The sequence below is a fragment of the Ictalurus punctatus genome, chromosome 25 (assembly GCF_001660625.3).
Source record: "Ictalurus punctatus breed USDA103 chromosome 25, Coco_2.0, whole genome shotgun sequence".
NCBI classification, from domain to species: Eukaryota; Metazoa; Chordata; class Actinopteri; order Siluriformes; family Ictaluridae; genus Ictalurus; species Ictalurus punctatus.
In genome coordinates, this window is record NC_030440.2 from 14,310,373 (window position 1) to 14,720,286 (window position 409,914).

Genomic DNA, 409,914 nt, shown 5'->3' on the forward strand with positions numbered 1-409,914 from the left:
TCAGCCCTTGAGCTCGCACAGTCTTTCACAGACCGCCGCTGAGGTCGTCACGAAACCTCGTTCACCAATCAAATCCTTAATCCCCAACACTGATCACCAGGTAAGTCTCGTATCACGGTCCTGGTTGTCATAGTGATGTCCGAGTACATTTGGGGGGGGAGAATGACTCGGTTCTTTGTTAGTTTTGTATCAGAGCTGTGAGACAGATTAGTCCTAATTGTTGTGTGTAAAAATGGACAAAAGGATGTCACAGATGAAAAACGAGCAGGTTAACCTTGGTGTGCAGAAATTTCTTTATTAATTGTGTATTTTGTAAAACTTATTAAGCAAAATTATACACAATGCCAGCTGGATGCTTTAAGCTCAATTGACTTTGTCACTTGAATGGTTCTTACGTTAAAAAAAAACAAAAACCTTTTTAGGACACACCTGTCGATCCTGGTTCGGACACAGAGCTGGACATCAGTGAAATTAGCGCCTCAAATAACAGCAGCTGTTCGGATAACGGTAAGTTCCACCTGCTCCTAAAACAAACTAATGTTTTGATTTGACAAGTAATGACAAGTTTTTTTTCTTGTCTTCTCAGAAACGTCAGCCATGTACCCCATCTTCGGCTCCAGAAGGTAAAATAGATTTATCAGAAAGTCAAAGTCTGTGTGAGCGCACGGTGTCCGTGTCTCCGTCTGAATGTTATCTAGTACGCTGGACTCTCATCGGCTGCTTTTCGGAAGATTACGCTCCAAGTTCTCCATTTAAACAATATATTTTTTTGTAAATAAAATGTTAGTTTTCTAATGAAATGAGTACGTCAGCATTTTTGTCTGCAACACCAATTTCAAACATTTAATTATACACCTTCAGATGAACAAAATTTTTAAGATCATGAAACATTTGTCAAGTGTCCACAAACTTTTGACCGGCAGTGTATGCGAAAATGTTCGCAGAAGCGAGTCGCTTCTATGGCAACGTGCCTATGCCAACACAGGCAGATCGAACATGTTTTGTTGTGTAGTTTTAATTTTTATTAAGTCAATTTTTATAATAAATTTGGATGTTGCAAAAGGAAACGAGAGTGAGACGTGTACACGCTTTTAAGCGAAAGACACGCTGGTGAGTGAAAACGGGAGTAAACAAAGCAACACTTGCACAAACACAACATGGAAACCTAAAACAGGGTGTGGAAATCTGAGTTGTGTTCAGTCTTGCATGCTAAACTACACTGTGTTGCTGATCAAGGTCGTTACAAGGTCAGTGACGTTATATGTCTGGTTATGAGGAATGCCCTTTGTTAATCTTTAATAGTATTTTCTGTCGTAGGTCTCAGAAGAAGCGTGGTCTGTCCTCGCCTCTGAACCGCAGCACTCCATCTGTCTTGGTTAAGGAAAGGAGCTCCAGGAGGAAGAAGGAGACGAAGAAGCAGAACGATGAAGATCAGCTGGTCATTGTGAGTCGGAGTGATTGTAAGTAAGCGGAAAAAGCAGCGGGTTTATCCCGGGTAAGCTGAAAGATCCTCTCTTTCTGAACAGGACGCCGGGCAGAAGCAGTTCGGTGCCACGACGTGTAATTCGTGTGGCATGCTTTATAGCACAGATAGTCCAGAGGATAACTTCCAGCACACGCAGTTCCACCAGCGCTTCCTCGACACCATCAAGTTTGTGGTGAGGAAACACTCTTCTCGAAATACATTTGCGTCGACTTGGAAGACGTTTTAACGCCGCATACAAATAAGACTTATACAATCTGTCAGCACAGAGCTGTTAAAGGTAGTGCTTCAAGCCTCCGTGTCCACCTCAAACTGAAGAGAAGAAAATCTTGGTTCTAGACCGCTACAGCTAGAACCTAACCCTAACCTTTATAATAGCTTTTCTAATGATCTTATTGTTGGGTTTGTGGAGGGTGGCATGGTGGTACATTGTGGTAATGTTGCTGCCTCACAGTTCCAGCATCCCCAGTTCAATCCAGAGCTCTAGTTACTTTCGAGATGGAGTTCTCCCCATGTCCATTACAGGTTTCCACTAGGTTCTCCATGTTCCTTCTACCTCCCAATACCGTGCAAGTAGGTCAAAATTGCCCCAAGGAGGGAATGTATGTAAGGGTTTGTTCCAGAGTGTATTCACGCCTCACACTCGGTGGTCCCGGAATAGGCTCCGGATCCGAGAGCCGGACAAAAAGAAATGGAACATACCGTTACAATATACAGACATGCAAATATGTAATGTTTTTACTGAGTATTGATTTTGCTTGTGTCGTTCCATGAAGGGCTGGAAGAAGGAAAGGGTTATGGCTGAATTCTGGGATGGTAAAATCATCCTTGTTCTTCCTGACGACCCAAAGTATGCAACTAAAAAGGTATGTGGGGGTGTGTTCAGTATTAAAGAGTCCATCGTTAAGCCTTATGTTCTGTTCAGGTTTATTTATTTATTTATTTGTTGCATTTTTATTACAGAGGTTACATTTAGGATGTTTTGACACCGCACAGTTCGCCTGGCTCGCTTTACTTTTCTTTGCTTGCTTTTCCGCTGCGGTTTAGTACTGCCTCAATGCGAGTGCCATCTTCCACTCGCCTTCACACAGGAATAATGTTATTATTGAAGCCCTGTACAAATGCACGGTCAGGCCGCATTCCAAATGCCTTTCCTGTTCATTGAACACGGACCCTATTAAGGATGTAAAATAACAGCGCTCTAGAACCTGCGTAATGCTCTATATGTCTAAGTTAGATTCAGCCACGACAGGAGTGACTGATAAACGCCTGATTGGAAATCAGTAACGAGCGAAATGTTAAAATCTAAGACACAATAATTTTGTTATAATTTTATATCTGTAATGGGATAAACGATACATAATTTTCCATTGACAGAATCTTACCATGCGCAGTGTATGTATTAAATGACGCATGTTTATTCAGGCACAATACAGAACCACTCATTAAGGAGAATTCCCTACTTGCTCAGTGCGTGGCTCACATTTAGTCTCGGCTCGCTTGGAACCTCGACTGAGGTGGTACTAAAAAGTACCGGGTACTATCCACAGTGGAAAGCCCCCAAAAAGTGGGCAGAGCAGGGTCGAGTGTGCACGTGGAAATATAAACATGTCTATATAAACATAAGAAGGATAAACCAGGAATTATATATTATATTATATTATATTATATTATATTATATTATATTATATTATATTAATTATATAGCTGTTTGTAAATCTGGAAGAGAATAGTGAGTTTATTGTGGGTTCTCCTGTTTACCCACCACCTGGTCAGACATGATAAGAGTTTTATGGTTTCATTACTAATAAATTTGTATTTTAAATTAAGGTAGTGTTTATAGAGGATATTAAAATGCATTTTCTTGCTGTAAACTCTAAAGACTTGGCCTGCACTATTTATTTGTCCCTCCAGTGGGGTTAAATGAACCTGTCTGACCTGTGATGTCTGCTTTCAGGCAGAGGACGTGAGACGTATTGCAGATAGTGAGCTGGGATTTCAGCAAGTCAACCTCAGCAGCCCCAGTGCTGCCAAAACCTACCTGTTCATCAACAGTGACAAGATGGTGGTGGGCTGCCTGGTGGCAGAGCCCATAAGACAGGTGTGTAAGCGTTAGTAGTGATGCTCACTTCCACGAAGTACCTGTCAATGATCAGATCTTCCCATATGTGCCAAGTCTCATATTACCACGTTTTGGTCATTACTGTTCCTTTCATACATATTTATAGTAATAAGTAGTATTCATTTTTGTATGTTCATTTTGTACATAATTGGTAAATTATGTCTAATTAATCTGTATCTAGCTCGAGTGGCACAAAGACCAAACCGTAAGCACGAAAACTTGCACTGCTTTAGCCTAACTGCTAAAGTCTTGTTGTGAAGTTCATTTTAATCTGTCCTATATTTTAGTAGTTTCTGTTCTTCATGATCAGGTTAATTCACTAATGAGGCATTGAATCATAATGCAACACCTGAGCTTGTTAATGTAAATAAAGATGTTTTTGTGAAGTTGTAATATTGCAGTTAGTAATTATTTAGGTTTCTTATCAGCTTTGTGTTGGCTGTAAATGTTAACTTCGAATGTGGAGTGGAAAATCACGGAGGAGAAATAAGCTGACAAGAAGAGCACAGATCAAACGGAAACGTATCATAATCTGTGCTTTTTATTCCAGCAGCCAGCTTTATGATTAAAGTGTAATTCTATAGAGGCTTTGGATTGCAGGCGTTCAGAGTGCTGGTACAGCCAGATAAGCCCAAGGACATGACCAAGGACGACTTCATGGAGCGCCACAGAGCCTGGTGCTGCTCCACCATGCCGGAGAAGGCCATCTGTGGAGTGAGTCGAATCTGGGTGTTCAGCCTGATGAGGAGAAAGGGCATCGCCACACGTCTGCTAGACACCGTCAGGTACATACCTACCAGCATCTCTTAAAATACTTGGTACACAACTTTTATGTTGATTTCCCGAGTTATACGATTGTTTGTTTCTGGCCCTCTAGCAGGTGTATGAACACGACTGCTGCACGGGAAAAGGATGAACATGTAGTAGTTTTAGTATTGCTGTTTAGCATGCTGTTATAGGAGAACAATCAATAAAGCATGATGTGAGGTTATTATCACCCCAAAGTTGATTATTTTCCATATATATATATATATATATATATATATATATATATATATATATATTTTTAGTCCTCGTACTGCAGTAATTTTCCAACCATGATCGGGAGTGTGATTATTGCTTTTATACAACAGTTCTATAAACAAGAACTTTTGGACACATTGCCAAATGTTCTGTTTGTTTTTGCTCAGTAAGTGGAAACAGATCTCAAAGAAGCTACACTCCCCTTCTAGCAAGATAGCTTTACGTTATATTATACATTCCTGTTAAAGGTGCTTCTGGTGAAATTGGTGTCTCTTCTTCCTTTTCATCTGACAAGCTTTTATATTTTAACCGTCCACCAATCAACGTGTGTCTTTGGGGGGAGGGGGAGGGAAATTCCTCGTGAGAGACCTCTCTTTTATGGACACTCTATCTACACTATTGGTCAAAAGTTTGTGGTCACTTGACTGAAATGTTTCTCATGATGTTAAAAACCTTTTGATCTGAAGGTGTATGATTAAATGTTTGAAATCGTCGTAGACAAAAATGTAATCATGCCAACATACACATTTCTTTCATTAGAAAACTAACATTTTATTTACAAAAATATTTTTTTAAATAGACGACTCGGAGAAATATTCCGAAAAGCAGGCGATAAGAGTCCAGTGTAGGTGTGAACTCCTTTAATACTGTTTAAGAATCATCTCAGGGAAATTCCTCAAGAAATCGGTTGAGAAAACGCCAAGAATACATTTCTGGAAGTTCTAGGCAACAAGCATGTTTACTCTGAAGATGCTAAAATATTTATTTTGGTTTTATTTTGGATTTTTTATCACAACATAATTCCCATAGTTCCATTTGTGTTACTCCAGAGTTTTAATGACTTTATTATTATTATTATTATTATTATTATTATTATTATTATTATAATAAAATGTGGGGAAAATGAGTGTGTGTAAACTTTTGGCCAGTAGTGTGCATTGTCAGTAAATAAAATACTTTTTTTAATTCAAAAGCTATATTCCTGAAAAGTATTTATATTTGCCATGTTCACTGCTGAAGTAATGGGACTGCAGTAGGTAGGAAGTGGAATTTTCAGTTGTGTACACAGACAAGCAGAGTGAAACGTCCCAGTGCACTTAGGAAACGTAAGCGCTCTTCAAACACCGCTGTATATCAGATTAATGGACTAGAACTAACTGTTGTATAAATGTCTATTAAAACAATTACTATTCACTTGCTATATAAACTCTTCTTAAGTATCAACATGTAGACAGATCTAAAGCATATGTCCATTTTTGTGTGTGTGAACAATAAGGGACTTTGATTTAACTTCTTACTTCTATCTTGTTTCAGGGGATCATTCATGTACGGAAGCCCACTGAATAAAGAAGAAATCGCCTTCTCCGACCCCACTCCTGATGGCAAGCTCTTTGCAACGAAGTACTGTGAAACTCCCAGGTTTCTGGTCTACAACTTCATTGGCTAGTTTTTGTAAACATGGTTTGCTCACTGTGTGTTATCCTTTTTAGACTGAGAAATGACTTGCTGCTGTTTTGCTTTATAATGTGTTTAACCATTTAATTCTGTGCTAATAGATGCTTTTGCCAACATGCATTTAATGGAACAGTTGGTTAAAAAAAAAAAAAAAAAAAGACAACCTGACATGTTGCCTTGAAATAGGTTTGGCTCAGCAATCCAATCTGTACAGTTTCATAAATCTGTGTGTATATACACGTATAAAACTATTTCTTTTAAATACAAATACAAGTGAAATCACATGCAGTTATTTAAACATGCACACACTTTTCATTAGGCATCCAGTGATGAGTAAGAAGCAAAATTCAGACAAAGTTGTTTTATCTCCTGTTTTAAAGATATCATTTGGAGTAGTTGGAGTCATCAGGTCCTCATGTTTTGAGAACAATCTGCTGGTGTAAATGACTTATGTGCAGTCTTTATTTGTAAATATTTTAAATAAAATGTTGCTGCTAAGTGTGTGTGTGATGAGTGCCACATGTGGTAATAATCCTTGAATCTCCATTACAGCCCCAACACCATCGCTAATCAGTTCCTACATGTCCAGTATCTGGCTCTTGGCCAGGTCTGGACTGTCTCATGAAAGGCAAAAGCAGAAACACTAGCCTGCTGTACACTCTTAAAAATCAGTGTTCCTCATGGGTTCTCTGGATAGTTAAGTATTTGGCATCCTTAAAGGGGGTTTCACATGGATTTTAAGGGTTCCGCTTGAAGGACATTCTAAAGGGCCGTAGATGGATTTTGGTTCCTGTGTACAAACAGGATTAATCAGTTTACTGGTGTTAATAGGAATGTGTTTAATTCAGTCATCACTGCAGTCCAGATTCCCATGCTGTATTCCAGCTACCTCTGTATGTACCTCCTGCTAAGGTTTTCAGAAAGGCTTCAGCTTGACAATTTCTTGTTTGTTTAAAGGATCAGCATACAACAAAATGCTTGAGACACCAAACTTCTATTCTCTTCGACAGAAAGGTATAAAGTGGAAAAGTTGCTAATCAGACCAATCTGATATCGCTGTGGGTGTGGCCTATTTTATTGAGCACACTTGATTGACAACTGTCTTCTGTCTGAGGCTTCCAGCATCACTCATGTAGAACTCTCCTTTCACTATATAAGTATAGCAAGTGCTAAAGTGCACGATGCTAGACTTCTAAATAAATGTGACACAATCTACAAAAAATCTACCCATTCAAATTTCAAGAAAATACACCAAAACAGATTACATTAATGTTTAATAACTGGAACACAAGTCTAAATCTACATCCAGTAAAGCCAATAATAATAAAGTTGTAGGTGATAACTGTAGAGTGAATTCTGTATAGTTTTTAGGGAGAGGTTTAAAAACAGGACAGGAAAGAATTGACACTGAAACAAAGACAGACTTGACAGTACAGTGAGAAAACACTACAGCAGACCCATCAGACGTTAATCTATAACAATCACCTCACTGCGTTCATCATCCAGCTGGCTGTTGGACTCCAGAGCCTGAACGATCTGAGCAGCTGATGGTCTTTTGCTTGGATCTTCTTCAGTACAGAGACAGAAAAGCTCTACCATCCTCTGGTAGGCGCTGCCCAGAGAGTCCAGTGGTGGTCGGGTTCCCAGCCTCTCGTAATATGCATCCTCATCAAAGTCGTCCTCGTCAAATGAGTCGTCTAGAGGAGAGAAAAGTGGATGCTTTATAAAATATTTCAAATAGAGAAAAGGCCATATAATCAACATTTCCTTATTCTGGTCCTGGATTATCACTTCACTGTTATTCACACACCTGATTCAAATCAGGAGCTCACTAAAAAAACGTTATGGACATACAGTAAAGGACCAATATTCTGTAAATGATATCAAGCCAATGCTAGTTTTCACAATACAAATCCTAGCATCTTGCGTTAGTCTAGTAGCTCTAGTGCAAACTTCAGACACCAAAGTCCTTCACTGACTGAATGACAAGTTCAACAAGTTTTTTTCTTTCCTTCCCAACATGAGGAAACATCTCCATAGAAAATCACCTAAGTATCATATGGAACAGAATTTATGATAATTTAGTAATAATTATTATTATGCCTGTCATTTTCACATACATAGATGTCTATGAGCATGAACACTACTGAGCTTTGGTAGTAAATGTTCAGTGTAAATAAAAATGGAATCTAACCATCGCCGCAGTCCCCCTCGCTGTCCAGCATCTCTAGGTGAGGCACAGAGAGAGTCATCATCTCCCACAGGGTGAGCCCATACGCAAAGATATCCGCTTTGTCTGTGATTAGTCCATCCTCCAGCGCCTCTTTGGGTTTCCACGGCTCGGTGCCGATGTAGTGGGCCTCCGGGTCGCTCACTACAAAGACACAAATGAAAAACACAGCAAACAGATTACAAACGGACTTTTTAAAAATATATAATTTTATTTTGCCTGCGCTTAAGGTTTAATTACCTTGCATATTTTCATCTAACTTCAGGGAAACACCGACATCGCAGATTTTGATTGTGTCAAAGTCGCCTTTAATGACGACGTTGCAGGATTTCATGTCTCCGTGCAGAAGCTTTTTCTCGTTGTGCAGATACTAAAGAGAAAATTGTAGTGTTTGTTATACAGTGGAATGAAAAACTATTGGACGACAAAAAAAAAAAAAAAAAAAAACCCCACACACACACAATCAGGTGTGTCGAAACATTTGAGTCAGACAATGATGGAAGGAAGGAAAAGGAAGGAAGAAGGCTTTATCTGTGCAGTCAGTACCTGCAAACCACGAGCTACATGAAGAGCCACTTTTTCAATAGTGGCAACTGGGAAGGCCTGTAAGCCCGCCTCTCTCCTCTTTTCAATGAGGTCATTGAGAGACTGCTCCCCTCCGTACTCCATTGCCAAACACTTGGAGCCATCCTTTGCTGTAGTGAAAGCTCTAAAACCTGTCATTCAAAAAAATTGAAGAAGAAGAATTGGAGCAACAATCTAAGTGACTCCTGTAATGTACACAAAGTCCAGTTGCGACTGAAACATATCATTACCAACAATATTTGGGTGTTGCAGTTCCTTTAAGATCTCTGCTTCCTCACACAACCGCTTCTGGTACACGTTCTTGTGAATGTTTGCACACTTGCTGCTGATCTTCTTAATGGCCCACGGCGACTGAGTCTGTTTCCCATTTCTTGAAAACAATTTCGAGACAGTCCGGTGTTAACGGTGTTCCTTCAATCCATCGACTAATCAAATCAGAGATTTCGACCAAGCGTACCTGTTCATGAGGTAGACGTTCACACCGGTGCCATAGCCGAGCTTCTTCATAAACGGAGACGCTGGAATTGTGATTGGGGTTCCACACGCACTAACTGCAATGAAAGGGGGGGTTGGGGGGTTAACCATTGAGTATTATACAATTAACTGTTCAATCCACTAGCACAGTTTTCATGAAAGTCATGAAGCCAGTAAAATAGTACATTTTGTGAAACTGCTTTGCTTCAAAGTGAACTTGTTTTTAGGATTGCTCTTGTATACATTTTCTGTTTTTCTCCAGGAATGTTTATTCTTAAAAACAGCAAACATACTTTAACAGCAAACATGCCAAGCAAATCACACACACACACACACACACACACACACACACACGACACCGTTTCCAAACTTATTAACAAATTCAAAAAGTGTATGTGTAATTCTTCTGTGTATGGAGACTTTTGGGACACCCTGTACAACACTGACTATAAAGTTCATTGCTTGTCTCATCACTCATAACAGTCATCTGACTAGATTGTTAACAAAAGGCGAACAATGGAAGCATCACGTTCCTCCCTTGTACGTATACGAAGCAGCGTTTTAGTCTGTCCAACTCTCTCCCCTCCTCATGTGTACACTCCGTTCAAACACATCAGCATCCAATGCTTCAACTTCCACTAATACTGTTTATTAAATCTCACAGATCATTAACTAGCAGAATCTTTCCTCTTATATTCAGAGACAGAAATCTTTTTTTTTTTTTTTTTTAAATCAAACAGTGTAGGTATATTGTTTTTATTGTACAATAAAGAAATTATATTTCAACAAACTGCCCTGTAAGTCTTTCCCAAGAGTGTCTTCACATTGAAATGTGTATATATTTTTTTTTTTACGTAGTATGCAAATTTCTGCGTGTTTAATTTGCATAAATAAATGTACTTACTTTACTGGCTGTATTATTTACTGGTTGTTCTACTAACTATGGCCATCGTTATAATTTTCCATGCAAGTGGTGACAATTTATTTTTATTTGGAAAATATCTAAAGGACACTGTTGAATAAAATAATCAATAAAATTGCGTTATAAAGGTTAAATTACTCGTGAATATAAAACTGTGCTTAGCAAACTAGCTACCATGTCACCAGGACTAGCCCTTCATTACTAGGTGATGCTAGTGTTAGCTAGCTAATTAGCTACAACAATAAAAGCTATACTCGACAAAAAAAAATACAATCTTTAAGTAGTAAAGTAGAAAAATTTGTTTATGATGTTTTACCCGGACTCTTCATCTTCGCCGGTTTACACGGAGTTTTAAACGCGTCCGGTGACTTGATCTCGGCCATTTTACTGAAATTACAAGCAATAAACACATATTTATATATTATATGGGTATAATGTTAAATATTTTGTCGTTATTATATTATTTAGTCAGATAGCTAACTTTACTCAGCTAGCAACAAACCTGTTTCTTCCTCTTCTTTTTTTTTTTTTTTTTTGAAAATCCGCGCCCGTCTTTCAAAACTCTTCCGTTTGGATTAGCTGCTGCGATATTATTGGCTACTAGGCTCCAGAGTCTTGCGTTAGGATTGGCTACAATTTCCAATAGCCGCTTTAAGGCTGAACTCACAGCCAATACTAGCACAGGAGGCGGGATCTTCAAAATTTTACAAAACGGGTAGGGGAAAAAATTGTGATGATGACAGTTAAGGACACAGCGACAAACTTTTAACTGAGTTTCGAAAACTAGTCTAAATCTTCAAAATTGATATATTTTCCCCTGACCTAGTGAGAAGGGAAGCAGAAATATACTGGCGCTTGGGTTAAACAGTGTTCGAGTCAAATAGTTTTAAATCACTATCACTGGATGAATCATTAAATTGTACCCGTTTTAGTTCTTCGTCAAGGTGTTAAATCGTTAGTTTTAGTTATAGTCCATTCTTATATTTTAACTCAAAATGTAAATGTAAATTATGTGATTTAAAAAAAATTTTTTTATAAGGACCTATCAATGGCCACTAGATGGAGGCTTATATCAGAAGGCTTTTCCTGGAAAACTGGAGAGTGGATAATTGCCGGGAGTCTGTTCAGAGTCAGATCACTTGAATCAACTCACAAATAAGAGTCGACTCCTTCGGCTTTCAAATGGCCTATGTTTGTTTATTACTATGTTTGTTTGTTTGTTTTGTTTTCCATCCTATAGTTAGATAGTTTACGATATTTTGACCAGTGATTTGGAATTGTTTTGTGAATTCTTATGCTGACTTTTAATAACAAATGATAATTACTTTAAATTGCAATTTACAAAATATACACAATATGGCAAAAAATTATTTGGACGCCTGACTGACCCCAATATGCATTCCTTCAGCAAACATTTTCTATAAAGTTGGAGGCACATAATTGTATAGAATGGCTTTGTGTGCTGTAGCTTTACAATTTCCCTTCACTGGAACTAAGAGGCCCAAACCTGTTCCAGCATGACAATACCACTGTGCACAATGCAAGCTCCATGAAGACATGATTTACCAAGATTGGAGTGGAAGAACTTGCTCAGACCTCAACCCCACTGAACACATTTTGGTTTTGGTCAAAGTATTCCTTTAATTATTTCTACAATCAATTGATCGGCCGTGTGGAGATGAGGGCCCATTTTCCCAGCCACGGCTCTGTAGATTGCAGTGAAATGGATCAGTGTGAACACTCTCTCTAACACTTTAGTGTACAGTATGTGAGTACTTTATGATGCTCCTAGGAAACCAGGATCTTGTTTTTTGTCTCTCTTTTGTTACTCTGAGGTCAAATTTTCATTTCATTAACTTTTCATGTGTTTGCCTTCTAGGTCCTTTGTCATAACTGTTTCTGCTAAATGATCCACACATAATATGCCCTGAGCCAAAAACTATAATGCATCATATGGTGCTTTTAACCTGGTCTAACTGCATATGGCAAGAGCTCATGGAGTGTATTGGAGTTATACGGGGAAAGTGAAAATGAAACCTGGGGTGATGGTTTCAAACTTTTGGTTATGCAGGCACACATTTTGTTGTTTTGATATAACACAAAGATAAAGCTGTGAAGACGCTGATGCTCCTGTATTAGCATTTTCTCTTCCATGGAAAGCTGGAAAACCGTGGAACTTTGTCAGAAAAGACACACTTTATACACTTTTTTTTTTTAAAATAATTTCCACACTGTGGTGATTAACACAAGCCCCTCTACATCAGCTCCAACAGAGTTAAACATGTCTCTCTGTTCTCCTCTCTACAGGAGTTTATTTATACTGACAACTTTAGATTTGCCCTCATTTCGCCTTCCAGTCACTAATTTATCCAGTGTTAGGCAGAATCCAATCAAAGCACAAATCTGAGCAGTGGAGAATTAACATTGCTTTTCAAAGGTCCAACAGCTATTTCTTAAAGGAATATTCCTGTTGTTGTTTTTTTTACTTAAACTCTATTTATTGTGTCTGTAGCTTATTGGGGATTATAAAAAAAAAAAAATTCTAACATATTTCTGTGCAGAGAAAAAACCCCCCCATAAAATTCAATTCACTGCCATTCATTTATAAATCAAGCCTAAGGGCAGTTGTTGAATTCTGTTGGAACGCCGACTCCACACCAGGTCTCCTCACCCAACATCAGTGTCTGATGTTCAACAAGCAACTGGTCCTGTTGTATTAGTGTCCAGTGTTAAGTAGTTGGAACTGATCTCCTCCCTTGAGAGCATCTTCAAGAAGCCTAATAAGCAATAAGCGAATGAAGCACATGGCTCACCATTAACACCGTTGTTAAATGTTAAAAAGACACCACTATATTATGCAAATTCAAAACTAGGCAGAATGAGACAAGGGGGAGAAAAAGTGAGAGAAACTTTCAAACCCAGTAAAATGTTATTTACTTTCCCAGAAATTACATTGTGTCCAACAGACCAACACAACTAGCGTTAGTAACACATAACTGCAAATTCGTCCTTCTGAAGAAGTTCTGTAATTTAAGGCTTGATTTCCAAATCCCTTTGATTCAAATTATTCATTCCTTCATTCATATATCTTCAGTAACTGCTTTATTCTGGTCAGGGTCACTCCATATGGGATCCTGTCCTGTATCCCTGGTACACTGGGTGTGAAGCAAGAATATACCCTGGATGAGATCCCAGTCCATTGCAGGGCACCACACACACACACACACACACACACACACACACACACACACACACACACACACACACACACACACACACACACACACACACTCGTTCACACATTTGGCTAATATAAAGTAGCCAATCCACCTGCAAGTTTTTGGGATTTGGGAGGAAACTGGAGAACCCAATGGAAGGGTTTCATGGACACGAGGAGAACATGCGAAACACCACACAGATAATAACTCTAGTAGCGCATAACTACAAATTCTTCCATTTGAAAAAAGTAGGAGAAATTATACAGACTAAACGCTTAATTTTCAAATAACTTTAATGGACGAATTAATGCAATCAGTTCTGCATAAATGTTTATCGACTCAATTCAACAACTGCTCTTAGACTTCAATTATAAATGAGTTTTGAATAAACAGTTTTTTTTTGTTTTCTTTATTTTCTCAGTACTGGGAAATGTGTTGAAATGATTGTCTGTGGTAATCAGTCATACATAAAGGTGTGGTGGATTAAGAGATTGAAAATTTCTGGAGCATTCCTTGAATACAGAACGTTGAACACCAAGCCACCACTGCTGATCTCCTACTGCCTGGAAATCGATTTTCTTTGCCCTTCGTGTTCGGTTTTTCTAGTGAGTTTTTGTGCGCCTAGAGGGACAACATCCACTCCGTGTATGAGTGTTAGATAAGAGGAAATGTAACCCCTTATGCTTGTGTACATTTTCAAAACCCAAGGTTTGTTATCCAGTAACTGCAACAAAATGCAAAAGGAATCATTATGTTATATTACTAAGAGTAAAAAGGAAAAGATTTCAACCCATCTGTGGTTCATTAAGTGATAAAGAAAAAGTCTGGGAAGCTTTCACGTTCATACATGGGCTCCTTTAATCACAAAGACATACTCGTACGAGTCAGAGATAGTAAAAGAATCGCAGTGCTAATGGTCTCAGAAGGTGGTCTCATCCCGGCGTCTCTCGACTCGGACCCCCCTCAACTATATAAACTGAGGTAATATTATCTAATGATGCTGACTTCAACATAAAGGATAAGGGAATGTCTTCTTGCCCCCCCCGAGTGGATCTTTCAGAGTGAATCCAGATTGTTTTCATGTTCAGTTACCCTTATCACAGTCATCCGTGTGTAATCAGAACTATTCATTAATGACAGCGCGAGCAGGGCAGCTGGCAGGGATCTCTGATAAACGCTCCAGCGGTAATGGTGACATGAGCATTTCGAGCGTTTCCTATAAAACTTGTTTGAGATTACTTTTACACAACACATGCACATAATAACCATCGCTTCTTTTTTTGATATCTCATTTTCTCAGCTCGAACATAACCCAGACCGGGACAGACGAAATGCGTGCAGGAAATACAAATAAAATGCTAGAAATAAACTAGGTAGGAAATCAGATTTACAAATGATCAGAAAATCGGAATGATTCTTTTCTTAGTTATATTTTTCTCATTAAAAGAATGGTTTGGCAAAACATCAAATTTACACAGGAATCCCCCTTATATACAGTCAATGAGCCAAGACATGCCTGATGTGTGAAGTTTGCGTTTGCACCAGAGCTATGATTCTATTCAGACTCACTTTCAGTAAGCACTTCATCCTGATCAGGGTCTCAGTGGATCCGAGAGTCTGTCCTAGGAACCCTGGGTGTGATGCGGGAATACACCCTGGATGGGACACCAGTCCATCGCAGTGTTTCTACTATTGCTAACATAAAATTTAAGTCTCATGTAAATTCTTTTCAACAAATCATTGCTTAAACCTTCATATAGTGCCTCAAACGACAAAACTAACTTCTTCTTTTTTTTAAATAAATGATTTTGTTAAAAAGCAGCCTGTATTTACAAATTTAAGTTCAGTGTAGAACTATTTTATCATCCGCATCACTTCCAGCTTTCTGATTCTATTCCTCCTTTAGACTTTGGAATCCTGAAATGATGCCAAACTGTTAATGGTTGAAACAACCAAAAAAAAAGGATTTGTATAACCATCATTGTTATTATTAATTGACATAATAGTCAGTCTGTACAGGATTTCGCTGAGTTTTTATGAGATTGTTGCAGCCAAAAAATGCTTGATTTTGCTGTGGCTTTTTTCAAAACTTGTGATACAACTTGCAGAGGTTTTTTTTTTGTGCTTTTTTTTTGCAGAAAACTACTTGAATTGGCAAAATTGCAGTGATGTTTGTTGGTAAATGAGACCTTTTAGCTGTACTCACGTTCGATGCACATGAATCAAAGAGGGCTTTGGATGAATGCGTGTTGTGATCACGTCACATGATAATGAAATAATAATGAATTTATATCAATTTTAAAAATAAATAATTATTGCGTATTTTTAAGATAACCGAAGAATATTCTTGAGAATGAAGTCTGATCAATAGGATATTGCTTCATAAAATGGAGCTAAAAAATATAACAAAATATAAAACCTTCAAAAAAAAATTATATTGTTTGTCTAGAATAGAGGGTGAGATGGAAAATACCAAAAAAATACATTTTTAAAAGACTGTATCTGCAATCCAGATTTTAACGTTAGAGTATATGGGGAAAACATGCCAAATGCCATATTTTTTTCTAAAATAAAAAACAACAAAGCCAACTGACATGTACAGGTGTTTTGAACTCGCTGATATTAACTGACACTCTCTGGAAGCCCCGCCCCTTCCCCCGTTTCACACTTGTACTGTTTTGGCCCGTGATTGTAGTGCTTGAAAGATGCACTGATGCAACACCCTCATTTTCTGTCGAGTTAAATGGATGTTTTGTGTTTATCGAAAACTTTTGGCCAAAAATAGTCAAAATTCCCTGTTTTTATATACATACATAACTTTGTTTTCGTAGGATGGTGGTGACAGTAGTGCAAGTTCTCCAAAAACTGAGATGTAGGCCTCATTGGGAAAAAGTTTGAATAGGTCAGGTCTAGAATATACAACTAAACCCTGTTTAGAAAATCTCGAACCTGTTTAGCTGTCAAAACACATTATAAGCAGAATTCTTTTGGAAGCTGAGAATACTTAATTATCCAGTGAATTTCAGCGGATCACTTGAATAACGCTTTCTAAGAGCGCATGAGCAAAATTTCACGAAGGAGAAAAGTGATTTTGGGTTATCCAAGATGGCCGCCCTGTTACAGTTTTCAGTTACACTGTGAAATTTGCCCATGTTTATAGATTACAGGACGTCAGACTGTGTCATGCCTAAACCACATCAGCAAGTCCGTGTGTGATGTCACTGAATACCAGGATCAGATTTAAGACAGATAGATATTTACAGAAACAATTTTGGGTGAGACAGACATCTATTACTTGCTAGCTACATTTGCCAGAGCTAAATAAGCAAACTTCAGACACTAAACAAGTCTTGGCTGATCAAATACATCTGCTGTAAGTTATAAGTAAAACTGTGTAAATTTCATTTTTTGATGATATACACTCCTTTAATGTGGATCAGTCAACTGCCATATAAGACACCGAGAACTGATCAGTCATCGTGAAACTCCCATTCTTAAAAACAGCCAATATATGATTTCAGCCAACATACAAACAGATCATAAGGTGTTTTTTAAAAAAATACTAACTTTCCATAAATCCAGGTTTAAGAGAGTGAGTAATAAAAGGCAACATTCCTCTTGCTCACACAGTCAGCCTGTGAGAATGTTTTAACTTAGCATGCATCTCTCTTAACCTTCATCAAGGACTCTGCACCTCCATGTTATCCAGTAAAGTGTCTTTCTTAAGGAACTTTAAGGTGCGCACTGATCTCCACACGCCCACAAAATTGTCACTTAAATTCTGGTTTTCAGGTTTGCTCTCTGGCACCTGCGCTGATGTTTGTAACTCTATAGACTCACACACATGACCCCGGTCACTGTCTTCCTGTGATTCAGTCAGGCAGCCGTTTGGAAAATTCTCCACTTCTCCATCAGGTTTGGAAGGAGGATCCACGTACGGCTCTCCGGGTGGTTCCTCGTCCTTCACGGTCTTGTCCATGTCCTGGTAGCTGAGCTTCTTCTGGGTCTCGTAGTACTTCACTATGCAGTAGGTGATGGAGCCGACGGTGTTGACCACCACGCCGGCTATAAACAGGTTGGTGGGCTCGACATCACTGAAGGCCAGCATGCCCACAGTGATGGTAGCGATGCTCTTTACCACCCCCACGAAGCTGGTCGTCACTGCCGAGTTGATGTACGTGCAGTGCAGTGTGGTGAAGTTCATGGCGCAGCCAATCATGACGCAGACACAGAAGATTCCTGTGATGGATGGATTATTCCAGCCCTCGTAGGTCCACATGTCGATGGCGTCCATGCTCACGAGGGAGCAGACAAGCAGCACGGGTGAGGCCACCAAAGCGATAATGTATTGAGCTGTCAGCGGGCCGTACTCGCTGTCCACGCTCGTCTTTTGGATGAGCACCAAGTATGAGGCGTGGATAATGACAGCTAAAACGCCTGTCACGTAGCCGAAGGGGTCGCCTGTGAGATCTCCTGCACCTGCACCAAAGAAAATATCAAATTCAATATCAAAATAATATCTGGTCACCACCTATGGTGGTACCCTTTCAATGCACAGTACTGATAAACTGTGCAAAGCAAAAGATGGGTTACAGGCAGTGACTGTACACCTACAAAGTGTTAGGTACACGTACATTGCATCCACTAGGTGTCACTACATGGTAGCATGGCTGTAACTAGCTATGAGGAAGTCCAGACCGTAGTAGTTTGGACCATTTTGTTTTATATCCAAATGTCAACTTATATATCCAAACACTGACATCCTTATGTGGTGTCATTATATTGTCAACTATGAGGAAAAACTTCCAAGACCCAATCAGCAGTAATGACTGGTTCTCGCCTGACCCCAGAGCAGCTTGGGGTGGGGACACATTATATATTTGTCTACAGACCTAATCGCCAATTGGGTTGAGTTTTCATGAAATGCTACACTATACCAGAATTTAACTTCTTGTTGGGAAGTGCACATACTGTATTAACATATTAAAATCTAACATTCATAGATATAGATATGATAAAAAAAAGTATGCATTAATGCAACTTATGATATAACCATGAGTGTTTCAGTTTGTGAAATGCAAACCTCAATTAAAAAAAAAATAAAATGGACGACTTGTAACGTTGCTAGACAAGTGAGCTTGCTAGTTGACAGGGTTATATCATAGTTGGCTATGAATAAACACTTAATGTTAGTTCATTGTTAAGTTATTCTACAGTATTGTGTTCTATTGTGAACTAATGTTACTCATTAATAATATATGATGAACATGATGTTCATAGGATAGGCTCTAGATCCACAATGGCCCAGATTAAGATAAAGTGCTTACAGAAAATGAATGAATGAATGAATGAATGAATGAAGTACACATCGATCATTGATATATTAACTATGACACATTTCTGCAATGTCGAATGTCCTCACTAAAATTTGAATCCTGTCTTTGGCTTAGGCACACCTACCTTGTAGCCACTAAGTGTCACTGCTAGGAACCTAATAAACTCGCTCTATGTGAAATATACAGTATAATATATATAAACGGATCATTTTAACAGTTCATATGATTGCAACGTTTTGGCATTTTCAATGTATTGGGTTTGTTTTTCTATATCGCTTTGCATTTCGTTTGAAAAAATCAACGGGATCCACACACAATCAGTCAGATCTTATGTGGTTTAAGAGTCTTTCTGAGTGTCTACAAGAAAATAGAAATGCTCCAATGTATAATAATGAAGCCTATTTATGGCTGATCAATATGACGGTATGATAAATTATGCATTGTACTTTACGGAGAATTTCACAGGTATCACCACGTGTCAGCAAATCATTAAGCATTTATAGACATTAAAAATATGACCGAAACCATTGGTTTTCATAAGGTTTCTAAACATGGTCACCTATTGCAGGACACTTTTATTTTTTCAGCACAACTAAATAATCTATTGCAGTGGTTCTGAAAGTGGGATTTGTGGACCACAGGAGTCCATGAGGCACAGCCAAGGGAAATCGTGTGTAAATCACAAAAACTCATCAATGTCAACGTTGTTTATTATTATTTATTGTGTTTTTATAGTTTTTAGCCTGTTTAGCTGGACACTTGAACTAAAAGAGATTAATTCAAATCTTAAAAACAAGTCGCCTATCATGTCGAAATCATGTCAAATTGGACCCTAACTTGCTCTAATCAACAGACAAGATGTTAATTATATTGTCCTCACTGAAATGATGTTCATGGAGTAAATCTGTACTGTGGAGTTTCTTTTACAGTTCGACGATTGAGAACTCCTGATTGATTGTATCCTGGAAATGTGTTTGGGTATAGTGAGGATGTTTTTCTCAACGCTGGCAAATTATTTTCCTCAATAGCCTAAATCAATGACCAAGTATACTGTTTTTGTGCGTTTTAATTGGGTTCTCTTGGGTTGTCATGCGTTTTAATTGGGTTCTCTTTGTCGACTTTTAGGACTGGTGTGAAAATCTGATGATGTTTTAGATCATATTTATGCAGAAATGTAGAACATTCTAAACGGTTCACAAACTTTTAAGCACCAGTGTAGGTACTACAAAACTAGTTTTAAAAAAAAGGTAGTCGGAGATTTGAATGGATCTCAATGCGTTTTTATTTTTTATCAGTATTGTGTGTGTGTGTGTGTGTGTGTGTGTGTTACCCGCCAGTGCCGCTCCGCCGGTGGTGATGAGCACAGCCACGGTGACCCCGACTGAAGGCGCTCCGTCCCGCAGTACACACACCCCGACAGCGAGCGTGACGAGCGGCAGGCAGCGCTTAAACACCACGTACATGGGCAGGCTGAGGCCCCGCAGAGACCATAGGGTGAGCGTGGACTGCAGCGTGGAGAGCGCGCACACTCCGGCGAACACCCGGACCAGGCGCGCGCTCGGTGGCGGGATGTTCACGGCACCGATCCGGCGCAGGATCTCCAGCGTCGTCACCGCCGTGAAGCTGGTCAGAAACTGGATGAGGGTCAGGTACGTGAAGTGGTAGGTGGTGATGAGGAACTTCAGCAGGATGTTGAGCGAACCGGAGAAAACGCCGTGCGCGATCGCCACCGAGATGCCAAGCATTCTCCCTTTGCAAACTTCCATCGTGCGCTTTTTTATTTCTTTTTTCAGTTTAGAAAATTTCAGTCTCCTTCCTGCCCGAGCGCTAAATGAGACCTGGCAGGTGAAATTTCTTCGAAATGCTGCATCAAAGTCCAAATCCACTCACACTCACTCATCCCACTGTCCCGGTGACACGAATCCCGGGGATTTCCTGCAGCCCTGTTATCTCATTCTACACTCTGTCCGGGTTTAGAGGGGGAAAAAAACTGTGTGTGCGTGTGTGTGTGTGTGTGCGTGTGCGTGTCCTCCCTACCCTGGGTGTGTACGTGTGTGTGCGCGCGCCGGAGGTGCTGATCTGAACTCAATGCGCCACACACTGCGCCTCCTGCAGCTCCACGTGGCTGATTGAGACTGAGACTCACTGCAGCCAATCATCTTACTTTCACTTACTTTATAATATATATATATTTTGAAACACCACCACCACTACCATAGATTTGAATAGTTTATTAAGAGCACGATGATGTAGCAGTGTGAAAATGAAAACAGGTACAGCAGTAACCAAAAATATTGTGGTTACAAGTATTGACTGCGCACGGCACGGGGTAGATTTACTCATTACATTACTTCTGTTCCGAAAACAGGCTTCAGAGAGTAAATACTAAATTTGTGCCCCAAATGACGAACTGTACACTTACACTATGCACCATGTACTCTACCATCTAGTGTATGTATTTTAGAAAGGTAATATCGTCTCAAATGGAACACTAACGAGTTTTTTTTTACTTCCCGGAAGTATAATCCACTTCCTAGTCGACGACGCATGAAGTCATACGCCGCTAGCCAGAATATCCAATCACCGACAATGACTTTCTACAATTTACTGTTTATATACTTAGTTATATACTTAGTTTACAAGTATTTATGCATTATTTTTATGGATGCACAAAAAGCACAGAAATAAACTACAGTCCTAAATGAATAATCTATATTCTGGTGTGTGTGTGTGTGTGTGTGTGTGTGTGTACTGGGTTCTTTTCAGTCTTATATAATTGGACAAACAGTTGTGTAAAGTTTTACTCTGAACTTTATATTTGTAACACTCAGTTTGTGGATTTTATTTTAAATAAACAAAAAAACTTACTTAAAAGTTTTCCCCGCCCCATCCGATTAATCGAAAAATAATCGGCCATCTAATCGATTATGAAAATAATCGTTAGTTGCAGCTCTAGTTTTATTCTTTACACAATATATAGTACATTGTGAAAAGTTACATTGTCAAAAGAACATTGACCCCCCTCCTCCACACACACAGACCCCACTACTATTTAAGCAAGATGTTGGGCAATATTCAAAGATGAATGTTAACCGAAAGAAGAAGAGATAACGTCTAGGCTTTATATATTTGCTCCCTGTTCTTCACGTTTAATGCAGGCTGCAAATCCTTACGGAGGAGGGATCGCATCTTTATTATGTTACGCATGGTGATTTGCATTCAGTGCAACACACTCCTCCTGGGAGAAAAAGGGCACTTTTCCTCTTAGTCCTTTGGAGATTGCGGGAAGATAAAGAACATCTCAACAGCAGTGAGAGAAACAGTAAATTTACTTACATTTTTTAAAAAGCTTTAAACACATCCAAGGATATAAAGACCCTTGATTTTTCATCCGTTAGAAATAAACAAAAAGAGCAGGATTTTTATTTTAAAAACAGTACAGGATCTGATTTATAAGTGTCTGCCTGTGTGGGAAAACCTATTAGATGTCATGTGACTAAATTCTAGCAAACCCCCCCCCCCCCCCCCCCCCCAAAAGCTTATTTTTGGGCTATAACATACTGTGTTATTGATACCTCAACTTCAAGAATCTATAAATATATTTCACCAAAATTATGTAGAAATGTTTGTACTTTCTAGGCTTTCTGCAAGCATCATGCTGGATAAAGAGCTGGTTTAACTTCCTAATACAGGACCATCGCCTGCGGTGTTATAGCAGAAAATCAATAAAAGACTAAATGTGCTCTAGTCACACATACATTTACGATCACAATCAACAATCAAAGCCAAGGTCTGAGTCTTTATTTATAGGCCTGAGCTGCCCAATTTTCCCACTGTGAGAAGCAGGGCTAAATTAGAACCCTACGGTTCCTGTTAGCGGATCTTAATGGCTCTGATTTGTGAACGAAAAACTGTGTTATAAACAGTCAGCTTGCCTGAAGATGTCGAAAACCTTGCTAGCCAAGTGTGATTTCCTCACATGGTGAATGTCACGCTTTGATCAAGTTGTCCATGCTCCAGACTTGAAACTGCTATAACGTTATTTCCGACTGAGATACGCGGAAAAGAGGAACACATTTCAGTTCAAGTAAGTCTGTAGGTTTTAGTATATGCAGTAGAAAATGTCGACGAAATGAAATTTTCCCTGTGTAAAAGGTTTTCCCAAACATGATGAATATCCATCATTTTAATTAGAAATGAAAAACTTTATTTGGATTAGTCACTTTCCATGTAAGACACTGATAACATGGATCGGTCTTTAGGAGTCTAGATCTTGTATGTGTGTGTATCATCTAAAAGGAGCCAATATGATTTCACCCAGTTCAGCATCAACCTTCATGAAGGACTCTGAACCTGCATGTGGACCAGCAAAGTGTCTTTTTGGTGGAACGTTACACTCCACACAGATTTACACACTGACTTCAAGACCAGGTTTCATGTTCACGCTGATAAGAAGACTTGTTTTGCTAAACTCTCTGCACTCTAACACTCATCAGCAGCTTTCTTGAGTCTGTTTCCCTGCTTTAGCAAGAGTGCAGCGGCAAACCTCTAGACTCAAAGCCCTGCTGTGTTCAGGATGTTATCTTCTCTTTACGCCAAGCTGGGTTGCATAGCAGACAGACATGGAGGGGTGTAGATTTTTACAGTTTCATCCCAGGAACAGTCCACCACCTACAGAAATAAATAAATAAATAAATAAATAAATAAATAAATAAATACATAAATAAATAAATAACACACAAACACAATAATACTGGATTCAAATGTATAGTTCAGATTAGAAGCACAGGAACAGAAATCACACTGATTATGGCCCATTTCTTAGGTGCTACTGAAATCCAATGACATGATTAAGCACCATTGAAAATTAATCTCTGGTTGTTGTTCTGGTGATAACACACATAGTGTTGAAGCTCATCTGATTTAAGTACAGTATGTTGACTGGAGTCAATGATCGTTAGCATAGTAACATATTCATCCCTCTAGCTAAGTAAAATCAGTAAAAGTTCAACAGGACTTGCTATTGAGCAAAGTTGATCCAAGCTTCATTCTGATTGGCTTTTTGGATCCTCAACATACACTATAGTCCCCATTTGATATTATAGTAACCTCCACTCTTCTGGGAAGGCTTTCCACTAGATTTTGGAGCATGGCTGTAGAGTCTTAGTAAGGTACTGATCTTGTGTAAGGAGGCCTGGTGAGTATTTTATGTTCCAGTTCATCCCAAAGGTATTCCATGGGGTTGATGTCAGGCCACTCAAGTTCTTCCACTCCAACCTTAGTAAACCATGTCTTCATGGCGCTCGCTTTGTGCACAGAAGTACTGTCGTGCTGGAAGTTCCGGTGAAGGGAAATTGTAATCCTACAACATTCACAGACATTCTAGACGATTGTGAGCTTCCAACTTTGTGGCAACATTATAGGGAAGACCCCATATGGTTATGATGGTCAGGTGTGCACACACTTATAGTCGTATGTTGGTTGTAATCGTATCATCATCTTTTCATCAGTCCATGGCTTAATTTTCTCCATTTTAAATCAGAAAATCTAGTCTTCTGAAATCTCAGTGCTGTATCAGTCACAAAAATGTGTCTTGGCCCACATTAAGTATCACTAGGCCTTCTTCTTGGAGCCATTATTGCATGATCGGTATTTGGTGGAAAATGTACCAGGTTTCACAGGATATTTGTGCAGGGAAAAAAGGCTCAGTTGTTGGGAAAAGGACAATGACCCTTCAATGGACTTGGAAATTTATACAAAATGGTTTATTATTATTATTATTATTATTTTTTTTTAAAGGTAAGCCTGTGTAGAGTTTCTGTGAATTCTCTTCCTGTATCTGTTTGTGTTTCCTTCAGGTTCCTCACACCTCCTAAACAGATGGGTAGGTAGACGAGCTATTCTAAATTGTCCATGAGTGTGAATGAGTGTTTGAAATTGTGTGCATGCTGCCTTGCAATGTACTGGCGTCCCATCTAGGGTGTACTGCCTTGCACACACTGTTCCTGGGCTTGACTTTGGATCCGCTCCAACCATGACCAGGATAAAGCGGGTACTGAAGATGAATGACTAAATGAAAACATTTTGTCTTTCAAAAGTGTGCTACTTCATGGGCAAACATGGTGGTCCCATGAGAAATAAGATAATATCACAGGCTAAAGATAATCGATAGAATATGCTACAGTTTAAAGGGATAAACATAGTACGCTGTCTCTTTCAGTGACCCCTAGCTATGCATAGAATGAGAGACAATAAGGAAGTGAAAACCTCCAGTGTTAACCATGAAGGACAAGTTGCTCTCTCTGAGGTATATCCATATCTATTTATATGCAGCGTTAGAGAATAAAGTACAGCAGGCTTTTACAGAGCGACGCAGACTGCCTTTGCCAAGTCCAGCAATGCTGCACCAGCACTGGCGGTATCACTCTAATGGACTAAGCACCATCGCTGAGGACGATAAAAATTCAATCCCAGTTTTCTTTACTTCATTGCTTTAAAGGGCATTGAGCTGTGAATTTGAACAAAGGACACTAGCTGACTAAAAGGCATTTGTCTTGTCTTGAAATGCACGATAAGGACGTTTTGGCTCAATATGCTAGAGATACACATTTAGGACAGATGCCATTTTTTCTTTTGAAGAAGCTTCAAAGAACGAAGCATGAAGAATGAAAAATAAAGTTGAATTTGCATGGGGGAAGTGCATGTGAAATTTATTCGTGTTCACCGCTCCTTTATTCTCTTAGACATCGATGAAAAAGCAACAAAGCGTCGCAAAAAGATGAGGATGTCCAGAACACTATGCAGCATTTGATCTTTTGAAGGCAAAAATTAAAGACGCCAAACATGTCTTGGCTAACTGATTACATTTGGGGTGAGGGCAGAAGTACAATACACAAGTTTGGTCATCGGGGAGAACGCGTGTCCTCGTACACCAAATGGAGGCAGTTAAGATTGTATGAGTTAAGACTGTATAAGACGTGTTGGGAGGACGTTCACTCAGAAACAAGGAGATGGATTGGGTTCTACACAGTTACTTACACAGTTCACTGGGTTTCATTCCAAGCTGCATAATACTGTACAAAACGGTGCATCAAAGAAGTATGCCAAATATGTACAAGCAATAGTGTGCCATTTATGAGTAAGAAATAACACCCAACATATAGGAAAATAATTACTTTTAGCACCCTGAAGTTCGTTATTTTCCAATAACAGCACGTCCCCAAGTGTTCCATTCGTTTCCTAACAGTTATAATTTTTATTTATTTTATCGACACGTCTTACTTTTTTATCCATTTATAATTACATTTAATGCTGCAATAAAAGTTAGTTCCTGTTATCACTGATGTTATAGCGGCTATAAACAGTGGTTCCCTCAAAGCCTCTTTTTTCCCCCCTTTCTAGTGACATTAATAAGACATTTAAAAAAACAAAACAAAACAAAAAAAAACAGCAGGTCATGAAACCACAAAGCACAAAGTCCCTTGTCCCAAAGATGTTCCCATGTTGGAAAACTTTACAGATTTATCCTGGGCTGTTACAAAGCACTGATCTGGAGCAAATAACACATACATGTTAAATTACACTTTTTTTATGCATTCTTATTCATAAGCATCAATCTAGAAGTTGTTACTACAGAAAAGATAACAACAAAATAAACCTGGCAGCCGGAACTACTTCTAACCAATCAGAACCGAGCATTCAACAGCACTGTGGTATAACATACTATATTGTATAGTACAGGCATACTGTAGGTTGCACATTTTTTGATTAAATTGTAGCTTACCTTTTAAATGTGCTAAAATTTCAGTTCTGCTTTGGAGATTGTGAGAAACTTTCCTTGATATTTAACACTTCGTGATGGGTCAACATGAGGTACAATTCTGACCTGTCACACATCTCAAATTAATTATTTTTTTTTTTAATGTTTTTTTAAAAAAAACCCAATTTGATAGCCCACACACCACTCAGAGGAAAATAATATATCTTGCACATTGCAAGCAGGGATGTAGAGCACCAACAGTTTTCTAAAGATTCTGTCCCAGTGGTAAAGCCATTCCAGATCACAGAAGTCTAATCTGATATCACACAGTGTACGCCATCCTGAAGGGGAAAACTGTGCAAATGTAATTTTTGGCCGAACTATGACTTTAAATAAATGGCAGTTATAGTGTACAGCCCACTCTCTGTTCTGGCTTCTGTCCTATAGAGGAAGTATGGGGGAGACATTCATTTAATTAAAGAAGCCATGAGATGCATTACTTTGTCGTTGCAAAAGAACGAGAAGTAACAGAGGGCACGACATTCCCTTTGTGTAAATGTAGCATATGCAGATGGAATGACAGCACGAGTAAAAGAGTGTGGGGGCTGGCTTCAGCATAATGCACAATGATGTAGTGAAGTTAGTGGTCTAGGACAGATGATATATGGCTCGGTCCTGTTTCAGTGCTGCTGTTCTTTCGTCTCAGTCTCAGAAGGGAGGGAAGCTCATTATTCCAGAGTAGGAAAGGAGCCGGTGCACACCACTGCCAGGCCCGTGACTCATCCATTGAAGGAAAAAACGACTTCCATTAATTACTTAACTACACTAGTGAGACTGGACAGCATAGAGAGGCCAGTGCCGCAGTGAGGAGGGACAATAATGTAATGGTTGGAGCCAGTGGGTGTGAACGGGCAAAGGAAAGTTCCATTTGAGGGTGAGTGCTCAGATTCGATTTGAGACGCCACACGACGTGATCTTTTTGAGAGGGCCCAGTTCCTGTCTGTCTCTGGCTGTCTGTGTGTGATGTGATACCTGCAGCTGGAGCAGAGGGGCTGATGGGATATAACCGCAGTGTGGAAAAGTCATAATGACTACACAGGGCTGCAGGTTGGTGGCTGGCGGGAGTGTGAGGTGTCATGAGTACAGCTTTCAGTAAACGAATTCAGAGACCAAAATTAATCAACTACTGAGCAGTGTGCTGTGTTACCACCCTGAACTGTTTCATTTTCAATAACAGCATGTCCTGTTCCAATGACAGCAGTGGAAATGACTGCATCATCGCTTTGAAGTGCATCAGTGACATTGAAATGTTCAACAATGAAGAAATGCAAGCTTTAACATTGTTCCTTTATCTGATTGGCCTTTAGGTTAATACATTTCACATCAACAAAATCACAGAGAAAAAGGCTAGCCGATGAAGGGTTTTAAGTTCCTCGTAATAAATTATACAAAATAATAACAATAACGACAAGAAAACATACAATTCCAATAGGGTGCCTACATACCTTCGATGCTTGGCCTCCTAAAAATCTATACAGTACCAAAATTACAAATATTTTCATTTTAACTGATTGTTGATTAAATGAAAATAAAATTGTATGTTTATCAACACATTAAAAAAAAAAACTGTTAGGTTGGTACCATTAGAGCACAAAATGACTGCCAAAATAATAATAATAAGAAGATAAATTAAAACTTAACATCTGTGCAGGTTTTTTCTTTGTGTCTTTGTTTAAATTGTGTTCGTCTGTGTGTATGCTATCACAGTAATGAGCATGCATCTAGCCCCACCCATGAGTACCAACAGTTCTTGTTCTCTATCTTGAGAAGCTATTAACAAAGTTCCAGTTTTCTAGTGCCAAAAGTTCTGGTACTTTGTAGACAGGGGAAAAAAAAGACCATGTTTACTCAAATTCATAATCTGTTACAGGCTTTTAATGTACTCACCAAACAAAAACAGTTCTACTATTTCAATTTTAGTCCTGACTAAGAAATCGGTGCCAAAAACAACGATTGAAGCATTCAGAGCTCTATGACCCTCACTCCCATTAGTAGTTGCCACTTTGCTTCAATTCCTATTTACATATAGTTAAAATCTGTTTGACACTGTCCCCATCCCCGATGGTCGCTATACCAAGTGTCTTTGTGAATTCCTATGTTACTGAAAATGACTTCTGAACATCAATGCCAGTGTGAACCCAACACATATATACACTATGTGGCCAAAATGTTGTGGACACCTGGCCATCACATCCATATGTGGTTCTTCTTCAAAGTATAGAATGTGTTTGTATGCTGTAGAATTAGAATTTACAAACCTTCACTGGAACTAAGATGCCCAAACGTGTTCCAGCATGACAATGCCCCTGTGCACAAAGCGAGCTCCATGACAACATGGTTCGCCAAGTTTGGTGTGGACGAATGCAAGTGGCCTGTACAGACCCTGACCTCAACCCCACTGAACACCTTCGGGATGGACTGGAATACTGACTGACTGCACCCCAGACCTGCTCACCCGACATCAGTTCCTGACCTCAATAATGCTCTTAATGAACACAAATCCCCACAGCCACGCTCCAAAAATATAGCATAAAGCCGACTCAGAAGAGTGGAGGCTATTATAACCGCAACGTGTGGACTAAAATCTGGAATGGTTTGTTCAACAAGCTCATATGATTTTACTGGTTAGGCATCCACATACGTTTGGCAAAATAGTGTAGATATCAGGGAGCAGAAGAATAATATACTGTATTATGATATGGTTGATAATGGTAAAGGGTGGAAGCAGAACCTATGTAGTGGAACTGACTGGGTGTGAGGCAGAGGAGTGTGACAGGTTGTGTGTGATTGTGTGTAGGGGGATACAGTAGAGAAAACCAGTTAAGCTGTGCGCTTTTGTCTCTAATGAACATCCCACTCCATTCACAGGCTGCCAACAGCTGAATGTTCTGATGTGGAACGGACAAAAAGAAATAATCCACAAACATGTGCTCTATTCTTCAAGGCCTCATCCTATAATTTGGCTTGGGCATCAAGCAGCATCTTTATATTCTTTGTCTTATTTCTCAGCTTCTTCCTGCACTGTGGAAGAGTTCTGCTCTTGAACTTTGCTTGTGAGCATGGTTGCCAGGTTCTACGTATTATATCCACATATTGCGGATAGGTACTGCAAATCACAAACACGCACCCATGTGAAAGTTTTTCCCCGCTAGAAAAAGAATATACATGCGTCTACCTTTTCATATGTTTGAACATTTTGGGGTGGTTTCAACTCATTTTGTGCATTTTTTGAGTCGTAGTTAGGGTGGGAATTTTGCTATAACCTGGCAACCCCTTACATCTAAATAAAAAAACCATGCGCTCGTGCAACAGGATTATTCTGAGTGACATTCTACGTGTGATACCAACGTGTGTCCACATTTCCACATGAGAAAAAAATACTGTATAAAAGTGTATACCCAGTGTATGCCCAGCTTCAGTGGCAAAGGTCTCTGCTAATCTTTTTCTGCCATGATATGTTTTTTGGCCAAAGCCAGAACAAGCCTGAAGCTTATATTCATAAAAACGGTAACATAAAAATTGTATACATACAGTATTGTAAACAAGCCTTAGACACCCAATCATTTTTTATAATTTTTATAAGTCTTAAATATTTATTTTATGCCTTTTTCATTAGTGTATAAACAGAAATGGTCCCTAAGGCAACTTGCGCTGTGATACCGCGTCAGACCGTTCTCAGGTGTAAATATGCAGCTCTAATACGCGTTGAGTAAAAGTTATATGTCCGTGTATAATAAATGAATATTATTAAAACTAATGGTGATATTGATTTCTGTGTAAGACTGTCGCCTCTACAGAACAAGGGCAGGGGAAAGTGAATATCCAGCGAATATCGAACCTAAAACTAACTTTATTGCATGAATTCAGCACGTTTTTCAGTTAGTTAAAATATACTCGGGTTATGCGAGCATGCCACAAGACGGGAAGAAATTATAAATGAGGCATATTTGAAATATTTAGCATTTTTGAGTAAAAATGGGGTTTAAACACAGTTAATTAGCCATTTAATTTTTAATATATATATAAAAAAATCAATGAACGTGCAGTCATTTTTATTTTGTTTTTCAATTTTGAAACCAAAAACGAATGAATGCAGCGTACATGGGCCAGAAATGAACTAAATTTGATGTACAAACATTTATTTAAAAAAAAAAAAAAAAAAAAACCCTCAATGTTACAGTGGATTGTTCACATTTCTTGAAGAAAGGAGGATATCAGGTATAAGACTGCTTTTCAGATAAAACACTGTATGAGCTGTTTTGAGTATTTGAGAAACTGTTAATCTGCTGCTAATTTTCATTCACAACATTTTCCACAGAATAGTGTGAAAAACAAACACACACAAAAAAAACATCCAGAGGGCAACAGCAAAGCATCTCAGAATGCACAACACGTCAAACCAGTGTATGGACTACAACGGCAGAAGACCACACTGGGTTCCACTTCCATCCAAACTGGACAGGTGCAGACTAGAAAATTACCAGGCAATGTTTTTCCAATGTAATCTACACGTTCTTAACCAACAAAAAAAAACAAGTGGCCATGTATAAACCCATTCATTTTAATATTTTGAAAGCATCTTTGTTTGACAGGTTTCCTTTACATGTGCCTAAGACCTTTGCACAGTACTGTACATATCTTTTGGAAGAACGGTGTTCATCACTCCAGTACAGTTCCAGAGACTTGAAGAATCTGCACCAAGGAGCTTTGAAGCTGTTCTGGTGACCCAATGCACCCAAGATGCTATGTTAGTTTTACCTTGGGTACACGTTTTTTCCTTACTTGAACACAACTGATACAGTTGTAAATAATGTTTGGACCACTGCACCGTGCTCTATAATGTCATGTTTCAGTTTATATTTGAAGTCTTTGATGCAGTGACCCACAGAGCAATGAACAATACTCACTTTATTTCCATCATGTTTCAATTCCACAGCTGGAGATTGAGGAAAATGAGTCTTTAATATTGATTGTACTGAAAGACTTCAAAGCAGCACTGAAAGGGTGTGTGTTTTGTGCAAAGTGTAGCTCAGTGGGACATCATGCGGATGATCAGTTGGGTTTGTGAGTGACGGTTCATTAAATGATCTGACCTCAGGCTTGTTCTTCATCAGTGTGAGTGCTGGAGTCAGGCAGGGCCGTATCCCCTGAGGCCCGAGGCTCACACTGCTACTCTGCGTATATATCTCTGTCTGCTGCCAAACACACTCTGGCTTCATCATGAAACCTGTATGTGTGTGTGTGTGTGTGTGTGAGAGCAGGGTTTATTTTCCAGGAACAATCAGAATGTCGAGTTTATAATCGCTGATTAGGCCTGGTTATTATTACAAACGTAGATTAGGATGGCGTGATGGAAACAGTGATGCGGGTCTCAGAGATTAATAGCTGTTTGCTTACAATAAAATGACTCGGCCATGAAGAAAGAAATGTTCCGCAACTGGGAAGATTAAGGTCGGTAAGCAATGAAATGAAATGTGAATGCTTATACATATGTGAATATATTTAAACGATATCCGCTGACTACTGTATTTTCCGGCCAGTAATTCGCAATCCGTTATAACTTCTAGAACAAGACTAGGCAAGTCGAGTGGTGCTGGACCGCAGTCCACTGATCGGACGCTGGAGAAGTCACGACTCTGGAAACCGTTGCGAAAAAGCGGAACTTGAGATGCATGAGAGTCGCTGGATATTCTGGTTTGTCAAAACAAAATCAGACTCCAGAGAAACAGCTTTACCTCAATGCAATGATTTCTTTTATAAATGGTTCAAAAGTCTCCACAGGAAGCTTCACCACGTCAACATGTATACGTTTTACATTGTTATAACACCACTATTTTAAAATGTGTTTATTGTTGGGCTAAAATTCAGTGAGCGTCCGCCATACAAGTCTCTGTGAATTAACTGTTGCCATAGAAACAATTGAAAAAAAAAAAAAAAAACCCAAGCAGATGAATATAAACCTGTGATTTACCTAACAGCTGACACTCTGCCTTAGCAATGCAGTTATAGTAAATTAATCAACACCTTCCGACCAATCGGATTCAAGAATTCATTTTGTGCATGTCTGCTCGTAGAACTTAAATCTGTTGATCTAGAACATTCTGCCATGTTTCCTATTATAATCTTTAAAATAGCTGCAGTATTTAATCTCTCCTAGATACATTTTTAACATAGAAGTGCTGCTGTAATCGTAAAGACTGTCGTCTGTCGACTCATCCCAGGACTCTGCTCGTACTGAACATCCTTTCAACACATGAATACTGTAATGATTTATAAACATACAATCTGCTGTCGTCCAGAAGAGGACGGGGTCCCTTTTGAGTTTGGTTTCCTTCCTCGTGTCATCTCAGGGAGTTTTTCATTGCCACTCTCGACTCTGGACTTGCTCATGATCGATCTAAATCTACATGTATATTTCTGTAAAGCTGTTTTGGGACAATGACTGTTGTTAAAAAGTGATATAGAAATAAAACTGAGCTGAACAGAGTTACTTCTGTTGGATTAAGTACGTCTGAAATCTTCAGTAATGAAAAATCCATGCATCATAACTATTATTAGAATAGTTATATCAGATTCATGAAGGGACTGGACTATTATCTTAACATACGCTATATTGCAACTTAATGAATGAGCATCTGTGAAATACACTTGATACACTTTATTTTCCTAAAATGTTTATTTTGTTCAACTGTGAGTTTACCTGGTTGGGGATGTGCAGGTTGAAGTCTAGGCCGCACACGAACTCCGAGTGGTGCTCCATGGTATCGAGCAGCGGTGGACTCCTGGAGAAATCCCAGACCCTGCAGATGGAGAAGCAATCACGCTAATTGAGTGGTTGTTTTTCTTCCTCAGTGACTGGCCGAATGGCTCAAAGCCCTGACGCAGCTCTGGCTCAACGCGCCTGGTCTCATCCATTCAGCAAAATTAAATCACCTCCCTGGTCATGGCAAAACGTTAGGCGAGCATTAATACTAGTGTCGCTCACAGACCTGGATCAGACATATTACTTATGTGCGATTAAGACTGCGGCATAATGGTCTTTTAGGAAAAGATGTCAGATGTCATTATGGATAACGAATAAATTAAAGGAAGATGAAAAGGTGGTGCATTGTAAGTTCATAAGCTTACAAATCACTATTGATCAGAAGAGAAAAGACAAAAAAAAAATCCTTGAAAATGTTTTGTGTCAAACATTAAACCAATCATAAACTGATTTATATTCATTTCCTTTATTTTTAGGAAATCATTTTCATGAAAGCTGTTGTTCCCGGAAGCCCATCTACCAACATTCTTACCATTAAAGTAACATTCAGAGGGAATGTTATAAAATATAAAATCTTATAAAGCACGTAATAAAATGAACAAACTTCGCAGGCCTTCCACACCATTAAATGCAACTATAAATGGCTCAATAGTAGGACGTGCCACTTTTAAATTTTGAATTTAAACATTTCGTTATGAAACAATGGTTAGTATTGGCAAATTGCTGTTTTATTCCGTACGTACACTATCTAGTTTACCGGGCCGAGAATATTCCAAGTACGGTGTATGTGTTTTCTAGATTTTTCATGTGTTTTCCATGACAGGTGTAATCTAGTCATTTAGATCTTAGCTAAACAATCCTTTCAGAACAAACACACAAACACACACACACACACACACACACACGCACACACACAAGCATCGTCTTGGAAAAATCAGAACACTTTCCGAATATCCATGTGGGGACATGACTGAAGAACCAATTTCCGTTCCTAATTAACTCTTCAATAATGCAAAATTTACCCTCTGAATCCAACCCTATGTAAACAGGCCAGTTTCTATGACTAAGCCTCTGCACGGCTGCTCGTGTGGGCAGTTTATTGTGACGGGAACAGGAAGGGTTATCTCTGGTAAATATGGAGACCTCGTGCTTTTGAAAGCGGCCTGAACAGACTTCGGGTAAGCAAACAGAACGGTGTGTGTGACAGCAGGTGCCTCTCACGCTCTTGTGCACGTCATCCTTTACAAATGAAGACGGGTTGGTCGAACAAGCTCGCTTCACGTTACAGAAGAGGAACAAAGGATTTTCCTATATATGCAAAATGAGTTGTATTGCCTCGGTGAGATTAGTACAACATGGTGCAACTTTAATTTAATTCTTTTTAAGATTAAGATTATTCAGTTTGGCTGTAATACACTTCCTGTTATCTTGGAAAGCAGACAACAGAATCAGCTACAACCTGCAATGCTAAAAGTGATAGATTGTGTGATCAAAAATATATACAATGTCCCCCGTGTTCACTTCTTTAGCTTTGTACTGAAACTACAATAGGAAAATAACCCATGATTAAGGGAATGGTTATATCATTATGCAAAGTGCACATGTAAATAATCACACATTTGCCTCAAAGGACAATCATTTGGTTTAGTATCGTCATTTGTACATACGCAGTTTCATAAAACAGAATAACAGAATCTGAATTAAATGCACAAATCAAAATAAGGACACATATAATTACCCATATGCACAATTCACCATTCAAGCCTGATGCTTATATAAAGTGAATAATAACTATGTGCTGAAACTACGTATTGATTTACTTTCAATATATCTGTCACTGTTTTCAGCTCTGTGACGTCTTTTTGTCTGTTTTTTATTCAAGCGTTTCACTCATTTACATTTTTGGCATTTGGCAGACGCCCCTTATCCAGAGAGACTTACAGAAGTGCTTTGAAGCCTCTATCAACAAATACACCACGATACTGGTTCACTAGGTCACGGACTAAGAATACCATCAGTCTCTGTAGGGAGGTAAAATACTCTGTAAGGAGGTAAAATAGTAAGAAAAACACAACGATTTTTTAAAATGAAAAGTGCTAATTTAAGTACTTCATGAAGAGGTAGGTCTTTAGACGTCATTTGTAGACCGCCAGGCACTCAGCAGTCCGGACATCTAGGGGAATTCATTCCACCACCTAGGTAGGAAGTCAGTGGAGGGAGTGAAGCAATGGGGTGGTGTGGGAGAATGTAGGAAGGTTGAAAACCAGTCAAGGAGCTGCATTCTGGATCAGTTGCAGAGGTCGAATGGTGCTCGGAGGAAGACCTGCCAGGAGTGAGTTGCAGTAGTCCAATCTCGAAATGACAAAAGACTGAATCAGCACGAGTGGCTTCTATGGATAGAAATGAACGAATCCTTCTAATGAATCCTTCCCCATCCGATCCCCGCAGATTCTTCACTGGTGTCCCACAAGGCTCAGTACTTGGTCCTCTTCTGTTCTCCATCTATACTCGATCTCACCATGTCAGGATCTTGTGATCTCCCTGGACAACTCTCTGATCCCACCTTCGGTTACTGCACACAACCTTGGGGTAACTATGGATAAGCAACTGTCCTTTTCCTCTCACACTGCTAATAGGACACGCACATGTCAATTTGTTGTAAAGGAGAAACGGCAGTGATTATACAGTGAGACGTCACATGAAACACAAGGATAGATAGGGTGTCCTAAGAGTGTCAAAAATCACATGAGCTTGAGATACTGAGCAAGATCTGAGGCAAGTGTGTGATGCTTTCTGATACAGCACTTTTTCCTTTAGGGCCTGACTGATATATCGATAGAAATCATGCTGATAAAGCACCATTAATGTCTCATTATATATTCTACAGGAAAAACACATTATGGATGTGATGCTATTTTGAAAACAACATCAACAACAACCACCAAACACACTACAGGGTGCTAATCACTCAGAGAAACTTGTTTTTGTGGCATTCCTAAGATCTGAAATGGGTTTTAAGCAATCTTTTCATGGTAGGATAAAACTTTAGCTTTGCCCCTCAAGAGCCTCCAGAAAGTGACAGAAAGTGACAGAAACTTTAAAGTTGCTCATTTGAGATTTCAGCGCTCTGCGAGTTCACTGTATTTACACATTTTTAATTTCCGTTGTGTTAATATCTATAAATGTAGCTTGTTCATACATTTGTATTGGATTTTGTTAAGCAAAAAAACACTTGTGGGTGTGCTGTTATAGGAAACTCAATTCAATTCCATTCCATTTTATATTTATAGTGCTTTTACCAATGGACATTGTCACAAACATTGTTAACAAAAGAAAACAAAAAGCGCAAAATCCTGTGTGCTGAAGACTCTCCCCTGGTGGAAAACCTACTGACTGTTAAAAAGCATTGACACCCGATACTACTTCCGTAAATGTCACCATATCATTTACTATACTTTTTTTTTGTTAAGTAACACATTTAAAAAAATAAATCTGTTTATTAGCCTTACATTATTGTAGCGTGCCCTCTATACAAATCCTTGTGAATGATGCTGTTACTATAGAAACAATAATATATTAGAACAAACAGATTAACATCAACCTATCATCTACATTACAGGAACTACTGTCAGAGCTGCTGTTATAGAAAATTAATCAACACCTACTGACTAATCAGATTTCAGAATTCAGCAGCCCTGTGGTATAATTGAGTTTAAGAAATACACTGTAAAGCCCTGATTCATGAAACTATTAGTGCCTGTTTATGTATTGAAGCTAAAAATGTATTTATATATTTCATCAACAATAAGAAGAATTATCAGCTACTTATAATTAGTACGTTTAGCAAAAAATTTCCTATCGATTTTCTTCAAGGGTACATTACTGAGTTAGGATTACTGAGTAAAACTGGTACCTGAAAAATCACAATAGAAAAAAAAAGGTTTTTGGACCTGTCTGTGGTGTGTCTGTAGCGCGTGTGTGTATGTGTGTGTGCAGCTGCTTGAACAAATACGAAGAAACAATAATGATGGAAACGTAATTGGCTAGCCGGTCTGGCCCCGAGAGTAAAACACACTGACCTGCTCCTGAATGCCCTAGGCAACAATTACTGCACTACAGCCAAATGATGTTCCTTTAAAAGGACTGTCACTGCAATAAAAGATCTGCTGGCACACAGCTGGCATCAGTTCAAAGAGTCATGAGCTGGGTTTCCAGGTACAGGTTAAGCCCAATTTCAGACTGAATGACACTGTCGATATGGACTCTCCATTAAAAATGCTCCTTGTAATGACATGACATTAAGTAAATTGCCATCAGTTTGTCTTTAAGCTTTATGGTAAACAACCTGACAAAGGCACATTATTGATCTAAATTCTAAATCTTAAAGAATTAGTGAATGATTCTGCAGACATTCAGCTAAAGCTTTATTCAATTTATCCAGTGGCATAAATTTGAGTGCTTGAACTAAACAAACATTTCAAAGTAAACTGCTGACCATTTCCTCTAATTCTGTCATCTTCATGTAACAACGTCAGGACGGAACCATGAATAATTCAAGAGCAACTTGATGACTTTTATTGAGCTATTTATTATGGACATCATGGTGGGTGTCTTTCAAGTTTTAATTCTGGGATTAGTACTAATATCTGGAAAACCCAAGTTTTCCTGGAACTCAAATAACTTTAAAGCAGAGAACCAAATGGGAGCAACTCTGAGGATATCTTCAATAAAACACTGCTCAGAACTAGGGATGCATCAATGGCATTTTTTTCAGGTTGAGTATGAGTACCTGTTTTTTGGAATTGATTCAATTCAATTCAATTTTATTTGTATAACGCTTTTTACAATGGTCATTGTCTCAAAGCAGCTTTACAGAAATATATAAACACGGGATACAGATTTTAAATGTGTGAATTTATCCCTATTGACCGAGCCGGTGGCGACAGTGGCGAGGAAAAACTCCCTAAGATGTTACGAGGAAGAAACCTTGAGAGGAACCAGACTCAGAAGGGAACCCGTCCTCATTTGGGTAACAACGGATAGTGTAGAAATAAAGGAATGTTTATTGTGGTTTCATATGAAGTCTTGATATATGAAGTATTATATTTATATAATACTATAATACTATATTATATTTATATGAAGTATTGATACGGTAATAATACCAAAATGAGTAACACACTTAGTAGCAATCAATCAGAGGCCTCATGAAAGATTATATTTTGCTCTGTTGATGTTGGATGCTGTAGTGTGAACTCCACAGTTTTATATTTACGATGTAATGGGATTTAAACAGCATCTTTAATGACGAGCGCAAGGACAGCCAACCAGTTTGTGTAAAGTACCGTGAATTGCACTTTGACATGTGAGCAAAGCGTAGACCCTGGCAAGCCAGCGGAAATGACGTGTGTGTCTCAGTGCTCTCATAACTGAAGTGCTCTCCGTGAGACAGTTTTTCTGCACACTCGCTTTACTGCTCCATGCTCAAAAATACCGTTGTATGCACGCAATTCATGGCACCTTACGCCAGTTTTGAAAGAACACGATCACGGATACGGCTCTGCGTGCTCAGGTCCGCCATCCTCGCACTCGTTTTTACGCAGGTTACTTGTGTCGTAGAAAGAAGCTGTTGTTCCTCCTCTTGATATTCGCAGAATATGAAGGGAGACTACCAAGTAGAGTGTTTGAGTAGTTAAGTCTGGAAACAACTTGAGCACAACCACTGCAAAGAGCAAGTCCATCGATCCATCCATCCATTTTTCATACTGCTTATCCCGCACACAATCACGGGGGACACCCTGGACAGGGTGCCAACCCATCGCAGGGCACAATCGCACACCTACGGACAATTTGAAATGCCAATCAGCCTACAACATCTTCCTGGGGAGAAAACCAGAGTACCCGGAGGAACCCACACAGCATGGGGTGAACATGCAAATTCCACGGACACACGGCTGGAGGCGGGCTTCAAATACCCAAAATCCTCACCCTCCGCCCCAAGTGCAAGTTCAGACATAGCTATATATGCCAAACGAAAACCTCCTAGGGTGTATTTTCTTTCTGTGGTTGTTGAACCTATTTGCCCACTGGGCAACTATGAATAAAAAAAATGAATAGCCCAGACACAAATTATGCTTGCACTGTTGACCCAGGCAAGTGAGTTTCCCCCTCCGGGCAAGTGATTTGACCCCCTGCCCCGGTGATTTATCGTATCAATAGCCCCTGAAAAGCGGGACAGTGGTAGCTCCACGGCCAAGGCATTGAGCTAGTGATTGGAAAGGTTGTGATCTAAAAATGCCGGCACTACCAAGCTGCGTCCTTGAGCAAGATCCTTAGCCCTCAGCTCCTCAGTTGTATTCTGTCTCAAGTGTAAGTCACTTTGGATAAAAGCATCAGCCAAATGAGGTAAATGCAAATGAGGTAAATGCAAATGAGGTAAATGTTTACAAGGATCAAGGACACAAAAAGTTTTCCTTCAGAGCTTCAGTGAAGACCAGTTTCAGTAGCTTGCATGTACTTATCTGGTACATCATCTTAACTTACTGGTTATCATCTAACAGGGCGTGTAGTTGGAGTTATTAAGATAGCTGTGTGAGAAAAGCATGTAAAATGGTTTCAGATGGCAATGAAAGGTGGGAAACAGGTCTGTACTCGATGATAACAGGCCAAGCATTGGGCATGTAAGCAGAGACTTGATGACAGAAGAAACCAGACCTCTGACAGTGCGTTCATCATAGTGGTAATACACTGTGCCAGACTGTGTGGATACAACTCAGTAATAAATGGCAATACACTGTATCATAGTCATGTGCTACATTACATACAATATATAACTAAAAATACTCACTGTAAAGCATGAAAAACAAACCTCTGAACATTCACTCTATCATCAACACAGTGTTTAAAGGCTGTTCTATGAAACTGTTATTTCAGGCTGTAAATTTATTCCTGCACACATATGTCAGCTGTACAAGCTACACAGAACAGATGCAGTAGCCTAAAGCAAAAGTGCTTACAGTGAGCACACATCTGTTTTTATTTAAACACTACTTATATTTCAAAAAGGCTTATTATTTCTATTTTAAATATGATGTATTGAACTGGTTACCTAGAGAACATACATGACTGAAAAGTATAGTGATGTTAAATACAGCCCACATGAACAGTTTTTTAGTGTATAAAATGAACATGTGATAAAATTCTGTATAATTCAGAGTTTATACACGGGCATATGATATTACTGAAGGCTTTGAGATGAACACAACATTGCACAACAGCTTGAACTGCAAAATAAAGCACATTCGTGCTAAAAATAATATGCAAACAGCTCATACGTGAAACTCTTCAGAATCTACACAGTACTTGGAAGATTAGTTCCATACATCATAAGGCAGTATTTAGCATTTTAATGTTAAAAGTAAACTCTCTCTCACAATTGGGCCTCCAAATGGGTTTTTACAATTTATATCACACACACTTTATCACTGGTTTATCCCGGGAAATCCATGTAAAGACATGGATTATTAATGGGTAAACAATGCGGGCATATATGTATGTGTGTGTGTGTGTGTGTGTGTGTGTGTGTGTGTGTGTGTGCGCCAAGCTCTTCAGCATAATATGCTGCAACCCAAAAGCCCATTTCTCCTTTTCTCACGCCACTGTAAGCCCTGCCCATGACCGCTACCACTTTCCAGGTCAGAAACTCATTATAAATATAAACATTTTAAGAAAATAAACCAATTTCTGTGGAAGTGAAGATTAAACATGGCTTATCGCCGAAACGACTGCTTCATCCTTACTCTTTCAGACAACTTTTTCTTTTAATATTAAATCCTGCAGACAGAAATAGGAAGCACACCACACGATCAGCATATTATGAAATTCTTGCCGCACTACACACACCGCTGAATTTATTTTATCATTCAAAATCCTTTTATTCGTTTTCAAGCTGACTCTCATTCTATGAAACCTCATGTGGATGATTATCAGTGACGTTCTTCTTTAAACCGCTTTCCGTCGGTTTAAAAACCCGCATGCTGCGACATGATTTCTTCAACACGTTATTCTACAATACCATGCGATGATATCTACAGAAATATCACTTGCACTAATGTAATAAAAGAAAAGATTCACTTTCAATTCCCTCAACTGCAGTAACTGTGGTTGTAAGCATATCACGATCAGAGGCCAGACCAAAAACGATGATCTGTAATCAGAACACGGTGCAGCATGTCTGAAGAGCAGTGAACCGTTGTAGCCATGAAGTCATTAATATCTTTCACAGCCTGTGGGAGCAAATATTATCTCCACGTGCATTATGAACACAGCTGATGGCCCTCTGAAAAGCAAATAAACCGGTTTAACCTGAAATTAAAATCAGCATCTTTCACAACTCCATTATATTGAAAAGGCACTCGTCCATCCTCCTGCTTTATCCGCACCCCACACGCTGTGATATATTGCTGCTCAGCATCACAAACACTGATCTGTCTGAACAGGGAAATGTCTGAAAATGTCACAGTTCAGTAGCGTTGGGGCGGGTGGAATGTTGGGAAGAAAATGTAAGGAAAATATCGGAGAATATTGAGTTCTTCCTATATATGCATGTGATGGATGAGATCGCATTTACATATGTAAATATCATTACCAGTCCTGCATTCCCAGGATAGGTTTCAGATACACTGTGCATAAAGCTCTTACTGAGGATGTGTAAATGAGGGAATTAGTATTTCGCTAGCTTTTATTATTTGCCTTAATTTTACTGCCACAGTACTTTTACATTATTAATTAAAATGATTAGATTTTTATTCATTTTTTTTTATATTTCTGTCACTATCATTTATTGTATTTTTATCATCAGCATATTTCTCAATTTTATTTTTTGAATGAATGTTTCACTCATTTTTTATATTTATTAGATTTATTTATTTTTTTACTTTGCATTGTAAAGCAAATAATATTGAATATCCATCCATCCATCCATCTCCAGGGTCACGGGGGAGCCTGTAACCTATTCTAGGGAACTTGGGGCACAAGGCGGGGAAACCCTGGATCCATCGTAGGGCACAATCATAGACACATTCACACATGCATTCACACACTATGGACAATTTGGAAATGCAAATCAGCCTACAGTGCATGCCTTTGGACTGGGGGAGGAAACTGGAGTACCCGGAGGAAACCCAAGCAAGGGGAGAAATTGCAAACTCTGGGCACACAGGACAGAGACAAGATTCGAACCCAAAACCCTGTGCGAGACAAACTTGCTAACCACTACGCTACCATACACACACACACACACACACACACACACACACACACACACACATATATGTTTATGAAGACCATGAAATAAATTCTGTTATAAATCATGCATGCAGTTTGATATAAATTTGCTTTACCTGACGGTGAAGTCATAGGAGCAAGACGCCAGCACGGTCTTGAATAATGGTGAAAACTGTAAAAAGTTAGAAGAAAAGATGAATAACACAGCTGTATGAAAGAATACACTGCTGTATAAACATAACATAAGGCTATAAATGATATGACCCTGCATCTGCACCGATCTGCTGTGTTCTCAGTTACTGACTATAATCAATCTGTTGCTTTTCACATCCAACCCAACATCAGTGGAAAGGGACCACCACAATTGATAACATTCTGTGTTCTCAATGCAGTCTTTATGCCTACATAATTGTCCATTTCTCTACAAAATTCATTTTAATGTTTCATTGAGGATGTGTAGCATTTTACATCTACAGGATTCACCCTCTATTAAGATTAATAAAATACAGAATTTTTTTTTTTAAGAAGTGTTTTTTTTTTAATGATGAAAGCATGATGTTGAGTTAGTACTCAACACTACAACAATAATGAAACCATCACCAAACAGTACCCGGGGTGGACAATATACTGAGAAATTAAGTGCAACTGAAGTGAACATATACATGACGTGTCAAAATGAAAAAAAATTACATTTCAACCGTAAAATAATTTAAAAAAAAATTCAGCTGAAAAATATACGCAAGTGAAAGTAAAAAAAAAAAAGTTGCTACTTTCAAATGTATTCAAATATTAAAAACAAAAATGGTTCTAACTGTTGAAATTAAATTAATGCCATGTTTTCGTGTGAAAACTCATCAGAAGATGATTGTTTTAAAGCACCTATGCTCTTTGGCCTGAACACATCATTCAGTCTGTTAGATTGCAATATTTTCCCCTTAGAAGTTCTCTTGTTGCCTAACTGATTTATGTCAGCGACTGGAAGACTAGTCGATGGTAATCTAACCAGGCATTATCAAAAGAAAACAGACTGTACTAAAGACTGTACTAGTACTTTAATCTAAATGATCAACATGCTTTTTCAGATTACATTCACTTCTTCTAGTGAGGCACATGGGACGCCTGAGTTTTTGAGTCTTTGCTTACTCTGGCATGCTGAAAAGTTTTCTTGAGGTAGGGCCAGGGACGCACATACTCAAGTTCTACACTGCAGTGCAGTGGCTTGTTCATATTTATATGCACATGCATAGCTATAGCGCTAAATTGTATAGAATGAGTTCATGATGAACTGGTACAATTCTTGAGGGAGTTTTCTGCTTTGATGAACCTGTTTGGATGATGTACTGAGCCCATTTGACTGATATATAGCGTTCAGACATTGGTTGGTCGAGAGAAGAAAAGACCTTCGAGATTTGTAATGAGTCTAAATAAAAATGCAGGAAGTAAGAAATAAGGTTTTTTTTTTTACCACCCGGTGTTAAATTTCAATAATACTAAAGTAAACTTTACTAAAAGGACACTATAAACACATCAAAATCATACTTGTGTTGTAACAAAATATACTAAAGCAAACTTTACTAAAAGGACACTATAAACACATCAAAAGTATAATTAGTTTAAGTATTTTCCACCCCTGTACAGTATGAGTTGTTTAAGACAATTGTTATACTTCACATTGTAATAAGATAGTAATCATATATTAAGTATATCTGGTTGACTTTTGGGTCCACCATCAGAACTGAACTCCAAATATAATTCAAGTCAAACACCAGTTTTGTTTCCCATATTCACAAACCTGGAACTAAGATCAGTTTTACTTGTTATATTATGATGCATTGTCAGGTTTCAATACTCTTGTGTAACAGATCAACTAAGTGCACAATATACTGTATATTTCACCACAGTGGTTCATTTAACCACTCATCAAAGCTGTCTGGGGAACGCTGATGAGAGGCTTTTAATGCAGAAATCTATAGTGGTTAGCGGGCTAAAATAACACGCTGACAACTTCAGACAGAACAGCCCAGACAAACTAGAGGAACCTACTGATTACGCTGGCCTCTCACACCCAGCCTCTCATTTTACTGACAGTTAGGTAATTTATTAAATCAGCTCAAAATTAATGCATCGTACCTTTAATTAAAATGTGCAGAACTGTAGAGGATGATGGTACGAGTTTAAAGTGGCTATATGAACTGCAATGAGTTATAGATGAACTGATTAATCGGTTTTACTAAAGTGACGAGGCTTTGGAGAGACGGTGAGGTTTTATTTATGGCAAGTATGACAGTGGTTATGACATTACTCCAATGGCAAGTCACAGGTTTATATTAATGTACACAATCTAATATTTCAATATTAACCTGCTTAAATAGTCAGCTTGAAATGAGTAAAAATGTCTAAATATTAATGATTTGATCACAGTGCCATAATGAGAAATATTAGGTACATTTACCTTTAGATATTTTCACTTCTTAAGAATCCTTTTTTTTTTTTTTTTGTTATTGTTGCGGTGTATAAAGTTATACACTACAGATACAGGCTGTTTTGACGCACAATACACTGAGCATCTAGTTCGCTGTCGGAGCTTAGGCTTTAATCGACACCATTTCTCGATCACAAGGTGACGCCATAACGGCTGTGTGTTTGCGTGATCGAGGCTCACGTTACTATAATGTGAAAGGAAAACGAAAACTCCAGATACGCTGAATTCTGCCAGTTATCACTTATTGAAGTCTGCTAATGCATCAGAACAACAAATCTATGGACTTTTGTATTTTGCTGGAATATTCTGTATGACTGGAGAAGGCTGGATTAGTCATTCAGCAGTTTAACCTGAAGTTGATTATTTTTCTGTAACAGCATGTTCCTCTAACACCACAGCAATTCGCCAATGTTAACAATCTTTTATGTATTAAAGACTGACACTTCGTACTGTTTATCCATTTATAGTTACCAGCCTCTCTTTTTTCCTCTTTCTTGAAGTTAATAAGACAAAAAAAAAAAACTGCAGATCAGGACCAAGTATTCAACAGTACTGTGGTATAAAATGCATTACTTGATGTTACCTTTACTCTCCGGATGGCATAGGAATGGCCCAGCATTTGCGCTACAGGCTGGCGGACGTTTCGCAGATCCCACACACACACGCTGCAGTCGACGGCTCCCGTCGCCAACACATTCTGTAAAGAAAAAATATGTGAATGTTGACAGCACTGCTGAAAAAAACCCCAACAGAAACCCTCGCAGACTTTATAATGGTTTTAATGGGAATTGTATTGGTTTTAATGGAAACTGTATTTGTCTCTGTGAGTCTCTACTGGTAATTTGTTGCCTTCTATTGGTGGCATGTTATGTCTAGTGGATACTAGGGCTGCACAATTAATCGAATATCGATCGCGATTACGATTTTGACTGCCCACGATTAAATGAACATTATCGACTGTGATATTGATGTTTAAAGTGCGTCCTCCGCTCATAGAAAACTCCGCTGCAGATCAAATCAAGTTACATTTACAGCCAATCACATAGAGCGACGCAGGGATGACGTCATTTTGTAGTGCCAAAACCCGGAAAGGTGTTAGCATTTTAGCGCTCGAGCTGCCAGTTTTGCTGCGAGCTCCAGCGCTTTGCGCGAGGAGCAATCATGGCATTAACATGATGCTAAATGGCACAACAGAGGTTGTCGGGGACATTAAACGTCATCACGCTGAACAGGAAAAAATTTTGCAGATAAACTCAGGGCTCTATAGTGCGACCATTTCACTCACATTTGTGACTGAACAGTACTTTGTGCGACTGTGAATAAATACTTATTCACACCAGTGTGAGTGAGCTGTTCGGAGTTGTATAATACAATCAGGATAAAAACTCCAAAATTAATCTACACCACGCAACAGTTACTTTCACACTGCTTTTCATCACCTCAGTCAACTGAACAAGTGTGGAAATACTGCAGAGAAGCCATTATGATGACAAGAGTAACACTGAACATCATCTGCTTCTCTCAACTTCCCGATCTCAAAAACCGCCATGTTTTATTGATCACGCAAAATGACCTGAACTTTCACCTGCTCGTGTAGACACAGCGGCGTCGGGTAGAGTAAATTAATAATAATGCTAACGCTACAAGGTGGGTTTAATTCAAACTTCTTTATTAAATAACTCCTCACCAATCATAATAAAGAATAGCAACTGTTCAGAAGGAGTACGTTGCTGCTCTCCTTCACGCTCTTCACTAACTCTAATACATAGCATATTCACTTCATTTAAACTTAAGATTGCCAGATATCATTAGAAAAGTTAGCTCCAGTTTCCATGTTTTGTTTTAATCCCCCAAAAAACAATATTATCAGCAATCATGGCAACACTGTACTGGAGAACCGATCTAAAAGTAACAACTGATAAACAAACAAACAAACAAACAAACAGAAAACTAATAAAATGTAAGGACAGAAAATGTGCTTAGTTATAAATAAATTTAATATAAAAATAGATATTATAATAACTTCATAAAATATCAATAAAATGAGAAAATAAATGAGGTTTAATTACTATGGGTTGCATTTAATATCAATTTGACATTAAGCTTAGTTCGCTATCTCCTTAGAAAGCTATTAGCCTTTTTCCAAATATGGATCATGCTTGTGTTAATCTACTTTTAATTAGGACTACTGTTTAAGATATTTCAAAATAAATATTTTATGCTTGTTTATTTATCAATTAACCAACAGTATTTCTCATTGCTATTATTTAAACTCAATTAACAGTGACCATGAGCAGAGAGCTTACATTTAACTGTTTATGACAGACCTCCTGATTAAAGCTTAAATAAAAAAAGATTGGTATCTGGATCGGTTTCGGTCGTAAAAATCCTGATCGGAGCATCAGTAATGAACACCATTACACTAAAGCGCTTTGCATCTGACGGGTAAATAGCCGATACTCACCTGATCACATCCTATATAAGATTATTCAGATATATACACAATATACACAGAGCGGTTCGAGAACTGACTCCAGCCCAGAACCATGACAGTGGGAAATGTCTAATAGTGTAGCTTTAAATATATTTAAGAGGAGCAGACTTCAAAGACTGAACATTGAGTTTTATTGTATTTGTTTACGAGGTAAACAGGTTGACGGTTGTTTTTTTGCATACAGTCTGTAAAATTAACTGAAAATGTTACATTTAGTTTATCGGAAGTTAAATTAATTTGTCATGGCTCACACTATGTTCCTAAATTCTGTCATAATTGACCAGCTCAAGTTTTCTCATGCTACTTGTGTGTTATATTGTGCACATTAATGTTACCATCTCTAAAAATAACAATAATAAAATGAAAATAAAAACCTCAACTTCAACTTTGCTCCTAAATTTTTGTAATTGAAATTGAGAAAGAGAAATTGTAAACACTGTTATTGCCTTTTCTGCATTCAGCTGAATTGTTTTCATTTGGTTGCATATTGTTATATTTGATTTCATATTTTCATTTGGTTGATGGCATTTTTATTTATTTACTTATCCTATATTTTGGGTACAATTTTATTTATATTTTGCTTCTACGAGATGATGCACTTTAAGGATCAGTCTAATTTGATGCAAAGATTTATACATCAGCAGGAATGTAGCAAAACATGGAGGTGAAAGCAGCGGTCTGTTTATTTAAATGTGAAATGCAATAAAAAATATGTTGTCCCTAAAATCAATGAATAATCATGATAAATAATCGAGATCTCAATATTGATCAAAATAATCGGGATTATCATTTTGGCCATAATCATGCAGCCCTAGTGGATACCATTAATGACCTACGTCCTTAATACTTCCTACTACGTAATGGAAACCATTTGGTAACATTGTGGTTAACATCTGATGGTTTGTAATGGTATTTGAAGTGGAAACCATTCGAATTTCTGTGATGGATTCTATTGTTTCTTTTTCCAGCAGGGAGATTATATTAAAATGTATATACTAACTAAATTTAAAGTCTTGATTGTCAGAAAGCGTTTCATCATATACTCTAAGGCTGACAATCATGTTGAAACACAATGTGAAAATGGATGGATTAAACACAAAAGGCAATCAAATAAGTTAGATTTACCTTCAGATTTCAACCAGAAAGAGTTTAGTTATTAATTCTATAAAAATGATCCTTAAGCAATAAATATTAACTTATAACCCTAGTTGACTGTAATTGTTTTATTCCCTGTATGTGTTCATTTCATTTCAAGTTTTTATTTGCCTTTTGTATTAATTCAGCTCAAAGAAAAATAATGAAACCTAAGGTGTTCTCCTACAACATGAGAGACGAAATTAAACCCCTACTGTGCATTACTAAGGTCACCTGGTCATATTTGCACCAATCACAGCTAAGGACCTCGGCTTTGTGTGCCGGAATCGCCAGTCGACACGAGCCGGCTTTCACGTCCCAAACTCTCAGCGTGCCATCTCCTGGAAACAGACAAGAAAGTATTATTCACAAAATGTACAATTATTCCACATATATCAGTTATTCGTGGCTTGATCCTTCATGATTTAGTGAAAATCACCCATATAACCCTGCAAAATAAGCTGAAAACTTGGATATAAAAAGTCAGCACATTTTACTATTGTAACGCGTGGCATATAAAGTGCTAATTACTGTATGGCAAATCCATACATCGTCATCAAAGTCAATTACAGGGTTCAAATATTCATAAACCTAAAATATGAACACAAAGATATTCACATAATCATAAACGTAAACATGGGTTTTGGTCAAGACCTGCAAGTCATATGAGGAACAAGGAAACAAAGGCATGCTGAAACACAGGTAACCACAGCTCTGAAATGCACACATACTACGGCAAGACTTCGCAACAAAACTAAGACACATGTGCGCATAAACAGACAAACTAATCGGTCACTCAACAAGCAAGAGGTGGCCACAATCAGGATCAGCGCCAATCGCCAGGCAGGGGTGGAGACACGACACAAATCAAAACAAAATGCAAATGATGGAATAAAACAAAAAACAAAAAAACATGCACAATGTGCTCCTTATGGAGATATTTCTACGGCCAAAAACCTACTGTCTATTACAAAGAACTGACACTGGAGACTCCTTCCATAAATGTTAAAAAAAAACGGTCTCTTTAGAGAGAAGTGTTTTTCTTTGTTAAATAACATTTATTTTTAAAAAACAATCATTATTAGTCCTAGGTTATGTTGTGTGTCCATCATACAATTCGTGTGAATTAGTTGTTACTACAGAAATGATAACAAGTGCAGAAACTAGACAAACAAATAAAAAGATTTGAGGCAGGTGCATGATGATTTAGGCCCAGTAGCTTGCACACTGCTAAACTACTGACTATACAGTCTTTACTGATGATGTAACTCATGATGGTAGCAGCAGAATGAATGCAGAAGTTTAATCTGTCTTCCAATTTATAGAGAAATGCAGCCAATCTAATTGGGAAGACCTTCATGCAGCAAGAGAATGACACAAAAAGCACTGCCAATACAACAAAGGACTTAATCGGGGGAAAAAGTGGAAGGCTTTAGACTGGCCAAGTCAATCACCAGACCTTAACCCAGTTGAGCAGCATTTCAGCTCCTGAAGAGGAGACTGAAGGGAGAAACCCCCTGAAATAAACAACTGAAAGAAGCTTGAAAAAGCATCACAAAAGAAAAATGCAATGTCTTGATGCAGTTATTGCAAGCAAGGCATATGCAACCACATATTAAGTGTTATTTACTTTAACACTATATGTTCCTTTACTTTTGCCCACCTAACAATTGGGTGGTCGGGCACCAAAGTTGTTTAAAACATCTAGACGTAAATATAGGAAATCTATCGTCTCATTCATCTTTCGATCTCCCACCCAAATGTCTTCAATGTATAGCGAAAAAATAGCATTTACCTTGCTGTTCCCATACTTTTGGAGGGGACTGTGAACATATATTAGCAAGCTAGCATCATTAGTCCTGTACCTCAAGTGCAAAACTAAAAAAGTGAACTTTTTGAGTCTTGATCAACTGATTTTGGGAAACAGAGGAACGCTGTGTACAGTTCATTTTTAGCTGAACTGCTCTTTTGAAATGAGACGCTACAATCAGCAAATGGTGGTCTTGCCAACTTCTCACAGTTTCAGGCTACAGCAATGCTGTAATTGCTGTGCACACAATAGTGCAGTGAATGCAAACATCTCTAAATCTCAGAAATATTCTCTCTACAAACATTCTGCAAAATCCTGTGAACCATGACATAATTTCAAGGAACACTTAGGCATGAATGGACGAACAGCAGAACTGACGAGACGATGCATCAGTGTGTCAAAATGTACCAGCCAGACACTGAATTTCAACAAGCGTCTTTCTCGCTCTCTCTCTCTCTCTCCGTAAAACCATCTATGACCTTCATTCACATAACATTAAACCCTAAAAGGAGGGGATTGCCTCATAAGGAACTGTACACTACATTTAACATCCTGTAGTCAGCAGTAAGTGAGTTGTGTGCTGGCCATTCATCGTATAGCGTGTCCGTGGAGACCTGCAACATCAGCACCATTTACAGCACTGAAAAACAGTCTAGAGCTGACAAGAAAAACATCATTCTAGTGGTACTGATTATGGTACATATGCTCTGCGTTAAAGTCATGATCAATGAACTCATCAAGCATTGTTCTACCGTTATCGAAGTCAGGGTTTTAATTTCAGTTCTGCAGTTTGAATTTTTCCCCTGCTCACACACCTGAACCTGAGTGATCAGATAATCACTAAGCCTTTAACGGGTTGGCAAGGTGTGTTGAGAGTAGGAGAACTTATTAACTTGTCAACCCCAATGAAGGAGGTGTGGCCTGTGTACCTGTCAGTCACAGTGTAGGAAGTGTGGCCTGTGTGCCTGACAGTTCCAGTAAAGGAGGTGTGGCCTCTGTACCGGTCAGTCACAGTGAAGGAGGTGTGGCCTATATATCTGTCATCCCCAGTGAAGGTGTGGTCTTTGTGCCTGACAGTTCCAGAGAAGGAGGTGTGGCCTGTGTACCGCTCAGCCAAAGTGAAGGAGGATTAGACTGTGTACCTGTCAGTCGCAGTAAAGGAGGTGTGGCCTCTGTACCTGTCAGTCCCAGTAAAAGAGGTATGGCCTCTATACCTGTCAGTCCCAGTGAAGGAGGTGTGGTCTCTGTACCTGCCAGCCGCAGTGAAGGAGGTATGTCCTCTGTACCTCTCACCCCCAGTGAAGGAGGTGTGGTCTGTGTAACTGTCAGCCCCAGTACAGGGGTGTGGCCTCTGTCCCTGTCAGTCGAGTGAAGGAGGTGTGGTCTCTGTACCTGCCAGCCGCAGTGAAGGAGGTATGTCCTCTGTATCTCTCACCCCCAGTGAAGGAGGTGTGGTCTGTGTAAATGTCAGCCCCAGTGAAGGGGGTGTGGCCTCTGTACCTGTCAGTGCCAGTGAAGGAGATGTGGTCTGTGTAACTGTCAGCCCCAGTGAAGGAGGTGTGGCCTCTGTACCTCTCAGCCCCAGTGAAGGGGGTGTGGAGTTTGTAATGCTGCTTTTAATATACTTTTAAACTCACCATACACAATCATTAATCACATATAAAAACATACAATGTTCTGTCTCAGAAGAAGAGACAATGCAATACAATAATGGACAGCTTTTATCATAATCTTTTATCTTAAAGTCTGTTTCTTAACACTGCTGTCAAGAACCTTATAAATTTTCCATGCTTATGCGACATGCATTCACATCTCTGCATACTAAACAAGCCTCTGCTTCGAGCAGCTAAGTATGCACCACCCAAAAATATTGTTCTCATTGACAATTCAATAACTCACTACTTAAATAAATGGCCTCGATTTACTTAACTACTGCTGGGGAGCTTTTATGCAGACGGTATGCACAATAAGCCGCAGTCGATCAGAAATCCGCAGTGCTGAGCTCGAGCCGAATGAATGCCTGCACAAAACTAAAACTTGTGTCTATTTCAGACTGTCACGTTCATCCAAATGGACAGCTTTATTCAGCCTGGTGCGTTTAATGGATTCTCATTAGAAGGACAGGAAACTGCTGTTCCTTGAACTACTGCCATTCTTCTAAAGTGGATTGCAGAGATTCCAGAAGAAACTAAGTTCTGAGGATAAATTAGCGTTTCCTACAGGGCTGGTCTGCAGAGTTTCGTTAAAATCTTTGATTTGCAACCCGCTCTGGGCGCTGCTGACTTTAATTGCGGCTGAATGGATCTCTCAGCGAGATTGCTGGCACGCCAAGCCTTTGCCTTTAAAGCTTTCATGGCATGGTTGCCAGCCGAGGCTGAGGAAGCCCGTATCTGCAGTGTGAGAGGGGGGAAAAAAGGCAGGATTGCTGATAAGCTTTAATCTTGTAGTACTGCTATTGTTTCTCTGCAGCTCTTCAAAGCAAACCTTCACTGTAAACGACATTATCATTCAGCCATGTGCCACAGTGCTGCTGTAGAACAAAAAAAAGGCTGGAAACACAGCACTACGTAGCCTTTTACATTAAAAACAGCAAGAGAATTAGCTTCTTACAATGACACAATGGGACTGAATAGATGACTAAAATTAAGCTCTTACTGACAGTATAACGTAACGAAAAAGCAAAACATGACATAAACACAAAATGTTGAGGTCACAAACAGCAGAATATACAGAATATCTCGTTACAATGGCACCTGCCAAGGGGTGGGATATATTAAGCGTCAGTTCTCAAAGTTGATGTGTTGGAATCACGAAAAATGGGCACGCGTAAGGATCTGAACGACTTTGACATTGCAAAATTGTGATGGTTAGATGTCTTGGTCAGAGCATCTCCAAAATAGCAGGTCTTGTGTGGGTGATCCCAGTATGTGGTGGTTAGTACCTACCAAAAGCGTTCCAAGGAAGTGAACCAGTGAACCAGTGACAGGGTCATGTGCTCCCAAGACTCATTGATGCGTGTGAGGAGCGAAGGCTAGCCCGTGTGGTCTGATCCCCTGGCTATGATGGCGAGATTTCAGAACACACAGTGCATCGCAGCGTATTGTACCACCTACCGTAACATTCTTGCAGAACAATACACCCGTTAGAGGCCACGTTACTCTCTAATGGCAGTGGACAGCAGGGGGTGTGAACTGAACCCACCATCCTGTAGGTGCTCCTTCATCATCGAGTAAAGGACAGAAAGTAATTTCATGGTAGTGCATATGATGAGTGGCTCACAATTAATGCATGCGAGTGGTTGTTTGATGTACTAGGACCCCATTTTAATGCATGTTAATGGGCAACTTTGGCTTGAAACTTGGGTTGGTTAGGCACATGAAGGATATTGCTGGTCATGTGTGATTACAGTTCAATTAGTCAGTTAAAATATTGACTTGATAAGTAGCTCACAAAAGTGTTCACCCTGTCGTCAGGAGAGCGAGTTCAAATCTCGATGATGCCACCGCAATACGTGGCCGGGAGTCAAGACAGCAGAATTGGTCATGCTCTCTGGGTGAGATGGATGATACATACTCTCTCTCCCCTGTCAATCACAGCACCACTAACCAATCGTAGCCATTTATGAGCTCGTGTACGCAAAAAAAGGTGCAGATTCTTCAGCGTGTTACCCTTCCCTATATCTGTAAATATTTTACCACTCACAAATGGTTTGGAGTCAAGCCAGAGAACAGAGCTGAAGAGAATACTATGAACAGAAGCTCTAGGTGTAAGGAATAAAACACTTGGGACGTGCCATAATAGTATTTAAAGACTAATGATGTGGTGTTACTGTGTTGTATTCATCGCAATTTGCCAATGTGGACAAATTTGTCATATGGTAACAAATAGCCTGTACCTTTTAACCCTTTATAGTTACATTTTTAATGTTGTGGCATGCCTGCAGAACAGGTTAGGTCCTGTTATCACGTGCAACCCTTACTGCCCCCTTTTTGTTTCTCATATTTCTTGAAGACTGGCAGGAAACTTACTAACTGTTACCAAGTACTGACACCAGAAACTCTATACCACAGCGTGTATAAATGCTCGAGTCTGTTTGCTCAGAAGGTGTGCGTTATTTCCGTATAACGGCATGGGTAGATACAGCTGTTTAACTTATTTGATGTCTCTGCATAAAGTACTAATATTTTTACTCAAAAGGACTGCTATATTAGTTGAGTGGCTGTGCCTCAGGTGTCCACTAATCGTATATAAGTGCAGACCATTTACCATTTATAATTAGGATCATCATGAATACTATTATTCAATATATTTACTTTACAACATATAACTTAAAATAAATGTTCATTAAATACGTGTGATTTTCTTTCCCTACTACTTTGAAGGTTTTATTTCTAGAATATGGCCTTGTTAGACAAGAACGTTCTACAACAAAAATGAATTGGCATCAAACTTCATAGCATTCTGTCCTCAAATCCTATTTACTATGTACACACGGTAAAAAAAATGAGAAATCCTGGTGGTATTGATCTTTTAGAAAAAATAAGATTATAAAATGATGCATGTTCCCCCTACAAATGATTCACAGATCCATCTTTATAGTCGATGATTTAACTCAGTATAAAGACGACACATTTCTGCAACATAACACAACATAAAACCCAGCTATAAAGCACAATGCCATGAACTTTCTTCACAAATATCCAAAATGCTCAAATCAAAAGCGGCACGAGAGTATGAATGACGAGCTACGCAGCATGTTTGTAACCTTTGAGAAACGCTGTATCAGCAGAGGCACAAACACTTTTTCCACATGATCAAATTCAGCACTGTTCCAGCATCGATTTTCAGACATCTCTCACTACACACATGCTTATGGCTTCGGTGCTCCTATTTTAATAAGAAATAAAAGGGCTTTCCATCAACACGTCAGTGTGTAACATTGTGGCTAAATTCCCTCTAGATGATTTGAAAACAGCGTGAATAAAGCAACGTGTTTGGATTCATGTGAGCAAATTAAACCTCACGAATGATTAAAGTGTGCTACTAAACCCTGCAAGGGTCCAAATGTGGAGTTACAGTGGTCCTCTGCTGTTGGAGTCCATCTGCTTCATGTTTCAATATTCTGTAGGGTTTGAGATGCTTTTCTGCTCACCACGTTAGTAAAGAGCGGTCATTTGAGTCTTTCTGTAAGCTCGAACCATTCTCCTCTGACCTCGCTCATCAACAAGGCATTTCCTGATTGGCTGATTGGACAACTGGAACCTAATGAAGCGAACGGTGAAGAAAAATGAGCAAATACACTCACAGAGCACTTTATTAGGAACATACAATAATATATTCATCCAATCATTTGGCAGCGGTGCAATGCATAAAATCACGACTGTTCATGATTGAAGCACGTCAGAATGCACAACACGTCAAACCCTGAGGCAGATGGGCTACAACACATTGGGTTTCACTTCTGTCAGCCAAGAACAGAAAGCGGAGCCTGCTACAGACTATTTGAGTATTGTTGCTGACCGTGTGCAGCCCTTCATGGCCACAATTTACCCATCTTCTAAGGCTTACTTCGAGCACGACAAGGCAAACGCCATCTTAAATTGGGTTCATGAACACGGCAAAGAGTTCCGTGGTCTTCTGTGGTCACCGGATCCGAATCCAATAGAGCACCTTCGGGATGGGGTAGAACAGGAGATTCGCAGCATGAAAGTGCACGTGAAAAATCTTCAGGAACGGTTTGACACAATCATATCCACATGGACCAGAATCACAAAAGAATCTTTCCAACATCTTCTGGAATCCATACCATGAAGAACTGAGGCAATTTTGAGAGCAAAATGGAGGCCCTACCGAGCATTAGTATAGCGTTCCTAATAAAGTGCTCAGTGAGTGTATAATAATTATTGACACCCCTAAGAAATATGTCAAACAATTTGTCATTCTTTCAAAAAATGAAAAAAAGGAGTTTCTTTATTCATGATCTGCTATATATACATGTATATTTATCTACAATAAATAAAAGAATCAATGATAACCTTCGGCTGTACAGGCCGCCACCGTCGAGAGCTTTATTTCTGAAGCACCGACACGCAGCAAGGTTGTGACTTGCTTTATTTGGAACACAGCCGCTGGGTGATATGGGAAGGTAACTAAGTGCATGAGCTGCAGACTCTCTGTGTGAGCTGATAAGATCTGAACAGTGCAGCTGGGAGCTGAACAACTCTGGGACATGATGACAGAACCTTGTGATTCGCTCAAGAAGTACGTGTACAAACACACACGCACACACACACAGCAATGCCTCTAGCGCTCTCAACTTTCTCCTTCTCTGTTCTGATAAAACAAATTATTGAAAATATTTCTCTCAAAAGAATAACCGCTCTAAATGAAAAACCTTTACCCTGGTTAAGGAGAATATTCGTTCACTTTAGGAACTCAGGGCGCAGGTGTTTGTGTAACTAAACTAATTTTGTTGGAATGAAATGAAAACCTGCACCCACACCAGCCCTTTCTGGATAAGAGTGGACACCCCTGTACTAGAGCATTACATCAAGAACATCCACCGTCCACCATCCACCACTCCCAACCTCTCACACACAGTGCTTTAGTGAAGGTATAAAATCCTGCAGAGTGCACTTTACAGTGTGCACACGACTATACCAAGATCAACACTTAAGTTGTCTTAAGCTGCACAATACTTTGCGCCACATAAAAAAATATCACCACAACTACTTTAATTGCCTTTTTTTCCACACAACATTTAATTATTTATTTTATTTATACAAGTTATTAGCATTATTTATCAGTTATCACGTTAACACGTAACAGGTTACAGAAGAGCACGTCAACTTCTGACGCTCGCACTTAAACCACCCCCCCACCACCACCACGTCCCTGTAAAGAGAATTCAGCACACTTTCGCCCTCTGCTTGTGAAAACAGAGAACATGTCCACACACCATGCAGAGTTCATGGATTATCAACTCAGAATTAGGACTATTGATCATTTTGGTAATAGATTGATATATTAAATTCAATAAACGAACTCTACTACAGAGCTCTTAAACTTAATTAAATAACAGGTCACTAAACTACAATACAACATTACTGACATTGATCAGATAATCTGTCACAGCATGTCAACCAAACGAGACCCAAACTAGCATAAGGTGACTGCAACTTGTTAAATTCAGCCAGACGAATCCAAATTAAAGGCAAAATAATCATCCTCTGCCTGCCTCTCCAACTGGAACCCTATGAGGCGAAGTTTGTTTTGCGTGCTGAGTGTGCGCATGAGGTGAATCGTTTTCAGCGTGTGGAATCGACTCCAAAGCTTTTGGGGTTGACTCTTGGTCTTAGTTTCAATGCCTGGAATCGATGAATCAGCTCTTTTTTTGGGATCGGCTTCGAAGCAGGTGAGCCAAAAGCAGGTTTAGAGACTTGATGACTCGACACATGCATTTAGATAAAATACAAGTTACCTGACTCAAATAGTTTCAAACACTGCATGATGTACATGCTTCATGCCGTGAGTTTGATTTTGAAATCAGAAAACGTCCATCACCTATACTAAACATTCATTTTATATATATTGGGGTTGTCACACAAGCTAATGATGTTTTGGTCAAAGTAGCATGAAATAATGCTTTCTGGTAAATATACTGTAAATATCACCTGATAAATATGACCATAAATTTGAGATGCAGCTAGAAAACTATCAATATATACAGTCGTTAATAAGCAACCTGGGACACTTCCTCCGTTACCACAATCAACACAAACGAATGATCACTAAAATCCAAAATATTACTCGCATGGAAACACACATTGGTCATGTCATGAGAACTGCAGTGTAGTTTAATGTAATGTAGAACTCCCATACATTAGAGGAGGTTTTCACTGTGTTAACATACCCAGTCTTTTACATCAAATGTGCTTGAGGGAAGTGAAGCGGCACTACAGCATGCTTCACAACACGGCCCAACGAATCGATAATGAAATTCATTGCCAACGAATTTTATTATCGAATTGAATTGATTTTGTTGATTAGTTGTTGCAGCCCTACTTGAATTAGATTACTGTAATGCACTTTTGCACGAATGCCAACGCATCCATTACGAAATTCCAGTTAGTCTAAAATACAGAACAGCAGGTCCTCATAAGAGCTAGAATGTTTAAACACATTAGTCCCATCCTATTCAATTGACGTTGGTTTCCAGTTACTATACGTTTGGAGTGCAATGCTTGGTATCTAAAATAAATAAGACGGAGCACTTTCTACAGCCCGGGTCACTTTCTAACACACAAATCACTTGACATGTTCATGCTGCTGCTCAGGACTATTAACAGAGTATATAGTATGAATACAGTGCAATAAATCGTACTGTATAGTTTATTGTATAGTCTGTCAGTAATGCTTGACTTTTGCATCAGTAGGCACTGTGATACTTATCCTCTTGTCTGACATAAAGAAGATTACATTTCATTCCTCACATTACACCTGTTTATGATGACAGGAAGCGTTATTTACTTTAAGAGTGCTCACCTGAAAATTGGGTGGTCTACCACCAAAGGTGCCATGTTCCACGTTTAACACAGCTAGACGTAAATATCAGGAAATGAAAGCTGGATTTCTAAACTATCATCTCATAGTCCAATTCCAGATCATTCCAGAAGTAACTGAACTTCTGCTAAAAACAATCAAGTCTTCCCTTAGCACTGGTTATGAACACAAATCATTTAAACTAGCAGTTATCAAACCCCTGATAAAAAACCCTGATCTCGACCCCTGTCAGTTGTCCAACTTCAGGCCAATATCAAACCTCCGCTTTATCTCCAAGATCCTAGAAAAGAAGAGGGCCGTTTCCTTAATGGCAACAACGTAGTCTAGTCTATTAAGGAGAATAATGTTGTATGAGTAATGGTATATGCGCTAATGTCAAGCAACACAAGCAAGGAGTGCCCCTGATCAGTGGCCAGTAGTGGGTCATTTACCACTTTAACCAGCGCTATATTTGTGCTATGATGAAGCCTGAATCCCGACTGATACATTTCATGAATGTTATTCCTGTGTAGGTACGGGCATAACTGCTGTGCTATAACCTGACTCAGGTCTCATTTGATTGATCGTTATCAGTTTGTAGATGTACATGGCGACTTCTCTAAGCCTACTAAGGTAAAATTTGGTGTTCCTCAAAGCTCTGTTTTAGGCCCACTGTTTTTTTTTTTCTTTCCTTATACAGTATATACACTACCTATGAGTAAAATTATTGATGATATTGATGAAAAAATGATATTATTATTCCTTTGCGCTACCTGTTATATCTGAAACTTCCACACTAAAACTGTGTATTGGTCTCTGTGCCTGCTGTCCTATTTTAGTAATTACTGTACTGTCTAGTACTGTTTGTACATGTTTGCACGTGCACTTTATGTAGAAAGGTGTAGGTTTTATTTAGCTCTGTCTCCTCTCGTGTAGTCCTGTGTTGTTTTAGTCTAGTGCCATGGTCCTGGAGGAACGTGGTTTCGTTTCACTGTGTACTGTACTGGCTGTACATGGTTGAAATTACAATAAAGCCACTTGACTCGACATGACTTGGTATTAGCTTCCACTGTTATGCTGATGACATGCACTGGTATGTTTCAGTAAAGCCAGATGACAGACATCAGCTTAATAAAGTTGAGGAATGTGTAAAGGACATCAGACACTGGATGCTTAATAACTTTCTTCTACTTAATTCTGACAAGTGAGAAGTACTTTTACTAGGACCACATGCAGCTAGAAGTAAGCTTTCTGATTACATATTAACTCTGGATATATATATATAAACTCTGGATATACATATATAAAACATGGCAACCACATGGGGTGTGTATCTACAGGTGCATGTATATACTGGCATTAACTGGCCCTGTTTGTACATTGTGGCTCTTTTTTTTTTTTTTAAATAATGTTATATCTTTAATCACGATCAGTAAGCTCACTCACCTGAGGTTGAGGCGAAGCAGGCTGGGATGTGTGGAGACCAGATGGTGCTGTACACGACTCCCTCGTGACCCTTAAGTGTGCACACGGACTGAGGGTGCTCTGGATCCCACTGTGGAAAAACATGTTTTACTGTAGACATGCTCCATATCGTTCACAGCTTGCAGTACTTACAGTCCTTTTTTTACTGGGTTAAAGTGGGATATTAATTTAAAGGTGCATTGTGTTTAAGATTTCTTAAAATTTGTCAAGATTAGGTCTCTTTCGGTTAAGTAGGTGGCGCTGAATAAGGCTCAACTAGAGTTAGAATTAGCAAGGATTGCCCTGACATCACTTTCAAGCACACTATATAATACTAAAAAGATGCAAAATCGGACTCAATGATTTATGAGAATGGTCACGTGGTTGCAGTCGCTGTCCTTTCTTTCCCTTCGTAATAAGCTCTTGTGAGTGCTAAGCTGTGATATTAACATGTTAGCAGGGTGCGGAGTGAAGGGGTGTGAGGGAGTGGCTATAAAATGACTGACAGGATGGCCGTGTAAACACAAACATACATTCCTGGCTGTAACGCAGTTTTCCAGAGGAGTTTTTCTCAGCCATGTAATACTTTTCTCCTTAAACTATCGTTTGTTTGGTTGTTTTAATCACATTCTACATAGTTTCCAGCTTATTTGTGTTATTTTTTTTTAAACAGCTACTTCACCGTAAAACTATTGCACCTTTAAGCTGACTAGGAATTTCTTCTCAATTAAAATGTATCCGCTCGGATTTTTTTCTCTAATACTTTCAGTCAAAAAGAGCCCAGTTTTCCCGAATCATGTTTGAGAAATATAATCTGACATACCTCTCAACAATATAGTTAAAAACTGAGCAAAACTGACGAAATAAAAACGCTTGCGGTGAATTACTTTGATTTTTACTTGATTTCACCCTGACAACTTTCAACAACTTGAAAACATACAACCTTCTGTTTTAATTAAAGTGGCACTCAAATGTTTGTGAGTAGTCTATATTTCAACATTTTTGCTTAAATAAGTGTAGTGGAAATACTCGAAAATGTCAAAATCTAACCAGGGATTAGGTACAAGTGAATCAAGAAAAAAAATTATTATTAAACAAATAATTTAAAAAATAATTTGATTATTTTAAAACAAAAAATTATAGAACTAATTTAATCTAGGCAAAAACCTTGACCACTCTTACAACTCAATCTACACGTTTATGTTTTTATCTACACACATTTTTTATCAACCGGTTTATCTACCCTTCAAATTCTCCTGACTTTAATCGAGCTCTGATTTAGAGTCGCATGAGGATCTGAGACTGAGCAGTTAATAAGCTCTATACATGTAATAGTTGTTTATGTATTATATTGTTTGGTGTGTAGCAGTAATAGTGATTAATTAAACTGCAATAAATCCTAAGTACCTTCAGGTGTTCAAGCTCTAAGGCCCTGTGTACACTAGTGCGTTTTGGTTATAAAACGGCGTTATAAAATGAAAACGATCCTCGTCCACCCTGGCGTTTCCGCTGTGTTTCAGAAATGATCTCCGTCCACACTACATGAATGAATATGCATGTCCCATTCATGCACACTGGACATGCGCATACAAGTGTAAACAGGAAGTTGGTTGCTAGTCCAAATCTGCGTTCCATGTAAGGCTTACGCTGCTTGAAATGAGATTTGTTGGTGATCGCTCTAACCGTAGCTCGCCTCTTGCGCGTGTAGGCAGCTGCAGAATTATAAAATACAGAATTTAACTGCACAATGGCTGCTAAGAATGACAAGAAAGCCGGCAAAGCTTGTGGTTCAGTCTCCGTGTTGTTGTGTATACGATCAAGGCAGCGTAATGGTCATATGGTAGGGGCTTGACGAATCCAAGAAGGATACACAGTGATCCAGAAGACCCAATCAGGGGGCGAATGTAGGCGAAGCCACGTCTTTTTACGCCTTTTTACACTGAGACGCTAGCCCGGAGTTTTCAAACTAAAACGTCCAAAAAGTCTCGGTTTTCGAGGGATTGAAAACACCGGAGTAGTCGTCAGCGCACTAGTGTAAACAGGGCTTGAGAATATAATCGTCTTTTCAAAAAACTGTCTGAATTTTAAGTCAGGATTTGTGCTGTTTCTCACCACTTTGGCTGTGTGATCCCATGATCCTGAAACCACCAGGTTCTCGGTCCGCGTCTGGCTCCAATCCACTGCGTACACCTGAACACACAGAGTAACACTTCAACACCACTTTTCACTTCTTACCGATGTCTCACTAACTCAGGCAGTGTCTTTAAATTTAACAACACACCAAGAGAAAACATCAAATATTTGTATATCTACTAACAGTATGTATGGAAACAGACAATGAAAAGTTCTTCCACGGCTTTGGGATGCTCTTGAGAGTTTAAGGGAATAACAATAAAAGCTGCTATTTCTTTTTATTTCGCCTAATCTCACGGCAAATCTGCCTGACCGTCATCTGTGTCGTTTAAATATCATTTTAACAGTGTATTTTGTGATGTTTAACACAGTTCATCATCCTATAATGGCAATTTCAAACATTAGAAAGATTGTCACAATAGTGCTATGAGAGAAATCGGGCTGGTTTCTTCTGTATATTTTTCTAGCCCTAAGATTAGCTCCGCCCCCAGCCAAAACAGAGCTGCTGTTTTTTTCTTTTTCTTGCCAAAAAAATAAATAAATAAATAATTCACTTGGATCATACTGACATACACCATGAAGAAGTGCTACATCATGTAGAGAACCCAAACAAGTAACTAAGTCGAGCATTTCACCTCTTGGGTGTGCTCCTTCAGCACTCGGATAGGCCCTTGCGGGTTGGCTGTGTCCCAAATCTGCAGTGAGCCATCACCAGCTCCGGTCACCAGCACGTGCTCGTTGTTCTCGCTCCACGTAACGTCAAAGAGCCCATCGTTCCAGTCAAAGCTGTGCATAAGGAACACACAGCAAGGGGTTATTAAGAACTCTGTGCCAAATGAATAAACAGAAATGGAAAAGCATGTCCAAACCACACCTTCTCATGAGCACAATGTCCGCTTCCCTCTGCTCCAGCACCAGCAGCGTTCCACATCCTGAAACATACAGAGAAATTTTAAACACTCAAAATCAACACTATGTACAATGGGTACATTAAAGGAAAGACTTACCCTGAGCAACATGCATACTGATTTATATAATTAACATATAACCTTCAATAGCATGCAAGATTTGTTCAGAATGTAATTCTGAGCTGCTTTTATTTAGTCTAAAATTCTTGTTGGTTTATTTTCACTTTGGCTGACGGTTTTACCGGAGTTTGCACTTTGTGCTTGCTCACTAACATGACAAGGTGCACCTTTTTTGTCTTATTAATATTAAGAGAATGAAAAAGAGACACCGGTGAGGGAATGCCTGTTTATAGCTGGAGGCGTGACATGGGGGCGGAGCCGGCATGGGGGCAAAACAATCCTTTCCCCCTGACTGGAAAAGCATGGTGTTAACCCAGTATGGCCTACGTAGAATCACTTCTGCCGCTCGACAGGGCAAGATACATACAAAAAGTGAGCCATATTGGGTCGGATTGTCCGTACAGTATCTGTGACTGGACGAATGACTCAACAAAATGGCCAGAGGTGCTGTTTCCCCACATTTTTTGTTACTTGATTGAATTTCCAGGTAAGAGACAGCTAATCTTAGATTATTCAATCTGACTGTAATATCAGTATCCCAGGGTCATCCAGCAGTTTATATTGTTATCCCATGTTCATTAAAGCTATGAAATAAAAGACTAGTATGTCTTAGCATGTTAAATGAATACATTCCATGCACAGTTTCAACTGTAGCAGTGACATTCCTCAGTGCTATTGGCCTATATTAGCCACCGGCTGTGTCTCAGCTGGTAGAGCGGGTTGTCCACAAATCGTAGGGTTGGTGGTTCGATTCCCGGCCCACGTGACTCCACATGCCAAAGTGCCCTCGAGCAAGACACTGAACCTCAAGTTGCTCCCAATGGCAAGTTAACGCCTTGCATGGCAGCTCTGCTACCATCGGTGTGTGAATGGATGAATGAGAACCAGTGTAAAGCGCTTTGTAACCGCTAAGGTTAAAAAAAAATCACTATATAAGTGCAGACCATTTACAACTTATATATCGGCGATGTGATAGATCACACAGGAATCTACTCGCAGAGCAACATGAAGAATTACAGGTCCCCAGAAGCTCACAATTTTTCCACCAGTGACTTTATGGGAGTGGTTTTACAATATCAGGGAGCGACATTTATTTATTTATTTCCTTGATGACTCCGTCTTTTTATTCGGCAGTATATAAAACTTCAGCTAAGGGTTTTTAAAACTTATTAGAGGCGCAGGACGCCACACAGCAACCTTTCCTCATTGCACCAAGCAAAAATCAATCGTAATCATTACAAAGGGCCTAACACGGTCTACATGCGTTAATTTGAATAACCCCCCCCCCCCGCGCCATAAACGGATATGACGTTTTCGTGGGCGTTCCCAGTAATACCAACAACAGTAACTAACTTGTCTCTCTGATGTTTCACAACATTAAATGTAACTATAAGTATGAAGTATCATTAAATAATAAATAAATAAGTGCTGTGGTATAATAGGAATAAAGCACTCTGGGACGTACTCTTATAAGAAAGTCAGTTTGATATGCAAATGACCACGACGATGCAATGAATGTGTAAATTAGTGTATGGCGTCATCTGACGACTCCTAGCGACATTCTGAGCATGTATTACCTACTGAACTTTCCCCTGAAAAGAGTTGTCAGATAAAGATGTAATACCTGCTATCCCGTAATACTGAGCTGTAGCGCAGGCCAGTGTGTTGTGGAGAAACGGGGACATTTCCACCGCATAACCGTGTCGAGCTGGAAACCTGAACACCTTCATCCTCCCTCTCCTTTATCTACACTGACATGACTCCGAAAATATCCAGAGAAACCGCTCCACCGTTAACTAATGCTAAAGCAGTTCCAAATACTACCTAGCTAGCAACCATTATTAGCTCCTATTAATATTACAAAAAAAAACGAAATGATACCACTCCTCAAAATATTATTTCACATAATTAGTGTATTTTTAGTTCATAAACCAGTCCGTGTATAACGTATCCAGCGCTAACTTCACACGTTTCCTTACTACTTCCTTGTTTTGGTTCTTAGGAAGAAAGGCCAAGTTACAAATGGCTCCAAGTCTCTACATATGTGCACTACATAGACTATAAAATAACGGATTATAAACGCTTTTGTAGTGCACTAGCTAGCTAAGAAGAAGTCGTTTGAGATTGAGCCCTGAGAGTCTAGCGGTTATTGGTGGATTGGTAGTTACGTAATCAACATTAAGAGCATTCATTGGCTGAGGAGATTGTCATCGTTTCTCTACCAAAGGCTAGAGTTGTATCTGTCAGATAAATAAGGATTATTTGTTTGTTTGTTTGTTTGTTTTTAAAGCCACCGTGTTTGTTCTTATACAGATGGTTAATCACACCACATACTTCCGTTAATACAAGTAGTCTTACTTTACAGTCGTCATAGCAACCGATAGTCTCAAATATATGTATTTAAAAAAAATGCTGGAAAAAATTCCCGGATGTTAGACTTGTATACTATGGCAGTACACAGAATTAAAGTGGTTATATGAATTGAAAAAGAGCCACACTGCTTTTATGGCCTTAATTAAAGCTGCTAAATTGGTGGCGAGGGTTCCCCCCTTTTTTTGTTTCAGTTCTCTCAAACTGGACTCAAACACTTGTCAGATTGTTTGCTCAGTTGGGATAAATTCACACCTTTAATATCTGTATACCGTGCTGATATTTCTGTAAAGCTGCTTTGAGACCATGTCTATTGTAAAAAGCGCTATACAAATAAAATTGAATTGAATTGAATTGAATTTAAGTAAGGCATGAGGTGTAGTACATAGTTTATCCACGGTGTGGTGCCATTGTTCTTACAATACGCATCGAATAGCTGTGTGTCAGTTTTAAGGACAACTCGATCCCAGATGAAAACACATTAATAATGTCTATGTTGAAATATTTGTGACCTTCTTAGCGATTCTGTTGCTAATTTGTTGGTCAGTGCGGTATTTTCTTTACTCTGAAAACTCCTTTTGTGATACTCTGACGTCACAGGGTGACATCGCTAGCGTGCTTAGAATGGTGTTTAGTAAGAGAAATAAAATCCAACAATCTCAGAGACATAAGGGATAAGAGTCAGGTTTTACTGCTCCTAAAAACCAAAGCGCACGAGTTTCTTTTCTCACTCGCCATTTTCCAGCCATGTTCAACATCATATTAATGAGAAGTAGTGGAGATGTTAGACTGAAAGTCCCAGAATGCAGTGCAGCACTACGGATGCGGTTACGACAGAGACTCGGCTCGGCTATTTAACGATTTTTAGGAGATGACGATGAACACGATGACACTGATGGAGATATTAGCATGAAAGTTGAAGCTCTGGATGCTGACCTGTTTGAGCAGAGTGTACACTTGAAGAGTTGAGAGAGCTGGACAGAGTGAAGGACTAAAGCTCTGCTGCATCACTCTCTTTAGCTAGACATGAAGCGAGAGCGAAATCTCACTGGCACCACGATCATTCTGAAGATTAATGTGCAAGTCGTTTCTCGTTTTCTGCTGCTAATTTAAGCATATGGTGTAACCCTGTAAAACCAGCTGGACTTTCTCACACCGGTGTTTTTAGTGGTGAAGATCACGTGTGTGTCTGATATACGGCGGCCTCTTCAAAGCCGCGGGCCAGGCCTGAGAAACAGTGTTCTAAAGCAGATAAGCGGCGGATTTACGGCCCCGCTCCGTTCCCATGCGTGTCTGTGGTCTGCAGCCGCCGTCTGCCCTAATCCCTATTCACTTGGAAATGCTGATACTTTTCCCTTTTAGGAATGTAAGGACAGGGTTTAATGGCGTGACAGTGATTTACTCGTGTAAAACTGTTCAGCATAAAGGGAGTGGATTAGAGGGGCACAGGGAGCCATTTTGGGGAGGAGTGACCTCTCTTGTTTTCAGTTAATGCTTTGAAGGTTGCAAGTTTCGAGGCCGTAGGTTCACACACACCAAAACGGCTGCACCTCATAAGCGTGTCGTTTTGAAGTTCACTCTGAAGACGCGTTCTTGCTCTTTACGCGGCTTGAACGACGTCTTCCGATGGAGTTCATTTAAGAAAAGCCAATGAAATTGCTTTGATTGTAGTCGATTAGTTTAATATCGCTTTAATCAGAGAGCAGGTCTAGGGTCTGTAATACCTTCTTAGACAAAAATCATACGTATTTCAGGTGACATGGCATTGTGTGAACAATACAGTATTTGGAAAGCATGTGAAGCTGCATTTTAGCATGTTATGCCTTCAAATTGGATATGTGAATTTAAGTAAACACACGTGACATCATGGGGAAAATACCTGATCACGTTTGAAAATAACACCACACGCCCTACACGTGAAAAATGAATGAATCTGGGGGGAAAAATCGGATGTGGAAAATTTTTTAAAAGGCCACAGTCCAAGTGGGAAAAAGTGTATAACATGAAATGGTTAAAAGCCACGTGTGAATTTCATATATTAATTCACACGTGAATTACTCACAGCATTCATCAAGAGGTTTTTTTTGTTTTGTTTTGTTTTGTTTTTTAGGAGTGCTAGTTTTCCTAAAGGTTTCTACCTGGAACTCATTCTGACAGGAAATCATACTATTCCGGGGATCAACGACGAACCTTTAGCAGTTCTCCCACCTTTAAAAGTTCTGGGAAATGAACGTGTATTTATTTATTTATTTTATCAAAAATGTCTCCCCAAATTTTTCATACTTAGTTTATACGATAGATTTTTTTTTTTCACCTTTTTCATCGCCTTTAAGAACGCCTTTGGCAAAAGAAGAGCGTATTGAAATCATCCTCATGGCTGGATCGGGAAGCTGTCGCAAGGTTGCGATCCACTTTAAGAGGAAGCGTGGCGAGCACGTCACACGCGACACTGCAGCCAAACTTATTAACAAATTCAAAAAGACTGGAAGACTGGACGTCCATGAACATCCACTGACGAAGACGCGACCGACGTGGCGCTGGCAAACTCATTCCCCTGTGTATGGAGGCTTTTGGGACACCCTGTAGATCAAAAAATGTTTCTAAGTGTACTCAATGTATAAAAGGATGGTTTGGTGAAAATGAATGAAAACAATGATAATATTCCATTTACCCAAATCTTCAGGGCATACTGTTATAGGAAAATAACCCATGATGGTGTAGTGTGATGAAGCCCGATGCTGAGCCCAGGGTTGACTATTTTCCAATAACACCATGTCCCAATTTGCCAACGATTACAATTTTTTTTATTAATTAAAGAGCATCCTATATATTTTTTAACTTCTTTTATAGTTATGGAGCGTCTATAGAACAATTTATGCTTTTGTATTCCGTAATTCTGTAAGGTTACAACATTATAAACAGTCGTTCCCTTACCAGAATCTCTTTTTCTATATCTAAGTTAACAAGACAAAAAACAATCGCAGCTTGTCAAGTTACACACCAAGCGCAAACTCGTCTGTGCTGAAGACGTCGGAAAACGTAAAGTTACAGCTTTACGTCTGACTTCTACGAAGCCCTGACACTGACGACTCCTTCCGTTAATGTTAAATAAACATCCCCTTACATAAAACCCTCACCATATCAACGACGATACATTTTGACTTCATTTATTTGGTGCATCTGTTATTATAGAAACCTAATCACCACCATGCGACTCACTAGAATTGATCCTTCAACAATATTGCTCTGTGGATTGTTTTTTTTTTTCAGCAATAATTAAAGTGTTGTTGTATCCACTCTTGAAATGCATGAAAGTAATGAAGGAAGTGCTTCTCTTCTTGGAACACATTACTTCATCTGTTTGTTCCGTCCTTTGATGGTTTCTTTTTGCGTTATTACAAAACCACACTAAAGCATATTATTTCCTTCACCAAACAGTTTCTGGAACTCGGGTCGCGTTTCAACAAAGTCTGTCCTCCGGTTTGTGGGCGAGGGTGAAAGAAAGGATGAGGACCAGGGCAAATAAAAAGGGCTGAATTTTAATCTGTGACATCTGCTTTTCTTTTTTTTTTTTTCTCATTTTGCATAGAAAAACAGTTACATATTACAAGAGCAGGATGGGGATTAAAAAAAAAAAAAAGAAAAGATACAGTAGTGTAGTTTACTGGCAAATCTGACGTACAACACGAGCGAACAGTGAGAGCAGTAGCGCAAATATGATCGAGAGAATCCCGTCTCTCCAGGCAGTAGTGACCGAAGTGCATCATCATAATAATATACAGCTTCAGTATAAACTCTAGTTACACTCTTACACATGTACATATTTACAGACCGAGTGGTTAGTTCCTCACAACACACACTCTCATTCACACCTCATAATTCATTGTTCTGTGATTATCTGGAAAACCTTTGGCTTATTGTTTGTTTTTTGTTTTTAAGTGAAAGTAAAAGATTTGAAAATCAGATGTTTTTTTCCTGATGGTTAAAGTCACTATATCTGTGTTTGATAAAAGGTTTATTAAGGTTAAAGTTGGTCTTATGGGCACAATGTCAAGTATGTCTACATGTACTCAGAAACTGTAATGTGAGTGGGGCTTAGATTTGCGTAAGTTTAACCGCCACCGATGACGAGGCCGGTGTCGTCACACCGCTTTCAAAAACAACTTGTTTTCTGTGTCCTTCGCGTCTGATTAAACTTGTACCGAGTGTGGCGTTGTAGGCTGGGCGTGTCACTCAAGCATGCTCATTAGAATACTAGGCCACGCCCAATAAGACATAACTTTAAATCGGTTTACTTCAGCTGGAGTGGTTAGTGTTAGAGCAGGTTTGTGTTATTATTATTATTATAATTATTATTATTTTTTTTTATATATACCATGGCCAATAAATGCAAACCACATTAACAAACAGCACACTTGAAAACACAGCGATAAGAACTCAAACTGTAAACTGGAATGGGTGTGTCCTTGTTAAACATCCCATACTCGTTGCCGATTGGTTACAGCGCGTGTCTGTCTGAGAGACCGTGGGAAACAAAAAAAGTTGAAGGCTGTTTACAGTAAGATGAAATATGAACCTAAATGACTCTACTTATGCTTCTATTTGTGCTTCTGTTCATCAAAGTCGTTCATATGACGTTATTATAGTTATTATAGATATGGCATTAAATTTGCACGGCATTAATATAAATATGAGCTGAAAACCTGCTTAAAGGAAAGAAATAATAAAGTAAGTAGCTTCTCATTAAATCGCTTTGACTAGGTTAACTAGATACCAGACTGAAAAAGTGCCTCTTATTTTGTCATAATCACACGCTGTGTCCAATCAACTGTAAGAATGTGACTCTTAATAAGGAACCTCCATTTTGAGTTCATGTCGATGTGTGTTTCTGAAATTTGTTTTTCGTCATGTTAAAGTGTTTTGCTAGTTTTTCCTCATCCAACCTTTTCTGGATGTTTAATATAATTAAGAATGTTAGACCATTTTGCACAGTTTCCTGGGACTTTATGCGCAGACATGATATTTCAGTACAACAGTTGTAGCTCAGCAGTGAAGGTGACCGGAAGGTTGTGAGTTCAAATCCCACGAGAGCCGCTACTGAGCTTGGATTTGATTCGGCATTAGTAAGGTCTTAGTTTTTAAGTTGTATTTCAGGTCACACCGTCCTGCAGAACAGCATCATCCCTTCATGTGAAACAAAAATCATGGTATTTCTCCATGGGAAATGTCAGGGTAAAGATAAGAAGAAAAAAAAAAAAAAAGACAGCGATGGGCCTATTTCATTGAAAATACCAATCTATCATCCATGTGTGATGCGTACAAAACATGATCCACTCTGTTTTCCCCTCCCAGGTGAGGTTGAGGTTTACTTCAATGATACACACAGCCAGGCACTTGTCGAATTGATTGTGGCTGAAAGAGCAGCGTTTACAGTTCATAGTCTCAGCGCTCAGAAGGCTCCCACTTCAGTCCCCCATGGCCGATACGGTTTAGCAGAGCTGGAGCCGGAGCTGCTCTGCTGTGACGTTGACGACGTGGATGAGCTGGAAATGGAGGGGCTGATGGTCGCCGACGATGTCATGCCAGGAGCGAAGAGCGGGAATCCAGCAGGAAACGACAGGGGGAAGGTTGCCGAGAGCGAGAGCAGGGAGGTAGAGAGTGGCGGTGCTATGCTGCTGGAGTGAGAGAAAGAGGATCGATGTGGCTCTGAAGAGGAAGACGAGGAGGAGGCCGATGGTGTGGCGCGTGCTACAAAGGCTGCGGGTAGCTGGTGCAGCGGGTGGAGCGGATGCAGGGCTTGAGGATGGTGTGTGATGGATGAGGCGACGAGTTGAGCGGCACAGCTGCTGAGGTGTGAGACGAGGCGAACGCGCAGAGGGTCACTTGAGTCCAGTCCTTCTACCGAGCTCAGGTAGCGAGCCACTTCGGTGAGACACTCACGGAAACCGATGCTCATGAAATCCATGGCCAGAGAATGGAAATCGAAATAACCTGATGAGGAAAAAAAAAAGAGAAAGCACGGTTAGCCCTTTACTCTGAGAGTTATCATGCTATTAAGATGGTCATGAAAACAGTATATGATATTGTTTGTTGGATTAACCTCCTACAGTCTAAAGAACCATGAACGATTCAACATTTTCACTTACTCCCCTGATGACATGGCAAAAAGCAAATCCAAAAAAAAAAAAAAACCTGTATATTATCCCAATAATCAGCTGATTCAGTGTATATACGCCACATTAACACAGTATCTTTAATTTTTTGTACATTTACATTTATTCTTTTGGCTGATGTTTGTTTTTATCTAAAGTGATTGATTATAATTGAGACAATCGAGCAATTAAGGGCTTAAAGATCTTGCTCAGTGATACTCACAACCTTCGGAAACCTTCCCACAGCCTTAACCACCACTTTATTTCCAAAAAAAAAAAAAAACCCCAACAAACAAACAAACAAACAAACAAAAAATTCGACTTTTTTTTTTCTTGCCATAAAACAACAAAATGATCAAAAACACACCAGGATGTTAGAAGTTTATGTCACATCCTCCTTCTTGTTGTTTATTAGAGATTTAAAAATCTGCTGTCGAGGCTCAGACATTAAGTATTTAGCACAGGGATTTCCGACACTTTTAGACAAAAAGTTTTCCTCACAGGTTCTTTAAATAGTAGACGATGTAAAGATTTGAGATGTACCCTTTTTAAAAAAATAAGAATCTAGTTACTAAATGGTGGGCACGGAGGCTTAGGGTTTAACACGTTTGCCTCACACCTCTAGGGTTGTGGGCTCAAAACCCCGCCTCTGCCCTGTGTGCACGGAGCTTGAATGTTCTCCCCGTGCTTCAGGGATTTCCTACAGGGACTCCGGGTTCCTCCCCCAGTCCAAAGACACGTCCTGTAGGCTGACTGGCATTTCCAAATTGTCCATACTGTGAGAATGGGTGTGTGAGTGTGTGCGTGATGGGTTGGCACTCCATCCAGGGTGTCCCCCGCCCTGTTCCCTGAGCTCCCTGGGATAGCCTCTAGGTTGCCCCAGTTCAGGATAAGCGGTATGGAAAATGGATAGATGGATAGTTACAAAATAATTTGCTTTATGATAAATCTAGTGGTACAAAGGGATTAAAATTCCCATTCTATACTGTTATCACAATTATTTACAATTTTTATGAACAATGCGTACAAAATGCTTTTCCCATGCTGGGGGTTGGGGATGCTCCAGATGGAAGATGTTTGTTCACAGATGGGAGTGGAAACAAGAGACAAGGAAACATATATATTTATTAGGATGTTTATTTTACTCTGTGAAATCATTCTTTAAAATCTTTAACTTTTTCAATCATTTATTTCCTGATATGTATTGTATTAGGACTGTGGATTGTTTTATTTTTTATCTAATTTGAAACATTCACTTTGAGATTTTTGGACTCAAAATGAAAAGTTCTATATAAATATAAATATGATTACTATGATTACCATTACCCGAACCTATGGGTTAAATGGTAAACACCTATACAGACGGCTCTTCGGTCAGGTTAGAATGGAGCCAACAGCTGATGCATGGAGCTGATCCCCTCTGCGCTGAACACTCGTACTGTTTGTGTGTTTGTTTTGTCTCCCCAGTGCACCGAGTTTACACTCGCTGTAAAGCGCAAACACACCCCCGGCGGTGGGGTGTGTGAATGCGGCCTGCTCGCCTCCCACTGGTTTATCAAAGCAAACACAAGCTCGGGGTCAAGTGATGCTTTTGTCCTGCCTGCGCTTTCCCACGGGCTCAATCCTGCCATTAGCGTCGACTTCCACTCCTTTAATCTGAGCCGAAAGGAGCCGAGCTCTCATGTTTCACAACACACACACACACAGACAGAGAAAGAGAGAAAGAGAGAGAGAGAGAGGAAGTCAATTAACTCTTTACCTTTTCCTCCTGTAGCCTGGAGCATCTTTAGATGATCTACTGTCATCTGCAGTATTTCAGCCTTCTCTAGTTTAGCAGAGCCCTAAGAAAGAGACAATCTATTTTGATATTTTTCTTTATATTTAATGTAAGGCATCTTTTTCTTGACCTGCACTGAGGCTATTTTTCTTTTGACGTGCAGAACACATATCAGATCTAATCATTTCATTTACACTCACCTGTTTCTCGAAAGCAGTAGGCACCAGGCGACGCAACTCTGATAAACTGTTATTGATCCGGTCTCTCCGTCGCTTCTCGATGATCTGCAATAATAAATCAGCACTGTAATGTAAACATTCCACTGTATATACAGTATACATGTCTACATATACATATATATATATATATATATATATATATATATATATATATATATATATATATATATATATATTGTGTTGAAGCTGATTTGCTCACCCCTCTGCGTTTTTTTCGGGCCATGACCTGCGAGGTGGTGGTGGGAGAAGCACATCTCAGAAAAGAGCTGCTGCTTTGGCTGTGATGACAGAGATGGAAATGGATTAATTAAATGACGGTCATAAATTGACCCTTGCAGCGTTGAACTTACTCTTAACATCTTGAATCAACTCTTATAGTCTTGAATCGACTCATACAGTTTTAAACTGACTTTACAATGTTGAATCGATTTATACTTGTTGAACTGATTCTTAGACTGTTGAATCGACTCTTACAGTGTTGACTCAACTCTTAGTGTTGACTGGACTTATACAATGTTGACTCGACTCATACAGTGTTGAATCGACTCTTACAGTGTTGAATCGACTCATAAAGTGTTGAATCGACTCAAAGTGTTGAATCGACTAAAGTGGTGAATCGACTAATACAGTGTTGAATCAACTCATACAGTGTTTATTATCTCTAACAATCTTTATATACAAGTCCAGCTTGACACAAAGGAACCCTGTAGGTGTAATTCAACAGGGGCTTCCCTTGTGTGCCAGTTCCTGAAAACAAGAAAATGATTAAGGATCAAATCGTGGCCATTATTATAAAGGACAGAGTACATGGTAACATGCACTTCAGTTGAATGAAATCTTACAGTATTACATTAATACCTACAGGGTTGCAATGTTAAGATGTTGTCCTCATTAGGGACGGCCGATGTAACGACACAATACTGACACATACATTTTTTCTGAGATATCATGTTATTGTGATACCTTTTGAATCAAATGTTAGAAATTTTAAATAATTACAAGATAATTAAAGGCACTTGTATCTTTAAAATGGCGAACTGTTAGTCAGACTTTTACAGATTCTCATTTTCAGCATTACATATTTAATTTTTTTTTTAAATATACAACCATTCTTTTCATAGCAATAAAGTATCATCAAACAGTTTTGTACAATGGCACACTACTGTTTTGCTGGCAGTTTGCGTGTAATCCTATATATCATGATACATATCGTATATCGTAGAAATGCCTTCAAGAAACGTGATGTCATATATTTGCCCATATTTCCTGCCCATAGTCCACATGCACAAAATTAAGAATGTAAAGGATTGCAAAATCCTTCGCAATGTTATCTCCATTTTTTAACAGATCTTTTATCTTTTATATAAGTCTCAGTGCTGTATTTCTCCAACTGTTCTCGAGGACATTTGGTTGCAACAAATATGAACTGTATACAGCTAAAACTATTGAATCAGGTACAAGAAATTATATATATATAATCTGAGTCTAGCTGGACATAACTGAACACTGTGGGTGGTAAATCATTCACAAGGACCTTTTAATTTTTTAAGTTGTGTGCCAATTCCAACATCATTTTTCTTAACTAAGTGAAGTTCAATAAGCCATATAAATTTTTATTGTTAAGGTATTTTTTAAAAAAAAATAATTAAAATAACTAAGGATCAAATCATGGAGATTATAATCTGGAATTTCAGAGCACATGATAATGTCCACTTGGATTGATATCATTGAAAAGTATTGGCACCCTTCAAAGCAAAGCCAAAACATAACAAAAACAACCCAGATTTGTGCACTGTCCAGGTCAGCCTGTTGATATAAACCCTGCCTTTCAACAACAATAAATGTTGCAGTACAAATGAAACGGAGTTTCTAGAAAAACAGGATTTTTTTGGATAAAAGTAGCAAGCAGTGTCCTGAGTCCTGCAGTGTCTGTAACAGGCACTTGTTGGAGGCACTTGTGCAGTCCACTCCTCCATGCGAAACGTTTTACACTCTTTTATAGTTTTTTTTTTGAGCATGTGGACTTTGACATGTCCGGCTGGACAGAAATGAACTCATTAGGTGTTTATCAACTTTTTTTTTTTTTTTTCAGTGTGTCATTTCCCATACAGAGTTCCTAAGCAACCTGTATCTGTCTCCATTTTCGATCAAACCAAACACGCATAAGTATCAATAATAAACAATAAACAATCGGTAATAAAAGCATAATATTATTTTTTCTTCCTCCAAAATGAAAAAAAAAACGTTTTTCCTAAAGCTTCTAAAGCTTTTTTATTTTTCCACACCTGGCTGTATATAATATTGTACTTACGCGGGGTAATTATTCTCACTACCCACGTCGATGGTCTCGTCCATGTCGCTGTCGGATGTGGTGTCCTCACAGGGCCGCTTCATGTCGGCGCGAGCGCGAGTTTCTGGGGCTGAGGGATCGGAGCGCGAGCGGTGTGCGCACAGCTGGTCGTGGCGCGCGCGCGCCTCTCTGCGGATTTTTTTCTTCTTTCTTTCCTTTTCTTCCCTCCAGAATCCCTCTGAGCTTCTTTTCCCACGGAGCGCTCGAGCCTCGGGCGCTTTCCCGACACGCCCACATCCCTTGCCGTACACGCCCACTACCCACTTTTATGGCACGCCCACGTCACAACAGCAGCAGAGGGAGAAAGAAACTCACTGAGGAGTCAGGAATCAAGATGTGTTTCGTGGTAACTCAATAATGAACAATAAACAGCAACGTGCAGGAAACGTGCATTAATCACACACTGACCTTAAACATGTATATAAACATGTACAAATAGAACTCTAGCATATGCAAATACACACAGATCTGTTATATTGTTTCTATTATTTTTATTTCTATTATTCCTATTGTATAGGTATTTATGGAACTTTCTTTCTTTCTTTCTTTCTTTCTTTCTTTCTTTCTTTCTTTCTTACTTGTGCTGCTGTGTCAATTTGAATTTCCCTTACTGGGGATCAATAAAGGTACATTTGATCTTTAACACTGGGTTAGTGAGGGCAGAAGAGTATGCAATAGGACACATCTTTGGTGCAATACATCTTTTTCTTTTCTGATGATGATACTGATACTAAAAGCTTGCGTTATGGGCGATATCGATACCCATCTGATATATATATATTTTTAATGTTTTAAAACCTATATAAGACCTTTGATTAAAATGCATAGCTAAAAACATGACTTACACCAAAACCGCAGATTTTTGTCACACATACAGTGGGGTACAAAAGTCTGAGACCACATTGAAAATCTGGGATCTTTTTTTTTATATATATATTATTTTTTATTAATAAAAATTGTCTTAATACTTAAAACTAAGAAAGTAAATGTTCAATGTTTTGAATATTTAATATCCAAGATTCTGGACCATTTCTAGGTCTCTATTTAAATGTAAGCAAATGTGTGATGTTGACAATGTTAACTGCTTTGTACAAAAGGTACAATTTTCCTCATGTCTAATCTCTTCTATTGAAGCGTGTGTTCAAACGACACTCCGATGGATTTGATCTAAAATGTATCATAAGGTTTTGCACAAACTGTTGGAGTCCATGCCAGCTCGAGTGCACACTGTCATTAAGAAAAAAAGCACAAAAAAAAACCAAACAAACAAAAAAAACATAGGGGATAAACCTAATACTACTTCTACTTTTCTCTCAAGTTGTTGTCAATAATATCATTTGTAATGAAAATTCCATCCATCCATCTTCTGTGCCGCTTATCCAACAGGGTCGCGGGGAACCTGGAGCCTGGATCCCAGGTAGCATGGGGCAGAAGGTGGGGTACACCCTGGACAGGGTGCCAATCCATCACATACACATTTACACACCCATTCATACAATACAGACACTTTGGACATGGCTGCCATGCATGACTTTGGACTGGGGGAGGAAACCGGAGTACCCGGACGAAACCCCTGCAGCACAGGGAAAACATGCAAACTCTGCACACACAGGGCAGCAGCGGGAATCGAACCCCCAACCCTGGAGGTGTGAGGTGAACGTGCACCCAGTAATGAAAACTGTTCTATTAAATTAGATGAATTAAATAATTAATAGATGATAAATTAGATGTAAATGAATGCAAAATAGAAGCATTTTCACTAGCGCTCTCAGATTTTTGGACCCTACTGTACATGGCAAATATATGCTGCTAAATATAATAAAGTATAAATATAATAAAATCAATTATTACAAACAATTGTCTTACAATGACTCTTTATACACAAAAATTTCTAGTTCTGTAAAAATCTTTTCAATTTGTTACAGAATCTGATTAAATTTGTTCGTTTTTCCTCCTCCTCCAGTATTGCTATCTTCCCTATCGCTACTGTACCTGGTGGCCTTCTCTATTATATACTGATTAATTACAGTAGATGTGTAATAACTATCTTCAGAATTAGAATTAGTAGTGCAGATTTATAGATAGAGTGATGAAGTACAATGTGTGCAAACATTACAGCAGGTCAGATTGAATAACCAGCAGTTATGAGTTCTCTGATGTCAGAAAGAATTCAGAAACTGCTTCTGAAGCGTCTTGCTGTATTTATCACCTGTCTGTATCTTTTGCCAGATGTATATGGGATGAAGTAATGTCTACATACTCTCTCAGAAATAACGCTACCAAATTGTACATTTTCCTTGTTGCCCTTGTGGAACCCTTAAGAAGACATGGTTGTTGTTGTCGTTGTTTTTTTTTTTTTTTTTTTTTTTACTATTAGTATTTATCATTTAACCTTAATAAATGAAGATACCTAAAGACCCATTGATATATCTTGAAATCATTACTCTAAAATCTAATTAACTGTATAACATGCATCTTTCCAGGTAAAATGTACACACTAAAGGTACAAAAGATGTTATCACCACAGCAACAAGGAAAAGTGCAGTTTCTGAGCGTGCAGTACCGAGCTGTTTGGGATGTAGCCGTAAAGTCTCCTGTGACTCCAGCCAGCTTTAAAGCGTGAGAAAGACTTCAGGAGAAAAAAACCCCCAAAACAAGCCATTCATTTTGATGACAGTTGTTCAAAGCTTGGAATTTTTTTTGGACTTCTTCAGCCTGTTGTACATGATCCACTCATTTGTAAATTTAAAATGCATCATCATTATAATTTAGAGCACCACATAGGGCTACAATAAACACTCCAATAGGCACTTTTCACTTTTAAGGCAAGATATCAGCTTATTTATTTAATTGTTAATGAATGTTTTAAAGATTTTTCCCCCCCCCCTTGACCCTTGAATCGCAATGTGAAGAGTGTGCATCAGCACAAAATGAGTTTTTCTGAAATTTCTAATGGATATGATTGAGTATGCAGAGATTGAAATATGCCTCCAAAATACAGCAAGATCTATGGTAGGTTTAGTTCAAATATCCAAAATCACCATCTTTACCTGGTCTGGCAAAGTCATTTTAAGTCATTTAAGCGCTATTTATTAAAAGTTCACTGTGACTCTGGAGAAACTTTCCTGTTCTTAGTGATTTCTTGGTAAACCTGGTTTAAGCATAAAATGCTATATTAAAGTATAAAAATTTTTGCAGGGGAAAAAGTACATTTAGGTATATTTCACGATCATAATAAATACTTCTACATATATGATTAAATAAATGTCTGTATAAAAAAACCAACAACAACAACTCCCCCATATGTTTTCTAGCTCTAAAAATAAACCTAAAGTTGGGCAAACTAACTGCTGAAGCTCACGTGGCCTTCCCCTACCTATTTTGTTTATTTCTGTAAGTAATTAGCGGTTTTTTGGAGACTCTAATGCACAGACGCTAGACATTTTGTTGTCTTGAAAATCATTACACATTTTGTCTGAGGGAGCACTGATATAAAGATATAAGAAATATACTGTGGGCTACATAAGATGAACAGCATTATAGATTGGGTAACATGTAATTAATCAGTAATTATAAAATATGGATCCTCATAGTTTCTACTAAACTTGTTTTATTTAATTTGTGTATGTTATATTAATATAATGAGTCTCTAGTGCGGAGTCTGCTTTTTTTTTTAGTGAATAAATATTTAGAAAACAGTGCACACAAATTAACACATGTACCCACACAAGCGCATACTGGAGACTCCAGCTCAATGAGCGGTTTCCTGGGTTAACAGGACATTGTCTGGGGGCACACACACTCCCTCCTCCCTCCACACACACACACACACACACACACACACACACACACACGCACACATGCACACACACACCCCTCTGTCATGTGCCTTCGCCCTGGTGGAGCGTAACACACTCTCCCAGGCATCCTGCCAGCGTAACAGGCTCTGTTCCCACAGCTCAGCGCAACACTGAAACCCAATCACCATGTGAGAGAAGGCACAGCGAGGGCCGTCAGGGGCCACGGGGATCTCGCTGCCAGCCGTGAGGCGCCCGCTCGCCACCGTATTCTCCACACTGTTTGTGTTTGCTCTATGCCCAATTGAACCAACATGACATAAAACCAGGGAAATGCCCAGCTACCATTGTGAACCGGGGCAGCGCTTGACCTTTCTCACGTTAATTTTTCACAGCTTAGTGCTTTGGATTGTTTCTGAGAAAGTATCTAACTGTCGTGAGAAGTCATAGACTACTTATCCCGTTTTCTCTTAGTCTAAAAACTTCTAAAAGGTCTAATCATGAAAATACTAAAACTATCAGGATATTTCAGTACAGCAAAACCAATACGATAAGAAAACTTTCCATGAAAACTTTCCAAAGGTCCTTTAAGCGAGAGCATTAATACTATACACACTGTGGCTTCAGTTTAGATGAAAAATGCATCGTAATACATATCACTGATTCATTACATACAGAAGCAAAATGTCACATTTTGGCTACAATGATATCAAAACATACTGTGCATTTTTCATTAGAGAACACTGTGCATGTGAAGTGTGCAGCCTTTCTTCTGCTTCTTCTTCTTTTTTTTTTCTTCAAAAAAAAGGCTCTCCAACGGATTTGGCTGCCACAGCCCCCTCAATCAGCTGCCTGGTGTGAAAAGAATGATGTTTCAGCTAACAGGCTCCAACAAGTACCATGACCAATAATTCTGCCATGTTCCATAGAGTAACTGCTAGGGGTCCAATATTTATGCCCAGACTTCAACTAGGCATTTCAGTTTGGAGAGAAATTATTTAAGTTTTGTAACGAAACCAACCATGTTAATTCAGTTGCCAAGGGTGCTAATGTTTCAATGTGTCTTGTTTAAGCTTTAAGTCACACCTGATATCTGCTATATGGTCTGAAATGAGAACTCTGAAGACATGATGTAGTGTAGATGTATAGTCAAATTATTAGAACAATCTAGACGCCAGAAATCTAACTGTACAGAAAAAAACAATTTAAGCCACTTATGTACATACAGTATCTACCTAGAGTTTCTACTAACGCTACTGTGAACGAGTCGTTACTACAGAAACTACTGTATGTACCATTGTCAGAGCTGCTGTTATAGAAAATGCATCAAAACTTTTTGACCAATCAGAATCTAGGATTCAACAACTTCATGCTGGCTATCAAGCATAAACGATCTGTCTAGATGTTTTTTTTTTATGTAGATGTGGTATCTGTAGTATGTTTTTTTTTTTTTTCCTGAATCAACAAATTGTTGAAAAAAAAAAAAGAAAAAAGGTACGGGTGGATGAAATGAAATTAAAACATTTTAGGGCACATAATGACTTTTCCACCTATTTTGAGGCACTCGTGTTCAGCATTGAATTAATTTGTGATGTCACACTCTACAGTAGTCTTTCACACTACAGTAATTTTTCATAAGAATTACTAGGCTTAAATGTTATCATTTTATTGTGGCAATTGTATGCGGTGTTAAATTATCAAAAAAGCTGTAGTTGTGCTGTTTGTTTTTATCTCTTTACCAATGCTATAGTGGAGGCGTGTGAATTATTTGCCCAACAGGGGGCTCACATGCCTTCCCTTTCCCATCCCGCTGCTCACAAGCACTAAACACAGAGTCACGATACTCTACACACAGAAACCCAACAGTGTCCTGACTAATCTTATACCAGAGTTGTCACGATAAAATAATCCATTTCTTTATACTGATTGAAAATGTCCAATAAGTCGATTGTTCTGTTAGAAAGGGTTCATCCAAAGAGAATGTTAGAGAGATGATTTGATTCCTTTTTTTCTACTTTGTGTTTACGTATAGTGTCACGTATATTTTTTGGATGAACCAGTAAATCCAGATCTGCTGCAGTGCTTCCTGCTTTCCTTCTTTATCGAGTGATAAATGATATTTTCCGTCCTGTCATCACTGTGACCAGGTGAAGCTTTAATAGCTGCAGATTTTATGGGTCATGCTTCACCCCGTGCCCCTGGCTCTCCGCCCGTCATCCTGTCAGCAGCCTCTCATAGCACAGCTCTGTCCCAGGTGTGCGTGAACTCACGAGCTAATTAAAGCCTCTTTAGGCACCCCGGAGTTTCCCTCGTTTTCCCTTGCTGATGGATGTGTCCCTCTATAAGGTTTATAAAAATCTTATGAGGTTATGAATTAAGGACAGTACTGCCCACATAAGTTGCTGGAATCTTATAGTAATTTGAGAGGACATCTAAGTAGTCTGAGTCCTTTCAGTCTCTTTAGAACTATTTTCAGCCCTGAATCCCATTTTAACCCTTTTAGGTGTAAATATTAAAGTTAGAGCTGGTGAGTTATTTTTGTAACACTTTTTTAAAATTATTAATTATATAACAAATATATAATAAAAAATAAACATAACAACTAACTACTAAATAATAATATAAAATATTTATAAAATACTTGCTTATAAGAGAAACTCCGGGGTTTGTGGCATCCCAAGCTCTGAAAACAAGAGAAGTGGACCACCAGAATCTAACCAGTCAGAAGAAGGAAGTGTCTCAACTCATCTGTCAATCACGTTTCCTGTCAGATCAGAAAGCTCCGCCTATTTCATTAGCATTCAGCTGTTCTGCATGGAGAGTGTCATGGAGAGAACATTTGTTGTTAACTGCATTTGTTTGGATTTTGCTTTTCAGAAACTCTAGCTTTAGGTAATTTACATCAAAATAGCTGGAAACACCTTTAATGCTTGCGCGATTTACAGACTGAAGGCTAGATATACATATGACAGGAGGAGAAGCGCTAAATGCCTTAACAGAGCATCTGCGCTGAATTATGGCACAAATTGTGGTTTAAATGCCACGCTGAAGTGGTGGAAATAGTCAACCATAGAGCCTTCAAAAAGCTCGGGAACAAAAAGGAAATGCCTGTTCTTTAAAATGATCATTTGTTATTGTATGAAGTTTTCATTAAATAATTATTGTGTCAGAATAAGTAAAACGTGGCATAAATATGGCTGATATGAAATTGTAATTACTAATTGGATTTAAATCACGTTTGCCTCACACCTCTAGGGTTGGGGGTTCGATTTCCACCTCCGACCTGTGTGTGCAGAGTTTGCATGTCCTCCGTGCTTTGGGGGTTTCCTCCGGTTTCCTCCCTCAGTCCAAAGAGATGCACTGTAGGCTGACTGGCATTTCCAAACTGTCCATAGTGTGTGAATGAGTGTGTGATTGTGCCCTCTGATGGGTTGGTACCCTGTCCAGGGTGTCCCCTGCCTTCTGCTCCAAGTTCCCTGGGATAGCCTCCATGCTCCTCATGACCCTGTGTAGGATAAGCAGTATGGGAAATGGATGGGATGGATGGTTTTAAATCAAAATAACAAAGATGGCTTTCCCTGCCATCTGTAGCTGGGAACCAAAGGAGCCATTTTGGTCATGCTATGTGGGTAGGAGAGATGGCATACTCACTCTCCCCTGTCAATCACAGTGACACTAGCTAATCATGGATATCTGTGAGCTCATGTATGAGGAAGAGTAGAGGTATCACTTTCCACCACCCTGTGACGCAGCACGAAAAGGACAGCTTTTCTTCTGAGTCTGGCACTTTTCCAGCTTTCTTCCTCATGTCCACTCAGGGAGCTTTCCTCACCATTTGGGATAGAAATCTACATCTTGATTTCTGTAAAGTGACAATGTCTATTGTTAAAGGCTCTATACAAATAAAGCTGAATTAAATACTAGTTAGTGAACTGCAGTGTTTGTATTTTCTTTTATTATGACATTTGTTATTTGGTTTGTTTGCACAGTCCATCCTTGGACCCAAAAAAACCCCCAAAACAATAGCCACTCATATTAGTAGAGGGACAGGAGTGTGCAGCGATGATTTAGCCTCCAGCAGAGACTATGACGCTGTGCCCTCTGGGAATAATTAGGGCATGATTCAGAGCGGCTCCAGTCTTGCAAGACGGCTCAGCATGAAGGTTCAGTCTCTGTGTTTGTGTGTTTCTTCTTTTCCCAAGCAGGAGGAAGGATTCCTTTCATCCCATACATAGTTGCCGTGTGCAGGCGACCGACTCGGCCCCAGTGCATAGAGAGAGACGCCCGGCCCTGGTGTGCCATGCTATCAGCAGTTCCCAAGGCTGGCCAGTCTGGGAAAAGCTGTGTGGATGAGTTCCAAAATCAGCATTACATGCATTATTGTTTTTTTGCCCTCCCCGCATCCCGAGCACACAATGAAAACAACAGCAGCGGCCACGGTCTCGAGCCCTCCCTCCTAACACAAGGCTGCCCTTAGTCACTTGCAAAGTGGCCGTTGCTTATACAAAGTTAACTGCTTCGTGGCAAGCAAGTTTTGCCCAGGCACCAGCTTCCTCTGCCTAGGGTCTGAAGTACCAGTGGACAAATAATTCAGCAGTAAAATCTTAGAAACATTAAAAAGGTTTTGAGGTGTAACTCTTAAAAGATGTAACTCTTAAAAGTGTAACTTGTTTTTCATGAAAAATCATCTCTGACAAAAATCTCATTTTTTGAAAGTAACAAGGTTGAGTTAATGTTTTAGAGTAGAAGAGAATTAGCAAATATATCAAATGTAGTTAACTAGCATCCATGCTAATGATATGAGGGGACATTAAGGGTATTCCGATGATTTACTGACAATTATTTGTAACTTAAAGTTTACATTCAATCGATAATTTAGGTATCAGTGCTGTACTTTCAATGTGACCTTGCCAGTCACTGTCACACAATCGACAATAAAGAAAAATGGATAAAAGTACCTACTTTTCTTCTTCCCTTGATCTTCGGAAAATTCAACGATGAACTCCCTGTTGAACATGTGACTTATGGAATATACCAAATATTTCATAGGGGTGAATGTGTTCAGGTAACAGGACTAATAGGTCCATTTTTCATAACTGTTAATGGATGGCTAATGGAAAAAGTATTTTTGAAGCCCAAGATGTCATAAAAATGTATTCATATATTGGATAAAAGATGTCATGTAAAATGTAAAATGTAGTTTGTTGGGCTGAGACTTTGTTTGCTGTAGTCTAGCTAACTGTGGAAAGCGTACCCATTTTGCACATAAACTACTCATTTCAGAATAGCGTATCAGTGTCGTGATTTGGACACAATGTCAATGTATAATATTTAGATATACAGAAATGTACACCATGCACAGACATCCTGATTACTCTTGACATTTGGCAAATGTTGACCCTTTTGATTGCTTTTAACAACACAAGCTCATAGTGTGACATCATCCAAGGAAGTGATTGTTTCCATCAGAATATGAGCACAAGAAGAGTTGTCGTTACACTTACTGAAACAACAGCCTCTCTCTGAGCAAACAGAGTCTCAGGTCTTTCTTATTGTTGTCCAGCAGCTCAGAGACAAACCGGCATCTTTTTGTTTTTCCAGTAAGCAGGGGCCTCACAATAGATCTGGCCACCAGACTAGGCACCTCTTGACTCCTGGGATGTATTATAGACCCTTTATTAGTGTTTAAGGTCACACAGAGACAAGCGAGTGCATCCTATATCAGGAAACTCTGTTCGTCTCAGGAGTGAAATATTTGGCGTTGAGTGGGAGCGGCGGTCGCGAGTCGGATATCCTGGCGAGCGAGAACATGGCAGACGGGCTCCAGGCGTCGCACGGCTCACCGTTGCACAGAATGGCTTAGAATAATAGGGCCCTTCCTGCCATTCTCAACTTCAGCGCAAGATTTCGGTCCAGCTAATCTCATCCGCTGCTGCCTGCTGCTGCATGGCTGCAGAGTGTTTTTGAATTTTATTTTTTAAAAGTAGAAATACAGAATAGCTCTTGAAGAAGTGCATCATGTTACTTTAATATGAGAACTTTTAATGCATGGTCTGTAGACCATATTCACAGGCTGAAAAGGGGATTTACATACAAGACAGGTACCCCCTTTCTATTTCCTGTTCCTAGGACCTAAGCTTCCTGTCAGGATACATAAGCGTAAGGAAGCTTTGGACTTCCATTCTATGCATACAGCCTCCATTGTTCAAGCGCACCCCCAAATCTCCCCTCCCAATGACACACACATTTCATGCTGTGTGTGGCACCAGCCGAGAACACACACTTTCTTTAAGCTGTTTTGAAGTTGTTGATGTGTCTGTTTTGCCTCTTATTTCTGATCCATAATCGCCACTGGAATAAAAGACGTCATGAAGAGAACTGGCCTAACGGTTTCCATTAACCATTAATATCATTCGATGTGGCTAATGGTAATACCAGTGGTTACAGTTAACCATTAAGCACGGTCCATTTAGGAACAGTTTTTTTTTCAGCAGAGATCTGAAATGTACGGCAATCTTGCTGTCTTCATGGTCAATTCTGTAAACAACTAACACAAAATGAGGAAATCCACAAGCCATGACCCCACCTCCTCACACAAACTTCAACCATTTGTAAACCTTCATATGTGTTGGAAAATTACATTTGTGAGACCATAAACATAAACCATAGAAAAACTAATTATAAACATAGCTAGCTAAGAGAGAAAATGTTAGAACTACCAGTTTAGCCTCATTTAGCTCAAAAGACAGAATTTGCCTCTATATATATATATATATATATATATATATATATATATATATATATATATATATATATATATATATATATATATATATATATATCATCAGCAAGTATAAAATATGGATCTATTTTAAAATAAGTGTGTGATTATTTAGATATGCAGTTGGCACAACATTAAGCTAGAGGCTATAAGCTTTCTTTATTGCTAACTATATTTGCCTTGTAGCTCCTGTGCAAATCGAATATGCTGGCAGGTTGACTATGTCTAAGCGGAAGCTGGATTAGTGGCTGTCTGCTCCCGCGCCTCCACACTACAGCTGCTTTGGACACCCAGGGCTAGATGTAAATGTGTTAAAGTCATTATCAGCCAAGAGGGAGGAAGTCACTGGATGCACATAGAGTCATTGAGTGACCCAACCGCTGTGAAATCTCAGGCTCAACCAGCAGGATACATTCTGGGAAAGATATATGCATGTGGCCCTGGCCAATATAACCACAGCCATGTTTCATCTCCTCTGCAAAGGACATCTAACTAAACGAGGGAAGAGAAGATGTCGACATCTGTGCTCAGCATTACTCTTAACCCAACACTCAAACTAAATAAACATGACACTTGTGTGTACTAGTCCCAATCACCCGAGATATAATATGATCAGCTTGGATAAAATTAACCCATTTTTAAAACACCGTTTAAAGTAGAACAACACTAAAAATATTGTTCCAACATGAAACGTTCCACATGGGTAAATTTTTCTAATGTACTTTATATATTTTCTAATATATTTTTATGTTTTAGAATAAATGTTCATTTTTCCAAAGTGTTATTATGATCATCTCTACTAAAAGAGAGAGAGAGGGAGAATATTCTTTGTGATGCTCACTCTACCATTTAACAATGATCTATGTACTACGATCCTTGTATTGTGATTGTGCCCTATGACGGTCTGGCACCTCCGCTTTGTACAATGAGTTCACTGGCATAGGCTCCAGGCTCCCCGTGACCCTGTGTAGGATAAGTGATATGGAATGTGGATGGACGGATGGTATAAAATCTACAGATGAACTACATCTAATATAGTCTAATCATTGCTAAGTTGTGAACAGAACATATAGAGTTAAAGGATACTCTCCATAAAATTAAAATAATAATAAAAAAAACAATATAAATACATGTGTTGTAAACAAGACCATTCCGTTCTTATAGCAATGACACAGGTTTGAATATTTAGAAAATCCGCTTTTGAAGAAAATCTTAAGTAAAAGTAATTTTTGATGAACTACAGCTATCAATGTGGAGATCAGGAGGATATGGTAAGAATTTCCTATGTGTGATGCATGCTGGGTATCGCAGTGCGAAGGCATTGATTAAAGAATAGACAACAATATGAAATTCTGAAACACTGAGGCTAAGAGATACAATGTGCTACAGAACACTACATATTTATAATAATATACTGTATGGTATATAAATTCATAAAATTAACTACCCTGATGTTTTAGGATTTGTATAGGATTGTGATAAATATCTAAAAATAAACTTAATGTAAACTTCCTGTACAATGAACTTAAAGTGTGAGCTATGACCTGAGTACAAGGTAAAGTGTATTACCAAAACATCGACGCGTGCTCATTTTTACCATGTTCCTTCAGCTCCCCTTTTTTCTATGTAAGAAACCCAAACATCCTTTGATGAAAAACATGGCTCGTGGCCTCCAGACAGCAGCATCCCAGTCTCACGAGCTCTCCTTGGGTGAGGCCTTCACATTATTTCATCCGCTCAGGAAACTTCCCATTATCAGAGCAAGACTCGTCAGCGCCACAACACTGATATGGACAGCTGGTGATAAACAACACCGGGTGTTGTTGTAAAGAGCCAGGTTCATCTGAGCTGTTCTAAAGAGCATAATGCAAGTTAGAGGGAACTGAGTAAGTGTCCTCAGAATGAGCCTAGCAAATTTACCTCAGGAAATTCTAAGTAAGAAACATCTCAGTAAGTTATTTTGCATTTGAGGATAGCAAGGTAGGTTTTGAGGTAAATTCTACTAGTTAATTTTTATTCTGTTAAAAATGGAAATGAAGATAAGATCTTCATAAGATCTTGGGCATTTAAAAAAAAATCAATGAATAGGTCAGTGAGATGCAGTAAAAGTACATCCATTACTAAGTTGTAAACAAACCAAAATGATTAAATACTTTGCATATCATGAAAATAGAACAAACATTTAAAGGAACTTTACCCCATGAACTTTAGTTTAAGAACATTACCTCAAGAGCTTTACCTCAGAAACTTAATCTCAACAACTTTAGATCGTTAGCTCAGGAACGATAGCTCATGAACTTTACCTCAAGAACTTTAGCTCAGAAACTTTACCTCAAGAACTTTAGCTCAGAAACTTTACCTCAAGTACTATACTTCAACATCATTATTTCAAGAACCTTGCTTTAAGAATGCTACCTCAGAACTTTATTTCAGAAACCTTAGATCAAAAACTTTAATACAGAGTCTTTACCTCAAGAAATTTACCTCAGAATCTTTAGTACAGGAACTTTATCTCAAGAATTTTAGTTCAGGACCCTTAGCTCAGAACTTTACCTCAGGAACATTAGTTCAGCAAATATACCTCAAAAACTTTAGCTTAGAAACATTATCTCAAGAACTTTATTTCAGAAACCTTACCTCAGAGTAGTGTACTGTATTTCTTAAGTAAATGGCACATTCATTATGAATATGCTTTTCATTATGATAAGCTTTTCCTTATAATGCCAATGCTGCTGACTGAACATCTCAACCTTGGTTCAGGCATTCAACCTTATCAGTGGTGTGAGCTGCTGAAAAACACTAGCACACATGCTTGACCCTCTAAACCTCTGGCCTGCTGCTGTACTTTCAGATACTGCTGAATCTTCAGCTGAAGGTGACGACATGGGTTCAGCTGGTGTTATCAGCCTGAGAGCTGGGCACGACAGCTATGCACAGACTCCAGATCAGTTATGTGAACACTAGTCCTTCACAGATACAGCAGGGGAAACCTGGTTACATTCCCTGCAGCTGTGACTGTGGTGGTCCAGGCCTGGAAAATACCTGTCATCAGAAGGGCTGCAATCAGGAATCTCCACACTTTCACACCAGCAATGAAATAGAGGGCGAGGTGTTCACGACATCTCCCAGATCCCTCCTTCTCCACACTCTTTTCTGCTACAGGTTTTTTTTTTCAGCTGCTTATCACCATTGAGTGCAGGGTCACTTAATGTGAGAGATTATCAGTTGGAGATGGTTTTTTATTACTACTGCCTAAGCAATAATTTACAATTTGTTTTAATGAGAAAAAAAATCTACTTAATATTTATTCACGTGTCTAAACTGTTTATTTCTTAGCAAAGTTTGTTATATATATATATATATATATATATATATATATATATATATATATATATATATATATATATATATATATATATATATATATAGGTTTTCTCACGTGTCTTTCCTGTTACCGCAGTTTATGTATTTACACTAATTCTTGTATTCCATATTATATGTTATATGGTGGTCACCTTCACCTATTTCAGCAGTGTCAGCCATGACAGTGGGACATAAAAGGACACCTAAGCCAGACTTGGCAAAGCTAGTGTAGTCTTCAGTACAATCCATCTGGAAATCCAAGCAGATTACTGTTAGAACCGAAGTAACGCTGTTCAACAGCAACATCAAGCCTGTTCTCCTCTATGGATCTGAGTGCTGGAAGGTTACAAAGATAGATATGAGACTTATAGAAGCATTTCACCATTGATTTCAACATCTTTTGGCCAAACAAAATCAGCAACATCATGCTATATCAGCGAACAGGTTGTCGCAGCATTGTCCAGGAGATCCAGCAATGCCATCTGAGAGGATCCCAAAGAAAGCTCTACATTGGACACCACCAGGGAAGAGCATACCAGGCCACCCTATAACAACAACTGTGCTTAAAGAACTAGATAGAATGGGACTCTCATGTGGCATGGCATGGGAAGCAGCCCAGACAGAGATAGATGCCGATGTGCATCTTTATGTCCCAGCAGGGTCGAAGCAGATAAGTAAGTATGTATTATGTATGGTGGTTACTACATCAAAACATTGTTACTGTATATTTTAGAGCATCTTCTTCAACTCATATTCCGTTGCTTCCTGTTCCTTTAGTTTCTATTTGTGTATTTGTGTTCCTGATGTTTTCTGGTGGGAACCCTTATCTGTCTAAATTGAGTACAATGATTATTATGGCTTTCTGTGTATCTTGATCAGCTGTTCTGGGAACCCCGTGGGATCTGTGATACAAATACAGTAGTGTATGCCCAAGTCCCACCCTTGCTTCAGTGGATAAGCTCACCTGGATACTGTAGATTTGTATCTAAGAACTGCTGCTGTAATAATAAAGATTGTCCTGCGCTTATTCAAGCACTCTTATTCAGAACATCTGAACATCCTTTAAACACACTTAGTACTGTTTGTTTTTACTCTTCTACATCTGTATAGTGTAATGATTTATATTTGTTGTCAGTTGTCAGTTGAAGAGGACGGGTTATTCTCAGCCAACACCTGGCTCACTCATTATGGATCAAGATGTACAGAACATCTGGATTTCTGTAAAAGCTGATTTTTGACATCTATTCTTAAAAGCAATATGCAAATAAAAATTGAACTGAACTTAAAAGCTGTATTAGTAGCTCTACAGTATATGGGATTAGTGAATCCACATTTAATGGCTTAACATCTGTATTTTTCTGATCTATTCACTTTCCTGTTGATTTGCTACTGTGCAGGACTTTTCCTTGACTTTATTGTTTCTGCCCAGTTTAGCTGTAGCACAATGAGCATAGGGGACAAGTGGCTTGCTCTAGCGTGCTCATTATGGATCTAAATCTACGTCTGGATTTCTTTACGGCTGCTTTCTGTGGTTAAAAGCTATACAAATGAAACTGAATTGAATTGAAATGTAGTATTATTATTGGAAAATAATGCTCTCTGGCATGTGAATGTTTTATATGTTTATGTGCTTATGCGCTGTTGTTCCTCAGTGTTCCCCTCATAAATGATACCGGAGCTGCAGATTGCCACCCTATTGAAGAAACTATTTTGATGATGTCAGTGAGAAAGAGGGCAGTGAATGGAGGTGGAAGTGGCAGTTCATTGTTTGACCGGGTAACAGGATAAGGCCAGAGCACTATGGAGAATAATGACACGCTAGACTTTTATTACTACCTTTGACCAAACAGCTGTGTGGGGCAAGTGGCTTGCTGCTGTGGAGCTCGTTGCTGCTGCATCATGGGATATGGCAGGCTGTGGCTGCTGTTGCATGAGGCAGCACAGAGTATAGAGAAAGTGTGAGAATAGCAGCTGACAGGCTCACTTACTATAACTGAGGACATGCCCAGGGTTTGGGGTTTCAAAAATAGCATTCTCTACACAGTTCAACTAATTACACCCACACTACACACACACACAAAAAAGAAAAAAACTAAATAACAAAAGTGCACCAGGGGTATAAAGCAGCCTTATCTGTATATGCATCTTATTAGAGCTCCAAATATCCATATCTGTATTTTGATTTGAATCTAAAGTGGGCTAAACCAGAGTTTTTATTTTAAATTAAGTTTAAATAAATAAATTAATTAAAAAACAGAGATAGAGATGCCAGCTCTGTCATCATAGTGTGTAAATTCTGGCTGTGACAGTTCCTCAACCTCAGCTACATCACTCAAGTTATTTGGTATAGTTGGTTTCTTCTAGAGATGTGCGTGGGAATCTTGGTTTAATACTGCTTACACAATTATTGTTTTTCATCTTCTATTATGTACCTGACTGTGATATTAAAATGTAGCTGGTTTCATTTCCCAAAATAAAAGCGGTAAGAGTGGTAACCCAGGTAACCCAGCTGATGGAAAAGTGGAATTTTTCCATATATTTTCTTCACTGCCGTATACATTTAATTATAATTACATTGATCCATAATACAAGTTGTACATGAGCTGGACTTAAATTAAAAAAATTAACTCCAAGTATTCCTCTTGCCACTATTTTTACACTCAAAATAAAACACTGTAACACATCTCTGGAATAATAATAATAATAATAATAATAATAATAATAATAATAATAATAATAATAATAATAATAATAAAAATCCCATATATTCCACCTATAGTAATTTAGAAGGGCCCTTTTTTTTTTCAAACTTGAGTTTGGATCCTACAAATGGCTGCTGTGTGCATTCTCACTTCAAACTCCCTTAGGCACTCTTCAATTATTTTGTTTAGACCGGACCACAGGTGAATTGGGGGAGGGAGAATTTCTCCAAAAGGAAGTGGGTCCCCAGGACAGGAGTTAAAACACTCTGATGTAGAAACCCCCACTAATTATGTAAATACATGTGTTAGTCAGTAAGATTTGGCAATAATTAAGGTGATGATTTGATTTATTGTACTCTATAGAAAGACAGTAAAGAAACATATTTAAAATGTGTAACTTAGATGTCATGAAATGCTGTTATGCTATTATAGGAAACTAATCAAGAACAGGGTGGTGTGATGCCGTTACTACCCCGAAGTAGATTCTTTTCCTATAACAGCATGTCAGAAGTTTTTCATTTCTCCAATACCAGAGCAGATTGATGCTTTAATAAACTTTGAACAAATATTAAAATTACATCATTCTTTCATTCATTGAAAAATGAAAATAATACTACTTTTTTTTTATTTTTTACTCATTTATAGTTATGCATGATGTCGTGTAAAATCCATGACACAAGTGAGCTCCTGTAACCAAGTATAACAACTAGAATCAACCTTTCCTTCACCAGCCTTTCATTTTTCTCTGTTGAAGAAACTGTAGCTGGTCTGTTTTCCACCATTATGAAGATGCTCCTGTTTCAGACAACTTTGACTGTTAAAAAAATTGTGACACAAATGACACCATATGAAAATTTAGACACTTTTAAACATCTGTTTACGTGGAGTGTCAAATGCGGCAGAGTTGCTGTTATAGAAAATTAATTAATACCTTTTAATACCAATCAGATTAGAGAATTCAACAGTGCTATGGTAGACATTCTACACAGTGCCAATGCACATTATACAGCCACATTATACATAGTACATACCATGTACTATTGCATACATACACACACACATATACATTATATATATATATATATATATATATAGTAATACTAGACACTTTTGTATATTTTGTATATACTTTTGTATGTTTTGTCTATTATGTGCTCTTCTTATGTGTATATAGTCCATACATGATAAGCTTGGAGAGTTTCGATTTCATTTCATTGTACATGTATAATAAAGGCATTTTATTCTCTTCTATTCAGTAGAAAATCCCTGTCTTGTGAACATACAAATAGCAAACTGTGCATCTAAGGATAAACACAAGGAGAGGAAGTGAACTCTTAACACCTCAGCAACTTTATGTTATAAAGTAGAAGTGCAGCTGTTTACGATGGACCAGAGTGGTCACTTCCACACAGTCAGGATCTCACATCCTGCACGACTGCTCTGTTTGCCAGAACTTCAGGAAAATCCATCACACACATTCAAGAAGTCATCTGCTACATCTTTATCTGCACTGTGAACTTCATCTCACTGATGGTGAGAGTTAGGGGTGTCTTAGTAGTTCATTCAAATCTGAGTGCACCACAAAGAACTGTTTTAATTCCTTGGATATACTGTACAACATAAGAACTAAGACTAAATCTGGGAGAAAATTAAGGGAGGAAAAAGTGGTAATGTCAAGTGCAGCTATGAACCATTTACAGACATGAATTTACCAAGTTATTCATACCTAGGTTTAACATTCAATAATGCTCTCATTTCATATGGTCTTTTGTATTATTTTTTCAACACGGATGATTAACATAAACCTGTAGGTCTGATGGGTGAGAAACTGAATAAATAAAAATACAAAATGTCCTCAGAGTGTTGGTTTATAATCCAAACCAAATAACATCTTGTTTTACCGCTAAACTGTGAAGCAACACACATGGCATTCCCATTAATCCATGCATCGCTTGAAAATTTAAAGCAAATCTCTGCACAAAATTATTCCTAAATTATTCAATGATATTTAAGACAGGATGTTTCATCTCACACACACAGGCACCAACACAAATTTTTAAGGGTAAATTATGAATATTCAATCTTGTTTAAGAAATATAACTTGATAAATATGGAACAATATCCAGGTTATATTTGCTTTAGTTCGACATGTGTTTTTGCACTTAAGGATCAAAAGCTTTTTAAAAAAAAAAAAAAAAAAAAAAAAAAAAAAGCCAGGATGGAAATATTTTAAATTAAATACATGACAACAAACATCAACTATTGAAATCCTATGCAGAAAAAACAAACCTATACTCATAACCAACAAACCTATACTTATTCAATATGTTCTACACAGTATTTGTTAGAAAATGCCGGTTCTTTGTGAATGCGGTTCCTGCAGAGACCTGTATTGTCCTCAGGCGTCTGTTTAGCTGAAACACATCAATCAAGTGGAAATCGTGTGTTGCTTTTAATTTGCCTTAGCATGTGTGTGTTTCCTGTCCTGCTGGCTGATGTCACAAAGGTCAGGGCCATACATCATGCTTTGATTGGTTTGCCCTCTGCCACATTAGAAAGCAAACGACATGTTAAAGTGCTATGATTAAAAGTGTTTTAGCTTCCTGAAGCCAATTATATGATAATATAATAATATGAAATAATACAAGAGTGAGTATTATTTACACCATGGCTATTCTAGTTGGATGTTACCAAGAAGATGTCAGGAAAACCCTACAGAAACAGCTGTACTTTATTTGGGGGTAATCAGTCATTTTAATTGAAGGCAGGTGTATACTAAATAGTATTCAACATGAGGTTGAATGTGATTGGTTGATTTTGAACACTGCCACATTCCCAATTATAAAAGGGTGTGTGCACTTATGCAAGCTGGGTATAGGCAGTCCCCCCCAGCACCCCCCCCCCCCCCTTTTCAGCGTGTTGCAATTTCACAATAAAGGTGAAAAAAGTTCTGACATGATTTCACTTTTTTTTTTTTTTTTTACATCACAAAAACCTGCCATTTTGAAAGGGGTGTGTAGAAGTGTTATATCCACTGTAATTTGACAAACAGTCTTTATGCAAATCAAATTATTCAAGCAAAGGAGTCAAAACTGAGCAGTTAAAGGACAACTGACTCATGGGTCTGTACCTGAAACTGTCCAATCACATGCAAACAGCTGCTTTAGTTAGACATGTCCTTCCATGGGACCTTTTCATTGGACCCCTTTCCGTGTCAACATTCTTTGGAATACATACTTTACTTTCCATTTTTTTTCTTCACTATTGCTTGGTCGTTTATTTATTTATTACAGATCCAGATCCTGAACTACTATCTTTTCGATGCTGAACTACTACAATATGGAGTGGGAAAATAGCTAAATCGCTAGCTAGTTATGAAGGTAAAAATAGCTAGCTCTTTTAGCACACAGTCATTTAGTAGTTGTCAGCAGCAGAAAAATGCTGACTAGTTTATTGGTTTAACCTGAGAATGGTGTTAGCTCTTCTTCTGGTGCTGAAAGCTATTTAATTATTAATCATTTTATTAATTGAATAAATTATTAATAATTAATCATTTCTGCTTATCTTACGAACTAAGGCTAATTCTGCATTCAAGGCAAAGTTGCAACTTGTAAATAACAGTAAAACCCCCTCAATTTGAAATTTCAACTCGTCGACTTTGGGTAGTCTTCTCAACTACCGGTTCCTTCTACGTTTACAGTGTGATCAAATCAACATGGCCGCTCAGTGTAAAGTGCCCCTTCTTTACTTTTAAATTAATTAAGCACTACGGGCTTTAGATCAGTTAATATACAGTCACAGTACTTGGTTAAATCTATAACAGTGACCATACTGTTTTGAGAAGGTAATCATCAACATTAGATTTATCATTCAAATTAGCTGGTTAGCTTGTTGCTAAGCTACTTGCTATTGTCCACTGTTGTTGCTATGCTGCAATTTCAGTCCAAAATGTTGCTTGAATGTTCAAAATTCATTTTAGTTGAATAGCACCAGTAGCCACTCAGGCCTTTCATTGTAAAAGTGCATTAAAGTATCATTTTATGAGCTTTACATGCTTTCACAGAGCAAAAAAATAAAAAAAAAAGACACACTTTCATGCCCCCCCCCCCCCCCCCCCCCCCCCACACACACACACACACTTTGCACGGCAAACATTCTGAGGTGGGAAATGACATTATTACAACTTGCAAATTACCACTTACAAGGCACCATGAACTCAGCAAAACTACACTATCAAGCTAAGTTTGGTAAGATGCATAAAAAGCTAGCTGCATAGGATAAAATGCTTTGGTGCTATGTTTGCGATTTAATTTTAAGCACAAATTATATGAACACCAATGCAAACACTGTTATGGCTAGCAGACAAGTAAACCACTCGCATTTTTGAATGAAGTTTTTCTGCCATGTTTGTTGAAAAAATTATTTGCTTACACTGAGAAGGCTACCTGCAATGGTTCCCTCAAATCTGACCAAAGTAAAGGACCTCAGACGGCAGCTTCCTGGTGAACGGCCAAACCTTTATCTCAGGAGTGTGCAGATAATGCCAGAAAAACATTGTGATTGGGATGCAGTCTCCACAGCTGTGGTGTGAAATTCGGGATGCAGTTATGAGCCGTGTTAACATCGTCTGACCCTGAGCTGTGTTCTGGAAACAGCATGGGTCACATGAGGTCATGTGAGGTCACACAGAGTGTCCAGACAGGCCACTGAGGCCTTGATGTAGCTCAGCATGGAAGCCATAGGACACGTGTGAACGTCTCTTCTGCTTTTCATGTGTGTGTGTGTGTGTTTGTGTGTGTGTGTAACAGCAGCTGGAGCTTCAATTACTCTCTGATTCTTTATAAACCTGCCCTGCTGTGTCATAGACAGGAAACATGGGGTTACAAAGACCCTTACACACAGGACAAAGAGATGAATGAGGTTAAGGCAAAAACAGCTATGTAGATAGGAGATTAAATCTGAAACCCTGCCACAAGGGGCAACATTTTGTCTTGCAGTTGGTGGAAGTGTAGGTGAGACCGGTAACAGCAGCAAATAGTAATAGCCAAGAAGACAATCATTAAAAATTAAAGAAGGGATTCAAAGAGGATACAGCTAAAGGACTGAGAACATTAGGAGCTTGGAATGTAGCTAACTTTAGGATTTGCCTATAAGTACGCATTTATCAAGCTAACTTTGTTCAACTATGTTTATTAAGGTATGTATACAGTAAGCGTAAAACATGTCTTGAACGTGTCCACAAACAGCAAAGTTGTAAGCATCAAGAGACCTGTATGCCTTCCATTTCCTTTTTTAGTATAAACATTCAGAGGTTCTATGAGATATGTATATATGTCCAGGCATTCCATCACGTGGCATTGTTTAACCACTGACAGGATGCCAAGCCATAAGGATCCTTTAGAGGTACACCATTTAAAAGTGTTAGTTTAGCCCAATAGCTTAGTTTAGCCTGAATTTGAATGCTAATCCTTAGTAAGTGGATAACATTCTAGCTAACATCAGTCCGATTTCAAAATAAAATTCTTGATAGATTCTTCAGTTAGATTATTTCCAAGTAGCGTCAGAGTTTCCGCTGCACAGAAGTGCAGAGAGCCAGTCAGATTTCCCCTTCAAGATCCTGAAACTTGTACCAGAAAAGTGTACCAAGCTTATCAGATGTTCAATGGCCAGAGTGCAGCGCATCCGTGAATATAGAGAAAGTAACACAATTACGGCGAGTAAATAGGGCAGATTGTTATTTAAGAAGGCGATATCTTGTTGTTGTTTCATTCTTTATGCACCATTTAAGGTGCATTGCATGCGTCAAAAAGATTTTTAAAAAATGAGAACAGAGAGTATGTCACGTCACGTGGTATTTCTCACATGATGAGAAAAATTGTGTTGGTTATGTAGTATGTGTAGTCTGTGAAGGTTTTCACCTCATTTTGAAATGTCTTATAATAATAAACCCAGGACATTTAAAATTTTAAAATGTAAAATTTATATCCGTATTTCTATAAAGCTGCTTTGTGACAATTTCCAATGTTAAAAGTGCTATATAAATAAAATTGAATTGAATTGAATTTACAATCTTACCAATTAATAATCTTTCCATATATTTACCATACATTTTTTAAATTTTGAAGCCTACTGTATACAGTATCTTTTGTTAAAAGGAAAATTTGTGTTCTAAACAACGTTATGGAAAACATTTTGGTCAAAACTGTGTCTGACTGAGTCATGAGTTAAACAATTAGACTTAATTTTTTAATGATATTTAAACTATAGACTAACTAACATTTTGTCCTCATGCAAACAAACATTAGTGAAGCAGGATAGCACATTTTATATACAGTGGGGGAAATAAGTATTGAATGCGTCAAGATTTTTTTCAGTAAATATATTTCCAATGAGGCTATTCACATGAAATTTTCACCAGACATCAGTATTAACTCAAGAAATCCGGGAATATAAAGAATTCACAACATTAAAGTCCACAAATAAAGTTATGTGTAATAAAGTGGAATGACACAGGAAAAAACTACTGAATACACTAAATGAAATTTATGTAATATTTAGTGTAGAAGCCTTTATTTGTAATGACAGCTTCAACCTAACTCTAACCCTAGATAAATAGATAGATCGATAGATAGATCGATAGATCGATAGATAGATAGATCTTTTTAAATAAGGGTAATTTGCTATTGTTGCAGTAGTAAAATATCAAAAGTTATTATCATAATGTTATATTTAAATATCTCAAAATATAGCCAAACATGTTAGTTCTATCTGTATTATAAGATGCTTTACTTATTTTCTTTTATAGAGCTCCAATGCAGAAATGTTCTGTCTCAGGTACATATTTGAAAAGAATGACTTTGATCATGTGGCTAACTATGCACATGAAATCAAGACAACTATTTCAGAGCTTTACAAAGCGACACAAGGGTGACTGCCAGGATTCAGTGGGTTACCGGTCTATTATATTATGGAAAATCCCCTTCTTATATACAAATAGCAACCTGTGCATTTAAGGATAAACAACCTACACAAGGAGAGGAAGTGGACTCTTAAAATCTCATATTTTATGTCATAAGGCAGACGTGCAGCTGTTTACGATGGACCTGAGTGGTCACTTCCACATAGTCACGATCTCACATCCTGCACGACTGCTCTGTCCATCAGAACTTCCTGGAAAGTCACCTGCTACTTCTTTACCTTCACTGTGACCTTGATTCCACTGATGGTGAAAGTCGTTGAGGAGACTTAAAGCAGTATAGTGGGGTCGAAATGCCTGATGAAATCCCCCAAATGATGAAAAGTGCACAGTTGTAACATTAAATGTTTTTTAAAAAAAATAATTAATACAAATGAATCTCTGGTATTATTATTACTATTATTATTATTGTTAGTAGTAGTAGTAGTAGTAGTATTTTTGATCTAGAAACATGAATCTTCCATTGACGTCTAAGACTATGTGCATCTTTTGTGACACAAAATGTGTAATCTTATCTTATGTCAGCTGAGATTGAGCTCATCTTTGTTGACCCTCTTCACCAAAAACTCCCTCTTTTCCAAACTGTTATATTTGGAGTCCTGAAGTTTTTTTTGCTTGCTGTTTCTTTTAAAAGGTTCACATTTTCGTGCTATTATTACTTCCATTCTCATTAGGATATTCTAAATGATCTTCAATGACTCATTAAAGGCCCATTTATCACAGACTTGACCTTAGGAGAGAAACAATGGAGGTGTCTCAGGAGAAACGTTGCCCGGTGGGAGCGTGGGTCGACTTGCTGTGGCTGCGGTGATGTTGCTGATGCTGGTATACAGAGGACAAGGAGGAGGAGGAGGAGGAGGAGGAGGAGGAGGAGGAGGAGGGAGCCACCGTGGTGGCGTTGGTGGAGAAAATAATAGCCCCAAGGTAGAGCACGGCAAACAGGAAGGGTGTGGACAGGATCCGAGTGCAGCTGCTGTGCAGAGTGCCCGTCTGTTCCCACAGTCTTTGATGTGCGGGCACACTGCGCTCTGCGCCATGAGATAAACACCCTGGGAGCGCCACTTTGTTTGTGTTACGCATAGCTCTGTAATGAGACGTGGCCGCACTGAGCCTGGGAGAAAGGCAGCCGTCGGCCATCCACTTTCAATGGCCGGTCAGTGAAAACTGACCTAATGCCCTGAGAAGATGAAAAAAAAACAACAACAACCCAGAAATGTTTATCGTTTGTGTTGAATTGTTTGCTTTTGCTATGTACTCTTTACTTTATTGCATTCACACAGCAGTGTAATCTTTTCATAACAGACTCTTTTAGTTTTAATTGTTTGTACCTTTTTAAATGTATTCTTCTTTATTACAGGCTCTCGCAGATCCATTCTGTTCCTCCGAGGTGCTGTGTTTGGCTCAAATCCCCTTTGTCCTTTCGCACTCTGTAAAACGTTATACTCACCTCGGGAATACCAAGTACTGAGAAAAGCTATGGTATCACACAGGAGGGAGGCAGACATTCTTCTCAGGGCTAAATAAAGTCTCCGAGACACGCTTTCTTATGGACCCAGTGGACTCTCATGTAGCAACAGCGAGCAGCGTGTGGACGGCCCTGTGTCAGCACTTAGAGCTGGAAAAACATTACGTTATAGCAGGAGTGCATACTGATGACTGCAAAGACTCGGAAATAAACCTATGAGTAATGCATGGTGCTCTGAGTAGAACATGACTTAAGTATGTGTTCTTGGTTGCGTGATGTCTGATCTCTAAAGGATAAACCTAGAGTTCCGTATATGACTCAGGGTCAGATGTCCATCACTTACTTGACTTAACTGTTCCTTTCAGTTGACTTACAGAACACTAATTTACTTCTTTTATACCACAGCGTCATTGCGTTCTTGAATCGGATCGAATCATCTAATCTAATCTAATCTAATCTAACCTAATCTAATCTGGTCAGAAGGTGTCGATTCATTTTCTCTAATAGCATCTCTGGCAGTAGTTCCAGCTGTAATTCAAATCACAGGTTTATATGAATGAGCTCATTTTCATATGCTATTTCTATAGTAACATTTTGGCGAATGAACTGTCTAAGACTAATAATAATCATAAAAAAATGTCTTTTTATTTAACAAAGAAAATGTATAGTTTTTGATAAAGCTTTCAGCAAGATGATTATTTTTAAGATTGATGGAAGCCGTCTCCACTGTAAGCGCTATGTAACAGTCAGTGAATTTTTTTCTCTGTTTAACTTCAAGAGAGAGCAATAAGAAAGGTTGGTGTGAGGAAAGAATATTTATAGCTGCTATAATTTAATTAACAACAGCAACGAACTGTTTTCGTGGAGGTTTCAGAACATTACATGTATGACATTGTTCTGTAAAAAAAAAAGCAACTGATGGCAAATTGATGTCACATACGAGGAACAAAACACTTCACAAGGAGCTTTTATTGGAAAATAATCAACTTTACATTGAACCGCATCACACCACCCCATCGTTAATCATTTTTCTATAGCAGCATGCCCCAAAAGTGTTTTGTCCTGAATTAATTACTATACATATTGAGTGAAATGTCCTTCTTCTGACCCTGAAACTGACACTAGGACATGTCCTACATGACAGTTACGCAATGCACAAAATGTAGTGCTTTAAAAAGAAATGTTTCCTTAAGCAGCACATTTTCTGCTGAATACACTCTTTTACACAGGCAGACATTTCTGTCTCAGCCACACACCATTGTCATTCCAGTCCTCCGGCTTGTGACACTTTTGTGGTCTATTGGGCAGACAATGCTTTTTTTGAGCCATTGTTCGTGCCTATTTATAAAGCAAGAGAGCGGTGAGAGACAAACAACCACCCAGGTCCCATAGGTACAGGCTGTGGCCAATGTTTCAAAAGACCCAGGCGTGCCAGAAACCTCTAATTAGGCTTTGGTAGATTGGGGAATAATGAAATATCACGTTTGTTTTGACTACCCATCATGAGTCATCATGAGAAGGGAAGCTAATGGCTTACTTTGGAGTATATGTTGAATGCAATATGTGAGGAAGTGTGTGTTGTGCATCCTTTATTGCCCTGGTGTTATGAAACTGCAGTGTAGATACACATCTCTTTATGGTTTTTATTTCCATGCACATGTAAGGGAAATATCAAGAGTCTGAATAGCTCTAGCAAACATTTAGTTTTGGGGAGAAAAAAAAATGTTCTGCGTCGAAAATGTAAATAATTACAAGTGTCCGATTCACTTTTACAGTGTGACATTAGAGCGCCTTCACAAGCCTGCGATTTATTATTATAATGAAATCCGAATTATTCATTACAAATTACCATCGCAATAGGGCTTTTGGCTAGCTGTCTGCCATTTCCATATTTAAATCTGCCATATAAAGCTAAATCTCTAAATGGCTGGTGACAGGGCATGGCAGAAGTGTGTAATCCAGTCACGTTTAATGAAGAAAAGCTCCATTATCCGAGTTCATAGACTACATGGCCAGCATTCAGGAGCATACAAAACCGCCAGCCCACTCGCCCAACGAGAGAGGATGGTTCATTTTTTGCCACACAATGGGCCGAAGTCGTCGGTGTGGCTCATGATTATGCAAAATACTTTATTTTGCAACTTGGGCTTTTATTAAAGTGGCCTCACTCGCCCATTCCAAAGCTGCAGAGTTTCAAGTCCTGCACATTCCTGAGGAGAAGGAAGGGGGTGTGGGAAAGACCTTGAGGTTACAGCGTCTCTCTGGATCAGCTGATTCGGCTTCATGTTTAATTCCTGGTACAGTTTTCATTTGTGTAAAGGTCAAGGCCTGTGGTGAAGGTTCACAAATGAAGAACGCTGAACGTGATCGGCTGCCGTCTCCGATAGATTAGTTAATGTAAATTATTCTCGCTGATGTATTCTGCATCCTGAATTTAAAAAAAAGCCTTTGTACATGAAATGAAATGAGTTTTATTTAGAAGAGACGGACCACCATCATGCAAATTGCTGCAAACTAGCATTTGAAACGGTGCAGCCATTTTCTGCCTATTGATGCCATTCAAAATGGCTGCTTGTTTTTTTTTTTTTTTTTTGGCATTTGTGAACGTATAAGACAAAACGTGTATGTGCGAAAGGACTGAGCATAAATCTTGTACCCAGAGACATGTCATGAGATCAATGAAGGCTTTGTGAAATCGAGGTTAATTACGTTTTGTGGTTCATTTAGAGACTCTAATGAAATTGCCATGTTAATGTGAGGCGGTGGAAATCAGAGAGTGTTTGCAGAGAATGGAGGCTGAATACATTTACACATTCGAGAATGTTTCATTCTTTCGGCTGACATGTAAACCATGATTCATTGCCTACAGCTTCAACGCTGAAACACATCTATTTCACGCACAGGCTCAACAACAGTGCAGCGTCACACTTTGAAAGTTTGAAAACGTCCTGCTTTTTAGAACAAATAGCTGCTTGAGGTTCGATTAGCAACTACCGATGTATCTTTATCATGGATGTGAGGAAAAATGAGGATAAACCTCATAAATCCTAAATCCTTTAACCTTCTGAGGTCTGCAATGTTGCCTGTGACATGAAGCATCTTGCTGAATAAATGACATATTACTGAACAATTGACAAATCATTTGACGCAAAGACTTAACATTAAACACATCTTTGTCGCAGAGCATCTTTTTCAAATCCAGGGCCATAGCTTTGCAATTTAGCAGGTTTTTTTTGGGTTATTTTATCTAATTTATAAAAATGTTTTGTATTTGTATTTAATGAATGTTGGATTTTTAAGATGAAAGTTAGTTTTACAAAATAAATAAATAAATAAATAATAGCAGGATTTCTTCTTTGTTTTTAGGCAGTCATCTGACGTAGTTATACATTTAGTACATTTAGCCCTATCTGTGTTGGAAAAAAACAGATATGAAACACCACACATGTGCTCGAGGTACAGGCAAAAGTAGACGTAACATCTGAGGGTTAATGTTGAAGGTGTTCATTTAGTAGTTAATCAAAGAAAAAAAAAAAAAGAAAACAACGCATAATAAATTGATCGTGCTGACCGCACATTTGCCTGCGGTTGCTTAATTGCGGTTACTGTGTTTATTCAGATTGTGGTTACGGCTCAGGTGATTAGCTCACAGTATGTCACGCTCATGTGATCTGGGCTCGAAACATATGCTCCCACCACCTGTTGAATATTTAACAGTGGGAAAGGGTGCTCAGTGAAATCCCCATGGCTTCTATTCAGCTTCTGCTATGTTCATCCATCCATCTTCTATACCGCTTGTCCTTTACAGGGTCATGGGGAACCTGGAGCCTATCCCAGGGAGCATCGGGCACAAGGCGAGGTACACCCTGGACAGGGTGCCAATCTTTCTGCTATGATGTGCCAGTATTTGTTTTTTTTGTTTGTTTGTTTGGGGTTTTTTTTTTTTTTTTTGGTTGTCGGATGACCCAAAGGCGCCACGTCCAACACAACACAATTAGAGTGGCCGGCAGCGGAGGAGTGAGATAGTGCTGATTGCAATTACGTGTTGAACTCAGTGCCTCCGTCTCTGTCAGCAGCCTCTTTTTAAAGCTCACATCCTTCTACCCTGAAGTCTGAAGTCACTGCGGCCTGATAATCCAGCCATGATGACATCCTGTTGGAAGTGCCTTGTGTTTCACAGCATTGTGTTGCACAGTTAGTATTTTTGCAGCTTGTACACATCTGACAGCTCATCATCCAATGACGATAATTAACTCATTTAAATTGTGTGCACTGAGAGCAAAGAAGGGATCAGTTGCGAAATACTGGGAATCATCTACATACAGATTGATTCATGGACATAAAACCAATAGTTTAGCTAAAAATAATATTTACACAAATTTCCCAGTACCACAGATATAGTCGATGGGCCAAGATATATATATCAAGTTTATTTTTTAGGTAATTCCTGGAGTTTTGAGGCTAAATATTCAGCATTGTACAAACTCCATGTCAAAATCATAACATTTACCTCAAAAGATATTGTTTGGTTCAGAAATATACATATACAGTACAAATAAAAGCATAAAAATATTGAATTCTTTAATCTGATAAGTCAGAATGTGTTGATTAATTTAAAAAACTTTTTTTTGCAGCAGCAGCAGCAGCACTGACAGTAGTTCCAGATGTAGGACAAATAACAGGTTTATATTTATGTGCTTATGTGTAGTTGTTGATATGGACAAATTTTCTCTGATTTTTGGAATGAGTCTCCAGTATGAACTCTTTGTACCAGTCAGAGATAAAACTGTAAGTTTACCAACACAGGAAAGGCATCAGGACGAAGTATTTTGCGGGTTCTCAGTAACAAGACAAACTGCAAATTTTTTCTTATTAACTTCAAGAGAAAGAAAAAAGAGACACTGGTGAGGAACAGGAACTATCCTGTTTCATGGATGTTCCACAAAATGAACAGATAAACAGATCAATTGCATGATGTGTCGTTCTTTAATAAACAAACAAAAAAAATGTCAGTGTTGGAGGAGTAAAACACTTTGGCACATGCTGTTGTTATTATTAACATTATTAATTGTAGGAAAATAACCAATAGGCATCAACTTTGATTCATTTCCTATAACCACACGCCCTGTTATCATTTAGATAATTTCAATTCTAATAGACTTAATCCAAGTAAATGTGAAGCATTCGCTAAAGGTAAACAGCCATCACTTTCAAACTTTAAGCCACAGCTGCATAGAGTAAGCATAAGAAAATTGGAAATCGGATTATAAATAAACCGTCTTCAGTAATCTCACACAGACCTGACATATGATCAGAATGAAAGAGTAATTAGCTGCATGAACAGACACGCTCTGCTGGCTTTAACACAATACTGTGGCTTGGATTACATTGAAAATAATAGCGTGAGAGGAGCTGCTGGCCATCTGAATGAGCGACAGGACCTATACATTACACAGGCTGGGATCAGGAACTGCAGTGTGAAAGCTGCTTTCATTTACAAGCCTACAGTGATTAAAGTGTCAAAAACAGGAAGGGCCAAACACATTATTTCTTACTGAATGATTTATCAAACCCTAATAGTGAATTTGAATAATTATTCATCACTTTTTTAAAAAGTTTCAAGTATTTATTTTTATACTATTTAAAATCTGAATTTGAAATCTAGTATATGAACAACTTTCTCACACAAAATGTGCGTCATTTGTCCCATCACAGTATATTACGTTTTAATGACTATCACCTGACATCGACTCTTATATTAAACATACCTTAATCAGTGTCAGATTTCGCAACTAACAGTGAGATGCATCATGTAAGTAATAAAACATTTGGGGGCGTGCTATTATATTAAACCGGTATAGGTGGTGTGATGCGGCCTGACGCAAAGTGGAGTTCCTTTCACAACCCTGAAACATTTCTTATAAGAGCGTGCATCAAAGTGTCATACCACACCAATTTGTCAATTATTATATTTTTTTAAATTATAGAATGAGAAATCACACTTTAAAAAAAAAAATCAATTTATGGTTATGCTTACTGTTGTGAAACACCTGTAAAACAAGTAAAAGGTAAAAGTAGCTTGTTAAAGGTTGCTGTCTCTTTGTAGAGACAGAATTGTAGAACTTTCCTTCTAGGCATGTCACAGAGGTTAGCGTTGCCACATCACAGTTCCAGGATTCTCGGTTCAATCCTGGGCTCGGGTAACACTTCTCACTTTGTTCATGTGGGTTTCCTACAGGTTCTCCAGGTTCATCCTACTTCCCAAAAACATGCTAGAAGGTAGACTAGCTACAGAACGCTAAACTGCCCCTAGGTGTGAATGTGTGTGTATGTACATGGTGTTCTGTGATGGACATCCCATTCGAGGTATATTCCAACGTCATGCCCAGTGTCTCCAGCATAAGCTCTGGATCCACCATAATCCTGACCAGGAAAAAACAGATATGGAAGATGAGTGAATTAACTTTCCATCCATGCCCACATGGCCCACAGGTCCTGACTCTGATGACGCCATTGATGAAAGAGGACCTTCATAAATGGCACCTCTCTCTATTTCCCATCAGGTCCAAAATAAGAAGCATGAGAAATGGCAGATATTGGTGACTTCCATCTGCACAGACAATACAATGTCTCTGTGTGGAAGACAGATTCCACACTTTAATTGAATTAGCATGTTGACATCGGTCTGCGGGATTCAGATGGTAGAGCGCTGTGATGTGGTAGAGAGCAGCTAATTTCCTGGACTTTGTCTTCTCTGGCACAGTGTGTGTTAACTGGCAAAGGTCCTCTAACTTCCTCCATGAAATCCAAACTTCTGAATGTGAATGAATTAACAAATGAAGGGAATCCTTCATGCTCACTTTGTGATCATTCTTTCTTCTTGGTTTAATCTGTGTTCCCTTTCAAAGGGAACTCAACATTGCGAGAGTTTTACGCAACGTCTCGTTCCCATCTCAGGGAACAGGGTTAGCCCAGACGTTTTCCACTACACTCATGTCAAAAATAAGAACTACCCAAAACAAATGAAGAAAATTGCATAAAAACGAGATAAGTAGATTTACAGTAGATTTTCATTCTCATTAGATTTCAGTAGATCAGACTAAATCTCAGTAGATATCATTTTCATTCATTTATTCATTCAAGCAAATACAGTAGATTTCATTTTCATTAGAATTTCACAGATAGCTACATGCCAGAGTTTTAAATTGTGATACATTACAGTAAGGTTGAGTAAAACTTGTATTTGTTTTTAAAAAGTTCTGGTAGAGGACTTACATATTTGTCATAAAAACATTAATAAATGTATTCTACATCAGTGTTATTATAGTTTTTTTTTTTTAAATAGATTTTCATATCATTTTCAAATTGCATCTAAAAGTTTCAGCTAGTTTTTAGTTTCGTTTGGATATTTTCTATACATTTTATTTTGCACTTTGTGATTTTTTTTGTTTGATATTTTACTCTCTGTTTTAGTTATTCTAATTATAATTATTTCGAAAAGCTTGTGAATAATTGCTGTGTAGATGCACTATTGAGATTTTCCTTGATTTTTATACCATATTCAAATTCATTTCCACGTTACACTCACATACTACTGACTTAACTAGCGCTTACTTCACGTAAATAATGACATTATAAATATATTAATAAATAGTTGCAGAAAAAAAATATATTTTGACATTTTGTTTTAATTCTATTATGTCAAAAGTAATTGAATTGAATGAAATTTAATTTCTTTTTATTGATTTATTACTTACTTAATTACTTATGTACTTATTTTATTTTTCTTTGGGCTTGGTGCAGTCTACCAGAGCAAGAGGATGTTGGGCAGTTTGGGAAAGAACCCAGTTTAATCAGGCCTCGGCACATTTCTCCGTTTCTTATCTCTTATCAGAGCACGGCTGGGCCTTTTCCCCGTGCAGGTTACACAAATGAAATAATGTTGGTGTGGTGTGTCTTTGTGACTTTGGTTGGGAGATCACACTGCTGGATCACAGCTTCCACACCATGTCCACACCTTTGGAATCTGAGATATATCTCACATAGATATTCTGTATCTCAAGCATCCAATGCATTTCTAGTGCTTGGAGGGTTCAAGTGCATTCTTGAAACTTTTTTTTTTTTTTGCTTTTAAATATTCCCAACCACTTAAAGACTCAATTCAATCACCATGCAAGAAGATCATGCAGCGGTTGCTGGTCATGCATCAGGTATCATAAAGGAAATTTGTAAAACAGTTTGAAAGGAGAATGAATAGACTTTTAATTTGTACAAATGTTCTGGAAAATGGAAAACAACGCACCACAGAATATGCATATATACAGTAGCATACTACAGTTATTCTGTTTACAGTTATTACATCTACTTAAGAAACATTGTGAACGTCTTATACTTCAACATTTTCCCTCTTGAAGAAAATGTTCGGCCTGCTACAGTTTTGCTCATTTCACAAAAAAGTTCTTCAGTTTACTCAGTTCCCTGCTGCCGGTCACATCTTCAACATGATGACGTCACACCTTACACCAGTCCATTGTTTTACCAACCAAACATTGTTGATCTTGAGAAAACATTCTAAGTAAGTTGTGGTTATGCCTAGCAGTTGCATGACTATTAATTTTTACTAGTCAACTAGTAATTCAGAAACGTAGTTGACGAATTGCCTTTTCCATAGTTAAAGGGAAGACTGATACAGGACATCACTTTTTTTTTTTAGACTATTTTGATGGTGCAGTTAAATGCTGATCTTCCAGACAGTTCGAGCTTCTTTAGGCCACACTGTTCATGGCAAAAATAAATAAATTTGTGCAATAGCAGCACTAAATGGGTTCTATATGGGATCCCACAGGACCCAAGCAAAAAAAATTTATCGCCGGAGTGGGCGGTCAGATAAGAAGTTCAAAGAATGACCATGAAGTGTATTGGATGTACCCTGTATCTTTTGTACATTGGAATTCATTCATTCTTTCATTCATTCATTCGTTCATTCATTCATTCTTCTAGTCATCTTTAGTAACAGAACAAACAAAAATAAATGCAGGAGCAGATGGGATTGGTCGAAATTCTTTCAGGAGTAGGCGATAGTGGTATTAAAGTCCAACACACGCTTTTAAACCATAAAGATGATATGAAAGTGAAAACATTCCATTAAAACAAAAGGAAATAAATACATTTATAAATACAATATACATTTCCTTGAATAAGGCTTATTTCTGCTCGACCCATCTCTGTTTATCCTAGATCTTATTCCTTATTTAGCATACAATCTACAACAATATCACACATTAGAAAGCCCACATAAGTACAAATCTGTACTTGTGTTTACCCACATGGAACCTCGTTTGTCCACATTAAATCAGCTGCGTTCATCACAAAGCGGCCGTTTCAAACCCGGCTCACAGTGCAAACACTGAGAAAGGTTGCTGTGGAGAGTAAAATTGTGTGCCGCTGGGTGAAAGATGCTTATTCATTTAGTGAATCAACAGGAAAAGTGGTGGGGGGGAAGTCAAACGTGCTTATTTTTCTGGCTAATGAAAATCAACAACTCTGAGGTGGTTTGGGAACTATGAACTGAGATAACAATGGAAGCTTTATGTGATACAAGTTATACATTCAAGGGGATTTTCTGACCACCTTCATTGTGTGAGGCAGTGGTAGTACAGAGATTAAACTCTAAAGTAAGGCCAGTAAAACTGAAAACCACCTACACTTTTATCATCATCAAGGAATTCAGTGAATATGTAGAAATGGAAATGGAAATTCCCTCAACTCTACACCCACCCACCACCTTTAACCAGTAAATCAGTATTGCAAGGCCTGTATACTAAACCACATATTACCTTATATTTTTTGATTCAATAAACCATTCCCTGACCTTTTCTTAGTGTGTGGAAAAGTACCTATTAAAGTACCAAAACAAGATCTAAACTCAAATTTAAATATTGAAATCACACGCAAAATTAAAAAGTCAACTAAAAAGTATAAACCCAGTTTCAAAAAAGTTGGGATGCTGTATATAATGTAAATAAAAATCAGAATGCAATGATTTGCAAATCTCATAAACCCATATGTTATTCATAATAGAACATAGAAAACATTTCAAATGTTTAAACTGAGGAAATGTTCCACTTTAAGAAAAAAAATAAGGTAATTTGATGGCTGCAACATTGCAACAAAAAGTTGGGACGGGGCAACAAAAGGAGTCCATGGTTTCCAAAAGGAATTTCAAATTTAGATTTATCTGACCACAGAACATTTTTCCACTTTGCCTCAGTCCATTTTAAATGAGCTTTGGTCCAGAGAAGTGGTGTTTCTGGATCATGTTCACATATGGCTTCTTCTTTGCATGATAGAGCTTTAACCAGCATTTATGGATGGCACGGAGACTGTGTTCACAGACAATGAGTTCTGGAGGTGTTTCTGAGCCCATGCAGTGATTTCCATTACAGAATCATGCCTGTTTTTAATGCAGTGCTGCCTGAGGTCCCGAAGATCATGCAATAGTGAGTTTCACTCTTGTCCCTTGCTCACAGAGATTTCTCCAGATTCTCTGAATCTTTTGATGATATTATGTACTGTAGAATTCATAGTCTTTGCAATTTTACGTTGACAAACATTATTCACAAATTGTTCCACAATTTGTAGATGGAGTTTTTTGCAGATTGGTGAACCTCTGCCCATCTTTACTTCTGAAAGACTCTGACTCTCTAAGATACTCTTTTTATACCCAAACATCTTACTAACCTGTTCCCAATTAACCTCCAGCTGTTTCTTTTTAGTAACAATTACTTTTCCAGCCTTATGTGACCCCGTCCCAACTTTTATAAGACGTGTTGCGGTCATCAAATTCAAAATGACCTTATTTTTTTTCTTAAAATGGTATGTTTACTCAGTTTAAATATTTGATATGTTTTCTATGTTCTATTGTGAATAACATATGGGTTTATGAGATTTGCAAATCATTAAATGTTCTTTGGTAACTGAATAATTTGTATAACTGAAAAATTAGGTTCTTTGTGACTAAAATTTTAGTGAGGTAAAAATGTGAAAATACTTTCCAGTAATAAAACTAAATTCCCTAAATTATTGAAAAAGTTCCCTTAGTGGAATGTGTTGTTTTGGTGGATATGGACCTAAAGACTGTGGTATAAAAGTACCATAAAATCACAACTAAATTGCTTGAGTTTATAGAAAATATTTATGTGGTGGAAATGCAACTAAAGTTCATGGGTTCTTTAAAAAGTTCCTTTAGTAACAAAATTTGACTAAATATAATTTCTATGGTAAATATTTGAGTTAATTAAGTAACTTGTGCATAAAATGTGACCAAATAACGTTCCTGTGGTGAAAAATGTGAATAAATAAAGTTCCTGTGGTAAAAACTTCACTAAATAAAGTTCCTGTGGTAGAACTTGACTAAATAAAGTTCCTGTTGGTAAAACTTGATTAAATAAAGTTCCTGTTAGTAAAAACTTGAATAAATAAATTTCCTGAGGTAAAACTTGACTAAAGAAAGTTCCTGATGGTAAAATCTTGAATAAATAAAGTTCCTGTGGTCAAAACTTGAATAAATAAAGTTCCTGTAGTTAAAAAACTTGACTAAATAAAGTTCCTGTGGTAAAACCGGACTAAATAAAGTTCCTGTGGTCAAAACTTTACTAAATAAAGTTTCTGTGGTAAAAAACTTGAATAAATAAACTTTCTGTGGTCAAAACTTGACTAAATAAAGTTCCTGATGGTAAAATCTTGAATAAATAAAGTTCCTGTGGTAACAACATGACTACATGAAATTCCTGTAGTTAAAAACATGACTAAATAAAGTTCCTGTGGTAAAAACTTGAATAAATAAAGTTCATGTAGTTAAAAAACTTGACTAAATAAAGTTCCTGTGGTAAAACCTGACTAAATAAAGTTCCTGTGGTCAAAACTTTACTAAATAAAGTTCCTCTGATAAAAACTTGAATACGTAAAGTTCCTGTAGTAAAAACACGTCTAAATGAAGTGTGATTAAAAACCTGATTAAATAAAGTTCCCATTGTTGAAAAAGTTTTAGTAAAAAATGTGTCTAAATAAAGTTCCTGTGGTGATAACCTGAGTAAATAAAGTTCCTGTGGTAAAAACTTGACTAAATAAAGTTCCTGTGGTAAAAACTTGACTAAGGTCTGATTGGGGGAAATGCAACCAAACTTGGTCTCAAACCTTTAAATATTAAGCAAAATTGTGCAATTCAGCTGTATAAAATGATGAAATGATGAGTTGGGGGTAGTGTGTATATACCTTCAACTTTCATATTATTAAATACATTTATATGAAATAAATTGAAATCTGAACACATTATTCTCTTTTGTTGTATTCTGTAGAAATTTCTTGTGAGATCGGGTTAGAGAGACCACAGCTGACCCCAAACTATACACATATGGGGCTTGTCTGCACGTGTGTGTGTGTGTGTGTGTGTGTGTGTGTGTGTGTGTGTGTGTGTGTGGTTCTGTTATTTTAAGTTGTTTTTTTCTGATTTTACACATGTGCAGTTGTTTTTTGTTTGTCATGCTAGCCACACACACACACACACACACACACACACACTGATTCTGTCATGTCTGTGATACCCATCCCACGCTCTCACTATCTGTGAACTCATACTCACACGGCCTCCGTGTTCAATGCACACACACTCCCTCTCTTATTTTATCTGGGTTTCCCCCTACACACACACACACACACACACACACACACACAGACACACACACACACCACCTCTGTCCTTCTCTCATGCAGAGCTCTCCCTTTCTTTTATCTCTTTAATTCCCTCCCCTAGGCTGACACTCCGCTTTTGCACACCTTACCCTCACAACACACACACACACACACAAATTTAGATGTGTGACATTGAAAGAGTGGGAGAAACCAAAAGAAAGAAAGTGGTGTAAGATGTAAGAAGCGGCGGGACATGAGAAGCTTAGGATGAAGGGAAAGAGTGGGATTTCAGAGGGGAAAGTGAAGGAAAGAAGGAGAACAGTGAGTGTGTTTACATGCACACTAATAATACAGTCATTATCTGATTTGGGAAGTTACCAGACCGCAATAAGCATACTACAACATCGGGTTGTAATCAGGTTCCTTGAACTCACGCCTCGATTTTAGCACAATAATTGCTTTACTAGTAATATAAAATCTTTCATTTTCACATGTGTGCAAACATAACTGTGTAGAGCAGCATGGAGAGAGAACACTGACTTTTTAATCTGTCCTAAAGAAAAGTTTTTAGTGCTGTTTGATTTTAGTGCTGTTTGAGTTTAATTACAGTTTACATACTGTGCTATTACCTTTTATTATTAAATATTACTTTATTATTTAGAGATTTATTACAGAATCATAACTTACTTATTATAATTAATCACAATTATAATTAGTTGAATGAGCATTTGTTCATTATATATTATGATACTTTTAAATTTGATTTATTATGTTGCCTTTTTATTACATACATTTTAATAAGAAATTAATATTTTTGTAATTCGTTCTAGCATGACAGTTATTTTAATGAACATTTACTTTTTAACATTTTGTTTGTAGTTTTTCTTTTTTACATTTCATTTTTTTTTACTCCTATTAAATGTCCAATTTGTAACATTAATGTCTAAATTTCTTACATTTCTTTCTTTATATTCCCTTCCTCTTTCTTTGTCTTCAGCTCTTTTTTACAGGAAAGATGCAAATACATACATTTTTAAAAAAAATATTTTGGTTGAATTCTGCCTATTTGTGACATTTTATCATTATCAAATTATTCTTCTTTTATAGTCATTTGAACCTTTTCTGGTTATTTTAATGAATGCTTTGTTTATGTTTTATTTTTTTGCTGTATTTTCTAGCAACCATTTATTTAAATTAATTTTTTACTATTATTAATCTCCCTTATCTACAATGTAAAAGCTTCTTTTGAATGAATGTAAGACCTAATGTAAGACCTTGTAAGAATAGCGTGTGTGTGTATGTGTGTGTGTGTTGGCGGCAGTAATGACCCTCCTCCAGTTCTCTCTCACGCTTATTCTCATGGCCAGTGAGTGAGTCGAGTGTGACTGACTTCCTTTGGCAATGGCTCTTTAGTACAGAGAGCTTTTTGTGACGTGAGCCCACGCCTGTCACACACACACACACACACACACACACACACACACACACTGCAGCAGCCCACTGAGGTCTCCACTAGGCCAACGATCAGGTGACATTCCCACCACTCCACACTCCCCCAGCACGCACGCACACACTCACACACACACACACACACACACACACACACACACACACACACACACACACACACACATTTAGAATTTTACTCTTTCTCACAGGATGGCCTCAGAAGTCTATGTGAGAACATACAGCCCTTCCACTGTTTCTGAAATCACACACTTCTCTACTACTCACACAAAGAAATACAAACAAACTTAAGAGAGCAAAAAGACCTATATTTCCTAACATGATGTTTTGAGTGGATCAGTTGTCACATTCAAATGAAACTTGGTGCATTTGACATGGGAAGGTGAATACAAGATTGCTCTCAGTGTTGCTAGGCAATAATGAACTATGGACACCTAGCAAATGCTAGGTAAAATTAAAGAAGACAAATTTAGGTAGCTAGCTCAAGCTCATTATGTCTTTTTATCTGGGCAATATGAAGTAGTACATCAAGATTTACCTCAAATATATTCACTAAATCAACAAGGAGTTAGAAGCTTTTAGATAGGAAGGAAATAGTAGATACCATCCATCCATCCATCTTCTATACTGCTTATTCTTCTTCAGGGTCACGGGGGAACCTGGAGCCTATCCCAGGAAGCATCGGGCACAAGGCGAGGTACACCCTGGACAGAGTGCCAATGAAATAGTAGATACTTTTCAACTAATTAGAAATGAGCATTTTTTTCTGCCCATAGTATATTACTACAAAAAATATACCTGTTAATTGTGGTGAGCAATTTAGCTAGCTCATTCTGTCTTTTATCTGGACAATATAAAGGCGTACAAACAAAACAAAACTATCAGGGATATCTACATTTACCTCAGATGTATTAGTATATCACTAAATTGACAACTAATTGAACGTCAGTGGCTTGTACCATGTTAAAAATATCACCATTGTGTTACTACTTATGAACTTTCATATCTATCAGACAAAGAGAAAAACAGTTTCATAAACACTTTGAGCACATACCCATATTTACACATAGCACAAGTTAGAGGCTTTTAGATATAAGAAAATAATAGACATTTTCCAGCTAATCAGAAATTAGCATTTTTCCCCCAAGCACAACAAAAACATGCTAATCAAAGCAGCAACCAATTTAGCTAGCTAGCTCTATGCTTACTATATGTTTTATCTGGAGATTGCTAAGGAATAAAAACATGACAAAACTGTTAGGAATATCAACACTGTTAGTGAATACTGTTGGTTTAATTAGCTAGCGAATATCAGATAGCAGTCAACATGCTAAATAAAGTACATTTCAGTGGTTAGTGTTTACATTTAACAGACTCTTCATATAAAAACCCGATATACAAATCTTCTAAAATAAATAAGTCTTAATATGCATTTTGTTTAGTACAGTAAGATCGAATCTCCCTGCGGAAAAAAAGTTTAATAGAAACCCTCATATAATTTGTAATGGTTTTAAAAGGTTATAATGGGAATTATATTGGTTTTAATGGACACTGTAATGGTCCCTGTGAGTCTCTACTGGTAATTTGTTGCCTTCGGTTGGTGGCGTGTTATGTCTAGTGGATACCATTAAGGACCAATAGTGGTAATGGGTAATGGTTTTAATGATTAGTTGATGGTTTGTGATGGTATTTGTAGTGGAAACCATTAGAATTTCTTTCCCAGTAGGGGTGAGTATTGCTATTGGATTGTTAAATCAAATGAATCAAAACTGGTGAATCAAATGAATCAAAATGAATCAAATGAATCAAAAACTCACATAAGTGCAATTCATGCTTATCTAAATTGTGTGTGTGTGTGTGTGTGTGTGTGTGTGTGTGTGTGTGTGTGTGTGTGTGTGTGTGTGTGTGCGCGTGCTTGTGTGCATGTGTGTGTGTGTGTGTGTGTGTGTGTGTGCGCGCGTGCATGTGTGTGTGTGTATGTGTGTGTGGTCAGACTGCAGCTCCAGAGTACAATATGTGTGTGGGGCAGTAGTTCCTGCTGTTGTGCAGGCGAATGCTCTCACTGATATCCAGCACACACATATACATGTGCACACACACACACACACACACACACACACACACACACACACACACACACACACACACAGCAGTGACTGATCTATTGCCATGTTTTTTTGTTATTAAATTTCTTGTTATGAGTCATGAGATGAGCAGTCATGGCAGGTGACTAAATATAAAGCAGGACAAACTACTTTAAAACTGCATTTCACATCATTACTCATTACTCAGTGGTTACTTATATAATAACTACTTACACCCCGATGTACAAAGTAGCAGTTCTAAACCACCATCTCACTCCTGGAGAATCTAAGTAAACAAATCGCTTTGCTACTTGTATCAGCTCGAGCCTCCAACACTGCCACTGAGCAAAACACAAAAACAGCATTGATTCAGACATTTACATAGACTAAGGGTATAAGACAAAAAACTCTCTGCTCTCTGTGTGAAAGCTGATGATAAAAGGGGCTGAGGGTCTGGAAGAAAGCAAACCACACCCAGATAAATGAGCTGCAATCAAATCTCCCAACATGACAAATGGCTTTGAAAATAAAAACACATCCAGCTAGTACAATAAACTAAAGGCTAAAAGCAGGGGTGGAAAAGTACTGAGAACCTATACTTCAGTCAGAGTACAGATAATGTGCCAAAATCTTACTCAATTAAAAACTGGAATACAAAAATGTACCTATGTGAAAGTAAAAAGTTATTACTTTTAAAACTATTCACATATTAAAAAGCCAAAAGTTATGAAATTAAGTTAATGTCATGTTTTCATGTGCAAGTACATATTTACATGTACATTTATTCATTTAGCAGACGCTTTTATCCAAAGCCACTTAAAAATGAGGAAATATAAGCAAAGCGATATATCAAGCAGAGACCAATACAAGTAGTGCTACCATATAAGATATTTGAATTGAGTTCTAGAAGAAGCAACGTGCGCAGAGTAGAGGTGTAAGGGCCAGAGTAAGGTGGGTTTTTTATTTATCTATTTTTTTTTATAGGGATTAGTTAAGTGCTCACGGAAGAGGTGGGTCTTTAGCTGTTTTTTGAAGATAGTGTCAGATTCTGCGGTCCAGATTGAGGTTGGAAGTTCATTCCACCACTGTGGGTGTGGGACAGATAGTGTGAAGATTCTGGAAAGGGACCTTGAGCCACACTGAGTAGGCATTATTCCAGGCGTTGGTTGTTAACCGATCGCAGATTACGTGAGGGAACGTAAGCCTTCAGGAGAGAGTTGAGGTAGGGGGGTGGTGTTAGAGACAAGGCCTTGTACATGAGCATCAAGGCCTTGAATTTGATACGGGTGGCTACAGGAAGCCAGTGGAGGGAGATGAAGAGGGTATGGGGGTACCTTTACTACTTACCTAAAGTACCTTTATTACTTACCTAAAACTGATAGAAGATTATTTTCATTTTAAAACAACTACACAAAATTTTTTGAATATAGCTTTCAATATTTTTTTTTTTTTACCCCTGGCTAAAAGTGAGAAGAGAAAAGAAGAAAGGAAGAATGTCAGAAAATCATCCTTATTAACATATCACCATAGCATGTAGCCCATTTTTGATATGCGTATTTGAAACAAATATTCCAAGGTATATCCAAATCCATCTATCCATCCATCCATCCATTCATCCATCCATCCATCCATTTGTCAGTCTGTCTGTGTCAGTCATTCTGTCTGCCAGTTTGTGTCTCTGCCTGCTTAGCTATCAGTTTGTCTGTCAGTCTCTCTATCAGTCCAAATCTATATCTATCTATCTTTCTATCTATCCATCCATCCATCTATCTATCACTGTGTCTGTCCATCCATCCATCTCTGTCCATCCATCTGTTTTATCTCTAGTTCTGTTTGTCCCTTTGACCATCCATCCATCCATCCAGCCATCCATCTGTTTCATCCATCCATCCATTTGTCAGTCTGCCTGTGTCAGTCAAAATCTCTCTATCTATCTATCTATCTATCTATCTATCTATCTATCTATCTATCTATCTATCTGTCTATCTATGTGTCTGTCTGTCTGTCTGTCTGTCTGTCTTTCCTTTCATCCATCCATCCATCCGTCTGTCCATCTATTCATGTCTTCCCTCCATCTGTTTCATCTATCTATCTATCTATCTATCTATCTATCTATCTATCTATCTATCTATCTATCTATCTATCTATCTATCTATCCCATTCTATGTTTACCCTTCCATATCCCTCTATCTCAGTGAGAATGAGTATACAGAGTTTGAGTTAAACTGGATGAGGTGATGCCAGGCTTTAAAAATCTAAAGCAGCTGTCTGTGTGTGTTTGAGATAAAACCCTTGTTTCACCACTGGATCTGATAAGGAATTGCTGACTTTTTTTTTTCATGCATAAGAATTCCAGCTGAATTTGGAGCACACACTTGGCCAATGAGGAGGTGAGAATTCTGTGTGTGAGTAGGAAACGGCGCTGAGAGGCGCGAGGGGAAAAAGCTGCATCTGGCCGCTAATGAGGCGCTCTGAGGCAGCGGCGTTCTCATCAGCCATGTTTGTTTTCTCAGGCCGCTCTGGGTCGGCTCGACGATTGTTTTCCTTGCTAAGGCTCGGCCGTCGTTCTCAGGATCTGGGCCCTTTATTTATCGACTGACCGGGTCTGGCCTTCTTTTTTTTTTTTCTCTCCCTGGTCTGAGAGGCTAAATATAAGCACGGCCTCCCTCTTGGTCAGCATAGATGACAGCGAGGCCTGAGAGACAAACGGGGTGTTTTCCATCTCTCGAGTCTTCCACCGCGTACAAAACGGACAGGATGTAGGACGTTCCTTCACTTGTTTTGTGTGTATGGAGTGTGTGCATGCTCAGTAAATGCAACAGATTATTCTGCATTATATCGGCATTATATCCTACATTATTTACTGCAATGAAAGTGTTGCTACTCAAAAATATTCCTTATGTTACAAAGGAAATGTCAACAGCAGATCGTTAGTTATATAAAGTGACTTTTTGTTCGTTGTTCATCTTCCATGTCATTATTTTTTTTAAAAAGTGGTTCCACCCAGCATTTGTCTAATGATAACATGCAGTGATGTAATGAGAAAAAAGGCCTTTTATCAATTCAGATAAGATGTGATTATCTTAAAGAGCGTATTTGTTGAAAAGTGAAGGGTGGGTCACAGCACGTACACAATGTCAACAAAGATTTCTAGAACGAAACCCATCCTGATTCAGATCCAGCCTAAAATTATATCAGCTTTCTGCTTTAATGTCTATTTTTAGTTACACAGTTTTCCCCTGGGCGTCACGGCGCTGCAGCGTTGCCGCCTCACGGTGCCTAGGTTCGAAACTAGGCTCGGTTTACTGTCTGTGTGGAGCTATACATGTTGCCCTTGTGCCCACGTAGGTTTCCTCCATGTTCCCAAAAGCATGCCAATGGACTGGCAACTCTAAACTGTGTGTGTGCATGGTGCCCTGTGATAGACCGTCATCTCATTCATCCCTTCAGGATGTATTCGTGCTTCATGCCCAGTGTTTCCCGGAATAGGCTCCAGATCCACTGACCAGGACAAAGTGCTTACTGAAGATGATGACAAGATGATAATTTTTCATTTTTATTACCTCTAAAAGTAGTCAATCAGCCAAGAGATATTTGTGCAGTGGAGTTCTGAGACTAGCTAACAAGTAATGGAAGTGTATAAACGACCAGTTTATTACTGTACAAACCGCATGCTTAAATCATCACACACTCGCCTCAGAAGATAATGTTTGTCAATCCATCCATTTTCCAAACTGCTTATCCTACACAGGGGGTCGTCTGGAGCCTGGACCCTATCCCAGGAGACTTGGGGCTGAAGGCAAGGATGCCAACTCATCGCAGGGCACAATCGCACACACATTCACACACCCATTCACACTCTATGGAGATGCCAATCAGCCTACAAAACATATCTATGGACTGGAGGAGGAAACCAGAGTACCTGAAGGAAAACCCCCGAAGCACAGGGAGAGAATGCGAACTCCACACACACAGGCGTGGCAAATGTGCTGAACACTAAGCCACTGTTCCCCCACATAATGTTTGTCTCAGTAATAAACAGCACTGTAAATCCATATTGAAATGTTACCATGTCAATCACTTCTAATCTGCAATTCTGCCTTGAAATTTGAGGCCACGTCTCCTACAAGAGTCTGAGGCTTCCGTGGATTCCGTGAAACTATGTGCTAAACAAGAACACGTTTCGACTTAATCAAAAAGATACTCTTTTTGATTATTTACCCCAAAACTATGATATCATCCATTTAAAAGAACAGCAGGGGGACTCGACTAATCGTAGACATGTTATCATTCCCGCTGATTAGTGATCCTGAAACACTAATATTACATTGTGTTTGTGATCCCTTTTATTAAAGTTCTTGACATTTTTGTCTACTGTTCAGGCTTGACATGCGTAATGCCCACATGCATAATGTACTGCCCGAAAGGTTGGCGCTCGAAACTCGAAACCGAACGTGAAAGAGGCTCAACACACTTTTTGTTTTGCTGTGGCTGGACTCTGGAGCTTCACATTTTCCAGGATTTAACATCGTAGCACTGAATTCTATCTTTCCCAGGCTTTTCAGGCAGTGCCAGTTTCTGTGGCGGCCAAGCGAGCAGACAGAGCGAGTGCCCTCTCACACCACCTCTACCTCTGTCCTGCGCTGAAATCAATCACTGGAGCAGTCCAGAAAAGGACAAGACAGTGATGAGAGAGAGAGAGAGAAAGAGAGAGAGAGAGAGAGAGAGCGAGATTGAGAGTGTGTTATGCAACTTGAGTGGGTGGCGTTGGGCCGACGGCAGGCAGACAGTGGCACTCTGTGTGTATGCGTGTGTGTGAGTGTGTGTGGCTGGGAACGAGGCGATCGGGAGCCGTGGGAGCGGCAGCAGGGAGGGCAGGGCTCCTGGCGCGACCCTTTATCTCTGAAACACAGGGGAGAAGTGGTTCAGCACTCAGGGAAATGGGGAAAGAGAGGTAGTGTTACAGCTGAAAGAAAACTTGCTGGGCTTTGACACGTTTTTCACTCAGATCAAAAACCAAAAGTGAGCACGTTTTGCCTTCCATTGCCTTCAACATAACTCATTTTTCATTTAATCCGATTTGCATTTTGACATGAAAACTGAAAAGAAAAAAAAAAAAGTTTTTGCAACATTAAATACAACTATAAACGGATGAAAAGTACAGCATATTGTGTTTTAATATATAAAAGTGTTAGTGCTGGTGAATTTCTGTGACATAAGAGTAAATAAAATACAGAATAAAACACTCCAAAATTTGCTGTTATGGGAAATTTTTGTTATTGGAATTTGCTGTTATAATCCATGTCAGAGCGATAACACTAAGTCCACTTCATCGCACCACCCCATCATTGATTATTTCACAATAACAGCAAACCCCATCCGGTTTTATTCCATAAATAATCAACTTCATCTGGCAGTTTATTATTTTTTTGCTCCTTTTACATGATGTATAGCTGAACATTATCTCATTACTTAACATTTTTGGAAGGAGTCTCCAGTGTTAGAGTTTTGCAACATTCAGAGGTTAAGCTGGAACTGTGTTTCCTGCCCCAAAAAAATCTTCAAGACAGATGGCTTTGTGGTTTCTCAGTAACATGGCATGCTTTTTTGTCTTATTAACTTGAAATGAAGAGAAAAAAAACAGAGGATGTTGAGGTAATGATTGTTTGTGACTGCGATAACAAGGGATAACAGGAACTAACTTGTTTTGCATTAAATTAAATGTACAACATTAAATGTAAATATAAATGGATCAAATTGTGCCATCATTCTATAATAAATGTAAAAAATGGTAATTGTTGGTAAAATTGATACGCTGTTAAATGAAATATACAGTGGTGCTAAACAGAATTTTCTATATTTCTGTATAAATATGACCTAAAGTATCACCAGATTTTCACACAAGTCCTACAAGTAGATAAAGAGAACCCGATTAAACAAATGAGACAAAAATATTATACTTGGTCATTTATTTATTGAGGAAAATGATCCAATATTACATAACTGTGAGAGGCAAAAGTATGTGAACCTTTGCTTTCAGTATGTGGTGTGACCCCCTTGTGCATTAATAACTGTAACTAAACGTTTGGGGTAACTGTTGATCAGTCCTGCATATCGGCTTGGAGGAATTTTAGCCCGTTCCTCAGTACAGAACAGCTTCACCTCTGTGATGATGGTGGGTTTCCTCATATGAACTGCTTGCTTCAAGTCCTTCCACAAAATTTCTAATGGATTAAGGTGAGGATTTGAAATTCTAAAAGGTTCACAAACTTTTAATCCCCACTGTAATCAGCATTGGGGTGTTAATGGAATCACACCATTTATTCTATGCAATTACTGATTCATCGTTTTGTTCTGCACGTAACATATACCAGGATGTTTCCTTGGTTGTAGGTGGGGCATTACACAGTGCTAACACACACAATCAGTGACCACTTTGGCGTTAAATTGCTTGTCTAGCCATCTCTTGTGCTGCTAAAAAGATTTATTTCAAGTCACAATTTCTCACATTTCTTTTTTTCCTCCATTTCTAAAACCTAAAAGTGCTCGAATCTGAAATATTTTTTTTGCCATGTCGGTAAACCCTCACATTTTAACATGCATCAATAATCAATTTTATGGCCGCCTCCCACTTCACATCCGTTCTCACAGGACTGAGCGTCATGTCCGCCGCCTCTCACAGCTCTAAATCAAAGCTCAGGAGCCATGAATGACAATGTCCCTTTCTTCCCTCTCTGCCCCCTGAAGAAGAAAGGCGTGTATCACCCCTCCACCCACTCCCTCGCCCCGTCTCTGCCCCTGAACCGTGTTTACAGCCGAGACGAGGTCGCTCACTTCAAGGTAGTGCTCGTGTTTCTCCTGCCCTCGCTCTCACCTCTCTCTATTCACACGGCCGGCAGTGACAAGGCCCTCCTCTGTGCACCCACAAGCCAGCGCCGCCGACGCTATTCGTTAGCCGCAACTACCACAGCGCTGTCCTCAAACACAAAGCAAAAGCTCCGGAGCTGGAGTGAAAAAAGCCTTGTGACGCCCAGAGAGGGCAGCTGGGAGGACTCCAGCTCTGAAGATCCGTTACCTGCTGCCATGGTGATGCCCTGAAAAGAGAGACACATGTCTTCCAGGAAACCCTGCTGGCTGAAATTCTCACTTTCTGCTGAAGAGAGTCATTCAGAGAAACTGAAGTCAAGCTAAGATCAGGTCAGGGCCTAACAAAGTGGAGATGTTTTTGTTGTGGGGACTGATGTTGCATGAATAGAAGGCATAGTTTTCTGTTTGTTTTCATGTTGAAAATCGTACAATAATCTAGTTGCATTCGTGTGCACACACTTTTATAATGGAGCAGGTGACTTTACTCAGAATTAGCCAATCGCATTCAAACTCAAGATCAAAAGTAATTATCATACACCAGTGATCTGTGAATTGACTCTGATTAACCATAAATAAAGATCAGCTTCTTCTGTAGGATTTTCGTAACATCTTCTTGGTTTCATCATACTGCTGAAGCCATGGTCTGCAAAGAGCTTAAATCATGTATGGGATCTCATTGTTGAGGTGGTAGAGGTGTACAAAAGAAATGGAAGGCCATCATGAACGAGTGGAGAAAACGGAGAACCACAGTGGCATTACCAAGTCCAGGAAATCCTCAAAACCTGATCAAAGTACAAGAAGAAATCAAGACTGCCAAGAGACCTTTGGCAACATTAACGGAGCTGCAGGAATATCTGGCAAGTACTGGTCACTCCGTGTGTGTATGTGACAACAATCTCTTGTATTCTTCACATATCTGGGCTATAGGGTAAGGTGGTTAGGTGGAAGCCCATTCTCACGAAAAAGTCTAACTAAATTTTGCCAAAACCATGTGGGAAAATGTGTTATGGTCTGATGAGACCAAGGTTTTTGGGCGTGATTCTAAAAGACATGTTTTGAGCAAAAACAAGACAGCTTATCACCCAAAGAACACCATACCCATGGTGAAGCATGATGGTGGCAGTATCATACTATAGGGCTGCTTCTCTCCAGCTGGGACTAGGACTCTAGTCAAAACAGAGGGAAGTATAGATCAAATACCAATCTGTTTTGGCACAAAATCAAACCGGGGTGCCAACACATCGCAGGGCACAATCACACACATTCACATACTCATTCACACACTGTAGACAATTTGGAAACACCAGTCACCCTACATCACATGTCTTTGGAGGAAACTGGAGTACCCAGAGGAAAGAACCCATACTCCGAGGCATGGGAAGAAAATGCAAGCTCTATGCACACAGGGCAGAGGTGGGATTTGAGCCCCCAGCCCTGGAGGTGCGAGGCAAACGTGCTAGCCACTAAGCCATAAACCTGTAAAATACTTTCCCTCTTAACTTGTGTGTAAAAAGATTTGATCATTAATGTGTGTTAAAATGATCTGCATTACAGCTACCCATTGTTTATTATTTTCCTAAAACAGCATGCCTAGTAGGAGACCATGTTGGGACTTTAATGTGTAGGGAAGCTAGCTTTAATACTAACTTCACTATACTGTATATTTTGCAATGGGTTCGGCTTTTGATCTAGTTTGGAATGTGCATCGAGCTGGTCCTGTCCCAGAGAACAATTGCAGCATTAAGATGATGAGGACATGGTGAAGATTTCAAATGGTTGTGTGATGTATTTGCATAATGCATGCTGGTTATTGATGGGTGAAAACACTACAATGAGGCACAACCATGAATTCTGCCAAAATGCTGCGGCTATAAGATTCAGTGCTGCTTTCCAGAATACTACAAAACATGACAAATAACACTTTAGTGCTAGTTTTATGTTGGAATGCTGCTAGGGATCTTTACTTTGTCAGTCAACAGTCGGAGTGAGAATCTCATCACCAGTGCAGATAGCACAGCTGATTAAAACCACAACCGAGTTGTGAGTGCAAGCCGTCGGCGGACATCAACACGCTCCTTCCTGACACACACACACACACACACACACACACACACATACACACTACAAGCCCTGTGGCATTCTCACGAGAAACTGTGCTGCGTTACGTTTCTCCCAGGGAGCGGCTCACGACTTCCATCAAGCACCAAAATCCCCTTGAAGAGTTCCCAGAATGATTTTAGGCCACGCTGCTAATTTTAGTGCCCCACTGGTTAACCAAGGTCAAAGGTCGGGCTAACATTTCAAATGTAACACGGCCAGGAGGTTAAAAATAGCAGGCAGGACAATTCTGAGGGACACACGTAGAGAGAGAGAGAGAGAGAGAGAGAGAGAGAGAGAGAGAGAGAGAGAGGGAGAGGGAGATGAGCGGTCAGCAGGATGGTGGGGCTATTTTCTGCAGCCACAGAAGGAAGATAGGGGAAAATAACAATGTGTTTCCTGTAAATAAAAAGAGATGTGTAGTCATCATCGTCTTGCCAACAAATGACGTGCGGATGTTTGTCGTTCTCCAACAACCGGTTTTCTTTCTACAACATTACCTTTGAAAACAAACAAACAAACAAACAAAAAAACATGCAGGTGCAATCAAAATTATTCACTCGCCATTGCAAATCAGGTTTATTGTCCAAATGTACAGACTGTTTGCAACAAACAATCCATCAAAAAAACAATTGAAATAGTTCAATACAATGAATGCTTCAAGTGGTTTCCCCAAATTCAACTGAAAATGCAACTTATAATGACTTTTCCAGTCTCAAAATTATTCAACCCCCTGAATAGAATCCCTCACAACAGCAAAAATATGCAAAACAAGTGTTGTCTCAAGCACACCAGAATCAACTTATTGAGGGCTTCATTAGCTGCACCAGGTGTGCCTGAGCTGGAACACATGAAGTACCTGAACTGGCCAGGGGAAGAAAAAATATGAAATACCTGGACGGGGCAGAAAAAGGAAGCTATCAACTACTGCAACCAGATTTCTGAGAAGGCAGGTTGTGAAAAACCCTCAAGTGACTGCAAAAGCCCTGCAGCAAGACTTGGTGGGAACAGGCACTGAGGTTTCAGTGAGCACAGTAAGGCACATATTAAACACAGAAGGTTTCCATTCCAGAACTCCAAGAAGTACACCACTACTGACCCAAAAGCACAAGAAAAGTCGCTCAAAATCATATAAATAAGCTACAGAAGTTTTGGGATTCTGTTCTGTGGAGCGATGAAACAAAACTGGAACTTTTCGGCACAATGGATCAGCGGTATGTCTGGAGGAAGAAGAATGAAGAAAGAACACTCTGTCCACAGTCAAGCATGGTGGTGGCTCGGTGATGCTCAGGGGCTGCTTTACGTCTGTGAGGAAGCTGAAGCTTAGGCGTTATTGGACCTTCCGACAGGACAATGATCCCAAGCATACTTCAAATTCCACCAAAGCTTGACTGCAGAAGGAGTCCTGGAAGATTGTACAGGGCCGTCACAGTCACCACACAGGGCCATCACAGTCACAAGACGGTTGCAGCATGCAAACCTAAGAATATTACTGACCTGGATGCCACTGCTCATGAGGAATGGGGTAAGATTCCTCAGGAACTCTTGCAGAAGCTATGCATCTCATTTGCAGCAGGTTATAACAGCAAAAGGGTGCTCTACTAAGTACTAAAGATGCTCGCCATGCAGGGGTTGAATAATTTTGAAACTGGAGAAGTCATTATAAGTTGCATTTTCAGTTGAGTTTGGGGAAACCACTTGAAGCATTCGTTGTCTTGAACTATTTCAATTGCTTTTGTTTGATTTGTTCGTTGCAAACAGCTGAAAGGCTGTACATTTTGACAATGAACCTGATTTGCAATGGCAATTGAATAATTTTGATTGCAACTGTAACTGGAATCATCCACAAGAAGACAGATACAGAGTCCATAATGTAAACATATACAGCAACAACAACCAAAAAAATTAATTAATAAAAGAAAAGAAAATTCTGAACTCCCCAGTGCCTCTGTCAGGCCACAAAGCTAATGCTAATCACACATCACTGGCCACACATGTGTTGTTTCTATGCCACATCCTTCCTGTTGCATACTCAAGCAGTCCTAACTCAACTCCCAGGAAGAGTGTGTATTGTCTACACGCTCCAGGAAACGGCATCTTTCACAGGTGGTAGAGTATGACATCCACATAATGAGGGCTTAATGGATGTGTCAACATATTCTGTATTTAGCAGCTAGACTCTGCTGGAAGGAAGATCCTCATATCCTGCAACATCACATCGCTGTGACGTGGCCACTGTCCTTCCTCGTGAGACAGTTATTTTGAGAATCTGGCTTTCTGTGAAGTGTGTTGTGAGTCTAAACTTGGACGACGGATATAAACAAGACTCTAATACACCCGGTCCCTACCTCCCTATACCCTATAAGAAATACCTCTCATTGTTTTCACTGAAGTATTGGGTGTTGAGAGACATGGGGTGACATCTCATATCACATATATAATTATGTTATTTGTGAGGAATTAATTCCCTTAAACAAAATCACACAATAAATCACATCAGCAGACATATACTCTCAAAAAAGGCGTTCCGTTTTGAAGGTAGGCCCTTTATTACATGCCTTTTACCTGGAAATGTGAATATAGTGTACAAAATTCGAATAGAATTAGATTTTATGGTTGAGCTCTAAAGGTAGAGCATACTACCCTTTTTGGGGAGTTTGTACAGCAGAAGTCTTTAAACCTGTAAGTATTGAGACACAGTGTCATGTATTAGAGGTGAAGGTGGATGCAATTGTAAAGTATTTATTAAGCAAAGCGCTAATAAAACAGCAAAAGATGTGAAAACCAGAACCATAAACACGAACTGTTGTTACGAAGCAAATAAGATACAGACTATGGGCTGTACCGTGGCACATACGACAACACTAGAACATTACAGAAAACGTTGGACAACCAGACACTTAAAAACTATTTATAGTGATACTAATCAAGGTGAAACAAGGCACAGGTGAGAGTGCTTGAGACATGTGACATGCTGGGGCTGATGGGTAATATAGCTCAGCACCCCTTTGGTGCTACCATGACACACAGCAGTTGCATTAGACTACCCAAATAATCTTTACCAATTTATCACTGATATTCTTACAAATACATTTTTTTTTTTTAATTTTACATTTTTCAAGTAAAATATAATGACGTATTTATACAAATGCAGCTTCACTAGCCAATGTGGAAATTGACATACATAATAAAATCAAAAATCGTTGGATAATTTTTTTTATAAATTTATAAATACATTTTTCATTTTACAGTGAAGACAATGAAAAAAAGAGCTTTCACAGAACAGTTTGTCATTTTTATGATCGAATCAAGAAAAATAATGTATACTCTCTGGTATAGAATATATATTTTGTTGTATAAAATCTAAGGATGATTAATGGGCAGGATTAATAATAAATAGACTCAAACTGTTGATATTTATAATCAGAGATATAGTGAGATTTTCTGTAAGGAGATGTTTGTTTAACATTAATGGAAGGAGTCTCCAGTGTCAGCGCTTTGTAACTTAAAAATTTACGACTGGCTTCAGTATTTAGAATTTTTTTAATAACTTGACAAGCTGCATTTTTTTTTGTCTTATTATCTTTAAAACAGAAGAAAAAAGAGGCTAGGGAAGGAATTTCTAGCTTGTCAGGTGACAGCAGGAACCAACTTGTTTCATGGTCAGTACACAACATTAGATGTGACGCTCATTAATAAAAAGAAACTGCAAATTGCTTGGGTATAAGAGGAATAAAACACTTTAGGACATGCTGTTACTGAAAAAGAATTATTCCGCTTTGCATCAGGCCGCATCACACCATCCTGTTGTTGATGTTTTTCCTATAACAGCATGTCCAAAGTGCTTTATTAATTACATAAATGCAACATTCTCGATCACTGATTCTGCTAAATGACCTAATTTGATTGCACACAGGTTGTCTCTTTTCAGATAATCCAATTCAGTGCCAGTAAAAAAAAAAAAAAAAAATGTATTTTTGTTTAGATTTGACATTTTTATTACTATATTTACAATTTATCCAAAACTCTTTGGGGTCTTGCCCCGTAGAGTACTTACTTGCAATAGATATGCAAGTAAAAAGCAAGCGGTAGTGATTTTTTACACTTTTAACACTTATGAGACTACTCAGTGTCAAACGCGTATTTCTTTTTCATGCCACACACATTCAGGAAAACTAAGTAAAGTAAGTTTTATGTATATTTCTAGTTAGAAACTGCATTAAGATTTCTACAGTTTATTCAGTTCAATTGATTTTTTTCCAGTGTTAAATGTAAACAAGACATTTACACAGACTGATTGTTTACTGATCCCTCACTATTAACAGATAAACAAACACAACCATGCACTTAGACAGCTTGTAATCAAATGAGCCACACCCCCTAGTTCATTATGCTGTGACTTAAGCTTAATGTCAGTCCACAATGTTGGGATACACTGGTAAAGGAACATTACTGCTGCCTAGACTCAGATGTGATCATAATAGAAATAATAGAGTTTTTCATAATTTCTTCGTTATATGTTTTTCAATTTCAAATTGTCAAATGAATTTATATATATATATATATATATATATATATATATATATATATATATATATATATATATATATACACACACACACACACACACACACACACACACACACACAGTGCATCCGGAAAGTATTCACAGTGCTTCGCTGTTTTCCACATTTTGTTATGTTACAGCCTTATTCCAAAATGGATTACATTCATTATTTTCCTCAAAATTCTACAAACAATACCCCATAATGACAACATGAAAGAAGTTTGGTTGAAAATTTTGCAAATTTATTAATAATAAATAAAAAAAAAGCACATGAACATAAGTATAAGTACACACACGACTTAACTGATTTTAGATGGCAATATCAGGTTTCACAGAAACCACAATAATGTTCAAAAAGCACAAACAATGCACAAAAAGTGCGATCTAATTGCACAAAAAGTGCACAAAAGCCGTATAGAATATTCATATAGCGCCATCTTCTGGTCTATTTAAGCTAACACAGCGTTACCTCAGGGCCTACGTCTTCGATTCGTACCGCGCATGCGCGTTCTTTTGACGCATGCGCACTCGGATACCGGGAGCTCTTGTATCTTTTTTGTATAGCAGAAACGGCATGGACAACATGTTACAGTTCATGAAGCTAGTAGGACAGTTAAAGGTAAAGGTAACATTTATATTATTAAAAAATCTCATTTAAAGAAAAAGGTGGTTTTCCACCGGTATGGGGTTTTTAAACAATCGTTTTCACGATTGTTTGTTTACATCCTTTACTGTACTGTTACTTTATTAGCTACATTATACTGGAATAAAGTTCGATATCCGATATTCGATATTCGCGGTTATTAAGGGACCATCTCTAAAGTTACATACGACATTGTTAAACACGTTTCTAACTTCAATAGCATTTGAAGGGAGTGAATTACAGTCATATAACCAACCAAGTGTTCATCTGGGTGTCAGCTATAATGCACACCTCTTAGATTTTTGATATTTATCAAAATAAGCTATTAAATCATATATAAATATTGCCGTGTATTTCACTACTGCATGGGGTCATACACAAAATCTACCATTATTTAAAGCTCAATAGCATTTGAAGGTAATGATGTAAAGTCACAAAACCAACTGTAAAGTGTTCGACTAGGTGTCAGGTATGATGCACAACTTTTAGATTTTTGATATTTAACCCTACAATGCATAAACGAAAAAAAACCTTCACGAATGCATAAAGGGGGTCAAAATGACCCGACCTGGATTGAATGGTTTTCATCTATTTCTATATGGACATCTATTCTATCATACCTGACATCTAGATGAACACTTTCCAGTTGGTTGTGTGACTGTCATTCCCTTCAAATGCTATTGAAGTTAGAACCGTGTATAACAATGTCGTATGTAACTTTAGAGACAGTCCCTTAATTTCCGCATTTCCACGAATATCGAACGTCCAACGTCAAACCAACTTTATTCCAGTCTACTTTAAATATTTGTGGCCTACTTTGTTTCTTTGGTCTGAATGCATTCTGCATGCATTAGAGTCTAGATGTGGAGAAATCTATTACACACACACACACACACACTTACTTACTTACTTACTTACTTACTTAAAGTAGATAGGGAAGTGCATTCATGATTTCTAACTTTTTAAGTGTTTCAGGTCTGCAGTGTTCTAATGGGTTGATGCTGTGTTCCCTTTGAATACTGAACAAACAACTTTAAACAGAAAAGTTGTAACCCTCTCATTCAAACTGAAAGACACTACATTTACAGTTGTCATCTGTCCTTTTGCATCATGTGTACTTAAGTCTATCCACTTTTATTTTGTCCTCTAAAGGAATGGACAGTATTTCCCATGAGCAATCTCAGTCACTGCTGATGACGGGTTACAGATGAATCAGACAAGTGACTGAACTTATATCATCCCAGATCTAGGGGGCGTATAACTCTGATTACGACTCTCCCTGATTGGCTGCATGAAGCTACACTCTGGACTAGAAAGAAACCAGCGGCATCCTCATTTCTGTCATACCATCCTGTGTTTATTTTACGACCACTGGTGGTGCTGTTGAGCTCGGTTCCACGAAAGGTCAAAATAATCCTATTTAAGACATTCGCTAACAGAGATAATCTGATGTGGATAGCAAAAACAAAGTTAAATAAATAAACCTTACGTTGATGTCTTTATATTTTTAAAATACGGAAGGGAGATTAGCCCTGCTAGTACATTTATACCGACCGTCTCGGCATACAATGAATTCGGCATGTCGTCATTACACCTGTGACATTTCACATGACTTAAAAACAGCCAGAGTAATAAACAGAGGCCCTCGGTTACTGTGAGAATGATCAGTATTGGATGATACCCATAGCTTGGGATCTGTACATCCCTATATGTTATAGATATACTGTTTACTGTATGCGTGAGATTTGTTTATACCCTTAACATTTTACCCTTTGTTTCAGCGTGTTCCGAGGACTGGTTGGGTTTACCGGAATGTTAAGCAACCCGAAAGTGTGTCTGATCACATGTACAGGATGGCGATGATGGCAATAACGCTCCAAGACCCCGGTGTAAACAGAGAGAGGTAAGTGAGCGCACCCTTCCTCAGTGGTCAGTATAGACCACGAGTGTCCAGTCTTATCCGGAACGGGCCAGTGTGGCTGCAGGTCTTCATTCTAGTCAAGCAGGAGCACTTATGTCCCATAAGATTGGACAACTCTGGTATAGAGCATGCAGTACAAATGGATTTGTGGATTTGTGATGTTAACACTATGCTCAGAACATCCTCATTTGAAACAGTTAATCCATTGGTTAATGAACAGAACAAAACCCTGGTCTAGCTGAGGTTCTCCAAGTACAGAATAGTAAAACTCTTAATTCAGAGTTCTCACGTACTGTTCGTTTGTTTTCTCTCCCATTCCAGATGCATGAAGCTGGCTTTAGTCCATGACCTGGCTGAGTGCATCGTCGGAGACATCGCACCGGCCGACAACATCAGCAAAGCCGAGAAACACAGACGAGAAAAGGTGCGGATTTCTCTTTAATGTTTAGAATACTCAGTCACTCAGCTTCACATGATTGCAAATCATGAGCCATGACTTTCCAGTCTGCCTCCACATGTCATTGTTGTACTCTTTCAGGATGCGATGGTTCACATCACAGGCCTGTTGGCTGAAGATCTGCGTCAGGAGCTGTACCAGTTGTGGGAGGTGTGTAGGTTTTTGCCCTCTAGCAGAGCATTGCTGAGACATCTGTACATTAACCGCTACTGACCTACTATTGACCATATCAGTGTTGACCACAGCCCTGTTTGCCTCTCTGTACAGGAGTATGAGTCTCAATCGAGTCATGAGGCGAAAGTCGTGAAGGAGCTGGACCAGCTGGAGATGATCCTACAGGCTCATGAGTATGAGGAGCTGGAAGGGAACCCGGGCCGACTGCAGGAGTTCTTCATCTCCACTGAAGGTTTCATCACATTCCCTGTCATTTATGTACAATTGTTTTTTGTTTTTAAAAAAAATTACAATCCATAATCATTAACCATACCTAATCGAACAAACATAGTTTTAGTTAGATTTTAGTAATCAAACTAAGATATTTTTAACAGAATGTTCATCTGTCGTATTTATTTAAGGTTGTATATTTACTGACTGTAACTTTATTTACCTAAAAACTTGGAGTCTAAAAAGTTATGCAAGAAGACCAATATACAGCATATTCTCCTCTAAAACCGATAGCGAGAATCAAATATTGAATTTTCCAGTACGCAACTTTTTATGAAACCCTAAGCTTTAGACGTTTTCTTGTGCTAAACGGCTTGATCAAGATCACCTAGTTCAGTCGATTATTGAGGTTTCATACGATGCAGTCCTTTAGTAAAATATTATGGTGCTTTTGTGATCTGAAAAATTCAGTTATAACACTCTAATTATTATAACACTCTAATAATCTCTGATTTATATCTCTAATCTCATATATCTCTAAGCAAATATCTTCTGGAGTGCCTAGTATTGATGTACTGAAAGCACTGAAAGTTTTCTGGTTGCCGCAGGCCGTTTCCATCACCCGGAAGTCCTGGCACTGGTGAAGAGCATAAACGAGGAACGAGCACGTCACATGGCCAAAGCAGGAGAGACTGGATCAGAGAAAACAGCAGAACTGAACTGCCACCTGACAACGACAGACTGCTCGTGACCTGACGCTGACGGTTACACATCAGGACGTACTGTACAATATTAAAGTTAAGATTTCATTCTCACTAACCAGGATCCACCTGGAAATAAAAATAATGTTAGAAAATGTTCAGGAAGCATATTTTGTATACCTGCAGTTCTCTGTCTCCATTATAAGAAGGGAAATGATACTCCTAGACATTCACAGAGAATAGTGAATAAATAGTGTCTGGGTTACCATGAAAATAAAGCCGATCTCTCTTTACAACACAAACAGCTTTAACTGTGTCTGTAAAACCCTGTGTACTTGATGTTCAAGCACACTGGGAAGTTTAGTGAGATAGACTGGACTGGATGATGTACTAGACACGCTGGGGTGAGCCCTGACATCATCCCTACCCCAGGACCATTGAGGATCTCGTCTGAATTACAATGTTGAGTTTGCTGTATAAGCAGTGTACGTCATATTTACTCGGTGTGTACTTGCTGCCTGTACTGGTTATGCAGTTTCCTGTTCAGTGATAATTGTTGGTTTTGTTTTATGCTTTTGAGGTAGATTGTTTGTTTTCAGGTAGATCTCACACTTCCTGTAGGTTAGTTTTGTCTGTATCGCCTTGCTTTCAAACATAAAAATAGTTGCACAGGATTTAGTTCTGCTGTGGTTTTATTAACAAACAGCCACATTACAAAAATGTTCAGCTTTAACAAGGAACAGAGAAAACTGAAAACGGGTACAAAAATAAAACATGTCCAATTAGTCGTTTCTTGTTGAATTGAGTAGTAATGGGGTGACTCAGAAAAATGTATAATAATGTTTATAAATGACATTGTATACAGTATAATCAGTCCGTACAGGATTTCACAGCGTTTTTTTTTTTTTTTTTTTTTTGTGGAAAACTACTTGAATTGTCTTTCACAGCAATGTTTGTTGGTAAATGAGAGGTTCTCACGTTCAAGAGCTTGAATCGAAGAGGGCTTAGACTGAATACGGGTTGTGATGATGTCACATGATGCATCTGTGGAAAATCTACGGTACTTTAGAAAAATCACAATCTCCTCTGAATATCGCGGAGTTTGCTCGATTTTGCATTCATTTCGCCGATAGCAAAAATCGCACAACCCTGGAGGGACTGTGTTGTCCACGTCAAAAAATTGTGTTGTGTTTGTCAAATGCATAGTGTTTGTTGCACTCTATTATAAATGTTATTTGGGTCACAATTCCTTTCATTAAAACGTAGGAAAAAGATTAACACCCTGAATCAGGTAGGATCTTTAAACTACAGTGTAATATAATTTTGAGATGGTAGTCCTTTGAGAATTGGCAAAAAAAAAAAAAAATTTACTGTGGAAAAACTGCAACTTCCAAACAATATTATACAAGCATACTAATCAGCTTCTAAAACATTTTCATAAACAGCTACTGCTGGTTTATCATCATGTTATCATGTCAACCCAGTGAAGTTAAAATGGGGCCTTCCAGGAACAGGTGTATTTATATTGAGATCATGTGACATTTTAATTGCACACAGGTCTACTCCATTCATCTAAGTATGTGTCTTCTGGTTGCATCAGAACTAATGTAGGGCTTTCACAGCAACTAACGTTCCTCCACTAACCGCCACTTAAATAAGAACACCTGCTCGTTTATGCAATTCTCCAGTCATATGGCAACAGTGCACTGCATCAGATCATGTAGATACAGGTCAAGAGCTTCAGTTATTATTCACATCAAACAACAGAATAGTAAAAATATGTGAGCTTGGTGACTCAGACCATTGCATGGTTCGTGTCTGAGTATTTCAGAAGCTGCGGATCTCCTGAGATTTTATTGCATAATAGTGTCTAGTTTACACAGAATGGTGTGAAAAACAAACAAACAAAAAACATCCAGTGAGTGGCAGTTCTGCATGCGGAAACGCTTTGTTGATGAGAGAGGTCAGGGGAGAATGGCCCGACTAGTTGCAACCATGGTGAGCAGAAAAGCATCTCAGGTCGGACAAAGCAAGACGAGGAAATGTTTTTCTAAACATCAACTGAAATTTCTTTTTGGAAGAAACACGGATGCTCAGAAACAACAGCTCGGAAACTAGAACACAATTGAATGCATATGTTATAAGATTTTTTTTATTTTGTTTTATACACCAGAGGAACAGTCAACTCATCACAGACAAAATGCCTTAACCTTTCTCCAGCTGAAAGCTCAGTAGGTCGTACTGAGGTTGTATTGGGTTGCCTTTACTGCCAATTGGACTTTGAATAGTTTTGAACAGCCATTTTGTTACACAGGGGACACCATGGATGGGGTGCTAACCCATCGCAGGCACAATTGCACAAACATTCACACACTTCGGACAATTTGGAAATGCCAATCTGCCTACAATACATGGCTTTGGACTGGGGGAGGAAACCAGAGTACCTGGAGGAAACCCCCGAAGTACGGGGAGAACACTCAAGCTCCATGCACACAGGGCGGAGGTAGGAATCGAACCCACAACCCTGGAGGTGCAAGCCAAACGTGCTAACCAAAAGCGTAGATTTACAGGCTAGTTAAAAAACATAAATAAAAAAAAAAAGAGTTTTTAATCTAAGGATCTTAATGCAATGAGCTGGAAACCAGACGTACAGTACGAGCTTATAGAAAACCTACGAAGTTATTAAAACTAAACAAAAGGCTGGTGTCAAGCATCGATATCCAGATCAAATATTATATTTTGGAAATTTTGCCCATTTTAATGCTCTTTTTTTGAATCATCACTTTTGACCACCATTTGCTTAAAGGTTTCAACAAGGAAAATGCATCAGATCCCAATGCCTTCCAGGTAAATTTTGGTCGTTCCCGTGGGCCTTTAAACGGATTTCTAACATATCTCAATTGGTTATTAAGCAATGGAGGTTATCCCAAGGTAAACTGGTTCGGGTACATTAGAACACAGTCTAAGTGAAAAGTTTGGTCATGGTTAGTACTTCATTCTTAACTTTAAAGTTCTCTTTCCTATAAATGTGGTGTATTCTCCTGGCCACAGAGGGGCACCAGAGCTCCATCTCCAGTCATCTAGAAGTCTGTACATTTCTTAGCAAATCTGGTCTGGTCTCATTAGCACTGGTTGTTTTCTCTCAGGTCGTTAGTGGAGGCTGTGGGGCCATTGTTCTGAGCGCTGGCCTGAGCTGCTGATGAGAGCACGTCCTCGAAACTTCCTCCACCAGCGCTCCCTCCGACCTTCGTCTGCTCAGACGGCAAAGAAAGACAAATAGGGCCATTTTTAGTTTCCAAACAGCACGCAACACCATAACAGTGTGTTTCATTGGTTACATTTCGCCGTGAGTCAGTGTCTAATTGTAATTCTCCTGCTAAAAGATCACACTGCAAAGAAAAGCAGATCCTGCTAGCAGAAAATGTCTAGGATCTATATCCTGCTTGGTTAAGTTTTGGGTTCCTGGACACCATTGGGTTCAAGTACAAATTACAAAACAGCAATACATGATGGTAGAATAATGACAAGTGTTCCAGCAAAGGCGTAAATGCGCTTTATTAAAAGGAGGTTCACTGGAAGGGGTAAATCAGTTAAGGCCATACAGTCAACTCCAGAATCATGTTAAGGACGGATGCCAATAATTCTGGACTTACTTGTAGCACAAAAGGCGCTTGCTGTATGTCCAAAATCACAGTCTATTCAATGCATAGTGCACTATTTGATAAGTGTACACTAGTGAGGTGCAGATGAACCATTTCTTACACAGAATAGATTATTCCAAATATCACAAAATTCATTCTTAATTCATTTATATCTATTATGTACAGAATAAAACAAACACTGAGTGTCTGGTTAGACCTAAATTGCACGATCGCCCACATAGTCCCTGTGAATACCTTGTTACTATAGAAACAAGTGCATTGATATAATCCTGTGATCTGACTTGAAACTCTGAGAGTAGTTGAAACTACTCTCAGAGCAGCTGTTATAAAAAGTTATCAACACTGCTGTTATATAATTACTTCTATATTTTATAATAGCAAAAAAAAACAAAAAAAACAAAAACAAAACAAAAACAGAGCTTACTGATTATAATAGGCATCGTGACATTCCCCATTACTCACAGAGTCAGAAAGCTAAACGTGTGTTGGCAGGCTGCCAGGAGTAATCATTAACAGCACTGGACTAACAGAGCGAGAGAGATTCATTAGCAGCTGACATCGCTGACACTTCAGGTTTGTCTGAAACACAGGTCAATATTGACCCACAGCAGGTGTCCACACCCTGTCCGCTTACACTTACCTTAATGTTCGAAACCGTGGTTTCAACCTTCTCCTCAAAGGACTTAAAGCTCTGTGAGTTCCTGTTGATATTTTAAAAAAAAAGAAAAGAAAGAAAAGAAGAAGACATATGATGTACACAATGTTGCACTGAATGTGCTGAAGGGTAATTTGTTTGGTCATATTATCATAACTTCTGCTTTTGCCTTTATTATAATACATACAGTTTCTAGTTTGTAATTATAGACCACTATGCAGGACCTGGCTAACACTTTGCAAGTAAACAACAAAATAATTAGCTAACAGTTAACTAATTGGCTAACAGTGAGCATGTCATACTAACTCATTTGTTAACAGCATGTCATATAAACAATTATCTAATGTCATACTAATGAACTTGCTATTAATTTGCACGTCATACTAACTAATTGGCTAACAGTTAGTTATTAAATGTTACACAGTGCAGAAATACTTTTTAAGTGTATCCCTCTGGGATTTTTTTTTGTCACCTAGACAACTGGATAAATAACAAAGGAAAACAGTTATCATCTCAAAAAAGTTTAGCATAGATATTTAAGGTTTTCTCTTAAGAGTTCAACAGTGAGGCAGCACCAACAGTCAGTACGTTTACATGGACAACAATATTCTGATATTAACACAATTAAGACGATACTCTGATTACGAAACTAGCATGTAAACAGAGATTATTGATGACCTTAATAAGATTAAAGTCATACTCGAAGTAAACACAAATGGAATTAAGACGTGTGGAGTATTCCTGTTTTAGTCGCATTATCGACATGCGTTAAAGACATGTACACACCTTAATTACACTATTAAGGTCATGTGAGAGTTTTCACTGCATTTTGTGACAGGACACGATCACACACGGCAGTGCTCAACCGTTTGACAGCAAACAAGAGAGCACGGCTGCGTCCCAAACCGCGTACTTACCTACTATATAGTAGGCGAAATACATGTATGTAGTAGGTGAAATACATGCATTTCAGCTGCTAAATAGTACGCAAGTATGCGGTTTGGGATGCAGCCCACGGCTTCAAGCAGTCGTCTATTTGCATGTATAGCATGATAAATAATTAACTGCACTTGAAGCTTTCGTAAAATTAAAAATGAAACACCCAAAGCTGTATACGGTACCATAACGAAGACGATCCGTATGTCGATACGTGAAATTCTGGAGGGAACGTCAGACGGCGTGGCGCGGGGACGTAACGACGTGTGCCGTTAATCGATCTATGTTCTAGAACATGTAAAACCTGAACATGAAAGGAATGTTCTAAAAGCGAATCATGTAAATACCTTAATCAGGATATTGTCTTATTCAGAATTAGGTCAATAATTAGATTATTGCTGTCCATGTAAACGTACTCACCGAAGAAATGGTATCCCATTGTAGTGGTGCTGAAAGTAGAATTTACTTTTGCATTTCTGATACAAATGGTGAAATATATTTGAACATTTACTGTTTTCATACAGCTCTGTTTTTGACCAAATTCAACTCGGTCAAGTTAACTGCCAATGATCCACGTTTACCTCATAGTGGGCATGCTCATCGAGTGGCGTATAGAGTAGCTGTCCATAGTTAGCATGGTTAGGCAAGAGAGACACATTAACATGATGAAACAGTAAACAAATACAGCTTTAGCAAACACAACGCGGAACGGCTCAGGATCTGCTACAGCAGTTACGACAGTGTGTTTCTTGCTAAAGGCTGCTAAGCTATAAATAAGCCATTTTATCAGACGTGTATATTATGTACACATTTAGCAGGTCTCAAGGGCATGCTCTCGAGCAGTGTAACTGAACTACGTGCAGGTCTAGAAATCAAGTCGGAGTGGACTGTAAGGCCTAAAAGTCTCGATTGGACCATTTATCGAAAAACAAAGTAAAGTTTATATTTTTTAACCACAGCGCTGCTGAATTCTCACTTATGATTGGTCGGAAGATTTTCTATAACAGCAGCTATAAGAGTAGTTCCGGCTGCAAGGTAAATCACAGATTTATATTAATGTGCTCGATCTAATTATAATAATTATTGTTTCTATAGTAACAACTTGTACAGGAACCTGTATGGCAGATTTCCATATGTCCATCTTAAAAAAAAAAAAAAAAAAGGGAGAGTACTTGACATTAGCTTGTGCATATATTGCCTAGCTAAGTTTCTTAGCTACAGTATGTCATGACCTAGCTCTGTTAGCTATTTATTTGCAAATGGTCAGTTAACAAGTAAATTGACTTGCATTGGTCGCTGTTGTTATGGAGAAGATTCCAGCTGCCATCTTAAAAGTTCATTAACCAATCTTGTGCCTACTCTTCGCTGCATAGATCCTGATGTAAGCTACATATTTTAGTCATAATAACAATTTTTTCCCACAGGTTTTAATAATAATTCTAGTTCTTTTATACCATTTCTTTGATTGGACAGTGCTTGCATTTCAGTGTGGCATGACTGCAATCCACTCATGAAAGTGTAACAGATTCCAAGGGGAAATTATATTTACTTCGGACATGATGTCAGCATTAATTTCTCGACGAGTATGTGCTGCTAGAGTGGTAGCTTCAGCTATTTAGGGCTGTAATATCTAGATCTCCAATTAGTCAGTAGTGTTATCCACATTCCAATGTTTTTAGAACTCACCATCGTAAAACATCACACAAAACAAGCAGTTTAGTAGTTCACACACAGAATCTTACCCTATTGAATTTAGTCTTATGAAATGCAACAGAAGGCGGGGGGAAAAAAAAAAAAGTTAAACAAACATTTAGATAGTTTAATCCCAGCAATAATTTACACATGGGATTAATGCAATCTACCTTCACACCATCTCAGAACACACACAAAAGCATGCACTGCAGTCCAAATGCACTGCAAATCCAAGGTGCCTTGTCCTAAACTAACAGGAAAAAGGGCACTATGAATATTAATGAAGTAAAAGGCTGAGTCTACCCTAGGAATTATACTGAACTTAATTGATTTGCTGATGAATGATTTTAACATTACAGGGAATTTTGTACAGTGGATAAAACAGGATCGTCATCTATATTGTGTGAATCTGAGTGCATGCATTCATGCAGACTGCTAATCAGTGTATACATGCAGGAGAAGAGTGTGTAAAGCTGAAATCCTCACACACACACACACACACACACACACACACACACACACACACACACACACAGACATACCTCCTGGCATAGAGCAAGTCAAGGCCAAAAATGCTGGAGTAAATCAAGCAGAACAAAAGGTTTGTTTTTGAGCACAATTACAACATTATGCGAAAGAGCAGTGTTAGTTATTATAGTAATGACTGCAGGGGAGAAAACAGAAGGAATAAGAGCATTTTCACAGCTGGGTTTTTAATTGCGATAGTTTTCGCCAGGAGTTTGGTACATTACCAATGGAAATTTCCTTTGATTAAAGGTTCCTCTTTGATATGCGCGGAGACTTTCATCACTATCTCTCACTTTTATTACATTTAGATATTAAGGTTTCTCTCAAAATTCCTAAAATTCAGCGTGTAGTTTACCGAGTCGAATTATTTCGGTAAGCTACAAAAGTGAAAAGTGTCGGTCAAAAAGTAACACAAAGCTACACTAGAGTACTACACAAATACTCTAGTGTACTACTTGTCTTCAATTAAAGTGATACCACGGCACTGTTCTGTTTGGTCAGAAGTTGTTATAATCACAGGTTTATTTTAAATGTGCTCGCTCAATATGAACAGGATATATATATATATATATATATATATATATATATATATATATATATATATATATATATATATATATATATATATATATATATATATATATATATATATATAAAAAAAATGTGTCTGATTGTTGATATTGTGTAAGGAGATATTTATTTAGCAATTTTTGGAAGGAGTCTCCAATGTCGGAGCTTTGTCACAGGTGGAATTGGAAGTTTTCTGACATGAGGAAGTCTAACATGACAAGCTGAGGGTTCGGACGGAACTATCCATAACTATAAATAGATAACAATTATGATGTGTTATTCTTTAATAAATAAAAAATTGCAATAATTGATATCATCAAGAAAGAATCAACTTTGGGGTGGTAACGGTGTTACTGTTTCATTACACCATCCTTTCGTTGGTTATTTTCCCTTACTTATTACCATATTTGAATAAACTTATCCTGACATCATTATCGTCACAGATCTGAGAATGTTGGTAGGACTTTTTTTAAGATCTTGACTGAAACATCAACGAAGACAATTTTTAGAGTTTACTGGGGGGTTTTTTTGTTTGTTTGTTTCAGGAGAAACACCTGAGGAAACATCTTTTTAGATGTTTTCCTGTTTTCAAACTCAAGTGTGGATCGAATAACTGATCGTTGTTCCACATGAGAACATCACTTAGGGTCCGTTTCGAGTCTACACGCCATGTGAGCGGGCTAACCGCTCGAGATCGGGTGTCGAATGGCATGACTGGTTAAACAGTAACAGTGTTAATATTTAATCTGAATGATTTTTTGATAGTATATTTATGACACCCCTGCTGAATGATGGCAAACAGCAGAGCATGTTTACTTTCAGGACCAGGATGTGCAAAGCTGCATCACTATAACAAACAATCGAAATCCATAATCGCCTAGTTGTTAGATAAACATTGGCCTAGTCTCAGTCTCTGATGCTCCAGTGTGTTTGATACCTATTTTTTCACTTTTCTGGCCACACGCTTCAGAATCTTTTTACAGCTGCAGTCTGATTGGCTATTTGGCCTTCTAGCTATAGACACTTCTCTACACCAGTTTCCAAACTTACGAGAAGGTCCGGGAAAAATTGTGAAAAATTGTTTCTCTGCCGAAGAAACTAGACAGTTCTTGTTCAATGTTTAGCGATGAAGCACCAAACTCCAGCTAGCAATAGCTAGAATTCTTGGTTTCAAGACTAATACGCAGAACAAAGTATAAATAATAGGTGACTTTCTACACGTTATAGATATTTAGAGATGTAATTAGTTTTTTTTTCCCCACAGTGGTTAATTGTCTGAGAATTAGTCTCAATGTAGCATTTAAATAACGTAGCATTAGATAACATACACACATTAGAGGTACGAGACATTAGGGAAAAGACAGGATACTATTTCAAAAGTCTTAGACAAGCTGACGTGTTTTTTTTTCCTGAAACAGTTAAACAATATAAATTGTTCAGATATTCATACAGCAATTCATATAAGACTCATCCCTACCCCACATCAGCGTCATCAAAAGAGTAAGTAGCAAGCAAAAGCCAACCTAGCATGCTTAGCCTAATAACAATTGGTTTGGAAGTGTGAGTGGCAAGGAAACTTTCTAATTATATATCTGGATTGTATAATGTAGTATGTTGGTACATGTAGCATTCAACTATCCTGAATCTCCTTGGTTGTGTAGCTTTGTTCTGCGTGAGTGGTATAGCATGCTGGGAGTCACGGAAATACTGATGTCAATCGAGCGTGTTCGTTAGAATTTTAGGACACGCCTATTAGAACTGTTCATAGAATGGTGTGATTAGTGCAGGGGGAGTAAGATAAATATACGACACTATGACAAACATTATGAAAGACATAAAGTCACCATTACAACAGGCCAGGGTCAAGTCCTGATGCTGAATGCACTCTGGTGACAGCTGCTTATGTAACACAATCTCAGACAGACTGTCTTGAGTAAACCACTCTTGGGCATCATAGGGCAGCTGCCTTGTCCTCAGCAGGGGATGACAGTGGACAGTATGCGTATTGTGCTTTAATTGGAAAAAGCTGTTGCTCCTGGCAGTTCTACAAAATGACGAAGGACTGAGAAAGGGAGCAAAGCAAATGCAGGAACAAGTGACGCAGTAGGCTGAAAATGGCTAAAGCTACTATACCTCATATCCCCAAACTTTCTGCCGATGGCCGTGCCCAGGTTGCTGATTACCGATGTGGTCCTACTGCCTGCTGTGCTCAGGGTCTCTGAGGTCTTTTTATATCTGTAGACGACACACAAATGTTATTAGTCACCTGTTTGACGACCTTGTTTGAGAAACAATACATCAAGCGGTTAGATTGCTTCTCTGGAAACTCATCATAATGATAATGAGTCTTTATTGATCACATATACATATGCACAGTGAAAGGCCCTTAACCCTTTGTTGCTGTTTTTTTTTTTTTTTTTTTTGACCTCATGAGTAGATTTGTTAATTAATGGCGACATTCCTAGAGCTACTGTTTAGCCCTAGAATTTACAAGTTTTAACCTCTTATTATATTGATACACAAGACCCACAAAGAAGTTTTTTTCTGTTTCTTCAGCTGAAGCATGGTTGCGTGCTCAGCCTCAGTATAATTTTTTTCTGGGGGGAAAAAAAACCCAAATCGTTGAAAGGGAAAAGACCCAAGACCTGAATGACGTGCATTTGTTCTGGCAGCACTTACGTTCGCTTTCACGAAATTCTCTAGGCAAACTTTGACCTCTGTTCCCCCTGTACCCCTTTGACACAAACCTTGGTTTTGTGAACCAACAGAATGTGAGAGCAGGGCTGTAGTTTCTAGTCTATAAAATCATGGGATCGAATGTGCTGTTTATGCTTTATGCTATTAGCATGGAGCTGTCTCATCCACCAACATACGGCAGCCGTTTTAGTGGTAAAATTCAGGTTTTTTCTCTCCGTCTGCTAAGATTTTCTTGTTAGCAATGTTTGCACCTGTGTTACAGAAACAATGTAAGATTAACATTACACCAGCTTCTCATATTGCATCCTAAACACCTGTAAACCCTGGGATATAGTTCAGCAACTACTATCATTGCTGTATTAACTAAAGTGAAAGAAATAGCAAAGATGTGTAGTTATGAAAGTGAAGAATGTCAGGCTGGATCCACGGCCAGGTCCTGACTGTTTAAAGGACTAATATACAGGTTGCAGGATTTTCCAGTTCCTCTTAATGTGCAAAGACATGGTTTCGTGTGTGAAATTTTCCATTGTTCTTTCACTAGTAAGTGAAAGCAAACAATAAGCAAACAAGTAAGTAAAGCTAATATTTGCTGGTTTAGTGGTATTCACATCATATGCCTATGATGACATCTTTTGGCTCCACTATAACTTTTGTTGTATAAAACCATGTATACACACCATAGTGGAGCTGTATGATTATCCAAATCTGTTTTAATTCACTTTTAAATTCAACAAAACTTTTGGGCCACCCCTCAGATCTCATGTTGTAAGGAAGAATGTTGTGACTTCTTCCATTTAAAATCTTTTATGTTTTTGTATCCATGTTTATAGGAATCGGTGTTGGACAGGGTCAGAAACCACATAAGCAACTTAGTCTGAGAAACTGAACAACTCAAGACAGTTTGAGGTGTGTATAACGATTCACACAAGCTTTCCTTACTTGTTAGCTACATTATGAACCTCATTAGGAAACAGAGTTCACACAACAAACATCTCTTGGCTGATTGACCAGGCTACAAAGACAGGTACAAGGAAACATTGTGTACGACTTGGAGAGTGAATCGATCCCATTGTGCTATCTGATCTTCTCCACCTACGTCTCCTCACCATGGCATCTGTGACCTGAGACGAAGCTTTTAATTATAGAGGCGAGTTACCAGCGTCACTGTGTGTAACTTTATAACTTAATGAACACAGTCTGGGTCATACAGGAGCTACACACCTGTACGGACTGTACACACTGACATGGTTGGGATTTTGGCTCAGGGAGCGACATCGTACACTTGAAAAGGTGCTTGTTGTTGACAAGAGAGCGATTATAATATAGATATCATGATAAATTATGTCACGATACATTTTTCTAAGATATCACAGGTATTATGATATTTTTCAAATATTTTAAAGAACAATTACAAGCTCATTGGAAGCAGCTAGTTTGATTCGGTAAACTTCATACTAAACCTTTAAAAGTGTAACATTTATTTGTAATTATTATTAGAATTTAATTACTAGAATGTTTTTTTTTATTAGTAGTAATTTATTTTTTCTGACATCCATGTTTATTTGTATTTTTTTTTTTTGCTGGCAGTGATTTAGCAAAGCTTTATTTGTGTCACATCATATTCCCACCCCTAGTTGAACGTAATTAATATTTTATTTATATATATATATATATATATATATATATATATATATATATATATATATATATATATATATATATATATATATATATATATATATATATCCATCCATTTCCATACTGCTTATCCGACACAGGGTCACAGGGGAGCCACACACTGGATGGGGAGCCAGCCCAATATAGGGCACAATCGCGAACACATTCACACACTACGGACAATTCACCATAGTCAGCCTACAACCCATGTCTTTGGACCCATGTCTTTGGACCCTGTGCACACAGGGCGGACATTAATACCAAGAGCAGAACAGAACTGACCCGGTTAATCAGTGATTATTCAGCATGAACAGAGATCAGACGAGTGAAGAGATGACGATGAGTCTCGTGTTTGAATGCCACGAGTGACTTTCACCTCAGGAGACAGATCAGGTGATCCACTGATGTGCATGTTCCGGATAATCGAAGTGAGAATTCATTTATCTTTCTTTAAAATGTGTTTTTTCCATTCAACCTCTTGATGGTTGATCTCCACCTGTTCTCACTGTTCAGCATTTTAACAGAAAAAAAAAATTTCTGTCTATATCTCATTTGGGCTGTGAAGGACACGTGTCATGCACCCTTGAAATTTGTCCAAAATAAGTCACCTTAGAAGACTGATGTCCTTGAGCTGTCTTTTGAATGGGACAGACTTTATTTTGGGAGCACAAATGCTGCCCAAGAATGCTTGTACAAAATGTAATGCAGAGGTAAAGACGATCATTTTGAAAAATATACATATGATTGTATAGCCCAATTCCAAAAAATTTGGGACACTGTAAAATGTAAATAAGAATAGAATGCAATGACTAGCAAATCTCATAAACCCATGTTATTCACAAGAGAACATAGAAAACAATGTTTAAACTGAGGAAATGTACCATTTTAAGAAACAAATAAGGTCATTTTGAATTTGATGGCCACTACACGTCTCAAAAAAGTTGGGACTGGGGAGACGAAAGACTGGAAGAGTAAGTGTTAGTAAAAAGAAACAGCTGGAGGAACATTTTGCAAGTAATTAGGTTAATTGGCAACAGGCCAGTAACATGACTGGGTATAAAAAGAATATCTTAGAGAGGCAGAGTCTCTCAGAAGTAAAGATGGAATGGAACCTGGATGGAAGCATATGTTGCTCTAAAACCTTTATATACGTTTCAGCATTGATGGTGCCTTTCCAGATGTGCAAGCTGCCCATTCCATAGGCACTAATGCACCCCCATACCATCAGAGATGCAGGCTTTTGAACTGAGCGCTGATAAAACGCCAGATGGTTCCTCTCCTCTTTAGTCCTCTTTATACTGTATACAAGATTATTGGCACGCTGTTTTCTAAATTATATGTCAGTGACAACTTTAACTTATTAGTGAGTTAATAATAGAGTGTTCAATAATGGCATTTTATAATCTGATTCCAGTCTGTGGATCTGCTGTGACCGGACAGGAGTGCTACCATGTGCTAAGTGCTCTGTGCAGATGGTCTAGCAGTGCTAATGATGTCATCCCACTGTGTTTGCCTGAGTGAGGCTGATCAGAGCTATGGCTGCAGACGGCTCTGTGACAACCATAAAGCAAATCCGCACCTCTAGGACTAAAGAAGCTGAATGAAAATTGCGGTCCTGTTTGTAAACAGATGAACTTGTCACATCTTAATAACAGACAACCACAAATGCGGTTTCGGACATTTCATGTACTCTAATGTGCATTTATAGCTCTATTCAGCAGAGATATCTAGAATAAATTGTAAGACTCTTAAAAGTAATAGTTTGTTGATAAAAACTTTGCTTATTAAATGGAAATATAGGCTCTTTTCCATTTTACCTCTAATATTTAAATCAGGAAAAAAAAACAGCAAGATTTTGCTAAATGTAATGTATGGTGAGCGGCAGGATGCAAATAAATAGACTCAGCTGCACATTAATTAATAAGATAAGAAACATCCCCAGAACATTATGCTTCCACCACCATGCTTTACAATCAGGATGCTGTTTTTATTGATGGGCTGTGTTGGCAAAAGTGTAAACTCAGCAGTGTCTTAATTAACAGTCCAAAAATCATAACCAAAATTTGTAACAGGGACACAAAACAGACACGCAATGACAAACAAGGATAATCCATAATTAAGCAATATCACACAAGGAAGCGTGCGGTTATACTGAATATCGGCACAGCTCTGATTCAGTGCACAAACAAAATGTCCAGTAAGTGACATTTTGGACACAGTATGGCCAAATGTTTTGTTTATTTTTGCTCCTCTAGGGGAAATAGATTCCGAAGGAGCTACACTCACTTTATCGCCTCTCAGCTAGCTGGCTAGCTAGCCCACATTGATTTGCACATTTTCATTAGAGGTGTTTCTGGTGTTTCTGGTAGCTTCCTTTTCATCTTTATTGGACAAGCTTTTATATTTATGAGAAATGTATCATTTGCGATGTCCACTGACAATGCTGCTAATTCTACTGTAGTAACCGTTTCGAAATAGGAAGTGGAAGTTTATGTGGCGAACAGAAGCAAGCATTGTAATACCAATGTGCGTGTACTAAATATCAGCACTCTTGAAATGCTGCTCGACCAAGCAAAGTGTTCATTAATCAGAATCGTGTATCAGGAACTAGGATCAAAACCAGGAAACACTTTCATATACAAGAAAAAAAGAGGACTTAGACCTAACAAAACTAAATGCACAATAAGACTTCACAAAAAACAATGACACAACCTGGTGTAAACAGAAACAACTCTAGGACTAACACAGAACACAATCAGCTAACAAGTGGCAGCGACAGTCATTAATTATTAGCTGGGTAATCTTTTATAGGGCTTTGAAGCAGGACTGTGTCAATAAGCAGGAGTTTACTTACACTGTGCTTGACTGAACGTCGTTCCAGCTCCTGCTTAGGTTCTGTTTCAGCTCACTTAACGTCGACATGCCCAGCCTGTGCTTCAGCTCAGCCTGATGCTTCTCTTTGGAGGCCAGCACTTGTTTCAATGTGACAATTTCTTCCTCCAACTGACAAAAGAAATACAGGGTGTTTATTGTGGGGTTTTTTTTTGCATTGCAATGTATCCTTCAAGAATCAGTTATAGAAGCAGACCAGAAAAACAAAACATGGGGAGTGAGGGAAGGGGTACGACTGGAAATGTACTGACAAAGGTCTTTCGTTTAATGACTATTTGTTTTGCAATTGCATTTGAATCAGGCTTGAATTGTGGTTGAACTGATCCAACAAAACCAAAGAAAAAAAAAAAAAGGTAAGTAAAAGCATTCATCTGCTGCCCATTCCCATGTTTTGGTTGTGCCGTAATTGATCAAGCTAAAAATTGGTAGCTAACATACTGTAGTAACATATAGCCAGCTAGTTTGTAATTAAGTGAATTAATACAGACTAAGGGAAAATAATGAGTTTATGAATATTATCCTTTTAAAAAAAAAAAAAAAAAAAAAAAAAAAAAAAAAAAAGTTTCTACATTGTGCTTTAAGACCCCGAAAAAGACTTAATGTTTCAATGTTCCAGCCAACAGCTACGGTGTTCTCTCCTCCCACTACACATAAAAGATATTCGAGATATTTAAGATATGTTTAAATGTGAAGCGATTACGTGAAGTAAAGCATTAGCGTTATATGAGCAAAGTAAAAGTTGTGTTTCGTTGTGTTCATTGTGTGTCGTGTTCCTGATCCTCAAAAGAATGTCTATCATTCGTGCATGGTGATTAATCTACCTCATTCTTCTGTCAGCCAGATGTGTGCAGTGCAGGTGGGGGTGGGATTAGGAAGCTTGAGCTACAGTTATAGCATTGAGGTGTGTCGCACCACTGTAAACATACGCACCAAATCTATGAACTATGAATAAAAAAAAATACTAATAATAGCCAGGACATGAAATCTGCTTGTCTGCGGACTACTGTTTTGAACTTCAGCTGATTGTGATGAACTGCAATGAGTGAGAGAGAGAGAGAAAACGAACAAGGGTTTTCTTCTACTGTGCAACACCATTACTGTGGGTGAAAATTGTGGAAACGCTGGTTCTTGCTTTCACAACCGTATGTGAAAACTACTGCAGTTTCCTCTCTATTTACCGCCATATATTACTCTCTTCCCCTGTGATGTACAAGCTTCAACTCTTATTTAGAGCAGCTCCTATTAGCCTTTCACAAGGAAGACAGACACTATTGTAAAGCGAAAGTAGGAAGAATAATCAGAACGGAGTCAAACTTTTACCAGATTTACATGGAACAACCTTCACTTTTTTTTTTCACCCCACTTTGGACTCCTGACAGTCTTCATAGTGTTCATAGTTAACTCAGTGGTGGATTTCTACAGCATGACACTGTATTTCTGATGAAAACATGAGAAAAAAGGACCTTGGTCAGCTCGTTTTGCATTTCCTCTCTCTCTTCTTCCGTTATGGTATTGTCTTCCTCCACTTCCTGGACTGGCTCTTGTCCCAGGAGTCCTGAGACAGCAAAACCACAAAAAAAAACCAAAGCAGAAGTCAGTCACTGATTGTTCCTTACATAGAAATGGATCACGAGGTATTATTACACTGAAATGTATTTCATGGAAGTATAGTTCTACTGTATGTACCAAATATTTCTCATGGATAATCAAACTAAAGAAAACGACCCATGTTGTGTGTCCACGACAGCCATCAACCATGATGTCATGAACAGTCATCCATTTAGCGTAATTATCTCCTCAGGCATTCTTATAATTTTTAACACCCACTGTAGCTCGTCTGAACTTTTTCATGGAAAAATAATTCCAGCCCAGCTCGAATTCACTGGAGTTTTGCCCATTATGTTGTGCTACTTATTTAGAACGTTAACATAATTTTAGAACAAGCTGCATACGAACAACTCAGAAGTAAGAGGCCTCTATTTTGGTTTCTTGGTTGAATGGAGTCCATTTAAGGAGAAACACAGCTGGTATTTTAAGGCCATCGCAGCTGGATAGCGATTTAAACCTCAAACAATGACAGAGTGAGTGAGAAATGGGAGATATCCAATGCTGTGCCATTTAAATAGGAGATTTATACAGGCTCTAATGAGAAAATGACGAATCAGACGACACGGCAAGCTCAATCAGAGTGTAGAACGTCTACCAAATAGGTCACCCTGCTTTCAAAAGAAATTCAAGTTTAGCTGATGAATATATCCTCAAGTACTGATTATCCTGGACAAATTCTATGAATAGTATTAGTAGTGCAGAATTCCTAAACTGTACCAGGGTACCCTTGAGTTGCACAATACAAACATAAATGAACATTGTTGATTCAGGGAGGCGGGGCTTTGTGTACATGGGTATGAATGAGAGGTTTGGTCAAGGAGTAAACAAATTATTCCAGCGCTTAACAGTAACTTCTACCGCCCAAATTCTACCCAGTGAGTCGTAATAAACATACACTTTAGACAACCATTAAGCTGCCAACATCACTCAGGTCACTGACAGCGTGGCATGAGGAAGCAGAGGTCAGAGACCGGCGTTTCGCTACAGCATTGCATCATCTCCAATCTGGAGTAATCTCGGGGATTATGGGACAGGATTTAACTCAACTCGTCGTCACTGGGCGTGTGCATCAAGATGTGAATCATGCGATCAGCTGTGTTTTTATCAGCAGTGTCACTATCGGTTACTGATACGAGAACACCACTGGAGCATGTTCTACTCCTAACACAAACCTGAAAGACCTACCTGCATGGAGATCATCTTCTTCTTCATTTGATTAGCAAAAAAGAAAACAAAAGGACATGAACTACAGTATAGCTGTATGACGTGTGCAAGTAGAACGTACACGTGCGTGAACGCAGACTGAGCCTATGCCTGATTCTAACGTCATGCAAATTTTCAACACGAGACAGACGAACACAACAGAAGCCACTCTGTTCTAAGGGACACTAAAACACACCACACTATCAAACAGCATGCAGAAGAGCAACTGTCCCCCATTCACTGTTGCACGACTGTTTATATTAGTAATAAATCGCCTGAGGTTGCAGACTTCAAAAGTTTATTGATTTTGGAAAACAAGTCACACTGCTCCATTCTGGGTTGACTTTCCTGTTAAAAGGAATCAGACTTTTATGGCTGCAAAATCCACAGACGGTTACGTATAACTTTTCATTCAATAATTATTCACACACTGAGGTTGTACATACACACTACATTATACCATTTTGTTTGGAAACTTTTAGCAGTTTGTAGCTGCAAATTGTACACAGATTGGTTTCAACCCCATCCCCCATCCTCCTTAACTCCTCTGAAGCTGTACACCTGGCCACACCCCCTAAGCTCTCTAAAAATATACACCTGGCCGCTCCTCCTCATCACTCTACCCATCAACACTTTTCTGTAGCTATACCCCTGTTTTCTTCCCTCTCAGCTCTTTTGTAGCGATAAACCTAGCATTCCAGGTCTATGAGGCCAATGATTATGGATTTGTCACTCATAAAATGTCATTGTTGTATCAAATATGATCATTTGATTCATATTTAACAAACAATCACCAACAACAGCTCAATTGGAGTCCTGGGATTTGAACTCACACCCTTCTGACTACCCTGAGAGTGGATACTTCTAGTGATGGGTGTAGGGAATGAAAAAATGTACACTGTAAAATCTCTCCCTCACACACACACACCATTCTTAACCGTAACATTCAGCACAAGCTGTGTTTTTCTGTTGTCATTCACCGTTTAACATCATCTTACCACATTCATCTGCTTCAGGGGTCAGAATGCAAGAAGCCAGCTCTGTCAAGATTATAAACATGCAGAAACATGGCAACACACAAGCTTGAGTAGAACCTTTACAGACAGGATTAAGTGTCATATTTTAAACACAGCTGCACTCTATACAGCAATGTACTTGGTATAAGTCAAATCACAGGATTTCAGCTGTTTGGGCTTGAGTGAGTGAAATGGCCTTGGGTCAATCATAAGGTCCAATATACCAGTTACATAAAGAAGTGTAAATTAAAATAAGATGCAGCTAAATAAAAGCTGAATTAAATATCCAGAGAAGTCAATGACCTTGATCAGGTGCATGTTTATAATTTTTTTTTTTTTTTTTTTTTTTTTTTTTAAAAGCTCCAAACTGTTATTCTCAGGCATATAATAATACTTTTCAACATAATAAAGAGTAAATCCAGAGCTTTTAGTACTCTCTGAGCACTTTGAGTATTGTAAACCCAAAGCATGATTAATAACGACAAGTCTTATTAGATTTTATTTATCTACAAACCATAAAGAAGGTCTTTTTTTTTAACAGCAGGTTATATTACAGAATGAGCAAGAGAAAGAGAAGCTGAAGCTCACCTTGCTGTCTTTGCTCCATGTCACTGCAGTAAAATGACTGTTTTCAGTGTGCAGAGCCAACAGAACATTTAGTTTAGTGGAGTTAAAGTCAGCTGCTGTTTAATCCAGGTCAACTCCCACATTTGACTCTGGGTTTGTGTTGCCAAATCACCCTTTACAAAAGTAACAGGGTTGCCAGGTTGGAGTTTACAAGCAAAACCCTCAGGTTAAATCCACTCTCTGGCTGTGTTCTGATTAAATCGGATCAATTTCCTGTTTTTCTCAGTGTACATATTTATTTATTTATTTATTTATTTATTAAAAAAACATGATTTTTCATCATTCAAGCATGGAATCACCTATAAAGTTTTCTATGACGGAAAAAAATATATTAGCTGCAACCTATATTTCCAGGAAGAACATAAAAGAGTATAAAAATAATAAAATATTAGACCTAATCAATAGCTAACATAAGCAACCCATATCTATATATATACCATTTAACACTCATTGTTTTCAGTGTACAAACACTCCTGACTGTGGAACGGATAAAAAGACAATCTGGCAACATGTAGAAGGAGGCGTGTTAAAACACAAAAGAGAAGTTAATAAAATGTAGTAGTTATAAAAATTATATATATATATATATATATATATATATATATATATATATATATATATATATATATATATATATATATATAAAACTACTACATAAATCTTTTATCCTATAGCAACATTGTACAGTGTTATTTATATAATTTAATTACTGTATGTGAATTTAGAGCAACACCGCCACCTGCTGTTGTAACATGGAACAGCGGCCATTTTGTTTTGACTAACTCGTTCAAGCACGGTATTTTTATACATATATTTCAAAATGAAAGTCAAAGATTCGAGCGCTATTCTTTCCATGTTTTTCTCCTGTTTACGTAATCTGCAATCTCTTCATTCTTTAATGTAATAATGTAATAATATTAGAACTGCGTAATAACACAAGTTAAAGCATAACAATTATGCTATAAAAATAAATACATACAATAAATTAGCAGTAACAATTACCAGCATGATGAGTTACATTTTCATGACCTGTTACATATAAAATGTTCTGTATTAAAAGTATTTCTTTTGAGCCCTTTTTCATCAAAAAAGAAATCCACTATGGTGTTTATGGTAACTATGGATGTCTTACTCATGTGTCTTCAGTAAGAGCTGTAACTTGGTTGGATCCAGAGTCGGATCAAACCCCAGACCTACAACACTACCTACTGTTTAGCTAACCACTTACCTAGCATTGTCTATTAATTGTTGTTTTGGTCAATGATGTATAAAGTTTTGAATGTGAACTTTTGGAGGAGCAGCTAAATCAACTATTTATTAGTCATGTGTACAAACTGCACATGAGATTTCTAGCCCAATGCATTAATTTCTGATAGCGTCAACGGGCTAGAAAGAAATCAGCCCCAGCCTGATTTCCTCATATCGTTCTGTGTTTTTCTTACAATCGTTGGTAATACTTTTGCACTTGTTTCAATCGGGGGGGGGGGGGGGGGGGGGGGGGTCACTTACCTCCCACCACTCTGAACAAATCACACTAATTCAGATCAGAGCCTCCTGGATCAACAGGATGCTCATGTCAGAGAGTCAGTGAGGCTTGGGGCACACGTCTCAGCTCAGGAAGCAGATCTTTAAAGCAGCGACTCCATCAGACAAAGTGATGAAAGTGGGCAGGAAATGGAACCAAGGAAGTGGTCATTGTGTGAAACTACTTGCAGAGGGGGGGTGGGGGGGGGGGGAGGCCCACTGTAAAAGTAAACACAAGCTCTACATTTGCACTGTCCATTTCTATTTCTATACTGCTTATCCTGCTGGGTTGCGAGGAACATGGAGCCTATCCCAGGGGGCATGGGGCACAAGGCAGGGTATATCCTGGACAGGGTGCCAATCCATCACAGGGCACACTCACATACACACTCACACACCCATTCATACACTGTGGAAACTTTAGACATGCCAATCAGCCTACCATGCATGGCTTTGGACTGGTGGAGGAAACCGGAGTACCCGGAGGAAACCCCCGCAGCACGAGGAGATCATACCATTTGTGCTGTCTGATCAAGCAAATGAATAATAAGAGGCAAGCACCAGAAATGTCAACTAATTCAAACATGATTAAGGCAGAGTCAGAACAGACTTCGTTCAACCGTTGACCCTGTAGGATAAGCGGTATAGAAACTGGAGGGATATCTTACAATAGAAATGGCTCTGTACATCTTAGACACACTGTCTGCAAATACAGCCTGTCTTTGTTTGCAGAAATCTATTAGATTTAATTCTAATGATTTGCTATAAAACAAATTCTTGCATGCTGTAAAATATTAAAAAATAAGCCCAATTTGGCAACCCTGCCATTTACTCCTCTGCTCCTCCCCAGACTACGGGACTGTCTGATTCGTGTCCCTATAGGCCTTAGTATGTTTGTAGTTCCCATTGTTGACCACTAGGTGCATAATAAATATATGGTGATAAATGGGGCAGTAGACACGCTGCCCTGTGATTGTGCAACATGTAGAAAGGTGAGCAAATCTTCTATTTATGAAATAGCAAATTTTTTTAGATCCATAGTTTCTTAAAAGAGGTCAATAGTATTTTCACAAAATTTTAAATGAATGGAGTTGGGAATAAAGACTTTAATGTTTGTTGAATGGCGGATACTGTATACCTGGTTGGGCTTTGCCCCATCTGCCCCTGTGTACAAACCGTTACTGACAACTGGGCGATCAGGCCTACAATGGATAGCTCACACTGTTAGATTCTGATTTTATCCTAATGATGTTCTGAAGCAGGATGTTTCTACCCAGGATGTTATCTGACTAATGTAATCTCACAGCTGTCAATTGCTACAATTGACCAAAAATCATTAGAAGTCGGAGGTAAATCAGCATCTAAAGAGTGAACCTCCCAGACTATGTACCTCATATGACCTCTCACCATCAGACCAGTTGGCAGAGATCACCCAGACATTAGCCAAACACTCTGTTCTTTGTCTCAACAACAGCTGGCATACTGTGTAGTGCTGATCTTTACTGCAAAGTTCTCGGGGCATGAAATCTTCGCTCTAACAGTCAGGAGTATCTCAGTATTGCATTTCAACTGAAAAATCATCACACACTCCTTCTTTGTGCTGTACGTGTCCACTCATATAACATAGATGATGATACATTGCTTTGTTTCAGTTTTGTTTGGTCAATTTTGTTTAAATCCTGTCCGGTCCTGGAGTTATTACTTCTGTTTGCACATGGCCAAAATATTTGCTTTCATTTCCCAAAAATACGAACAAATTAGACATTTAAACCACTGTAACCAAGTTCTCACAGTGACAGAAGACTTAACGAATGCTGTAAATGCATTTGTAAGTGTGGCCTTTCTTTGGCCCTATCCACAAGTGGTGTTTTCTCTGTGTTTTTGGCTCCCTGCCTCATAGGAAAAAAAATTAGTTTTGGGTCTTTGAAACTTTGACAAGTTTGTTGAACTTGTATTTAAAGGAGGAGAAATTCACAGTGGGGACTGAAATGTTTCATGGTTTTGTAAGCTCAATTACTGACCAACTTAGTGGTTTGCAATTTCATTTCGCTTTACTTTTACACTCTCGCCAGAATACGAAATGCGTCGTACTGCTCCTGACTCCTCCACTGCTCTACAGTGGTACTAACAGTACCGAGAATGGAGATGTTGGATAAGACCAGGGGGAACTGTCAGTAATAATAACAACGAGGCTATTTAATTAAAAATGGGACAATTTCCAAATCACAGAAATTGTGGCTGAAGAGTGCTTTTCTGCATTTTGCCTTCTCTACCACATGCTCTTAATATGATTATTGAAGAATTTGATATAACAGTTTATGACTTACTCTTGTCACCTACTCAGCTGCCATGCTCATGTGAGCTTTTGTAAAAACATATAAGTGTAGATGGGGTTTTTGACCTGCAAGATTCATATCTGACTGCTGGCATTCTTCTTGGGTCTTGCAGGATCCCAGGATCCAACTGCACACCTATAATGTATTGAAACTACACAGTCAGTCCATACAGGATTTCGCAAAGGTTTTTTTTTGTGATTGTTGCAGCCAAAAATGCTGTGGCTTTTTTTCTTCTTCCAAATTTGCGATGCAACTTACAGTTTTTTTTGCACTTTTTTTGGCGGAAAACTACTTGAATTGGCGAAATCACAATTGCATGAAATTGTTTTTCATAGTGATGTTTGTTGGTAAATGAAACCTTTCAGCTGAACTCATATTTGACGCACGTGAACCGAAGAGGGCTCGTTGTGATGACGTCATGTGACGCGTCTCGGCCCAAATCTGCGGTCATTTTGAAAAATTGCAATCTCTGATTATTGCTTGATTTTGCGTTCATTTCTGCGATCGCAAAATCCCGGAGGGACTGCACAGTGTGTTGAAAACTGTACTAAAGACATATAACATGCTACTCATTTAGATGGAGGGTAAAACATTTTTAGAAAACACTTTACACTTTATAGCATAAAAAAACAGACAAGGAAGACCTTTGTACCTACACAGTGTTGGTTGTATTGTGATCTTTTATTATTATTATTATTATTATTATTATTATTATTATTAGCATTAAGGCCAAATCCAGACAGTCGGGTTCCTCTCAACACGTCCTCATGATTAATAAACAAATCTTGGCTGGTCCATTTATTTCCACATAGAAACCACTGCCTGCCAAAGTGGACTAACATGACAGACTCTGAAGATAAAGTGCAGCAGCATACAAGATTAAGCATTGTAAGAGGATTTGGGGGAGGTACAAAACAAAACCGGGGGGGGGGGGGGGGGGGGGTTTGGAGATGTACGGGTACATATAAGATGTATTCATACCAAAATTCATAATCATAAAAAAAGAAGATTGTGCGGTGGTCTCATACATGTACCACAGGGTCATCTGGAAAGTGTGCATGCACTTATCACTCATATGCGAAATTCGAATAAGTTTAAATAAAAAAAAAATCCCTCTAATACAATCCCATTTACAGCATATTAAAAGGCACAAGAGGATAAAAGATACATCAGAAATACATCAGTAATACCACTGAAACCGGCCCAGTCTGGGCCTTTGGCTCACAGCAGAGTGCAACAGCAGGTCTCGAATGACTGTTCATGGACTTGTGACTCATGACACTGTGACCTTTTTCTCATTTCTGATTCTCGACGCGAGCGCAACACTGTGATCTGACAGACACCAAGTCGCAGCATTGCAGGAGTGAAAGAGTTGTGTGTGAAAGTCCAAATGCACTCCCTGAGAATAAAAGTGCCACAAACTCTCCAGCCTGATTGTGTCGTATATGTATATGTGTGATTGTCATCACTGAAACACCGAGAGCTGCTTACTGATCAACCGGTACGAGGCACACGTTCATCACCGTGCCTTTGTAACATAAACACCCCTATATTCACTGAGCATAATATTCAACACTGGATAGGAATCTGTGATATTCATCGCAAATATATTCGCCGCTCCTCCATAACGATTAAGTAGACATCACTGGTGTCAAAGGTCAGATATGGAATATCGTGTGCAAAGCTCAAACATACTGGAGGTTCATGTCTACTGGATGAACCTGAGAATAAATAGAAATGGTGGAGTTGTTCTCCCGTGTGGACCCCAGCTTTAATAGTGGAAGAATGTCCATCAGGCCTTGTTTACACTTCATATTAGCATGTGTTTTTGATGATTATTGTAAAAATGTGCATGCAGAATGAACTAGAGTTGGCGAGTTTTTGGTGTCCCTCATGTGTGAGCCCCAGACATGGATATTTACAAAAAAAAAAAAAAAAAAAAAGCCAACGCCAACCATCATATTGATCCATATTGATTTCATTTCGTCCATCCATTTTCCATACCGTTATCCTACACAGGGTCACAGGGGAGCCTGGAGCCTACCCCAGGGAACTCAGGACACAAGGTGTGGGACACCCTAGCTGGAGCCAACCCATCGCAGAGCACAACTGCACACGGATTCACACACCCATTCATACGCTACGGACAATCTTATGATCAATCTACAATGTATGTCTTTGGACTGGTGTGGGAGGGAGAACATGCACACAACTCTGCGCACACAGGACGGACGCGGGATTCGAACCCCGAACCCTGGAGGTGCGAGGCAAACATGCTAACCACTGTCATTTCATTGAACATGTAAAAATAAGAAATACATAAATATTCAATATGACAACATGAAAACTATGTCTATATTTATACCCACCTTTATTTACAGTCTACAGCTGATGTAGACTACAGCTGTGTGTTTGTTGTTGTTTTTTTTGTTGAGAAACTGGCTTCTTTATCTACCAAATGTGATGAGAAGTGTGCTTTTACGTTGCTTCTGATGATGATACAGCTGTTTATGTTGGAACTGCATCACAAGAACGTCATGTTAAAATGCTACAAAAACAATCGTGGCAGGTAGAACCAAAGTCTTACCAAAAAAACCCCAACACCACCACCAGTGTGTGCGGGTGGAAGGGATGGCTCTATGCTAACAGCATAAATGATAAACAGTACTTGTGCTTTTACTGACCGGAGACTACAGCTCCGCCCTCTCGTTTTTGATTTCCCAAAATTACGATTTTGCAAATTTCCATTGCTTTATAAAGTCAGGACAAATGTCCTGCGTCCTTTTCCCCTTCAGTGGACTGCCTCGTACGCCGGGCAAATCGTATTCACGTTTGGCCTGACGGTCGCTTTAGCTGAAAAAGCAGAAAAAGTGCACCTTTCAGATCTCCCCTGCATTGCTGTACCAAGGTGCTACAGCTAAACTGTAAATTTTGGCACCCCTGCTGGCAAATGAAAAGCGAGTATAACCTCGGCTTTAACAGACTCCCAAACTCAACCAAGCTACCTTGTTTTTACACTGTGTGAGAGAAATGAGATCAGCTCACAACACAACCGTCTGAATGCATATAAATATCAGGTGTAATAGCAGGGGCTAGTTCGGATATGCATAACCAGAAACACAATGCATGTTAGCGTGAGGTGTGAACAAGGCCTCCGGACTGACACAAACGGCATGGTGATAATCTCCCAGGCAGTCAGTCAGATCAGCATCCCAACACACACACCCACACAGGTTTTTGTTGATGGTGCAAAATTCCAGGCTTGGTCACGGTGTGTGTGTGTGCGTGTGTTAGAGAGAACTGAATTCCTATTGACTCCATCAAATCCCTGAATAATCACTCGAAACATCCCGATAAAAGCATTCTATGCGCTAAAAAGAATGAAGATAAAAACAGACGACTCTCACATGAAGCATCAGTTCCATCTACAGTAACGGTGTGTAAACTGGATGAATCCTTACATACGCTGTTGTGTTGAGAAAATCCTCCACGGAGTAGTGATTGGTGTGTTGGAGGTAAAGGAAAACAAAACAAAACCAGAGAGCTCACTCAACCATCATCCATATCACCGTGTAGTGTGTGTGTGTGTGTGTGTGTGTGTGTGTGTGTGTGTGTGTATGACATGAAGTGCAGTCTCAGCACAACCAGCGTCCAATTCCGTTGGGGTGTTTATTCTTCTTACAGATGTAGTAAATGGGGAATGCGACCACACCTGAGGAGAGAGAATAAAACAGCAGAGGATATTTCAATACTAGCAAGAGCTTTATGTCCAGCTATGGTTCAGATATGAAAAAAATAGATGTATATTTCATATATATATATATATATATATATATAGAGAGAGAGAGAGAGAGAGAGAGAGCATGTACTAAAGTTTATCTTTAAAATATAATGATTAATCCCTTCATATAAATAAAGTGTTACTGAAATTCTTACCTATAACCAGAGCCAAGGCTCCGATCACCACCACCAGGACAATGAGCACCGGCGCCACCAGCACTTTACTCGCTGCAGAATGAGCAACACACAAGTTAGTGACTCCAGACCTGGCAATATATATATATATATATATATATATATGTGTGTGACAAATAAGCCAATAGGACAAAAGTAATGGCACCCTATAAAAGGAGGAAGAGAAAGAGTGAGCGTATCTGTGGTACCTGGCATGCTGCAATCGCTGAACTACGTTACTGAAAGCCTGAGCGCACACACCATGCTCTTTCACCGACTAGCTGTCATTTAGTCATTTTCAGCTCTCGGTGAGCTTGGCCTTTTATTTATTTACTTTTGTGGGTGTCTCTAAATGTAAATCAGTTCCGCCGTGAATATGCTCGGCATTTGTCAATACAGACATGTGAAATATGAATAAAATCAGTCTCCATCTCAGACAATCGTTTATATTACATTTACGGCATTCGGCAGATGCCCTTATCCAGAGTGACTTATATTTATCGCATTTATACAACCGGGCATTTGTTAACAGCCCGAAGACAAGAAGTAAACATTACAGATTAAACGCAGTTTTATCTGTATACACTGTATGCATATTATAGATTGTCTTTCAGGTCAGCAGAGCATGCAAAGTGTCTGATAAAGCTCATCATTCATCCCACATCAGTGTCACGGTTTCAGGAAGTTTTGACAGGAAGTTAACGACCGCTGCTGACCGAGTTAATCTGCACAGCTTCACAAGACTGGGCTTTTGTTTTCCTGTTGAAGTGACTTCGCAGGAACAAAACCAAAAAGACAAGTTCAGTGTTTTTAACCGTATCATCTGATTCAGGTGTGGGGTGTAACCCAGTGACTCACACCGAGAGGTTCGTTCGGCACAGCGTGGAATCTGACTCAACATGACACGTATCCACAAGCTAAGTGAGCTCGTGTCGGGTTAGTAAATGTAAAACACGAGGAACATACTTTTTTGCTAATTCACTGAGCGCTTCTATTACCAAAAAAGAATGAAGGTCTAGTCATTAAATTACGGTGCGTTCCAGTAACACGATGCTGTTTTTACCAGAAGATTCCACATTAACGATTAACGCCCCCCCACTTGAAGCTCAAGATTTTCCGACATCTCAAAGTTCATGAACTGTGGCCCGACGCTGATGTTTCTCATTATAGCAGAACCTATAGAAAGGTTGCATTTGTGCTTGATGCAAACTTACTAAGTGTAATTATAGTGTCGTTTTAGTGATTTCTTCGTAACACCTCTAAGCTAAATGTTGATATTTCTCATGGTTGCATTGTGTTAACACCATCATTCAGTTTTTACAATGTATATCTAAAAAACTTAACAGCCGTGTGTTAAGCCGGGGTCACGCTGTACGATTCTGGCCACGATTTGGTCGTCTGAGACACATTTTGAGAATCCTAAAAGATTCCTGTAATCCTAGGTTAAAATCTGAAGTCTTTGATCTCTAGTTTAACGTGTTCCCCGACAGCCTATTAACGGCCGTTGTAATCAAATGTTTCCTCCGGGGATCGTGTTCGTACAGTCTGACAAGCAACAGTCGCAAAGGACTATTAAAAATCGCACAGTGTGCACCCGGCTTTAGCTGTTTAAATCATTAATCTTAGTCTGTAGCTAGTTATTATCTACTGTCAATGTTTCGCAGTGCAAACATTTCAGCCTTGCAACAATGTTGCTCACACTTTAAACAACAACTGGCATAAAATTACTATAAACACTGTGGTGTATCATAATATTTAGCGAAACCCAGAATGGCTTGAGAATTACTCAAAATGTCTGTGTAGCTGTAAACACAAGCAGATTGTTGCATATAAACAGGAAAAGTGTTGTGTTTAATAAACAACCCCCCCCCCTCAGCTAAACTCACTCACCACACACGGATCCACGGATGAAGCGGCGCAGATGCGGTTTCTCAGGCAGGTAGCGATACTTGCAGCCGAACACGCTCAGGTTGGAGGTGTGATCTCCGAAAAAGCGCAGCTGGCGATATTGTTCGCCGCAGCGGTAACAGAAGTTGGTGTGGCATTGTGTGCAGGTCATGTGATCACAGCCGTCCACCCTCTGGATGTGGACCTGAAGGAAGATGAATGACAGGCTGAACTTGACTTTTGACTGTTGTGGCTCTTAGCGACATCCAATATCTGACATAAAAAATCCTGTATTTTTACGGGGCCCCCTGGTGGCTCGGAGGCCCTTAGCAACTGCTTATAGTTAGTAACAACACTAATGTTGTGGTCATCAAATGCGCAGCCTGGATCATTATTTGCTTTGCAGACTGAGTAAAAAACATACTCATGAACAGCCAGAAATACTATCATTAGCTATTAAACTGAAAAGATGAACGCTCTTAGGCCTAGTGTTGGAAAACAGCTTGTTACTCGAGGACAGAGATGTGCTTTTTACTCGACTACATTCGGCTCTGTTTTTCCATCTGTTTTCTTTCTGTAGCTGATATCAAATGTCCTCGTATTCAGTACATGCAGTGCTATATATTATACTATTAGTATTTTTTTTAAATACTTGCTCCACAAGAGTCGAATCTAGTTAATGACCCTTGATCTAAGGTTTGGGGTGGTTTACTTCTGTAAAGTTTTTGGTCACTGGAGGATGGAGAAACGGTCTGCCTACCACAAATCTCCACCCAACAGCTGCTGTGTTGTGGTCAAAAACCGACACTGATGAAAGTGACTTAGACATACCATGCAGCAAAAAAAAAAGAAAAAAAAAAAGAAAATGGAGAACGCTACACCATCAAAGTTAATGTTTCTTAAAAAGCGGCCAGTCAGTGAACACAGGGTTTAAAACCCTCAATAATGTTGCTGGACCTGACACAGGGGTTTTTATTATTATTATTATTATTATTATTATTATTATTATTATTATTGTTATTATTATTATATTTCTTTCTATCACTTGCTGCTTGAATCAGACTTTTGGACATTACTGATTCACATCCTTTCCTGTCTTTGTTTTGCGAGGATCTGTCCTGAACTTCAGCCACTGACAATGTCATGAGCAATCCAAAAAAAACTGAGCAGAGGAGCCAAGATCTAAACCATGAACAGGAGTACAACAGCTGTGATTAATGAGAACAGACTCTTTCCATTAAATCTGGCTCTGAAGCTGGTTTGTCACAGAGGGATTCATGCTTAGTCCGGCACTCAGAGATGCTCCCAATGCGCAATATACTAAAGCTGTTCAATTTGATTTGATTTGTGTAGTAATTTTAACAATAAACACAGTAACAAAAAAAACATCGCAGTGGCAAGGAAAAACTTCCTGAGACAATGAAGAAGGAAACTTGAGAGGAACTAGATTCAGACGGGAAGCCATCCTCTTTTGGGTGACACTGGATAGTCTGATTATAAATAATTACACTTCTACAATTGTCTACTGTAAAGTCAAACGGTACTAAACGTGTTGAAAAGATATCTAGTATGGGCATCATGACCTTCAGGATTACAGCACAATTCCTGGTGTTTTCTTTCATTCTTTCTTTCTTTTTCAAAGTGCCATCTTTAGGGTATCCACCTGGGACTATCCACATCAATCTGTTCATGTTTTCCAAATATTTAAAACCACTTTCCTGCACAGAGTTGGCGCATATTTGCTTAGGTGTAGCCAAAAATAAGGCAGGCAACTGCCTGTTCACGCTGATCACTTCAAAGATTTAGGGAAGAATTTTTTTCCCTTCCTCAAATGACTCAATCCTGCAGCATTGCATTAGTAGGAAAAGTTTGAGTCACAAACACACAACAGTGTGTGAAAAGAAACACCTCAGCACATAAACTTTTTAAAAAATCGAAGTGGAATTACAAATGGATTAATAAACTGTTGAAATGGTCTTTAACCTATATTTTAACTCTAGTCCTCCTGCCTTCTAATAGACTACTAACAACATTAGCAAAATTAGCAAGCAAGCTAGTTAAGTATTTTGTACAGCAATCAGCCATAACATTAAAGCCACTGACAGGTGAAGTGAATAAGACTGATTATCTCGTTACAATGGCACCTGTCAAGGGGTGGGATACGTTATGCAGGCCCAACTGGCAGACTTGTACTGAAAGTATGTACTCTTTTATATTTATATTAAGAAAAAGTACATACGTTTGAGTTTGTATTAAAAGAGTACGCACATATTGTGAGTAACAGGTCGTGTAATGTAAGAGAATGGAAGGATCTGAGCGACTGTGACGAGGGGCAAATTGTGATGGCTAGACGACTGGGTCAGAGAGTCTACAAAACAGCAGGACGGCAGGTCTTGTGGGGTGTCACCGGTATGCGGTGGTTAGTATCTACCAAAAATGGTCCAAGGAAGGACAACTGGTGAATGGGTGACAGGGTCATGGGCACCCAAGGCTCGTGGGGAGCAAAGACTAGCTCGTCTGGTTCGATCACACAGAAGAGCTACTGTGGCACAAGTTGCTGAAAAAGTTAACGCTAGCTCTGATATAAATGTGTCAGGACACACAGTGCGTTGTTGTGTTTGGGGCTGCGTAGCTGCTGACCCCTGGCCACTACCGAAAGCACCTACAATGGGCACGTGATCATCAAAACTTAGTTTGCGGTTCATGCTAACTTGCTAAGTGTAATGTGAGTCTTTTCCTAGTCATTTATCAACACATCTGAGGTAAATGTTGATATTTCTGATGGCAGTATTGTGTTTTCACCACCTTCAACATGCAAACAAATAGCTGAGTGGCTGTGCTAGCTAGTTAAATCATCAGCCTCAGTCTTGCTAGTTTGGTTATAGCGTCCACATAACCCAGTTGCCTAGCAACAATTTCTCATGACTTTTATTCACTTTTATCAACCAATTTTATCCCCTATTCGTTTCTAAAAACTTAGTGACACAAGTAAATGAGGTATCAGTTTGTTTATGGAGGTCGAGAGTAAGTGCGTTTTAAATAGAAATACATTTGTGGAAAGAAATCTGACCCAAACACTAGTCTATATACTTCGAATCAGCCATACAAAAAGAGGTAACGATTTAAAAATCATGTCTTTGAATTCATACTGTAGGCATCTCAAGGTTCTATGTTGGTGTCTAGATCATTGTGAATTTAAATCCTAGGACTGACAGTAAACCACTGAAGGACTTTTGAGCAAGTCCATTTACAGCTCAAGTCAGCGTTATACTTGGATTTTATTATTGATAAATACAGAAATCGAAAGTACTATTCAGACAGAACAATCCTACAGGACACACTAAGTCATGTTACGGGAGGATGTTCAAAATATTTCTGATCGATTCTTCAAGATGTACCAAATGATCTGGAAAGTCATCTACATTTTATTGCTCTGCATTTTAAACTCAGCCAGTACTTCGGTTTTGTTTTAGACATGCCTCTATGCCCAAAGGATATAACAGAATCTTTACCAACATTTCGATTAGGACAGGATGTGCTGTATATCAAATGAGCTTGTCATTTTATTGAAGGCAAAATGCAATTTTTCCAGACGGACATGACGGATTTGGATGGGGCTACAATCCTGGGAGATGCTCCGGTAATAATGTCATTACCGCGCCTCCTCATATAAAACTAATTCAATCCGAATAGGGCTTAAGCAAAACGTTGATGATTCGGTGTAAATTTCACCGAGCAAAGCCTTCTCTGCAGAGCTGCAACTTCCTGGAATGCCACATTTCCACTCATTGTTAGGATGGAGACAGAGACAAAGAGAGCGAGAGAGAGAGAAAGAAGTGAGGAGGAAGTGAGAAAGACACCAAACATCCTCTTTTCACAGTATTATTAGACAAAATGATCTGACACAGAAGCCAACATGTAGTGTTACACGTCTCTCCATCACCAACCCAAATCATAACTCGTCTGCTTGAATCCAAGAAAAAATCCCAGGAAAAAAAAAAAAAAAAAAATCAGAGATGAGTTTTCCCAAAAAGTTCAGAGCTGAATGCTCTCTATATCTGTTATTCCGATCTTAACTTTACAATGCTTTTAAGAAACTGTTCCAGTTCTATCAAAAACCTTAACAGGCTTGGGGGTGGAGTCATGACAACAACTAAAGTTATTTACATAAAGTCTTATATAAAATAAGACATGATTGATGCAGGGTTTTTTTTTTCCGTTTGATGACTGCTGTTTTGACTGTTTTAATTAATTTAAGAATTTTTTACTAGCAGTTTAATCTGTTCTTGTGCACAAAGTGATTATATATGATGATATAATAGTGCTGTGTATAGAGGGTGACATAATGGACTTTGAATGGTATGGTTAAAAAAAAAAAAAGCCTGAGGTAAAATTCAAATTTTCCATGCTAGGTAGTGTCTACTATTTTCATGAAAGCCATTTATAATTTTGAACAGTATGGGAATTATGGAACTGTTTTACTGGCAACTCAACAGGAGCTAACATTGGACTAAATATTATATTGTGTAAACCTGTGCTGTAATAGGTATGTGTGTGTGTGTGTGTGTGTGTGCTGTACCTTGCAGTGTGGGCATTTCTGGGCGTTCCTCTGGCCGTGCTCGATAACGCTGGCCCAGTTACGCAGCAGCTTGTCTCCCTTCCTGTACTCGCGGCACTTCAAGCCCTCATGCCACGGCGCGTGGCATCTAAAACACCACACCAACTCGCACTTACTGCACTGGATCTGTGGGGAGACGCTGTGAATTAGGACACAAAATATACAGCGCGAATTTGACCCAAACACCAATGTATAGACTCATAGGTGAGTTGTTTCACAAAATAAAGGAAACATATGGAAGCATATTGTCCACTAAAGCGTAGGTATTTGGTCTTTGCTAAAAATGTATTTATAAATAAAAAGGCAGAATTCAGGTCATTTGAATACTAGCATGTAAGTTTTGAGTTACTATTATTACGCAGTAATAATCAAACAGTAAATGGGAACCGATTGCAGGTAGGAATTAAAGTGGTGAGTGGGGAACTGAAGAAAAGTCGGCTCACACGTGCCGTAGGATTGGTCCAGGAAATTGTTCAACTGTTTCACAGTGTCATACCTCACTTGCATTGAATCTCAATTCAAATGTCGCTTGTCATGCTGTCGCTGTGTGATATTTGTGGCTTTGTGCCTCGCACGTACATAGAAAATCGCTAGACATCTGCTGCTTTCTCACTTGCTAGTGTGAATGAAGGGTTAGTGTTAAAATGAAAAAGTAGATCACCACAGCTAGCTAGCTGTAAGAAAATAAGCTAGAAAAAAATTCACTGAAAGAATAAAATCACTGTTCACTGACTTGACCCATCCGTATAATTAACTGCTTACGGAGGTGAGGACTAGTGGTATTTTTCCTATTTCTAAAATATGTATTATTTTAAAAATACATCAGCCATGTAATTACAACTAGCCGTATCGATGAATAAGAAAACTTCACTCTACCTTGTACCTGGGTTCGTCTTTGCTTTGCACCGGCTGGCCACGTCCCTTCAGCGAAGTGAACAAGCTACACTTCGGACACGTCTTCGTTCCCGAGTCCAGTCTGCCAAGTTCCAGGAAGTACTTATACTTAGCCACATTCTCAGAGGCCAGGTGGGCCAGCACCACGCTCTCCGCCAGGTACCCGCTGCACTCTGGGATCGGACACACGATCTCCGCAAGGCCTGAGACAACCTGAGGATGGAGACACATATACAGCCGTTAAGCACATGGAGCTCGGATGAACTGTAGTATAAGTAAAAAATGTACTATAAATAAAAAAATAAAAAACAAACAGATAATTACCCCACTATTTCCGAAACAAGATTACATTATGTCATAAGGCGTTTTTCTTTTTTCTTTTTTTATTAATGGAATACAACATGCATCAACCACAATCACTGACAGCGAGGTGTGATGCAAAGCAAATGTACTGCTAGCGCTCTAAAGTTGATTGCTTTTATAATAACGGGAAGTTTTATTCCACTTACAGCAACAATTACATTTTTTTTTTTACAGAACGACACTTCATACTTTTTAACTGGCTAAAGATAGCGTTAATGTTGTGGAATCAAGAAAATATTAAACGAGTCCTCTGTTTGGAAGTTCTGAAAAGTTACTGTTTTTTTTTCTAACTGTCACTAAGAACTAATCCTGGAGATTTCTTCCATAAATGCCAGATAAACACTTACATATCAACGGTTACACATGATTTTCAATCTGTTTATGTGGCGTTCTGTGGTGTGCAGTAATCCTGAACATCATTAAAAGACAGGAATAACAATAGCGGCAACAAAATACACTGTGGACTGTTACCGTTTCTATGGCATTAAAAACATACTTTAAATTGACTATAAAGACACGGCTTACTTTGAGTATGAATGTACCAAATGTATAAAAATGTGCATTGGTTTGAAATAAATGAAGAAACATACAGTCCCTCCAGGATTTTTGCGATCGCAGAAATGAACGCAAAATCAAAGGAAACGCTGCGACATTCGGAGAAACGTGCAATTTTTCAAAATTAACGCAGATTTCCTGTAGATTTGGGCAAGACGCGCCACGTGACGTCATCACAACGTGCATTCAGCCAAAGCCCCCTTTGATTCAAGTGTGTCGAACGTTAGCACAGCTAAAAGGTCTCGTTTACCAACAAAAATCACTACGGAAGACTTTTTGCACTTGCAATTTCGCCAATTCAAGTAGCTTTCCGCAAAAAAGCACAAACAACTCAAATATTTTTAAAAAAAATCGAGCATTTTTGGCCACAACGATCACAAAAAAAAAAAAAAAAAAACCCTCAGTGAAATCCTGTACGGACTAAAAGATACATCTGGACACTATTGAACCAACCACAACAGGACATTTGTAACACTAACGCACCTTGTATTGTTAAGAGTAACCGCAGTATGCTGTATATATTTTGACTGGTGACATATTGGATACAGAATATTTCAAACTGAATTGATGATGTGAGCAGAACGTCGTCATTTTCGTGAATGGGTAATGGAGGATTTTCATTGTGTAGTCTGACATGGAGAACACGTGAGTGCACAGTCTGTTATAGTCTAGTACAAGAGCGTCTGCTAAACGATTAAATGCAAATGTAGTAGACACAGTACAAACACAGTGGGACACCGAGTCAAAGACCGACGTTTCAGTTCAAAATCCCCATCTGGGACTGAAGTGGTTCATGGGTATCCAGATGAGTAGGAAGGCACCTGAGGGAACCTGCTCTGACTAAATTTAACAGCCGAATGAAGTCTAATTTGAAGGAGTCTGGCTTGGTGCACAGTGACCTTTGCTAGTCTGCAGCGAAAGCCCTGGGCATTCCATTTGGATTTCTTACATACCAGAGGAACGGATTTCAGTTTCATGCCCAGGAATCAGAGGCTTCCATCATCTTGGATTTACATCTGCCTATTAGACTTTACTTACAAAACTTGATCAAATCACTTGTTTGACTTCTCATACAGTATACTTACATCAGAACAAATGGGGGGTAAAATAAGGAGTCGCACAAGGAGAACATTCTGTCTCCGTCCTGGTCTATCTCTGCAATGCACTCATTCCAGTTCCATCTCTGTAGTTTCAGAAGTTTGCTAACAAGAAGATCCTAGTGTTTTACCACTAGCATAGGTCAGTGGACATGACGGCTCCTTGCTAACAGCATAAATGCTAAACAACACATTCTACTCTGCGCTTTTACCAACCAGAGAACAAAGCCCTGCCCTCTTGGCTCTCAAAGCTGAAGTTTGTGAACTCCCAGGTCAAAGTTCACCTAGATAAAGAAGAAGAAGAAGAAGACACCTTTATTTGTCACACATATATTACAGCACAGTGAAATTCTTTTCTTCGCATATCCCAGGTCAGAGCGGGGTCAGAGCACAGGGTCAGCCATGATACGGCGCCCCTGGAGCAGGGAGGGGTTAAGGGCCTTGTTCAAGGGCCCAAAAGCAACAGCTTGATGGTGCTAGGGCTTGAACCCAAGACCTTCTGCTCAGTAACCAAGAGACGTAACCATTGAGCCACCACTGCCCAAAGTGGTCAAAGTCAGTGTGAAGTGAAAGTAACTGCTACCAGAAGGAAATCAGTATTTCCCCTACAGTAAACTGCTGTACATTTGAGGTGTCTCCCATCTCGCCATACTAATAGAAATTATAAGTGGTACCGCTAAATGATATACACACAAACATAAAACTTTCACAGAATATCTACACTATATGGCCAAAACTATGTGGATGCCTGACCATGACTCCAATATATGGTTCTTTACCACAGAGTTGGAGGCACATGACTGGTTGGAACGTCTTTGCATGTTGTAGGATTACAACTTACTTTCAGTGGAACCAAGAAGCCCAAACCTTTTCCAGCATGACGATGCCCATGTCCACAAAGCGAGCTCCAGGAAGACATGGTTTGCCGAGGTTGTAGTGGAAGAACTCGAGTGTCCTGCACAGAGCCCTGACCTCAACCCCACTGAACACTTTTTGGGAAGAACTGAAACACCGACTGTGCACCAGGCCTCCTCGCCCAACATCTGAAAGCCTTCCCAGAAGACTAGAGGTTATTATAACAGCAAAAGGAGGACTAAATTCATATTAATGTGGTAGCTTTGGAATGGCATGTTGAACAAGCACATATGAGTGTCTTAGTCTGGTGTCCACATACAGTGTAGTTTGTACCTCGCACACTGTAAAAATTTTCAGAGATCTTTGGAAGACATTGTTGGTTTCCAAAATGTCTAACATGATGAAAACCCTCACAACACGACACAGCCCTTCAACTTTAAACAAAGTCAACTCTGCCATTTTCCAGAGTCGCTTCTTCAGCTAATGAGCAACTGAAGAGCTTCCTGACGCGTCTTCATCAAGTTCTTAAAGCGCATATGGGTGGCTGTGGATCAGGTGGTAGAGCGGGTTGTCCACTAATTGTAGGGTTGGCGGTTCGATTCCCGGCCCACGTGACTCCACGTGCCGAAGTGCCATTGGGCAAGACACTGAACCCCAAGTTGCTCCCGATGGCAAGTTAGCGCCTTGCATGGCAGCTCTGCTACCATTGGTGTGTGAGTGAATAGGTGAGACACAGTGTAAAGTGCTTTGGATAAAAGCGCTATATAAGTGCAGGCCATTTACATCGCTCCACGTAGGAAAACGGGATGTTCGTCCAGGGAGGTAATCTTCCCTAAAGCTGCTGTTGTAATTTTACTCCCTCTCTATTAGAAGAACTCGACCACAAGCTACTTACAAGACATTATTTCACAATGTGGGTTGTGTTGCACTGTTCTGTACCACGCAGATTAATCACATACCTGCGCGTGCCAAGAAATACACATTCACAGTGAACTCCATGCAGATTCCCAAACTGTATTATGAGCACTACCATAAATAGTAATAATCACACCGATGGTGTGCTTACAAAGTATTTAATACACCAGTATTCAGTTTAGGATGTGGGCCAATTACTTGGAACGCTCAGGATATAATTATCTGTTTACATTTCCTCAGTATTAAGTGTTATGAGAATTTTAAAAAATAAATAATAATGTAACGGTCACAGTTACTGAGCACCGGGTGAAAGAGCAACGTCTCTCATTGGCTCCGCTTCAAACGAGAAAAAAAAACCCGAGATGACACATGATGGATAGTGCTAGCAGGTTAGCTCATTAATATACACATTCACCAAGCTGAGCAGAATGTGAAATATATAGGCTATATATTTATACCATGGTCTGTCGGAATACTTGATTCTGATTGGCTGGAAGGTGTGTGTGTTAACACAGTGTATACCGCAGGTAGTTCCGGTCAGTTTAATCACCGTTCTAAATTAACGCATTGTCTACAAACAACTGTAACCATAGTAACATATTCCCAAACTTACAGCTTCATTATTAGCATCTTATAGCACTACTTTATCTCTGTGTATGATTCAGAGAGGGTGGAATTCTACATCTAACAACCCGTATGTAAAATAGCTAACGGAAAAGAACCGTTATTTTCACATTTTCAGTCAAATTTTGCGCTGCAAACATCAATGATATATTTAACTTGTTAATGCTGTCAAGTGACTAGAGTATACGTGGGATTATTCACGCCTAGGTGTGCGTTACACCATTTTAAGCACTCCGCTTAAAGTGACCCTGAAGCAAGGCTAAGCGGTATAGAAGATGGACGGACGGATGGATGTCCGACTCCATTTAATTATTAATCTGACTCCAAAAGATAATCTTCTAGTTAGTGCTGGAAGTATAATCCCTCAGTGTTCTGATTAGGTTTAGTCTAAAACAGTTTCATGCTAAGCTTTCAGCATAAAGAGAGGATTTATATAGCCTACAATAAACAATTATTTTTGTTAGCTCAGAGGTTGATAAAGTCTAGGCCTTTCTAATTTACTTGTCAGGTCGATTTTAACGTGTCTAACATAAGGCAACTTTAGCTTAGGAAACTATTTCTAACAAGCATGGAAATACAGTCATGCACTTTTAATGCAACATACTTTCTTAGAGAAGAACCGCTGATGTTAAAGCATTAATGGCAAAAGGCCCTTCCTTTATGTTACCAACCCCCTGTATTCAATCCTCTTATACCCCTGAGCCTCTTTGTAATGTATAATGACCAAAATACCAAACAGGATTGTTTTATGGCAGGATAGACTCAAAGCTAATTAGCTCATCCTGCAGAACTGTGTGCTGATAAAATTCCTGAGAATGGGTTGGTGGGATCAAAGGAAAAACGTCCCCCATGCAAACCAGGGGTGCCGGCGTGTGTGCGTGTGTGTGTGCGTGTGAAGAAAGAGCACACATTGCAACATATATTGAAAATGTTGTTTCCTAAACCTTTTTAATATTTATGATTTCACCACATCATTCACCATGAAGTACGGATAAAAATGATACCAAACATTCCCTGAGGAATACTGTAATTAAACACAGTTCAGATGACCAGTTTTGGTTTACCTGGTATCTCTGAAACACATTTCTGATCATTTCAACCGTAATCAAATAACTGCCAAAATTTATAAATCTTCTACAGTACTCCACTTCGTGCTTTACAACCGTGTAACGCAAACCTACACATATACAAATTATAAAGAAATACTTTCCATTATTCATTGCTATTTATCATGAAGTCTTTAGCTAGCTCTGGAACAACTTCACAACTGGGCTGGATCCATCCATCTTCTACCGCTTATCCATTTCAGGGTCACGGGGAAACCTGGAGCCCATCCCAGGGAGCATCGGGCACAAGGTGGGGTACACCCTGGCCAGGGTGCCAGTCCATCACAAGGCACAATCACATACACATTCACACACCCATTCATACACTACGGACACTTTACACACACCAATCAGCCTACCATGCATGTCTTTGGATTGGGGAGGAAACCAGAGTACCTGGAGGAAACCTCTGCGCGCGCACACACACATGGCCCGGAACCCCGGAGGTGTGAGGCGAACGTGCTAACCACTAAGCCACTGTGCTATTTCCAATCTGTTGAGAAAATGACCTCAAATTCAGATTCAAGAATTCAACAATGCTGTGGTGTAATAACTTTAAGAAACTTTCAAGGCGATGAATACCTGAAACTCAGTTGGTCATTAAATATTTGACCATCATCTATAACATTGCTGTCTTTCTTATTCTTACTTTTATTATTTATGTCGGTGTCATTTTAGACTTAAAAAAAGCAAGTATTTCAGCCTGGCTCGGTTTTTATTTCTTCAGCTTTGCTCTGCCTCTTTCACCTACTTCAAATCAGAGAAGGTTCCAAGCTGTGAATGTTGCTTCACATTCACATTCACACAACTACTGTATTACAAAAGCTGCAAACATTCACTGATGCTCAAGAAGGCAACACGATACACTAAGAATCAGGGGGGTGCAAACTTTTGAACAGGACGATCTTTTGTAAATTGTTATTATTTTGTCTTCTGGGAAAAAATGTAAACATCTTATGTAGCTTCTGAAGGGCAGTACTAAATGAAAAAAAAGTGAGCTTTAAACAAATCAATTTACAAAGATCATCCTGTTCAAAAGTTTACACCCCCCTGGCTCTTAATGTATTGTGTTGCCTTCTTGAGCATCAGTGAATGTTTGCACCTTTTGTAATAGTTGTGTACGAGTCCCTCAGTCGTCCTCAGTGTAAAAAGATGGATCTCAGCATCATATAGCCAAAAAACAAAGAATGTGCAGGACCTGGAGGATTTTCCTGAAGAACAGAAGGCAGTTTAACTGCTCAGGACAAACAAGGGACTTCTGAACAACTATCGCAAAACATAAACACAGTTGATAACGACACACAGTATTAAGAAGCAAGCGTGTGTAAACTTTTGAACTGGTTCATTAGTGTAAATTCAGTTACTATCGTGACTTGTGGACTATATGTAAATATCTTTTATGTGAAATAGCTAATTCAGGGCAGAACTAAATACACAACAAAATGCAAGTTTTTTTTATACCTCTTATTTATTTTGATTCTGTAAGGGGTGTGTAAACTTATAAGCACAACTGTACAGTCTGCTGTAAACAGGTAAACTTAATGGACTGATGTCTTATAAAAGAACCTCTCTCATGATTAGTATTCTACCACTTGTTTATTTTATTATATCGCTAAAATATATATATATATATATATATATATATATATATATATATATATATATATAATATAACTCCATTTGTTTTTCTATGCTTAAATCAAAACAGTCATTATCCAGCGTATAGGCCTTTGGATGCTCCTGTATATAAATTATTACTATTCAAATTGAATAATGAATTGGTAATCAAATTCAACAAAAAAAAATTCTCTGCACTCATAAGAATCCCAGTTCAGCTCAACATGATAAGATCCTACATGTAGGTTCACTTAAGGTCCACTTCTTACAACACCGCTAAACATAACGCCCACTGAGAGGCAAAGTCCTGTGAGAAAAATTAGCTTCTTGAACCTGTCTAATACTTTAAGACTGGTTCGATGAGGTATCAGGTGCCTTCTCGGTGACCTGAGAACATCTCACGTTTCAGTTTTAGAACTTTGATTTATCTGTGTTTGGTGATGAGAGAGTATTTCTTCCGTAGGGTCTCGTGGTGTGTTCAAGTCATGTCGGATAGATCACGTCGCACAAGATCGCCAACACAAAGTCATACTTACTAGGGATTTGCTTTGAGCTCAGAGTTTCCGAGTTGCCGGCGTGTCAGTAAGAAAACATGCTGGAAACAATGGATGCGACGTCCGTCGTCGACGGTAAATTTGATGAAATTGAATGTTTACACGTCCCAGAAGCTGATTTCAGTTATTATGTGTTTGGTATAAGCATATTTTATGCACAAAATACGATAGTATTGTACAATTACGATATAATATGTAATGATAAAGTTTACAGTGGCATCATAAATTAATTAAAACGTTAAAAAAAAAAAAAAACACCTGATGCACAGAGAAGGTACTCTGCCATCTCACTCCAACCAAAGTGACTTGAACGCACCTGGCACTGTAATCATTTTTTCCCATCTCGTAAACGTGAACTTCCCAGGAGGCCGCACAGTCACAGTAGTACACTTTATATCGGGACAGTGGTGAATTGGTGGTTAAGGCTCCGAGTTACTGATCAGAAGGTCGGGGGTTCAGACCGCAGCACTGCTGAGCTGCCACTGTTGGGCCCTTGAGCAAGGCCCTTAACCCTCTCTGCTCCAGGGGCGCTGTATAACGGCTGACCCTGCACTCAGTGGTAAAAGATTTAACACCCCCACGGTCGGAATTTTAGCATTACGTTTTTACTGACGCTCTCACGTTCATATTCAGTCACTAGCAAGTGGAGCTGCAATGACTCGTCGACATGACTGTAACAAGTATCACCATGGATTTTTATATTTGACATGTTTACTGAACCACGTCGTTTAAACATGCTATAATGTAAAACCGCACAGGCCTTTATTCACGCACTCATGCTCTCCTAACTATTTCTATAAAATGAAATGAAAACATGTGCGGTAGAATAGCGCAGCAGTAATGTAGCTGTTGCAAAATACCAGCGTCGCGGGGTTTGGTTCTCCGCTCAGGTGCGAGTTTGGTGGTCGAATTTATTCAGGGCTTTGAAAATACCTGATCAAGTCATGTTGGAAGTATGAAAACTAACTGTGTTAATGTTCACATGATGATATGATGGACACCTATGAATTCAGTAAATTCATAGTGGGGGGTTTTCAGTGGGGCAGCAGCAGCGCGGTTACTACTTGTGTCACGTAACACTATGCACATAGGCAGCCTAACACTGCTTAGTAAGGAGTAAAAACGCTTGAGGGCATGCTGTTATAGGAAAATAATCAACAAAGAAGTGGTGCGATGAAACCTGATGCACCACGGAGGTGGAATTATTTAAAGCAGCTTATGTCAGTTGTGGCTCAGGTGGTAGAGCGGGTTGTCCACTAATCGTAGGGTTGGCGGTTCGATTCCCGGTCCACGTGACTCCACATGCCAAAATGTCCTTGGGCAAGACACTGAACCCCAAGTTGCTCCTGATGGCAAGTTAGTGCCTTCTGCTACCATTGGTGTGTGGGTGAGTGAGACACAGTATAAAGCGCTATATAAATGCAGACCATATTTTATCCCATCTGTGATAATGCATGAGTATTAAAAGCGAAACTATCCAAAATCTCCTGCTTGATAAGTGAAATCTAAGCCAAGTGGTACATGTTACAGCCGTCGTCATTTATAAGCCACGTTTCAACCAACGTTTCGATAATTTGTCGATTAATTCACACGAATAATCAACTTACAAAACAATTTTTTTTGCCATCTTGGCCAATCGATAGTGTCAGAGATCTGAGCAATAATGACCTTACGGCCATTATTAGTAGAAAAAACACCCAGCAATAATAAATCTACCATCCCTGCGACAGTTTATACCTCCAGGTTTGTCCTGAAGCTACTAAGTACTGAAAGCTTCGCTGTCCTTTATTAATATTCCATATTATCATCATCATCATCATCAAGTTCTATTTTTATTTATTATTTTTTTACTGTTAGTAGTGTTGGATATCAACAAACAGTGATCATCAGATTTCCTAATAAACACTTAGAAATGCCATGTTGATATAAAGTATGGTGGGAAAAACAAAATGATAAAGCTTCCAAGAAAAAAATACCACGCACGTAGGCTTGCGTTCATTTCTGGTAAAACGATGAGTGAAGCTCGTTAAACTACTGGAACGAGATTCGTGTGAATGTGTAGCAGCACAGACCTGCAATTTAGCACATAAAGCAAAACGCATACCCCCAGAGTGGACTCACAACCACGTCGCCTTGTTAACTCCAGCAGGCTGGAAATGCCATGCATACGTTTGAAGGAATTGTTATGTGGTTAAAACAGAAGAGTGATACGGTTAAGAGTTTGATCCAACAGATCCTTCTTGTATATACACAACTAAAATTAGTCATGATAAAATATAACGTGAGACTCCAACATCCACTGGCTCAACTATCTAAGGTGTCATTAGTACAAGGGCAGATGGTTCTGCTGGTGTGAGCCAAGGGCAGCTGGACCTCTTTGCTTTCCCTCAGTGGGAAACATGGCTTAATTTCTCTATCCCTGCTGATGCATGATGACGCCAGCTGACCAAGGACGAGGAGTTCGGTTACAAAGACGGAGGTGAAGGAGTCGATGTCTAACTCCAGGGAAGTTTTCAAAAAGGGGGGGACGATGTGAGGTATGATACTTTTTTATGCACACAGTATGCATCACAATATAAAGATTTGCTAACAAACTGCCAGAAAGCCAGCCAACTTTTATGCATCTTTTCAAATTGCTGCTTTTGCTGCATCCCAGGGCAGAGTAACACACTCGGAGGAAAGCGTGATCCGCCGTCGTACACATACATCAGCTCAATAACGCCACAAAAGACTGGCTAGTGTCACTGTGATTGACTACGTTTACATGGACAGCAATAATCTAATTATTGACCTTATTCTGAATAAGACAGTATTCTGATTAAGGTGTTTACATGAGTCGCTTTTAGAATACTCCTTTCATGTTCAGGTTTTACATGTTATAGAACATAGATCGATTAACGGCACACGTCATTACGTCCCTACGTCACGTCATCCGACGTTCCCTCCAGAATTTCACGTAATAACATACAGTTCGTCTTCGTTGTGGTACCGTATACAGTTTTGGGTGTTTCATTTTTAATTTTACGAACGCTTTAAGTGCAGTTAATTATTTGTCATGCTGTATGCGCAAATAGACGACTGCTTGAAGCCGTGGGCTGCGTCCCAAACTGCGTACTTACCGTCTATATAGTAGCTGAAATACGTGTATTAAGAAGGTAAGTACGTGGTTTTGAATGCAGCAGTGCTCTCTTGTTTGCGGTCAAACGGTTGAGCGCTGCCGTGTGTGTACGTGTCCTGTCGCAAAATGCGGTGAAAACTATTAGTGTGTTATTAGTTATATTATTAGTTATTATCGTGATTAAGGTGTGTACATGTCTGTAACACGTCGATAATGTGACTAAAACAGGAATACTTCACGTCTTAATTCCATTTGTGTTTAATTCGGGTATGATTTTAATCGGATTAAGGTAATTAAAAATTGCTGTTTACATGGTAGTTTCTTAATCAGAGTATTGTCTTAATCGGGTTAATATTGGATTATTGTTGTCCATGTAAACGTACCGAATGACAGGGGAGAGAGCATGCCATCCCAAACAGTGGCGACAATTTAAATGCTCTAACAAGCACCTGATTTAATGTTATATTGTTTAATGATATCTGCGATATTTTGACTTTCCTGATGATATACATATGACAGTCATATTTCCAGGCTGTACTTCATGTCACATGATACCACAAGACAGGCATAATCTTACTTAATTCGTGGTGATAATCTGTGGTAACATGGCCTACAGTTTGGTGTCCTATCCCAGATTATAGCTGCGTCCAAATATCCCTACTACCCGACTATACAGTAAATGAAAATCAGTACGTCAAAGGCGTAGTATGTCCGAATTCTCAGTATTCATAAAACAGTAGGTGAGAAACACCTGGATGACCTACTGCTTCCACCGAGGTTCTGCAGTACGGAACCACTGGACACTAAGGTATCCCATAAGGCAACGGGCCTGGCATGGAACAGCTGTCCGAATCGTGAATGGCGGAAAGTGGCTTATCGGCTCTTTTTAAGTGTAAGTCACATGACAACGCCAACATGGCGGATGTAGTATGTCCGGATTGTATTCATACTACAGACACATACTGATCAGCACGTACTGTATCGACGGCCGATTTCAGACACACTGTACGAATATTGCATGAGTATATATAATGTTGTTGGAGTGAAGGCTGAATTTTTTATACCGGAACAAAAATTTGGTTTAACATTCAGAATAATAAAATATGGACGATTGTTAGAAACACCGACAGTGGATTCAGTGGATTTTAGATGAGTGACTGACTTCCTAGCACAAGTTTACCCAACATATAAGTTATGGTCATGTGACCTCCTAACAATAAGATGTACGGTCATATGAAAAAAATTTACGCTCCATGGAAATTGTTGGCTTTTCTTGACATATTTGGACAAGCAAACATTCGATCCTCTTTGAAACAGTGCCAATTAATTAATAAAGTTGGTACACTATCAAATGACACATCGCATTGACATTTTGCAGTCATTTTCACAATTTAAATGAACAGCTTGCACACATTGATTCAACTATGAATTCTGCATCATATCAAAGAGTGCTTGAAGATAATGTGAGGACATCTGTCTGAAAGTTAAGCTGAAAGTGGACCTTTCGACAGGATAATGATCTTAAGCACACTAGCAAACCCACCAAGGAATGGCTCAAAAAGAAGAAATGGAGGGTTATGGAACGGCCTAGTCAAAGCCCAGATTTGAATCCCACTGAAATGTTGTGGCGGGATTTGAAACTGGCAGTACATGCAAGAAAACCCTCAAACATCTTACAACTGAAAAAAATATTGCATGGAAGAGTGGTCAAAATTTCCAGCAAGCCTGGAGGACAATTATGCAAAACGCCTACAAGAATTTATTTCTGCTAAAGGGGGCAATACTAGCTTCTGAAGCCAAGGGTGTACTTACTTTTCCCACATCTACTGATATTTCTGGTGAATAAATCATTGAAAAGTTTAATTTTCCTTGTGATTTTGTTCAAATATATCAACTAGGCAATACTAGCTTCTGAAGCCAAGGGTGTACTTACTTTTTCCACATCTACTGATATTTCTGGTGAATAAATCATTGAAAAGGCTACTTTTCCTTGTGGTTTTGTTCAAGTATTATTAATAAGCATTGTTTCAAAGATGATCAAATGTTTTCTTGTCCAAATAGGTCAAAAAAAGCCAACGATTTCCATGGGGTGTACTTACTTTTTCACATGACCGCATTTATAAGATGTATGTATTTTTTGGGGTGACACAAAGGCGTATTCACTGAAGACCCTTCCATTTCTGTGATACAGATACTCCCAAGGAAATCATTATTAACACGCATACGTCTGGAAAACTGAATAGGACTTCAGCGTATCTAATTTACTAGCACAATCTCTGAAGTTAGACTTTCATATTTCATTTCATTCGAGCCCCTAAAGACCACGCTAGTTGATATTGAGCATAAAATACCGTCAAGAACAATCAGTGATAAAGACTTCACGGTCATACTAATATTATTTCGGGTTATTAGCCTGGGTTCAGCTAATGTGGTTGAGCAGAGCGCTCGTATCCCAAGGCAAGCCCCGGGCATACAGTACAGCATGTCTGCACTCTCGCTTTTATACACACAAACATGCAGAAGGAACCTGTGGAACCAGTTATGAGAATATCCGAGACACCTGAGCTGATTTGAAGTCATGGTTAGCTAGCACTGAAACACTGTACCTAGCACCTAAAAAAAAATTACTACAATAATAATAATAATAATAATAATAATAACACACTCATAAACGCTAACAAAACCAGATTAACTGTATTACTGGCATCATACACTCAAGTCTTATAATTTTCCTCTTTCACTTGAGGATGCAGATCCGGTTAATGATAACACGACTATATAATCATTAAGTGGGTGCATGGAACTGTTCAATTCAATTCAATTCAATTTTATTTGTATAGCGCTTTTTACAATAGACATTGTCTCAAAGCAGCTTTACAGAAATATCAACATGGTATACAGATATTAAAGGTGCGAATTTATCCCAACTGAGCAAGCCACTGAGTGGCGACGGTGGCGAGGAAAAACTCCCTAAGATGTTTTAAGAGGAAGAGACCTTGAGAGGAACCCGACTCAGAAGGGAACCCGTCCTCATCTGGGTAACAACAGATAATGTGATAAAGTTCATTATCGACTTATATGAAGTCTGTATGGCCTTAGGAGCAGCCGTAGTCCCAGCAGTCTGGAATTGGAGAAGATTTGAGCTCCATCCAGAGGCAGAAAGGATCTGGATCTCTAGTATCTCCATAAAATCGTGTGTGGCTCGGCAGAAGGAGAGAGGGAGAGAAAAGATTATTAGGACTGGGAATTAGTATAATAGAACGTCTAGTCAGGGTAGGCTTGAGTAAACAAATACGTTTTAAGCCTAGACTTAAACACTGAGACGGTGTTTCAGTCCCGAACACTAATAAGAAGACTGTTCCATAACAGTGGGGCTCTATACGTGAAAGCTCTCACCCCTGCTGTAGCCTTCACTATTCGAGGTACCGTCAAATAGCCTGCATCTTTTGATCTAAGTAGGCGTGGCGGATCATAGAAAACCAAAAGGTCGCTTAGATATTGTGGCACGAGACCGTTTAGTGCTTTATAGGCTAGTAAAAGTGTTTTATAGTTAATGCGGGATTACACTGGGAGCCAATGCAGTATTGATAATATCGGTGTGATATGGTCGTATCTTCTAGTTCTAGTTAGGACTCTAGCAGCTGCATTCTGGACTAACTGGAGTTTGTTTATATTCCTACTGGAACATCCAGACAGTAAGGCATTACAGTAATCTAATCTAGAGGTGACGAATGCATGAACTAGTATTTCTGCATCATGTAGTGACAATATGTTTCTTATCTTAGAATAAACTGTTCCTGTTGTGCTAAAGGTTAGCCAAACAAATATCATCATGGTCAACACAACATATGGTTTCTACACGCTTACAAAACACAAAAACTTTCAACACGTCCGACGCTACACAGCGGTGATAGAAGTGCGTACAGAAAGCAATTAGGGAACAAATTTGTCATTAGAAATATTTGGTTCGTTTTTAATTGAAAGTGATGCTACACTTTGTACTGTGGCAGAATGACAAGCGCCTGACGTTCTCTACATTATATCTCTCTGATGTTCCCATTCAGCCAGGTCAATTTTGTAAAGCAGACATTTCCCTCCCGTCCGTCCCCAGTAAGAGTGCAATCGTTAACGCGTCAACCATTACATCCGTTTAATCGAGCCCGAGCCGGTCTTCGCTATCTCGTCAGTTTGCATGTTCAGCATGTTTTAAGGCCAGTCACACTCGACAGAGCTGCACTCGCTCAGCCTCAAAGCAAGCAATCAAGATTGTAAAGTCAGCGTGTCCTTGTTATCACCTTCCTTAGAACATCAAAAAAAAAAGAAAAAAAAAAAGAGGGGAAACAATGGAGTGCTCAACCACTTCACAGGTCCACTCAGGATTGATTACATTACACCTCCTGAAGTGAGCGTCTTTACTTCTTTGTAGGATTTTGTCTTTTACAGAACCTGAACTGTGACTACGGAGATTACTGTCTGTGTGTGGCAATCAATCCACACCCCGGTGCTGTGATACGGCACAACCCCAAAGTGTATTGTTTTCATATGCGGTCCCCTAGAAATGTTGGAACAGCAAGGTCAATTCATTTGGGTTTGAGATGGAAAGATGGATATGAGATACGGATATACCCGATGTTTGTGCAATGCTGATTTTCCCTCTTTTCTCAGCTTCAAAATGGCTCTCTTTTCTCCCATAGACAGCTCTCTGATCTTCATGTTGGCTTATCTTTATTAACAACAAATGCAGTCGTCACGGGTGAAACTGAAGGCTAAAACCAAGAGTGGATGTTCAGAGCTATTTACTGTTTGCACAATCAATTAAACAGGACACACCTGGGTAACAAGAAACAACTTTCAGTCACATGTTCCAATATTTTTGCTCGCCTACAAATTGGGTTGACTGATACAAAATGTGCTACGCTCTATGTTGTGTAAAACATCTAGTTATAAATAAAGTCCCTCTAGGATGTTGCGATCACAGAAATTAGTGCAAAATCAGACAATCGCCGCAATATTCGGAAGAGCATGTGGTTTTTCTAAACGACCGCGGGTTTGGGCCGAGACGCATCACGTGACGTCATCACGACGCACATTCGGCCTGAGCCCTCTTGAGTACAGCTAAAAGGTCTCATTTACCATCACCACATCAATGACTATACGTCTTTCTTTGGTAGACAACAGCACATTTAAATGCATTTTTTTAAAAATCTGTGTTGAGTAATCAAGTACTCGTACCCATCCCTACTTCAAACTGGAAGAAAAATACTGAAGCATAACTGTCAGATGTTTGACCTTGCTGTGACCTTGCCCCTTTTTGGATCGATTCCAAAATCGAATCGGTTCATTGATAACTCCGTATAAATCCTACAATCATGTAACCGCTTGTGCTTGAGGTATTGCTCTAACGACAATCTCAGTTGGATGGATGCATGCATGTCCATCCCGAGAACATAATACCTCCTCCGCCTAGTGTTCAAACAGCTACCTGTTACAACAAGTAATAAAAGTACTCACGATACCTGAGAAATCCATCTCAGAAATGTGTTGTGACTCAATTCACCACGATATCAACATGATACACTCGCTTACTGTAATAATATTGGCCCCCGAGTACCGAGCAAATCTCAACCGGACAATTAGAAAAGTCAGAAAACATCAGACGAGTATATCGTCCTCATCGTATCAGCCTCTGTCTGCCCCCCTGAAAGATCATTCATACTGGTGCAAATGAGATTAGGGAAGAAAAGCAGCAACAGGCGAGCCGGTGTTACTCGATTACGCCAATGCGATCTCTGAAGCCTGCAGTCTGCACGCAGCCCTTCCACTGACAGCACCATAATGTAATTAGTGCCTAGAGAGGCTGTGCTCTGTGATTAAGCAATCAATTTCAGTTCAACACAACTTCCAGCCTCCTCCCCTGTGCCTACACACACAGAAACACCCAGGAAGGAACGTTTCATTGTTTCCCGTCAGACTGAATTTCATTACGGCCGTCGTCAAACTTGCAAAACGCAACACAAATACTCCATCAGATTTCTGGTCCATCTTTCAGACTATCCGTGTATATATACGCACACATGACTGTTTGCTTTTATTTGGGTATGAAACGAGGTTTAAACCTCATGACACATTGTTCGGTGCCGTTTCATGTAAACAGTGATGATATGTTTGGCTTTACCAGCACAGCCTCATTTCCCGCACTATAGTTTGATGATGATGCAGGACGGTCGGCTCGGCAGCCAGGAAACGTTTTACTACCCTAAACAAAGAAAGAACGACTGAACCCGGGCTGCCATTAATATACAATAATGGAGCGAGAAATGTCAATATTTTGGCTATTCCGGAAGCAATCTCTGACAGGTTTTATTAGCCTTTAGCTCTGTAAGCCGGCCACGTGCATCAAATCCGAGCTATACCCTGAAGACTTAGTATCTATAATACTCGTTCTAATGTTATCGTATCTGTACGACGACTAATCAACAGGGACTTGTATTTAAAATCGTGCTATTATTTAACAAAGACGTTTAACATTTACATTTGAGGAGTCTCTTGAATAATACATCTTAGGGTTTGAATGGTAAAAAAAAAACACACAAGAAGTTAAAAAAACACGGATGCATCATTACTTTAAGGGGGAAAAAAAAACAGTACAGTAGCTTTCTCCCCCTTTTTTGGAAAATAATCCAGATAAAACCTACGGCATCTGGAAGGCAGCTGTTTTATACGGTTCCTTATTCTGGCCACATCACATGTACTTCTCAGTAAAGGCAAGCCCGGAAATCCCAAAAATCCCAGAACTCTCGCTCGAGTTAGTTAGTACAGGTAAACATTGGTGATCATTTCAGAAATCGTGGCAAATAGGAATTTATTATGGCAATTCAACATGGTCTCACATTTACAACGTGACACAACTCAAATCATATAAAGTTACAAAAGGTAAGGTTAGAGGTGGGGTTAGTCTTTATACCTTTTTGAAATCAAAATGAAACAAAAGCTATGGTTAGGGTTAGAGGGGGGTTTAGTGTTTATACCTTTTCAAAATAAAAATAAAACAAAAGTTAAGGTTAGGGTTAGTCTTTATACCTTTTTGAAATCAAAATAAAACAAAAGTTAAGGTTAGAGGTGGGGTTAGTCTTTATACCTTTAGTAAACTGAAATGTTACAAAAGTTAACATAAAGGTTAGAGATGGGTTTAGTGTTTATACCGTTGTGAAATTTAAATGTTACAAATGTTAAGTTAGGTTTATAGGCAATATTAGTGTTCATACCTTTTCGAAATGTAAATGTTACAAAAGATAACATTAAGGTTGGAGGCAGGGTTAGTGTTTATCCCTTGGTGTCAGTGAAATGGTACGAGTGATGTTACAGAGGTGGAATTAGCACTTATACCGTTTTAATATTGAAAAGGGATCAAAATTTCTGATGAGACCAGCTCGGTCAATCAATTTCCAGTCACCTTTCTGCCTGCGATCACACTTACCACAAGATCCTTCTGAGCTACACAAAAACGAAAGCAGGTTAAAAGAAGAAGTAACGGCATCAACGCCAAGATGGTACCTGAGAACTGATGTACGTTTTCATACACTCTTCACACACCGGCTTTTTGCAACAGTGCAGGGAACGGATGGATCTGATACCAAGACACACGCGACACTGTAATATTATGTTGTTCACGTAGAGAACATTGCTCAACATTGGAGGGTCTGCAAGGTCGCTCAACGTGTACGGCTCTGGGAAATGATCGAGTTCTATATCTGGATCCGAAATCGAGGAGTCTGTAGGAGGTAAAACAGACAGATCTGAAGGTGATGGACTTCCACGCTCTGATGGCAGTGTGGTTTCTGAAGTTTTCCTATAGTTATCATTGGCTATACAGTAGACGGTGCAGTAGACGTGCTCTTTGGATTGGTGACGTTCATCTGCACTTCTGGATTCAACGGTATCTTCAGAAACAGGAAGTTCAGGATCTTCTAATTCCAAGGATGTTAAGAAATCCGGGAACTCTGAGGTACGTTCTTCTCCCTCGTTGAGAGAGGAGCTACATCGTGTCCTTCGGTTCCTGGCCAACCTTCTGTGGTCCAAGTTCTCCAACATGGAGTCGACTTTGTCCAGCTCTCTGGGGGTTTCCACATTGCTGTCAGCAGCAGTTACAGATGTTTTAGCTATTCCGAAATTTATCCTTAGGATTTCTACCGGTGACGTTTTTCTACACGTGTCTTTATCCCTGCTTTCGTTTTTGTAGTACTGAAAGTCCAGAACATCAGCCACACTTGGCTCCTTCGTCTCTCCTTCGCCTTGCTCTCCAAAATCAGAGCTTGGCGTCCCAACTTCCACAGCCACGTCCGACACATTACCGCCGGTCTCTCCGTCGGAAGCGGTAAAACTAAGCATGTTTTTCGAGGCCACATTCACGCAGCCGAGCTCATCTCCCATTCCCGACAGAGAGACAAGTCCACATTTGTGAACTTGCCTTGTTTCAAACTCTTAAACAAGAGCGCAACTGCCATGAAGCTCCTACTTCCGGCTCCGCTTTAGATACAAAAACAAATCCCTGTTCCCTTCATGCGAGCTCCCGTTAGCCAGTGGAAACAGGGTTGTTTCTTTAACGTGAATAAAAAACGCCTTACTGTGCCTCTGGAATGCAAAACGCACCATGATAAGTCATGTTAAAGAAACCTGAAGAGAGTATATCAGTTTGTCAAGCGTCATGTTCGTTTGTTATAGTTCTAGCTGACGTTTACCGTACATCCGGTATAACGAGCGCATACAGATACCGTATCATAAGATTTTCCACAAATCTAAACCCAGGAAGTGTCATCATTACTCATGTCGCAATAATAACATGTTTGTTATGTGTGTACAGGTTTGTTATGTTCAGATTTGTGTGTGTGTGTGTGTGTGTGTGTGTGTGTGTGTGTGTGTGTGTGTGTGTGTGATTGGAAATACGATTAAATCTCATCAAGGTACTTCATAGAAACAAACAACAACCAAAATTCATAGGCGCATTTAGAAAAATATTATGGTAGATGTGTTATGGATGATTACCTTTATTGTTGTTATAACGTTGTTGTTGCTGTTGTTGTTGATGATCATGATGAGAATCATCATCATCATCATCATCATCATCATCATCATCACCACCACCACAACAACAACAACAACAACAACAATAATAATAATAATAATAATAATAATAATAATAGGGCGCATGGTGACTTAGAGGTTAGCACGTTTGCCTTGTTCGATTCTCATCGCCATCCTTTGTGCATGGAGTTTGCAGGTTTCCTCCGGGTACTCCGGTTTCCTCCCCCAGTCCAAAGACATGCGTTGTAGACTGATTGCCATTTCCAAATTGTCGATAGTGTGTGACTCGACTGGGTGTGTGATTGTGCCCTGCAGTGGATTGGCACCTCATCCAGGGTGTCCCCCACCTCGTGCCCTGAGTCCCCTGGGACTCCAGGCTCCCCGCGACCCTGTGTAGGATAAGTAGTACAGAAAACGGATGGATGGATGGAGGGATGTATACTACTACTACTACTAATAATAATAATAATAATAATAATAATAATAATAATAATAATAGCAACAACAATTATAATAACAGTAGTATGAATACTAGTAGAAGGAAAACAATACATTTGTATAAATGCATGTAAATAAATAAATAAATAAATTTTAAAAAGGTACACCTGTCCTCTCTAGGTCACTTCATTATCAAGGTTTAGCTGAACTGAAATGTACTTAAAACATCCCAAATAAGATTTATGTCCAGTATTGACAAATTTGTTTTAATTTGCCAATTAAATAATAAATGTGCCAGTTGCATAGGCATTTCTTTAGCTTTGTGATGTCTACATTATTCTATACCATCCCTAATAGTATACAAAAACTGAAAAACTATATATGGCCAAAAATATGTGGACAACGGATCATCAAACCCATATGTGCAATTTCCAAAACCTTGGGCATTAGCTCGGAGTTGATCCCCCATTTTGCTGTTATAACATCTCTCACTCTTCTGGGAAGGCTTTCCAGTAGATTTCTGAGCATGTCTGTGGGCATTTGTGTCCATTGAGCGACAAGGGTATTAGTTAGGTTGGACAGGGATGCCTGGGGCGCAGTCAGCATTCCAGTACATCCCAAAAGTGTTCAGTGTGGTTGAGGACAGGGTTCACGCTTCTCAAGGTCTTCCACTCCAAGCTTGGCAAACCATGTGTTTAAACGGGTTATATCACAATATCAGTTCCTCCGCAGCGTACCATGAAACCGAATTTCAAAAATATTTATGGCATTTTCTTATGCAATCATGTGAGAGGTCATATTCCTCTCTGACTAGAGAACAGACTCCCTTTCAGCATTCAACACATCAAGATAGGAAAAGTAATTTTGTGATTGTAGCTCATGGAAAAACAGTTATGAATGCGTTGAATATGGATGAATTTGTCACTGAAGTAAAAAAAGGTAATGTGGTAAATGCAAGGAATAGGCTATGTACAAAAGGCCACTTATTTTAATTATAATACTGTTAAACCCTACCACACACACACACACACACACACACACACACACACACACACACACACACACAGAACAAAAATAAAATAAAATAAAACAATTAAAAAAAAAAAAAAAAAGATTGGCTCCCTTTGTGTTTGATTGCAAACTGTCAATGCAATCTGGCAACCTTCCCCAAGCTCCCTGATCAGTTGTCAGACACTAGGGGGTGATCTAGATCGGTGGATGGATGGATGGATGGATGGATGGATAGATGGATGTACAGATCGATCGATAGATTAAAGCTGCATGGGGGTGGCGTAGTCTGAAAGAGACCACTCCCATTAGGATATAAATGTTTCATCATAAGATAAATGTGTAAAGCTTGTGTGTGACCAATCTGCAATGTACAGTACAGCAAGCTCTATCCTAGTAGTTCCTGATCTGCAGAAAAGTACCCACCTATAAAGAGGAACTAAAAAGTTTAAAAAGGATAACATGAGGAAATGCACCTGAACAAATACATATTACTCATATAATCACATATGAAAAACATGTGATCATGTGTGAAACGTACAGTGCCCTCCACTAATATTGGCACCCTTGGTAAATATGAGCAAAGAAGGCTGTGAAAATTGTCTTTATTGTTTAAGCTTTTGATCTTTTTTTAAAAAAAAAATCACAAAAATTCTCTGCTCTCATGGATATCAAACAATTGCAAACAAAACACAGGTTTATCAAAAAATATATCTTTCTTAAATATAGGTGTGCAACAATTATTGGCATCCTTTTAGTCAATACTTTGTAGTACCTCCCTTTGCCAGGATAACAGCTCTGAGTCTTTTCCTATAATGCCTGATGAGGTTGGAGAATACATGGCAAGGGATCTGAGACCATTTCTCCATACAGAATCTCTCTAGATCCTTCACATTTCGAGGTCCACATTTCGAGTTCACCACACAGGTTTTCTATGGGGTTCAGGTCAGGGACTGGGATGGACATGGCAGGACCTTGATTTTGTGGTCAGTAAACCGTTTTTGTGTTGATTTTGATGTATGTTTTGGATCACTGTCCTGCTGGAAGATCCAACCACGGCCCATTTGAAGCTTTCTGGCAGAGGCAGTCAGGTTTTCATTTAATATCTGCTGAAATTTGATAGAGTCCCTGAGGCCATGTATCCTAACAAAATGTCCAGGTCCTTTAGCAGAGAAACAGCCCCAAACATTAAAGAACCACCACCATATTTAACTGTGGGCATGAGGTACTTTTCCATATGGCTACCTAACTGTGTGTGCTAAAACCACCTCTGGTGTTTATTGCCAAAAAGCTCTATTTTGGTTTCATTTGACCATAGAACCCAATCCCAATTGAAGTTCCAGTAATGTCTGGCAAACTGAAGATGCTCGAGTTTGTTTTTGGATGAGAGTAGAGGCTTTTTTCTTGAAACCCTTCCAAACAACTTGTGGTGATGTAGGTGACTTCGGATTTTAGTTTTGGAGACTTTCTGACCCCAGGATGCAACTAGCATCTGCAATTCTCCAGCTGTGATCCTTGGAGATTTTCTGGCCAGTCGAACAGTCCTCTTCACAGTGTGTTGAGACGATATAGACCCACGTCCAATTCCAGGTTGATTCATAACATCTCCAGTTGACTGGAACTTCTTCATTATTGCCCTGATGGTGGAAATGGGCATTTTGAATGCTTGTGTTATTTTCTTATAGCCACTTCCCATTTTGTGAAGCTCAACAACCTTTTGCAGCACATCAGACCTATATTCTTGGTCTTATATATATTCATTTATTTAATTCCAGGAATGTACTACTCAGGACATTGAACATCACCCCTGTCCAGCTCCATACTCTAAGTATCATTATAAGATCATTAGCCAAATAAATAAATAAACGTAAAAATGTATTAAATAAGTGTGTTTTAGGTGAGAGGCAATCTGTAAAAACACCAACAGCAAAGAAGTGTAAACTGATAGAATAACAGTCAATGGCTGCTTGTTAAATTGTGCTGGACGTCACTCATACACTGCTGCTGGAGCATGACAGCTGTCTCACACAAAGGTGAGACAAGCCAGTGACTAATTAATGCCGTCGCTTGCCTTCAGTCACATTGGCAGCGTAGGAGGGGTAAATTGAAATTCTTGGAGAGAGATTATTGTCAGTGAGAAATCATAGAGTTGTGACAAGCTGTTTGTGAGTTAAGAGCGTGCTTAAAGATTTATGTCTTTATTCTCGGCCTTATTTCTGCTGTTTGAGGCTTCTTCACGTTCCATAATTTTATGCAGCGAAGTAGCTGGCATCATCTGCAGATACAAAGGTGAATCATTACACAGAAATGTTACTCTAATCATTACACTACACTATCTTACAGATGCTGTAGCCTTGAAATAGGCAAATTTCTGAATGCTCATTTCAGCCATACAGTAATTAAAATATTACATGTCACATAAACACAGCTGCGTATGGCAGGAGGCCCAGAAGAAAAGTTTGATTTGGACCAGAAAAAGAAAGTCTAATGGCTAAGAGTAAATATGTCTCAAGAATCTAAGCCAAGGACCATGCTAGACCTTGTACAACCATTTTTAGACAGATAGTTTGAAGGTTTTGTCATCTTGTGCTTGCTAACAGGGCTAGAAAATAATGATAAAGTTCTCAGATGCAGACTGGCAAAAGTCCTGTAGCATGTGAGTTCCACTGTTAATAATGATTTATCTTTGAATTGACTGGTGAGAAACATCACGTTTTATTGCTGTTGCTCATAAACATTACTAGTAATTCTAGCCATGTAGCTAACACGAGGTAACCTGAGCGGATTTCTGAGTGAAATATCAATTTGTATTGCTACATATTCATAAACCTTACTACTAATTCTAGCCAGCTAGCTAACATGAGGTAACCTGAGTGGACTTCTGAGTGAAATATCAAGTTGTATTACTACATGTTGATAAACTTGCTACTAATGCTAGCCAACTAGCTAACATGAGAGGATTTCTGAGTGAAATATCAAGTTATTTTGCTACATGTTCATAATCATTACTGCTTATGCTTGCCAGCTAGATAACACAAGGTAACCTGAGAGGATTTCTGACAGGATCTTAAGGTTGTATTTATAAATGGTTGGAATCTTTACTTCTTTACCAATTGGTTGTCTAACATAAGCTAATTTGACAGAGAAGCTGAGGAATCTTTATTTTTATTTACACAAGGATTATACAAATTTTCAGTTTTTATGTTTGGCGTAAAAGTTATGATGAAGAATGAATGACCTTCATGTTTTTGCCCAGACATATAGCTTTGACTATTATTTAGAGCTGTAAAGGAACAGTGGTTTGGATGAAACTGACTAACTAATATAGTTAAACTTGAGAGGGTGAGCATTATTCACCAGTTTGTCTAAAAGCACATCTGCCAACAAAAATTAACAAAAAAGCGCTTAGTCATGGCTGTCGTGTTATGAATAACCCAGTCAGCAGGGACACCTTTCTGATAAGCAAGCAGAATCAAGGCTTCATTTCATTTCATTCATTTATTTTTTTGTCTAAGCTTGTATGATAGTGACGGGACGGTTATGATGCCAAATTCCCCGACTTCCAGAGAGCCACAGTTGGGGCCTTAACCCTTAAAGAAAAACCCCACTATGAAACATATTAAATATACTTATACTGAAATATTTGGATTGCGTTTAGCCATTCTGATTCGTTGGTTGGTGCTGTAGTTATCTTATTCCTGTGAGTCGTTAGAGGTTTTCTGCAGCACTGAAGCCACAAGGGAACATTCCTAACACAGTCACAATAGGATAAAATTTCAATGAAGTAATATTCTCCAACCATAATTTATGAACAGTAGAATGGCATTGTGGGTAATGTAGGAAACCAATGGCCAAAGTGAAAATAGAATTTCATCATAAAAATTAATCTTTTTTTTTCATAAATGATCATGTTAATTATAAATATTCATATTATTCAACTCAAGTGGGTTTTTATTTTCCTTCCTCTATATAGCTTGTATACATTGGAACGAAATGACATTTCTCCAGGACCATGGTGCAGCACATAACACTACAAAAGGCTACATAATACTTAACTCTGTGCTTGACCAGGATTCTCTGCACTGACGCATTCTGCCTTAAACAGTCCCATCAGTGACCTGAGGAGTTATATCAATGTTCAAATCAATGATCAAACCCCTGGGATTGCCATGTTATATTATTGGTTACAGCAGAACTGGAAGGCATAGCTTAAATAAAGAAAATCTGACAATGACATTCTTCTTACTAAATTTAACAAAATACTGTCTGATCACATTTACATGTTCCATTTTACATTTATTCATTTGGCAGATGCTTTAATCTAATGTGACTCACAAATGAGCCATAAACGAATCCAAGCACAGACATGAGCATGTAACAGCTGAGAGTCTTGCTTAAGGTGGGTCTGTGATTTGAACTCACAACCATCTGGTCACAAGAACAGCATCAACATCAGGTAGCCCAGTAGATAAGATTCATACAAATACATAGGTCACAATTTAAGGAGAGACTTAGAGATCATTTTTCACCCTGCTTATGGAATCAATATCTTAATCAGTGTCTTCTATGTATTTTTTCATAGTTCAGACTATGAAGAAAGTAATGGTTCATGACGGTTTGTCAATAACTCATCATTTATGGCCATATAAGCATGGACCGCTCTGATCACATCACCAGCTTTATATGAAGCGTTGTCATTACATATGCCTTACAGGCAACCAGAAGTCCCAAGGAACCTAAACACTATGATTGCTTTCTAATTAGGCTAATTGTCTTGAGGGCACAAATACCGTATGTAGTACAAAGTATGAACCATTGGTGACTTTCAATGTTTGCATGTACTTCACTACATCCTAAACTTGAAGAAAGCTTGTGTAAACTTTCCACATCCATTACCAGTTTGATGTTGCTTGTACACAGGGCAAAATAGAGTGTGATGAAAGGGGAGGACAAATCTAGGGACCCACAGCCCAAGAGAGATGTCAAAAATGTCAACAGGATGTCAGAATATTCTTGAACGGTCTCTTCATGTCTACGAAAGTGGTCCCACGTCTGTGGGCCCTTGCTTCAGTGGATAACCTCACCTGGATACTGTAGAACTGCTGCTGGAATCACACAGACTGTCCTGTGCTTATTACAGGATTCACAATCTGCTCACACTGAACATCCTTTTAACACACTTAAAATGGAAGAAATAAAGTGCATTGACAATTGAATAAGCAACCTACAGTGACAACTAGCCCCTTTAACGGTTCAACAGTTTCTTTTACATGGTAAGAATCCTTAAAAGTACTTACAATATTTCTACTGACATTTGATTACATTTTAGATTGGAATAAGTCTTTATTTGCATTGTTTATTTTGTATCTCTTATATTGATCTTTTACTCTGATGGCATCTACTGGCTTGCTCCAAACGATATTTCTCTGACAATAAATGTGTCTTATCTTATCTTGTCTTATGTAGAACCCTACAGCTCAGATTTTCTCATTCAGAACGAGTTTAAAGTAGTACATCTTTATAAGGTTAAACCCATAAACAATCCTTGAGAAACCTGTATCGCCAAGCGTATAGTTGAGCGAAAACAAGCTATTTTACTTTGGGCGCAGAGATTTACATTTACAGCATTTGTCAGACACACTTATCCAGAGTGACATACATTTATACAAATGAGCATTTGAGGGATAAATGCCTTGCTCAAAAGCCCAACCTTGGTAGCTTGGCAGTGCTGCAATTTGAACTCATGACCTTCCAATCAGAAGGCCAATGTCTTAACCACTGAGCTACCACTGCCCAGTGTTTTCCCCAAAACACTGGAGCCTATCATTTTATCTTCTGTGCTTCTCGGGTTTTCCAATGGAAGGACTTCTAATTCTCAAGAATAGTCTTGCTAGGTGGATCAACATTGATCAGATCAAATTCTCCTCTCACGCTGTTGTGTTTACTTTTGCTTCAGTAGTGTCGTTGGCAGGAAGTCTCAGGCTGAAAGAAGTCAATTTTTAAAATATTAGGCCATACCCAGATAGTTCTCAGATCAGTTCATAAAATTTATATATAAGTCTATGTATGCATATACATGGATCCTGTATTCTACTGATTGTCTGTGGATTGGGCTGATCAGAGAATTGAGCAGGGGTTTATCATCATTTCTGTTTTTATCCCCACATAAACCTGGTTGGATGGCTGATATAACAAGCAGGTCTGAGATCATACCCTCATTTATATAGACCCTTTGACTACTAAATAAATAAAATGACAATTTTTTTTGGTTCCACTGTGGTTTATTATATTTATAACTATGTATAAGTCATTCTTGTAAAGGAACAAAAATAGAAAAAAATACAAGGTCTATTCAAAAAATTTAACACAGCACTGAACCCAATCATTCCAGCCTAAATCTGCAGGAAAAAAAAACAATCTAATCCAGACCTCACGAACCTCCAAATAGTCCATGTTTTTTCTTTCTTCCAGGTAGATAAACACAGGATCCAGGTAATCCTAGACTAAAGAGTGTAGAAAGTGGAATAAATGACTTGAAGTTTGGACTGTCTGGTGGTTGATGAGGTCTAAATTGAGATCCTAAGAAAACCTCTATAACGTCTTGATAGAATTCCACAGAGCTAAATTAGACGGCTAATTTGGAATTACCTTCTAAATACTATTACAAGGCCATTCTTTGAAATGTAGATTCATTAAACACAGGATGTTATATATATCATATATATATATATATATATATATATATATATATATATATATATATATATATATATATATGTATATATATATATGTGTGTGTGTGTGTGTGTGCATATATATATATATATATATATATATATATATATATATATATATATATATATATATATATATATATAAAAACCAAGAAAAAGCATCATTCACAATGGTATCCCAGTCTCCCATTTGCTTGATTTAAACTCATGACATCATGAGATAATCCCGTAAAGCTCTCGCCAGCTGGCTGAATGAGAGATGGCACCTGACGCGTGATCGCTTCATCTTGTTAGGGTTGATCAAGCACCATGTCTGGAATAGAGATACTGTATATTTACACAAGTCTTTGAGGAGAAATGTAATATAACTGGTTCTGCAGACAAGCTGATGTGATAAACTCGGCGTAATAAACTAATGAATCCTGCGAGTTGGGTTTTTCGAGTCAATTGCACACTGCTTACCCTTTGTCACTTTAATATTTCATTTCCAGTGCTGAACTACAAAGACAAATGTAGCACACGCTGTCATCTCTTTTAACGACGTAAATTCACACTACCGTCTAGCATATTCATATTCATCCTGTACGTCTGCAACTGAGAACGATGACTGTGGGGAATTATTAGCCAATAAAGCCTGAAAAATGGCGCTGCTACGATATCTTGATTAATCATCAAAGCTTCAGTGCAATTCATGAGGGAAGTGATGAAAAATGCTCATTTCAGCTTTTCAGCAGGAGGCCAAAGTATTATTAATTGGAGGATAGCGTCATGCACTTTTCGTAAAAAGACTTTATTCCTGGTTGGAAAGTTTTTCTGACCACAGAGACCTCTGTTTTGTAAGTTTGTCAAAAGGTGGGTGACTACATGCAGGAGAAACGCACATATAACTATTTTTAGAGGATGTGGATTCATTTGTGAGTTATTTCTCCTCTAAATGATGTTGTTACTTTCATGTATCATCCCAGACTTATTAAAAGATGGTGAAATATTACTGGAGTGTGAAAGTGCAGTTTAAAAAGAGGAACTCGTTTCTTTTGTATTCACTTAGAAGCATGGTTAATAGTATTTCCACAAAAGTCCATTCACCTGGGAGATAAAAGGACCTAACGTCTGTATGTTGTAAATGATTTGTCTGCAGTCTGTGCAGTGTGTTAATGGACTAAAACTAATGCTATTAGTTCTGTGACGTCAAAGCAACAATTCTGCAGAGAAAGCACATACGCTTTTAGGGCTCCTCATGGGTTCCTGCAATGGTAACTACACAAAAAAAGCACATTTGGCCACAGCACAAACTCTACCACACACTCCTCTCACATCACACTACTGAAAAACAGTGCAGCCCCCCCTCCCCTCCCCTCCCCTCCACGTGTCTATATACAGTTAAACAGAAAGGTAAACTTTACAACAAATTATTAGTCTACTAGAAAAAGATCGAACACTGGCACACATGTTAGAAATAAATAAATAAAAAAAAGCTTGGAATAGGAAGGAGGTTTGTTTTCACTTCGTTTTCTTCTTCACGAGACTGAACACTGTCTTAGAAAGCACAATATTCACAGAACCTTTTGAGCCAGCTAGAGGAAGGCTCGGCTAATTCCCGCTGTCACCGATTACATACGCGATTCTACATGACACCTCATGCAACAAATACAGCTGATCTGCGAACGACGTCCAACCGACGAAATTTATAGGTGGATTATTATTATTATTATTTTTCTTTTTTTTGACTGCTGTTGAAAATCTCTGGGCAGTTTCGGTTTGTTGGAACTGTTCTTGGCACTTTCAAGATGAAAACATACATAATACAGATTTGTTTTGAAAAATGTTCAGAGTACAGTTATCAGACATAAGGACAACCTAATAACGGTATTCCAATGCCTGGAATTACCATATGTAAACACGCATGTATAATTCTCCTTAATTTATTCTATTAACCACTCAGCACTACATCAGATGACTAAAGCCATTTATGGACCGCTTAAGGAACATTCGTTAAGTGAGTTTTTCTAATGGAGTCTATCAGAATGTAGCACTCTTCAACATCAGGTCTTCCAGTTCCATCCCTAGTGTTGATGTCCACAGAGATGAATGCAGTCTGCTCTTTTATATATATATATATATATATATATATATATATATATATATATATATATATATATATATATATATATAAATAAAACACCCCTGTGCTGTATTTCCGCCGTCAGAGGAAGAAGAGAGCGTCTTGGCCACGGGATGGCGCTCTTACTCCTGCTTAAACCAGCCAGACACCAAGCACCAGACTGAGAAAGGCAGAAAATCCAGTGCCTTGGCTCTAGTTTTCTCCAGTTGTTGACTGGTTAAAGTGCCACATCTTGGTTCCTCCAATGGTTCTTAAGACACTATCATATTAAGACATTTACGTAAAAAGACGAAAGGTTGAGACAGCAGTTCATCGTTTGATTGGTTCATAAGGCAGTTTGTCCTTGTTATTTTGACCTGGAGAGAAAAAAGAAAACAAAGAACGTTAGCAAGCTGGCAAGGTAAAGAGGTCAAATACCAGTACATTCATAGAAAAAAAAAAGATTACATCTAACATCCTAAAGGGCTCTTTTTCTCTCTGAAGGAAAGCATAAAGGTTCCAAGCAGACCTCCATTAGCAAGCTAAAACCATTCATCATCCAAATAACCACTGAGTGTGAATATTATCAAGCATAATACATTCGATATTTATTTCTATAATAAACATTCTTGGTACATGGCAACATTCTTGAAAATCGAGAAGCAAACCTGCAGTAGCAATGTTTTCTGAACATTGCATAAATGTTGCATTGTACCATTGATTAAATTCAATGCTCAGGCAGAGTGAAGCATACCAGAGAACAATGCCCAATCAAAGGTCAGGAAATAATTTCATCATTTTCAGTAACGTTTCTGCAATTTTCTAAAAAAAAATAAAATAAAAAAAATAAAACATTGCTCTAATACTGGTTTGCTTCCCAGTATTCTCAGATGTTTAACAGTTAGACAAGAACATTATGGAAGTTTGTTTCCTGAGAGTATTTTGTGTAATGTTTAATATGTTCCCTACAATTTGACTGCAAAATGAGTTGTACAAAACTTTACAACTTAAATGTTACCGTACATTAAAATAATAATAATAATAATAATAAAAAACCTCTTAGAACAAATGTAAATAATGGTGAAAAATGGCATGGCAGGGATTTATAACAATATTATATCCATGTCATTATATTGAGTATAAAAATCAGTATTGGTGGGTGTCCTTGTTCTTAGAACTACTTTTTCACTCAATGTTACAAGAACAAGTTTTGAACATTACCTTGTTTTTACAATCAGTACACCCCAAAGTGTTTCATTCGTTACATATTGGCCACCTCTTATTCCCACATGGTTGCTGGGAATACACATTATAAGCAGAGCTCCGTCACCTACTGAATTCCAATTTAACCTCTGCCCATAACATCTTAAAAAAGTATCATTCATTTAAATTGTTACCCAAAGTTCAACCAGAATATGCCTCATGATCTGTGTGGACTCATTAACTGTAGGTTGTTTTGTCTCCCACAGGTCTCACAGGGATTTTTTTTGTTTGTTTACAGCCTCATTTACATTCAGGTTTGCTCATCTTCCTGCCCTTTTCCCTCCTGGCTAATTACTGGACATGTGACCTTTTCCATTTGCCACGTTTACACTGCAAATATATTTCCTGCCATGTATTTCCACTACACCATGCTTAGAGACAGTTTCCTCCATATATATCAAAGTAAAATGTGCTAGGTACACACACACACACAAAAAAAATATTGTTCAAAGCCAGACTTTGGGAGATTTAGTAGAATTTGACATTTGTAAAGCCGGCAGACCCGTGACATAGGGAAATATGATTCGGTCAGCCAAAATACAAAAGAGTGACTGAATCTTTTGGAATAAGATGCAATGCATGTGTAATAACAAAATCACACAAATGCAGAGATAAGCATTCACGCGAGTGAGGTTGTGCACCTCATCTGTAGATTAATCCTCTTTTTACATATCCTGAATAGATATAATCCTCATTAATCCCAATTTTAAGGCAGATGTTTTCTGCAGACAAGGATAGATGGATCTGGGAATTGCATGAGCTGTTATAATTTATTACAGAACCAAAAACCTATTTAGTTTTGCCTTTTGCAGCAACTGGGGAATCTGGAAGTGAAGCACATGCACAGATGTTTGCTTCTTTCGTCATGTCCTAAAGCTGGTTTTACACCGTGCGATTACATCAGACTTTTTTTTTTTTTTAATTTCTTGTCAAATTGTACAATGATCCGAATAAAATCACAGTCACTGCGATAACATGTTCTCCATGTCAGACTATAACAATAGACTAAACAAAATGACTCCATTCTGCTTATATCATAAATCGGCACAATTGTGCGGAAAACGGGCTTCTGTAAACAAATATTCTTCGAAGTGAGTTTTAGGTAATAAGGAGAATTTTCATTCACAGACTGAAGAAACAAAAAACTGAAAAAGGGCATTGCCCACACCTAACTATTTACCCCCAGCATGCTTCTCTCCTCATCAGCCTACACATTGTGCCTGTGGGAAAACTGACACAGCGAGTTCCACGTGCGCTCTTCACCTTGCTCTTGTTACCTCACACGCAGTTCATAATGAGAGGCGGTTCAACTGGGAGTAGCTCTTCGACCCTTACAGTGCCTGATGGTGAGTCATGGCAGCCCCACCTCTCTCCACAACCATATGTGCCATCCCATCCTGCACCGAGTTCCTAGCATGGCTCAATGCCAAGCGGGTCAAGCTAAGCCGAGGGAACGGCCTGCCCCGAGAATGGTCGACTGCTGTCAAAGTTATTCACACGCCAAGCATGTTGTGAACACCTGCCATGTGTTTCCATACCAGAGGGACTGTGCCAGTTACAGGGTTCTTTCAGAGAGGTGACATTGGGTGAAACCAAACCAAACTGTCGTATGCTAATTCATTCAATCTATAACTTTGTCTTATTTGATCAACCAGATCTCTGGGTATACAATATGTCTATATTAGGGTTGGACAATTTCATATCGTGATACCTGATGTCTTCACAATACACAACGTGCATTGTGATATTTAGCTTCACTACAGGATGATTTTTTTTTTTTTCTTTTAAATTCGATGATGCTTTGCTTCAAAAGCCTTACCAACGAAAACCCCGCAAATGATTGAAAAAGGAACTGGGAGTACCAGTTATATTAAGAAGTACTGTTTATGTATTGTGTTTCAGGTTTTACACCAGTGTAACTGAAATGGATTTGCACAGTGAAATGCAATGCAGTAGCAAGCATTGCTTTCAAAAGGTGGATCACGTATTTTTATTTATTTATTTATTTATTTATTACACAAATTCAATGAGTCATTTTTAATAAGCAATCCCCTGTGATGGTTTTGCTTTTCAGTGTGACACGATTTCCTTTATCAGAATTGTCAGGTCATTTGGCTTATTTCTAGAAATAAATGATTAAAATTGCAAACTTGAAATGAGAAAAAAATTGAGAAAAAAATTCTCAAAATAGTCTTAACCATCTTATATTTGCTTTACTGTAATCTTATAATCGGAAATACTAGATAAATTCTGGAACTTGTTTTCCCCAGGCACAATGTGTAGGCTGATGTTGGAAAGAAGTATGCTAGGAGTTTTAGCTGTGATATGGAAATGCCAAAGGGCATAGGTCATTTTTATAACGAAGGCAAAGTTTTTCATCCTTCGGCTCTGTGGAACAAAATCAATTCCCTCCCAAGAAGTGCCAGTCAGTACTGATGTATAGATTTGATTATTGACCGTCAGTGTAGATTTGAAGCCACATCGTTTAATTGTATGTTCACGTTATGCCAATTCACACAATGCAAAGGGGTTCGATTGTCATTCTTTGATTAGTACTGATTACAGAAATCAAATCATGTCTGAAATATTCAGGTTTGATGTTTGTGCAAACTTCCTGCTTTCTGCAAACAACCTTTTTTGCTTTACTTAACTATCAACCAACTTGTCTGTGAACGACTGCAGTTTGGATTGAACGTATACAACTCAAGTGATCAGTCAATAGGCTAATAAATTTACAAACTCTATAAGGAATATAACCATTTTAATGATGGTGGGGTTTAACGCATTCAAGCAGTATATTTAAGAACTAAGACATCCTTGTTTTCTTCTACAGTACATACAGTCCCTCCAGGATTTAGCCATTTTGCAATCGCAGAAATGAACGCATAATCAAGCAAACTCCGCTTGCAATTCTTCTGTAGATTTGGGCCAAGACCTGTCATGTGACGTCATCAGAATGCACATTCGAAGCGCCAAAGCGCTCTTCGATTCAGGTGCGTCGAACATGAGTACAGCTATAAAGGTCTCATTTACCAACAAACATCACTGCTAAAAATCTGCAGCAAAATCAAGCATTTTTGGCTGCAACTATCACAAAAAAACTCTGTATATAGACCAGAGGCGTAGCTAGGGGTTGGCATTTTGGGTTTGAACCCCTTTCTGACCTTTCCAAATGCTCATTTGTGAGTGATTAACATAATACACACAGTGCAGTTGATTATATGCATGCCTAATAATATGTTTTGCACAGTAATTGTACTATAACGATGGTCTTTATAATGACTATAATGACGTTCAAGAACATTTAAGAAAGCCATCTTTATGATTCCTAACTGCTCCGGACATGAAAGGATTATGTCAGTTGTTTTTAAAATAAATCAGATTTTATTGGCAACCATCTCTTACATACAGGATTAACCAACTGGAATAATGCATTTTCCCATTTCTGTTGGAAAGCTATTACTGTGCTAGTGATATTGAACTGGCAGCTGATGAAATACTGGATGTTTTTTGCTGCAGGATGAGAAAAGAGAAAGGAAGATCTGGTTTTTTAAGTTAATGCGCCATTTCATGAAGGTATTTTATTTCCAACACCTATTGAAGTTATTACTATGGCAAGGTTGGTTGATTACACTTCATGCATCAGATTAATTGTACAGATCATATGGTGATTTTAATCCTTAAGTTCCTGGTTACGCCTGTAATGTAGACAGCTCACTAAGTACTGAGACTTATCCTCAATGTATATAAAATTATCAGTGTTGTATCTGTGTCAATAAACCGAATCCCTTCAAATCTCCCAGGGCTAACCAAAAGCACCTCAGTGCATCCAGCCACATCCTCATAAACTTTTAAGCTGTCAACAGAGACTGAGCAAACAATCCCAGCTCTCTTCATGTTGACCCAGACTATTATCTGAGCCGGGCCAACAGCGATATTATTTCTTATTGATCATACAGTGAACTCCTGCAGGTTTCTCTCATCGTCTGTCCACTGTGATGTCCAGACATGAGTCAATATGACCAGTCTGAGGCGCGATATATGATAAATAATGGCATACCAGTCCAACTTTTTCATACAAACATACATTTCTGAGTAAAAGTACGAGAACCTGGTGAGAGAATCCCCATGAACATGAGCTCTCAATAGGTGGATTTTTACACCGTTGGCAAAAAATGAGAAACCAGGAGGCTTTGCAGGCATTATTATTTCCCCACCAACGGATAATAAAAGTGAAGAGTAGCAACACAGGGACATCTCAGGACTCATAGCTGCTAATTTGCATTTTCATTACTTACATATACATTGGTTGTAGTTGCAAATGAGATGTCTTCTGTGGTCCTTGGTACCCGTAGGAGTCGAAGCCACCTATAAAGTCGACTGGAAAATATATACCAGAAAGAGGTTATTAATAATAAAGGTGATTATACCAGAGTGCTGTTGAATTCTCCAGTCTGACTTGTCAGAAGGTGTTGATTAATTTTCAGTAATACCAGCTGACTCAAATGTGTTATCGTTTCTACAGCAACGGCTCATTCACAGGGACTTACTGTACGCTGGGCACTCTACATAATCGAAGTCTACTAATAGAATAGATTGTTGAGATGGTGAAGCTTACTGTATTTATTCATACAGATTTATGGAAGGAGTCTCCAGTGTCAGCGCTTTTGTTTTTGTCTTACTCATTTATTAAAATAGAGAGGCTGGTGAGGGAACAAGTGTTTATAGCTATTAAAGTAAGCTATTACAGGAGATAATTTTAGCGTTAAATGTGACTGTAAATGGATAAAATGTATGACGTGTCATTCTTTTATATATAAAAATTTGTAATTACTGGCAATTTGGTTGGGGGGGGGCACAGTGGCTTAGTGGTTAGCACGCTTGCCTCGCACCTCCAGGGTTGGGGTTTGAATACCAAATGTGTGCGGAGTTTGCATGTTCTCCCTGTGCTTCGGGGGTTTCCTCCAGGTACTCTGGTTTCCTCCCCCAGTCCAAAGACCTGCATTATAGGCTGACTGGCATTTCAGAATGAGTGAGACTGTGCCCTGCGATGCATTGGCACCCCATCCAGGGTGTCCCCCACCCCACACCCGAGATCCCTGTGATAGGCTCCAGGCTCTTTTGTGACCCTGTATAGGATAAGCGGTATAAAAATGGAAGGATGGATGGATGGATGTTGGCAATTTGCTCTAGTATAAGAGGAATAATACACTTCAGGATGTGCAATTATAGGAAAATAATATACTTTGGGGTGGTAAAATTAACTCCGGTCCACAATGGGCCACATCACAGCACCTGTCCGTTGAATATTTACCTATAACAGCACAAGCCATCGTGTTTTACTCTTTATTTAATTTCATCCTTTATCACTATGGCTCTGTGTGAGTGTGTGCCTGAGTGAGTCAGTGAGTTATGGTGTGTGTTTGTGTGTTTGTGTGTATCCATGTGTGTAATAATCCCGGTCAGTGTCTGAAGCCTGTGCAGGCCTGTGAGGGTGTGATATCTGTGGTAGCTCCTCTGGAATAGTAGATGGCCTAAAATAGCACAGACTGACAGGATCAGCCATGGACCGCCAGCATCAGCTGGCCAGCTGTTGCAGCTTTTGCCACAAAGACACAGAAGTAGTAAAGAGTGATAAAGATCCATTGTGTATCTCGCAAGGGTGGTTTTCCAACTGAACACAGGAGATAAGATGCACAATTAGCTGAGCCGATCTCCTGAGCATCATTAACAGAAGAAGAAGCACAGTTTTAGGATGATTAATGTTCTGATGGCTGATTTTGGGAAGGCACACACCCACAAAGCCCATAATCCACATCATATTAGTCTCATTATGAAATTAGACCTAATGGTCTGATCCGTGTTAGCAACAGGAGCTGTAAAGATCCAACTATAATGGTGCATTTTTTCCCTCACAGAAACAATGCACTCTTCAAAAGGTTTCCTCAAGGGTCTATTGCATGGTTACGTACTTAACCTTCTACAAGGAACTTTTTCTGAACTGTTTTAAGGTTTTACATGGAACACTTATGGTTCACCAAAAGAGATATTCAGAAAAAAATATAGAAAGGTAAAAAAACAAAACAAAACAAAAAAACACGTCTTTGGACTGGGGAGGAAACTGAAAAGAGAGGTAACATCTAAAACCCTTAACGGTTCTTTTGCCTTAGACTATCTGGAAGAAGATACTACATTAGCCATGTTTCCATCCACGTATATTTTTATGCACATTTTACGATATTGCGTAAAACATAGCTGGATGGAAACACCAGATGTGAAAAAGGTTATGTGCTCAATTGAGGCAGAGTGATTTTTTATTTGATAAGAAGACATGCGTATAAACTATGACGGAAACACATTTAACGAATAAATTTCTCGATGCGCGTAAAAAAAAAGTTCATGTGACTTTGATTCAACAAATAATGTTATTGGATAAATGGCCCAGAAAAGTAAAAATGGTGAGAAATGAGCGAGAGGTTTGGTTGGATTGACAACAACTGTATTCTGAACATTTTCAAAGATAAGTTTAAAAAAATTCTTGATGGAAAACATCAACGAAATGCACAGATTTTCCAAGAAGTGCGAGCAGAGATGCTCCTTAAAGGATATTAGAAACCTTGGACTAATAACTGGAAGAGCAAACACATATGATGGATTTATTATATTGGGAAAAAGAGCCACAGTGGCTTCACCGGTTGCAACAACTTCCATTTGCATTGATACTTAGCGCTAGTTTCAGTGCTTTATTTGCGAATGTTTTATGCGATATTCCAATTTTTTCGCCTAAGTTAGATTTGCAACTTGGATGGAAATGTAGCGAGTATGTCCAACCTTTTCCCCATCAGAGAAGTTTCCAAGTAAAATCCCAATGGGATGCAAAGAATTTAACTATACAAGGAATTTTTAAGGAACGTTTTTTCTAAGAGTGTGTTGAGGCCTGGGATCATTCCACACTCTTCCAGCACAAAATAGTTCTTGCTGTGGCATATTTGTTCAGTTACTGCACTAAAATGCTCCAGGTTTGCAACCAAGAACTGGTGATTTCATCACCAAGGGCTTGGGGGCAGCACCAGTTTGCCTCCAGAAACTCCAGATATTTCCATGACCATCATTAAAAAAGCGAAAAGGGAAGTTGATGCCTCATAGTTCCAGGGTCTCTGGTACAATCCTGAGAGGAATTCTGCAGGTTCTTCTTGTGCCAGCATGGTTCTTCGGTTTTCTCCCGCCTCCCAAAAACATCCCACTGGGTGAACTGGGTATTCTAAGTTCCCCATAGGTGTGAATGCTTGTACAAATATGTGTGTGCACGGTTCCCTGCAATGAACTAGCATCCCATTGAGAGCCACCGTAATCCTGACCAGGATAAAGCGCTTATTGAAGATGAACTAATGAACGAACTGCTAATTAATTGATTGAACCTTTTTGGAAGCAATTACAACAAACTGAATAGGATCTACAAGGCTAATCCCAACAGAGTTACATGACAGAAACACACCACACATACATCATGATCCATGGTGACTTTGGATGGAAAAAATTTGCTCCTAAAGCCAGAAGTACACACACATATACATATACATATATATACATATACATATATATACATATATATATATATATACATATATATATATATATATATATATATATATATATATATATATATATGTGTGTGTGTGTGTGTGTGTGTGTATCTCTCTCTCTCTCTCTCTCTCTCTCTCTCTCTCTCTCTATATATATATATATATATATATATATATATATATATATATATATACACACATACTATACTATGAAAACTCATGTACTGATTTGGTGGCAACATGGGTTGGCTCTTTAACATGGTTTGCTGGTTCATTGAACAGCAATGATTGGAAAAAAGCTACCACAGAGCACCTAACTACGTAAGTTGGACATCCAGCTCGTCGACGGCTGCATTATCCAACCAATTTAAATCAGCACTAATACATTTAATGAGCCTGAAGAAAAGCAGACTGAACTGAATAACATGACAATGTTCAATTCAATTGAAGCTGAAATGAAGTGTGGGAATGAGCATAGACTAAAGCCTCTTTTGTATGTTCTTATCATGTATTACAGTATGTCTGCAAGGCTAAATACAGAACTAATATGCTCTTACAGCACCTCTTTTCATTTTTGTGACACTGCTAAATGGCTAAACACCTCTTGGCTGGCCGATCTATTGACTGAACTAAAGTGGTGGATCATGGGTTTGGAGGCAGGGTTTGGGAAATTAGATGGAAATTGAAGCGCCCATTGCTTCCCCACAGGATTTAAGAGCCTTGTTGTTTTGTCTCACCCTGTGCTGGATTTGTAAACTGTGCACAGCGCAATGCTAATCATTAGTTGAATGCTAGCTCGATGATACCAAAAAAGCTGATTGCGTATTCCCGACGGAGGCATGCGGCCTAATTCTCTTGTTCCGGATGCAGGGATTGTTCCGCACTGTGAACGAGCTGAGAGCCATTTCCTGCTTATCTTCTGCCTCTTTTGCTCTCTTCCACATCTTTCGGAGGCTGGAATATTTTAATTATTTTGCAATCTTTTCCTTAATTGGACCTCGGCCACATTACTCTTGGTGGTTGTCGTAATTACGTGGAGAGCATGCTGATTGCTTTAAGATGTTCATTACCTCTGCAAAGGTGCCCTTTTTGCTATATTAATTAGAGGACTAACGGCCAGTATGGCCGCCTGATTAGCCATCGATATCTTTTGCATTCACAGGAGGATGCCGAGATTCAAGAACAATATTATTTCGGAGAGAAAGGGTCGAGGTACAAAGAGCCCCAACAATCCCTAGCGGAGGAAATCAAACCTCCCGATATGCCCTCGACGGATATAATCACCGCACAGCACTCACCGTGCTCGCGCTACACAAACTCGCAGTGATTGGGAGGAGAGATTTTCAATTACGGACATTTCCCCAGAATCTCTTGTCGTCGCTGATGAAGACATTCCCGCCATTATTCAGCAGCGAGGGTAATGTGTGCTGATTGAATTACAGTCTGTTTGTACAAGAGGGAAAGATTTTATTTACAACTCAGGGTAAATGAACTTGCCGCAATATTAACAACACAGAAGTTCATAAAACAAAATTATATTCTTTTGACAAATTGAATTTCCTCTGAGGTACAGTAGGGCATTTTAATAAAAAAAGCGCTGTGATTTTCTGATATCGGCGTTATGGAAATATTTTCGTATATATAGCTAGTTATACCTAGCTATATATATAGAAGCACGTAGCATGTTTTCATGCTTGTGTTCTTCCTTTCACGGCAGGTTACAATTCGGATCGAACATATAAGATTATTAAGCCTATTACTAAACATTTTACTAAATGAACACTTGAATAGTCTTGTTCAATTGCCAGGTCCTTTATAAATAAATGCTTTAAAGAAGCAAAATGATCCAAGACCATTTCATGCTTCTATGATAATCGCATGTTTGTTTGGAAAAGAAAAAAATCGCTAGCATCAAAACCATGATGCATTCAAAATCTGGATACACACTGTCTATTTTTATCCTGGCACAATGGATACGGCTACAGGAGTGTGTAGTGAAAGAGTAGCACTCTAAATACGGATGTGCCTAATTGCACATGCGCTTAATGGTTCTGATTATGAAACAAAGCAATGGAGGGTAAATGCATGGAGATGGCACAAAGAGGCTAGTCAGGTTGCTAAATGGAGCCTATCCATCTCTCTCTCTCTCTCTCTCTCTCTCTCTCTCTCTCTGTGTAATGTGTTGCTTGGTGATGAGTGAGAGACAAGACCAGACAACACCAGGAGTTGGACTTGAGAATTATTGATCTGACATGCTTGCGTTGCTAGCCACCTTTCCAACACGACTTTCCAGTTACAAAGCCATGTCTCAAAGCCATAAACATTAATTATAAATCAGGGGAACACCAAACAAACCTCGGGCCGAATTATCGCGCTCACTCGTCTGAAGTGAGATGGGACGGGTAAAGAGAATAACTCATGTCTCTTAAACGCACTGCGAGTGCAGCACAGCGTCTGAATATAACAAATGGGATTGTTTCCCGCGCACGCCCTTTAAAGCAAGCGCCCACGAGTTGGGAGTATGCAATCGATAAAAGCAATCTTTTAAACCGGCCGATGTCTAAATCCAAATGCATGCCGGGTCATTGAAACGAGGCTAAAGAACGGGCACTAAGAGAAATGTCTACGCCGATGCTTCAGTGCAACATGTAATTATACACTTCTAAACAGAAAAACGGGGACTCCTGTTCTTTTATCTGTGATGCATGCTGGGAGAGGCGTTGTCTGGCTACAACACAGGGGATTCGCTTCAAAAGCAACTCAATACACCGACTAATACTGTATCTATAGAATCTCATTATCCCAGGTTATAAATAGATGTAAAAAAAAAACACGCCCCAACAAAAGATATGCAAAACCATATAACAGCTTCGAACTCATACTTACAGCTGTCTTCCTCTTCTGAAATGAGTTTCACCACGTAACAGGCGTAGATGAACCCAGCCAGCTAAAACACACACACACACACACACACACACACACACACACACACACACACACACACACACACACACACACACACACACACACACACACACACACACACACAAACAAATATCATCAGTTAGAACAGCACCTGCTTTCCAAAGAAAACAACTGAATCTCATTAACACTGCAATAAACTGCAATTTCAGCATTACGGATGTGACACTTGACCTCATAACAACTTTGTAGTGTCTCACCGCCTACACAAGCTCATATCTGATCATGTGACCTTGTACATACTAGGCAAATAATATTTAAAGTAAGACATTACATATACAGTATACTGTATAGCAGTTTATCAGTGTAGCGGAGTTGACATGACAGATGAAGATAGTTTATTTAGTAGTTGTAGTAGTAGTTTGGGCAGTGGTGGCTCAGTAGTTAAAGGCTCTGGGTTACTGCTCAGAAGGTCAGGAGTTCAAGCCCCATCAATGTGGGCTCTTGGGAAAGGCCCTTAACCCTCAACTGCTCAGTTGTATAAATGAGATAAATGTAAATCATGCTGGATAAGGGCATCTGCTAAAATGCCATAAATGTAGTTCATCCATCCATCCATTTCTGTATTGTTTATCGTACACAGGGTTGTGGGGAGCCTGGAGCCTATCCCAGAGGGATAGGGCACAAGGCAGGGGACACCATGGATGGGGTGCGCAATCTCACACACACTTAAAGACACCACAGACAATTTGGAAATTCCAATCAGCCAATAAAGCATGTCTTTGTACTGGGGTAGGAAACCAGAGTACCCGGAGGAAACCCTCCAAAGCACGGGGAGAACACGCAAACTCTGCGTACACAGGGAAGAGGCGGGATTTGAACCCCTAAAGTGGGCGTGTGGTTTTTGGACTCGTTTTGCATGTGCATTCTTCCGAAATGATTTCATTTTGAACGTTATGTTCGGGTTGCGTTCAGTATTTCTTGCTTTGTCTTGGCTTTAAGGATTGTATTTTGAACTGTTTTGAAAAGATCAAGTGTTTCAGTAAAGTTTTCTTGGTACACCCTCTACGTATTTCTCAGTTAGGTGTACGGTTTTGTGTGTGCGTGCACAAGTCGGTTAAGTAACCGTCTTGGATTCTGTCTTTCAGTTCAGTCTTTATGAAGGTTTACAAAGGCTGATGCGTTTTCCCTTTGGAGGTGCTATTTCTCGTTGGACGCATTTATGATGTTAGTGGCCGATAATTACTAATGATAACTTTTAAATATTGTGCCCTGCGATGAATTGGCACCCTGTCCAGGGTGTACCCCCCCTTTGCCCGATGCTTCCTGTTATAGGCTCCAGGTTTCCCCGTGACCCTGAAAAGGTTAAAGTGGTATAGAAGATGGATGGATGGATGGATGGATGGATGGAACTTTTAAATAAGACACAGGTGACAAATGTCACAGGAAGCCATCAGAGCTGGCAGCAATCCATGCACATTATATGATTTGGAGTCGATCAAGTCGAGGTTTACGTTAGTTAGTCTTCTTAAGTGTAAATTTACACATGCTTGGGCATGAGATGGACACGAAGGTTTTCTGAATTCACAGGATTTTCATGCATACCATATTTCATGTGTAAAAACTCATATGAAAGACGTACACATAAATCCGTTAATATCCAGCTTGATAAATGAGGCCCGTTGCTGAAAAAAATAAATGGGTATGAAATAGATTTTAAAGTATTTTCCCCCAGACTAATTATTAATTTGCATAAATATAACTCCACTTTTCTTTCACAAAGTGGTGTTTACAAGAAAATTGATTTTCGAATGAAATTAAGATTTATAATTCTCATTATATATGACTTATATTTCTATTCTTATTACATTTGATAAAAAAATGTATTACAATGTCATAAATTGATATAAATAATACAAGCTTCATTCATTCATTCTTGAAAACCCCTTTTTTGCATTTAAAGAAAACAGATTTCAAGGGAAACCAAGGGCATGTTTGTGTTACGGATGTGACGTGCCGAGAATCTGCTGCATTAAACCACTGAAACAGGAATGAAGAAAAAAGCTGAAAGTGAATAACGTCACATTGTATACAGACTTCTAAGTGGTTTTGTTACAGTGCTGACAGCTTTATTTATCCACGCTAAGGTGGAGATTAACATGGAACTGTTTTATGACGATCATAAAGCATCAAAGAAGGTGTTTGTGTATAGTGGGGTATTTAGGGATCAGAAGGAGGTGTTGAAAAGCAGAGCTGGATAAAGAGATCAGAGGTGATGGGGAGAGGAGAGCGTATTTTCCCACTGAGAAAATAGGTGGTGATGCAGCCAGAGCTTTATATCAAACCGAGCAACTGCTGGTTCTGGAGTAACGACAACACATGGAGGTGGAGATAATGCAGAAATGACACTTCAGTGCTACACTTGGTTAAGCCTCACTCAGTTAAGGAAAATATGAACCAGTAGTCGGGAGGTCATGTAGACATTGGTGTGTGAAATGTGATGCAGTGGGTCTATATTTATAATAAATGGGATTTTCCAGTATGAGCAAAATATGTTGGTGTCAATAGTAGCGCAGTAGTTAGTGAATCACAGACACGGACACCCTTAAACACAACTGGGAGCTTGCTGTTATAAGAAAATAACCAACGAGTGTTACTGTTCTCAACTTGAAGTTGATTATTTTCCAAGAACAGTACTTCCTGAAATGTTTTATTCCTGTTATACCACAGGAATTTGCCAACACAACTATCCATCCATCCATTTCCATACCGCTTATCCTACACAGGGTCATGGGGAGCCTGGAGTATCCCAGGAAACTCGGGGCACATGGTGGGAGACACCCTGGATGGGGTGCAAATCCATCATAGGGCGCAATCGCGCACATGTTCACACACTACGGACAATTTGGAAATGCCAATCAGCCTACAGCGCATGTCTTTGGACTGGGGGAGGAAACCGGAGTACCTGAAGGAAACCGCGAAGCACGGATAGAACATGCAAGCTCCGCACACACAGGGTGAAGGCGGGAATCAAACAAGCGTGCTAACCACTAAGCCGCCATGTCAACCAAAGAACAACATGTCATACATTTACATCAGTTTAAAGTCACATGGAATGTTGCGGAAGGACTGCGCAACTAGTTTACGTAAAATATAGCAGTGATAAACAGTCGTTCAATCACCGGCCTCTCTTTTTTAACTCTTGAACTTGATAAGATAAAAAGAGCCTGGAGCTGTGAGGTGCAATGCTAACCATGCGCCACTAAGTTTTACTGCATCATAAAATAGAAGAGGCAGCAAGACTGAATATGTAGGAATTAGAAGGGCTACCTGTACAGTCTGGTGCATTAGAGATAATATAAAATATATATATTTCTGTGTTCGGATTCTGTAAATATTTTATGATGAGTGTAGCCTTTTCTGTCTAATAACATAGCGTTTAATTATTTATTCAATATAGAAAAAAAACAACACTATGGTCTTTAAAAGATGTTTTGGATAACCGACGCACTCAGAAAACACTACTGTGAAAATGGCTAAGGAACGAGATAAAGATGAGATTTTTATTAGGTATTTTAAAAACACATCTTACAGTTCTGTTGCTATAAAATATAAATGGCTTCGTTCAACTATTCTAAAGTGGAGTTCAAGCACTTTCCCAGTGCTTTCAAGGATTTAACTAATTGTAACTAACTGCAATTTAGATCATTTTACTGAAATACTTTTATTTTTTAAGATGCAAAAACAAACCATTTTGAATGCATTCAACCAAACATATATTACACTACAAATATTACTATAGAAATAAAGGTCCTCATCCTTGGGGTCACAATCCCATGTCGGGGTCACCTGAGATGTGGATGGGATCATGGGAGATTTTTACCTATTTGTATAATGCAGCTCTACGCATATATACTTAAGTTATGTAATCTTAAAGAATAATTCAAATGGCCAAATTATTGTTTTTATTTAGGGTCTATTCAAAATAAAATCAAACACTATAAAATACAATATCAGTACTGTATGCTGCACATTCGAAACAGCACATGGGCAAACGTTTAGTCTATAGCTTAATGTGGCAGTGTATTGGTTGACCCTTTCGCATATCGGACATTTTTAATCAGTATAAACAAATTCATTATTTTACTACTGCGAGTCTGCTATAAGATTAGTCAGGACACTGTTGGGTTTCTGTGTGTAGAGTATCATGACTCCGTGTTTAGCTGCTGCTGAGCAGGGTGATGGGAAAACCCTATGCTGGGCAAACAATTCACACCTCTCCACAATAACACAGGTACAGAGATAAATCAATATAGCATAACTAAAGCTTTTTTTTGATAGCGAAACACTGAAAACAAGTGTAACAATAAAATGCTAACATTTAAACCTAGTAGGCGAAGTAAAAAATGAAATACTTATGAAATACTGCAAAAAGTGTCTATTTTCAGACAAGCCATTAAGCACTACTGTGGAGTGGGACATCATCAAAACAGGGTTTTTTTTGCCTCTGGTAAAAAAAAAAAAAAAAAAAGTTAAAATCCAAACTCTGGGGGCGTTTACTCTATCAATCTAATCCTGCGGCTGTTACAGCCACCCTCGGCCAGGAATCCAACAGATCAAAACTGCCACTTTGGGTGGGAGGGATGGCATACTCTTTCTCCCCTGTCAATCAAAGTGACACTAGCCAATCATGGGTGTCGGTGAGCTCATGTGTGTGGAAGAGGGCAGATAGCACTTTGCTGTGTAATTATTGACCTTATTCTGAATAAGACGATATTCTGATTAAGGTGTTTACATGAGTCGCTTTTAGAATACTCCTTTCATATTCAGGTTTTACGTGTTATAGAACATAGATGGATTAACAGCGCACGTCATTATGTCCCCACGCCATGCCGTCCGACGTTCCCTCCAGAATTTCACGTCTTCGTTATGGTACCGTATACAGTTTTGGGTGTTTTCATTTTAAATTTTTACGAAAGCTTCAAGTGTGGTTAATTATTTGTCATGCTATACGTGCAAATAGGCGACGGCTTAAAACCGTGGGCTGCGTCCCAAACCGCATACTTACCTACTATATAGTAGCCGAGATACATATATTTCACCTACTATATAGCAGGTAAGTACGCGGAGCCGTGCTCTCTTGTTTGCCGACGTTAATAGTGTAAGGTGTGTAAACGCGACTAAAACAGGAATACTCCACACATCTTAATTCGATTTGTGTTTACTTCAAGTATGACTTTTAGTTGGATTAAGGTCATCAATAATTGCTGTTTACATGCTAGTTTCTTAATCTGAGTATCGTCTTAATCGGGTTAATATCGGATTATTGTCGTCCATGTAAACGTACTGACTGAGACAACTATTGCTAATAGTAAACAGAGCATAAGAGGTAAACATATATACTGTAGTGTTGCTGCAAATCTGACGGTTCTGCGCAATTTACATATTTACTTTCAACAGGGGAAACGGGACTGCGTTTCCAACCCACCAACCCTTATCTGAGCGCTTCAATTAACTACACATATGGCCGACACTTTGGGACTCCATTTCCAGCACGGCTGTTAGATAAATGCGGGGCGGCAGGAAATCGGAGTGAGCGCAGATTTAAGATTCCTGCAATACCTCAAGGTCTCGGCCTCATTTACACAAAATAATGTGCTGGCTCCTCTCTCTCTTTCTCTCTTTTTCCCTCTGTGCCACTCTGTCTGGCAACACAGCACTAACAGCAACACACAAAAAAAGCACACATTGTGTTGTTCACACAAGACCATGGGCATAGTAAACACACACGCACACGCACACACACACACACACACACACACACACACATACACAACAGTTGGAGAAGCTGGATTATCAGCTTCTCATTGTTCTGTATGAATATAAACCCAATTTGTGGACTGGAAATGTACCAGAGCAGGTCGTCATGACGGAAACACACACACACATACACACACACACACACACACACACACACACACACACACACACACGCAGAGCACAGTTCCATATAGCTGTTCCCCCAACCGCACTATTCCCTAATGGAAAACTAAAATTAGATTTCATGCGTGTGAATAATGCATGCAGAGGAGATGCTAAATAATGGAGGTTAAGTCCAGGAGCAATGATTGATCTCAATGCAAGTATCTTAAGCTTGCATCACACGCTTAAGACTGTCCATTCTTTACTATCTGCAGTCCAGATTACTGGCTTAAATCTTTAATATGTTTATCTTCAAAATGCCAACCTACTTCGGAAATGAGACAGTGCGTTAAACCAGTGAATCCGGGTGAATCCCGGACATCTCCACGACTGCAGCAGAAACGGATAAAACTGTACACGTGTGTGTGTGTGTGGGGGTGTGTGTGTGGGGTTTCTGTCAAGGTCGTGGCAATCAGACTGCAGAGTTAGTTATACAGTGAGGGTGGACTATAGCACAACGATGTTATTTCCTTACTGCAATGCTCCACTCTGTTAGGACTGTGCTTTCAAACGGAAATGAACATAGCATACGTATAACCTTTCAAAGTCCTTCTTCTATCATTAACAGCGTGTTCCTTATCACAGAAAGCCTTAGGTGCAGCACCAAAGTGTTTTGGTGGAGCACTTTATGCCAAATGAACGTAAAAAGGCATTTCTTTTCATTAAATCTCAAACATGTTACTTAGTGAAATGAATAGATGTTCGACTATAAGTACAATAAGTGTTGCCAGCTTTCTTTTACAAATATGGTAAGGATGAGGGTCAAAAACATGAAAAACTTAAAATAACTTAAAATTTCCTTCAAATAATTTCAACCCCCACAACCACTTCCCTACCCACCCCCTGGAACCCAGTCAGCACCTAAAAATCTCTCTGTTCTCTGCTTTTTTCTTTCTCTCTCGATTTTGTCTCTCTTTTTTCCTCTCTTCTTTAGTTTCCTCAGAACTAGCAGTTACAAGCCTCCAATATTTATACCATGACCATACAACTGAAACATGTAGAAGTCGTTTATTTTGTAACATTACTGGAGTTCTGAATCAATTGTGAGTTTGTCATAATAAATCAGATAAAATATTAAGTTAGTAAAGTTAGTATCGCCTAACTATTGCCTCGCAACACAGTGCTTGATTACTGCCGTTTGACTGGTAGAGCACAGGTAGCTTTGAAGATAAAGAGAAGCAGACTGTTTGGCTTTGCTGGTCAGAGAGGGACAGTAAAAAATATAAAACATGTACTCAGGAGATAGGATACTACGGTGTAATCTATCTAACAACACTCCACATCTATTGTAGCTAGCTAGCTAATTCATTGCAATTTAGTCATAACGGTCATTATAGCACGTTTGCGAAAAACTGCCTTGTGCTATGTTATTATGCCCCGTGTAATCTGTTTTAACGAAACAATCATTTGATCATAAATGCTTGTGGATGATATAACCCCCCCACCATCACCACCTTTATAGCGTCTTTATTTTTGTCTCATTATGTTTAACTAAGCTGATGTTTTGTGCTAGCTATATGACATCTCCGGTTTTGTCTGTGTTTCCAAACACGTGCATGTTCCTGATTGTCAAAAGATCCTGTGCAGTCCGTACAGGCTAACTAATCCGCCTATTAAAAACCATTCTACCATCAGCCAGATTGCACCTCGGTCGATGTGTGTAGTGCAGCAGGTGGCGGGATTAGAGATGTATATTATTTTTTAAAGTGTCAGTAGGAAGCAGGGTTTACTTTCTTTGTTTGTGGATGTTGAACCTACTTGTTCAACAGTCAACTACGAATAAAAAACACGAATAGCCTGTTGATGAAATCTGGTTCTCCTGAATGCCTTGGCAATGGATTTGTTCATCTCTGTATACATATACTGTATATGTATATTGAATACAAGATCTATCTTCAGGTTAAGTATGGCCCCAATAATGTAGAACATGCAACACAGACATCATCCCAGTTTCTCTGTGCTGGTAGACTGGTGTATGTAATATACCGGGAACTCTGCGGCAGTTCAAAATGGCCTTCATACTCACCAGAATTAAGCATCAATACCCAAGCATCAATAAGCTGACAAGACTAATATTTATCTTCAAAGTGGTCAGGCGGTGACGACGTTACTATTATTAATGTATCGCTGGGTAAAAAGATTCATTTAACATTGTTCAGACTTTTGGTTTCAATGCAGCGCACATAAAATTTATCTAGTGAGAAAGTTAATTTGCTTGAAAGGGAGAACGGGAAAGGATGCACTAAGGTGAAAAATCAGCCGGCTTTGGTTAAGTTTGCTTCACTCCGAATTCATCTAGTGAACTTTAATAGATTATAGTTCAGGAATAGAAAGCAGTGTACTGTCTAATAAATAGACAAAATATTTCTGTACACATTTAAATCTTCAGGATGAGAGCACTTGACAGGCGAAATGAGCAAGTACTGGTGGTGATTTCAGTTTTATAAAACCTGTTCTGTTGACAAAACTTATCATCTGTCCAACAAATCATTTGTGTCTTATCTGTATATTACATCCTTTGTAGTCTGGCTGGCATCTTCTTCCTCGCTCGACATGCTTAACTGCAATAACAGAATTAAAAGCACATTAAAGGTAACAGTGCTATTTTATACTCTAAAAATGGCTTTGCTGCAGTCACGAGTGCACTAAGCTCGTTTTGTCGAGCTAATTAAATGTGTTTGATTGTATACAGCGGTGATGTGTCTTTCTAATAATCTGATGGGGAAGGCATACATTTGCATGTCGTATTTACTCACTCATGGTGATGACTGCAGAAAAGAATCTCCACTCGAAATGAATAAATAACGGTGCTGAGTGATAGGCGGTGTAAATTGAAAATCCCAGACTGCATAATGAATAAAAATTACGCCACAATTTCTGAAAGGATTTTCCTTTTAACATTTCGAGGTCAGAAACTAAGTGGCCATGAATACCAAATGATACCAAAGTCACGGCCACAAATTATGTAACTCGAGCCCACGGTATGTTAATATGTTGTGAGGGAGGCATAATTATCAATAAGTCGATCAATCAACATTTATTTATAAAGCACATTTAAACACAACATAAGCTGATCCAAAGTGCTGTACAATAGGGAATGTAAAACAATAAAAACAACAGCATCAAGATCTAGACATTTTCAAATATCATTTAAGGGAGGATTTAAAAATAGTTGATGATGAAGCAGACCTCCTATGAAAGGGGAGACTATGCTAAAGTTTCGGTCCGTCCACAGAAAAAGCCTGATCAAACAACGACAACGGGGACGGACAAAAATATTGATTGGAAGATCTGAGCACTCTGGATGGAGAGGAAGGGTGGAGAAGGTCACTAATGTATTTTGGTGCAACACCAAACAATTATTAATATTGTTATAAGATATAATTAATATGCGTCCTCTAGTTATTTTTTTCTGGGAACAGAACAGTTTTTGCAGCACTGCCGTTAATTTGATGTTTTGACAGCTTGTCTTAGTCTTGCCTTTAGTTCATGGTGATGTATATGTCATATAATGCTGTAGAGTATTAAGTATTGAGTTCTGTGTTTAGGGAAAATAAAAAGATAATGTAATATTTAAACTAATAAAACTACAAATATGTTATTCATTCACATGTTTTTACATGAATATTTAAAAAAAAAACTTTTTTTTTTCTTAAAAAGAAAAGCTTGTTTTCAGTCATTTAACACTTTAAAAATTCTCCCATTTTCACCTTGTATGTTTGTACTTGAAAAAAAAAGAAGAAATAAATAAAGAAAGAAATAATCCTGGTTTAAAGATCCATGTACCAACTCATTTAGTATGCTGAAATTTTGTAATTTGTAAATCTTGAATATTGTCACACTCTGGCTTTACTTTAACAATACTGACGCTGCTTTACAGAAGTTAGAGCCTAACAAAAGTTGATAAAAAAATTATGTGTAATGACGATAAAAAAAAATATGGACCATTTCTATAAATCCCTGCAGATGTTTTTCCATATGGCTGTACTCTTTATTCTCCTACTTAATCGATTCTCTTGCTTCAATGTCTTTTTTAGAAAACTAAAGAAAGAGGACAAACAAACGTCTTACCCAAGGCTCTGAGCACTAATGGCTCACAGGTGGTGTCCAACCACTTAAGGATTGGCTGTGTCCCATATCACTAATGGGAATGCCTCCTACCGGTATTTCAGATAAATATGGACAGTACAGTCTGTACTTCGTTGAAAAATATCTTCTTCAAATCAGTTTGGTGAGCTTTTAAGTACTTTCAAATGATAGCCATTAGCTGAAGTTTTTATTTATTATGTATTATTTATTTCGATCCCTTGCTTCCATTTATTGAAACACATTTAACAAATAATATGGCTTATACTTTTTTCTCTCCCACTGTTCACTATGCGCATGTCTGACTCTGAGTGCACGTTCACGCCAAGTCTTCTTCTATGTCCTTGACTCTTTGGTCAGATCAGTCTGGACTTCCTGGCGCTTACACACTCCTCTGCTGTGCTGATTTACATGCCACCTGCTGTAAAATCCACACACTTCACAAGCTCACGAGTAAAACGACTGCTTTCTTGTTATTACACTCCATGACCTACACTATTAACTATGAACACTACTGGCACTCAGTAAAAATTTACCATTTCAGTATGACCAATTCATAAAGCATTTTACAGAGACTTATGTTTGGTACAGGGCAAATCTTAATCTGCGTTCAAATGACAAAGCGATAGACCAAAATGATAAAGTGACAAATTGATAGAGTTGGCTGTGGCTCAGGTGACAGAGTGGGCTAACCACTAATCGCAGGGTTGGTTTGATCCCCAGCCCCTTGACATGCCGAATTGTCCTGGGGCAAGACACTGAAGCCCAGGTTGTTCCCGATGGCAGGCTTGCACCTGGCATGGTGTGTATATGAATGCGAAACAGTGTAAAGTGCTTTGTAGAACCGCTAAGGTTAAAAGACACTATATAAGTGCAGACCATTTACCATAGACCCCCATTGATTATTTACTGTTAATCCAGAGGGTCACAGCACACCCAGTGAAAGATTTTTCCCCCTTATATCACCCCTAAGCTCTTGAATAGCATTACAAAGACCATTATCAGTTCATAGAAATGACCTGCAATGTATCACATCGGATCATAATCTCTAAATGCTATATTACTGAATCCCTAACTGCATTAAATGTGGAAAAGTTGTCCTTTTTTGGGGATTAATGGTTGACTGATTTACTGGTGCTGCTTAGGTAGTCTTGCATTCACACCCCTTGAACTTTTCCACAATAATACACCCTGTAGCTAAAATGGACTAAATTAGGATTACAGATCAAGAATCTAAACAAAATAGCCCATAATACTGAAGTGAGGTGAAAATCAATATAGTTTGCAAATGTACTTACACACACAAAAAAAAAAAACACGTAAAAGTTGTAATTGCATAACTATTCACTCCCAATATGTAAAAACTCTTAGTTCTGGTGCAACCATCTGCCATTAGAGGTTATATAAATAGTCGACCTATATGCAATTAAAGTGTCATATGATCTCAATATAAATACACCTTTGTTCCTGAAAGGCCCCGAAATTTTGTTAGAGAACATACCTATAGTAACAGCATCATAAATACCAAGGAGCTATCAAAACAAGACTGGGACAAAGTTCTAGATACGTGTCAATCAGGGTTTGGTTATAAAGAAATATCCCAAATGTTGAACATCCCACACAGCTTTGATATATGTGGGATGAAAAATGTTAGGAATATCACACAACCATTGCATCCACCACTGACCGGATACGATTAGTCAGAAAAGCAAGCATAACTTAATGAAGAAGCTAGAGAGATCTAAATGCATCTCAGATGGGAGAAGTTTTCACTGGATAACCATAGCCCTGATATTCAGTAATGCTGGACTTTATGGATGTAGTGAGCCATATAAAATCCTGTTTGGAGTTTTCTAAAAGGCATGGACTCAGCAGTTTTCTCTAGTCTGATGGACCACAACAAACTCTTTGGCCTTGGCACCAAGCCCAACATTTGGCAGGAACCCAACATCAGAACACCATTCCCACAGTTTAGCACGTTGGTGGTAGCATGTTGTTGAGTTACCTTTGCCTCGTGGTTGAATATCATAAATATGCCATTGTGCCATCTTGCCAAAGGCAACCAGACGCCTGTTTCATCAAAATCTCAGAATTTTCATGCAAGTAACATCCAATAGCCACAGACTGCAAAAAAAGACTAGGTTAACCAAATAAAGAAACACAATCTGACAATGGTTCAGCTCAGACATTCCATAGACAATTTGAACTTTCCAGTTCAGTGACACGTGCAGTGACATTATTGCTAAATGACTCAATCGTAGTACTTTTGAAGAGCCCTTTTCTGGTTTAATTGAAATTAACGTGCGATCGTCTCGACCCTGCTAGCAGAACCCAATTACCAGCAGCAGCGCTCCCTGAGCCAGCTCTTCATCTGAATTAGAGGAAGTGCATTAGAGCAAGCAAGGCCAATCACAGCTCTGAGCAAAAACCCATTCTCTTGTAAGCTCTCTAAGTAAACCTTTTAAAATAAAAAAATAAAAAACTTTTTTAATCACAGTAACAGGCCACCGTTGACTGCTTTATCAAGTCCTGAGCTCCGACTGTCATTTTATAGAGCAACACATTGTGTTTGAATGAAACGCAGTAAATGTGATGATGCAACAATTTGAAAATGGTGTGCGAAGAGATTAAAATTCAGATAGATTTGAATTTTATATGAGGACTGGTCTCCGTTTTAAACAACGTAGTCCTGCATAACAAATATGAAGCAAATAACATTTTGCATCAGTTCATTTATTTATTTATTTATTTATCTATTTATTTACATCTGACGAAATACAGAAGTTTCTGTTAGGACACTTTTGAAACTTATTGCACACTTTCAAACTGATTGGCTTTGATTGCTTTTCAAACAGCAGAAATGTGAAATGTCAGTGCTATTTTAAGGTATAGTTTAGTGGAAAATCTGAAAATTTACACCATTTTCTCCTTCACGTCAAATGTAGTTGATTTGCCAAGACATGTTTATTGTCTGATATTGGTTTCTTTAATTTTGCACCAGGGCGATATTATAATAGAAGTTACTTGTCACCCAGAATCTTTCCAAAAATACATGGCCAGATTTAACAACATTGATAAGTTTGGATTTTTAAAAAATTTATTATAATAACCTGTTTTGCAACTAGAAATCTAATTTATAAAAGAGACATTCATACATCACATCACTTCTAGGTTTAAGGAGGTGAAGTCTGGGGGCAGGATGGTCCAATATGGCGTCCATAATGCTACATCATTCGGCTACAGGACGAGGTTTAGTTCATGTTCATAGATTTCAGGAAGGCGCACAGTGTCCTAAAGCACATTAGCAAGTCTGGTAAATATTTACAGAAAGGTTTTTGGGTGAGATAGACTTCCATTAATTGGAAGTTAGGTACATCAGTCTCATATTATTTAAGACAAAGCTAAAGAAGCAAACAAGCATCTTGGCTCTTTTGAAATTTTCACTGACCACTTGAAGGCTGTACAAATGCCAGATTATTCAGCAGAATGTGCACGAATAACATCATGAATTAGAATCTTGAAATATCTGAAATATTAAAAGTATCTCTTTAAAAACAAACCCACCAACAAACATTTTATTTGAGAATAAAAACGTCAATGGCCATCAGCAGCGAGAGGATGGAAGATGACACGGCTTCTTTTCCATAACTGTGACTCTTTCGTAATTAGTGACTTCTTTAACGTACTAGTTGGTGCCACTGTTTAGTTTTTGCTGGCCTGTGTGTATTGAATAGGGAAGATTAAGAAATCCTTCCTTTTGCACTTGGGTGTGGTGAAATGTGTGAGAATGGGTGTGGTCTATGATAAAATAATGAAGCCTATGCAGGGGACATCAAAGGAAAAATGTCCAGTCATTAAGGAGACTTCTATAATGGTCCTTCTAAACAATAGAGTGCTGGAGGAATGAGTCTTAAAACCCAGAAATGAGTTTTTGCACTTCCGGGTCCATCGTCCCAAAGTCAATGGGTTTTTGGTGAAATGCCTGAAATAAGCTCAAGATATTTTTACTCTACGACATAAAATACATCAGTAACACCCCGCTCGTGATTTTGCTAAGCTTTTACATGTCTTGAATAAGGCGGTTGCTAACAAGTGGCTAAATGGGACTACAGAGGTTGTCGGGGACAGTAAACGTCATCAAGCGAAACAGGAAAACTCATCTACTACAGCTTCGATGTGTTTATACTTGTGCTCTTGCAAACTATTCCACCTCAAACTTTCCAACTTGTAGACTGATCAATTTATAGTATTCTCCAATTGTATAAATGTAAATTCTATTGGAAATTTAACGATGGTGGTGTTGTAGTCATGTGACCGTGGTGTAGTTCGTTTATAGCCTAACTTTAGATTTTTACTTCTGGTGATTGTATTTAGGCTTCAAAATTCATAAAAGTTAGTAGATTATCTTGACGAACAAAATGTGTAAGAATCATAAACTTGTGTTGGACACAGAGCGTATTTTCTGCAATAATACAAAACCAATGAAAAAAGCCAATTTGCTTTTTGTCGAGGGAACCAGGATGATGCAAACTTCCAGGTTGGCTTACAAAACTACGTCATCCCTGCAGCGCTCTACGGACGTTTTGCTCCCTTTTTTTCCGAGGAATGAAAAAATGTTGGCACAACTAATTTCTGCAGTTCCGTGTATTAGTGTTCTAACTTTCTAACTTGCCACCTTAAGCAGGAGTAGAAATGCCTTTCCAACATAGAACTTTATCAATAACAAGCATGGTCTAAAGCCCCGCTTGTGCTTCTAAAGGGCCACAATCCATAAATCAATGCTCTGCTGCAAGAGCACTGACAAACGGCAGAATTCCCACAGAGCACAAAAGCGGGTAAAGGACCGCTCTTTCATCGCCACTACTTTGATTTCCAAACAGCACATCAAGCCCAATTTTCCACTTTCACATTCGAGCAGACACTTAGCCATCAGGGGAAAATAGGGTTCTCTGTGACACGGCCGTAACGACGCTCACACACAAAGAGGCGGCCTTTGTTTGGCTCTCCTCGACCACACACCAATCTGCCCAGGCGCAGCGCTCCTTTATCTAACACACTCGTTCAATTGAGGAGTCGGACTGAGATAAATCTAAAGGCCACCCTAAACTTTACACAGTGCAAACGGAAAGAGATAAAAAAAAAAAGAGAACACTTCGCAGACCACAGATCTCGATTGGCTCTGGCTTCCCTAGTAGTAAAAGAAAGGAGATTCATGGGAAATGTACTCAGTTTAGATCAATACACTCCTTCTTTGACATTTCAGGTATACAGGGAGTGATGGTGGACTTATCACAGCCCAGTGAGCACTAAACAGCAATAGAAGCAGCCACTAAACACTTAGAATAATATGAGTTAAATCTTTATGAATTACATGCTGGTATGATTTTCCTTGTAAGTAGGATGGATATTTGTCTGGTTTTATATCCAAAAATACATACCACATACAGATTGGGGTTAGGATCGGTGGTCATGAGGTTGGGATAGACCGGAGTGCAGTGGATGATCCAAGAGACAAGAGGCCCAAAAAACTGTAGGAGATATCCAGGAGATCCTCTGAGGCTAGAGTTGTACTGTAATTATTAACTTGATATTTGGGGTTTGAATTTCTCCTTAAGGGGATAATTTAGTGCACATTTCGTTCCATGATCAATGATCCAATTAATGAAATATACATTCGAACAATTTCAATTCAACGGTTCAATCAATCGGATATGATTTACTTTGTTCTTAAACTAATTAATTGTTAACAGAGCCTCCTTTACTGAGATTGACCTCTGTCTGACCTTCACTCAACTGCTAGCACCCTTTTCACTGGGACTGATGTGCAAAAAGACCTCCTTTACTGATGATTGACAGGTACAGAAGCCACATCTTCACTGAGACTAACAGGCACAGAGGCCCACCTGTTAAACTGGGACTGGCAAGCTAAGAAGACACACCTCTTTTATGGAGATTGACAGGTACAGAGGCCACACCTCCTTCCCTCGGACTGACAGGCCGAGAGGTTACACCTCCACCAACAGAGACCACACCTCCTTCCCTTGGAGTGACACCTCCATCAACAAAGGCCACACGTCATTCACTGAGACTATAACAGAGGCCACACCCTCTTCACTGGGACTGTAGCAGAGGCAACACCTCCATCACTGGGACTGCAGCAGAGGCCACACCTCTTTCATTGGGACTGCAGCAGAGGCCACACCTCCTTCACTAGGACTGACAGACAGACAGTGAGGTCACACCTCCTTGACTGGGACTGACAAGCAGAGAGGCCACACTTCCTTCATTGACACTAACAGAGGCCCCACCTTCTTCACTAGGACTGACAGGCAGAGAGGCCACACCCCCTTCACTGGGAAAAACAGAGGCCATACATCCTTCACTGGGATTTTATCAGAGGCCACACTTTTTTCACTGGGACTGATAAGCACAAATTAATTTAGTTGCCATCTCACTCTGACGTATGAAAAGTTTCCAGTGATTCAAGAGGCCGTGTACACATACACACACATACACACACACATACTCACTCAACCAAACAAACAGCTTAGAAATTCTTACTATGGCTCTTGCTGAGTGATATTGCTGTCTCCTACACGAGCACTTACAAGTTTGAGTTTAATTCAGCAGCAGTGTTCTTGACTAATCTGTATTGGCTTGTGTGGCGACACTTTCCTTCACTTGATAATAATTCATTATGCGGCCCTTAGCACTCGCCTTTGGATTGATCGGCCACTGGAAAAGCAGAGTCATCCAGCTAAGAGAATAATTGCTCTTTGTTTACCGCAATGCATTCAGGCACTGCATTGATCCTTCCCCAAAAATACAGGTCAAATCACTGCTTTGCATGTAGCACTGTGCTGAAGTATATAAAATCATGGACACAGAACCTACTTATTTCTGACTAGCTGGGACTGGGACACCTGTAATGTAGACTTAGCTTATCAGTGCTACAAAAAATGTTAACATAGCAATTAAAATAGTAGTTTTTAATTACACCAATAGAAATAAGAGCCGTAAGGTGGCACAGTAGGTAGAGTTGTCCCTCACAGCTCAGGTATTCATCCTGAACTCTTGTTCACATTGGTTTCCTCCAGTTTTCTTCCAAAAACTTGCCAGTATTTGAATTGATGAAGATAGCCTGCACCTGGCATCCTATCAGATAAGCTTCAAGCATGATCTCTGTGTCTCAACTCTGAAGGTCTCTAGTTTGTGTCACGATGTAACGGAACCAAATTGTTTTGTGTTCGTGGAAAGTGTTGTTTTGAGCATTCCTAATCACCCCGCCTTTCGCCCTCATTCTCTCTCTCTCTCTCTCTCTCAGTTCTTCTTCTACTTCTCTTATTATATGGTAGACTAGACGTCTTTTAGTTCTTATATCACTTGAACCTGCATAATAGATGTTTGGATTTCATCTGTGACCTGTTCCAATTGACATTTATCATTCTTTATCAATATTTCTGTATACTATGCTTTCTGTATTATTAAACTAAGGACCTTTCACTGAACGATGGTGTCGGTGTGACTTCTTCCTGGGCCCAGACGAGAGGAAATCAGCCAGTGCAGGGTCCAAATTCTGGTTCTGTGACTGGTATCAGACTAAGAACTCAACACTATCCATGTCATATTCCCACATCACACCCAATGTTCCCAGGGAAGAAGTCAGATCCAGATCTTGGAAATATTTCAATAAAAAGCGATCGTAAAACCATAGTTCAGAAAACATTGTTTACCTGCTCTTAGGTAAAAGGTAGGAAGCTACATATGCAGGATTCCCAGCTGTCATGAACGCAGCATAACACCATTGTCGACTATTTTCAACTCTCTAATAATCCTCCGCCTAGAGGAGATATAAGACGGGTGTCTCCATTTGATACACATCTCTCATTATGGCACACTAATTTTATGATGCTTGGCAGATTTGCTGGCTTCCCAGTGTGCTGTTTCTCATTATTTATTATTTTTTTTAAAAATGCAGGATGAACAGAAAGATGTAAGAGGTTGCAGCAGCGGTTGGGGGTCAAAAATTGGTTGGAGCAGATCTTGGGCGATAATTGCTTCCATGACCTCCTCCAGACCTCGGCACAGTAACGGCCATTTCAGAAGACGTCAGAGAGAGTTTGTCCCCGGCACAGTGCACAACCCGGTTAGCAAAAAAAAGTGCCAGCTTGAGAAATACAGCAACCTGTAAGCAGATTTGAAGATGGCAGCTGTGGCATATGAAGGGGATGACATGAGACGGATGATATTATACAGGAGAATAGCAGGTTAAAGTGACGGTTCTTGCTGGCATAAGCAAGGTGTGTTTACTCTCTGTGTCAGTGTACATATCCGTTATCTAATGCCTTTCTGAGCCAGGGCTAGCAGTGAGCAAAACAATACACACACACACACACACACACACACACACACACACACACACACACACACACACACACACACACAGCCTGCAAACGTTTTCTTCACAGTGTGTGCTCGTTGCAAAGCAGAGATCTGGATTAATATCCGGTTTATCATAACACACAAAGGAAAATTGAAGCGTCTCATCCTATAACAATAACAGACAGGCGTTTGGGCTCAGTGTGACAGCAGGATGCTTTAAAGATTCATCAATCCAAATCAATATTTACAATATGCCTGCACTAATTCACTACAGGTTGTTGGGCAATTGTGACTGAAAGGATCGAAACGGTTCTGTATTGGTAAATACTACACATACGCATCCTGCTCAGTCTTTCCTCCATTACTGAGTCTGTCAGGCCTTTTTCATGGGATTGAGACACATAGGCCACGCCTTCTTCAGAGGTCATGCCTTCTTCAAAGGACTGTGGTACAGTCGTCATGCCTTTTTCACTGGGATTGAGGCAAAGAGACCATAATGTATTCACGTGATTGAGGCAGAATCCTCGTTTTCCTCACTGGGACTGAGGCACAGACGCCATGCCTTCTTCTCTGGAACCGAGATTAAGATTAAGGCAGAGGTAACACACCTTCTTTACAGGGATTCAGGCGCAAAGGCCATGCCTTCATCACTAGCATTACGGCACAGAAGCCACACTTTTTCAGTGGATTGTAGCACAGAGGCCCTACATTGTATTTGACTGGATTTAGGCAAAGAGGCCACACCTCATTTACTAAGATAAACAGGTGCCTGCAAGGAGGTGTGGCCTTTGTGTTTCAACCACTTCAAAGGAGGTATAGTCCATCAAAAAGGCTCTATCTTGGCTCATAAGTGCTTTAAGTGCATTTATTTTTGCACAGATATAATCACCCACTAGCACACTGGGGCACATGCAATGCAGGGGTGTTAAGGGGGTTTGAGTCGAGACAGGCTGTGTGTGTGTGTGTGTGTGTGTGTGTGTGTGTGTGTGTGTATGAAAGGAAGCGCGGTCTGCCATGCTACAATATTTACTCATCCATGCATAAAATGAAGGATGAAAGGGTCGTACTGTCTCTCTCTCTCTCTCACTTGTGTGGAGACTCTGTATCTCTTTTAACTGCCTTATGCTCTTCGTCTCTCCCTCGTACCGTCACTTTCTCTGTCTCATTCTCTCTTTTCCTATTCCCCCCCACCCCCCTACTTCATTCACTTTCTATATGTATATCCATCTCACTCATCCATGCCCCCTCCCTTTAGCTCACTGTATTATGCACTCTCTTTTTTCCTGAGCCCTGCTTAGAGCTGTCTCAGCAGTCCGGCAGCTCTGATTACTCCAGCGGCTTGAATGATTAAAGCAGGGGAAGAATAAGCCGCTCTCGTCTGGTGGCGCGTGAGAAATAGAGACCGCTGCTCTCCCTGATCACCTCCCCATGCTGATGATATCAACCATGCTGTCAATCACTCTTTTTCCCCCCATGCTCGTTCAGTGCCCACCAGAGCCCAGGGAGGTCGACCAACAGATGCGAGATACCAAAATAAACTAAACAGAATCCAGAGTCGATGTTTGTGGATGATGAGTCTCCTGTTGGACTGACATATGCCATGCATGACTCATCTTCTTACTTTCTCCAGTGCAATTAGTGTTGGATTGTAACTGGCTCTGACCCCGGCATTACATGATCAGTTGTTGGGAATGACTTGTAATGAGGCAAGTGGACTCTCTTCCCCCTGGTGGATGCCATGTCAAATCTGATCCCTTCCACTCTCTCATGTTTGGCACATGCTAGTCAGTGACTGACACATTCAAAAATTGTATCTCATACACATCACTGGCACTTATTTATTTAGGATTCCTCCGTCATGAGGAAACCTATTGTTATTGTTAGTATTCTTCTTCATATTATTATTATTCTCATTATCGCACTAAAGTGCACAATAACTCAAGATCTGAATGATAAAAAGTTTTGAAATTTGGCACATTTATACTACAGGCCACGAGTAACTACAACACCACAAATGACCCACATGAGCCCATAGGTGGCGCTACACGCCACGCCCAATTCTATGTGATTTTCCTTCTGCTCCCCTTTCCTTTACTTTTACACTATCCTTTGTTACCCAGATGAGGACGGGTTCCTTTCTGAGTCTGGTTCCTCTCAAGGTTTCTTCCTCATAACATCTTAGGGAGTTTTTCCTTACCACTGTCGCCACCAGCTTGCTCGATTGGGATAAATTCACACACTTAAAATCAGTATCCTGTGTTTATATATTTCTGTAAAGCTACTTTGAGACAATGGCCATTGTAAAAAGTGCTATACAAATAAAATTGAATTACTCCATAAGTCCAAAATGTCTGAAAATTGGTATGCATGCCTTATTTCTCATGGGGAACAGAAAAGCCATTGGGACGCATAAAGTCCGCCATGATAGATTTTCCAGTACAATGAAAATTTGTCCAAAATTACAGAAATCTTCTCCTCATGAACAGTAGATCCGATTACGGTACTATGTGTGGGATACATGTCTTTCTATAGGGTGATAAGCAATAAGGAGTCAAATAAAAATTGGCCAAGCTATTTACATATTGGTGAATTGAGAACATATTTCTTGTGTCCATAAATCAATGCAACATTAACCTATGGACTTGATCTCTGCTACACACAAAGAGGACACTACAGTATGTTACCATGTGTGATGGCAACCTCATATTTCTAAAAACAATGACATTAAAAGGAATAATAACGTTATATTATGTTTAACAATATCTTTAGCGTCCGCTAGATGGCATTGTTTGTCTTAGATCGAGCCAAAGTACATTTTAGTTCTTATAGCTTAAAAGATTGCATTGTAAGCTGATTTATATTCACTGAGTAATGTATGTTAAATAAGCATTTTTGTATTACTTTCCAAAGAGAAAATTGTCAAGAGAAATTACACGATTGCACTTATGGAACAAAGCATCAACTTTACTTTTTGCCTGAGTGGTCATTCAAGCCTCTCGACAAGCTGAAATGTATTTAGCTAACTGTATATGCTCACTCAGAAACACATGAGCAGAGGAATGTGGGATGCATTTCTCCACCATGTCAATTTTGAAATGCTCCGCAATCGTGAGGAGGAATCCGGCATTGCTGCTTGCAGCTATACTTATTTATGTATTTTTTTTTAGAATGATCAATGTGGCATGGGAGATAGGATAATTTGAGTTAGGCAGCTGTTACAATTAACACGAGCTGATAAATGCTAGTGAGCTTCTGAATATGAGAATATGTCAAAAGTCAACATTGAATTAACACTAATGGCTTTATCTAACACTTTTTGCCATGACAAAGTATATTTTGGTGATAAAAGCTGATTATAATCATTATTATACAGGAACAGGTGGCTTTTAACACCTACCATAAAACCAAAATGGTGGTCATGAAACTCTTAGCACCATCACAGCAGAAGCAAACTAAGGAGAAATTTTAATGTCATTTTTTTAACTAAAAAATTAATTTTCTTAAAATTAAATTGTTTCCCCCAAACAAGTAGTTCTTGCTCTAATTGGAAACATGTGAGGGCACTTTCACACATTTTCAAGAGTGAAACTGAGAGCAAAATAAATACTTTTGGCTCATTTGCTATGTGGTGTAATTTGGCTCTACAGTGCACATAATTAAAACAGTCCAAAAAGCAAAAATAATAAATAAATAAAAACCCACCACACACACACACACACACACACACACACACACACACACACACACACACACACACACACACACACACACACACAAAAGATCTTTTGCCTGGTAGAGTATCACAACACCTAGTAGTTTCTTCATCAATGTTAAATACGGACACGGGTTTGGATGCGAGTACAGATTTACTGATGCAAATAATAACACAGACAAAGCTCTAGGGCAAAGACAGATTCCAATAATTTTAAACAAAACAAAACAAAAAATTTAACTAACTGACTGACCCCAGAATAGCATACACTCAATAATAAAGTCATGGTAACATCACTAATGGTTTAGCTGTAGAGGTTTGAGGTGTGTATTTGTAGTAAACCACTGACTGGAAACAGGTGTGTGTGATTAGAAGTTTGAGAAGTTATGGCAAGAAACAGGTCATGTGACAGATCAGATGATGTTTCATGTAATTTGTTATGTGGTGGAGGATTCTGGGAAATGGAGTTCATATTTACAGACAGACAGCATAGATAAGGCTTAGCATGCTCTGTAGCTAAACACTGAGGTACCACTTTGCTGTCCTATAATAATTTGTAAATCAAATGTGATGTGATGTAATCATATAGAAGTGCTGGGTTTCATACTTAATGCTCCTGAGTTGAGTTTCTTACTAAAGAAGTTTCTGTTTTGACTGAAAACATAAATTTAACACCATATTAAGTACATTAGGTGGATGGATGGATGGATGCATGGCTGTACTTTATATAATCACAATCAACCATCCAAATGGAGTCACCCATTTAGTGTATAAACCACAGATATTTGTCACATTTCTTCTTTTACAACTGAAAAATTCTCTCTCTCTCTCTCTCTCTCTCTCTCTCTCTCTCTCACTCTCTCCAGAGAAAATTTCAGCCTTGCTGTGATGATTTCATACAAATTGGCTCATTGTTTGTCTTTTCCCTTCAACAGGGGAACCATTTTTCCTCGGAGATCTCTTTGTAGATGTCCATCTCATCATTTTCTTATCGCTGTCGCACAAAGCACAAAAAAAAAAAAAAAAAAAAAAAAAAAAAGGCTGTCTGGATTGGGGAGGTGATGAAATAAATGTGTGAAGCTTGTCTCTGAACCGATCACGATGCACACATTGAAAAGTGCATGAACGAAGCGCTGTGGAGGAAATGAAGCGAGAGGAGCGAGAAGCTGTTTACACGCTGCAGATGAGGCAAATCCGGCCACTCAATAAGCACTCCACATCTGAGTAAAAAACCAGCAAAGCAGGAACGATTAGTAAAGTAAATATGATACAAGAAGCATTTTGGCAGGGGGGTAAAGAGAGAAACCGCTTACAGAACACGGCTCAGACTTTCATCTTCCGCCTAATGGACCCCGGACTAAGCTTTTCTCCAAACAATTATATCTGCACAATCAAGGCGCGCTACGACATACTGTAATTAAACAAGGCCTGATGGATTACGAGTGTCATTTAAAATGCACTCAGAAGCTCATCAGTAGAGCCGGACTATAATAGGCTCATTCATTAGGGTGCTCTCTGCCGACCGTGGCTCGTGGCAGCCTGTCGAGAGCATCTCACGCTGGAGAAAGTCAGTGTGTGTGTGTGTGTATAATGCCTGGCAGGACTGTGGCATACAGGTAGGCATGCTGGAAGCCAGCGTATGAACACGAAATATATGCTTTGACAGTACGTGTAACTAGGTGAGATTTCAGCTTAGCATACAGCATGCTAAGCAGCTGTGGCAGCTCACAGATGCTGTACCCAACAAGGATAACAAGGGGGAAAAAAATACCAGTGCTCATGTGGCTCAGAATATTTCTACTTTAATAACATACGGCAAGATATAGCTGTGCCTTTGGAGTCATGATAAGCAAAGCTTCTCTTGAGAGTTAGTTGCAGTAGTTACTTATAACTCCTGCTAAGGTTCCCAAACCCGATCTTGGAGTACTCTGTGTTTGGCATGGTTTAGTGTTTGATCTGCTCCCAACACACCTGATTCACCTATTCAGCTAATTAACAGCCCTTCCTAAGGTGGATTAGAGCAGGAAAACTCTCAAATATGAAAGAAATGGGGTTCTCCAGTCCCAGGCTTGGGAACCTGTATGATATGGTATCAAATGCAAAAGAAAAGGCTACATGATTCGACTTGGCCTTTAAATGAGAACTCACTGATTTTTAAGGTCTCATCATATTCTCATATTCCAGTTCAATCAAAAGTCTTCTCGGAGGGGAAACTAAGGTCTCTGTCGCATCCCAGACTCAGTAAATAAGAGACAAAGCAAGCAATTCAAGTGATGAGGACGTCCAACCAATCAGAACAAGGAGGCATTCCTACTTGCTTGTCAATTCAGAAAGATCACACCAGCATTAAGGCAATTTAGTTTAGCTTTGGAGGAACCAGTGAAGAGAGGGACTCTATGTATTTGTCCAGTTCTGACCATTGAGCCATAGCTATCACTTTAAACCAGATAATTTCTGGGCCTGCTCTGATGGCCAGGGTCTTAATGGATGCTCTTGTCTGAGTGTGAGTATGATAGACACAGCTCATTTGATGGTGCATCCAGGCATGCCAAAAGTCCCTCACTCCCTGTAGTGTTGTGACAGTGCATGTCTGGCAGAGCATTCTCCTTTCCTCTCAGTGTGAAGGAGAAATGTGCCCAGGGACAGTTCTCAGTGCCTAGGGACCTGCACTGGCAACATGGCAAAAGCAAACAATGGATCTCTCATGGGAGCATCGATTGTAACCAAAATGTTCAGTATTACAGTTCATTTGTGCTTTGACTCCTATGTCCAGAAAACGAATCAAGGACAGTGGACTCTCTCCCTCGATCTGCAAAGTTACATCAGGATAATAAGTTCAGGATCAGACACCAGTGTGTAGCCCTCACAAGCTCATGGGGCAAGAGGTGAAAGAGAGAGAGCCTTAATCACCGAGCAGCAGCATTAACTCGTCATCTCACCATCTCCTGGGCGGATTTCTCTGGGCAATCTCACAATGCCCTACTCAGGCAGCCTGAGCACGAGCTTTGCATTCTTCTGAAATAAATTAACACATTTTCTTTGGCTAACGACTGTTGAAGCTGGCAGAACAAACAGCGAGTGCAGATGGGTTAATGCAGACAGGAATGGCTCGGGATTTCATCACTCTGTGGTTTTGGAAACCCCAGAGAATGCCAAGGCATCTGCTCCTTTAACAGAATGCCTCACAGTTTCAGCCAGAATGATACAAATGGCATACAAGGTTTGGCGTAAAATATGACAATCCATCCGGAGAAGCAGACTGGAATCTGACTCCCTTTGAAAGGTAAGACAATAGGGAAACCAGGCCTCTTGGGCATGTATGTTAATCGTGAAGATGAGTGTTAACTGGAAGGCATCTGTAAAAAGGGATCACCATCGTCCTCTCATTGTGTAAGTGGTACCAAAGAAGTAACATAATAGGCACAAACAACAAACAAGGTAGCCTGGAGACAACTGTTCCCGAGCAGCATAAGATTACCCCGTTATGAGATTAATAAAAGAAGCCTCATAATGAGGGAAAAGAGAATGTGAAGATTATCGCACAAAAGAGATCATACTCAGATTCATATATCAGCTCACTCTGTGAGCTCGCCATTATCGTGCGGCTCTATTTAATTACTTTCAGGCTGATGCTTCCTTACGGCCTAATGATGCATGCAGCCTTACTAATGTCGGAGCACCATGGAAATGAATGGCTTAGGACTGTGCATCCATTTCTGGTCTGGAAGAAACCTCATTAAGCAAAGGTGCTGCTCAGGTTGGGGAAAAAAAAACATGGCCTCCACCTTGGCTGGCTAACTGCTAACTGGAGCATAGTAAACAGGGACACAGCTAACCGCGTTTTCCCACATGTCTGTTCTGTAAAGTTTGCAATTATCTGTTGGTGTGTCAGCAGCAGGGGAGGAAAAGATCAAGCCGTCGTTGCTTTGCTTCATGTCAAAGACCCTTTCAACGCAGCACGTCCATCTCCTTATCGCCGCATCAAATTAACCTCGAAGGTCGGATTCATTAATAAAAATGAGATAAGAAATTACATCTCAGGCCTTTTGCATGCTCTGACATGCCTGGTGCTTGGCAAAAGAGATGACAAGCAAAATTTGCAGATCAATTGAGTGCTTGACGAAGAGATCAAGAGCGATAGATAAATTGTCTCTGCAGTTTACCAATCAAACAGTCACTCGTTCATTGTGTGAAAAGATAACAAATGGGTTCTTTGTTTCAGTGCCCATTTCTGTTAAGAAACAAAGACGATCCATGCCTGTGAGAGCTCGAGGGTGGAGACTGACGGCACTGCCTGTGCATCCAGACAGCAACGAAGCTCTTACTGCTCCTTCCCATTTAATCAGGAAGTGACTGAAATAGGGAAGAGACGCATCACGAGGCATGGAGATTGGGACGTCCAATTACGGGGCTGCTCTTCTCAACATCCATCGCCGAGCAAGCTGCTTCCAGACGAGCTTGTTTTAATGGGGTTCGGAAGACACAAGGAAAATTCATTCGGATATCTTCTTACAGCGTCACCCAGACAAGCTAAAGTGAAGTCACAAGCTAGATCAAGAGTGCTGAAAATTGGCGCTCTCTTAAGGTGAAAAAGTCACCGGAGAGAGGAAATTGGATAAATGCCCCTTATTTCTTGAATGACTCATTTAAACCAATAGTTCTCAGGTCTAGACCTTGGAATCCATATGGATTTTCCTGCTTAAACCCCCCCCCCGCCCGATTCGACTTACCACATAACTATTAACCTATTAACCTGTAGCATATTAACGACACACAGTTACACACGAATGTAGCACATTTACAAACATTACATTCGTTACATGCTTTATTGTGAAGATGCAACCTTATCCTGTGAATTATGTTACTCTGGATGAACAGTTGAACATGAAGCTTGTAGACATGAGCAAGCGGTCACATATGAAGCTTGTGGGAGAAACAAAGACCACATACATTAACGTGATGCATTTACATCAAAACATTTGTAGTTTTCGTCGATTCATCCTTAGTAACTGCCTGGTCAGGGTCAGAGTGGTATAAATTAGGCTACTAGTTTGTTTATATTTTGGGCAATAGGACCATCTAAATTTGTTAAGATTATATTGTGAGCAGGTACAAACAAAAAGAACTGTGCAAATGGGATTAAAAAAACAATCCACACACATCTGTATTCAATTAAAAAAACATCTGGTTTAGGTCACACTCACTTTGGGTTGAAATATGAATATAGATATAAATACAATTATTTTTTTTTATTTTTTTTTTTTTAGCACACAGTGCAGCCTGACATCTGAAACCATCTTGAATATTAAGATGCTTTGAGTTCTTTGTGAAAATTCAGATCTGGAGGATTCCAACGACATGCATAAATAATGCAGTGTTTCTACATGAATGTGAAGCTCATCAGGAAATGGTTGTTTGTGATTAAATGAGATATCAACAAGCGCGCACACACACACACACACACACACACACACACACACACACACACACACACACACAAAATGAGCTTCATCAAGATGTGTGCGAGTGCATACTAAAATTAATTCACAAACTGTAATCACTAAACAATCCCAATAAGAAAAACTGCACCGAAGAGAGAGAAAAAACATGCCCTTGAAACATGAACAAACATCCTTTCTTTTAAACCAAAAATCAAATTTACACAATTTTCCATTTACAATAAATATCCCCCGTTGCCCCTAGAAATACAAGTCTGTAATTGAAGTCTATATCACCTGAAATCAGGTCCACAAACACATAACCCAATCATTATACTCTTATCGTTTAGCGGCGTATCATTTTTGGGGCCGTGGAATGGAAGGATATCAAATAGCACTATTTTTGTCCAAGATGGCTGCCCCAGTAAAGCTTATGAATGAGTTTGTGGTGCCTTGTAAGTCATAATATGCAAGTTGTAATAATGTCATTTCCCACCTTGGCACAGCGAACAATAGTGAGTAGCTTAGCAACAAGCTAGCCAGCTAACATTAGTGGTAACTTTAATGTCGATGATAATGTTGACTTTTTCAAAACATAAATTATTATGGTCAATGTTATAAATTTAATTAGTATTGTGTCTGTATATTAACCGATCTAAAGGCAATACTGCTGTAAACTAATTTAAAAGTAGAGAAGGGGTAGTTTACTTTAGACATTATGCTATAGTTGAGTTGAAATCTCAACTTGAGGGAGTGTTTTTTAGGCAGGGAATTATGATTTGCATCTTCGCCTCGAATGCAGCATTAGCTACACAGAAAAATTTCCATTCAGTCATTTATTCTTCTTCAATAACAGCTTTATCCATGACAGGATTGTTGTGAATGTAGAGTGTTCTCGGGAACACCGGGTGCAAGGCATTGATACATCCTGAATGGGATTCCAGTCTAGTGCAAGCAGACTACATCAGTAATTCTGTGTGAGATTACTGAGGCACTGGCTGTGGTTTGAGGTAGAAACTTACGGAAAGAATTTTGAGTGAGACTTCCATTACTCCATTACCCCTCTAGCTCACAAACCAAAAATGTCTGGCCTGATGGACTACAACTGAAGTAGCGGGAAATTTCTTAAATGCAATTTTTCACAAGTCTTTTAATCTTCTGCTTTAAGGTGTCAGAACAGAACGTTCAGAGCGCTTCGGCACTTCGGCCGACCCATGCACATCTTATCTGGCCTGTTCCTGTATTTCCAAACCTAGGACTAAAGAGGAGGGAGGTTTAAAAGTACGTAAACATAACACAGTGTATTTTCGATATATTAGTGAATTATTGATTACTAAAAACATGATTACTTCTCATGAATTTCAATCGCTTTTTCAGACTTTCAATCACTGATAGTCACAAATCCCTTGATAATTTGCCTTGTAGAAACCATGAAATGGCTCCACGTGGTCGACAATTTCGCTATTGATCAGCTGCTCAAACTGTTTCAACGTGTCTGTGCTGACGGGACCAAAAGAGCAAGAAACAAACAGTGTTTAGAATTGCTGTGTAATTATCATTACCGTTACCATTATCTGTAAAGTGTTATAAGTGACAGTTTGTTTAATCTATTTGTTGGTCTACAATTACGTCTTTTTTTTTCTTTTCTTTTTTTTTTTTTTAAATGTCTTTTAGCCGAAAACCAAACGTAAATTTTTTTTTTTTTTTTTTTACAATTTTTGGCCAAAATTTGTTACCTAAGAAAAATGTTAGCTAAGTCGAACGTGTCTTGATAGATAATTTTTTTTCACATTAATAAACTAAAAAAAAATCCTCCATTTACATTGACAGAAAGTGACGGTAACACATCAGTGCATCTTTCAAAGCGGGACGAGACAAAAGATCGCTAATGTGATGGACCATGGAAAGGGGAGGGGCTTCCAGGGTATTTCACTTAATAGGGACATTTAGCGATGCTGGCTATAGTGTATGGCAACTGGAACTAACCAAAGACACTAAGAAAGAACTCTAGTGCTACGTAAGAATGGAGTGTTTGATGGTCTTTATTGGCTAAGAAAATGTTATTTTAAAAAGTATGAGAAGAATTGGTCTATGTATTAGAAGTTACTGTATGCTAATCCCAGAGGAAGAGTTTTTAACTGTTGTATTATATTAGTCTCTGTTGTTATTACGTGTCAGACATATCTGAAAAAATTATAAGTGCCTTTGACCAAATTGATTGATGTCATTGAAGGACAACTAGTTTTCTAAACGTAGTTTGAGTTACAATTTTTATCACCCGACGTCTGTGATTTCATGTACCGATTTGGACAGGACTAACATCTCCGTGTTTATCACAGAGGTGATTGGTGGTTTTGTAAAATCTGGGCGTTGTAGATCATGTGCTCTTTAGGTTTAATTTAATAAAATTAGTTCTTTTTTTTAAAAAAAATACTTACTAAAATAAACTTCACATGATTTGATAGAACTGGCTGCTTATAATAAACCCACTGAAATAAAGGCATGATTACTTATATAATTAAAACTTTATAGAACTGAGTGCAGAAATGAAGGTGAGGAATCACCTGACACTGATATTACAGTGGCCAGGCTTAACAATTTATGTGATTTGGCTCTTCTTGGTGATTTTATTTGTTATTTCTTCGCCGGGTAGCAAAAACATGTACATCCATACTGAACTGCACGCAGCAATTCAGTGGGGGAATTGCACGAGCACGTAAGAGCTTCTACGGTAGTTCACGTTGGCCAAAATACACAAGGAAAAGCACTGTGAAAATTTTTTTATCGGCAATCACAGACATTCGCATTCGGACGGGATTAGATTTCTCAGAGGATCACTGAGTTAGCCAAAAAACAGTATGTAATTTGCTCCGGGATTTTTACAGCGGTTGTGCAAGAAAAACATAGACTTGGCGGATTTGGACGGGATTAAAACGACTGTGAAACACGAATTTCTCTAACGTCCCCCTGGAAAACTAATCCCGTCCGAATAGGACTTAAGTTTCAAAGCACTTACACAATTGAAAATCATTCCAGAGAAGTTCATCTGCTGTTTTTATTGGCGCGGGTGAGGGGATAAGACTGCTCATTTGGCATATCCTTTCCGTGATACCTCGTACCACAGTATTCTGATGGTTAAAATGCAGTTCTCCTATGTAAAATGAAGCAAACTTAATTCATTGACGTCATATCAATCCTGCAGATCGGTGTATGAGCGCTCACGCTGCGGAGACTAAACTTTACTGAAGGTACGATAACTCCAGCCATTATCTCCATGATGTTCTGCCTTCTTACCAATTTGAAGTCCATCAAGCACACCTTTGATCTGTGAGCAGGTGCTTAAGTATTTGATGTTCAAGGTCCATGTATGGAACAGAAGCTGAAACGTGGACAGCTGGGGCTTTGCACCATCTGGCACATACTTAATGCTGTTCAAACGTATCTTGGAGCCTAGATATCTGGATTGTAATAAGACTTACGAAGCTCAAAAGTCCAGTATTCAAGATATTTCTATCATTATTAAAGCTCATCTGAACAAACTAAATCAATTCGGCGCATGGAAAATGATGAGGTATACTGTATCACGTTCTTTCTTTGATTCGAGCCACTGAAAGTTATTTTCACTCGTAAGTTGGAAAGTGAACATAATTGAGAATAACTGAAGTTATTTTAGGATTATTCTGTTAGTGTCTTGAAATTGAGTTAAGCAACGGAAGAATAATGTCCTTGCAGAACAGCAATAATGAGAGATTTTTTAATACAATTTTTTTTTTTTTTTTACGACTGACACTAAGGGCAGCATTTTATTTGTGCTTCGATGCCACTATAATCTTTGCAATATTGGCTTTATTATCTAGGAAGATCTATACCTGCAGCATTTTCCATAATTTCATATATCTTTTTTAATCAATTTTGTCATTTGTGGTACAAACACTGGTACAAACATAAAAACAACTGTTAGCCTGCTACGACACAATTCACTCAGAATACTCTGAGAAGAGCCTCAGATATCCGTGGCATGGATTCTGAAACATTCTGGTCATTGAGTGCATCACTTAACTGCTGCAGATTTATTATCTGAATCTCCTGGTTTATCACATCCCAAAGGCACTCTATTGGATTCATAACTGGTAACTGAGAACTTTCTTTGAGATAAACTGTGCTTTGTGACATGGTACATTATCATGCTGGAGGTGGTCATTAAGATGGGTAAATTGTGGCCATAAAACAATGCACGTGGTCAGCAACAATAGTCAGATAAGCTGTGGCATGCAAACAATGCTTGACTGGTGACCCAGTGTGTGCGCCAAGAAAACATTCCCCACACCATTACCACCAGTTTGATTGTTTGACACAAGGCAGGTCCACGGATTCATCATGTTGACAGCAAAGATTCATCAGATCAGGTGACATGTTTCAAGTCTTCAACTGTCTGTGAGCCTGTGTCCACTGTAGCCTCAGATTCCTGCTCTTGGCTGACAGGACTGGAACCTGATGTGTTCTTCTGCTGTTGTAGCCCATCCTCCTCAAGGTTTGACGTGCTGTGCATTCTGAGATGATTTTCAGCTCAGTACGGGTGTAAAGAGCGGTTATTTGGGCTACTGTAGCCTTTCTTTCAGCTTGAAGCAGTCTGGACATTCTCATCTGATCTCGGTGTACCATGTGTGTGCATTTTCTCAACATTCTGATGTTCGATGTGAACAATACCTGAAGCTCTTGACCTGCATCTGTATGATTTTATATACTGCACTAATTGAATTATTGCATGACCGTTTCTTATCACGTCCTTGAAACAACATGATGGGATTGCTGAGAAGAATACACTTACAATGCTGGATAAATAATAATGATAATAAGGTGGTGCCTTCCTACTGGAGCACACCATTAGCAAAAAAATGTGTACTGGCTGAAAGCAATAGAAAAACAAGTCAAGTGTTAGTTGTTAAGACGCCACAGTCTTTAGCACTATGTTACATGCCTTTGGTTGTTACCAGTTAAATAAAATGTTGTGTCACAATACTGATGCTCTGATGATCACCATGGCAGCGTCAGCAAACGCTTAACGTTGATGGCAGCTTCGTTTCTCACTTTCAGCATAGGAGGAGCGAATCTCTCTGGGGAAATACGCAAGCTTCAGCACGATCGTTTGCACCGTGCAAACACACAGCTCTGTTTCATAAACACATTCCCTAATTACATGGCATACATTAAGTCATTCTGAAAGATCTCGGCACTGGCGTACTCACACATACGCACACACGCCGGCTGGGAGCCCCAGGTTAGTAATTACCAGCAAAGGCTGAGAATTAAAGACGCACTGGGGATGCAGCGTCGTCTTTTACCTGAGTATAAGCCCACACGCACACACACATACATACACACACACAAACACAGTGCTGTAGGAGAACACAGGCTGTGAATACTCTGTGAGGAAAGAGTGGCACTTCCTGCAGTCCCAGGAGTGGAGCGCTGCAAAGCCACTAAAAGCTCCCAACAGGCTCCGAGTCAGAATGCTGGCGTTGTTTTTCTCTTCCACAGTTTTCTGATATAAAATCTCTGCAGGACCATTTGCTGACAGAGTACAGATGGCTATAAATACAGCATGAACACAAGTCTAGCTCGGTTGAAGATGAGAGCGGCTATTTACGGAACGTCTCGGCAGGCTGTTAAAATTATCTAGCCTTTGACATAATGTCAGACTTGATTATGAACTCTTTGAATATTTTATATAAGGCCTTGTTTCCTACTTACGACACAGGCAGCTGCCTAGGCTGAAACTGGAAAGAACAGTTTTACTGAAACATGGCCCTGGCATACTAAGCTGACACGGAAACATTTAAACTAACCACATCAGACTGATGATCTGCACTTGCACTTGAATAAAAGTCACAAAGGTGACATGTGAGGCACATACACTCTATGGCCAAAAGTATGTGGACACATTACCCTCACACCCATACAGTATGTGCTTCTTAAATGCGCATTAACTGGCTTTAATATGTAGTTGGTCCCTCATTTGTTGCTATAACAGCCTCCTCTCTTTTGGGATGGCTTTCTAGTAGATGTTGGACTATGGCTGTGGGAATTTCTGCCCATTCGGCTACAAGAGCATTAGTGAGGTCAGGTACTGATGTTGGACAAGATGGCTTGGTGCGCAGTCAGCGTTCCAGTTCATCAAAAGTGTCCAGTGGGGTTGAGGTCAGGACTCTGTGAAGGCCACTCATGTTATTCCACACAAAACTTTGCAAATGATATTATACTTTATAGAGCTGGGGCGGCTGGGGCGGCGTTAGAGCGGGTTGTCCACTACTCGTAGGGTTGGTGGTTCAATTCCCGGCCCACATGACTCCACATGCCGAAGTGTCCTTGGGCAAGACACTGAACCCCAAATTGCTCCTGATGGCAAGTTAGTGCCCTGCATGGTAGCTCTGCTACCATTGGTGTGTGTGTGTGTGTGAATGAGACACAGTATAAAGTGCTTTGGATAAAGCACCAAAAGATTTTTACAGTATTATTTATTTTATTTTTTTACAGTACAGTGTCCCCATCACTATACTAGGGCAGTAGGCCCCACACAGACCACAGGGTGAGCATTCCCTCTTACCACTTCCAGCAGCAGCCTTAGCTTTCCCCAAGAGGTCTCCCATCCAGGTACTAGCCAGGCTCAACCCTGCTTAGCTTCAGTGGGGAACTGCGCAAGAACTGCAGGCAGATATGTCTCTGGTGCTTAGTGCAATTTAAGTTCTTACACATGAATACTGATGGCACATCACCGACCTTACACTCGTCCACCTAAGCAAGCCATCCCAAAGCTCCTCCTTCCTCGCACGAGGAGTTGTGGGCAATATTAGCTGAAAAAGTGTCCAGGGATCCACACTTCAAAAATCTCCCGGAACTAGTAGAGCATCCGGGTACATTTGGGATACTCATTTCAACATATTACGATTTAGGGCACATTAATTTTAATCTCGGATACTATTTAGGATGGATAGTAGGCGAATTGGGACGCGGCATAAGGCTTAAGGGAGCGTTCAGTCAAAAGAGAAAACTTTAATTATTCTGGATTAATAATAAAGAGGTCACACACTGTCACTTTGTTTGCTAGGTTAGTTGCAAATCAAGGTAGCATACAGCGTTGTTCATGTTAAACATTACTACATATCTTCCTAATCTTTAACAGAAGCATGCACAACAGAAATATCCCGAAATGTAATGTACAATTCCCATTGCAAGACTTTATTTCATTGGACATTAGACATGTTGATGTAGCCAGTTGCCTTACTTGTGTGTTTGGTTTGGAGACATTGTGGCTATCAGAAAGCTCTCAGCTTGATGTGAATGGTTTATCCCAGCTGGAAGTTGGGTATTAAAGTTATTTCCATATAGAGTGAATGCACACGTCTTTGTTCTAAGTCTTATACAACTCTTTACTCTAGTAGTATGTGCGTTTAGATGTAGCCTAGCATAAGTGCCATTTTCATACCACTGTAAAGCGTCTACTTGGAATAGAAAACTATAACTTGTGACATCAGTTGGGTGGAAATTGATAAAGGTTGAGCATATCAGCAAAAGTCAAAGCAAAGGTCTAAGAATGACAAAGTGTTATTATTTTATTTGATTTGCTTTAGTTGTTTTTGCTGTCAAAGTAAATCCCGCCTCCTTCTGAATTAGATTAGTGGTGTTGCAGAACACTGATGGCTAACTGGGATTTCCCAGAATAGCACACTGATGATGAAATCGCCACTTTGTTCTCATTTTGCTGAGTTTCCTTTCAGTGTTTTGACCTTTTCTTGTTTATTATCGATTGTGTGTGTGTGTGTTTTTTCCCTGGCCTCTCATAACCTATTATCTACTTCACACCAAACAACTATTAGTTCATTTGCTGAGTCAAAGTGATTTCAAAGTAAAACTGATACGTCCGGTTTGTTTGCTATTTGGTTTGGTTTCACACTATACATAATTAAATGAACCGAACCAATAAAGAGCACGAGAGTTGTGTAGAACTGGAAACGTCCTCGTAATTCAATAATCACAAATATAGCAATAGAAAATAAATAAATCACCTGAGCATGTAGAACAGGAAGCTGGTGCTAAATACATGATAAAATAATTGTAAAAATAACTAATTTGAATATTTTGTATATCGCACCCTAGATTTATTCTCTCTTTTTTGTTTGTCTGGCCAATTATCCGGAACGCATGGCATTTCTGCAGTGCTACAGCTCTGTCCTTTGGCTCCAGCGTGCACTTCGGAGCTCAGTTTTTACTAGCTAGTTTTATCTACAAAGCAACCCGAAACGCAGCATGTTTGATTCACTTCATGCATTCGGGTCGATTCTGAACGTAAATCACTTTATCACTGCAATCGAATAGCGCTAGACTTCACTTGGAACTGAATTGAGACGATCTTGCTCAGACGTACTCAGAGTACCGGAGTCCAATGTCTGCATTCGCACCTGAGCGCAAACTGAACAACTTTCATAGGTGAAAGCAACTTTACACTTCCTGACATATAATAGCTAGATTGTCTTTATTTTTTGATAAATTGATAATGGATTGATAATGTTTTTGAATCTTCTGTAAAAATCACAATACATATTGTAAATGTAACTTACAGTCTCATTATCAAAGTTAGTTATTTCTGAAAAGCAAGCAAATGATGCAAGAGATGGTACACTTCCTTGGAGGCCTTAGTGCAAAACAAACACATTTAAATTCAAGCTCTTCAAAGCATGCTCAGCCAATTCGAATATCCCATTAGCAGGCCAATTTGTGCAAACACTTCATGCGTGTGCTCTCGCCAGCTCCAAAGGCAGATATCAAAAGGTACCATGTCACGTTCATAAGCGACATTGAAACCTATTTAACCCTCGTTCTCACTGTCCTGGGGCATCGGTTCAACTATAGAATACATCACGATATATCTTATCTTCACCTCAGTTATAAGCAGATACAAGTATATTATACATATTCATGAAAATGCGCAGCCAATTGCTTTGGATTAAATGGTTAGATTGAGTAGGAGTGAGTGGTCAGAGTCGAGGGAAACACTTACAGCCAGGATGATCTGCAGGGAACTGTGGGCCACCTCCACATACTGGTACTCCAGAACGCAGCCAGCTATGCTGATGTAGCGGTGGTCTTCAGGAGCCCAGGAGGGCGGAGGGCTCACAGGGGTCACCCTGCACCCAGGACCGTTCTCCATCCACCATGAGCGATGCATGGAAATGTTAAAGGTCATGATCAGGTCTGTGTCCTGTAGGTAGAAAAGCAACCATTAGAAACAGATCACATATCACATTCATTTTCATTTTCAGTGCGCACCGTGGCTTAGTCGTTAACACGTTCGCCGTACACCTCCAGGGCTGGGGGTTCGATTCCCACTGTGGCCTTGTGTGTGCAGAGTTTGCATGTTCTCCCCATGCTGCAGGGGTTTCCTCTGGGTACTCCGGTTTCCCCCCGAAGTCCAAAGACATGCATTGGACATGAAACCACACAGAGAGTAACTCCCGCTCAGGACTGAACTATGGATCCTGGAGCTATGAGGCATTATCGCTCCCCAGTGCACAACCATACCACACCTTTTATTTTACTGGAAACAAAATCTAGCTCTAACTGGAAAAGGCCAATCTCGATCAATTCAATTAGCACACAGTATATCTGTACAGTACCTCGCAGTCTTGCAGTAACTGCTTCTCCAAATAAGTGCGCTCGCCTAGAATAAAACACTCATTTACTGTAGTCCCATTAGAATTAGAATGGATGATTAAGAAGTCCTTAAAGATTTGATGGTTTAATTTCTTTACTTACTTAATTAACAATAATGGGTCATAAAATGTAAAAACAATTTGACTGGGAGTGTATGTACAGCAAGAGACTAATTTTCTAATCCCATCTAAAACAAAATACAAGGCATGAATCCGTGACCAAAGTAAGAACTTCCTTCTCACTAGGTCTTTAAATATTCCGACTTTAGATTTCCTCTCAGATTTATTCTTTCTTTTATTTGTGACCTTTGTCTATTTGTGAGTAGTAAATATCTTTAAAGCTTTCACAAATCACATTTTACATCACAAATCCGGACATCTGTTGTCTTATTTACTGAGTTTTCCTTCTATTTGATCCTTCATCATCTCAAAAGCCTTGTTTAACCTCTCCTGACACAATGATTCACACTGTTTAGTTCCACATGGCTCAGAACGCTGTTCATTTCGAGGGAGATGAGGGATTCACAATCTGCCGAAGCGTGCCAAGCCACATTTAGCTTTCGCATGGTGTTCATTCTACAAACGAGTGGTGGGATTCCCATTTCCTCAGTCCCAACACTGTGCTTTTGTGTGCCGGTCTAATCTTTAGTAATCCAAATGTGTTGGTGATGTCCGAGTTCCATAACAGAGCAAGTCCACATGAGGATCCTTATACGGTGAATGAATGTACAACCTCAAACATGTGACACCCCGGGACGGCAAATATATGTAGACTCCACTTTTAAAATGTCCACTCATACACAGCTATTACAAAAGGTGCAAACATTCATTGATTCTCAAAAAGGCAACACGATACACTAAGAGTCAGGGGGGTGTAAACTTTTGAGCAGGATGATCTTCATAAAATGTTATTATTTTTGACTTCTGCGAAACATGTAAAAATCGTATGTACCTTCTGAAGGGCAGTATTAAATGAACAACAAAAAAATAAGATATTTAAACAAAATAATAATTTACACCAATAAAATACTGCTCAAAAGTTTACACCCCCCTGGCTCTCAATGTATCGTGTTGCCTTCTTGAGCATCAGTGAATGTTTGCACCTTTTGTAATAGTCGTGTACGAGTCCCTCATTTGTCCTCAGTGTGAAAAGACGGATCTCAACATCATATAGCCGCTGTTATAAAGGGGTCAAATATGCAGAAGATGCTGGAAAAGCAAAGAATGTGCAGGACCTGGAGGATTCTGCAAGGCGTACACAAGGCTTATGACCTCAACTGTAGATAAGGCAGTGTCTAAATGGACAGATGGACAAATAACTACAGACGCTTCCTTGTCCTGATTGTTTGGATGTTGGTGGTTTATATCATTTGTAATTTCTCTCAGATTCTTCCAGACCAGATTTTTTTCCCTACGAACAGAGTTTAGATTAAAATATGACAGATAAGCCAAATGAAAGCTTGTGTGTGACCCTCAGTCTGACACACGCATGGGTGAAGAAAAATAAATCTGATGCTGCACAATGGGCCAGAGCTCAATGAAGTTGCTCTAAAGAGCTGTGGGTTGACATTTCAACTGTGTGCCTTTAGACAATCCATTCATGCAGCTAGCCGTGTGCTCTATTGGAGTTTTTATACAGTTTGCAGTGTATTAAAAAAAACAACCTCCAGGCTGAAACTATTCGCTGAGGAAACATTTCTCATCAAGGAGCAATGTGACGTCGAAGCCAAACAGCATGACTAGCTGCTCTACACATCAGCATTTCCATGTGAGACCCAGCAGGAAGTCGATGCTGTTCATTGGCATGGCAGAGTGAGTGTGAGGGCATTCGCGATTCGTACCCACAGTTTGTTCTCTGACATACGAGATGGAGATGGATGAAGTTGGGTTCCTTCAACTGTGTCTCACGTCACCAATCATTGTCATGGCTAATGATGGCGCAGAGGGTGGCAGGCTCGGTTTGCAGTGAAATCTACAGAGTTAAATGAGAAGTTTTCATTTAATGCTGCTGCTTCTGCTGGGTAGTGAGTCAAGCAGTGCAGACTTGCAACACTAATTGAGACAATGTTGCAATAATTAATAAGCGAATGAATGATATGTTGTGAACATTAGTCACTAGGTTGCTCGGCTTCTCAGCAGCACTCATTTCAGCACCGTTCCCGCTTTCAATTCAGAAAACATTCTCCTCACTAAAAAGAGCTTTCTTTCTTATCTCCCTCACCTTCTTGTCCCCTATCAGTCCACACAGACTCTCGGGTCTTCTACAACTGGCTTGCTCATGACTCCTCCATCTTAACTCTGCAAACTCTTTGGTTGCCATGTCTTCTCTAGAGTGGTTCCGGTAGCATTTGCAAACTTTTAAAGCCTTCCGCTGCCCATCAATTTGGGTGTTTCTTAATACTCTAAAAGATGCCTCCTTGACTATACAATCATATGATCTTGAACCAGATATCAACTGAAGATTGCTTTTAAAGGGGCCCTAGTATACAAAATTCACTTTTACATGGTGTGTGATGTCAGTGCGTGTACACAACCACCCTACAATGGTAAAAATCCACCCACTCCTTTTTTATATTCCCATAAATCATAAACAGTGTCTCAAAATGACGCATTTTCTATCTATTGTGATGTCACATCGGAACAGGCCCCACCCACGACTGGTGACGGAGTCTGCCCTATTAGCATAGATCCTCCCCTGAGTGCGCTGCACACAGTCCGCCATGTTCTCCGCCCTGGAGCAGCTATAGTGATAAGAAGAATGTCTCAGTATAAGAGTCTTCATGTACTCCCGGCATCAGAGCCACTGAAGACACAGTGGAGTAGTAGGAGGATATGAGTCCCAAAAAATAGCTGCATTCGTATATGTTTGTTTGAATCATTTTACACCAGACTGCTTTGTTAATGAGGGTCAATACAAAGCAGGATTTTCTGAAAAGTTTATTCTCAAGCGTGGATCAATACCAACTGTTCGACATAAGTATCGCACTTTATATTTTATGAATGTTTGCAAATCACCTTTCCGAATGTGCTTGTCGGTAAATTCCACGGCTAATGCGGCTAAAGTTACCATTCTCACAGTTGTTACTTCTGCTGAGGTCTCTCCTTCATCAATGTCCGACTCAGGTTCATACACATAGGACCGAACACCGGCATTTACTGTGTGAGTCATACCGGTTCTCCTGAATTGTTGTTGCCGTAGTATCCGAAGCACGAGCTGTAAAGGCACAGCCCTCTTCCGGAAAGGGGGCAGTTAGCAGCAGCTCATTTGCATTTAAAGAGACACACACAAAAAATGCATGTTTTTGCTTTCACCCAAAAAGGGACATTTACAGCATGGTATAATAAATGATAATATAATAAATCCGTGGGGTATTTTGAGCTGAAACTTCACAGACACAATCTGGGGACACCGGAGACTTATATTACATCTTGTAAAAAGGGGCGTAATAGGTCCCCTTTAAGGAGGTATTAGTTCCTTAACTGTTCTCAGAAAAATCGACGATTAAGAGGTTTCTAGAGTGAAGACACACTGCTTTTTTATGTGGAAATAAATCATAACGATGAATAAATAAAAAGCAATGGGAACAAATGGAAAAACAATAGAGTGAAATTTCATTCCAAAGTGCATGGAATTCGATAAAACGTGTCCAGCCAGGTGATCCAGATAATCTTATACGTATAGACTAAACATTAAAAAATGTTTACATTTATTCAATTGGTAGATGCTTTTATTAAAAAAACAAACAAACAAAAAAAACAACAACAAAAAAAAACTACAAATGTAATCCTTACAAACAGTTGACAAAGGTCAGGCTCAAGGGTCCAGTTCTGGTTGTCTGGAAATTGTTAAACGTGAACTAGAACATTTTTTCATCTCTTTTGGAATTCAAGCTGCAGAAAACTCAAGCCTTAAATAAATAAATAAACAGATAAATAAATAAATCTTTCTGTAGCTTCCAACAAAAGAATCTCAAGTGCTGCTTCACTTGTCCTCCACTTGTACAGTCTTCTTCCTCTTGAGGGGTTGGTAGAGGATTGAAATAAAATCCAATTCACTGTAGTCGTAAAGATTACGTAAAGTATTCAAGAAGCTTTGATGCAGAACATATGCAGCGTGACCGAACACTCTAAAGGAACGCATCTTCACCATTTTGCCAAACCTATGGCGTCCTCCTGTGGAGAGTGAAGTGAGAATGTCATGGGGTTTGCTTGTTCTTACTTAGTGAGTTCAGTGGTGGTGTCAGACGGATTTTATTTTCTCCATATTACCAGGAACAGGGTATTTTTCTCTAAAAGTAATAAGAGGGCATTTGGAGGGGATCAAAACAGAGAAAGACCAAAGCTGTGGGACAGTTAAGGGTCATCAATATCCATCAGTAATCCATTGATTCGCAGCAGTATTTCCCCGAGGCTAGCACCGAGGCACACAGAATGGGAGAAAATGGAAGATTAAGATGATGACAAGAAAGGTTTTTTCATCCTGTAGTTGAAATTCCTCAAACTTTGGCAAGAGCACAAAACAAAAAACAAACCACCAAAACACTGAGATTTAGATGATAGAAGGGATTATTAGGTTAGGTAACTACCTGGGTGTGCTTAATTAGTGCAGTTATTTGAATGCTACAGTATTAGAACTTGTACACATTCACACACCTTTGTCTACTGAAAATACCACTTAATAAAGACTTTTGTTTTGCGTTGTCATATTACGGAGCAACCGCAATGTACTGAAGACTTTCTCCTCACAGAAAACTTCACCAGAACAACGAGGGCATGTTTTTAGTACATTTATTTAGAGCGCCCTTCATACAAGTCCCTGTGAATGAGTGGATTCTATAGAAACAATAATGTATTAAAAGAAGCACATTTATATAAACCTCTGATTGGACTCGCAGCCAGAGCTACTGTCAGAGCTGCTGTTAGAAAACTAATCAACAACTTCCGACCAAACAGAATCCAGAATTCAAGAGAGCTGTGGTCTAGAGGACATTTGTATACAGTATATGTGAGTTGTAACTCAAACTGAAAAAAAAAGCACTGCTGTTTCAGCTAGGTTTTCTGAAGGAGACAATGACTAGGTCAATAAGACAACATTCATCTAAACCCCACAGCTAAAGCTAGAATAAATCCAGCCGCTCACCACCATAATGAGACCTCTGTGCCATGTGCTTTGGGGCGCTCTTTGGTTTGGGGCACTGATTGCAGTCCCAACTCTGACGGTCTGTTATAGATCTGAAATATATCAAGCCAGACACTCTAGGTTTTTTGGCACACGGAGCTCATTGTCAGGGACGATTACAGCGAGACGGGGCAGGTGCAGGAGTCTCGCTCACCATGCGGCCTCTAATTACCTGTCTACTGAGATATGTTCACTCTCATCACACTGACACAGCACGGGGTCAGCAATAAATATCACAGTTCAGAGACAGGTGCATGAGCCACACCATCAATGCTAATGAAAGAAAACAGTACCGCAGGTAAACAGCGGCTTAGAAACAGCTTGGAGTTTAGGACTTTTCAGTAGGTTTGTCGAGACGTTTCCATTCAAATTAGTGCTGGGCTTTTTTCACAGTTAATTTGGCTAACTCAAATGAATGCGATTTTCAAAATGTTCTAATCGAGCTTGTACATTTATATATTTACATATAAATTTTATATAGTTGCAATTCATTTACATATAAATATTATATAGTTGAACTATTTCAGTTGCTTTTGTTTGATATGTTCATTGCAAACAGCTGAAAGTCTGTAAATTTTGACAATAAACCTTATTTGCAATGGGGGTTAAAAAATTTTGATTGCAACATATTATATATATATATATATATATATATATATATATATATATATATATATATATATATATATATGTCTGTGTGTGTGTGTATATATCTACCTCCCTCTCTCTCTCTCTCTCTCTCTCTCTCTCTATATATATATATATATATATATATATATATATATATATATATATATACACACACACACACACACTGTATCGCCCAGCCCTAATTCAAACGTATTGCAATGTTGGGTAAATGTATTGTACACGAAGAGTTATTGTCCAAGATGGTCTCCGAGCACGCTACATAGCAGAACTGCTCAAATTGTAGATATTGAGGGGAATGTGTCCACCACGTTATTCCAATATGACTGAAACATGCACATCTATGTCACTCCAATTCAATTTTATTTCTATAGAACTTTTAACGTGCATCGTCACAAAGCAGCTTTACAGATCCGGTTGTAGATTTAGGTTTTGCAAAAGTTTCAATTACATACTATTTCAACTATTTTGTTTATCAATATTCCAACCTTTTCCACTTCATACAAGTTAATTCAATTATAATTATAAGGTATAATTATAATGGCTCATCATGATAAGATCCCCCCATCACCCTCTAAAAAAACTCTACCTATGTACGTTATATATAAACTCATTAACAAGACCCACAGGAAAAGCTGTTAAACCTTACAAGTAAAAGTGAACATTCAGTTTGAGTGGCTTCTGCTGTGATTCCACACTGTATTAGATGGTGTTATGTCTGGTAATGTGTTTATTTTTGTGTGATGTGGCTTTCTGTGGTCTACGCTCTTTATTTATTTATTTATTTTGCCTCATCGAATTACTATAAATGATTCTCAGGTGTGCTGTTGATGATGCGCGTAGTGATTTGTTAAAGTGTTGACTATGCAAATGCTTCAGTGATGCTTCACTTTTTTACACCAATCAGATACGGAGCAATCTGTCCAACTCCAACCTGAAAAAAAACGTTAACGTGTTTACTTTTTTTTTTTTTGCGATGTCCTTAGTGATTCCACTGCTCGTTTGCTGGTCGGTGCTGTATTCTCATTTTTTCCTGTAAGACATTAGCGGGTGGTTTCTCTCTCTAAAGTCGCACGGTGATATTGTTATTGCTAGCGCGGTTACAATGGCGTTTAATAGTAGCAAAAGATTCAACGATCCTAAACGAGTGATAACGTTGAGGTTTCGCAGTTAGCTCCTAAAAACAAAAGAGCTTCTTTTCTCACTCACCATGTTCAATGCCGTAGTAATGAGAAATCCAATGTAGAAGTAGTGGAGGCAGAAGACGTTGGAGTTCCAGAATGCAATGCAGCTATACGACACAGTTGTGCTGAGTTACGACAGAGACCCGGTGAGTTAGCGATCTACGAGATGACGAGCGCGATGGCATTGGCGGCGGTATTAGCATGAAAGTTAAAGCTTTGGAAGCTGATCTGTTTGAGCAGAGTGTACAGATGAGGAGGTGAGAGAGCAGGACAGACTAAAGCACGGCTGCATCGCTCTATTAAGGCAGAGATACCAGAGGCCAGTGAAATGGCATTGGTGTTAATGTAGGAAACATTTAACTAAAATGAATATAGATCAAAAATGTTGATAAAGGAAGTCCAAACTACAAAAATTCTACTCTGAATTTCAAAATAAACTGACGATCATGCTGAATATATCATGCAGCCATAGACTGTAGCCTCAGAGCAAGTTTTTAACCTTGCAGCAGACTTTACTAGCTCAAAACTAGTGTTTTATTTGTTCATTGTGTGTTTGTTCTTTTAAAAATGCCTGAAATGTGTTTTTCCCCCCCTGCTTTGTGTATTGGCACAACGTCAAATGGGAATCTTTTTGATGTTAGTGCCTTAGGTTATTTATTTTTCTTTTTATGGTTTGATTAGAAATCTCTGCTTTGAGGAGAAGTACATATTTTGGCTGACATTTTTGTTGTTTTCTTGTATTTGGTCTGGCAGACTGAGTCACATTTATTTTCCACCAAGTTGCACACTTTTATATGACCTTCCTAGACGCTACAAGACAGGCAGTGTTCCCATAGTGTTGCTCTAATAGCTGTAACTAACCTGTCTGATGCAGACACCAAGCACGATTGTCATGCTCTGCAACTAACAAAGCCTAAAAGACAAGAATTATACACCCATCCAGGGTATAATATAAGGCCACTTGTAAACAAGGTCACATCATCACCATCCGCTGTGTTCCCTTTCCAGCAGCTGCGCAGGAGACGGTCCTCACCAGTGAAGGAGTTTCGTCTGTTCACAAGAGCATGAAATTAGCTCATTTGGTAGAACTGAATTAACCCACAGTGAATAAAACAAAAGCAGGTGCCAGAGCTGCTGCTGCTGCAATAAAGTTGCGCTTCTATTTAGGTCTCGTTTTAAGTGCTACGTGTCCGTCCCAGCCCGAGACATGACATTTCCGAAACGTCCAATAACAGATGGAGGATTGTTTACATTTATGAATATTGCAGTATGCGTGGTACATATTTAGCAGTAGGAGGGAGAATGTGTCTGCTCATGACGCTGAAATGTTACCATGACATGCTCATAAGGAGAAGCTTGACTCTGACAGTGCCAAATTATTTTCAAATGGTATGCAAATCATAAATAAAAAAATGGATTTTATTATTAAAAAAAAAACAACAACAAAAAAACGGTCACAATGCTCTAATGAAACAGATAGCAGAACCCAAGCGTAGACAATGTTTGTGAGTCAGAGAAGGACGAATACGGTGTCACTAGTCTTCATAACACATGATGGGGACACTAGAGAGAGAGAGAGAGAGAGAGAGAGAGAATGAGAGACTTTGAGTAGGATGTATTGGTGTGTATTTGATCCCATATATGAAGAAGCAGCTATATATTTCAGTAGAAAACTCATTTGCTAAAATTGATGGGGCACCATGTGACCCAAAGTGTGCTATTACCCATGTCTCATGTTGCTTATTGCAGGGCTATACAGTTAGTTCAGAGTAAGGGCCAGACTATAAAAACAGGACCAAGGCCAAAGATGTTTGTTCATGAAACAACATTAAAACTGTTAGAAAGCCTATTTTATTCACCGTATTCAACTGCTAACCTTCCTAACTGAGTATATGAAACTGAACTGTATTATGAAGCATGAGAGCACCGTATTAACAGCCACATGAGTGAAAGGCCACATAAAATCATTTCCATATTCAAATGCCAGCTTGCATCCTTGCATACAATTCATTATCTTACACATCAGACCACATCTTTCTTTTTTTTTTTTTAATTTAACAACAGTATAGTTTCATTTAACAACAGTTAGGTTCTAATGTTGTTACATCATCAACGGTGACGTCATTATTATCTGAGGACAGTTAGCCATTTGAATCTTTTGCTTCTGTGTCAAGTAACTCAACTATTGAAGAGTGAAATGCTGGCCAAAGCTGATAATAAGGCTTCATCTTTTATCTGTCATTGTAAATGAATGAAGTATGAGCATTTTTTCTGTACAAAAGGCCTTTTTAAAAATTTTATCAGCTGGTAAAATCCAATCGAAGAGCAAATAAAACTTTACTTGAGTCTGGCCTGAAGGCTGCTAATTAAATACTGTTTATGAACTCAAAGGCACATGCTTCAAATGTTTCTGAGAAGGTGATTAGTGTTCAGAACTCAGTAGCTTCATGATTGTACTCAAACACACACACACACACACACACACACACACACACACACACACACACACACACACATAAACTCAGCAAAACAGAAATGTCCTCTCACATTCAAGTGCTTTTATTTCCAGCTAATTTATTAACGTGTAAATATTTGTATTAACATAAAAAGATTCAACATCTGCGATATTAACTGAGGAAGTTTCGCAGACATTTGACAAACAGAAATGGAATAATGAGTCCCTGAATAAGGGGGGGGGGGGGGGGGGGGGGCAATATTAAAAGTAACAGTCAGTATGTGGTGTCTCCACCAGCTGCATGTGGTGTCTCCACCAGATTTGTGAGATGTTCCTCCACTCTTTGCAAGTTCTCGATCACGTCTGAGGGACACACGGTTACATGTAATTTTCCACTTCGAGGACGAACAGCTGTCCTTCCTGTCTCTCTGTAGCACCGTCTTAGCCGTCTTACATTACAGACATTGCAGTTTATTGCTCTGGCCACATCTGCAGTCCTCATGTCTCCCTGCAGCAGGCCTATGGCATGTTCACGCAGGTGAGCAGGAACCCTAGACATCTTTCTTCTGGTGTTTTTCAGAGTCAGTAGAAAGGTCTCTTTAGTGTCCTAAGTTATTGTAACTGTGACCTTAATCATCTACCACCTGTACACTGTTCGTGTCTTAAGGACTATTCCACAGGTGCAGGTGCAATAATTGTTTATGGTTCATTGAACAAGCATGAAAAACAGTGTTTAAACCCTTTCCAACACAGATCTGTAAAACTTATTTGGATTTGACAAAATTATCTTTAAAATACAGTCTCCTGAAAACAGGGACGCTTCTTTTTTTTTTTTTTTTTTTTTTTTTTGCTGAGTATATATATCACTATGACTATCACCATGGTGCTAGATTGGACTGGTTTGAGTATTTCAGAAACTGCTGATGTCCTGGGAATTTCACACGTAACACTCTCTAGAGTTTACACCGAACGGTGTGAAAAACAAAAAAAACATCCTGTTTGCAGATTCCTGCTCTTGGGTGACAGGAGTGGACCCCTATTTGAGTTGAAAAAAAAAACAGCTGATTTTTTTTTTTTCTTCTAATCTTCAACTGCATTAGTAGTGACGTTTATAAACATTTATAAACACACCTCATGTTAGCCAGCTAGTTACCAAGTTAGCTAGGCTATACATGTTTAGCCAACTAAGGAAATATGCTGAAAATGATCATTTACAGCATTTGACAGACACCTTAATCGGGAACAACTTACAGCATTGATTTATCTGGCTTATAGAACTGACCAGTTGAGGATTAAGGGCCTCACTCAAGGGCCCAGAGAGAAGCAGCTTGGCAGGTCGGGGATTTGAACTCAAGACCTTCTGATCAATAGGCCAACTTCATAACCACTGAGCTACTACTGCCCCAAACTCTATAAATAATTGTAGCTCAAACATATTATATTAGTAATTATCTATTTTATTAGCCTATTTCAGCTATGATATAAAATATGCACGTTCCTGTAACTACACAGCATGTAAGGATTATACTAAAATGAAGTTTCTAATTATGTAATCACGTAGTATTAACGTATTCAATTCACACACTCAAACCTGTGCAGTAGAATAGTGGCGCAGTAATGTGGGTGTTGCAAAACGTCAGCTTCCTGGGTTCGATCCCCAGTTCAGGTGTGTGTGTAGATTTTGATTTTATTCCGAGCTTTGAAAATACAGCCTCAAATCGTGCTAGATGTATGAAAATAAATTGTGTTAATGTAACTCAATTCAATCACATGGAACTGATGAGGTTTTTTTTTTTTTTCTTCAGTGCACGTTGTGAGAGTCCAAATCGCATTTCTTGCCGTTTAATAGTGTCTAGTTGTCCTTGATCTGTGCATACATACACACATACATGAACGTTTTCATTATTTATTTTTTGCTTATCCAAAAAAAAAAAAAAAAAAAAGTCTTCAAAATGCTGCTTATGTGATGTATGCCTGTGCTGATCCAAGCCACTGTCATTTCTATATATGGACTCAAAGACATGCCTGTGATGTGGGCTATGATGTGCATGCAGGGTGTACTGAGAGAGAGAGAGAGAGAGAGAGAGAGAGAGAGAGAGAGAGAGAGAGAGAGAGAGAGAGAGAGAGAGAGAGAGAGAGAGAGAGAGAGAGAGAGAGAGAGAGAGAGAGAGAGAGAGAGAGTACATCATCCAGACAGCCCTTCTCATATGTACCTCTGGCTGCTGTATTGATCTCCTCGGCAGTCTGATATTAGAGAGCTAATTCAGCTTTTTCACAGTGGATGTTGTGGATTCTCCCCATTTATTATCCAGACGTAGGAAACCACTAAAACCAGTCTTTTTTTTTTTTTTGGGGGGGGGGGTCTAAGGAGAACACCTGCCTGTCCTCACCCTCAGCTAACGGCTAAGACTACGACATTTAACCCTAGTGCCTCAGGTTGCCTTAAATTGTACCGAATTTCCCAGCTGCAGTCTTGAGGTCTTACACATGCTATAAACACACTGAAAGCCATGAATCTCAGTGATGGGGTGTTAGATTGAATAAGAAGATTCAAGATTTTTATTTGTCACATACACAGTTGTATACAGTATATAACTTGCAGTCAAATGAACAAGAAGGCGAATGAGAAAGCGATGAGGTCGAGCTACTCCATAACCACATGGAGGAAAAAACCCACCTCCATGCCTCACAGTTTCATTTCCTCGTATTTTTACTGACTGAAGTGAGGCATTCATAATATCCTACGTCAGGTAATGGCGTTTAATGATGACAAAGCAAGAACTGAGGACAACCCATGGCTCCAGAAATGATAGTGATGGAATGAAGTAAAATCCATGAAACAGATACTGTACAAGCTTTGCGCTAATGAGGAATATTTGCACATTTGTCTTTTTCTGTGTTTCAGGTAAACGAACAAGAACAAACTGTGATCTGAATCAACACTGATTTCCTTTATTCATTTCATGTAAATGTAATTAAACATATTGACCTATAGGGAAATACAAACAGAAACACAGCCAAAGGGCGGATTATTATTACATAGAGCGAGAGACGTCTCTGTATTAATGAAGCCGTTTTGATGCTTGCGAAAACTTGTTTTAATCGGGTTAAAGAGAGGAACAGAGATCGAAATAATAAGCGGAAATAATTCCGAGTCGAATTTATTTCAGTTGAGAGGGAATCACGTGGCATTTGTGAATAACGTGGGTGAGGCAGTGGCACGCTCTATGTAGAACAAGCTCTCTCTTTTATGTTTCTATTACGAACAGCCAAAGCAGGATCAAAAAACAAAAGGTGCAGAGAGAAGATCAAAGCCGAAAGAGACAAAAAAACAGGCGAGTGAACGGCACACTGAGGAAAATAGGACTAAAAAAAAAAATATCAGCAAACTTTCCATTTGCATGACATTCTGCCATTGTACAAGATTATGAATATGAGAGAATGAGGGTTGGGAAACAATGTGAGAAAAAAAAAAGAGAAGTAAGGAAAAGGAAAGAGGAAGAAAGACGGATATAGTCTGGGAAGCCAGACAGGAGAAGGAGGAGAAAAATATAGAGAAAGAGGGGTACGGACTGGAGAAGGTAAACGCATGAATCTATAATCTGGGCTGGAAAGAAATCAGCCCCAACCTCACATCTTCATACCGTTCGTATTTTTATTATGACCATTGGGGGTGCTGTTGCACACGGTTCAGTTCCAAAATAATCCGGTTTAAGACATTTGTTAACAGCAATTAATCTGATGTGGATGCTACAAAAATGCAACATTGAAAGACATTAATATGCTGGATAGCTAGCTAAGTAACTGGTTAATATGGATTTGAACAGTTAATCTGAATAGTGAGATGTTTGACAGGATAATATGCTTGTGAAATGGCTTTAAGGAAGCCATTTTTTCCCCTTGCTGCAAATTAAAGACCTTTGGATAAACCCCTGCAATGAGCTAACAAGGCCTTTCTTCTCACGCTGAAATATTTTCTGCTAAATGTTTCTTCCTCCAACCCCTCAGTCATTTGTACTCACCACCCCATGAGGGTGGTCTTAAAATCTTGTTGTTGATGTTACCATTACTAACAGGAATAATGAGAGCGAAACAGGAAATGGAAGAGATACCGAGTACTTCAATTACTTCGAAAACTTCATATTGTCCTGTTAGACTGACATTGTAATATACACTTGCTCAGAGGTTATATTGTTGCTGTTATTACTACTGGAGCCTGATGCCTCACATCGCACATCACATACTCAAGATAAAGGCGTAAAGAAGTGTTATGAAAAAACGTTCAGCTTGAAATCCCAACATGTTCCATGTCTGACATTTACTTCTTTAGTTTTGTACTGGAGCTAGAGGGTTATTTTTCTGAAGCTACCAATTAATATTCGGTTAATTGTTAGGAAAGGAGATGATGTTAAATATACACTGTAGATAGAGAGGGAGGGAAGGAAGAAAAGGTGAGAATGAGAGAATTTGAGAAGACTATAATCAAGCGCATGAGCAAAGATGACCATTAACGATTGAAACAGCTGAAAAATGATAAGCCATAGTCACGCCATCCACTTGCAATTACTTGGGAAGTAGCATTTTAGTTTAAAGTGTAGGTGTTATATATTAAATTAGGAGTACTAGATAAAGAAACTCAGACATGAAGAGCAGTGGGCCTAAAATTGAGCCTTTTGGCACACCAAACTTTGCTTGTGTATGCTTAGAGAAGTCACCATTTACATCTCCAACTGATAACAGTCAAATAAGACCTGAGACCTAGAACAACATTTTCTAGTCTATCTAGCTTTTCTAGCTTGGGTTACTGTCTATGTGGAATTTCACGTATTCTTACTGTCTGTGTGGGTTTCCTCAAGGCTCACCAATTTCCAAACACATGCCAGTATGTAGATTGGTTACTCTAAATTGCCCCTAGGTGTGAGTGAGTGTATAGATAAAATGGACTGGTGTTCCATCCAGGATGGATCCACCAAGCTTACTGAAGAAGAAAGAATGATGCACTAAAGCCCGTGGACACTTGACCCTTACATCCATATGTGTTCCTTCCCCCAAACTATTTCCACAAAGTTGGAAGCACACAATTGTACAGAATGGCTTTTTGTGCTGTAGATTTACAATTTCCTTTCACTGGAACTAAGAGGCCCAAATATGTTCCAGCATGACAATTCCCCTGTGCACAAAGCGAGCTCCATGAAGACATGGTTTGCCAATGTCGGAGTCCAAGAATTCATAGCCTGCACAAAGCCCTGACCTCAACCCCACTGAAAACCTTTGGGATGAATTGGAACGATGGCTGCACATTATGTCTTCTCACCCAACATCAGTGCCTGACCTCTTGTGGTCTTGCCAATGAATGCGCACAAATCCTCACAGCCCCATCTAGGGGAAAGCCTTCCCAGAAGAGTAGGCGTTATGATAACAGCAAAAAGGGAAACAAGTCAATATTAATAGTTTTGGAATGGGATGACTAGTACCCGGGTGTCCACATACTTTTGGCCATATAAACTAGATCAAGTCCTATTTTGTTTGCTTGGAAGACAAACAGTAAAACTTGCATGTATAATGTCAGCCGCTGAGCTCATGCTCCCCTGGTGTACTGACGATATCTTGATTATCAGTGATGAAAAGAAAAGGAGCAGATCTGAGATCAGATTAAATTAGATTTCAGAGTGCATTTGGCACTTTATTGCACTGAGGCCGTTGAACACGCACGAATAATTAAATTCCACGCTTCCATTAACGGACCCGCCGTTCCTCCCTAACAGCCCATATGGTTAAACGAGGCGGTGCGCATTGGTAAGACACACTGCATATGCAGCTGGTGTTCTAGCATTGATTCTTTTGCTATCTAATAGTTTCAGGAAAGCTGCTGGGGAAAGTAGCATTAAAGTCATGGAGGCTGACTACGGCTTAAATGAAATCAACTATTTTTGGTGCAATCTCTCGGAAATTTCCCCAAAACAGTGTTTTTTTTAGGGCTATTTATTGCTCTAAACTCCTCTAGATGCACAAAACAGTGGTGCGAGGTAAATCTGGCTGTGGATGCAGATCAGCAGGATTCCATCACGGTGTCCAGCTGTGCGTGTCAGTTACACTATCTTTCTTGTTAGCTACCATGTGGATGCAGCACACATTTACATCATAAACTGGCAAAACAAAGTTCATTATGCATCCCTGAGATAGAAGTTTATACAATATATATATATATATATATATATATATATATATATATATATATATATATATATAAAAACAAGCAGCTTTGTGTGAATATTTGTGCGTGGGCTTTTTAAGATTATTATTATTATTATTATTATTATTATTATTATTATTATTATTATTATTATTTTTCTACTTTTTTGCTAGCTGCAACATTAGCTAATGTAGCTAATAATATTACATAGACCGCTGCTAGGAATCGGAATATCTGATTGAACACACTGTAGGCTATTTTCATTATAGGGGATTTTCACAAACTCTCATAAAAAGTATGAAAGCACATAATAATAATAATAATAATAATAATAATAATAATAATAAGTCAACTGAGACAAGAAAATAGCATATCAAATTTTCCAAAAATTAAAGCATGCTAGCTGAAGCTGAAGAAAATTCAGCGTCCATTTTGTGCTGGAATCGCAACACAATGACTGAAATATACACATTTGTGTATATTATTCTACTCTCCAACAGCCAGGATAACTTTTTCCAAGGACAAAACAGATTCAAGGATCTCTTATTTTTCCCACAGACAGAACTAGCCTTCTACACCAAGATTGTCTAGTTGCCCTTAACGGCAAGCACTGCATCATTAATTATTTATTTTTGCTTAATTGGTCCTGGGCATAATTGGTCCTGGGTATTATATAGATCAAATATTGCTATGTGTAAAAGTAAAAATAATACAAAAGGTAGAAAGGTATATATAGCTATAAAACATATAAAACACTAGTTTACGCTGGAATTTCTCTCGAAACCTGAGGCATCAATGATGGCCTTGAGTGAGAGTAATGCTTTGTCAGTGTCTGGCACCAGTCTGGGGCTAAAGAGCAAATAATTGGGCCGCTATAACAAGTGGAAGTATCCACACAGACAAATAAGAAAAGCACTGCACACTAGAGATTCATGGAGTGCAGAGCTTTATTTTTGACTCAGGTTAAATAAGCATCTAGTGGCCATTATTTCTTCTGGGCCATTCTTTTGCAGAGGTAAGAACAAATGCCAGTGGAGAAGGGAAATACTTTAAAAAGTCCAGCTGTTCAGTAAGCTTGAAACCTTCATATCGTCCTGCTGTTGTACTATGTGCATCTGACATCACAATATAGATTCCTGCATAGGTTTTTGTCGTGGCTGCTGGAGCCTGAATATGTGAAGCCATCTTGATATCAGATGCTGTTGTTGAAGACTGAGGAATGAAGGGTGTTTATTAAAACTGTGCACTTCCTATCTCACTATCCTACTGTGTAAAGCATGAAATAAATCTGCAGCACAGCTCGACTTCATAGCAAAAAAAAATAATAATTCAATAATATTAAATAAATAGTGGTGGGTGGCATAGCAGTAGAAATGAGACACTGGTAAAATGTTTTCAACCGGGATATTTTTAAAATACCAATTGACTGGGTATAGCAACAAAATGCGATCTGTGTAAAACTATGTAAAAAAAAAAACTGAAAAGAGTTCACTTATGTGTTTTGTTTAAATATTTTCCCTTTTTTTTATCTAGTCCTGCCATTCAGAAATGTAACATAAAAATAATAACAATTTACATCCATTATCCTGTTAAAAAGTTTACACCCCCCTGGCTCTTAATGTATCGTGTCGCCTTCTTGAGCATCAGTGAATGTTTGCACCTTTTGTAATAGTCATGTACGAGTCTCTCAGACGTCCTCAGTGTGAAAAGATGGATCTCAACATCATACAGTCAAAAGATGCTGGAAAAGAAAAGAATGTGCAGGACATGGGAGGATTTTTCTGAAGAACAGTTTGCAGTTTAACTGCTCAGAACAAACAAGGGACTCGTGAAGAACTCTCACAAAACATAAAAACATTCAAACATACTAACACAGGATTAATAATCAAGCATATGTAAACTTTTGAACTGGATCATTTGTGTAAATTCAGTTATTATTGTGTCTTGGATTACATGTAAACATTGTATGACCTCAACTGTAACACGTTAGCTAGTTAAGTACATTAATATAGACTACGGGAAATTTGTCATTACTACATTAATGTAGTTTCTAATGTAGCACATTGTATTCGTGCCCTTGACAAAAAAAGTTAGCAAGTAGTTGGCCAATGTTGCATCTCACGTACTGTAAAAGATATTCAAGCCTGGCTAGCATCGTTATTTTCTTTTAATATGTTTAGCTGCTAGGTGTGTTGTGCTTGCAGTAGAGTTGCAGGATGACGTCATTTTTTGTCAGTGTTTACACATATCTGCATGCTCCTGATTCTGAAAAAAAAAAGTCTATCATCTACAATCTACCATCAGCCAAATCGTTCTTCAGCCATTGTGTGTAGTGCAGCAGGTAGTGAGATTCTGATGAACGCGCTATAGTTACAGCATCTGGTGAATCACTCAACGGTGAAGCGTGTTCAATTTAAACATAGTTACATACCAAGTGAAAACTTTGTTGGGCTACAGTCAGGATACAGTGCGATATAATAATACTGTCCAAAGTATTGGAAATATTTTTTTAAAAATATTACCCACTCTAGCAGTGAATCAAAAGAAGAGGATTATGATTTACAAGCTCCTGAATGAGCAGCGCTTTACAGATTTGGGCCACCGAGCTAGCAATGACAGCGAGGGCAGAGGCTGATGCTAATGCCAGGGGAGAAACAAACCCTATAAATGAAAATGCCTCGGCAGTAGTTCAATTACTTCTACATCTTCATATTTTCCCGCTGACACTGTAGAAAGAGTGTAATATAAACTTGCCCAGAGCTTTTATCTTCTCCTCTATTAAAAGAACAGGTGCGGGAAAGATTAACGGCGGGACCGTGTGTGCGGAAATCATTTACAGACGCCGCCGCATTTCATTTTACACTTCGGAAATTAAACTGAAACACCGAAACCTATCTACGGATGCATCCGACAAATCGGCCTCAAAGACGCAATGGTCCATGGAAAGGAAGATATGTCCTTCTTCCAGGACTAATGCAGATGTGTGCTACAGCTACAGAATAGCTAATGAGAAAGATAATGTAACTGAGACACACAGCTGGGACAGTTTGGGGAAGATGTATTAAGATGTGATTATTTGGTGCATGCATGGTAAGGATGTTAAAAGCTCTCAGAGCAGCTGCTTGGACAATAGGACATTAAAAAAAAAGGGCAGGTCAAGGGTCAAAGCAGGTCACTGGTCTGATCAGCAGTGAAGCCAGTCCATTTAGCGCACCGAGAAATCAAACAAACAGATGGAGGAGGGAGGAGAAACAAGGAAGGGGGCTAATCTGGAAACAATGGGGCAAATTAGATTGAAACCATGGATCAGGATGAAAGGGTTAGCCATGGGACTGACTTGTGCCAAGGGCTTGATCCAATACTCCCTCTCAAATCCTGATTTTATTTCGGCTCTCTGTAAAGTAGGCAACTTGGAAAGGGAAAAAGTGGGTCAAGTGGTTGAGGTTTCCTCTCTGGAGGAGATCTGTTCCCATTCAGTTTTCTCATTCCATGTGTCATTAAGCTTTAAAAATGTGACACAAGTATAAATCAAATGATTCATTATATATACATAGAGCGATGTGTAGTTAGCTGCTTGGACACAAGACCAAGATTCTTTATGCTTTAAAAAGTGGAAATAATAAAAATCATGCTGGTTTAATTACATAAGATGGGAATAATATTATGTTATAATAAAGTAAATATAAAATAAGGATCAAATACCATCCATCCACTTTCTGTACCGCTTATCCTATATAGTTGTCGCGGGGAGCCTGGAGCCTATCTCAGGGAACTTGGGGCACAAATCGGGGGACACTCTGGATGGGGTGCCAACCCATCAAAGGGTACAATCACACACACACACACACACACACACACACACACACACACACACACACACTCACACTCTACAGACATTTTGGAGATGCTAATCAGCCTACAACACGTGTCTGAGGCCTGGGAGAGGAAACCGGACTACCCAGAGGAAACCCTGAAGCACGCGGAGAACATGCAAACTCCACACACACAGGGCGGAGTCGGACTTCGAACCCAACCTCGGCGGTGCGAGGCAAACGTGCTAACAACAAAACCCCCCAATGAAAAAATACCCAATAACAATAAATGACATCTATAATAAAATAGGTGTATTATTATATTTATGAATAAATCGATCATATATAAAAAATATTTAACATAGTAACATTCATCCTTAAATATTCCAGAAATTAATACTAAATCTTATTTTACGGATTAAAGGGTTTGCAAAAATACATGCTAGCGACCAAATGAATGAATGAATGAATGAATAAATTAATATTCAAAGTACATAAATATTGCCTTTTATTAACCTTTAAAAAATGAACTTTAAAATTGAATTATGAATGACAATTTTATATTTTAGAACTACACTTCTCACTTAATACCATATACCATATTTCAGAGAAAACTCCTCTGTCTTGAAGACTCATGCTAGGCAATGACACTGGAGACTCCATCCATAAATGTCAAATAAACATCTCCTTGCAGAAAACTTCACCATATCAACAACACATTGATGCTTTTGCTTTGTTAAATAACAACACATAAAATTTATTTATTATTAAGCTTAGATTATGTGACGCGTCTGCCATGCAAATCCCTGTGAATGAGTTGTTACTATACAAACCATAACGCATTAGAATGAGAGGGGTGTAATTGATATTTACACATATTTGATAATGCAATCTTAATGCTACACATGTCACAATCAATAAGTAAATGGTTTCAGAAAACCATTATTTCATTATCCTTAGAGAGGCTATTGGTGGGTCAAAGCCTGTGTATTAATGCACACACACACACACACACACACACACACACACACACACACACACACACACACACACACACACAGCAAACACGATTAATGATTACAGATGTTGATGCTTCCTGCCTGTATTCTGACCCTGGATATGCATTACGCCTGTGAAAGAAAAAAAAAAAGACAGCCATTGCATAGAATCGTCTCTGGCTCGTGTTTTACAAACTGCCCTCTGACACCATATGACTGCCAAGCTGGCAGTTCTCACCCACCTAGCATTACAGCCCACTGGCACCAAATGTTGCGGCTCAGAACCCAAAAAAATGATCTCAGACACCCCGGTGAAGGTTATCTGTGCTTTCTTCCTCACATATTTAGACTACTAAGAGGTGCATATGAAAAGAAACAATATTATAATCCATGATCTCTGGATGCTTTATCCACTCATATTTATTCCCTTAAAGCTTATATTTCCCTTCACCTAACCCACAATCCTTCAGTTCACATGTTCTGGCACACAACTTGAACCCTACCTGAGCCACTAGTAGATATTTTCACATGCATGTCAATCCAAATAATTTCTCTTACTGTGTATATATATATATATATATATATATATATATATATATATATATATATATATATATATATATATATATATAGTTTTTTTTTCTTACTTAAATGAGCTATTAGCAAAGTTCAATCATTAATTCCCACCCTGCAGCCACATGTTTATGGAATATGCAAATTGGGCCCTGTTAAACACACTCAAATGGATTTTAAGATAATAAAGAAAACAACGAAAGGGGGGAAAAAAACAATTAACGATTTACAAATCGCCTGAACAAAAGGCAAAGCGGTAATAAGCACTTCCGTGCTATCATATTACAAGAGAGAAGTTGTTTACAAGGATGTTGCCTTTGCTGCCGTTCAAAACTAAAAGGCGAAGTCTCTGGAGAAAATGACGCACATCATCGAAAGCCAAAGTACCAGCATTGAGTCTCATCATCAGTTTCATTTCATAGCCACAACTCACACACCGCACCCTGCCACACTTACATGATATTGATTTATGCATCTCGCTCACACAGGGACTTGTGAGTGTGTGTGTGTGTGTGTGTGTGTGTGTGTGTGTGTGTGTGTGTGTGTGTGTGTGTGTGTGTGTGTGTGTGGATGTGTGTGTGTGTGTGTGTGTGTGTGTGTGGATGTGTGTGTGTGTGTGGATGTGTGTAAGTGAGTGAGAGTAGGAGAACAGATGACAGGTTTGTCACTCTTGACTATGCACCGTGTGCAGGATGACTGTTCTGAACTATGTTAAGTCTATTTATACAAAAACAGCAGAAGTTGACTGAAGTGCAGCACGAGCGAGGTCACACTCGTTCCAGCTAAAAAAAACTGGTATTGTAAAAAAGCATGTAATACTATAAAAACACTGTGGAAGTCCATAAACATCCTAAAACATGATAAAATCTAGGACGCACTAGGGACTGACTCTAAATGGATGAAAAAGACAATGTATGATGCAAGGAATAAACCACTTGGGGATGTGCTGTTATAGGAAAATAATCAATGATGTACTGGCTCTGTTACTGTTACCACACCAAAGTTGATTATTCACCTACGTATAACTGCATGTCCTGTAGTGTTTTATTCAGTGTTTCAAAATTTACACTATGACCTGATTATATATATATATATGTGTGTGTGTGTGTGTGTGTGTGTGTGTGTGTGTGTTGTTGTGTTTTTCTTTTAAATTTACGTTAGTACATATTTCCTTATAGTATTTATACAGAACCACAGAAAACGATGCTGTCCGTATATTTTTGGTCAATTTGAGAGCATGCAGCTGAGCATTTACTCTGCACAGTATAACAGATGGACAAAGACATTTCTCCACATAGAATCCAAGTAATCGCATCAACTTAACATTTCTTTTAACGCAAATTTACCAAAACCACTCCTTTAACGCTTTGCATTCAGGCACGGTATTGGAAAAATCTTCCCCCAAAAACGTCAAATAAAAATAAAGAGAACGTTGTACATACTATCTATTATTTCCTTTCTTTCTCTCAGTGCTATGAAGAATGTAGACGGAACTAATATTCTAGACAACACCCCCCGACCCCCCCCCCCCACCCCCCACCCCCAAAAAATAAAAAAAAATAAAAATGCCAAAGATTACAATTATGAACTTATCATGAACACTACCAATATAAAATCTGGAGACACTAAATTGAATATACAGTATAGTTTCCACTGTCTCAAAGGTATTATGACAAAAAGTAATGCTAATAAGCTCAGCTCTGGGCTTGAATTCGATTTTGCCTCACACTCCCTACTAAATGAATACATGTAATGTAAACACAACACATGCTGTGGAATAAACCTACTCCAGCTGGATGTACAAAATGTTGGGTGTAAGCCCTACAGCCATAGCCTTAGCTACGTCCAGCGTTGTGATAAATATTTACACCTGTTGCACCATCTAAAACTACGACTAGGCACAGCTACGCCAAGCGTAGATAATGCGCGTCCACGCTGACACGTTCTACCGCAGTGACAATTGCCACGCCATTCACGTTGCTATGGTTACAAACGTACATTTACTGGCACCAACGAATAGATTAAAAATGACTGCTGAGCCAAAGAAACGAAAAATAAAATGACTCAGATTGTGAAACATGAAAAATTCTCGAACTCTACAGTAAGTATATGTATATATATTTTAGTACACAAACAAAACAATGTCATAAATAATAAGAACAAAACAAGACGTCTGGCAGGTGATAACAGCAGCAGGCAGTTAAGCCGTGGGTGGATTAGGATGTAGGCCAAGTTGGCCAAGTGAAGAAAAAATGGAAAGACCTTTGAAACGAAACCATACGAATGCTTTCAATAAGTTCTCTATCTCCATATATATATATATATATATATATATATATATATATATATATATATATATATATATATATATATATATATATATATATATATATATATTGGTGTGGTCTCTCATTACTCTTTCACGTCTGAAACACCGCTGATCGTGTAGCCTGTATATTGGATGCGCCATTGTATACATTTTCAGCTTGGAAGCTAGTCGAGACTTTATACTGTACACCTAACTTTAACTAAGTGTAAGTTTTAGTCTCAGTCACATACACAGTGCAACAGGTACGAATTCTACGCAGGACTTAAGGCGCATTTTACGTCCAGCCTAGTCTTACAACCATGTTCACTCAGCTGCTGCAACTGGCCCCTGAAACCTCCTCTTCATAAATGGTTCAGTTATGAAGCTGATCATTTAATACAACATACATTATTAAATATAAATGACGCCAATGCATATGGGACTACTCCTTACATGTCATCAAAGGAAACACGGAGAAAGCGATGTACCAGGACATATTAGAGGAGAAATTAATCCCATCAGCCGAGAAAATGAATCTGAGGAGAAGATAGATGTTTCAACATGAAAACGACCCCAAATAATACAGCCAAAATAACTCAAGAAGGCCTTGCATGGCCGAGTCGATCTCCTGACTTGAATGCCTTTGAAACTTTACGAAAGATTTTGAAATTGAGAACCCATCCAAGGGCTGATAATCTTGGGGAATTGAAGATGAGTTGCCAAGAAGAAAGAGCCAAAGCTGAACCACATTCAGCTGCAAAAAGCTAATTACTTCTTACTATAGATGTCTCGAAGCTGTAATTGCCAACAAGTACTTTGCAAAAAATTACTAATGTTGCTAGTTTATGGTGACCGAATACTTTTCCCCCAATCAATTTCAGAACACATACTTATTTTGTTCATATTCATAAGTACAAATTCAAAAGACATTTCACGTGGATATATATTCGGGTTGAAGCCATATTCCGAATATGATGTCTATATGCGTACAGGCATTGGAATATTCACGTATACATGCTTGTTGTAAGTATGCCCATCTACACATGCGCTTTTCCTTTCTCACTGTTATTTCCCGGGAGATTCAATATGCTGCCATTGCTACCCATAATACCCTAGGTCTGAGCATGTGCATACAGTATATCAACTTTCAGTGGATTGTCTGAATAAGGTGTTTATATGCAACACATTTCTGATTAAAACAGGCATATTCAAGAGGTGGGAATCAGAATACAGACTTAACCTGACAATCAGATTGCAGCGTTTACGTGACTCAGTACTAATTATAATATCGCCGAATTCCGATTAATATCGGGATATTGATTTGCAGGTAAACGTAGCCAGTGTCATTTGAATGTTTTATGAAAGGGATACGAAAAGTTAAGAATCGTGCAAAGAGAGCTGTGCAAATTGTAAGGGTTTACGAGAGTGTGACATCATGCTCATTTTGGCAAATCAAATATTTTCAATACATTTCAGCTCAATTTAATTTGATTTAAATAGCGCTTTTATAAATAATAGACAAATTTCACAAAGCAGAACTCGGGATATAAATGTATCCCTAATGAGCAAGCCAGAGGCGATGCTGGCAAGGAAAAACTCCCCGAGATGATATGAGGAAGAACTCTTAAGAGGAACCTGACTCACAAGGGAACCATCCTCATCTGGGTGATACCGGATAGTTATTAACTTGAGTATGAACATCATTATAGTTTTAACTTTAAGTCTATGGTATCAAAGTGAAGTTTTTAACTGAATTAACTGTAAATAAATTGCCTTGTCATATGGTTCACTGTAGTATTATTTCTAACCTATAGTATACAGTACAGGCTTGATTTCATGTACAGTATACTGTATAAGCCAAACCCATGCAGAAAGTGGGAAAGAAAAAAAAAAAAAGACATGTGGCACATATCCAATATTGATGATGCATGCTGAATTATTTAGATTTCAATTATCTCCTTTAATAACGAATAACATCCATCAGCCGTGGGTCATTCTCAAGTACAAAAGGTAGCACAAACAGCACCGCAGATCTGCATCGACTAGATGCAAACACGACTGATTCACACGTAAAAGAGCACGAGCGATCGAGAAATTGATAGAAAAGATGCTCAAATGAACACATAAGGCAAGTTTCACTTCAAGTCAAAGTGTGATGATGAAGTTTAGAGTTGATACAGATCTGCTAATTAATCAGCTCAATAGCTCAACTATGTGCAGGAAGCTTACTTTGCTGCACTTGAAATATAATAAGCTTTAGCTTTAGCGTCCGGCGTGAACATTCAGAATAACACGCCTCTTCCATGATTTATGTGCCGTTTTATAATTGACCTTTGGCTGCATTTTAATTAGACTAATGCCACCAATTATTCTCCTGATGTAATGAAGTTGTTTGTGCGCGAAATAAATAACTCCTCCAAAAAAATGCCAGTTCGAGCCTGTTATTGTAATTTGTTAAGCCGTATTAATCAGAACGGACCATATTCAATCGAGGTAAAAGCTTTCTCCATCACAGTTTGGTTTCAAGCCCAATTTATGAGTGCTGCTGGAGAAAGAGGATGGATGAGCAGATGGCTGTGTACCAGCAAGGACCTCTGAAAGCAAAACGCAGCACTTTACCTTGAGAAAAAATACACACACTGTGACCAATTACAGCAGGAAGCCCTTCATCGCCTCCACCATGCATGGAGCATATTTTCTTAAAGCGGCTCGTCAAAACACAGACAGAGTTTATAAATTAGAGCCATGGTGGAAATAAATTGAAGACCGTGTGTGTGTGTGTGTGTGTGTGTGTGTGTGTGTGTGTGTGTGTGTGTGTGTGTGTGTGTGTGTGTGTGTGTGTGTGTGTGTGTGTGTGTGTGTGTGTGTGTGTGTGTCCAGGTGGCCTTTAGGTAGACAGACACACACATGGACACAGATCATTAATCAGAAAATGGAAGGCTAAGGACATCTGTTACTCTGACCAAGTCTACTCCACACTGCTTACAGACATGAATCACTGCACAAACACAAATAAAATCTTTTTAAAGAAACATGTCATCAATATAGTATCATATAATCCATCCATCCACTCATCTTCTATGTTGCTTATCCTTGGACAGGGTGCCAATCCATCACAGGGCACAATCACATTCACACACCCATTCATACACTACGGACACTTTGGACATACCGATCAACCTACTATGTATGTATTTGGACTGGGGGAGGAAACCGGAGTACCCGGAGGAAACCCCCGGGAGAACGTGCAAACTCCACACACACACAGGGCTGTGGTGGAAATCGAAACTCCAACTCTGGAGGTGTGAGGTGAACACGATGATGGCTGTTTTGTCCAAAAACTATTTGAAATGTTGACTCATCAGACCACAAAACACGATTCTGCTGTGCTGCTGTCCATCTCAGATGAGACCGAGCCCAGAGTAGTCGGCGGAGCTTCTGGACAGTGTTGATGTATGGCTTCTGCTTTGCATAGTAAAGCCTTAACTTGTATCTGTGGATGTAGCGGTGAATGGTGTTGACTGACAGAGGTTTAACAAAGTATTCCCGAGCCCATGCCAGGATATCAATTACAGACTCATGACGGTTTTAAGACAGTGACGTCTGAGGGATCAGAGATCACACGCATTCAGAAGTGGTTTTCGGCCTCGCCCTTTACGCACCGAGATTTGACAGGATTCCTTTAATCTTTTAATTATATTCTGCGCTGTAGAAGGTGAAATGTCCAAAATCCTACTGATTTGTCTTTGGGGACTGTTGTTCTCAAAGTGTTGGATTATTCGCTGATGCATCTGTTGACAGATTGGTGAGCCTCGACCCATCCTTGCTCTTGAAGGACTCTGCTTTTTTGGAGGCTCCTTACAATACTATGATTAGACGATTGCCTCACCTGTTTCACATCACCTTCTTATTTCAACTTGTCACATCGCTATTAGCCCTAAAATCCTGTCCCAACTTTTTTGGAATGTGTTGCATGCACCAATTTCAAAATAAACATTTATCTTCGAAAAACTTTTCCATTGATTATATAAAACAACAAATACCTTGTCTTTATGTGCTTTTTTTTTGTTTGTTTGTTTAAATACAAGTCAAAGTACATTTACAAATCACTCCTCAAATCTGTTTTTATTAGCATTTTCCATACTGTCCCAACTTTTTTGGAATTGAGGATGTAAACAATGCAGAATTAGGCTGTATTCATTAAATTTATCTATGTATTTTAGCTCCACCACATTGCAGAGTGGCAACAAACTACACGGGAATGTAGGAAGCGATTCAGTTCCAAGATGGCTGCTGTAGTGTCATGCAGTAAGCAGAAAGCATAAGCAAATCTGATACAGATTCTAAACAACTCAATGCTGTTTAAGGACAGTGTGTGTGATTTTGTGATAAACTGGCTTTCCTTGCCTGTTAGCTACATTAGCTTTGCTCACCACACATATTTTTTCTAACCACATTTGCAGTGGGGGAAGGGATTTATTTTTCCAAATGTAAAAAAATAAAAAAAATAATTTATGCAAAAAATCTTGTTCAGTAATGACTGCAGCGCCAGCTCCATTCAGCAAGTGCTGCTCATTTCACATTGCCCATTATATAATTTAAAGCTTCCAAATAGTGTGTGTGTGTGTATGAAGATAGAAGTCGACCCTACGCAGCCCCAAGTTCACGTTCATTATAACAAATGATTTATTCCGAATGAAAAACGAGCCGATCACTGGCTCCTAGTTGAAAAATGAACACTTTTATTATTAGAAGCATAACAAGGACTTGAATTTAATCCATGATGTTTTTCAGCCATGTTCATTCTGATGAAGTGTTGTATTAAGGGAACAGCTGCTCCCTCCACAAAAAAAAGGGCATTTCATGCTCATCAAGCTTGTGTGTTTGCACACAGAGTCATATGTGACAAATCTAATGAAATGGGCCTGAACTCCTCCCTGCTCTCCCCTTCATACAATGAGATGCCAATAATGGAGACCTTTAGAGAGGCGCGGTGAAATAGCTCTACCATCACTGTAATAACACTACTGACCTGCTCGTAATTGGGAAATGAGCAAGTTGGTGCCTGGGGTAAGTTTGGCGGATGGGTGGGGGGGGGTGTTTGTGCGCTGTGTGTGTGGGTTGGGGGTGAGGCAGGTTTCACTAGTGTGGCACGCCTGAGGCAAGAATTGTCTCCATCTCCTCCAATCACCTCCTGAGGAGCAGGTGCAGAATGGGAGAAAGAAGACTTCCCCCATTGACATACGGTCTAACCCCCAACCCCAACACACACACACAGCCCCCTCCTATATCTATGACGGGCCAAGTGAAATGGCTCCAGCGTGAGCAGATGAAGAAAGCCCATTTGGATCTGGACAGGCAGAGGGAGGGAGCAGGGGAGGTCGGCGCTCCTGTGATGGTGGATGTAGGCCAGCCTGCTGGGACCATTTGCGCCCCAGACAAAAGTGACAGAGGCCGAGCACATCAAGCAGGCCCAACCGGCCGGAAATAACACAAAGACAAACAATTTGGGTTGGCTCTGCCTGAGAGGCACTGAATCCCCCTCCCCCACCCACCTACCCACACACACACACGCTCACACACGCATTTAATGGAATCATGGCCTCACACAAAGAGAGAGAGAAAGAGAGAGAAAGAGAGAGAGAGAGAGAAAGAGAGAGAGTGGCTCAAGCGAGACGTCTCCGCTTCATCTGGTTTATGAAGGCTGTACAGAAAATAACGCCATATAAAGCAACACTGCATGCAGAAGGAAATAAGCAAGTAAAAAGAGGAGTAAAAAGAGGTGTTCCGATGCATTAACAGCCTCTGCTCTCAAATGGATGTTTCAAATTGGTAGTTTTACTAATCAGTTAAATATTTTGTCAAATGTAACTTTTTGTAAACAAATTTATACTTCCAGTGCTAAAAGGAAGCATAAATGTGATGAAAAAAAAAAACCTAAAGGAAGCTGCCATTATTTCTAAAAAGAAATGAAATAAAGCCTTATGTTAGTTGTTTGTGCTGTAGACATGTTGATTTTGCCACATTGACCTGTCTGGTCTTAGGTATTTTGATCAGTTCAGTTCGGTTTAACTTTCATGTCAGTAGAAGCCGTGTACAGTATAATTTAGCTAGCCTCAGGAGTAAACATACTGTATATTACGTATTAGTGCAAAATAACACAAGACAGAGGACATTAGGTGAGTAGCATATACAGAGTAAAAGAAATGATATATAGCATTATATACGAATCATTATAGCATTGTAGAATGTATGTAGAATTCGTGACTCTATTGCTAAGAAGGTGTTGATTCATTTTCTATAGTAGAATGAGGAGGGAATGCAGCCTGGATAGGACGTCATTTCATCAAGTTCATGTTTGCTTTATTGTCATATGTTTTCTACAAAAGCCCTAAGAAGCACCCATCCATCCATCCATCTTCTATACCGCTTATCCTTCCTTCAGGGTCACGGGGGACCTGGAGCCTATCCCAGGGCGCATCGGGCACAAGGCAGGGTACACTCTGGACAGGGTGCCAATCCATCACAGGGTACAATCACATACATATTCACACACCCATTCATACACTACGGACACTTTTGGAAACACCAATCAGCCTACCATGCATGTCTTTGGACTGGGTGAGGAAACCGGAGTACCCGGAGGAAACCCCCGCAGCACGGGGAGAACATGCAAACTCCACACACACAGGGTGTGTTTTGATTGGTGCTACATGCATGTTGGCACCACTGCCATCATAAATGTAATAATTGCCCACTGTAGAGATGGACTTTATCTCCGCAGTAAGGGAGAATGGTGTGCCCTTATCAAGTTTCGGACACTAATGTGGAAGTTGACAGACAGAACTATTTCAGCTTGAGTGAGTCGCTGAAAATGTATTTGTTTGCGCCAAGATTTTGCTGCCTCCAGAACAATAAAAAAAAAAGAAGTCAAGATCACGAGAAAACATCTTTTGTTATGTCAAGATCCTGACAAAATTTTGTTGTGATCATGAGAAAACAAGTAAGAAAAAAAAAGGATGGCTTAGGGCTTCTGCAGTTTTAGTCAGAAGACGATGTAGACAAAACAAATTCTTACGCTAGAGTTGCGTGCTCCTACAGCTAACATAAAGTGCAGACAAAAAACCTACAACATATTGTACAAGACAATAATCACAGAGCTCTAAATACTCCTTTTTAAATGAATCCAAACACTATTTTTCATTTATTTGCACAGGCATGGCTTCCTGAATGCTATAAAAGAAACATCTGCTAACCCCTTGTGTGTTACTGCGCGACAGCGTGCATGAGAGCATGTTTAGCTGGAGGTGTTGGAGGTGTGGCGCACCTTGGTCCGGATCATCAGTCTGCGAATCTGGCGTCTCGCTCTGCTCCTTTTAATCTCCCCTGCGCCTCCAAGACTTGGTGTCTGCAGAGCTGCAAGGGGTCTTGCTTTAAAGTGACAAAAGCCACTTACACAGAGAGAAATAGCATCAGGCGCCTTCCCTTCTCCGTGGGGAAAACGTCATCTTTTTCCGGCGGAATGTAAAAGTTCCTCGGACTGATTTTCAGGCCTAGCGAGGAGGTCATTTACATTCTATTAGAATGCCAAATCCGTTGCGCCTGTGCTCCTGTGCTGATCCTGGAGCCCTCCTGTGCGGCCTGAGCCCTCAGAATCCGGTATGAAATGTCATTATGGCAGGATCAAGACGGAAATGAAAAAAGAATATGAATTTCAGGCGTCAAAGTCTGTCCTGTGCTTGTTTATTTTCGCTCCTGTCATCATCGGGCTGCTGAGGGGATGAATAACGTAAATGGATGACAAAAATCCAGGCAAAAAGTGTCCATCAAAGAACGTTCGCTTAGATGCTTAGAGAGGATGAATAGCAAAAACATAGCACGGTGTCACTAAATCTCTCTACTCGATAAATAAAATCTGATCATGACGACATCAGTCGAATCAAAAAGGTCAACGGGAATCTCATTTTCATTTGAAATGAAATGAACGGAACATTACCACTTGATTACAACAGAAGCAATACTTCCTACGGAATCCTAACCAGGGTCCACTTTATTCAACACACAAAACAACCTTCACATTATCAGTGTTTGGTTAGAGACTACATCTTTTTGCATGCACTGTGTGTATTAATAGTCCTCTAGCCTCTCATTAATGTCAATGCTGTGTGAAAAAAGTTTCACCACCCAAATACCTGCTCACCGGTGGTCCTATAGTGTTCCCTTTCTAGTGATGGATGAGGTAGAGGAGGCCTGACAAATTGTGCATAGCAACACGGTTACAGTCAGTAACTGCACACCTACACACTTACTTACCTGAGAAAATGGCCATTAAGTACATAAGGTTTAGGTCGAACAAATAAATGACTTGATGGATAATCTAAGCATGCAGTTGGACATTTTCTGGACATGGTGAAATTTTGACATTTTCTACTAGATATATATTTATATACACAGTACTGTGAAAAAAGTCATGGGCACGATATATTTTTTAGTACTAACTTTGCTACAGATTTTTATTCTATGACGTCTACATGATCGAGTCGGTACAAACAACATGGTAGATTTCCAAACATTAGTTTTCCAGTACGAAATTAAATGTTACAGAAAAATGTTTGTAAGTCAGTTAAGAAAGCAGCAGATTACATAAGAGACACTTTTCATACAAAAAACACGATGAAGGCTGCTGGATTTCGCTGCAAAATAAGGAACAAGTGCGAAAGTCATAGTCTCCTGAAGAACTATGTCTGGTTCTTACAGCTCATTGCCTTATAAAACGGCACTAATTGTTCATGAGACTACTAAGACATTTTTTTTTTTTAAAGCAAATGGTTGTCACACTAAATATCGACTTTGTTTCGTTTATTTATGCTTACTGCACTTTATAGTATTTTTTTGTAAATGTATATATATATATATATATATATATATATATATTAATATATATATATATATATATATATATATATATATATATATATATATATATATATATATATATATGAATATATATATATATATATACACACACATACACACAGTTTTTAAAACTACAGTCTTCCTGAAATGAAATATATTTCCCTTTTGAATGTACTGTATTTCAACCACAGATAACGTTCTAACTTTTTAAAATTCTGGTTAAATAGGAGAAAACTGCATTTAAAGATTTCTTTGGCACAGGTGCATCATGGATATTTTGACATCCGAATTGATTAGGCTTACGTCCATTTCACAACAGCATGTAACTATCCAACTACCTGATCAAAGCCTGACATTCATCTTCCATAGCAAGGTATTAGACATCATTAGGTAGACTCAGACTGACTGGTTTTACCACTGCATCTGATAAATTGGCTCCTTCGCCAACATGATCTTTACACATTGCTTTGGTGAATTATATATGGTTTCTTAATGCTGAGGTGTCAACTCAATTTTGGCCAAAACCTGATTTTTTTTTTGTAGTCTTTCTTTGCTCTGTTTGCAGGAGTTCAGCCACAAGAACATCGATGGGATTTCCTAGAGCACCACACCTATGGGGTTACCAGTATAGTAGTGGGCTCTCAACAAACCCAGTCCTTTTTCATTTATGTCTTAGTCAAGAGACATTCTTTAGGATATTGCAGTTGCTTAAATTAGTTTTTCTCCATCTGAAACCAATTAAATAATGATGTAGGAGGATGTAAACATGTAAACAGTGTTGGTTTGTGCATAACAGTTTGACACTGTTTAACACTGTTTGGTATCCATTATGCACTTTCGTTAACTCTCATGTGAGTAGGAGTGGACGGTTAGATATAAAGCTTGCAGGAAAAAATAAGAGAAAAAAGAGATCATACATCTCAAATAACATCAAGTACAATTCCATTTTTTTTAAATGGACACAAATCAGACACATCAGGTTGCCACAGATCAATTTTACACCAGACTTAAGGGTACATGCATCATATCCCAACTGCTCAGTGGTACGTCATATTCATTTCAAATTCACACAGATGTTTATTCTATTCTCCTAGCAGTTAATATTTGTTATATCCGAATATCCATTCATTAACTCTTATGGATGTTTAAATATTAAAATGAAACACATCTTTAATAAAGGCATGTTAGCATGTTCGCCTTGAACCTCCGGGTTTGGGCGTTCGATTCCTGCCTCCACCCTGGGTTTGCATGATCTCCCTGTGCTTCGCAGGTTTTCTCCAGGTACTCCGGTTTCCTCCCCTGTCCAAAGACGTTGCAGTGTGGGCTTATTGGCATCTCTAAATTGTCCGTACTGTGTGAATGGGTGTGTGATTGTGCCCTGCAATGGGTAGGCACCCCATCCAGGGTGTCCCCCGCCTTGTGCCCCAAGTCCCCTGGGATAGGCTCCAGGCTCCAGGTGTAGGATAAGCGGTACAGAAATTGGATGGACGGATGAGTGGACATCTTTAATAAACAGTGATGGATTGTCTGACAATGATGAGTCATCAATGATAATTTGATTGGCAGGAACACTCACACTGCAGGTTTCTTAAAACAAAAATCACTTCAGAATTGTCACCCTAGTTTGGTGTGGCTCTGGGTCACGCTTTATAAGCTTTGTGTAGCTTATACAGTAAGTCAACAAGAAATGCACTGAGTCTCCGATGATACTTATAATAAGTTGGAAAATCAAACCAATTACAAGTTTTACACTAAAGACTAAAAAACCTCAACGCCAGCAAATATATCTAATTCAGTTAATGCCCGAGCTAATTTAGGGGGGGAAAGCGATGCTTTATTTTATTGCTGCGCTCATGAAATTTCTCGAAAAGCCAAGGCCATTATTGATTTCTGCAAAATCCAGAAATTATGTGCAGAACATAATTTACAGAGTGTAACAGTGATACCATGATGTGCATCTTTACTAGCTGAATCTACCAATGTATAGTCAGAGCAAAGGACACAAAACAGCCAGCGTCTGAATCCACACCAATGTTATGACAAAGGCAATCAATCAGCGCTCTGCTCTATTGGCAGTCTGCTGCTGAGTGGGGGAAGTGTCCACGGATAACGAATGAGGGGTGAAGGATGAGCGCCACAGCCTTTAGGGGGAAGGACTTTAGCGCGCTGGATGAGACGGATGATCACACTTCAGTGAGTGTGTCTCTGACGGATGAGGGCAGCGGCCTCCCACCAGATCTGACAGAGGAAGAGATAAACATAGGAGGCTGGATGGATGGATGGATGGATACGTGAGCGCAAGACAGAACAAGTTAAAGTTGAAAGGCACATTTTCCCAAAAAACAGCCTTTCCTACCTTAATGAAGCAGGGGCGAGGCTACATGGGTGGCAGCTGCCATCATTGGAGCCCAATTGTCACCCCAATTCCCACCCACATCTCTGACAGGGCTATTAGTCCTGTGGAAGTCCTACAGAGTCATATCCAGCTCATGTTGATTTAAAATTTAAATCACTGTAAAGTGATTCTTTTCTTCAAGTATTAGGAACTACATTGCAACTTTGAGATCAATACAGTGAGGTCATTATGTTTTCGCTATTGTTGCACCAAAGAACAAACCAGACATTCAGCAAGAGCAACCTTGTCTGAGGTGGAGAAATAATAAAATCATTAGCTAGCATACCAGGCAATTGGATGCTCCAATGCTACGCAACCACATGTTTGGTTGCCTGGAAACCTAACTGACCAGTCTAAAAAGTGGGCACTAAGGTAATCTAGTAATGCACAGTTATGGTAAGTGTTACGACAAGGAGCTCCACAAAGGGCTCTGCATGGGGCATTCCCAAATTCTCTACCAAGAATTTGCGTGCACCCTTGAGCTGTAACACAACACGTCATTCCATAGGTTTCTGACAGAGGTGCTATATACAAACATTACGTAAGGCACATCAAAACTGAAGAATGCATTTCCAGGAAAAGTAGTCAAATATTTAATAGTAGCTTTTATGTAGCACATCCTGTTTATTTCCTTAACAGTGACCAAGTTGTTAGCTAATTAAAATAATAATAAAAATGCTACTACAAATAATAATAATATTCATCATCATCCATCGATTCATCCATTTTACATACCGCAGATCTCAGGGGAGCCTGGAGCCTACGCCAGGGAACTCGGGGCACAAGGCGGGTGACACTCTGGACAGATTGCCAACCCATCACAGGGAACAAACGCACACACATTCACACACTACGAACAATTTGGAAATGCCAATCAGCCTATGATGCATGTCTTTGGACTGGGGAGGAAACCAGAGTACCTGGAGAAAACCCCAAAGCACTGGGAGAACATCCTGCCTGCAGAAGTACCCCCAACCCCGGAGGTGCGAAGCAAATATAATAATTATTATTATTAGCCACACCCCAACTGCATTATGTAAGGAGTATAACAATTAGGGTGTTAGAATTGACACTAGCATTTTGTTTTAATTGACTGAAGAATGGAATATGTTGTATTTTTATACATTTATATTTAATGTTATATTTAATGTTGTGGAAAGTCCACAAGTTCCTGTCAAAGAAACTACTTATGTTAGTTAATGTAAAATCATTATTTGCAGGAACGTATTACATATATTGTGTTTAGTTGTTTGCCATTTCTAAGGACATCTTTGGGGTTTTTTTTTTTTTCCTCAATCAGGGCAATGGAATAAGAACAGCATGCTACACTGGAAAAAACGAGCAAGTCACTACATTAAAAATGCTAACAAGCGACCCAATTAAAGCGCCGTGCCATTACACGGCGCACTTTCACAAACTAAACGAACAATAGCAAAGGCTGTGAAACAGACGGTGCTTTAGTGTGGCAGCTCGAAAGTTTTTGTCAGGTGGGTATTAACTAATCACTATGCCTACGATGGGAGTTTGCGTGGATGACCCCTAGACTGGCACCCTCATTTCCATCTCTAATGAGCTCGCTGTAAGCCATTACTAAAGCACCGCCATCAGTCACAAATGCCTCAAATGGTACCTCGAAGGACCAGCGAGTGAAAACAACTCTCTCAGATGAATATCCGCTGATACCGACTGGAAAATGGATATATGGAGGACATCCTAAGAAAAGAGAATTCCACTGCTCTAGCAGTAAACTTGAGCACTACAGATGAGATATACTGTAATTAACCATTACAGAGCACTACATGTTATTTATTACTTCTGTTTCCTACAGGATACTCTAACTCTATCTGTGTGTGGGTGGTGTCTCTGTGTGGTCTGTATGTGTGTTGGTACTGCAAGTCTAGCAGCTAGCTGGACCGCCTCTGATCGTTTCCACATGATACGCAGCCTGCCTCACAATTACACTTTCTCTTCATTAGCTGCCTCATTTGCACAACCACATTATTAAACTCCTTGGGAATTATTATTATTTTCTGGTACCAACACATGAAATGCACAAACAAGGCAGTAATACGGGCCGCACACACACACACACACACACACACAATGAGGATGTTATGCTAATGGCTGACACAATCGTTTAGCCAAAGCGTGCCACTCTCATTTCTGTCAGAATGTATGCACACAATCAGGAGATAACTGGGGCAGTGAGGCCCAGCTAGAACTGCACAGCAGACAATAAAACCCATAATGGAAAATCAACATGTTTTAGTCTTGAGAGTTTATAACGAAGCTGGATTTTGGGGTTAGAAGGCTAAGTCAAGGGCAAAATTTATGGTAGCAACTTTAGCTAGCTAACTCAAGGTAGCAACTTTAGCTAGCTAACTCAAGGTAGCAACTTTAGCTAGCTAACCCAAGGTAGCAACGTTAGCAACTTTAGCTAGCTAACTCAAGGTAGCAACTTTAGCTAGCTAACTCAAGGTAGCAACTTTAGCTAGCTAACTCAAGGTAGTGCCTTGATTTGCTAGGTGAATAGCACCAATTGAGGTAGCGTGTCATTGTGTTGGACAAACTCAGACAACCTTAAACAAGATATTCAACAAGGAATAATAATAACTAGTTTTTATTTATTTTTTATTTTCTTGACTGCCATTCATTCACTTGTTATCTCCATCTAAAGCAAATTGTTACGCTCTGCTTACGTCATCATTCAGCACAAGCCGAGCTAAAGAACTAAAACCTCAAATTCCAAAAAAGTTGGGACACTGTGTAAACTGTAAATAAATGTAAATAAAAACAGGATGCAATGATTTTCAAATCTCATAAACCCATATATGTTATTCACAATAGAACATAGAAAACATAGCAAATGTTTAAACTGAGTAAATGTTTGTACTGTTTTTATGTTTGCAATATATTTATAGGTCCCTATTTAAATATAAGCATATCAGTGATATTGACCGTGTTAAATGCCTCTTACAAAAGGTCAGATTTAAAATGGATCATAAGGTTTTGCACAAAATTGTGGAGTCCATGCAGGCTCGTCATTAAAGCAAAAAAGGGGACGTACCAAATACTAAGAAACTCAGAAATTCACGTCAAAGTTTCTACTTCTCACTCAAATTGTTGACAGTAATATAATCTGTAATGTAAATTGTTGTATTAAACCAGAAAAGAATGTAAAATAGAAGGGTCTAAGATGTTGGAGCCCATCATATTAATTTATTACTTATTAATATTATTAAATAATTATTAATATCTATTATAAATTATAATAAATTATAAAAATTTATAAATGTATTTATTTATTGTAAATATGTATAACAATACATAATTATCATTATATATTAATTAATGTGAACAAGTCAGTATTTTAAGTGATCACTTACTAAAACGCAAACATTTCATTTTGCGCTTCAAATTTCCCATCATCTTATGCCCTCCTCCTATTGGTGGCTTTCAGATGAGTGTTCAAACATTTCTCACACTGCTAGTACAGTACTTTGTCTGAGGCTAAATTGGCCACCATTGAGCATGTCACATTGTTCATTATAAGACCGCCGATCTCAACTCACAACCAAAGAACTGTTTTACAATGTGCAGTTTTTACCCAGAAACTTTCATTGGAAAAGTCATACAATGTGAACTCGACTTCATTTGTTGCCAAATCACACTGACTAGACTAATTCATCACATCGCAGCTACCAAACTATGACAGTGAAGGCTAATGTATAGTTCCTCCAAGACACCAGAATTTTTTTTAATCACTGTATCAAACTGCTGCTTATAGAAACATGCTCACAACAGATGACTAACTACATACGAGTGACATATGAGTTAACAAACATCCTCCTGACATCCATGGAAAGGAAGTATGCAATTCTTCCCATCACTCTCAGGGGTCCTGGCAGTAAATAGCTTTGGCATTATCATGATTCAAACTTACTAATTTTAGCTTGGTAGCTAAAAATCCAGCTTTTTTAATTTGCTCCTCTGCTGCATATCAAATCAAGCACACGATGGCCATAGTGAAATGTTTGACCTCATATCATCATCTTTGGGCTAGTTTTTAATCTTGACTCCTCTAGGACTATGACACCTTTGCCTGAAGGTTTCCTGTATGTGGGTTATTGAATTTGGACACTGTCTTGAGCACCCTGTGTAAGATGGTATTGAAATGGCTGGCAGCTCACCAGCTTCCTTGGTATGCTCATTTGAGTACATCCTGGCAGCAGCACCCGAGGAGACGTGTCAGGTTGGTTGTGGAAATGGACGCGAGGTGCAGTCTCAGCTGGTTGCTCCCAGATGGGTGATCTTTAACTGCTGTCATCTCCATGACCTTACCTGCTCATGGGCCCTCAGGGAGACAGAGCTCCCAGAAATACACCTTCTATTTCTGGGTCAACCAATGCCAGGATGAATATCTACAGCTCTGGGCCAGAGAGATCATCCAGAAATGAGGAAGACAGTGAAAGTAAAGGGTAATAATATGGGCTGTGAGTGTGTGCGCTTTGACTCAGTGAAATGGGAAGAAGGAAAGATGAGCTGGAAGGCTCTTCTGGAATGTGGCGTGAAAAAAAAGTCATGCTACTCTGGTACAATTGCACCATGTTGGAGAGAGAAGTGTGCTAAGCTTCAGTTAAGTTGCTTATGCTGTGTTACCCCACAAGTGTCACTAATATTAGAAACAGAAAAACAGGGAACGCTACAGAGATGAAAAACTAGAGAACCAAGAGGAAGGTGGAGAATAAAAGAGGACCAGCTGAGTTAGTAGTGCCATGGATTATCTACACAAAGGCTCTGCTGGACTTATGTGACTCGATGGCAGTCAATCAATGATGGCCCAATTTTTCCCTGAGATGCTAAGATGCTAGAAAGATCTGAGAAAGCTGGACTACATTATCCTTGACCTTCACCAACACAAGACAACTCAGCAGCTGCAGAGAATACACACATTAATGCTCTTTTTATGAGCAAAAGATAAACATATGCTCAGAGAGGGTGACCCAGGGAGCCCAGAGATGCTCTCCTCACCACGGGAGAGTGTCATTAAGTCTTCAGTCTTTCATTAAAGCCTTGTAAGACACAAAGCCGGGCCTGACAAAGACCGAGGACAATACCCATCCGAAGCAAACAAAGGAGGCTTTGTGTGGAGACTTTGAAAGTGGGAAAGATTACAAGTGAATATGGCAGCTCGGGTTATTGTAATGATTGTATCTCATTACAAAAATGAAGAATGACTCACAATGGCTGTGGTTTAAATTAAGACTAATGAGAGAGAGAGTTATAGAACGACAGACAGAGAAACAGTTTGGAGACATTCTTCCCCTGCGTCTTTTGAGCAGCCAGAATGGCGATTGTACATCCTTCATCAATCTGTTGCAATTTGTTGGGTTTATGCATGTTTAATCCTCATCTCGATTTAGAAAAGGCAATTCTGCCTGAATTCAGTGCAAGAGCAGGCCTGTATTTGTCAAAATTTCCAAAGGTAATAAATTTGCCCCATCCTGATTTCTTCTGTTTCTGTGTTTATCTCGTACTAAATTGTTCCAGAAATTAAACAAAATCTAAGATAAAACAAAGGCAACCTGAATAAACACAAAATACAGTTTTTAAATGATAATGTTATTTACTGAAGCAAAAAAGTTATCCAATACCAACTGCGTCTGTGTGAAAATGTATTTGCCCCTGTAGTTACTAATTCTTCAATTCTATGAAACTGCATTCATAATGTGGTTCAGCTGGACTAGACTCAATCAGGACTGATTACAGCAAACCCTGTTCCATCAAATCTACACTCAAATAGAACTTTTTCAACAGCATGAAGTTGGTTAAAAGGTCTTACCCAGTAACACACTATGCCAAAGATGAAAAAAAATCCAGAAATGGATTGAAATACATCAGTCTGGGAAGGGTTACAAAGCCATTTCAAAGGCTCTATGACTCCAAAAAACCACAGTGAGAGCTGTTATCTCCAAATGGAAAAACTCGACACAGTAGTGAACCTTCCCAGAAGTGGCCAACCTTCCAAAATTCCTCAAAGAGCACAGAAACAAGTCCTCTAGCAAGTCACAAAAGAACCAACATCAAAGGACCTACAGTCCTCTCTTACACTGTTCATGACTCCACTGGGCAAAAATGGCATCCATGGAAGAGTGGTGAGGTGAAAACCATCACAGAACATTAAGGCTCCTCTGAATTTTGCCAAAACACACTTTGACGATCCTCAAATCTTCTGGGAAAATGTTGCACAAAAAGAACATCATAGCTACGGTTAAGCATGGTGGTGGAGGTGTGATGGTGTGGGGATGTTTTACTGCTTCAGGGTCTGGGCAACTTGCAGTAATTGAGGGAAACATGAATTCTACTCTCTACCAGAAAATCCTAAAGGTGAATGTCCGGTCTTCAGTCTGTGAGTCGAAACTCAAGCGCAACTGGATTATGCAGCAAGACAATGATCCAAAGCATAGGCGTAAGTCCTAGTGCTAGAAGTAAGTGAAAAACTGATCCAGACTGATCTTGCTGCTAAAGGAGGCACAACCAGATTTTAAGTTTAAGGAGGCAATTAGTTATTCACATAGGTGATAGGAATTGGATAACTTTTTTTTTTGCTTCAATTAAAAAAAACAAAAAACAAAACTGTATTGTGTGTTTACTCAGGTTGCCTTTGTTTTACATTGTATTTCCTTTTAACATCTGAACTATTTACTATGAGATATACACAAAAACAGAAGAAATACTTTTTCACAGCACCATTTATATATCTGAGGGATCATACAACATGAAGACACTGATTTCCAGAATCAGATCAGACAGAAATGCAGGGTTGTTGTAAAGAACAAAACAAGAGAGCAGGCAGTACCAAAAGTATGAGTACCTTCATATACAAAACACCAAAAGAATGTCAGATGCATAAATCAGATGCAACATGAGAGAAAAATGCCTGCCTTCTCGCTGCTTCTGGATGACCTATTTTCTGGATTTGTGATCATAATAGCAGAAAAATATCAGCCGATACACAGCATGCGTAAGAACCTAAATTGCACTCTGCCAATCAAGTGGTTTGCATTCATGCAGCATAGTTTAGTTAGATCTTGGTCTTTTGTATCAATTTATAACATGTCATGTCCTGCCTTGTAGCACAAACTTCTCTTCAAAAACACACTGACCCGTGGTCGCTTTATTGATTGAGCAATGTGGTTTCACATTATCAAATTCAAAACAACTTCCATCATGACTTGTGTGAAAAGATATAAAGGTTATTCTTAGTGTTGCACCTTTTTCTTATGATTTTGTTATTAATTAGTGAATTTGCAGAGAAATACAACACTGGGATCACATTTTTTTCCCATTCTGATGTTTGATGTGAATGTTATGTGAAATGATTTTCCTGTATCAGCATGATTTTATGCATTGTGCTGTTGCCATATAGTTGACTTATTGGATCATAGCATGCATGAGCAGAGGTATAGGTGTTCCTATTAAAGTGGCCATTGCATGTATACAACATTACTGTAAAAAAAAAAAAAAAGGAAAAGAAAAAAAGCCTCTCTTCATCTCTCTCCCTTTCTTACACTCAGTACTTGGACAGCCTGTGCAACAGATTTATACCACAAATATGAACAGCTGTTGAAGGTTTAATTTTTTTTTATTCCGTAGCCTGGCTGCCTGCTTTCTTTCTTTGGGAATCCCAAGTAGTCTACTTTCAAAAACTGTACAACTGTAGCTAATAGTTTGTCCTTGCCTTATTCCTGTTGTAAGGTTTTCAGAATGATGGCCATTATTTATTTAAAAGAGATGCAGCAGAACAAGTTCTTCATTCATATTTTACTGCTCTAACATAGCTGAAGTTGTTCATTCCTGAGCAGTTCCTTTTTCACATTCATATTCCTGTAAAGAAGATAATGTTTTATAACGGACATTTTATGGCGCTTCTATAATCAAAACAAGTACTGGTGACAAACACCATAATGTGTGAGCAAGCAGGTCTGAGTGTCTAATAAAAACCTCTATCTGTCTGCACTGTACTGTATTTATCAATGGCTCAACTGGGAAAGAAATAAGCTATGACAGAAAAGAAAGCATAGCTTTAATTAAGGTCATTTTAATATTTAAAGTGCCTTAAAAAGCAGCCATTTTTCCTCTAGGCAATTAACAGTAAAGGTTGCCCTTTAGACTGTGGCATTGGATATCAGCTAATGAATAAAAACTTTAGAGGGGTAAGGGGAAGAGAGGCACAGATAGAATGGAAAACGTACAGTAGACTTCGATTAGGTCAGGTAGACTTCATCCAAAAGATAAGATAAGAAATATAAATATGCTCACATTGTGGTGAATAAACCATCTATCCATTCCTATATCTATCTATAAATCATCCATCCATCCATCCATCCACCCAGCCACTCAGCCATCTATCCATTCAGTCATCCATTCATCCAGCCATCTATCTATGAATCATTCATCCATCTACTGTACCATTCCACCCACCGCTCATTCTATCCATCCATCTAAACATCTATCAACTCATACATCCACTCAGCCATCTATCCATTCAGTCATCCATCCATCTAACTATGAATCATCCATCCATCCATCCATCCATCCATCCATCTACTGTACTATTTCACTGACCACTCATTCTATTCATCAATTTAAACATCTATCAACTCATACATCCACTCAGCCATCTATCCATTCAGTCATCCATCCATCCACCCCTCCATCTACTATGAATAATCCATCTATCTATCCACCCATCTACCATGCCACTCACCACTCTTTCTATCATCCATCAACTCATGCATCCACACATCCACTCTGCCACTTATCCATTTCAGTCATCCATCCTGCCATCCACCCACCCCTCCATCTATATATGAATGATACATCCATCCATCCATCTTTCCATCCACCCCTCTACCTACCTCTCCATTCATTCATCCATCTGCTTATCCACCCATACATGCACCTATCCATCTAGCCCTCCATTGATCTATGAATCATCTATCCATTCATTCATTCATTCATTCATTCATTCATCCAACCACCAATCAACTCATCCATCCATCTGCTTAGTCATCTATCCATTCATCCATCCATCCATCCATCCATCCATCCATTCATTCATTCATCCAACCACCAATCAACTCATCCATCCATCCATCCATCCATCTGCTTAGTCATCTATCCATTCAGTCATCAATCCACTCACTCATCCAACCATCAATTCAACTAGCAACCCATACACCTCACCACTTGGCCACAGGATGATGAGCTTCCTATTTTGAGTCTTGGTTCCAAGTCTTGGTGACAATGACTGTAGAAACATTATATAAATTAATTTACATGAAAATGCAGATTTGTGAGAAAGAGAACAGGCCCCTCTTACACAAACATTCAACTATATATGGAGCAATCTATTCAATTATTGACTTATACCTCAATAGTCCCTGTAAAAAAACAACAACTCCTATTCAACTATATAGCTGTTGTTAGAGGACTGAAGTGGACTCATTCTAGTCTTAAATTTGAATAGAGCCTCAATTCACATCTGTGTGTCTATACATTTTGAAATTGCCAACGTGCTTTCATTTGCAATAATTGTAAGCAGAAGGAGTCAAGTATCTCTTCCAAAAACCTCATTCAGAACACTCTTCATCACAAACTACTGAGTAAGTACTGCATTGCATTATGACTTAAAATTGCGGTTTTTTTGGAGGTCAGAGGTCTGGGTGTTAAATCTGATTTAAAGCATTTTACCAGGAAGATGAATAGCAGTCACTCAACACAAGTTAAACCTGTGGACTCTGCAATTCCCACCCGAACAAACTAACAGCAATTAAACACTTCTGTTCCTGTGAGGTAAAGTGGGATCTAGGCACTATGACCTACACTGAAAATGTGATGCTGAATAACGGCTATTAAATCCATTTTCTTGCCATTACACTGTGAATCTGAAGAGCTCAAGCACTGAAACGGACTGGAATGTTACTAGGCTTATATATGGAATTATTCCGAGAGATTTTGGAGATTTGGAGAATGGTGGAGTTCATACCAGCACAACATATAAATAGCTAAGGATATACACATGGATACGTTTTTAAATTGGGTGTGTACAATTTGGTATGGAAAGAGAATATACCATACAGCAGTAATACCTTTGACCTCTAAAGTAGTCTTTTATGGTTTTGTACTTAGTCTTTTCTCAGAGAAAATGCATACACTAGACTTAAGGTGAATCATTCGCATTTTTTTAAAGCAATATTCAGCACTTAAGCAGATGGTAATGTTTAAATCCCAATATATTCCCACAGTGCTTTCTGGGCATAGCAACATGACTTTTTAAAAGGTGTGGGATGGAGATTTTAGCAGCAGAAACAGACTGAAATTCAAGGAAATAGGAAATAAAACTAACAGTATATCTCCTCAACCACCGTTAGCTGGATCTCAATTTATTGTCATTCTACTGATGTGTCAACCTTAAGATGAGGAGGCCATGTTGGAAATGACAAGGTCTGCTCCAGATGACTGACTCCTCCAACTCTGCCAATCACAGTGCTCTGGACAAATCACCATGGTTGCATTTCTGTCAAGTTGCCACGCTGTCAGATTTCGAGATCGCAGCTCTTTATTCAAGTAGGCACCAGTGAACACGCAATGCAGACAAACCTAGAATTATTGCATCTCTTCTTAGCTCACTACTTCCACTGTATTTTTTTCCCTGAACCTCTGAGTGGGTATGTTGTAACTCAAGCATATTGGTAGAAAGCCCTTCCACTGTTCCAGGCTTGGAATCATACTTAAATAATTGGAGTTCTATATCACAGATTTGAACTTGTGTGAGGTGTTAGTCTGCTTATTTGTTTTCGTTTTCATGAACTGACATCAAGAGTGAAATGCTTGCTCAGGAAAGTCAACAGCAGGACTCAAATGGAGGCCGTGTGGTGTGCCATGAATGATGGTTATAACTTCCAGGCTGTTGAAAGAAGAGAACAGACATTTCCAATAGGAACAGGAAGCAATGACAGAACGACACACTCGGCATTATTTAGACTATACAAAACCCCATTTATAAAGCTAATTGGGCCAATCGTCGATGATACAAATAACATTCCACACATGTACTGTAATTTGAATAAATGAAGTGGAAGTATGGAAAATGAATACACCTCCACCTAGACAGGTGTACAGCTCCTACAAGCTCACTGTGTGTCTGGCCAGCGCATTAGTGTCACTCTGATCTTAACGGCATGCTGGAATAGGAACTTTTATTGTCATCACTAATGACACTGAGAGCCCTCTACACAGCCTCAGACTCATCAGGGATGAAGTGCCAGCCGAGCTCTTGGCACTCTGCAGCTTAGTACACTCCTAACTTTGACACACCTCCTATATACACTGGAAAATAAACTATGCTTGGACTTAGCAAGTTATACATTTAGTTGAGCCCTTCTGTAAGGAACTGCAATAATGGTTATGCCTTGGAGAAAAAAACACTTTGAGAAATCCCTCAATGATCCTCAGTACGTAAAAATGACACACAGTCCACATATAACTGATACATTAGACAGACTGAAGAAGGAACCATTCTAGTTTTTCAGATTCATGAGATATAGTTGTGCATGGCAATGAATTGCTTTACAAAACCTTAGCCAAAAGCAGTTAAGCTTTGCTAAGCTCCGAATAAAACCCTCAATAAAACATGGCAAACATCCACAGTTCACAAAAGCATTTGTGCTAGCACACTTCAAAAGAGTCTGTTCTGTAAGCTATACTGTTCTTTTGTTGTCAAGCAACATGCTTTTTATAGAATTGCCCTGGAAGTGTTACAAACTGAAATAATGGCTCAGTTTAAATGATACCTACAGGGAAACATAATACGTGATTACAGTCTCCAATTGCAGATAAGCTAAACACTAGGACTGGACAATATATCATGCTGTATCATGAACATTTTAATTCTGATATTGACAGGAGGCAGGTTCAATCAAAAAATATATATATAAAAAAAGGATTATTAGCACAAAATAAATTCTGAACAAGAAACTCAATTATTCATTCATCCATCTTGATCTTCAGCTTTATCATGGTTAGGCATGGGGTAGATCCTGAGTCTATCCTGAGAACACTGTGTGTGATGCAGGAATACACCCTGGATGGGATGCCAGTCTATCACAGGTCACCATGCACACACACATTTGTACACTCACTTATACCCAAAAGGCAATTTAGTACAACTAGTCCACCAGAAAACCCAGAGGAAACCCATGCAGATACAGGGAGACCATGCAAAACAGCACACAGACAGTGTCCAGAGCTACAGATTGAACTGGGGACCTTGTAACTGTTGAAGTGACAATGCTACCTAATGTACCACCCTTGAACTCAATTACTGAAGTTAACTGAAGAAATTCAAGCTAGTACATGTAGGTTCATTTCTACCTACATTAATAAATTGAAAGTAGCTAGCTAAGTGTTTTTGTCGATGATTGTTTGATCATAAATGCAGTCATTTTAAGGCTATACAAATGCTATTGTATTTGAAATAGGAAACTATATTTTAACATCAGGAATATTTTTAAACAACACCTTATCTTGTTAGCATAAGGAAAGTAGCTTAGCTAGATTTGTTAGGATTGTTCACCTGACTGGATAACTAACTTATAGTTTTGCTTTATTTTCTGCAATATGCATATGAGCCACATAAACAAAAGTTTTTACTCATAGTTCCTTTGGACCACGTGGGTAGCTTCTTATTTCCTGTTTACTTATTTTCTAGTCAAGAACCAGTAGGAAAGTTGACCCCCTGTGAACAAGACCCATGTGGGTAGTCTCTGCTACATCACTCTCATCCTCTTTTTCATTCTTCTCTTGCAGAGGAGTTGAGAAAGTAGATTCACATACACTATATAGTGTCTAGTGCTCGAAACCTTTGGTTATTCTTGGTTTGTTTAATGTTAAATTTGTACCATCAAAGGTGTTTTCATTACATGAACATAATGCATGATTGTAATCTAGCATTTGACATTACTATTCTCTTTCGGACAGAAACGTGGCCTGTTGTTTGTGTTAGAATACATAATTTTACAAATTCATATTGTAAATGCACAACTTTTTGTGAATTGTTGAAATTTCCCAATCTCTTGTATTTCCGAGCAGGACAGAAAGCTGTTTGTTCTACCAGACCCCAGTGGAATTGGATGTTGGACAATGATCAATGCCCAAATTGGCTGGAGTCGAAGCATCTTCGACAAGCACCTACAGAGCCCTAGTTGCAGCATAGTGCCGAGGATCAGGCAATGAACCACGCAAAACTCCTGCTCTCAAATGGCAAAACACAACGACTAAAAGTCAATCTGGGGACAAAAAGGTATTGAATCCTTTGCAGACTGTTCAGTAGCATGAGCCTTGACTCGCATGCTATGTAAGTCCATTTTCTATACCACTTATCCGACTGGGTCGTGGGGAGCCTGGAGCATATCCCAGGGAGCATGGGGCACAAGGCGGGGTACACCCTGGATGGGGTGCAAATCCATTGCAGGGCACAATCACATACACATTACCACACCCATTCATACATTATTGACACTTTGGACATGCCAGTCTACCATGCATGTCTTTGCACTGGGGGAAGAAAGCAGAGTACCTGGAGGAAACCCCTGCAGCACGAGGGGAAGAGGCAAAGTCCGCATGCACACGGCTGCAGCGGGAATCGAACCCCAAACCCTTGAGGTGTGAGGCTCCAATGATAGATACAGTGATGAAATTACAAGTGGCCACAAAATGCTCCTATGCAGACTTTAAGTCTGGCTGGGATGTTTGTATTAGTGACCTTAGTATTGAAAACTGTGAATGTTTCACTGCAGGCCATTTTGTGTTGGCTGAATACTCAGCACACGTCAGGCACATCACATGGGCAGGTCTCAGTGGTAGTGTCAAGGACATATGTGTACACCCTGTGGCATTGGTCCAGTGGAAAAATGACTCTTGATTTCAGCAGATCAAGACCTAGAAATGAAAGCTGTGTGGCTAGCTCTAAAACATGTTTATGCAAGCAAGTGGACATGAAACCAGTTGTAAACCAGTCAATTTAACTTGGCACTTTCTGTGTCTACCCTCAACATGTACACAGTATGGCCAAAAGTTTGTGGACACCGGACCGTCACACCCATATGTGCTTTTGGAACATCCCACTCCAGATTTAGTCCTCTTTCCGCTGTTATAATAAACTCCACTCTTCTGGGAAGGTTTTCCACTAGATTTTGGAGTGTGGCTATGGGGATTTGTGATCATTCAGCCATAAGAGCATTAGTGAGGTCAGGCACTGACTTTGGGCAAGGAGGCCTGGGGTGCATTCGGTGTTCCTCCCAAAGCTGTTTGTGGTGTTGAGCTCAGGGCTCTGTGCCGGACACTCAAGTTCTTCCACTCCAATCTTGGCACAAAATGTCTTCAAGGACCTCACTTGCTGCACAGGGGCATTTTCATACTTGAGCAAGTTTGGTCCTCTTAATTCCAGTGAAGGGAAGTTTTAATACTACAGGATACAAAGACATTCTAAACAATTGTGTGGTTCCAGCTTTGTGGCAGCAGACTGGAGAAGAACCATATGGATGTGATGGTCAGGTGTCCCAATAAAGTTTATTTAATATTCATTGCAAATATTCATTAAACCATGTTTTTATGAATCATCTTTCAGAATTTCATAAATGTGCACTGTGTTGAGGACAAACTGCTCAGATGGCCTGGTATTTCCGCACTAGAAGTTCGACCCAAAGAACCATTCAAATTCCTGCTGTTCTTCCTTCAAGAACCCTGTAAGAATTACAGTAACAAATTCAGTGCTCAGCAAATGAAAGGAATAGAGACGTCAGACTCAATCTGAGTTGACTCACTGTAAGAGCAATCAGAGCACCTGGCCCAGGTTACTTTGATAGTGTTTTAAGTTTGCACTTTAAATTGCTGTCGGCAACAGATCTCCTGAGGTTAGAAATAGGTCAATAAAACCCGGTATCAGGAAGTTTTAATTACTTATTCAACACAAGGTCAGATCAATTTAAATAATAAGAAATCAGATATATAGATTTCCCCCTAAAGGCTGCAAGACTCAAGGTTGTGAGTCTGAGATAGTCACTAATTACCCCACAATGAGAAGAATCACTTTATTAAAGAAACCCCATTATCCTCTGAATTGTGCACTTGAATGTGTATAATATGGTTCGGTCACAACAGACTATTATCACGGAGCTTAAACAAGTTAATTAATGCCAAAGAACAGTGTAACAAGATTAATGTTAGCTAATGTGCAATGGATACATGGTCAGAGGTCTTAGGGAGAGTCAGTTTCCCATTAGATCTTTAATGTTCAGGATCTTTCATGAAGCAAAAATATTCCAAATGTTTTACAGCTCAGTGTCCAATCAAACAAATCAGACAAACAAGTCACAGATTTTTTTGATACAGCTCAGTCCAAAATTCTGAGTCCACCACCCACCACATTATTTTATAATTCATCATCACACTTCACTCTCTTAGAATTCAGTTGAAATCTGTTTTTTTTTCTTTTCTTCCAGTTTATTCCTCTAGATTAACCATTAGACGTTCTATATACACAACTCTACAGAAAGTAGAGCTTCTGGGAATCCAATAAAGCTAAGCTATTTACATAGTTCTTGCAGAACCCTCCGTTGTGAGAGTGGTGTTTTGCAAGAAATACATTTAATACATACTGTAAATATCATTTAATCTATTTTAAAAATCCATTGTTTTTCAACTTGTCAGAATGACAGCTATACACACAAGGTTAAATCTAGCACTATAAATGATTCTGACTTAAATTGTAAACCGTAAAACTGGATAAGTTCATTTAACTCAAAAAAATTTGAGTAAACTCAAAATTTTTAAGTTGACAAATCAATTTCTTTAAGCCAAATACACTTAAATATAACAAGTTTGAGTCAAATTTTTGTTATATTTAAGTATATTTGGCTTAAAGAAATTGATTTATCAAATTAAAAATTTTGAAGTAATTAGTTTCCTCAAATTTTTTGAGTTAAATGAACTTATCCGGTTTTATAGTGTGTACATAAAATCCTACAACAGAGGGTTTTCCATTCAGAAAAAGTTCCAAGTAGATCCCCTTTAGGAAGTTAGAACTGCAAAAACATCTGAAGAACCCTTTTTAAAAGATTTTAATCCATTTTTAAAAGATTGTAACACACTGACACCCCTAATCACTGGAACATTGGGAAATTATTTGCAGAGCAACTATAAATGTCAAGTCAGGACAATTTAGAATAGGAAGTTGGAGAAAACTGGAGAAGCCATGGAGAACCAACGTGGATTTGAGGAGTACATGCAAAACTCCACAGACAATACAGAAGCTCAGGAGCACGCCTAGTACCCTGGAGCTACGAGGCAGCAATGCTTCCTGCTGTGCCACAATGCCATTAACAAAGTAGTTGATAACGGATAGAATATGAAAGATTCAAGTTAGTAGACTTTTGCAGCCTTCTGTAACCGACTAACAGTTTGAAATAGATACATCACAGACCATCTGGAAATAGACAGGCACGTCTAGCAGACCTCTTTTCTGGTAAACTACTATCTCTATTCTCTCTCTTCCCTCCGTGCCCCAGCAGCAATGATGGGTGCTGATGGGAAATGATGGTCTTATTGAGCTAGTGCATGGACTCTAACTCATTTGTTCAGATGGGCCTGGAGCTGACAGACTCAGCCTTTTCCCCACCACTTCCCAGTGAAATTGACTAGAAATCACCTTATCACATTCTTGATTCCCTTGACAGTTTATCGGAATCCCTCCATTTTACTGTATATGAGCACTTGGAGTGTACTGACAGAGTGTGGGTGAGATGCATTTTAAGCCTCCTTCATAGTAAAGGGCAAAGATAAACCTCGAGCAACTGACTTTTATAGATTGAGTTTCTGGCTTTCACAGCAATACCACTTTCTGCACACACACTGAAATATCCATATGACAAATGGCAACTCATAAGGGCAGACAAACTTGTTAAAAGTTTTAAGGCTGGGCACACATGGAAGAAGATTCACTGAATAAAGCACATTCTCCTACTGTACCACAGCTTCATGGAAGGTGATATATAGACACTGCAGAAAAGAAGATCTTACCAAGTGAATTGATCTCAAAAAGGTGAATTGATCTCATATTTATGATCATAATATTATGATGAAATAAATATAAAATAATGATGCATATGTATATATATATGTATATGCTTATGTATGCTTAACGATCTTTATTGTAATGTCATAATGAGAAATATTTGATCCATTTGCCTTTATCCAAGATATTTTCACATGCTAAGGTATAATTAGATGGATAGATAGATAGAGAGATAGATAGATAGATTATTGCATCTATATCTATCTATCAAAAATCTACAAAATAATTTTGTCATTTATACATTAAATCTGTTTCTATCTCTGATTTCTGGGATTTAGTCTGTGCTCTCCAAATTTCAGAAATCATGGCGCTCTAATAATATCAGTATTTTCAAACCACCCACTGACCCTTTTTGTAAAATTGGACCATTTCCCAGAATACATTGGAAACTAGCCAAGTCTTGTTAGGCTAGAGGAAATCAGAGTCTGACTATCTTGCTGAGCACTTATGCACATTAGATGGTTTAGTTCAACAAAAACTAACAACCTTTTTATTTGTTTGATAAAAAGGTTGGGTTCCCCCCCCCATCACAAAGTACAAGATCTTCACTGAAATGTTTAAAATCCTCACTCCTCAACATGGCTGCCGAGAAGTTCTATGACTTAAACTCAGAAATGTCCGGTCACTTGTAAGCCATCTTTAAAAAAGCCATTCTTCACAATACACCTTAAGTAGCCTTAAGCTGTGGCAGTTGGATTTGCACATCGCTTGATGCTGGATGTATTTTCATCGCATGTTTACTACTGCAATTTTGTAACTATGACATCCATTTCAAAGAGCCCAGGAGATCAGGAATTACAGCAATTACAGTAACAGCACATTGAAGTAATAATTTCAACCAAATCAAATCCATCAAACTAATTATACGCTCAAAAGGGACGTAGTGCAATGGCTGAAACACAAAACACAAAAGCCACACGAAACACGTCGAACGAAACGTCCATTCGTTTTGCACAGCAGCACAGAGGGGACTGGGGTTCGTCAGTGAACAAGACCTAAACAGTGCAGGTGTGAGTCAGCGGCACTTCACTCAGGCACTTCACTGTCCTGCAATGTTTTTAGGAAGAATACGATAAAATACTGACACTGAAATGAAATAAAATGAAATGGAACAGAAAAATTCAGTAAAAAGTAGATTATTTTATCAGAAAAAGAAGAATGTTAAGAGTAAATGAGACAATGTGCATCAAATCATGACATGACCAGTTTCTGAACGACTCTTTACACTGGGTATTAAAAGCCTACACACTCCTGTTAAAATGGAAAGTTTTTGTGAGGTAAAAAAATTTGAACAAAGATAAAGCATGTCAGAAATTTTTCCACCCTCAATATGTAAATATACCAAAAAAAAAAAAAAAAAAAAAAAGTGAAAAACAATCAGAAACATTTATAGGGAAAAAAAATAATCTTACAATGACCTAGTTGCACAAGTGTGCACACCCCTAAACTCATATATTATTGAACCTTGACACTTATTTAGGGCTACAACAAGTAATCGATAATAATTGATCATTAAAATAATGGACAACGAATTTCCTTATGGATTAGATGGGTCTGTGAAGTCACCGTGGATAACTCCCATCAGTGACGTCACTTCACAACGGTGAAAAACACATTTCTATGAATAAAACACATCTGAGAAACAACGGAGGTCACAGACTGAGCCGCTGCGGGAAAAGTGCACGATCCGGGTCGTCCCAAACATGAGAATGTTTTATATTAAGCGCTTCAAACAAATTCGTAAGTGTATTAACGTGGCTTGTCGTGTTAGACGCTGCGACAGATGCGCGTGCTATTTAATGTGTTCCAGACGTGTTTTCTTCAGCGCAGAAATGACATTTTAATGTTTATATCCTTATCTGTAAATGTTTTTTTTTTACATAAAGACTCGTCCTGACAGCGAGCAAGTCTCCGTTACACTTCACTGAATGAACGTCAATCAAACAGCGTGCGATAGAAAGGAAGCACAATAACTCAGTAAAATATTCATTTTGATCAAATATGTTGTTTGATGCTGTATTTAGCGATATTTAGAAAGAAAAGTAATTGTGTTTTTATGAGAGCAGTAACTGTAATGGGGTTATAACATCTAATTGTATTTAAATGTAAGAAGTGTCGTACATTTACAATATAAACTAACGTGACTGTGTTCAAATGAGTGAATGAGTGCGTTACTGCAGAACATTCAACCTCTTACTAGTTAACACTTAGTTTGCGCTTTTGTTTTTCTTTTCTTTTTTTGCATTTTTAATATGGCGATTTAACTTCTGCTTTAAAGCTTGTGGACAATCAGTTGTTTTTTGTTTTCAAAATATGTTAATAAATATTTTTTAAATCCTTTACACTATATATAGCATACCCCACATAGATACATTTAATACCTTTTTCATAGCCTTAAATTTGCACAGTGTTAGAAGGACAACATTGGGCAGAACGCAAAATAACATGTTTTTTTTTCCCCTGAAAAATACAGAAAATAAAAATTGGCATTTTAATCCAACTAATCGATTAATCAATTATCAAAAATAATCGTTAGTTGCGGCCCTAATTTTATTACACCTCTCAGACTTTTTGGGTAAGAGTCTATCAGCATGGCACACCTTGACACCTTTGCAATATTTTTCCATTCTTTCTTGCAGAAACATTTTATATCCATCGAATTGGCTGGGCATTTCCTGTGCACAGCACGCTTCAGGTCACCCCACAGATTTTTTGTTGGATTCAGATCTGACCTCTGGCTAGGTCATTCGAACACTTTGATCTTCTTTTGGTTAAGCCATTCTCTTGTTGATTTGGATGCATGCTTTGGGTCATTATCATGCTGAAAGATGAAATTCATTTTCATCTTCAGCTTTCTTGCACTGTTCTGGCTGAGGAAAGCAGCCCTAAAGCATGATGCTGCAACCACCATGCTTCAACATGGGTATGGTGTTGTTCTGGTGGTGCACCAAACATTTTGGAATTATAGAATTATTAAACCTTTTGGAATTGGTCTCATCAGACAATAACACATTTTTCCACGTGTTTTCGGGTGATTTAGTTGAGCTTGGTTGTTTTTTTTTTTTTTTTGTGAGAAAGGGCTTCCATCTAGCCATCCCATAGCTACACCTTATCCCAGACAATGTGATGAATATGAGAGATTGTTGTCACGTGCACAGAGTAATCAGAACTGGTCAGATATTCCTGCAGCTCCTTTAATGTTGCCAAAGGTCTCTTGGCAGCCTCCAAGAAAGATTTTTTTTTGTCTTCTCCTTTTGTACATTTTGGAGGGACATCCTGTTCTTGACAATGTCATTGTGGTGCTCCATTTTCTCTATTTGTTGATGATGGCCTTCACAGTGTTACATGGTACATTTAATGTTTTGGAAATTCTTTTATACCCCTCTCCTTTCAACAGTGCACATCCTTTGTACACTCTTTTTGTGGACCATGTGTCACGGTCCAGAACGTGATGGAGATTAGGACAGACGCAAGTGCAGATAAGAGCTTTACTTAAAGAGAAGCAGGCAGACAAATCCAAAACATCAGACAACAGCGTGGTCAATAAACAGGCAATGGGTCAGGCGATTGGCAAACAAGCATAAATGAGGCAAAACCAGAATCAAGAACGAGGGTGAGAACGACATCAAAACCATAACACATGAACCGATAACAGACGCTTGGTATACAGAAAACTCACGTAATACTTCGCAAAGACATAGTGTTAGAACAGTCACTTATACACCGTGGTTGTGAGTGTGTGTGAGATTGGATGCAGGTGTGTGTGTGATTAGAATGAGTGTTCTGTGTGTGAGTGTTCTGGGAATTGCAGTCCATGTTTGTAGGCCACCGTGCAGTATGGGAAATGTAGTCCCTGGTTTGCTGTGATATGACACCATGGCTTGAGCAGTCAGATGAAACCAAGAAGATGTGAAGAAAATCCTATAGAAACAGCTGATGTTTCTTTAGAGTTAATCAGAATAATTTCATTGATGCCAGATGTATGATAATTACTTTTGAACCTGAGGTTGAAGCAATTACTATCCCCAGTTATAAAAGGTTATTGTGTTATTGTAATATTTTGTAAATATTGTTAAATATTTTCATATTTTCCCTAAAACCTTTGATTGTATTTCACTTATTCTTATACGTAGTAATTTCATATTTAGAGTAGGAAAAGTTCTGACATAATTTATCTTAGTTTAAATTTGTCCAATCACAAAAGAATTAGCCATTTTAACAGTGATGTGTAGACTTTTAAAATCTACTCTATGCACTATATGTGCTATAACAGGATTTTTGCCTTCTTCACAAAATTGGTGTCAGAAGCTACGCATAAATAATTAGGGGTATCAAATGATCAAAAACATGCTGAGTCCTAGTGGGGCGGAGCTTAGTCTACTCAAACAGCAGTAACTCTGGACTGGTTGCATGGATTCGTACGAAACTTGGAAGGGATGTTTAGTACAAGGCTCTGAGGAGGTTTTGGGACATGGTCATCAATAAGGGGTGGAGTTAACTTTCAATAGCTGTTTATCAGCAACTGTAAAGTCTGATAGAGCTGAAATTTGGTGTACTGCATCATTGTGCTCACCTGTAAGTGAATTTTAAATGATGATGGAGTTACTCCAAAAACTGCCATTACCCAGTCAGATTTCAGCAGGCATTTCACATGATTAGCATTGAGCTATTGTTATAGAATTTATATTGTATTTTTAGCTATGTTCACTTATTTGTTCTATGGAATTTGGTAAGAGTTGGCATCTATTGGCAATAATTGTAATTTATAATTTTTAAAACCTTAATTCACATATTACTGACGATTAAAAGTAAGTTGTATTTGGACCACTGAAACCATCCCTTCCTTCATCATAATGAAGGTGTAAAGAACAGTGAAAAGTCAGAAACTTGGGTATAATTATCTAAAGCTTCCATTTGTAATTATAATTTTGTTTTGATGTCCATGTGCAACATATAACTTGTATTAACAATACATATGACAGGGTACTGTAAGTTATCAGGGTAAGTTGTGTTAATGATTATTTTGATAGCCCATAAAACCTAGGGACTACAGATGATGCCTAGGGACTACAGATGAAAATGAGCCAATCTGGCTAAATCTGGCACATTTTACATTTCTTTTGTATTATTAATGTGTATTGTCTCTGATTAAATAAATAAATGAATAAATAAATAAATACTTCATGTTTTATTAGTGAGTCTATGTAGACGATTGATGAGCCTCTGTTCTCTGTTCATGCAGTTGATTAAAAAAAAAAAACCTGCAGTCCCATTTACAAGATATTAAAAAGAATTATGGATGTATGCTGCAAAAAGACAGCAACCCAACTTCTTGTTAACCTGTTAAAATATAACCATCAAAGAAATAGTTTTCTTTCAATTTAAAAAAAAAAAATTGCCATGGCCCTCAATATTTCAGAAATATTGGGTGAATATAACAACTGAGAGCTGCTCAAAGGATAAAAGAGATTGAGGACAGATATGAAGCCAATTAAAATGGTTTTACAATATATTCATATCACATTAAGAGAATAAAATGCAAATGTATGGACTAATATACTGTCATTTTCTTTTTTTTTCTTTTTCTCAGCATGCAGTTAAATCTACTTAAGTTTAGCTTGCGATAATGAAGGAATGTCTATGAAACCTAACACACGGACTGTTTTGTTGCTATATATGAATTATTTAATTTTTTTTTGCCTTACTCATTTTGTCTTTGATGAGCAAGTCAGAGGCGACAGTGAAAATAAAATCTTCCAGAAACAACATGAGGAAGAAACCTTGAGAGGAACCAGGGTAAAAAGGGAATCCGCCCTCTTCTGGGTGACACTGCGTAGTGAGATTATAAATCGTTATAATATACAGGTGTAAAAGTGTAAAGACAAACAGTACTAAGTTGAAAAAACTATTGAAGGGATTTTCAGTATGGGCAGATAGTGAAAAAGTCCTGGGATGAGCATCTTCATGCTTACAGCAGCAGTTCTTAGACTGTACAACTTTATGAACTGCAAGAATCGCGTTTACTTTAAACCATTTTTTATCATTTCCTTTTTTTTACTAAAAGTAAAACTGTTTGTTGAAAAAACTATTTATTATATGATTGTGATTTTTACAATAACAAGGAGAAATAAAAGTGTTAAGAATAACTGACCTGTGTTGTTCTTAAAAAAAAAAGAAGAGGATTTTAGTCAATATTACATTCACTTTATATCTATATAGTCTTAAATGTAGCTTACGATAATGATATGTATATGTATATATGCACCATGTAGTCAACTGAACTGATCAGGATCAGGAGGATGCTCAAGCATGGAAAGGTTTTACTGTGGAAAAACTGCCAGGGTTAAAATATGAAACTAAAGTGTAGAAATAGAGAAGGGAACAGAAGTTCACGTATCCTTGAGGGAGAGCAGTTGTGTTCTTAGGCACAGCTAAGCTGCTGGTTAATGTCTCGTGTTCTGGCCACGATGAACAGCTACTATTCCTGCCAAATTGCCTGAATTTACACACACACACTAAAAGAGGTTGCAGTGTTATTTACTTGCTCTCTGTCTCTCTCTCTCTCTCCCTCTCTCTCTCTCTCAGTCTTACTATCCTGTCCAGTTCTGCCACTTCTGCTCAGGGTCTATCCCTCCAGTAAAGGCCATTGTATCCTGCTCCAAACATAAAGACACAACCCAAGGCCTGGGGCTGACAATATCCACTTGAATATTTAAACACAAAGAGAAGATGTAGTGCTCCAGTATGGAAGATTTACATGTTCCGTATGAGGACATTGTGTATCGAGACTCATCATCCATGTCGTGAGGAAGACAGCCGATATTACCTTTCTCTGCAAGTACAAATTAGATTGACCTGCAATGGCAAACACCAGATTGGATTTTTTTTTTCCCAAGGAGCAAAACTGTATTTGTGTCAATTCGGTCAGTCTTTCTGCTTTCTGCCTTTGGCACAAAGTGGAGCGTTGCCTTCGTGTGAGAAACGGAGCATATTTCAACTTGCAGGGAGTGAGATTGGGATTTCTCACCTATTTATCTTCATTTGTTTACGCTGGTGATCTAACCCAATTACATTTGCCACCACAGAATGCCAAATTCATTCCTGGTTAAATGCATTACACTGAGCTGCAACCAGGACAAAGAAATAAATCACAATAACTAATACGCTATTGCTAGCTCATTAAAATAGAATTGAATAATCCTGTATCATCACAATGTTTTTTTTTTTTTTTTTTTTTTTGCCATTTTAACACAGGATGAAATACTGCCAAGCGGTTTTCATTTCTGGCGGAGAAACGACTGACAAGATGACTTGTGGGACAAGAAGATGCAAGGCTTCTGTAAAAGCAGCGGAGGAGCTCTTGAGCAGTGCAGGCGGAAGGAGGCTTTTGGGTTTTTTTTTCTTCTTCTTTTTTTTTTTTTTTTTTTTTGCTCCTCCGTGCTGCAGCACTGACAGCCTGCCAGCACTCTGGAGGAAAAGCTTCAAAGATTTAAAAAAGTCCAATCTAACAGGACCACAGCGAATGGTCAGCGTGAGCCTCGGGGAGAGAACTGCATCGACTGGGTCTGGTTTCTTAAAGAGCAGCGCGCTACAAGTGTAAGAGGAAAAATGTAGACTTCTGATAAGAGCCTGATCATGTTTTTAAGCAATGATGGCTGGACGGCAGATTAAAGATACTAACAACACAATTTTTATCTGAATTCAGCAGCTAGCAGAGCATACAAGTGTCATTTAAATACACGTTATACATTAAAGTAGTAATCACAATTCAAGAATTTTAGTTTTGTATTTAAGATTTGCAGTGAATGTTTAGGACTCATTTGATATGTTTCTTTTTTCTACAAATCGAAATGGACAGATGAGCTGCCAACCATGAAGACTGCTTTCTGCCCCCCCCGATTTATATGAGTATAACAGCATGCTGTTTTGCCCTTGTAATGCCCTGTATAGACTACCTGTATAGAACTGTACAGCATGAGCATTTGGCCCTTTATATATGGCCATAATTCTTTATTACTGTATTAATCCAATGTCATAGTGTTTCTTGTTTGACTGCTCTCCATCCATCTTCTATACCGCTTATCCTTTTCAGGGTCACGGGGAACCTGGAGCCTATCCCAGGGAGCATCGGGCACAAGGTGGGGTACACCCTGGACAGGGTGCCAATCCATCACAGGGCACAATCGCATACACATTCATACACCCATTCATACACTACGGACACTTCAGACACGCCAATCAACCTACCACGCATGTCTTTGGACTGGGGGAGGAAACCGGAGTACCCGGAGGAAACCCCCGCAGCACAGGGAGAACATGCAAACTCCGCATACACAGGGCCATGGTGGGAATCGAACCCCCGACACTGATGACTCAATTTCCAACGACATGACGACGTACTCGCGTTGTAAAACATCACCACCGTCATTTATCAACAACAGGTAGGACTCATATCTTTCTGACATATGGTGTTTAAAGCACATTATGAAAAATACTTTGATGGTTCTGTTACATATCCTTGCAACATTTCAGCCAAATATTTCAGCCGTGATCGTAGGCTAGCTAGTGGCTCATTAACCACTTAAAAGTCATTAGACTCGAACAAACCGTATATAGCATGTCAAATGAACTGAAACATCTGTAACATTATTAATCAATTGAGAGCTACAACAAAGATAAGCTGGAGGAGAGCTCGCCTGACATTTTTTTTTTTCCATTCTGAGAGGCTTCAGAAAATATGATATCACTTTCAGTAAGGGAACATAGTGAGCACTGATGCTCCCTGGTTTTTGCGGTGTATTTCTGAGATATTTTAGGGTGCGAACGCTCAAGTACACTGGAAAGATTTTGTGATTGAGACTCCCTGATCAGTGCCCTGACTACTGAACTAGGGAGCCGATTGAAACGCACCAACAACAGCTTAATCAACACGGTTTACGGCTCAAAGCAAGTTCCAATAACTACACCTGTAAACCACAGTTCGGTAAATCATCAATGTTGATGTTGTTCATGATCCTGAGGACTTGTTTTTAGTCCTGGATTGGTGTAATTCATTAACCTTTACACAAATGTCAATTAATAAATGAGTTTACCAGCTTTGTTACGTAGTTAGCATGACTTAAGACTTATTAATCCCAAATTTCAATATCATTTGTTAATCTTAATTAATGCAGTAAGCAGTGTTAGTTGCTGGAAACAAAGTCTAGAAGATTTAAGCACTTTGTAAAAAATTACAATAATAATAATAATAATAATATAATAAAAAAAAATCAACAGTGCAGAAAACATCTCTGATACAACAGATGGGCCATTTCACTCGGAGAACAGGGCGGAACTTTTTTCCCTCGGATAATCGTGTTTTATCTGTCTGTAAACGTCACGGGAAGCTGCGATGACCTGGAATCTTTTGCAATGAAACATCCTTTGAGACAAATCGTGAGATATGTGCGTGAAGACGTTCTGAAAAGATGGTGCTGCAAAGCAGAGTCTAATATAACGTCAAGTTTTCCTGTGAAATATGAGATCAGTGATAAGATCATACAGTAGTGACAGACCAACGTGGAGCTCTGATTGACTAGCAACCGACGGTGTGATTTAATGATCCAGTAATCAATCTCCAGTGAAGATCTGCAGCTGAGGAAATAATACAACCCCATTTCTGTTGCTATGGTCCATTTCTCATCATTAAGAATACAGTTCTGTGCTGTCGGGTAACCCGGCAAAACCAGGCCTGCATTATCCTTCAATTCTGACAATTATTCTAGTTCACTCGATTGTCATGATCTACTGCATGACTGACAGAAAACCAAAACTGACAGAACATCCGTCTTGCATTTGAGGGTATTTATATCTTTAGCCAATGACGATGTACCATCTAAGATTAGATGACTGCCATCTAGGATCATACACTAGTTCAGATGAAGTGTGTAACACATATGACCTTGGAATGCAATGACTGCAGCAGCAATGATATTTGGCCTGGAGTAATGAACGTGTGGGAAGAGGCAGTCATGGAGTCTGTGGAGTTCTGTTCAAAGGATGTCATTTGCACAGATGATAAGGAGCAAGCATTAAATGAGAAATCAAAATAAGATCCGGAGGTGTCTCGTTTGCTCGAGGGGAACCGTCACTACTTCAAAAATGAAAATGTAGTACGTGGAGTGCTCGATGGATCCGAAAATCAACTTACATGCCTGGTTTGCCATTTAATTGGGCACATTATTTGACATTCTGACATTTTAATCATGCTCGTTTTCTACATATGTGAGCGTATGAGCGATTACGGAATGATTTATCTTTTCAAATGAAAGCAGAGGAGAAGAAAATCGAGAAAAAGCAATGTCGTTTCTTACATATTTGCATGTATATGAAAGCAATATAGAAGAAAGGCTACAATAAACAAGTGAGTGAGTGCTTCAGCACAGTTGCTGTCAGCAGACAGGATTTTGCTCTCGGCATTGACCTTGTCTGCTGTACATCTTTCGAAGATTCAAAGACGTTACAGCTAACAGCTTATGAGATATGTGACGAAAGCACACCTGCAAAACAACCTGCAAGATTGTTCTGTCCTATCTAAAAAACACATCTACACCTGGAAATAAATTGCAGTCCTGTATTACAAACCAAGGAAAGATCCATTACCTTGGAAAGGTCACCCACTTCCAGGTAGAAGCAGATGACAAAGACGTTCCAGGTGACCCAGAGCACCAGCCAGACTGCATACTGGGGGAAAAAAAGAAGCACAAACACAATAAACATACCACTTGGACATGATAAGAGTTCATGATAAGATTTCATGATAAGATACAATGTTGCCGGAGGACGTCTGTAGTGATTACGGTCAATTCACAAGCCACTAAATCACAGACATGGCTGTGTCTTCACAATGTAAGCATGGTTATCACACTAAGAATTCCATATATCCTACATACAGTACATCTCTTTTTATTACTATGATTGTTCTGACCTTTATCATAAGCACTTGTAGGGCTTGTTGCTGTGCAAGTTGCACTTGATCTTTAGCAGATCACATGACCTGTTAGGCCCATAGAAGGATTTGGTGTAGTTGGAATATTTTAACATTTATAAGATTTTGCGGTAGCATAAATGAACACACAATCAAGCAAATTCCGCAATTATTCGGAGGAGCTTTCGATTTTTTCAAAATGACCGCAGATTTTCCGCAGAGTCATGTGACATCATCACAACGCACATTCAGCCAAAGTCCTCTTCGATTCATGTGAGTACAGCTCTAAGGTCTCATTTACCAACAAATATCACTGCAAAAGAGCGTGCAAACCTATTTCGTGCAATTGCAATTTCGCAAATTCCTGAAAAGCACGAAAAAATCTTTAAGAAAAGCCGCAGCAAAATCAAGCATTTTTGGCCACAACAAATACAAAAAAAAATCCCTTATGGACTGATAATTTTATGTATGTTCATAATATTTATTGATTACTTTATATGCTTTGTTTGATTGTATAATAAAATGCTATTTAGAATATATGCCTCTCTATTATATAACAACAACCCCCCTTTATGTAACATTAGATATCTAATTTGAATAACCGTTCATTTTTGAATATAGAACTGAAGTGAAGAAGTCCCAATCAGTCTTCTGACCGTATTCACCCTAGTCATCATGTTTACCGTATTTATTCGAATTATGTTGTATTTTAAAACTTACTTATGCGTAAGTAACTTAATTCTTATGCTTGACATTTGACTTATTTTGCTCCGTGATAAACGGAAAGTAAAGTATATTATACATACAAGTTCTCTGTGTCACGCATCCACTGCGAGCAACCACCCTAAGGAAATGGTGGAGTTAGAAATAGTTTTAGACCGCCGTTACATGATGCAGGATAAACCTGTGCTAGGAACTCACAAAGATTTATGTAACATAGCACCCCCCCCCTTTTCTAAACGACATCTACAGTTTATTGTTCTGCGTTTTTAAACTCGTCCAATACTTTGTTTTCTATCTGTAGGAAGAAGAAGAAAAAAGCACTTCCTGGAGTGTCGGTATACAAAAGAAAAACTGCAAATTCTCTTTTACTAAAGGATATAAAGGAATTTTTACCACTACGTCAATTCGAATGGGATATAGTACATTGCCCGGGGTTAGTTCTACAGATCTTTTTATAGAAGGTAAAATATGGCATAATCGTAACAAACGCGAGCCGTCTGTAAAAATTACTCACATGATGGATTCGCCATGACTAAAATCCCAGGGATATTACCTCACTCAAATCCAGTCCAAATAAGGCTTAAGATCAAACCTGGAACGTTAACAAGTTAGATAAACCTAGTATATAATATATATATATATATATATATATATATATATATATATATATATATATATATAAGTGATTCTAATATTATATATATATATAAGTGATTCACTGGTTTGCAAAAGCATGAGTAGGACACCATACACCTCAAACCCGTCCTCCACAGATCTGAGATCTGCTTTTGCCGGCTAAACCCGAGAGGCTGTGTAGGAGTGTGTTCAGCACATGTGTTCTCTGCTGTGCGTGCTGAAGCTTTCAAAACGTCACGATATGAATCAGAGACAATGCGTCAAACGTGATTGCAAAATCATCACCAGAGCAGGGATGGCGTAAATAAATAAATAAATAAATAAATAAATAGATAGATAGATAGATAGATAGATAGATAGATAGATTCTGAGGCTGTTAAAACACAGTGTCCATGAGGAGGAAATGGCAATTCTGAAAGTGCTGAGTAAATCTTTTAGAATAGCAACACACTTATTCTCGTGAGTATTGGCTATAGTGTTAAGCCGGGTGTACTCTTTAGATCAAATCATATGTAGCTGATGTGTCTGAAATGAAAAGTAAGTAGACAGATAGGTAAAAATCAATTTGAGTTACCTGTGAGCCAACATCTTTGCAAATCTGGACCAGAATCTTAGCAATCATTTTAGCACACAACAAGCAAGAAAATATCAATGCTGGTTTGATTCAAACCACTCAGAGTGCAAGAGTGTTGTTTTCGAGACTGGCACATGTCGGAGATGTTTTCTTCCCAATACAACTGTTGTGTGAATGCCTCAAAAGGAACAAGTCAATTTGACTCAGTGCAAAAAAAGACGTTAAGAGAATTAGAAACCAGCGGCATTAAGAAAGCGCAGTAACAGCAAATCAATCCCAGCAAACCTTGAGAACATGACTAAGATGGATGCCGCGTAGCTTTATAGTGCCATAATGCACCAGACTAAGCTGGGATTTTATCGACGATGGCCTTGGAAAAGTCTCAGGTGCTGAAAAGAGTTTTCTCATTTACACATCGCACTAGGGGTCCACAATACCGAGGCTAGAGGGTGTGACATGACTCCATATCAAAACCAAACACAGTTAACATATCGAAGCTGCAGCTTTCACACAGGGCCAGATAATAAAGAGCCTCCCACGGATCTTAAGATGGGAGAAAAGCTGAGCTGAACCATTGACTTCAATTAGAACAGTGAATTTCACATTCACATGAAGGAGGTTCAGATGGAGAAGGTCGTGAGGTTCTGGATAGTTTTTCATGCAGTCTGTTTATATTTCAAACTCAGAGTGATAAAGGTACAGGCTGAACAAAAAATCGTTTTTATCTCTTTCAACTCTGAGTTGCCGTCAGGACTAGGAGTGGAACAGGGATGAAAAATTCAGTTATGATAATCGTACAATCCAGGCATTGAATAATTTGGGTTGGGAAATTTTAAACTAAGATTTAAAGGGGAAATCCACCCTTAAAAAATGTGCATATTATCGCATACATTTATTTTGTAATGAAAGTGGACTTTTTTAGTCGTCCGACCCTAGACTCATCTCTGCCTAAAGAGAGCGATGCAGCAGAGCTTAGGTCGTCCTGTAGTCTGCCCAGCTCTCACGCTTCTTCTGTGCACTCGGCTCAAACAGATCAGCTTCCAAAGCTTCAACTTTCTCGCTAACACCATTGCTCTCGTCATCTCGTAGTTCGCTTACTAGCTGAGCCGAATCCCTGCCATAACTCAGTGCAACTGCGTTGTATAGCTGCCTTCCATTCCGAAACAATAGCATGTAGCAAAGGCACCAATATCTGCACTACACCTACAATGAATTTCTTATTAATATGATGTCGAATATCACTAGGAAATGATTAGTAAAAAAAAAAAGAAAAGAAAAAGAAAAGAAAAGCTTGCTCTTTTGTGTTAAGGAGCAACCAGAGAAGAGAAACCTGATGGTTATCCCTTATCTCTGAGATCGCTGAATTGTTTTCTCCTGTTAAACACCTGTGCTAGAAATGTTATGCTGTGACGTCTGAGCAACACAACTGCTAGCGTCTCACGGCAATAACGAAAATATAGAACCAACAAATTAGCACAGAATCACTGAAAACATCACAACAACCTCAATCGTTTTATTCTGTGTTTAATATTTATATTCATTGTCTTTCCTTTAATAGGAGGATTGCACCTTACTCGGACATCTTAACTTTAAGAAATAATAAATATATTTCACCAAAATGACATTAGAGATGACATAAGAGTTATTATGGACTCTTATTAAAGTACTTCATAATGGATTAATAAACTCATGATATAAATCTTAAATTCGTAAATTTATCCCCAATGAGCAAGCCAGAGACAAAGGTGGCAAGGAAAAACTCCCTGAGACGACATGAGGAAGAAACCTTGAGAGGAACCAGACTCAAAATGGAAGCCATTCTCATCTGGGTGACACCCTATAGTGTGATTATAAATAATTCACTTCTATAACTGTGTACTACATAATCAAAAAGCGCAATTGTGTAACCAGGAAATTCATAACCAGAAGACTTGAGTGCAGAATTGTTCATGGCAATTGCTGTCCTAAAGCTAACTGTAGTTCTAAGCCATTTTATAAAGGCTTTATTTTATAAAGCTATACAAGATTGGCATAGTTTTCATTGTCATGTTTAATTTAATGCAAATTAAATCATAAATAGCGACTGCTTTTATAAAATCATTGGGTTTGTGTCTTTCAATGGGAAATGGGAAATTAATCCTTAAATGCAATTTCTTCTCTTTGTTCACATTTGGGACTAACCAGACTTTAAAATGCTAAAACTTTACTTCTGGTTGTCATACATACTTAGAAGTCTGTGATTTTCAGAACTGGAAAATAGAAAATATGACAATCTCACCAATCTCAGAGGTTTTTTTTTTTTTTTTTTCCTTTTTTTTTTTCTTTCTTTTTTTTGTGATTATGGGTGAGTCAGAAATGCAGCACATTCTGTCAAATTTCACTGTAATTGGAGACAGGAGATGGGAACCACAGACCTAACAGATCTAATCATTTTAAAGTAGCAGAAAGTTTTCTGAATGGTTCTTACAATTCCTAGAAATGAACAATGTGTTAGGAGTTTTGAAGAAAAAAAAAAGAAAAGAAAAAAAAACATTTTATAGAAGGTAAGGTCTATAAATGTTCAAATGACATTACTTTCAGTTTTTCTCATTTGTAAGTCGCTTTGAATAAAAGCGTCTGCTAAGTGAATAAATATAAATGCAATGTAAATGTTGAAGGAAGGTCAACACACGGTTTCTACAATGTGAGTTTTAACTAACTCTGAAAGGTTCTTGTGAAGCCAGAACTCATTGCCTCCTGAGGTTTTCAGAGCGTTGCAGGAATGTTTTTTTTTTTTTTTTTTGTTAAAAGGTTTTCTGATATTCTGATAACATTCCTTGTTAGCTGGGGAGTTATGTTCAAATGTAAAGTTAAAAAAAAAACCCAAAAAAACAGCAATTTGTAATATGTATTTAAAGTAAGTTATTTGTGATTGTTTTTCACTTACGGGGTTACAGTTTAAATTCTGGAGAAATGGCTATTACGTTCCAAGTTCCATCTTGTTTAACAGATTTTTTGAAGCTAGCGGATAGTACATTATATACATAGGTGTCTCGTTAATACCATGACAATTACTTGTAGAGAAACCACAATATTGTTCTGACACAAAGAGCTACATGTAATTAAAATGGCTACTTAATGTAACCTATCTAGTTACCTGCTACCGAAGATCTAGTTACGTTTACTGTTCATTTTTAAATTCAGGGTCAGCTGATAATTGTTGTAAAAAAAAATTTGCAATAACTTTTTACAGTCTCCTGTGTGGAGAAAAAAAACGAAAGAGGTCTCTGAGATATTGGATAGAGCATGATATGACATTGATTCCCAAACCCAATAACAGTAAAACTATTTCAGATTTCCTTATCACAAAATACCTACCAGACATGCTAGTTTATGATCACACAACCCCCCAGTCAGGATGCTTCTGAACTGAGGCTGGAGGCAGAAAAAGAAATCTGTTTTATATTAGTAAGCTGACAGAGCCTGAGTATGATAACCTTGTCCTTCAGAACATCGATATCTCGCAGCAGTACACAGGCTGGAAAAAAAAAAACGCTTGGGTTTTAAACGACCGTTATACCTCATTTTACTGACATGCTGTCATAACAAGGGGCTTAATTTCAGCCAGACATCACACATCGCACATTATCAGGACTTTGATTCTCATCCTGCTGAAAATGAATGATTGTGCTCAGTGATGTGCCATCGGATACAGTCACCATATCAGCAGCTTCATAGCTGAACACAGATATGGAGGACACGTTAATGAAAATAGAGCAGAAATAGAGCTGTCTTTTTTTTTTTTTTTTCAAAAGGGCGAGATACATTCTGAGAGTACAGCGTTTGATATTGAAAATATACTTTAAAAAATAATTTAACCTTTTTTTCTGAAGGGTTCTTTGGCTGTCTGTCTTTGGAGAAAAGTTTTTACAACAGAGTGTTTCCTTATCAGAAAGGATTTCAAGTAGAACCCTTTAGGAAGCTAAGAACCCTTAATTGAACCCTTAAAGAACCCTTGAAAAACCCCAATTCGTAAGAACATAGGGTCCAACAAGTTTATTATTATTATTATTATTATTATTATTATTATTATTATTATTATTATTTATTAATTATTTATTAATTCTCATTACGGTAATAACAAGGTTTTAGCATTTAACGGTGCTGAATAAGACTTTTTGGACAGAGTGATGGATGGAATAATTAAAAAAAGATAATCAGTGTTTCTTTATAAGAGGTAAAATCTATATAGTTCTTGTTACTGACTGCTGTTTTGGTTTAGTAAGAATATTAATGTCTCTACAATGTCTAAACTCACCCCAGTGACGTATCGCGGCCTGAACTGCACCGTCCCAAACAGGCCCAGAATCACTGTGATGATGTGGATGAAGTTCGTGAGGATCGGCGCCCACTGGTAACCAAGAAAGTCAAATATTTGTCTTTCCAAAATGCTAATCTGTAACAGAAACAAATAAGATTAAATATTAGTCCAGGTCATTAACTAGTGCACAGGATAAAGAAAACACAATCAGATATTCTATAGCAAGAAACCAGGGAGATGCTGTCATGCTGTCACTGGAATGAACCACGTGTAGCTGCAGTCACGTTCCTTTTGCTGTTACATTCGTTTGGTGTTGCACAGCTCACGAGCTGCTGATGAGGAATTTTCCGATTTGTGCTAGAAGGCACACTTAAAATTTCTACTAAACGTAGAACTGTCACGTCCGCCCTGATTCTGTCCCTGTTGATCCATCATATTTTGCATCACAGTCTATCGTTGTTTTGTCGCAGCTTCCTGTCATTGTTAGCTCACTTTGTCTGGTGACTGGGTACTTCCACAACTGTTTGCCATTCCAGTTCTATAGTTTGTGCATTTATATCCTCTATTAGAGGTGTTATGCAATGACTCTCTGTATATGTATATGTTTTAGAGCTACAAATATCCATAATCTGTATTTGGATTTAAACCCTAAGTTTTTATTTATTTATTTATTTTTTACATTTTTATTTAATATTAAACCCTACCACAGAAACAATAGAAACGGCAGCATGGTCAGCCTGGTGTGTAAGTTCTGGTTCTGACAGTTCCTCAACCTCAGCTACATCACATGAGTTCATACTTGGTCTCAACTAGAGATGTATGCAGGACTGTTTTTTAAATCCTGCTCACATAGATATTAAATTCTGCCAACAATATTTTCTGCTATTTGTACAAGTCTGCAATAATTTCCATATACAGACCTCTAGTTTCAACCTGTTGAGCTTTCTGGTAAGAAAAAAAAAATACATAGTGCACCTATATACATATATGTATTTTTTTTTTGTACAGATATATTTATTGGGAATATACATACAATTGTGAAACATGTAAACACACTATAGAAGAATCAGCACATTCCCTTTTTTCATCATAACAATTAACAAAAATAAATAAATAAATAACAGAAACACAACCTATCAAAATAACCAAAACATACTTTATTTGCCCTTGCGTTCTCCACCTCACGCCTACACTTGTATTTTACAGAAACAATGGTATTTTTTTTTCCATCATGGAAGTTCATATGCTTGCTTCAGTTTCTGTTAAGGACATGAAAAAAAAAAAAAAAAAAAAAAAACCTTTTAAAAGCCATATTTAAACTACGGAGATCATGTTTAGGCCATTTTGACATTCAGCCCAGGTCACTGACACATCTATTTCTAAGTAGTGACCAGAACATGAGGGTTAATTGGGGCCGAAATGAGAGACTCGCCATCGTACCGCAAGAGCACAGATAGCTTGCAAATTAAAAGCGACAAGGCCAGCTTCTTGGTTCAACAAGCTGTGGTACATCTGAGGCAAGTAGAAAAAAATGTCAGGTCTTATTCCCAATGAAGCTGTACCCAGTGCCATTGGGAACAGCATAGCTAATGCTAATGCCTTCTGAGGGCCCACTTGCTTTCTATAGCCTGTTATCTCTCTAAACTGGCCTTGAGTACCAATACTGTTATAACTGTTCAGTGTCTACATTTGAAAGCCTATTTCAGCTTTTTTTTTTCTTCCGTTTTTCTGCAAAGTGAGCAGTCCTTATCGTTTGTAAATTCACTATTCGAAATTATGATGTCCTTCATGTCAAGTATTTTATCCTTCATAACTTTTCTCTTCAAGTTTCAATCTAGCAAGCAAGCCTACTGGGATCATTTTAAGATTATGTACAGTACTGCATTTGAGGTCGATCTTGTGCTTTTTGTTGTGTTTACTTAAGTGGCAGGGTCTTTTCAGGTAGAACTGAGATCAGCAATCAGCAAATTCAGCTTCTTGTTTTTATTTTTTGAATTTGAAATTTCATGGATGCTAAATGTAAGAGTGAAGCTTGGTCCTAAAGAAAAAAAAAAAAGCAGTCCATGTAGCATGCACACACCATGTTTGCACTCTCGACAAAAACGTCAGCAAGTTTCGGCCAATGTTTCGGCTATGAGCTATGGTGTTCTGTCCTTGCATTTCACGTAAAAGATATTATTTGAATCTTTCATTTGTTTTTGTTTTTGTTGTTCATTTGTTTTTGCTGTAGATTGAAGACATTTGGGTTTGAGATCAAAAGATGATTATGAGTTTGAAAATATATGAGAAGAAAGTAAAATATTGGAACATGTGACTGACAGGTGTTTCTTGTTACTCAGGTGTGTCCTGTTAGATTGACTGTTCAAACAATAAAATAAATAAAATAGCTCTGAACATCTACTCTTGGATTTAGCCTTCAGTTTCACTTGTGAAGACTGCATTTCTTGTTAAAAAGGATAGTCCAACATGAAGATCAGAGCACTGTCTATGGGAGAAAAGCAAACCACTTGGAAGCTGAGAAAAGAGAGAAAATCAATCACGCATTGCACAAACATTGTGCAGAGGCAATACAACAATTTGGAATGTCCAGAAAAAGAAAGAAAAAACTGAACAACAGACACCGAATGGGTCAGCCAAGGAAAACAACAACAGTTGATGACAGAAACATTGTGAGAGCTGTGAAGAAAAATCCCAAAACAACAGTCAGTGATATCACCAAGAACCTCCACAGGGCAGGGGTGAAGGTATCACAATCCACCGTTCGAAGAAGACTTTGAGAGCAGAAATATAGAGGCCATACCACAAGATGCAAACCACTCATCAGCAGTAAGGATCGGAAAGCCAGATTGGAATTCGCAAAGAAAAATAGAGATGAACCACTAAAGTTCTGGAATCAAGATTAACCTCTACCAAAGTGACGGAAAGGCCAAAGTGTGGAGAAAGAAAGGATCTGCTCATGGTCCAAAACATACAAGCTCATCTGTGAAACATGGTGGAGGTACTGTCATGGCTTGGGCATGCATGGCTGCTTCTGGAATCGTTATTAATCGTTATTGATGATGTAACTCATGATGGTAGCAGCAGAATGAATTCAGAAGTTTACAGGAACTTTTTTTTTTTTTTGCCAATTTCCAGAGAAATGCATCCAAATTAATCAGGAGGAACTTTATCATGCAGCAAGACAATGATCCAAAACATATCACATGAACAACATATTAAGTCGATATGTTGTTTAACACATCTAGATGTAAATACCAGGAAATAACAGCTGAAATCCTAAATGCTTTTCTCCTATCCATCTTTTGATCTCAAACCCAAATGTCTTTGGTGTATAACACAAAGAATAAATCGGCCTTGCTGTTCCAATAGTTTTAGAGGGGACTGTTTAAAAAGGCTTTGTGATGAACTTTATTTCTCCCAGTTTCATTTGTCGGTTTCGTCACACCTCAGCCACTGTGTGTAGTGCAGCAGGTGGTGGGATTGGTACGTGTTTCCTACCACCGTGAAGTGTGTTAGGTTTTGGAGTAGGGTTGGTTTTTCTTTCTCTGGTTGTTGAACATACTTGTCTGCCGAGCAAGTACAAAAAAAAACAACAACAACAAAAAAACCCAACCAATAAAAACCTGGACCCAAAATCTGTTTTTCCCAAATGCCCAGGCTACAGATTATCTACCGATAATGGCTGGATATTAAATGTGAGAAACTCATGTCATAATGTTAGATGATGTTTAACCAGAGCATGTGTTAAAAAAGCGTGTGAATTGGCTTCAGTGGCAAACACATTGTGTGAGTCACTTTAAGGTGTCAGTATGACTAAGTTCACACACGTAGTGAGAGAAAAACAAGTCTGCAGACAATCTTGACATAATTGGACATCACTTCATGCCACAAATGAATCATCATCAGCCTGTACTGTAGCTCCGGTTAACACTTACACTCTGCTTGAGTCAGAATGATTCTTCAGAATAATGCATGAAACTTTCTGTTCAAACAGTCCTTTTTTAACAATAATCTTTATATGGCAGAGATTCTGTTCAAACAATTCTGACCTTAAAAATGTACTATTAAAACCTACTGAAGTTTACTGATGAAAAATGAGATAGATTTGCTGGCAAAAGTTTGCAAGCCTCTTAAATACTGGGTAACAAAACTTATTTATCTACAAAACAAGATTTACCTATATTAAACTGGCAAAAACAACATATACGTTTATCTCAGCATGCTCAAAAGTTTGTATTCATGTTGATATGACCTAGGTAATTTATTTGAATGTGTCTCATCGGAGTGTTTAATGAAATCTGAAAGGGTCCTTAGAGCATGATTACCTGACATACTATTAATACCTACTCTGTGTCACAATCAGCTCCCTAGTTCAGTAGCCAGTCCACTGATCAGAGTCGGCCATTTTAAGGGTTGTAAATGGCGCACTTATATAGAACTTTTATCCAAAGCGCTTTACACTGTGTCTCATTCACACACACACCGATGGTAGCAGAGCTGCCATAACTTCGGTATGTGGAGTCATGTGGGCCGGGAATCGAACCGCTCTCAAATGATTACTTACGTTAGTGATTTTTAACTTTATTTGACTTTCTATATACGGTTTGTTTGAGTCTAAGGACTTTTAAGACTTTAATGATTTTTTTATCCACTTAGCTTGCCTATGATCCGCGTGTGATTAAGCTAACAAATTTATAAGACATATAAAACTTTAATATTTTTCATTTTTGGTGACATTTTACAACGCGAGTACATAGTCATGTCACTGGAAATTCAGTTCTAGGTGTCCCAAAGTGTAGTGAGCCAGGGTCCTTACCAGTGCCCCAACTCCTGTGCATGATATACTGATTCACTACCTACTGAACCAGGGAGCTGGATAAGACATACCTCTATAGCTAATTTGAATTAATCATACTGGTGATAATGCAAAGGTCGATACATGCACCAGAGTTAAATTTCATGTTATTTATTTATTTATTGCTTTTTTAACATTTCACCATTTTTTTTTCAAAGTGTGAGTGTTCCCTAACTGGTTAGGAATTTGTTGGATGTGCTTTGTTAGACTTTTCTTAGATCAAATCACTGTTTTTCTTATGTAGTGTCACATCCAAATCCAGTACCAATTAAGGAGCCACCACAAATCCACAATCTAGTCCGTTGCAGACATGATCTCGCTCATCTGTTTATTGAACTCACCTGTTTCCTGTTAACCCTCATTTACCTTTGTCTACTTATTCCAGCTCATGCACCACCTAGTTTTACGAGGTTTTGCTGTTCCTTTGCATGTTTCTGGGTGGTTGAGTCTTTCTTGGTTATTCCATGTTGGGGTTGCCTGTTTGACTCCTGCACCTTTTTTAACCACAAGTTTGTCTGCTTATTTGGGCTGTTAATAAATGGCTCGCTCTTACCACCTGCCTCCACATGAATGTCATACAGGTGTACTTTTATTAGAGAAAAGTCAGAATACCGAACAGGATAAGTGTTAGCTACTAATTAATAATAGGGCAATATTACTCATGGTACTTGTGCTTAAAATGCTTTTAGATTTATAAAATAGCAAGGCACAGAATAAGGTGAATACCAATTTCTGAAATTTCTACATGCACTATTTTGTACCGATTTTTACTACTCTTTGATATAATCAAATATTACTTAAAATGTTTTAAAGCCATTGAAAGGAAACATTGATTTACAAGAACACTATAAGTACATTTTGTTCTGCAGGGATAAGTAATCTTTATTAGTAATTTTTTATTTTTCTATATTAACCCAAAGACCCATCTTTTTTTTGTGTGTGTGTGCAAATCAGACAGGATGTAAGAATCACACAAAAAAACAGCTTTTATCATATGTTCACTCCTTTACTGTAGTGATATAAGCCCTTAATTGACGTTAACGTTTCTCTGTTTTCTGTAAAATCCTTGACAATTCAATTGGAAATGGTTTAAAATAGAATTAATCACGTTAAAGGTTTTCCCATGCAAGCACGGTGGGGGGGGAATTGGACTAAACTAGTGAAAAATGTTCTCACCAAACAATCTAGGAATGAAGTTGGTTTCATTATTTTAATTAATGGGGGGCAATTTTTGTCCTCAATGCTCTATGGTGTTGCAGCACATTTTACATCATATTGCTGTAAAATATAAGGACATGCTCTAGGTCAATGGGGCATCTATTACTAGCTAGTGAGCAGAGCAGAGTTAATCAGCACCTGATGTCTGGGGTTCAGCGCTGACCAGCTGGTGACCACCCCTTTGGGACTTGTCTCCTGTTGTCTCTCCTAAACCATGAGCCAGTGCTAGTGTACATCTGGCAAGCGAGTGTATCCTGCACACAATCCCTGCATCATCTATCATAATAAACACAGCTCTGCTGACATGGAACACCGCTGGCACGCCTCACATGGGCAAAGTTATTAAGAAGGATATGGCTAATTAAGACATTTCCCCACCCTTATCATGCAGCCTAGGTGGGCACGTTTTGTATTTTGGTGTAAATTCTCCACTTTGCAGTGCCCCCCCTCTGTGCACGACGCTTTAATGTTTTGCCGAGGCTTGCAGCACTTGATGACACAGAAGACACCTTTGGAGCTGGCTTTGTTTTTTCAGTGTAATTGCAGAGCACTTTTTTCCCTTCACACACCTGAATCCTGTGCGTTCTCTCCAGTTGCTTTGGCACCTCTCCATGCTGCCTCACTAATCATTTCATAAAGCAGACGGCTTAAAAGATGGCTGATGTTTTACCATCTGTTTCCCTTAACAGATTCAACAGAAACCAACTCGGTCTGAGAAACCTGGCTGTGAAATATTGACACTTAAGCCCTTCATGACGCAATGAAAACCTTTATTAGGGGAAAATTTGTCTGCCGGTGTGAGGTGCATTAGACCGCTTTCAGAGGCATTCAGAGGTGTAGAGCAGAATGAAAGGTAAACAAAATAACATTAATTTATGCAGGTCAGCATTTCCATGACATTTAAGAAGCGTAGTGAAAATAAAATGAAACCATACCTGCTAGACGAGATTTACGGAGCTTAAAAAAAAAATAAAAAATCATTAGAGCCTCCTAAAAGTAATAAATAAATAAATAAATATTTAATGCTCTTCATTAGTCTAGTTAAAAAAAAAAAATTCTAACGAAAGTTGCTTTTCATCACTTCATTGCAGCCGCATTAAAAAAAAAGCAAAAGCTTTAAATGCAAAATTAACTAAAAATAATTGCTCATTTACAGACTCATTAAAAATAGAAAAAGAAAACATATGATCACAAATGATTTAATCGAATATTATTTTCCCCCAATTTATGCATATTTTACGCATATTATTTCTCCTTCACGGCGCGTTACACAATTTGACCAATCACAGTAGGGTGACCTTAAATATGGGCATAATGGAGCTCAATAATAGTATGCAACCTTTTGAGAAATTTAACCTTATTTTTAAACAATGAATGCCACCAAGTCCTGTAATTTTATACATTGTTACTGAGTATGTTGTGAGTGTTGAACTGAGAGAGAAGCTTTTGCCATACACCGAGCTTGCCGGCAGAATCCACAAAGAAGCTAGTGCACTGAGACTTGGGTGCAATGGAAGGCAACGGGTGAACAGACTTGAAGGTCTTTTCCATAGACTGGCATTGAGTGCTCTGGTTGAAGACAGGACGTCCCCATTATCACTAATATGGCCCCTGAGGCCCTGTTCTTCCTGCTTCTGTGTGACACATTCACACAATGTGACAGCTTTATCAGATAATACTCAAGCAATTAGATTCAACAATATGGTTGGGAACAGCAGATTTGACAGCTTCAGCATGAAATAATACATAGAATAAAGATAAATAATATACTCCTCAAAGTATCTACTTCAAGATTTTCAAGCCTTGATATATGGATATCATAACGTTATCCTTGCTACAGAGCTTTCTCAGTCATCTTGAAATCATGCATGGCATCGTCCAGCATTGTTAGCACATCCAAAATGTATGCTTTTATTTATTTATTTGTACTATTAAGCCATGATTTCCGAGTACTAATACATGACTTCAAGACATGTTAAATGGCGAAAACAGGCCTCCAGAAATGTAATACCTGAACATTATTGGTATTATCTTAAACTCGCAATCATTGTTCCTGAAGTGATTGTCAGGCTGCACTTAATCATTTCACCTGGGCCTGTATTTTGCACTTTTAGGTAAAAACGTCCAACATTCTACATTCGTTAGGATGAAGATGCAAAACGTGTTACTTTGCTCATTTGAATTTGGTGTTGTGGACTGTTATTGTTATTACTGTTAATATTTTAATATTTTTTTTTGTGTTTTTTTTTTAATGTGGTGTCTTAGGTCTGTTGCATTTCCTCTGTTTTGTTTCATATGTGTATCCTTTGTGAAGTATGTCATAGCACTAACAAAATCTCTGTGGTCTCCCCCACCAATAAATAAATAAATTCATTCATTCATTAAACCCAGAACTGGAAAAAAAAATGTTTGTCAATCAGACTGCACATTTTCTGCATGCCAACTTTTAGTAAATCAGGCTGTGTGTGTTAATCAGAGAGCATTGTGAGGCAAATACACACTCAGAACATACAGTGGGGTCCAAAGTTCTAAAACCACACTGGAAATCCAGTTTCATTTAAAACTGGAAAGAAACAAAGTTTTAGAATTTTGAAAGATATAAACAGTAAAGGGGGCACACGGTGGCTTAGTAGTTAGCACGTTCGCCTCACACCTCCAGGGTTGGGGGTTCGATTCCCACCGTGCCCCTGTGTGTGCGGAGTTTGCATGTTCTCCCCGTGCTGCAGGGGGTTTCCTCCAGGTACTCCGGTTTCCTCCCCCAGTCCAAAGACATGCATGGTAGGCTGATTGGCGTGTCTGGTGTATGAATGGGTGTGTGATTGTGCCCTGCGATGGATTGGCGCCCTGTCCAGGGTGTACCCCGCCTTGTTACCCCGCCCAATGCTTCCTGGGATAGGTTCCCCGTGACCCTGAAAAGGATAAGCGGTATAGAGGATGGATGGATAAACAATAAAGGGAAATGTTCACTATCTTCAGTATTCTGCACTATTCTATTTTTAGGTCACTATGTGTGGTATATTAACTCTTATCCCTTCTATCGAAGCACACGTTCAAATAACACTCTGAAGGATTTAATCTAACATTGTCAGGATCGTCAGGTTTTACACAAACTTGTGGAGTCCATACCAGCTCGAATGCACACTGTCATTAAAGCAAAAGTGGGACATACTCTACCAAATACTAAGGAATTCTGAAATTCATGAAAAAAAAAACCAAACAAACAAAAAAACAATCTAAGATTCTAATTTTCGCTCAAGTTATTGCTGATAATTTGTAATGAGAAATGTTGTATTAAGTTAAAAAAGTATTTTGTATAAAATATGCATAAAATAAGCATTTTCATTTGTGGTCTCGGGCTTATGGACCCCACTGTATACACAATGATATTAAAGTAATCAAATTCCAAAGGTGACATGCAGATTATTCCAGATTATCCATCTGTTTTAATCTGATTTTTAATTTTGATTGTTCTGTCAGGTGATTAAGGGATTAGGCTAGATTTTTTCAGGCTGTATGTAAAGAAAGCTACTTTTATCAAAACTTGAAAATCATGCAGTTTGGAGTTCTGTTGTCGTACTATCAATATGGTATCTTTTTTTTTTTTTTTTTTTTTTTTTTACCAATATAATAGTGTGTTTATTCCCCAGAGTAATGACTGAAAAGCATTTTTTAGATGTCTGCATCTTTTACTGGTAATGAATAGAAACAAGACATATGTATTACACACAGTGGACTGTCTCTTACTGTCCAAGCCAGTTTCTCACTGATTAGTCCTTAACTGAAGAAATGAAGCATTTCTGTATTGGAGATGCAGTACATGGTAAAGAGGGCTGATTTCACACTTCAGCATCCAGTCCTTGATTTTTTATTTATTTTTTTTAACCAAGAGTCAGTCTCTGTCTTTCTCTACCTGTATTTATTCTTGTGTGTGGGTATAAGAGCTCATTCTAATCAGTGAGACAAAAGCCAATCAATCAGATGTGGAAGGCTGAACAGAGAGTACACTCCATGCTGAATTCAAACAAGAGCGAGCGAGCTGTAGTGTACATGGCATATGGTAGGAGCTGAAGAGTGAACACTAATCAGGAAGAGCCATCAATAATCCTGGACACTTCTCCTAAAAAGCAACGTCCTGAGCATACTACAGGAATCAGAGGAATCTTGATCATGGTTAATGTGCAGAAATTTATATTACAGTGATGAACAAATCAGCAGCCCAGGCACAAGGACAAGCAGATCTTGTATTTTAGGCATTTTTAGGCATTTATTTTTATTGTTCATTCCCAGCAGACAAAAGAAAAAGAACATACAACAGAATTTCCTTGAAAACTGAATTTACTTCTGACTGACAACAACGGGATGTGGTGTAAAGTGCAGTTGTATGTGCAATATTTCATTTGGCATGTATGTTTAAACTTAATTATGTTGTGTTGTGACACACATTAATGCTGTAATTATAATGCTTCTTTCTGAATCCGAACCTGGTGAGATCTGTATGAAGAATCATTTTTACTAGGCAGATTAATCAGTGTGCATGGATGACTGATGACATATAGGTATGTAGAAACAGTTCAGCGCAAAGCTGCCCTACTGTATAACTCTCCTTCTTATGACACATAGTCACCTTAAACATCCATCCATCCATCCATTTTCCATATCGCTTATCCTACACTGGATCACATGGAGCCTGGCGCCTATCCCAGGGAATTCGAGACACAAGGTGGGAGACACCTGGGACGGTATGCCAACCCATCATAGGGCATTATCACACACCTACTGTATTCACACACTGGCATTTTCAGATCGTCTGTAATCAGCCTACAATGCATGTCTTTGGACTAGGGGAGGAAACCGGAGTACCCGAAGGAAACCCCCGAAGCACAGGGAGACCATGCAAGCTTCAAGCACACAGGGCGAAGCCGGGATTCGAGCCCCCAACCAAAAGATCTGTGAGGGTAACGTGCTAACCACTAAGTCTCCACCCCCTCCACCCACCTTAAACCTACTGAGAGAAAATAAAGATGCTAGCCATGCTCAGTCAGGCTAGATCAGACTTACACGTGATATAAGGACAGAAATGCTGACTTTATCAAAAGCGCAACCATGATGTGCTACTTCAGAAACTTTATTATTAAAGAATTATAAATCCTAAAGTTGTTTGTTTTCCTTAGAATGAATTAATACACTCAGTTAATTAACTAGCTTACAAACTGGAGCTTTTACTTACCAGGTGGCCTAGCTAATGAATTTATCATTTGCCCACCCCTGATTATTAAGCACAGTGCTTGAGAGAAAATACTCAGCTCCCATGGTTTTGTTTAATGTTTGCCAGATCTCTGGGCCGGTGTTACGTCTAAGTCTAAGTACTCAGCAAGCTGCTGCACAAAACATCTGAAGAACAAAGGCTGTGTTTGTCTGATTTGCATTGCACCTCCTTTGACTATTGTGTTTATTTCCATCAAACATTTGTGCGACCTCTGAGAAGCCAGTCATCGTCGGCAAAACACCAGTTTCCCACAGGCCATTTCAGAAAGCTTTTGATGGTGAGTATCTGCCACAAGAATTTTTTTTTTTTTCTTTTTCCCTCACACGCTTTATTTTTTTTTCCCATTTACCATGCAAAAAAAAAAAAAAAAAAAAAAACGAGACATTTTCTGCTGCTGCACTTTTCTGAAAATGTATACAAATTCTACGCATCGGTATGTACAATATATGTACATTTCTCGCTTTCTGAATTAGCAATCTTATCTTCTTGCTCACGAGCCAATTTCGCATTCCACAACCACAACGATAAGTAATAATCCACCGTCGCAGAACGTCGCAGAAACGCAATTACATATACAGTAGCTCATCGAGCTCACCGTGCACTGTTGAACGACGAGCTAAACCGAATACTGACATACTCCTGGCTGTGTCCTTCCCTGATGTACGTTCACTATTGAAAGCCTCATGACAACGTTTCTGTAAACCCACATAATGGAGCAGAAATGATTAGACAGGAGAAAGGACAGTACAGTACATTATAAAATCATGAAAGAAAGTAGCTGAACAGAGCTAAACATCACAGAGACAAAAAAAAAATCGGTACAAAAGCAGTGAAAGAGGATTGCTAGGGAGGATGAAAGAGAAGAAATGTAGTCAGGTCGATGAAAGAACAGAAAGGTGTAGGCAGTTTAGATCTGTTGGGATCCGTCACTGCCCTAACATCCAGCCAACAACGTGAGATATGCACATAATAATGTGCTTCCTATTGTTTCTTACGGGTCCCTTGCTGCAAAAGGTTCAAGAATGTCTGCTGTAGGTAACATAGACAAATCATTAAAACTTATTATAGAGTTATGATATTATCATGTTTTTTTTTTCTTTACTGAATAAAGTGGAACGTCCAATCGTTTGTGACACTTCACGTACAGTTTTGCTCTACTGCGGATATTCAGTCTGACACTATATAATTACACACTAATTAATATTTCGTTGTAATCGGAAACTAAATCTAGTGCAAAGAATTCTCAGTTTTTAAGTGGTGGTGCTAAGGTGAAAAGATGAGAACGTGTTGATTTATTTTCTGTAACAGCAGTCTGACTGCAGTTCTAGTGGCATTAATATAGGTTTAAGTTAATGCACTCGGTCCAATATGCTATTGTTTAAAAAAAAAAAAGTGTATTTTGACTCTAATCACTGATATGTCGAAGCTTTCTGTAAGGAGAGATTAAACATTTGGAAGGAGTCTCAAGTGTAACAGTCTGTCATAAATATATTGAGGCAGTAGATGCAAGTGCAGATTTTATTTTATTTTATTTTTTTAATTAAAGAAAGTGCAAACAAATAACCAAAACAGTGCAAGCAAGAAACATAAACCTGAACAGGAGATACAAGGCAAAACAGTCAGAATATGAGCAAAACCATGATACACTCAGCTACACACGGACACTACAACAAAAACTTGACAATGGCTATGTTTAAATGCACATGAATATTCTGATATTAGTTGGAATTTGGCAATATTCTAATTAGTATCGAGTCGTGCAAACGCCGCCATCCGATTGCCCGATACAGATTAAGACAATATTCTGATTCGCACCCCTGGAATGTGCCTGTTTTAATCAGAAATGTGTTGCATGTAAACACCTTATTCAGAAAATCCATAGAAAGGAGATGCATGCGCACGCTCAGTTTGCAAGGAATTGTGGGTGCCAACAGATGCTTAGCTGTAGGCTCTGTATTTAGGAATGGCAACTCGGGTATACTTATAACAACCATATATACAGGAATATTCTGATGCCTGTACGCATATAAACATCGTATTCAGAATATGGCAACAACCTGAATATAGACCTTAAACGGAATTTGATGTGTATGTAAACGTAGCCAATGAAACACTTAGAAACCAGAACAGATTTGAGTGATCAGTGAGACATGGGAAGTGCTGGGGCTGATGGGTAATGTAGCTCAGCACTGATTTGGGTGCTACCATGACACAGTCAGAAAAAGAGAACGAGAAATATAGAGGCTGGTGAGGAACAACTGTTTATCGCTGCTTTATGTAATTATAAATGTATGAAACATATGACTTGCCATTCTTCAGTAAATAAAAATCATCAAACTGCTGTGGTATAAGTGGAATAAAACATTTCAGGCTGTGCAGTTACTGAAACGTGATCAACTTTGGGGTCTCACCACCCTGTCATTGATTATTTTCCTATAACCTCACTCCCCATTTTGTTTTATTCCACACTTCCCAGAGCTGTTAGATAAAAACATATGTCTTTAATCCACAAATGGCATTTCAAAGCTTAAAAGCATCTTCACGCTCTCTTCTAGAAAATGTATTTCAGAAATGCTAACCTTTCAAAAAAAAACAAAACAACAACAACTCCTAAACTAGTTCTGACAGTAATATTTTCTGATTACCCAGAAGGAAAGAAATGATTTTGAACGTACTGAGCTAATACTTTCAGCCGCTCGTTTTTGATGTTGACATTGTTGGAGGACACCATTTAAGCAAAAGTGACAAAAAAGCATGCACTTGTTACAAAAAAAATGACGCATCGAGATAAACAGCTTAAAGAAAAAGAGACGCAACTCTTCAAGCTCTGCACAACGTGCCGCTGAAGCACAGCAAGGACGTGCATTTACAGTACATGCGGCCAATTAGAGGCTGCGGGAAAAATGCAGACAACTCCAGAGCTGTCAGGGCGATTTGGCCTGCGCTCGGCACTGACACTCCACTGCGGATGACGCATGTCTGACATTTGAGGCTACACACGCCATTTGTCACGCACCATGCTCATGATTTCCAGCGTCGTTCCCCTTGTGTTGTGATACAGACGATGTGTTTAAGTGCAGGGTTTTTTTACTCCATGGAGACTTTCTGTAGCTGCTGTCAGAGCATACAGCTGAACATGAAAAATGTTGTTCATTATCTTCTAGGCACAACTGTCCTTCCGACCGCTCGCTCTATGACCTGTACTCACAGCGAAGCTTCAGCAACACTAACGGGGAAAAAAAAAAAGCCTCCCCATGTTGGCACACATGGATGTACAAAAGCATGGCACTAATTTTAGCAAACATTATGAAGAATTCACTCCTTTGCTCTTAAGTAGTTTCTGGAAATGAAATGATCCGAAAACAGGAACTTGTGAAACAACCTGAAGGTCACCTTGACATCTTATGAGTTATTTTAACACTTTTTTATTATCTCCTTTCAAAGTGATGTTCATTAGATGAGAAATTTCTTTTTCGAAATAAACCTGAGCAATAAAATGAGAATACTAGAAAACACAGAAAACTTATCAAACGTTTAAAGTGAGGAAATGTACCATTTTAAGTAAAAAATAAGGTCATTTTGTATTTGATGGTCGCAACACGTATCCAAAAATTGGTACCGTTTCAACAAACGGCTGGAACAGTGTTGCGGCCATCAAATTCAAAATGACCTTATTTTTTTCCTTAAAATGGTACATTACCTCAGTTTAAATATTTTATGTTTTCTATGTTCTAGTCTGAATAACATATAGGTTTGTGAGATTTGCAAATCATTGCATTCGGTTTATATTTACATTTTACACAGCGTCCCAACTTTTTTGGAATTGTAGTTGTATATTTTTACCAAGGATTTTGGTTTACATCATTTCTTCTTTTTTAAATGCAATGTAAAGAAACTAGAAAAGTAGTTGTTATTCCACACAGGTCTAAAAGTAATTTTACTATTTCAAGGGTTCTCAAAACCCAGGGTTTGCAGCCAAACAAATCCCAAAATATTTAGTAAATTAAGCACTATGAGATTTTTATGACATTGTTTCTTATAATATTTATTACATCTTTAGGTGTGTAAATTCCTACATAATCTAACCATCACTAATGGCAAAATTAAGGTTTGTACCAGTGCAATAAGCATACATCCTGCCTACATACATACTGTACAATACCAAATATAAGCTCATAAACCACAGCTCTAAACTATCATACAGAATAAAACCTCTGGGATTCACACCAAGCAGGAAAATGCAGTTTCCCAGAAATGCCAGAGTCATTTTTGCAATGATGGGCCAATTTTTGCAATAATACCTCAATTTAGTATTTCAACGGTCATTTGCTGCCAAAAAGGGCCCGTTAGCTGTGCTGGTTAAGCACGTTGAATTAAGTGTTCAGTGACAGCATCTCAAAGTGTATATGACTAAAAACAATTTCAAGGCTATCTGCTGCCTAATTGTTTGGATCACAAATTTAATTTAATAAACACTTTTAAGTGTGATTAATATTTAAAAAATAATAATTAGGCAGTATGAGCACCCTCAGTGTCTGCCTCCCAGTCCCTAGGAGCATATTAAAAAAAATTATTCATGGAGAAAGGAATTTACTCTGAAACCACTGGGAGCTTCCATGATATCACCCAGAGATGTCCCTGAGGCACGAAGACTTGTTTGCCACAAATGTCGATATTGTTAATGGCTCCAGGACAAAGGGGGCAGCGACTGAATAAAACTCATCATGATGTGGCTCAGAGTTAATGAACGCAATTCATTTCAATATTCGTTTGCATTTCAATGAATCAGAAAAAAAAAAAAGAAATGGGCTCGCCAGAGGAACCAAAATGATGATCGGCCCTAATCTGGGGGCTGAAGCAGCGCTAAACTGAAATGTCACGTTATTGAATAGGAAGGTAGCTGCCAACATGTGGAGAGAGACCTCTATGAGAAGTGCCACTATAAATCAGTGCTCGGGAGGATTAATAAGACTTCAGATGGCAGGATACAGAACGAACAGCTTTACTCTAAAAGTCATGTTCCGTCAAAGTTGGAACGGATCTGTTGGACATTTTTACACTTCAACTGAATACTCAAGTCTGTACCCAGGATCAGTGCAGGGTTTGAATTCCTTACAAACTACAGATCAAATCAAAATGTATTAAATTTGTATTTGTAAAATTAAAACCATACTACTGGTTCATTGTGCTCAATAGGCGCTTCTCCTGTTACCTTAAATGGGCAACTCAACCAATTGGTAGACGTCCATAACTCCTAATCTAAAGGGTGAATTTGAAAAAAAATAAAAAATAAATCTGACATACTGTGGATCTTATACAATTAGTATGAATTAACATAAAAACATTTTTTCCCACAACTATTTCATTGTGTGCTTATTAAACAGGTGTTGCTCTATTTTAGCCTATCACTGCTTCAGATTTTATAGATTTTTACAGACCACGATTTTGTGAAACCTCCATCCGCAATTAAGGTAACGATTTCAACCAATCGCATTGTTTGACATTGTTCTTGCAAGATGTTGAACATTTTTAACAATTCACATACAGTATGAAAAGTTATCAAGGATAAGGTTAACTTTGGGGACAAAACTATTATTCGTATCTTTTCTTACTTGGAATAAAATAAACAATATTGAACATGCTGCCCTCATTCAGTCAAATTCATACACATTTATAATGAAATCTGGTTGCCGTTAAATAATTACAAAGAAAGCATTGCATAAGTGACTATATTTAGCACATTCATTTCCCAGTAGAATTCAGATATGCACAGGACTCTCTGTATGTGTGTGTGGTGGTGTATATGACTATCCAGCTCATACCTTTAAGGGTGATCAATGACTTGTGTTGCTCACAGTGACATGCACTGCTCTGTTATTACTGCTATTACTGTGCATCACTATTATTATAGCAAGTTAGGCTTCTTCAGCTTGCAGGATTATACTGTTTGCAGTCTGACGGACTGCTTTGTGACTCCTAAGTACTAGAAATCACTTCGTATGGAGTTGTTGCTCTCTTTGTTCTTCCTACAACTGTTTGCTCATTCAACTGGTAGAGATTTAGCCACCGGCAAATTAACATTTTCAGCACTTGCATCAATATAGTCTATTACAGAGTAAAGCTTATAATATCTCTGCACAACAGAGACTCAGGCCAACTGTAACCTGAATGCTGATGCAGACCACACTGTAAAATCGGATAGTTCATTTAACTCAAATAATTTGAGGAAACTAATTACCTCAAAATTTTTAAGCTGATAAATCAACTTCTTTAAGCCAAATACACTTAAATTTAACAAAAAATTAACTCAAACTTGTTATATTTAAGTGTATTTGGCTTAAAGACATTGATTTATCAACTTGAAAATTTCGGGGTAATTAGTTTCCTCAAAATTTTTTTGAGTTAAATGAATTGTCACGCTGGAACAGGTTTGGGTTCAGCTGTGTAATTTCACTAAAGGGAAATCTTAATGCTAAGGCATACAAAGACATTTTTGTGCTTCCTGCTCTGTGCCAACAGTTTGTGAATGGCCCACATATGGGTGTGATGGTCAGGTGTCCACATACAGTACTTTTGGCCATATAGTGTCTCCCACCTTAGCCACTACAGTCAAAATGTTCTGGATCTGGCCTGTACTTGACTGCGCTGATGTCCAATTGCATTGCAGACAGCAGCATTTCAAGTGTCAGTCAGCCAAATAATTGCCTTTGGTCAACAATATCCTGGCAATCCGGTAACTCCATCTTTTACAAGTGGTACTCAATGAGTTTATTTTTACTCTTTCCCCAAAAGTGTTCCATAACTTATGTCAGCATTTCCATTTTTATTTGCTTTCATTTTCAGTAACAGTGAACCAACCTTTCCATGAACTGTAACTGTAGGCAGTGCAAACTCTGTGGCCACCACCGGTGCGGTCCTGTGCTACTCTCGATAATCATTCCAGCACCAACGACAGCAGGCTTCTCTCCTTTCATCTGTTCATGATGGTTGTAGAATGAGCACTCCTGCCTGAGGGAGCAAACACTGTGTGCAGAGGCATTTTACTCTGTTGCCTCATGCCATAGTCTTACTTCTAGAGAAGCACTTGGGGAAAATTCCCCAACACAGCTTTAGTGGGCCTTAGGGTTTTCATCTGAGTGTGAGCAAATTCCCAGAGATTTATTTATTTATGGTCAGTGACTGCTTTATCATGGGCAGGGACATTGCCCATCACTAGGCACCATGAACAAACACATTCACACACTCTTACACCTCTAGGGACAATTTAGGGGCCGTTTACATGACAATGTTTTCAACTAAAAACGGAAAACTGTTCGTTTACATGAAACGTTTCAAAAACGCAAATGAAAAACCTTTCCATTTTTAGTCCATCCTCGTCATGTAAACGTACCCCTAGTCACTATTCCACCTACTGGTGTGTTTTTGGTAGGTGGGAGGAAACTAAAGAGCCCATGCAGAAGCAGATCTCCATCCGAAGTGTGTTGTATTTCCTAATATGTGTTTCCTTTTGACCGATTTTGTAATCCTATACGAACCTTACTACCCTGCTCTCTGACTTCAGAGCAGAGCAACAAAACATCTTATAATGAGCAAAGTTCCTGACATTGTTGATGGCTAATTAAACAAAACAAAACAAAAAAACTAAACGCTAATGCTAGCGATTGCAGCTACAGCAGACTTGTAACCAGTTTTTGCTATTTTTCCACTGTAATGATGTAAAATGTACATGACACGCATTACAGATTTCTGGCCACTACCCCTTCTTCCCTTCTTTTCCCCCTTCAGAGCCAGAGGTGATATTACCGTCATTCTGCAATAGCTCCCTAACTACAGGGGCACAATTGGATGATGGCACATTTCACACAATATCACAAGCCTAACATCCAGTGAGCAGCAGTTCTATGTGCAGAAGCAGCTTCTTAATGAGAGAGGTCAGAGGAGAATGGCCAGACTGTTTTGAGCTGACAGGAAGGCTATAGTGATTCAAATAACCACTCCGTGGTGATCAGAAAAGCATCTCAGAAAGTACAACGTCGCACCGTGAGGTGGATGAGCTACAACAGCAGAAGACTAGAACAGGTTCCACTCCTGCCAGCCAAGAACAAGAATCCGAGATTATCATTGGTACAGGCTCACTTGTACTGGACATTTTAAGATTAAAAATACCTTGCCTGTTTTTTCCAGTCTTGTTTAATGAGTATTTTGTTTGTATTTGGAGAAACAGAACCAACTACTGTATGTTCGTCAGAAAAGCTCATGGGCAGGTAAAAACTACAATACATACTAGAGTAGGAGTATGTAGGATTGATCAGCAGGACTGGTCAGAATTTCTTTGGGAGCAGGCAGGAATGGGATTAAAAAACAGTCCCACGCACTGATACTAATTCCTAAAATAGCATTTATTGTCCCATGATAAATGCTGCAATAGCGTCTGCTTGGATCAAACATCCAAAAATGTCTAAAGAGCTCTGTGATGCTTAGAGGTCAAACCGATTGCTCTCAGATTGCCATTACTGCTCACAAGTCAGAGAGCTCAACATGGCTGATATCGACCCAGCAGCTGCTAATTGGCTGACCTTAAACTCACATTTTCTTTTCAGGCTTTTTGATTTTTCTGTTGATTCCTTTTCATAGTGCAGGTTTTCATGTGACACTCAAAAGCTCCTTGAAGTGAATCTGCTTCAGAAGTGCACTTCATAATGAAGGTTGTGTGACTGAGGTGGGTTTTGAATTTGGATAGAGGTTTTGAATATGTTAGCTTTCTGGGAGCAACGCTGACTGAAGCCTACTCTGAAAACATTGCAGGCTGGAAAATAAAAAATAAAAATAATAATAATAAAAAAAAAATCCCCCAGCTTATTGAGATGAGTCTTACTCACACATCTGCTCTTTTCAGGGCAAAAATGATGCAGAACGGCAGATGCAAATATTCATCACTGGTTTACTATCTTAATATTCTCTTAGATTCATAGATGACTCATCGATTCGGTTTTCTTAATGTCTCTCAAGCACATGCACTATCAGTGCTAGCTTCATCTCTGTAGTGTTTTGGGAGATTTCTAATACGAAATATCTGAAAGTAAACTATTGATTATGAATAAAGGAGGCCAGGCATACAAGCCTGAAGAAAATGGATACAAATTTCTACACTTATACAGCATTAGAGCCCGAAGGCAGAAACATCACAGATACATTAGTAATTCCAGATCAGTGGTTTACAGTTTATGGAATTAAAGAAAACATGACATTTTCTGTGAACGATTCCGTGCCAGAGTGAAAAGCGATCAAACTACTGAAAGAAACTGAAACGCAGTAAACAAACAGTATTGCTTTTATAGCAATGTCACCTTGTATCTGCTATCTCTGTTAGTAATTTACGGTATGATGATTTAGATACAGTTCTAGTACTTTTTTATGCCTCTGGTAGGAAAAAAACAGTGAATCAAAGTGTTTCATTACAGACTGGGTGGAGAGGAGACTAAAGTTTGTGCAACCCACATGAGCATCTCAGACGTTTTGCTTAATGATGCAAGGAGGGGGAGGGGAAATATGACGTGAAATGATTGGTTATTACATTTTTGTCCCACCTATGATTCTACACTGCTACAGTCAAGCCTCATGAGAGGAAACATTGCTGCAGATTAGTGGAAGAGTATGGACAAAGAACTACAGAGTCCCCCAAAACTCTTCATACATAGGGGATTATTTTTACCAGCACCACGGTGGTTGTGCTTTCGCTGGTTTTCGCAACACTTCCAGTCTTTTTGAGTTTGTTAATAATTTTGGCAACAGTATCGTGTGTGATATGCTTGCTATGTTTCCTGTTAGAGCCCATCGCAACCTTGCGATAGCTTCCCGATCCATCCATGAGAATGATTTCAATACGATCTTCTTTTGTCAAATGCATTCTTAAAGGCTATCTGATATAAACTAAGAATGAAAAATTTCCGAAGTTTTTTTCCCCCTATGTATGGAAATGTTTGGAACACCCTGTATTTTGTCTTTTGAAGCGATTAGCTCAGACAAATCATGTTCAATCCAACCAAAGACTGGATGGTTTTGATTATAGGTTGTCTATAAACCCAGATATCTAGTTCTTCATCCATTGCCGAAGGTGTTACTTTTCTCTTACAGTATATCTGTGCCAATGGGGCATGTTGACTGAATTTCAGAACACAATAGCTAGAACAGTAAGGCAGTTGCATTTGGTTTCTTTATTTCCATCTTGTTGCCATGTCAATGCTGGAAGCGGTGTTGCTCTCCAGGTCATGAAACACAGAGCAGCCTACAAAAATGGCCTCCGACCACAACTCTCAGAGTACAAAGTGGACTACAAAAATGTGCTGCTTCCCAATTCGCCTGCTATCCATCCTAAACTTTCTGAGGTTAGAATTAGTGTGTCCCAGATCGTAGTATGTTGAAATGAATATCCCAAAGGTACCTGGATGGTCTACTACAGGGGTGACCGATCTTATCCGGAAAGGGCCGGTGTGGGTTCGGGTTTTCATTCCAATCAAGCCGGAGCCACACCTGATTCCTCCTGTTTAATCAGTTGATCTTGGCTTTCCATAGACTCAGGTGTGGCTTCTGCTTGGATGGAATCTATGCTTCTACTATTTCCGGTAGATTTTCAAAGTGTGGATCCGTGGACACTTTTTCAACACTTCATCTTGTACATAAACTGTATGTACATAAAATGTATGATATTTATTTAAATTTGCACCAAATTCATTTTTTAAATTAACTCTTTAAACACCCAATAATAATTACTGGAAAGCAGGTAGTAACATTTAATACAACTTTAAGCATTTAGAAATTATGTTCATGTATTTTCTCTGACAAGATCGTGCTTTATCGAGGGAAGAATACCAGATTTTTTTTTTTCGATAGCTGTATCGATCATGAACTTTGTATTCAATTAATGGATAATGCTGCAGGCATGAGGCAGATGCTTTCCCACACAGCCAGCCTTACTGTAATCAGCTTTATTTCTATCTGTATAGAGTCTGAACCTGGCACGCAACTGTGCAACTCTGATCTATTTATTTTTTGTGGAATTAAGGCTTAGAGAAAGAGCAAATAACAAAATAATTACATCTACATATGCTTTGCTAATGGCTTAAATCCATCCATTTTCTGTACCGCTTATCCTACACAGGGTCACGGGGAGCCTGGAGTCTATCTCTGGGGACTCGGGGCACGAGGCGGGGAACACCCTGGACAAGGTGCCAACCTATTGCAGGGCACAATCGCATCCACACTCACATATCCACTGACATGCTACAGACAATTGTGGAAATGCCAATCAGCCTACAACAAATGTTTTCGGATTTTGGGAGGCAGGAACCTGAGGATCGGAAGAAACCACCAAAATCATATGCAAACAAGAACATGCAGGTGGGAATGGAAGGTGGGAATCGAACCCCCAACCCCGGAGGTGGCTCATTTACACTTTCAAACTTTTTGTTTATGCTGTGCAAGTTTACCTTTTCCATTCTGGCACAAATCTCACATGTGGGCAGGGCTTAACAGCAATTTACTCTCATTGTAAGAATATGATAGCTAGTGAGATTTGGATTGACAGCTCCATGGCACTCCACTACTTAAGTTTGAGCACTGGACCTATACAGAGAACTGCATCCAGAATGTGCTCCAAAATTCGTGACCTCGAAGTCTCTACTTCTTGGTCGGGGATAAGAGGAATCGCTAATAAGCCTGCTCACATGTGAGATTTGTCCCAGAATGTGCGTATATGTGTATATGTGCATATATATAATATATCTCAATCCATCCATGCATCCATCCAGCAATTTTCTGTACCGCTTATCCTTACTGGGTCATGGGGAACCTGGAGCCTATCCCGGGGGCATGGGGTACAAGGCGGGGGACACCCTGGACAGGTTGCCAATTCATCGCAGGGCACAATCACACACACATTCACACACTATGGACACTTTTGGACATGCCAATCAGCCTACAATGCATGTCTTTGGACTGGGGGAGGAAACATGAGTACCCGTAGGAAACCCCCAAAGCATGAGGAGAACATTCAAACTCCGCACACACAGGGCCGCAGCGGTAATCGAACCCTCAACCCTGGAGGTGTGCGGCAAACGCACTAACCTGTCTGTGTGTGTTTGGAGGAAGTAGCAGCAGTACTTCCTATTGTGCACATCAATATTATACCTTAGAACATTTTTCAGATTCTGTTTGATAAAAAATAAAAAATAAGCAAATACTATCAACATTCTTTGATTATGGATGTAAAGTATCAATATTTTAGTATTGATCAGCCCGTCCAAGTTACTAACTAAATCTGCATGCACTCATTCCACTCCCAAAAATGAGCAGGAATCAAGGTTCAAACTCTCAGTGGTAAAACACTTAGGCAGAGAAGGTTCCATCGTGCTCTCAGTAAGGGCCGGTGAACCACACTTCCACACTTATGTGCTAATGTCTGCCCACATCAATATCACAACGGAGTTGAACAAAGTGTGCTATTCCTTTGAGTGGAACTCTAATGCTGGATATCTTCTGGGTCAAGGAGATGAGTGTGATGGGTCAGACAGCATAAATATGGAAAAGACAGCACTGTACTTCTTATGTAAATCTTTCCGCAGGACTCAGGGGTGTTCAACAGCCAAGGCTCTAGCGAGGTCATGCTACCACAAGCACACACTTTCTAGTGCCTGGTCCCCTTTGGAGAGGAACCTATGTTGATAAGGAAGGTCTGATTTATTTAACATGGAGGAGATTGTGATTATGGTGAAGTGGTGGTGTACAAATGTCTTATAGAAACATGCTGGGCAACCAATTTCCAATTACAAAGGATGTAATTATGGGTGGCATCATTTCATGGCCATTTCATGGTTGGTTCTTGGGCTCAATTAAAGGTGCAATTGGTAAAATTTGGGCTTTAGTGGTTACAATGTGAACTACAAACGCACTGGAATGATTAGTTTACATGAAGCTTTCCTCTCAGCATCTACAATGGCCAATAGACTTAAGCAATGTTATTTCAGTAGCTAGCTAATGCTGCATTCAACTTGCTGCAGAAGTGCGACGTCTGAGCTTCTAAGGATGTAATTTTCAAATTCCGTGCAATCAAACAACAAAGTGGGGAAAAAACATGGATGCCTCCATGTTCATCATTTGTTAGCTAGCTAGTTTACTGTGATGTGTGATGTATACTTTCCTCCTCAAACAGTAAAGTGTATTGTCATGTTAAAGACTCAACAAATATGTTAATTGATCTAAAGCAAATACTTGTATATCTAACATTGTATATCCTCGTTTAAAGGTAAGACGTGCTAATTTGTTTACTCCTGTTGCTTTGCACAGCCATGTTGAGTTGATGTCACTCTCTGAACTCAAAGGAACTCAGAGTTGAGAAGTTCCTTCACAAGTTCCTGATTATGAATTCTGAGTTGAGGAGGCATTTTCCTTAGTTTTTCCTGGTTGGAGGTTGGGAATGACGTGTTATGACTCAAATCGAATGCAGCATAATGTTCTATCAACTTAATCTGCTCGATCACGTACGGTGCCTAGAAAAAGTAGCATTTCAACACTGAAGCCCAGGACAAAAACAACATCTCTGACTAACACGACTTGTTTAATTATTTGTTTAATTACTGTTTTTAGATCCCCTGAACCTTCACCCAGCCTAGGCCTGGGTGACTTCTGAAGTCCCCTATGCATGCGGTTCTGTGAATCTCTGTTGTAGAACCCGAGCTCTGTTGTAGGATTCTACATAAAACCTGTAAGAGTTGCTCCTGATGGGCATTTTTTCGGAGTGTGGCTTAAGGGATTACATTTCCAAGTGGTGCGTCAAGAAGTCTAACTATTAAGCCTTTAAGAGATTTAGAAGTATTCACACTAGCATTGTGTTTCACACCACTTACTACTGAATGTTCATCAAAGTCTCAACACCTCCAGCACCCTCGCCCTCACAGTTCATAGTTCATATTTCAACACAACTGACAAAACGTTTCCCATACTGACAAAATCTTACGCAGTCCCGTGCCTATGGTGGATACATAACTCGGATTTCTGCACTCATATCTACTTAGCGTTCTACGAGAAGTTCAAGTGCTTACAATAGAAGAGATACAATTAAATTAAATTTTATTTGCATAGTACTTTTGTCACAAAGTATTGCAGCTTTACAGGAATCCAGATGTTGATTTAGATCCTTAATGAGCAAGCCAGAGGTGACAGTGTTGAGGAAAAAGTTCCTGAGACGACATGACTAAGAACTCTTGAGAGGAGCCTGATTCGAAAGAGAAGCCATCCTCTTCTGGGTGAAATCAGTATCCACACAGTACAATATCCACGGAAGCAAGAGCGAGTCCAGGGCACAAACTGTTTTAAGATGTGTAAATCTTTAGGGATTATGTAGGACCATCCACAACACATAAAATGAATTACATGTGGAGGAAGAGCGGGCCCACAGCAGTAGAAATGTGACAGGATCGGACACTCGCACAGGATGTCCTTTAAGAGTAACTGAACCACTGAAAGTATCACACAGTCAACACCAATCTAATATCGAAGGTCTTCGGTTGTACAAGTTGCAGACTAAAGTCTACTCCTTAATTCTAACCCTTAAAGATTTACAGCCATTTTTGAGAAGACTGACCTTTAGAGAAAAAAAAGAAATCAATGAGCAGGTTCTGGTTCAGAGGGGGTCCCTGGAATTGGGTTCTAGTTTCCGGGAAAAAAAAAATAAGACTGCTCAGTGAGTGTGCGTGAGCTGCTAAAGTAATCCTACACCCTGTGGCGATTGGTGTTTGTGTCTTGACTTTGGCAAAGTCAACAGCCTGTTCTTGAGTCAAATATATACCAGATCCCTGAACATAACAGCCCCTGCTGTTCCTGAAACTTCCTGAGCCTTAATGGTATGGCTCCGTTGGGAGCGGAATTGATTGACTGACAGTGTTGTTCTAAAGCCATGTGAGAGAGAGAGACGTTGACCGCTTGACCCATCAATCAATTACCTGCATGTCATTGATCACACGATCGATCGGTAAATGTCACCACCACGTCCCAAAAAAAGATCTGTCACTTGACAAGCGAGACAATGCCTAGGTGATGCACTGATTATTAACCATCCAAGCCAATTTATGCAGCTGGGTTAAAGCCATTGGTCTTAAAAACTACATTAAAAGCTTTAGTCCTCTAAAGCAGTGCTGCTAACTTGAACACCCGGAGTAATTTCCCAGTGGGTAATTTTACAGGATAAAGGATGCCAGATCAATCAGCCCAATATCTTCCTCATTCCATTAGGAGAACATGTAGAAGTTAGGACTGGAGGAAGTGGGCTCTAAACAGCAACCCTGAGGTTAAAATGACACCCATCAAAGGCAGCAATCCAAAGAACAGCTCCAGTTTCGCCTTAATTACAGCCCAGTGGTATTCTTAACATGCCACTCGCAGTTCTAATGCTAATCATTGTTTAATTCGACCCAGCCATTGTGCATGCAAACACCTTCCTTTTCATTTCTGCCTCAATGAGCATTGTTGAGGAGCTGATTAGCTGACATTAGGCGTTGTGTTATTTAGAGCGCTTGACCTTCACAATGCTAATTCTGACTTTACTACTTGGCAAGTGGAGAATGGAAGCTACGTATATTGTAGGGGATGCTTGCACGTTCTATTCTCAATATGATAATAATGGCATAACCAAACTGAAAATTTGCATCTGTCCACACTAAAAAAAAGTAAGTCCAAGATTTGAAGAGGGGTGTGTTGTAATTTCCAAATCTGAAATTATTTCAAAAGGATCTTGTAAAAAAATAAGGGCCTAAGGCTGGCCGGAGAAAAACCCACCTCTGTTTTATTATGCGTCTGGATTATAATTAATTGCCCTTTTGTGCTGGCAAAAAGACTACAACAGTCACTGGAGCTTTCATTTCATCCATTATGTCACAATGTCAGCTATTTCAATGCTAATCATGGGCTGAATGAGCACAATGCATTGAATTAGGAGACCTAGTACACGGTGCAACTCCTGGTTTCTTACTAAAATAGAACTATTAATCAAGCAAAAGCATTTGTTTGCTATCATGCGACCGCTTCTTATGACAATTTGACCAGAATTCATTAAAAACAATGAGGTGACATTTAAAAGTCACTAATGTTTTTAAGTTATTATCAAACTTTAATTATCCCCCACTCTGAAATATATAAGCTGAGCAAATTTAAGGGCATTAGGGACCTCTGTAACCTGTTAATTAAAAAAAATAACGCTACACAAAAGGAATGTGCTTCTTAAATTGCAATACAAAATATAATGCTAATTCTGGTATGATTTTTTTTTTCTCCCCAAAAGCAGGTGGCAGACAAAAAGTTAAAAAAAAAAAAAAAAAAGCAAAAGTGCAAGAGCTGATTACTGTAGCATGATGAATAGACTAGCTTTGATGCTACACACACACCTACTCTGGCTTCGTCCCAAGATTCTGCAGCTGCATAATGGCTATTGAATTGAGCCGTCACTGACAAAACTCTACTAAACAGTGAACATATATAACTTTTTTTTCCATCTTTGCAACCTCTACACAAACCTCCACTCATTTTAGTGTCATTCTGTTATAATCTCATCACAGACTTTTGAGCAGCAAAAGCACAGAACCAGAATAACAGAAAAAAAAAAGAGATACCAAATGAGATTTGAAACGGAGAGATAAAAATGTACCCAAAAAAAAAAGAGCCTATAATAATGCATCAGAGAACGACTACAGATCCGAGAGGCAGACTGCCAAGAGCACGCTGTAGCATAAATACCAAAGGCAGATCTGAGACGATAAGATTAAAATAATACGGTACATCGCCTTTGAGATAAACTTGCAGCAAAGATGCTGTAAACAATTCCCTTTGTCTTCTTAAAAGCACGTTCCTGCTCCCTATAAGAGCTTGCACAAGTAGCCTTATCTGCTTCTGGGAACATTACAGTTACTCACTGTACATCCGGTGATCCAGATGGATGTCAATCAGGAACCTTGTAACTCTGTGTTGTCTTTACACATATCGTTTCATCATCTACACTAGATTCGGACATGCACGTGTTGATGAATCAATTCCAACCTAAAGAGCTCATGTGTATGCCTGACATGACCGATATGCAAAGCCATACTCCAAATGGATGGATGTTATTGATCCTCAAAGGGAAATGTGGGTACTACAGAAGCAAAAGACATTGAAATACTAGCAAAAGGAATAAAATCCAATATACACCGATCAGCCATAACATTAAAACCATGAAGGGGTGTACTTTACATTACATTTTACATTTATGGCATTTGGCAAATCTTATCCAGAGCGACCTCCAATGATCTCATTTTGCTTGGTCTGCAATGTTTAGGTAGGTGGTATGTGTCAAAGTAACATCCACATGAATGCCAGGACCCAAGGATTCCCAGCAGAACATCGCCCAGAGCATCACACTTCTTCCTCCACCAGCTTACCGTCTTCCCATAGTGCATCCTGGAGCCATCTCTTCTCCAGGTAAGCGACGCACACGGACCAGGCCATCCACATGATGTAAGAGAAATTGATTGTGATTCATCAGACCAGGCCACCTTCTTCCATTGCTACGCAGCCTCATACACAGCAAACCTTTCTATCATAGCTAGCATAAACTTTTTCAGCAATTTGTGCTACAGTAGCTCTTTTATGGGATCGGACCAGACGGGCTAGCCTTCACTCCCAACATACATCAATGAGTCTTGGGCGCCCATGGCAGTGTCGCTGGTTCACCGGTTGTCCTTCCTTGGACCACTTTTGGTGACCATTGCATACCGGGATCACACAACAAGTCCTGCCATTTTGGAGATGCTCTGACCCAGACGTCTAGCCATCACAATTTAGCTCTTGTCAAAGTTGATTAGATCCTTACATTTACAGTTGTTCATTTATCAGACGCTTTTATCCAAAGCGACTTACACATGAGGAAATACAAGCAAAGCGATATATCAAGCGCAGAACAAGACAAGTAGTGCTACCATACAAGATTTTTTTATTAATTAAGATCCTTACACTTGCCCATTCAATATTACAGTGTCATGTAATAAGGTGCAATAATCCAAGGTACAGAAGGACAGAATCAGAATAAATAATATTGTTACTGTTAATCATGAACAATTATGATTATTTATAAGCTTTATGGGGGGGGGGGGGGGGGGGGGGGGGTAAATCCTAAATAGTATAGAATGTATTGAAATAAGATGTTAGGGCAGTTGCAGGAAGAAAAACTGCTATTCTGTGAAATATTATTGAAATATGTGAAATATATGAAATGTCTTTTTTTTGTGGTTGTGTCAGTATTTGGTTGTGGAGCATGAAAAAAAAAATGAATGCAAAATAATAGGATGTGCTGGATCAAGTGCTATTTTATCGGCTGCCGAATTGTTAAATGAAATCAAAATTGCGGTGCTTAATACGATCATTTATGTGATAAAGACTATTCATGCAGCAATAGTTTCTTTTGCTTGAAGGCATTGTTACATGAACTACATGCAAAATAGAATAAATCAGCTTAACATAACATGTCTCCCCAATGTAAACACTGACTAGTTTTTAAAATGCTAGAACTAGACGTGGTTGAGATACATGCGCAAGAGTAACTTGTTTTCAGTTCAGGAAAGTCTGTAGTTTTCAAAACTATAGTAGAAAACGTCAAAATTTAAACAGGTTTCCCAGCTCGCCACACATAGTATCAAGATATAACAATTTTGCCATATCAACCATCCCTAGTTGAATATTTATGCTGTACAAATGCCCCATAGAGTGTTGGCTTATTTCAGATAAGTAGGTCGTTTTCATCTGTGGAAGAATTAAGATCTAATAGAGTGAAGAGATTTCTCCATCATACACCGAATATTATATCTGTCTGTAAGCGTCTATTATTTATGTACTTGTATGTTAGATGACGGGTTGTTATTCGTCTAGTGATACTGTTTGAATCCCATAAACTAAGAGTGTCAATGAAATGGAGAAAATATCTTCCGTTCAGCAAATGCTCCTCAAACAGCATTAGAGCTGCCAAACAAAGGATATTAAATGCTGAACTCAACTGCCACGATAGGCGTCACTCGCAGCCAAAATGAAGAATAGGGGGGTTTAGAAAAAAATGTCCATTGTAAAGCAGACAGGAGAAATGATCTTTACAACAAATTCACCATTAGAAGTCATGAGAAAATATCTTGGCTGTCATTCCATTAAGGGAGAGGAAACAATAGCAAGATAAAGAGGAGCATCAGTATAGTCTGATGCGGTTCTTTGTCAAGTTCTATTAGCCGCGTTGGCATGTTAACAAAGCTGTGGCTTTCTGAAAGTCCGCTGCCTTGGTGGAGATCTACATGATGCACGGAATGGCACAATTAATTACTGCCACACGCATGAAACCCGCTCCAAGCAGACGACCTTGACCAGAACACACACTGGGCACTGACAGCTGGAGTCTCCTGAACACACATGGTACTGTGTGCTCTGTGACACAGATACACACTCAGATGCACACAAAGACCAGACAGCACACCCAGGAGGATGATCAAGAAGAGTTGGTGGCTATTAATAGTGGTAGAGCTTCAACAGAGGAATGCTAGGTGTAGGGTCTGAAGACGTGTTTGATCTTTCAGAGCCGTGTTCTCGTTAATCGTGAAACCGTAAGTCTGGAGGTCAGGCTGATCAGTGGAGAGGTGGTGTACCGAAACCGAGAGGCTCATTAGGAAAGCGAGTGCATGGTGGAGGATGGAACAAGGGGAAGGAGTGAGTTCACTAAGTATGGGCCAAATATATCAGTCTTTTAGCAAAGGTGTAAATGTTTTTAGGCCAACCTGGGGAAAAAAAATGTTTAGTTGATTTTCATTGGAGTCAGGTGAACAACTTGGGAATAAATTTGTTCGTTTCCAGTTGGATAAATGAGGCACAGTGTTTGCTGAGTCAGGTGTATTTTTCATCTCATTGTACCATTACTTGACGATTACATTTGACATAGAGACACAGAAGCCGAACAGCAGCTGTGATCCAATAACCTGAGATACAGAGATAATAAATAATTCACTATGATTGCTAGTTTCATTCTTTTCAAATCACAGTGACTCCATTTGATCTAAAAGCACAAGGTTGTTATTAAAACATATTTAAATGTGGATCTGGACACCCTTGACATTCACATGAGCTATGAAGAGAATGCTAATAGGTTATGGCCACTAACTGGACTCCAGCAGAGAGGAAAGAGATTGAAGACAGACTGTAGACTTCCCCCTCTCACTCCTAACTTCCCAGCTAATCGTCTGGTGTACTATTGTGCTCTCCGACCCCTAAGGCACTCGATCCCCCTCCCGCTACTACTCCCAGCGCGATAAATAAATAAAATGCATACAAATGATTTCCCGCTCATGAAATCAGACAACTAAATGGTTGATATATGGATTGGAAATTCTTTTACGAGGGGAATCGTGGGCCTGAAATTGAATTCCCGTATGATGAATAGCCAGCATTATCTTCCCTCTGCCTGAAGAAGCCATTGTAGCTACTTAAACAGACCAGTGATGACACTGGAGAAATGCTCACAGATGGACACCCAGAAGGCTAAAAACATTAGACCCGTCCACTCCATCAATACAGCGCACCCATTGCGAGAAGGAAATTGGCCACTCTTGGTTGATCTGTTCTTTTAAAAGCGTGGCACGGCGGAAGAATTAAGTGATTGCTGCCTTACTGCTGCGTATTTCAGGGCCAGTGCAGCTGGAGACGATCAGTCAGTTCCATCAGTAGGGTCATTAATATAAACCACAGCAAGGGAACAGGGGGTTTACTTGGAACGGTTTGAACTTTCAGGTTCTTGTTAATATCTGACTATAGGAAGTGAAACGGGTCCAAAAAAGCTACTGGACAAATACGTGCATTGGCCATCGAAAGTGAATTTGAGAGAGAATCCAATGCAAGCAGACAGAGCTGCCAACATTTAGCCGTTTAACCATTGCTTTGTTGTTTCAAGCAGCAGTCAGACCAAACATTAATAAAATTCCCCTGATGGAAAAGGAAAAAGGCCACAGGGCATAAAAGATGCATTTGCTTTGCTAGAGGTTACTTCTGCTTGCGTCGACTTTATCCAAGTTAACTTTATGACATGTGAATTTGCAAACCCCTGTGGCACAGACCAACAGAAAACAAGAGAGCAGGGCTGTGATCTCTTCGTTCTATAAAAGTGCAGGTTAGAAAGTAGTGATGTAAATTCTTCCCATTGGCCCTTATCTATCACTGCCCCCTAATAATCTACATTCCTGAACTGGCTACATCACTCTCCTCTGCACCAATAGCTGGTGTGTGGCTGGCGCACTATGGCTGCCGTTGCATCATCGAGGTGGATGATGAACACTGGTGGTGGTTGAGGAGATTTCCCCCATATTTTTGAGTGCCTAGAAAAGCGCTATATAAATCTAAAGGAATTTCACTGAGTCAGATCTTTTGGCTCAGCTCACCAATATGATCTGACGCTCTCATCTCCAAAATGGCTGGCTCATTGTTTTTTTCTAAACCCCCGTGTTTTTTTCTAAACCTGACAAAGTAATATTTTGACCAGTGATAATTGTTATTGCCCCCCCCCCCCCCAATAAACGATGATGGTAAGGAACACAAGCCACAGGTTTAAGTGCTATATCTAAACTTGAAAGGGACGTTTCTAGACTGTTTGGACAGACAACGAAACAAAAGCGCCATTAAACATCATCATGACCCTGACCTGGATTAAACAGTTACTGAAGTTCATGACAATGAAGTGCTCAGATATTGAAAAAAACATTTCCCTGGAAGCAATTTGATTAAATTTGATTGCAGACATCATGAACAAAAATGAAGGGGAAAAAATGGCCCATACATGCGACTCGCCTCTGAACGCGCACCGGAAAGATCACTCCAGAGCCTTTTTCTTCATGAACTACACATTGCTAGTGCGCAATTATTATTTTTTGCTGATTATCATTCATGTAGTTGGCATTGGGCTGCCTCGTCCACTGACATACTGTATGTTAGTCCCGTCCACTGATCTATGTTGGCATAAGCCACTGACATAAACTAGTCTCACCCACTGATATATGCTAGCTTTGTCTACCTGACATATGCTAGTCTCGTCGACTGACAAATGCTAGCTTAATCCAACGACATTCGCTAGTCTCATCCACTGACATTTGCTAGCTTCATCCATCAACATAAGGAAAGAAAGAAAGAAAGAAAGAAAGAAAGAAAGAAAGAAAGAAAGAAAGAAAGAGATTTCTGAACAAATTTAGTAACAACTGTAAGGACATGTGTACATGCTAAGCAGTTCATACTAAAATGTACTAAGGCATTCTAATATTCAGGACTTTCTATCCTACTTCTCATACCATGTGTAGCCTAATTAGGAATTCTCTGACATGATGTGCTCACCCACCTACTCATACTGCCACACTGAAGGAACAGCAACAGCAAACAAACAGAAAAACAATAACAGATGCAGGCCAATATCACACTTTTAACACAGGGACACTTGTAAAACTGTCCATGTTTAATATTTATTCTATCCATAAAGCTACAATGCAGGAGCTAATTAAGTTAGTGGGTATGCTAGTGGACAGTAATTACATTTATGATGCTAACTGTGAGATCAAAATGAGCATTCATGGTTTCCAATATACTGGGCAGTTATTTTTTTCTGATAAGAATGAAAGATTTATTTGAAGACCCTAAAGTCTCTTATTAGCCCACATATTAGCGATGGGCTACTGTGGATTTTCTCTGTGTAAAAACGGCTAGTCAGCATCGAAGTAGCTAAATAGCTAGCATTATGTTACTAGCATAGGAAAATGTGTTTCTAATGAAAATGTACTGAATATTATGTTTTGGTTTCATCTTCATTAAGAACAATACTAGCCAATTTGTGGTGATGTATTGATATACACACCAGGATTAGCAGAGCTGTCAGGATTTCTCAGGTTCGCCTAGAAATAAATTTAGTCTTTAATAGATTTGTTTTAATTGTTCTACTTGTCACAGTGTTCTTCAGTTCTGGTGCAAGTTTCTATTTTTTTCTGTGGTATTACAGTGCAATATGTCAAATAGACACAATTTAAAGACAGGATAGACTTGGGGAAAAAAATTATAATAAAACACTAAACACACATGTTTTCCAATGTTATTCATTTGTCATTATTATTGTATATGGGTAGGATTTAAAATTTTCCACTTGCTTCAAAGTTCCTGCTTTTTCTGTGTACGTACTCTGCATAAATGTAATAACAGTGATATGAATATGTATTAAAGAAATTATATTTGGTCCAATTAAGTCACCTTACAACCAGTAATTGGCAAGTTAACAAAAACAAAACAACAACACATAAACAATACCACATCGTTTGAGTTGTTTATGTAATTGTATACTTTCCTCAGCTAAATCTCCAATGTGCCCTAAGGGACTAGTCAAATGCAACTGGACTTCCTTTCAAGACAAAAGCAATTATCGCAATAAAGAGTTTCGCTTTTCATTCTTACTGAACGCAAATCAACATGAACATCAATACCTGGCACACAAGACTCCTGAGATTCAGGCCTGAGACTGACATCTAAAAGCAGTGCTTTTATGATTGTATTTCAATTTAGGGAACACTCTCATTTGGATTAGTATCAGCCTTTATCACAGAACACAGGACTGCTATGACTGTGATCCTGCTGCAGTCAAACATTAGCATTTTGTTTGCCTAATTCTCAACTGTGAAAGCAGCCTCTCAGCTTTAAAAATCCAAATAAATCAAGAGGGCTAAAAATGGTCTTCCTTTAATGGCGAACCTCAATCAGTCTTCAGTAAGCACCTTTTTCCCATCCAGCACGACAGGCCGGCTTGAATCATCTCAGAGATTGAAGGGGGAAATGGAATTTTATTTCCCCATATGCTGAAAATAATCAGAGTAATTTCCCGCTGATTGGCGGAGTCGCAACGGCCTGGGAGAAATAAAGACCGCTAATAAAAATCAAACTGTCTCATTCTTGTCATAGAATGTGCGGTAATAAGAGGGTACTGATTGCATGCGTGTTGCCTAAGGCCTTCGAGTGACCTCGATCTTATATGATTGAAACGGTTCAAGTCACAAGTGGCAATGACGAAAATGATTATTGTGTAGACAACTTCAAGGAATCAAGTGAAGTATGAAATATGATTGAAGACTCCAACTGGCAGTCACACTGGACAAGAATTATTCGAGCATGCAAATCAAATCAGTGGATGATATGATCAGAAAATGGTCATATGTGAGTATGTTATTAAGTGCATGCAAGGCAGCGAGGTTTAAATGCAAGGGCTCGGAAAAGTGGTATGATATCATACCATCCACTTCACCATCTCAACTCCAACGTCATTAGCAGCATCTTCTCAATGCTTTCTAACTAATGCAATTTATCAGCTTTTTTCATCCATCTTGTACAATTCTGGCAGTTTAAGGCTCACGCTACTTAAGACATTGGTCCCATATAGGCCTATTTCACATATGCACAGCATGAAGGCTACTGGTGAGAGAATAAAAGACTCCATCTTTTTCTTTATCCTGAGGAAAACAAATACAGGGGAATATATAGAACAAGAGGAAGCTGTTATTCAATTAAAGCATTTCTTTACTTTAATAGCTGACTCAACATTGATGCTTTCATAAATGGACCACCTATTATTCACGTAAAGATTTTTCTTATAGCTTCAGGCTATCAGAATCTTTCTTGCTGTTGGCTTGTTCCCCAAACTGAAGGAACATCTGTTTATAGCTGCTATATTGTAAGTGATAACTGGAACTAACTTGTTTCACAAACATCCCACGTTAAAGTGAAAAACGTACAAGGTTAAAATATTAAAAATGAAATTGTTCAGTATGTGCTGTTACTGTATACTCCTTACAATAATCCATATAAAGTAGTATAATTTGTATTCATACACAGGCTTAGTTTGACAACATATATTAGGAATTTGTAGTTAAGGCCTAAGAATATCGAAGCTCATCCAGGCACACCTATCTTCGAAAAATACTGTTTCTGCCAGAAATGTTGGTTGCTGTCTGTCTCATCCACTGCACACATGCACAGATTGGCAAACACCTACACACAGGCATGGTGCAATAAAGCTGATAAATTGTAAGAACAGATAAGAAATCAATCAAAGTTGAAGACCTGACAACGAGGGACAGTTTGTCTTCCAGCCACCCCTCCAGGTGCCGTCAACAACCAGGATGCACTTCTGTTATCTACGCTGTAGCCTCTACTTACTTCTGTCAAACAGTGAAGTGAAATTCTATTGTCATTCCACCCATTAAACACAAAATGATGAAACTAAATATTACTCACCATCCTAAGCATTACCACGTACAGTACAGTATACTACCCACAACACTCATCCACGATGCACAGCTTTCTACCCCAAAATCCTTAGCTCTTCTCCAATCACTTCTCTAAAATCCAAATCCCTGCCTCCTTAATGTTTTCTCACAATCCTCATCTCCTCATTTTCACAATACTCAACTTTCCTCCTCTCATTCAACGTTTTCCCAAAGTTTTCCCACAATCCTCATATTTCCACAAATTATCAGCTTTCTCCCAACACGATTCCACAATCATCCACATTCCATTTGAACAATTTGCCATAATTCTCAATTTTCTCTAACCACTCAGAAATTTTCTGAACCTCAACTTTTCACTAATTCACTATTACCCAACATTCTGCAATAAAACTCATTATCCTTAGCCTTCCCTCTACACTCCCCTCAGGTTTACCCCCAAATCATCAGTATTTCCAGCAATGGGGGCCTCAAATCTTACTTTCTATCAATATATCCATAAAACCCTCATCTTAGTCTTCATCTTATACCAAACACAACCCAGCGATACTCTTCTTAAACACATCCCTACAATCCTCAGATAATACCCAAAACCAGCCCCATAATCCACACTTTATCTCCAAACACATCAAACAAGCTTTTACCCAAACACATCACAACAACCCTAAGCTTCTACCCAAACACAATCCCAACACTCCCTCAAAATCCTTAGATTTCCCCAATATTCTCCCACAATTCTCAGAGTAGTCCTCAATATTCCCCAAATCCTCAGTATTTACCCAAAATCTTTCCCTAGAGCCCTCAGATTCCTGCCCAGCAAGTCTCCCAATCCTCTCTCTCAAACATTCCCTTACAATCCTTCAGTCTGTCCCCAAAATCTTTACCACAATCATTCAGCACTTCCCTAACATCTTTTACATTCTCAGAATCGGGCCTTGACATCCTGACATACTGATAATCTCAGTTTCCTTCCCAGACACTCTCTTTAATATTCTTCCCCTCCTTGCTCTTTTGTTTCACTTGTTCACCCACAATCTCTTCCAATCTCGTTTACCCTCACTGCCTAACCCGTCTCTTCATCTCTCTCACTCTCTCTCTATGTCAGCCAATATCTCTTGCTGCCCATCACCCTTCAGACTTTCATTTCCAGCCTGCTGGTGTGTCTTGTTTACTTGCCAGTGAGTGTGAGAACTATCCGAGCAGCATCAAGCCTGGCCAAGGGCTGGACCGCTGTTAAGGGGTACTACTCAAGCCCATGTCAGTTCAGAGGGCTCTGTGTTCAGCATGTTTACTTTAAATCAACACATGTCACAGACTAACAGCAGTGTTGCTCTTCTGCAATCTGGTGCTTTCAACTCCAGCCATCATTAGTCAGATGGAAACACACCTACATATTGTTATCATAGGGTCAAAAATGTGACATATTACTAATGAAAAAAGTGATGGCTCCAGATGGTAGGTGTCTATTCCAGTCCATCAATGCCTATAGCCCAAACTGTATAATAGTATGTAAAGATCTACACCAATTTTAGTATATTCATCATACTAATACTGACGTACAATTCAGTTTAGTAGTGTGCAGTGTAGAACATTGCCCATTACCGGTAGTTGATGAAAACAAACAATTAATGTTAACATTTGCCAACCTTTTGAAAATTCACTTAAAATTTGGTCGATGCACCTTATATGGATAACAGCTAGACTGCTAACTCACGAATCATCACACTAACTACTACACTTAACACTGATGACATGATAGTCTCGTTCTTGAAAACAGCATTGAACACTGTGATGGCCTTTACATAAACAGTTTCATGAGAAATAAAGATTTTCTAAATAAATAAATAAACCCTGGTGATTAATCATGTCCGGCGGAAACGTTTGACCGACCATGCTCTTGAATTCTAAAATGTCTTGTGAAGCCCCCTGTAGAATACTGCTCAAAATGCCAGCATTCATTCGCTCCCAAGTGTCCGTGCTCCTTTAATTATGCTCTCTAAATGCATGATAATTTCCCTCCATCAACAGTTTTCTGACAGCACTGACACTAGTTATGACCCATAAAGTGCTGTGAACGCTGCTGTTGGTAGGCTTGGCTGTAATGAATACATCAAAATTTCAGCACTTAATTACTAGTCACGGAAGAGTGGAGAATGAGGCGTAGTGTGTGACCTACGTTTTTAGGGCTGCTTAGCATAGGACGTGTGTGGCTTTCTAACCAGTCCTTTAATAATTCCTAATGTGAGTGTGGGTTTGTCTATAAATGTGTAAAGGTGATATTTCGTCCGAAATGACTAATGAGTCAACGCACAATCCAGGCTGTAGAGGTCTTTAGATATGCTGAGGTTTAGCAGAACCCAATACAGCATCTATGACCTTTCATTTCACAGGCCAGATAATAAGAATGAATTAAACACTAGGGGCTATACTGACCTGTTTCTCCTCTACCTACCAATGGGAAATAACTCTCAATTACCGTTCTACACAATGGCCATGTCCCCTTAATATTGGTCATGTAAATGGAACTTTTCAGGACATACTGCAAATTAGGGTTTCCCTTTTAGCAACAATTCTATTTTAAGTAAATCTGTTGTTATCGACATTCAATATAAAATATCAGGAAAATTAGCGTTGCCTCATAACATCGGTATTACCAACACCACCAGAGTATTTTAGTGCCTTTGTTATCTCCAGTACGAATATCCGTAAGTCTGTTCATTGGCATTACATACAACAGGCCTTTTTTTTTTGTCCCTTCTTTTGAAGAACTTGAATATTCAATAATAAATGCATTCAATATCAAATCACAACCACAACATTGTCTGTTCTTATAAAAATCAAATAAAATGTGTTGCTACCCAGTAATAATAATTTATATTGTTAAACATCCAATAATTAATACTGAATGTCCAATAATAATATTGTTAACGCCCAAAAACTTGTAGTCAAGTATAATTATTTTTAAGCTGGTCAAATGATAAGCAAGCTAGTTTCTGTCTACATAACTACAAAAAATACAGTTTACCCCTCTCTTCCTCCTTGCTCCTTCATCTGAGGACTTCTACACTCGTAAGCTCCTGTAATTGGATGCCCTAAAGATTCCCCAAAAAGCAGTTCATGCTTAAAACTCCTAAATTCCTACTTTAGTTAATTATCTCAACTGGATAAGCAGATGTGCATTATCTAATAATCATGACTGCCCTATGCTTATTCCAGGACTCTAATACACAGTAATATCCCACCAAACATTCTGTACCCTTTCAGTACATTTGGAACTGTTTCCCTTTTCTCTATATGACTGTAAACTGTAATGATTTATAACCCTACTATCTGGTATCACCCTGTAGACACAGATTTGAGGTTTCTTCCTCATGTCTTCTCAGGGAGTTTTTCCTTACCACTGTGGCCTCTGGGTTGTTTATTAGGGATTTAAGTTTACATAAGGATTTCGGTAAACCTGCTTTGTGACAATGTCTATTATTAAATAAATATTTGGGGGAAAAAAATATTAGAAAATTGAATGAATTCAATACTATGAAAAAATATAAATGGTAACCACCTTTTACCCAAATACTAACCTCTGTACTTTTCAGCCATTGTCAATTATGAGTCATAGTTCTATTTCACCAAAGCACCAAATTTTTTATTGTATTTTTAATGAGTTTCCTAAATTAGATCTTATGAGTTACCAAATTTATGACCTTATTTTTTCGAAATTACACCACAACAAGTTTCAATTGTGCACATACGGCTTCAGGGTTCATGAGAATGAAGACAGGTGAAATATGGTGACACATCATGTTGTAAACTAATCAGCTTAACATTAGACTTAATTCCTAATTCATGTCAGTAACAACATGAAGACTCAATCCTCCCTTTCATCATTCACCTTTCTACACCTACTTCCTAATAATAACCCCTGCAAACTGGAAATATAAATGGATCTTACTTAAACTTTAAGGCATTATATTAATAACTCAAACTTATAACAAAATAGGAAATTAGTGCTAGACTATTAGTCATGCTAGACTATTAGTATGTGCCATTTTGAAAGAAATTAAATCTGGATTATAATTTAAAAGTATCCTTATTTGCCAATGCTAATACATACCGAAAAAATCATAATCTGAAAAACCAATGCTTATAAGCAAAATCAGTGTGTCATGACGCATAAACCTCACATAGAGCGCTGAGAATGTCAAAGCATCCATGGTGATGTCTGATTTAAAGCTTCTTCATTAACATACATAGTGTATGAGGTGCTAGCTAATTACTAGATCATTAAGGACCTTGAACAAACCCTACATGACTCAACTTTGCATGAGTGAAATGACTGCTGTGTAGGTCATGGAGGCCCTCTGACTGGAGACAGAATGAATGTGTGTGAGGTGATCAACGTGTGAGCAGCATTAGTGAGACCCAGGCAATCACACACACACACACACACACACACACACACACACACACACACACACACACACATATAGATAATAAAAGAACATTTACTCAAATGGCTGCTAAAACTGCATGTCATTGTCACTGTCTTTCCTGATAGAGACCAGAGCTATGCTCCAGTTTCTCCAGCTGAATGTGTGTACAGAAAACCACACAGAAACATGAATGTGTCCATAAATTAGTTCATTTAAATTAGTTGAGCTGCATGTTAACCATTGTATTGTGGCTGCTCAAATATCCACATTTTAAAATAGATAGTTTTCAGAACATTATATCAATCCGTACAGGATTTTTCAGAGTTTTTTTGTGATTGTTGAGGCCAAAAATGCTTTTTTCAAAATTTGCTATGCACCTTGCGGAGTTTTTGTGCCGTTTTGTGGAAAACTTGAATTGGCGAAATTGTAATTTGCATTTCACAGTGATGTTTGTTGGTAAATGAGACCCTTTGGTTCATTTTCATGTTCGACGCACACGAATCGAAGAGCGCTTTGGCACGCCTCGGCCCAAATCTGCGGTAATTTTGAAAAATCGCAAGCTCCTCCGAATACTGCGGAGTTTGCTTGATTTTGCGTTCATCTCTACGATCGCAAAATCACAAAATCCTCGAGGGACTGTTATATCTTGGCAAAATTGTGTTTGGTTACCTTATAACTAAATGTTATATTGTATCTTGCCAAAAAAAGGCAGTTTAAGTGTAATGGGATTGTGGGGCATGAAAGGTGTTTCCAAACAGAAAAAGGAAATGACATTTATTTGTATTTCTTAGATTGTTAGTAAGATATTTGTTCAATATGAGCAAACTTGACAGGAATACTGGCAGAATTTTTAAGTTATATTCATAAATGTTCACAATATTTACTGCTAAGGCTAGCCAACTAGCTATTATGGCACTAACCAGACAAGATTACTGATAGTTTCTGAGTTACACTGATGAATGTTCATAATATTTACTGCTAAGTCTAGCTAATTAGCTGATATGGTATTAACCTGACCAGATTACTGACATTATTCTAAAGTTATTTTCATGAATGTTCATAAGATTTGCTATTAATGTTCGTTGGCTAGCTAACATGAGCTAATCTGACAGGAATTTAAACTAATGTCCATAAATAACCATAATGTTTATTGCTAATGCTAGCCAACTAGCTGGCTAACTAGACAGAATTTCTCAAAAGATTTTAATCTAATATTCAAAAACGTTCATAATATTTCATGCTACGATAGCCGAATATTGTTAAGGTAGGCTACGGCTAAGGTAACTTGATGGGATATTTTAGAAAAAATACTTTTGAGTCCAAATATATCCAGACGTTCTTTCACTTATTAAAAAAAAAAAAAAAAATCATAACCATTACGTTCCCTACAAAATCTCTCCACTGGGACAGAAGTATCTGGTAGCCTAAGTATTTCTATATATAGTTCTGCTAGTTATTCTATATATAGCACTGCTAGGAAGTTATTGCTTCATTTTATGTGAGTAAAAAAGAAAGAAAGAAAGAAAGAAAAATCTAAAGTTAGTCCAAAATGTAAAAAAAAAACAAAAAAAAACAAAACAATTTGCTTTCTTCTTCTTTCTTTCTTTCTTTCTTTTACATTTCATATACATCATTCGAATACCTGCTTAGGTGCTTAGGTAAATGAATAGTAAGGTGAGTTTCGATACCCAGATTTATGAATACCTATGTATTAACATCCCTATTTTGGCATTAAATGACACACAGATGTCACTAACTGTATGTAATGCATGTGAGACATTAGCAGGCTTGACAGACCGCCGTCAGTGAGTTCATCTAATGAAAAATTCAATAACCTTTAGAGACTTATTATTTAATATCCATGGACTTATTATTAAGACTCATTTCATTAGATAGTGAAAAGGAAAGGATCTGACATTAGTTCTTGTTTTTCTCCTTGGGCCTGGTTCATTCTCGTAAAGGAGGCCTTGTTTTGCCACAATTGCTGAGTCAATTTACACTTCAGGTAAAGGAAAAGGGAAGTTTTGGACATTTGTAACACAACCCTACTGAAGTGTACACTATTAGCATGTTGAGATCACTGTTCTTCCAGACTGGCAGACGAACAATAATGCTAGCTGACATGCCTGACCTTTCCCATTAAAAGTGCTGGGGCTGCTTTAACCGGACTGCCTCCACATCTCATTATCCGGCTAAACACTTTGTGCGCCAACAAGCTCTGGGCCTGAACCTCCGAATTCTACCAGTGCACAGTAATTAATTTCTGCCCATTATGCAGTTTGTGGCATGTGTGTGTGTGTGTGTTCAGAAAGATTTACACAACAAGACAGTAGTGCTTGGCTTTGCTAGTGATTAGAGAAACTCAGGCTGATTCGGTGACAGTGAAGTGTGAAATGTGGCACATAGAAATATGCAAATATGTGGAACGCTTCGTAAATTCATACAGGAAAGAACGACCACGCAGTGTCATTTAAACTGCTATAATATTGCGACAGCCTCCAGTCTATGATTCACACCAATCTCGTTTTTTTTTTTATTTCTAGAAGAGCAACTTACAGTATAGTGCATAAATAGTGCATCTTAAGTAGGCCACACACAGGCAGTGATCGGGAATATATAAAGTTCAGAGCTTAAAATAACCCAATATGTAGAAAAGCACAAAAAATATCAGCACTAAACGGAAGCTAAGATAAAAGATGTTATTAGTTGTGACTTAAGACTTATTTTTAATGGAGGTTTGTCATTGTAACCCAAAAAAAAGACTGTTGATCTGTGTTCTTCATCGAGAAGAGGCTTTTCCACAGGGCCCACAAAAGACATTATTAGCTCAAGGAACTCTATCATTCCTGAGCCCTCTCACAAGGTCAGCAATGTGAAACACAGCCACCTCTGCCTCCAGCACAATCAAGCCATCATGGCTCAGGGGTTTCAAGGAAATTGTATTTATGAGTCACAGGCGGCGATCGCCTCATCACGATCTACACTGACATCCAAACCAGTGCCTCCGATTGCCAGAGAGGACAAGCGAGCTGACTCAAGGGACCCGGTCAGTGTATGTTTGAGTTATTTGCACCATTAAGGTGTTGAGGGGTTGGTGAGCAAAAGTCCCCAAATGACCCACATGCTGTCATGCGCTAGTGACCTGCATTCTGGGCTAAAGTTTCTTTCGGAAGTGTGTTTTAGTGGAAAGTATTCAGTAACTGAAAGGTGTAGAGTTATTGGAATAAATGGTACTTTTTTAAGTTACACAAAGTCAATAATTGAATTTCCCAGGTAAAAGATAGAGTACATCAAGGTACAAGAGACACACTTGTTAGTACTGTACAGTTCCTTATATTCAGAGCTGAGTTACGATCATAGTTAAGTTTATTCAATAGAACACCAGCAGGTCATGCTCAAGAAACAGTTTCAAAATGTCAAACAAATAATTAATACAATGATATATGAATAAGAAAGTGGAAAGCATCGAAATAAACATCTAATAGGATGAAATATAGCTGCTAAATTAGTTCTAGCTGGAATGATCAAATTAATCATTGTAAGTTTTGTTGAGCTGAAAAATACGGAATCCACCTTCATTAATCAGGAGCTTAAAAAATAACACGAACTAACACATTATATTATTTAGCACAGTTTTATTTATATCCTTAACACATTAAGTAGTGCGATTCTGCTCACAACTTAACGAAGCCACAAGATACAAATGAACTTGTACTGTGTGTGTGAGAAGTAAGCCATTTTATTACACTTTTAATTGAGTTATCTAATTAATATAATAATGGAAAAGTTTTAGTTAATTTGCTGGGCTCTCATGTAAAGAATCTGCTCACAGTTTGAAGGATAAGCTGACCAAGGATGTCTGCTATGTACATAACATTATAGATAAAAAATTCTGTCCTAGATTAGGCATCCTAAATCAGCTCCAAATGCTTGAAATGAGTTCTCTGTGTGTTTCAATGAAGCACAGCCTTCACACGGTCCAACAAATAGAAATATTTTTTTCATTTATAAATGAGTCTTTGTAAGAAGAGCAATGTCTGCTAATCTGGACAGTTTGTAACTTCTTACCTCAACCGGAAGACGTAAAAAAAATTAAAAAAATAAAATAAATAAATAAAAAATAAAAATGCATGATTTTGCAATCATGAGACACTGTTGGCAAGATAGTGAGGTTTGAAAATAATGCTTGGTACCCTAGGGGTCGTCTGTGCATTTGTGCATGCAGTCATATCACCCGCCTGGCACAGAGGCAGCAACCAGGACTGAAAACAATAATTAATAAAACAGACCACAAATGAAAAGTGAGCTACACTGACTGGCCATGCCTGACAGTATTTCCTGTCAGATCATCCCAGTTCTCAGGTGGCCTCGCAGGCACAGACTTAAATTCCTTAGCTAGGATAGCATAACAATCAATTTAGCATGGCTAGCACTCTGTCCAAGCCCCAAACATATGGGCTGAGAGGAACCTTAGTTTAATATGCTTCACAAAATGTGTATGTAACGTTGTTAATATATTCAGCAGAGGCATCTTTCTTTGTGCTCTGGAAACATGATCACAATATATCCTGTGCAGAGGATTCATCCTGGAATTAAATTTACCATATGATCAATTTAGCAGAACTAACAAATCCTTCAACCTGAAGAAGAAAAAAAAAAAAAAAAAACCCTGAGCCAAATCCCCGCTACTCACAATTGCTTTGATGAAGCCTGCTAGATTTTTTGGAACGCACATATTGGGGAAAATAGCTATGTTTGAGAACACACATCTTAGCTGGAGACTTTTCAAGTTGCCAACCACTTCATCATCACACTACGTTAGACATAAATAAGCCAAGAATATTGATACAGTGAGGTGCAAAGGATCAGGCTCTTAAAATCATCCATTACTGAAAATTAACGTTTCGAATGACTGAACTGTGAGCGATGTTCCAAACTTGATTTCTCTGGCCATACAGTCATGCTGAACAGCATGCAAACATATGCAGCTTCTGTAATCAAGATAAGTGCTATGCAGACACCCAAATCTCTGCTTAATGCGATTCCAGCCATTAATAAAGGTTTTATGGAGCGTTAGTGTGGATTGTAAATGACTATAAGACTGTAAGCGATTAGCAGAAGGACGTTTCACATTGGAGGTTATGGATAGTGCATGCTGAGGTAACTTAGCTGTCAAAGTATGACGTGATCTGAAAAGATAGATTTATCATAAAACTTGCCTGGGTGTTGTTACTATTTGTAGGATGACCAGACCAATAAAATGTAAAACTTTTCTAACTAGGCTAGTTTGGTGTCGCTAGCCAAGAAGAAGCACAGCTAAGCTATCATTGTATGCATTTAGCCGCTACAGTGCCGTGCAAAGTACATTATCTTTCTTTATGCGCTGCTCATATCATGTTCACTTAAACTGGAACTCATTTACATTTACACACCTTGTTTTCCTGCTCAGCATCAGAGGATGTTAGTGTCTCAGTTCCAACCCCTTTACTGGTTTAAAAAAAAATCGGCGTATATCCATTTTTCCTCACAGTGACTGTGAGAGCTAGCGTTTGGGAGAACTGAGAGCTGTCGGCCAATAAGACATGAATGTTTCCACGTATTTTTTTTTCCTGTAAACCCTGTCTGATTGGTCTCGCCTCCGTTCACTGAAGATATAAAATTACAACAACGCCGTCTTCTTTTACTGACGTTCAGTTATGCAGTGACATTATTCGGGGCTAAAGAAAAAATCTTCGGGGCTACAGGCCGAATGCCCAGGCCAGGTCGCGCCCCTGGCAGCCACACAAAACATGATTTATCTTAACAATAAATTTGTATTGCAAGTAATGTAATTGTATTGACATCAATAACTGTAATCAAATTATATAACTTTAAAATATAATGCGTTACATTACTGCATTATCAGACAAAGTAATTAGAATACAGTAACGTGTTACACCCAACTCTGGTGAATAAAAAATAAATACCACCCAAAAAATTTTAGCTACAACATGCTAATGCTAGCTAGCTATCCTTGCTAGTGCTAGTGATGAACTATTTAGCTTATGGTGTATTTTGTCAGGTTTGGCTGCTGTTAAATAAATCGCTCTGAATCTACTCACGCAAATCATGACTTTGATTCTGAAATCCAACTCGTGTACATGTAATCAATTTATGCTTGCTTACTAGCAGTTAACTAACCAGCTAGCTAAGGTAGCTAAATAATATTCTCGATGTGATGGCAGGAGGACTGTATGGTGTTTCCAAATACCATATTAATGGACTGAGGGTAAAGATGTTAAGTCATTTGCAACCTAAAGTGTATACAGAATTTTTTCCAGCTAAAAATATGTTGCTATAAAAAGCAGTGTTAGCATCACTACGATCTGTCACGTGATAGGAAAATGTGAACAGCGTAATTAACACTCCATGAACACTTAATCTGCAGAGAGCTTAAAAGAAGTTTCAATACAGCTTTTTTTTCAATGAGTCAAAACATATTAAATAGTGAGTCCTTGAGCTCGTTCCATGCTTCTGGCTCCTGTCTGTTTTTGAAACAGTCCTCAAAGAGTCCTATTTAGCGCTAAAGACATCCAGCTTCACGGCGCACGCTACAAAAGAGGAAACACACCAGAGGCGGATTCCATTTTTTTTCACTCCTGCCAGATAAGATGAAATCTCCTGCATAAACTACAAACAACTAGGGAGTGGAAGAGCAACCCAGTCCATATACTGAAACTGAAACCCCCACACTTGACTGGAGCCTCCACGCACTATACAGATTTCAGTTTCAGCCCGAGAAAGCGATTTGCCACCCACTGTGTCATTATTATATCATGATATGAGGTGAAAATTCCCATGGATACAGGAAAGAGATGACTAAAGCTTCAGCGAGACTGCACACAAAAACCAGGCCTCCTCGGCTCTATTACTATTTGTGGGAAGATATGCCGAGCTCACACTCGAATTCCTACACACACGCAATGCCAGAGGAATATACGAAGTTAAAAGTCGGGCCGATTCTCAGTCTCGGTCCGTTCATCTGCTTCATTTCATTCAGTCGAAGCACATAAGCGCCTTTTGTCTCGGCTCCCGTGGGACTGAATCCTCCCACTTTCCCGCTGCAGGCAGAGCCAAACAAACCGCTGCAGCGACAAAGAAATAAAATATAATGTAGGATTTATCAGAGACAGGTAGTGCTGAGGAATTATGGGTATTCATATTTCTTGACAGCGCCATTGGAAGTGTTTATTATTGGATCATAAACAATGGGCAGAGGCAGTTAGGAGAAGATGCTCTTACACCATGTGCTGAAACGTAGCCAAGAGGAAAATAGATGGCTCCGTTCTCAGCCACGCAGCGAGGTTACTCTTCCTCGACGCTAAACTGCCACGCTGCGTTACAAGGCCCATCAATAGATTTGTACACACTGAATAAACCGCAATCATCAAGATATTAAATTAACAGCTGAAAACAATATTTGCGTACGCACATGACAGGAACATGTTGTTATTCGTTATTTATAACCCTGCGATTAAAGAAGCAGCCAGTTTAATAGCTCAGACATAATGAACGTAACATGATGAACGATGATTAGCGAACAGTCACATTCTGTTTTCACTCAGAGCTCCATGCTCGAAGAGGATTTCCAGCCTGTACTAGAGCAATGTTTACATGCCATCTATCTCATCCTATCTTTCATCAGATAACAGCGAGGAGACACATTTACACCAGTAATGAGATGCAAAGTTTTAGTTCCTCCACACTTCACACGAGTGCTGACAGAACGATTTCACTGCTTGAAGATATTCAAACGTTAAAAATCCACAGTGAATGATCAAAATCACATGTACACACGATAGATGTAGACATCTATAGACATCTGAAAAAGACACTATTTGATAAAGGTTTTGGGCTCATGACTCATGTTGCTTGATGTAGGAAAGTACGTAGCGTTTGTCTGATTAACAAAATAAACCAACGTATTTGTGTATCCTTGTGCATTGAAAACTTGTGCTTAATTCTAAGATTATTTGGCGATTCCTCAATTTTAATTGTCATTTGTTTGCAAATTTGCACAACGCAAACCTCTGGACTTTGAATCTGTTTAAACGAATAGATATTTATGGGTGTGTTTTATTCATCAATTCATTCAATTTATATGGGTATAACTTTTATTCATTAAAAGTAAATACATTTGTGTGCACTTACAAGTGGGACCATTATATTTTATTGAATTTAAATAGATTTTTCCCCCCAATGAGAAACATATATATAACTATCTGATTGTGAGAATATATTAATTTGGGGGGAAAAAAAAGAATTCAATGTGATGTAAATAAAAAATATGCTCTTTTTTTTTGGTGTCTGAACCTCAGTGTATTCATATTTGGTGATTTTGTTTTAGGGTACACGATATAGTGAGCACATATGGATAGAAAGTCATTTGGGATTTAGTGTACATGCATATTTAGATTTGGACTTAAAAAAATATTCCTGCATTAAAAAAAAAAAAAATTATTCTGATTAACAAACAAACTAGATGTACAAGACTTAACTTAATAGAAATGAATCCGGTTTTTATTATAAAATTCTAATCAAAATATACATAAAATATATGTCTATGAAATAAATAAAAATACAGATTAAGAAGCATACAGTATATGACAAGCAACAAATGTAAAACAAAACAAAACATTAAAGATGAATTACAGATTTGTCGTACAAAGTGATGTCTTTAAGACCTTTAACCACCTTTAACCCTTTATGCATACGTTTTACTGTATGTTGTTATCAACAAAGGAGAACGCATGCAAAACGCCACTGAGGGAGAATGTAATTGACATTTTTTAAAGATGAATTTACTCATTTCATTATTATTCATATGCATTCAAACACCGATTCTGATGTCATTACAAATTGAATGCAATTTTAAAGGCTGTACGCCGCTCAGTCCTGAAAAACGTGCAACATGCATTAGCAAAAATGCCGCACAGCATGCGAGACAATTTAGACAGATATAAAGATGTGTGTGAAGCACTTTTCATTTAAAGGGTAAGCAGTTTTCAGTTTCAAAGCCTCTTTTATCTCTAAGCACATAATCATCAAATGCAAATAACAAAATGACTCAGGTAAAAATACGAATAACAGTCCATTAGGCCTAAATACACCAGAGTGTTTTACTTACTCATGTTCCCCATTAATGCAATTTTCTCTATTAGTGTCTCATTGCCTAGCGGTACCTTAAAACTAGCAAACGAACATCGGTTTTAATATGTTGATTTCTATTTCTGTCTGCTCATCCAGATGTTTCTTCCTCTGATTCGTTTCTGAGCGACTAATCACTCTTGTTCCTTTTACAAACAAACCACCTTGTCCTTTGATTCAGTGTTCATAAGTATCACTGAAAGTACATTTCTATTAAACAGATCACACTGGCTGTATCTTTTAGTGTTCGAGGGCTTGAAAGGTAACTTTCAAGGTAACAACAGGTCTTACTTTATTTTCCACAGCCTTTATTAGCCAAGAGGGAATGTTATTCACTTAGGGAATGTTGTTATAGGATAATAAGCAATAATGTGATGGGGCCCAACACAAAATGGAGTTACTGTTACCACTCCAAAGTTGATTGCTTTCCAATAACATCCCAAAGTGTTTTGTTCCTCTATATAACTTTGCTAAATGATAACAATTTGTTATTTATCAAAGTATGACACAGTCATTTTTATCCATTTACGTTTAATGTTCTGGATCATCTGTGCTAGTTTTTGTTATAAACAGTCGTTCCCTCACCAGCATCTCTCTCTTTTTTTTTTTTTCTCTTGGAGTTAATGAGAAACTGTAAAGCACAGAAGTTTAATAATATACTGTTTCAAAGCGCTGACACTGGAGACTCCTTCCATAAATGTTCAATAAACATCACCTTACAGAAAACCTACAGAAAAATTATGTCACGTGTGAATCCCTGTGAATTAGTTGTTACCGCAGAAACATCAACGTATCCATACGAGCACTTTAATACAAACTTGTGAATTATGAGCACTTCTGTCAGAGCTGCTGTTATAGAAAATTTATCAATCTTCTGAACAATCAGAATCAAGAATTAACAGTGCTGTGGTAAAAACCATAAGACCTGTGTAAATCTGGCAGTGGTCATTTATTAAGACCAATTTTATTCTCAATAGGAGGTTATGTTCACTGAAACACACCTGAAATGTTTTGCTACACCTCCTGTAGCCTGTATTTCATTTCAATACAGATCATGAAACAGCTGGTGACAATTTTTTTTTTTTTAAATTAAAAATTATTTCTCTTATAGTCATGACAACCACGACTATGTTGCAAGATACTGTGTTTCCTGTTCTTCTTATAGCAATGTGCTTAAGTATCAATATGAAGTAATGCATTTTCAATTTGATATGGAGGGAAATACCGGCGTCTGACGGGCTGCTGTCACAATAAAAATTGATTTGGTGTCATAGCTTGGATCACAACACCTCAATAGATCTGCATTAGCTCCAAAATAAAACCCTTTTACTCCAAGTGAGTGGACAGATATGGTAAACAGAGAGAAATAATTAACCATGAGTTTAAAAAAAAAAAAGTCAAAGTCTTTGTCATTTGTACAGTTGAAACATTGAGAATTACACACTGAAATTCTTGTAGCAGCTCCACTAATAAATAGTGCACATACAGTACTGTGCAAATGATGTAGAGCAAAGATGCCTTCGAAAATTATGAAATTAAATGTTTTTACGTTACAAAAAAATACCAGAAAGAGCAGTAAACAGTAATAAATGAAATAAAGTTGATATTTGGTGTGACGACCCCTTGCTTTAAAAAAACCCCAAACAATAACAAAGTAGCCTCAGGTACATTGTGTACAGTTTTATAAGGAAATGAGCTGTAAGTTTTACTGAGCATTTTACAGAACCAGACATGGTTCTTCTGGAGACTTTGACTGTTGCACTCGCTTCTTATATTTTTGCCTTATTAACTTAAAGGGAACCCCGACTATGAAGACTTGTATGGTTTATTAGCTTAACGCTGACATCCGCTATATACAATGGGGGAAATAACTATTGGACGCGTCAACGTTTTTTTCAGTAAATATATTTCCAATGTGGTTATTCACATGAAATTTTCACCAGACATCAGTATTAACTCAAGAAATCTGTAAATAGAAAGAATTACCAACATTAAAGTCCATAAATAAAGTTATGTGTCAGTTGAATTTTTTTTTTTTTGAAATCCTTGCACTCGTAGGTCGCCATTGCCGTTTACGTCGCAATGCACACTGGGTAGTGACGTCAAATGGTTGCAACGGTCTTGATTCTCCAGCGACCCCACTGCGATAAACATGTCTTCAGTCTTTTCAATTTGAACTCGAGCGTAACATAAGAGAGGAGGCTAATATAAAGGACATTACTCAAAATGTACATCAAAATGAAGACGATCAGAGAGGTGAGTAGGCGAGAGTGGGGCAAAATCAATTGTGTCTGTGTAGCAACTGCACGTCTATGCCAACCGTGAGCGTTTGATGTTCAAGGTAAGCATATGGATTAAATGATCATTTTATGATTATTCTAATATCAATAATTTTAGAGATTATAAGCTATTATCTTGCCTGATTATTATATTATATCTTTTAATAATATAAAAAATTCCGTCGGCCCGCCAGCGCGCTGTCGCCATGTTATGAGGAAATCTATGCTATCTACACAGCTTCTGTGTGTACGAAGGTACTCATCTTTGGAAAGCTAAGATTCTTGTGATTTGATTGATTTAAAAACCATTTTGAGATACAATCACGACAGCAGCTACAACCAATGTCTCTGTCAGACCACCAACATACAAACAAAGACTTACAAAATGGAGGCAACTCACCTCATGTGAAGGATCATAGTAATCCACTGATCCATGACATCCTGATAAAACAGTCTTGTTACACTGGCAAAGGTCCAAACAATCCAATTATGTAAAAATATTTAGTCCACCTTTCAAAAGAGACCAAAACCATGCATGTACTCCAAATGGTCCAACAACAGCTTTAATTGTACTTTGGGTATGTCTTGGCTAGGCGTTTTAGGCTAATTTTACAGGAGCTTTACGTTATGAGAACGTACAGAAAAAACACACTAACAAGATGCGTACGGGTTTGATTATATTTACAGATATCTGTATCACAGATATCCCCTGTACCACAGAAGTAGAAAATTATACCCAAAAACAGCAGTGTGGTATTCTTTTCCTGCTGCGGGGGCTAGCAGATAACTCTTTTGAGTGCTCAAATGCAACCATTTTACCTCATCGACTCAGAGTGCACTGTGCATGTCACATAATGTCTGCCTCCGTAGGTTAAAATATGTATTACATATTAAGGATTTTTAAAGTAATGAACATATTTCATGTGTTTCTAACAACATATTTTAGTAGGAGAGGGCAATTATTGCATGTTAAGGCCTGCAAGTCTTCATAGTCGGGGTTCCTTTTAAAGAGAGAGAGAGGAAAAAAGAGTTCTTTAATACCATTAACCTGTCTTTAGTCAACAAGAAACCCCTATTTAAGCAATTAAGTTTACATCTAAGTCACCTTCTGTTGAGTTAATTGCACTTCAACCAACCAGCAGTATGTCAACAATGCAAGACAACCAGTGCAGTGCACAACATCACTATATATACACCAGTGCTAATGAGCCAAAACCTGAATCAGGTGAAAGAAGACATGTGACTAGGTGCAGTGCCTGATGGGAATCTAGTCTCTAGACTAGTTTCTAGTCCTTCTCTATTTACATGACATGAACTCATTGGGCTTCATTTATCAATATTTTAGTAAAGTTGCGTGTAAATGTTCGCGTAAGCCAAACTGAATAAAAATGTTTCTGCCTGGATTTAGAAAAGTTTCGGAAAGGTTGATTTTCTTTACAATCGCGTTTCCAGGTTAATCACCTGTAAAGTGCAAAGCACGTTCCCAGCACAGCTCAATAGCATGTAGTGACGCTTACAAAACGCCATAAAAGTTCAAGTTCCTAGACAGCTGGGAGAACGAAATGAACGATCACGGTAAAGGCAGAAGTGCAAGTTATTTTGACTCACTACTATGCTGATAAAAGTATTGAATGATATATAATATAATATAATAATAATAATAATAATAATAATAATAATAAGTGTGCATTAAATCCTTCAGCTGAGGCATTTGTTAACTGCTTACAGCTATGCACAGACAGACAGGCCTGTCTTCTCTTTATATGGTGCCATTTCCTTTGACATAATTGGTTTATTTGTTTTATTTGTGTTTTCTGTATTCATAAATGAATGCCAGTAATATAAACGACCGGTTTACGCAAAAATTTTCTTATTAGTATTCTTAGTCCCTGACGAAGTGATCTAGCTTGAGGATGTGTTTTTGATAAGAGTCTCCAAAGCTTTTCTGTAAGTCACTCTGGATAATGGTGTCTGCTAAATGCTGTAAACATAATAAATTAAGCAATTTAAACTCGAACAGTATATTCCGTACATAAAAGTTCAGTAATCCATGCAAATGATACGACTTGAAGTCGATCAAGTCGAGGTTTACATTAGTTATTCTTCTTATTCGTAATTTGACACACACTCAGGAGCACGAGTAGGAGATGAAAGTTTTTTTCTGAATTTACAGGATTCTCATGAATACCAAATTTCTTGTGGACCCTCGTATAAACAGTTTATGAATAAATACGAATAAATTATCAGGCTTGATGAATAAGGACCATTTAGATTTTGGCAAGTATTATTGCCAAAATCTAATTTCTTGTAGTTTTATCATATTGCTTTGCACATGTGAACACACTTACTATTTCCTAGAAGTAGTACATGTCTCAAAATATGCTGGTTCTCCTTATTTACTGCTCCGGCTCCATCCTTGATCACAACCACCTATCATTATTATCATACATTTTAGCATCTGCGTTTGGCTACTTTCTCTATTTTTATGCCTTGTGTATATTTTGTATTTGCACGTGTCATTTACTATATGTTAATATACAGTACTGTGCAAAAAACTATTTATTTTTAATACAAACTTTGTTATAGATTTCTATTTTATGACTTCTACATTATCGAGTCAGTACAAAGACATTATATATTCCCAAACATTAGCTTTGAGGCACAAAATTAAAAGGAACAGAAACAATGTGTGTAAGTCGGTAAAGAAAGCAGCATATTATGTAAGAGACCACTTTTCGGACAAAAAACATGATGAAGGCTGATGGGTTTTGCTGCAAAAATGCAGCTTGCCGTATTACAAAAAACTGGAAAGCACAAAATCTTCTATCCTGATGACTTCCCCAAGGTGGAAAACTGAACCGAATCATCCTTTATCAAGCCTGAAATGAAGTGTATTGAACTCTGTAGTTGTTTAATACATAGTACGCATCATGATGTTTACTGCATTGTGAAATTCACAACTGGATTTCAGATATCAGAGCATACTATTTACTTGACCAGTTGAAGAATCTCATTCTAATTCAAATTATATTGGTCACACACACACAACCATACACAGTATGGTTCATGTCCAGTGTCCAGTGACATGAAAAAGAATTTACAGAAATCAGAATTAAGTTGCATAGAAGTAGATGATAACTACTAAAGTGAATGATATCAAAGATAGATGGCAGAAAAAGTGTTTGATAATCTGACACAGCCTGAAGCTGATTATTAAGGGGAAGGTAAAGGCACTATCTGTTGTCAGAATTTACACCTCACATCTATCGAAAGTGAATTTAACAAGTGCATGAACTTAAAATAAAGAGCAAAAGCAATCCACACTCACCAAACCCTCGGTCCATTATGCTGACTGCAAGACTTGAGAGGAAAGGTTAATGCGTTCTTACAGGCAGAAAGCAAGGCGTACAAGCATACGAAAGCAAAGTCACCCTCCAAAGCCCCACTACTGCACTTGTATTTATTGGTCTTGTTAAGCCGGGAGTGATTTATAATGTGTGAAGAGGTATTAAATCTCGCTGCCTTTTCAGGTCTGGGTGGCCGGGTAAGAAAGGTGATTCATTTTGCTTGCCAAATGTCAAGGACTTATGCTGGCTGACAGGCAGCTCTCTGTCATCCTCCCTCTGTCATGCTGCTATTTACCGTCATCTCCCAGCATGCACTAGGGCGCAGTCTTTGCTCAACCTTGCAGAAGCACACACACACTTACACACACACCCACTGCCTTTCAAACTTTGACTTTTTTTTTCTTATGGAATATGTTCGAAGACAATTATTAGCAAGAAATAATACGGAGTTAGAATAGTGCATAATAAGTATTTAAATAAGTATTTAAATGATCTCTTGCTGTGGGTACATAAAACCTTGGCACAAAAACAGCACAGTTTCAGATCGTTTAAATTAAAATCCACTGTGTATCCGCCGTAACCTTTTCCTGCAGACCGGTAGGATTGGTAAAGCCTTCAGAAAAAATAAAGAATATTATCATGTTTGCTTCACAACAATCCAAAATGCAATTAAAAGACTGACATTTCTCACATTTAATAGACAGTTCCTTTGTACCATAGGGCCTGATTTTGATAAGCAGAAGGAGAATAACAGAGTCTGTGACCTGGACAAAAAACTACTGTATGGCAGTCCATTATGAGTGAAATTACAGCAATAAAATCAAATCTTTCAGTAGATTTTCCATCTAGTCTTGAACAATGTGGGGCAAACAGATCTCTAGCTTGTGATTCAGTGCAGTGGATTATGTTCGATGAATATCCCTCCATCTCCATCCATCCATCCATCCATCTTCAACCGCTTACTCCTTTTCAGGGTCACGGGGAACCTGGAGCCTATCCCAGGGAGCATCGGGCACAAGGCGTATCCCTCCATCTGTTTCTTTATATTTACTAACTTATTATCTAGTGATTATGTGTAAAAAAATGCAAAATGATTAAGGTAACTGATAAAGAAAAACAAAATATTTCTGTGCATGCTGTTATAGGAAAATGATCAGTGGCATGTTGTTGTGAATTGGCCTGACACAAAGCTGATTATTTTTCCAATAACGACATGTTCAACATTAAATGTTTGATCCCTCTTATTCCACAGAAATTTCCCAACAATTACAATCTTATTAATTAAAAAACAACACAGACAGTTAGTTTATAGTTACATTTAATGTTGTGGGATGTCTAAAAAGAACAAGTTAGTTCCTGTTATCGCTTACATTGTAGCTAGAAACGCTCGTTCGCTCAATTTGTGTTGACGTTAGTAAGAAAAAAAAAATGCAGCTTGTTAGCAAGAAACTGCAAAACGCAACATATTGTGTCTTTAGACTTTCCCATGGTGAACAGATTTAACTCTGAAACAGCTTTACCTCCGAGACCTCATACTTTATATATTTATTTATAATCACTTTTAACCCTTTCTCGCAGTACACTGGCGTTCCATTTGATTGGCAGAATGGAAATCGACTTATCGGACATTTTCACTCAGCATAAACAAACAAATTATTTTATCGACACAGGTCTGTTTTAAGATTGCCCAGGATACTGTTGGGTTTCTGTGCAGAGAGTATCGTGACTCTGTGTTAAACTGCTGGTGAGCAGGGTGATGGGAAAGGGGAGGGGTGTGAGCCCCCTGCTGGGCAAACAATTCACACCTCTCCACTATAACATTGGTAAAGAGATAAAAACAAACAGCACAACAATAAAATGATAACAATTCAACCCAGTAGGTTAGCTAAAAGAAATAAATGCTTATGAAATTCTTACTCAAATTCTTAAAGCCCTGAGTGTCTTCTTTCATATGAACCATTAACCAGTACTGTGAAGTGTGCCATCACAAATACATTCAATGCTGAACGTGGGCAACCCCAAAACAGGTGGAAATTCAAATTTTTTCTGCTTTAATGTTAATGGACATCTGCGAGTTCCTGTGTGTATTTGTTATCACTTAAAGAGACTTCAGTGTCTGAAAACTTGAAATTGTCGGGGGGGGGGGGGGGGGGACTAGCTTAACAACTGACTGTTAGAAAGCACTGTAACTGGAGACTCCTTCCATCTCTGTTACAGAAAACTTGACCATATCAATCCAGAATATAGATATAAAAATGTTTTATTTACACCTGTTCATGTCTTTTTTGCATCCTGTATCAGGATAAGGTTTTAACTTCATATTCTGGATCCCTCTCTTTTTTGCATCTTTTATGCAGCTTAATTTTCGAATCAGCTTATAAGACATGACAACTTCCTGTGTTGATACCTGATTCCAGTTGTTTTCTACAAAGTATGGTTGCTGTGTCAAATGAATGCAATTTTGCATTAAGTTTTAAATTTCCTAAAAATATTTGCAATATGACTTTAAGTTACCGTAACACACAGTTCTGTGTGTATGTCAGGTATTTCCCCCCTCACGCCGAGCGCAGACGGTATAGTCTGCTTCGGGGTTATATGTTTACTTTGCCATGTGCGTTTTTGTTTTGGTTTCTGTCCTGTTTCCGCACCTGTATTGTTATCGGTTGTGTCCCCCACATATCATGATCAATTGCACCTGTTTTGAATTTTCCCTCTGATTAGTATGTCTATTTATACCCTCGAGTTTTAATGTTACGTCGCAAAGTATTGTTTCAGTGTTTTGCCGCCTGAACGCTACTGAGCCTTTTGTTTCCGTGGATTTGATTCATGTTTTCGATCTTGCTTTGTTTCCCAGTTTGTGTTTTTTGATTACGCTCTGTTATTGTTGTTTTTGCATCCGTCTCAATTGCATCTGTCTCAACTCGCCTCCATTCGCCGTTCAGAACAGTACGGCAGTATATTCTTCAGGGTAGGTTGTTTTTCTTTGTGTTGAACATGGTGTGAACAGGTCTTTTTATACCTGTATAACATCTATATAAAATGCATCTCAGACCTTTGGAAAAATTTAATCAATCAGAATAAAATGCTTTAAATGCATCTTGAGGGCATTTACACATGCAGTTTTATTTCTTATTCGGATACAGCCCTAATATTCAAGACATGAGAAATAAACAGTGTAAACAGGATCTTTGTGTTTTTATAAACAAACTGAAGTGACACACCTAATGTAAAGCATTAGCCCAAGTTCACAGGGACTTGTAGTCTCCATTATAAAATGCACTAATGTGCATTGCTGGTCGTTGTAGGTGTGTTTATGGGTGGAAATTGATGTCTTTTCCTCACTTGACTGCGAATCATTTGACCAGGAAACTTGCCCCAGACCATTTATGATTGGCTGATGCTTGGTCGTGCCAGAGGTCAACAGGTTATGACTAAAGTCCAACCTTTGATCAAGTTTTTAAAAGGGCAATGGAACGTGGCTTTCAGTCACTGCCATGTACTGGTTCCTGTTCTACATGTCCTTAGGCTTTACCATAACCTCAATCCTGTGAGAGCTAAAGCCTTGAACTTCAACCATGGACAACATTCATTAATATATGTATACATAATCTTTAAAGAACAAATAAGCCAGTGAGGCTAAAACTGAAGCAATACTTGTCTTCCTGCATCTCAGTCATCTAGCAGGGACATTCTGTATTGTGTAATCAAGGCTGGAGACTGACTGTCACCTCTATACAGGGACTTAAAGTAATCAAGAGTTACAGGAGTTATATAAAGGCATGGTTGATTTTCTCTCAGTCATGAAAGGACAAGAATAATTTGATTTTGCAGACTTCTCTAAGCTGACTGAGCCTGAAACAAACAAAAAAAACACAAGAATGTATTATACCATTATAAATCACTACATGGTTTGTTACTTTGTTTCAATTGTATAAAAATAGAATGCTCTCATAATTTATCATATCTGACAGGAAACATTTAGCAGTATGTTTTCTTTCCAATGTACTCAATAAGAAACAATTTCCCCCTTAGTCCAAAATAGTTGATCAAATAAGACATTTTCTTTTCCTGAGGCTTCCTTAGCTAGTAGCTAATGAGTAAGGGACATATAGGTAACAGCTTAGCATCATACAAAGTCCATAAAAATGAACAAAAATATGCTGCATAGCATAGCAGAGTAGTAGCATAATACAGTATAACGGCCATCTTAAAGCTGAATCTTTTTCTCCTCAGCACATAGCTACGTTGGAGGTTTGGTCCAGCTGTATTAGATATAACTTGGATGATAATATGGTTCCAATTTTCATATTTATCCTTTAATGTCTTTTAAGGCAAGTGTGTATTGCTGTTTACACTACGCTAAATGTTAGCTGCATTAGCCTTGTAGCCAGTGGCGCACCTGCTAGTACACAGAGCACGCACCCTATGTACCCTGCCATCACCAGTATGATATGAAAATTGGAAATTCATAAATCGATATGAATTTTTTTAACGTCATTTCTAAATCATGAAAGGCGATGTGTGTAATTTTCTGGATGTTAAAATAAATTGGAAAAAATATCACACGCATAAAAAACTAAATTAAATTAGACACTACACAAACATACATCAGAAAAAATTACAAACCGGATAAAATGCAGGGAACCTCGAATTCTGGCTGCGTTTGGGGTGGGACAATCTGTTTGCTTAATCAATTAAAGATGAAGATGGGGCGGTATGGGTTTTAGACAAACCCATAACCTGTTGGGAAACAATAATTATTTTTGAAAAATGTGATTGACGAGTCCTTCCCTTGTTATGTCTGTCTTTCCCAAGATTTATGGAGAATGTAATAACGTTTCCTGACAGTCTCTCATTTAAACCATGTTTTTTAAAAAAATAAATAAATAAAACCAAGCAGCGGACAATACCTGAACATTTTAGCTCACATATATATCCAAGAATAAAAGAAAAAAAAAAAAACATGGCAGCTGAAGCAAATGAGTCTGCAACAACAGTTTGGAGGTTGAACTTTTCATAGTAAGGTCAACACTGGTTTCTTACTCTATTCAAAAATGTAAGACGCATATTCTTTGTTGGTATTGTGATGACAGTCTAATTGACTAAGATCTTGTACATTACAAATGCCGGTGTAAATGAATTGTGCCAATTAGAAAAGGTTTCAATGTAAGGATTTATTTATTTATTTAGTTTTACAAATTTGGATTAAGTTTTAATGAAATTATATGGTTCATGTAAAGTTTCATTCAAACATTTTAATTAGGACGGTTAAATGTAAACAAATAGCTACCCCTGTCGCCCAAATACGACCTATGGTATAAATGTTTTACCCCTGCATACTATAGATGAGAATGCTAGAAGAAGGCACATACTAATGAAATGCATTTGGAAATGAGTCACACACAATTGGGGTCTTCATGCTAAACACTCAAACCATGTGTATCTAAGGCTAAACAAGGATGAGGATTATTCAGGCCCTGCTGGATGAGAAAAGGTATTATTCACTGTACTGTACATTTCATTAAATGCTATTTCAATTACGTGAGGTCTGCGCACAGTGGTCTTCATTAAAGGATAAGCAGCATCGAATTTCAAAGCCTAATTAGCTCAGATCTGCACAATGATCAAATGTGCTATAGATCTGCGACAAATCTATAGGTCCGAGACTCTAGATTAAATTGAACTTTAGAGGTAGGCAGATCTTTGGCTGTAATGCAGAGACAAAGAGTGTATCCCTAGACAGAGGCACCAGCAATAAATGTGGAATCCTCTGAGAATTGTCATGAGAATTGTTATGAATTTAGAACTGAGGGATCATGTTGGTCTTCAGTGGTCTACGCCATCAAGCCTTTTATGAAAGGCGTAGGTAGGTATACTCTTTGGAGGAGATTTTGGCTTGCATTTACAGTAGGGAGTCCTTAAAAGTAATAAACAGAATCCTACATCAAGAACCTCTGGGTTCTCCAGTTTCATTCCACTTCAGAAAAACATTCCAGTATGTTGACTGATAATTCTGAAATGCCATCTGGTTTAAATAATAACATGCATACTGTTGTGTGTAACAATACGCAACATTCCCTGCAATGGACTGGAATCCCATCCTTATTTCCCATATATGTCTGCTTGCTCTTAATGTAGTACAGGCTCCGGATCCACTATAATCATTATCCCTATCATTTTGACGAACCATTTTGAGGTACAAACATCCATCAGTTGGATCCACTGAGGAGCCATTTTTTGTGAAGTTATAAGTCCTATCTATATTTCCAGCTGTAAATTCCTGTCTACTCATGATCGCTGGAATTATCCGCATCTTCCCCATCTTTATGGCACTCCTGAACCTAGCGTGATACCTCTGATTGAGCTATAAACCTTGACAGATCTCTCTGTCTCTCTAGGGTGATGAAAAGCTCTAAGCACAAACCACTGACAGAAAAATCTGCTTTTCTCCCCTCAATTCTTTCAGCCAGAGCAAGTCTGCCCAAGATGTTTGATTTAGCCCTGGAAATTGTCTAGAGCTGCAACAACTAACCGATAAAATCGATAATAATCAATTATGAAAATCGTTGTCAACGAATCTCATTATCGATTAGCTGGTCTGTACATGACACGGGGTGTTACTTCTGTTCTGAAAACACATCAGAGAGTACAAACCAAAGTTGTGTCCCGAATGTCGTACTATACACCTACACTATGCACTATGTACTCTACTGTCTAGTGTATGAATTTTAGAAAGGTAGAATAATCTGAAATGGAACACTAGCATTTTTTTACTAACCAGTAGTATAAGTCGTTTCCCAGTCGACACTCAGTGCGTTTACATGGACAACAATAATCCACTATTAACCCGATTAACACAATACTCTGATTAAGAAACTACGATCTAAACAGCAATTTTTCATTACCTTAATCCGATTAAAGTCTCACTCGAAGTAAGCACAAATCATTATTAAAACATGTGGAGTACTCCTGTTTTAGTCGCATTATCGACGTGTATTACAGACATGTACACATCTTAATCACAATATTAACGTCGTGTGAGAGTTTTCACCGTATTTTGCGACAGGACACGATCACACACGGCAGTGCTCAACCGTTTTACGGTTCAGTGGCTCAAACAAGAGAGCACGGCTGCGTCCCAAACCGCATGCTTGCCGACTATAGACCTGTAATAGGAGAAATACATGTATCTCGGCTACTATATAGACGGTAAGTACGCGGACTGGGACGCAGCCCACGGCTTCAAGCAGTTGTCCATTTGCACGTTTAGCATGACAAATAATTAACAGCACTTAAAGCGTTCGTAAAAAAAAATTAAATAAAAACACCCAAAACTGTATACGGTACCATAACGAAGACCAACTGTGTGTTGATACGTGAAATTCTGGAGGGATGTCGGACGGCGTGGCGTGGGGACGTAATGACGTGTGCTGTTAATTAAACTAAGTTCTGTAACATGTAAATCGGGAACATGAAAGGAATATTCTAAAAGCGACTCATGTAAACACCTTAATCACAATATTGTCTTAATCAGAGTAAGGTCAATAATTAGATTACTGCTGTCCATGTAAACGTAGTCAGTGATCCACAAACATGTTTATAACCAAAATGCTCCTCTGTGCAAGGGCTTGGGGAAACTGGTGTGAGCTGCTTAAAAGATTTTGTTGAATTCCAGTTTATTGTCATTATATGCTGTGTTCGTGCGCTTGCAATGTAAATTCTGTCGTTTATTATAATGGAAGTGATCTATTTGTGACAAGGCCACGTTGCTCCTCACTCGCGGTGTAGATGCGGTGATAAACAGAGGGAGCGCAAGTAAGATCTGTAATGTCTAATTAAAACGATACGATCAAAGTAAACACAGGTAAAATAATATGTCTAAAGCTAGTAATTAACAGAAACCACAAGGTACAGTGAAAGTGAGATTTTATTATTAATTTAAAACTGTAGTTTATTTATTGGTGCTTTTTTTGTGTTCATTAAAATAATGGATAAATGCTTATATACGCATATATATTTTAATTATTATATATAATATATAATAATCAATTATTATATATTTTATATACGCATATATATTTTAATTATTATATATAATATATAATAATCAATTATTATATATATAATTATTTAATTATTATATATAATATAATAATATACTAAAATATTTTAATAGATTGTATATATATTGGACAAACAGTTATGTTAATGTAAAGTTTTATAATAAAGCTTTATATGAGTGCTTATATTTGTAACACTCAGATTTGGATTTTATTTTGAATAAACAAAAAAATGGTACTGAACGTTTGCCCCCCCCAGCCGATTAAATCAATACATCGATAAAATAATAGGCCGTTTAATCGATTATGAAAATAATAATTAGCTGCAGCCCTAAAATAGTCAGGTCCTGCCTGATTGCCAGTAAATCCAATCTGAACTGATCGCATCCATGCATACATTCATACATGCAAACATATAAAACTATGACTATCCATCCAGGGTGTATTCCTGCCTAACATCCAGTATTCCCAGGATAGGCTGTCAATCCCCAGCGACCCTGGCCAGGATAAATTGGTTATTAAAGGTGAATGAATGAAGAAGGTAGATGAATGCTTGTTTGTACAGCATGTTTGTACAACACTTCTTCCCACCCACAAACTCACAATAATGCATTCTGATGCAAAACAAACAAACAAAAAACTGAACATTGCAGCACCTCCAAGTTTACCTTGCTATTGTTAGTTCCTATCAGGGAGCACAGGCATGGAGCGGGTAGTGTTGCTGCCTCATAGCTCAGGGTCTGGGGTTTGATCCTGAGCTCGAGTTACTGACTATGTTTCTTGCATTTTCCCTGGGTGGGATTGCTTCGATAATAGGTAGACTGGTTACTCTAAATTGCCCCTAGATATGAACGAGAATGTATGTAATACCTTGAAATGGACTTTGAAGGTGTACTCTCATTTTGCACCTGGGATAGGCTCCGGAACCCTGACTTACAATAAAGCCTGCTACTGAAAATGAATTAATGAATGAAAAATTGCCAGTATAATAAAGCTGGTGTTATTTCTGAGTTTTGTGTATTTGTCTGAGTTCAGTTCATCAAGTCACCAGTTGGATAATGCATAATCCATCAATTTGCCATAAAAACACAAGAACACACTCTCCTGCATAAATCAGTCAGTACATGTGCAATGCCAAGCCTTTTCATTATCACTTAGGATATTAAAAGTCATATACTGTATCCAAGGTTTTACGGTCTCTTTAGCTTCCTCCCAGGCGGATGTTATTTTCTCTTTATATGCACATACACATCAATTTTCCTCACACAAATACCTCTCATATCTATGACACTGAAGATTATAACTTGCAGGGCTCCTGGTACTTCCAACTTTTGTATTTTTGTTAGGTAAGCTGTTATTGGCATTGCAAGGATTTGGTTGGTTTTCTGAAATGCCTGAGTTTGTATGGACACAATTTCCCACTTTATTGAGACTAGTTCTTATACTTGTTATTTATAAGTGACTACTGCTTTTGCTCATATGCAACTTGTTGCTGTGATAGGAGTGCAGCATTTGGTGTGCTGGGCCAAATGATTTTTTTGGCATTTAGTTTATAGGACATTGGCATTACAGTTAAATTTTTTACAGTTACATTTATATAGCACTTTTCTAGACATTCTCGTCAACTACCACTAGTGTGTAGTATCCACCTGGATGATGCAAAGGCAGCCATAGTGCGCCATAACACCCACCACACACCAGCTATTAGTGGAGCGGAGAGATTGATGCAGGAAATTTAGAGATTGGGATTATTAGGGGCCATTATAGAGAAGGGCCAATGGGATTCACTTGGCCACCAGGGTTATACCCCTACTCTTTTTATACGATAAGTGTCCTGGGATTTTTAATGACCACAGAGAGTCAGGACCTTCAGATTGTTCAAATTTTGAGGTCCACGCTGGAGGACTCTCTTCTTCAGTTCACCCCACAGGTTTTCTATGGGGTTCAGGTCAGGGGACTGGGATGGTCATGGCAGGACCTTGATTTTGTGGTCAGTAAACCATTTTGTATTGATTTTGATGTATGTTTTGGATCATTATCCTGCTGGAAGATCCAACCACGGCCCATTTGAAGCTTTCTGGCAGAGGCAGTCAGGTTTTCATTTAATATCTGTTGATATATGATAGAGTCCCTGAGGCCATGTATCCTAACAAAATGTCCAGGTCCTCTGGCAGAAAAACAGCCCCAAAACATTAAAGAGCCACCACCATATTTAACCGTGGGCATGAGGTACTTTTCCATATGGCTACCTCTCTGTGTGCTCCAAAGCACATCACAGCAATATTCTTCTGTCTTACCCATTGTTATGAATGACTAAGGGAATTTGGCCTATGTGTTACCTCATATTTATACCCTTGTGAAACAGGAAGTCATGGTTGAACAATTTCCTGTTTCTAGTCACCCAGGTGTACAAAAAAAAGTAAAATATCAATGGGAATACACTTCAAATACATTTTTCTCATATGAATTCATATAGTGCCAATAATTGTTGCACACCTATATTTAACAAAGATTTTTTTTAATAAACCTGTTTTCTGTTTGCAATTGTTTGATATCAATGAGAGCAGAGTATTTTTGTGATTTTATAAAAATGAAATATCAAAAGTTTAAACAAAAAAGACTTTTTTTACCTTCTTTGCTCATATTTACCAAGGGTGCCAATATTAGTGGAGGGCACTGTACATTCATGTTAAAGGTGCCTGTGACGAGGAGGAGGGAGGGACCAGTCTGTGAGGATGAATGCCTGGCACTGAGTTGTCTAAACAGTGGGAGAAAGCGATAAAGTAGGGGCTGAAAGCGCCAGAGGGAGAGATGCATATGCGCTTTATGTTTGTGTTTCTGTTGTGCTTCATATTAAGTTTATTAATAAACTTTACGTTGACGTTCAGCTGGTTTCCGCCTCCTCTTTGCCCATTGTTTAAGTTTGTTATAGTCGTGCCAAAACCTGGGAAGGAGGAGGGACCCGCTATCAGAGAGCCCTTGTCGCTGTGGGAGGATTGTGGTGCCGAGGGAGAGTGAGGCAGTGGCGCTGGAGCAGTTGGGGAGGACATAGGAGTCGCTGCCGTCTGCTGGGAGGCAGAGAACCCGCTACCATCTGCCAGGGAGGCGGAGGTGTGGCTGCCGACCGCCTGAAAAGGGCAGGAGTCGTAGCTGTTCGCCACGAAGTCCAGTGCCATCCCCCAGCGTCATGGGAGATCACTTCCCAGCTGGCTGAGGACCAGACAGTGTATCTGGGGACCAGAGAACCAGTGTTTTTTTCTCTCTCTGCTCTCGTTCCTTCTTGCTGTCTCTTCTGCTTGCTCTTTCTCTCTACCTTACTCCTCCCCTTGTCTCTCCTTTCGCTGGCAGGATGTGGGGCCTTAAATGATGTCACTAACACTACTGTAGTAAATGCTTTGAACTAGGAAATGGAAAGTTATGTAGTGAACACAGACAAGTGGAGTGATACACACAGTGAAATGCCTCAGGGCAGTTGCACAAACTAATAATAATAACTACTCCTGGAACGCCACTCGTCCAATCAGATTAGTGGACCGGAACTAACCGTTGTATAATCTTCATTATGATCCTGGCTCTTCAGTAGGAATGACCACGTCATATTTTTCCATTTTTGATACCAATATCAAAACTCTGACTATCAACTGGAACTTGGTACTGGACTAATACTGACATCCGATGTACTGAGTCAACCTGAAGACAACTTCTGTACCACATTTAAAATGTGTATTGTGCCACTCAACCTCAAACAGAATGTGTAACAGATGCTATCAGAAATTTGTCAAACCCATTATGACACAATGCCAAAGAAATCTCTCCAGCTTTCTTCTTCCTCACAGAATAGACCTGAAAGCTGTAGCTATTCACTTTATCTATTTGCTTTATTTGCTTTAGTTAGTTTGCTGCTCGTTGTCTTGACCATAGAAATCCCTCAAGCTTTGTACTACGGCATTAATAATACATCGTTGCCATTTTGTGTTTTGCTTTTAAATGATACCTAAGCCTTAATGAACTTCAATGTGAAATGAATACACTGTAACTTTTGATAAAATCTGGGAACAATTTGTACAATTAAAATAGCTAGCTATATTATCTTGCAAAATTCAGAGGTCGACCGACCCCCCTTCAACACACACACACACACACACACACACACACACACACACACACACACACACAATTCTCAAGTCAATCAAGTCAAAGTGTGATAACTCGTCTGAATAGAAAAATATTTTTAAAAACATAGGTAAAAGTTCAAGTACGGCTTCAAATTCTTCACTTAAGGTAAAGTAAATGAAAACTCAAATTCAAGAATAAAAGTAAAAGCACAAGAAATATTTATTAAAGAAAAAGATCTACCTTTGTCTACTTGCATTATTTTATTTTTGTTAATGATTAGGGCTTCTTTCACCAAAGAACATGGGGAAAAAAAAACATCAGCTAACTAACAGCTAATCTCTCAAATGTAAACTAGCATGCTAATAACTGAAAAGATGCATACTAGATGAATGCTAATCACAAAACTAACTGCTTTGATAAATACACAGTGAGAATGAGACCTGATACCCATCGCTGTCACCTTATGACTTTATCAATACAGGATGATAGGAGTTGAAAAGTAGTAGTTGAAATGTAGTGAGCAGAAAGCAGAGATTTTTCTTTTGAAATGTAGTGCTGCATGTGCAATGTCAAAACTATCAAATAAAATTGTTAAACTGAGGCTTAAGCTCAGCAAAAAAAGTAACATCTGCATAGATTAGGCTATGTAATGCAATATTGTGTGAATAACTGAAATAAAAAAAACTTGATGGATTTTGCCAAAGCACTAGAGCACACATATCTAGTATATATAGGACTAAGATACTTTCAACTCACAAATCCATTTTATGTGTGTCTACCTCTCTCTCTCTCTCTCTCTCTCTCTCTCTCTCTATATATATATATATATATATATATATATATAGAGAGAGAGAGAGAGAGAGAGAGAGAGAGAGAAATCGCTGAGCTAGTATATATGGCTCTTCAATATAACTGTATATATACTGATATATATATACTGATATATATATATATATATATATATATATATATATATATATATATATATATCCTTCTCCAAAGAAATACAAACACCTTCATGTCCCTAATGTACCATTTAAAATGAGTTTGACCTAAAATACAGACACTACGTCTGGCATCAGATAATAGCAACCTCTGCAGTTATATTGAAGAGCCATATATACTAGCTCAGCGATTTCATTTCTATAACAACGGTAACTAACTTTTCATTAAACTCGATCAATAAGGTGGAAAGTTCATGCGCTGCTTTATATTTCAGCTCAGTGAGCCTGATGAGCTGCTAATGCACTGCAGGGAATACTTCAGTGTATTTTTCCTCTTTCAACTAGACCTGACCACGTTGAGGCTCAGGCTCATGTTTGAGAACGTGAAAGTCCAACATGTGTACAAACAAGCAACAGGAAAATACCGAAACACGGACCGGAATGAACGCGTGCGCTGTTGCAGAGTAACGCTAAACTGTGGATCAAATTAAACGGTGACCAAAGTACATTTATCAATATGAATTTTAAAAGAACTCTCAGTGATAAAACTGCTGCAAGATTCAGTGATGTTCTGTTCTGAAACAAGATGATTGACTGGGTATGGCACAAGAACAACCCACAGGTCGAAAAAGACAGAATTGAAATAAGCAGAATTTACAAAAATAACAATAATAGAGTAAAAGGTAACATATGATATGTATCACCTCAACAGGTAACATGTCAAGAAAAAAAAAAACACACCCATAGATAATAAGTAATAAAGAGTGTAGTTGTCATGTATATAAGAGAAGGAACTCTGAACTACAGTTCCCAGCAGCCACTGCACCTCACTGCATCAGTCAGATGACCACCTGCACCTGAATCACACTTTTATTTATTTATTTATTTATTTATTTTTATTATAACTATTATTAACACCTATTTTTGTGAATACTTTCCGGATGCACTGTACTTGCACTCGGGTATCTATAAATTATATGTTAACGTCACAGATTGTTATTAGAAACAGCTGCAGTTTCATACTAGAAATCAGCCTTTATATGGACCAGCACAGCTGTGTAGCTGTATACATCTTTTATGGGATCTTTTATGTGCTAAAACAAACTTTTTCAAACAGCCCAGAGACCATTCTAAATATATTTAACTAACTTACTCTATCAGGTGTCCCAAAAGCCTCCATGCATAGTGGAACTTAGCACTTCATACTTATTTTATATTATTTATATATTTTTTTCAGATGGCCTTTAAGAATGCCTTTGAGAAAAGAAAAACGTATTGAAATCATCCACGGTCATCTATTGATGAGGGCACAATCGCTATGGTGCTTGCATACACAGTCCCCTATGTACTGTATTGTAGACTTTAGGGACACCTTGTATAAACCCATTCAGCGCTTTATAGTTTATAGCTTTTGTCACACATTCATTAAATTCAAGGTTTTGATGTTTGAGGTTCTGATTAGGGAATAAGGGATAAGGGACCAGACAAAACTCATAACTAAGAACACAATAATAAAAAAATTATAACTTTGACAACGATTGGTTGTGATTTCCACTACTGAAGTAGTACAAATAACACATTTGTAAAAAACCAACCGGCAAAAAAATCCCTGGCTGTGTTTAATGGGCGCCACTTTGAGAAGCATGGATGGTGCTTAAAAGAAATTGAAAAGAGGTTACCGCCAACACTTGGCGTCTTGCAACTTTACAAATTTTACATTTCAAACCACATGTCCTCCACGAACTGGCTACTTTGTCTTGCCCTAATCAGGGTGAGCTTCTGACCACAGCACCACCAGTGGTTACTTTCCATTGAAAGCTGCCAAATTGTGCATAGCAACAGACGGGCGACAGTGAGTGTCCAACGACAAAGTGAACTAGAGTATATGTTAGTGTTACCTTATAAAATGGTAACGCAATGTATACAGTATCTGAAGTTCAACAGGACTCACTCATGGGAGCATGCGCATTCCTCAATAACAGGGGGAAGACGTGTTTTAATTGGCTGCCTACAAATGTTTATAGTTTTCAAATTAGACAAGAGAAACATACTGGAACAACAAATTATTGCAAAGTATTGCTTCATCCAAAAGAAATTCCATACAACCATGCTGTGTGCACCTCCGCAAGTCATTTAGGGATGCGGCTATGCTTAGAATGAACGTTCCAGAAGAACATGAGTGGCTGAATGCCGACCCTGAAGACATCGGGAAAGGTCAGTGTGTGTGTGTGTGCATGTGTGTCTGTATGTGTGTGTGTGTGTGTGTGTGTGCGCGCACATTTTCAGAAAGCAAGAAGAGAAAGAGACCGACAAAGTGTGACAAATGTGTGAACCGTGTGTGTGTGTGTGTCAATTATTCACCAAAAACACATGCAACACTATGTTACAATACTGTATATAATTCTGTTGTCCACATTACATTCATACATTTACATTAAGGCAGACTACAGTGTGTGATTAGCTTTCAACGATTGATAGCAAAGATGACTGCCGCTAACTTCTTGGCATCTCTTATGTCATGCAAGTCGCTGCCAAGAAGCAGAAAAGGCTCTGTAAGCTTTACTGAACCCCATCCAGGTGATGAGATCACCTAGCACAATCAGAATAAATTAAAGGGCAAAATAGCCAGCTCATTAGCTTAAACGAGCCTTTGCTTAATGTCAAATGACCCATCACTTAGACCTGAGTCAGCATGCCAGCTGGGCATGGTGAGAGTATCAGTGCCCACTGTGGTGAGTCAGTGTACAGGAGGCCAGACAGTATGTTATGCAATGAAAAAAACAAAACAAAAAAAAAACTACGGCGCCTGCTGTTCTAGGAATATAATCAACACCAATGTCTCCTAACACGAAGCTTAGTTGTTATAAAACAACAAGCAGCAAAGAATGACGCATCATATTTTTTTTATCTGTTTATAATTACGTTGAATGGAACATACAGCAGCTATAAATCTATTACTGTCTCATTACAGTATAGCTGGCACTTCTCTCAGAGCTGCTGTTTCTAGAAAATTAATCCACAACTTCTGACCAATCAGAATCCAGACCTCAACAGCACCGTGGTTCAATGGGCTTTTGACTGAGTAAGTTGCTAAACATTACCATGCTCTATTTACTCTCCAGTTTTGAATTTTAATACACTTAAAGGTGTAGTCTGTAATGCTTTATAGTGTTGTTAGACCTGTAATAATCATCATTATATGTTAAAGATACCGCAAAAAAAAAAAAAAAAGGTTCTATGCAATATTGTCAAGCAGTGAAAGCAGCTGCCTTAATTTCAGATTTCTTTACATTTTTCCAGACCAGAAATAATCTCCACCCCCTCCAAGTTGGAACAGGCTTACTCCGCCCATTTTTCCTTACCATGAACACTTCATTTCAACAGTACTCGGTTTATCGGCTATTTATACTGCAAATTACAACTTCGCTTACAGGGAGCCTTGAAAATAATGATGTGACTATGCGGTCGGTTTAACAGATACAAGAGATGATATTACGTATAGTTTAAATAAAAATATGAATTTTGGCTTCAAAGCGTGATTTCATTGCTTATACTAAATTTCATTTAAATAAGTTTCTAATCACTAGTTTGAATTATGTAGAGTGAGTGTGATCACATAGTATTAACATGATCCTAATCTTGTGATGATGTTGGCACTGACAACAAGAAATAGCTACAGTATTAAATGAACCGAATTGCATCATGTGTGGAATGATAGGGCAGAGGGTAATGTGGCGGCCTCACGATGCTGTTGACCTGGGTTTGATCCTGAGCGTGGGTGAGAGCAGAGGGTTTGATTTTATTCAGGACTTGAACAATTTTATTCTGAACATACATGCTCAAATCATGCTGGATTTTTTTTCAGCAAGTAGAGCTTCTCTAAAAATTACATGCCGCTCATTTAAAGCGCAGGGAATTTGTTAAAATGCAAAAATAGGTTCTTCACACACTAATATCAGATACATTGTTAGGCTACATAATTATTGATGCACCACTAATATACAGTACATTTTATATTATAATCAAACTACTCTGATTATAATTTGGCAGAGGCTGAAGAAACTTCAAAACAGGCAGAATTACTGTAGGGCTGGGTAGACAGTTTCGACAGTTTCAAGATACACAATATCTTCTATTCTGATATTTAGTTTTGCTGAGGGGTTGCACCATCATATCTCAGCCTTATTATGCAAAAAATAATAATAATTATAATGGAAAAAGTTTCGAGATTTACAAACATGGAGGGGAAATGAAAGACTTGGTACAGGGGTATATTTTGACACGATCAGTTACATGTTACAGGGATTAACAGCCTTAGAGTAATAAAAGCAATGACCCTGATGATTTCTTCTACATTTACATTTTGCAGAAGCTCTCATCCGGAGAAGAAAAGTGCAAACAGCTGAATGACACAAAGTATTCAGAGAATGTGTACAAATTTATACGCTGGGAACTCAGAGACTAATATGAGTCCCAGGAGTTGGTAACCAATTTAAAAACTCAAGTAAACACCGAACACTGAAGGTAAGTATTCAATATTAAGAATGTCAGAAAACATAAAAGGTAACACTAAGAACAGTTCATATTAATAAATAAATAAATAAATAAATAAAACGATGTACAGAAAAATCCAGTGAAGTTGTGTATTAAATATTAACAATGCTCACGAATCACAGAAAGCTGTACCACGATGTCTATATATTATTAACAGGGGCAGCTGGTATAAATAGTCTAGCAGGGATAATGCTGTCAGTCTTAACTTTTTACATCCACATCAGATTATTTGCTGTTAATAAACATCGTGCAGTGGATTAGACTGGGCTTTCGTGGAACCGAACGCAACAGCACTTCCAATGCTTGTAAGAAAAACACATAGAATAGAAAGGTACGTGTTAGGGAAGCGACGCTAAGGCTGAATTCTTACTAGCCCAGACTGTATCTTTATGCAGCCTATCAGTGACAGACGTGTCAGGTGATTGCACGAAGTGAAACACCAACTGGATCTGATCTCCATTTCGGCTGATATGTTACAGCCCCGTTTCGCTGGCATGTCCGTAACACGTCATAGGGAGTGATTGAGAAACATAGTCGCAGGTGTAATGCACATGAATGGGTGGATTATTTATTCTATCATGCATTTTCCCCCCAAAATGCTTTTGGAGGAGAAACGAAATGTAGATTCCGTACACATTACATTACATACACTCAAAGTACAAATTTACACAAAAGGTCAGATAACAGAACTGTAAATTCAGTGTTTTTTTTTTTGTTTTTTTTGGAGGGGGGGGGGGTTGGAATGAAAGGGTTACACATTTCTATTGAGTATGTTTGGTATTTGGTATTTGAGTATGTTTTGGTATTTGGAGGAAACATGGCATGAACCCAGTACAGCATTACAAATGTGAAGCATATGAGATGAAATAAACATAAATGACAAATACAGCTGCCTATATGCCTTTTGTAATAGTTTGCGACACATTATGCCATTGATAAGACCTTGGTATACAGTAGAATGTATTGCTCTACAACACTATAACACTATAGTGTGTCCCAAAACTCTCCATACACACACACACACACACACACACACATATATATAACTTATTAAGAAAGTGTTGCAGATCACCAGAGAAGTGGATGTCCATGAACATCCAGTGACGAAGGCACAACTGGCACAGTGCTGGCAAATAGTCCCTTATGTATGGAGACTTTTGGGACACCTTGTAATAGTTTCAATGTCATAGTAGTAGTTGTAATAGTTGTAAAACCTTGTAATAGTTTCAATGTCAAGCTCTTGATAGATTTCAGATTTTATTCTCTCATTTAAATATCAAAAGCAACCAACAGTGGATATCAACATCATATCATCACTCTACCAGTTGATTTTGAAGCACTTTGCTGAAAGGATCAGCAGATTTTAAAACCCCACAACCCTCCAATCACGAGCAACTGATGAAAAAAAATGGTGCAGTCAGTAATATATACATTACCTTGTGCATTCAGATAACGCAAAGCAAATGAGTCTGTAAATAGACAGTAATCAGGTACAGCTTAATGTACTGACTACTGCAGCTCATAAACGAGCACGCAGTTGGTGGCAAGTTTGGGGGGGGGGGTGTCTGCAGAATGCATACTATAGTGTGAATGCTATAATATTCAGCGCACTAATACTGCTTAAACTTTGTTTTCTTTCCACATTGGCATTAAAAAAAGCAGAAACCCAGAAATGACGATGATAAAAAAAAAAAAAGCATAATCAGGTACATGAAAAAAAGTGATACAAATCCTGTTCTTAGTACAGACAGCTTCACATGGCTTACTCACAATATCAACGGTATGTGTCATCACCGTAGGAGTTTTCTTAACCTCTTTTCAGCAGAGATATTACTAATTGCCTGTTTGAAAGCCAATCAAGATGAGCATAAATAATAGTCACCTCAGGCTAACAGCTTAACCCAGACGGCTTTCCATGAGCAGCATGATCCACCATATGAGATAGAACAAGACCTCCTAGTGTTACACTAAATCTAGCTAAGATTGCTCTCTTATTGCCTGTTATATTTCTCCTTGGCCTTGCAAGACCCATATCTTACACAGCAGGTTTAAAACCTGGAGCAGTGAATTAACCTGTATAGCTGGAATTAACTCTTACTGTGTCCTTTTGTATTCATTTGTAAGTGTTAATTCAACCCTGTAAGAGTCTATTTAACAATTTGTTCACTGATTATTTTGCATCAAAATCCCATCTACATCATAAAATGAACTCTTACTACATCAGATTAGATCGGATTAGCGCTTACAACACTGAACTAAATTTTGTCTGGTCTATTAATATTAATTCAGACTTATATTACTGCCCCAAACTAAGAAAAATCTGTAATTGAATTAAATTAAATATGGAAATGAATGAATTATGGAATGAACCACTTTGTTGCAGATATGTTTAAAATGATCCTAATACAGATGATAACAGATGATACGCAGCTTCACATGCATTAAATTATTTCCTATGTAAAATAAAAAAACAAAACAAAAAAAAACAAAAAGGAAACAAAATATTTAGAATGATGTACAGAGCTGTAGATAACTTTGAAAGGACTGAGAACGCTGTATTGCACACAGAATGTTGTTATAATAAAGTTAATTTTCGAGATGCATCGTATTTGGAAAGGCGTGCTCACATGCTTAAAGTGGACACTTTAAGGAGAAATGACTATGTATTATTTATTATTTTAATAGCACTTTTTCATGCGGCAGGTTTGCATGCTTAAATTCCATGTTTTGCCTATTATTTAATGGATAAAATCTTGAGTTTTAAATCAAATACGACACGAAATCTGTTCTTGTGATAAGAGTTCATTCAGTGGTGGATCATTTGCCATCGGTAAAGTCCCAGTTGTTGAATTAACACTCCAGATAAAGCTAAAAGAAAACTTTTTTAAATAGTTAATTCAACACTTTTTTTTTTGTTTTTGAGACATATTAGATGTCTGGCGAACATTCTAAAAGCAAAAAGTTCCTCGAATATATCTCAAGGCTTCCTTCTTTTTCCTTTTCGTTGGTAGTTTTAAGTCTTGTCCCTGGTTGGAATTACTTGGATGATCATTTAAAGCGTCGATTCGATTCAATTCAACTGTTTTTGTTTCTCTTATTTTTGGTCACAAAGCAGTTGTACAGAAATCTGGATGGAGGAAATAATCTCAGGATTATAAAGCATTACTCTTTCACACAGTACTCATTGCTACTGTATAAGGTACAGGAGGTACAAAAGATGTCCTCTTGATGGTAGCATCAGCGCGACAAGAAAAAGTACAGTTTGGTACATTGTTCCAAAGGTTCTGCGAGCATGCACGGTTAAAAGAAGCCCAATTTCTAAAACAAGTCCATGAGAATTTTCTCAATGTAGTGCTGGATTAACAGCTGTGTTTGTGTTTGCATAAGCACTGCTGGTGGCAATTCATTGACTCATTAATTAAAGGCTGTAAGGGTTAATTGTTTTTGTTCAGTGCATCTATATGGAAGGTCTGCAAGGGTGCTCAGTGAAAGGAATAATGTTGATGTCACTCACCAGCTGCATGCCGCAGATGAAGGCCAGTGTACAGCGACCACTGCAGCAGCCCATGATGCTCCGGAACTCCGGGCTGCCCCGCTGCACGTGCGCCACTCAAACTCCCAGCAAAATCCCTCCAAAATCACCGGGCTGACCCGAGGCAACGTGAACAATTTAATCTCTCACTCCTCCTGGTGTCATGCCTTGATATCACACACACACACACACACACACACACACACGTTCCTCTCTTAGCTCCCAACAATAATATCCGGTAGAGTTAAATAGCTCGTGCCCCAACACCCTCCCTTTTTCACACCTTTATAAAGTCCGTTTGTTCACGCGCTCCGAAATGGCAATGTTATTCTCCTACACAGGACGGCAGGTCAGTTCTGTAACAATGTTTCCGAGTTGGTCAGATTGTTCTGCGCAGCAAATAATACACAGGGAAAAGAAACCAACATAACGCTCGCGCCGTTTCGCCTCCTCCACGAGACAAAGCGCTCGAGTGGGGGGTCAGGGAGACCGAGCAGCGCGCATCGCTCCTCCCAGAGACTAAAACAGCACGCATGCACGCAGTGATCCCCTTCAACCTCTTCCAAACCCTGCAACAGAATGGAGTCCAGTCCAACTTGTCAGATTTTATATCCCGGAGCACGGGACGGGAACAGGAGGAAATTCATTTATCCGCGCGCGAGGAGAGGAAGCTGGACGGGGTGTAGGAGTGCGCGGCTTTAACACGCTGTGCATGCTTGGCAATCAGGAATCGCTCCCGAGTCTCTGTGTAAACTGACGGGATTTAGAAAAGAAAGAAAAGAAAGAAAGAGAAAGAAAGAAAGAAAAGTCGCGCGCCCAAACCGGTTAGAAAAACCTGGGGATGAAAGATGCAGCGCTGCCATCTGACGCTCCAGATTGAAGGAACCCGGGCGCGCGACGGGTCTCTCTCTCTCTCTCTCTCTCTCTCTCTCTCTATCTCTCGCCTTATCTCTCTCTCTCTCTCCCTCTCTCTCCCTCACTCTCTCTCACTCCCTCTCTCCCACTCTCTCTCCCCCTCGCTCTTGCCTTATCTCTCTCTCTCTCTGTGTCTCTCGCCTTATCTCACTCTCTCTCTCTCTCCCTCTCTCTCTCCTCCCTCTCTCTCCCTCCCTCTCCCTCTCTCCCACTCTCTCTCTCTTGCCTTATCTCTCTCTCTCTCTCTCGCCTTATTTCACTCTTTCCCTCTCTTTCTCTCTCCCTCTCCCTCTCCCCCCCTCTCTCTCACCTTATCTCACTCTATCGCCTTATCTCTCTCTCTCTCTCTCTCTCTCTCTCTCTCTCTCTCTCTCTCTCTCTCTCTCTCTCTCTCTCTCTCGGTTGCGCGCGCGCTGATGCCGATGCGTTACGGGGCGCAGTGGAGGATCAGGGCAGAAGAGCTGAGCGCGCGCTGGGTTGGGTTACCGCTTGATCTCTTACAGGGTTGCCAGATTGGATGGATTATTCACGGACCACCCCCTGCACATAATTTACTTCCCTGCCAACAAACAACGTGGAACGTTGTACCGTTATTTCAGAGTTTTCAGCAATGATGGAAATGGGATTAAAACAATAATCTGTTTCTGTCCTAAGGGTTTAATCATATCATCATAGCCTTAATTTCACGCCTACATGCTCTAGAAAGTAGGGCTGGGTGTTGTGACCGATTTGGCTATTCGATTCGATTCTTGTTTATATGGTTTCGATTCGATTGCAATTTGACTCGATTCAGTATCGATTAGTTTTCAATATTTCATTTAAAATGTTAGTTTTGCACACACGGATTTCATATTTTAATATAAATGCTGGTAACTGAAACCCTCCTACTTAGCTATATTACTGAAATACACATTTACATGAATAACAGGGCCCACACAATTATGTTTAATTACTTTTTACTTTTACTTTGAGTAACAAACATTGTAACAAGAAATGAGAAATATGTGCATCCAGTGCACACAAGGTAAGCACAAACTGCACAATGCACATTACTGTAAAAAAAAAAAATATATAAATATTAACAACAATATTAGCAACAGTGAAATTTATTAACAACTTGAAACATAAGAAATAAAATCGTTTTCAAAATTCATAACATGAAAAATGGCGACGTGTTCCAGACGAGAGGAGAAGTACATATAATATCACATCCTCTCAAGTAAAGCAAGCGCATTAAGAATCGATTCGGGGATTTGTTACATTTTTTAATTAGATTTGTTAAATTGAAGATCGATTAAAATCTGAGAATTGATATTTTTTACCCAGGACTACTAGAAAGCAATGCGAGAATATACTATATGGCCCAAAGTTTGTGGACACCTGGTCATCTCTCCCATATGTGGTCTGTCCCGAAAATGTTGCTTGCATAATTGGAAGCACACAGTTGTATAAAATGGTGTACCATTGCAATTTCCCTTCACTGGAATTAAGAGATTCAGATATGTTCCAGCATGACAATGCCCCTGTGCACAAAGCGAGCTCCATGAAGACATGGTTTGCCAAGGTTGGAGTGCAAGAATTCCATTGGCTTTGGGATGAACTGGAATGCCGACTGCACCCCAGACCTCTTCACCCAGCATCAGTGCCTGACCTCACTAATGCACTTGTAGCTGGATGATCACAAATCCCCACAGCCACGCTCCAAAATCTAGCGGAAAGCCTTCCCAGAAGAGTGGAGGTTATTATAACAGCAAAGGGGGAATAATTACGGAGTGTGATGTTCAACAAGCTCAAATTGGTGTGATGGTCAAGTGTCCACAAACTTTTGGCCATACTGCGTACATTGCATCATCATTACGCCCATTATGCCAGTCGATTTTACATTTTCATTACATTGTATCCCATCATACTGTATATCTAGTAGCATACTGTCTTTACTATCTTTAAAGTCCTGTGATGATATCCTTTACGTTAAAGGACAAGTCCACCTTAAATATGTTTATATTGAAATATTTATCATGTGTTTAGTGTTTAGTTGCTGCTGTATTTTTGTTATTCCCGTGAGAAGTTATTGCTTGTGATGTTATATGAGGACATTTCTAGTTTCACATTTAACAGTTTCAGTAGTGTTTAATAGTTTAATAATAATAATAATAATAATAATAATAATAATAATAATAATAATAATAAATCCAACAATCTCAAACTTCAGGATCAGGTTTCACTGTTAGCCCCGAAAAACTAAAGAGGAAGAGCTTCATTTCCCTTCTTCATCTTTCCTTTGCTCATTTGTTAACATACATTATGACACATGCATTTTTTTTGACTAGGTGTCTCGCTTGAATGTCCAAAACATCTTCATTCACCCACTTGTGCCTCATACACTGATGAGTTTTTCCCCCTCCTTTTGACCGTATGTCTGGATCCTAAATCATACTTATGGTTCCCGCATGGAGTTGAAGAATAAATAAACCGGTGCACGTTTGTGTGTGATGTTATTACCCCTCAGATGTGTTTAAAATAGTTCTCATTCAATTACAACAGGCTAATTCTCTAATATGAATACTAATTACACACTTCATTATCTCGGGAAATCAGTTAATTAGTAAATTGTTAATTTCCACACAACACGGACGAAATAACGGTATACCTCTGGTATACATAAAATTATTATTTTATTTTTTTTAAAGCCATCCTGCATGTCCTCAATTTTGTCAGCTGAGAATGTGCAAAAAAAAAAAAAAAAAAAGAAAGCACCGAAGACATTGTGGAACTCCTGGGGAGTGCAGCTAAAATGAATGAATGTGATGTTTATACTGCTGTGACATTTTACAATTAGTGAAGACATATTTTGCTCTTCTTCACAGTTCCTCACATTCCTAAGAAAGCATTTGTGTACAGTACAAAGATCTACTGCTACCGATATCAGAGGCCTAGGTAAGCGAGAGAGGAGGGTATATTATATAATATATGCGTTTACGGTATGTGCATAATATATGCTTTTGTTTTTTATGACGTCAAAGCACGTGTAAGCTCAATAACTAAAAAAAGAAGGAAAAATCACACTCTAAGCTACCAGGCTATTCAGCCTTAACTAGAAATGTGTTCAAGTGCACAAAATCCATTATTTCCAAACTAAGTTTCCGAAACGTGATCAATTCAATAGTCTAGATTGATTAAATACACTTCAATAAAAATACCTAACTCTAACTAGCTAAAATTTGAGAAAGCTACCCGGCTTATTTAGCTAGCTAGCCAACCTAGCTAATGATTTTTCAAGTAACACCGGATAATACTCTCGTAACTTTACACACGGCATACTTCCACATGAAGGAAAAGTGGTACAGGACGACGTTTAATATATATGAGATTATTCCAGAAAGTGTGTACATTCTGTGTATAGACACATGTTCATCTTAAAGGAGATGTAGAACCAGTATGGTGGCCAGAGTGTCTCACATCTCACATTGTTTTGTAAAAATTAACATCATCTATCAAGAATCATGAGTATTCACTGCCTCTCAACAGGATGACCCTAAGCTACACTGGAGTGGTTCAAACCCCAGAGCCTGAATGTGTTCCAATGGAAGATCTGTGGCAAAGGCTTGAAAATTGTTGTTCGCCAACAGTCTCCATTCTAAGAAGAATGGGAAAAAACATCATGATTCCAATGTCCAAACATTAACAGAAGCTGCTTGAGACATATTCCAGAAGAATTGCAGCTGTAATTGTTTAATTATCCTTTGTGTCACATTAAATATCAGGCATATGGTGTACATTAAATGATAAACATCCCAGTTAAGACCATTTCAGGTCCAGGCTGTAAGCTGGGACCTGAAATAGATCTGATTTTTTAAAATTGTATTAAGTAGATCAAAATAGATTTAGTTTTTTGATTTTATATGAATCATAGACGAGTTCTGCACGATACCAGTTCTTTCTGGCTCATGTTGCATTTGTTTGTGTACCCGACAAAGGCCTGGTCCAAGAGAGTGGCATATGGGCCCTGGGGGTGACTTCATACTACACTACACTACACACACACACACACACACACACACACACACACACACACACACACACACAAGGGATGAGTAAAGAGAGAGGGAAGGACTGAGTGGTTGATTATCTCAGTAATGAGGGCCAGCCTGTCTGTTAGGCCACACAGGTGACAGCCTGGGGTCCAGCATGAGCTCTTATCTTTATTGCTGTTGTCCACATGTAGCTCAAAGATGTGCACTTTGGAGAGCAATGCTAAGTGTGGACAAACCAAGCAATTTAGATACGTTCACAAAACTAAATTAGAACAAACAGAATATTATAGAATATAACCGTACTGTCCACCATAGTGGAAATTTGTCTTTGTCTTCGCTAGTTAGTTCAGACTGACATACAAAGCATGGAAATATCACATCTATTATTTAAGTAAGGAATAAAATATTCGGTGACGTGCTGTTTTAAGAAATATAATCAATGACCTGGTAGTGTGATGTGCCCCAATGTGAGGCGGAGTTACTGTTACTATCCTAAAGTTGATTATTTTCCATTATGTAACAGTGTGTTTAAATGCTTGAATGTAATTGGTCAGAAAGTGTTCATTATTTCTGTATAACAGCAGAGGTAGTTCTGGCTGTAACACGAATGACAGGTTAATACAGTATTAATGTGCTCATTCTAATACATTACTGTTTCTATAGTAACCGCTCATACACTGGGACTTGTACAGCAGATGCTCCACATTATCTAAGACTAATAATAAACAGATTTAAAAAAAAAAAAAAAAAAAAAAAACTTTGTTGTTTAGGAAAATAAAACCTATAATCATTGATTATAATTACTGTTGCCTTGTGAAGTTTATCAGCTCAGGAAAGTATTCAGCAGAGATGAGTTTATGCTTTCTGGTTTCTTGATAAGATGACAAACTGTGTTGTTGTTTTTTTGTTTTTTTTTAAGAGAGGGAGAGAGAGAGAGAGAGAGAGAGAGAGAGAGAGGGAGGCTGGTGAAGGAATGACTGTTTATTGCGGCAAATTCAGTAAAGTTCCTGCAGTGCTTTGATTCCAGTCTCTTGTGCCTAACTTAGTTGTGTATTTTGCATTTAAAGTACAAAGTGTTCCTCCATTTATCATCCACAAATGCACTGAAACTTTTTGTGTTTGTGTGCTGACAGCATTGAACACTGGCTTAAGTGGCCTTGCTGAGACTCTGACATTATCGATCAAACATTTTGACTTTGTCTCGCATCGAGATAAAGGGTGAGATAAAGCTATCTGCCTTGTGGTGTATGATTTTCGTTCTCGGAGATAACTCGGTCCACAGGCAGCATTGATTGTCACTCAAAAAGTTAATGGCCTGGTGGACAGTCAGATGCGATGAAATGCTCGTTGGGGGAGAATCAGCAAGTCTGTGGTGCATATAGCGTGAAAGTACTGGAAGAGTTTACACCAAAATAGACTTAAATGCTAGACTCAGTATTTTAGAAAGCAAGATTTAGGTCTGACTATGACAATGTGGTACAACTTGTAAGAAGGTTCACGTTTCAGAACAGAATGTAAAGTCACAGTAATGATGGCGGCATTAATCACTTTCCTCAGTCAAATTATATAAACAGAGACAGTTACTATGTTTTATACTCACTCACTATGGTTTAATGTGCTGTTCCATTGATAAAATCTACAGTGCCCTCCACTAATATTGCACCCTTGGTCTTTATTGTTTAACCTTTTGATATTTAAAAAAATAAATAAATAAATAAAAAATTACCAAAAATACTCTGCTCTCATGGATATCAAATAATTGTTTATAAAAATATCTTTGTTAAATATAATTGTGCAACAATTATTGGCACCCTTTTAGTCAATACTTTGTGCTGCCTCCCTTTGCCAAGATAACAGCTCTGAGTCTTCTCCTATAATTCCCGATGAGGTTGGAGAATACATGACAAGGGATCTGAGACCGTTCCTCCATACAGAAACTCTCCAGATCCTAAAAATGCCAATATTAGTGGAGGACACGGTACATTAGAAAAATGGCCACTTGCACAATGGCAGAAGTTCAGCAACAAGATCTTGGTATTAAAGAATGTGGTGTTCTTTGGTGAGTTCTCTTAACCTATCTGAAAATAAAAAAAGATTAAAATAAATAAATAAATAAATAAATAATAATAATAATAATAATACAAATTTGCAAGCATGAGACCTTGTTGACCAACCAGGAAGAGACCCAATATTCTCTGGTGATGCTCATGAGGAATGGGCTAAGATTCTTCAGGAACGCTGCCAGAAGCTGGTGTCTGGTTATGCATCTCGTTAGCAGCAGGTCATAACAGCAAAAGTGTGCTCTACTAAGTACTAAATATGCTTGCCATGAAGGGGTTGAATAATTTTGAGACTGGAGAAGTCATTATAAGTTGCATTTTCAGTTGAATTTGGGTAACCACTTTGAAGCATTCATTATGTTTTTGTTTGATTTGTTCATTGCAAAAAAAAAACCAAACAAAACAAACAAACAATATATATATATATATATATATATATATATATATATATATATATATATATATATATATATATATATATATATATATATATGTGTGTGTGTGTGTGTGTGTGTGTGTGTATATCAGCTTCAGTAAATTAGTGTAAACCATTTAAACTTCAGAAATTAATGAGGACCAGGAATCTGTAGCTGCTCTACTGAGAAATATTGATCCTTTAAAGATTTATGAGCTGCTACAAAGCTCTTGATGTCCATCTCTTTAAATTGGACACCAGATGAATGCACTTCCCTTTTTAAAGCTTTAGTGAGGTTGAACTTTGGGCATTCCTGGATGTTCCATTTCATTTTCCTTCTTTTTTCTCTTGTCCTCCATTGACCGGGGCTTTGAGAAAGCATGGTTTTTATCAGAAAGATGGAGAGGGTGAAGGTGAAGGATGATATTCATTGTTCAAAGGCGTTTTTCTATTTCTACATTGCTGTACTTGAACTATAGCTCTGATGATTTAAGGGGCTTGCTCTAGCATTACATAATACATAATAATGAACAGTGGCCAAAGGCATTAAATAAGGAGATTACTCTTGGTTTAATAGGCGCTAATAAAAGTGCTTAAGCTTTTTGTCTATACAGTATGTGTTCCCTGTGAGGGATGTGACTACATAATGATAGCTAATTACTCTGAGGAGTCATTTAACAATTGTACTGCTTTTTTATTTTCACATGAACAGATGCTGGTGTATGAACTCTATTCATCACTTTCAGTAAATTTGAAATTCAGTGTCTAGGATATACAGGAAAACTTTCAGAAGCTGATATGAAGGTTCTGGGACAACAGCCATGGAAACAAAATGCAAAAGACATATTACTATATGTGTTCAATTAAAAGGTTTTATTTTACATTGTAAATTATTTTTAAGAAAGTGTTGATTAATTGCCTATGTATAGTGTTGTTGGGGGGAGGGGGTGGGGCATGGTGGCTTAGTGTATAGCACGCTTACTTTGCATTTTCAGGGTTGGGAGCTTGATTCCCCCCTCCACCCTGTGTGCACAGAGCTTGCATGTTATCCCCGTGCTTCGGGGATTTCCTCCGGGTACTCTAGTTTCCTCCCCCAGTCCAAAGACATGCACTGTAGGCTGATGTGTGATGGATTGTCTGTGGTGTGTGAGTTCTGCTGTGCAATGGATTGGCACCCCGTCCAGGGTGTCCCTTGCCTTGTGCCCAGAGTTCCCTGGGATAGGCTCAAGGCTCCCCCACGACTCTGTGTAGGATAAGTGGCATGGAAAATTAACTTAGTTTAAATCCAGTTTCCACTATGATGAATTTTAATAAACTTCACCGAAAATGGTGAGTACGAAAATAAGTTTTTCCAAACACAACTGTTATACCTAGTCTGTAATCATTAAATTTTTTTCCTTCAATTAAACGCCACTGTAACTGCTCTAGCAATGTCCCCCTGTGACATCAAACCTTCTTCAATGTTACTCACTGGCATTTTTCAGTCTAATTCATACTGCCCTGTTATGTAACTCTATAAACCTTCATTGCTGCTGAACTGTACATAAAAGCCACTTCTTGATTGGTTTTAATGCTGCAATGCAATTACGCACCGATCTGCAATCTAGTAATTGGTGCATGGAGACGGCGCCTACTCACAGTGTCGTCTGTTTACATCCTACCTGTGTGAAAGTCACTAATATCTGCATGAGGGCTAGTTATATAAGCTCATTTAATTGGCCGATTACATTCAATAACAATACCCAGGAGGTTGTTTTAATGATGAATGCTTTAATAGTGGACTTCTAGGACCCAGGTGGGTGCCTCAGTGCCCCCTTGTGGTTTTGTACTCAAATTGAGGCTAAAGTATTATTATACTTTTATTTATTTATTTTTTAAAATTCTTAACAAGTGTTCTGAGTGGACTTTGCAGTTAGTGTCAGATCAGGAAGGTATGATGTACAGATAGCTAATTCTGAGGGTTAACTGTTTATGTGGTATGTTAAAGGCATATTTTATGTAAAGGAGTCTATCCATGGTGCATGCATGTAAGGGCAACTCCACCATGAAACACCTTAAATATGCCTATATTGAAATGGCTTTTGGATATTTAGTGATTCTGGTGCTAATTTGTTGGTTGGTGCTGTATTTTTGCTATTCCTGTGAGAAGTTGAAGGTTGTGCGACGTGCTGATATCACAGGGTGACATTGCTAGCATATTTACAGTATGAGAAAAAAAAAAACAGCAATCTCAAATATATACGTAGGCTACAGTAAAAGCTTTATTTTCTCACACACCAATTTTTTCCGACATTCAAAGTCATACTAATGCGAAATCCAATGTCGAAGTAGTGGTGACATTGGTGCAAACATTGGACTGAAGTTAAATCTTTTATAAAACTGATGATACAAGTCATTCAGGGTGGATTCACACAGTCATTACATTTGCCTTTAAATTAACATGTAATAAAAAATATATATCTATATGACAAAAAGAAAATACAGTCCCCTGTGAAGGTACTGGCACAGCAAGGCCAATTCTTTTGTTTTTGATATACACTAAAGCTGATAGATTGGAATGTCAGCTTTCATTTCCTGATATTTGCATCTAGATGTGTTAAACTACTTGAAAAATGGGTGGGTTCAAATAAAAGGTGCCATATTCTAAATGCTAAAATATTTTGGGTCATGTGAATGACAGGTGTTTCTTCTTAACCACGGGTGCCCTGTTAGATTGATTGTTTAAACAATTAATAGCGCTGAATGTCTATTTGAGCCCTGGGTTTAGCCTGTGAAGAATGCAAAGAATAAACCAACATAAAGACCAGAAAGCTGTCTATGGGAGAAAAGCAAGTCATATTGAAGCTAAGAAAAGAGGGAAAATCTATCAGAACCATGGCACAAGCATTAGACATAGTCAATACAGCAATTTGGAAAGACATCACCAACAACCTCCACAGGGCAGGGGTGAAGGTGTCACAATCCACCTTTTGAAAAGAGACTTCAAGAGTAGAAATACAGAGACCATACCACAAGATGCAGACAACTCATCAGCAGCATTTGATTTCACAAAGAAATTCAGAGATGAGCCACAAAAACTCTGGAACTGAGATTAACTTCTACCAAAGTGATAGAAAGGCAATAGTGTGGAGAAAAAAAGAATCAGTTCATGATCCAAAACATACTCATCTGTGAAAACAAAGTGGAGGTAGTGTCATGGCTTGTGCTTGCATGGCTGCTCCTGGAACAGTATCAGTAATCTTTATTGGAGCTGTAACTCATGATGGTAGCAGAAGAATAAATTCAGAAGTCTACAGAATCATTCGGTCTGCCAATTTACAGAGAAATGTATCCAATCTAATTGGGAGACCATAACCAAATACAGCATGCACATCACCTCTTGAAGGGAGAACAACCCCCCCCCCCCCCCCCCAAAAAAAAAAAAATAAACAGCAACTGAAATAAGCTGTTGTACCCTCCTGGAAAAGCAACACAAAAGAATACAACAGTTTGGTGATGTCAGTGCGTCGCCATCTTGATACAGTTATTGCAAGCAAGGGATATGCAACTAGATATTAAGTATTTAATTTACTTTAAGACGATCTGTTCCAATATTTTTGCTTACCAAAAAATTTGTGGGGTCTGCCAACAAAGGTCCCACATTCTAAGAAAACTGAAAGTCTGATCAATTGGCTCAAATTCATCGTATGTTCCAATACCTTTGGAGGCAACCTGTATGTCTTATCTTCTTATCCAACGTTTTTCATAGCTTACAGATATTTTTACAGCCATGTTTGTTAAGCTCCTTATCTACCTTACATGATCTCTGTAGAAAGCCTAGGCAAGTTTAGCAAGTTAATAAAAACAACATTTCTACAGTGATAAATATATTTATGTAGTAGTCTCCAAGCCACAGAGCATACAGTCATACGAGCACATTTCAAAAGGGTTACCTAAATGTGAAGTGTCCCTGATGCACAGGCGATTTTTAATTCAAAGCAGTAAGCAGAACACTTTTTTCTGAGCCATTTTTGCCTGAACTGTTCCTTTAAACTAGATTATTGGATTTTTTTTCTGGCAAACCACCAGAGATAATCAAGAATGACCACACAGCTCTGCTTGTAAATCATTGTTCATGATTAAATCTAAATTTCCAACCTGTTTTAGCAATCACATGCTGAACGATGGGAAATGTGCTAAGACTTGGCTGTCAGCTCGAAGGGATACAACGGTTTGTACATCGTGATGTTCTTTATTTCTTTTTTATCCTGTGCACTGTGGTGTCATGTCCTCACTGACCCTGACTCACGCTCATCTCAGATGACTCCATTTAGCCGTCATTGTGCAGGAAACCAGCCACTAAGGTTTTGGGCTGTGATGAGCATGGATGTGCCGTCAGAACAATTGCTGAATAGCCAGAGTTTTGTTTTTTGTCTGTATTGTATTGAGGACTTCAGCATGATGGAGTACTTGTGATTTAGCCAGCAGTGCCCTGGGACTTTTTTAGTTGAATTCTCAGCTGGGCCTCTATTGATGTCACTGTGGTTTTTGAGGGAGGGAATTTTATGAGTGGATCTGAGCTACATAACCAGACTACAGCTGTGACTGGATGTAGAAAAAAATGTAAAAGCACACTAGGCTGTAATGATCTGACGACAACTGATAATGTTCATTCGACAAAAAATATGACCTTGTCAGTCAGTCAGTCTTCAGAAAATTTGGATGATGCAACTTCCTGTTGAACATGTGACTATTTCAAATTTTTTCACAGGGGTGAATGTGTTTAGGTAACAGGGTTGAGTTAATGTTGAGGAACTAAATTACATTTACATTTTTGATAACCTATAATGAACGGCTCATGGAAAATCATGAATGTTCCAGGAACGTGATGTTAAATATATGCACATATATATATATATATATATATATATATATATATATATATATATATATATATATATATATATATATAAAAATGGAAGTATGTTAATGATTATATTTCAAAATACGGTGTAGGTATAGTGGGCTGGGGCAGGAAAATATCTTTTACACACATATTTGCAGGTGTCATATCTAAAACTTTAATCATAATCTTAACATACAGGCAGAAATCAAAACCAGAACACAGCTGCGACATGATATGGACTAGGAACTGGGAAAAAGAAACGCAAGCAGATGAGGAAAGTAGAAACTAGGACACAGGAACACATCAAACTTAGTAAAATAGTAAACTTGAGTTAGAAATGCCATGGTAACATATGCAAGAGTTTGCAAGGACATGCTACAAGCAAAGAAGTGTATGTGTACATCTACAGGTGTGACAACAAAAACCTTCCGTATCAACAACGATCAGGAGCAACAACCAGGAAATGAATTAGAGTGCTCTATGAATAAACTGAATGAATAGAACAAATAAATAAGAAAACCTTCATTATTTCCCAAACCTTCATTTCCCAAAATGAGTTCTACTTGGAACCTTAATTGTAGGGTTTCACATACAGCAGAACCTATACAGATTTCACCAGAAGAATAAAATAAAGAACCCTTCAGTGTGCTATATAGAACCTGTGTGGTTAGGTTAAGGTGAAGCAATGTGCTTTAGAAAAAGCGTGCTAAGCATAAATGAAATATAATAAAGGGAAAGCGAAGGAAAAATCAGTTCAGAGGCGTTCATCTACTTTTTTTTGGTTCAACATAGACTTTAACATGCTTTTTAAATGTGTTTAGCGATGCTACACTCTAAGAAACTGAGCTGGGTTCCATCTAGTACCCTGTTGATTGTTTTGTTTTGTTTCTATGGCACAATTCATAGAGGTTCTGAGTCCACCAGATTGAGAAAATGTTCCAAATAGAACTTGTTCTGAAAACTAGAATGACGAACCATTCGAAGAACATTTGAAGAAGCATTTTTATGAGATAATATGGCCGTAAGACAGTGGCATGGATTCGGATAGGGATGAAGGAAGACGGTAAATATAATTAAATTGTTTCATGATATGTAAAATTAAATTGATAAGTGCTCATATACAGTACTGTACAATAGTCTTAGGCACATGCAAAGAAATATGCCTTCAAACATAATGACATTGAATGTTTCTACATTTAAAAAAAATAAATAAATACTATAACATGCAGTAAACGGAAATAAATGAAACAAAATCGATATTTTGTGTGACGACCCTTTGCTTTAAAAAGATTTATTAGTAGTCTCAGGTAATTTAAGGAAAGCTGTAAGTTTTATTGAGCATCTTGCAGAACCAGCCATAGTTCTTCTGGAGACTTTGTCTTTTGCACTTGCTTCTTTTTGTCTGAAATGTTGTCTCTTACGTACTCTGCTGCTTTCTTAACTGACATACAAACATTTTTCTGTAACATTTAATTTTGTACTGGAAAACTAATGTTTGGAAAGCTAACATTTTTTGTACTGACTCGATAATGTAGATGTCATAAAAT

At 38.7% G+C, this 409,914-nt stretch overlaps 9 protein-coding genes across 15 annotated transcripts in view; 2 read left to right on the forward strand and 7 right to left on the reverse strand.

Moving 5' to 3' along the window:
- esco2 (establishment of sister chromatid cohesion N-acetyltransferase 2) overlaps positions 1 to 6,581 on the forward strand; it is an 11,746-nt gene extending 5,165 nt beyond the window's left edge. For all 3 annotated transcript variants that reach the window (XM_053675610.1, XM_017456197.3, XM_047150798.2), the window contains 9 exons: positions 1 to 100; positions 423 to 507; positions 587 to 623; positions 1,318 to 1,444; positions 1,527 to 1,658; positions 2,260 to 2,349; positions 3,441 to 3,584; positions 4,206 to 4,390; positions 5,943 to 6,581. The exon at positions 1 to 100 is cut by the window's left edge and continues 741 nt beyond it. In XM_053675610.1, the coding sequence (XP_053531585.1) occupies positions 1 to 100; positions 423 to 507; positions 587 to 623; positions 1,318 to 1,444; positions 1,527 to 1,658; positions 2,260 to 2,349; positions 3,441 to 3,584; positions 4,206 to 4,390; positions 5,943 to 6,075 (1,033 nt within the window). In that variant the 3' untranslated portion in view covers positions 6,076 to 6,581. The remainder of the gene's footprint in view (positions 101 to 422; positions 508 to 586; positions 624 to 1,317; positions 1,445 to 1,526; positions 1,659 to 2,259; positions 2,350 to 3,440; positions 3,585 to 4,205; positions 4,391 to 5,942) is intronic.
- Positions 6,582 to 7,341: 760 nt separating this feature from the next.
- On the reverse strand, positions 7,342 to 10,865 carry pbk (PDZ binding kinase). The gene is given in 8 exon segments (NM_001200416.1): positions 7,342 to 7,780; positions 8,278 to 8,457; positions 8,554 to 8,683; positions 8,860 to 9,029; positions 9,129 to 9,268; positions 9,356 to 9,449; positions 10,611 to 10,681; positions 10,797 to 10,865. Coding segments are annotated over 7 exon segments (1,011 nt in total). The 5' UTR covers positions 10,678 to 10,681; positions 10,797 to 10,865; the 3' UTR covers positions 7,342 to 7,550.
- A 3,480-nt stretch (positions 10,866 to 14,345) lies between these two features.
- LOC108257989 (solute carrier family 35 member D3) lies at positions 14,346 to 22,373 on the reverse strand. The gene is made up of 2 exons (XM_017456195.3): positions 20,179 to 22,373; positions 14,346 to 17,991 (listed from the first exon to the last, which is right to left on the reverse strand). Exons 1-2 carry the CDS (start codon positions 20,612 to 20,614, stop codon positions 17,192 to 17,194), a joined length of 1,236 nt encoding a protein of 411 aa, XP_017311684.1. The 5' UTR covers positions 20,615 to 22,373; the 3' UTR covers positions 14,346 to 17,191.
- A 659-nt stretch (positions 22,374 to 23,032) lies between these two features.
- Positions 23,033 to 65,797, reverse strand: pex7 (peroxisomal biogenesis factor 7). Of its 3 annotated transcripts, XM_017456191.3 has the most exons (10): positions 65,426 to 65,797; positions 63,648 to 63,705; positions 63,409 to 63,559; positions 62,753 to 62,830; positions 60,623 to 60,731; positions 49,060 to 49,166; positions 45,781 to 45,894; positions 42,832 to 42,887; positions 33,368 to 33,467; positions 23,033 to 23,519 (listed from the first exon to the last, which is right to left on the reverse strand). In XM_017456191.3, exons 1-10 carry the CDS (start codon positions 65,529 to 65,531, stop codon positions 23,439 to 23,441), a joined length of 960 nt encoding a protein of 319 aa, XP_017311680.1. In that variant the 5' UTR covers positions 65,532 to 65,797; the 3' UTR covers positions 23,033 to 23,438. The 3 variants fall into 3 exon arrangements, with proteins under 3 accessions (XP_017311680.1, XP_053531586.1, XP_017311683.1); XM_053675611.1 differs by lacking the exon at positions 33,368 to 33,467; XM_017456194.3 differs by lacking the exons at positions 23,033 to 23,519; positions 33,368 to 33,467 and adding an exon at positions 33,518 to 33,604.
- Positions 65,798 to 69,694: 3,897 nt separating this feature from the next.
- Positions 69,695 to 76,923, reverse strand: hey2 (hes-related family bHLH transcription factor with YRPW motif 2). Its single transcript, XM_017456670.3, has 5 exons — positions 76,651 to 76,923; positions 74,539 to 74,617; positions 74,301 to 74,384; positions 74,083 to 74,164; positions 69,695 to 72,162 (listed from the first exon to the last, which is right to left on the reverse strand). Exons 1-5 carry the CDS (start codon positions 76,731 to 76,733, stop codon positions 71,621 to 71,623), a joined length of 870 nt encoding a protein of 289 aa, XP_017312159.1. The 5' UTR covers positions 76,734 to 76,923; the 3' UTR covers positions 69,695 to 71,620.
- Positions 76,924 to 132,088: 55,165 nt separating this feature from the next.
- On the forward strand, positions 132,089 to 135,806 carry hddc2 (HD domain containing 2). The gene is given in 6 exon segments (NM_001201037.1): positions 132,089 to 132,164; positions 133,970 to 134,091; positions 134,431 to 134,533; positions 134,648 to 134,716; positions 134,834 to 134,972; positions 135,559 to 135,806. Coding segments are annotated over 6 exon segments (621 nt in total). The 5' UTR covers positions 132,089 to 132,119; the 3' UTR covers positions 135,702 to 135,806.
- A 1,979-nt stretch (positions 135,807 to 137,785) lies between these two features.
- tpd52l1 (tpd52 like 1) lies at positions 137,786 to 155,533 on the reverse strand. Of its 3 annotated transcripts, XM_053675553.1 has the most exons (8): positions 155,376 to 155,533; positions 152,424 to 152,515; positions 150,923 to 151,071; positions 145,828 to 145,929; positions 142,647 to 142,661; positions 141,486 to 141,524; positions 139,954 to 140,014; positions 137,786 to 138,902 (listed from the first exon to the last, which is right to left on the reverse strand). In XM_053675553.1, exons 1-8 carry the CDS (start codon positions 155,392 to 155,394, stop codon positions 138,774 to 138,776), a joined length of 606 nt encoding a protein of 201 aa, XP_053531528.1. In that variant the 5' UTR covers positions 155,395 to 155,533; the 3' UTR covers positions 137,786 to 138,773. The 3 variants fall into 3 exon arrangements, with proteins under 3 accessions (XP_053531528.1, XP_017311506.1, XP_017311507.1); XM_017456017.3 differs by lacking the exons at positions 141,486 to 141,524; positions 142,647 to 142,661 and having other exon boundaries at positions 155,376 to 155,532; XM_017456018.3 differs by lacking the exons at positions 139,954 to 140,014; positions 141,486 to 141,524; positions 142,647 to 142,661.
- Positions 155,534 to 159,936: 4,403 nt separating this feature from the next.
- rnf217 (ring finger protein 217) lies at positions 159,937 to 190,180 on the reverse strand. Its single transcript, XM_017456015.3, has 6 exons — positions 188,986 to 190,180; positions 170,610 to 170,840; positions 169,695 to 169,859; positions 165,119 to 165,320; positions 163,211 to 163,282; positions 159,937 to 162,986 (listed from the first exon to the last, which is right to left on the reverse strand). The coding sequence occupies exons 1-6, from the start codon at positions 189,859 to 189,861 to the stop codon at positions 162,910 to 162,912; spliced, it is 1,623 nt and encodes a 540-aa protein (XP_017311504.1). The 5' UTR covers positions 189,862 to 190,180; the 3' UTR covers positions 159,937 to 162,909.
- Positions 190,181 to 200,877: 10,697 nt separating this feature from the next.
- Positions 200,878 to 397,243, reverse strand: nkain2 (sodium/potassium transporting ATPase interacting 2). Its single transcript, XM_017455451.3, has 8 exons — positions 396,342 to 397,243; positions 396,041 to 396,225; positions 318,923 to 319,060; positions 312,368 to 312,448; positions 249,217 to 249,417; positions 212,526 to 212,586; positions 206,355 to 206,436; positions 200,878 to 201,170 (listed from the first exon to the last, which is right to left on the reverse strand). The coding sequence occupies exons 2-8, from the start codon at positions 396,092 to 396,094 to the stop codon at positions 201,161 to 201,163; spliced, it is 627 nt and encodes a 208-aa protein (XP_017310940.1). The 5' UTR covers positions 396,095 to 396,225; positions 396,342 to 397,243; the 3' UTR covers positions 200,878 to 201,160.
- Positions 397,244 to 409,914: the final 12,671 nt, after the last annotated feature.

Coding starts and splice junctions, on each gene's coding strand:
- LOC108257989 (XM_017456195.3), bottom strand. CDS start 20,614: ATGGAAGTTTGCAAAGGGAGAATGCTTGGCATCTCGGTGGCGATCGCG. Junction 17,992..20,178: donor CGGCGGAGCGGCACTGGCGG/GTAACACACACA, acceptor TCTTTGGTGCAG/GTGCAGGAGATCTCACAGGC.
- pex7 (XM_017456191.3), bottom strand. CDS start 65,531: ATGAAGGTGTTCAGGTTTCCAGCTCGACACGGTTATGCGGTGGAAATG. Junction 60,732..62,752: donor GGGATCACACAGCCAAAGTG/GTGAGAAACAGC, acceptor GTTTTTCCACAG/TGGGATCCAGAGCACCCTCA. Junction 49,167..60,622: donor CTGCTTCGCCTCAACCTCAG/GTGAGTGAGCTT, acceptor GTCTGTTTCCAG/GAGATGGCACGCTGAGAGTT.
- hey2 (XM_017456670.3), bottom strand. CDS start 76,733: ATGAAGCGGCCCTGTGAGGACACCACATCCGACAGCGACATGGACGAG. Junction 74,618..76,650: donor AGTGAGAATAATTACCCCGC/GTAAGTACAATA, acceptor CTGTCATCACAG/CCAAAGCAGCAGCTCTTTTC. Junction 72,163..74,082: donor CCAGGCTACAGGAGGAAAAG/GTAAAGAGTTAA, acceptor TTTCCTCATCAG/GTTATTTCGATTTCCATTCT.
- tpd52l1 (XM_053675553.1), bottom strand. Junction 145,930..150,922: donor GACGTTCAGTCAAGCACAGT/GTAAGTAAACTC, acceptor TGTCGTCTACAG/ATATAAAAAGACCTCAGAGA. Junction 140,015..141,485: donor ATGAGCATGCCCACTATGAG/GTAAACGTGGAT, acceptor AAATATCAACAG/GAACTCACAGAGCTTTAAGT.
- rnf217 (XM_017456015.3), bottom strand. CDS start 189,861: ATGGGAGATGAGCTCGGCTGCGTGAATGTGGCCTCGAAAAACATGCTT. Junction 170,841..188,985: donor AAACGTACATCAGTTCTCAG/GTACCATCTTGG, acceptor CTCCATCCTCAG/GTTGTCTCAGGCCTTGCGGA. Junction 162,987..163,210: donor AGCCTTGGCTCTGGTTATAG/GTAAGAATTTCA, acceptor CTCTCTCCTCAG/GTGTGGTCGCATTCCCCATT.
- nkain2 (XM_017455451.3), bottom strand. CDS start 396,094: ATGGGCTGCTGCAGTGGTCGCTGTACACTGGCCTTCATCTGCGGCATG. Junction 312,449..318,922: donor GGCCGCGATACGTCACTGGG/GTGAGTTTAGAC, acceptor TTTTTCCCCCAG/TATGCAGTCTGGCTGGTGCT. Junction 249,418..312,367: donor AAGTGGGTGACCTTTCCAAG/GTAATGGATCTT, acceptor TTCTACCTACAG/GACACAGACCTGATCATGAC.